The sequence below is a fragment of the Haematobia irritans genome, chromosome 3 (assembly GCF_050003625.1).
Source record: "Haematobia irritans isolate KBUSLIRL chromosome 3, ASM5000362v1, whole genome shotgun sequence".
NCBI classification, from domain to species: Eukaryota; Metazoa; Arthropoda; class Insecta; order Diptera; family Muscidae; genus Haematobia; species Haematobia irritans.
Window position 1 is genome coordinate 197,066,284 of NC_134399.1, and position 518,271 is coordinate 197,584,554.

At 31.4% G+C, this 518,271-nt stretch overlaps 18 protein-coding genes, 1 long non-coding RNA gene and 1 pseudogene across 22 annotated transcripts in view; 14 read left to right on the plus strand and 6 right to left on the minus strand.

Moving 5' to 3' along the window:
- The window catches only part of Sh (Potassium voltage-gated channel protein Shaker), a 695,621-nt gene extending 660,597 nt beyond the window's left edge, over window positions 1–35,024 (plus strand). The window contains exons 10-12 of the mRNA XM_075301324.1: window positions 22,956–23,146; window positions 28,467–28,751; window positions 34,885–35,024. Coding sequence (XP_075157439.1) covers window positions 22,956–23,146; window positions 28,467–28,744 — 469 coding nt within the window. The 3' untranslated portion in view covers window positions 28,745–28,751; window positions 34,885–35,024. The remainder of the gene's footprint in view (window positions 1–22,955; window positions 23,147–28,466; window positions 28,752–34,884) is intronic.
- A 29,093-nt stretch (window positions 35,025–64,117) lies between these two features.
- LOC142228984 (uncharacterized) lies at window positions 64,118–66,087 on the plus strand. Its single transcript, XR_012720294.1, has 2 exons — window positions 64,118–64,327; window positions 64,392–66,087. It is a non-coding gene; the product is annotated as an uncharacterized LOC142228984 (long non-coding RNA).
- Window positions 66,088–66,398: 311 nt separating this feature from the next.
- Window positions 66,399–68,174, minus strand: LOC142229706 (uncharacterized). Its single transcript, XM_075300281.1, has 2 exons — window positions 66,801–68,174; window positions 66,399–66,698 (listed from the first exon to the last, which is right to left on the minus strand). Exon 1 carries the CDS (start codon window positions 68,097–68,099, stop codon window positions 66,921–66,923), a length of 1,179 nt encoding a protein of 392 aa, XP_075156396.1. The 5' UTR covers window positions 68,100–68,174; the 3' UTR covers window positions 66,399–66,698; window positions 66,801–66,920.
- A 6,019-nt stretch (window positions 68,175–74,193) lies between these two features.
- goe (endothelin converting enzyme 1) lies at window positions 74,194–268,497 on the minus strand. Of its 2 annotated transcripts, none has more exons than XM_075301347.1 (14): window positions 268,319–268,497; window positions 231,668–232,023; window positions 230,930–231,265; window positions 230,691–230,852; window positions 91,356–91,476; window positions 91,195–91,288; window positions 85,880–85,928; window positions 85,413–85,567; window positions 81,337–81,464; window positions 81,057–81,264; window positions 80,811–80,981; window positions 80,566–80,750; window positions 74,891–75,505; window positions 74,194–74,814 (listed from the first exon to the last, which is right to left on the minus strand). In XM_075301347.1, exons 2-14 carry the CDS (start codon window positions 231,927–231,929, stop codon window positions 74,727–74,729), a joined length of 2,574 nt encoding a protein of 857 aa, XP_075157462.1. In that variant the 5' UTR covers window positions 231,930–232,023; window positions 268,319–268,497; the 3' UTR covers window positions 74,194–74,726. The 2 variants fall into 2 exon arrangements, with proteins under 2 accessions (XP_075157462.1, XP_075157461.1); XM_075301346.1 differs by having other exon boundaries at window positions 230,930–231,280.
- TwdlX (TweedleX) lies at window positions 98,121–99,690 on the plus strand. Its single transcript, XM_075299488.1, has 2 exons — window positions 98,121–98,231; window positions 98,632–99,690. Exons 1-2 carry the CDS (start codon window positions 98,121–98,123, stop codon window positions 99,688–99,690), a joined length of 1,170 nt encoding a protein of 389 aa, XP_075155603.1.
- Window positions 109,043–110,042, minus strand: LOC142230715 (uncharacterized). The gene is made up of 2 exons (XM_075301349.1): window positions 109,421–110,042; window positions 109,043–109,257 (listed from the first exon to the last, which is right to left on the minus strand). Exons 1-2 carry the CDS (start codon window positions 109,932–109,934, stop codon window positions 109,061–109,063), a joined length of 711 nt encoding a protein of 236 aa, XP_075157464.1. The 5' UTR covers window positions 109,935–110,042; the 3' UTR covers window positions 109,043–109,060.
- On the plus strand, window positions 125,169–130,557 carry LOC142230714 (uncharacterized). Its single transcript, XM_075301348.1, has 2 exons — window positions 125,169–125,815; window positions 130,289–130,557. The coding sequence occupies exons 1-2, from the start codon at window positions 125,293–125,295 to the stop codon at window positions 130,474–130,476; spliced, it is 711 nt and encodes a 236-aa protein (XP_075157463.1). The 5' UTR covers window positions 125,169–125,292; the 3' UTR covers window positions 130,477–130,557.
- On the plus strand, window positions 179,912–181,086 carry LOC142228965 (uncharacterized). The gene is made up of 3 exons (XM_075299489.1): window positions 179,912–179,926; window positions 179,995–180,691; window positions 180,803–181,086. Exons 1-3 carry the CDS (start codon window positions 179,912–179,914, stop codon window positions 181,084–181,086), a joined length of 996 nt encoding a protein of 331 aa, XP_075155604.1.
- Window positions 192,813–193,773, plus strand: LOC142228966 (uncharacterized). Its single transcript, XM_075299490.1, has 3 exons — window positions 192,813–192,827; window positions 192,924–193,488; window positions 193,550–193,773. The coding sequence occupies exons 1-3, from the start codon at window positions 192,813–192,815 to the stop codon at window positions 193,771–193,773; spliced, it is 804 nt and encodes a 267-aa protein (XP_075155605.1).
- Window positions 198,167–200,408, plus strand: LOC142228969 (uncharacterized). Its single transcript, XM_075299492.1, has 3 exons — window positions 198,167–198,181; window positions 198,256–198,928; window positions 200,131–200,408. Exons 1-3 carry the CDS (start codon window positions 198,167–198,169, stop codon window positions 200,406–200,408), a joined length of 966 nt encoding a protein of 321 aa, XP_075155607.1.
- On the plus strand, window positions 216,586–217,992 carry LOC142228972 (uncharacterized). Its single transcript, XM_075299500.1, has 4 exons — window positions 216,586–216,681; window positions 216,809–216,940; window positions 216,991–217,672; window positions 217,733–217,992. Exons 1-4 carry the CDS (start codon window positions 216,586–216,588, stop codon window positions 217,990–217,992), a joined length of 1,170 nt encoding a protein of 389 aa, XP_075155615.1.
- Window positions 268,498–273,649: 5,152 nt separating the features above from the next.
- LOC142230719 (inositol polyphosphate-4-phosphatase type I A) lies at window positions 273,650–307,543 on the plus strand. Its single transcript, XM_075301350.1, has 13 exons — window positions 273,650–273,940; window positions 288,934–289,361; window positions 293,413–293,571; window positions 293,641–293,907; window positions 295,564–295,883; window positions 295,994–296,233; window positions 299,973–300,073; window positions 300,133–300,302; window positions 300,392–300,578; window positions 300,636–300,936; window positions 301,040–302,054; window positions 305,878–306,280; window positions 306,343–307,543. The coding sequence occupies exons 2-13, from the start codon at window positions 289,244–289,246 to the stop codon at window positions 307,037–307,039; spliced, it is 3,978 nt and encodes a 1,325-aa protein (XP_075157465.1). The 5' UTR covers window positions 273,650–273,940; window positions 288,934–289,243; the 3' UTR covers window positions 307,040–307,543.
- A 3,521-nt stretch (window positions 307,544–311,064) lies between these two features.
- Window positions 311,065–315,296, minus strand: mRpL38 (mitochondrial ribosomal protein L38). The gene is made up of 6 exons (XM_075301351.1): window positions 315,073–315,296; window positions 314,851–315,006; window positions 312,160–312,305; window positions 311,881–312,092; window positions 311,493–311,791; window positions 311,065–311,429 (listed from the first exon to the last, which is right to left on the minus strand). The coding sequence occupies exons 1-6, from the start codon at window positions 315,215–315,217 to the stop codon at window positions 311,143–311,145; spliced, it is 1,245 nt and encodes a 414-aa protein (XP_075157466.1). The 5' UTR covers window positions 315,218–315,296; the 3' UTR covers window positions 311,065–311,142.
- Window positions 315,297–442,089: 126,793 nt separating this feature from the next.
- Window positions 442,090–442,419, plus strand: LOC142231369 (uncharacterized; annotated as a pseudogene).
- A 2,887-nt stretch (window positions 442,420–445,306) lies between these two features.
- Window positions 445,307–460,918, minus strand: LOC142231370 (uncharacterized). Its single transcript, XM_075301981.1, has 3 exons — window positions 460,842–460,918; window positions 460,543–460,736; window positions 445,307–446,055 (listed from the first exon to the last, which is right to left on the minus strand). Exons 1-3 carry the CDS (start codon window positions 460,916–460,918, stop codon window positions 446,021–446,023), a joined length of 306 nt encoding a protein of 101 aa, XP_075158096.1. The 3' UTR covers window positions 445,307–446,020.
- Window positions 460,919–460,972: 54 nt separating this feature from the next.
- Window positions 460,973–466,810, plus strand: LOC142230730 (actin-5C). Of its 2 annotated transcripts, none has more exons than XM_075301360.1 (2): window positions 460,973–461,130; window positions 465,095–466,810. In XM_075301360.1, exon 2 carries the CDS (start codon window positions 465,103–465,105, stop codon window positions 466,231–466,233), a length of 1,131 nt encoding a protein of 376 aa, XP_075157475.1. In that variant the 5' UTR covers window positions 460,973–461,130; window positions 465,095–465,102; the 3' UTR covers window positions 466,234–466,810. The 2 variants fall into 2 exon arrangements, with proteins under 2 accessions (XP_075157475.1, XP_075157476.1); XM_075301361.1 differs by lacking the exon at window positions 460,973–461,130 and adding an exon at window positions 463,859–464,008.
- A 3,787-nt stretch (window positions 466,811–470,597) lies between these two features.
- On the plus strand, window positions 470,598–476,606 carry LOC142230731 (uncharacterized). The gene is made up of 3 exons (XM_075301362.1): window positions 470,598–470,683; window positions 471,436–471,480; window positions 472,290–476,606. The coding sequence occupies exon 3, from the start codon at window positions 472,302–472,304 to the stop codon at window positions 475,422–475,424; it is 3,123 nt and encodes a 1,040-aa protein (XP_075157477.1). The 5' UTR covers window positions 470,598–470,683; window positions 471,436–471,480; window positions 472,290–472,301; the 3' UTR covers window positions 475,425–476,606.
- A 3,883-nt stretch (window positions 476,607–480,489) lies between these two features.
- LOC142230732 (uncharacterized) lies at window positions 480,490–485,358 on the plus strand. The gene is made up of 3 exons (XM_075301363.1): window positions 480,490–480,756; window positions 480,840–480,890; window positions 480,971–485,358. Exon 3 carries the CDS (start codon window positions 480,995–480,997, stop codon window positions 485,240–485,242), a length of 4,248 nt encoding a protein of 1,415 aa, XP_075157478.1. The 5' UTR covers window positions 480,490–480,756; window positions 480,840–480,890; window positions 480,971–480,994; the 3' UTR covers window positions 485,243–485,358.
- Window positions 485,359–490,332: 4,974 nt separating this feature from the next.
- snf (U1 small nuclear ribonucleoprotein A snf) lies at window positions 490,333–491,388 on the minus strand. The gene is made up of 2 exons (XM_075301364.1): window positions 490,939–491,388; window positions 490,333–490,869 (listed from the first exon to the last, which is right to left on the minus strand). Exons 1-2 carry the CDS (start codon window positions 491,289–491,291, stop codon window positions 490,572–490,574), a joined length of 651 nt encoding a protein of 216 aa, XP_075157479.1. The 5' UTR covers window positions 491,292–491,388; the 3' UTR covers window positions 490,333–490,571.
- A 6,543-nt stretch (window positions 491,389–497,931) lies between these two features.
- par-6 (partitioning defective protein 6) lies at window positions 497,932–508,060 on the plus strand. Of its 2 annotated transcripts, XR_012720790.1 has the most exons (4): window positions 497,932–498,244; window positions 499,996–500,604; window positions 505,815–506,307; window positions 506,376–508,060. XR_012720790.1 is itself a non-coding variant. In XM_075301366.1 (3 exons), the coding sequence occupies exons 1-3, from the start codon at window positions 498,179–498,181 to the stop codon at window positions 506,160–506,162; spliced, it is 1,023 nt and encodes a 340-aa protein (XP_075157481.1). In that variant the 5' UTR covers window positions 497,932–498,178; the 3' UTR covers window positions 506,163–508,060. The 2 variants fall into 2 exon arrangements, 1 of the variants encoding a protein (XP_075157481.1); XM_075301366.1 differs by having other exon boundaries at window positions 505,815–508,060.
- The last annotated feature ends 10,211 nt before the right edge of the window (window positions 508,061–518,271 follow it).

The window sequence follows — 518,271 nt, forward strand, 5'->3', positions numbered from 1 at the left end:
TTTTGTGTCTAAAAAAATGTTTAAGTAAAATTCAATTGTCGATTTTTCCATTCAGGGAGCCACCATGGTGCAATGGTTAGCATGCCCGCTTGCATACACAAGGTCGTGGGTTCGATTCCTGCTTCGACCGAACACCAAAAAGTTTTTCAGCGGTGTATTATCCCAGCAGTAATGCTGGTTACATTTCTGAGGGTTTCAAAGCTTCTCTAAGTGGTTTCACTACAATGTGGAACGCCGTTCGGACTAGGCTATAAAAAGGAGGACCCTTGTCATTGAGCTTAACTTGGAATCGGGCAGCACTCAGTGATAAGAGAGAAGTTCACCAATGTGGTATCTCAATGGACTGAATAGTCTAAGTGAGCCTGATACATCGGGCTGCCACCTAACCTAACCTAACCTAACCTAACCATCCATTCAAATTAGTCGATTTTGATCAACAGAAAGGGTCGCAACAAGGTAATGAAAAATCTATTACACTGGAAAAAATATTGACCTTATATGAAAAATTATGGAACCGGAATTTTAGGATACGCAATTTAATATAAAATTTAAAATATTAAGGACAAATTCCTTCGATCATATAAAAGTTCTGCTGATCTTTATTGAACTACAGATCTTTGAGCATATCAATATCCAATAGCCGTTTGTGTCTAAAAAATACGTTTAAGTAAAATGTAATGGTCGGTTTTTCCATTAAAATTAGTCGATTTGGTCAACAGAATGGGGTCACAAAAAGATAATGAAAAAATATTGACCTTATATGAAAGATTATGGAACCGGAATTTTAGGATACGCAATTTACACAATATTAAGAATAAATTCCTTTGAAATAAATAATTTTTAATTAAGAGCAAATCTATAATCATTGCTTTTAAAACTATTTAGGATATGAATCTGTGAAATTAGAATACCTCCGTGAAAATCTTATATCTTTGAAGTAAGGCAAAGCTCCCTAAAGTAAAGCAAATCATTTTTGATTTAAAGAAATTATCTCTGATTTAACTGAAATATTTAATCTTTAGATTAAATATAAAAAACTTCAAATCTAGGTCAATACTTATTTGCTTTGTTGATAACGAAAATTCTATAAATGAGATATATATATATATATATATATATATATATATATATATATATATATATATATATATATATATATATATATATATATATATATATATATATATATATATATATATATATATATATATATATATATATATATATATATATATATACTAATTTCAAATTTGTGTAGCCTTGATTTATAGCTAGATTGCTCCCTTGTCCTTATTTTAAAGAAGCAGCCCCTTTGGATAAGAATCATTACCAAAACCTTTAAAGAAAGATCAAAAATTTTTGATTTCAAGAAAACTTTTTTTGAAAGTATTTGATTTTGAATTCAAGCGCATTAATTTAAATTGAATATTATTTAAATCTGAGATTCGAACAATTTAATGATGTACTTAGTATGGATCCATAAAATTTATGGATTGATAAGATAAAAGATGACGAGAACACCAAAATCATTTGCCAACATGGATAATCGATTTCGATTTGGAAAAACCATAGGAAATTTATAATATAACTTTTATTTTCAACGCCTATATTTCATCTCAATAATGAGGGGACTCCTCGTTTAACCCTTATCCTGTACTAGTGGGTCAAAATTGCCCAAAGCAATTTTTTATAAGAATTTTATTCTATAGTACTAGTTGAGTTTAAAGCTCTGTTTAGTCCCAACCAATGTTTAAAATACATATATATGAATAAATTTATACTGGGCAAATTTTACCCACTTATACAATATGCGGAATTTTTTTAAAGTACAGGATAAGGGTTAATAAACACACAATTTATAAAAAAAAAATCCAAAACTATTTTTTTATTATTGATGGAATATATAGAATTTTAAATTCCAAATTACTCCTATGAAAAGAGAATAGAAATTTGAAAATTTATAAAAATTCCTAGAATACACGAGTATATAAATAGATTTGTCTCAACCATTCAATCCATTGTATTAACAATTTTTATATAAATTATTGACCTCATAAAATAGAAAATTTTCTAATATATTTTGAATTTCATTGAATATTAATACCTTTTTTTGGGATTCCCTAAGGATTTCATTGCAGTTTAGATGAAGAAATATTTTACAAAATAAATCACAAAACAAAGAAAACAATGCAAAAACAAAAAAAATATGAATGTGTTTTTTGAGAGTTTGGAATAAATGTGTTCAAAAACTAAATAATGAAATAAATCATAATTATCAGAAGAAAAACAATCCCATGTTATTATATGTTTAAATATAATGTTATTTAATTAATTAAAAAATATTAAAAAAATATATATAAAAAAACAAGAAACCAATAAACCTGTATTTGAGTATTTAATACGACAAAATCAAATGTAAAATAAATTTAGTAAATTAAAATAAATTAAAAAAACAAAAAACACAAATATTGTATATATGAACAGAAAATGAATTGTACAGAAATGATAATTTAATTCTAGATTAATTTTAATTTAATTAATTTAAAAATAAAAAAAATTAAACAAAATATACGGAAAAAAATAATAAAAAAAATAATTTATAAAAAAATTAACTGAAACTTTTATTTAATTAAATTAAAATTATTTTTATTATTTTTTATATATTGTTTTTTTAGTGTTTATTTTAGTTTTCATTTAACACAAGGAAATTTCCGTCCGTTTATTTTTATAAGTAATCACAAAATGATATTTAGTTTATGCTATTTTAACTTATTAAATTAAAGTTAGTATATATGGATTTTTTTTTAAGAAAATAGGAATTACGTTTTCAAAAAATTATATTTTCTTTTTTGGAATATTTTAACAGTTCATAACCGTTTTTTTTTTCATAGTATAGCTCTTGCTATAAAAATAGATAGACTTTTCGATTAGAATTGATTTTTCTATAATAAATCTATTTCCTTTTATTCTATAGCCATACATTTTTTAGGAAAACAATTATTATACTCGAACTTCTAGATTTTATTTTTGTCGATTTCTAATAAGAATAGAATATTCTACAGAAATAATGATGTTCCCGACGAATCCCCATAAAGTTCGCAAGAATTTTCATACATTTGTTAAGTTTTTATAAAATCAAATAAATTACTAATTTAATCCAAGTTTAATTCCATAATATGCCACAGCTGGGGTGAATGAGCGATATATTGGTAACTTATTTACGTTTCTCTCGTTAACATTGACGTTATCAGGAAACTTCTCTCAAGTCAAAGAATGCACACGAATTTCTTACAACCAAGTTTAAGCGATTCTTTAAATGATAAACTTTAATTTTTAATTTATTTTATGAAATTATTAAAAATATATTGGTAACTTATTTACATTTCTCTCGTTAACATTGACGTTATCAGGAAACTTCTCTCAAATCAACGAATTTCTTACAACCAAGTTTATGCGATTCTTTAAATGATAAACTTTAATTTTTAATTTATTTAATGAAATTATCCAAAATAACTAATAACATTCATAATTACATTTTTTTTTAAATAATTTATAAACTTCATAAATTTTAACCTGTTCGAGACCTTAATATTCCACTGTCGTAAGTGTAGTTAGAGTATAATTGTATCTACTATTTGGGAAATATTTATACCCTGTTTCTGTATGTCGATCGAAAACCCAGTCGACTGAAAAGCAGTCACTCGAATTCGAATCAATTTGGGTTTCTCTATTTTTGAAAGTTCATATCGTTTGTATGAGAGTACATTGATTATCAAAAATGAGTATTTTCAAATTTTTGGCCTGAGAATTGATTCAAATTCCAAAACTGGTTTTACCTTTTTCTTGACATTTATTGTATATGTTCGTTTGCTACTCTACAACAAAATATGAAGTGACTTGCCTGACGACATAGAGAAACCCAAATATATTTTTTTCATTTGAAATACTCTCGTTCGACATACAGAAACAGGGCATTAAAAACTCTCAAAACATTTTTCCAAAGTTTTAATATAACGAAATTACAAAAAATTCGTTCCTATGAGAGGTCTTCATTGATATATATGTTCTCTCCATATCTTGTATGTCACTGAAGAGTTTTAACTATCATACTTCTCCATATTTTTATGTGCAGGATAAGGGTTTATAAAACACAATTTATAAAAAAAATCAAAACTAATTTTTTATTAGTGATGGAATATAGAGAATTTCTAAATACAATATTATTATTAGAACAGAAATTTGAAAATTTATAAAAATTCACTTTTTGTTTTAAAAAGTCTGCGATAGATATTTTTCCTTCCTAGTGAGAGAATTAATTCCGTCGGTTTTGGTCAGCGGGGATTGTAGCAAAATTGTTCATAGTTCACACAAAAACAAGAAAAATCTATACGGTTAAATTCAGTAAATGTTTTAAAGTCTCTTGTGCAGTTTTTAATTATTTTCCTTAATGGTCACTAAATGCTACCCATGAAATCCGTCTACATTTTTTTTTTTGAAAATTTACATAACAATCGGAGAATGAAGTTGAACTATTATTCCCCATTATGCGCTTTACAGATTATCAGTTATTCCGGACGACAATGCTCGTGTCGAACATATCCCATATATTGTGCGCATTATAAGTTAAGTCCGAAGGCATAATCGATACTGCTGCATGTTTATGGGATCGATAACACATTTACCGATTATTTAGTCATCGCCGACAAGTCGTATCGATCCGACACACTATAACACACCTTACAAACACCAACATTCCGTCCGGAATAACTGATAGTCTGTAAAGCTCATTAGATACATGTCCCCCAATTATTAATAGAATCCGAAACACTATGGAATTAGTTGTGCAATCAATCTTATAACCGATGTTTATTTTACTAATCTCTTCTGAGCATGATTATTACCAAATTACTATAGAAACGCCCTGCGGATATAGTTTGGATGGAGCCGACGTGACTGATAATGATGGTTAAACCGCTTGTGAGATTTTTTGTACAACCTATAATCTGATGTCTTTATAATGATCCATTCAAAAAAATATAGCGATAAAGATAGTATTGATGTATTTATGGTGGAATATATTTGACTTCTCTCAATATACTCAATAACATATACTACAGCAAACCCTACGGGAGTCCCGTAACGGGATCTCGATGAACCCCAGGATCAGTACAAAACTAGTCTATGGACCTGTCCAAATTCTGGTCAAAACGTATAGAATCGGTCACTATAACAAGGATTTGCCATTGCCAGTGTAAATTTATGTAACTTGGATTCACTCCAAAGTACAAGTCCTGGAACAGTTTAGTAGGACCAGTCCTTAGACAAGTTCCCATAAACCAGCCTTGGGCAAAATCTTTAGCACCTATTTCAGATATAACTGTAATTTTTTATAGCACATTTTAGCCCATTATATCTAATTAATTTGACTTCACCAGAAGAGAGAATGAAGCCTACCCATTGTTTTCGGCGGCGACTGACACTAAATTTTTGCCTCCGGCCGCGGCGGATTGACGGCTAAGCTAATTCGGCGGCGCACAATTATCCAATATAAAATCAATTTGATGTCATCTAAACTGTAATGAGATTAATTGTACAATCAAACTTACAAACAAATTTACATTTCATTAAAATTTTCGGAGCTAAATTTTAATCAATTGTATGTGGAAAGTTCAAAATTTTGGCGAAAAAAAAATGTAGCAATTATTACTATTTTTTTCTGACTTACCCCCATATTCATGAAGCCTCCGTTAGTGCTACGTTAGCTAACTAATTTTTAAACCGATCTATGGACAGATCTGTCATCTTGCCTATACACTCTATATGCCAGTTAGGAGCTTAACTGCTAGAAATTTTTCAGTTAAAGTTAACTGGAGAAAAAGATATTTGCAATTTACTTTCTGTTAACTGACAGTTAAAGCCTAACGCAGCTATATGAAAATGGCCGTTAAATAAATAATTTTGATTAATTGGCGGCTAAGTTTGAGTCGAGATGAGTTGACTATTCAGCGGCGACGCACAATTATCCATTATAAAATCAATCTGATGTCATCCAAATGGCAATGAGATTAATTGTACAATCAAATTTACATTTCATTCAAATTTTCGGAGCTAAATTTTTGCAAAATTATTATAGCAATTTGATACTGATCAATTGTGGGTAGAAAGTTCAAAAAAAAATTACATCAATTATTAATATTATTTTCTGACTTAACCCTCTAATGCCTCAATTTTTTTCGCCAGCTGATTAAATTTTCAATGTTAACGACATAAAAGCAAGAGAACTAAGCAAGAAAAATTTATACGGTAAATTCAGCATATGCTGCAAAGCCTCTTGAATAGTTTCAAATAAGTTTTCTTTTTATTTTGCCCATTTTTGTTGTCTTAAGGTGTGTTTTACTAAAAGATTCCTTATTAAATGAAGACCGCCTAAATGCGGGATTGGGCTTTAGAGGGTTAAATCAATAATTTTGAGATGAGTCGACATATTCAGGTGTGAAGTCGCAAAAACTGAACGGTGGCGGATCTGTGGCTGACGGTAAGGAACAGAGAATGAAGCCGGCGGCTGACACTAAATTTTTGACTCCGGCGACGGCTAGACGGCTAACCCGATATAAATATGGCTCTTCGGCGGCGCACAATTATCCATTATAAAATCAATTGGAAGTTATTCGAATGGTAATGAGATTAGTTGTACAACCAATCTTGCCATCAAATTTACATTTCATTCAAATTTTTGAGTTAAATTTTTGCAAAATTATTAACACTTTGAAATAGATTGATTGTGAGTGAAAGGCAATTTTGGTAAAAATTACGATAATTATTAATATATTTTTCTGATTTAAATCGATATTTTTTATTAATTGGCTGCCAAATTTGAGTAGAAATATTCGGCGGCGGCGTTGACTTGCAAAAAATGGTCGGCGGAGCGAATCGGCGACTTCATTCTCTGCTAAGGAAGGGTAAAAATTTTAAAATATATTACAGAATTTATACAGTGAGCGCTATAATAAAGAGTGCCTACCAATTTGTTTTAAAATAATTTTTAGTTTAGCCTTTATATCTACGATTTTATTAAGACATTATTGGGTTTACTTAAAGAGTATTTAAATCTTTAACTTAAAAATAAAAAACAAACTCTTTATTAAAGCAAACCCTTTTTCTGCATTATTTTGACGCTCACTGTATAAAAATATTTCTAATAATTGTGTAGTTCCAGTAGTATTTTAATATCCATTGACAATATATACGAAAATTTTAGAATGAGATAAAGTGGAGCATCGATACAAGTCTTGATTTATAGGTCTGTCACTGGCAATTGGCACCATTTTTCCTTAGGGAATGAATTGTTGTATGTTTCATATTTTTGTTATTATTTTTTTAACCATGACCTCCAAATATATGGATTAAAATTCAACATTATAAAGGACTTAAAGGAAAACATTAAGAATTAAAAGGAAAGTATTTTCTTTGGAGCAAAAAGCATACACTGAAAAAACAGTGAACCCACCAGGAAGAAAAATTTCGGTTAATTTTAGAAAATATTGAATACTTTTAGAAATTTTCAACTAAACAGTACGCTGGCAGCACGCCGATGTCATAAAAATAAGTAAATATTTTTCGACAAATTCAAGAAAATTTATTAGACATAATTAAGTTTTTTCACTTGTTAAAGAAAATTTTGTAGTTTGAAGGAAAAAATTTGAGTTCAAAATTGCAAGAATGTCTTTAGTGACATACGAAGTTCATGATAAACGTATTTGTAGTAAAATTTACATATTTAAAGAAATATTGAATTATTTTGTGGAAGACACGAATTTAGTTAACCTTTTTCCTTCATTTGTGTATATTTTTTTCCTCGGTTTTAGTTAATTTAACTAACGTACACAAAAAATTATTAGAGTAAAGGAAACTTTCTCCAAACATAATAATTCCATGTACTAAACGAAAGTTAAATAGAGAGTTCACTTTTTTTTGAGTGTAGGTAAAAAATTAATAAGCATTTATGTTGTGTATAAGCTTCGTTGTGTATAACTCACATAACAAACAAATCAGTTTCGGAAACGTCATAACTATATTCCTAACAATTTTCTGATAGTTTATTAATTTATGTGTTTGTTTTTTTTCTATTGGTAGATAATATTTTAAATATTTTTTTTTTAATTTTCCTCCTTCCGTATTTTTGGTTCATTTATAGAGTATTAACTCATATAGACAAGAAATAAAACGCTTAAATTGAAAAAATAACAATTAATAATAGATTAAAACAAAAAATATTTAGTAAATGTAGTTTAGTTTATTTGCAATTTTTAATTATAAATTAAATGCCATTAAGTAATTAACATAATAAAAAAACTATATGTAAACCATGTAATTGTATATAGTAAATATATGCGAAATCTGAGATTAACAAATTTTTAAAATTTCATGTAAAATATGTAAATAGACAAGAAATAATGCCATAGTAATAATAAAAAAAATTAACAAACTAAAACAGTAATACAAATTTCCATTTCAGTTTAATTTTTTCCCCCATAATTCTTATCCCTTTTTCATCGAAAACAACTAACAAAACAAAACAAAATTATAACAAAATTATGTAGAAATTTTATCTCACAGGCAAGACATAAAATAAAAGGTACATATTTTTAATGCAATAACTTTTTCTTCATTTTAGTAAAACAATTTTTGAAAGAAAAGCACTACATACTAAAATTACAAGAAAGAAAATAATTACAAGCAATTAGAGAAAAAAATTCAAAATTTATTTTTCCGCTTTAATCGCAAATTATATGAACTTACTTAGTCAGTCGAAACAAAATTGGAAACATTAGCAGATCTTTAGAGAATAATAAAAAGAAACGAAGCTAACATATCGTTGAAATTTAATCATTTTATAGGCCATTATTACACGAATTCATAGAGAAATCAGTTTTAATGCCATTTTTGTGATTTTATTTTATAATTAAGTTAAAGGACAAGTTGGTGGCTGTGGAAACCTTTTGACGGTGTCATATTTGCACACAGATTTTGATCTTATTAGAGATAAACACATTTGTTTGTACATTTGAAACATTTAGTTTTCCCATATTCTTAAGAATTAACTTCTGCGTAACTGAAAAATTGCTGTAGAATAAAAATATGTATTGGTTTTGTAAGGGAACCATATAGCCCTAAGGAGTTTTCCAATATTTCGTACTTAGTCTCATAAATGATAGAAGCATTTGCACACTTACAATTGTATAACTACCCAGCAAAAAAATTTGGAAGTTCTTCCAAAGGCACAACTTTAAAAGCACTTCCAGCAGATGCACTCCCAATGATGTTCTTTATTTTAACTACCCAGGAAGTTCTTTTAATTCAATTTTTTATAACTTGTTTTTTTCATACTTTTAATGGATAATTTTAACTTTTTTTGTTTCAAATACGTTAAAAACAGAGTAAGAATTCATAAAATGGTACAAATCATTTAAATTTTGTCGAAAAAAAATGCTAAATCCATTCTGGAAAAATTGTGAATTTTTCAAAACATTTCTAGTCAAACGTTTCCGATAAGCGTTAGAATCCATTAAAAATTATAAAAAATTATAAAAATTATTTATTTGACAAAATATCACAGAATTTTTTTATTTACATCCAAAACATTGAATTCGGATCACACCTAAAGAACACACCAAATTCAGTGAAACGGCTGTTGAAAGAGAGAACTTCCGTCCTATGACAAGCCCATGTTAAATTCATCGCTTCTCCGTCAATTTTGCACCACTTCCGGATCTAAAAAGAACATTTTCATTACTTTTTTGGCGACGCTTTTTTTGCTGGGTACTTTATAAGCAATGGTTAATGACCTTTAAGAAACAATTGACACTATCTTGAGAACAATGTTTTTTTGTACATAATGTAGGATAAACATCCATGAAGAATTGAACTTTAAAAAATGTTCCTTATAAAACGATCTCATGTGTTTGCACACATAAAAATATGTACCAATTCTGCATATAGTTATTGAAGGCCAGTAATAAACAGTTGATAATATCGCGAGATCAATTTTCGTTTTACACACCAAGACTATACACTATCGATAAGTAATTGACATAAAGGAAAGAACTGTATCCACTTCTAGATTAGCATATTTTTCTTCCTATAAATTTTCCTACTATATATTTATTTGTTTCGTAAGGGAACCCTTTATTCCTAAGGAGTTTTCCAATATTTCGTACTTAGTCTCATAAATGATAGAAGCACATGAAACTATCTTGAGAACAATTTTTTTTTACATAATATAAGATAACATAAACATTTATCCATGAAGAATTGACCTTTAAAAAATGTTCCTTATAAATTAGTCTGAAAAACGTTCTCATATGTTTGCACACATAAAAATATGTACCAATTCTGCATATAGTTATTGAAGGCCAGTAATAAACAGTTGACATCATCGCGAGATCAATTTTCGTTTTACACACCAAGTCTATACACTATTGATAAGTAATTGTCATAGAGAAAAGATCGACATCCACTTCTAGATTAGCATATGTTTCTTCCTATCAATTCTCCTACCTGCACATGCAAGTACAGTTTGTTGTATATGTACTATGTAAGTATACAACAATTTTATTATCCTTTACCTCAAAGTTAGAACTAATATTTTATATAGAAGTATTAGTATTTTATGGTGCTCTATCAATTCTCTATCAACTATCTCTCTATCAATGGTTTACCCAAACCAAAAAATAAGATTGAAACAAATCAGATGAATGTAATGGATGCTATTATTTATTAAAGAATTTTTTATTATTCAATTCATAAAAGTCTCTGGTTTAGAATGATCTATAATACTTTAGATGTTTTTTTCTAGATGCTTATGAATATATGTGGAAAATTTTAAAAACCTATGGCAATATTTTCTTAAGAATAATCTCTTTAATTTTTAATTCCTGCACACATCACTAAATGTAACTTTCTTGTGTGGACTATATATTGGTAATCCTCAGAGAACAAACTTTTTTCGTAGATCAATTTCGTAAGTGCTTCTATATAAAATAAAAATAAATGGAAATCATTATGTAACTTTGTATAAGCCATAAGTCGGGTTGCCCCTTAAAATAAAACCAAATGGAAATCATTATGTAACTTTGTATAAGTCATAAGTCGGGTTGCCCCTTAAAAAGTTTATTATTTTTCCGCACAAATGACCAATTATAACTTATTACAGAGTACTATATATTAGTTAATATTATAGAAGGAACAATTTCAAAATAAAATCAAATATTAACCCATTAACTCCCAAAATGAAACTGCCGGACAAAAATCGATTTCATGGGTTTTTATTAACTCAATAACGGCTAAATAAAAATATTTAAATAAAAAATTTGACACTTTTTAGAAAAAAGGGTGTCCCCATGTGGGGACATGGGACAGATTAAATATGAAATTCTCCAAAAAAAAAAAAACTCCATTACCTGGTAGTACAATTTTTAACTTTTTATTACAATAAACATATTATAAACAGTTTTATCTACACACAATCGAGATTTTATAAGCGAATAATTTTAGATCACTTGGTACACTGAAAAAAAAAGCATGTCCGGTTCCAAAGATTTTGTCTTTACTTTAAAAATGTTGGTATTGATTCCGAGCCAAAGAAGCGGAGAATACAATTAAGGATACTTTTAAGACACAATTCTCTTTTAAATTTGGGTTTTGTGTACTTGCTTCTAGGAAGCAAATTTTAATTTTTCGCTTTTTCAGCTTGTTTTCTTCATATGGTATCAAAGTCCGAGTTAACGACAACTTTATTTTCCAAATAAAGACTCGACTTCCAGTACACATTATGCTATGTTTCAAGTAAAAATTGTATTTAAAATAAAGTGTTGAAAAACACAATTTTTGTTTTGTAGTCAAGATGCAAACGGACAACAAATTTAAAGACAATTTCATTAAATTTAAAGATTTTTTCTGACTTATTAAAGTCAAGTTGACCTTAGCCCAAATATTTTTTTCTTTCATGTTATGATACTCATTTTAAGTGAAATCACTTAATTATAAGGACAATACGACTTCATTGAAAAATTTATAGACTTTTGAACAAGGAAAAAAACTTTATATTAGAGAAATGCGTTTTCTATTCTAAGCAAAATTTGCATTCGTGTTTTAAATACATGAAATTTTTTACCTCACGACAATATTTTTTTCAGTTTACAGTTTACATAAATTTTACATAAAGTTATAGTTTGCATTAAACTATTGAAAGTATTTTATAAAAGTTATCCGAATAGTAACAAGAATATAACGCACTAAATATAACACTTGTTTATCAAATGCGACCAAGTGTCTTTGTTTATTGATCAGATGCAGTATAAAGCTGTAATACGGGTATTTAAAATTACAAAAACAACGAGTAGCTCATAGTTGTTTGACTTTATAGAGGTGTCCTCATATGGGGATAGAGAGCGGTAATGTGTTAATATCACTGCACTCAAAAAAAAAAAAAGAGGGACTCGACAGGACACTAAAATCAATTTTATTTTATTTTAGTACAATCCCATTTTCCCACATATGGGACAGTTTCCCGTTTTCTCCAACATGGCAAAGTTTAAATGAATTTAATATTTTTTGTACATTAGTTAAATGAACTACATTGAAAAAATTATTTTCTTAAGCATAAAAATTCCATGTCTTTCAAATACGAATGACATTTTTGCGTAGAAGACGCATTTCTCTGATACAACGAAAGCGTTCTAAAATAGAAGACTTTTTTATGAAATTATTTTAAGAACTCTTTCCAAATGAAAAATTGGCGTAATTTATAATTTATATCAGTTCTAGTAAAACCTAAATATAAAAGAGAATTGCATCTTCGATGCATCCATAGTACAGTGCTTTTCTTCTTTGGCCAGGAATCAATACTAATATCATAAGGCACTCTTGTTTTTCGGTGAAAAAAAGAGGGACAATTATACTCAAATCACGATCAGAGATTTACTAAATTCGTATTTGCCCTTTTTTGTGAAAATCAGAATTTCACAAAATATGTAAATTTTACCACAAATGCGCGCAACTTGAACTAATGACACTAAAGACATTTTTAAAGTGCAATTGTTTCCTTTAACCTACAAAATTGACTTTTTTATTTTCTTGAATTTTTCGACAAATATTTACGTACACACAAAATCAAATTCTGACTCAATTACGAAAATAATTGTTACAATTAAGTTTTTAATTGGATCAATTACAGAAATGATAGTATCAATTAAAAACTTAATTGAACTTCAATAAAAACTTAATTGAACTTCAATAAAAAATTAATTGCTCCAATTAAAAAATTAATTGCTCCAATTAAAAAATTAATTGCTCCAATTAAAAAATTAATTGCTCCAATTAAAAAATTAATTGGTACTATTAATTTTGATTGATTTTTGTTTCAATTAAAAAATTTGTTGAATCAATTAAATTTTTAATTGAATATATTTCAAAACTCAAGTAAGACTTTAATTGGAAAAATTTTCTTTAATTTTTCTATGTAAGTTTTTGAAGTTAGAGTGATATCGGCGTTTATAATACGGTTCAATTAAAAATTTCTAAATTAACCCGGGCTGTACTTGCGTGACCATATGGTCACACACATTACACCGTCACAAAATCTTTTCGTGTTGATCGCTGATAAACATACCATTGACATTTCAAAATTCGAAAAAAAAAATAATTACAGCACAATTCGGGTTAACCTACATTTTTTTACTAATGGACTCACTTTTTTTTTTTTTTTGAATGTATGAACAATTATGAATATGTGTGCAAATTATAATTCCCGCTTCCAACTTGTTACATGAGAAAATTTCGACGACTATCCAGTGAAACCTCTAAAACTTGGGCACTCTGAAAAGTTGACACCTGTCAAAAGTGGACAATTTTCGCGACTCGTTTGCTATATTATAAGATTAAAATTAACCTCTCATAGAGGGACATCTCAAAAATGTGGACAAAATTTAGGCGACGTGTTTGTCAACTTCTAAGAGGTTTCACTGTAAAATGATTTACTTTTAAAAATGTATACTTTCATCAACTAAAATATTTTGTTATTTTATAACTTAAATTAAGTTTGAATACCGTTAATATTCCCTATTTATGCATGCGATAATCCCAATTTCCTACAAAACTATTTTTTTTTTGTTTTTCTTCTTCCTACAAAAATTCCTTGTAAACCTTACCAGTTTTCCCATAGCAAAAACAAAATCAATACACTTACAAAATTTTCAATTCAATCTTTGCCATAATAAACAACAAACCAAATATTAATTGATTAAAAAAAAAATAAGATACAAAGACTGGAAAATAGTATAAAAATGCAAGTAATAAAATAGTTTTATTAATATAATAAAAGCATTATAAAAAAATATACAAATTTATTTCTTCATATATAGTTTTAATTTTTTTGTAATAAAAATAAATAAATAATTTTGTCTCAGCTTTAGTTAGCCAACACACATTTTTTTAACATTAAATTTTAGTTTTTTTTTTATTTTCAAAGCAAATATATATAAATAGTTTGCTGGTAAAAACAAATTAATTCAGAAATTTTAACCTAAGAGAAAGGTATTTTCCAAACCAAATAGCCATGAAAAAAAAAACCAGAAATACTTTAAACACAAATTACAATAACAAGCCCATCCCCTCCCCCTCAAAAAAAAAAGGAATAATGCCATTTTTATTACTTAATTAAATAAAATCATAACTATTATTTTCAAAAACAGAAAGTATTACAAAATTTTGCATTCACACACACACACACACACATAAAACAACATTGAAATTATCCATTTAAAATACCTACACGAAAAATAATAATAATGTAACGAATTGTTGTTAAGATTTAAATAAACTTAAAATGAAAAAAAAACACACAAAAAAAGAAATGTTTTATAATCGTTATTATTATTAAACAAAACCAAAAAGAAAAGCCTCTTTAAAAAGAACACAACTCTAATAATTAAAACTTTTTAAATTAAAATAAAATAAACAAAGGATTTTAATTTCCACACAATATCTTACATATATGACAAATATGAAGATAATGAGGATATACTGAAATCCCCCCTAAGTCCTGCTTAAAAACAAAAAAATATACATCATCCATGAAAACCCTCAAATCTAAGCAAACTTTAAAACGAAATTTCCAAATAATATGAATACCAAAATGAATTATAATTTATTAGTCAAGTGCAACAGAAAATATTAACTAAAATAAATACAACAATATAACAATGATTAAACTAATGACAAAATAAAAGCTAATAATAATTCTTTATAAATTATTAATACAAACCAAACCAAACAAAATATAAAAATTGATAACAATTACGAAAAAGATTAAGCCAACCAAAAACTAACAACAAAACTTTAAGTGATTGCGAAAAAAGAGAAAAATAAATAAAAGTAAAAAAAAAAATAAATAAAAATAAATAAAAATTATTTAAAAAAAATTACAAAATATAACAAATCTTCAATTTATTTTTTTTTTAGTTGACCAAAACTGTTATTATGATTTGTAGATTGGAGCTTGATTGAGTAATTTGCATTTTCTTTGCCGGTTTTTTAGGTATTTTAATAGTTACCCAGTAGTTTGCACTATAGGTCATAGCTTTCGCGGCAACATAGGCCATGGATTTTCCAGCGAAATAGTAACTCTTTTTTTATCTGATATTGTATCTATAAATCTAATATTGCCATAAGCAAATTGCCGATAGGTATAATTTTATGCAGGCATTTTTTTTTAACATTCTTACGGCCATTTTCATGTAGCTCCGTTAGACTTTAACTCCCAGTTAATAGAAAGTAAAATGGATATATCTTCTCTCGGGTTTATTTTAACTGAAAAATTGTTAGCAGTTAAGTTCCTAACTGGCATGTGGAATATATGGCCAAGATGACAGATATGTCCATAGTACGGTTCAAAAGTTCGTTAGCTAACGTACCACTAACGGAGCTTCATGAAAATGGGGGTTAAATTGCTTAGAAATATTTCAAAGCTAGGTTAGAAATATTTTAAAATTCACTATTATTCTTACGAAATAGTAGTGGGTACTAAATTCGAATTTAGCCGCTGAAATCAAAACTAAATCAATAAATAAATTATAAAATTATATCTTTTTGATGCAAATTTTATTATACATTGTTGGGACAATAGCCCAAAGCAACCTTTCATAAAGTTTATATTCTTTAAAGTGGATTATTAAAGAAAATTAATCGTGAAAAAATGCGATTTTAGCGGCTAAACTCAAACTGAATACCCTCCTAAAAAAATCAAATCGCATTTAATTAAAAAAGAATTTTTTAATCTCACAAAACATCTGCTAATTAATGCCTATAAGTTCTGGTCTTTATAAAGTGGATCTAAAAAATCGCAGAATATTAAAGCAAAGATTGTATACCCTTGGCCATGGGTCTAATGACCGACAATAACAACCAATCGCAAATCTATTTATTTCTAACACATCTTACCTTATCTTATTACTATTGGGTTTTGTTCGTTATGTTTAGCAAAATCGGGCACTGAGGTATCTAGCTGTGAGCACACTGAAAAAAATATTGTCGTGAGGTCAAAGATTTCATGTTTTTCAAATACGAATTCAAATTTTGTTTAGAATAGAAGACGCATTTCTCTAATATAAAATATTTTTCCTTGTCCAAAAGGCGATAAACTTTTCAATGAAGTCTTATTGTCCTTATAATTAAGTTATTTTACTTAAAAATGGGTATCATAATATGAAAGAAAAAATGTTTGGCCTAAGGTCAACTTGACTTTAATAAGTCAGAAAAATTCTTTCAATTTAATGAAATTGTCTTTAAATTTGTTGTCCTTTTGCATTTTGACTACAAAGCAAAAAATTGTTCAAATATAGGACATGTTTTCAACCCTTTATTTTAAAGACATTTTTTACTTGAAACATTTCTTTTCTATTGGAAGTCGAGTCTTAATTTGGAAAATAAAGTTATCGTTAACACGTTTTTAAAGGACTTTGATACCATATGAAGAAAAAACGCTGAAAAAGCGAAAAATTAAAATTTGCTTCCTAGAAGCAATTACACAAAACCAAAATTTAAAAGAGAAATTTGTCTTAAAAGTATCCTTACTTGTATTCTCCGCTTTTTTGGCTCGGAATCAATACCAAAATTTTTAAAGTAAAGACAAAATCTTTGCAACCGAGTATGCTTTTTTTCAGTGCAGAGAATGAAGCCGCCAAGTCGTGCCGCCGATTTCAGTCGTCGCCGACTATTTTTTGTCAGTCGACGCCGCCGCCGAATATGTCGACTCATATCGACTAAAATTTATACCCTGTTTCTGTATGTCGATCGAAACCCCAGTCGACTGAAAAGCAGTCACTCGAATTCGAATCAATTTGGGTTTCTCTATTTTTGAAAGTTCATATCGTTTGTATGAGAGTACATTGATTATCAAAAATAAGTATTTTCAAATTTTTGGTCTGAGAATTGATTCAAATTCCAAAACTGTTTTTACTTTTTTCTTGACACTTATTGTATATGTTCGTTTGCTACGCGAAAATAAAATATGAAGTGACTTGCCTGTCGACATAGAGAAACCCAAATAATTTTTTTTCATTTGAAATACTCTCGTTCGACATACAGAAACAGGGCATTAGTCATTAATTAATCAAAAATATCGGCATAAATCAGAAAAATGTATTAATAATTTTCATATTTTTACCAAAATTTTGAACCATTCCCTCCACAATCAATCAATTTCAAGCTGCTATAATAATTTTGCAAAAATGTAGCTCAGAAAATGTGAATGAAATTGTACCAAAATTTAAAGAAAATTTTACAAACAATCTACCAAATTTAAAAACAAAATATATATATACAATTTTTTTTAATTTATTTTTATAGAAAATTTTGTTAAAAGTGTATTTCTGTAGAAGATTTTGTCAACATTTTATTTCAATAGAAAATTTGGTCAAACTTGTATTTCTATTAAAAATTGAAGTACCGGAGAAGAATATTTTGCAATCTACCAAACCGAAAAATTCTACCAATTTTTGTATAATTTTACCAACGGTGGCAACTGTACATCCAATATATCAACTTTTTGACTGAACAGTTTTCTTTTCTGAGGAACAAAATTTTAGACAAACTAAGTTTTCTTTTGATACTAAAAAATTTTCTATTGAAGTAAATAGAAATCATTAGATTAAATCAATTTCAAGCTGCTATAATAATTTTGCACAAATGTAGCTCAGAAAATGTGAATGAAATGTAAATTTGATTGTATGATTGGTTGTACAACTAATCTCATTATCATTCGAATAACATCAAATTGGTTTCATAATGGATAATTGTTCGCCGCCGAATAGACATATTTATATCGGCTTAGCCGTCAAGCCGCCGACACATGAGGCAAAAATTTATTGTTAGTCGCCACCGACAAAAAAAGTATCAGCTTCATTCTCTGACTGTAAGAGGTCTATTTTAATGTGTTAATATAGTAAACGTCTCACGACAATTGCCCACTTTTCAAAGGTGTCCGGTTTTTAGATTGTCCAAGTTTGAGAGCTATATAAATTTTGTCGAATAAAATCAAAAGAAAATCATTATGAAATATCATCACAATATCGTCTCTTTAATTTTTTTATATTAAATTTTCGCACACATAGTCAAGTATAACTTTTTGGGAATGCTATAAAATCATGAACTTTAAAAACCTTACAGTTTACAAAGTTGCATTTTTAAGTGATTAAAAATAAACAAGCTGAAAATCAAGATCACTTGGTATGCACTTGGTATTCGGAGATGACCTATTTAATTATAATTAACTAACTCGCTGGAGGCTAGATGGCCTCCAATATGATTAAAATATGATTAATATGATTAAAAGGCTGACATACGTAATACAAGCTCAATTTTATGTCTGGATACCGATCCGCCATAATGTACACACAAAAAAAAACTTTTCTGATTCAATCACGAATTAATTGATCCAATTAATTTTTAATTGAAATCACAATCAATCGCAGAAATGATAGTATCAATTAAAAAATTAATTGACAGTCAATTAAAAAATTAATTGATACTATTAATTTGTGTGGTTGATTTTTGTTTCAATTAAAAAATTCGTTGAATCAATTAAATTTTTAATTGAATATTTTTTAAAACTCAATTAAGATTTTAATTGGAAAAATTTTTGTGAAATTTTTTTTCTGTGTACCAAGAATCATAAAAATCATAAATGAAATTGTACTGTATCAACATCAAAAATTAAATCAAGTAGTACTTTTTCATCCAATTTTTTTTTAACAATTTTAATGGTATAACTGACCTTTTTCTTAATGCCAATGAAAGAGAGAGCCGGAAAAGCAGAAATTTTATAGTTTCAAATATCATTACAATCATTCTATACCGAGTGTGTATTATGGGTTCTGGAGCTAAACCTTTGAATTTCGTGGTAGCAAGTAAACATTATTCAATATTTCAAGAGATAATAATGTAAAATATAATTTGTCGAAATGTTGTTACAGTAGCCATTCGAGTGTACACAGAAAAAAATATCACCAAAATATTTCCAATTAAAAAGTTAATTGAAGTTGAAATTGTTTTCAATTAATAAATTAATTGATACAATTACCTTTTTAATCATGATAGAAACATTAAGTTAATTAAGTCAATGATTGAAAATTTTAAAATTTTTAATTAAAAAATTAATTGATACAATTAACTTTTTAATCAAATTCGGAAGACTAATTCAGTTAAAAAAAGTGCTGATTTTTTTTAATTTTTAATTAAAAATGTATTTCAAACAATCATTTGTTAATGCAAATAAAAACTCTAAGCCAATTCAGAAAGTAATTAAAAATAGTTTCCTTTTTTAATTAATAAATTAATTGAGTTTTGCAATCAACATCAATTAAATTTTTAATTGAATCAATTAAAAAATTAATTGAAATTTGCTGAAAAAAACAATTAATTTTTTAAACAAGAATTTTTTCTATGCCCAATTAAAACTGTGATTGATACTATCATTTACGTGATTGAAGACATTTCAATTAAAAAATTAATTGGATCAATTAACTTGGTGATTGAATCAGAAAAAAATGTTTGTGTGTAATTAGATGATTAAAAATAGATCCATCAGATGATTATGCCTCATTGAAATCAACTCTATTTGCCATTTCACGACCGATGAAAATTATCGATGACATCCAATCACGGTTGTCACTTGTGCAAAAAATAATCTACCAAAATTTGAATGAAATTTTTTTCCAATAGAAAATTTTTTTAATTTTTTTCTACACCCTCAAAACAAATCGCTTCTGTAACATATACCCCAAACACATTTTGCTTCAAGCATATATATTTTCACAATTGGTCCAAACAAAATATTGTTTGTATTGTTCAAACATATTATGTTTCACCTTAGGGCATACACAGGTAGTAAAAAATGTTAATGACATTTTCTTTGTGTGGATATATTTTTAAGTCGCCAATTGGTTACTTCCATTATTTTACTTGCAGCATACTCTCTAGATCTCTCTTTCTAAACACATATATGTTTATAGGCTATTTCCAAATTAATATATGTTTGCATCTAAGCATATTATATTTACAAACACTTTATGTCCCAAACATAATATGTTCTAACATATTAACATATATGTCCCAAATATGTTATGCTAGTTTATGAACATTATATGCTTGCACTTAAAAATATTGTGTTAAACAATTTGATTTCCAAACATATAATTTTTACACCCAAACAACTAACATTCTAATCTGTCCATATCGGTATACAATTATATATAGCTCTATTATAAATCGATCCCCAAAATTGACATCCGGAGTCTCCTGGGGCTAGACGTTTCATCTCGTGAGTCCATATCAGATTCTTATTCATTTCTGTAGATGACGTTAGTACACACATCTAACAACTAAATATAAAATTGGATTTCCATTCAGCCGTATATACTTTTTCTATTATATTTGGACCTCGCTTTCTTATTCCGATTTGTCCGTAAACTAGTTATTAATGTTTTTAAGCAAATCTATCTATGTCTATAGGGTTTCTAATACTGAACATAAGGACTAAACCTATGGTCAAGGGTATATTGGCTTCATCCTTGCTTGTTGAGATTAGTAAATATTTTCCTAGGGATTTTTATATTCCCAAGCTGTATCGTATTTAAAAGGTAATTAAAATAACGACACATATCTCAAGAGCCTATTTCCTATAGAAATGTATGATCCACACATAAAATTGAAATGCGTAAAGATAATCGCGAAGAAAAACTTTAATAGTTGGAAAGTGGGATTCAATGTAGGACTCAAGACAGACCATTTTTTAAAATAGTTAACAAAGCTAGCATTATAGAGTGTTAAAACAAATGTGAAATTATTATAAATAATGCTAAAAAGAAGACATTCAAAACGAAACAAAAAAAAGCGAACCAACTGGTGTTTTCAACAAAACAAACAAGGATTCAATCCCTACTAGGTAAGTTCCACATATTATACAAATAAATAAATCTCTAATAAATTAAATTCAACTTTTCTTCATTCTGTAGCAAATGATATTTGTGAAAGCTCTATCTGTGTGTCTCTACACTGTTCTTTTTTAATTAATATTTCTCGACAACAATTACATACGCTACAATGCTAAACCTTATATCCTCCTAATTGAAGTTTTTTCCATCACTGCAACCACCACCACCACACCGACCAGACAACTACACTTCCCACAATGTCCTAATCACCATTGATCCCAATAGCCAGAAAAAAAAACACCAAATCCATTCAATCCATAATTCCCCAAAAGCACTTTGCAAATGCATGAGCTTTTGAAGGCTGCATTGTTTATAATTTATTTACATATGTAGTATGGAAGCCAAAATGCTACTTGTTATTTTACTAAACAAAACAAATCTAACAGCACGAGTTTGCTCTATACCTTGTGTTTTGAAGTTAGCCGTAAAGCTTTTAGCTAGATCATGAAACAAAATATGAAACGTAATGCCAAAGCTTTTGAATGCCATGTAATTATGTATAACCACCTACTCTGCCTGTGTTAATAATAATCATAATAACTGAAAGAAGAGAAAAGAGAAAATTATTAAAGCAAAAACATATATGGTAAATATATTTGTGTGAGTGTGTACAAAACGAAATCCTTTTGATCGATCCTGTAGTGTTTAGGAAATCTAGAAAGCCAGAAGATATGAATATGAAATCAATATATTTTAGTTGATCTTGTAAGCGGTTTACTTATATACAAAAACAATGACCATTTCTGTATAAGTGTATCATCATGCGATCATATCAATATCAATATTTTTCCAATGCGCAAAAAATAACAATATCACTCTCTGTCTCTTTCTCACTCCCTTTGTATAACCTTTTGTATAACTGTCCCCACGATTTTCGCTCTTCAAAAGCTCGTGTCATACAATCATCCATACTATCATCTCATCATATACAATTTAACGTTATTTCTCGTTGTATTTGTAATTCTCTCCCGATCGCTACTCTCATAATGTCGCTCATTTTGAACTATTAGTGTAAACTTTTAGTTGATTTGTTTCACTTTCATTTGTTTATTTTATTTTTTTTTTTCTTTAATATTTTTTCTATTAAAAAACAATCAGTTTTGTTTTTAGTACAAACATGATGATGATGAGAAAACTTCATTTTCCGTTTTTTTTTTTATGGTATTTCTCTGTAAATTGATGTCATTATGTTGTCTCTTTTAACTCTTTATTTATATGTATAACTCTTACTATCTTTAACTTATTCTCTGAGTTTGTTTGTTTTTTTTTTTGTATTTTATTTTGTTAAATTTCTTGTACTCCGTAAATGAATGTCATTTAACATTTGATATATTCTTTTTTGGAATGGATATCTCTCCACTCCACAACTCTTATGCTTTTCATCAACAACAACAACGACGTATGCAGACCCGTCGGCTTTTGGGGTAAAATTGTTGGTTCGCTATGTGTGATAGCTGGTGTGCTGACAATCGCTCTGCCCGTACCCGTCATTGTGAGTAATTTCAACTATTTCTACCATCGTGAAACGGATCAAGAAGAAATGCAAAGCCAAAACTTCAATCATGTTACTAGCTGTTCATATATGCCTGGTGCGTTAGGTAAGTTGAATATCTAAAAATCTATTCAACATTTTATAAATTACTAAACTATTATTTAAGAGATAAACAAAGTTCCTATTGTTCCAATCACATGATAATGGATAACAGAGAATATTTAAAGAGTACTCGTATTATAATACTTGTGCAAGATTGTCACATATTTGCAATGCTTCGTAATGGTGCATGAAAACATTAACGAAGTATTTACATATCTTTTTAGGTCAATGTAAACTAACATAACCAATAGAATTCGTCTTGTGATCTTCTCTCTCAATATCCCTCATTTTAATATAACTTTCTCTTAACCCTAGTCATCTTTCATCAAAATTATGACGCTAATTTTTATTTCCAAACTAAACTACATTTTGGTCGATTTGCCAATGATAAATTGAAGTTTTTCTAATTCAAAGATTTTATGAATTTTTAATTAATATAAAAACGAACTGAATAAAAAACTAAACTAGATTTTGGTTCTCATCTTTGCCCAAGGTGCAATTTAAAGTGCCTTAAAATAGGCCGTAGTCACAATGATGAAGGATAACGTTAGTGTACATCATAAATAGAGAAATTAATATTTTGCAAACACAAAGCTAAATTGGTAAAATAATTTATTTTGTATACCCTCCACCATAGGATGGGGGGTATATTAGCTTTGTCATTCCGTTTGTAACACATCGAAATATTGCTCTAAGCCCCCTTAAAGTATACACTAAAAAAAAGTGAACTCTCTATTTCACTAAAGCCAATTTAACTTTATTTTAGTTCATGGAATTATTATGTTTGGAGAAAGTTTCCTTTACTCTAATAATTTTTTGTTTACGTTAGTTAAATTAACTAAAACCGAAGAAAAAATAAACTCAAATGAAGCATAATGATTAACTAAATTCGTACCTTCGACAAAATAGTTCAGAATTTCTTTACATTTGTGAATTTTACCAAAAATGCGTCCATCATGAACTTTGTATATCACTACAGAAATTCTTGCAATTTTGAACATCAAGTTTTTCCTTCAAACTACAAAATTGTTTTTAACAAGTGAAAAAAACTTAGTTATGTCTAATAAATTTTCTTGAATTTGTCGAAAAATATTTACTTATTTTTATAACATCGGCGTGATGCCAACGTTTGTAATACTGTCTAGTTAAAATTTTCTACAAATATTCGACATTTTCTAAAATTAACCGAAACTTTTCTTCCTGGTGGGTTTACTGTTTTTTCAGTGTATATATTCTGCAACGTGATGAAATTCTGAGTCGATTTAAGCATATCCGTCCGTCCATCTGTTGAAATCACGCTAACTTCCGAACGAAAACAAGCTATCGTCTTGAAACTTGTCATAAAAAGTTGTTATTGATTTAGGTCGGATGGTATTGCAAATGGGACATATTGGACCACTTTTACATATAGCCCCCACATAAACCGACCCCCATTTTTGTCTTGCGGAGCTTCTTAGAGAAGAAAAATTTGGTACGTGGTATTAGTATATTGGTCTCTAATAATCATGCAAAAATTGGTTCATATCGGTCCATAATTATATATATAGCCCCCATATAAACCGATCACCAGATTTGTCCTCCGGAGCCTATTGGAGGAGCAAAATTCATCCGATTCGGTTGAAAATCGGCACATGATGTTTATATGTGGCCTCTAAGATCCAAGCAAAAATTGATCCAAATCGGTCCATAATTATATATAGCCCCCATATAAACCGATCCCCAGATTTGACCTCTGGAGCCTCTTGCAGAAGTAAAATTCATCCGATCCGGTTGTAATTCGGTATATAGTGTTGATATGTGGCCTCTAAGATCCAAGCAAAAATTGATCCAAATCGGTTCATAATTATATATAGCCCCCATATAAACCGATCCCCAGATTTGACCTCTGGAGCCTCTTGGAGGAGTAAAATTCATCCGATTCGGTTGAAATTTGGTACGTTGTTCAAGGATACGGCCGCCCCCATATAAATTTGGGACGTGGTGTTAGTATATGGTCTCTAACAACCATGCAAAAATTTGTACATATCGGTCCATAATTATATATAGCCCCCAATAAATCGATCCCCAGATTTGACAACCGGAACCACTTTGAGGAGCCAAATTCATATGCTTCGGTTGAAATTTGGTACATTGTTAGCGGCCATATAACATACCATGACCAAAACCATGCCGAAATTGGTCCATATCGGCCTATAGACATATATATAGCCGATCCCCAATCACACAAAAATTGGTCCACATCGCCACAAATAATCTACCAAAATTTTATTTCTATAGAAAATTTTGTCTAAATGTTATTTCTATAGAAAATTTTATCAAACTGAAAGTAATTCGATTGTGGATGACAGTCTTTAGCAGAAGTTTCTATGCAATCCATGGTGGAGGGTACATAAGATTCGGCCTGGCCGAACTTACGGCCGTACATACTTGTTTGTTATAAATTTCTTCATTTTAATGAACTTAAAATGCAGAACCTCTAAAGCTATGCAAATAATCTAAAATGTAGTAGTTTCGTCTTGTGACAAGCCTTTTATATGGGCTTGGAGATGATCCATATGTTCACTACTTCCGGATCACAAGTTTGGGATCCAAACTACATTGTTGGTATCTCTTTTTTAATGAGATGTTGAGCTTTTGGACATCGATCTTATTGCTTGAAGATTGACTTTGCTATGCTAATAATCCGAAAATGTAGTACTTTCGTCCTGTGACAAGTCTTTAATATGGACTTGAAGTTGATCTCAATTTGCTCAACTTTCGCATCACAAGTTACTGAGATGTTGAGCTTTGAACATCAATCTTACTATTTGAAGATTGACTTTCCGGTTATGTGTAATAATTTGAATCAGTAGCTTATCCAGTAAATAGAACTGATTAGGGTCAAAATTAGGGTTTCTTTTTCCCGATTTTTTTACATTCCGGGGAAAGTGGGATTTTTTTTCAAATTTCCCGGGATCCCGGTCAAAGGGAAACCTGCTTTGATGTGGCATACAATTTGAATAAATTTGAAATCGGCTAAAGCTACGCTTATAAGGCGCTGTCTGAACAACTCACAATATATATTATGTTGATCTCTTACATCAGCCAAAATCATACTAAAATACGAAATATTTTGTAATAAAAAAATGTTATAATGGTTAAAAGACAGTCTGTATAGTCGGTATAGTTTTCGGAAGAACACTATTAATATTGGGGGAGTTTTTGTAACATTAAAAAATTCTTGCAATAATTATGAAATTTTGAAATTGTGCAATTATGGAATTTCAAACGTGACATACATAAGGTAAAATATCCCGTTGTTTATCGGAATGTGGGTTTACAGAAATATGACAATCATAAATTAGGAAGTGCAATCTTTCTTTTAGAACCTGAGCTTGGACCCGACTATGTATGTCCACAAGGCAACTACTACTACTTGGTACCATATTCATTCACATTACACTTCCAAAATCCACTTTAACTAGATTTCAACTGTCATTTGTCATATAAATCCTCTAATATATATCAAATATTGTAAAGAAAATTTCCCTGGAATTCCCGCACTTCATTCCCAGGAAAGCGGGAACGAAAAAATAGCAAATTCCCGGGAAAAAGACCCTAGTCAAAATCAAAACTGAATATCTTCTCTACATTTTGGATTGAATTTTTATTTCCCATCCCAGGCAAATAGTAATGCATGGTTAATAGAAAGGTTTTCCAGTCCTTTTTAAAGCTCGAATGTCCATATCGTCTTCATAAAATTGTCCATAACCAAATCGCAAAAGGGCTGTTCTATCCCTCAATAATTCTATTTTTGAGATCTTGATTAAAGTAGAGTTCTGGGAGTAGACCTTAGCATTTACGTGATCTTAAGGTGTTAAATCACAAGATTTCGGTGGCCAACTTGCGATCAGCTACTTGAGACATAACACCATAGGGATACATTCCCGTAAAAGGCAGTGTTATGGTCGCTTTTAGATTTTAAAATCACTTGATTTTCATGGTTACTTTATATCAAAGACAATAAACTTGAGGAAGAAAACTTGAGAAGGAAATTGGCTTGCGTCATACCAAATGTTGCATTTACCATGTTAGTTCCATTCATGTTTGTAATTTTTTTATTTGTTTTTCGTTTTTATTTTTTAAATGAAAAACTTAATTTTCTTAATGAAACAATGTTAAATGTTAGGCAACAACAAAAAAATTAATTTTCCCCTTTATGGAAATTTATTTCGTGTACTTAATTTCTTTTTATTTGCATTTTAATGCTATGTCAATACTTGTCGTATACGCGTTTGGTTCGAGTATGAAACTAACACGGTAAATGGTTTGATCCCCTCAGTAGCCAATTTCCTATCTTCCTAGAGTTTATTGTCTTTGCTTTATATAAAATAATTTAAAATATAAATGGAAACAAAAATATTCCATTTCAAACTGAACATAGTATCGGCCTTAAAAGAACATTGATTGATTTCGTTTCTTGTGTGGCACTTGGCTCCGTCTTGTTGGAAGTAAACGTTGTCCAAATCAATACCATCCAACTTGGACTATGAAACATCATTAAACACTTCTCGATACCATAACTATTGACCCAATCTCATTTACAATGAAGTAAGGTCCAATGACTCCGCCTGACCAAGAACCGCTCCAAATAGTCACAAATTGAGGATGAAGAGGCTTCCCAATAATAATTCTTGGGTTGGGTCCAAACCCGAGGTATGAGAATTTTTCTTTTTCTAGCCATAACCATTGCACCAGGAGCCACCGTGGTGCAATGGTTAGCATGCCCGCCTTGCATACACAAGGTCGTGGGTTCGATTCCTGCTACGACCGAACACCAAAAAGTTTTTCAGCGGTGGATTATCCCACCTCATTAATGCTGGTGACATTTCTGAGGGTTACAAAGCTTCTCTAAGTGGTTTCACTGCAATGTGTAACGCCGTTCGGACTCGGTTATAAAAAGGAGGTCCCTTTGTCATTGAGCTTAACATGGAATCGGGCAGTACTCAGTAATAAGAGAGAAGTTCACCACTGTGGTATCACAATGGACTGAATAGTCTGAGTGAGCCTGATACATCGGGCTGCCACATAACCTAACCTAACCTAACCTAGCCACAAAAGTGGAAATGAGTCTCATCAGTCAAGATGATTTGTGTTTTAGTTTTGCGGACTGCAACTGCAATTAAATTAAAAACTAATTGGTAGATATACATTTTTTGTGTTTATTAAAAACTTAGTTCAATCAATAAAATTTTTGATTGAAGCTTGACATTTTCAAATTCTTAAAAAATTTCACACTAATGTTTTTTTTTTATTTTTATTATATTTCTTCAAAATATATTTAGGTCAACATTATCGAAAATCCTCATTGTCTGAATCATCTTCGGATATTATGGATTTAGATGATGGCATCGGTACACCGGGCCTGACTGATCATCCAGGTCGTCATTTAGCTCCATTTCTAAGGACTCAACAGTCATTTGAAAAACAACAGCTACAACTGCAGCTCCAGCAGCAACAACAGCAGCTGCAGCAACCTCAACAGAATGGTATTCGAGGGACTAGTAATTTAAACCAGAGGCACAATAGTGCCATGGCGGTCAGTATTGAAACCGATGTCTGACTACTGGGTAAGTATCGTAAATATTTCTTAAAAATGATAGTTTCAAAATGGTTGGTTGTTGGAAACCTTGTAATATGGAAAATGAACAAAAAATTATTCACTTAACATTTCTATTGTTAAGTGTCTAAATTTATGGGAGGACACTGTTTTACTATATGTAGATATTTTACTGGAAAAGAAAAATTCCATACAGTGAGGGTGATATGAAATGCAACAAAATACTGTTCTATATTTTTTTATTTTTTTTTTAATTTTTTATAAAAAAAAACTAAAATTTTTTCAATTAAAGTTTTAAATGAGTTTTAAAAAATATTTAATTACAAATTTAATTGATCGAACAAATTTTTTAATTGAAACAAAAAATCAATCAAGAAAATATGAATTAATCAATTATCAATTAATTTTTTAAGTGACTTACAATAAATTTTTTAATTGATTCTATCATTTCTGTGATTGAAGATATTTCAAATAAAAAATTAATTGGACCAATTAATTTCGTGATTGAATCAGAAAAAAATTGTGTGTTGAAAAATAAAAAGAAGTTTTGAAATGTAATCAAATTTAAGAATCAGTTTAGATTTGTTCGATTTGGCTATCTTGGGTATGAATTATTGGCTTCAAACTGCCAGTTTTTTTAATGCCAACCTTACTCTACAAAAAGTTCTAAGCCCATAAGTCCAACAGATTAAAATACGGAGTTTCTGGTGGCTATTGTGCGCTAGAAATGAAGCGAGGAATCTCCTTTTTTTGGTCATACTTGGCTAACGCGTGCTGAGTGCTATGGTGTCAAACCCCCCGGTTGATGAATACGAGCGGGAGTTCTGGTGGCCAATCGTATATTTGCATTTTCAGCTCACCTATTCAACAAGTAAATTAGATCATTTTGTTTCGTCACAAACTGCTCAATTTGGAACGGCTTCTCATCGGTAAAAACTAAATTCGGTAACTGGTCACTATCGTGTGAGCGAAGCAATTGCTTGAATCTTTTTGTGCATTGGCAGCCTCTTGTACTTTTTTTAACTTGAATGCCTCATTTGTTTTACCTTGATCCAAACTCATTTTTCAATATTTATTCCATATATACAAATATTAATCATCGAAAATCGCTTTATTGATTTTTAAAATATTTCCAAATATATTTCAAAATATTTGAACCACTTTTGCCACTCTGATGGAGGTATCTCCAAAACATGCATTCTGAACGTATCAACCGCTTCTGCTGGTGTGTGAAAAATACAAAGAAGTCTTCGGTATCAAGACAGGACTGTTTGAGTTCTTTTGAGCCAATGTGTGAGAGCTCGCATTGTCGTGCTGAGGAATGATCCGTCCTCGGCGGTTGTTTTTCCTGATTTCTTGAAAGACAAAATGGTTAAGCACCACTCGGAGTTGACTTTTCTGCGTTGGCACGATTGCGACATGTCCAGTTTTTCCAGAAAACAGGCGATAATTTGCTTGGGAAATTTGGCTCTTCTTGACGTCACGACGTGTTTCGAACCACCACGATCATATTTTTAGAGCATTTCTTTCGTCCAATAGGCACGAGCCTTTTTTTCAGTTATTGACAAATTGTGTGGGATTCAACTAGGGTTGCCAGATGACGGTTGCCGAGATTTGTCGGGACAATCAAAAATAAACATTAAATATAAAATTTAAATATCATACATGTGGACAACAAAAAATCCACTTGAAATATATACTTTGTACTATTCTTTGAGGAACTGACTAGTTTAGTTGTTTCGTCTGTTTTTAAAAATGATTCGAATTGTTGGCAATCTGTACCAATTCTCTTTTTATGAGTTCAACAGATATTATATTCTGAGATTTTTAAGCAAATTTATTGAAAGATTCGGGACACTACCTGGAGACAAAATTCCGGGATAATCCCGGTCATCTGGCAAGTCTAAATCCAACGTGAACAAATTTTTTTGACGGTCAAATGTTCATGCAATATTGAATGTATGCTGATCCTACTAGTGCCCAAGGTGGTCTCAATCTCAGTTGGTTTTCAATTTCAATGGTTTCCGGAACTATAATTGATTTTGGTCATCGATAAACATTGATCCTTGATGGAGCTTCATTGCCATTCATTTCATTGAATTAAGTTAATCGAAAATAGTAAAAAAAAAATAATAGCACAAACATTTTCAAAAATTTAATTCCATTTTTTTCGGACGAGATGAATCTTTCATGTTGCTGTAAACAACGCAAATAGTGCTGGTATGTCAAAATGTTCGAAGCACGTATAACCTCAAAAATGTCAAGTTTCACGATAGAACTATCAGTTGGCGGATTGCACTACTAAGAATGGCCGATTCCGAAATATAAAAGGCAACCCTCGTATATAATTGTTAATTGGATTAAGGAACCATTTCTTTTATTTCCCACTTCAATTTATTAGAACCCCTACGGATATTCCATGCACTCTTAGCTTTTTATAACCAGGGTTGCCACAATTAATTTTTATTTTGGATCAACATTTTTCCGAAATTGGACCAAAATTCGTACCAGCGGACGGTTTCTCCAAATTAAATTAATATCATTTAATAGTTAATTTTTTTCAAAATTTTACTACGATAGAAAATTTTATCAAATTTGTATTTTTATTTATTTCTATAGAAAATTTTGTAAAAATTTTATCTCTGTAGAAAATTTTGTAAAAATTTTATTTCTGTAGAAATTTTTATCAAAATTTTATTTCTATAGAAAATTTTCTCAAAATTTTATTTCTATAGAAATGTTTATCAAAATTTTGTTTCTATAGAAAATGTTGTCAAAATTTTATTTCTATAGAAAATTTTGTCAAAATTTTATTTCTATAGAAAGTTTTGTCAACATTTTATTTTTATAGAAAATTTTGTCAAAATTATATTTCTATAGAAAATTTAGTTAAAAATTTACTTCTATTGAAAATTTTGGCAAAATTTTATTTCTATAAAAAATTTTGTCAATATTTTGGTCTATAGAAAATTTTGTTAAAAAATTAATTCTATTGAAAATTTTGGCAAAATTTTATTTCTATAGAAAATTTTGTCAACATTTTATTTCTATAGAAAATTTTGTCCAAATTTTATTTCTATAGAAAATTATGGCAAAATATTATTTCTATATACAATTTTTACATAATTTTGTATCTATACACAAATTTTTTAAAGTTTATTTCTATACAAAATTTTGGCAAAATTTTATTTCTATAGAAAATTTTTTTAAAATTTTATTTCCATAGAAATTTTTGTCCAAATTTTATTTCAACAAAAAATTTTGTCAAAATTTTATTTCTAAAGAATATTTTTAAAAAATTACCGATTTGACGAAAATGGACCAAAATCAACCAAATTCCATTTGGTCCGACCATTATTAATTTTTTGGACAAATTTTGGTCCGAACAAAATGACAACCCTCTTTATAACTTTATTATATTTCACGCAGTTGATAATGCTGTACCTCCTCTATCGAATAGCAAATGTAGAATCGTCATATAATACGCCATGGATATAGGCTTAAATTTCAGGGACATTGTGAATTTAATAATGAATGTAAATTTTAAATTTATAAACCAAAAACTATTTTGGCCGACCGAAAAGGCTGCCAAAATTTGGTAAAGTCGACTTTTCTCCTTATTGCATAGTTTAAATTATCTGTTGATGCAATTAATCAATAATGTACCAAATTCCTTACTTCGATAGAAAATGTTATTAAATTTTTATTTCTATTTATTTGTATAGAAAATTTTGCAAGATTTTATTTCTATAGAAAATTTTGTCAAAATTTTATTTCTGTAGAAATTTTTATCAAAATTTTATTTATATAGAAAATTTTCTCAAAATGTTATTGCTATGGAAATGTTTATCAAAATTTTATTTCTATAGAAAATTATGTCAAAATTTTATTTCTATAGAAAGTTTTGTCAACATTTTATTTCTATAGAAAGTTTTGTCAACATTTTATTTTTATAGAAAAATTATTTCAAAATTATATTTCTATAGAAAATTTTGTTAAAAATTTACTTCTATTGAAAATTTTGGCAAAATTTTATTTCTATAGAAAATTTTGTCAAAATGTTATTTCTATAGAAAATTTTGTCAAAATTTTATTTCTATTGAATATTTTTAGAAAATTAACAATTTGACGAAAATGGGCCAAAATCAACATTTTATTTCTATAGAAAATTTTGTCAAAATATTATTTCTATAGAAAATGTTGTCAAAATTTTATTTCTATAGAAAATTATCGCAAAATATACAATTTTTACAAAAAATTTTTAAAGTTTATTTCGTACAAAATTTTGGCAAAATTTAATTTCTATAAAAAATTTTATTAAAGTTATATTTCCATATTCTACAAATTTCTACAAAAAAATTTTGTCCAAATTTTATTTCTACAAAAAATTTTGTAAAAATTTTATTTCTATAGATTTTTTTTAAATTACCGATTTGACGAAAATGGACCAACATCAACATCTTACTTCTATAGAAAATTTTGTCAAAATTTTATTTCTATAGAAAATTTTGACGAAATTTTATTTCTATAGAAAATGTTGTCAAAATGTTATTACTATAGAAAATTTTGTCAACATTTTATTTCTATAGAAAATTATCGCAAAATATTATTTCTATATACAATTTTTACAAAATTTTTGCATAATTTTGTATTTAAAGGGTGGTTAAAATATCAAGGGCCGATGTTGTTTTTGAATAAAAAAAAAATCCAACGGTGTCAAATCACATAATATTAGCGGCCAATTGACATCGCCATTACGTGAGATAACACGGCCATTGAATTTGTTGCGCAAAAGAGCCATTGTTTCGTTAGCTGTGTGGCAAGTGGCTTCGTCCTGCTGAAACCACATATCGTCCACATCCATATCTTCCAATTCGGGCCATAAAAAGTTCGTTATCATCTCACGATAGCGAACACCATTCACAGTAACTGCCTGACCGGCCTCATTTTGGAAAAAATACGGACCGATGATGCCGCCAGCCCATAAACCGTCACTCTTTGTAGGTGCATTGGTTTTTCGACAATCACTCTTGGATTTTCATTCGCCCAAATGCGGCAATTCTGTTTATTGACGAATCCACTGAAGTGAAAATGTGCCTCATCACTGAAGATGATTTTCTTCGAAAATTGATCATACACTGTTGCCATTTCTTGGAAACATTTAACACGTTGTTGGATTGTGTATCTCTCCATTGTTCAAATTGAGTAAGTCTGAAATAGAGAAATGTCAAATAAAATTCGGAAAAAAACTTGGGGTTTAGGTGTGGTTTACATTCAACATCGGCCCTTACAATTTAACCACCCTTTATACACAATTTTTTTAAAATTTTATTTCTATAAAAAAAAATTTATTTTCATAGAAATTTTTCTGCAAATTTTATTTCTACAGAAAATTTTGTCGAAATTTTATTTCTATAGAATATTTTCAAAAAAATTACCGATTCGGCGAAAATGGACCAAAATCAACCAAATTCCATTGGGTTGACCATCGGACCAAATTTAAAAATTATTAATTTTTTTTTTGACCAATTTTGGTCCGATCGGACTAAAATGGCAACCCTGTTTATAATATTATTACATTTCACGCAGTTGATAATGCTGTACCTCCTCTATCGCATAGCAAAAGGAGAATCGTCATATTATACGCCATGGATATAGGCTTAAGTCTCAGGGTGACATTTCTGAGTGTTTCAAGGCTTCTCTAAGTGGTTTCACTGCAATGTCGAACGCCGTTCGGACTCGGCTATAAAAAGGAGATCCCTTGTCATTGAACTTAACATGGAATCGGGCAGCACTCAGTGATGAGTCCATTGTGATACCACTGTGGTATCACAATGGACTGAAAAGTCTAAGTGAGCCTGATACATCGGGCTGCCACCTAAACTAACCTAAGTCTCAGGGACATTGCCAATTTAATAATGAAAGAAAATTTTAAAATTATAAAAAAAAACATCTTTTTTGGCAAACCGAAAAGACTACCAAAATTTGGTAAAGTCGACTTTTTTCATCATTGCATAGTTTAAATATTCTTTTGATGCAATTAATCAATTCCTTTTACAATCCAACAACGAACCATTCAAAATCCTTATTACACAGTACTATAAAAATGTTTAACATATATTTTTGTATATTATCATTTACAGTAAAAAATGTGGAGCATAGTATTAATTGGCGTCGTGAAATGTTACGCTGGATGCCAGAAACGACATCAAAAGCGGTCTAAGAGATCACTTTGTTATATTTTTTATTATTATGAAAATAAAAGAAAACAAAACAAAAAAAACATTAAAAATAGAACAAACAACAAGATATGTTATGCAAGAGACACGAAGATAACGTCTTTATTTCGTTTTCATTTTATAGAGACATTTCAATTAAAATTCAAAAGTAAGCTGTAGAAGAAGAAACCCCCTTAAAATAATATATAATAATAAATTTATATTTATATTTTGTTTTTATTTTATTTATGTTTTTAATTTTTAGACAACAACAAAAAAATTCAATAAATTTGAAAATGTTTAGCAAATATCATTGTTAGTAACGAAGCGAAAAAGAGAAGAAGAAGAAAAACAAATTATATAGAAAAGAAAACACAAATTAAAGAAATTCCAGATGAAGGAAAGCAAACCCAAAATAAACTTTTTTTAAGAAAAGCTAAATTAAATAATGAAAATGAAACAGTAAATACAAAAAGAACAACAATAAAAAAATTAGCTTAAATTTATTAAAATAACAAAAAAAAAAACTAGAAAAAAAGAATTGGTTTATAAAACAAATAAATAGTAAATGAGATAAACTGAAACAAAAAAGAGACATATTAGATATTAATTTTAAATTTAAAAATTAATTATTATTATGAAAAGTAACCCTAAAGCAAAAGGTGATTATTTTGTGTTGATATTTTTGTTTTACGGAAGTGTTAAAAAATATAAATAAAATTAATAAATAAAACTATTCAACGTTAAGCAATGGAGCAATGCATATATAGTATATATGGAGAAGATTTTGTGCACACATCATGCTTTAAGTATTTTTATAATTTCATACAGATAATAGAAAATTTAGAAAAAAAAATATATAAATATATAATAGAAAAATTTGTAATTTTTATTTTTATATTTTATTTAAAGATGAATAACCCTATTAAAGTTGTACAGTAAAACCTGAAAATTGCTCAACTCTATCTACAAATCTTCTATGATTCTTAATACTAAAAATTTAAATTAAAGACAAGAATTTAAAAATAGGATCGGTTTTAGTCAGCCCTGTATTTCTTAATTCTCAATTCAAATCCTTTCCATTTTAAAACCAAAATGACCTCAAAAGGGGCGTTTTAATTTTTTTTTTTTTAATATTCTCCTAAGCTCAAATTGTCTACTATTTAAAATTGTTAATATTTAAAATTTTATATATAACAAACTGTGGTTAAGAAAACAAACTTGATCTACACAGAAAAAATGTTCACAAAATTTTTTCCACTTTTTTCACTTGTGTTTTAAAAAATATTCAATTAAAAATGTAATTGATTTAACAAATGTTTTAATTAAAACAAAAATCTATCACAAAAATTAATAGTATCAATTAATTTATTAATTGACTCAATTAATTTTTTACTTGACTTTCAATTAAGTTTTTAATTGATACTATCATTTCGGTGATTGAATCAGAAATGTTAACAACGCTATAGTGTTGAGATCGATTTTCGCGTTTTCATTTTAAATTATTCTGGTTTATACGTGAGCGTTAATAATTCTTCAACATTTTTAAATAGAAAAATATTTTCTTTTTTAATTCTCTTTACCAATTCATCGCACATACTCGTATTCATAAACTGGACATTAGTTATAGAACATAAAAAAAAACATTTAAAATAAAATCATGGCTATAACAGTTTACATCACTTAAACAGGCATACGAGAGAAAGAGGACTCAGAGAGTATTAAGAAAACAAGAGGACGTAAAGATCTCTTGTACAAAAACAACAAATGTCAACCGTATAGATGTCGCACAATGCCTGTAGCTTTGGTATAACCGACGTTGCGGTCGAAGCGCTGTTTTGATAATTTCTTTATTAAGGCATCGTTAGTTATAATTTCAAATTGTCTGCCAAAAAAATTTAATAGAATGAAAAGATTTATATAAAAACCTACAAAGTAGGTTCTAAATCCTATTTTTCTTACGTTTCATAAGGCCGGCAGAGATCTGAACTGGGTGACGCCGACGCAAACTGTATGATATTTGAGAGAAGTGCCGACAAAAAATTCATGACATTAGATAAATTTCATCATGACTGCCACCTACTGACGCAGTTTCGCTGGACAGTTTCGTTCTATTGTTATCTTAATACTCTCTGGAGGACTCGGAGACACAGTTGCTACTCGTGCCAAAAATAATTTATCAAAATTTTAAGAAAATGTTAACAAAAATCTACCCAATTTAAAATCTCTTATTTTGAAGGAAAGATTTTTTTTTTTCAAAAATCTATAGAAAATTTTATAAATGTTTTATTTCTATAGGAAATTTTATAATTTTATTTCTAAAGAAAATTTTTGGAAAATATTATTTCTATAAAAATGGAGGTATCTCCTAGTTGGAGAGGACTATTTTAAAAAATCTACCAAACCATCAAGAATTCTAGCAATCTACTAAACAGTAAAAACTCTACCATTTTAGGTAGAATTCCAACCGTGCTCGGAGAACACAAAGACAATTTAGACAACAAGATAAAGCCAAAGATAATTGAGAATAATAAGATTAAGCCTTGTGGTCTTATAAAGAGAAAACAAATGTCAAGGTGTAGAGGGCTATGAGAAAAAATTATTTTATTTGTCAATTTTTTCCAAGGCAGCTCTGCCCAGGAATAAATAAAAACAGCAATATTCACATAAAACCATAGTAAATATTCGCTTTAATATACACATAAGTTTTATTTTAATTTTCTATAATCGTTTTGGTATTGCTTTTGTGGCTTTTAATTCAGAAATTTATGAAAAACACAAACGGCAGTACATTTGAGAGACACGTCGACGCAAACTTCATGATATTTTGTTGGCAGAGTCCTCTGGTGCTTCAGTAAAATTATAAATTAGCGTTCAGGACCCCAAAATCAAATCTGTCTCCATTTGCACCCTATTGTATGCTGTAAGCCTCTTTATTAGAGGATCTTTTTTTTAATTCTGACGGTTTGCTGTACTTCGTTTTTAATAATGTAGAAAAAATGTCCCACCAAAGCCCCAAGTCCCCAACTAAAATACTTCGTTCCACGTCACGAACTTCGTTCGTCATCCACGAAAAAATATCCCCACTTTGGGGAAAAATAACCAATACTGGCAATACTGTCCAGGAATGATAAATAACATTCGTGAAGTTGTACTAAATCTGCTTCTAAATTTATATTTTTTAAGCCAAAAAATACTTTTTCATTTTGGTGGAGGTCATTTTCTGCGCATGCAAGAGATCCACCAATGTAAGATATTTAGCAAACCTGCTTGCCATGGTTTTATTGGGACATTTCTTGCACTAATGATGTAATGCATAAGAATGTTGACATAGGTACCAAATGTATCGTGGGGGTATCAGAGAGAATGAAAACACAAGAGGATGAAAATTTCTCTTCTACAACAACAAATGTCAACAGTACACAGAAAAAAATATCACCAACATATTTCCAATTAAAAGGTTAATTGAAGTTGAAAAATTTTTTAATTAATAAATTAATTGATACATTTAACTTTTAATCAAATTAGGAAGACTAATTCAGTTAAAAAAATGCTAATTTTTTTTTTTAATTTTTAAATAAAAATGTATTTCAAACAATCATTTTTTAATCCAAATAAAAACTCTAAGCCAATTCAGGAAGTAATTAAAAATAGTTACCTTTTTTAATTAATAAATTAATTGAGTTTTGCAATCAACATCAATTAAATTTTTAATTGAATCAATTAAAAAATTAATTGAAAAAATCAATTTTTTTATCAATAATTTTTTCTATGCCCAATTAAAACTGTGATTGATACTATAATTTTCGTGATTGAAGACATTTCAATTAAAAAATTAATTAGATCAATTAATTTGGTGATTGAATCAGAAAAAAAATGTTTTTGTGTGTATAGATGTCGCACAACGCCTGCAGATTTTGGTATTACCGTTGCTTTGATAAATTGTTTATAAAGGCATCGGCAGTTATAATTTTAAATTGTCTGACAAAAAATTTAATTTTATAAAAAAGAACATTTGTTACTACAAAGTAGGTTTTAAATCCTATACGTTTCGTAAAGTCGGCAGAGAACTGAACTGGGTGATTTTAAGAAACATTTCCCCCCACTTAGAGGTATTTCAAATCTCTATAGAAATATATTTGAGAAAATTTTCTATAGAAATAAAATTTTGAGTAAACAAAATTTTGAGAGAATATTCCATAGAAAAAAAATTAAAATTTTCTATAGAAATAAAATGTTGATAACATTTTAACAAAATTTTGCATAGAAAAAAACATTTGACAAAATTTTCTATAGAAATATTAATTTGGTAGATTTGTGGTAAAATTTTGTTCAAATTTTGGTAGATTTTTTTTGGTACCAGTGGTAAGCGTGTTCACGGTACTTATTTTAGTCAATTATTATCAAAGAAAGTACAAAAGTGTAAACTTTTTGAAACCTGATACAGCCTTAGGAGTCTAAAGCACCACAGGTCTCTGCCAAAATAATATCATGCAGTTTGCCTACGTACCTCTCAATTGTATTATAGCTTGCTACGGGAAATACCAATAACATTTGATAGATTTCCGAATTAAAAACCACAAAAGCAATACCAAATCGATGATGGAAAATTAATACAGAAAGTATAGAAGTATGAAAGCGAATATTTCTTATAGCTTTTTAGCATATTTATGTTTTAGGTTTATTCGTGGGCAGAGCTGCCTTGATGATTTTTTTTTTCTCATCTCTCATTGTTTACACGATGGCATTTGTTATCTTATTCTCAGACCACAAGATTGTCTCTTGTCAATTAGTTTGTTTTTGAGATAGAGAGAGAGAAAGAGAATTCGGAAAACATGGATTTACAGTGATGTTAACTTAGACATTTTATAGCTAGATCTAGGTATATTTGATGTTGAGTTGCTAGAAAATGTGTGTATTAACTTTTTTTTTTGATAAAATAAAAAGTTCACCATAAAAAGTTCCGATGGAAAAAAATTGTATAAGCGTATACATATTTTTTTAATGTTCTTACTAAACGTAATAAAAGGATATATTTTGCTTCTAATGTTAGCTAAGATTTAGCAAAAAAGGAAATATTATTATAAGACTGAAAATATATATTTCTCTATTTATAAAACTTATATGACTGAAGGAACAAAAAAGCTTTATAGCCAAACAAAACACGCAACGTGGCTAAGAAAAACGTTTAGTGAATATTTCTACTAATAGTGATGTGCGCACATGAAAAAACCTTCTGAAATATTTTAAATTACATTTTTGAAAAATTAGAAAACTAGCTAATCTAATTTTATTGTCATAGAAAAAATTTAAGAAAATAATTTATTAAAATATGGATACATTTCATTTACGTTTCATATGTATGTTTCATATGTACGATATTTTTTTTATTTTTTTGTTCTAAATTTGGCTTTAAATTGTCAATTTCACATAAAACCCTAAGCCGAAACCGAAATCCAGTTATTGAGGTCTTGCAACCACTGGTTCCATGGAAAATGGGATTTTCATTAAAACCGACTATCGTTTCTACGGTTTTGATTAATCTAGTTACGATTACAAAATCCATGATAAAAAACCAATCCTTATATAATTCTATTTAATATAAATTAACATTATTTTTTTCATTCAATTTAATAATAATTTAAAAAATAATTTAATTTTATTTTTATTCATATGTTTTCAATAAAAATTAAATTATATATTCAAACCAAATATTTATTTTCAATTCGATCAATGCAAAAAACAAAATATTTTATTCTTAAAAATTTTTATTTATTATTTTTTTCCTTAATGTGAAAAATAGTTATTCAGATTACAGTCAGTCGTCATATTTAAATTTAATGAAGGTACATGAAATTTATATAATAAATTCAACTTAATTCAAAGAAGCCATTATTTTATTTTTCTTACAATGAATTAAGATTAAATTAAATGTTATGGAAATGTTTTAAACAAATAAAATTAAATTATATACCAAATATTTATTTTCAATTCGATCAATACAAAAATATTTTATTTTATTCTTACATTTTTTTATTCTTCAAAAGTATTATTAATGAAAACTAATTATACAGATTACAGTCAGTCGTCATATTTAAAATTAATGAAGGGTGCATGAAATTTTTATATTAATTACTTCAACTTAATTCAAGATAGGTATAATTTTGTTGTTGAATTAAGCTTGAATTAAATATTATTTGATTATTTAAAACATATGTTAATTTTCATAAATACAATCGAAGCTCGGTTTAACGAATATACCATTTAACGAAAATCCAATTTAACGAACTTCCAAATTCTTAACATTGAGTATTCTAAATAAAGAGCGGTTGAACAAAATTTACGTTCGATTTAACGAACACGCTTTTAATTTTAACAAAATAAACAACAAAAAATCAGCAATATTTGATGATGTGAAAGTGGCTTCCAAAGTATTTAGTATAAAGCATTTCCAAGATGTGTAGATTCCATCAAATGTTTGGAAACATATATTCAATGCCCGAGATACACACAAAAAATATCAATTGATTGTCAATATAATTGAAATTATGTTTAAATTTGAGATAAAACGTAATTTGTAAATACAATTACAATTTTAGTCACTTTAGCAACCAATTTTGTTATATCAACAAACATTTTGTTATATCAACAAAAATTTTGTTGAACTTAAAAATTTTCTGTAACAACAATTTATTGTTAGCTCAAAAATTATAATATTATTTTCTGTGTGGAGTGGCAGCTCCGCTACCGAAAATGGATCTATCTAATGGAACCGATACATGACTACTCCCTGGTGTGAATGGACCAGTCCCAGTTCTGATCGAAACGCATGGAAGGGCCGGTCACTTTAACACGGGTTTGTCATTGACGGTGTAATTTTACATTGCAGGACACGGCTTGGACTCATTCAAAAGGACATGACCTGGGAGATCTTAGTAGGACTAGACCGTACCTCGTGACCCAGTCTGGGACAAACCGTTAAGGACCCGGACTGGAAACAAATTAGAGGATTCGTCTAAGAATATTGACATGGGTGTACATAGGCCCTCATGAGACGATTAAACAAACTTTATTTAACAGAAACAAACATTTAGTTGGGCACCGTGGAGCAGTGGTTGCTACGTCAGCCTTGCATGCCAAAGGTCGTGGGTTCGAGCCCTGCTTTGACCGAACTTTTTGTTTACATATATTCCAGATATATTCGGAAAATTCCGAAAAGATGTTCAACATTACATACTCCTATATTAAATTTTTACTATGAACTGTAAAATGTGTCTTACTAAAGACTTAAAGTTAGAAAAGAACAGTGTTTGATATAAACGAAATGGACTGTGTTGTTGGTTCAAAAATATTTTTTTTATTGAAAAAATAAAAATTGTGTAACAAACGAATTTTTTGGTGATAAAAGTTTAACATTTTCGAACAAATTCAAAAAACTCTAACAAAAGAAAAACGTTTTCGGTACACATTTTCCAAACGTTTTTTTTTTCGTGTACTCATCCGGTAAAAACCTACGATTAAAAAAAATTTAACATTTAATATTCCCGTTCAATTTAACGAATTTTTCTAAATAACGAAAGGACCTGACAAAATATCGTTCGTTAAACCGAGCTTCGACTATATTAAATATTATTAACAATAATTACTCAGATCATATAATTAAGGACTTTATTTTTGCGTCTACTTTATCTAAATTGATAAAAAAAAAATAAAACAAATATATTCCTGTTAAATCTTGACGAAATCGAATTATTTTAATAATGTAACCACAAAATTTCCAAGCCGATAACCAAACATACTACAGGTTTTTAAATTCAATCTTATTCAAAATAGTTTTAATTTTTTTGTTACAATGAATTAATTAAAAAGCTATATTAATTTCCATATAAATTTCTATTAATGCGAATAAAATTTCTTAAATTTACAATGCATTACGTTGAATAGTTTTAATTTATATATATAACAAAATAATAATAATTTAAACAAAAATGCTAATAAAAAAAAGCAAAACTGCCGTTAATTTATATAATAATTACAACTACTTTATAATTTTGTAAATATTAGGCAAAATAAAGATATAGAAACCACAACAACAACAACAATTAATACATAAATATTTAAAACCAAAAAAAAAATTAGTGCAATAAATTCAATATGAATCTTCCATTCAAGTCAGAAATACACAAAATCTTAAGATAATAAATTTTCATATTATTATAAATTAACAGAAAATAAAAAAAAAACAAAACGAAGCAAGAGAATCGTGATGCTGATACTGATTACGTTAAAGAAGCCTCCCCTAGAAGGACTAGGAAACAAAACGGAGAAACATTTACTCTATTCACTATAATTTATGTTTCTACTTTTCATTTCATTTCGTTTCCTCTTTTTTTTATAAAACATATGTACTAAACTAACTAACTAAATTATTAATAGAATAGAAAATAAAGCAAGAAACATCACTAGCAGCAAAAAGAAGTCCAATACGAAATAAAAAAAGTAATGCAAACCAAATACTTCAACTTTTGTCTACCATTAGCTAATTATGAGTATTTAGGCAACATTTTTTTTTTTTTTAATTTTAAGTTGTAATCAAATTTTGTATAGCAGTTTTGAGTTCTGTTGAGAAACTACAAACAAAAAAAACGTAAATTTTTCCTTATGTTGCTTTTTTTATTATTTAATATATAAAATATAAATAACAAAAAAAAACATATGCAAAAAACCAAAAACAAATTACAGACGAAGACGATAACGATAACTATGAAGATGATATGGAAATACAATACTACTCTCTACTCTGTCTCTCTATCTTTCGGACCATAATTTTTTTGATAATTATCCTAAAACAAAAAAAAACAAGACCCCTGTAAAAACTATTACAAGATACAACAACAACAAAATATAATATTAAAACCAATAAAAAAAAACACAAAAATAATCAAATATTCTAAAAATAAAATGACTGAACCAATCTCACTCCAAATGAACGTAACTAACCCCCAAACCACTCACTCGACACAAAATACTCGTTTCTCCTAAACAACCCACAATCAGTTGGCAAAAGAACATATATTTCATATCCACACAAGCCCACGTCAATTTTCGAAGTAAAGAAAAAACTCACAAATATGAATACTCGCTCTGAATGTTATTCAGAAATATTTATTTATTTTTTAAATTATGAAACTACTTTTTTTTTAATTTTTTATATGTTATATAAATATATATTTTCTACTTGTTTTATTTATGTTCTTAACTTTTTTGAGCTTTTTATGGATTATACGATCAAAATTCTATATATGTACATATGTAAACTAAAAGTAAAAAAAAAACAAAACAAAACGAAAATCAATCACAATAACCATTTATTTATAGATAATCATGTATAAACATACTAATAAATATAATAATGATACAAAACAAAAATAACCATTGAGTATAAAATGAAAACAACAACAAAACATGAAATGTTATCTAAAAAAGCTTTGAATACCGTCCACGCGATTGCATGAAACTACAAAATGACAAAAAAAGAAAAACAAACCAAAACCAAGAAATGATTATGAACAACAACAACAAGCAAACCAACTTCAAAAAAACTACAACAACACATCCAAATTTTTAGAAAATATAAAAGTGTATATTTAATTATTATTAAATTATTATTATTATTGATTCAAAAGAGAAACAAGTAATAAAAATAAAATTAGTTAGTTAATTCAATTGTTTTTCAAAACGGCCTTATTTATTGAATTATGTATTAAAATACTTACGTGTATATGAGGTTATTAGATTTGCATTGTTGTTAAATTACATTTAATATTTCATTTATCATAATTCGAAACCAAAAACATCAAAACCTACATAGTTACCATCCCCCAATATCTAATTAGCAAAAGTTGAAGTTATTTAGAGACGACAAATGAAATCAGAAAGGTTCATATATTTTGAATTTACCGAGAAATTTAGGATCTTATTTAAATATTCTTAGTGATTCTTTCGCCTGAAAATATGCTTTGAGTTTCAACTTTGATCGACCGTTTATACCATTCTAGTTTTTATATTTGCCTAAAGGTATACATCATTTTATAAATTTCAAATTTTAGTTGGCAGCGCTGCTAATATTCACCTTGTACCGTTTTAGTTGGCAACAGTTAGTAATTCTTACCGGATGCCTAAAAGTATGCATAGTTTTTACAGCTTTAAGATATATCAACATCGGTTGCTCACAAATTACACAAAAGCGAAACCAATTACAAGCACATATTAGGTCTGTTAGCGTACGTTTCCAGTAAAAACTTGCAAGAGAGTAACAGCCTATTTCTGCTATCCTAAAATTGGGTTTCTTCAACTCGATTCGTTCACATTTTGTTGAACTGAAATGTCAAAACCACTCACTTGGTAAAGACCTTTCGTTTTGTGTAAATTGTTAGAAAAAAATATAAAAAAAAATTTTTAATTAGGTCAACGCTAAATCTCAAGTTTATTAACAAATTTAGAGCAAAAAAATCATCAACCCAGCAGCTGCAATGTCTCGTCGAGTTTAATGCTAGTACTAAATTCGTTCCTGCGAAAAACGAATATCTTCATCTATCTCCGTAAATAGGGTCCCAAACACAGGGATGTTAACTTATTTATGCGAAATAATATGCCTGCCTATTTTTTCGTGCGAAAAACCCAGGGTTGTATAAATATGTGTTTAAAAATGCTCAAAACAAAGATTTCGCATTTATTCCGCGCTAACGTTTTTTAAATGGAGTATAACAGTTTTTCGTGCGAAAACGTGATCTTAGTACTAGGCTTTAGGGAGAACAACCACAGCCTCCTTCATCAATGTGGTATCACAATGGTCTGAATGGTCTAAGTGAGCCAGATACATCGGGCTGCCACCTAACCTAACCTAACCACAGCCTCGCAAGCAGTGGTGCCAACTGTTTTGGGCTGAAAATCGTCAATTTTTTAAATATTTTTCGTCAAAATCGTCAATTTGTCCCAAAAAATTCGTCAAAAAATCGTCACCCATAAAACAGATGAAAAAAGCTTTAGGAACAAATTAAAAGTTTTATTAAAAAAACATGGATAATACCATTTAACCCTCTAATTAAGTCATCTAGTTTCCAGTTTTTTAAACGAAGATTAATTAAATTTTTAATTAATTAAAAGTAATATTTTTTATTGTGACTACATGTACTACATTGTTTAACAAAATTTTCTTGACAGAAAAGTTTCCTATTCTCCAAGTGAAGTTAAATCCTTATTACTGGCTCGTGTATAGTTTTTATTATTATAAAGTGAATTTAACTAAACCAAGACCAAGGAATACCTTGCAATGTTTAAGTTTCAAAGGAATTCCGCATTTTAGGTTTATTTATATTGATTGCTTTGAAATTTATTTCTACATTGGAGACGGTTACATATAAATTGTCATATGTTGGGATTAAAAAAGCTTCTTTACATTTCACCTTATGAAAATCGTCAACTTATAACTACATCACTTTGAAAAATCTTCAAATCGTCATAAAAAACGTTACAAAGAAACACTTGCGTCGAGCCTTTTAAAAAATCGTCAACTCATAACTACGTTGTTTAAAATCGTCAGAGGCCAAATTTACCACCAAAAATCGTCAAAATGACGAAAAATCGTCAGAGTTGGCACCGCTGCTCGCAAGAGGTTCTCCAGTCTTTGGTGGTAGCAAAGAATCTGTTGAAGCGAACCTGCCCAATCGAATGTTGGTATCCTCTAGTGGCTAGGAATCGCAAAAATGTTGCCAGTTTTACATCAATCCTTACGGCAGTGCAACGAGAGCTTGGTCTCCATTCCGATTGTAAAATGCCAATCAGAGCTTTAAAAATGACTTTGGTGATGCGAAAATTACTAATAAATCGGGAATAATTAAAGTATTAACATATTTCTTCGTCAAAATTCACAAATATATAAACAATTACTATTTACATGGTTGATGGCAATTCCAAAACATACGCATCCTGAGTTTTCTTCGGGGAATTTTAGCGGCTTCGCTATTTTCTCCATTCATAAAATATAGCGCAAATGAGACATTCATTGTGCAAAAAAAATTAAACACGGCACTCGAAAATAAACAAATAATAAACAAAACAACTACAATGCCAGATTTAGTTTTGATGACGTAGCATGCCAAAAGAGTATGGACATAGCCGAGGAAGGTATGGAAATCTCAAGTGAATTCACAGCGCTGTAGTTTGTCTGCACACCGTAGAGGGCTCTTTTACGTCTGCAATTGAGTGATTTTTTAATTTGGTTTTAATTTGTTTTCTTTCCTTTGTTTTCTTGAACACCAAATATTGTAAAAGCATATAAAATTCTATACATCCACACCTTTTTTGTAATGCAAATTGATTGATTTGTACGGTTATTCTCGTTTCCAAAAAAGAAATTGAGTCACTTGACTGCGCCATTGAGTGGAATGACTGCGCACTGCAAATAAACAAAACCCTGGTGAATTATCAAAGTATGTCTCTATATTTTCTTGGTCTATAGTATGGACGTTGTACAGATGTTTTAAACTGTTATGATATTTTTTTTTTTAATGTAATGGAGACGGGTCGGGCATATGCCAAAAGGTATATGTCGGTAAGACAGGAACTAAATTAAAGACGAGAATTTCATACATCATAAAAAAACACGGACGCAGGCATATTTAGTTGGCTTTATTAACTTTCATAAAAAGCAGACGTAAACTCTCTTTAACAATTTTTTGATTATTTCTTAAAAATACTTTAATGTAAATATACATTGTTTGTGTTACACGTACATTATGGACTAATATTTGTTATTTATGTAGACCCCCTTGGAGGACTAACGATGTTAGTCGAAATATTGGATAATAACTTTAACAAGTAATCAAAAATCATAAAAAGGATTTTTTATTAAAAAGACCTCAAGCCGAAATAATAATAAAATAAATTAGAACAACAGGTCAACAAAACTAAGGACATTATGGCAATATTAGGACATTGTGGCAATATTAGCATTTGACATACATTATCTCAACGTAAATCGTAACGTAAGTCATACGAAAGAACGATTCAAAGTTAAAGAAACCCAAATCTAGACGAAAGTGAGTGACTGGCGTTCGTTCGCAATTGCTTTCGTTCGGATAGCAGAAATAGGGTGTAAGAATATTACTCTCTTTGCTAAAATTAGCAGAAATGTAGAAATGTACAAGAACGCATTCATCAACAATTTACCATGAATCAACTTAGAACCAAGTTACCCTTTCGATATAGGTAAACGAAAAAAAGAGAATAAAACATAAAAATATTCATATGACCAAAAATTAGTTGGTAATCGTGTGCTAGCATTTGCAAGGTTTTACTGGGAAAAACTCTTCGGCAAAAACTTGCAATGTCAAATTTGATCTCTTTGGACCTGTTCGAAACCGAAACATTTTGCTTCACCATAGCAAAATAGTTACTATGGTGGGAAAAAATTGCTAGTTTACTGTACTCATTTCCTTATTTTTTTATTTGTTTTGAGATAATCACGACAAGAATTTTGAACAAAATTTCTTACTAGCCCCCAGGGCTAATGAAATTATACTCACCTCGAATTTTTACCAATGCTAGTAAACATTTTCGGTTTCGAACAGGCCCTCTGACTCTCTCTTTTTAGAGTAAATGAACGTCTTCTATTAGGGAGCCACCGTGGTGTAATGGTTAGCATGCCCGCCTTGCATACACAAGGTCGTGGGTTCGATTCCTGCTTCGACCGAACACCAAAAAGGTTTTCAGCGGTGGATTATCCCACCTCAGTAATGCTTGTGACATTTCTGAGGGTTTCAAAGCTTCTCTAAGTGGTTTAACTGCAATGTGGAACGCCGTTAGGACTCGGCTATAAAAAGGAGTTCCCTTGTCATTGAGCTCAACATCGAATCGGACAGCAGATAGAAGTTTACCAATGTGGTATCACAATGGACTGAATAGTCTAAGTGAGCCTGATACTTCGGGCTGCCACCTAATCTAACCTAACCTAACGACTTCTATTAAACATTTGCGAAAATTGTCAAACATTACCATCCAGAAAATCGGAACGTACCAATCATAGACAATAGATCTCTGCATATATGGTTCATGGGTGTCAAACGTTGTTCGACAGTTCCAAAGATTGAGAACAAATGAAGAAAATAAGAGCATGCTTCGTTTTATTTCGTTTATGTTTTCACAAATTTCCAATTTTAACCAAAATTAGTACCTAAAATTTTATATCTTTACAAAAAAATTAATTGAAAATAAAAAATAATTGAACAACACAGAAGCAAATGCTGTAAAATTTATGTTTGGAACTGATTCTTTATGAATACTCAATGTAAATATTAAAATCTATAGTACCAGCCTCTATATTATATAGAAAATAGAAGAGAAATTTTCAATCTTGATTTAACGTATTAGTTTACGATCCATAAACTTGGAAATATACTCTGAGTTTAAAATCTTCTGGCTACATACTATTTATTCTGCCTAAAAGCAAATTTAAAGGTGGTTACTATGTTCGGTTTTCAAGCTAAAAACCAGATTGTTTTCACGTTTACTTTTTTAATTAATTGATTTAGATATATGAAATTATTTGCAATCAATTCCTTGGGACTTTTCCATCTATTATTTAGCAAGACTTGATCAAAATATAATCGTCTTCATAAATATATTTGTACTTTTAATTTAGTGTTTTGGTAAAACCGCGAACATAGTACTCACCTTAAGATGCTAAATCTCCATTTAAATTAAAATAATTACTTTTCGTCCCGCTTAAAAATCGCTGGTTACAATGTGAACTTTATAAATATTAAAATTGAAACGAAAATTTGTCCACTTAAAATCTTAATTCAGTTTTAAAAAATATTCAATTAAAAATGTAATTGAATTAAAAAAATTTTTAATTGAAATATAAATCAATCACACAAATTAATATTATCAATTAATTTTTTAATTAGATCAATTAATTTTTTAACTGAGTGTCAATTAATTTTTTAATTGATACTATAGTTTCTGTAATTGAAGACATTTCAATTAAAAAATTAATTGGATCAATGAATTTCATGATTGAATCAAAAAAATATTTTTTTGTGTGTAGTTTTCAACTCAGAAACTTACATTTTTTTTAGAAATGGATTCGAGTACATTATCCTCCTTCGCAAGATACATCTTTCTTTCTTATAAAAAATACGAAATTTTTCAAATATTTGAGAATTTATTCCGGAAAATTGTGATCAAACGAAGTGATGCCTATCGTTAGACACCTTTTCCCATCTTTCTGGTAACACATGCATACGACTCGCCTTAGGACTTAATTCGCTCAACGACATTTTGTTTTCTTTCTCATAAATTTTAAAAATTTAAAGCATATTTTCGGTAATATGAGAAAAATATTTCTTCATAATTTTCACAACATTAATCCATTTTGTTGAATTCTATAAATAAAAACTATATATAAATAACATAAAGCTGCCATAATAGTTTTTTTTTATGTACTGACTAAGACAATTTCATGAAATTTTCCACAAATTTAATGTAAATATAAAATACAAAGATATTGTTTTCGTAAACACAACAAAATGTAGTATTAATAAAATATGGCCTGTATTTCTAATAATAATTCTCTTGTAAAAGTAAATAATTGTTTTTCAGTTTAAAACAACTATTTGCCCCACAACAAATTTGTATAGCTTTACTCCCCTCCCTAATAACGAAAAAATAATAACTACAATAAATACCTAATACCTAATCAAATATGGAGAAACTAAATAAAAACAAAAATCATTAGACATTTTTTTTTAATTAAAAAAAAATTAACATATCGGTATCGCAAATAATTTTGGTTTGAATTCATTTCAAATTATCGAAATAGAAAAATAAAGCAAATAAAATTTTTCTAGAAAATTTTTTATTTTCAAGTTATCAAATTGCTTAATTTAAAGAGAAAAACTGCAAATAAATCGCAATACATCAATATTAATAGAATCATCAAACAAGAAATCTCTAAATAATAGTAAAATCAATAATAACGAATCATTGCAAAACTAATAAAACAAAAACTTGCCAAAAAATTTATAATAATATGAAAAACAAATCAAACCACGAATAAAGCAAATTTCATCTAACTCCATATATAAATAAAAGAAATTATTTTATGACTAAAACTTTAAATATTAAATAATAACAGAGCTTTGCCAGAATTAATAATATTAATAAAGTTAATACATCAAATATAGATTTTATTTGATTCATATTTATTTTTAAAATATAAAATAAAAAAAAGTTCTGTTCATTTAAACAAAGACTGGAATCAAATGCAACAAAACGATAAGAAATAAATAAACACAAATTATTATTATTAATGAGTTTTAAGTTTTACTTTTGCATTTCTTTATTATTTATTACAAGTTCTTAAATCAAGTCAGCAAAATTAGTCAATTCTAATTAAAACTAATATATATATATAAACAAAACTTATACGTGTATTTAAAATGTAATAAAATTTAGTACATTGTAGACCTTTTATGAATGTAGTATTTTGTGTTTAGAAAATGTATAATGGCAATTGTTTAAAAGATAAATAAATTCTACAGTCAAGGAGCGCATTGGAACCTTTAAAAATCAAATATTAACATAATGATTTAAGCAAATATTAACAGAATCGATACTATTTTTGATTTTCGCATCGAAATTTAGCCAAATGTCAGGGTTATATTTTTTATAAAATGCTCATATACAGGGTGCGGCTAAAGTAACTATATGATTTGTTTTTTAATAACTATTGATTGGAATGAAAAAAACAAAAAAAACTATGATAAAGTTTATTTTATTTTATGTTATTTTATGTTATTTTTTTACATTAATTATGAAAAATAATATCAGTTAAATGAGAACCGTTTTCTCTAAAGGCCGGTACTCTGTTCGGTTTTCGCGTTGAAACTCCATACAAAACCAAAAAATGCGAAAAATTTGCGAAATTTTTTCCATTTGTGATACTTTGTTTTTTCGTGTTGAAAAACTGACGTTTATAGCACGGCGCCATTTGCAATGTGAATTAAGAAATAATTTATTTATTAAAAACTATTTGTGCGGGTTTATAAATCAAACACGGACCATATTTTTGTTCCGAAACTATACAAAGGATCAAAGGAATAGCAGATCAATTGCCCAACGAAAAATAAAATGTTATTTTGTAAAAACAAGCAACAACCACCAACTTAATCCAATATCGCTCCCTGTAAAATAGCGCTCCAAGCTACCTAAAAAAACGCCGCTTTCTATGTGCGAAATAATGGTTTCCATAAAAATTTTTCGCAAGAATGAACATAGTACCGGCCTTAACGCAAAAATGTGCTCCTTTTATGGCATTTTCCATAACTTTGTTGAGTGTTTCTTGTGGTATACGATCAATTTCTTCTTGAATGTTGTCCTTTAGTTGCTGCAAGGTTTGGGGCTTATTCACATAAACTTTGTCTTTGAGATAGCCCCACAAGAAAAGATCCGGTGCAGTCAAATCTGGCGATGGTGGTGGCCATCTCAAATTTGACAAAAAATTTTCATTTTGATCAACGAGATTTAAAACTGCTCTAGCATATTCCAAGCGCAATACGGAGTCCTCAGAATTTAGTTTTTGGAAGAAGTGCAAATCGTGTTTTAAAATTCGCCGAAGAGTGCGGTCAGAAAGCTGCAACTGGGAAGATCGTCTTCTCGTTGATCTCTCCGGATTTTCTTCGACGCTCTGTCGCACAGCATCAATATTTGCGGTCGATCTGCCAGTTCGAGGTCTGTCCGTACGTCTTGAATCTCCAACAGTCCCATATTCAGCAAAATTATTCACCAACGAACGTATGGTTGGACCCGTTGGAGCACCATAAAATCTTCTGTATGCACGTTGAGTATTAATTATCGAACCATGATTTTCAATGAATAGAAAAACAATCTTAGTTCTTTGCGCAATTGTATAGCGTTCCATTTTTAAATATTCTCCCAAGTTTACTGAAATAGGAAAAAAGAAAAAGTTAAATACTCGCAAGCAAAGAAGTTACAATTGTTTAGGTCATGTCAACGTTAAAGTGTTTTCACGTTGGCAACGCTCGTAGGCAATTTAATAGTAATTGAAATATTCAAAGCATACCTTAAGGGATGAATATCGTTACATTTTTTCACTTGTACAGTACTGCCATCTGGCAACAAATTATTGATAACCTTGATTCAAACTAATAGTCCATTCACGTTAGCTCGAAATCTATTTGAAATCTCTTTTTTGTATATCTTATAACTTTTGTGGAAGTGTAATGTAAATGGAATGAGGTACAATACGAGTAGCAAATTAACATTATCTAAAAAAATCGATGAAACTGACAAATAATTCGTATGCATATTCTTGCATAAAGGTGGGTTCGGTTTTCGAGTTAAAATTCACTCTAAGAAAAAACGGCACGAAAACGAACCGCTGGCGAACTCTGCTTTTCATACAAGACTACGGAAACGTTCCGCTTTTGTGATACGCAATTGAACCGTACACGTTAAGATCGGAATAAGAGAATTAGCCAAAAAAGTAGTCAATTGAATTTATTGGTAGTACGCCTAGGTTAAGCTATAGTAGCACGTTTACGTAGCCCTAAAGTGATCCGTTTTTGTAACGCAAAAGCGGCACGTATACGTATCGCTGAGGAGGTACGTTTTTGTATCGCCAAAACGTGCAGTTTCCGTACTGAATTTTTCCTATTGAAATAATATAAGCTTTTTATACTCTTCACCACTACTGTGGTACAGGGTATAATAAGTTTGTGCATTTGTATGTAACGCCAAGAAATAGTGGTCATAGACCCATCTTTTAGTATACCGATCGGCTTAGAATTAAATTCTGAGTCGATTTAGCGATGTCCGTCTGTCTGTCCGTCCGTCTGTCTGTTTATGTAATTTTGTGCACAAAGTACAGCTCGCAATTTAAGGCCGATCGTCCTCAAATTTGGCATAGGGCCGTTTCTTGGGACAGTGACAATCGCTATTGGTTTTGGAAAAAATCGGTTCAGATTTAGATATAGCGGACATATGTATTTATCCCCGATTTGGTTATAGTTAGCGTGTTTATCAACCGATTTTCTTAAAATTCCGTACATCCAAATATTTTATGAATCTCGAAAATCTTGGAAAATATCAGCCAAATCGGTTCAGATTTAGATATAGTTCCCATATATCTTTCGTCCGATTTAGAGTCATATGACCACAGAGGCCAAAGTTTACTACCGATCTTCTTGGTAAAAAGGTAATTTATATAAAAAGGTAATTTAATTCATACTTTTTCTTTTGAAATTTGTATGTCACTGTGTGTGCCAATTTTTAAAATGAGTTTGCCCCCATTTATTGTGAGTGACATTTTTGGGCCACATTTTAGAAATTCTAAGCGGTACCCAGTGTTTTTCTGTCACTTGTCCCCAAATTATCATGCTTTCATCCCCAAAAATCACCAATCTAAATTTAAATTCCTCACAAAAATCCCCAATACATTTTTGACAATTTTTATACCCTTCACCACTACTGTGGTACAGGGTATAATAAGTTTGTGCATTTGTATGTAACGCCAAGAAATAATAGTCATAGACCCATCTTTTAGTATACCGATCGGCTTAGAATTAAATTCTAAGTCGATTTAGCGATGTCCATCTGTCTGTCTGTTCATCTGTCTGTATATGTAATTTTGTGCACAAAGTACAGCTCGCAATTTAAGTCCGATCGTCCTCAATTTTGGCATGGGGTCTTTCTTCGGGTCAAAGACAATCGCTATTGATTTTGGAAAAAATCGGTTCAAATTTAGATATAGCTGCCATATATATTTATCCCCGATTTGGTCATAGTTAGCGTGTTTATCAACCGATTTTCTTGAAATAGCGTACATCCAAATACTTTATGAATCTCGAAAATCTTGCAAAATATCAGCCAAATCGGTTCAGATTTAGATATAGCTCCCATATATGTCTTTCGTCCGATTTAGACTCATATGACCACAGAGTCCAAAGTTTACTGCCGATCTTCGTGAAATTTTGCACAGAGAGTAGAATTCACATTATACCAATGAATTATAGAATTCACATTGGTAAATTTGATTGAAATCGGTTCAAATTTAGATATAGCTCCCATATATATCTTTCGTCCGATTTGAACTTATATGGCCACAAAAGCCAGAGTTTTGCCGTGATTTGCTTCAAATTTCGCACAAGAGGTACGTTTAATACTATCATTAAGTGTGTCAAATTTTGTTAAAATCGGTTCAGATTTAGATATAGCTCACATATATATCTTTCGCCCGATTTGGACTTATATGGCCTCAAAAGCCAGAGTTTTGCCCTTAACGATACTATTGTATGTGCCAAATATGGTCAAAATCGATTCAGATTTAGATATAGCTCCCATATACATCTTTCGTCCGATTTGAACTTATATGGCCTCAAAATCCAGGGTTTTGCCGTGATTTGCTTCAAATTTCGCACAAGGAGTACGTTTAGTAGTATCGGTAATAGTGCCAAATTTGGTTCAAAACGGTTCAGATTTAGATATGGCTCCCATATATATCTTCCGTTCGATTTGCACTCATATGACCAGGGGGGCCAAAGGTATACTCCCATTTACGTGAAATTTCGCATAGATAGAAGAATTATTATTCTAACTATACATGTCAAATTTAGTCAAAATCGTTTCAGATTATATATAGCTCCCATATATACGTACACAAGAGTTAGGGACTGTTACACATTTTAGACCCATTTTCAATGGTTTCCTCCAATTAACTGGATAGCGTTAGCCGATTTAAATTTTAATTCTAGGGTTTTTGTTGAAGTAAAAAAATTGTCTCCTTTATATAGCTTCCAGCAAATGTTAAGTAGTTGAGATGGTAACACAAATTTTAGCCTACATAGGGGAGATATAGACGGCCCCGCCCGACTTTAGACTTTACTTACTTGTTTTATACTGAATAATTATTATTACATTTATTGTCAATGAATTATTTGACTATGACAAATAAGAGAGGTATATATATAAATGTACTACAAAAGTATTATAAATATACTATAACCATGGTTAAATTTTAAATTTACAGTCAGTGCATTATTTCTTTTTATCAGGGTTTCAATTCTACCTGTGAGTGTTTTAAATTTGAATTTATGGTTTAATAGATATTGTAATTTAGTATATAATTAGCATATGTGTTGTATAATTAAAAACTAAAACTGGCAGGATTTTGGGATTTAGGATTTTCAACCTGACGAAATCTAATTAGCACTAAAATAAAATTAAAAAATTAACCGTTTATTTTGACTGCGAGTTGCCGCTGCCGGTCCTTTGAATATTGGAATCACTTTTTGGCGAAAGCAATAAAATCGGTGATTTTCGCGTTGGGAAATTTGGCAATTGTACATTTGTATTAAAAAATGAATGAGACATTATGATCAGTAATTCCATATAAAAGTTAAAATTGTTTACCTTTTATTATATTCATTACTGTTAGTGCATGGAGCCACAGTGGTGCAATGGTTAGCATGCCCGCCTTGCATACACAAGGTCGTGGGTTCGATTCCTGCTTCGACCGAACACCAAAAAGTTTTTCAGCGGTGGATTATCCCACCTCAGTAATGCTGGTGACATTTCTGAGGGTTTCAAAGCTTCTCTAAGTGGTTTCACTGCAATGTGGAACGCCGATCGGACTCGGCTATAAAAAGGAGGTCCCTTGTCATTGAGCTTAACATGGAATCGGGCAGCACTCAGTGATAAGAGAGAAGTTCACCAATGTGGTATCACAATGGACTGAATAGTCTAAGTAAGCCTAATACATCGGGCTGCCACCTAACCTAACCTAACCTAGTGCATTTAATATCCCTTTCTAAATAATAAAAGTTAAGATAATTTTTTATTTTAACTTCTAACATGTAGATCCTGACGTTTTCATACCAAAGCATTTTCACCGTCTTCTGTTTTGAATTGTTCCTCCAATTCTAGAAAAGACTCTGCGGTAGATCGGGGAATGTGCAGAGAAAAATTGGACTTTGGTTTTAATTTCACTGATTACAAAACTTTCGAAATAGTCACACTGTACTTCTTCATTGCATGAAAATATAGATAAGTTAGACGAAGGCAAAAAAAATGATGTGCTGAAAACTAATACACTTCAAAGATAATAAACAAAAATAATTTAAGTTTCTGTCATCATGGCGCCCAAAAACAATTAATGCAGTCCGTACCCATTAAGAAAAATCAGTTCGTTTTCGTAACGCAAAAGCGGCACGTAAACGGACTGTTTTCGGTACTTTTAGGTTGAAATCAGTTCGTTTCCATTACGCAAAATCATTTCGCTTTCGTACCGCAAAAAACGACACGTTTGCGAAGAGTTTTACACAGAATTATTTTCGCCTTATTTTTAGATGAAAAAATATGCAAGTGTTAGTGAAATGGCGTCTCCGTAGGCGGTTCGATTTCGCTTCGCAAAATGCGTTACGTTTATTTTGCTTAGAGGGTTTATATTGAAACGTTTTTATAAAGTACCAGCGAAAATTTCAACTCGAAAAGGCCGGTACTCTGTTCGGTTTTCGCGTTGAAACTCCATACAAAACCAAAAAATGCGAAAAACTAGCGAAATTTTTTCCATTTTTGGTACTTTGTTTTTTCGAGTTGAAAAACTGACGTCGTTTATAGCATGGCGCCATTTGCAATGTGAATTAAGAAATAATTTATTAATTAAAACTACACTGAAAAAACAGTGAACCCACCAGGAAAGATAACTTTCGATTAATTTTAGAAAATTTTGAATTTTTTTAGAAAATTTTAACTAAACAGTATTACAAGCGCTGGCATCACTCCGATATGGTAAAAATAAGTAAATAGTTTTCGACAAATTCAAGAAAATTTATTAGACATAACTAAGTTTTTGCACTTGTTAAAGAAAATTTTGTAGTTTTAAGAGAAATCTTGGAGTTCAAAATTGCAAGAATGTCTTTAGTGCCATACGAAGTTCATGATGGACACATTTTTGGTAAAATTTACAAATTTAAAGAAATAATGAACTGTTTTGTAAGAAATACGAAATTAGGAAACCTTTATGCTTTATTTTTGTATAATTTTTTCCTGTGTTTTAGTTCATTTAACTAACGTACGCAAAAAATTATTTGAGTAAAGTAAACTTTTTCCAAACATAATGATTCTATGAACTAATATAAAGTTAAATTGGCTTTAGTGAAATAGAGAGTTCACTTTTTTTTGAGTGTATTTTTGTGGTTTTATAACGCAAACACGGATCATATTTTTGTTCCGAAAATATACAAAGGGTCAAAGGAGGAGCAGATTAATTGCCCAAGGAAAAATAAAATGTTAATTTTGTAATAGCAAACAGCAAGCTCCAACTTAATTGTATAGCGCTCCCTGCTACCTAAATAAACACCGCTTTCTATGTGCGAAATAATGGTTTCTATAAATTTTTTTCGCAAGAATGAACATAGTACCGGCCTAAAAGCGAATATAGTAAACAAAAAACATTATACATTTTTTTATCACAATAATACATATATGTGAATATATTAATATTTTATTTATGTATGTTTTTATCACAGTCTTTGAAAATTTGTTTACATTTACTTTTCTTTCGTTTCGTTCAAACCAAATATAATAGTAATAATAAAATATATTAAAAATAGAACAAAATATTTTTCCATAATTTTAGTAAATATTAAATATAAGATCGCAAAACAAAAAACACAAAACTAAAATTAAAATTAAAATAAATTAATGAAAAAATAAATGATGCTTATGATATTTTTTAAATGTAATAATTAAATTTAAAATACAAAAAAAAAACAACCCAAAACTTATATAAATATACAACAATAATTTAGTAAATGAAAAATAAATTAAATTAAAATGAAACCAAAAAAATCATCTAAAAAAAATCCTCAAAAGTATTACAACAAAACTCTATTAAACCAAAGCAACCACAAAAAAAACTGTAACTACGAAACACAATAGGTAAAAGAGAAATCAATCAACCAAAATCCAATAAGAAGAGAAAAACTAATGTAAATTATCATAAAAAACAAAAAATCGAAAAAAGCAAGCCCAAAACAAATATAAATGAATTATTTATTCAAGAATAAAGACGAGGCAAAAAAAAACACACACAAATTTAACCCCGGTAAATACCGAACGGAAATGACAAGACGTCTCAACCAAATCACATAAAGAATAACTCCAATAAAACAGAAAATCACAGACGATAAGGAAATAAAATACCCCTGCCCCTTATATAGGAAAAAAAATCTCAAAAACACACAAAAAATGCTAGACAAAGGCTAACAAATCATTAGAAAAAGTAATTTAAATGGCTAAATTAACAAAAAAAAAAGAAAAGGAAAAACAAAATACTGAAACCAAAAACCATAAAATAAGAATAAAAAAGTTGTTAATATTCTAAAAAAGTTTTATAAATCGTTAAAAACAGATATAAATGGAGAAAGAAACCAAACAAACAAACAAATAATAATAACAATAAAACACTCTAATATATGAAACCAATCAACTAAATATTCCCCGAATTTTCCCAAAATCACAATCCTTTAACAAAAATTCTTCCACTTAGTTATGCCAACAATCCGTTCCATTTCGTTCCTTTCCTATTGTTTACTTCCTACCTCCTATAACAAGAAACAAAATAACCAAACACCGTAGACAGCCTGTTTAGAATGGAAGAAAGTTAAAACAAAAGCGAAGCAAAACAAATCAAAGATGAAAATTCGTATAAAATGAAGAAAAAATCAACAACTGAAAATCTATTGCAATTGTTTAATTAAAGAAACTTTATAAATTTTTTCAGAAACACATATTCTCATACAGACCTAGATGACACTACCAGAAATACAGACTCCCATTAAAAAAACACAAAACTTTTACACACCCTAAACCAACACCAGAAACATGAACATAGTTACACTCCAGGACACACACACACACCACGATTATTTTTGTTTCTTTTCTCCCCTTCTACGCCCGCCATGTCCCTTTCAGAAGATACCATTACAAAGGCATTCCTTTACGATACAATAAATAAATGAAAGATTAATAAAAACAAAACTAATAAATAAATTATTGTAAAAAAAATATTTCAAATTTGGTTTTGTCTACTTCATATTGGTTGAGATTTTATTAAAAAAGGTAAGCATTGTAACAAAAATTAAAAAGGAAAGTGCGACAAGGATGGGGTGTGTCCAGAGTAATCTGGTAGTGAGACGTTAGCTGGGCAAGCAAAGAGGTGACGAGTGTCATGTGGCCCTTGATTACGGATGGGACACACCTCAGCTACGCTGCTTTCAATCACTGATAAGTATGAATTGAGGCGGATGCACTTGCCTGATCTTAACAGGTTGGCTGGCCCTTTGTGAATTTGTATGTAACGCCAAGAAGGAGTAATCATAGACCAACATTTTGGTATACGGATCGGCTTAGAATTAAATTCTGAGTCGATTTAGCGATGTCCGTCTGTCTGTCTGTCCGTCTGTTCATGTATTTTTGTGTGCAAAGTACAGCTCGCAGGTTTAGTCCGATTGTCCTAAAATTTGGTATAGGGTCCTGCTTCGGCTCAAAGACGATCCCCATTGATTTTGGAAAAAATCGGTTCAGATTTAGATATAGCTGCCATATATATTTTTCACCGATCTGGTCATAATTGGCGTGCATATCAACCGATATTCCTCAAATTCCATACATCCGAATATTTTATGAGTCTCGAAAAACTTGCAGCCAAATCTGTTCAGATTTAGATATAGCTCCCATATATAGCTTTCGCCCGATTTACACTCATTTGACCACATATTTAGTTGAAATTTTGCATAGGGAGTAGAATTAGCATTGTAACTATGCGTGCCAAATTTGGTTGAAATCGGTTCAGATTTGGATATAACTCCCATATATATGTTTTTCTGCACGCTCACAAAAAATCGCTTCTGTAACATATACTCCCAAACATATTTTGTTTCAAGCATATATATTTTTGGGTATTGCCCAAACATTTATATGTTTGATCTCTTCCAATATATAATATGTTTGAAAGCATATTGGTCTAAACAATATATGTTTGGATAGTCTAAACATTTTGTATTTTTGCATCCAAATTCAATAATGTTGTCTTCCAAAAAACAATATGTTATTATGTGAACATATAATATGTTTGGAAGCATTTTGCACCCAAAAATATTATATGCTTAAAAAAAATTCTCCCAAACAATATTGTGCTCAAAATTTTATTTATTTATTTATATATTTACAATCATAATGAATTATGAAAATAAACAGGTAATATAGGTGCTAAAAACATAGGTTTTCGACCTGAATGCTCAAAATTTTGTTTCTGCCCAATTGTATATTCCCCCACATCTTTCTCACTTCCACGAGATTTTTTAGTTCTTAGCACCTTTTTCTGTAATACAAACATTGTAGAAGAAATTATTCAATTGTATGATTTTTTTTTATTTTAATTTTAATTTTACCTTTTGCCGGACGGGGATTCGAACAGCGGACCACACAGTTTGTAAGGATCAAAGAAGTAGCTGATCAATTGCCCAAGGAAAAATAAAATGTTAATTTTGTAATAACAAGCAACAACCACCAACTTAATTCAATATCGCTCCCTGTTAAATAGCGCTCCAAGCTACTAGGCTATTTCTAAATTAATATATGTTTGCATCCAAGCATATTATATTTACAAACATTTTATGTCCCAAACATAATATGTTCTAACATATTAACATATATGTCCCAAACATGTTATGCTAGTTTATGAACATTATATGCTTGCACTCAAAAATATTGGGTTTAAAAATTTGTTCCAAACATATAATGTTTATAGCCAAAAATATGAAAAACAGTCTTTTTCATCCGTGTGTTTTCGACAAAAATACCAACATTTTCCTGGTTAAATCGTCACTGCTTAGTCGAAAAGTCACGATATTTTTCGTGAGTCACGATATTTTTCCTGAGTCACGGTATTTTTTGTGATTCACGATATTTCGTGCGTGAGTTAAAGGTTAAAGTGGCAGCCCGATTAAGATTCAGGCTCACTTAGACTATTCAGTCCATTCGTGCGTGAGTACAAATTTTTTTTTTCGTGAGTGTGCATGAGCGTGAGTCCAAGAGGCTCTGGAGGTCAAATCTGGGGATCGGTTTATAAGGGGGCTAATAATTAGGGACTGATTTGGACCAATTTTTGCATGGATGTTAGAGGCCATATATAAATACCACGTACAGAATTTCAACCGAATCTGATAAAATTTGCTCCTCCAAGTGGCTCCGGAGGTCAAATCTGGGGATCGGTTTATATGGAGGCTATATTTAATTATAAATTTTAAGCATCATTTCATAACTGTTGATGAGACATGGATCCACCACTATACTCCAGAGGCAAAAGAAAAATCCCAACAATGGACTGAAGCTGGAGGAAGTGTCCCAAAGAAGGCAAAAACAATTCAATCGGCAGGTAAGGTTATGCACTCAAAAAAAAGTGAACTCTCTATTTCACTAAAGCCATATTAACTTTATATTAGTTCATAGAATCATTATGTTTGGAAAAAGTTTATTTTAGTCAAATAATTTTTTGCGTATGTTAGTTAAATGAACTAAAAAATGGGAAAAAGTTATACACAAATAAAGCATAAAGATTTCCTAATTTCGTATTTCTTACAAAATAGTTCATTATTTCTTTAAATTTGTAAATTTTACCAAACATGTGTCCATCATGAACTTCGTATGTCACTAAAGACATTCTTGCAATTTTGAACTCCAAGATTTCTCTTAAAACTACAAAATTTTCTTAAACTACTGAAAAAATTTAGTTATGTCTAATAAATTTTCTTGAATTTGCCGAAAAATATTTACTTATTTTTGACATATCGGAGTGATGCCAGCGCTTGTAATACCGTTTAGTTAAAATTTTCTAAAAAAGTTCCAAATTTTCTAAAATTAATCGAAAGTTATCTTTCCTGGTGGGTTCACTGTTTTTTCAGTGTGGCAACGGTTTTTTGGGACTTCAAAGGTATTTTATTAATTGTATCAATTAAATGTCCAAATTCGAGAAAAACGTCCTGGCTTACAACACAAAAAAATAATTTTTCATCAAGACTAATCAACGAATTAAAGTACGAGTTGCTTAACCACCCACCTTATTCCCCTGATTTAGCTCCCAGTGACTTTTACTTGTTCCCAAATCTAAAAAAAGCGTTTTACTTCAAATGAAGATGCAATTACAGTTGTAAACCACTATTTTGAAGACCTTGAGGAAAACTATTTTAATCAAGGGATAGATTTGCTAGAAAAGCGTTGGACTAAGTGCATTGAAGTTTCAGGAGATTATATTGAAAAATAAAAATATTTTTGAAAAACTAACTATTCTCTTTCATTGATAGGCTAAGAAGTTTCCGAACCGCCCTCGTAGACCAATATTTAGATGTGTTACAAACGGAATGACAAAGTTAATATACCCCCCATCATATGGTGGAGGATACAAAAATTGATAGCTCGTGTGATCTGATGTGAGTTTAACTTTATTAAAAATGTTCTTTGAAATATATGTGTATTCCAATGTGTGAATGTCTGCGGTATTTTACAAAAGTCGGTTGACAGACTGACTAATATACAACAGCGACATCTATTGCATATTGGCAGTAATGTAAATATGATTAGAGCGCCACTTAGTTACCAACAACAAATATGAATTATAGTAGTAAAGACACAATCCATCATCAAATTCTACAGTGCGATAAGTACTGTATATCTAGTATTAAACATATGTGTTAAATATTGTGGTGCGCCACCTACATATCAAGAAAATGTTAAAGATGTAAGCATACAGTACTTTATCGTATGTTCAATCTGCGATCCCAGATGTCGCACTGATCACAAATTGAGATTACGATACAGTACTGTATAATTAAGTCTTTAGTATTTTCATGATATGTAGGTGGCGCGCCAAAAGCTTTAACACAGCTGTTTTATCCCAGATATTCAGTACTTCTTGTACTGTAAATATTGTTGATTAATTGTGTTCACTTGATACAAACCAAAACCATTGAAGAAGAAGATGTGAAAATGGGGTTCGATATGGGGTTCATTTACGGGGTTCGATATGAGCTCATACATATGAGAAAATGAGAGAGAATTTAAATGGAGATAGGTTCCACAGAATGCAGAATAAAGAAGAATAGAAAAAAAAATAATAAGAAGATATTGAAGAAGAGTCTTTGTAAGTAAATTGAATGTGTCCAAATTGGAATTCTGTTCGGAGAGGGAAAAGTGTGGGGTTACTTTAAGGGCTGAACCAGATCATAAGGTAGGTATAACATTTGTAAACATGCTCTTAGGAATTTAATGTATAATATTGGTTTTCTTTCTAGACTTTGGATAAATTTCAATACGATTGTGGCTGCCATTGAAGATGATGAAATTCAAAAATATCTCAATATGGCTTATTTCGAACTTGAACATCAACGCATTGAATTGGATGAAGTTCATGTTATTTACTGCACATCTGGAGAAGTTGGTGACAACTTTGAGGCTCATAGTGATGAGCTTTGGTCTGGCTGGACATGACACCCAATGAAGAGTTTATGGAAGAAGGTATGGCCGGTGAAGTCATTAATCGAATACAGAAATTTATGAAAAAGGCTCAATTAATACCCCCGGATCCTGGCAAAATCCAAAAATTACATTTCTCCTCTCATCGAGTACTTTCGGCGGGGATAAGTGGTTTTTTGTTTGGATTTTTTGTGTTGCACTGTGTTATCATCAAATCATAAAGTCAATAATTAAATCAGAATTTGGCAAATGCAATGCATTGGAGGCTAGTAAAACGCGTTTAATTATTAGTGAAGCTGTAGGTCTTAAAGGTTTGGACCTTAAACTTACGATTTGCTCATTGGAAGAAGTGCAACTGCCTAGAATATATGTTGCAATTTCCTTATAGCTCTCATTCACATTATACACGAAATGTTCCAAAAGTAACTCGAGAACAAAATATCAAGTAACTGCTTTTTCGACATAGAGGAAATATTTATATTTGATGGTTAAATGTGAGTATTAAGCTCGAGTTTAGCGACTTTTTTTCACTAAAGTGAAAACTAAATCGGTAAAAAGGCCTAAAATTATACATATTTGTTGGAAATTTTATTAAAACTTGATGGGGAATATCCCAAATAAACTTTTCAAAAATTTGTTATTCTTATTAATTGATTATTGGAGAAAAGTAATCGTGAAGATTTTAGCGGCTAAACTCGAACTTAGTAGCTACCTTAAATGTAAAAATTGTATTAAATATTTTGTGGGAAAGACGAATTTAGTAAATGTTTGTACATTATTTCAGTATAATTTTCCTTACTTTTATTTTAATTTATAAAATTGCAATAATTTTTAACATCGATTTAAGAAAGATTTTGCTACGTAGCAGAAGTGAAAAATTGGTTACCAAGAACAATTATACCCTACAAACAGTAATGCCTGATTTTCATGTTTACTAACACGTAGCTATGTACATAATAGTTTTTTAAGTTACAATAAAATTAGAGTTGTGTACTTATATCAAAAAGAAAAAGACAAATATGTTTTTTTGTGTGTTTTTAATTTTTATTGAGAACAAATAATAGTTAGTATGTAGAATAATACATGAAGTTTACATAAAATTGAAATATTTATTAGTACCTAACTCCCATGGACATTACATTAAACTGTTAAATAATGTTCAGTCCTTTGTCGAAATTGTTTACCATTGAAAATATAAACGAACAAAATGAAATATTTTCGCAAAACATTTTTTTTTGTTTAGAGATAATGTTAGATAATTCTTTGTTATTTATTCAAATGGTATACAAAATCTTAGCAGACGACACCCTCGTGCAGGGTTCAGGAGTAGGATTTTTGTCAGCCACCTAAAACTAAATAAATAATTTTAGAACATGGAAATAGATGTATATGTGGAATTTGTTTAAGAAAGTTGAACGTAAATACTTTTTAATGTATAAAAAGTTTAATTATTATAGAAACAAATGTAAATAAACAAACTAAAAAAATAAAATAAAAATCTATAGATTCAAAAAATTGCATTTATTTTTTGGTATTTTAGTAATTATCTAAGATTAAAATTAGTTTATTATTGAAAAACAAGTTATATAAAAAACTTACGCAAAACAATCTACACGGAAAACAAAAATCTATAAATTCAATTGATAATAAAAAACAAACTTGTTTTCGGTTTTTCAGCAATTATATAAAATAAAAATACGTTATTATTTAAAAACAACGTATGCATAAAAAAACTTATATTATATAAATATGTACAAACAATTTTAAATATATTTATATAATAACAAAGATTTCTAAACAAACACATATGAAAATATATATTTTTTTTTGACAAAATATATTTACATCACATTTGGGAAATATTGTACATCCGGGTTTCAAATCGGCAGGTTTTGTAGAAGAATGATTAGTCTTGACAGAATTTGGTCTTGATGGTAGATTTCTTAATTTGACACGCTAGAGGTGTTGCAGACAATTGATTGGACTTGACAGATTTTGTTCTTGATGCTAGTTGTTTTTCTTGTAGATTTTTAGTGCTTCAGAGAATTGAACTTTCTCCGTATCTTTCTCTCAGCTAACATTTTAGCCCGCGCTACGGCTTTTTCCTCTGTAAACCACTTTCCCTTCTTGAACAATAAAACCATAGTTAGGTGGTCCAGAATCATAATTCGGTGTTCATAACACTCATCGGTCTTATCGAAGAAGTGTGGAAAAAGATTTGTATTTACCTCAACACTTGTATCCATTATCATCTTCTTCAATCCTATTATTTGAAGATTTTCTTTCAAAACGTCATTCAGGATGCGTATATGGACTAGAATGATTTTATAAAACTCTTCTGAGGGATTTTATAGTTTTAGCTCCTTTGTATAGCTCTTTAGGGCTATGAAATTTTCCGAAACGTCGTTTAATTCCCCTATCTTTAACATGTGTTTCTCGCATTGGCAGTTGCTGGAGGCCTTCTTTGAGCGCCACTTTACATTATAACCTGCAAAATATCTCAGTGCGGCCTCTTCGTTAGTGGAAATCTCCCCCAAGAAGTTTCCCAAACCATACTTTTCGTCTGCCGTTTCGGTTGCAGCTGTGTGAATACTGCCTTCTACCGCTGTAAAGGTGATTTCACTTTCGTTATCGTAGTCTGTGGAAATTTCATCATCATCATCAGATTCGGATTCATATTCGCTTTCGATAAGATCATCTGAGTCCCATTCATCTGTAATATATTTTTTACATTCAGTTTTCTTTTTCTCTGGTGCGATTTCCGTGTCATCTAATGTATTGTCATTAGATGGAAACTCAATAACTGATGGGAGTTGGCTATTTAAGTCAACATCGCCATCGTCTTCGCAGTTAGAGACTTGGTTTGGGTTATTCACGATTGTCATAGAACACAATTGCGACATTATAGTGCTAAACTCCCGAGCGGAGGGATTAGTACTATTTCCACCTCTAGAACGGACTCTGGCGAAAAAGTTTTCCAATGCATCTTGGTTGAATCTTCCCTGTGCAATAAATGTAACATCGGGCATTTTCTCAAATATATAGGCGGCCATGTCTGTTATTGCCTCAAAATATTTAACTAAATTGGCCTTGCTTTGTGTTTGGCCTTGACATTTCATTGTGCTAACGAAATATTTGAATTCGGACATTTTCTTCAATATGTCGTTGCTCCTTGTTATCGGCCGTTTGTTGGGAGTTTTGTTGGCAAATGATCGGCCATTGCTTAAATCGAAGCCATCGTTCACTTGTTTTAGAAAATGTGCTGTTGCGACGGCATTTTTTTCGACTGCTGGTATGTTTTGAAATTGTTTTGCGTCGTAAACACATAAAATGCCAGCGGCAGTAGTTCGGCTCATCACTTGAGCACACATGCGCACATTCATTTTCTGAAACACATTTGGATATATATGGGCATGGGTTAATTTCGGTGCCAAACGGGCGGAATTTGATTGAGAATCAATTTTGTAAAACTCCTTGATCACACTCCAACTAGCATGTCCTTTATATGTCTTTATGTCATTCGCCATCAGTGCGTTTCTCAACCCTTTAAATATATGAGGGGGATCATGGAATATATATATTCGGTTACCTTCATTGAGGAAGTAGTGGGGACTTTCTGTGTTTCGAAGCATTTGAAAAAGCTTCATGTTCGGATTTGCTTGGTCTCCAATTAAGCATAGCACTGTCAACCCACAATTTTTTTCCAAGACATTTATATTATCTTTTACAATTGTACACAATTCATCTGCAGTGTGCCCGTTTTTTTGTGAAATAATGGCTAAAAGCAAATTTCCACGCTTTAAATGCACCTTTTACCATGAGTACGAGTACTTTGGTGGCAAGTCTTGCTGTCCTCTTCCCTTTGCCATCGTCTTCAAGACCTTCGTATTTATCCAAGACTTTGTTGTAGGCCAATTCCATTTTTATAGCCATCTCATCCAGTAGAAGAATTATATGCCTGTCACGTTTTTCCATCTTTAAAATCAACTTCTGTAATCCCTCTACAACGCGAGTGTCTATTCCAGGTTTCATGCTCTTAATTGGAACCCAAGATCTTACGGTTCTTTTATTCGGCAATGCGAATTCTTCTACATCCTTTAAATACTCCAACGCTCTGGGGCATTTAAAATACATATTTAAGACAATTTCGCGTTCTTCTTGCGACTTAGAGAAGCTTTGAAATCCTCAGAAATGTCACCAGCATTACTGAGGTGGGATAAAACTTTTTGGTGTTCGGTCGAAGCAGGAATCGAACCCACGACCTTGTGTATGCAAGGCGGGCATGCTAACCATTGCACCACGGTGGCTCCCTTGAATGTAATTAGCAAACAATTTGAAGATGTATTGAAGATGAGCTATTTCAAGTCAAGTTGAATTTATGTTGAAAATTATATTTACCCTCAAACTGAAAAGTTGTTGCATTTGAAAAACGCTCATCCTGTGTTTATTGGGTGCTGTTAATTCCCAGATATACAGTACTTCTTGTACTGTAAATATTGTTGATGAATTGTGTTCATTTGATACAAACTATTTAATAGCAAATGCATGAATATGTTATGAACGCGTAAAATTATCAAATTTTCAATTGCAAATTTAAAAATGTGAATTTTTCCAAATTTTAAAATGGTCTATATTTTCTATATATTAAAAAAAGTAGACTTTTTGATTCGGATTATCTCTACACTCAAAAAAAAGTGAACTCTATATTTCACTAAAGCCAATTTAACTTTATTTTAGTTCATGGAATTATTATGTTTGGAGAAAGATTCCGTTACTCTAATATTTTTTGCGTACATTAGTTAAATTAACTAAAAAACGGGGAAAAATTATACACAAATTAAGCATAAAAATTTACTAAATTCGTATTTCTCATAACATAGTTCATTATTTCTTTATATTTGTAAATTTTACTACAAATACGTTCATCATGAACTTCGTATGTCATTAAAGACATTCTTGCAATTTTGAACTCCATTTTTGTATACCCTCCACCATAGGATGAGGGATATATTAACTTTGTCATTCCGTTTGTAACACATCGAAATATTGCTCTAAGAAAGGATACGTAAAAGTGGGTCATATCGACCCACTTTTACGTATAGGTCCCATACAAACGGACTCCCAGATTTGGCATGTGGAGCCTGTAAGAAAAGCACATACCATCCGATCCGGCTGAAATTTGGTACATGGTGTTAGTATATGGTCACTAACAACCATGCACAAATTGGTCCATATCGGTCCATAATTATATATAGGCCCCATATAAACCTATCCCCAGATTTGGCTTGCGGAGCATCTAAGAGTAGCAAATTTCATCCGATCCGGCTGAAATTTGGTACATGGCAAGGCCGTAGCCAGGATTTTAATTCGGGGGGGGGGGGGGGGGGGTTCAACTTTAAAAACAAATATTCATATAATCTCATGTGTAGAAAATTTTATTTATGCATAGGTATGTATACAATATTTTTATACCCACCACCATAGAATGGTGACGGGGGTATAATAAGTTTGTCATTCCGTTTGTAACACATCGAAATATCGAATTCCGACTATATAAAGTATATATATTCTTGATCGGGGAGAAATTCTAAGACGATATAACCATGTCCGTCTGTCTGTTGTAATCACGCTACAGTCTTCAATAATGAAGCAATCGTACTGACATTTTGCACAAACTCGTCTTTTGTCTGCAGGCAGGTCAAGTTCGAAGATGGGCTATATCGGTCCAGGTTTTGATATAGTCCCCATATAAACCGACCTCCCGATTTGGGGTCTTGGGCTTATAGAAATCGTAGTTTTTATCCAATTTGCCTGAAATTTGAAACCTAGAGGTATTTTATGGCCATAAAGAGGTGTGCCAAAAATGGTGATTATCGGTCAATGTTTTGGTATAGTCCCCATATAGACCGATCTCCCGATTTTACTTCTTGGGCTTATAGAAACCGCAGTTTTTATTCAATTTACCTGAAATTAGAAATCTAGAGGTATTGTAGGACCACAAATACGTGTGCCAAAAATTGTGAGTATCGGTCCATGTTTTGGTATGGTCCCCATATAAAACGACCTCCCGAATTTGGGGTCTTGGGCTTATAGAAACCGTTGTTTTTATCCAATTTGTCTGAAATTGGAAATCTAGAGGTATTTTATGACCATAAAGAGGTGTGCCGAAAATGGTGAGTATCGGTCCATATTTTGGTATAGCCCCCATATAGACCGATTTCAAGATTTTATTTCTTGGGCTTCTAGAATCCGAAGTTTTTATCCTATTTGCCTGAAATTGGAAATCTAGAGGTATTTTCGGGTCATAAATAGGTGTGCCGAAAACGGTGAGTATCGGTCCATATTTTAGTATAGCCCCCATAAGAACGATCTCCCGATTTAACTCCTTGGGTTTCTAGAAACCGTAGTTTTTATCTGATTTGCCTGAAATTGTAAATATTCTGGTATTTTATTCACAAAAACGTGTATCGGATTAAGTTTTTATCGATCCATTTGGTAATGCCTCCATATAGACCGACTTTACTTCTTGAGGGTGTAGAAGGCGCACTGATCATGAAAATTGCTTGAAACTCAATGTAAAATTTCCAGATTTTACTTCTACAGATTTAAGATTTCAAATGAAGACTTTATTATATAATTTTCTTGCACACTTACAAGAGATGTTAATGATTCCTCTAAAACTCAAACAAAAATGGTTCTTATAAATCCAGAATCTGATATAGTCCTCATAGGTGAAATCTTTAAATTTATCTTCGGGAATATCCTCAAGTCCTCAAGCCCTCCTGAAATTTCAAAGGAAACCCTAATATTTGGTTCATGGTGGTGGGTATTTAAGATTCGGCCCGGCCGAACTTAGTGCTGTATATACTTGTTATAATATTAAATTGAGCCGACGGGCTTTTTGGACAGCAAATAAATCAATGACTTCTTCAGTCGGCACATTTATTCGGCGATGAACCGACATTAATGCCAATCCTTTGAGTCTACTCTCGCTAGTCGAATTTCTAAGATACGTCTTTAATCTCTTCATTGTTGAAAATGAACGTTCGGATGAGCACGTAGTAACTGCAGGGATGGAAAATGCAGTACTATAGTACTTTTTTCAAACCGTTTTCACCCCGGTCAGTACCTTAGTACCCCCGCGAATGATTTAGTACCTTTTGTGTAGACATTTTTGAGTCGATATCAGATTTATGGTACAATAGCTTTGACAAAATATTTTAATATTTTGAGAAAGTCTTTATCAACCTTATTTGCTAATAGTCTTTTACTTTGTAAAAGACATAGTCAAAAACAGGATTTTATTGAACTTCAAGAAAGTTTTAGTCGAAAAAAGAATGCGATTCTATATTACCGAAATAGTAGAAATAGTTGTCAACATTTTATTTCTATATAGAATTTTTGCAAAATTTTATTTTTATAGAAAATTTTGTCAAAATTTTATTTCAATTGAAAATTTTGTAAAAATTTTATTTCTATAGGAAATTTTTGCAAAATTTTATTTCTATAGAAAATTTTGTCAAAATTTTATTTCTATAGAAAATTTTGTCAAAATTTTATTTTCTTTAAAATTCAGTCTCTTGACAATAATCTTCCAGTGAAATTTTTGTCAAAAATTTGTCAAAATTTTATTTCTATAGAAAATTTTGTCAAAATTTTATTTTCTTTAAAATCTTCATAATCTTCCAGTGAAATTTTTGTTGAAATTTAGTAAAAAGTACCTTTCCGCTCAAAAACTACCTTTTATGTACTTTCTTAAAAATTGTATTTTCCATCCCTGAGTAACTGGCAAAGTGACCAACATTTTTAAAAGAATATGCACGTTTGGAAAAATCTCTTTATTGCTTCCATCGCTGAATTAGGCAGTTTCTTTTCGCAGGTTTTGCGCCATTTCATTTACACATGTGTGTTTGGCTGTTTCGTTGTTGTTGCTATGGCCAAACAAAGCGAGTCATGTTGACAAAAAGAACAACAAACACACATAAAAAGCAGAAATACATTTTCCAAAAATGAAATTTGTGGTGCGAGAACAAAAATAATTTGTTTTTTTTCGACCGTCGTTTGACGGGCTTTTCAACTAGTATTCTGTGATTTGTGCAAGTTTTATAGGTAAGGGTTCTTCAAAATAAAACCTCCAGCTTTTCTTCAACATCTTCGATAAGATTTTGCTATGCAGCTAAAAATATATATTTATTTATATAAAAATAGTCATTCATTTCGGGGGGGGTTTGATCCCCCTCATCCCCCCCCCCTGAATACGGCCTTGGTACATGGTGATGGTATATAGTCTCTAACAACCATGCGAAAATTGGTCCACATCGGTCCATAATTATATGTAGCCCCCATATAAACGGACCCCCAGATTTGACTTGCGGAGCCTGTAAGAGAAGCAAATTTATTCCGATCCGGCTGAAATTTGGTACATGGTGTTAGTATATGGTCTCTAACAACCATACAAAAATTGGTTCACATCGGTCCATAATTATATATAGCCCCCATATAAACCGATCCCAGATTTGGCTTGCGGAGCCTCAAGGAGAAGCAAATTTCATCCGATCCGGCTGAAATTTGGTACATGGTGTTGGTACATAGTCTCTAACAACCATGCGAAAAATGGTCCACATCGGTCCATAACTATATATAGCCCCCATATAAACGGACCCCCAGATTTGGCTTGCGGAGCCTCTATGAGAAGCAAATTTCATCCGATCCGGCTGAATTATATACATATTTAACATATGACAGTCTTTAGTACAAGTTTCTATGCAATCCATGTATATACGGCCGTATATACTTGTTTTTCCTTCAAACTACAACATTTTCTTTAACAAGTGAAAAAACATAATTATGTCTAATAATTTTTTTTGAATTTGTCGAAAAATATTTACTTGTTTTTGTGATATCGGCGTGACGCCAGCGTTATATTTTTGTGAACATCTGACCGGGAATAAACCATTGTTACAATCTAATAATATATTTTACTACACAATTAAAACGTGAAAAACGTATAACTATTTTATTATACTGTTACGAATGTGATATTTCTTGATTTAAGTTTATTTAAATTAGTTTACGTTAATTTAAATTTCAAATTGTAACGATAAAATTACGTCATAACTTGTTAGAGTCATTTCTTTATTTTCTAGTACTTTCTTAAACATCTTTTGTGTTTCCAATCGTTCATTGTAAAAGTAACGCCTTTTGTTTTATGCCTGCACGACATCTACCTAATCTAGTAGAATGCACTAGATTATTAGCATAAGCCTAAAAGTATGTGTGCCATATCACCTGTAAAATAACGCCGATAGAATATTCCAGATGGCTGTAGGCAATGAAGATAACCAGTTGAATATGTGGTGTTAGATAAATTGTACAAGATAGTTCTAGATGGTTGTAGGCCAGACTATCCAGAATTTTCGAAATCGTCAAATCACGGTATATAAGCCCCTGGCGGAGGGAGCAGTCAAGTCAGTCGTAAGCTAAAGTTTATACAGTACACATCGTACAGCAAATAAGTGAAGCCTATCAGTTAAACTAATAAATTGTAGATTGTCGTTATTTGAAAAGGACTGTGTTTTAATTATCGGGTTATTAAACACGCCTCAATATAAAAACGTAACAATACTTTTATTCAATAATAATTCTATTTCTTTATTAAATTTAGGACAAAAAAATTATACATGCAATTAATGTATTACAGATTTCTTACAAAAATTTCTCTTTGTAAATTATAGTTATGTATAAATTCTACAAAAAATAAATTATATATTAAATATTTGATTTAATGTAAGTCGTATGGTTCTATACATTCTTTATACCTATGGAATAGTTAACAAAATTTCATTGTGATTTCTAAAATATTCATGATGATCAATTTTCGTAAAAACTATATATTCTTTTTTTCTAGCTGTAATGTCATTTAAGTAGTGAAAAAAAATATATTTACTTAGATCAACTTAATCTATACGGCTATGTTTTGGGGTGAGGGATTTAAAAGTCCATTGTGAAAGTGTACAAAATAAATATTAATATTTAATAGCAAAAACAATCATTTAAGAAAAAATCTGGCAAGTGAGTCTTTTCATGTTTCTGGAAATTATTAACAAATTTTGTGGAGGGGTGGTGAGGGTGTAATTCAAGTGGTATTCTATAGTCTAAAGAATATTTGAGCATCGTACTGGTGGCACATGGCAACTAGAAGCTAATGGTAAAAACTGTATGTGATTCCATGTTGCATTGAATCTGTAAGAAAGCGATGAAAATCGTTCAACAATAAAAAATAAATTCAATTTATATGTGCAAAAAAAAAAATACTCACAAGTATCTTTCAGCCAGTTGTTGTTCCACATGTGGCTTTATTTTGGCATAATCCTTATCTGCTATCGAAGTACTACAATGCTTTTGCATATAGGCCAATGTGAAAAGTTCATTTTCATTAAATGACCTCAGACCAGGCATGCGCAAACGTTGTGTTAGTTTTAAACTTTCATATGTATGAACTTGATCGAAAGATGCTCCTATAATCGGCGAAGCTTCATCTATGGCGGCTATGAAAGAGCTTAAGGCTTTAGCCGTTATCTTGGCCGCACTTAAAGTTATATGGAAACTTTTTAAAGCGTGTGCTGAGAGCTCTTGTAAATCATCGCGATTATTTTCCATAGCTGTGATACATTCAATATCCACTTTGGCCATATCCAAATGAGATTGCATACCATTGCCATTATCAGTTTTGAATTGTTCCACAAATGTGGAAATGGCATCCATTAGAACTTCTAGAATATCTGATCCAACACGAGCGAAATTCACAGCCACAGGATACCGATAATCATAGTAACCAGAGGAAGCTATACTCCGCGATATTACAAGCATATTTAACATTTTCGAATAGGCAACTGCTGGAGGTTCTTCAGGTGGATACATTTCAGAAATAATGCTAAAAGAAAATAAAATAAATTTTTTATTTGGAAATTTCTGGAATTTTTGGGATTTTCTGCCTTAGATGTTTTTTATACCCTCCACCATAGGATGGGGGGTATATTAACTTTGTCATTCCGTTTGTAACACATCGAAATATTGCTCTAAGACCCCATAAAGTATATATATTCTGGGTCGTGGTGAAATTCTGAGTCGATCTGAGCATGCCCGTCCGTCCGTCTGTTGAAATCACGCTAACTTCCGAACGAAACAAGCTATCGACTTGAAACTTGGCACAAGTATTTGTTATTGATGTAGGTCGGATGGTATTGCAAATGGGCCATATCGGTCCACTTTTACGTATAGCCCCCATATAAACGGACCCCCAAATTTGGCCTCTAAGAGAAGCAAATTTCATCCGATCCGTCTGAAATTTGGTACATGGTGTTAGTATATGGTCTCTAACAACCATGCAAAAATTGGTTCACATCGGTCCATAATTATATATAGCCCCCATATAAACCGATCCCCCGATTTGGCTTGCGAGGCTTCTAAGAGAAGCAAATTTCATCCGATCTGGCTGAAATTTGGTACATGGTGTTAGTATATGGTCTCTAACAACCATGCAAAAATTGGTCCACATCGGTCCATAATTATATATAGCCCCCATATAAACCGATCCCCCGATTTGGCTTGCGAGGCCTCTAAGAGAAGCAAGTTTCATCCGATCCGGCTGAAATTTGGTACATGGTGTTAGCATATGGGCTCTAACAACCATGCAAAAATTGGTCCACATCGGTCCATAATTATATATAGCCCCCATATAAACCGATCACCTGATTTGACCTCCGGAGCCTCTTGGAAGACCAAAATTCATCTGATTCAGTTGAAATTTGGTACGTGGTGTTAATATATGGCCTCAAACTCCCATGCAAAAATTGGTCGACATCGGTCCATAATTATATATAGCCCCCATATAAACCGATCCCCAGATTTGACCTCCGGAGCCCCTTGGAAGAGCAAAATTCATCCGATTCGGTTGAAATTTGGTACGTGATGTTAGTATATGGTATCCAAAAACCATGCAGTAATTAGTTCATATTAGCCCATAATTATATATAGCACCCATATAAACCGATCCCCAGATTTGACCTCCGGTGCCTTTTGTAAAAGCAAAATTCATCCGATCTAGTTGAAATTTTGTACGTGGTGGTAGTATATAATATTTAACAACCATATCAAAAGTGGTCCATATCAGTCCATAATCATATATAGCCCCCATATAAACCGATCCCGAGATTTGGTTTTGGAGCCTCTTGGAGGAGCAAATTTCATCCGAGTCAGTTGAAATTTGGTACATTGTGCTAGTATATGACCGTTAACAACCATGCCTAACTAGGTCCATATCGGTCTATAATTATATATAGCTCTCAGATAAATCGATCCCCAATCACACAACAATTGGCCCATCAATATCATCAATCAATAATAATTGTATATAGTCCCCATATAAGCGACCCCCATATTTCAATTCTGGCTCCCTACGTACCGTGCAATAGTCCATATCGATTCGTAGTTATTTGTAGACTTACCTACACATACTTTTTATTTTGTCTAATGTATACCACGTATGGACTAACTCAAAATTTAGAAAACGATTTAAGATACCATAACCCAAGTAATTCGATTTTGGCAGTCTTTCGTAGAAGTTTCTACGCAATCCATGGTGGAGGGTACATAAGATTCGGCCTGGCCGAACTTACGTCTGTTTATACTTGTTAAGATATACGATTAACTAATTGTAGATTTTGTGAATCGGATGCGAGTCAGGGTCGCGGACATGCAAAATACTAAGCTTAAAGCCACCATTAGCTTGCACTATTGTGATGGATACAATCTGCTACGTAAGGATCACACTAGGAATGGAGGTGTAGGTCTGGCTTTCATATTGCACCATTCCGTGCAATATGGAATGTTCAATGCCCACCATGAAATTTGACATTCTCTCGTGGTCAATGGCCAGAAAGTTTTAGCTTTGGCAGAGTAAATCGGTAACTCCATATTGTGCGGGGGGAATGAATAGGCCCCCTCTTCACACGAGAATTATGAGTGATTACAAAAGTTCGTCAGACATCACCATTGACCAACCCTCCGATTTCATAACCTCAGAACTCCTCAGTGAAAAGAAAGCTAACTGAGACACGCCCACCGGCACCCCAACATCATCATCAACGCAGTCGAATAACCCTGGTGAGACCCAACTACCCGCCAGAAGCGGCTGGACTCGCAAACGATAGTGATGATGTCGGTGGCCTGATTAGTAAGATGGTGATAGTGGAATGTCGATTTCATAACGTCTGAACACCTCAGTGAAAAGAAAGCCAACTGAGACACGCGCACCCGCAACCGCTCCCGCTCCCCCAGCATCTCAATCATCGCAGCAGCCTCCACTTTCATATCCGCTGGTTGAATTACCCTGGTGAGACCCAACTTCCCGGCAGAAGCGGCTGGACTCGCAGACGAGAGTGATGATGTCGGTGGCCTGATTAGTAAGATGGTGATAGTGGAATATCAGCCAACGATCCGAAGAGATGTGTGATTTCGTAACCTCTGAACGCCTCAGAAAAAACCCAAGGGGACGCCCCTCCCATGTTTATGTTGCACAGAGGCTGTTCCGGCACATCAACAAAGCATCAGCTTCCATGCCCTCTGGTCGAATTGTTCAGGTGCAGCCGAACTTCCCGGCGGAAGCCGCTGGACTCGCAGATGAGTGTGATGGACACCGGCGTGCTAACCCTACTGATCCTACCATTGGGAAACTGAATCTGGAGTTTAGTATGATAGAGAATCGAAGAAATGCATGAGGTTTTTAATCGAAAGTTTGTCGCGTATCCTGAGCACCAACAGTTTTTCAGCGGTGGATTAATCCCTCTCAATAATGCTGGTGACATTTCAAAACTTCTCTGAGTGGTGGAACACCGTTCGAAGTCGGCTATAAAAAGTTGGTTCCTTGTCATTGGGATAAACATAAAATTGGGCAGCATTCAGTGATAAGAGAGAAGTTCACTACTGTGGTATCACAATAGACTGAATAGTCTAAGTGAGCTTGAAATATCGGGCTGCCACTATACCTAACCTACCATAACCAACGCCAGCCCAAAATCTTCTAAGGGGTTGGGCCTACGTAATTTCTATGCTAATGTTTAAGCATCTGGGAACACTTGGAGTTGAATACATATACGTACGTATATAATTCAGTTTGCCAAAATTTTCTCGAGTGGCAACCATGATTATGAACCGATATGGAAAAATATTTGTGTGATTGGGGATCGGCTATATATAACTATAGACCGATATTGACCAATTTCAACCGAATCGGATGAATTTTGCTCCTCCAAGAGGATCCGGAGGTCAAATCTGGGGAACGTTTTATATGGGGGCTATTTATAATTATGAACTTTATATGGACCAATTTTTGTGTGATTGGGGATCGATTTATCTGAGGTCTATATATAACTATAGACCGATATGGACCTAGTTAGGCATGGTTGTTAACGGCCATATACTAGCACAATGTACCAAATTTCAACTGACTCGGATGAAATTTGCTCCTCCAAGAGGCTCCAAAACCAAATCTCGGGATCGGTTTATATGGGGGCTATATATGATTATGGACTGATATTGACCACTTTTGGCATGGTTGTTAAATATCATATACTACCACCACGTACCAAATTTCAACCAGATCGGATGAATGTTGCTTCTCCAAAAGGCACCGGAGGTCAAATCTGGGGAACGGTTTATATGGGAGCTATATATAATTAAGGGCTGATAGGAACCAATTCCTGCATGGTTGTTGGATACCATATACTAACATCACGTACCAAATTTCAACCGAATAGGAAGAATATTGCTCTTCCAAGGGGCTCCGGAGGTCAAATCTGGGCATCGGTTTATATGGGGCCTATATATAATTATGCACCGATATCGACCAATTTTTGCATGGGTGTTTGAGGCCATATATTAACACCATGTACCAGCGTAACGTTGGATGAAAATAATGGAATAAGTCAATATTTGTTTTATTCGCATTCAAAAATGACCTTGAAAGCCCAGAGAAAATATATACAGAGAAGTTAAAGCAAACAGTATATGCAAAACAACTTCAGACCCAAAACTACCAAAGACTTGATTCAAAAAATTCGAAAGGAGTTTCAAAACATGCCTATATCGACATTTTCAACAGCCATGGAAAAAGTTCCTCAAAATTGCCGCAAAGCTACTCGAATGGGACCAAATATTAGCTCCGTTCGAGAACCCGATAATTTTTGATAATTATTACAAATTTTTACTGGTAGTCGTTCGTTTACACCAAAAAGCCAGCAAAAGAGAGCCGGAGAGGGACTACATTTGACAGTTATGAGATAGAGAAATTGCAAGTTTTTGCTAGAGATTTTTTTCCCAGTAAAATCTTGCAAACCATAGCATACGTTGCCAGCTGGTTATTGATAACAAAGTACCAATACAATGTACATGTTCGGCAACTACGATTGGAAGTTAAATATACAGGATTCGTTTTTTGTTTTCAATGTTTTTTCATTGAAATTTTCATTGTTACTGTATACGGTTCGTGTACTTATTTTAAGCAAAGAGGGTAAAATACACTCTTACTCTCTTGCTAGTTTTTACTGGATATTTTTTACTGGAAAAGTACGCGAACAGACCTATTTTGTTAACATTTTTGTACAATGTATTATGTTAAAAAAAAATTAAATTAAATGAAATGCAATGCAATGTTTTTGTTTAAAAAAAAAGTTTTTGTTTTTGTTGCGATTTCATTCCGTTGTATACAGTTTTGGATTATATGAAAAAAATGGTAGTGTAATTGTTAAGAATTCGTCTTGTATTTCTGAAAAGTCGCCCTTTCGATTCTAATTACAATCCCCAAGATAGATTGGCTTAGAATTACCCTACGACCAAAATTTTAATACAAACGGAATGAATGCAAGGGTATACGGCACTAACATAAATACTATTTTAAAAACTTAATATCTTTTGATTTCATATGTTCACACTTACGTATCAATGATGGTCAAAGCTTTCAGTTTATCTTCCATACGAGATTTTCGGAAACTCCAAATCGATTGTAAATGTTCAACGAAAAATAGGTTATTCAACAAAAGTTCGTTGTAATAATCCTTGATATAGCTTTTATTGCTTAATACTTCTTCAGGAATTCCAATTTGTAAACGCATTGTGGTGAGCTTTAGAGGGAACATTTGAATTTGACCATTAAAGTCTTCCTAAAATAATTGATCTCTTACCTTATCATTGATAAAACGTTTCATATCCCTATCAATCCAAGTGGCTTCATTTACCGATTCTTCCATTTGATTTCTTAGACTATAATACATAAGTTTAAGGAATTCATCATTTGCAGACGTTTTGTTTAAATCCTTATTTGCCTTAATGTGGTGAGGTAAAAATTTCTTGGCCTGCAAAAAAGAAACAAATTTATTGAAAAATTAATTTTCAGTTCTCTCCTTAGGTTTCTGCTTCTTTTTTTTCACCATTTCATTTTCATGATTTTGTTTCAGAGCATCCACAGCAAATGGCAACCAGTCTTTAACAGTTTTTGCACAAACCATCCATCTTGGATAGGTGGCAGTACGTCCATATATGGAATGATCAAATGTTTCCATTAGGTTACGATATTCCTTCGACAAATGTGGTAATAATTGGCGTGCCATGGACCAGACAATGAAATTATTAATGGGTCTACATCATATGGAAGAATTATGGAATTAGTTTTATATGTAATTTCCTCTTTGTTTTGATTTTTATACTTACTTCTTGTCTGAACTTGAGACAATATTTGAAAGCTCACTTATTACTTCAACATCTTTGATCAACACTTCAGTATCATCATTAATTTTTGTATGAGGAAATAGTGTTTGCAAGGTGTCCATAATAGGAAGCTGTAAATGTTAGTTAAATTGGAGTCAATTTTAACAGGGAAAAATATAGAGATTAGATCAAGTATTTATGTTGACTACAACCTTGTTCTTGGAAAATAATTAATTTCACACCCATGTAAATTTCTAGTGTAAGCAAGTAAGGGGTGTTATTTTGATATTCGGTGTTTGCTGTGTTTTTAAAAAAATTTTAAGTGACCCAATTAATTTTTTAATTGATAGTTTCTATCACAGTTTTAATTGGACATTAAAAAATACTTGATTAAAAAATTACTTGATTTCATTAGATAAGTTTCAATTCATTTTTTAGTTGATTCAATTGATGTTGATTGCAAAACTCAATTAATTTTGTCATTAAAAACGTAATTACTTTCAATTACTTTCTTAACTGACTTACGGCCATTTTCATGTAGGTCCCTTAGTCTTTAACTCCAAGTTAACAGGAAGTGAATTGCAAATATCTTCTCTCCGGTTAACTTTAACTGAATAATTTTCAGCAGTTAAGTTCCTAACTGGCAAATAGAATATATAGGTAAAATTACAGATATATCCATACTACGATGTAAAAGTTCGTTAGTTAACGTAGCACTAACGGAGCTTCATGAAACTGGGGGTTAGTGTTTTCAGTTTGATTAAAAAATTGATTGTTTGAAATAATTTTTAGTTAATAACGATTGATGTGTACTAGTTCAGCTCGTTCATTCAGTGATCCGTTCAGTTGAATTAGTTCGTTTGCGAACTGTGCAACTCGAAGTTTTTAATTTCTGTCAAATATTTTCCCTACGTTACCGTACCATAACTGAAGATATGTTTAATATAAATTTTGTTATTTTTTATATTTTTTTTTTAACTTTGGATCTTTGAATTTTTATTAGTTTTATCTTTAGGGCAATAAAAAATTTGGACGAGAGCAATGATGTTTCGGATACACCAAAAAAAATATCACCAAAATTTTTCAAATTAAAATTTTACTTAAATTGTCAAAAATGTTCAATTAAAAATTTAATTGGCTCAATTTTTTTTAATTGAAACAAAAATTAATAATATAAATTAAATTTTTAATTGAATCAATTAATTTTTTAATTGAGGTTGGTGATTGATACTATCATTTCTGTGATTAAAGAAATTTCAATTCAAAAACAAGTAAGTAAAGTAGAAAGTCGTGCGGGCCGACTATATCATACCCTAAACCACCATTACAGAATTAGTAATCATAAGCATTTGTGGGGTAACATATAGGTCTGGGAGATAAACCGCAGTTGCCCATTTAAGAAAATTAAGGGGTACATGTCTATGGGTGCTTTGTGTCAATCTGACTATAGCTCATAGTCAATGTTGCCACGGAAAATGTTCGGTTTACCCTACAAGGACAAAAAAAGTTCCCTACTTTCCCATACATTCCCAAACAATATAGTATTTTTCGTTAAATTTAAAAAATTTTACAAAACAAAAATGGTTCTAAGTACTTTATTATCTTAAAACATGAATATGCCACAGTTGGTAGAATTCTACCCAAATTAGTAATCTTTTCTGTTAAATCTCTATAAAAATAAAATTTTGGAAAAAGTTTCTATAAACAAATTTTTGTGAGAAATTTTTCTATAGAAATAAAATTTTGACAATAAATTCTATAGAAATAAAATTTTGAGAAAAAATTCCACAGAAATAAAATTTTGAGAAAATTTTTTATAGAAATAATATTTTGAAAAAAAAAAAATTCTATAGAAGTACAATTTTGACAAAATGTTCTATGTAAATGTAAAGTTTACCATACATTGTTAAAGATCAAGCCTTGCCGGCTTCTAATTTCCTCCTCTATAACCACCAAAATGTAAACTACGTTCCTACAAGACGCTAAATATTAGAAAAACCATATAGGGAATTTCCCCTACTTCTAGCAACACTGGCTGTGTTGATATTGCGCCTATGGAGTTAGTATTGAGCCCATTATTAAAAAAGAGAAAATCGTAAAATTAGTGTGGGTAATAAATACAAATTTGTAAAAATCGAGCAATATTCTTATGTAAGAGCTACAAGTACGTATAAGTACGATCGGCTAGTACACCAAAATTTGAAATTTGAGTAACATTGGTTAATATGGAAGCTATATCTAAATCTGAACCTATTTGCATAATATTTTGCGGGTTTGATTAATACCACAAGAGGTTACCTTGTGCAAGATTTGAGTAAGATCAGTTGAGAAATGAGGCCTGTATGGTCAAGGTTAGGTTAGGTTAGGTGGCAGCCCGATGTATCAGGCTCACTTAGACTATTCAGTCCATTGTGATACCACATTGGTGAACTTCTCTCTTATCACTGAGTGCTGCCCGATTCCATGTTAAGCTCAATGACAAGGGACCTCCTTTTTATAGCCGAGTCCGAACGGCGTTCCACATTGCAGTGAAACCACTTAGAGAAGCTTTGAAACCCTCAGAAATGTCACCAGCATTACTGAGGTGGGATAATCCACCGCTGAAAAACTTTTTGGTGTTCGGTCGAAGCAGGAATCGAACCCACGACCTTGTGTATGCAAGGCGGGCATGCTAACCATTGCACCACGGTGGCTGTATGGTTAAACATAAGGTTATTAGGGGCGAATTTTTCAAAATCGGGTGATACATAAATGGGAGCTATATCTACATCTGAACCGATTTCGATGAAATTTTGCACATATAGTTAGTACTATAGAGGACTGGATCTAGCCAACTTTTAGTAAGATCGGTTAATAAATAAGGGTTCTATGGCCAAATTTGGGATAATCGGGCTATACATATATATGGGAGCTATATCTAAATCTGAACCGATTTCGATGATTTTTTGCACATATAGTTAGTGCTATAGAAGACTACTTTTAGCCAAATTTGGGTAAGATCGGTTGAGAAATGATAAATTTAGAAAAATCGGGCGGTACATATATATCGGAGCTATAGCTAAATCTGAACCGATTTCGATGATTTTTTGCACATATAGTAAGTGCTGTAGAAGATTACATTTAGCCAACTTTGAGTAAGATCGGTTGATAAATAAAGGTTTTGTGGCCAAAGTTGGGAAAATCGGGCGATACATATATATGAGAGCTATATCTAAATCTGAACCGATTTGGATGAAATTTTGCAGACTTGAAAGGCGATGAAAAATATTACCTTTTGCCAAATTTGGTGACGATCTGTTTGAAAAAAGCGCAACGTTACCCCATTTGTCGAAATCGGGCGATACATACATATATATGGGAGCTATATCTAAATTTTATATTTCTTCCAAATTCAATAGCGTTCGTCCTTGTGCCCAAAAATCTCCCTGTACCAAATTTCATCAAAATCGGTTAATAATTGCGACCGGAATCCTGTGAACAACAAATACATGGACAGACGGACGGACGGACGGACGGACACCAAGCGCTAGATCGACTCAGGAGGTGATTCTGAGTCGATCGGTATATATTTTATGGAGTCTAAAATCAATATTTCTGGTAGGCACATTTTTTGGCCGATCAAACTTATTATACCCTGACCACTATGTGGTTTAAAAAAATATTTACGTGATGTTAAAGATTACGCAACGTAAATTTTTGGAAGCGCAATTTACAAAATATTAAGGACAAATTTCTTTAAAATAATGAAATTTTAATTAAAATAAAATTTATAATCTTTGCTTCAAAAAAAAATATATAAAATTTAGGACACAAAAATTTAAAATCGTATGTCTTTGAACTAAGACAAATTTTCCTTAATGTAAAGAAACAAAATTTTTAATTTACAGAAATCATCCTTAACTTAACTGAAATATTGAAACTTTAGATGTAAGATAAAACGCTTCAAGTATAGGGTAAGACTTATTTTTAGGATTTTTTGGCATCACCAAAAAATAAATGTTTAAGGGAAGGTCAAAATCTTGGGATCCCAGTAAACTTTTTTGAGTGTATGGATTTTTAAGAATTTTTCATAGCCTTACCGAAGGTGCAATGGTTTTCATTTCCGCTAGCGTTTTTATTTCATTTAGATTTCTCTCTCCGGAAGATGTCTTGATAATGTCCAAACGATTCACTATACGTTTTTCATAATTGAAAACTTCATCTGCGAATAGTTCAGCTTGTCGAGAAACAATACCTGAAAGAAAGAAATATATAATAAGAAGCAAAAAACCACAAACAGGAGACAAGATACTATACATTTTTAGTGTATATACACAGAGAAAAACAATACGATTATCTTAAATCTTCAAGAGGAAAATATTATTTTTGGACGGTGAAAATTTAATATATATGTCCCAACCATGTTGTTTGTTAGCGTCAAAATGTTCCGTTCCCCCGTCGAAAAACAACAGTTTGCTCTTGAATCATATTTGAGGTGGTCATATTCCTTCTCTTTGTGTATGTTAAGAAATTAATTGCTTTTATATTGTAAAAGAATTTTACTTACCCATATTAATGGCAAAATCTCGTAAAAGTAAAATGTAACCCTTGACAATCTGAAAGAAAAGTTTTAAGAGATTTTTATTAATCTTCATCTTTTAGCTTGAAACCGAAGGTACATATATCATGATTTTCTCTAATAAGATTCTTCATTTATACCTTCAGAAAAAAAAACATCGAAAATTTCTAAAGCCTATTTAGCTTTGTTTTAGTTCATGAAAATTAATTGATTTTAGTTAAATTTTTTTATTTCCGAAATTAGCACAAACTAGTTCAAATTTCTTTAAAATGCGATAGTCTTACTTAAATTGCGTTCATAAATTTCTACAAAGAGTAAATTTTACTTAATTTTTACCTGTCTTGAACTGCTAAAGATATTTTTTTAAATTATTATTTATTAATGCTATTTATCTTATCTAGATATTTACATTATTCTAGACATTATTCTACATAATTAATGGCATTTACCCATTGGCAAATCCATATACAAAGAGGAAAACTTGTAAACAATTTTCAAGCATTTAATGACTTAGTGGAGTTTGTGTAATATTTATAATTATATTGAATCTTGCGGTGCTCTGCGTTTGATTCTTCTAAAGGTTTCAGAGTTTGTCATTAGAATTGACGCTAATGGATTTGGACATCAATTCTGGATTTGTATGCTGCTATTTGAGCCGTAATCTCCTTTTTTTATTGTTCGAGTATTTAGATCCTTGTGTATTCGTTGGTTAGTTATATAGGTTGGAGCGGCGGCGATTTTTCGCAATGTTTTTAATGGGAATTGTTGTAAAAATTTTATACTTGTGTTTGATACAGTCCCCCATAACTGATGAGAAGCTTATTCTCTAGAGAAAGTTTCGAGTAGCGGCCAATTACACCCAGAGTAGGAATATGATCACCTCAAACATGTTTCAAGAGCACCATGTTACTTTTTCACAGCGATCATTTAGCATTTTTATCGCAAAAATAAAAACATGGTTTCGACCAAAATGCTATATGTTTTCCGTGAAAAAGTAACATTTTGCTCTTGGAACATGGTTGGGTTGATCATATTCCTTCTCTGCGTGTAGAAATTTCATTCTGTTTGTCTGGATGTTTAGTGCTTTTCTTTTAGTCTCAATATGTTTTTTCCAAGTCAACTTTCTGTCACGATACATTTCTAGATACTTTGCTTCATTTTGCTAAGGAATTTAGATTAGATTCATGTACACTAGCGGCCATGTACCTTTCTTGAGACTGAAAGTCACTTGAATTGATTTTGTTTCGTTAGATCTTATACGCCATTTCAAATGCCATGATGATAACGAATTTTAATAGTTTTGAAGGATATCACTAGCTCCACTTACGGTTTTGTTTACAGCCATTACTGCTGTATCATCGGCGAAAGTACCTATCAAGGCTGTTTGAAACAAAGATTATAGATTACAGAAGATGGGAGATTGGCTACTGAGCACATCAAACCATTTACCACATTAGTTTAATACTCGAACCAAACGCGTGTACGACAAGTATTGACATAGCATTAAAATGCAAATAAAAAGAAATTAAGAGCACGAAATAAATTTCCATAAAGGGGAAAATGTAATTTTTTTTTTTGTTGTCTAAAATTTAACACTGTTTCATTAAGAAAATTAAATTTTTCATTTAAAAAATAAAAACGAAAAACAACTAAAAGATTACAAACATGTATTAAACTAATCTGGTAAATGCAACATTTGGTATGACGCAAGCCAATTTCCTATCTTCCTCAAATCTAAATTCTTTGGTTTGAAATACCGGGTGGTCTGCGGTAAACAGCACACATAAAGTATGGTTCCTTGAGGTACACCTGCACGTATGTTTTTTAAGCAGGCGATGTATTTGTTCTATTGTGCCAAGGCGTTTTCTAAATCCAAACTGATGATGTGGAATAATTTCATTTTGGTGAATGAGCGGCATTAATCGTGCAGAAATAATCGTTCAGGAGCTAAATACTGGCAAAATACTAATTATTCTGTAAGATTTTGCTTGGTCCGCTGGCTTTCCAGGTTTAAGAATCATTGAAATTTGTGCTATTTTCAATTGAGTTAAATTTTAAAAAATAAAAACGAAAAACAACTAAAAGATTACCAACATGTATTAAACTAATCTGGTAAATGCAACATTTGGTATGACGCAAGCCAATTTCCTATCTTCCTCAAATCTATAATCTTTGGTTTGAAATACCGGGAGGTCTGCGATAAACAGCACATACAAAGTACACTTCCTGGAGGTACACCTGCACGTATGTTTTAAGCAGGCGATGTATTTGTTCTATTGTGCCAAGGCGTTTACTAAATCCAAACTGATGATGTGGAATAATTTCACTTTGGTGAATGAGCGGCATTAATCGTGCAGAAATAATCGTTCAAGAGCTACAGGCAAGATACTAATTATTCTGTAAGATTTAGCTTGGTTCGCTGGCTTTCCAGGTTTAAGAATCATTGAAATCTGTGCTATTTTCAATTGAGGTGGAAGAAAGCAATATACCAATCACGCATTGAATATAAATGCAATGATGTCAACTCCTTCTTTAGGTAATTCTTTTAGAATCTTCGAAGTAATAAGGTCATATCCCGGTGACTTCTTTAAGTCTTTAATAACTTTTTTTACTTCAGATTTTGCGAATTAAAAAACATTTTAATTTACAAAGCAAAGAAACGTCGTCCAAAAAAGTAGTCAAAATGTTTTTTTTTTTTTATCCGGAAGTGGTGCAAAATTGGTACAGAAGCGATGGGCTTGTCATAGGACGGATGTCCACTATTTCAATAGCCGTTGCACTGAATATGCATCAATTTTTAAGGTGTGATTCGAATTCAGTATTTTGGATGTGAATTAAAAACAAATTGTAATATTTGTAATATGCATTCGAACGCTTGCTTGAAACGTTTGACCCCAAATATTTTCAAAAATTCGCAATTTTTATACCCTTGGTGGATGGGGGGTATATTAACTTTGTCATTCCGTTTGTAACACATCGAAATATTGCTCTGCGTCCGTCTGTTGATCCTGTTGATCCGATCCTGTTGAAATTTGGTATGTGGTGTTAGTATATGGTCTTTAATAACCATGCAAAAAATTGGTCGATATCGGTCCATAATTACATATAGCCCCCATATAAACCGATCTCCAGATTTGACTTCCGGAGCCTCTTGGAGGAGCAAAATTCATTCGATCCGGTTGAAATTTGGTATGTGGTGTTAGTATATGGTCTATAGCAACAATACACAAATTGGTCCATATCGGTCCATAATTATATATAGCCCCCATATAAACCGATTCCCAGATTTGACCTCCGGAGCCTCTTTGAGGAGCAAAATTCATCCGATCCGGTTGAATTTTGGTACGTTGTGCTAGTATGTGGTCTCTAACAACCATGCAAAAATTGGTTCATATCGGTCCATAATTATATATAGACCCCATATAAACCGATCCCCAGATTTGAACTCCGGAGCCTGTTGGAAAAGCAAATTTAATCCGATGCGGTTGAAGTTTGGTACGTGGTGTTAGGTTAGGTTAGGTTAGGTTAGGTGGCAGCCCGATGTATCAGACTCACTTAGACTATTCAGTCCATTGTGATACCACATTGGTGAACTTCTCTCTTATCACTGAGTGCTGCCCGATTCCATGTTAAGCCCAATGACAAGGAACCTCCTTTTTATAGCCGAGTCCGAACGGCGTTCCACATTGCAGTGAAACCACATAGAGAACCTTTGAAACCCTCAGACATGTCACCAGCATTACTGAGGTGGGATAATCCACGGCTGAAAAACTTTTTGGTGTTCGGTCGAAGCAGGAATCGAACCCACGACCTTGTGTATGCAAGGCGGGCATGCTAACCATTGCACCACGGTGGCTCCCTTGGTGCGTGGTGTTAGTATATGGTATCTAACAACCATGCAAAAATTGGTCCATATCGATTCATAATTGTATATAGCTCCCATATAAATCGATCTCCAGATTTGACCTCCGGAACCTCTTGGAGGAGCACAATTCATCCGATTCGGTTAAAACTTGGTACATTGCGCTGGTACACTAAGAGAAGGAATATGATCACCTCAAACATGTTTTAAGAGCACAATGTTATTATTGGGTGGTGACCATGTAACATGGGTTTCGCAACCATGTTATTTTCTCCGAAATCATGTATTTGATTTCGGAAGCAGGTTATATTTGACGAGAAAATAACATTTTAGTGACAAACATGTTACATGGTCACCATACAAAAATAACATTTTGCTCTTGAAACATGTTTGAGGTGATCATATTCCTTCTCAGCGTGTATATGGCCGCTAACAGCCACGCAAAAATTGGTCCATATCGGTCTATAGTTATATATAGCCATTGGCCAATCACACAAACATTGGTCCGTATCGCCAAAAATAATCTACCAACATTTTACTTCTATAGAAAATTTAGTCAAAATTTTATTACTATAGAAAGTTTTGTCAAAATTTTATTTCTGTAGAAAATTTTGTTAAAATTTTATTTCTGTAGAAAATTTTGTCAACATTTTATTTCTATACAAAATTTAGTCAAAATTTTATTTCTATAGAAAATTATGTCAACATTTTATTTGTATAGAAAATTTTGTCGAACTGAATTATATACGTATTTAATCGGCCTTTTTTGTTTAATATATCACCCGTATGGACTAACTTACAATTTAGAAGAAGGTGTTAAGAATTTTTTAAGATACCTTGCCATCGGCAAGTGTTACCGCAACCCAAGTAATTCGATTGTGGATGACAGTATTTAGTTGAAGTTTCTATGCAATCCATGGTGGAAGGTACATAAGATTCGGCCTGTCTGAACTTACGGCCGTATATACTTGTTCTAGATTGGATTTTGCTTTTTTTTTGACAAGATTTTAATAGTTTGTACTATTAGTTAAAAGACAGAACATCTTTGGGAGGACATTTTCGGAAGTGCTTTTAAAATTGTCCCTTTGGAACAACCTTCAAATTTGTTTGCTGTGTCATTAAGAACTCAAATTTTTTCTTTCAAAATTACGTTTAACAATAAAAATGTATTATGTTTAATAAATTTTCTTCGATTTGACAAAAAGTATTAACTTTAGCCAACTTTGTTTTAAATAGGAAACGTTATTTCGATTCAAAACGAATGAAATCGTAACAGACTAAATTCACTTCATTAGCTGATGGCCTCTATAGCAAATGCTACTCTTCCTTCTAATATTCTTCTACTATAAGTCTAATTTTGCAAATAAATAAACTCACTTAATTTTTTTAACATTCTCTTAATTAAATTTTAATATTATATGTACCATAGATCTTCAATTACCTCATCATTTTGGTCTATGTTATAGAAATATTTATCTGGTAGGCCCAAATCTCCCTCATCCAAAGCAATAATATAGTCATGGGGTTTACTAAACCTAATGAAAAAAATAAAAATATTGATTACTTTTTGCATTTTTATTAATATTTGCATGCGTGACTTACCGATTTTCAATAGAAACTTTATAATATGGAAATATGCCATAGATAGTTTGTAAATGGATTAAAGCTTTCTTGTAGTCCCACAAAAGTAAATGTTTGGAATCTTTCAGTGCCTGCCAACCCTCTGCAAAATTATATAAAAAATATTTAAAATTATTTATAAGAATATAATATGTAAATTTAGTGATAAATAGGGAAATAATTGATATTGATGAATATTAAATAAAAAATATTTAGACAACTAATATGAAAGTCATTACACATATAAATGAAATCCTCAATAAAATATTTCCACCTTCATGAACCAGTTCCATTGTCTTTACTTTTACTCTCTATAGATCTTGTAAACGAGCTTCTAGTATTATATAATATTGATCTAATTTTAATTTTATTACATAGCTTCCGTAAATATGAAATGAAAGTAGAGAAAGACATTGAACTTGATATTCTTGTTTCATATTCGAATGTAAAGAAATAAAATCCTTAGAATATTTCAAGCTTGAGTAACTTTCCACTAGTTCACATTGATCATGTAGATGTGCTAACAGAAACATCATTGAACCTTAAACAAAAGATTTCTCTTTGTATTACTTCACTAAGCAACGGCAGCTCCAAATAAAATCACATATGAATCATAAATAAAATCAAAATAAAACCATAAACTATAAAATACACCATGCAACGTAAAAGAACAAAATTTTTGAATAAAGCATAATGTCATCAGATTGGCAATTTTTAACATTTTTTTGAACTAACAGAATAAGGTCCCTCGATCTTTGAATGGTCAGTTTTTCTTTTTAGCAATGAAAAGAGTCCGAAGAAAAGAGGAGGAGTGAAATGATTAATTTAAATAATTCTACACCATAAAAAAATCGCTTCTCGAACATATGTTCCAAACATATTTTGCAGGAAGCACATATTATTAGATACTGCCGAAACATGTTTGGTTTATGTGAACATATTATATGTTTGAAAGCATTTTGAGCCCAAACTTATTATATGCTTCGAAGAATTTTCCCCAAAGACGATTGTGTTTATTCCCTCACATAATTTTCAATTCCACGAAATATTTTAGTTCTTGGTACCTTTTTCTGTAATACAAATAATGTTAAAGAAATTATTAAATTTTATAAATTTTTTAAAATTTACCTTTCGCCTGGACGAAGAATCGAACCGAGGACCATACAGTTTGTAAGCCAACACACTATCCACTGGGCTACGTAGCTGTTATAGTAATCACCAGTAGACAATTATCGTTGTAAGTTACGTTTATATAGCATACCGCCCACGAGCCCATGCAAACATAACATTATTTAACAGAAACACCCATTTGTTGGCCACGTGGAGCAGTGGTTAGCATGTCTGCCTTGCATGCAAAGGGTCGTGAGTTCAATCCCTGCTCCGACCAAACACCATTTTTTTCAATTTAGACATTTATATTTATACTTCGAGTATGTAACCATATTTTCCCAAATTTTTATTTTAATATACATTTTATGTTTTATGCTACGTTTTCAGCATTTACTTGAGCCCCAGTTCTTTAAAAATTTTTATAATACACTCTCTGATATGGAACCATAGATAGAATTGCTTGATTCCTGAATAATCGAAAGCTTAGTTTTGATATCTCTTTTATAACAAATTGGATATTAAATTTTTTATTAAAATTCCCTGAGCTTTAAATTTTATATATAGGATATATAAAGGGTGATACGGTCAAAATTTGGTCAATATAAACTTGACGTATTTCTTTCAATTTTGCATTTAAAAAACCTGAACACCCCTCATTTTGAAGGTGTGTGTGTGTGTAGAATGTTGCTCCTATTTTGATTTTGGAATTCACTATTCAGTTGTCAAAATGCCGTCCAAGCAAGAAGAGCAGCGTATCCAAATCAACCGTTACAAATGTAATTAAAGTGTTTGGGGAACGTTTGTCGACAGCCAGGAAGTCTGGATCGGGGGGAAATCGAAAACCGGAAGCCGCTGAGACGACAAAGAGAGTTGCCGGTAGTTTCAAGCGAAACCCTAACCTCTCTCTCCGAGATGCCGCAAATAAGCTGGGTGTATCGTCTACAACCGTGCATCGAGCCAAAAAACGAGCCGGACTATCGACTTACAAGAAGATAGTGACTCCAAATCGCGATGATAAACAAAATACGACGGCCAAAGCGCGATCCCGGAGGCTGTACACGACGATGCTGACGAAGTTTGACTACGTGGTAGTGGACGACGAAAACTACGTCAAAGCCGACTACAAGCAGCTTCCGGGACAGGAGTTTTATACGGCAAAAGGAAGGGGAAAGGTAGCAGATATTTTCAAGCACATAAAACTGTCAAAGTTCGCAAAGAAATATCTGGTTTGGCAAGCCATCTGTACCTGTGGCTTGAAAAGCAGCATTTTCGTAGCTTCCGGGACTGTCAACCAAGAAATTTAGAGTATTTGAATAAACGTCTGCTGCCTTTCCTGAAGAAACACGGTTGTTCCGTACTGTTTTGGCCGGATTTGGCATCTTGCCATTACGGTAAAAAGGCCATGAAGTGGTACGCCGCCAACAACGTGCAGGTGGTTCCCAAGGACAAGAACCCTCCCAACACGCCAGAGCTCCGCCCAAATGAGAAATACTGGGCTATTGTCAAGCGGAACCTAAAGAAGACCAAAAAAACTGCTAAGGACGAGCAGCAGTTCAAGGCAAACTGGCTTTCTGCGGCGAAGAAGGTGGCCAAGGTGGATGTACAAAATCTGATGGAAGGTGTCAAGCGTGAGGCCCGGCAATTCGGATTTGGAAAAGCGAAAGCCTAACTGAATATTTTTCCTGAATTTTATACTAATTGAACTTGAAAAAGAAATTTAATTTGATTTTTAAATAAACGATTTCACCGATTTACACGCGTTTTCCCTTGACCAAATTTTGACCGTATTACCCTTTACAACTTGTAAATTAATAATAGAAGGACACCCATAACATACTCCATTAAAAATGTTAAATAAAGCGTACAAGGATAGTGTACAATCGACCTTCAAAAGTCATGTCTTCTCAGGTGGACATCGGTAGTGAAAGGTTTAATCTTATTTTCTAATATCGGTTTGTTACTATACCACCCAGCAAAAAAAGCGTCGCCATAAAAGAAGTGAAAATGTTCTTTTTTGATCCGGAATTAAATTAAGAAATTTTGTGATATTTTGACAAATAAATATTTTTTGAAATTTTTTTATGATTTTTAATGCATTATAACGCTTGTCTGAAACTTTTGTGATCAACTATTTTCAAAAATTCGAAATTTTTCTACAAAGGGTTTAGCATTTTTTTCGGCTAAATTTAAATAATTTGTACCATTTTATTAATTCTTAATCTGTTTTTAACCTATTTGAAACACAAAAAAATAAATTTCCGATTAAAATTGTGAAAAAGCGAGTTATAAAGAAATTGACTCAAATGAACTTCCTGTGCAGTTAAAATAAAGAACATCTTTGGGAGAGCATTTTTGGAAGTTCTTTAAAAGTTTTGCCTTGAGAAGAACTTCCAAATTTTTTTGCTGGGCAATGCAACAACATTTTTGTTTATAATTTTAAATTATGGTTATATGTTATACACCAGTTAGGTTAGGTTAGGTGGCAGCTCGCTTAGACTATTCAGTCCATTGTGATACCACATTGGTGAACTTCTCTCTTATCAGTGAGTGTTGCCCGATTCCATGTTAAGCCGAGTCCGAACGGCATTCCACATTGCAGTGAAACAGCTTAGAGATGTTTTGAAACCCTCAGAAATGTCACCAGCATTACTGAGGTGGGATAATCCACCGCTGAAAAACTTTTTGGTGTTCGGTCAAAGCAGGAATCGAACCCACGACCTTGTGTATGCAAGGCGGGCATGCACCATTGCACCACGGTGGCTCCCGTTTAGTTTACTTTAAAAATCTTTTTTTGTTTTCAATAAAATTATTAATGAATAAATAAAAACAAGTATATACGGCCGTAAGTTCGGCCAGGCCGAAGCTTATGTACCCTCCATCATGGATTGCTTAGAAACTTCTTCTAAACACTGCCGTCCACAATCGAATTACCTAAGTTGCGGTAACGCTTGCCGATGGCAAGGTATATTAAAACCTCCTAACACTATCTTCTAAATTGTATGTAAGTCCATACGTGGTATATATTAAATCAAAAAAGATCAATCCAATACGTATATAATTCAGTTTGACAAAGTAGACATAAAATTTTGACAACATTTTCTACAGAAATAAAATTTTAACAAAATTTTCTACAGAAATAAAATTCTAAAAAAATTTTCTATAGAAATAAAATTTTCACAAAATTTTCTATAGAAATAAAAATTTTGACAAAATTTCCTATAGAAAGAAAATTTTGACAAAAATTTCTACAGAAATAAAAGTTTAACAAAATTTTCTATAGAAATAAACTTTTGACAAAATATTCTATAGAAATAAAATCTTGGTAGATTATTTTTGGCTCGGTTCATAATCATGATTGCCACTCAATCATGATTATGAACCGAATAAAATTTGAACAAATTTTCTATAGAAATATATAATATATAATAAAATTTTGACAAAATTTTCTATAAAAATAAAATTTTGACAATGATGAAAATTTTATTATGAACCGAATAAAATTTTAACAAAATTTTCTCTAGAAATAAAATTTTGACAAAATTTTCTATAGAAATAAAATTTTGACAAAATTTTCTCTATAAATAAAATTTTGGTAGATTATTTGTGGCTCTAGTGGCAACCTTGATTATGAACCAATATGGACCAATTTTTGTGTGATTGGACCAATTCTGGCACGGTTGTTAAAGATAATATACTAACACCATGTTCCAAATTACAACCGGATTGGATGAAATTTGCTTCTCTTGGAGACTTCGCAAGCCAAATCTGGAATCGGTTTATATAGGGGCTATATATAATTATGAACCGATGTGGACCAATTTTTGCATGGTTGTTAGAGACCATATACCAATATCATGTACCAAATTTCAGGCGGATCGGATGAAATTTGCTTCTTTTTGAGGCTTCGCAAGCCAAATCTGGAGATCGGTTTATATGGGGTCTATATATAATTATGGACCGATGTGAACCAATTTTTGCATGGTTGTTAGAGATCATATACCAACATCATGTACCAAATTTCAGCCGGATCGGATGAAATATGCTTCTCTTAGAGGCTCCACAAGCCAAATCTGGGGATCGGTTTATATGGGGGCTATATATAATTATGAACCGATGTGGACCAATTTTTGCATGGTTGTTAGAGACCATATACCAACATCATGTACCAAATTTCAGCCGGATCGGATGAAATTTGCTTCTCTTTGAGGCTCCGCAAGCCAAATCTGGGGATCGGTTTATATGGGGGCTATATATAATTATGGACCGATGTAGCCCAATTTTTGCATGATTGTTAGAGACCATATACCAACACCATGTACCAAATTTCAGGCAGGTCGGATGAAATTTGCTTCTTTTTGAGGCTCCGCAAGCCAAATCTGAGGGTCCCTTTATATGGGGGCTATACGTAAAAGGGGACCGATATGGCCCATTTTCAATACCATCCGACCTACATCGATAACAACTACTTGTGCCAAGTTTCAAGTCGATAGCTTGTTTCGTTCGGAAGTTAGCGTGATTTCAACAGACGGACGGACGGACGGACGGACGGACATGCTTAGATCGACTCAGAATTTCACCACGACCCAGAATATATATACTTTATGGGGTCTTAGAGCAATATTTCGACGTGTTACAAACGGAATGACAAAGTTAATATACCCCCATCCTATGATGGAGGGTATAAAAATTATTTAAAAATGTAATTGATTAACAAATTGACTAACACAAAAATTAAAATAAATTACAAAAATTAATTGCATCAATTAATTTTTTAATTGCATCAATTCAGTTTTTACTTGATTCATTCTGAATTTTTAATTAATGTGATTGATACCATCATATCTGTAGTTGATGTGTTTCCCTAATGGTCGATGTTTAAATCCAAAATTAGAACCCAAAATGCCATAAACTTTATACATTAAAAAAAATCTTTCTGGTTGTGTTTTGTGTTGCCTAGTGCTATATAAAATATTAATTAATGTTCCGGATGCCTTATCTGCTCCTATGGCCAATGTAAAACCTTTAATATCTGGTGATTGATCAAATTTTTGGGAAAAAGAAACGAATAAAATCTGTTTTAATATTTTAGCATTTTGCTCCAAAAAAATCACATGAAATCAACTGATATAAAACTTGTCCACCAAAAAATTAACACCTTTTAGTGCATGTGGTCAGACGACAAGCAATTTTTTCCTTTTTCCCCCAAATGAAGATCACAAATCTTATGGTAGTAACCTAGCAATATACATAAATATATTGGATGATTGAACTTGTACTTGTGGTTATATAGTATCTGGGATTTATTATAACTCATTTGATGATTATAGCTACAAACATTGAAATTCACATTTCAATGTTGAAATTTATGACGAAAAATTTCTTTAATTAGTTTTAATTAAATTATTAGGCAGATATTTATATATAGCATCTTGGTCAAATTTTATTGTAACATTTTTTTTTTTGATTTTTAGAAATATGTTGACAAAATCGAATTGGTATAAAATTGTTAGTTACGGTGGCGTTAGACATCAGTCCCACTTCATCAAGTGTCTCAGTAAGAACAGTTTACCTCGCATCCTGAGTGGAGTTTGAAATCTAAGTTTGAGTATGAATTCTTTTGTGGTGAGTGAATCATAGATGTTTGAAGAAAATATGGATGTTGAATGTGATGATTGGATTAAAGTGCAACTTATCTCAAAGAAAGGATATGTTAACAGTGAACAGTTACAAAAAGGATATGGAAATTTAGTAAAACTCTGGTCATATATGAAATGAATATGGATAAAAAAAAAACTAAATTAATTAAAAATTGGCACAGTGTGACAAAAAGGTTGCACAAAAATGTAAAAAGTATGTAATTTATTGACACAACAAAAAAGTGGCACAAAAGTAGAAAAGTGGAAAATTCCCCCACTAAAGTGGGGGAATCATGACAAATTCACTCATGAAAACTGACGGGAATTAACCTGGATTATTTACTATGAAAAAGTGTATTTGCATATTTTCAGGCGGTGCATATATCCACTTAAAACTACTTTCCTTCCATTGAAGGAATATTAAAAATTCCATCACTTAAGTTCTCGTTTCGTTTAATATCCTTAAAAAATGTTTTCCAAATATTCTAAGTGATAACTATTCTTCATTTCAGATTCTAGTTTGCGCTTCGGTGCTACTGAGCTGTGTCAATGCTCGTCCTGACTTGAGTCTGGGATACCGCTATAATCAAGGCCATAGCAGTGGGGGTGGTGCATTTTTGAATGCTCCTGTAGGAAACTCGTATAATCCCACCGCATCTGGTAATGGATATTATGCATCACGCCCATCTGTTGGCCAATATTCAAATTTTGCCACTGGTGGTAATCAAGGATTTTCTCAGGGCGGATCTGGTTCTTTCGGCGGTTTTGATTCTGGATCTTTCGGAAGTTCTGGTTCTGTGGGTGGATCTGGCTCATTCAGCTCTATCGCAACACCACAATTCAATTCTGGCTCAAATTTCCCTCAAACATCCTCAAATCATGTTGTAGACACTGATGAACAACAAGCTTTCCTTAGCCACTTGAGACAACATCAGGCACCCATTGTTACAAAACACTTCTACCTACATTCGGCTCCTGTGGATCATGATGAACAACAGATTGTACGTTATGTCAATATTGGTCGTCCTCAAAAGAACTATCGTGTTGTGTTCATCGATACTCCATCTTCCAATACCAACAAGGCCAAGATTATTGCCAATGTTGCTCCTACTGAAGAGAAGACTGCCATTTATGTCCTTTCCAAGAAGAAGAATGCTTTGGATGTCAGTGCTGAAGTTGTTACCCCTGCTCCAGTTAATAATAAACCTGAGGTCTTCTTCATCAAATACAAGACACCTGAGGAAGCTGTCCATGCCCAACACACCATTCAAGCTCAATATGATGCTCTAGGCGGCAGCTCTGATGTCAGCAACGAGGGTCCTATTCCAGTTTCTTCAGTTATTGGAAGTTTGGGCGGTTCAACCGATGATGATTCTACTTCTAGCTTCACAGTTGATACCAACGGTTCGGATGGATCTTCGGTTGGCTCCGTTGGAGGTTCTTCAGTTGGCTCCACTGGCTCTACTACTCTTGTCACTGGTGACGATCAATCCAACTATGTTGCTCCAGTACATGTCCACCATACCGGTGTTAATACTCAACAGACATATTTGCCTCCCAATCACAAATAAGTTCTAATTTGAGATTGTGGTAAGGTTTAATTCATAAAACGGCGGTTGAAGAGTTTGTTGTTGTTAAAAAATATATTATTATATAAAATAAATTTTTGTAAAAAATTCCAATATGATGTTGGAAAATGCGGTGTATAGTAAAAATTTGTGAGTTTTTTTATTTCCTGAGTAGTGGTTGACAAATGGGTTTTCTAATAAAAATAAAGAAATTTGAAAACAAGTTTCTGTTCTAACGAACTATCATGCAATGATAGGTTAAAGGTTAAAGTGGCAGCCCGATTAAGTTTCAGGCTCACTTAGACTATTCAGTCCATTGTGAGAGTCATCATCGAATATACACGTTTGGAATTAAATTAACGCAGATGTGGAAAGTTTCTTATGGGAAAGTCGTATAAAGTTCACAAATTCTGAGGTTCCACAAGGTTCATAGAGTTATATTTTCATCGTATTAATTTTTTTAATAAACCTTTGAAGAAGATTTGAATGTAAGCATTCCCCAAATAATAGTTTATCGACTCTAGTTCGTTAATTTAAATAAAAAATAGGGCATAGTTTTAGGATGATCATAATCAAAATGATTAGAAGATGAAGATGAGGCAATGGTTTGCTTTTTACCTAAAGGAACGTGCGGTTACTTTTTAGAATGAAATAATTTAGAAATATAAAATGTTTCGCAATCAATGCCTTTCCGCAAGACTTGATAAAAAATAGTCGTCTTCATATATATATATATATATTTTTTGTATTTTTAATTTAGTGTGTTGTACATTGAGAAGGGAAAAACCATCAACAGTGACTATTATATGGCGTTATTGGAGCATTTGAAGGTCGAAATCGCGGCAAAACGGCCCCATATGTTATGAAGAAGAAAAACCAAGACAACGCACCGTGCTCATTGAGAACGATGGCAAAAATTCATGAATTAGGCTTCGAATTGCTTCCCCACCCACCGTATTCTCCAGATCTGGCCCCCAGCGACTTTTTCTTGTTCTCAGACCTCAAAAGGATGCTCGCAGGGAAAAATTTGGCTGCAATGAAGAGGTGATCGCAACTGAGGCCTATTTGAGGCAAACCCGAAGGAAACTACCAAAATGGTATCAAAAAATTGGAAGGTCGTTATAATCCTTGTATCGCTCTTGAAGGGAACTACGTTGAATAATAAAAACGAATTTTGACAAAAATGTGTTTTTCTTCGTTACACCGGGGAGTTATCAGCCAACCTGTTATATCAAATCGCCTCTGAAGAAGCAATTCAATGATAATTGGAAACTAAGATCTCAAGCTAAATAAAACTATTGACATTTTTTCACATAATTCGATCTGCAAAAGCTGACCCCCTTAGGTTAGGTTAGGTTAGGTTAAAGTGGCAGCCCGATTAAGATTCAGGCTCACTTAGACTATTCAGTCCATTGTGATACCACATTAACTAAAAGTACCTATTACATATGGGCACTTCTAGTTTTAACCGCTGAACCTTCTTGATTATTTTTCTTTGTTGAACCAACCAGATTGTTCCAAAAACATTAGCAGACTGCTTAAGTTAACGTTTTCCAGATCCGCCAGTAATCTGAAGCTATATGCTCCTAAAAGTTGCTTGCGCTTTACACAAAATGCAGGACACTCACACAAGAGGTGTTTAATTGATTCTTTTTCCTCCGCATCATGACAGCTCATACAATAGTCATTATACTTCGCGCCAATAGTTTTTGCAAAATCTCCTATCAGGCAGCGACCCGTTATAGCAGATATCAGGAGTGATATCTGACGTCTCGAGAACATTAGCATATCTAGTGTGCGGTTTAAGTTGAAATGGGGCCATATTTGCTTGGTGTCGTTACAACGCTTGCAATTCTCCCATCGACCATTTGCCATCATAACAGCCTTCTCACGCAGCATGAGCTTGCAGGTAGCTAGGGGCATACCAACAAATTCTAGTTCCCCTGGAATATGTAAGGTAGTCCCTAGCCTTGCCAACTCATCGGCTTCGCAGTTCCCCGGTATGTTCCTATGTCCAGGCACCCATATTAGGTGAATATTGTACTGCTCAGCCATCTCATTGAGAGATTTGCGGCAATCGATGGCCGTTTTCGAGTTGAGGAACACAGAGTCCAAGGATTTTATTGCAGGTTGACTGTCTGAGTATATATTAATGCCCACATTTTTTGGAACATTACTTCTCAGCCAATTCGCCACCTCTCTTATTGCTAATATTTCAGCCTAAAAAACACTACAGTGATTAGGTAATATTTTCGCTATTTGAAGTTCCAAATCATTAGAATATACTCCGAAACCCACTTGTCCATCCAATTTGGAGCCATCAGTGTAGAAATCTATATATTCTTTATTCCCCGGGGTCTGTGTGCACCACGCCTCACTGTTGGGGATTAGAGTCTCAAACTTTTTGTCGAAAAGTGGACTCGCCAAAATGTAATCCACTACGTTAGGCACATCTGACATTGTTTTGAGGACAGAACTGTGACCGTAACCTTTTTCCGACCACAGCGATAGTTCGCGCAACCGCACAGCCGTTGTTGCAACTGACTGTTTGGCCAAAATGTCTAAAGGCAATAGATGCAGCATGACATTAAGGGAATTTGTTCCTGTCTTGCTGAATGCGCCTGAAATACACAAACACGCCATACGCTGAACTTTATTTAAACCAGTCGGTTTCTGAAGTGCCGGCCACCAGACTACAACACCATATAGCATTATAGGTCTAACCACTGCCGTGTATAGCCAATGCACAATTTTTGGTTTTAGTCCCCACTTTTTTCCTATTGCCTTTTTGCACGAGTACAAAGCTACAGTTGCCTTCCTCGCCCTTTCTTCAATATTAAGCTTAAAGTTCAGCTTCCTGTCCAAAATAACGCCAGGGTATTTTGCACAATCACCAAAGGGAATTTCAATACCCCCTAAGGAAATAGGCCTAACCGTCGGAGTTTTGCGATCTTTGCAGTACATGACTAATTCTGTCTTTGCGGGATTTACCCCAAGACCATTGTCTTTCGCCAATTTTTCAGTCATCCGGAGGGCCCTCTGAATAATATCTCTGATTGTGGATGGGAATTTTCCCCTGACTGCCAGAGCTACATCATCTGCGTATGCCACCACTTTTATCCTTTCTTTTTCTAGAGTAACCAGAAGGCTATTTATAGCAACATTCCAAAGAAGAGGTGATAGAACTCCTCCTTGGGGAGTGCCTCTGTTCACATACTTTTGTATGTTTGCTTGTCCTAGTGTGGCTGAAATACGTCTCTTCATTAGCAGTTCGTCTAACAGCCTGAGTATACATGGATCAACATTCAGAGTTGTCAGTCCATTTAATATCGAGCTCGGATGGACATTATTGAACGCCCCTTCGATATCTAGAAACGCCACGATTGTGTATTCTTTGACAGATAGTGAGCTTTCAATAAAGCTGACTAGTTCATGTAGTGCGGTCTCAGTAGACCTGCCCTTCGAGTATGCATGCTGTCGTTTCGAGAACAAACTTGAATCGATGCTAGTTCTAAGATAAATATCTATCATCCTCTCCAGAGTCTTAAGTAGGAATGAGGATAAGCTGATTGGTCGGAAATCCTTCGCCCTCGAGTGAGAGGCTTTTCCCGTTTTAGGTATGAAGACGACTTTTGTTTCCCTCCACTTTCCTGGGATATATGATAAGTTGATACATCCTTTATATATCACCGACAACCAGGGGATAATTTTGTCAGTTACAGCTTGTAACTCCGCCGGAGTAATTCCATCAGGTCCAGGGGATTTGAATGGTCCAAAGCTATTTAGCGCCCATCTTATTCTAGTTTCCGATACAATTTCCTCGACAGGAAACGACCGCTGAGCAACTGTGGCACCGCCAGTACATGGTTCAACCGTCTGATTTCCAGGAAAATGTGTGTCCAATAGTACCTCCAGCGTCTCCTCACTGGACGTTGTCCAATTGCCCTCCGATGTTTTAATGAAACCTGGAGCGGAGTTGGTGGATGCTAGAACCTTCCGTAGTCTGGAAGCCTCGGACGTATTCTCAATACTGCTGCAGTAATCATTCCAAGAGTTATGCTGAGCCTTTCTCAGTTCTCGCTTGTATCCTCTCAGAATCTTCTTGTAAGCGTCCCAGTCCTCGGAAGCTCTGGTGGACTTTGCCTTGTTAAAGAGCTTCCTGCAGGATTTCCTCATATTACTTAATTCCGTAGACCACCATGGTGGTCGATGTTTCCCCCTTGGCTTTCCTCTAGGGCATGCAGCTTTCAGTGAGATGTTGAAGGCCTTAGTAATCCGCTCCACTGCGTATTCGATATCTTGCACATTTCTCATATTTGTCTCTGTTATTTCCGGTATCATCATATTGAACGATTCCCTATACCTATTCCAGTCAGCTTTCCTAACATTTGGCGGAAATATGATCTTGGTGATATGAACATCAAATTTGAAACTGATGTAGCGATGATCTGAGAAGCTGTGTTCACTTAAAACCTGCCACTCAGATATCATTTCATTCAGTTCTTGCGAGGCCAAGGTGATGTCCAAAACCTCTTGCCTGTTTTTAGTGACAAAGGTTGGGACATCTCCCTTGTTGCAAACTACCAGATTAGTACGCAAAATAAACTCTATTAGCGACTCTCCCCTTGCATTAGTATCACTACTTCCCCATATACTATGATGTGCATTCGCATCGCATCCCATAATGAGTTTCGTCTTTGTTTTCCGTGACTCCTCCACTAAGGTCTTAACGGCATATGGAGGCATCTCCCTGTCATGTCCCATGTAGACCGAAGATACCCAATATTTGCATTTGGCTATTTCTAAACTGGCAACGACAGTGTCTGTATTGCACATTGAAGGAAGCAGAAACAAGTTGAGCTCGTTTTTAGCAATTATACAGGCTCGATTTACATCATTACCACTATACTGCAATAGTTTGAACCCCGGAGTACTTAATTCACATATTTTGTTTTTATAAACATATGGTTCTTGAATAAGAACTATATCTATGTCCCCTTTCATCAGGAGAGCTTTTAAGGCAGCACATGCAGCCTTACAATGATGAAGATTTATCTGGAGGATCCGTAGGACCATCGAGATTTTCAACAACCGTCACATCAGCCGCTTCAATCGAGTCATCAAGAATGTCCTCTTCAGAGATATCGGTGACTCTCGCAATAACCATAGGTTCAACTTTGGTGAGTTCTGAGGCAGTAGAAGCCTCCTCACGCATACGGTATCTATCCATGTCTTCAAATGTCTTGGTATCCCCCTCGACTTCGCAAGAGGATCCGCTTACTTCTGATTCAGACAGAGGCTTGTCCATTTCTGAATCCTTTAGCTGATCGTTTTTATACACCTTCATTTGGATATAATGAAAGCCATAACATACACGGCCCTGGGACTTTGCTAGATGTGGCAAAGACTGAGTGTTCAATATAAACACTGCATGCCGTCTTGGCCCATCCACTTCATCCAAACGGCCAACCTTCCAATCAGCTGTTGGAAGATCTGGATTGCATTGTTTCAGTCTATTTAAAATAGATTCAGGGTCAGGAGGGTTTGCAGGTATCCACGCATGTGCTCTTGGTCTAGCCGGTATGTCTTTCTTCTCGACTAACTCTAGAGCAGCTCCTTCCCAAACTTCACCAATTAGTATCAGAGAGTTGAAATGAAGGACTTCGGTCCTATGACAAGCCCATGTTAAATTCATCGCTTTTGCGTCAATTATGCACCACTTCCGGATCCAAAAAGAACATTTTCATCACTTTTTTGGCGACGGATTTGCTGGGTTGCTGAAATTTGGTACATGGTGTTGGTATATGGTCTCTAACAATCATGGCAGAATTGGTCCATATCGGTTCATAATTATATATAGCCGCCATATAAACCGATCCACTTATTTGGCTTGCGGAGCCTAAACGAGAAGCAAATTTCATCCGATCCTGCTGAAATTTGGTACGTGGTGTTAGTATATGGTCTCTAACAACCATGTCAGAATTGGTCCATATCGTTCCATAATTATATATAGCCCTTATAAAGGGTGGTTAAATTGTAAGGGCCGATGTTGAATGTGACCCACACCTAAACGCCACGTTTTTTTCCGAATTTTTTTTTTACATTTCTCTATTTCAGACTTACTCAATTTGAACCATGGAGAGATACACAATCCAACAACGTGTTAACTGGTTCCAAGAAATGGCAACAGTGGTTGATCGATTTTCGAAGAAAATCATCTTCAGTGAGGAGGCACATTTTCACCTCAGTGGATTCGTCAATAAACAGAATTGCCGCTTTTGGGCGAATGAGTATCCAAGAGTGATTGTCGAAAAAACAATGCACCCACACCCAGAGAAGGAATATGATCACCTCAAACCTATTTTAAGAGCAAAATGTTATTTTTGGGTGGTGACCATGTAACATGGTTTTCGCAACCATGTTATTTCGTCGGAAATCATGTATCTGATTTCGGCAAGCAGGTTTTATTTGACGAGAAAATAACATTTTAGTGACAAACATGTTACATGGTCACCATACAAAAATAACATTTTGCTCTTGAAACATGTTTGAGGTGATCATATTCCTTCTCTGCGTGCACAAAGAGTGACTGTTTGGTGCGGTTTATGGGCTGGCGGCATCATCGGGCCATATTTTTTCCAAAATGAGGCCTGTCAGGCAGTTACTGTGAATGGTGTTCGCTATCGTGAGATGATAACGAACTTTTTATGGCCCGAATTGGAAGATATGGATGTGGACGATATGTGGTTTCAGCAGGACGGTGCCACTTGCCACACAGCTAACGAAACAATGGCTCTTTTGCGCAACAAATTCAATGGCCGTGTTATCTCACGTAATGGCGATGTCAATTGGCCGCCAAGATCATGTGATTTGACACCGTTGGACTTTTTTCTTTGGGGTTATTTGAAAGAAAAGGTGTACGTCGATAAGCCAATAACAATTCAAGAGCTAAAGGATGAGATAAGTCGGCACATTAACGGCATAGAACCTCCATTATGCCTCAGCGTCATCGAAAATTTGGACCATTGGATGAAGGTGTGCCACCGAGGTCGTGGCGCCCATTTGGCCGATATTTTGTTCCATACATAATTGAGTAATACCAATATATTATAATAAAATAAAATTACAATAATTTCCTGAATAGTTTGTGTTTTATCCAAAATCAACATCGGCCCTTGAAATTTTAACCACCCTTTATAAACCCATCCCCAGATTTGACCTCCGGAGCCTCTTGGAGGAGCAAAATTCATCCGATCCGGTTGAAACTTAGTACGTGGTGTTAGTATATGGTCTCTAACAACCATGCCAAAATTCGTCCATATCGGTTCATAATTATATATAGCCGCCATACAAACCGATGCCCAGATTTGACCTCCGGAACATTACGCTAGTGTATGACTGATAACAACCATGCCAAAATTGGTCCGTATCGATCTATATTATATATAGCCCCCAAATAAACCCTTCTCCAATCACAGAAAAATCACGATTGCCACTCGAGCCAAAAATAATCTACCAAAATGTTATTGCCATAGAAAATTTTTGTCAAAATTTTATCTTTCTATAGAAAATTTTGTCAAAATTTATGTCCTTAGGAAATTTTGTCAATCTGCCATTTTTGGTAGAATCGTGTTCATAATTGTATATAGCCCCATATAAAGTCCCCATATTTCAATTGAAATCTAGTTAAAGTGGATTTTGGAAGTGTAATGTGAATGAGGTATTAGTTTAAGAACCCCTGTCCTTAATATTGTGTAACTTTTGTGTCCTACATCTTCAATAATAGTTAAATAAAGGGTGATACGGTCAAAATTTGGTCAATATAAACTTGACGTATTTCTTTCAATTTTGCATTTAAAAAACCTGAACACCCCTCATTTTGAAGGTGTGTGTGTACAATGTTGTTCCTATTTTGATTTTGGAATTCACTCTTCAGTTGTCAAAATGCCGTCCAAGCAAGAAGAGCAGCGTATCAAAATTTGGTAGCGCATCGCGAAAATCCGAGCTACTCGCACGCAAAGCTGGCAAAATCGCTAAAAGTTGCCAAATAAATCGTTACAAATGTAATTAAAGTGTTTGGGGAACGTTTGTCGACAGCCAGGAAGTCTGGATCGGGGCAAATCGAAAACCGGAAGCCGCTGAGACGACAAAGAGAGTTACCGGTAGTTTCAAGCGAAACCCTAACCTCTCTCTCCGAGATGCCGCAAATAAGCTGGGTGTATCGTCTACAACCGTGCATCGAGCCAAAAAACCAGCCGGACTATCGACTTACAAGAAGGTAGTGACTCCAAATCGCGATGATAAACAAAATACGACGGCCAAAGCGCGATCCCGGAGGCTGTACACGACGATGATGACGAAGTTTGACTGCGTGGTAATGGACGACGAAACCTACGTCAAAGCCGACTACAAGCAGCTTCCGGGACAGGAGTTTTATACGGCAAAAGGAAGGGGAAAGGTAGCAGATATTTTCAAGCACATAAAACTATCAAAGCTCGCAAAGAAATATCTGGTTTGGCAAGCCATCTGTACCTGTGGCTTGAAAAGCAGCATTTTCATAGCTTCCGGGACTGTCAACCAAGAAATTTACGTGAAAGAGTGTATGAATAAACGTCTGCTGCTTTCCTGAAGAAACACGGTTGTTCCGTACTGTTTTGGCCGGATTTAGCATCTTGCCATTACGGTAAAAAGGTCATGGAGTGGTACGCCGCCAACAACGTGCAGGTGGTTCCCAAGGACAAGAACCCTCCCGACACGCCAGAGCTCCGCCCAATTGAGAAATACTGGGCTATTGTCAAGCGGAACCTAAAGAACACCAAAAAAACTGCTAAGGACGAGCAGCAGTTCAACGCAAACTGGCTTTCTGCGGCGAAGAAGGTGGACAAGGTGGCTGTACAAAATCTGATGGCAGGTGTCAAGCGTGAGGCCCGGCAATTCGGATTTGGAAAAGCGAAAGCCTAACTGAATATTTTTCCTGAATTTTATACTAATTGAACTTGAAAAGAAATTTAATTTGATTTTTTAAATAAACGATTTCACCGATCTACACGCGTTTTCCCTTGACCAAATTTTGACCGTATCACCCTTTATATATAAATATAGGTACACTCGCACTAAACTAATGTTATTTGGACACCTAATACCTTTTGTCCCTCAAAAGTCTAAATAATAAACCCAATGATATTTCAATATTGGAGCATTATATTACTCGATTTATTTGCATGAGGAAAACTGGCAATGGACAAATGAAAATGGTATACAAAAGTTATGATTTGTACTTTTTTTTAATGATTTGCTTACAAACTATGACAACAATTAGAACTTAACTAAACAACAAATGAATCATGAGGGATTTTCCAAATTATCGTTTCACTTAATGCTTGAACAATGAGGGCAAATATTGACTATTGGGAGCTTCAGGGGTTGGGGTCTTAGCAGAATTGTCATTGGTTTGACGATAGTTGTAGCTACCATCAGGGTTAAGGCTATCCAAAGAACCAATAACTGAGGTAACGGGAGCAGTGGTTTCATCGGCAACTTCATTGGTACCTCCCAATTTGTCATATTCAGCTAAAAAAATAGAAAAAAGTACGTTTTAAAGAAATCAGTTAAAAAGTCTCTTTAAACAAAAAACCAAATTGGTATTGTTATATTGTCTTTGAAATCAAATTTTTGGAGGTTAATAACCTCTTGATTGCAGTTTCGACATAAAATTTTGGTTATGATAACTCACCTTGAATTTCCTGTTGAGCTTGGTGAGCCTCCTCATCAGTCTTGTATTTGATGAAGAAAACTTCAGGTTTGCTGGGAGTAGTTGGAGCTGGGGTAGCAATGTCACTGGCATCCAATTCATTTTCTTTTTTGTTCAATACATAGATGACAGTCTTTTCTTCTTGAGGAGCAAATTCAGCAGAATATTTAACATTGCCAGCACCAGAATTGGGAGCCTTAATGAAGACCACACGATAGTTCTTTTGTGGGCGACCCAATACCAAATGTTTAGTTTTGCCTTGATTTTCATTATCCTCGGGAGCGGAGATCACATAGAACTGCTTGCGGACAATTGGGGCAGCAGTTGTGGCGGCTGGTGGTAAATATTTATCACCACCACGACCAGTGGCACCGTTAGCTGATGATAATCCATTGTAGGTACCAGCTGGTCCTCCAATTATGGGCTGTTCATAACCGTATTGAGGAGCTGCACAGGTAATTGCCAAGAAGGCCGATAAAGCAATGAAAGCACGCATTTTAGGATTTTGTTTTCTATACGAATCAATTCACTTTAATTATATTTTCTTTATTATTATTTTTTTTTTCTTTCAAAAGCACTGTTATATTTTTTCCTCTTCTGTGGCTTCTTTATCACTTGAATTGTAGCACTTGACTGTATACTAATTCCCAGAGAACACTTAACTTTTATACTAAAACAAAAAATAAATTGTCACCAAAATGTATTTTTGAGCATTTTTAGTTTTGTGTTCCATAACAATTATGAGCGAACTAGTCTTTTAGAGTAAATCTCTATGGGCATCGAAGAAATATGCAAATTTTCCCCCAATCTTAAGTCAATACAAAGTTAATCGCCCCGAAAAAAAATATGCCATTTAAGCCTACTCTTTTCAGCATATAGACTATTTTGGTATGGAATCAATTTTTACGCCTTGCTTTTTCTATAGCCTATGACCATAGAGTATTTCATTGTTTCATTGACGGTAACCGAATCGAATTGTATAATTGGATTCTTTGAGTTGTGGTTGTCCATGCATTTAGTGACTGTTGATGTTGTTGTTGTTGTTGGTCTACTCATCCAATATTCGATCTAATCTAGATGGTTTGACCATTATTATGCCAGAAATTAGCTTGACCTATAATTTATGCAAATTGTTGGTAGCTAAATAGAAATAACAGAGTTGTAGTACGACTATATGACATAGGATTTATTTATATGTATTGTGTTTTGTATAAATCTTAGAATGTTTATATTGAAAAGTGACTCAGACATTTCAATATATTTCGCGAAATAAATATATAAATATATCTTGCATACATATTTTTTTATTTTTGAAACTATTGCATAGCCATCGCTCTATCTATAGGGTATAAATTAAAAATTAATTAAATAACAATTATTATGGTTTAGAAATTTTAATGTGAATAAAAAAGTTGATTTTTTGATATTTTTCAAATTTTAAAAATAATATACTTTTCAACTTTTTCAAAATTTAAAATTCTCTATATTTCAATTCAAATTTCGATTGGTCGATTTAAAAAAAATTTAAAGTCTATTAATGGATTTGAAGATTACAAAATTCGACCACAATTAGTCGATTTTTCATTTTTATACCCCTAATTGGGTATCAGGACAAGAGATCTCGTTTCTTTCGCCGCCAAAAGCAAGTGAACCCATCATGGTAAGATTTTGTTTTTATGCTCAAGAGACCGCCTGAAAATATGCAAGCATTTCAATATGTTTTTTCGAAAGTTGCACACAAAAAATTTTTTTCTGATTCAATCACGAAATTAATTGATCCAATTAATTTTTAATTGAAATGTCTTCAATCACAGAAATGATAGTATCAATTAAAAAGTTAATTGATCCAATTAAAAAAGTAATTGATACTATTATTTTTGTGATTGATTTTTGTTTCAATTAAAAAATTTGTTGAATCAACTAAATTTTTAATTGAATATTTTTAAAACTCAATTAAAATTTTAATTGGAAAAATTTTCGTGAATTTTTTTTTGAGTGGAGGAAACAGTTTAATCATCGTTTAGGAAACACTTTAATCGATAAGGAACAAACTTTTGTGAAGGGAAAATTGTCGACAGATCAATCGGAACGTAACACTTCCATCCTAAATTTTAAAACACTTTTTTTATTATTTAAAAATATTGGTCTCTTTTTATTAGCAGCATTTCGTTTGTGATACTTTTTGTACATACACACAAAATAATATTATAATTTTTGAACATACAATAAATTGTTGTTAAAGAAAATTTTTAAGTTCAACAAAATTTTTGTTGATATAACAAAATTGGTCGGTAATGTGACAAAATATTACTAAAATCGTAATTGTATTTACAAATTACGTTGTTAGCTAAAATTTAAACATAATTTTAGATGTATTGACAAAAAAGTTCATTGATTTGTTTTTTTTTTTTTTTTTGTAAGACTATTTTGTAGTATTTTTTGTAAGAATATTTTGGAAAAAATATTATAAATGAGTCAAAAACCGAAGGTCATAAATACAATAACTTATGACAATAGTTTTTCAGAGTGACAAAACCATTATTCCCACTATACTATTGCCGAAATTTGTTTAGGTTTTTTTTATTACATTTAATAACAAAATAATTATTCACTTAGAGTTTTAACATTGAATAGTAAAATAAAAATATTTTATTAAATCTATTCAAGCTACAAACATAAATTTGGGAAATTTTAAACACTTTCATTTTTTTTAATTAAATCAAACGACATTTTTTTGTTAAATGTGTATAAAATTATCAAAAATTTATTTCCATAGAAAATTTTGTTAAAATTTTATTTCCATAGAGAATTTTGCCAAAATTGTATTTCCATAGAAAATGTTGTCAAAATTTTATTACTATAGAAAATGTTGTCAAAATTTTATTACTATAGAAAATTTTGTCAAAATTTTATTACCATAGAAAATTTTGTCAAACTTTTATTTCTATAGAAAATTTTGTCAACATTTTATTTCCATAGGAAATTTTGTCAAAATTTTATTTACGTAGAAAATTTTGTCAAAATTTTATTTCCATAGAAAATTTTGTCAAAATTTTATTTCCATAGAAAATTTTGTCAAAATTTTATTTGCATAGAAAATTTTGTCAAAATTTTATTTCTATAGAAAATGTTGTCAAAATTTTATTTCTATAGAAAATTTTGTCAAAATTTTATTTCCATAGAAAATTTTGTCAAAATTTTATTTCCATAGAAAATTTTGTCAAAATTTTATTTGCATAGAAAATTTTGTCAAAATTTTATTTCCATAGAAAATTTTGTCAAAATTTTATTGCCATAGACAAATTTGTCAAAATTTTATTTGTATAGAAAATTTTGTCAAAATTTTATTTCCATAGAGAATTTTGCCAAAATTTTATGTCCATAGAAAATTTTGTCAAAATTGTATTACTATAGAAAATTTTGTCAAAATTTTATTACCATAGAAAATTTTGTCAATTTTTTTTTCTATAGAAAATTTTGTCAACATTTTATTGCTATAGAAAATTTTGTCAAAATTTTATTACCATAGAAAATTTTGTCAATTTTTTTTTATAGAAAATTTTGTCAAAATTTTATTTCTATAGAAAATTTTGTCAAAATTTTATTACTATAGAAAATTTCGTCAAAATTTTATTTCTATAGAAAATTTTGTCAAAATTTTATTTCTATAGAAAATTTTGTCAGAGGTTTATTTCTATTGAAAATTTTGTCAACATTTTATCTATAGAAAATTTTGTCATTTTTTTTCTATACAATTTTTTGTCAAAATTCTATTTCATAGCAAATTTTTTCAAAATTTTAAGTAACAGTAGAAACGAAAGACTTAAGACACAAACACAAAAATGCTTGAGACAAAATGTTTGACGCCTACTTCTGATTAATAAATCATATCCTTTTTTGAGACTCCGTTGAATTTTAACCCTTTCACTACCGATGTCCACTTAGAAGGACATTCGAAAAAGACACCAAATTCTATTTTCCCACTTAGTTTCGATTTATTTCTCAATGTTGTTTCAAAGTAGAGGCTGTAATCTAAATAAGCTATAAATATTGTCCATATTGGTGAGGTCTCAAAAACACATTTTTTTTAAACTTACTTTTACTGTATGTTCCTAGTAAATGGACATTTATATGAAAACTATTGCAGATACTTTTACGGGTTATTTTTGTATTTTTTCTCACACTTTGAACGAAATTATAGGCCAAATAGCGCTTATTTTCATAAGGCCATTTTGTCACAATTCAAGAATCATGTTTTCAGAACAAGCTCGTATAGCTCTTGAAGTAATGGAGGTACGAGGTCGTAGGTTTTCAAAAAAGTTTTTATCATTAGGTTTATTTCGGAAGTGAAAGTAACATATTTTAACAATTGTAATATTTGTATCATGGGTTCTATATTTTTGTCAACTTGAAGAAAATAATTTATTTTTTCTGTGTTTTAAGAAATTTTCATATTTTGAATAATAAATTGGAGTTAAAAATTGTCTTAAAAATGTCTTCACGAAGTTCTAAGCAGATATAATTTAACTAGGTTAGGCATAGCAGCATCCCGTTTTTATTAATAGTCACTTTAAAATTCATAAGAAAGTATAAACTCTTAAAATTACAAGAAAGTTATTTTATCTAAGGGAAAAATAATTATAAATAAATAAACAATAACATAATAAATAATTGATTGCCTTAATTAAAAAACCAATTCAATTTGTCTTGACCAAAATCAATTTAATCAATTAAAAAATTAATTAAAAGTGCCGGAAGAAATCAATTAAATTTCAATCAATGGGATATTTTCTTTTATTATGATATCAATTAAGCATTCCATTGTTTTTAGCAGGAGTGACGTTAGACTTATGCCGTTGTTTAGCTCCCCTTCCCGGAAGTTTACCTCCAATACTATGGATTTAAAAAAAAATTTTTTTTTTGAATCAAAGGTTTAAGGGTATATTAAGTCGTTATCGCTATATTTGCTAACGTTAACATTTTATTTTAGTCAGATACAGTGTAATGCCAATAAACCACATTGAGACGTTTTAAGTTGGAAATTTTTGCATACAAATAGGCTTGAATAAGACATATCATGAGAGCGAAGAAAAGACAAATTAGTTTAACATTGAACTTGAATGTGTAAACGACATTAAATGGTCTTTTTAGTTTACACATAAAAATCAAACAATTGAACACATCTGCACACATATATATAAAAACAAATAAACCGCTGAGCTTTGCAGGCAATCAATAAATTATGTTAATTTATCCAAAGATGCTTGAAGCTAAGCTTTTTTATATTTTTCGAAAATATCCATAATTCTTAGCAGGCTCTTAGTAATTTGCTATGATGTCTTGCAAACTATGAATGAGTATATTTCCGCAATGAAATTTGCAGATAATTTTATTCAAATATGGTAATTCAAAGTATTAAGATACGAATGTATCTGTGGATACCTTTACTCTTTATATCGAATAGGCCTACTCCAGACGGAGGGATGTAATGATTGCATAAAAATATTGAGAGAAATTTGATATAGAATTTTATGCAACTATAACCCATGGGTTTTTAAATTTTGGTGTTCGGTCGAAACTAGGATTTAATTCATGACTATTGTTTCCATAGTTGGTAAAATTGCAATTCATATATATAAATAAAATTATGACAACATTTTTCATAGAAATAAATATTTGAGAAAATATTCTATAGAAAAAAAATTGACAAAATTTTTAGACATAAAATGATTACAAAATTTTCTATAAAAATAAAATATTGGCAAAATTTTCAACAGAAATAAAATTAAAAAAAAAAATTCTATAGAAATAAAATTTAAAAAAAAATTCAATAGACATAAAATTTTGACAAATTTGTCTATGACAATAAAATTTTGACAAAATTTTTTATGAAAATAAAATTTTGACAAAATTTGTCTATAGCAATAAAATGTTGACAATATTTTCTATAGAAATACAATTTACAAAATTTTCAATAAAAATAAAATATTGACCAAATTTTCTATAGAAATAAAATGTTGACAAAATTTTCTATTGAAATAAATAAAATTTTGACAAAATTTGTCTATAGCAATAAAATGTTGAGAATATTTTCTATAGAAATAAAATTTTTACAAAATTTTCTATAGAAATAAAATTTTTACAAAATTTTCTATAGAAATAAAGTTTTGACAAAATTTTTATGGAAATAAAATAATGACAAAATTTTCTATAGAAATAAAATTTTGACAACATTTTCTACAGAAATAAAATTTTGAAAATATTTTCTATAGAAATAAAATTTTTACAAAATTTTCTATAAAAATAAAATATTGACAAAATTTTCTATACAAATAAAATTTTGACAAAATTTTCTATAGTAATAAAATTTTGACAAAATTTTCTATGGAAATAAAATTCTGACAAAATTTTCTTTGGAAATAAAATTCTCACAAAATTTTCTATGGAAATAAAATTTTGGAAAAATTTGTCAATGGGAATAAAATTTTGACAAAATTTTCTATGAAAATAAAATTTTGACAAAATTTTCTATAGAAATAAAATGTTTCCATGGAAATAAAATTTTGATAAAATTTTCTATAGCAATAAAATTTTGACAAAATTTTCTATACAATTAAAATTCTATGGAAATAAAATTCTGACAAAATTTTCTATGGAAATAAAATTTTGACAAAATTTTCTATAGCAATAAAATTTTGACAACATTTTCTATGGAAATAAAATTTTGACAAAATTTTCTATACAAATAACATTCTGACAAAATTTTCTATGAAAATAAAATTCTGACAAAATTTTCTATAGCAATAAAATTTTGAAAAAATTTTCTATACAAATAAAATTCTGACAAAATTTTCTATGGAAATAAAATTCTAACAAAAGTTTCTATGGAAATAACACTTTGACAAAATTTTCTATGGAAATAAAATTATGACAAAATTTTCTATAGAAATAAAATTTTGAAAAAATTTTCTATACAAATAAAATTTTGACAAAATTTTCTATACAAATAAAATTTTGACAAAATTTTCTATACAAATAAAATTTGGACATATTTGTCTATGGCAATACAATTTCGACAAAATTTTCTATACATATAAAATTTTGACAAATTTGTCTATGGCAATAAAATTTCGACAAATTTGTCCATGGCAATAAAATTTTGACAAAATTTTCTATGGAAAAAAAATTTTGACAAAACTTCTATACAGCAATAAAATATTGACAAAATTTTCTACAGAAATAAAATTTTGACAAAATTTTCCCTAGAAATTAAATTTTGACAAAATTTTCTATGGTAATAAAATTTTGACAAAATTTTCTAAGGAAATAAAATTTTGAAAAATTTTCTATGGAAATACACTTATGTCAAAATTTTCTATAGAAATAAAATTTTGACAAAATTTTCTATACAAATAAAATTTTGTCTATGGCAATAAAATTAGTAAAATTTTGACAAAATTTTCTGTAGCAATAAAATGTTGACAAAATTTTCTATTGGAATAAATGTTTGACAAAATTTTCTATATAAATAAAATTTTGTCAAATTTGTCTAAGGCAATAAAATTTTGACAACATTTTATATAGCAATACAATTTTGACAAAATTTTCTATAGCAATAAAATTTTGACAAAATTTTCTATACAAATAAAATTCTGACAAAATTTTCTATGGAAATAAAATTTTGACAAAATTTTCTATAGCAATAAAATGTTGACGAAATTTTCTATGGAAATAAAATTTTAACAAAATTTTCTATGGAAATAAAATTATGACAAAATTTTCTTTGAAAAAAAATTTGACAATTTCTATAGAAATAAAATTTTGACACAATTTTCAATACAATAAAATTTTGACAAAATTTTCTATAAAAATAAAATATTAACAAAATTTTCTATACAAATAAAATTTTGACAAATTTGTCTATGGCAATAAAATTTTGACAAAAATTTTATGGAAATAAAATTTTGACAAAAGTTTCTATGCAAATAAAATTTGTGTATAGTAATAAAATGTTGACAATATATTCTATAGAAATAAAATTTTAACAAAATTTCCGATAGAAATAAAATTTTGAAAAAATTTTCTATAGTAATAAAATGTTGACAATATATTCTATAGAAATAAAACTTTAACAAAATTTCCTATAGAAATAAAATTTTAACAAAATTTCCTATAGAAATAAAATTTTGAACAAATTTTCTATAGAAATAAAATATTGACAATATTTTCTATGGAAATAAATTTTGATAAAATTTTCTATAGAAATAAAATTTTGACAACATTTTATATACAAATAAAATTTTGACAAATTTGTCTATGGAAATAAAATTTTGACAAAATTTTCTATAGAAATAAATTTTTGACATAATTTTCTATAGAAATAAGATTTTGACAAAATTTTCTATAGTAATAAAATTTTGAAAAAATTTTATATTTTTGTTTGGTAGTTTTTTTTGGTAAAATTTTCTCCAAATTTTGGCAGATTATTTTTGGCCCGTGTAGCTGCGTTGATTGCACCATAGTGGCTCCCAAATGAAGATATGGCCGCAAAAGGAGTCGTGTTTTTGACCTTTGCTCTAGAACTTCATAAAGCTTATTGCCGAATATAGAAAATATTTTTCAAAAATTATTTTAAAGGGGCAAAACACAAGGTCATAATGAATCTTATGGCTTATAAATTTAGTTTTTCAGTGTGACAAAGCCATTATACCGAAATTTTCTAGAATAATAATGTAAAAATATTTTATTAATTCTATTCAAGGTTGCGTCGCTAAAGATCAATATAATATTGGTAATATTTTATTAATTTTTAAAACGACAAACAATACTATCAACATAAATATGGACTTATTTAAACACTTTTATTTTTTAAATGATATCTAAATAAATCAAACAACAATTTTCGTTGAATATGTATCAAATTACAAAAAATATTGATATAACAGTAACAGCCATACACTCATTTAGTGTCAACTCTCTCATAAACGAAAGACTTAAGAAACAAACACTAAAATGTTAGACGCCCACTTCTTATATATGCCAAATAAAGTATTCTATATTTTTTGGTTTAAATAAATCATACACATTTTTTGAGACTCCGTTCAAATAATATATAAATAAACTGAATTATTTAAATAATTAACCAAAAATAGCAAGAAGGTTACATACGTCCAACCGGTAAGAGGCAGTTTTGTCTCTTACAACCAAAGAGAACAAAAATAGAAAAACTAACATAACTAGTTCAACAACATGGTTATGAATGTAAATCAATATCAAGATATCGGATATAATTTATATTATTTATAAATATTGGATAAAACTAAAGAAATCTAGTATTAATATTTACTCGCATTGAAAATGCTTGCAAGTGCTTTAGAAAATGATCCATAATATGGCGCCAAAATTTTTATTATCAATTAGAGAACCATTTCAATACACTTGACGATGTATAGCATAGACATTTTTGTTTATTTTCAAATCAATAGGCAGAGATCTATCGGCCACGCTTTGAATTTTATTTTGTATTTGTCACTAAAAACGTGTTTTTACGTTAGTACACTGGCTCTAGTTTTCAAAAACTTTACCAAATATATAGTTCTGTCAAAATTTTTACGTTATGCTATAAATTTCATTTAGTATAATTGAGACGATCGAAGTAGCATCTCCGAATAAAATACATATAGAAAAAATATTTATGTTTGTTTTGGGAGTAAAAATAATCGTTATAATTTGTTAATTTTGACAGTTATAAATTGTCACATGGCGTATGACAATAAACCCAACTGGGCCAAGTGATCTTGATTAGATGATAAGCATCAGTAAAAAGACTCTTGGTGAATATTTATAATCATTCATTGATTAAATTCATTCCGTATCAGATATAGGATTTGTTTTTAATTGCCAATGTTATTATTAGTTAGTCTAGTTAGTTGGTTCTTCATCATTAAAATGATCACTTCAAGTTTTTTATTTTATTGTCCAAGTTGTTGAATGAACAATTTTATTATTACATTAAGGTTTGTATATCTTTTTATATAGAAATCATGGGCTATGTTTGATGTTTACAAATACAAATTAATCAAAAGGTGTTGATAGAAAAATCATTAAGATTTTTACGAATGTGCCTACATCGATGCTGTATTTTATAGCACAACCGGTTACATTATTAAGAGGTATTATTATTATGTTGGGAATTACACTGAATTTGTCGAACCTCTTCGTAAAATGCTAAGGACAAACTATAGCCAACCAGCTTTTCTAGTTATATTTATCCTGCCATCGATTCGTCGGTCTCTTGTACCCAGCAAAAACGCGTCGCCAAAAAAGTAGTGAAAATGTTCTTTTTGGATCCGGATGTTCTTTTTGGTTAACTTCTCTCTTATCACTGAGTGCTGCCCGATTCCATGTTAAGCTCAATGACAAGGGACATCCTTTTTATAGCTGAGTCCGAACGGCGTTCCACATTGCAGTGCAACCACTTAGAGAAGCTTTGAAACCCTCAGAAATGTCACCGGTGTTACTGAGGTGGGATAATCCACCGCTGAAAAACTTTTTGGTGTTCGGTCGAAGCAGGAATCGAACCCACGACCTTGTGCATGCAAGGCGGGCATGCTAACCATTGCACCACGGTGGCTCCAAATTTCTATATCTGAACCTATATCTTCCATAATCGAGAGTGATTGTATATGAGCCAAACTAATAGCGTTTTCTTTTCGCACTTCTTTTAGCATTTTGAACGAAATATGACCTTTTTAGGTTCTTTTGTAAAAAACAGGCAGCAGATCGAAAAGGCTTCGAATTCTGTTGAGAAAAGATTGCTTCTCACAGTGGCAAATTGAGGGCATTTTCAGCATTGTTGATGGTGACTTGAATTAATGAAGACGGCTTCTTCTACACCCAGAAGCACAAACTTTTTGTACCTTGTGTCCCAGTAGTAGTACACAAATTATATATAGGATTTTCCCAGTATGAAATAACGTTTTGCCATATTTAAAAAATAAAGACTCTTTACTTTTATATTTACTAATTTTGTTTATATTCTTTCTTTACTATATAACAGGTTGCTTGCATTTACCAAAAACAATGCCTACGAAATCTTTACAGACTTGAGGACGACATAAATATTTCATTTCTTTTTTTTTTTTTTTTGTTTGCTTAAATAGCAAATTTTAATTTATAGTTTATATTGGCACTAGGTCTATTTTGTAACCATATTTAAGAAATATTTATGAATTTCATTGAGTTTTATTTAAATTAATTTCATCTTATTCCATTTTTATATACGTTCCTCTTTTGTATTTTAGGCATATCTGGAAGCTATGAAATGTCTTATTTGTTTAATTTCAATAGTCCTAATAAAACAATAAGGTAGTTTGGCGTTATCATATCGTTTAATTTAGCTGTTGCTCACCACCTACACATAATAGTATGATTTTACTCACACAAAAAAAAAACGTAAAACCACTAACTTCAATAGGAATTATGTAAATTGGTTTATGGGAAATTCTTTGATTGTTGTCATAGACATGACCTTATGAATTTCGACTATATAATTTACGGAATTTTTGTAAAATATATTATTTATTATAATATATTAGTTATAACTACAAAGCGGTATTGAAAATGGCATTCAACTTGAATTTCTACGAAGTTTTTTTTACGCAAATTTAAAATCAGGAAAATAATGGATTTTGAAAATTCAAAAGTTTACCGAAGATTTTGTTGTAAGGATATGATAACTTATTACATTGCCAAAATTGTGGATATTAAAAAGCATTAATTTATTGCACACAAAAAGAAAATTCTCTTTCAATCACGAAATTAATTGATCCAATTAATTTTTTAATTGAAATGTCTTCAATCACAAAAATGATAGTATCAATAAAATTTTTAATTGGACATTAAAAAAATACTTAATTGAACAATTAATTGATTTCCTTAGCAAATTTCAATTAATTTTTTAATTGATTCAATTAAAAATTTAATTGATGTTGATTGCAATACTCAATTAATTTTTTTATTAAAAACGTAAATATTTTCAATAATTTTCTTAACTGACTTAGTGGTTTTAGTTTCATTAAAAAATTGATTGTTTGAAATCAATATTTAGTTCAAAATTAAAAAAAAATTCAATGACTTAGTTTTACGAGTTTGATTAAAAAGTTAATTGTATCAATTAATTTTTTTTAATTAAAAATTTTAAAATTTTCAATCATTGACACAATTAACTTAATGTTTCTGTCTTGATTAAAAAGTTAATTGTGTCAATTAATTTATTATTTGAAAACATTTTGAACTTCAAACAACTTTTTAATTGGAAATATTTTGGTGATATTTTTTGTGTGTACCGAATTCCAATAGCATCGGTTGAAAGCTACACCTTCAACCATCTAAAAGCAAAAGTTACACCCACGAACTGTTAATTTCAAACAATGATTTTCTATGAAATGGAGATATAATATCATTGATTTCCTTAGCAAATTTCAATTAATTTTTTAATTGATTCAATTAAAAATTTAATTGATGTTGATTGCAATACTCAATTAATTTTTTTATTAAAAACGTAAATATTTTCAATAATTTTCTTAACTGACTTAGTGGTTTTAGTTTCATTAAAAAATTGATTGTTTGAAATCAATATTTAGTTCAAAATTAAAAAAAATTTCAATGACTTAGTTTTACGAGTTTGATTAAAAAGTTAATTGTATCAATTAATTTTTTTTAATTAAAAATTTTAAAATTTTCAATCATTGACACAATTAACTTAATGTTTCTGTCTTGATTAAAAAGTTAATTGTGTCAATTAATTTATTATTTGAAAACATTTTGAACTTCAAACAACTTTTTAATTGGAAATATTTTGGTGATATTTTTTGTGTGTACCGAATTCCAATAGCATCGGTTGAAAGCTACACCTTCAACCATCTAAAAGCAAAAGTTACACCCACGAACTGTTAATTTCAAACAATGATTTTCTATGAAATGGAGATATAATATCATTAGATTAGTTGAGGTCTATTTTTAAAAAATTTCATTTCACAATTCTATATAAAAAGGTAATTTAATTCATATTTTTTCTTTTGAAATGTATGGCAATTTTTAAAATGAGTGTGCTCCCAATTATTGTGAGAGACATTTTTTGTGCCACAATTTAGAAATTCAATGCGGTACCAAGCGTGGTCAGTATTTTTCTGTCACTTGTCCCCAAATTATCATGCTTTCATTCCCAAAAATCACCAATCTAAATTTAAATTCCTCAGAAAAATCCCCAATACATTTTTGAATTTTTTTTTAAAGAACAAAAATAAAGAACAGGACTCTGCTGTAAAAAATCAGTAATAAATCAGTAAAAATTAAAAAAAATATATAAATAAAATATAAATAAAATTTTGTCAAACCACTTATAAGCTGCAATAAGATCACGATTTCAAACCACAACACCAAGAGACAGGTGATCCTCTTCCAAATACTGGATATATGAAAATGGGAGTTCGGTCACCTTGTATTTATGAACGAGAATTTACTTCAAATGTGAAATTGGGTGGTAGACACGGTTGGTTGGTAAAATTCTACCAGAAATGTTAGATTATTTTTATAGTTTGGTAGAATTTTTTGATGTTTTGGTAGATTTTGCAAAGAAGTTCTTCATAAGTACCTCTACCTCTAATTTTTAGAGAAAAAAATTGACAAAATTTTCTATAGAAATCTTGACAAAATTTTCTATAAGAAATAAAATGTCGGCAAAATTTTCTATATAGAAATGAAATTTTGACAAAATGTTCTATATAGAAACATTTTCTACAGAAATACAATTTTGTAAAAAAATATTTTTTTGTTTGGTTGGTTTTTGGGAAAATTTTCTCCCAATTTTTGAAGATTATTTTAGGCTCGAGCGACAATTAATATTAAGATTAATATTAATATTAAGGATATAATGTCCAAATAAGTGATATAGTTTTCTTTTGTAAATGTTGACGAACCTCTGAAATCCTTTTGTAAAAATTTGATTTTAATTTATTATGTTGAACCGATTTCAAAAAAAAAAAAAAATCCCCAAATTTATGGAAATTCCCCCACGAAATCCTAAAGTCCCTAACTCAGAATTTTCGTCCCCATTCACGAAATATATTCCCCAATTGGGTAAAATCCTCTTCTATATAGAAATGAAATTTTGACAAAATGTTCTATATAGAAACATTTTCTACAGAAATACAATTTTTTGAAAAAATATTTTTTTGTTTGGTTGTTTTTTGGGAAAATTTTCTCCCAATTTTTGAAGATTATTTTAGGCTCGAGTGACAATTAATATTAAGATTAATATTAATATTAAGGATATAATGTCCAAATAAGTGATATAGTTTTCTTTGGTAAATGTTGACGAACCTCTGAAATTCTTTTGGAAAAATGTAGAAATTTGATGTTAATTTATTATGTTGAACCGATTTAAAAAAAATCCCCAAATTTATGGAAATTCCCCCATGAAATCCTAAAGTCCCTAACTCAGAATTTTCGTCCCCATTCACGAAATATATTCCCCAATTGGGTAAAAATCCTCAATACTGGCAATACTGGCGGCACCGTAGGTTTACGGTTAAATCAGCATATTTCAGGACATCGTAGGAGTGGACTTTATAACTTATAGACTTTTCCCCAAAAATCTTTAGATTTTTTTTAATTTTTTTTTTTTAAGGAAATTTAAAAGAAATTCTATTGTTGTTTTTTGATTTCAGCTTAAAACCATACATTGACTAAACCACAAGTGTAGCTTAACCAACAGAGGAAAATAATGTTTGTCAAATTTATTTGGGCAAAGCCCTATAGACTGCAAGATGGTTGGATGGACGCACGTTTCGGAATTACCACATTCCTCATCAGCATCCTCTACTTGCAGCAAAACTATCAACCAATTATCAGAATAAATTCAGGCAGTTCATTAAACCCAACAATGAACCACACTTGAATCTTCCGAAAAAAGGTTTTGCATGATAGCCGGCTTATGCCGAAATAAATTCGTACAAACATATCTCTTTTCCTTTGCCACTGTCAAATCATCGATTTGAGTGCAATTGGCTGGGTTTATTTTGAGCGTGCTTCCTCTTTTTTTCATTTGTTTTGTTTTGTTATTGTTGGTTTTGTTCTTTAATCATTGTTGTTGTTTTTTGATTTCAGCTTAAAACCATGCATAGAAATTCTATTAGAAAAATGTTTCTAATACTGAAAAGAGTTATCACATTTCATTTATTTGGGACAGTAATACATATTTTTCAAAGTGTTATTATTTTAGTTAATTTTTAATGAAGATATTTAAAATACTTTACAAAAATTGCAGAAAATTTTTTAACAATTTCAAAAAAAAAAAAAAAAATAAAAATAAAAATTTACAGTTGTTTATTACCACAAATAATATCTTCTAAAAATTGTATCAACGATAAAAATTACAATAACAAATCAGCTTTAATTGAATCAATTTATTATAAAATTGTCCAATGTGATGAATCCTATTCTAAAGCAACAACTCAATTTGTACTCTTATTCCAATAAAAAAGATGCAGCACAAAGTAACCAAAAGCAACCAAAGACAGTAAAAATCAGTAGATCGATATCAATAATCCAAGAGATCAATGATCCAGATTTGCATAAACTGCTAATTCAAATTAAACATTTTGCATTTAAAATAAAAACTTATGCAAGAGCAAACAAAAGACGCAGTTTAAAGGAAACAGTTCATTGATTAAGTCATACAAAAGACGAACGAAAATTCAAAATCGATATAATAACGCGAGTGAAATTTGTGTGAGAAAAGAGAAATAATATAAAAACAAATTTCATTAAAAAAAAGAAACATATAGAAAAAAATGAAAATATTTGCTCTACTAACACTAAGCCTAATGGCTTTAGCATCAGGTGCTCCCCAATATGGATATGGTTTCCAGCAACAAGAAACTGCTCTATATCAGGCCTCACAAAATTCATTTCTAGACACTAATCAAAACTATCACGTTGGTGAAAGTAAATATTTACCTCCAGAAAGTCCCACACAAGCTCCATTGGTACGCAAACAATTTTACTTAATTTCGGCTCCTGATGATAGCGAAAATCAACCCAAACATAAAAAATTGATTTTGGGTCGTCCCCAAAAGAATTATCGTGTTGTGTTTATTAAGGCTCCTGGTTCGGATAATGCTAATATTAAATATTCTGCAGAATATGCTCCCCAAGAGGAGAAAACTATAATTTATGTACTTAGCAAAAAAGATAGTGAATTGGATGCCAGTGATATTGCTACACCAGCACCCACGGAACCAAGTAAACCTGAAGTATTCTTCATTAAATACAAGACTAACGAGGAAGCTGAAGCAGCTCAAAGAGAAATTCAAAGTAAGTTCCTCTTTTTATTATCAAAGGATTTAGAGCGAGAATATTGGTTAGGTTTAGCTAATTGGCCTGACTCGAGGGACTTGAATAAGACAGTTTTTACTTATACCCTGTTTCTGTATATATAATTGGCCTGACTCGAGGGACTTGAATAAGGCAATTTTTACTTATACCCTGTTTCTGTATATCGAACGAAAAGCAGTCACTCGAATTCGAATCAATTTGGATTTCAGTATTTTTGAAAAATCATTCTTTAGAACTAGACCTGTCGAATATAAAGGATGAGAGAGCAATTCCAAGCCCAAGTAGTGGATGTTTGCCATCAGTGTTGCCAGTAATTTTCTGGCTCTTGTCCCCAAATTATAATGCTTTCGTCTCCAAAAATCTCCATTTCAAATTTAAATTCCTCACAAAAACCCCAAATCCGTTTTTAATAAGTTTATTTGAAAAAAAAAATTGTCAAACCAATAAGATCAAGATTTCGAAACCCAACACCTAGAGACCGCTGATCATCTTCCAAATGCTTGAGATATGAAAATGGGAGTTCGGTCACCATGTATTTATGAACGAAAATTTACTTCTAAATATTCAAGTATTAAAATTGTGTGGTAGATCTATATTAAGGTGAATTATCTTCATTATTTATTTTTTTTATCGGATATATTGTCCAAATCAGTGAAAGAGCTTGGGCCTCCGAAGTAAAATCCTGAAGCGGTTTTTAGTTCAAATGCTCCATTTGCACCCTTTCGTATGACGTGGAATAAACAGCAGCATAGTTTTCTTTTTGAAATGTTGACGAACCACTGGACTTCTTTTGTAAAAATATCGAAATTTAATGTAATGTAATTAATAAAATGTTGACAAAATTTTCTATAGAAATAAAATTTTGACAAAATATTCTATAGAAATAAAATTTTGACAAAATTTTCTATACAAATAAAATTTTGACAAAATTTTCTATAGAAATAAAATTTTGACAAAATTTTCTATGAAAATAAAATTTTGACAAAATTTTCTATAAAAATATAATTTTGAAAAAATTTCTATGGAAATAAAATTTTGACAAAATTTTCTATAAATATAAAATTGTGACAAAAGTTTCTATAGAAATAGAATTGTAACAATATTTTCTATAGAAATAGAATTTTGACAAAATTTTCTATAGAATTAAAATTTTCTATAGAAATTGTGACAAAAGTTTCTATAGAAATAGAATTGTGACAATATTTTCTATAGAAATAGAATTTTGACAAAATTTTCTATAGAATTAAAATTTTCTATAGAAATAAAATTTTGGCAAAATTTTCTATACAAATAAAGTTTTGACAAAATTTTCTATACAAATAAAATGTTAACAAAATTTTCTATAGAAATAAAATTTTGACAAAATTTTCTATAGAAATAAAATTTTGACAAAATTTTCTATAGAAATAAAGTTTTGACAAAATTTTCTATACAAATAAAATTTTGAAAACATTTTCTATAGAAATAATTTTCTATAGAATTAAAATTTCGACAAAATTTTCTATAGAAATAAAATTTTGACAAAATATTCTATAGAAATAAAATTTTGACAAAATTTTCTATAAATATAAAATTGTGACAAAAGTTTCTATAGGAAAAGAATTGTGACAATATTTTCTATAGAAACAGAATTTTGACAAAATTTCCTATGGAAATAAAATTTTGACAAAATTTTCTATAGAAATAAAATTTTGACAAAACTGTCTATAGGAATAGAATATTGACAAAATTTCCTATAGAAATAAAATTTTGGAAAAAAAGATTAAACCGATTTCTCGAAAAAATCCCCAATTTTATGGAAATTCCCCCCAAATCCCAAGCCCACAACTCAGAAATTTCGTCAGCATTCACGAAAAAATATCCCTAATTTGGAGGAAATCCCCAAAACTGGCAACACTGTTTGCTATTGTTTTCATAGACTTTTACACGATTCAATTCATGGCGAATCAGTACTTTTTATTGAAATCGAGAGTTCATCGTGTACCATCTACTCAAATGACAGTCGGTTCAATTTCGGAGGTGAAAGAGGGATTGCCTTATATCGACGTAAAACCTCGGAATTATTATTATTGATATTTTCCAAACACTTCGGCATTTTCGGTCAAAGATTCACAGAGTTTCTGCCCAGTATTGCCAGTATTGGGGGTTTTTCCCCAAATTGGGGATATTTTTTCGTGAATGGGGACGAAACTTCTGAGTTGGGGACTTGGGGATTTGGTGGGGAATTTCCATAAATTTGGGGATTTTTTCGAGAAATCGGTTTAATCTTTTTTTCCAAAATTGTATTTCTATAGACAATTTTGCCAAAATTTTATTTCTATAGAAAATGTTGTCAAAATTTTATTTCTGCAGAAAATTTTATCAAAATTTTATTTCTATAGAAAATGTTGTCAAAATTGTATTTCTATAGAAAACTTTGTCAAAATTTTATTTCTGTAGAAAATTTTGTCAAAATTTTATTTCTATAGAAAATTTTGTCAACGTTTTATTTCTAATTTTGTCAAAATTTTAGTTGTATAGAAAATTTTGTCAAAATTTTATTTCTATAAAAAATTTTGTCAAAACTTTATTTATTTGTCAAAATTTTATTTCTATAGAAAATATTGTCAAAATTTTATTTCTATAGAAAATTTTGTCAAAATTTTATTTCTATAGAAAATTTTGTCAAAATTTTGTCAAAATTTTATTTTTATAGAAAATTTTGTCAAAATTTTATTTCTATAGAAAATTTTGTCAACATTTTATTTCTATAGAAAATTTTGTCAACATATTATTTCTATAGAAAATTTTGTCAACATTTTATTTCTATAGAAAATTTTGTCAAAATTTTATTTCTATGGAAAATTTTGTCAGAATTTTATTTCTATAGAAAATTTTGTCAAAACTTTATTTCTATAGAAAATTTTGTCAAGATTTTATTTGTATAGAAAATTTTGTCAAAATTTTATTTCCGTAGGAAATTTTGTCAAAATTTTATTTCTATAGGAAATTTTGTCAAAATTTTATTTCTATAGAAAATTTTGTCAAAATTTTATTTGTATAGAAAATTTTGCCAACATTTTATTTCTAAAGAAAATGTTGTCAGCATTTTATTCCTATAGAAAATTTTGTCAACATTTTATGTGTATGGAAAATTTTGTGAACATTTTATTTCTATAGAAAATTTTGTCAACATTTTATTCGTATAGAACTTTTTGTCCTAATTTTATTTCAATGTAAAACATGTTGTCAACATTTTATTTCTATAGAAAATTTTGTCAAAATTTTATTTCTATAGAAAATTTTGTCAAAATTCTATTTCTATAGAAAATTTTGTCAAAATTTTATTTCTATAGTAACATTTGTCAAAATTTTATTTCTATAGAAACATTTGTCAAAATTTTATTTCTATAAAAAATTTTGCCAACATTTTATTCGTATAAAAATGTTTGTCCTAATTTTATTTCAATATAGAAAATTTTGTCAAGATTTTTTTTCTATAGAAAATTTTCTCAGAAGTTTATTTATATAGAAAATTTATGAAGTACATCTTTGCAAAATCTAACAAAACATCAAAAATTCTACCAATCTACCAAACAATAAAAAATCTACCATTTCTGCTAGAATCCTACCAAATTTGGCAAAATGTCTTCCACGCAATTTTACCACTTGAATATTTAGAAGTAGTAAAATACAAGATTACCAAACTCCCATTTTCATATCTCTAGCATCTGGAAGACGATCACCAGTCTGTTAGTGTTGTGGTTCGAAATCTTGATGTTATTGCAGCTTTCAGGATTTAACAAAATTTTAATTTTTAAATTATTACAGATTTTCTGTAGTAGAGTCTTTTTCTTTATGTTTGTTTTTTTTTCAAAAAAAAAAAAACTTTCCAAAAATTTATATGGGATTTTTGTGAGGAATTTAAATTGGGTATTTTTGGGGACGAAAACATTATTATTTGGGGACAAGAGCCAGAAAACTACTGGCAACACTGTTTCTGCCCTAATATTCGTCAATGATATGATGTTCATGTTCGTTTGATATTTTTGGAGTGCCTGCTAGTTACGGTTTTGTTTTTATTTTAAATTTATGGTCATTAAACATATTTTTTTTGAATTTATTTAATGTTTTAATTGGAAATAACCTCTTTTCGGCTTTCATTGTGTGTACCGTCTTCAGAGCTGTTTTGCCCAGGTCGAAACTTAGCTTTAAAATTATTGATGTTGGATATTCTTGCGAAACTCGGAAGGCCCAAATTTTTTTTTTTTCAACTTTACCTTTTATAATACTGTTTACCTTTGTGATTTTTCCGTAGGTTCAAATTTTCATATCTGTCATAAATATTGTTAAATTTAATAAAAAAAATCTTTAAAAATTCTTCATATCATTTTGAATTATGAAAATTTTTTAATTTTTGGTTTGGTTTGAAATCAATTAATTAATGTCTTTTGTGTTCTATTTCTTCCATAGATGAATATGACAAATTGGGTGGCACCAATGAATTTTCTGATGAAGGCGTTGCTCCAATTACCTCTGTTGTTGGTGCTTTGGATGGTCTTACACCTGATGGTGCCTATAACTATCAAAATGTAAATCCTAGCCTAAAATCTGGAGAGAAATCACCAATAAGCCATTATTTACCAGCTTCGATCATATAGAGAGTGGCCCACCAATCGTTTTTGCTGTTATTCATTGTAGCTTTAAGTAGCTTTTTGTTATTATATGTGTATTATAATGTTTTTTTTTTTTTTTGTTAAATTTATTTTAAGAAAATAAACTTATTATTGTGCCAAAAAAATGTTCTATCTTTTTAATATATACCAAAATGCACTTTGGGATCCGTATATAAAGTTGCTAGAGAAAAATATGGCATGATAAAAACAAGTAAGGAAAGTCTAAAGTAGGGCGGGGCCGACTATATTATACCCTGCACAACTTTGTAGATCTAAATTTTCGATACCATATCACATCCGTCAAATGTGTTGGTGGCTACATATAAAGGTTTGTCCCAAATACATACATTTAAATATCACTCGATCTGGAGAGAATTTGATAGACTTCTACAAAATCTATAGAAAATTTATGTCGGCTAACAATGTTAGTAAAAACACAATGCTAGTAAAAAAATATGGGAAAATTTAAATCTGAAGCAATTTTAAGGAAACTTCGCAAAAGTTTATTTATGATTTATCGCCCGATATATATGTATTAGAAGTTTAGGAAAATTAGAGTCGTTTTTACAACTTTTCGACTAAGCAGTGGCGATTTTACAAGGAAAATGTTGGTATTTTGACCATTTTTGTCGAAATCAGAAAAACATAAATATGGGAGCTATATCTAAATCTGAACCGCATAGCTACAATGCTAATTCTACTCCCTGTGCAAAATTTCAACTAAATCGGAGTTAAAAATTGGCCTCTGTGGTCATATGAGTGTAAAACCGGCGAAAGCTATATATGGGAAATATATCTAAATCTGAACCGATTTCTACCAAATTTGGCACGCATAGCTACAATGCTAATTCTACTCCCTGTGCAAAATTTCAATTAAATCGGTGTAAAAGATTGGCCACTGTGGTCATATGAGTGTAAATCGGGCGAACGATATATATAGGAGCTATATCTAAATCTGAACCGATTTCAATAAAATTTGGCACATTTTACTACACTACTAACTGTACTCCTAGTGCAAAATTTCAACCAAATTGGGGCAAAACTCTGGCTTCTGGGACCGTATTAGTCCATATCGGACGAAAGATATATATGGGAGCTATATCTAAATCTGAACCGATTTCAATCAAATTTTGCACACTTGACTATACGACTAAGTGTTATGTTTGTGCCAAATTTCAAGCAAATCAGGGTAAAATTCTGGCTGCTGGGTCCATATAAGTGCATATCGGGCGAAAGATATATATGGGAGCTATATCTAAATCTGAACCGATTTCTTCCAAAATCAATAGGGTTCTATTCTGAGCCAAAACACATACTTGTGCCAAACTTGAAGGCGATTGGACTTAAACTGCGACCTAGACTTTGATCACAAAAATGTGTTCACACACAGACGGACGGACCGACAGACGGACATGGCTAGATCGACTCAGGAGCCCACCCTGAGCATTTTTGCCAAAGAAACCATGTGTTTATCTCGTCTCCTTCTGGGTGTTGCAAACATATGCACTAACTTACAATACCCTGTTCCACAGTGTGGCGCAGGGTATAAATATTCACAATTTCTTTAATTCAAAATTAGGGTTTTTACATTAGGTTTACGACAATTCCTGCAATTCCTGTAAATAGTTTCTTTCAAAACAATCATTTTTACATTGAAATGAAAATTGCGAACAATGTCTGTACGAGTACTTCTAAAATTTCATTTAGAAAGAAAGATTTATTTTCATTGGCTGTAATTTGCTTCATTCTAGACTTTATTAACATAAACAAGCGAGAACACTATCAGTATTTCAGATCAATGTCACACCATCATTTGAATTAAAATCAAACTGAGTTATAGAAAATGATTAAAAATATAACAGATTTTATGATTAGAGCAATAAAATGATTTAAATTACCTAATAAAAATTAACAGATGCAGATCATAAGCTACTGGTATTAACAGAAAGAAGACCAAACAGCACACGGGTCGACCTTCGATTGAAATAAAAACAAAATTTCTCACAACCATAGATGCTAGAAAAATATAAACAGTTATTTATTTAAAGAGATAGCCAAGGAGTTTATATACAATACTAAAAGTTTTTTGCTTAAGTCTTCTGTTTTATGATGGTAATGATTAACAAGTATATACGACCAGGCCGAATCTTATGTACCCTCCACCATGGATTGCGTAGAAATTTCTACTAAACGCGGTCATCCATAATTAAATTACTTGGGTTGCGGCCGATGGCAAGGCATCTTAAAACTTCTTAACATCATCTTCTAAATTGTAAGTCAGTCCATGCGGGATATATAGCAGACAAAAGAAAGGTCGATTAAATACGTTTATATTCAGTTCTTGACCGGAAGAAATAATTCAGTTCTTCTAGGGAAGAAATATTTATAAACCGATATGAACTTTTGTGCGGTAATTAGAGAGCCAGGATTGAAATATCGCGGTCGCTTTTTATGAACACGAGTCTACCAAAAATGGCAGATTTTTTACTGTTTGGTAGATTGGTAGATTTATTAATGTTTTGGAAGATTTTGCAAAATATTTCTCTCCAACTATGAAATGCTTCATAAATTTTTTATAGAAATAATATTTTGACAAAATTTTCTACAGAAATAAAATTCTGACAAAATTTTCTATATGTTTGCCCCATGAAGTCAGGCATTTAAACCGCAAACCCTAATTATTTTGAAGTTCAGATTCACCTTTACTAACGCCGATAATGTCATTTGAGGCGGACTAAGAAGTCTAAATATCACGAAATATTCTTCTAGAAAAAGTTTTGTATGAACGTATCGATTAGAAAAAGCTGAACGTGTTTTATACTCTTTTTTTTCTTGTAACTCTTTGAATTGCCACATCTGTGTTAATAAGAAACACATAAATATATTGACATCACGAATTGTGTGGACGACAAATATACTCCGGCACATTCCACCATTACCACGAGGATACATATACGCCTGACACCACAGGCGGAGCTAGAAACGGTCGTCCTCAATTAGTTACTTAGCAAGCCAGGTGCTTCAACACTATAGAAATAAAATTTTGACAAATTTTTCTATAGAAATAAATTTTTGACAAAATTTTGTATAGAAATTATATTTTGACAAAATTTCTTAAAGACTTAAAATGTTGACAAAATTTTCTATAGAAATAAAATTTTGACAAGATTTTCTGTAGAAATATAAAATTTTGACAAAATTTTCTATGGCAATAAAATTTTGGTAGCTTATTTTTGGTACGAGTGGCAATCGTGATTTTTCTATGATTGGGGATCGGTTTATTTGGGGCTATATATAATATAGATCGATTCACTAGCGAAATGTAACAAATTTCAGCCGGATCGGATGAAATTTACTTCTCTTAGAGGCTCCGCAAGCCAAATCTGGGGATCGGTTTATATGGGGGCTATATATAATTATGGACCGATGTCCACCAATTTTTGCATGGTTGTTAGAGATCATATACCAACACCATGTACCAAATTTCAGCCGGATCGGATGAAATTTACTTCTCTTAGAGGCTCCGCAAGCCAAATCTGGGGATCGGTTTATATGGGGGCTATATATAATTATGGACCGATGTCCACCAATTTTTGCATAGTTGTTAGAGACCATATACTAACACCATGTACCAAATTTCAGGCGGGTCGGATGAAATTAGCTTCTCTTTGAGGCTCCGCAAGTCAAATCTGGGGATCGGTTTATATGGGGGCTATATATAATTAAGGACCGATGTCCACCAATTTTTGCATGGTTGTTAGAGATCGTATACCAACATCATGTACCAAATTTCAGGCGGGTCGGATGAAATTAGCTTCTCTTTGAGGCTCCGCAAGTCAAATCTGGGGATCGGTTTATATGGGGGCTATATATAATTATGGACCGATGTCCACCAATTTTTGCATGGTTGTTAGAGATCGTATACCAACATCATGTACCAAATTTCAGCCGGATAGGATGAAATTTACTTCTCTTAGAGGCTCCGAAAGCCAAATCTGGGGATCGGTTTATATGGGAGCTATATATAATTATTAACCGATGTCCACCAATTTTTGCGTGGTTGTTAGAGACTAAATACCAACACCATATACCAAATTTCAGCCAGATTGGATGAAATATGCTTTTCTTAGAGGCTCCGCAAGCCAAATCTGGAAGTCCGTTTATATGGAGCCTATACGTAAAAGTGGGCCCATATGGCCCATTTGCAATATCATCCGACCTATATCAATAAGAACTACTTGGGCCAAGTTTCAAGTCGATAGCTTGTTTCGTTCGGAATTTAGCGTGATTTCAACTGATGGGTATTTTAGAAGAGAAGGGATTTTCTTAGTTTTGAAATTGACTAAGAATTCTAGCAAATTCAACCAAATTGAAAAGTGATCGTAAATTTAGAGGACATTATTTGATTTGGAAAGACCATTTAACAAACGTACTGTGTGGCGGTCCCAGTTTATTGTGCTATATTCGTCAAATTAGAATTATCAAATTTCATTGATAATTAATTAAATGGTTTACAAGCCACCAAAAGCATTTACTTTACTAAGTATGATTTCGTTATAGTTGGCTGGAATATCACAAAAGTCTATTGTTGACGAGCTTAAGCCCCTTAAAGGGAACAAAAATGTTGTGTATCGCACTATATATCGTTATAATGATACTGGTAGCATTTCCAAAAATGGCAAATGATCAGAAAATATTCCATGTAAGAATGGAAAATATCTTAGAATCGGATTCAAGTAAAACATTACATGTTCCAATGGGCACACGATTTTACACCAAAAAAGTTAGAACATCGTAAATTTCCGAACAACGTCTTCTCTAATGTGAACAATTTTCGATGTGAGCAATTCATAAACTCTCAACATGATCGTGTTTACCTAACCAAACTCAAAATTTGATCGACCACTAGAAATACATCTCCATATCGGAAAACCAAGACCGGCTAAAAATACAATTTCCGCAATTCATTTCGTTCACACTGTAATTACCCAATTTATCTGATGACGGCAGACTTTAGTATTAGCATTATTATATTAACATAAATCCTGAAAGGTTTTCTTTAAATATTTCCATTAAACATTTTCTTAACAAAGTATTTTAATAAAAAAAAAAACAATCTTATTGTCTATTCATCGTTTAAATTTTTGTTTAGCATGGTAATAACTTTAATTTTTTTATTACTTAGTATTTTATTTTATTGCCATTAAAAATCCTAATCCTAACGTATTATCTCTAAAAAGATATTATCTATCACGATCGTTTGATAAGAATTAATCGCATTTATTCAATTTGGGTTTTCCTCGATGGCTTACCAAAAACCAAAGGCGCCGCCAGTATTAGGAAATGCGAATATAGAGAATTCATCATTGTGTCAACACCTAGTTAAACAAACCGTATATTATACCAGCCTCCATTAAAAAAAACTTCACTTTTAAAACCCCTTCGATGATAAAAACTTCCGACGTGCATCGATAAATTAGAAATTTTTATGCAAAACAATGCAAATCTTGATCTACTTTGCAACACATAAAAATTTACCGATTGCAAACAACTTATTTATGGTTTTTTGTTTTGTTCTTTTTATCTGTTTAAAAGTTAAGCAAGTTAAAGCGTTAATTGTTATAAACGGTTTTATACTAAACAAAAAAACACAAAAAAACACCTTTAAAGATTAATTATTCGTTGAATATTTTGAATTTGGCGCTTTGTTATGGTATGACACATATATCTTTTGAGGGGCATCTTTTTAGTATCCCTTGTAGGTGTTTTGTGAGCATAAAGCCTTTTTTGTATGCATTTAATTAATAACACTCTTAGAGTCTCTATTAATGGATTTGCTGAAATGTTTATGCTTTATTGGGTGATCATTTAATTGCTATTTATTATTTTATTGCTACTTAAATAGATGAATTGTCTTATATCTGAAGGTCTTGTATGGATTTTATGACCAGATTTTTTTCTAATTTGGATTCAACAAAATTATTTATATAAAAAATATAAAATTACTAGCGTAACCCGGCCCGCTTCGCTGCGCATTCCGAAGCATATTTGTAGGAACATTTTACCTTAGCGTAGTCAACCATATCCTTCGAGGTGAAAAAAATTCGAAAAAGATTTGAATTCTTTCAAACATATCGGACAACTTGTTGTTTGTTTACATATAGAAATACGGCAGATATGCAGATGTAACAGGTTGGCTGATAAGTCCCCGGTCTAACAGAGAAAAACACATTTTTGTGTCAAAATTCGTTTTTATTATTCAACATAGTTCCCTTCAAGAGCATTACAACGATTATAACGACCTTCCAATTTTTTGATACCATTTTGGTACACGCACAGAAAAACCATGGTTAGACATGGTTGCCGCATCCATTTAATGCTTATCTAGAGCATGTAATTGCCGCGAAAACCATGTATTTTGTCTTTGTAAAAATAGTTTTCGAGCGGAGAAAAATGTATGGTGGCAATAAGCATTTGAATGGTTCTCAAATACCGCAAACATGTTCTATCATTTAAATGATAGAATTTGAAACCATTAAATGGTCGGGAAAATCATGTTCCTGACCATTCCATTTTTTTACTTTTTTTACAGGGAAAAAAGTATTTTTATAGGTTGAGTATAGACATGTCTAGAACCATTACATGGCCATAAAGACCATTTACATTTTTTCGTGACCATTTAATTTTTTAACTTTTTTGCAGCAAAAAGAATTTTATAAAAACAGGTACACGCGATTTTCATTTCGCGCGTCAGTCGTGTGTTGATTGTTTCTTGGAATGGACGAAGAATACGGATTTACTGTTTTGTGTTAATTTATTCAGAAGTGGCACGTGGTTTTATGTGAACACAAAAAAGGAAAGTGTAATTGAAAAAATGTATCTGTTTTTGTTCTGCATTTTGCTATATGGTATCATTTATTTTTATTTGCAGTTACATGATGTCTGCGTTTGTACATTTGATGGGCACGATGTAAATATGGAATAATTACTTATTGTTGAAATTGAAATAAAATTGAGTGTGTAAAAATATATGAAGTTTGCTTGAACGGCATTATAAATACACTCTTACAAAAATATGTTTTTCATATGTTCCGATATAAACAAAATGTGTTTCGGGCACAATTTTAAAACACAATATATTTAAGTGCAAGCATGTAATGTTCCTAAACTAACACTAAATGTTTGGGACATCTATGTTAATATGTTAGAATATATTATGTTTGGGGGATGAATGTTTCATAAAAATCATATGTGTGAATGCAAACATATATAAATTTACAAATTTCGACTAAACATACATATGTTGTGATATTTTATTCAAAGCGACATAGAGAGTATAGAGAAAAAAATAGAGATGGAAACCGGGAGAGTTGACAAAAGATATCAACATAACACAGCGAAAGAATCAAAAGAGAACAATTTCTGTGAAACCGCTTGTATGTTGATTCGGAAAACTGTTTTATGATAAGGCCAAAAATTTGATATGCTTAAGTCTAAATATTATTTAATTTGAATAAAGAGAATGGACATTCGGAACCAAGAGAATAGACATTTGAAAAACAAACAGCATATGTTTTCGCCTTGAGAGCAGCATTTTATGTATGTGTGGACATGTGTTTTGTTTATCATTTTGGCATTATGGGCACATTTTTTTTTTTTTGGTTCGTTAAAATAAATCAGAGGTCTTCATAAAAATAACTAAAGGGCACTATACTCTTTTTAGAGTTGGGACAGTAAAATGAAATAAGGAGGAAATAGTGAAAAATTACACAGTAAAATGTATAAAAACAAAGTTTAGTTCCTCTTTATTAATAAGTAGTCCACGAGGAGTTGACGGACACAAATATAAAAGCGGGCATTAAGTTCGAGTTTTGCAGCTAAAACAATTTAAAAAGTTTATTTTCTTTAAAATGAATTATTAAAGAAAAATAAAAGGCATTTTAAAGCGATGGTATTAAATGCTAGTAAAAAACTGTTCACGCCTAAATAAATTTATGTTTATATTATAAAATTATTTATGTATGTTTGTACTCAACTCCACGTTCTTCTTTTGGTAGAGTTTTTGAATTCCTTCCAAATTTTAAAGTTTTGTACCAAAAACAGTTTGTTGTTACAAAATTGTTATTTTTGCAATAAAAAAATAATATTTTATCCAAAAATCAGTCAATTTCGTTTATATCAAGCACTGTTACTGACTATAAATATTTAATAACCCACATTTCGAAGTTTTATTATAAAAATTTAATATAGTATAAATATAAATGTGTAAATTAAAAAAAAAAAGTGTTCGGTCGGAGCAGGGATTGAACCCACGACCCTTTGCCTGTAAGGCAGACATGCTAACCACTGCTCCACGTGGCAAACAAATATATGTTTCTGTTAAATAATGTTATGTTTGCACGGGCTCGTGGGCGCTGCAAACTATGCTATATAAATGTAACTTATAACGATAATTATCTGCTGGTGACCATAACAGCTACGTAGCCTAGTGGATAGTGTGTTGGCTTACAAACTGTATGGTCCTCGGTTCGATTCTCCGTGCAGGCGAAAGGTAAAATTTAAAAAAATTATAAAAGTGAATAATTTCTTCAACATTATTTGTATTACAGAAAAAAGTGCCAAGAACAAATATATTTCGTGGACGTGAAAATTACGAGTATGTTAGGGAATGAGCACAATCGTCTTTGGGAAAAATTCTTCCAAGCATATAATATTTTTGGGCGTAAAATGCTTCCAAACATATAATATGTTCACATAAAATAAACATATTAATGTTTCGGCAGTATCCAATAATATATGTGCTTCCTGCAAAATATGTTTGGAACATATGTTAAAGAAGCGATTTTTTTGAGGGTGTACAAATAAACAATGAATTAGTTTATAAATAAACAAAAACAAACAAATAAAGTTAATTTTGTATTTTCTTTTCTCAAGTGGCGTCCTTTTTTCGACGATGAAAAAAGTTTTTTCATAAAGATCAAAACATTTTAGGTTGCGACCATGTTCTTTTAACTAGGAGAAAAACATTTTTAATGAATACCATAACATTTTAAATCGTGACCATTGTCTTTTCATTCAAACAAAATTCTTTTTATCAATATTTTAGATGAGGACAATTATATTTTTCTTAGAACCATGTTCACCATGTTCTTAGAACATGTTACATGGTCACCGGAAAAATAGCTCCTATCATATTATTTTGCTCTTCGAATGTGATTGTGACAATCATGTATCTTCTCTGCGTGTAGTACTCCTTCGGTTTTGCCTCAAAATAGGCCTCAGTTTCGGCGATCACCTCTTCATTGCAGCCAAATTTTTTCCCTGCGAGCATCCTTTTGAGGTCTGAGAACAAGAAAAATCGCTGGGGGCCAGATCCGGAGAATATGGTGGGTGGGGAAGCAATTCGAAGCCCAATTCATGAATTTTTGCCATCGTTCTCAATGACTTGTGGCACGGTGCGTTGTCTTGGTGGAACAACAGTTTTTTCTTTTTCATATGGGGCCGTTTTGCCGCGATTTCGACCTTCAAACGCTCCAATAGCGCCATATGATGGTTTTACCCTTCTCAAGATAATCGATAAAAATTATTCCATGCGCATCCCAAAAAACAGAGGTCATTGCTTTGCCAGCGGACTTTTGAGTCTTTCCACGCTTCGGAGGCGGTTCACCGGTCGCTGTCCACTCAGCCGACTGTCGATTGGACTCAGGAGTGTAGTGATGGAGCCATGTTTCATCCATTGTCCACAGAGCTTCCGCATATCCAAATATTGATGAATGATATGACCAACACGTTCCTTTGATATCTTTAAGGCCTCTGCTATCTCCATCAACTTCATTTTACGGGCATTCAAAATCATTTTGTGGATTTTTTTGATGTTTTCGTCGGTAACCACCTCTTTCGGGCATCCACTGCGTTCACCGTCCTACGTGCTAATTTCACGCTTGAATTTTGCATACCAATCAATTATTGTTGATTTCCCTGGGGCAGAGTCTGTAGCTGGCTGTCCAAGAACTACTCCCAATTTCCCTGAGCACGGTCGGATGAAATTTTAGGACAGCGGTTCGTTACATAATTAATGGCGCCCAACGTGGGGCTCATCAAAACAACCAACGTAGCAATGTCCTAGACCCGTTAATGTCCCCTACTTTCTCCAATTTTCTTAACACTATTTAAAAGTCTTGTTTCAAAAAAAAATTTTTTTTGATTATGTAGAACTACTCCCAATTTCCCTGAGCAAGAACTACTCCCAATTTCCCTGAGCACGGTCGGATGAAATTTTAGGACAGCGGTTCGTTACAAGTCCAGAAACTCATTATCAAGCCAAGTTTTTGCTTCCACCGTATTTTTCCCTTCAGAAAACAGTATTTTATCAAAACACGAAATTCCTTTTTTCCATTTTTTTCACAATAACAAAAGTTGCTTCACAAAACTAATTGACTTACAGACGTCAAATTTTGACACGAATCATTTGAAGGTTGGTACTATATAAAAATAATATGCATTTAATACTAGCGACGCCGTCAGACCGGGGACTTATCAGCCAACCTGTTAAAACGGCCCGTCTTAACAAACATCGGGGACAGGGTGTTCCCTTTCCACCAATTTGTTTAAATTATGTTCTGTATTCAAATCGTTGGACAACTTGCACATTGAATGTGAATTTCAAGCCTTATTTGTCAAGGAGAGGTTACTTCTCCTCATCATACCGGAAAATTAAGCATCATATTTCAAGAACATCTATGAATCTATGTTTCCCGTCCAATAAATCGGAAAAAGACCATATTAACATTTGTTAAAGTTTTGGACACGGAGATCATGCCATACATTACCTGTCAATTTCATGTTTTTAACTTGAAAAAGTCTGGTGGAAGCCTGCTCAAAAATCATAAAATTATGTACCGAATTCCTATTTATCGATAATCCTCCAATTTCAATTTTCAAAAAAAACAAAAAAATGGGGAAAAGCGAACCCTCTCTCCTCCTTCGCTCCACCCAACCTAGATATCGGAAAATCACGTACCCTATATTCATTTCACAAACTACCAAACGGTCCCTATAAATTTTCAAGTAAATCGACGAAGTTTATTCCCCTTCGCTAACCATACATCGAAAAATCATGTACCCTGTATTAATTTAATCACATTCTCCCACGTTCCCTGTAAATTTCAAGTAAATCAGAGAAGGTTAGATTTTGCACTTTCCGCGATAAAATATCAACAAATACAGGAGTGGATAGAACCCTTAATTGTTTTTTGAAATTCGAAGAAAATCTGGAAACTTTACTTGAAAATTCAAAGAGTGGGCAGTTCAAATACCCAAAAATCAGGTACACCGTATAGATTTAATAACCTTTCCCTACGGCCTTTGTAAATTTCAAGTAAACTTGAGAATTTTAGTTTTTCTTCCCACCCGAATACTCACAAAATCAGTTAGCAATTTATTAATTTCATAACCTCCGCCCGTCTTCTGTAAATTTCTCGTAAATTGGAAAAGTTGAATTGTTTCACTGTATTTACTTAATGATAAAGGAAGTCTCCGTGTGCCCTTTTATTTTTTCCCGACGAAATATTAAAAGATCAGGTACCTCATATAAATTTCACCTCCCCCAGGTTCTCCGTAAAATTTCAGTTCAGTCGGAGAATTTTAGCTTTTTCATATAAAAAAATCGGTGCCCCTCCCCGACCAAATATCGAAAAATAAAGTAGCCGTTCTTTTTCTAGATGCCCCCTTCAACATTTCCTGAAAACTTTTGTTCCAATATTCAAAAAAGTCGGGTAATGGGGAGGTCCCCCTCCCCGTCCAAATATTGAAAAATCAAGTACCCCGTATTAATTTCAATCCTTCACGGCATGTTCTATGTAAATCTCAAGTAAATCAGAGAATTTTATTTTTTTCACTGTACTTTAAAAAAGTCGGTCAAAGGGGATGTACCTCTCTGCGACCAAATATCGAAAACTAAAGTAGCGGATCTTTGTCTAGATGCCAACCCCAACCTTCAATGAAAATTTCAAGCAAATTGGTCAACTTTCTAATTTTCAAAAAGTCGGACAAAGGGGACGCCCCCCTCCGCGACCATGTGTCAAAAAATGAGGTACCCTATTTTCACCACATAAACGCTCCCTACGATCTCTGAAATTTTCAAGTAAATTGGTTCAGCCGTTTTCGAGCTTACCCGGAACATACAAATAAACAAACATACTTTGAATTTTATATATAATTGGCCAAATATATCCTAGATCGACCCTATTGAAATAATAAAAGATTCTTTATCACAAGGTAAAACCCCTCTCAAATAGATTTCAATAGACTTGCTTTACGAAATGACAAAAAAATCAAAAATATTTTGCTATGGAAATATTTGGAATTGATTTATAAAGGGAAGTAAATTCAAAGCTTATATTTACGTCATTGTGAAACAAAATGTTTTTCTTTAACTAGAACTATATACCTAAAATAAAACTTTTCTATAGCAATGCCAATTCATATTAGTCATACTGGATGAGTAACTCTAGCCTTGTGAATTTTCTATATATTTATTATTGACAATAACATGGCTTTATTTTTTTTTTATTTTAATACTTAACAAACAAAAAAGACAATAGCGCATCCTTCCGGATATTGTGGCGAAATATTTAAATTAGTTACCACTAATTTTAGATGAAACATTAATCTACTTTGTACTTTAGCTATTCACGATGTTCTGTGTGTCACGTAAATATAAAGACAGAAGAAAGATGACAGACCCACAAACCAGTTTGTTGCTTAAGTCTTTTGTTTATAAACCATCTTATTTTAATAAATATACTAAGTATACTTGAATTATTCTAATAAAATATCTTATCACATTTAAGACACATACTATAGTCAACTATATACAAACATTAGTTCTGTACGATAATCATGACAAGTAGATAGGCAAAATATTTCATAGAAGCATAATACCAAAATATAGATCAAACAAATAAAACCGCTCTAACAAAATCTTTTTTTCACACTTTTATGCATGAAATTGTGAACTCAATCTGTGATATAAACATAGATATTTTTAATTTGCCAAAATCATCATAATTATTTAACTCCCCATAAATATTTTCTTTCTTGATAGGCGATGATTAGCAAAGCGGCAACATGACGCTTTGTTTGAGACCGCAAGCGAAACACGAAATATTGAAATAAATATAACAACAAGAAAATTAATTTTAAACTTTAAATTTAAGAGTATTGTAAAAAACTACACTGACAAAAAATCTGTGATCATTAAAATATTCACATATAAAAAATATTGAACCCTCTATTTCACTAAAGCCAATTTAACTTTATTTTAGTTCCTGAAATTATTACGTTTGGAGAAAACGTTTCCTTTGCAGCAGTAAGTTCGGCCGGTCCGAATCTTAAATACCCACCACCATGAATCAAATATTATGGTTTCCTTTCAAACCAGTACACTTCCCGAAGATAAATTTAAAGATTTTATCTATGAAGACTATATCTGACTCAGGATTTATAAGAACCATTTTTGTTTGAGTTTTAGATGAATCATTAATATCTCTTGTAAGTGTGCAAGAATATTATAAAAAAAACGTCTTGATTTCAAATCTTAAATTTGTAGATTTTCAGCCGAGAAGTAAAATCTGGAAATTTGCATTGAGTTTCAAGCAATTTTCATGATCAGTGCGCCTTCTATACCCTCAAGAAGTGAAATCGGCATATATGGAGGCCTTACCAAATGGACCGATAAAAACTTAATCCGATACACGTTTTTTGGACTTAAAATACCACAATATTTACAATTTCAGGCAAATCGGATAACAACTACGGTTTCCATAAGCCCAAGACCCCAAATCGATAGGTCGGTTTATATGGGGACCATACCAAAACATGGACTGATACTCACAATTTTTGGAGCACTTCTTTATGGTTCTAAAACACCATTCCAATTTCAGGTAAATTGGATAAAAACTGCATATTATAGAAGCCCAAGAAGTAAAATCGGGATATCGGTCTATTTGGGGGCTATACCAAAACATTGGCCGTTACTCACAATTTTTGGAACACCTCTTTATGGTCCTAAAATACCTCTAGATTTCCAATTTCAGGCAAATTGGATAAAAACTTCGGTTACTATAAGCCCAGGAAGTAAAATCGGGTGATCGGTCTATATGGGGGCTAGGTTAGGGCTAAGTATGGGGGCTATACCAAAACATGGTCCGATATAGCCCATCTTCGAACTTGACCTGCTTGCAGACAAAATACGAGTTTTCGCAAATTGCAGCACGATTGCTTCATTATTGAGGACTGTAGCGTGATTACAACAGACAGACAGACGGACATGGCTATATAGTTTTAGAATTTTTCCCTGATCAAGAATATATATATATATATATATATATATATATATATATATATATATATATATATATATATATATATATATATATATATATATATATATATATATATATATATATATATATATATATATATATATATATATATATATATATATATATATATATATATATATATATATATATATATATATATATATATATATATATATATATATATATATATATATATATATATATATATATAGTCGGAAATCGATATTTCGATTTATTACAAATGGAATGACAAACTTATTATACCCCCGTCACCATTCTATGGTGGTGGGTATAAAAAAACGGGAAAAAATTATACACAAATAAATCATAAAGATTTACTAAATTTGTACTTCTCACAAAATAGTTCATTATTTCATTTAATTTGTAAATTTTACTACTAATGCACCCATCTTGAATTTCGTATGGCACTAAAGAGATTCTTGCAATTTTGAACTCCAATTTTTTTCCTTCAAACTACAAAATTTTCTTTAACTAGTGAAAAAAAAAAACTAATTATGTCCAATAAATATTCTTGAATTTGTCGAAAAATATTTGCTTATTTTTGTTAAATCGGCGTGATGTCCGAGTTTGTAATACGGTTTAGTTAAAATTTTCTAAAAATTACATATTTTTTTTTAAATTAACCAAGATTTTTCCTCCCGGTGGGTTCGCTTTTCAGTGCATAAGAGGAAATTAAATTAACATATATTCTGCAAATCTGATAGATTAAACGCTTTTTTATTGATTATGGTCGGGACACTAGTAGCCATATTTTCTCTTTCTCTTCAATATTTAAATAATACATGAGTTCTCAATGTCAATTGTTTGTATAGAAATTACAAAAATATTAAACAGAATTTAATCTTGTATCAAGGTTAACTTATTCCCACCCTTCTTCAATTAGCAATCCCTTTGGGGTTTTGAAATATATATAGAAACAGCCTCCGCTAAACCCTTAATTTTGTGTTGTGCTGACTAAATCCATTGACTTATGGGAAATTAATGCATGCACAGTATTACGAGATTATGGTATTTTAACATGCATGGAAAATAAACTTTGAATTTTCAGTTGATTTGTGGTAGTCTTTATATTATAATTAAACTGAAACGATTTAGCTAATCTTAAAAGACGATATTATATTCGTTAAGGGATATGTACATAGAAATCATTTCCGTTGTTAAATTAATGCTGCATTTTACTTATTTTTATTGGAAACAAATATTCAGTTTTTGTTTAATTTTAATATTTTTTTATACCCACCATAGAATGGTGACAGAGGTATAATAAGTTTGTCATTCCGTTTGTAACACATCGAAATATCGACTTCCGACTATATATAGTATATATATTCTTGATCAGGGAGAAATTCTAAGACGATATAAGCATTCAATAATGGCGCTATCATCCTGAAATTTGGCACAGATTCGTCTTTTGTATGCAGGCAGGTTAAGTTCGAAGATGGGCTATATCAGTCTAAGTTTTGATATAGTCCCCATATAAACCGACCTCCCGATTTGGGGTCTTGGGCTTATAAAAACTGTAGTTTTTATCCAATTTGCCTGAAATTGGAAATCTAGAGGTATTTTAGGACCATCAAAAAGTGTACCGAAAATGGTGTCTATCGGTCCATGTTTTGGTATAGCGCCCATATGGACCGCCTAGAAAGTGTATTTTCTATCCGATTTGCCTGAAATTGGAAATCTAGAGGTATTCGAGGACCATAAAGAGGTGTGCCGAAAATGGGATGTATCGGTCCATGTTTTGATATAGCCCCCATATAGACCGATCTCTCGATTTTATTACTTGGGCTTCTGGAATCCATAGTTTTAATCAAATTTATCTGAAATTTGAAATCTAGAGGTACTCTAGGACCCTAAAGACGTGTGCCGAAAATGGTGAGTACCGGTTCATGTTTTGATATAGCCACCATATAGATCTAGAGGTATTCTAGGAACTTAAAGAGGTGTGCCTAAAGTGGTGAGTATCGGTCCATGTTTTGATATAGCTCCCATATAGACCGAACTCCCGATTTTACTTCTTGGGCTTCTAGAATCCGTAGTTTTAATCCAATTTACCTGAAATTTGAAATCTAGAGGTACTCTAGGACCCTAAAGACGTGTGCCGAAAATGGTGAGTACCGGTTAATGTTTTGATATAGCCACCATATAGACCGATCCCCCGATTTTACTACTTGGTCTTCTAGAATCCGTAATAAAGGGTGATTCTTTTGAGGTTAGGATTTTCATGCATTAGTATTTGACAGATCACGTGGGATTTCAGACATGGTGTCAAAGAGAAAGATGCTCAGTATGCTTTGACATTTCATCATGAATAGACTTACGATCTGCCACAACGTCGAATTTTCAGTGAATGGGCCCTAGAAAAGTTGGCAGAAAATCCGCTTTTTTATCGACAAATTTTGTTCAGCGATGAGGCTCATTTCTGGTTGAATGGCTACGTAAATAAGCAAAATTGCCGCATTTGGAGTGAAGAGCAACCAGAAGCCGTTCAAGAACTGCCCATGCATCCCGAAAAATGCACTGTTTGGTGTGGTTTGTACGCTGGTGGAATCATTGGACCGTATTTTTTCAAAGATGCTGTTGGACGCAACGTTACGGTGAATGGCGATCGCTATCGTTCGATGCTAACAAACTTTTTGTTGCCAAAAATGGAAGAACTGAACTTGGTTGACATGTGGTTTCAACAAGATGGCGCTACATGCCACACAGCTCGCGATTCTATGGCCATTTTGAGGGAAAACTTCGGAGAACAATTCATCTCAAGAAATGGACCGGTAAGTTGGCCACCAAGATCATGCGATTTGACGCCTTTAGACTATTTTTTGTGGGGCTACGTCAAGTCTAAAGTCTACAGAAATAAGCCAGCAACTATTCCAGCTTTGGAAGACAACATTTCCGAAGAAATTCGGGCTATTCCGGCCGAAATGCTCGAAAAAGTTGCCCAAAATTGGACTTTCCGAATGGACCACCTAAGACGCAGCCGCGGTCAACATTTAAATGAAATTATCTTCAAAAAGTAAATGTCATGGACCAATCTAACGTTTCAAATAAAGAACCGATGAGATTTTGCAAATTTTATGCGTTTTTTTTTTTTAAAGTTATCAAGCTCTTAACAAATCACCCTTTATTTACCCAATTTGCCTCAAATCGGAAATCTAGAGGTATTCTAGGATCTTAAAGACGTGTGCCGAAAATGGTGAGTACCGGTTCATGTTTTGATATAGCTGCCATATAGACCGATCCCCCGATTTTACTTCTTGGTCTTCTAGTACCCGTAGTTTTTACCCAATTTGCCTGAAATTTGAAATCTAGGATAATATTCAAGGATAATAAAGAGACGTGCTGAAAACGGTGATTATCGGTCCATATTTTGATATAGCCCCCATATAGACCGATATCCCGACTTTAATTCTTGTGCTTCTACCCAATTTGCCTGAAATTTGAAATCTAGAGGTATTCAAGGATTATAAAGAGATGTGCTCAAAATGGTGATTATCGGTCCATATCTTGATATAGCCCCCATATAGACCGATCTCCCGACTTTAATTCTTGGGTTTCTAGAATCCGTAGTTTTTACCTAATTTGCCTGAAATTGGATTCTAGAACTACAATTAAATGTGCTGAATACTGTGTGTATCCTTCCATGTTTTGGTATAGCCCCCATTACACCGAACTCCCGATTAAACTCCTATGGTTTCTAGAAATTATAGTTTTTATCCGATTTGCCACAAATTGAAAATATACTGGCATTTTAGACCCATAACAAAGTGTATATGATTTAGTTTTATCGGTCCATTTGGTAAGGCCTCCACATAGACCGATTTCACTTATTGAGGGTAAAGAAGGCGCATTGATCATGAAAATTGCTTGGAACTGAATGCAAAATTTCCAGATTTTACTTCTCGTAAAAAATTGGGATGAAAATCCACAGATTTTAGATTTCAAATCGAGGAGTTATTTCATCATTTTTTTGCATACTTACCAGATATGTTAATGATTCCTCTAAAACTCAAACAAAAAATGGTTCTTATAAATTCAGAATCTGATCTAGTCTTCATAGGTAAAATCTTTACATTTATCTGTGGGAAGCGTACTGGTTGAACTGATCTGCTTGGGAAAATATCTGTCATCAAAACCCCCTGAAATTTTCAAAGGAAACTATTATATTTGATTCATGGTTGTGGGTATTTAAGATTCGGCCCGGCCGAACTTACTACTTTATATAGGTTAGGTGGCAGCCCGATGTATCAGGCTCACTTATACTATTCAGTCCATTGTGATATACTCGTACTTGTTTTTTTTTTTAAGTTTTCTATAGCGAAATTTTTGACAAACAACCATCAGGTACCATTTGCTTCCCGCTGTAAGGTAGTTTATTTGGAAGAAAATATACACGGACGAAAAATACTGTTTTTCATATGTTTGGGTGTAAAAATTATATGTTTGAAATTCAAATTTTTTAACACATTATTTTTAAGTGCAAGCATATAATGTTCATAAACTAGCATAACATGTTTGGGACAAATATGTTAATATGTTAGAACATATTATGTTTGGGACATAAAATGTTTTGAAATATAATATGCTTAGATGCAACCATATATTAATTTAGAAATATCCTATAAACAAATATGTATTTAGAAAGAGAGACCTAGAGAGTAAGTTGCAAGTAAAATAATGGAAGTAACCAATTGGCGCCTTAAAAGTTTATTCAAACAAAGAAAATTTAATTAAAATTGTTTTCTACCAGTGGCATACACTAAGGTGAAACATAATATGTTTGAGCAATACAAACAATATTTTCTTTGGACCAATCTTGAAAATATATATGCTTGAAGCAAAATGTGTTTGGGGTATATGTTACAGAAGCGATTTTTTTGAGGGTGTAGACGTTAACTCTTTTGCAGTATATGATAACAATATAAGATTTGAAAAGCATGTTCGACATTAAATTTTTACTACGAAACCTCAAAATGTTTCTTATTTAAGACATAAAGTCAAAAAATCTCATTGCACAGAAAACAAAATATCACCAAATATATCCAATGAAAAAGATGATGGAAGTTGAAAATTGTTTCTATTAATAAATTAAGTGATACAAAAAACGGTCAAATTACCCTTTAAAAATATGAAAAAAGCGTGTTATAAAAATTTTAATTAAAATAACTTCCTGTGCAGTTCAAATAAAGAACATCTTTGGGAATACATTTTTGGAAGTTTTTAAAGTTGTGCCTTAAGAAGAACTTCCATTTTTTTTTGCTGGGAAGTTTAACACAAATATCAGACGAATGGGGCTATACTGAGAAATAGGTAGCTTATTTTCCAAAAAGTGTATTTATTTGTTTATTGTTGGCAAAGGATCATTTATCACAATAACAAATATTGCTTTAATTTTAACTACTATATAAAATAATAAACCAAAACAATTTAGTCTTACTTTATACTTCATCGCCAATTAGCCACACTGTGCGGTCCATAGCATCATCTTCGCTGTTTGTCAAGAAATTCTGGAATTTCCCACATATGGTTTGGTCAATAAACGCATCGATATGGGTAGTCAAATGAAATTGATCCAAGGTACAACTGTCCCATAAATCACAGTGTTTTTGGAAATTAACCAAAATAATGAAAAAAGAAGACCGCTTAAAATGCGATGATACCCAAAAAAAACTAAACCGGTAATCAGTGACACTGGTGCTAACATCGAATCTAACCTACCGCCATCAACAACATCTGCAGACTCTGCGGGTCTGCACTAAAAACTTGTATAATCAACTATGGCGAAGAATATAACAAACAATTATTTTCCAATAAATAAATTTCAATTAAGTTGTTACACCTTAAATTCACTTCAATGTTAATCATAGTCATAGCCGGCAAATCAAAAGGCGTAGGCCCTACGTAACTAAAGGGTGATTTTTTAAGAGCTATGCGAAAAAATTTTTTAAAGAAAAATTTATGAATTTTTTATTTGAATCCACACGCAGAAAAGGAATATGATCACCACAACCATGTTCCAAGAGCAAAATGTTACATTTTCACGGAAAACATGTAGCATATTTATCGAAACCATGTTCTTTTCTCGGAAATTATATATCTGATTTCGTAAAGCGTTATATTTGACGAGAAAAGAATATTTTTGCGACAAAAATGTTACATGGTCGCTGTGAAAAAGTAACATGGTGCTCTTGAAACATATATGAGGTGATCATATTCCTTCTCTTGGTGCATATAACATAATGTAAAGTTTGAAGATTTTTTCATGCAAAAGTTGAGCGGGACTGCGTCTCAAATGCCCACAATCGAATCAATTAAATATTTAATTGAATATTTTTATACCCTCCACCATAGGATGGGGGTATATTAACTTTGTCATTCCGTTTGTAACACATGGAAATATTGCTCTAAGGCCCCATAAAGTATATATATTCTGGGTCGTGGTGAAATTCTGAGTCGATCTGAGCATGAAATTCTGAGTCGATCTGAGCCGTCCGTCCGTCTGTTGAAATCACGCTAACTTCCGAACGAAACAAGCTATCGACTTGAAACTTGGCACAAGTAGTTGTTATTAATGTAGGTCGGATGGTATTGCAAATGGGCCATATCGGTCCACTTTTACGTATAGCCCTCATATAAACGGATACCAAGATTTGGCTTGCGGAGCCTCTAAGAGAAGCATATTTCATCCGATCCGGCTGAAATTTGGCACAAGGTGTTGGTATATGGTCTCTAATAACCACACAAAAATTTATCCACATCGGTTCATAATTTTATATAGCCCCCATATAAACCGATCACCAGATTTGGCTTGCGGAGGCCTCAAAGAGAAGCAAATTTCATCCGATCCGGCTGAAATTTGGAACATGATGTTGGTATATGGTCTCTAACAACCATGCAAAAATTTGTCCACATCCGTTCATAATTATATAAAACCCCCATATAAACCGATCACCAGATTTGGCTTGCGGAGGCCTCAAAGAGAAGCAAATTTCATCCGATCCGGCTGAAATTTGGAACATGATGTTGGTATATGGTCTCTAACAACCATGCAAAAATTTGTCCACATCCGTTCATAATTATATAAAACCCCCATATAAACCGATCACCAGATTTGGCTTGCGGAGCCTCTAAGAGATTTTGTCAAAAATTTTATTTCTATAGAAAATTTTGTTAAAATGATATTTCTAAAGAAAATTTTGTTAAAATTTCATTTCTATAGAAAATTTTGTCAAAAATTTATTCCTATAGAACATGTTGTCACATTTTATTTCTATAGACAATTTGTTGTCAACATTTTATTTCTATAGAAAATTTTGTCGAAATTTTAGTTATATAGAAAATTTTGTCAAAATTTTATTGGTATAGAACATTTTGTAAAAATGTTATTTCTATAGAATATTTTGCCAAACTGAATTATATACGTATTTATTCGGTCTTTTTTAATTTAATATATACCACGTATGGACTTACTTACAATTTACAAGACGGTGTTAGGAGGTTTTAAGATACCTTGTCATCGGCAAGCGTCACCGCAACTCAAGTAATTCGATTGTGGATGGCAGCGTTTAGAAGAAATTTCTACGCAATCCAAGGTGGAGGGTACATAAGCTTCGGCCTGGCCGAACTTACGGCTATATATACTTGTTTTTTTTTTTTTTTTTAATTTTTGAATGTCTTCAATCACAGAAATGATAGTATGAATTAAAAAAGTTAATTGAAAGGCAATTAAAAATTAAAAAAAAAAATTAAAAATGTTTGTGATTGATTTATGCTCAATTCAAAAATTTGTTGAATCAATTAAATTCTTAATTGAATATTTTCTAAAACTCAATTAAGAATTTAATTGGAAAAATGTTCGCGAATTGTTTTTCTGTGAGCATAGACCCACAAAAATAGTCTAAGGTGTTAAATCTCGCGATCTTGGCCAATTGACCGGTCACGAACGAATTCAAATGTTCACCGAACTCACCTTTCAATAACTCCATTCACACAAAAAACATTTTTCTGATTCTATCATGAAATTAATTGATCCAATTAATTTTATATGTTTTTTTTTTTAATTTTTTCAATGTCTTCAATCACAAAATTGACCTTCAATTAATTTTTTTAATTAATACTATTATCAACAAAAAAAAATTAATTGAATGTCAATTAAAAAATTTAAAAAAAAAAATTAAAAAATGTTGTGATTGATTTTTGTTTCATTTGTTGAATCAATTAAATTTTTAATTAAAAATTTTTTACAACTCAATTAAGACTTTAGGTGGAAAAATTTCGTGAAATTTACTTCTGTGTTGTTACGCGTGCATTTTGGGCAAGAAAAAAAATGTTGGATATAATCTTACGGTAGCGCTCACCATTCACAGCTGCGTTACGATTCGCATCATATTTGAAAAAGTACCTTCTATTGATAGCACCAGGCCATAAACCGCACCAAACGGTGTCTTTTGCTGGGTGCATTGGTAGCTTTTGCAATGCTAATTTTCATTCCAAAATCAACAATTCTGCTTATTTAGGAACCCATTAAGCCAAAAAAGAGCTTAAATCATAAAATAGAAGAAGCATGTAATGAACTTTCCTAACAGAGTACCCATTTATAAAAAATCAATAATTTGCAAACGTTGTTCGTTTGAAATACGATTCATTGTTATATTAAATATAGACCAAACTGAAGATATTTGACAGTGAAATAAAACACGAAACATGCGTCAGCTGTTTAAACTAGTATTGCCAAAAAGATAATAGCTAAAAAAATCACCCTTTAAATACTCTAACATGCTATTACCTATTGTTGTCAGAGATACAAATAAAGTCAAAAAAATATTTTTTATCTACCCAAAAAAAAAAAAAAATAAATAAGAAAATATTTCAAGATCAAATCTTTAATTTTTCTCCCTCATCAAACATTTCATTAAAATTGAAACGGAAAACAATTTCATCATAACGAAATTAACATGAATTTCACATAAATTTTGGATTTTTCAAATACCACCAAGACCGAAAATAGCAAAAAGTCGACCAAACAACAGATGCGTGGAATGTGAGCTTGTATAAAGAAACCGAAAACACTCAAATCCTCACTCGATGGCTTTGTTATGAGTGAATTTGTGAATTTGTTTGTACGTTTGAGTGCTTTTGAGGCAAAATTTATACGGTGTTGGTTTAAGCCAATTATGATAGCTTGTCTCATAATTTACTTATCAAGTTTTGTATAATTTTAGTTAATTAATATTTTGTGGTAGTTCTTGTATTGATTATTGAATATTTGGATTAGAAGATAAATTAATGACTGATGAATATAACGAATATAATTTCGCAACATTCAAAGGTAGGAACGTAGAGACATCGATGGGTGCACTGAAAAAAATATTTACCTAATATTAAAGATTATTAGAATTTAGTCAGTCTACACATAATTAAATTCACATTTCTTTGCAATGAGGAATTTTTAATTAGGGATAATAAACCTTGAAATTTGCGTCTCTCCATTAAAGACGTATGTCTACTTAAAGAAATAATCTTGAAATTAATTGAGATTTTGCATCTTAAATTAAATTAAATTAAATTGAAGATTTTTGATTTTTCGAACTTTATCTAAAGTTTTGTTTTTTTTGTTAATACAAAAAGTCTAATAATATTAAAGTGAAAAACTCTTTAGCATATTGGGGGAAATATTTACTGAAACATAAATTTCCATGAACGGAAATAAAGTTAAATTAGCGTTAGTGCCTCTTTTTTAGTGTGCTTGGAATAGTTTTGAAGTAACACAATTTTTTAGTTAAAATGTATCTTTACATGACCAACATACATATTAACAATATCCTAAAAAGAAGTGAAATATTTAGGAAATGATATCAGTATCCTAATTTTCATTTTATAAGACATATTTTTAAAGTGACATCTTTGGTTCGGAATCAATAACTCTCCTTAAGGGAGAATCAAAATATTTCGATCGAAGTAAGCATTTTTTATGGTATGACCCTTAAAACCTGTAGCCTGTAGTTTCACAATCAACTGACTGGACTAGGTTAGGTTAAAGTGGCAGGCCGATTATGTTTCAGGCTAACTTTGACTATTTAGTCCATTGTGATACCACATAAACTAAAAGTACCTATTACATATGGACACTTCTAGTTTTAACCGCTGAACCTTCTCGGTTATTTTCCTCTGTTGAACCAACCAGATTGTTCCAAAAACATTAGCAGACTGCTTAAGTTAACGTTTTCCATGTACGCCAGTAATCTAAAGCTATATGCCCTTAAAATTCGTTTACGCCCTACACAAAATGCAGGACACTCACACAAGAGGTATTTTATTGATTCCTTTTCTTCCGCATCATGACAGGTCATACAATAGTCATTATACTTTGCGCCAATAGTTTTTGCAAAATCACATATCAGGCAGCGACCCGTTATAGCAGATATCAGGAGTGATATCTGACGTCTCGAGAACACTAGAATATCTAGTGTGCGATTTAAGTTTAAATGGGGCCATATTTGCTTGGTATCGTTACAACCCTTGCGATTCTCCCATCGAACATTTGCCATCGTAACAGCTTTCTCACACAGTAAGAGCTTGCTGGTAGCCAGAGACATACCAACAGATTATAGTTCACCTGGAATATGTAAGGTCCCCCCTAGCCTTGCTAACTCAGATTATATCCATACACCCATATTAGGTGAATATTGTGCTGCTCAGCCATCTCGTTGAGAGATATGCGGCAGTCGATGGCCGTTTTCGAGTTAATGAACACAGAGCCCAAGGATTTTATTGCAGGTTGACTGCCTAAGTATATATTAGTGTCAACATTCTTTGGAACATTACTTCTCAGCCAAATCGCCACCTCTCTTATTGCTAATATTTCAGCCTGAAAAACACTACAGTGATTAGGTAATCTTTTCGCTATTCGAAGTTCCAGGTCTTTAGAATATACTCCGAAACCTACTTGTCCATCCAATTTGGAGCCATCAGTGCACGGACGAAACAGACTGATTTTCATATGTTTTGAGTGTAAAAATTATATGTTTGGAACTCAAATTTTTTAACACAATATTTTTAAGTGGAAGCATATAATGTTCATAAACTAGAATAACATGTTTGGGACATCTTATGTTAATATGTTAGAACATATTATGTTTGGGAAATAAAACGTTTGTAAATATAATATGTTTAGATGCAAACATATATTAATTTGGAAATAGCCTATAAATATATATATATATGTTTAGAAAGAGAGACCTATAGAGTACGCTGCAAGTAAAATAGAGTTTCAAACTTTTTATCGAAAAGTGGTTTCGCCAAAGTGTCATCCACTACTTTAGGCACATCTGACATTATTTTGACGACCGAAGCCGTTGTTGCAGCTGACTGTTTGGCCAAAATGTCTAAAGGCAATAGATGAAGCATGACATTAAGGGAATTTGTTCCTGCACAATTGTTGATTTTAGTACCCAATTTTTTCCTATTGCCTTTTTGCACGACTACAAAGCTACCGTGGCTTTTCTCACCCTTTCTTCAATATTAAGCTTAAAGTTCAGCTTCCTGTCCAAAATAACGCCAACTTATTTTCACACACACCAAAGCAAATTTCAATATCCCCTAAGGATATGGGCTTAACCGTGGTAGTTTTGCGATCTTTGCAGTACATGACTAGTTCTGTCTTTGCAGGATTTACCCCAAGACCATTGTCTTTCGCCCATTTCTCAGTCCTCCGGAGGGCTCTCTGTCTAATATCTCTGATTGTGTATGAGAATTTTCAACTGACTGCTAGAGCCACATCATCTGCGTATGCCACAACTTTTATCCCTTCTTTTTCTAGGGAAACTACAGCGGTGGATTATCCCACCTCAGTAATGCTGGTGACATTTCTGACGGCTTCAAAGCTTCTCTAAGTGGTTTCACTGCAATGTGGAACGCCGTTCGGACTCGGCTATAAAAAGAAGGTCCCTTGTCATTGAGCTTAACATGGAATCGGGCAGCACTCAGTGATAAGAGAGAAGTTCACCAATGTGGTATCACAATGGACTGAATAGTCTAAGTGAGCCTGATACGTCGGGCTGCCACCTAACCTAACCTAGGGAAACCAGAAGGTTGCTTATAGCAATATTCCAAAGAAGAGGTGATAGAACTCCTCCTTGGTGAGTGGCTCTGTTCATATACCTTTGTATGTTTGATTGTGCAAGTGTGACTGAAATACGTCTCCTCATTAGAAGTTCGTTTCACAGCCTAAGTATACCTGGATCAACATTCAGAGTTGTCTGTCCATTTAAGATCGAGCTCGGATGGACGTTACTGAATGCCCCTTCGATATCTAGAAACGCCACGATTGTGTATTCTTTGACAGATAGTGAGCTTTCAATAAAGCTGACTAGTTCATGTAATGCGGTCTCAGTAGACCTGCACTGAATAGACTAAGTTTGTCTGAAATAACAGACTGCCACTATGTCTAACATAACCTAAGTACAAATGTCCTTGATATAAATATAATATAGTTAGAAAAAAATTTTATAATTTAATTACTTTTTAATATTTAAATATACTGAAATTTTGTACTTAAATTAATGTTTATTTTCACCTCAAACATGTTTCAAGAGCAAAATATTGCCGATTCAGATATATAATTTTCGAGTAACATGCTTGCAATAAGCATGTTGACGATGATCATATTCCTTCTCTGCGTGTTTATTCATATATGTTAAATTAATTAAGCTGTAGAGTTGATATGTGCATGTGATTAAGAACCTCTTATTAATTGAGAGAATTTGACAAACAGTTTCATCCCGTCGCCACCGATAAACGAAATTTCGATATTTATAGTGTTTGGATCTCATCTCCTAATATCTCTAAAACTCTGGTTAAGTCCTTGGGAAAAAAGTCGACCATTGTCAACAGTAGATTTTGTTGAAATTTATAAAAGTCGAACATTGCAAACATCGAAAGCAGATTTTATCAAGTACAATTTCCAATACCTCCTACATTGGAATATAACTGTTGGTGGCCACTTTAATTTATTCATATCTAGGATGAAAGTTAAATTTCAATATATTGAAAAAAAAACAACAACCCTAAAATATAAATTTTGATAATGAGTATAATCCCTAACTTCATATCCCACGCGCCTCTCTAATATTTATACAAATTAATATCAAAAGAAAACTCTAGTATGTTTTAATATTTAATATTATATGAAGGACTGAGGAAAAATTGGATAAATATGATATTTGAATAAAAATCAAATGTTTTTAATAAAATAATAGCAATTTCTAAAAGTATGCAAGTCAGTAGTGTATGTACAATGGAATACTTCTAGCTATAACCACTAGCTTTTTTAATTCTATGAACATACTGCTTGCAAAGTGTATATTTTCCAAATCCAACGTCTTCTAATTAGTAACAGTCCTACACTGAAAAACCAGTGAACCCACCAGGAAGAAAAAATGTTGGTTAATTTTAGAAAATTTATATTACTTTTAAAAAAATTTAACTAAACAATGTTACAAACGCTGACATTATGCACATATTATAAAAATTAATAAATATTTTTCAACAAATTCAAAAACATTTATTAGACATAATTAATTTTTTTCACTTGTCAAAGAAAAAATTGTACTGCAAAATTGCAAGAATGTCTTTAGATCCATACGAAGTTCAAGATTGGCGCATTTGTAGTAAAATTAACAATTTTCAAGAAATAATTAACTATTTTAAATGTATTAAATATAAATATATCTTTCTCTTTTAAATTTTAGTTTTGCGTACTCGATTCTAGAAAACAAATTTAATTTATTCTTTATTTTTTCAAATTTTTTCTTCATATGCTATCAAAGTCCTTTATAAAGTTTTAACGATAACCTAAATTTCAGACATGACTTCAAGTAGAAATTATGCCATGTTTCAGTAAAAAAGTCTTTCAAATAAAGTATTTTAGAAAATTTTTTGGTTTTTGGTTTGCTTTGTAGTCATTATACAAAAAGGTATGTTAGCAAACTTAAAGACGATTTCATTAATTTTAAAGAATTTTTTAGAATTATAGAAGTAGTTCAGTTGACCTTAGCTAAACAAAATTTTCTTTCATGTAAAGATACCTTTTTTGCCACATAACTATGAAGATAAACGACTCCATTGAAAAGTTGACATTGAATAAGCAACAAAACTTATATGAGATAAATGTATCTTCTATAATCAGCAAAATTGGATAATATTTTAAGGACATGAAGTCAGTCTTTGGCCTCACGACAATATTTTTTCAGTGTATCCCGTCTATTTATCCATCCACAAAAAGGTAATACTTTGGCGAAGTAGCCTTTTTAGAAGTATTAGCTTTCGACATTTTGTTTATGTTTAAACTTACTAACACTTTTAAACAGATTACTTTGTCAAAGTGTTAAATTCATGACTATCCTTTACGTAAATCCATTTGATCACGGATATGAATACATAGTCCATATCCAGTTTCATCAATAAAATAGAGGGGTAGTCAATGTTGTATTCTAGAGTACAATATATCCAAATAAATTGCTGCAAATGGAACCCTCTCAATCAAAACGTTTCAACGATTAAACTATACTAAACGAAATTGATAACTATACTATGTTTTATATAATACTAAACAAAGACAAATCGTTGAAAACCAATACAACTCAAACTTGTTTGACGCCAATAAGAAGTAGTACTAAACTAATACAACTCATACCAGAGATGCAAAATTTTAATTGTTTAATTGTACCAAAAGTACTTTTTATACCCTAAACCACATAGTGGTCAGGGTATAATAAGTTTGATCGGCCAAAAAATGTGCCTACCAGAAATATTGATTTTAGACCCCATAAAATATATACCGATCGACTCAGAATCACCTCCAAAGTCGATCTAGCGCTTGGTGTCCGTCCGTCCGTCTGTCCATGTATTTGTTGTTCACAGGATTCCGGTCGCAATTATTAACCGATTTTGATGAAATTTTGTACAGGGAGTTTTTTGGGCACAAGGACGAACGCTATTGAATTTGGAAGAAATCGGATCAAATTTAGATATAGCTCCCATATATATGTATCGCCCGATTTCGACAAATGGGGTCACGTTGCGCGTTTTTTCAAACGGATCGTCACCAAATCTTTTCCATCGCCCTTCAAGTCTGCAAAATTTCATCCAAATCGATTCAGATTTAAATATAGCTCTCATATATATGTATCGTTTTCCCAAATTTGGCCACAAAACCTTTATTTATCAACCGATCTTACTCAAAGTTGGCTAAATATAATCTTCTATAGCACTAACTATATGTGCAAAAAATCATCGAAATCGGTTCAGATTTAGCTATAGCTCCCATATATATGTACCGCCCGATTTTTCTAAATTCGGCCATAAAACCCTTATTTATTAACCGATCTTACCCAAATTTGGCTAAATGTAGTCTTCTATAGCACTAACTATATGTGCAAAAAATCATCGAAATCGGTTCAGGTTTAGATATAGCTCCCATATATATGTATAGCCCGATTTTCCCAAATTTGGCCATATAACCCTTATTTATTAACCGATCTTACTAAAAATGGGCTAGATCTAGTCCTCTATAGTACTAACTATATGTGCAAAATTTCATCGAAATCGGTTCAGATGTAAATATAGCTCCCATATATGTATCACCCGATTTTGAAAAATTCGCCCCTAATAACCTTATGTTTGACAATACAGGCTTCATTTCTTAACTGATCTTACTCAAATCTTGCACAAGGTAACCTTTTGTGGCATTAATCAAACCCGCAAAATATTATGCAAATTGGTTCAGATTTAGATATAGCTTACATATATATGCATCGCTCGATTTTCCCAAATTTGGCCATAGTACTCTTATTTATTAACCAATGTTACACAAATTTCAAATTTTGATGTACTAGCCGATCGTACTTATACGTACTTGTAGCTCTTACATAAGAATATTACTCGATTTTTACAAATTTGTATTTATTACCCACACTAATTTAACGATTTTCTCTTTTTTAATAATGGGCTCAATATTAGTGGCATACTAACTCCGTAGGTGCAATATCAACACAGCCAGTGTTGCTAGAAGTAGGGGGAATTCCCTATATGTAGGGTTTTTCTAATATTTAGCGTCTTGTAGGGACGTAGGGCCACAATGTAGGACATTTTCACTCAACACATTTTGGTGGCTCTAGAGGAGGAAATTAGAAGCCGGCAAGGCTTGATCTTTAACAATGTGTGGTAAACTTTATTCCTGTAGAGAATTTTGTCAACATTTGATTTCTATAGAACATTTTGTCAAAATTGTATTTCTATAGAAATTTGTTTCAAAATATTATTTCTATAAAAAATTTTCTCAAAATTTTATTTCTATAGAACTTATTGTCAAAATTTTATTTCTATAGAAAAATTTCTCACAAAAAATTGTTTATAGAAACTTTTTCCAAAATTTTATTTTTGTAGAGATTTAACAAAAAAGATTACTATTTTGGGTAGAATTCTACCAACTGTGGCAACCGTGGTGGTAATACAAATTTATATTCTAAGTTATGAGCTATGAGCTATAGTCAGATTGACACAAAGCACCCATAGATATGTACCCCTTAATTTTCTTAAATATGCAACTGCGGTTTATCTCCCAGACCTATATGTTACCCAACAAATGCTTATGATTACTAATTCTGTAATGGTGGTTTAGGGTATGATATAGTCGGCCCCGCCCGACTTTCTACTTTACTTACTTGTTTTAAATTAAATTATACGAACAAACAAAATTTGGTAGTATAGAAGAATTAAAAAAGTAATAACAACAAACAGTAACACAATATTAAAATCAGATAATATCTAACATTAATTGGACTGTAGAATACCTGGGGTGAAAATTATAATTTTTCAATCGTTCCAACCAAAAAAAAACTAATAACTTTTTTGCAATTACAAACAAAGAAAATTTTGCATATAAGACTAATTACAAAAAATATAACGAAGACAATAATTAGGCTGTAGAATTTCAGGGATGAAAATTGTATTTTTTAAAATTTTCCGAAGAGAAAAAAACACTTTTTGGAATTAAATTATACAAGCAAAGAAAATATTGCATATAAGACTAATTAAAAAAAATAATATATAACGAAGACTGTAACACAAAGCTTAATAATGTCTAAAAAATATTTTCTAACATTCAATTAAAACTTTTATTTAACAATGTTAGATGTGATATTTATTTCTTTGTAGACATATCTGTTAGAATTTTTAAAATTTTGCACTATATCTTCTTTATGTTAAATGGTGCAAACTAATTCTGTAGGGTTGGTGTTGGATGTCATATATGATAGTAACTCCGGTCGACTTTAGTTGATTGATTTTACTTCTTTGTCAATATACTTTTTACAACACAACACAGAACGAAGGTTAGGTTAGGTATAGTGGCAGCCCGATATTTCAGGCTCACTTAGACAATACAGTCCATTGTGATACCACAATGGAGAACTTCTCTCTTATCAATGAGTGCTGTCCGGTTCTGTGTTAAGCTCAATGACAAGGGACCTCCTTTTTATAGCCGAGTCCGAACAGCGTTCCACATTGCAGTGAAACCACTTAGAGAAGCTTTGAAACACTCAGAACTGTCACCAGTGGGATAATCCACCGCTGAAAAACTTTTTGATGTTTGGTCGAAACTGGATTTGAGGCAGGTATGCTAACCATTGCACCACGTTGGCTCCAAACACATCACAAATATTCCAAACAAGAAATATTATTCCACCTGAAAGTACTCGATGAGAGGAGAATAGTAATTTCTGGATTGTGCTCGATTTAGATTAGACTTTTTTCGCCAAATTCGATTTTGAACACATTTGTGCACTTTCCTTGTATTTTGGCATGGCCATACTCAAAAAATGCTGTTTCTTCAGGCAAGTCGTGGTTCTGGGTCTTTCAAATTCGTACTTTTTAAATAATAGTTCATTATTTCTCTAACCCTTCGTTGCATGATTTAATTTGAGCAAGGATAAACATTTTTTGGTATGTTAGAGTTGTTGTATATGGAGTTATGATACCGTAAACCAATTTTCGTTCGATTCTGATCACTGGAGAAAAAGTTACGTACATTGCATAAATGCAACATGTTTGAGGTCATCATATTCCTTCTCGGGGTGCAATGTTACTCGTAAAAGTCAAACTTTTGGAATTCTAAATAATTTATGCCTTTTTTGATGCACAGCTAGTTCCGCATTTTTGCATTTAACACAAAGAGAAGTGAACTTGGAGAACGCAATCCCATAGAGGCGAGACCCTTTGGCGGGATTCACCAAACTGTTCCACGTGGAACAGAGCAACGGTTGGAAGGGCGACGAAACTTCCAGGTAGTGACCGCTTAAAGAAAAAGAGGATGACGAACAGAAACGTCATAGGAATCATTACCGGACACATAGAGTTGGAGGCACATCTGTGCCGAGTAATAGCAGCGGATGATTGTGTATGCAGCCGTATTTTGACGAAAAAGAGACTTTGGAACTCTGTTTACATAAACTCTGTTTATGTACGCTACAAGATATAGAAACCGCTATATCATATATGATTCGGTTTGATGGAACAAAGAAATTGGAGCATACCACAAGCTTAAAACTGGTTTTGGTATATGTCAGCTTATATGATACACGGAAACCTGGACCCTCTTTTTTACTTAGGTTAGGAATAAGGGCGACCCAAAATTTCATTTGCACTTAGACTTTTCAGTTAATTACGATACCACAATATTGACCTTCTGTTTATCACTGAGTGCAGTTCGATTCCATATGGAGCTCTATAACCGAGTTCGAACGGTCTTTCACTATAATGTGGACCACTTTGAGGAGCTTTGAAACGTCTAAAATTATCACCAACATTATTGATAGCGGATAGACCACCGCAGAAAAATTTTGAACTTATCTAAACTATATATCACTATGAATATACGTGTAACAATTACAACCCAGCAGCTTGTATGTTATACGATTCTTTAACGATATAGGTCAAATATTCGTTTTTATATTCATATTCGTCACTAAGTATCCTAGTAGTAACAAAAATGGATTAAATGCGTGATATTGCACATATGCAATTATATGACATTTATGCAATAACGGTTCATATCGGCTAAAACGCATGAAATTGCAGATATGATATCATTCATCGTAGAGCACTTACAAATATAATTTGTACACAGAAAAAAATTTCGCGAAAAATTTTCCAATTAAAATTTTAATTGAGTTTTAAAAAATATTTAATTAAAAATTTAATTGATTCAACAAATTTTTTAATTGAAACAAAAATCACAAAAATTAATAGTATCAATTAATTTTTTAATTGGATCAATTAACTTTTTAATTGACCTTCAATTAATTGTTTAATTGATACTATCATTTCTGTGATTGAAAACATTTCAATTAAAAAATTAATTAGATCAATTAATTTCGTGATTGAATCAGAAAAATTTTTTTGTGTGTAGTATAAAACTATATACGTAGCGTATAGATTAGAGTAAACTTTTCATTTTATACTTACATTTAAAAAAATTTTTAAGAAAGTATCATAATATTAAAACAAATAAATCAAAATTTTCGAGGTATTCAAAATACTTATTTTAATGTCACTAAAGACATTCTTGCAATTTTGAACTCCAATTTTTCCTTTAAACTACAAAATTTTCTTTAACAAGTATAAAAAATTAATTATGTCTAATAAATTTTCTTGAATTTGTTAACTGTATTTAATGGTACCGAATAGGTCATTATATTACACTCGTATTGGCGCCTGGAAAGTACCAAACTATGTACAATTATATCGGCATTTGTATCCCTAACCCAAACATGTGTCTAGCAAACACAAGAGTCTGCTTCAAACAAATCCAAATTGTAAAAGTTTGAACCATTGTTTCATTCATCACAGCAAAAAGTTTGATAGCAACCTACTTAAAATGTCGAATGACTAACTCAATAATTATGCATATTTTATATTATAATTAAACTACTCTGATGCTAATTAAATTACTAAGCGTAAAAATACTTTATTGAAAAAATATAATTTGCTTAAGGTTATTGATAGAGAAGTGCAATACTCTATCCTTCAACTTCAGAAAAAAGTAACGTTGCCAAATAGCGATTATAGTGATTAGATGTCACACATATTATATTTAGTGTTTGTTACTATGGACATCAAACAATATTATTGATTAGGCAGTTACTAACTCTATTCGACAACTGTATTAGTTTATGTTTTAAGTTAAGGAATTGTATATAGCTTTCATTTCATCTATCTAATATACAATTTTGTAGTTTGCGTGGCTTAATTATTGTCAAGGTAATTTCGAGATATTTTACCTCAGTAAATATAATGCTTTAAACATGCATACAGTACCTTTTTGGGTGTCAATATGAAAGTATGTCTAAATAATTTGTTTATCTTACCTGAAAATAAAAACAAAAAACAAATTAATATATTTTTTTTATTTGTGTAATAGATAAAAAAAAGATTAGCTCAGTAGAAAAGTCTGTTTAAATAATATTTGGAATATTTATATTTTAAAAATTAATAATTTATACTTTAGAAAGTTGTGGCCATTATTTAATCATATTAAAAAACAAGTATATACAGCACTAAGTTCGGCCGGGCCGAATCTTAAATACCCACCACCATGAACCAAATATTAGGGTTTCCTTTGAAATTTCAGGAGGGCTTGAGGAATTGAGGACACTTCCCGAAGATAAATTTAATGATTTCACCTATGAGGACTATATCAGATTCTGGATTTATAAGAACCATTTTTGTTTGAGTTTTAGAGGAATCATTAACATCTCTTGTAAGTGTGCAAGAAAATTATAAAATAACGTCTTGATTTGAAATCTTAAATCTGTAGAAGTAAAATCTGGAAATTTTACATTGAGTTTCAAGCAATTTTCATGATCAGTGCGCCTTCTATACCCTCAAGAAGTGAAGTCGGTCTATATAGAGGCATTACCAAAAGGACCGATAACAACTTAATCCGATACACGTTTTTGTGAGCCTAAAATACGAGAATATTTACAATTTCAGGCAAATCGGATAAAAACTACGGTTTCTAGAAACCCAAGGAGTTAAATCGGGAGATCGTTCTTATGGGGGCTATACTAAAATATGGACCGATACTCACCGTTTTCGGCACACCACTTTATGGCCCGAAAATACCTCTAGATTTCCAATTTCAGGCAAATCGGATAAAAACTTCGGATTCTAGAAGCCCAAGAAGTAAAATCGGGATATCGGTCTATATGGGGGCTATACCAAAACATGGACCGATACGGACCATTTTCGGCACACCTTTTGATGGTCCTCAAGTACCTCTAGATTTTCAATTTCAGGCAAATTGGATAAAAACTACGGCACACCTCTTTACGGTTCTAAAGTACGTCTCGATTTCCAATTTCAGGTAAATTGGATAAAAACTGCGGTTTCTATAAGCCCAAGAAGTAAAATCGAGAGATCGGTCTATATGGGGGCTATACCAAAATATGGACCGATACTCACAATTGTTGGCGTACATATTTGTGGTCCTACAATACCTCTAGATCTCCAATTTCAGGTAAATTGAATAAAAGCTACGATTTCTATAAGCCCAAGACCCCAAATCGGGAGGTCGATTTATATGGGGACTATATCAAAACCTGGACCGATATAGCCCATCTTCGAACTTGACCTGCCTGCAGACAAAAGTCGAGTTTGTGCAAAATTTCAGCACGATTGCTTCATTCTTGAAGACTGTAGTGTGATTACAGCAGACAGACAGACGGACATCGTCTTAGAATTTCTCCCTGATCAAGAATATATATACTTTATATAGTCGGAAATTGATATTTCGATGTGTTACAAACGGAATGACAAACTTGATCAGGGAGAAATTCTAAGACGATATAAGCATGTCCGTCTGTCCGTCTGTCTGTCTGTCTGTTGTAATCACGCTACAGCCTTCAATAATGGCGCTATCGTCCCGAAATTTGGCACAGATTCGTTTTTTGTTTGCAGGCAGGTCAAGTTCGAAGATGGGCTATATCGGTCCAAGTTTTGATATAGTCCCCAAATAAACCGACCTCCCTATTTGGGGTCTTGGGCCTATAAAAACCGTAGTTTTTATCAAATTTGCCTGAAATTGGAAATCTAGAGGTATTTTGGAACCATAAAGAGGTGTGTCGAAAATGGTCCGTATCGGTCGATGGTTTGGTATAGCCCCCATATAGACCGATCTCCCGATTTTGCTTCTTGGGCGTCTAGAAACTATATTTACCATCCGATTTGCCTGAAGGTGGAAATCTAGAGGTATTTTGGAACCATAAAGAGGTGTGTCGAAAATGGTCCGTGTCAGTCCATGTTTTGGTATAGCCCCCATATAGACCGATCTCTCGATTTTGCTTCTTGGGCGTCTAGAAACTATATTTACCATCCGATTTGCCTGAAATTGGAAATCTAGAGGTATTGTGGGACTATAAAGAGGTGTGTCGAAAATGGTCCGTATCGGTCCATGTTTTGGTATAGCCCCCATATTGACCGATCTCCAGATTTTGCTTCTTACGCGTCTAGAAACAGTATTTTCTATCCGATTTGTCTGAAATTGAAAATCTAGAGGTATTTTGCGACCATAAAGAGGTGTGTCGAAAATGGTCCGTATCGGTGAATGTTTTGATATAGCCCCCATATAAACCAACCTCCCGATTTGGAGTCTTGGGCCTATAAAAACCGTAGTTTTTATCCAATTTCCCTGATATTGAAAATATAGAGGTATTTAAGGACCATAAAAAGGTGTGCCGAAAATGGTGCTCATCGGTCCATGTTTTGGTATAGCCCCCATATAGACTGATCTCCCGATTTAGCTTCTTGGGCTTCTAGAAACTATATTTTCTATCCGATTTTCCTGAAATTGAAAATTTAGAGTTCTTTTGGGACCATTAAAAGGTGTGTCGAAAATAGTGTCCGTCGGTCCATGTTTTGGTATGGCCCCCATATAGACCGATCTCCCGATTTTGGGCTTCTAGAAACTATATTTACCATCCGATTTGCCTGAAATTCTTGAGCTTCTATAAACTTTATTTATTACCCGATTTGCCTGAAATTCGAAATCGAGATGTATTTTTAGACCACTAATAAGTGTGCCGAAATTGAGGTATATCGAGGTCCATTTTTTGGTATAACCCCCATATAGACGGAACTCTCGATTTTTACTTCTTGGGCGTATAGAGACTATATTTTTTAGCCGATTTGTTTGAAATTGAAAGTCTGGAGGTATTTTAAGATCACAAATATGTGAGTAGCAAATGATACCTATCGGTCCATGTTTTGGTATAGCCCCGATATAAATCGATCTCCCGGCTTTATTTCTTGGGCTTCTAGAATCCGTAGTTTTTATACGATTTGCTGGAAATTAATAATCTATAATGAAATTTTAGACAAACGGAATTTCCTTTTCTTATAAAGTATTTTCGTTTATTCAACGGTTGTCTCTAAAATTTGTGTCAAAACAACTTTGCTTGTCTTAAATTACGTTTCTCAAAAAAGAAAACACTTCTTTCATGGTCATGAAAATTGCTTGAAACTGAAAGTAGAATTTCCAGATTTAACTCATCGTACTTGTTTAAATAATGGCGGAAAAATCTACAGATTTAAGATTTCAAATCAAGGCGTAATTTCATCATATACACGATATGTTTATAATTCTCTAAAACTCAAACAAAATTGGTTCTCATAAATCCAGAATCTGATCTGGTCTTCATAGGTAAAATCATTAAAGTTTGTCTTCGTGAAAAGACTTGCTTGGGAGAAGATTTGTCATCAAACCCCCTGCAATTTCTATATATTATCAAGTAACCCACTACGACGAAGAGTTTTCAAAGTAAACTATTATATTTGATACATGGTGGTGGGTATTTAAGATTCGGCCCGGCCGAATTTACTGCTTTATATACTTGTTATCAATATTTTTTGTTATAGTTTTATTTTCTTATTATCTAATTTTTACTAATTGAAAAACTTCTTCGCTTCCACAGGGGGTTTAACCATGGTCTGTTGGTACTTTAACAGAACGCTTTAGCACAATCAGCAACAAACGCTATTGTCCTCGTAGTTTGCAAAACCTTCTCAAAAGAACTTCCATGGAAGTGAAAAAGTCAAACGGCACAGATTCAAATCACAGTGGGGATGAAATTATTTATTTTTTATACCTACCACCATAGAATGGTGACGGGGGTATAATAAGTTTGTCATTCCGTTTGTAACACATCGAAATATCGATTTCCGACTATATAAAGTATATATATTCTTGATCAGGGAGAAATTCTAAGACGATATAACCATGTCAGTCTGTCCGTCTGTATGTCTGTCTGTTGTAATCACGCTACAGTCTTCAATAATGAAGCAATCGTGCTGAAATTTTGCACAAACTCGTCTTTTGTCTGCAGGCAAGTCAAGTTCGATGGGCTATATCGGTCCAGGTTTTGATATAGTCCCAATATAAACCAACCTCCCGATTTGGGGTCTTGGGCTTATAGAAATTGTAGTTTTTATCCAATTTGCCTGAAATTTGAAATCTAGAGGTATTTTATGACCATAAAGAGGTGTGCCAAAAATGGAGTATCGGTCAATGTTTTGGTATAGCCCCCATATAGGCCGATCTCCCGATTTTACATTTTGGGCTTATAGAAACCGCAGTTTTTATTCAATTTACCTGAAATTGGAAATCTAGAGGTATTATAGGACCACAAATACGTATGCCAAAAATTGTGAGTATCGCTCTATATTTTGGTATAGCCCCCATATAGACCGATCTCCCGATTTTACATATTGTGGTTATAGAAACCGCAGTTTTTATTCAATTTACCTGAAATTGGAAATCTAGAGGTATTATAGGACCACAAATACGTATGCCAAAAATTGTGAGTATCGGTCTATATTTTGGTATAGCCCCCATATAGACCGATTTCCCGATTTTACTTCTTGGGCTTATAGAAACCGCAGTTTTTATTCAATTTACCTGAAATTGGAAATCTAGAGGTATTGTAGGACCACAAATACGTGTGCCAAAAATTGTGAGTATCGGTCCATATTTTGGTATAGCCCCCATATAGACCGATCTCCCGATTTTACTTCTTGGGCTTATAGAAACCGCAGTTTTTATTCAATTTACCTGAAATTGGAAATCTAGAGGTATTGTAGGACCACAAATACGTGTGCCAAAAATTGTGAGTATCGGTCCATATTTTGGTATAGCCCCCATATAGACCGATCTCCCGATTTTACTTCTTGGGCTTATAGAAACCGTAGTTTTTATCCAATTTGTCTGAAAATGGAAATCTAGAGGTATTTTAGGACCATAAAGAGGTGTGCCGAAAATGGTGAGTATCGGTCCATAGTTTGGTATAGCCCCCATATAGACCGATTTCCCGATTTTACTTCTTGGGCTTATAGAATCCGAAATTTTTATCCTATCGGTCCATATTTTAGTATAGCCCCCATAAGAACGATCTCCCGATTTAACTCCTTGGGTTTCTAGAAACTGTAGTTTTTATCTGATTTGCCTGAAATTGTAAATATTCTGGTATTTTAGGCTCACAAAAACGTGTATCGGATTAAGTTTTTATCGGTCCATTTGGTAATGCCTCCATATAGACCGACTTCACTTCTTGAGGGTGTAGAAGGCGCACTGATCATGAAAATTGCTTGAAACTCAATGTAAAATTTCCAGATTTTACTTCTACAGATTTAAGAGTTCAAATCAAGACGTTATTTTATAATTTTCTTGCCCACTTACAAAAGATGTTAATGATTCCTCTAAAACTCAAACAAAAATGGTTCTTATAAATCCAGAATCTGATATAGTCCTCATAGGTGAAATCTTTAAATTTATCTTCGGGAAGTGTCCTCAAGTCCTCAATCCCTCCTGAAATTTCAAAGGAAACCCTAATATTTGGTTCATGGTGGTGGGTATTTAAGATTCGGCCTGGCCGAACTTAATGCTGTATATACTTGTTTTTATTATTTTTTACTGTTTTTCTATTTTTGTGAAATTTCCAAAACTTACATTTCCACGGTAGGTTCACTTTTTTTGGGTGTATGTAACTCAACCTTAAGCCAATCAACAAACACATTTTTAAAAGGCAGTCTCAACTTTTGATGTGCCAAAAAAAAAACTCTTTAGTAAAATGTCTATCAAAAACGGTCTGAAATTATCGTAAGATATGTTCCTGAAGACAAAGCTCATAAAGACATTACTTCAGGTTTTGTGAATACTGTAGATACATTCACAAAACCTCAAGTATCTTCTTTATCTTCAGGAACATATCTTATATGCAATCTGTGATAATTTTTGTAGTTATTTCGGTATCGCTCAAACATATTTTAAATTATATTTCTGTAGTAAAAAAAATTGCCACAGTAAAAATGTTTATTTTGCAAAACCTAGTTCTTAGAAAACATTAATCATGATTATGTCAAATATTATATTCTTACATTAAACACAAGTCTAATAAATATCACAATAAAAAAAATTATTTAATATTTCCATGTTATGGTAAACAAAACAAGCAATTAATAACAGCGATAACCATTCAAACAACAGCTTACTTATCTACCCATCATTTAGCAACAGAATACCACGGGATATATCCATTTATAATAAAAAGATATATGAATACTTTTTATATGACTTTTTAGACAGAAGAATGAGCAAGAGAAAAAAAAATAAAATAAAATTCCTTATTGAAGTTTTAAATATTTTCTTTATGATACTTTGCAAATAGTTATAATGTTTGCTTTGTATTCAATGTCAATAAAAGATTAATAAAATATTTTTTTTTTCAGAATATAAAAACGGAAGTTATAACAGCAATATTGCAGTTGGGGGTATTCCCCGAGAACTTTTTTATTGTTTTTGCTAATACCCACATGACACGTGGATATAAGCAAAAACATAATTTATTCATCCCATTTTCTGAACACCATTGGACCAATTATATTAGTCGAAACTAAGATAGTTGGTTACGTGAATATGATAGATAGCATATTTAATTTAAGGACTTTTATATTTAATCATAAAGAAATTGCGAAAATAGTTTCTATCTTTTTAATTAAAATCAAAGAGGGAAACCCCAGCAAACACAGTGGTGTTGAATTGTTGTTCATATTAACCCTCACCATATCGAATTTTTCACTAATATAGCTGATGAAGTGTATAAGCGTGCAAAATTTATGACGTAAATGCATAAGATGAATTATATGTCAATTTATGGCACAATGTCAAATTTGAATATTTCTTTTGCATTTTATTATTATTGTTATGTTTTATCTGTTTATTTTATATTATTTATTATTATCAATTTTTTTGTTTTTGAAAAACTACAATATTTTATTTCCTTCTGTCTGTTAGATATGCATTTATTTTATGCAAATTTGATCGCATTGAATATTTTGAGTGGAATCGTAGATTTTACCAACTACCGGCAGGCCATCGAACATAGATAAGTTAATTAATATCACATTTGACTGTATAACAAAAACCAATAAAAACAATCCAAAGACAATAAATGTAAGAAAAATTACCCCCAACAATGCAGTCAACATAGTCATGGTACACTGAAACAAATATCCGATACAAACTTAATAGACCAAAACACTTCTGTGATGGAACTGTCTTTATACCCTGCGCCACACTTTGGAACAGGGTATTATAAGTTAGTGCATATGTTTGCAACACCCAGAAGGAGACAAGATAGACACATGGTTTCTTTGGCAATAATGCTTAGGGTGGCTCCCTGAGTCGATCTAGCCATGTCCGTCTGTCTGTGAACACATTTTTGTGATCAAAGTCTAGGTCGCAGTTTAAGTCCAATCACCTTCAAAGTTGGCACAAGTTCCTGTTTTGGGTCAGAATAGAACCATATTGATTTTGAAAGAAATCGGTTCAGATTTAGATATAGCTCCCATATATTATAAAATAACGTCTTTCAAATCAAGACGTTATTTTATAATTTTCTTGCACACTTACAAGAGATGTTAATGATTCCTCTAAAACTCAAACAAAAATGGTTCTTATAAATCCAGAATCTGATATAGTCCTCATAGGTGAAATCTTTAAATTTACCTTCGGGAAGTGTCCTCAAGTCCTCAAGCCCTCCTGAAATTTCAAAGGAAACCCTAATAGTTTGTTCATGGTGGTAGGTATTTAAGATTCGGCCCGGCCGACCATAGTACATTAGCCGACTTAAATTTTTAGTCTATAGATTTTGTAGAAGTCTATCAAATTCTGTCCAGATCGAGTGATATTTAAATGTTTGTATTTGGGACAAACCTTTATATATAGCCCCCAACACATTCGACGGATGTGATATGGTATCGAAAATTTAGATCTACAAGGTGGTGCAGGGTATAATATAGTCGGCCCCGCCCGACTTTAGACTTTCCTTACTTGTTTGTTATTACTGTTGTATACCAACCATCATAGAATGGTGATGAGGGTATAATAATTTTGTCATTCCGTTTGCAACACATCGAAATATCGATTGCCGAATATATAAAATATATATATTTTTGATCTGTTGTAATCACGTTACGGTCTTCAATAATGAAGCAATCGTGCTGAAATTTTGCACAAACTTTTCTTTTGTCCGCAGGCAAGTCAAGTTCGAAGATGGGCTATATCGGTCCAGGTTTTGATATAGTCCCCATATAATCCAACATCCCGATTTGGGGTCTTGGGCTTATAACAACCGTTGTTTTTATCCAATTTGCCCGAAATTGGGAATCTAGAGGTATTTTAGAATCATAAAGAGGTGCGCCGAAAATGGTCAGTATCGGTCCATGTTTTGATAAAACCCCCATATAGATGGATCTCCCAATTTTACTTCTAGGGCTTATAGAATCCTTGGGCTTCTTGAATCCGTAGTTATCCAATTTGCCTGATATTGGAAATCTAGAGGTTTTTAGGACCACAAATAGTTGTGCCGAATATATTGTGTATCGGTATAGTTTTTGATATACCCCCCTTAGAAACCGGCCCTCCGATTTGGGGTCCAGATTCTGTAGGTTTTTCAGAACCACAATTAGGTGTGGTGGATATGGTGTGTATCGGTCCATATTTTTAGCATAGACCCCGTATAGACCGATCTCCCTATTTATCTCCTTGTGCTTCTAGAAACCGTAGTTTCTATCCAATTTGCTTAAAATTGCAAATATTCTGATATTTTAAATCCTACACACAATTTGTATGTAGTCATTTTACTTCTTGTAATAATTTGAATAATGGGGTAAAAATATACAAATGTTAGATTTCAAATCAAGGCGTTATTTCTTCATTTTATTGCACACTTACACGAGATGTTTATGATTCCTCTAAAACCCAAACAAAAATGGTCCTCATAAATCCAGAATCTTATATAGTCTTCATTGGTAGAATCTTTAAGTTTATCTTCGGGAAACGTACTGGTTGAACTGATCTGCTTGGGAGACTATCTTTTATCAAACCCCCTGAAATCTCAAATATTTTATCAACTAACCCGCTACGACGAAGAGTTTCCAAAGGAAACTTATATATTTGATTCATTTATTTTGATTCAACAAATTTTTTAATTGAAACAAAATTCAATCACAAAAATAATAGTATCAATTATTTTTTAATTGGATCAATTAACTTTTTAATTGAACTTCAATAAATTTGTTAATTGATACTATAATTTCTGTGATTGAAGACATTTCAATTAAAAATAAATTGGATCAATTAATTTCGTGATTGAATCAAAAAAAAATTTTTTTGTGTGTGATCATATAATTTTATATTTTGGATGTGTTCACAACAACCATGTACATATATATGTGTGATTTCACTGGTTCCAATCGCCGCTTATTCAGAAAAGTTAGTCAGAGTAGTATATATTTGCCTTTGCCCGACTTATCTATCATAGCTCGTCTCCATTTTTATTTTTTCTGTGTAATATCTGGGTGGTAGTTCCAAACAATAATTATGATAAATTATGTGACGCCCTGTGCAAGTCATTAGGTGGTGTATAGTTGACAAAAAATTCGATATATTTAGCCTTTAATAGCATTTGGATAGATGGATACAATGCTTTTGTCAAATTTTTAATTTTATGCAAAGAAATAATTGGCACCAAAAAAGTCTGCGCTAAAGCTATATTTCTTCCTAAGACAATAATGCAAAATATGACAAATCTATTTTTAATAAATGACTAACTTGGTCACAAATAAATTTGAAATCGCTTTATTGGAATAAATGGCTTATGTCAATATCATTATCATGCTGATGAAGAAATCCGCCAATAACAACAATAATTATTCGTTAGGTGTTTTATTAAAAGAAAATTGGTGATATATTTTACAAAGATTTTTGTAAGGGAAATAGGACTGAAATACTCCGCATACAAAAAATTGTTAAAGTCAAGCAAACATTATCACATTGCAGACATTTTAATTACACGGAAAAAATTTTCAAGAATATTTTTCCATTTGAAGTCTTAATTGAGTTTTAAAAAATACTCAATTAAAATTTTTTATTGACTCAAAAAATTTTTTTAATTAAAACAAAAATTAATAGAATCAACTATTTTTTAATTTACTTTCAATTAGTTATACCCTCCACTATAGGATGGGGGGTATATTAACTTTGTCATTCCGTTTGTAACACATCGAAATATTGCTCTAAGACGTCATAATGTATATATATTCTGGGTCGTGGTGAAATTCTAAGTCGATTTAAGCATGTCCGTCTGTTGAAATCACGCTAACTTCCGAAAGAAACAAGCTATCGACTTGAAACTTTGCACAAGTAGTTGTTATTGATGTAGGTCGGATGGTATTGCAAATGGGCCACATCGGTCCACTTTTACGTATAGCCCCCATACAAACGGATACCCAGATTTGGCTTGCGGATCCTCTAAGAGAATCAAATATCATCCGATCCGGCTGAAATTTGGTACATGGTGTAAGTATATGGTCTCTAATAACTATGCAAAAATTGGTCCACATCGGTCCATAGTTATATATAGCCCCCATATAAACCAACCCCCGATTTGGCTTGCGGAGCCTCTAAGAGAAGCAAATTTCATCCGATCCGGCTGAAATTTGGTACATGATGTTAGTATATGGTCTCTAACAACCATGCAAAAATTGGTCAACATCGGTCCATAATTATATATAGTCCCCATATAAACCGATCACCCGATTTGGTTTGCGGCTCCTCCAAGAGAAGCAAATTTCATCACATCCGGCTGAAATTTGGTACATGGTGTTGGTATATCGTCGCTAACAACCATGCAAAAATAGGGTCACATCGGTCAATAATTACATATAGAGCCCTATATAAACCGATGCCCAGATTTGACCTCCGGAGCCCCTTGGAAAAGCAAAATTCACCCGATCCGGTTGAAATTTAGTACGTGATGTTAATATATGGCCTCAAACATCCATGCAAAAATTGTTCGAAATCGGTCCATAATTATATATAGCCCCCATATAAACCGATCCCCAGATTTGACCTCCGGGGCCTCTTGGAAGAGCAAAATTCATCTGATTCAATTGAAATTTGGTACGTGGTGTTAATATATGGCCTCAAATACCCATGCAAAAATTGGTCGAAATCGGTCCATAATTATATATAGCCCCCATATAAACCGATCCCCAGATTTGACCTCCGGAGTCCCTTGGAAGAACAAACTTCATCCGATTCGGTTGAAATTTGGTACGTGATGTTAATATATGGCCTCAAACACCCATGCAAAAATTGGTCGAAATCGGTCCATAATTATATATAGCCCCCATATAAACCGATCCCCAGATTTGACCTCCGGAGTCCCTTGGAAGAACCAACTTCATCCGATTCGGTTGAAATTTGGTACGTGATGTTAATGTCTCAAACACCCATGCAAAAATTGGTCGAAATCGGTCCATAATTATATATAGCCCCCATATAAACCGATCCCCAGATTTGAACTCCGGAGTCCCTGGAAGAACGAACTTCATCCGATTCGGTTGAAATTTGGTACGTGATGTTAGTATATGGTCTCTAACAACCATGCAGGAATTGGTCCATATCGGACCATAATTATATATAGACCCCATATAAACCGATCCCCAGATTTGACCTCGGGTGCCATTTGGGGAAGCAAAATTCATCCAATCTGATTGAAATTTAGTACGTGGTGTTAGTATATGGTATCTAACAACCATGCAGGTATTCATATCAGTCCATAATTATATATAGCCCCCATATAAACCGATCCCGAGATTTAGTTTTGGAGCCCCTTGGAGGAGCAAATTTCATCCGAGTCAGTTGAAATTTGGTACATTGTGCTAGTATATGTTAACAACCATGCCTAACTAGGTCCATATCGGTCTATAGTTATATATAGCCCTCAGATAAATCGATTACCAATCACACAAAAATTGGTCCATATCAAGTTCATAATTGTATATAGGACCCATATAAGCGACCTCCATATTTCAATTCTGGCTCTCTAAGTACCGTGCAAAAGTCCATATCGATTCGTAATTAATTGTAGACTTCCCTATATATACCTTTTTTGTCTAATGTATACCACGTATGGACTAACTCACAATTTAGACAACGATGTTAAGAAGTTTTGAGATACCTTTTCATCGGTAAGTATTACCACAATCCAAGTAATTACATTGTCGATGACAGTCTTTCGTAGAAGTTTCAACGCAATCCATGGAGCATAAGATTTGGTCTGGCCGAACTTACAGCCGTATATACTTGTTTTTTAATTGATACTATCATTTCTGTGATTAAAGGCCAATTAATTTCCTGCTCGAAGACAAAAAATATATTTTTGTGTGTATAACATAAAAATTTCCATCAACTAAAATAGAATTAAATTGGCTTTATTAACCTGATGATTTTTTTTTTTGAGTAGAGGATGGGGGATATAATAACCTTGTCATTCCGTTTGTAGTGCATCAATATATAAATCTTAGATCCCATAAAATATGTATATTCTTGGTCGTGGGGAAATACTGTCTCGATCTAGCGATGTCCATCCGCCCATCACGATCACTTTCAAACGAAATAAGCTATCGAGAGCCACCATGATGCAATGTTTAGCATGCACGCCTTGCATACAAATGGTCATTGGCCAACCGAACACCAAAGAGTTTTTCAGCAGTGGATTATCACCGCTCTGTAGTGCTGGTGACATTTCTGAGTGTTTCAAGCATCTCTACGTTCTTTCACCGTAATGTGAAACGCCGTTCCGACTCGGCTATATAAAGGAGGTCCTTTTTTTTTTGTTTGGTAGAAGACTCGATGTTTTGGTAGATTTTGCAAAATATTCCTCTCCAACTAAGAGGCACTTCAGAAATTTCCTCTAGAAATAACATTTATCGATTTGGTTTTGGGTAAAATTTTCTTCAAATTTTGGTAGAGACTTCTTGAGCCTCTTGAAGAAGCAAATTTCATCCGAACCTTGTGCTGTGCCAGGATATGCACATGCGAAAATGGGTCCATATTGATTCATAATTATAATAGCCCCCATATAAACCGATCCTCGGATTTAATTTCTTGAGCCTCCTGGAGAAGCCTGGAGTGAGTCTGAAAGAACGAGCTGCCATTATATCTAGCGTAAAGACACAACCTTCTTTTAAATTCAAGTTTGGCGTACTTAACACGGGCTCCATTGTGGTACCACATTGGTGGTACAATGCATCGGGCTGCCACTATACCTAACCTAACCTAACACGGGGAAGCAAATTTTTATTTATTCTATTTCCACTTTCTCATGGGTACTACCGTGTACAACATCCATCTACAAAATATTTTCCCGTTCAAATCTTTGCAGAATCCTCTACTTCTAAGAAACGATTAGAACGATTATCACCAAACTCACTAATTTAGTAACACTTGTAGTTTCCATATTTCAATCCAAATAATGTCCTTTAAAATGTTTTTTAATGCACAATATATTTTAACTTAAGTTTTCGACAAATGTTCACATCTAATTTTTGTAAAGAGCACTTTATAATTTTAATTTGACTAATCAATTTTACTACCTTAATACTATGACATTTAAAATACAAAAAGGTTGTGGATGCATGTGCATCATCCCAACGACTAAAACAAGATTTTTTTTAAAAAACTTTTTAATAATTAAAACTAAATATAAAAAATAAAATAAAAACTCATATCAAACAAATCAAAGGTTGAATTTAATCATTCACATATGCATGGTAAAAAGACCAACTGTTCACGCAAACAGGGCGAGATTCATTCGCATGCACTTGAGGTGTCAGATTTCAAAAAATTAGATAAATCTTCGGACAGATAACGCCGTTGAAATATGTTGCTATAGCAAATTGAAAAAAAAGAAATAATGATAAAGACGACAGATGAGTGGGTTTGCCACGATAAATAATCGCAACGGCCAAAGGAAACATATGATGTTTGTAGTGATAGCATACAACCCCCAAATTGAGGCAAATGGCAAAACTTGAATGAACCGTTCGACGAAATTGAACTTCAACTCCAAACCGAAATATTTGAGGCAAATACTTGTTTAGTGGGCTATCAACATTAGATTAAGACGACACTTTATTCATCTGCCTGTTTAATAGGTCTTCCACATTTGCCAAATAGCTGTGTTTTAGTGAGAATTTTAATTGGTCAATTAATAATAAAAAAAAGAGCTTTGTGGATTGTCTAGGAATTAGAATTAAATTATATAGGAAACCCTGTTCGAAATCGCCCAATAAAAAAGCTAGAAGCGAAAATGTTTGCGGTATTTAATTTTTTTGTGCTTTTGAACCTTCTCTGAATCACTTTTTGTCAAATTATCACCAACCCTCTCTTTTTGTGGAGTTCATTTACTTAGTTTTTGAATTTAGATTTAATTTTTTTGTGAAATGACCCGATGACAATTGTTGATGCTGGAGTATAAAACCATTGTATATTTCTGCTGAAGATATCAGTTTCACACTTACTTTCGAAACAGCCAAGCTTTTTTTGTAACAGGAGAAAAATGCGTCTATTTTTGGTAAAACTTCAAAGGCATACAACAAGGATTAAATCGACTCATGGATTATACTTTCTTACTTTTCATAGACTTTGTGCTCATTGGCCGCTGTTGCCTTAGCTAAGCCACAATACAATTATGGAAATGGTGTATCCGGTACCTTTGGCGGAGGATCTAGTGGAAATGTAGGAGGAGGAGGAGGTTTCAGTGCTATTGGAGGAGGCTCATCCTTTGGTTCTGGATCAAGCTTTGGATCAAATTCTCTTGGTGGTGGTTCCTCATTTGGTTCAGGATCCCTTGGTAGTGGTTCCTCCTTTGGTTCCGGCTCCATTGGAGGAGGCTCATCCTTTGCTTCAGGATCTTCTTCATCTTTTGGTTCTAGCTTTGGCTCATCAGGTGCCTCATTCGGTGGTGCTAACACTAATGGTGCCTCTTCTCAGGGTTTTGAAGCTCCCCTAGTCCATAAACAATTCATTACTGTTGCCGCTCCTGAGGATAATGAAAATTTGGAACGTACCAAACACTTGGTTATTGGCCGTCCTCAAAAGAACTATCGCGTTGTCTTCATTAAGGCTCCATCTTCCAGTAATGCCAATGTTAAATTGTCTGCTGAGTATGCTCCTAAAGAAGAAAAAACTGTCATCTATGTTTTGTCCAAGAACGATAACCAATTGGAGGTTAGTGATATTGCCACCCCAGCTCCCACTGTTCCCAGCAAACCTGAAGTATTCTTTATCAAATACAAAACTGAAGAAGAGGCTCAACATGCCCAAAGACAAATTCAAGGTAAAATTTCGGAAATTAATGTCAACGTCAATGAGGATTTTACATCATGAACTCATGGTCTCATGAACTCATGATCAATATTTTGATCTTTGTTTTCTGTTTATCTTTCAGCTGAATATGACAAAATTGAAGGTTCTTCCGAACACACTGATGCCGGCGTTGCTCCTCAACAATCAGTTGTTGGCATTTTGGGTAATGGTGGTGATGCTGGTGGTCACATTGGTGGTGGTTCTGGCAGTGGTTCCTCATCTTCATTCGGTTCCTCGTCCGGTTCCTTTGGCTCCAATTCTGGCTCGTTTGGTACTAGCTCTGGTTCTTTCGGTAGCAGCAATGGTTTTGGTAGCTCTGCTGCTGGTAATAAGGCTGCCGCCTATTTGCCACCTGGCCATCACTAAAAAGTTGTACTCGAATTTTTGTTGAACGTATAAGAGTATTATTTTGAGTAAATCTTAAGTATTGTTGAAATTGTTTGTTAAAATAAAATGAATCGAGCAAACGATTAGAAAAAAAAAACAATTTTCTCTATTAAATTAACTGATAAAGATGCCGTAAATTTAGGCTAATATATATTTAAAAGATCTTGAATTGGATTAAAGTTTTTTGAAATCAAAAAGATATTTTTTATTTTGAATTATCTGTTATAATGTGGATTTTTTAATTGACTTCTTTTTACACATGAATAGCTTTGTGAATACAAAAAGAGAACGAAAGTTCGATAAATGAGATTTATAACCTTATTTTAATTTACTGGATTGGATTTAAATTTATATAGCTCCCTAAATAATGTACTTATTTGAAAAAAGGCAGCATGATAGCCTCGGAATCAATACCAAAATTCTTAAGGAAAGATCAAAATCTTTGAATTTAAGTAGATTTTATTCAGTGTAGTAATGTAACGACGAGTTTCCTCCGGTCGCTGGGGTACTGCTCGCGGGGGAAGGGTCCGTCACAGAAATTTGTTTGTGTAGTGACCGAGAAAGGAAAAGACGGTGTTTTATGTCGATATTTAAGTTTTATTTATGGTAAATCGTTAGAGTAGTATATAGTTGGTTGGGCTGCGGGTGATGTGAGTACGGGGTACTGCTTCGACGAGGCTTGATTTGGTGGCCTGGTTAAGCACACCGGACTAGACTGACCACGGATTTGGTCTGATGGACGGTAGGGGTGAGCTGATTTGGTCGTATCTTGGCAAGGGGTCTGGGCAGGATCTTGCACTAGCGAATTTGGGTGGTGAAATGGCGACCTGGCTAAGTACGCTCTCGAAATCCAGGCAGAATCATGCGTTGACGAAGGAGTGTGATTGACTGGCGACCTGGCTAAATACGCTCTGAAAGACTGGGTGAGTAAATGGTGACCTGGTTAAGTACGCCACTTAAATCCGGTGAGACGTGTGTAGACGAGTCAAAGGTGGTCCTGTGAAACCTGATGTGGAACGAGGGGAGCTGGAACAGTACTAAGGTACGCGGAATAATGAGTGAACAGTGCCCTACAGCGAACCAAAGACCAGGGACGGCGAAGTGGATGAGTGTGACGATAATAGGAATGGTGACCTTGGTAAGTACGGCGTTAATGGGATCGTGTAGATCTGGGGTGACTGCGACCTGGTTAAGTACACAAGCCAAATGAAGGTCAGACACGATGAGATCGTGTAGATCTGGAGTGACTGCGACCTGGGTAAGTACACAAGTCAAATGTACCGTGGGCTGTTCGTCTACGGCGCGGAGTGAACACGTGGTACAACCTAAAACGGTGACCTTGAATAGAGGTCAAGCTCGGACAAAGTCAATGAGATCGCGAAGATCGAAAGTGACTGCGACCTGGGTAAGTACACAAGTCAAATGAAGGTCAGAGACAATGGGATCGTGTAGATCTGGAGTGACTACGGCGCGGAGTGAACACGTGGTACAACCTAAAACGGTGTCCTTGAATAGAGATCAAGCTAGGACAAAGTCAATGAGATCGTGAAGATCGAAAGTGACTGCGACCTGGCTAAGTACACAAGCCAAATGAAGGTCAGAGACAATGAGATCGTGTCGATCTGGAGTGACTGCGACCTGGGTAAGTACACAAGTCAAATGTACCGTGGGCTGTTCGTCTACGGCGCGGAGTGAACACGTGGTACAACCTAAAACGGTGTCCTTGAATAGAGGTCAAGCTAGGACAAAGTCAATGAGATCGTGAAGATCGAAAGTGACTGCGTCCTGGGTAAGTACACAAGTCAAATAAAGGCCAGAGACAATGGGATCGTGTAGATCTGGGGTGACTACGACCTGGTTAAGTACACAAGCCAAATGAAGGTCAGACACGATAAGATCGTGTAGATCTGGAGTGACTGCGACCTGGGTAAGTACACAAGCCAAATGAAGGTCAGAGACAATGAGGTCGTCAAGATCTGGAGTGACTGCGACCTGGGTAAGTACACAAGTCAAATGTACCGTGGGCTGTTCGTCTACGGCGCGGAGTGAACACGTGGTACAACCTAAAATAGTGACCTTGAATAGAGGTCAAGCTAGGACAAAGTCAATGAGATCGTGAAGATCGAAAGTGACTGCGACTTGGGTAAGTACACAAGCCAAATGGAGGTCAGAGACAATGAGATCGTGTAGATCTGGAGTGACTGCGATCTGGGTAAGTACACAAGATCGTGAAGATCGAAAGTGATTGTGACCTGGATAAGAACACAAGTCAAATGTACTGCGGCCTATTCGTCTGTGGTGCGGAGGGAACGCGTGGTACAACGTAAACACTTTAATGGCGTTACATTTCAACAACGATGTATATGCTGGAAGTTACTTTGCTACCATGATGTCGTTGTTGCTGCAGCCGCGTATGTTGATGGGCAAGGCCAACCGATAACGGTATCCTGTTTATTTTCATGTATACTTAAAGTATAGTAGTCCAATATAGTATGGTAAAAATTAATACAATGGCAATTCTTGTTGCAACTTAAATGTAATAGGTATTTACTTAAACTTAATACTTTCTCGAAAAGAACAAATGTAAAGAATAAATGAAGTAATTCAAAAATAATGAAAAGAAAATAAAGGTGTTGGCGAAAACTAGGGTAACCTACTTTCGTCGTTACAGTAACATAACATTTTCTGTTTTATAGATCTACAAAAAGTCGACAAGTTTTCACGTCAAATGTCGAAAGCCGAACAAATGTAAAGAATAAATGAAGTAATTCAAAAATAATGAAATGAACATAAAGGTGTTGGCGAAAACGAGGGTAACCGACTTTCGTCGTTACAGTAACATAACATTTTCTGTTTTATAGATCTACAAAAAGTCTAAAAATTTTCACGTCAAATGTCGAAAGCCGAGTTTTTAAAAATTCTTAAAATGTTATAAAATTCAGTTTGTATACTCTTGCAGTATTTTTGTTTTAAATAAATTTTACACGATTATTTGAAGCTTATATCAATACCAAAATAATTTAAATTTTTGGAATTGTATAAAATTGTTTGTGCATTTGTATGTAACGCCAAGAAGGAAAAGTCTGAGACCCATCGTTTAGTATACCGATCGTCTTAGAATTAAATTTTGAGTCGATTTAGTGATGCCCGCCTGTCCGTCTGTCTGTGTGTCTGTTCATGTATTTTTGTATGCAAAGTATAGGTCGCAATTTAAGTCCGATCGTCCTCGAATTTGGCATAGAGTCGTTTTTTTGGGACAAAAACAATCGCTATTGATTTTGGAAAAGTCGGTTCAGATATTGATATAGCTGCCATATATATTTATCCCTGATCTGGTCATAATTGGCGTGTTTATCAACCGATGTTCTTCAAATTCCGTACATCCCAATATTTTATGAGTCTCGAAAAACTTGCAAATGTTCAGCCAAATTGGTTCAGACTTAGATATAGCTCCCATATATATCTTTCGTCCGATTTAGACTCATATGACCACAGAGGCCAAAGTTTAGTACCGATTTTCGTGAAATTGTGCATAGCGAGTAGAATTGATATTCTACCAATGTTTGATAAATTTGATTGAAATCGGTTCAGATTTAGATGTAGCTCCCGTATATATCTTTCGTGCGATTTTAACTTATATAGCCTCAAAAGCCAGAGTTATACCCTGACTTGCTTCAAATTTTGCACAAGGAGTACGTTTGATAGTATCGGTAAGTGAACCAAATTTGGTTGAAATCGGTTCAGATTTAGATGTAGCTCACATATATATCTTTCGTCCGATTTACACTCATATGAGCACGGGGGTCAAAGTTATACTCCCATTTACGTGAAAGTTAGCAGAGATAGCAGAATTATTATTCTAACTATTCATGTCAAATTTAGTCAAAATCGGTTCAGATTATATATAGCTCCCATATACATGTACACCAGAGTTGGGGAAATATGGTAGGATGTTTCATATTTTAGACCCATTTTCAATGGGATTTTCCTCCAATTGACTGTATAGTTTCCACAGAGAATATATTTAATATGATATTTAAGTGTGGTTCAAATTTAAATAAAGCCTCCATATATTCGTTCTTACACTCAAAAAAAAGTGAACTCTATTTCACTAAAGCCAATTTAACTTTATTTTAGTTCATGGAATTATTATGTTTGGAGAAAGTTTTCTTTACTCTAATAATTTTTTGTATACGTTAGATAAATTAACTAAAACCGAGAAAAAAAAAACAAGTAAGGAAAGTGTAAAGTCGGGCGGGGCCGACTATATTATACCCTGCACCACTTTGTAGATCTGAATTTTCGATACCATATCACATCCGTCAAGCCCCCAACACGGCTATATATAAAGGTTTGTCCCAAATACATACATTTAAATATCACTCGATCTGGACAGAATTTGATAGACTACTACAAAATCTATAGACTCAAAATTTATGTCGGCTAATGGACACAATGTTAGTGGTGGAACACAATGTTAGTAAAAAAAATATGGGAAACATTTAAATCAATTTTAAGGAAACTTCGCAAAAGTTTATTTATGATTTATCGCTCGATATATATGTATTAGAATTTTATGAAAATTAGAGTAATTTTTACAACTTTTCGACTAAGCAGTGGCGATTTTACAAGGAAAATGTTGGTATTTTGACCATTTTTGTCGCAATCAGAAAAACATATATATGGGAGCTATATCTAAATCTGAACCGATTTCAACCAAATTTGGCACGCATAGCAACAATGCTAATTCTACTCCCTGTGCAAAATTTCAACTAAATCGGAGCAAAAAATTGGCCTATGTGGTCATATGAGTGTAAATCGGGCGAAAGCTATATATTGGAGCTATATCTAAATCTGAACCGATTTCAACCAAATTTGGCACGCATAGCTACAATGCTAATCGTATATAGGACCACACTGAAAAAACAGTGAACCCACCAGGAAGAAAACTTTCGGTTAATTTTAGAAAATTTTGAATATTTGTAGAAAATTTTAACTAAACAGTATTACAAACGTTGGCATCACGCCGATGTCATAAAAATAAGTAAATATTTTTCGGCAAATACAAGAAAATTTATTAGACATAACTAAGTTTTTTCACTTGTTAAAGTAAATTTTGTAGTTTGAAGAAAAAACTTGGAGTTCAAAATTGCAAGAATGTCTTTAGTGACATACGAAGTTCACGATGGACGAATTTTTGGTAAAATTTACAAATTCAAAGAAATTCTGAACTATTTTGTGGAAGACACGAATTTAGTTAATCTGTATGCTTCATTTGAGTATATTTTTTTCCTCGGGTTTAGTTAATTTAACTAACGTACACAAAAAAGTATTAGAGTAAAGAAAACTTTCTCCAAACATAATATTTCTATGAACTAAAATAAAGTTAAATTGGCTTTAGTGAAATAGAGAGTTCACTTTTTTTTGAGTGCATATCGGGCGAAATATATATACATGGGAGCTATATCTAAATCTGAACCAAAATCAATAGGGATCTATTCTGAGCCAAAACACATACTTGTGCCAAATTTGAAGTCGATTGGACTAAAACTGCGACCTAGACTTTGATTACAAAAATGTGTTCACGGACAGACAGACATGGCTATATCGACTCAGGAGCCCACCCTGAGCATTTTTGCCAAAGACACCAGGTGTCTATCTCGTCTCCTTCTGGGTGTTGCAAACATATGCACTAACTTATAATACTCTGTTCCACAGTGTGGCACAGGGTATAAATATACTCAAATGAAGTATAAAGATTAACTAAATTCGTGTCTTCCACAAAATAGTTCAGAATTTCTTTAAATTTGTAAATTTTACCAAAAATGCGTCCATCGTGAACTTCGTATGTCACTAAAGACATTCTTGCAATTTTTAACTCCAAGCTTTTCCTTCAAACTATAAAATTTTCTTTAACAAGTGAAAAAACTTAGTTATGTCTAATAATTTTTTTTGAGCTTGTCGAAAAATATTTACTTATTTTTATGACATCGGCGTGATGCCAACGTTTGTAATACTGTTAAGTTAAAATTTTCTACAAATATTCAAATTTTTCTAAAATTAACCGAAAGTTTTCTTCCTGGTGGGTTCACTGTTTTTTCAGGGTACAATTTATACAAATATGACCAAAATTCCCACACTTTACGCAAAATTCTGTAATGATTTCCCCATATCTTAGTCATATCCTACACACTGTAATGCCAGACTTGATTTTTAAATACGGCTCCAAGTCGCCCTACTTGACCAAATAATATATCACAACCCACATAAATGATCTTTTGTACAATTGCATTAAAATTTCTCTCGCTTCATATTTCCCATATTTTTTACTAACAAGTACAAAAAATTGTCTCCATTATAAGTATTTGTATCTGGAAATGCAAACCTTTCTATAGCTCCCAGCAAATTTGAAGTAGTTGAGATGGTAACAAAAATGTTGGTCTACATAGTGGTAATCGGGTCGGCCCCGCCCGATTTTAGACTTTACTTAATTGTTTATTATACTAATAAGATATTTTCGTAGATATTTATATTTTCTTCAGTTTTGCAACAAAACAAAAGCCTAAACATATATTAAATCAAACAGTGTGCGAAATACAATTTTGAAAACTATCAACATTTTTCGTCTTAGAACATATTGATATTACAAATTCTGAAATCTTTAACCTAATGAAGTTTAGCGGAAATACAACTTCAAATTTGAGTTTGACCAAATATAAAATATATGTCAAATCTCCTTGAGACTGCTAACAAATCCCATTCATATAAAGTTCTCTATAAACCACAATTCTTTTTCTTTGAAGATTTCCCTAGTCATCAATTTAAAACAGGTCAAGTCGCTTAATTGGAGAGTGTCAAGCAAAATCATTAAACATTTTTGGATGTATAAAAAAATAATGGTCGAACAAATAAAATGAATGCAATGCAGTCTGCAAATGAATATATTAAAAACTCATTTATAACAGTTCTATTTAAATATAAAATACAAAGAAACAACTACAATGCTACCAAGAGATGTTCGGCTTCTTTGCCATTATGATAAATGATAGCAGAGCTAAGTGTAATTAAGGCAGTGTTTATGTTTAAATATATTAAATAAAACAGGCCTAAAATATTTCATTGTTAATATAAATATATTTTAAGGAATATATGTCTCCTCAAATGAAAATGTTTTATTATATATTTATGCTAGTTTTCAAATATCCCCTTCATTCATTAGCTGAAGAAAAAAAAGTTGTTGTTGACCCACTGTTTGTGTCTTAAGTCTTTTGTTTTTGTTTACACTGCAGCTATTTATATGGTGTGTCTTATTTGACGTTTCCTTCTGTTTTGTGTTGATTTTTAACAAAATGAAGTATATTATTAAAAAAGCGTTAATAGGTACTTTTTATATGGAATTTAATAATTACGTAGTCTTCTTTTATGACACTTAAGGTCGAATGTCATTTCCAAATATATAAGCTAGGGTGTCAACATTATTGAACTAAAAAATTTTGTAATTAATCGATAATCTACTACACATACATTAGGGTAGTTGAGTTTGTAGTTTCTTTTGTGTATTTTATACATTTCGTCAAAATATAGTTTGACGTCATGTTCTATGTAATTAGAGTTGGATGTATCAAAAAGTGAAAATAATATTGGCATTAATGTAGCCAGACAATTTTCCAAAGGGGGCCTATTGCCCCCCCCCCCCCCCCCCCTTCCTACACACATAAAAATTTCACGAAAATTTTTCCAATTAAAATTTTAATAGAGTTTTAAAAAATATTCAATTAAAAATTTAATTGATTCAACAAATTTTTTAATTGAAACAAAAATCAATCACAAAAATAATAGTATCAATTAATTTTTTAATTGGATCAATTAACTTTTTAATTGACCTTCAATTAATTTTTAATTGATACTATCATTTCTGTGATTGAAGACATTTCAATTAAAAATTAATGGGATCAATTAATTTCGTGATTGAATCAGAATTTTTTTTTTTTGTGCGTAGTTAAAAATTAATGGACTGAAGTTATAGGTTCAATTATTGTTTTATTTTATAAAAATGTATAAAAAATAAGTATATACGGTCGTAAGTTCGGCCAGGCCGAATCTTATGTACCCTCCACCATGGATTGCGTAGAACCTTCTACGAAAGACTGTCATCCACAATGGAATTACTTGGGTTGTGGTATCTTAAAACTTCTTAAGATCGTCTTCTAAATTGTGAGTTATTCCATACGTGGTATATATTAGACAAAAAAGGTATGTATAGGTAAGTCTACAAATAATTACGAATCGACATGGACTTTTGCACGGTACGTAGAGAGCCAGAATTGAAATATGGGGGTCGCTTATATCAGGGCTATATAGAATTATGAACTTGATATAGACCAATTTCTGTGTGATTGGGGATCGATTTATCTGAGGGCTATATATAACTATAGACCGATATGGACCTAGTTAGGCATGGCTGTTAACGGCCATATACTAGCACAATGTACCAAATTTTAACTGATTCGGACGAAATTTGCTCCTCCAAGAGGCTCAAAACCAAATCTCGGGATCGGTTTATATGGGGGCTATATATGATTATGGACTGATATGGACCACTTTTGGCATGGTTGTTAAATATCATATACTACCACCACGTACCAAATTTCAACCAGATCGGATGAATTTTGCTTCTCCAAAAGGCACCAGAGGTCAAATCTGGGGATCGGTTTATATGGGGGGCTATATATAATTATGGACCGATTTCGACCAATTTATGCATGGGTGTTTGAGGACATATATTAACACAACGTACCAAATATCAACACAATCAGATGAATTTTGGTCTTCCAAGAGGCTCCGGAGGTCAAATCTGGTGATCGGTTTATATGGGGCTATATATAATTATGGACCGATATCGCAAATTTTTGCATGTGTGTTTGAGACCATATATTAACACCTCGTACCAAATATAAACTGAATCAGATGAATTTTGGTATTCCCAAAGGCTCCGGAGGTCAAATCTGGTGATCGGTTTATATGGGAGCTATATATAATTATGGACCGAAGGAGGTTAAATCTGGTGATCGGTTTATATGGGAGCTATATATAATTATGGACCGATGTGGACCAATTTTTGCATGGTCATTGGAGACCATATACTAACATCATGTACCAAATTTCAGCCGGATCGGGTGAAATTTGCTTCTCTTAGAGGCTCTGCAAGCCAAATCGGGGAATCGGTTTATATGGGGGCTATATATAATTATGGACCGATGTGGACTAATTTTTGCATAGTTGTTAGAGACCATATACTAACATCATGTACCAAATTTCAGCCGGATCGGGTGAAATTTGCTTCTCTTAGAGGCTCTGCAAGCCAAATCGGGGAATCGGTTTATATGGGGGCTATATATAATTATGGACCGATGTGGACTAATTTTTGCATAGTTGTTAGAGACAATATACTAACACCATGTACCAAATTTCAGCCGGATCGGATGAAATTTGCTTCTCTTAGAGCAATCGCAAGCCAAATTTGGGGGGCGTTTATATGGGGGCTATACGTAAAAGTGGACCAATATGGCCCATTTGCAATACCATCCGACCTACATCAATAACAACTACTTGTGCCAAGTTTCAAGTCGATAGCTTGTTTCGTTCGGAAGTTAGCGTGATTTCAACAGACGGACGGACGGACGGACATGCTCAGATCGACTCAGAATTTCCCCACGACCCAGAATATATATACTTTATGGGGTCTTAGAGCAATATTTCGATGTGTTACAAACGGAATGACAAAGTTAAAATACCCCCATCCTATGGTGGAGGGTATAAAAACAGACTTCGAAATAACTAGACAATTAGTTTATAATAAAGCAACTAAAATTAGTTCCATACTTTTCCCCAGCAAACAAATTTGGGAGTTGTTCTAATGGCATAACTTTAAAAGCACTTCCACAAATGTCACCACAAAGAAGATAATTATATTAACTACACAAGAAGTTTTTTTAATTCAATTTTGTATAACTCGTTTTTTTTCATATTTTTAATGAGTTTTTTTCCCAAATAAGTTAAAAAAATAGGCAAAAATGCTAAATCCATTCTAGAAAAATCGATAATTTTTGATAATATTCGAGGGGGTCCCCAGAGGCCTTCCCACGCCTATGAATATTGGGAGCGAGTAAAATGCGAGATTTTCCAAATGTTTTGAGAATTTATTCGGATCGCAACAAATGATAATCAGAAGGAGAAATATCTGAACTATACGCCGGTTGGCGTAGGACAGAAGCGTTTATGGATTTTACAACATGTGGCCGAGCTTTATTGTAAAACTTTTCATTTTTGAGGTTATACGTAATCAGAACATTTTAGGATATGAGCACTATTGGTGTCGTCTACAGCCCAATAAATGGAATTGGCTGGGGTGTGCTGCGGAGACACCCAGTCGCAGTTCTAAGGGCAGCGTTCTGGCAGGTCTGTATGTTATTCCACTGCGTATCACTAGTCAGCGGTGTCGACACTGGAGCTACACTGACCGGCCAATTGCCTTATAGATAGTTAACAAAGTTTCTTTGTCCGCACCCCAAGTACTGTTGGCAAGTGACTTGAGGGCCTTGTTTCTACCACGGAGCTTATTACAAATTGCAGTGGCATGGGTAGACGATCTGAAAAGGCTGTCCAATGTGACTCCAAGAATCTTGGGGTAATTTGTGGTCGGAATTATTTCGCCATCGACACTAATATTCAACTGCCTGCGCACTTCTGCCGTCCATGTAGTGACTAGTGTAGCTGAGGATTTGGTGGGGGATATCCTCAAGTTTCTCGCAGTGAAATAACTGGTAAGATTAGCGATGTTTAAACGATCGCAGATGTCATCAACATTGGACCCAGATGCCAAGATTGGACATTCGCTTGCATATGATACAATCTTGACGCCGTCTGGAGGGTGTGGAATAGAGGATAGGTAGAGGTTAAACAGTGCCGGAGATATCACCTCACCCTTGGGATCTCCCTGTTTCACTCTACGGGATCTTGATTTCCAGCCGGTAGGGACGTGTTCTCGATGTCCTCGAAAAGTCTGGCACGTGGACCGTCCTGTGACATGGCCTGGGCTGATTGAGTCTTTAAAACAGCGTTTTTAATACTGTTTAGTTAAAATTGTCTAACCTAGCCTAACCTATATTCAAACGGTGGACCGTAGAATGAGATCAACGTTTGTCATTTGCGAACGCTTAAACGAAACATTGGAATAGTCTCTGCTATTAATTTTTTTTTTTTGTCGTTTTACCCTATTAAACACACTAAATTATAAAATTGATATTCTTCACTTAACTCCATGGAAATGTTTTACTTCAAATGGAGACTATTAAAAACTGCTAACGTTATGGTACAATTTAAATCTTAATGGGATTGAAATCTTAATTTGTATTGCATGATACTCAATAGATATTTTTAAGTTATTGAGAATGATATTTTCTAAGAAAGAGATTTGATTGCATTTGAGAAAATATGTTAAATAAGAAGTAGAAGAAGTGGACTACAAAAAAAAATGGGTTTGTTACCTTTTAAATTTGATAATTGGCCAAACAATTTGATTTGTTAAATTTTTATGTATAAAAAGAGCTACATATCAGCAATGCAATATCAGTGTGAAACCGATATTGAAAATCAATAACAGTTCTAAACAAAATCCCAAAATTATTTACGATTTCTTTAGCAACATGCGAATTTTCTTGGTAATAAATATTGATTGAGAAACGAAGGATCAAATAACAATATTTTCTTTCAATATAAAAAAAAAATTATATCTGTTTAACTTTTTTTATTTATAGACTTTGTGTTCCTTGCTTGCCTTTGCCTTGGCTAAACCACAATACAATTATGGTGGAAGCAGTTTTGGTGGAGGTCCCTCAAGAGGTTTTGGAGGTAGTGGATCAATAAGTTTCCCTAGCTCCTCTGCTTCTTCTTTCAATGGAGGCTCATCTTTCGGATTATTGGGTGGCAAGACCTTTGAATCAAATCCCTCCATTAATAATGGTGACTCTTTCCAAGGATTCGAATCGACATTGGTGCACAAACAATTCATAACTGTCTCTGGACCCGAAGACAATGACAATTTAGAACGTACCAAACATTTGGTAATTGGTCGGCCACAAACCAATTATCGTGTGGTTTTCATCAAGGCTCCTTCATCGAGCAATGCTAATGTCCAACTTACCGCCGAATATGCACCCAACGAAGAGAAAACTGTCATCTATGTTTTGTCTAAGAAAGATAATAATTTGGAAATTAGTGATATTGCTACTCCTGAACCTACTGTACCCAGTAAACCTGAAGTATTCTTCATTAAATACAAGACCGAAGAAGAAGCTCAACATGCCCAACATCAAATTCAAGGTAAGACAAAAAGGAAGAGTTTGGTGCATTAAGGTTTAAATATTAATTTTATTTCATCTAGCTGAATACGATAGAATTGAAGGATCTTCTGAACATACTGATGCTGGTATTGCTCCCCAACAGTCCGTCATTGGAATTTTGGGTGATAGCGATAATGGATCTGGTTCGTTTGGCAGCCATTCTCATTCTGGTGGTAATTCTCACTCTTTCTCACATGGTGGTTCAAACTTTAAAAGTTCTGGTAGTTCCAAATCCTCTGCCTATTTGCCTCCAACATTGTTTTAAGAAGCCAGAAAGGAAGAAAATGTTGTTACATTCGTATTGTTGTTGAATTTTTGTTAAAATAAAATAAATTAACAAAAAAAAAAAAACAAATTGTGCAGTTCAATTTCGTGATAACTGTCTCTTGAGCATTTAAGAGGCTACGCTTCCAAGTTTTGATAAATGTCTCTTGAGAAATGAAGTTATTCACCCTTCAACATTAATTAGACGTAATTAATTTTTTATACCCACCACCCGACTGAACTTACTGCTGTATATACTTGTCAGAGGTATTTTCGACTGACTCCACCTTGACAGACAGACACAAAGAAATTTTACCTCCGAGGACAAATTTTAAAATTTTTATGGTCAAAGTAAATAGTTTGGTGTTTTATAACCGAATTGATAACATTGTTGCCAGTATTGGGGACTTCCCCCAAACTGGGGATATTTTTTAGGGATAAAGTTTTTGAGTTTGGTTCTTGGAGATTTGGTGGGGAATTTTCAATACGTTTGGGGATTTTAGTGAGAATTTTTTTCGAAATCGGTCCAGTATTATTCATTAGGTTTATATAAAGTTCTATTTATTTCTACATCATTAAAAAGAACCAGAGCGAATCGTCAAAATTAAAAAAAAAAAAAAACAAATCGTTGCTCTTCTTTATTCTACGGCATAGAGTAGGGTACAAATTGAACATTTTGACTGAAAACAGACACATTCCCCCCTGTTCTGATCTACGAATTCACAAAACGCAAAATTTTCAATTGACAATAACTCATCAATCGATACGTCTTTAGGCTTGAAATTTTAACAAATTAAATTCCTTATCGATAGGAACAGTTTCTACGAATTCACAAAACGCAAAATTTTCAATTTACAATAACTCGTCAATCGATACATATTTAGGCTTGAAATGTTTACAAATTAAATTCCTTATCAATAGGAACAGTTTCCCAAAATTTCGTATTGTATATTATAGTGGTTCGGAAAACAAAGATTGAGACAAATTTTGCGTTTTGCGAATTCGTAAACCGGTGGCCAAAGCGCTAATTTTTAATTTTATTCAGCTTGGCTAAGACAATTGTAAAATCATTTCGAGAGGACTTTGGTCTAAATGTCATCCCCTCATTAGTGTTCAGCACTGATTTTTATAATACATCGCATAAATATAGCAGATGGTTAACCTTCATATTGATATACTACCCAACAAAAAATTTGGAAGTTCTTCTTAACGCAAAACTTTAAAAGCACTTCCAAAAATGTCCTCCCAAAGAAGTTCTTTATTTTTGCTGCACAGGAAGTTCATTTCAGTCAATTTTTTTCTAACTCACTTTTTTTCATATTTTTAATGGGAAAATTAAAATTTTATTGTTTCAAATGGGTTAAAAACAGATTACAGTTTATTAAAATAGTGCAAATTATTTAAATTTTGCCGAAAAAATGCTAAATCCTTTCTAGAAAAACTGCGAATTTTTGAAAATATTTGATGTCAAACTTTCCAGACAAGCGTTATAATGCATAAAAAATCATAAAAAATTAAAAAAAACATCAAATTAATAAACTAAAGGGTGATACGGTCAAAATTTGGTCAAGGAAAAACGAGTGTAAATCGGTGAAATCGTTTATTTAAAAAATCAAATTAAATTTCTTTTTCAAGTTCAATTAGTATAAAATTCAGGAAAAATATTCAGTTAGGCTTTCGCTTTTCCAAATCCGAATTGCCGGGCCTCACGCTTGACACCTGCCATCAGATTTTGTACAGCCACCTTGTCCACCTTCTTCGCCGCAGAAAGCCAGTTTGTCTTGAACTGCTGCTCGTCCTTAGCAGTTTTTTTGGTCTTCTTTAGGTTCCGCTTGACAATAGCCCAGTATTTCTCAATTGGATGGAGCTCTGGCGTGTTGGGAGGGTTCTTGTCCTTGGGAACCACCTGCACGTTGTTGGCGGCGTACCACTCCATGGCCTTTTTACCGTAATGGCAAGATGCCAAATCCGACCAAAACAGTACGCAACAACCGTGTTTCTTCAGGAAAGGCAGCAGACGTTTATCTGCTGCCTTAAAATATCTGCTACCTTTCCCCTTCCTTTTGCCGTATAAAACTCCTGTCCCGGAGCTGCTTGTGGTCGGCTTTGACGTAGGTTTCGTCGTCCATTACCACGCAAACTTCAAACTTCGTCAGCATCGTCGTGTACAGCCTCCGGGATCGCGCTTTGGGCGTCGTTTTTTTTTTATCATCGCGATTTGGAGTCAGTACCTTCTTGTAAGTCGATAGTCCGGCTCGTTTTTGGCTCGATGCACGGTTGTAGACGACACACAGATCTTATTTGCGGCATCTCGGAGAGAGAGGTTAGAGTTTCGCTTGAAACTACCGGCAACTCTCTTTGTCGTCTCAGCGACTTCCGGTTTTCGATTTCCCCCGATCCAGACTTCCTGGCTGTCGACAAACGTTCCCAAACACTTTAATTACATTTGTAACAATTGATTTGGCAACTTTTAGCGATTTTGCCAGCTTTGCGTGTGAGTAGCTCGGATTTTCGCGATGCGCGAGCAAAATTTTGATACGCTGCTCTTCTTGCTTGGACGGTATCTTGACAACTGAAGAGTGAATTCCAAAATCAAAATAGGAGCAACATTCTACACACACACACACCTTCAAAATGAGTTTTTTTAAATGTTCAGGTTTTTTAAATGCAAAATTGAAAGAAATACGTCAAGTTTATATTGACCAAATTTTGACCGTATCACCCTTTAGTGCAAATTACTTTAATTTTGTCGAAAAAAATGCTAAATCCTTTCTAGAAAAATTGCGAATTTTTGAAAATATTTGATGTCAAACATTCCACACAAGCGCAATGCATTAGAACTCATAAAAAATTAAAAATTATTTATTTATCAAAATATCAAAAAATTTCTTAATTAACATCGAAAACACTGAATTCGCATCACACCTTAAGAAGTGATGCAAATTCAGTGCAACGGTTGTTGAAATGGTGGACATCCGTTCTATCCCAGCAAAAAAATTTGGAAGTTCTTCCAAAGGCACAACTTTAAAAGCACTTCCAGAAGATGCACTCCCAATGATATTCTTTATTTTAACTACCCAGGAAGTTCTTTAATTCAATTTTTTATAACTTGGTTTTTTTTCATATTTTTAATGGATAATTTTAACTTGTTTTGTTTCAATTATGTTAAAAACTGAGTGAGAATTCATAAAATGGTACAAATCATTTAAATTTTGTGGAAAAAAATGCAAACTCCAATTTGAAAAAATTGTGAATTTTTGAAAATATTTGAGGTCAAATGTTTCCGACAAGCGTTAGGATCCATTAAAAATAATAACAAAAATTATAAAAATTATTTATTTGACAATATATCACAGAATTTTTTAATTTACATCCAAAACATTGAATTCGGATCACACCTAAAGAAGTGATGCAAGTTCAGTGCAACGGCTGTTGAAATGGAGGACTTCCGTCCTATGACAAGCACATGTTAAATTCATCGCTTCTGCGTCAATTTTGCACCACTTCCGGATCCAAAAAGAAAATTTCCATTACTTTTTTGGCGACGCTTTTTTTGCTGGGATGACAAGCCCATGTTAAAATCATCGCTTCTGCGTCAATTCTGCACCACTTCCGGATCCAAAAAGAACATTTTCATTACTTTTTTGGCGACGCTTTTTTTGCTGGGAATTTTAAATTTTGTTACTAATTTTCTACAGCAGAGCCTATATCTTAATTTTGGTTTTCATATAAATTTGTCACAATTTTATTGGGGATTTTTCTGATGAATCTTAATTTAAATTGGAAATTTTTCGAAACGAAAGCGTCCTAATTTGAAAAAATACTGGCAACACTAATCGACAAACCTATTATACCAGAATGTATAAAAATAGCAGAATTTCCAAGTTCTCTCTAAATAAATTGTATGTTAAATACTATCACCATAGTAATCTCAAGCCAATTAATATACCGCTTTGGAAATACCCGAAAATAAAAATCCCCTCAATGAAATTAATCAAATGTTCTTCTTTTAAAACTAAAAACATTAAAAAATTGGAATTCCTAACTATTTGATAAAATGACTCACTTTTGGTAAAGATTAATGAAATTTCTGCAAATCAGCCACAATCGAAGCCTAAGGGGTTATTTCAAATGTTCTCGCTGCATTTGTAAAAAAGAAGCTTTGAAACATAATATGCAATTGTATAACTTGTCTTTAAAACTCTCCCTGCTAAGAATGTTTAAAGGTATTATAGAAAAAAACAATACCTCGGCTAATTATATTTTGTTTCGATTAAAAATTCGGGTATTTCTATATTTAAACTTATGGAACAAAACATTCTATAAAAGTGATGACAACTTTTCATTGCAGTGTTAGTTGCTCGTCAAAGGTTGAAAGTGAAAACGTTTAGAAAATGCGTGGTTTTATGGTATTAGGAAAATTAAATTAAAAAGAGTTAATTCGAAAATATTTAATTTATTCATTTTGTCGGTCGTCCTTTAGGTCTTGTGCTGTGTAATTGCTGTGGCTTTAGCCAAACCTCAGTATAATTATGGCAGTGGAGTTTCTGGAACCTTTGGCAGTTCTTCTTCAAGTGATTATTTATCAAATGGAGTCTTAACAGCCCCTACACCATCTATTGGAGGAACTTCATCATTTGGAGAATCATCGTTTAGTAGTGGATCATCTTTCCATCCATCTAACGTAGTAGGTAGTAGTTCATTTGGTGTAAGACCTAATGCTGCAAACAATTTTCAATCCAATTCATTTGGAAGCGGATCCTTTAACACTGGCCACTCTAGCCATGGTTATACGGCCCAGTCTTTTGAAGGATTCGAAGCCCCATTGGTTCATAAACATTTCATAACCATAGCTGCTCCTGAAGATAATGAAAATTTGGAAACCAACAAAAATTTGGTCATCGGTCGTCCACAGAAGAATTATCGTGTGATCTTTATCAAAGCTCCTTCCTCCAGTAGTGCTAATGTCAAACTATCTGCTCAATATGCTCCCCAGGAAGAAAAAACTGTTATTTATGTATTGTCAAAGAATGACAATAGTTTGGAAGTTGGTGATATTGCCACCCCCGCTCCTACGGTACCAAGTAAACCCGAAGTACATTTCATAAAATACAAAACTGAGGAGGAAGCTCAACATGCTCAGAAACAAATTCAAGGTAATAAATTATAATGCCAATGTTTACATTTACTCCAATAGGGAGCAAAAAATTAGTATTCTCGTCTTGCATACAAAGGATCAATCCCAGTTTCGACCAGCGATGGCAGTATTGGGGATTTTCTTTCGTGGTAGGGGGAGCGAAATTTTTGAGTTGGGGACATTCTTTGGGATTTTTTAAAGTTTATATAGGTTAGGTTAGGTGGCAGCCCGATGTACCAGGCTCACTTAGACTATTCAGTCCATTGTGATACCACATTGGTAAACTTCTCTCTTATCACTGAGTGCTCTCCGATTCCATGTTAAGCTCAATGACAAGCGACTTCCTTTTTATAGCCGAGTCAGAACGGCGTTCCACATTGCAGTGAAACCACTTAGAGAAGCTTTGAAACACTTTTTGGTGTTCGGTAGAAGCAGGAATCGAACCCACGACCTTGTGTATGCAAGGCGGGCATGCTAACCATTGCACCACGGTGGCTCCTATATAGATTTTTTTATCTATTGAAGTAGGTCCCCATGGCTTCAATCTCAGTTCCGACCAGTGTTGCCAATATATCCTGCAAATTCAGGGTTTTTCTTTCGTGGTTGGGAAGGAAATTTGAGTTGGGGACTCATGGATGTGATTTTTTAGAAATGTGGGGATTTGTTGAAACCTTTCTTATTGAAGCAGGTCCCCAAGCATGTGGACTAGAAATGGATGCATAGCCGCAAGTGCTAATTTACAATTTACTCAGCTTGGCCAAGACATTTTTCTACTAATATGAATTTATTTCGGAAGGGATTCGGCTCTAAATGTTGTCGGTTTCCTTGCGTACTTCCAAGGCCGTGTAAAATACATTGCTTCCGAGTTAATTCTGTACGATTTCTGGATACAAAGAATATTTTCATTGTTTGTTTGTTTTTTCTTTTTTGTACTGGGTACAAAAAAGTATCGCTACAAAATCTATAAAGATGTTCCTCTTTAATTTTCTACCTTCACTATATCAATACAAATTAATTGCGAAGTGTGTCAAAACTGTACGGTTTTAGGAATTAAATTAATGAAATATTGAAGAAAGAATTATAATTTTTTGATTACAATAGAGAGACGAATATTTCTAGGATGTTTTTTAGAATTTTCTTCCGAGCATGGGTTGTTTATATGGACATAAAATATACTTTTATCAAGAATCTTCTTAACAAGGTATTAAATATCTCTTACAGCCGAATATGATAAAATTGAAGGAACTTCAGAACACACAGATGCTGGTGTCGCTCCTCAACAATCTGTCGTTGGTATATTAGGCGATAGTGGTACATCTGGAGCTATTACTACAGGATCATCCTTTGGAACTTCATCATCGTCTGGCGGCTTCAATTTGGGTGCTGCTGGCTCTACTACCACTGGATCGCACACCATATCTACTTCTGTAAGTCATAATGTAGACGCAGGTTCAAGTGATCAAAAAGATGGCATAGCCTATTTACCTCCTTCAGCTTAAATTATTGAATAAAAATTATTACATCCAATTTAATTAATGTACCTAAAGATAAATTTTCAAATAAAATTAATTTATATAATAAACCACCAAAGAAAAACTAAACCGCTTACATATATTTCAATGGTATCATAATCTGTAGTCTAATCGACTCACATTGGGGTTTTTGATACCAAAAATGGGAATTAATTGAAAAATGAAATTTAGGAGAACCGAACAAATTTTTATAGTCGGTAAAAGTACACAAAATTCCACATCACTAGCGCAAAAATTGTGTCTTTGACAAGTACCGTTGTGTCACTATATATGTTTGAAGTTGGAGTTATTTTACGTTTTCCTTGCGTGCGATATAAATGTAAATTATTGGTGTCTTAAAAATTAGTTTTGAGTATTTTCTAAAGCGATAATTAAAAAAATAATAATGGAACCTTCATCCTCAGGTTAATAAGATTATTTTTGTGTTTTTTATTTTTATATTTGACTTGTGTTATTTGAAATTTAGTTTCGCTCGTAAGTCTTTAAATTAGAGGATTTCGAGAAATATATCGACAAATAGTTGTGAATAAAGCCAAATTAAGTAAAAAAGTTTATTTTTTCTAAAACAATAAACTCTTTTGAAAGCATAGATGAAAAAGTTGTCTGCACTTTTTTGCACATTTTGAAATTAAATGGAAAGACATTTTTCAACCCCTGGTACTATATGTCCCCAACTGTGCACAAATATTTATTACTTGGAGCAGAAATAATTAACTACGCTTTACTTCCAATTGGACAGTTGTCGGAAGAAGCGCAAGAAGCTAGAAACAAAGATTTTAAAAATTTTAGAGAGCATTTTTTGCGAAAATGTTCTATGGAAAAGTCAAATGAAAGACTAAAAGACTGTTAATTAACATACTTCGGATCCAATTATATCAGAAATGAGAAATTAAAAGAGAAGAAACCCCACAATTCGCCTATGGAAGCAATTCAAATGTTGAATCTTGATGGTGATCAAAATGCCAGTGTTGATGATAATGATACATATAGTAATTTTACTGACGATGATGATAATAATTGTTAAGAATCAGATCAAAAAGCAGATATTCATTCTAATTATTTTTGTTGCAAATTAACTAATGGAAAACAAATAAAATGTGGACTAAAAAATATTTAAAATTTGATTGGTTTTATGTCTTTTAGTGAATTTGGCCGAAAAAAGTTAAAACTATAAACAGGGAAAGCTACTTCGAATTAATTCCCACTTTTGACATCAAAAACCCCACTGTGCGACGCCTCAAAAATGGGTTTTTCCTTTAATCGTGGTTTTCTCTGACAGTGTGTTGAGAACAGGCTTACCAATTTTGCCGATTTATCGACATTTGGACGATTTTTTTACTCTAAAAATAGCAAATGCCGATTTTCCGATCCTTAACCCAAAAATGACGATATTAAATCCGTTCGAAAATGTTGACTAGAAGCCGTTTGCTTACACGTTTAGAGCCAGCAAAAGAGAGACTACATTTGACAGTTGTCAGATAGAGAAATTGCAAGATTTAGCTAGAAATTACTTACAAGTAGGAGGTATATTTAATTTTACACCTATAATACAAGTATTAGTATTACGGGTGCCAAAATAATCCACCAAAGTTTTAATTCAATTTTACAAAACATCTACCATATTAAAAAAAATTATTTTGAAGTTGTTGATCAAATGTTGTGTGTGGTATATCAAAAATGTTGTTTTATTCGAAAGAAATGTTTAATATGGAATTTATAGAAAATTTTATTTCTTTACAAAATTTTGTCAATATTTTATTGCTGTAGAAAATTTTGTCAAGATTTTATTTCTATAGAAAATTTTGTCAAAATTTTATTTCTATAGAAAATTTTGTCCAAATTGTATTTCTATGGAAAATTTCGTCAAAATTTTATTTCCATAGAAAATTTTGTCAAAATTTTATTTCTATAGAAAATTTTGTCAAAATTTTATTTCTATATACAATTTTGTCAAAATTTTATTTTTATATAGAAAATTTTGTCATAATTTTATTTCTAACGAAAACTTTCTCAAAACGTTATATGTGTAGAAAATGTTTTCACATTTTCGTTTCTACAGAACATTCTTGCAAAAATGTATGTCTATAGAATACTTTTGGAAAATTTTATTTTTATAGTAAATTCTTGCAAAATTTTATTTCTATGAAAAATTTTGCAAAATTTTGTTTCTATGAAAATTTTTGCAAAATTTTATTTCAAAGAAAATTTTTGCAAAATTTTATTTCTATAGAAAATTTTTTCAAAATTTTATTTCTATAGAAAATGTTGTCAAAATTTTATTTCTATAGAAAATGTTGTCAAAACTTTATTTCTATAGAAAATGTTGCCAAAACATTATTTCTGTAGAAAATTTTGTCAAAATTTTATTTCTATAGAAAATTTTGTCACAATTTTATTTCTATAGAAAATTTTGTCAAAATTTTATTTCTATAGAAAATTTTGTCAAAATTTTATTTCTATAGAACATTTTGTCAAAACTTTATTTCTATAAAAAATTTTGTCAAAATTTTATTTCTATAGAAAATTTTGTTAAAATTTTATTTCTATAGAAAATTTTGTCAAAATTTTATTTCTATAAAAAATTTTGTTAAAATTTTATTTCTATAGAAAATTTTGTCAAAATTTAGTTCTACAGAAAATTTTGTCAAAATTATATTTCTACAGAAAATTTTGTCAAAATTTTATTTCTATAGAAAATTTTGTCAAAATTATATTTCTATAGAAAATTTTGTCAAAATTTTATTTCTATCGAAAACTTTATATGTGTAGAAATTTTTTTCACATTTTCGTTTCTACAGAACATTTTTGCAAAAATGTATGTCTATAGAACACTTTTGGGAAATTTTATTTTTATAGTAAATTCTTGCAAAATTTTATTTCTATGAAAAATTTTGTTTCTACGAAAAATTTTGCAAAATTGTATTTCAAAGAAAATTTTTGCAATATTTTATTTCTATAGAAAATTTTGTTAAAAATTTATTTCTAGAGAAAATTGTACTTATTGATATAATGGAATACTACATTACACCAACTTTGAATAAGAACGGGTTAAATAAGGATATTGTGGTTCATTTTGAAAAAATCAGTAAGATCGATCAGTCAATAAATAAAAGTAAATATTAAAGATCTTTATTTTTATTTTTAAATAAAAATATTACTGAATTAGTAACTATATATTAAACAATTAATTTTTATATTACTTTTTGAATTGCATAAACATTTTTTTTTTTGCTTAATATTAGTCTTCTACAAAACTGAATTCATTACGCTTTTGTTGTTAAAATGCATAGTTATGTATGTTAATTTTCTGTTCTTTATATGAAAATAAATTAACCAAAAATATGTTTTGCTTTAATATTATTTACATTGCAGATTTTTGAAGATTATGACAATTATGACAATTATGACGATTTTTTTCTTGAAATTTTATTGGCAGCCCTGAGTTGGGACGTTCGAAACTTTCTCTTATTTATCCAATTTCTCTTGTTTTAATGATGAAAATAATTTTTAATTGAAATTGCCTCAATCGCAGAAATGGTAATCTTAATTAAAAATTACGTTTGAATTAATAAATAATTTTTGTTGATAAGATTTTAATTTTATAATTTTTTTAATTTTATAATTTTTAGTTCTAATTGATTTAATTTTTCCAATTATATTATAATTTATAATGCTTCAATCAAAAATATAATAAAAATATTCAAAATTTAATTTCAATTACTGTTATAGTTTTTTTTTTTTATTTTAATTAAACACTTTTGCAAAACATAATATCAATTTAAGCCTAAGCCCAATCTACGATATCCTTCGTCAGTTCAACTTAGAAAGCCTTGAATATGAATGATAATTTACAAACACTTGCCAGATGATTTTGTTATAATCAATAATGACCAATAGACATGACGTTATAGATTTTTTTTTTCGTCAAAAGGGCAATAAACTCCATCAATATCATCACAAACAAATGTTTATCCGTCAAAGAAAAAAAACTCCGTTAAAACATTTGTTTTTATTTTCCCAAAAACAAATGCCTTGAATTAATGTCTTCTCTTTCCGTTTCCTTTTGATAACCCTGTCTTACTGTCTTAAGCTTACAATTGTCAAAACGACCACCTTTTGCAAATCAAAAGCTAAAACAACAGATTGTCTCTACATTTATATACAAATGATGAGCTAGCGCGTATAAATTCAAAATTTATTCATTTCAATATTTTATTTTCACAGGGCTATCAGATTCATATAATGATATATGGTTTTTTAATTTGTAGCTAAAACAAAAAAATAATTTTTATTTTATTTTAATATCTTTTTTGAGATTCAAAAAAAAAACGGGAAAACCTGTTTCCCCTGCAAGACGAAAAATATAAACAAAAATATTATTGAATGGCCTTTTTAAACATTTTTGATTTGTTATATCGCTTCGTGGTGGGTATCATCATTCGTAAAACTTTAAATATCTCATAGTAGTTGATTTATCTCCTTTCCAATGAACAGCTGATTCAAACAGCTGATCCATAATGACGGTAGAAATGGTATTTGTATGTGTAAGTATACGTGTATATAAGTCACTGTATTTTGTTTTTTTTTTTTTTTATCAAATTTAATATAAATTATGGCATTTCAAATGTATCCAACAATACGAGTACGATTTTACACATTAAGGTCATGTATTAACCTTTAACATCAGTAGATATAACAACAAAAGAAACAAAAATAATACCTAATTCATAGATAGGCTGAATGAAATGGACAGTGATAATAAATCACATATGAATGTGGGGAGAAAAATGAGTTTTGAGATACCCTACGATGGGCAATTGGTAAAAGTCATTACTATCAGATGGAGATGTGATATCTCTAATTTTTTAGCAGTATGTTCATACAGAAAAGTTGTTTATATAGCAGAATAAATATATATATATATATAAATTAGAATATAATATTTATATTATATATAATAGTTTTATATCTTAATATAATTTACTATGTAATGCGTAGAATTTTAATTGTTGTATTTTATTAGAATATTGAAAATTTCATTTTTCTTGGTTGAGAATTAAATTTGGCTATATGTCTAGTACACTGATAGAAAAAATTATGCTAAACCGCAGTCTGCTGTTACATTTTTGAATAGCGAACAACGAATGTAAAATGTTTAGGCTTTACTGTAGTTATCGTATTTAAGTCCCTAATTTAACTTTTTTGTTTGTTTCAGCTAAATTAAAACCATTTTTTAGTGTAATCGAGATAAAAAATCGCCGGCAATTTTTGCTATTTCAGCAAACCTCAACTACTTTTTCATCATCTTCAGCACGTTTTTTGTCTTTTTGGCCATATCGGACCACTTTTGCATATAGCCCCCATATAAACCGACCCCCAGATTTGGCTTGCAGAGCCTCTGGAGGAGCAAAATTCATTCAATCCGGTTGAAGTTTGGTATGTGGTGTTAGTATATGGTATATAACAACCATGCAAAAATTGGTCTATATCGGTCCATGATTATATACAGCCCCCATATAAACCGATCCTCACATTTGGCTTGCAGAGCCTCTAACAGAAGATAATTTCATCCGATCCGGTTGAAATATGGTATGTGGTGTTAGAATAGGGTCTATAACAACCATGCAAAAATTTGTCCATATCGGTCCATAATTATATATAGCCCCCATATAAACCGATCCCCAGATTTGACCACCGGAGCCTCTTAGAGGAGCAAAATTCATCCGATCCAGTTTAAATTTGGTATGTAGTGTCAGTATATGGTCTCTAACAACCAAGCAAAAATTGGTCTATATCGGTCCATAATTATATATAGCCCCCATATAAACCGGTCCCCAGATTTGACCTTCGAAACCTCTTGGAGGAGCAAAATTCATCCGATTCGGTTGAAATTTGGTACGTGGTGTTAGTATATGGTCTCTAACAACCATGCAAAAATTGGTCCATATCGGTCCATAATTATATATAGCCCCCATATAAACCGATCCCAAGATTTGACCTTCGGAACCTCTTGGAGGAGCAAAATTCATCCGATTCGGTTGAAATTTGGTACATTGTGCTAGTATATGGCCGCTAACAGCCATGCAAAAATTGGTCCATATCGGTCTATAGTTATATATATATAGACAATGGCCAATCACACAAAAATTGGTCCATATCGCCAAAACTAATCTTCCAAAATTTTATTTCTATAGAAAATTTTGTCAAAATTTTATTTCTATAGAAAATTTTATCAAAATTTTATTCCTATTGAAAATTTTGTCAAAATTTTATTGTTATAAAAAATGTTGTCAAAATTTTATTTCTATAGAAAATTTTGTCAAAATTTTATTTCTATCGAAAATGTTATCAAAATTTTATTTATATAGAAAATTTAGTCAACATTTTATTTCTATAGAAAATTTTGTCGAACTGAATTATATACGTATTTAATCGGCCTTTTTTGTTTAATATATCCCCCGTATGGACTAACATAAAATTTAGAAGACGGTGTTAAGGATTTTTTAAGATACCTTGCCATCGGAAAGTGTTACCGCAACCCAAGTAATTCGATTGTGGATGGCAGTCTTTAGTAGAAGTTTCTACGCAATCCATGGTGGAGGGTACATAAGATTCGGCCTGGCCGAACTTACGACCGTATATACTTGTTTTTACTACTCTATCAGGCAAAGATCAGATAAAACTGATATCAGGAGCGATAACAGGGTTGCATTTTATATTTCCGGATTGGGCAACTCTAGCTTGAAGGTGAGTACTAAATTCGAATATTAGCCGCTAAAGTGAAAACTAAATCAGTTAAAAAAGGCGTAAAATGAAACATATTTGTTGCAAATTTTATAACTTGATAGGGAATAGCCTTAAGCAACTTTTTTTTTATAATACGCAAAATTTCACTTAAATTGGACTACAACTTTGACCTCTGTGGTCATAAGACGGAAAATCGGAAGAAAGATATATATCTAAATCTGAACCGATTTCAATAAAATTTAGCACACTTGACTGCACAACTAATTGTACTCCTAGTGCAAATTTTCAACCAAATTAGTGTAAAACTCTGGCTTCTGGGGCCATATAAGTTCATATCGGGCGAAAAATATATGTGGGACCTATATCTAAATCTGATTTCAATCAAATTTTGCACACTTAACTATACGACCAAGTATTAAGTTTGTGCAAAATTTCAAGCAAGTCAGTGTAAACTCTGGCTTCTGGGTCCATAAAAGTACATATCTGACCCTAGACTTTGATCACAAAAATGTGTTCACAGAGAGACGGACGGACGGACATGGCTAGATCGACTCAGGGACCCACCCTGAGCATTATTGCCAAAGACACCATGTGTCTATCTCGTCTTCTTCTGGTTGTTGCAAACATATGCACTAACTTATAATACCCTGTTCCACAGTGTGCCGCAGGATACAAAAAAAGTTCCTGAGTAGTTAAAATAAAGACCATTGTTAGGAGGACATTTGCTTTTAAAATTGTGACTTTAGAAGTACTTCCAAATTGTTTTGCTGGGACGTGATGAGTTGTGGATTCACACATATGGGTCCAAAAGTAAACAGCAGTCGATTGTATTGGTGTTTCAAGATGGGCCATTTTAACGCACCAAACACTTCGAAGCAAATGATCGGCTGTTTTTGGGACAAACTGTCGCAGTAGCACCTTTAGAACAACACAGAACACTCAATTTTGAGTGGTAAGCAAACATTTGCTTGTCAGTAGTTTTCCAAGAAATCAGGAAAACCAACCATCGAAAACGGATCATTCTTCACCATGGATCACTCTTCGATACCTGAAGAAGCGGTTGATACAATCACAATGCATGTTTAGGAGATAACTCAGATTGGAAAAAGTAATTCAACGCATGAAAAGTTTAATGGGAAATATTTTGAAAAACAATAAAGTGATTTTTGATGATTACACTCAATAAAAGTGAACCCTCTATATCACTAGAGACAATTTAACTTTATTTTAGTTCATGGAGTTTTCATGTTTTGAGAAAGTTTCCTTTACTCTAATATTTTTTTGCGTAACAAGTTGGCTGATAAGTCCCCGCTCTGACACATAGATGGCGTCGCTAGTATTAAATGAATATTATTTTTATATATCACCAACCTTCAAATGATTCCTGTCAAAATTTGACGTCTGTAAATCAATTAGTTTGTGAGATAGAGCGTCTTTTGTGAAGCAACTTTTGTTATTGCGAAAAAAAATGGAAAAAAAGGAATTTCGTGTTTTGATAAAATACTGTTTTCTGAAAGGGACAAATACGGTGGAAGCAAAAACTTGGCTTGATAATGAGTTTCCGGACTCTGCCCCAGGGAAATCAACAATAATTGATTGGTATGCAAAATTCAAGCGTGGTGAAATGAGCACGGAGGACGGTGAACGCAATGGACGCCCGAAAGAGGTGGTTACCGACGAAAACATCAAAAAAATCCACAAAATGATTTTGAATGACCATAAAATGAAGTTGATCGAGATAGCAGAGGCCTTAAAGATATCAAAGGAACGTGTTGGTCATATCATTCATCAATATTTGGATATGCGGAAGCTCTGTGCAAAATGGGTGCCGCGCGAGCTCACATTTGACCAAAAACAACAACGTGTTGATGATTCTGAGCGGTGTTTGCAGCTGTTAACTCGTAATACACTCGAGTTTTTCCATCGATATGTGACAATGGATGAAACATGGCTCCATCACTACACTCCTGAGTCCAATCAACAGTCGGCTGAGTGGACAGCGACCGGTTAACCGTCTCCGAAGCGTGGAAAGACTCAAAAGTCCGCTGGCAAAGTAATGGCCTCTGTTTTTTTTGGATGCGAATGGAATATTTTTTATCGATTATATTGAGAAGGGAAAAACCATCAACAGTGACTATTATATGGCGTTATTGGAGCGTTTGAAGGTCGAAATCGCGGCAAAACGGCCCCATATGAAGAAGAAAAAAGTGTTGTTTCCACCAAGACAACGCACCGTGCCACAAGTCATTGAGAACGATGGCAAAAATTCATGAATTGGGCTTCGAATTGCTTCCCCAACCGCCGTATTGTCCAGATCTGGCCCCCAGCGACTTTTTCTTGTTCTCAGACCTCAAAAGAATGATCGCAGGGAAAAAATTTGGCTGCAATGAAGAGGTGATCGCCGAAACTGAGGCCTATTTTGAGGCAAAACCGAAGGAGTACTGCCAAAATGGTATCAACAAATTGGAAGGTCGTTATAATCGTTGTATTGCTCTTGAAAATGTGTTTTTCTTTGTTAGACCGGGGACTTATCACCCAACCTTATATTTCTATTAAATGGACATTTATTCAAAAACTATAGCTGATACTTTTCGGGTTCTTTTTTTAGTTTTTCTCACACTTTGTATGATATTATAGGCCAAATAGGGCTTCTTTTCGTAATACCATTTGGTCACAATTAAAGAATCAAGTTTTCAGAACAAGCTCATATAGCTTTTGAAGTAATTGAGGTAGGATCTCAAAATGACAATTTTTGTTTTAGTTACATGCTGTTAGCAATAGTAAAAGCAAGGAAAAATTAAAGTTTTTAACATTAGGTTTATTTCGGTAGTGAAAGTTTTAAATTTGTAAACTTTACTACAAATGCGTCCATCTTGAACGTCGTATGGCACTAAAGGCATTCTTGCAATCTTGAACTCCATTTTTTTCCTTCAAACAGCAACATTTTCTTTAACAAGTAAAAATAATAATTATGTCTAATAAATTTTCTTGAATTTGTTCAAAGCTATTTACTTATTTTCCTAATATAAAGTGGTGCCAGCGTTTTTAATACTGTTTCTAAAAATAATCATAATTTTCTAAAAATAACCAAAATTGTTCTTTCTATATTTTCCGTGTTCTATAATTCCGAAATTTAAAAGGCAACCCTCGAATTGAGATTTGACGTGACTTGTTGTATATCTTTTGCAAATCCAATCGGTTATCTTCTGAAATTCCCAGACGATCGCCAATCATAGTATTCCCCTTCGAGAGGGTAGACAAATGTCAGACTTCACGGAAAACTGAAATTGCACCATTTCGACCTTGTATTTCGGAGAAACCATTCTGTTTTGGGAGCCACCGTGGTGCAATGGTTAGCATGCCCGCCTTGCATGCACAAGGTCGTGGGTTCGATTCCTGCTACGACCGAACACCAAAAAGTTTTTCAGCGGTGGATTATTCCACCTCAGTGTCATTTCTGAGGGTTTCAAAGCTTCTCTAAGTGGTTTCACTGGAATGTGGAACGCCGTTCGGACTCGGCTATAATTGAGTTTAATATGGAATCGGGCAGCACTCAGTGATAAGAGAGAAGTTCCCCACTGTGGTATCACAATGGACTGAATAGTCTAAGTGAGCCTGATACATCGGGCTGCCACATAACCTAACCTAACCTTCGGGGTCAGTCGCTTGTAGTCCATGAATGATCTACAGGCTGTAAATAGTAGGGTCCGGAAATCAGCATAGAATTTTGCAGTTCTCCATTTTTCAACACTTGATTTTCACAACAAATAATCAACGTTGACTCTGAAACCGTGAATCATTGGGATTTGTTGTCAAAATAAAATTTCCTCCATATGAAAAACCAATAATTATATCTTATTAAACAAAATCTGTCGACTTGATTGATAATTCCATCAAACTTGTATTTTCATTATAAATTTTAGGTATTATTCCCTAAAACAAACCACACCTCATTTTCCCAAATACCAAATGTATTGTAATATAGCATATACATAAATCTCTATTAGCCGATTATAGAGTGCAGCATTGTATCTTTTGATTACAAAAAAAAAGGCGTTAGGTCAAATAAATAAGCAACAACGATGATATAAACGCATAAATTATTAATACAGGAAAGAGAACTCCAGTCAAGCAAACAAAACAAATGACTCTGAGCCATTTGCTTAGAGCCATATTTGGACAATTCACTCTTTTATCATCTAAGCCTGATCAAGTGAAGCAGTGAATTAAATTGGGAGTATCACTAGAAATTTCTCAAATTTATGATTTGGCTATAAAATCATAGATGATTATGGAGTACGTCATTAGTATCTCATCAAACTTTAGATAAAGAACATAGACTCGCAGCACCGGGAAAATAAAATGCGTGTATTTTTGGTAATTAGAAAGCCCCCTCCCCCCCTCAAAAAGGATTACAAACTGGCGCAGAGGATTACATTAATGGCGAATTTGTTTTTGATTTTAGACTTTGTGTTCTTTGGTTGCCGTTGGCTTGGCTAAACCTCAATACAATTATGGCAGTGGTGTTTCCGGTACTTTCGGAGGTTCCAACGGAAATGTAGGAGGAGGTAGTTTTGGTGGCTTTGGAGGCTTTGGAGGTGGTGCCAGTGCTAGATACTCGGGCGGTAATAGTGGATTCTCCTCAGCACCTTCATCCTTTGGTGGATCTGCTTTTGGATCGGGTGTGGGTTCTTCTTTCGGTGGTTCTTCTTCGTTTGGTGGATCTTCCTTTGGCGGAGCTTCCAACTATCATGGTGGTGCAGCCCATGGCGGTGCTGCTCATGGTGGTCAATTTGAAGCTCCTTTGGTTCACAAGCAATTCATTACCGTCTCCGCTCCTGAGGATCAGGATAGTTTATCCCAAACTAAACGCTTGGTAATTGGACGTCCACAAAAGAACTATCGTGTCGTTTTCATCAAGGCTCCATCGTCAAGCAATGCCAATGTTAAATTGTCCGCCGAATATGCTCCTCAAGAAGAAAAGACTGTCATCTATGTGTTGTCCAAGAAGGATAGCTCTTTGGATGTTGGTGATATTGCCACACCTGCACCCACTGTGCCTAGCAAACCCGAAGTATTCTTCATCAAATACAAGACTGAGGAAGAGGCTCAACATGCCCAAAGACAAATTCAAGGTAAGCCATCAGAAAGATTTAAAAAAATTGAATCTGAAGATTAATTGGTTTTCCCCTCTAGCCGAATATGACAAAATTGAAGGTTCTTCCGAACACACTGACGCTGGTGTTGCTCCACAACAGTCTGTTGTTGGTATCTTGGATAATGGCGGTCATGCTGGTGGTGTTGGAGGAGGATCATTCGGAGGTTCTTCGGGCTCATTTGGTACGGGTTCTTCTGGTTCCTTCCATACTGGTAGCTCTTCATCTGGCTTTGGCTCTTCAGGCCCTGCCGGAGTTAGATCTTCTGCTTACTTGCCTCCTAGTCATTAAATCATTGAGGGAGTTCAAGTTGGAGATGAAGATTTAGTAGGTTTAATTAATCAAATGCCAACAAGTTTTATTTGTTATTTTTTTGTTATATGTTTGTTTAATCAATAAACATTTTATTTTTTTTATAAAACAAAAGTTTTAAGGGGAAAGAAAACAAATTAACATAAGGAACTTGGAGACAAATATTTGCAATTACAACAATTACATCTTCTGATAAAGTATTTTCTTAAAAAAAAAATACTTGCTGAAAGTTTTGATCGGATGAAGAAATTGTGGACTATTTGAAAACAAACAAAAATAGTAAGGGAAAACTTTTACGGGTCGCCAACGTCGAAGGTGGGAATCTTCGATTTTCATTTGAAAATTTTCAAGTGAAAATTTGTTAAACATAATGTGTATGTACCCTACGGGAAATTGGTGCAAATTGCCACTGACGGACCTATCACAATACTGGTACCGGTGATCCAGTTTGTCGCAGTTTTTAAATAGTCATAATTTTATGATTTCCATATTCGCTTGATATAAAAATCTTATTGGATCTACACATTTAGTGAAGTAGAATTACCAGAATAACCTATTGTTCAACATATTTCAAAAGTTTTTCATTTTTGGTGCCGTGCGGATAACCAAACTGAAACAGATTCCTAAGAGTTTGTCCGAGACTAGTTCATGAGGACCTGTCTATACGAGTAGAGTGTTACTACTAAAATTTCCCAGGACGTGTCCTTAGGAACGAGTCCAAGACCAGGGTTGGCCTGTCACAAACTGTGACTTTTGCGACATACATTTGCGACGGTATAATAGGTATGTCGCAAAAGTCGTAAACCTACTGTAGAAAACCTAATTTTGAATAGAAGAAATCCTGAACATTTTTTAATTTAGCATGACAGCATTCGCTGTGAGTTTCTGCAGAAATTTGTGAAAGTTTTTCCACCGTCAAGCCTATTTTCTTACGTGGTATCGAAATTCCCGTTGGTGAGTGTGCAAAATACCTTGGGGTTATATTGGACAGGAGACTGAACTTAAAGCTAAGAAAGGACGAGAAAATCCACGGTTACCCTGTACTAGAGATGTGCACGTGACACGAAATTGTCGTGACTCACGAAAATGTTCGTGACTCACGCGTGATTCGTGAGTCACGCTGACGGCTACGGCGTGAGTGTGCGTGAGCGTGATTAACCAATCAAATGTCGTGCGTGAGCGTGAGTCACGAAAATAATATCGTCGTGAGTGTGCGTGAGTAACGAATTTCGGAAAAACACGCTCACGAAAAAAATCCCGCTTACGAACATAAAATGCCTACGAGTTGAATTCATTTATAATTTTAGTGACAACCTAGGTGTTAACCAGTTTTATAACGCTCTCGATTTTAATCATACTCATGTTTTTAGTCAGGTTCTATAGGTAAATTACTCATAAAATTATTCGTGAGTCACGAGGTTTTTCGTGTGTCACGACATTTTTCGTGAGTCACGATATTTTTTGTGAGTCACGACATTTAAAAGATTTTCGTGCGTGAGTGTGCGTGAGTATAAAGTTTCTTTTCGTGAACGTGCGTGAGCGTGAGTCCTACCAAAAAATATCGTGCGTGAGTGTGCGTGAATAAGATTTCTCCGTCGTGAGTGTGCGTGAGCGTGAGCAAAATATTACTCACGTGCACACCTCTACCCTGTACTCGTGCAAAAGGCAATAGGGAAAATGTGGGGACTAAAACCTTCTCTTCGCACATACTATCGTCTTGGATATCATCGAATTTGCTGCCTAGCTGACGCGACTGAAGTATTTTGAGTTTGCGACTTTTGTTACTTTTCCTACATTTACGACACGTATGTGACGTTTACGACGTTTACAACTTTGCGACAGTCGCAAACCTAAAAAAGTTTGATACAGACCATCTCTGTCCAAGACGTGTCATAAAGTGTAAATTTATCCCGTCTATGACAAACCCATGTTAAAGTGACCGGTCCCTTCCATACTTCTTGACCAGAACTAGGACAGGTCCATGCACACCGGGGACTAATCCTGTACCGGTCCTGTGGTTGATCTATTTCCCGTAGGGTAATTAAAGAAACAAATTTAAAAATTGTTCTTAGATATACACCCAAAGAAAAAATACTTCCCTTAGGAACAAAATTTTGGACAAACGAAATTCCCCTTTCTTATATTTTCATGATTTTATTACAGATTTGTTTTCTTACTATCTACACTTAAAAAAATTTACTTGGATCTGATAATTATGACTACCCCAAGGATTTTTGGTTTTTATTCTTATTTAAAAATGCGACTTATATAGAAATTTTTGAGAAAAATATTTTCTATAGAAATAATATTTTGACAAAATTATCTATAGAAATAAAATTTTGACAAAATTTTCTATAGAAATAAAATTTTGATAAAATTTTCTATAGAAATAAAATTTTGATAAAATTTTCTATAGAAATAAAATTTTGACAAAATTTTCTATAGAAATAATATTTTGACAAAATTTTCTATAGAAATAAAATTTTGATAAAATTTTCTATAGAAATAAAATTTTGTAAACATTTTCTATAGAAATAAAATTTTGACAAAATTTTCTATAAAAAAAAAATTTTGACAAAATTTTCTATAGAAATAAAATTTTGACAAAATTTTCTATAGAAATAAAATTTTGAAAAAATTTTCTATAGAAATAAAATTTTGACAAAATTTTCTATGGAAATACAATTTTGACAAAATTTTCTATAAAAATAAAATTTTGACAAAATTATCTATAGAAATAAAATTTTGTTAAAAATTTCTATAAAAATAAAATTTTGACAAAATTTTCTATAGAAATAAAATGTTGTTAAAAATTGCTTTCTATAGAAATAAGATTTTGACAAAATTTTCTATAGAAATAAAATTTTGACAAAATTCTCTATAGAAATAAAATTTTGACAAAATTTTCTATAGAAATAAAATTTTGACAAAATTTTCTATAGAAATAAAATTTTGACAAACAAATTTTAATTTTGGTGTTAGGTCATACGAGGGAGCCACAGTGGTGCAATGGTGAGCATGCCCGCCTTGCATACACAAGGTCGTGGGTTCGATTCCTGCTTCGACCGAACACCAAAAAGTTTTCCAGCGGTGGATTCTGGTGACGTTTCTGAGGGTTTCAAAGCTTCTCTAAGTGGTTTCACTGCAAGGTGGAACGCCGTTCGGACTCGGCTATAAAAAGGAGGTCCCTTGTCATTGAGCTTAACATGGAATCGGGCAGCACTCAGTGATAAGAGAGAAGTTCACCAATGTGGTTTCACAATGGACTGAATAGTCTAAGTGAGCCTGATACATCGGGCTGCCACCTAACCTAACCTAACCTAAGCTAGGTCATACGAGTACTATCGTTGTCACTAAGTTCTCCCTTTTTGTAGAAGTGGTATCTTTCCCTTGTTGGTACTAAAATCGTTAAAACATTTAAAATTTTTTTGGTAGATTATTTTTTGGCACAAGTGGCAACCGTGATCTCAATCCGTATTGGTGATACAAATTTGAAGTTTTCTAAGAAATTAAAACAAAAACTGTAACAAAACGACAACGATCGCGATTCCCGTTTTCCAACGGCTATATATGCTGCCATCCCGAAAATAGTCTTAATTTATTAAGTACAAATTTCTGTTACCTACATGAAGAAGAAAATTTCAACTGTGAGAAATAAGCTTCCGAAAAAACAGTCATTAGTTAATGCAATTTATCATTAGCCCATATCAAATATCGAAATATCAACCAAAAAATCACGCAAAAAAAAACAAACATGCTCTGCTACATATTATTCATATTTTTTTATTTGCAAACTCCAAAAAAATGAGAATAGGTTATCGGCCAAAGTAGTGTGTAATCAATTTGCTCCAGCTACTTGTTTCTTTACTTTATACCTTTTTTAATTATTGGATGTAGGGGGCATGTAATTAACCCAATGTGAATTTGATATGCTAATCAGATGGCTTGCTGAGGAAGTTGGCCAAGTTACAGAAATGTCCAAAACCAACTTCAACCATTCGGAGGAGACCCCAACGCAAAAAAGGGTAATCAAAATTGTTGATAGCTATGATTATACCAAGCCAGATTAGTGTTTAGCTGCTAACTGGTTAATCGTTCGCATCTCCTCTTTTTGCTGAAAATGTTGTTTGATTTACTATAAAACTCTTACAGATGCTGGAATATATCATCAGTCTTGCTCGGTCTTCGGCTAGTCAAAAAGTTCATCCTCCCAATCCAAAGATTTTAAATAGAAAAATGCGTGTCTTTTTGGTAAAGGAAAAAAATCAAAACATTCAAGGTTCTGTTTGGGATCAATGAAATTAAATCTTTTTTCTCTTAAATACTTATTTCAGACCTTGTGTTGTTTGGTGGTAGCTAGCTTGGCCAAACCCCAATATAACTATGGTAGTGGAGTTTCTGGTACATTTGGACGGCCAAGCGGCAATGTAGGAGGAGGAAGCTTTGGTGGATTTGGTGGTGGTAATACAGGCTTTCCATCTGGTCCATCATCATTTGGTGGTGCTCCTGCTTTTGGTGGAGCTTCAAGTGGAGCAGTTAGAGGAAATAGTGGCTCTTTTGGAGGTTCATCTTTCGGGGCATCTTCTTCTTCCTTCGGTGGTTCCTCCTCCTTTGGAGGTTCTTCATTCGGTGGTGCTTCCCATCATCATGGTGCTAGCTCCCAGTCCGGCCAACTTGAAGCTCCTTTCGTTCATAAACAATTCATCACCATTTCCGCTCCTGAAGATCAAGATAGTTTGTCCCAAACTAAACGTTTGGTAATTGGTCGTCCTCAAAAGAACTATCGCGTCGTATTCATTAAGGCTCCTTCTGGTAGCAATGCCAATGTTAAGTTATCTGCCGAATATGCTCCACAAGAAGAAAAGACTGTCATTTATGTTCTATCCAAAAAGGATAGTGCTTTGGAAGTTGGGGATATTGCAACACCTGCACCAACTGTACCTAGCAAACCTGAAGTATTCTTCATTAAATACAAGACCGAGGAAGAGGCTCAACATGCTCAAAGACAAATTCAAGGTATGCCAATGTAGCAATCAAAAGTATTTTAGATCTCTAAACATTCAATTTCTATTTCAGCCGAATATGACAAAATAGAAGGTTCCTCGGAACACACTGATGCTGGTGTTGCTCCTCAACAATCTGTTGTTGGTGTTTTGGGTGATAGTGGTAATGCTGGTGGTTCATTTGGTTCCAATGGTGGTAATTCCGCTGGTTCATTCGGCGCTGGTTCATCCTCCTTGGGAGGTGGATCCTCCTCCTTTGGCAGTGGTTCTGCTTCGTTTGGCAATGGTGGATCATCCTCCGGCTCTGCTTATTTGCCTCCTGCTGGCAAATGAATTCGTTGAATACATCAACATGTTGTTTGTTATAGTTTGTAGTAAACCTTTTGTTGTTAAGTGTAAATATAAACACGTTATAAAATTTTAAAACTTCATTGAGTTTTATTATAAAAGTTAAGAGAATTTCAAGAACACGAGAAATGGTTCTCAAATGAAGACCCAAATTTAAGACATGTATATACAGCTGTAAGTTCGGCCAGGCCGAATCTTATGTACCTTCCACCATGATTTGCATAGAAACTTGTACTAAAGACTGTCATCCACAATCGAATTACTTGGGTTGCGGTAACACTTGCCGATGGCAAGGTATGTTAAAACTTCTTAACACCGTCGTCTCAATTGTAAGTTAGTCCATACGGGGTATATATTAAACAAACAAAAGGTCGAATAAATACGTAAATAATTCAGTTTGACAAAATTTTCTATAAAAATAAAATTTTGACAAAATTTTCTATAGAAATAAAATTTTGACAAAATTTTCTATAGCAATGAAATTTTGACATCATTTTCTATAGAAATAAAGTATTGACAAAATTTTCTATAGAAATAAAATCTTGACAAAATTTTATACAGTAATAAAAATTTTGAAAAAATTTTCTATAGAAATAAAATTTTGGTAGATTATTTTTGGGGATCGGCTATATATAACTATAGACCGATATGTACCAATTTTGGCATGGTTGTTAGCGGCCATATACTAGCGCAATGTACCAAATGTCACCACGTACCAAATTTCAACCGGATCGGATGAATTTTGCTCCTCCAAGAGGCTCCGGAGGTCAAATGTGGGGATCGGTTTATATGGGAGCTATATATAATTATGGACCGATTTGGACCAATTTTTGTATGGTTGTTAGAGACCATATACTTACACAAAATACAAAATTTGAACTGCATCGGATGAAATATTTGCATGGTTGTTAGAGACCATATACTAGCACCACGTACCAAATTTCAACCGGATCGGATGAATTTTGCCCCTCCAAGAGACTCCGGAGATCAAATCTGGGGATCGGTTTATATTGGAGCTTTATTTAATTATGGACCGATTTGGACCAAATTTTGCATGGTTATTACGGACCATATACACTGAAAAAAAGCATGCCCGGTTCCAAAGATTTTGTCTTTATTTTAAAAAATTTGGTATTGATTCCGAGCCAAAGAAGCGGAGAATACAAGTAAGGATACCTTTAAGACACAATTCTCTTTTAAATTTGGGCTTTGCGTACTTGCTTCTAGGAAGCAAATTTTAATTTTTTGCTTTCTCAGCTTTTTTTCTTCATATGCTATCAAAGTCCTTTAAAAACGAGTTAACGACAACTTTATTTTCCAAATTAAGACTCGACTTCCAGTAGAAATTATGCTATGTATCAAGTAAACAACTTCTTTAAAATAAAGTTTTGAAAAACATGTCCTATATTTTAACGATTTTTTGCTTTGCAGTCAAGATGCAAAAAACAACAAATTTAAAGACAATTTCACTAATTTTAAAGAATTTTTCTGAATTATTAAAGTCAAGTTGACGTTAGTCCAAAATTTTTTTCTTTCATGTTATGATACCCATTTTTAAGTCAAATCACTTAAATATAAGGACATCACAACTTCATTGAAAAGTTTATCGACTTTTGGACAAGGAAAAAAACTTTATATTAGAGAAATGCGTCTTCTATGCTAAGCAAAATGTGCATTTGTAATTTAAAGACATGAAATCTTTGACCTCACGACAATATTTTTTTCAGTGTACTTACACCACGTACCAAATTGCAACCGGATCGGATGAATTTTGCTCCCCCAAGAGGCTCCACAAGCGAAATCTGGGCGTCGATTTATATGGGAGCTATACGTAAAAATGGTCCGATATAGTCCATTTGCAATACAATCCGACCTACATTAATAACAACTACACTCAAAAAAAGTTTACTTGGATCCAAAGATTTTGACCTTCCCTTAAGGATTTTGGTATTTATTCCCAGCCAAAGATGCGGCTTCTTTAAAATAATGACATTTTTAGCGACCTATCTGGCTTTAAATCTAGGACAAATAAAATTAAAATTAAGATATATATCTCATTTATCAAATGTTCATTCAATTTATAAATCCCAATTATAACGGATTCTTCAAAGTAAAAAATGTTTTCTTAATTCCAAAAAAGCTTTGAACCAAAGACGCTAAATCCTCAAAATAAGTTTTAGCCTATATTTGAAACGTGTTTATCTTAAATCTAAAGTTTCAATATTTCAGTTAATTTAAGGACTATTTCTTTAAATCAAAAATATATTTCTTTAATTTAAGGAAAATTAGCCTTAGTTCAAAGACATGTGACTTTAACGGAGGGACAAAAATTTACAAAATTTGTGTCCTAAATTTAATAAAAAATTTTTGAAGCAAAGATTATAAACTTTATTTTAATTAAAATTTAATTATTTTAAAGAAATTTGTCCTTAATATTTTGTAAATTTCGCATTCCAAAATTTAAGTTACGTAGTCTTTAATATCACGTAAATATTTTTTTCAATATACTTATGCCAAGTTTCAAGTCTATAGTTTGTTTCGTTCGGAAGTTAGCGTGATTTCAACAGACGGACACACATGCTTAGATCGACTCAGAATTTCACCACGACCCAGAATATATATACTTTATGGGGTCTTAGAGCAATATTTCGATGTGTTACAAACGGAATGACAAAGTTAATATACCCCCCATCCTATGATGGAAGTTATAAAATTCATTGGCGCCAGATCATGACTATTTTAACCATACTGTAGTTCATTCTTACTATTTTTGGGAATCGTACGAACATTTTCTATAGCTTTAGTTTATCTTGAACTAATATGTACGGTAATTGAACTCTATACCCACGTTTAGTTTATAAAATGTTGAGACATATTTAAAAAAAAAAAAATTTTCCAAAAAATAATAATAAAATTTAAGTAAAGAATAAGTTTTTATTTGCAATAAAAAACTACGATTTTGTTTTTGGTATACATTTAAATATTTTCCAGGGCATTAGCTAATTTAAATTCTATTTCTTGAGATTTGGTAGAAGTCTTAAAAGATTAGATTTAAATATATTAAGAAATAACAATGAAAATAAAATAATTCATTGTTATTTCTAAATCTTAGAACTCGCAACTGACTGGAATAAGGATGAAAAAAATTTAAATTAGCCTATTAAACAATATTTCAAAATATACTCCCGTGCTACAGACTTCCTTAGACCAGCGTAACTGCCGAGATTTTCCTATGTTAGCACTGATTTAATATGACATTGGAATGATCTTAATATCTACTTATGTAAATAAGCCAAATGTTTGATCATCGATCTTCATTGTCACCAATTACATCGACCGAAACAGTAGCTGAATCCGAAATCAAAAAAGTGGCATTACACATTTTCTGTAAGACAAGAAAATTCAAAATATGAAATTTGGATAGAAAGGGAGTCTTATTATTAACATAAAAAAGAGAGACACGAGCCGTTGTTGGATTAATCGAATCAAACATCATCATCATCGTCATCGTCATCACCATCGTCAATATCAGCCCAATAACAGCATCAATTATAATCACACACTTCAAAACAAAAGACGAAGCCCGCTAGGCATTTTTTATTTGAAGATAGTACCACCTGCCTGTTATCACTTCCTCTGCAATTCTTTTTTGATCGAAGAAGACATGTTTCCTCTGTAAATTGACGACTGACTATAAAACAGTTGGTGGCCCTAGAGAGAAGCATCAGTTATTCAACAACTGCATAACAACAAACAAATCACCTCAAATCCAAAATGCGTTTATTTTTGGTAATTTCACATTTTGTCATCAAGGATTATTGATAATTTTAATTTTGGTTGTTTTTTGTGCTTCATTTTAGACCTTGTGCTCTTTGGTTGCTGTGGGTTTGGCTAAACCTCAGTACAACTATGGTAATGGTGTTTCCGGTACCTTTGGCGGTGGACTCACTGGCAATGTTGGAGGCGGAAGTTTGGGAGGATTTGGTGGCAGCAATGGTTTCAGTACTGGATCATCTTCTGCTGGAACTAACTTTGGCTCTGGTTCTATTGGTGGTGGTGGTTCATCGTTTGGTTCGGGTTCAATTGGTGGTGGGTCATCATTTGGATCTTCTGGATCCCTTGGTGGGGGATCTTCTTTCGGTGGCTCATCATCATTCGTTGGAGCCTCACACCATCAAGGATCTGCCTCTCAAGGTGGTCAATTTGAAGCTCCTTTCGTTCACAAACAATTCATTACCGTTGCTGCTCCTGAAGATCAAGACAACTTATCCCAAACCAAACACTTGGTAATTGGTCGTCCCCAAAAGAACTACCGTGTTGTTTTCATAAAATCTCCATCTGGCAGCAGTGCTAATGTTAAATTATCCGCTGAATATGCTCCTCAAGAGGAAAAGACTGTCATCTATGTATTGTCCAAGAAGGACAGCGCTTTGGAAGTTGGTGATATTGCCACCCCTGCACCCACCGTGCCCAGCAAACCTGAAGTATTCTTCATCAAATACAAGACTGAAGAAGAGGCTCAACATGCCCAAAGACAAATTCAAGGTAAGGAATGCATTTAGTGTCACCCTAAACGTATTTTCTTAAATCGTCTTTTATCCCTTCCAGCCGAATACGACAAAATTGAAGGTTCCTCCGAACACACCGATGCTGGTGTTGCTCCTCAACAATCTGTTGTTGGTATTTTGGGTGATAACGGAAATTCAGGTGCTTCTTTTAATGCTGGATCCACCGGTTCTTCAGGTTCCTTCGGTACTAGCTCCGGTTCATTCGGTACTAGCTCTGGTTCTTCCGGTTCCTCATCAGGCTTCGGTTCATCCACCTCCACTGGTGGTCAAGGATCCGCCTACTTGCCACCCACAAGGCATTAATTTGTTGGCATTTTTTGTTGTTTAGTATAAATTTGTATATACATTTTCACAAAGACTATAGTTTTTCATAAAAATTAAATAAATTTTTTTGTAAATTCGAAACATTTGTTGAACTTATTTGACATCACCATATATTTAAATAATCATATTTATCAAAATGGTAGATTTTTTTACTGTTTGGTAGAATTCTTGATGTTTTAATCGATTTTGCAAAATAATTCGTCTGCAACTAAGAGGTACCTCACAAATTTTCTATAGAAATAAAATTTTGACACAATATTCCCATAAATTAAATTTTGACAAATAGAAATTAAAATTTTGCCAACATTTTTAAGAGAAATAAAGTTTTGTCAAAATTTTTCGATAGAAATAAAATTTTGACAAAATTTCTATAGATATAAAATTTTGACAAAATTTTCTATGTGAATAAAATTTTGGAAAATTTTTCTATGCAATTAAAATTTTGCAAAATTTTCTATAAAAATAAAATTTTGACAAAATTTTCTATGGAAATAAAATTTTGCACAATTTTCTATAGAAATAAAATTTTGACATAATTTTCTAAAGAAATAAAAACTTGACAAAATTTGCTATGGGAATAAAATTTTGACAAAATTTTCTATGAAAATAAAATTTTTACAAAATTTTCTATAGAAATAAACTTTTGACAAAATTTTCCATAGAAATAAAATTTAGTTTTGTTTTTTTTTTTTCAAGAGTAGCTTAACCAAGAGAGGAAAAGTATATTTGTCAAATTTTGACAAAATTTTCTATAAAAATAAACCTTTGACAAAATTTTTTATAGAAATAAAACTTTGACAAAATATTCTATAGAAATAAAATTTTGACAAAGTTTTCAATAGAAATAAAACTTTGACAAAATATTCTATAGAAATAAAATTTTGACAAAGTTTTCGATAGAATACAATTTTGACAAAATTTTCGATAGAAATAAAATTTTTAACAAATTTTCGATAGAAATCAAATCTTGACAAAATTTTCTAATGAAATAAAATTTTGACAAAGTTTCTATAGAAATAAAATTTTGACAAAATTTTCTATAGATAACAAAATTTGCTATGGGAATAAAATTTTGACAAAATTTTCTATGAAAATAAAATTTTTACAAAATTTTCTATAGAAATAAAATTTTGACAAAATTTTCTATAGAAATAAAATTTTGACAAAATTTCATATAGAAATAAAATTTTGACAAAATTTCATATAGAAATAAAATTTTGACAAAATTTTCTATAGAAATAAAATTTTGACAAAATTTCATATAGAAATAAAATTTTGACAAAATTTTCTATAGAAATAAAATTTTTGAATAAAATTCCTATAGAAATAAAATTTTGATACAATTTTGACAAAGTTTTCTATAGAAATAAAATTTTGACAACGTTTTCGATAGAAATAACATTTTGACAATATTTTCTATAGAAATAAAATTTTGCAAAATTTTCTATAGAAATAAAATTTTGACAAAATTTTCTATAGAAATAAAATTTTGACAAAGTTTTCTAAAGAAATAGAAACTTGACAAAATTTTCTATGGGAATAAAATTTTGACAAAATTTTCTATAGAAATAAAATGTTTACAAAATTTTCTATAAAATAAACTTTTGACAACATTTTCCATATAAAAAAAATTTTGACTAAATTTTCTATAGAAATAAAATGTTGACAAAATTTCCTATAGAAATAAAATTTTGACAAAATTTCCTATAGAAATAACATTTTGACAAAATTTTCTAAAGAAATAAAATTTTGACAAAGTTTCTATAGAAATAAAATTTTGACAAAATTTTCTATAGAAATAAAATTTTGACAAAATTTTCTATAGAAATAAAATGTTGATAAAATTTGCTATAGAAATAAAATTTTGACAAAATTTCCTATAGAAATGAACTTTTGACATAATTTTCTATAGAAATGAAATTTTGTCAAGATATTCTATAGAAATAAAATGTTGACAAAATTTTCTATAAAAATAAAACTCTTGACAACATTTTCCATAGAAATAAAATTTTGACTAAATTTTCTATAGAAATTAAAGTTTGACAAAATTTCTTATAGAAATAAAATTTTGACAAAATTTCCTATAGAAATAAAATTTTGCAAAATTTTCTATAGAAATAAAATTTTGACAAAATTTTCTATAAAAATAAAATTTTGACAAAGTTTTCTAAAGAAATAAAATTTTTTCTGATTATTAATTTTGTTCGGCTTGAGGTCATAGAAACAATCGATTATTGATTTGTTTTAATATTTATTTCCAATATTTCGGTTAGTGCCACTAACCATCTTCTGGGATTTTGTATCTACATAAATTACAAAAATTAAATTACTTTTAATGTTCACAAATCACAATATTATTTTAGATATAATATATTGAAAATAACTAACGTGAGTTCGTGTGATGCTGTTCGTTCTGCAAGTCACCGTACACTAAGCTTCGTTTGTGTCGATGCTTGTTTATGATGTGTCGATACATTCTCGCGCATTCTTCCGTGTCTTTTTTGAAATTCATTCTCTTGTCAGGAGAGAGATCTATTATATTAAGCATCTCAAGAGTGTATCTACGCCTATGATTATTCTCTTGAGCAAGTATCTCGACGTCTGTGAAGTTGGGCTTGTGTCCTGTTGTTGCACAGTGAGCTGCAAGTGCTGTTTTTTGCTCTACTGATTTGTCTACAGCTTTAAGGTCTGATTTATGCGACGAAAGTCTTGTCTTAAGTTTGGTCATTGTAGTGCCAACATATGCCATTGGGCATATGTTGGACTTGTCTCCATTACATTTAATTTTGTACACTATATTACTCCTGTCCTCATTCTTTATTTTTGACTTTGTGTTGCTGAATAATTCCTTTGCTGTTCTCGATGTGCGTGAAGCAATTTGAATCTTGTCCTTGTTATATACGTCCGATTTGAAAAAACGCTCTGAGAATCCTTCAACGTAAGTCATGGGTTTGTATGACTTATCCTTATAATGGTCCGGCTCTTCAATAGTCTTAGTTTTAATGTTTTCGTCAAGTGTTTTATTTTTAACGCGATTTATTAGTCTGCTTATTATTCCATTTGGAAAATCGTTTGTGGTCAATATTTGTCTTATCTTTATTTCATTCTCCTTGTGGAATTCTGCATCACTTATCCTTAAGATTCGATCTATAAAATTGATTGCTGTCATATGGATTATACTTTTATTGTGTTTTGAATTATAATTTATTAGTCGTCCAGTTGCTGTTGGTTTTTGATACCAATTCAGCCTCAAACAGTTATCATCTCTCAGTATGTTACAGTCTAAATATGGTAGCTTGTTATCCTTCTCTAACTCCATTGTAAATTGTAGTTGGCTGTGGAATGAGTTTAATGCGTCAAGAGTACTTTCCACGTCGGTTTTCTTTACTATATTTAATTTTGACAAAATTTTCTATAGAAATAAAATTTTGACAAAATTTTTTATAGAAATGAAATTTTGTCAAAATATTCTATAGAAATAAAAGGTTGACAAAATTTTCTATAAAAATAAAATGTTGACAAAATTTTCTATAGAAAAAAAATTTGGATTGAAATACAATTTTGACAAAACTTTCGATTCTATAGAAATAAAATTTTGACAAAATTATCTATATAAGTAAAATTTAAAAAATAAATTTTCTATAGAAATAATATTTCGACAAAATTGTTTATAGAAATAATATTTTGACAAAATTTTCTATAGAAATAAAATTTTTATAAAATTTTCTATAGAAATAAACTTTTGACAAAATTTCATATATAAGTAAAATTAAAAAAATACATTTTCTATAGAAATAATAATTTGACAAATTTTTCTATAGAAATAAAATTTTGACAAAATTTTCTATAGAAATACAATTTTGACAAAATTTTCTATAGAAACACAATTTTGACAAAATTTTCTATAGAAATACAATTTTGGCAAAAATTTCTATAGAAATAAACTGTCGACACAATTTTCTATAGAAATAAAATTTTGACAACAATTTTTATAGAAATAAACTATCGACACAATTTTCTATAGAAATAAAATTTTGACAAAATTTTCTATAGAAATAAAATTTTGACAAAAGTTTCTATAGAAATACTATTTTGGCAAAATTTTCTATAGAAATACAATTTTGGCAAAAATTTCTATAGAAATAAAGTTTTGACAAAATTTTTTATAGAAATAAAATTCTAAAGAAATAAAATTTTGACAACATTTTTTATAGAAATAAAATTTTAACAAAATTTTCTATACACCGAAAAAAAAGTATACTATTGTTTACGAAAAATGAACTAACCCATAGTAAGAATGACCATGATTTGGCGCCAAAGATTTTTTTCATCTAGATAAGTTCATGATTTTCTTATAAATAAGTTTATGTATTGCATCGTATTTTGGTTCATTCTTACTACGCTGTGGGAAGAATGTACTTACACTCATTCAAAATATTCCTGCTATCCGGAAAAATGAACAAGTTTTTGGGAATCCTATATTTAGAAATTGGTTTCAAATAAACTGTTTATCAGTATAATTTTCAAAGAAACTAATAAATTGAGGAATTAAAGGTACAACAAGCCTGTATACAACTAAGAAATTTTTCGTACAATATAAGACAATTTTTCATAACTACCAGTATTTTATTTCAAAAAATTATTATTATATTACATAAAACTATGGCTTATGATATACAATAAAAGAAATGTTTTTATTCGTACGCTGTATGCTGTTACTTTTCGGTAGTTACTAATTGCTTCTTCAAAAGAGTAATATTCTATGTTAGTAAAATGAAACTAATTAATATCAATTTCCATTTTCTATCCATATGAAAGATATATGCCATAAGTTGCTATTTTCATTTCATTTTTGTCCAATTTCACCGATTTCGCTAGTTTTTGTTGTGTGGATTTGCGTCATAAGCCTCTGAAGTTAAAAAGGTATATAAAATATAAAAATATTATCAAATTCGATGGTATTTTGATCTTTAACTTACAAGAGAATTTTCTTAGAGCCAATAGGGATATCAGCTTAGTTAGCATTAAACAGTAAGAAGATTCCAAAAAATACCATTAGATTTGCTGTCATCCTGCAAATGAAAATTATTTTTAATAAATAGAAATTTTGGCTTTATTACAAATGGACGAAAAACTTACCACATTGAAAAAAATTATCCAATTACTACATTAGTGGAATCATATCCATGCACAAATGGGACATTTTTGAAATGCTTCTCAGAATATAAATGAAATAAAAATATTATAAAATTAGATATAATTTCCACTTCTCAATATAGCATTTAGTATTTATGGTGGATATTAAGTTCGAGTTTAGTGGCTAAAATCCCAATTTTTCATGATTAGTTTTCTTTAGAAATACATGGGAACAAAATTGAACCGTTTTTGTGTTCATTTAAAATTTATATCAAATTTTTAGTAATTTGAGGTCGCTGAATCCAAATTTACACTTGTTTTTTTAAGAGCTCGACTTTTTGAGATATACGGTTATGTTCAAAATTAAGGCACTTCCGCTATATATATTGGAATAACTTGAAAACAATTCATCATATTAAATTAAAAACACAGCGTTCTACATAAGCTTAAAAACGATTTTCTGTTCTTAATCGTGTAATCCATTTAAAGAATATAAACTTAATAAAAAACTTGTTTCGAGCTATTCTCCATCAAGTTATATTTAAATTTGCATCGAAGGCGTATAATTTTATACTTTTCTTACTGATTTATTTCTGATTTTAGCGCCTAAACTCGAACTTAGTACACACCTTAAGGACTCGCTATAACATAAAAATATAGACTCAAAAAATTGTACTGTGATCCAGATGTAGAGTAAATATAGATCATTTTATTACCACTCATTATGAATATTTTTATGTAAACCAATTTAAAACCGCACTTATTTTAAATTATTAATAGAAATATACAGTTTCTTAATATGTGATTTATTTTAGAGTTATTTATTTTTTATCAATATAAAGTGTTTTTGTTTTCTCTAACATCACACCATTCACTTATCAGTTTCTAAAATGTTACGAAATAAATGTATTTTTATTAATAAACACAAATACCGCACGCAAGCGCACCACGTGTGCGCTTCATAAATGCATCAACAGAACTGAATGCACCAATAAAACTCAAAGACACAAATAGTCATAAAGGACACATATGTAAAGAAAAACAACTCCACACACACACATGATCCCTTTCTGATCTCGCTATTGCAACAAAACTACTATCACCACAAAAGATACCAACAACACACATTCCATAACATCATCGCAATAACAAACACAAACAAACAAAAAAAAGATGATGCAATAATTTCATAATTTCTTCTCACTTCAATTTCCAGTATCACGTTTATTGATTAGTTGGTATTCTATTTACAGGATACGGTAAAATATATTCAAAATTTACGAGGAATCCATAAAAAATTATATACACCCGTCAAGGATTAAATTAACTACTTTTTATTCTACTTTATCTAAAATTTTCAATGTGAGGAAATATCCTCCAACTTATAGTAAAAACCGAAATAAGCTGTAGGAAGCCGTCATACGAATCGGTACTGTGGTTAAGTTAATTTTTACTACAAAAATTTTTTTCCATACAAAAATTTTTCTTAGTAAATTGTCCACATTTCGTAGTAAGATTTTTATATTGCCTATATCTTTTTATAATACAATCAACGATGCATTAACTATTGTATTGGAAATTTATTTAAGGAAAATTCCGTCCCATTTCGTAGTTAGTGAACTAAAAAACATTTACTGAAGTTTTATAAGTTTTCCTTTAGCTAAGTTAATTTTCGCAGTGGTTACGAAAAATGAACTATATTACAGTAAATTTTTTGAACTATGTGAAAGTTAAACTGGTCCTAAAATTAACAAGACACCTTTTTTTCTGTGTAGAAATATAATTTTAACAAAACTTTCTATGGAAATAAAATCTTGACAAAAATTTCAATAGAAATAAAACATCGACAACATTTTCTATAGAAATAAAATACCGCCAAATTTTTCTATAAAAATATTTTTTTTGTGTGATTTTTGTTAGTCAATGGGCCAATTACAACACTAGGGTTGCCCAATCCCGAAATATAAAGGCAACCCCAAAGAAGTGTATTAAATATAAGTGTTGAATATAAATTAAGAATGCCTACTACTTACTGCACACGTATAATTGGAATTAATTACACATCGGATAAAGTCCATCATTCCACTGATGCTAAATTTAAGTTATTTTTATTGTAAAACAAATTATTTGGGTTTGAATTAACATTACATGGCACTCGCGGTAAGGTGAACACTGCATAACGTGAACACGTTTTTTCTTACTAACTATCCGTAACGCTGAAAAACGTAGAATTTGGCGTTAAAGGCAGATTCACAATGACAAATACAGTTTCAAATGCATTTACGAAATTTTTTAATGATATAGTTTGGCTTTTTTTGTGAATTTTAATTATTAATTTAAATTGCTTCATAACTACATACCCACTGATATTTTTCCGATCTCTTTTTTTTAACTTTTTCATCAAATTAAATTAAGTTTTTAATATTACTAATAACAAAAATCCCGAATATGGCTATGTTTTGTTCTGAAATTCGCTGAAGTTCGCTAATGTGAACATTTTCGCTAACGAGAACTCTCTTGGTTTTAATTAGTCCACGTCTATATTTCCACAGTTTGACTATTGTAAATGCTTAGAAACTACTTTTTTGTAATATTTTCAAAAAACCTTTCAGTTTTTTTTTTCCAAAATTTAAATGTATAATTTGCACTACTCACCCACTGATTGTATGGCCTTTTGAAGCAATAGATCCGATTGTGACTTTTCCAAATAATCGATTTCTCTACATGAATGATACAAACTGGAGATCATGGATTCAACCGAATAAGATACAGGAGATGACGGTAGCATGGATATAAAACGATTTAATTCATTTAATTCTGAAAATAATAGTAGAAGTAAAAAAATTAAAATATTGTTGAATATCTGAACGTCACTTCCTCAATTTCCAACATACCTTGATATTCATTAAAAGTCTTATAATTCCATTCGCCCTTCTTTATGACATAGTAATCATTTTCTCCATATTCTCGATCAAAATTCCCACAAGCCCATTCATAGGTCTCATGGCAAGGACTCTTGGAAGTATTTGACCATAGTAGTATTTGTCGACTGGCCTCAACACATTCTTTTTCTAAACATAATTCAGCCTTGAGATAAAATGGCACTTCTGGCCAGAAAGCAATCATCATTATGATGATGATCAATAAGACGGCACACAGACAGGCAGTTGTTATATATAAAATTCGACGTTTTCGAGATAATCTCATTAGGGCATCAAAGGATAAACGACCTGGAGTTAAAAAAGCTAGATGAAGAAAAGAAAACGACAAACATGTCCAAACCACCAGCACCCACATGAAATTAATGAATATGCTAATGGATAATAAACAATATATGATAATTCGCCATGTTCCGATATTCGGATTCGCGAGAATTTATTTTTCGTATAACGTAAGAATCGAAATAATCTCGGAAATAACTCTACATTTCATTTGAACTTTTCGTTGGAGAAAACTATGTTGCAAATTTTAAGTGTATACGTTATAGGATTAAGAAAATATCGCCAAACGAAAATATTTGGGATTTGCGATTCCGAATATTGGAACATGGGGGTATGTCTTCTTATCACATGTAAATTCACAATGAAAATGGTGATGTAAATCGTATTTTGTGTAATACGTAAAAAACCTACCTCTAAAACCATTTACAGATCCTGGGCCACCTGATATGGGTGTATCTGCCTGGGCCTCATTTTCGTGACGATCATTTTGATGAGCCTCTAAATCTTTCGCAGCCACTGTTTTGTCTATATTCAATTTCAATTGATTGGTGGTAAGTGGTGCCGTTTCACTACCCTCGATTTGTTGTTTGGCATCATCCATTTTAAGATTTCGATCATCGACTTCATCTATTGATGCTATACTGGGTCGAAATTTTTGTTGATTCATTGACATTTTTGATGAGCATGAATATTTGTGAAGATAATGATAACTTTTTCAATTTTTCAATCACGTGTTTGTCATAGTAATTTACAAAGCCAAAATAATTCTGAAAAAAAAATTGAGAGTAAAATTATAACAAAGTCATCATATCATCTAAATAAATCTAAAGTTAAGTGGTACCAACTTGGTTTAAATGAATATTTCTATTAAATTAATGTCGAATCGCTTGAATAATCTAAAGGAAAGACCTATTCTTAAAATTAAACTTTAATCTACACTGAGAAAAATATTGTCGTGGGGCCAAAGATTTCATGTCCTTAAAGTACGAATGAAAATTTTGCATAACATAGAAGACGCATTTCTCTAATATAAAGTTTTTTCCTTGTTTAAAAGTCGAAAAACTTTTCAATGAAGTCGTGTTGTCATTATCATTAAGTGATTTGACTTAAAAATGGGTATCAAAAAATTTTTTGGGCTACTTTAATAATTCATAAAAATATCATTAAAATTAATGAAATTGTCTTTAAATTTGTTGTCTTTTTGCATCTTGACAAAGCAAAAGTCGTTCAAAAATAGGACATGTTTGTAAATACTTTCTTTTAAAGACGTTTGTACTTGAAACATAAAGGGTGATACTGTCAAAATTTGGTCAAGGGAAAACGCGTGTAAATCGGTGAAATCGTTTATTTAAAAAATCAAATTAAATTTCTTTTCAAGTTCAATTAGTATAAAATTCAGGAAAAATATTCAGTTAGGCTTTCGCTTTTCCAAATCCGAATTGCCGGGCCTCACGCTTGACACCTGCCATCAGATTTTCTACAGCCACCTTGTCCACCTTCTTCGCCACAGAAAGCCAGTTTGCCCTGAACTGCTGCTCGTCCTTAGCAGTTTTTTTGGTCTTCTTTAGGTTCCGCTTGACAATAGCCCAGTATTTCTCAATTGGGCGGAGCTCTGGCGTGTTGGAAGGGTTCTTGTCCTTGGGAACCGCCTGCACGTTGTTGGCGGCCTTGGCCTTTTTACCGTAATGGCAAGATGCCAAATCCGGCCAAAACAGTACGGACAACCGTGTTTCTTCAGGAAAGGCAGCAGACGTTTATTCAAATACTCTTTCACGTAAATTTCTTGGTTGACAGTCCCGGAAGCTATGAAAATGCTGCTTCTCAAGCCACAGGTACAGATGGTGCCAAACCAGATATTTCTTTGCGAACTTTGACAGTTTTATGTGCTTGAAAATATCTGCTACCTTTCCCCTTCCTTTTGCCGTATAAAACTCCTGTCCCGGAAGCTGCTTGTAGTCGGCTTTGACGTAGATTTCGTCGTCCATTACCACGCAGTCAAACTTCGTCAGCATCGTCGTGTACAGCCTCCGGGATCGCGCTTTGGCCGTCGTATTTTGTTTATCATCGCGATTTGGAGTCACTACCTTCTTGTAAGTCGATAGTCCGGCTCGTTTTTTGGCTCGATGCACGGTTGTAGACGATACACCCAGCTTATTTGCGGCATCTCGGAGAGAGAGGTTAGGGTTTCTCTTGAAACTACCGGCAACTCTCTTTGTCGTCTCAGCGGCTTCCGGTTTTCGATTTCCCCCCGATCCAGACTTCCTGGCTGTCGACAAACGTTCCCCAAACACTTTAATTACATTTGTAACGGTTGATTTGGCAACTTTTAGCGATTTTGCCAGCTTTGCGTGCGAGTAGCACGGATTTTCGCGATGCGCGAGCAAAATTTTGATACGCTGCTCTTCTTGCTTGGACGGCATTTTGACAACTGAATAGTGAATTCCAAAATCAAAATAGGAGCAACATTCTACATACACACACCTTCAAAATGAGGGGTGTTCAGGTTTTTTAAATGCAAAATTGAAAGAAATACGTCAAGTTTATGTTGACCAAATTTTGACCGTATCACCCTTTAGCATAATTTCTACTGGAAGTCGAGTCTTAATTTGGAAAATAAAGTTGTCATTAACTTGTTTTTAAAAGACTTTGATAGCATATGAAGAAAAAAAGCTAAAAAAGCGAAATATTAAAATTTGCTTCCTAGAGTCAAGTACACAAAACCCAAATTTAAAAGAGAATTGTATCTTAAAAGTATCCTTACTTGAATTCTCCGCTTCTTTGGCTCTGAATCAATACCAAAATTGTTAAAGTAAAGACAAAATCTTTGAAACCAGGCATGCTTTGTTTTCAGTGTAGAGTTTAGAGATAAAGAGATTTACAAATAGGATGGGATTTGGAAGAAGTCCCATCTTTGATATAAAGTTTTACTGTCTAGCAATAACCAAATGTCGGTTCTACCGATGCTAATACCCATCATTAGTATTACCGTTACCTAGACAAAAACACTTTTTCGTAACAATTAAACACATTTTTCTCTGTGTCATATAGAATTATGAAAGAACTTTTCTCAATTTAGATCTCACCATTTTTCAGTTGATTTTATCTACGGTACGAAAATTTTTGTGATTGATTTTTGTATCAATTAAAAAATTTGTTGAATCAATTAAATTTTTAATTGAATATTTTTTAAAACTCAATTAAAATTTTAATTGGAAAATTTTTGGTGCACTTTTTTCTGTGTATATTTCATTTATAGTATAAAACATTTCATAAGAACGTTGGTTGTTTTTTATATTTCGAGATTACCAAAAAAACCCGATATTAATCAACGAAATTATCTTTATTGTTTTTCAAAATATTCCACATTAAGATCTATACACTTTTGCATTCGTTTGAACTGAATTTTTGAAGCACTTTTGTAATTCTGATTGAGGTATCAACCGCTTCTTAAGAGGTCATTCGATTCCAAGTCAGGACTATACGGCGGATGACCCATCAAATCGATGTTTTCAGTGCACAGAAATTCAGTTGTCTTGAAACACCCATGAGTTAATCCACGTCAAAATTTGAAAAAAAAAAATAATAATCGCAAGAAAATGTTTACGATTTAATTCCATTTTTGGGTGAGATGAATATTTTAAATTGCTGTAAATAACACAAATAACGACCGTATGTTAGAAACCGTACACACAATTTTTTTTTTGATTTAATCACGAAATTAATCACAGAAATGATAGTATCAATTAAAAAATTAATTGAAAGTCATTTAAAAATTAATTGATACTATTAATTTTTGTGATTGATTTTTGTTTCAATTAAAAAATTTGTTGAATCGATTAAATTTTTAATTGAATATTTTTTTAAAACTCAATTAAAATTTTAATTAGAAAAATGTTCGTGGAATTTTTTTCTGTGTAGTTTTTATTCGGCTTTCCTGAAATTGGAAATCAGGTATTCAGGACCATAACATAAATAGGAGTGCCGAAAATGGTGTGTATCGATCCATGTTTTGTTATAGCCCCCATATAGACCGATCGCCCGATTTTACTTCTTGGGCTTCTAGAAAGCGTAGGTTTTATTTGATTTGTCGGAAATTGGAAATCTAGAGGTATTTTAGGACCAGGAGTGTCGAAAATACACACCATTTTAATGGATAGATTGCAATTTACAAATGATACACCCAGAAAAAAGTGCCTTCGAAACTAAAGGAAAAAATTTTCATCAATATAGTTTATCCATTTTATTTCCATTAAGGTAAATTTTTGTGAAAAATAATAAAATTTACTCGTTTCAGTAAAAAAATCCTAAACTGTAAGCGGTTAGGAATAGTTCATTAACTAGAATAAGGCATGGAATTTTACTCATACTATTTTCTTCGCTGGGTATAAGAATTTACTACTGAAAAAGAAAATTTTATTCACCGATAAGAAAGCATTCGTAAAAATAAACAAAAACCGAACTAAAACCAAGTTTCCTTAAAATTAGTAAAATTTCTTATAAAATGATAATTGCGACTTCCTTTATAATAGAAAGTTTTTCATACATACGAACAACACTTGGCATAGAAAAATATTTTAGTTCATTCGTACTAAGAAGTATGCAATCCTTTCAAAACTTAAGGAAACACACTTGTTAGAATATAGGAAATTTTCCTAAATTTCTATTGTCTACCTGTAATCGATACCTGTCATCGTAATCGATGTGTTTGCGCGTGGGTGTAATCGATATATTTGCGCGTCGGTTGTTTTTTTAGTTGGAATCGCGTTGTTTTGGTATACGGAGAGATTGTTAAAAAATAATATGGTAAAATAATATAATAAATAACAAATAAAATATATAAAATATTTGTTATTTTAAATTAGTGAGAAAAATTTTCGTTTTTTTTTTAATAAATCTATCAATGTTCGTGATAGTGTATAAAGAAAGAAAACACCAGCAGAATAACAACCCTTTCATTTGTCTTCATTTTGGAATCTTCAATTATCAGGTAATATTCAGTGACGCTAACCTTTTGCAACAAAAATGTTTTATGATTTTTTATATTTGTAGGTATTGAAATTGTAAAAGGAGGACAAAATCGTTAGGCAGCAACTTATTAAAAGTGAAAAGTACAAGAAGAAGAAAAAGTGCGTTTTACAGTTGATAATATCACACGGAAATTGGAAATAGTGGAATAATAAACTAATATTTCAAAGAGATTCGATGCTGTTGATTCTTAATAAATATATTCAATATATTAATAAAACATGTCTTTTATTGAAGATAAAATTGTATTTAAAACCGAAGGTAAGCAGTTCCAATTATGAAGTAAAAGTTTTACCACAAATGTGTAAGATTTGTCGAAATGAATGAAAAAATTTCAATAAAATCATTCCATATATGAATTCAAATTAGTTAAATTTTTTCATTCTGTAGTATAGTGGTATATAAATATAGGAAAATGTTAACTAATATATGGAATGCATTATTCCTAATTTCTACGAAAATCACATCGTTCAAACAAATAAAAATGTCTTTGGCGCTATACACCGAAAGAATTCTCTTCGTTAATTTTACGAAGAATTCTTCATTAACTATTCTTCCTGAATTCTTCATTAAAATAACGAAATTTTCATTAATTTTCGTAAATTTTACGAAGAACATTTTACGAATATACGAAACTTCTACGAAACATTCTACATTAACTTTTCTTCGTAGAAAGTTCGTACTTTTAACGAAACTTTCTTCACATTTCATGAATTTTGTGAAGAAGTTTTTACGAATATTTTACGAAACATTCTGCGTTAAAATTTCTTCATAAAAAGTACGAAACATTTTCTTTGAAATAACGAAGAAGTTTCATTGAAGTTGTAAAATTTCCGTTCGCGGCATTAAATTGTCTTTTATAATGTGCTTGAGTGTATTCCTTTATTCTATTTTGTTATGCAAGTCTATGCTACTTCTCATTTGGGTGATAGCGCGCTATGAATAAAAGTGAAGCAATAAAACTAAAAATTATTCAAAAACTTAAGATGTAAAATAGTGATGTCATTTTTCACACTTGCAACTACAACCAAATGCACTTTCGACTATAATTTTTTTTCTGAAAGTTCGAACATTTTTCAGAAAAAAGTACGAAATTTTTTCATAAAAAGTACGAAAATTTTTCATAAAAACTACGAAAATTTTTCATTAAAAGTACGAAACAATTTCATAAAAAGAACGAAATTGTTTCATAAAAAGTACGAAGATTCTTCATAAAAAGTACGAAGATTCTTCATAAAAAGTACGAATTTTTTTCTTACAAACTACGAAAATTTTGGAAGAATTTTCTTCGTAAAAAGTACGAAATATTTCGTACTTTTAATGAAAAGTTTCTTTGGTTGTAAAACAATGACAAATTTCGTACTTTTAACGAAATTTTTCGTTCTTTTTACGAAGAAAATTCTTTCGGTGTACGAAGTTCAACTTTCTTCACAATGAGTTCATTTTAACTTAAAGAAGGGGTCACTTTTTTCTGGGTGTATAGACGCGGTACCACAGTTTCATTAATTATACCAACCACCATAGAATAGTGAAGGGGGTATAATAAGTTTGTTATTCCGTTTGTAACACATCGAGATATCGATTTCCGAGTATATATATTCTTGATCAGGGAGAAATTGTAAGACGATATAAGCATGTCCTCTAGCCGTCTGTCTGTCTGTTGTCTTCAATAATCTTCAATAATGGCGCTATTGTCCTGAAATTTGGCACAGATTCGTCTTCTGTCTGCACGCAGGTCAAGTTCGAAGATGGGCTATATCGGTCCAGGTTTTGATATAGCTCCCATATAAACGGATCTCCCGATTTGGGGGTTTAAGCTTCTAGAAGCCGTAGTTTTTACTCGACTTGCCTGAAATTGGAAATCTAGAGGTATTATAGGACCATAAATATGTGTTCCGAAAATTGTGTGTATCGATCCATGTTTTGGTATAGCCCCCATATAGACCGAACTCCCGATTTTATTTCTTGGGCTTCTAGAAACCGTTGTTTTTAACCGAATTGCCTGAAATTAGAAATCTAGAGGTATTTTAAGACCACAAATAAGTGTGTCAAAATTGGTGTGCATCGGTCGATGTTTAGATATAGCCCACATATATAGACCGATCTCCCGAATTTAGTTGTTGAGCTTCTAGAAACCGTATTTTCTATTCGATTTGCTGAAATTGAAAATCTAGCGGTATTTTGGGATCAGAAATAGGTGTGTCGAAAATGGTGTGTATCGGTGCATGTTTTCGTATAGCCCCCATATAGACCGAACTCCCGAATTTGGTTGTTGAGCTTCTAGAAACCGTAGTTTTTAACCGATTTGCCTGAAATTGGAAACCTAGTATTTTAGGTATTTTAGGACCACAACTAACATAGATGTGTCGAAATTGGTGTGCATCGGTCCATGTTTAGATATAGCCCACATATAAACCGATCTTCCGATTTGATTCGTGGGCTTCTAGACACTGCCATTTTTTTCCGATTTATATGATATTCAAAATATAGGCATAAATACGCTGATTATGGTGTGTATCGGTTCATGTTTTGATATTTACGTTATATAGACCGATCTCCAGATTTGACCTCTTAAGTGTGTAGACATCCCAATTTTTATGAGATTTGCCTGAAATTCAAAACCAAGAGGTATTTTGGGGCCACACATACATAAGCCGAATATGGAGCTTATCGATCGAGTTTGATATACCCAAATAGACCGATCTCCCGATATGACTTCGAGACACCGCAGTTTTTATCCGATTTCTAAATTTAGATGTATTTTCGGTCCCTATTTTCGGACCTAATATAGTGTGGATCGGTCCATGATTTCGTATAGCTCCCACGTATTTAGTCTTCGGATTTCCATGTTGGTATATATATATATTTGCTTGGCAGAGTATCTGTCATCAAATCCACCTGAAATTCTATATATGTATTTTCATGTAACCTGACGAAGAGTTTTCTACGGAAACAATTATATTTTTTGATTCATGGTGGAGGATTATACTTGTTTTAAAGTTATAATACCCTAACAACCTATTGAGTAGAGCATTAAAAATCCATACATGCTCCATTTCTGCAGACGTTTTTAGTTTTGAAAGAAGAATTTTTAATCGTTTAATTCTACTAAAAAAATATCTCTCTTTGATTGACAGATCTTGTAAACTAAATAGATCAATCAATATTTTCCTTATGCAATAAAATACTCATCAGCCATTTTAATTGACTAAATTTGTTACCATTTTTCTATCAAAATGCAATACTCATTATTGACAAATTATATTAATTTTGTTGATTGAAAATCATTATGACTTTATTAACGCAAATAAATATGTTTAATAATAGCCTCTTGAAATAGACTATATCGTCAAGTTATTATTTCCTCACCTGGCCTCTGTTGTGGGGCAATTAAAAGCTCATTAATTTCTGTTGGGTGGCTTTGCCACCGATCTTTATGATTAACGAAGACACGAAAACTGGGAAAAAAGGTTACCAAAAACCTAAACAAATTCAAAACTCAAACGCACACATCAAATCAAATTAAAAACCTTGACCTTCGTTATTAAAAAATTCACAAATCATATGAATTAATTTGAAAGGAAAGTAACAGTATTCTCCCTATAGAATTTTAAAAGAAGATATTAAAATACCCACAGCAAAAGCACGGGACAAGAGTAACATTTAACTTTTTTATTGTAGTTATCTTCAAATATTATCTAATCTTCGACAAAATTGAACTCATTGTACAGTGGACGAATTTTGATTTATTTTTATATTTATATATTATACTAGCGTAATCCGGCCCGCTTCGCTGCGCCTTCCGAAGCGTATTTGGAGGAACATTTTGCATTAACTTAGTCAACTATATCCTTCGTGCTGAAAACAAATTTGAAAAGATTTCAATTCTTTTAAACAAATCGGACTACTTGATTTTTCGTTTATAGGTACAAATACGGCGGGAGAGGGTGTACCCTTTCCTCCAAATTTTTTTAATAATGTTCTGTATTCAAGTAGTTGGACAATCTTCTATATTTCTTGTGAATTTTAAGTGGGGTTTGTCAAGGAATGGTATCCTTCTCCTCAACATATCTGAAAATTAAGCACTATATTATAATAACATACAAAGAATTACTGTTTCCCATCCAAAAAATCGGAAAATGCAAAAGTAGTAAAAAATGTTACCACATTAACATTTGCTAAAATTTTGGAAAATGATGCACCCTCTACGTTGGCTGCCAATTTCATGTAAATTTAAGTTCTTTACTAAAAAGAAGTCTGGCAGAAGCCTGTACAAAAATCATAAAATTATGTACCGAGTTCCAATTTACGGACAACCCTCTACTTTCTACTTAAAGGCCGGTACTCTGTTCGGTTTTCGCGTTGAAACTCCATACAAAACCAAAAAATGCGAAAATTTTGCGAAATTTTTTCCATTTGTGATACTTTATTTTTTCGTGTTGAAAAACTGACGTTTATAGCACGGCGCCATTTGCAATGTGAATTAAGAAATAACTTATTTATTAAAAACTATTTCTGCGGGTTAATAAATAATGGTTTCCATAAAAAATTTTCGCAAGAATGAACATAGTACCGGCCTTAAGAAAAAAAAACCGGACAAAAGGGAACCCTCTCTTTACTAAAACGAAGACTAAAAAGAAGTCTGGCAGAAGCCTGTGCAAAAATCATAAAATTATGTACCGAGTTCCCATTTACGGACAACCCTCTACTTTCAATTTAAGAAAAAAAAAAAAAACGGACAAAAGGGAACCCTCTGCCCACCTTCGCTCCACTCCGACCTGATATCGGACTATCACGTACCCTATATTAATTTCGCAACTACTCAATGGTCCCTATAAATTCTATCGAAGTAAATCGATAAAGTTTATTTCAATTTTCCCCTTCCCCAACCAGATATCGAAAAATCATATAGTAATTTAAAAATTATGTATAAATTTAATCACCTCCTGCCACGTCCCAGTAAATTTCAAGTAGATCGGAGATGTTTAAATTTTGCTCTATTGTTTTAAAGGGACGTCACTTTCCCCGATACAATATCGACACCCCTAACCTTCCCTGATAATTCTTGAAACTTTCCTTCAAGTGTGGGGCGAGGAAGGTTGCCTCTTCGTTTATAACCTTCCCCCACTGCCTTTGTAAATTTCAAGAAAACTTAAATTTTTTTTTGTAGTTTTAGAGGAGGACCTCCTCCCCGACCAAATATCGAAAAGTGATTTAGCGTATCTTTTGTAAACGTCCCAGAAAATGTCAAGCAAATTATAAGCCTAAAGGGGCGGCCTCTCTTCCGTCCAAATATCACAAAATCAGGTATCAACTATTACGGTTGACGGAGGTTACGATCTCTCCCCAGTCCTCTGTAAATTTCAAGTAACTCGGTAAAGTTTAATTGTTTCTCTGTATGTACTTAAGAGAAGCGGATGTCTCCCTATGTCCTTTTATTTTTATTAAAAAATCAGGAACCTGATATAAATTTCGTAACCCATTTTTTCTGTAAAATTTCAGTCGGCGGAGTTTAGTTTTGTTTGAACTTTCAAAAAAAATTTGGACAAAGGGGTGGTCCCCCTCCCCGACCAAATATCGAAAAATAATGTAGCGGATTTTTGTCTACATGCCAACCCCAACATTCAATGAAAATTTCAAGCAAATCGCATAATTTTGTTCCAAGTTTCAAAAAGTAGGGCAAGGGGGAAGTCCCCCTCCCCATCCACATATGAAATCATCGGGTACCCCATATTAATTCCATAACCTCACCACATGTTCTCTGTAAATCTCAGATAATTTAGAGAATTTTAGTTTTTTCACTGTACTTTAAAAAAAGTCGAACAAAGGAGAGGCCCCCCTCCGCCACCAAATATCGAAATAAAAAGTAGCGGATCTTTGTCTAGATGCCAACCCCAATCTTCAACGAAAATTTCAACCAAATCGGTCAACTTTGGTCCAATTTTCAAAAAGTCCGACAAAGGGGAGGTCCCCCTCCGCGACCAGGTGTCAAAAAATGAGGTACCCTATTTTCACCACATGAACGCCCCCTACGATCTCTGAAAGTTTCAAGTAAATCGGTTCAGCCGTTTCGGAGCCAACTCGGTACATACAAACAAACAAACAAACAAACAAACAAATATACAAACATAGATTGAATTTTATATATATATAGATTTCATAATTTTATTTTTATTATTCGATCTTTATGGACAAAGAAGATTAAAGAACTTGATGAATTGAGTCATTGAAAAAAAACGCCAGATACAAATCTACCCAGCAAAAACTCCTATTACCAGGTATGAGTACAAGTATGCATGCACCAAATTAGCTAACAACTTCTTTGTACATATATCAGCAGTAATACTTTTACATGGGCATGACATTGGAGGAAAGAACTTTGCTGTAAGCATACCAGCAGTCGAAAAATAAGTACTTCGTCGCAAGCATACCAGCTCTCCAAAAATAATAGCTTTACCGTAAATAGACTCAAAAAGAGCGAGTAGTTGCTGCTCTCAAATCTATTTATAGATGTTATTCTTCTTATAAGTTAGTTTCGTATTCTCGGTCTTTTTCTACCCCTTTCTCTTCCTCTGTTTATATTTATGGTACAAATTGTACTATGAAAATCTCTATGACGCCAGGAGGAATTGAACTCAGTCCTGTTGTTTTGCAATCCAACACACTACACCTTAAACCACGGCATGGATTTATTAAATGATGTAATTTTGCAAATTCTCTTTTAAGTTTGAGTTTTGTATATTTGAAACAAATGTTAATTTATTCGTTTTTTTTTTCAGTTTTTTTTCTTCATGTGATATCAAAGTCTATTAAAAAAGTTTTAACGACATACTAAATTGTAATATTCAGATTCGACTTCAAGTAGAAATTATGTTTTTGAACTAGTGTTAAAAACATCTCCTATTTGTAAGATGCAAAAAGTCAACAAATTTAAAGACGATATCATTAATTTTGATACATTTTTCAGAAGTATTAAAGCCAAGTTGACCTTAGTAAAATTAAATGTTCTTCCATGTTATGACACCCAATATTAAGTCGTATCACTTAAATATAAGGACAAAACAACTTTATTGAAAAGTTTATCGACTTTTGGACAAGTAAAAAACTTTATATCAGAGAAATGCGTCTTCTATGCTAAGCAAAATTCGCATTCGAAATTTAAGAACTTGAAATCTTTGGCCTCACGACAATATTTTTTTTAATGTACCTCATTATCATTGATGTGATACACAAACAGTTTTCTCATATTTCCAAGCTTCAGCTCGCCAACAATATCTGGTTGTAATTTTCCAGCCCAATATAACCCAATCACAGTATTACGCTGGAACTCCATTTCGAATAGCTTTCTTTCCAAAAAAACTCAGAAGTAAATGGTTTTCAAGGCGTATAATCAATATAATGAGCTGTCATTAAACAATTTCTTCTAATATTCAAAATTTCCCCCACTGTGTAGTAGTGAGAAATGTTTAACACACGTGCTTTCCCATCTAACAATAACAACCGCTTAATGCCCACATACCTACTCATTTAGTTGACTATTTTCTTGGTTTAAAGAATTTTCTTAAAAAAAAGTGACTTTGATTAATTGTGACTACCAAGTGGAATATTTAGCATAAAAACTAAAGATTTAGTAGAAATGTTTTTGTTTTGTCAATATTCTTTCCAGTATATTATCTTGTTGTCATTGTCTTCACAATTCCATTGAATCTGTCAAGGGGGGTTATGTAGTCATTGCTATCATCAACACCATTGGTTGCGTTTTTTTTTCTCTCTTAATAAAAATCCCATAAAAGGAGACAACAAAAGACAAAAGTCGTATCTTACAAACGTATACACTTATCTCAAAGAAGCAAATATTGAATGAAACGTCTTTTCATATTTAAATTGGCTGCAATTGATGACAATTTACCCAGATATTTCGCATAAGAATGCTAAAGAAGATACTGAACTAAAGCCAGCGCACATAGACGGTAGAGATGATCAGTAGAAGTCTCTTTTCGTCGGCATCTTCGCAGGGCAGAATGTGTGACCGCACTGTAACCAGAACATGCACAATGCATGTTCGAGATTACAGTGCATTGGAAAGGAAATACTAGCTTAATTTATTTCTTTAAAAATTCATTTCTAAAAAAAGTTTTGTCAAAATTATATTTCTATAGAAAATTTTGTCAAAATTCTTCTTCTATAGAAAAGTTTGTCAAAATTTATTTCTATAGAAAATGTTATTTCTATAAAAAATTTGTAAACATTTTATTTCTAAGGAAAATTCTGTCAAAATTTTATTTCTGTGGAAAATTGTTGTCAAAATTTTATTCCTACAGACAATTTTGTCAAAATCTTATTTCTATAGAAAATTTGTAAAAATTTTACATCTATAAAAAATTTGTAAAAATTTTACTTCTATAAAAAATTTGTAAAAATTTTATTTCTACGGAAAATTCTGTCAAAATTTTATTTCTATAGAAAGTTTTGTCAAATATTATTTCTATAGAAAATTTTGTCAAAATTAATTTCTATAGAAAATTTTGTAAAAATTTTATTTCTATAGAAAATGTTGTTTAAATTTTATTTCTATAGAAAATTTTGTCAAAATTTTATTTCTGTGGAAAATTTTGTCAAAATGTTATTCCTACAGAAAATTTTGTCAAAATTTTATTTCTATAGAAAATTTGTAAAAATTTTATTTCTCTAAAAATTTTTGTCAAAATTTTACTCCTACAGAAAATTTTGTCAAAATCTTATTTCTATAGAAAATTTGTAAAAATTTTATTTCTATAAAAAAATGTGTAAACATTTTATTTCTAAGGAAAATTCTGTCAAAATTTTATTTCTATAGAAAGTTTTGTCAAATTTTATTTCTATAGAAAATTTTGTCAAAATTTAATTCTATAGAAAATTTTGTCAAAATTTTATTTCTATAGAAAATTTTACCAAACATTTATTTCTGTAAAAAAATTTATCAAAAATTTATTTCTATAAAAAATTTTGTTAAAATTGTATTTCTATAGAAAATTTTGTCAAAAATTTATCTCTATAGAAAAATTTGTCCAAATCTTATTTCTTTAAAAAAAATTGTAAAAATGTTATTTCTATAGAAAATTTTGTCAAAATTTTATTTCTATTGAAAATTTGTAAAAATTTTATTTCTATAAAAAAAAATTATAAAAATTTTATGTTTAAGGAAAATTCTGCCAAAATGTTATTTATATAGAAAATTTGTCAAATTTTATTTCTATAGAAAATTTTGTCAAAATTTTATTTCTATACAAAATTTTGTCAGAATTTTATTTCTATAGAAAATTTTATCAAAAATTTATTTCTATAAAAATTTTTCTATAAAAATTTTTAAAAATTTTATTTCTAAGGAATATTTTGTCTAAATTTTATTTCGTTTTGTTTGGTATTGCTGGTTTCTCTTCAATCGTTATTGTGTTTTTGATCTCAGCTTAAAACCATGCATTGACTAAACTACAAGTGTAGCTTAACCAACAGAGAAAAAGTATGGTTGTCAAATTTGTTTGGGCAAAGCCCTATACAGCTGTTTCGGAATTACCACATTCCTCATCAGCATCCTCTACTTGCAGCAAAATTATCAATCAATTATCAGAATAAATTCGGGTAATTCACTCAACCCAAAGTGAACTGCACTTGAACCTTCCGAAAAAAGGTTTGATAGTCGGCTACTGGAAAATGTCATTTATACAGAAAATTTGGTCAAATTTTTTTTCTGTACAAAGTTTTGTTTAAAAATAAAATTTTGACAAAATTTTCTATATAAATACAATTTTTACAAAATTTTTTATAGAAATAAAATTTTTACAAAATTTTCTATAGAAATAAAATTTTTAAAAAAGTTTCTATAGAAATAAAATTTTGACAAAATTTTCTATAGAAATAAAATTGACAAAATATTCTATTGAAATAAAATTGTGACAAAATATTCAAAATATAAAGTTTTGACAAAATATTCTATAGAAATGAAATTTTTACAAAATTGTCTATAGAATAAAATTTTGACAAAATTTTCTATAGAAATAAAATTTTGACAAAATATTCTATAGAAATAAAATTTTTACAAAATTATTTATAGAAGTAAAATTTTGACAACATTTTCTATAGAAATAAAATTTTTACAAAATTTTCTATAGAAATAAAATTTTGACAATATTTTCTATAGAAATAAAATTTTACAACATTTCCTAAAGTAATAAAATTTTGACAAAATTTTCTATAGAAATAAAATTTTTATAAAATTGTCTATAGAATAAAATTTTTACAAAATTTTCTATAGAAATACAATTTTGACAAAATTTTCTATAGAAAAAAAATTTTTGAAAAAAATTTCTATAGAAATAACATTTATACAAAATTTTCTATAGAAATAAAATTTTACAACATTTTCTAAAGAAATAAAATTTTTACAAAATTTTCTATAGAAATAAAATTTTTACAAAATTTTCTATAGAAATAAAATTTTGACAAAATTTTCTATAGAAATAAAATGTTGACAACATTTTCTGAAATAAAATGTTGAAAAAAAATTTCTATAGAAATAACATTTTTACAAAATTTTCTATAGAAATAAAATTTTGACAAAATATTCTATAGAAATAAAATCGTGACAAAATATTCTATAGAAATAAAGTTTTGACAGAATATTCTATAGAAATAAAATTTTGACCAAATTTTCTATAGAAATAAAATTTTGACAAAATTTTCTATAGAAATAAAACCGCACATGATGCATCCAAATATTTATCATGTGTGTGAAATCTAAGGTATACTGAAAAAAAGGTATTGGCCTAATATTATGCATCATATATTTAAGGATCACACAACTTATACAATATTAAGGCAAAACTTTTTTTAAAATTATGAAAGTGATTGTTTTCATTACATTTAGGTCAACAACATTTGAAATTTTTATCTGTCGAATATGTCAGCAAATATTGACTGCTGTTTTCAGCAGAATTTTCTTCTATGAGTGTATATCAATTAAACCTCGACTATTTGATTTTTTCCTTAAGTCGATTCGATTTTTCTATGGATCCTTTCTTTAAATATTTCTTTTTATTTTTCCTCTCACCGTGATATTTCAACGTACTGTTCCCTAAATATGTGCATAATTGTAACATTTTTACACATAAAATAAACTCTACCTAATTTATGTACATGAATTTTCACATTTAAATGTAGATATACAAAAATAAATTTCCAGACAATGACGAGCGGTTGTAGTTAAACATTTTTTTCTTTTAAATTATATTTTACTTATCTTTCAACTGACATATTGGCTTAGAATTGATTTCAATTGAATTAAAAAAATAATAAGAGCAAATCATCAAAGGGAAGCATTTTCAAGTGTATGATTGATTTATTGCGAGCAATGAGACATAACATATGACAATATTTAATTCAATCATAATTTTAAATAATAATTGTATAGAAATTGTCTATTTAAGATTTAGATTTGTCACTTTATGTTGATGTATGAAAGCTAAACAAATGGGTCAACAAAAAGAATAGGGAAAATTTACTACCTCCATAAATTGTGTGTTTTTAAAGTTTTATGGATAATATTTGGTAAACCAAATAGGCTCAAGAGAAATGAATAGATTTTTTTGCAAAAAAATCAAAAAACACCGATTGAAAATATGAGGATTTGGGATACATATCGCATTTGTCAGATTTTATTAAATAAAACTGAATATATTTACCCAGCAAAAACAAAAGTTTCGCCAACAGAAATATCCTTATTTTTTACAAGTAAAAAAAAATAATCATGTCTATAAAATTTTCTTGGATTCGTCGAAAAATTACTTATATTTGCGATATCGGCATTTGCAATACAGTTTAGTTAACACTTTTCTACGTTTTTCTTTGTGGTAGGTATTTTTGAGTTCAAAATTCAATTGTAAACCATTTTATTTGAGAAGCGATTATTTTTATAATGTCTAAGGGCCTATTGCATTTCTGTTTAAGAATTATTCTCGTTTACTTTGTTTATATAGTTTCTCGAACGATTTTAAAATGTTTTACTATTTATTGTGTTGGTCAGTCATTGCAATAAAGGCCAATGGGAATTGACGCTATCTCTGTAATGATAAATAGGTAGGAGTAGTGACTAAATGGTCTAAAAATTAGCTATGAAAAATTAACAAATACCTTTTAAACAAAATTTACAAACAAATTCTCATAATAGTAGACGTGTACTTGAAATAGAAATATAAGCAATATTTCATTTGTTTTGATAGTAGGTTCTCAAAGATAAGATAAAATATCAAAAAACTACAAAAAAATTGACTAAAATGGCAATTCATTTCATATTCAGCGGTTGATTTAAATTTTTGAAATTAAAAAAAAAAAATCTCAACACTTAATTTAACACTAAGACCAAGAATTCACTTAACCACATTGTTATTTCTTAACATAAATATTTCAACACATACGTTTTTGTAAATAAACTTATTATTGGTTGTAATGTGAAGAAAGGCATTTTTACGGCTCCTCTTGTCTACGCAAAGATTTTGTACAACTTCAAGTAAGATAACCTAAATTGAAGACACTAACGTCAACGACACTTATCGTTGACCCTTATCAGTGATGGAAGTATGATCGACTCGTATCTTTACATTAAGAAAATTCTTATGAGAATTCTGTATGACTGTGCGTCACGATATTATACTATACTCGTAGCAACATGCACTGAAAAAAAGCATGCCCGGTTTCAAAGATTTTGTCTTTACTTTAAAAATTTTGGTACTGATTCCGAGCCAAAGAAGCGGAGAATACAAGTAAGGATACTTTTAAGACAAAATTCTCTTTTAAATTTGGGTTTTGTGTATTTGCTTTTAGGAAGCAAATTTTAATTTTTCGCTTTTTCAGCTTTTTTTCTTCATATTTTATCAAAGTCATTTAAAAACTAGTTAACGACAACTTTATTTTCAAAATTAAGACTCGACTTCCAGTAGTAATTATGCTATGTTTCAAGTAAAAAGCGTCTTTAAAATGAAGTGTTGAAAAACATGTCCTATATTTGAACGATATTTTGCTTTGTAGTCAAGATGCAAATAGACAACAAATTTAAAGACAATTTCATTAAATTTAAAGAATTTTTCTGAATTATTAAAGTCAAGTTGACCTTAGCCCTAACATTTTTTCTTTCATGTTATGATACCCATTTTTAAGTGAAATCACTTAATTATAAGGATAATACGACTTCATTGAACAGTTTATCGACTTTTGGACAAGGAAAAAACTTTATATTAGAGAAATGCGTCTTCTATGCTAAGTAGAATTTGCATTCGTATTTTAAAGACATGAAATCTTTGACCCCACAACAATATTTTTTCAGTGTGCTTACATTTATTTCAATTGCGAAATATTTAAATAAAAAAGTTTCAAGTGTATCGTTATGTTAGGTCTGATTTTTACGACTCGATTGGACAATTTTAGTTATGATACAACATTGGCTAAAATACCTATTACATCTAAAGTAATAGAAAAAAACGACACTGTAAACGGATGTTCATTAAATCAAGAACTAGCGTTCACATAAAAATTAACAACGTTTTATATTGTTTGAACTAACAGGTTGGCTTTTTTTATTGTGAAAAAATGGAAAAAAAGGAATTTCGTGTTTTGATAAAATACTGTTTTCTGAAGGGAAAAATACGGTGGAAGCAAAAACTTGGATTGATAATGAGTTTCCAGACTCTGCCCCAGGGAAATCAACAATAATTGATTGGTATGCAAAATTCAAGCGTGGTGAAATGAGCACGGAGGACGGTGAACGCAGTGGACACCCGAAAGAGGTGGTTACCGACGAAAACATCAAAAAAATCCATAAAATGATTTTGAATGACCGTAAAATGAAGTTGATCGAGATAGCAGAGGCCTTAAAGATATCGAAGGAACGTGTTGGTCATATCATTCGTCAATATTTTGATATGCGGAAGCTCTGTGCAAAATGGGTGCCGCGCGAGCTCACATTTGACCAAAAACAGCAACGTGTTGATGATTCTGAGCGGTGTTTGCAGCTGTTAACTCGTAATACACCCGAGTTTTTCCGTCGATATGTGACAATGGATGAAACATGGCTCCATCACTACTCTCCTGAGTCCAATCGACAGTCGGCTGAGTGGACAGCGACCGTGAACCGTCTCCGAAGCGTGGAAAGACTCAAAAGTCCGCTGGCAAAGTAATGATGGCCTCTGCTTTTTGGGATGCGCATGGAATAATTTTTATCGATTATCTTGAGAAGGGAAAAACCATCAACAGTGACTATTACATGGCGTTATTGGAGCGTTTGAAGGTCGAAATCACGGCAAAACCGCCCCATATGAAGAAGAAAAAAGTGTTGTTCCACCAAGACAACGCACCGTGCCACAAGTCATTAAGAACGATGGCAAAAATTCATGAATTGGGATTCGAATTGCTTCCCCCACCCACCGTATTCTCCAGATCTGGTCCCCAGCGACTTTTTCTTGTTCTCAGACCTCAAAAGGATGCTCGCAGGGAAAAAATTTGGCTGCAATGAAGAGGTGATCGCCTGAGGCCTATTTTGAGGCAAAACCGAAGGAGTACTACCAAAATGGTATCAAAAAATTGAAAGGTCGTTATAATCGTTATATCGCTCTTGAAGGGAACTATGTTGAATAATAAAAACGAATTTTGACAAAAAATGTGTTTTTCTTTGTTAGACCGGGGACTTATCAGCCAACCTGTTAGAGCTGTTCGCGTGAGTGAAATTTCAATCACACTCCCGCACACTCACGAAGCAAAATGTTCATTCACGCACGCTCACGCACGATACGTGTGGTAGTCACTCACACTAACGCACATGTACGAAATGAATACCAGTACTCATGCACGAACTACATTTAATCACTCACACTCACGCACGCTTCACGACAATTCACGTGACTCACGACGAATTCACGAGACTCACGATATTTTCCAACCGCAGTCAAAAAAAAAGTTTACTTGGATCCAAAGATTTTGACCTTCCCTTAAGGATTTTGGTATTGATTCTGAGCCAAAAATGCGGCTTCTTTAAAATAATGAAATTTTTTGGCGACCTATCTGGCTTTAAATCTATAACCAATAAAATTAAAATTAGGATACAGATCTCATTTATCAAATTTGCATTCTCCTTTTGCGGTTTATTAATAGAGGTACTCACGTACAAACAAATTCCAGTTTGCAAATCCAAATTATAACGGATTCTTCAAAGTAAAAAATGTTTTCTTTATTCCAAAAAAAAAACTTTAAACCAAAGACACTAAATCCTCAAAATCTATCCTATATTTGAAGCGTTTTTATCTTAAATCTAAAGTTTCAATATTTCAGTTAATTTAAGGAAAATTTCTTTAAATCAAAAATGCGTTTCTTTGCTTTAAGGAAAATTAGCCTTAGTTCAAAGACATGCGACTTTAACGGAGGGACGCAAATTTACAAAATTTGTGTCCTAAATGTAATGAAATAAATTTTTTAAACAAAGATTATAAACTTTTTTTAATTAAAAATTAATTATTTTAAAGAAATTTGTCCTTAATATTTTGTAAATTTCGCATCCTAAAATTTAGGTTGCGTAATCTTTAATATAACGTAAATATTTTTTTCAGTGCGGGAATGAGCAAATGTAACAAAATTCATGAATAGAATATAGTTCGACGGCTAAATTAATTTCAGTTAACACAACATATATCAAGCACTGTTCTTTTCTGACTTTAAGTCTTTAATAAGACACATTTTACAGTTTCATAGTATAAATTTAATATAGTAGTATGTAATGTTGAACACCTTTTCGGAATCTTCCGAACATATCTGGAATATATGTAAACAAAAAAAAACTTTTTGTTATTAGGGCGAAGCAGGGCTCGAACCCAGGACACTTGGTATGCAAGACGGACGTAGCAACCACTGCTCCACGGTGCCCTACTAAATGTATGTTTCTGTTAAAGGTGCTAAAAACTAAAAAACTTCGTGGAAGTGAGAAAGATGTGAGGGAAAATGAAATTAGCCAGAAATTTTTTTTTTCTTTTTTTGGAATTCGGCTTTGTGATATTGTTTTTTACATCCTGGAAAAGAATAAACGTTTATTACAAAAAGTATATACGTTTCTTCCAAATAAACTTCCTTAAAGCAAAAAGCAAATGAGAAACAAGCTTTGTTTGTCTAAAATTTCGTTTGGGAGGAAAGAATTATTTTTTGCGTACATCCATTTGCGTACATTTCTGATAATTTTAGCAAAGAGAGTAAAATCCATTTTGGATCTCTTGGAAGTTGTTACGGAAAAAGTACCCAAACAGACCTAATATTGAATAAAAAAATAATAATTTTGTTTCATTTTTAATTTATCGAGGTTGTACTTACTTATTCTGCTGTCTTTGATTTAATTACTATTAATATATTAAATTGATATACTAAATAATTTTTAAAATGCCGAGAAGTCAAATAAATATATCATCGTTGGCATTTATTAAATAAAAACATTAAAAGATTTCGAAATGCTAGTGTACTAGTTTTTTTTTGTGAGTATGCAGGGCATTTATTTTCTTGCTGATAACCTTGGAAAATTAAATGACCACTAATCAAGTAAGTAGTTCATTATATGTAAATGGAAAATGTGCATGAGTGTCAGTAAACTTTGTATAAATTGCTTACGCATACGAACATTTTACTCTATATATCGCAGTTGCTTACATTTGTAGTACATTTATCTGTCAGGTCAACAAACAGCAGTTGAATAAAATTTCAATTTTATAAAGTTTGTTGATTTGAAAAGAAATACAATTTAGCCTCAGTAATTCTGGTGACATTTCTGTGTGTTTCAATGCTTCTCTAAGTGGTTTCACTACAATGTGGAACGCCGTTCGAACTCGGCTATAAGAATGAAGGCCCTTGTCATTGAGCTTAACATAGAATCGGACAGCACTCAGTGATAAGAGAGAAGTTCTAAGTGAGTTTGAAATATCGGACTGCCACTATACCTAACCTAGCTGACATAATGATATAATAAATCAACATTACAAATACAAAAGACGAAAGCATTAAAAGTTTAGTTAGCATGTTTCACAAGAAACGCTTTAAACTATGCTTAAATGAAGTAACATTTTATGCCCCACACAACTTTTGCCCGCTGTGTGATCACACCCCTTAATTACATATTGCGAATACATAATTCGTGTCGAAATTTCCCACCCAAGTGCAATCACATGAACTCTTGCGTATCGCAACAGACTCTCACACATGTACAAATAATTCTCGTGTAAAGTGGTTGCATTTCAGAACGTCACTTGAGCAATCAGAGATTCTAAAGATAAGATTTCGAAAAAAGCAAACATATTAAAATGGTTTCATTCTTCCAGTCTTATGATTCTCTCTTTCAGTCATATTTTTAATTCACGTGAATTCAATAATTTCAATTAAAAATTAATTTCCCTCCATGATAAGATCATCCATTTCATTGGGGGAATCATAAACATATCGTGTATGTACGCAAGAAAATAATGAAATAACGCCTTGATTTAAAATCTAAGATCTATAGATTTTTACCCCCATTATTCAAATAAGTAAAATCTGGAAAATCAAAAAGTAAAATCTTGAGATTTTACTTTCAGTTTCATGATCAGTACGCCTTCTATACCCTCAAGAAGTGAAATCTATCTATATGGAAGCATTACCAAATGGACTGATAAAAACTAAATCCGTTGCAATTTAAGCCCAAGGAGTTAAATCGGGATATCAGTCTATATGGATGCTATGCCAAAACCATGCACCGATACACACAATACAAACTCAGCACACCTAACATAATTGTGGTTCTGAAAAACCTACAGGACCATTTGCTGAAAACCTAGCTATGGTCAAATTTCAGGCAAATTAGATAAAAACTACGGTTGGTAGAAGTTCAAGAAGTAAAATCGGGAGATCGTTCTATATGGGAGCTATAACAAATAGCTCCCATACAATAAATAAGCGTGCCAATGCACGCCATATTCGGCACACTTATTTACGGTCCTCAAATACCTCTAGATTTTCAATTTCAGGGAAAGCGGATAGAAACTATGGTTTCTAGAAGCCCATAAAGTAAAATCGGGAGATCGGTCTATATTGGGGTTATACCAAAACATGGACCGATAAGCATCATTTTCGCCTTACCTATTTGTGGTCCTAAAATACCTTTAGGTTTCAAATTTTAGACAAGTCGGATTGAAAATACGGTTTCCAGAAGCCCAAGAAGTAAACTCGGGGCTATAGCAAATCATATACTTTTTTTTTTTGTATTTATTAGTATTTTTGAGAAAAATAATTACAAAACATAGCTCTACTTCGTCTCTGCGCCATTAGGCATTATAGAGACTGACTTGGTAATATATACATATGTTTATGTGTTCATTAACTAATAAATATTATCAAAGAATACAAATCATTTAACAAAAATTCATTATATAAAACTGATATATTTTATAATACAAACATTATATCAGGAGCTCATCAATGCGTTCTAGTAAGTATTTTTTCAGACTAGTTATAAAAACAGAAAGATTTTCAATCTCTTTTAAATTAAGTGGTAGATCATTAAAATATTTACAACCAAGATGATCAATACGCTGCCTGGTTGTTTCAGATTGACAAAATGCAACTTTTAAAAGGTTATTATTACGTGTATTAACCACCTCTTGATTTCTCCTAAAACGTATGGTGTGATGTCCAATATTATGTAAACATTTAAATATATATACAATCATTTGACATTTATGAATTCCATAAATGGGTAAAACGGTTGGATATTCTATCCTATATAAATTCAAAGTGGAATGGGTTACACTCAAATTCGCCACAACTTTAAGAGCTTTGTTCTGAAGCCTTTAAAGAGATCTTAGTTCAGTAGTTTTCTTATAACCATATACTATTGGCAAGTAACAATAATGACTTTGTATCAAGGACTGGTAAATTAACAGTTTAGTTTTCCTATCGAACTTGTATTGGAATTTATACAGTAAACCAATAGCTGGTGATATCTTAGATTTCAGGTACTGTATGTGTCTATCCCACGAGAGGTTTCCCTGTAAGTACAAACCTAAGTATCTAACTATGGGAACTTCCGTTATCTCCCTTCCGTTCTCATTGTTATACGGATACATAAGACAGATGTCGTCTGCATAAATAAACATTTTCCCATCCAAAGTAAGATTCCCCAGGTCGTTAATATAAACAGAAAACAGAAGAGGCCCCAAAACACTGCCTTGGGGTACTCCGTACTTGAACTCCATCATAGAACTTCTCTGTCCATTAACTTCAACAAATTGTCGCCGATTACTTAAATACCTTCCTAAGAGCATCATCTCTTTTCCACAAATTCCATAAAACCCCATTTTCCTTATTAATAAATTGTGATCGACAAGATCGAAGGCCTTCGACAAATCATAAAACACCCCAACTACAGCCCTATAACCCTCATCCAATCCTTTAAAGATTTTTGATTTCCAAAAAGCACCAAATTGGCTATTTAGTGCTTTTTCGAAAAAAAACACCAACTTGGTACTTTCTGGCGTTTTTATTTAGTGTTTTTGGTGCTTTTTGCAATTTGAAGAGTATTGAGTTTAATTGACGACATCTTTTCATACAAAAATTCTGATTAGACCGTCAAAAACCTAAGAAAATCAACTATATTGCCATGGAGTTTGATTGTTATGAAGGTGGTATTGATAGTTTTTTAACCAATATTGATATTTATGGTATTCGTTTTAAACGTTAGTCTTAAATTCACAAAAGCACTCATAATTGAAATAAGAAATAGACTCCCCGCAAATATTAATATAACAGCGAAACATTTATTTTCTCCTCTGAAAACATATTTGAAATTTGAAATCATTACTGATAAAAATTAATGAGTGTAAAATAAGCATTAAAAATGATAAAGATGTACACTTTGATAGAGGTTCATAATTTCATAAGAGTAAAAATGCTTAAAATGAAATCAATACCCAAAAGTTCTATAATACATCTTTAGAAGTTTTTTTTTTTATTGTAGTACATGGAATTTTTGCTTGTTAGAGTAATTTTTGTTGCGGGAACGTATGTTAGAATTTATAATTTTTGGTGCTTTTTGCACATCGGGAGTTGGCATCACTGATAGTTCATCTTCGACCGATATAGTTCATTGACGTGCCTGCAAAATTTGAAGGCTGTAGCGTAATTACAACAGACAGACGGACATGGTTATATGGTCTTAGAATTTCTCCCTGATCAAGAAAATATATACTTTATATAGTCGGAAATCGATATTTCGATGTGTTACAAAAGGAATGACAAACTTATCACCATTCTACGGTGGTGGATATAAAAACGGAAATAATGTAATTTTACACGGATGTAAAAGACTGTTTTTCATATGTTTGGGTGTAAAAATTATATGTTTGAAACTCAACTTTTTAAACACAATATTTTAAGTGCAAGCATACAATGTTCATAAACTAGCATCACATGTTTGAGACATATATGTTAATATGTTAGAACATATTATGTTTGGGACATAAAATGTTTGTAAATATAATATGCTTGGATGCAAACATATATTAATTTAGAAATAGCCTATAAACATTTATGTGTTTAGAAAGAGAGACTTAGAGAGTATGCTGCAAGTAAAAGAATGGAAGTAACCAATTGGCGCCTTAAAGTTATATACACGCAAAAAAATAATTCTTTCCTCCCAAACGAAATTTTAGACAAACAATGTTCGTTTCTCATTTGCTTTTCGCTGTAAGGAAGTGTATTTGGAAGAAAAGTATATACTTTTTGTGATAAACGTTTATTTTTTTCCAGGATGTAAAAACAAATTCATAAAGACAAACTCCAAAAAAAAACATTGTTTTCTTGCTAATTGCATTTTCCCTCACATTTTTCTCACATCCACGAGGTTTTTTAGTTCTTAACACCTTTTCCTGTAATACCAACAATGTAGAAGAAATTATACGTTTTTATAAATTTTTAAAATTTTTGTACCTTTTGCCTGGACGGAGAATCGAACCGCGGACCATGCACTTTGTAAGCCAACACACTAACCACTGAGCTATGTACCTGTTATGGTCATCAATAGATATTTCAATAGAATATATCAATAGAATAGATTCCGAAAAAATGTTCAACATTACATTGTAGTGTATCAAATTTTGAACTGTAAAATGTGTCTTATTAAAGACCTAAAGTCAGAAAAGAACAGTGTTTGATATAAACGAAATGGACTGTGTTGTTGTTTCAAAAATAACTTTTTTATTGAAAAAATAAAAATTTTGTAACAAACGAATTTTTTTGGTGATAGAAGTTTAAAATTTTCGAAGCAATTCAAAAAACTCTAACAAAAGAAAAACGTTTTCGGTACATGTTTTCCAAACGTTTTTTTTTTTCTTTGTGTGTATACACAAGGAAAATGTCATTAAATTTTTTTCCTACCAGTGTATGTCTAAGGTGAAGGTTCAAGTGTGGTTCACTTTGAGTTTAGTGAACTGCCTGAATTTATTCTGATAATTGGTTGATAGTTTTGCTGCAAGTAGAGGATGCTGATGAGGAATGGTGTAATTCCGAAACTTGCGTCTATCCAACCATCTTGCAGTCTATTGGGCTTTGCCCAAATAAATTTGACAAACATTTTTTTCCTCTGTTGGTTAAGCTACACTTGTAGTTTAGTGAATGCATGGTTTTAAGCTGAAATCAAAAACAACAACAATGAAATATAATATGTTTGAACTATACAAACAATATTTTGTTTGGACCAATCTTGAAAATATATATGCTTGAAGCAAAATGTGTTTGGGGTACATGTTACATATATTCCAAATATGTTCACAAGATTTAGAAAGGAACCGGCATTACCTACTAATATATTAAATTTGTATTACAAAACGTCAATATGTGGCTTAGTTAAGACATAAAATCAGAAAAGAACAGTTCTTGATAACAAAAAAATAGACTGTGAATTTGGAATAAAAAATAAACACTTAAACTTTCGAATAACATTAAAAAAACGGTAGCATAGCTATCGTGTATCTGAGAGAGGATAAACCCACGTCGAAAAATTTTGTAGTGATTGGCCAAAATTAGCAATGCCCGCCTTACATACCAGGGGTCATGGCCCCTGTATGCAAGGCATTCATACTAACCATCGCACCAGAGTGGTTTCCAGATTTCAAACGAAATTCGCCAAATGGGGTTGGTTTGTACTCACTAGCCTACAAAAATCACACCTTTTTGCAAAAACACATTTTAAACATTTCTTTGGAATTTTGTACAAAAGGCAAACATCTTTTATCGACAGTACACATGCGTGATTGTCTCTCTCTCTCTCTGTCTCTCTCTCTCTCTCAACCATTAGACGTTATAATGAATATGAAGTAAAGAAAAGATAGTAACACAGGTAAATGTAGAAAACGTGATAAAAACTCAGTACGAAGAGACCTGTTTTTAAACATAAAACAATAGAAAGAAAATTTACTTTCAGATGGCAGTCGAACACACATATAAAGTCATAGCCGTACCACATAATGGCGTATATAAATTGCAACTGCTGTTACGCAAAGGTGGAAACCCTTAGTAGAGAAACATAAGAACTCGTGCACAAATATAGGCGGAGATAGATACTTCAACGAATTGCTGATGTCTTCGTTCTCAATGTTATAATTAAATTATAATTACCCTCTTATCATACATCCGTTTGTCCGTCCATCTTCTCATATATCCATCCATCGACAGGGGTCGAGCATGAACAACAAACAACAAATTTCTTACATTGATGGGAATAAGATACATTATTAATTATGATATTATTCGTATTGCCCATATTATATTGAAATTATAACGTAAGAGTCTTGTAATCACCGAAATAAATGCACTTCCCATCAACAGCAAAAAGGCGAGTAGAAGAAAATCACAAATTTACCTTTGCCATAGCAAGAGATCACTAACTAAACTGTAAACAAACTTAATCCAATCCTTTTTCTTCCAACGGCGATAAGCATCGTTTTACACGAGCCACACCAACAAACACTTCAGAATCTCATGATAGTTGTGGTGAAATGCGTAGGCAGTTCGCTCTGTCCGTCCAGGGGTCGGTCTGCACAAGTTAGCTGGCGTATCCCTCTTAAAACTGTGAAGTAAACTTGTCATGATCAACAAAATAAGATAAATGTATGGTTTACGAGGTCCACGTAAAAAGGATGGGAAACTTTTTTTAGTATAATATTAGGTTACGTACACTGAAGAAATATTGACCTAATAATAATGATTATGCAATCTAAATTTTAGGATACACAATTTACAAAATATTAGCGACACATTTCTTTAGAATAAAGATATTTTAATTGAAAGAAAGTTTATAAACTTTGTTTTAAAAAAAATTCTTTAAATTTAGGGCACGAAATTTACGTTGAAGTCGCATGTCTTCGAAATAAGACAAAATTTCCTTGATGAAAAGAAAAGCATTTTTTATTTAAAGAAATATGCCTATTATTTTTCATGTTAGCCTAATACCGAAAAAGCGATTAACGTCCAAATGCATGATATTTTAATTTTGCAATTAATTATTTTTCGAGCTTTATGGACAAATTACATCAAGCAATTTGATCTATGGAACCATTGAAAAGAAAACGCCAGATACAAATCTATACACGCCTAGACTGTACATGTTTCAGTTCGGGCGAATGAATTTTTCCACAGCCTTTAGCATAGATCTGGCTGGGACAGATAACTCAATTTTTTTCCCTTTATGCTAACTTCTTATGGAGAAAATTAATTAATAATTAATTGTAAAATTAAAATATGCCTATATTTATAATAATTTACTGTAGGTTTATCGAAGGAATTTATATGGTAGTAGTAGGTTTAAATTTTATGTTAACTTTTATGAATGTGGGGGATAAACTTTAAATTAACGTATATATTATATCTTCGGATATTTATTTATTGTTTTATTAAGAAAATACTTTTTGCTGATATTTATTTTTATATGTATAGCTTTCTTAATATATAGCAAGAACATAATGCAAATTCGATAAATAAGATATGTATCCCACCTAAATTTTAATGAACCTAGATTTAAAGCTAAATAGCTCCCTAAGAAACAAATATCTTTAAAGAAGCAGCATCTTTAACACGAAATCAATACCAACAAGTATATACATACGGCCGTAAGTTCGGCCAGGCCGAAGCTTATGTACCCTCCACCATGGATTGCGTAGAAACTTCTACTGAAGACTGACTGGGGGCTATACGTAAAAGTGGACCGATATGGACCAATTTTTGCATGGTTGTTAGAGACCATATACTAACACCATGTACAAAATTTCAGCCGGATCGGATGAAATTTGCTTCTCTTAGAGCAATCCCAAGCCAAATTTGGGGGTCCGTTTATATGGGGGCTATACGTAAAAGTGGACAGATATGGCCCATTTGCAATACCATCCGACCTACATCAATAACAACTAATTGTGCCAAGTTTCAAGTCGATAGCTTGTTTCGTTCGGAAGTTAGCGTGAGTTGTTTGACTTCAAATATTTTCAAAAATTCACAATTTTTTCAGATTGGATTTAAATTTTTTCGACAAAATTTAAATGATTTGTACCATTTTATGAATTCTTACTCTGTTTTTAACCTATTTGAAACAAAAAAAGTTCAAATTACCCATTAAAAGTAGGAAAAAAAAACCAAGTTATAAAAAATTGAATTAAAAGAACTTCCTGGGTAGTTAAAATAAAGAACATCATTGGGAGTGCATCTTCTGGAAGTGCTTTTAAAGTTGTGCCTTTGGAAGAACTTCCAATTTTTTTGCTGGGAAGTTAATATACCCCCATCCTATGGTGGAGGGTATAAAAACCTTAAGAGTAGGTCAAAATCGTTGCATCCTTTTTTAGTGCACATGGAATTCGTACATAGACCCTTCTTAAAAATCACAATTTGGGGGACCAGTCCACGTTTTTGAAAATTTTTATTATATCCCCATCACCATAGAATGGTGAAATAATATATTTGCCTTTCCGTTTGTAACACATCGAAATATCCGTTTGCAACTCTATAAAATTCTTAACCCTTTGACTACCGATGTCCACTTAGGAGGACATTTGAAAACAACACCAAACTCTATTTCCCCACTTAGTTTCGATTTATTTCTCGATGTTATTTTAAAGTAGAGGTTTTAGTCTAAATAAACTATAAATATTTTCCTTATTGATGGGCCCTAAAATGCTTTTTTATCACCATCTTTAACAATAACAAGTATATACGGCCTAAGTTCGGCCAGGCCGAAGCTTATGTACCCTCCACCATGGATTGCATAGAAACTTGTACTGAAGACTGTCATCCACAATCGAATTACTTGGGTTGCGGTAACACTTGCCGATGGCAAGGTATCTTAATACTTCCTAACACCGTAATATATACCACGTAGTCCATACGTGGTATATATTAAACTAAAAAAGGCCGATTTAATGTGTATATAATTAGGTTTAAAGTTTCTATAGAAGTAAAATTTGGAAAAAAAATTCTATAGATATAAAATGTTAACAAAATTTTCTATAGAAATAAAATGTTGACAAAATTTTCTATAGAAATAATATTTTGACAAAATTTACTATAGAAATAAAATTTAACAAAATTTTCTATAGAAATAACATTTTGACAAAATTTTCTATAAAAACATAATAAAAACGATATGGACCAATTTTTGTGTGATATGGGATCGGCTATATGTAACTATAGACCGATATGGACCGATACGGATATCAAATCTGGTGAACGGTTTATGTGGCCCCCAACATATACTTATGGACCTCCAAAAGGCTCCGGAGATCAAATCTGGGGAACGGTTTAAGTGGCCCCCAACATATAATTATGGACCGATATGGACCAATTTTGGTATGGTTGTTAGAGACCATATAACACCATGTACCAAATTTCAACCGAATCGGATGAATTTTGCTTCTCCAAGAGGTTCCGGAGGTCACATCGATTTACATGGGTGCTATATATAATTATGGACCGATATGGACCAATTTTGGTATGGTTGTTAGATACCATATAACACCATGTACCAAATTTCAACCGAATCGGATGAATTTTGCTCCTCCAAGAGGTTCCGGAGGTCACATCGATTTACATGGGTGCTATATAGAATTATGGACCGATATGGACCAATTCTTGCGTGTTTGTTAGATACCACATTCTCACACCACGTTCCAAATTTCAACCGGATCGGATGAATTTTGCTCCTCCAAGAGGCTCCGGGGGACAAATCTGGGGATCGGTTTATATGGGGGCTATACGTAAAAGTGGACCGATATGGCCCTTTTGCAATACTATCTGACCTACATCAATAACAACTACCTGTGCCAAGTTTGAAGTCGATAGCTTGTTTCGTTCGGAAGTTAGCGTGATTTCAACAGACGGACGGACGGACGGACATGCTTAAGTTAGGGTAGGTTAGGTGGCAGCCCGATGTATCAGGCTCACTTAGACTATTCAGTCCATTGTGATACCACATTGGTGAACTTCTCACTTATCACTGAGTGCTGCCCGATTCCATGTTAACTCAATGACAAGGGACCTCCTTTTTATAGCCGAGTCCGAACGGCGTTCCACATTGCAGTGAAACCACTTAGAGAAGCTTTGAAACCCTCAGAAATGTCACCAGCATTACTGAGGTGGGATAATCCACCGCTGAAAAACTTTTTGGTGTTCGGTCGAAGCAGGAATCGAACCCACGACCCTGTGTATGCAAGGCGGGCATGGTGGCTCCCGACGGACATGCTACTATATATTTGACTCGCAACAAATTTCTCACTGCTCATTTTTTATTGCATTTCTCATATAAAAATTTCTCAAAAACTGTATTTCTATCCTCGTTTCATGGAAAAAATCTTGGAAAATTTTTAAGTGCATAACAAGCTCTTCGAACCTGAATGCGGGTGTGTACCATACGAGTGCCATCAAATATCGCTTCTTGATGTGTACATGGTACTTATTTCGCATGTACTCTTCATTGCACCACCACTTACTCACATGCATTGAATTAAAATTCGATTTTTTTCTGATCGCTTTTTTCCCCAATGTTGAAGAAAAAACGTAAAACGTGCCACACAATAAACCGGTAAAACGACCGACCAACCACATACCACAGCATTCTAGCGGCAATGGCGAAGTACCCATTGATGGCATGTTCACATGATGCAGGCAAGCAAGGTAGCTACGACATCCACACCAAAACAAATCAAGTGAAGGATGAAGAGATGGAATACAATATCCAACTGATCGTCATACATATAACGATTGGGTACCGGTTATTTCGTCGCAGAATTTCTGTGTTGCAAGAAATGTCGCTGGGTCATGGAGAAGGAGGGAGGTAACAACTCCAAAATGCTTACATATTCACGCATACAAAATTTCGATTTAATGTCGTACATATTTCTAGCAAGCGTACCAACCACATACCAATCAATTGAAACGTTGACTGGTATTGGTTTTTCTTATATTTAATGGCTACCCCACCATGGAGTTCAAACTTCACAATATCAACGTGAAAGCCAATTGTAATGGATGGATTGTTGTAGGGAATAGCCATCAGAAACAAACGTGTGACGAAATACTGCAAAATATTAGGATATGGGTACGTGTTACCAGATGTGAAAAAGTTTACTAGATGAACCAAAATCGTTTGTGGAAATTTTTGTCTTTACACTGATGATTTTAGTACTGATTGCGAGCCAAAGATGTGGAATCAGGAGTGTCCAGAGATTCGAGATATATGGAATAGAGTAATATCGATTGTCGGTGATTTATTGGTTAGCTTAAGGTGTATTTAGGTTAAAGTAGCAGCCCGATTAAGTTTCAGGCTCACTTAGACTATTCAGTCCATTTTGATAAGATGTATTTGCTACTAGAGGTGTGCGCGTGACACGAAAGTCTCGCCGACTATAATATACCACCACTTTATTGATCTACACTTTCGATATGATCTCAAATCCTTTAAATTTGTTGAGTGCTATATATAACGGTATAGGTGGCCTCTGTGGTCATATAAGTACATATCGGGCGAAAGATATATATGGGAGATATATCTCAATGTGAACTGATTTAAACCAAATTCAGCAATCATATTTAGAATGTTAATTCTACTCTCTCTACAAAATTTCACGTAACTCGGAACAAAGCTTTGGCCTATGTGGCCTATGAGTGCAAATCGGGCAAAAGCTATATCTAAATCGGAACCAATTTCAAACAAACTTGGCAGACACAATTAAAATCATAATTATATTCTCTGTGCAAAATTGCACGAAAATCAAGCTAAAACTATGTCCTCTGTGGTCATATAAGTATATATCGAACGAAAGATATATATGGGAGCTATACCTAAATCTGAACCGATTTCATCCAAAATCAATAGGGCTCTATTCTGACCGAAGACACATATTTATGCAAAATTTGAAATCAATTAGGCTAAAACTGCGACCTAGACTTAGATCACAAAAATGTGTTCACAGACGGACATGGCTAGATCGACTAAGGGGCCCATCCTGAACATTATTGTAAAACACACCATTTATCTGGTCTTCTTCTGGGTATTGCAAACATATGCACTAACTTATAATACCCTATTCTACAGTGTGGCGCAGGATATAAAAAGCCAAATTGGCAACGCTGGTGCACAGCCTTTTATTTCTATAAACACCGTCAAACCTAAATAAGTGCTTGCATCAGATTTTTTTATCAACTTCTTCCAGGACTCGTCGGAGAATAAATTGCTAGAAAATCAATTGGTCTGCACGAGATCATATTCTGCACCAAATGAGGAAGACGCCATTCACTAGCACACGCTGAAGACAAAGCCATCACTCTGCTGTTATATCTGAGTATTATGTTACTGGTAATCGTATTAGTCAAGTCAGTGAGATTTTGGATCTCTGTATCTTTTTTGATTCGAAATTATTATTCAATACTCGTACTGATTACGTCTATGCCATTTTAGCTTTAATTAGACGACATAGTGCTGAGTTTCAGGATCCATATATGCGTAAGACTTTGTACACTGCACTTGTTAGGACAAAGTTAGAATACGCTCAAATTGTTAGCCCGTCTTCTAGCACACATATCAATCGCATTGAACGTCTTCAGAAAAAATTATGAAGTTCTGTTTAAGTTCACTTAATTTTACTGAACCAGTGCCACCCTATGAGCATCGATGTAAATTAATTCATCTGCCAACTTTAAATGATCGAAGACTTTTGCAATGCATGTTATTCTTATATAAGGTTATATGTGGTACTCTAGATTGTTCTTATATCCTAAACAAAATAGGGTTTCATGCACCATCGCGTAGATGAAGTAATTTTGAAGTTTTTCATGTACCTTACCATAGAACTAACTATGCTATGATTAGGTTAGGTAACGTGGCAGCCCGATGTATCAGGCTCACTTAGACTATTCAGTCCATTGTGATACCACATTGGTGAACTTCTCTCTTATCACTAAGTGCTCCCCGATTTCATGTTAAGCCTAGTACTAAGATCACGTCTTCGCGCGAAAAACTGTTATACTCCATACAAAAAACGTTAGCGCGGAATAAATGCGAAATCTTTGTTTTCAGCATTTTCAAACACATATTTATACAACCCTGGATTTTTCGCACGAAAAAATAGGCAGGCATATTATTTCGCATAAATAAGTTAACATCCCTGGGTTTGAAACCCTATTTACGGAGATAGATGAAGATATTCGTTTTTCGCAGAAACGAACTTAGTACTAAGTATTAAGCTCAATGACAAGTGACCTCCTTTTTATAGCTGAGTCCGAACGGCGTTCCACATTGCAGTGAAACCACTTAGAGAAGCTTTGAAACCTCAGAAATGTCTCCAGCATTACTGAAGTGGGATAATCCAGCGCTGAAAAACTTTTTGGTGTTCGGTCGAATCAGGAATTGAACCCACGACCTTTTGTATTCAAGGCGGGCATGCTAACCATTGCACCACGGTGGCTCCCTATGAATGTGCCCTATGCTATGAATGAGCCCATCACCAGAGTTCTTACTGAATGTAATAGAATTAGTTTACTATATGATGTAAAATTTTCTTTAAATTTTAATCAATTTAAGAACATGTTAAAAATAGTTTATTACTAAGCATTAGTCTATAAGAAATATTTTTCCCTAGACGAAATAAATAAATAAATCCCGTCCCAAAAATCCGAAATCCCGGGATTTTTCCCGAATGAGAACCCTATTCCAACATATTTGGTTAATGTGCTTCCAAACATATTATATATTTACATAAAACAAACATTATAATGTTTCGGCAATAACCAAAAATATATATGCTTCCTGCAAAAAAAGTTTGGGACATATGTTAGAGAAGCGATTGTTTTTGTAGGGTGAAGAGGTTCAAATAAACTTAAGAGCCTTAAACTCTATGTCTTAAGCTATATTTAATTTATCCAAATATCTAAAATGCATATCCCTCCAATCCGGAAAATAATGCCCGCTTTCCCGGAAAAATCCGGGAAACAATACTCCTAATCTCTATTACCAGTAATTAGATATGGTAACACCCGACTACAAATTAAAAGCAACAAGCGAGAACGTGTGATGTAGGCAATGCTCTAACAGCAACGAGAGCTCTGGAGACAAACTACAATGAGGCATATGGACCGGTTTGCCGGCATTTGATAGTCACCAACTTTTTGTTTGTATAAAATTAAAAATATATTGCCTTCAGAGAACATAGTGACTATAAATGGACTTTAATGGCCCTGGAAGTCGGTCTAGTTGCTGGAAGAAATTTTCGAATAATAAGAAAGAGATCACTAATACTCGCACCCATATTCAATGAAATGTCACTCAATATTAAATTTTGGCTTTCTTGCTATTGTGCCACCCAAACATAATCTATTAGGGAAGATAAAATTGTATATGACTATGGTGGGAACAACAAAGAACACAGGTACCCATATAGATGACAGATAAAGACAGATTAAGTGATAGAGAGATGTCGTCTCAAAAGGAGAGAGAAGATGTTTTGATGGTTTTTACTGTCAAAAATATTCTTAACGATGAATTGATAAAAAAAAAGTTCAAACAACAACAAAAGGTTCAACAAACAAAAAGAAAGCAGCATATTGATCTGTCTCTGCTTTCTTTTGGTGTTATATAGCTATCATAAATATAAGTAACATATATGGTTGGGTTTGCTATGATGTGAGGGGTGTGGAGCGGCAGAGTTTATTGACTTAATCTGGTATTGGTCGTCTTTTGCTATACCTGTTTACTGGGTGCTCGTTAGGTTTTGAATTTCTTTGATTATTCCACAATCCAAGCTGTTCAATCAAGAAAGTGATCGATTTGAAAATAGAAACCCAATTCAAAAAATGCTCTCTTACTTTTTAACGTGTTTTTATTACAAATATTTATTGATGGAGTCCAATTTCAAACGAATTCTTCGAAGACGAGCATTGTCTTCTTGTTGTTGGACGTAATGACTCGCGCTGTTGCACTTGAAACTCAACTTTTCTTTTCATTCAATTCTAGAGTATCACTTTGTTGTTGCTATTGATTTTTTTTTTTTTTAATTTATTTATTTCAAGGGAGTGTATTTTAACTATAGTTTCTCTCTTTTCTGGATTACCTCCTATTTTAAGTTATGCACTTTTTTATTTTGTTTTGTTTTCTTTTAATTATGCCTCTTTTTTTTTCAATTATTATATTCACTTTTTTCTCTTATTTCAACATCTTTTGCATCAATTAACACCACATGTTTTTAAAGAAGTATTTGCAATTTTTGTCGCTCTTTCTGCTCAATCACAACAACACACACACACTCACCAGCCCAAGGGAATTTTTTTTGCATAGAACAAAACAATAAATTATCTATCATTAATTTTTGTTGTTATGATTTTAATTCTCATAGAAATTGTTAACACTCATTAAATAAACGTGGTTTGATACTTAATTCAAACCATACACACACATGGGCAGTAACAACCGCCTAAATACTTCACCTTTTTATTGTTGCATTTGTTTTTCTAACTGGCTATTTTACTTTTTTTGCTGGCGTGAGATTTTTTTTTTTCAAAGTTTGCCCGTCACTTGACTATCGTTAACGTCGTCGTTGTCGTATACTCCATTCGTTCACTACCTTTCTCCCGTTAACACGTCACTGTACGTTGACCGACCACTGAAAACTGTTTGTAAAAAGGTTCTACATACTTAGAGAGTCACACAAAATAACAGGCATATGTACAGACAAACCTCTTTCACCAGACATGTATTATATTATCTTCACAATTGCTCTAGGTTGCAGAGAGCGAGAACCTTCTCCTCCCCCAGATACTCTGAGAGGGAGAGAATGCAATTCTTTGGTTTTCATTAGTGCAAGTATGTGTGTGGTTGTTTAGCACAAGTGATCTTTTGAAGTGCATCACTTAAGAAAGACCTATGTTGTTCATTCTCTTTAGTAGTTACTGCAGTGATTTTAAAAGGGCCTATAAATAAGGCCCAAAAGTATCTAAGACAATTCCATCCAGTATTCAACATCTTCAAACAAATCTAAATCCATTTCGCGTTGTGAAATTTAAATATCTCAGATATTTTGAAGATTATTTTTGTTATACCAATCGTGCTTATTTCAAAGACAAACGGCTTTAAAATTTGCGTGCCCTCCAAAATTTGCTCTTACTTTTGACCAAGCCCACCATGTGTTTATATGAGGGTATACTTTGAGCTATGGCAGTGATTTTAAAAAGAAACTTTTTATATAGCAAAGCTATTTTCTAATTTCTTGCCGAATGACGACTTTTAGTTTAGGATTTTGTTTTAATTCGTTTAATTTTATAAGTATAAAATTGAAACAATTAAAATTTTACCAAATGACGATTATCAATCAAGAAATGTTATACATGTATGTATTCGTTTTGTATTTTTTGTTTTGATATTGAAATTTAGTGCATAGTTTAGGGCGTCGCTTGAGAATTGTTTCTATGTATTAATGCGCTATTGCAATTTAAAGTGCAGTTTGCGGCGTCAGTTATATTCGTTCGAATAAAAAGTTCGAAAGAGTTTTGGTAACACAGGACAGCAACGTATCATGTATCAATCTTTTTGTCATTTTTAGCAACTTCCCAACAAACACAGGAAGAGCATTTTTGAAATGTAACAATTTGAAGTGTAACTATTCAATTTGACTTAAAACGTATAAATCCCTACCAGCATTTCAAAGTTCTTCACCATCGCTTCCGTAGTCTCTTAAGTGACACTATAACAATCGTCAACTATGATGGAGAAATATACCAGATTTTTAAGTATTTTGCCATCACCTTATTGAAGAAAACAAGAGGCAGCATTGAAAACATTGGTAATGATATTTTTTCCGATAATTTCCCAAATATCGATCAATGATAAAAAAACATTGGCTGCCAGCCGCTGTAAACCAAAAAACCTGTTGTGAGTTTTGACTGTAATATTCTAAGTGCGTTTTCGTTTTGCAAAAAAATATGTTGCCTTGGTGTTACACTACTTTTTTCCTCATTGCATGTTCGCCCAAGTAATAGTGTCATTCGAAAGTTATTGTTAATCCACAATATTGTGAGGGATACAGGACCAAGAAGATATGACAGTGTCCTTCATATTTTGTAGTCAATTTCGGGAATGTTGCACCTTTTTTACCAATCGAAATCGCCATAAGTAATCTGTGGCATTTAAATTTGTTAAATAAATTGAGAATTTATACATGAACAAATCTAAAACCATATGCCACCGTGGTGCAATGGTTAGCATGCCCGCCTTGCATACACAAGGTCGTGTGTTCGATTCCTGCTTCGAACGAACACCAAAAAAGTTTTTCAGCGGTGGATTCCACCTCAGTAATGCTGGTGACATTTCTGAGGGTTTCAAAGCTTCTCTATGCGGTTTCACTGCAATGTGGAACGTCTGTCGGACTCGGCTATAAAAAGGAGGTCCCTTGTCATTGAGCTTAACATGGTATCGGGCAGCACTCAGTGATAAGAGAGAAGTTCACCAATGTGGTATCCAGTGTTACCGTTGTGCGACTTTAGTCGCATTTTGCAACCTTTTTGACGTCATGCGACTTTTTTAAAATATGTAAAATGTGCGACTTTAGTCGCACGCATGCGACTAAAGTGGCACAAAAGGGAAGCGCTTAAATTTTAAGCAATTTTTATAAGTGGGAATTCATCGCCGTGCGCCTTACGCGAAGCCACCGCAATGGCCCGCCTTGTATACAAAGGGTCATGGATTCAAACCCAGTTTCGACCAAAGAGCAAAATGTGGTTCTACGGTGGATGCTAGGTTAGGTGGTAGCCCGATGTATCAGGCTCACTTAGACTATTCAGTCCATTGTGATAGATGATGATGGATGCTGAATGTTTCAAAGCTTCTCCACCACAATGTGAGACGCCAGAACTCGGCTATAAAAAAGAGTTAACTTTTCAATGACAAGTTGTCATTGAGCTAAACATAGAAGCACTCATAACTAAGAGAGAAGTAAATCACGTATAGTATCACAATGGACACCTAACCTACGATACCTACCCTACACGGTGTTCTGGTTTGTTAAGTCGTTTTTTTGTTGCATATCATTTCAACCACTAGCTCCGTTCGAGTACCCACTAATTTTTGATAATTATCACAAATTTTTACTGGAGTCTTTCGTTTATTCCAAAAAGCCAGCAAAAGAGAGCCAGAGTGAGATCAAATTTGTAATTAGAGGAATAGATAAGTTGCAAGCTTTTGCTAGGAATTTTTTCCCAGTAAAATCTTGCAAGAGTTAGCTATAAACAAATAATACGTGCAATATATTTCACAGAGTCAATTAGGAGTGTATTACAAAAAAAAAAAACGAAATATTTTTGTTTTTTAATTGATTTAAATGTTTTTAATTGGCTGATAGTAAATTGACACTTGATGGCGTTCTCGTACATTTCTGCTAATTTTAGGAAGGAGAAAAAGATCCATTTTTTATTTATTGCAAGTTTACGTTTTACTGGATTTTATGATACAATATGTTGCTAAAATATCTCTTTATGTTAAAGGGAGTGTTCCTTTATTGTTTTTGTGTTGATTTATAGAAGATTTTTTGTAATAAAAATACTTCACAAATGTATGCGACTTTTTTATCATTATGCTACTTTTTTGTGCGACTTTTTTTGCGACATTTTCAAAATTTCCAACGGTAACACTGGTGGTATCACAATGGACTGAATAGTCTAAGTGAGCCTGATACATCGGGCTGCCACCTAACCTAGCCTAACCTAAATCTAAAACCAACAGTTTTTTATAAAATTCAGGGCACACTAAGAGATAAATATCGATTTCAGTCACCTGATGTATATTAAAAAAATGTTGGAATGGCGTTCAAATTTTTTAAAATATCCCAAGACTTTATAATTTGGTTAAAATTATAGGAACTTAAAAACAGTAAAAATGTTAAATGTCAACAATAAACGGTTATATGTAAATGTGCCTTTTTGTCAATTTAATGATATTTTCACAAACATAGACGAAAGTACGTTGATTTGTTTTATTTTAGAATTATTTTAGCACATATCAAACCCATACATAACATTGGCCAATTCTACTCGGAAAAATTTGTTGAGTAAAATCCAATAACAAAGAAAATATCATTTTGACATTCTTTAAAATAAACACAAGACGAACATTTTTATACCCCCCACCATAGGATGGTGGTATATTAACTTTGTCATTCCGTTTGTAACACATCGAAATATTGCTCTAAGACCCCATAAAGTATATATATTCTCGGTCGTAGTGAAATTCTGAGTCGATCTAAGCATGTACGTCCGTCTGTTGAAATCACACTAACTTCCGAACGAAACAAGATATCGACTTGAAACTTGGCACAAGTAGTTGTTATTGATGTAGGTCGGATGGTTTTTGCAAATGGGCCATAACGGACCACTTTTACGTACCACTTGCAGAGCCTCTTGGAAGAGCAAACTTCATCCGATCCGGTTGAAATTTGGTGTTAGTATATGGTCTCTAAAACCCATGCAAAAATTGGTCCATATCGGTTCATAATTATATATAGCCTCCATATAAACCGATCCCCATATTTGGCTTGCGGAGCCTCTACGAGAAGCAAAACTCATCCGATCCGGTTGAAATTTGGTGCATGGTGTTAGTATATGGTCTCTAACAACCATTCAAAAATTGATCCACATCGGTCTATAATTCTATATAGCCCCCATATAAACCGATCACCAGATTTTACTTGCGGAACCTCTAAGAGAAGCAAATTTCATCCGATCCGGTTGAAATTTGGTACATGGTGTTAGTATATGGTCTCTAAACCATGCAAAAATTGGTCCACATCGGTCCATAATTATATATAGTCCCCATATAAACCGATCCCCCGATTTGGCTTGAGGAGCCTCTAAGAGAAGCAAATTTCTTCTGATCCGGCTAAAATTTGGTACATGGTGTTAGTATATGTTATCTAACAACCATACAAAAATTGGTCCACATCAGTCCATAATATATATAGCTCCCATATAAACCTATCCCCAGATTTGACCTCCGGAGCCTCAAGGATGAGCAAAATTCATCCGATCCGGTTGAAATTTGGTACATTGCGCTAGTACATGGCCGCTAACAACCATGCCAAAATTGGTCCATATCGGTCTATAGTTATATATAGCCGATCCCCAAAAATAATCTACCAAAATTTTATTTCTATAGAAATGAAAAGTTTGTCAAAATTTTATTGGTATAGAAAATTTTGTCAACATTTTATTTCTATAGAAAATGTTGTCACATTGAATTATATTTAATCGGCCTTTTTTTGTTTAATATATGCCCCATATGGACTAACTTACAATTGAGAAGACGGTGTGAAGAAGTTTGAAGATACCTTGCCATCGGCAAGTGTTACGGCAGCCCAAGTAATTCGATTGTGGATGACAGTCTTTAGTACAATTTTCTATGCAATCCATGGTGGAGGGTACTAAGATTCGGCGTGGCCGAATTTACGGCCGTATATACTTGTTCATATTCAAAACCATATAATATGTTGTTGAAACTTAACTCCAATATAAATTCAAATGCTAATGTATTGAATGGCCCTGTTGAATGCAACAACTTTTCAAATTGATTTCTAAATTAATTCTTTGAAAACAAGTTTGGTATCGTGTTGAATATAAACATTTGTCCAATGTTTGTGTTTATTGGATGTACATTCGTGTTTGTATTCAAGCTAACGTATTTTCCATTACACTGCGTTACGTTGTCGCCACTGATTGTTACATATATCAGCTGTTGTTGTGTACACCAAAGATAATATATACCAGCAGGAAGAAGAAGAAGAACATTAACTTCAATCTGATGAGCCGTCGTTTTGGCTGACGACGGACGTGTGAAAGTGGTCGAAAAGATTTCAGTTATCTGCTTTTCGCTAATTTATAAAAAAATTGTTATCAAAATAAACAAATTCGGAAAAATTGCAAATGATTCGTCGGTAGTATTGTGCCAAGTGTCGTTCTAAAAACATGATACAAAAACAAAGAAAATATTAACAAAAAGAAAACTAACATACACACAGCAGCTTTAAAGTTTTAAACTTACAAGTCTCGCCCTAATTAGGAAACAAGGTAAGTATTCTCGGCAATAAGAGGAGCGTTAACTCTTCTCTCACTGTTGCATCACCTCATTGCTTCCTTCGTGGTAATTACGCAGTTACCATTGTTGTTGTTTGAAGGGGCTTTATTGCAAACAAGGATTATGCCACATATTTGTAATAAAATTCTAATTTGGTCAATTTTCTCAATATGGTATATATGTATGTACCTTTATATCTTACTCAATCTGCTTTCCATACATATTTCCTTTCTTCTATGGAGGTTTTGGGATAATCTTCTTTTTTTTTTGGCTGATATGTAAAGGAAATTTACTTTGCCATCTGCTCTTAAAGTAAATTTATTACCGTTGCGTTGGCAGATGACAGCAAATGTTCACCGTCATTAGGTGCTCCCGTTTTGCTTCGTGGAGTTATTTTCCGACTATGTACTTAGACGTATTTGGATTTAAAGCTTTGCGATTGTCGTAGACCTTAGGTAAGAATTTATAATCGCGTGTATATCTCGCAAGACAAAAAGAGCCGGGCAAAACTCTCGGCAGCATCCCTTCGAGTGTATGCAGAAAGATTTACATCTTGTCGCTCTTTCAAAAAAGTTTAAAGATGGAGAAATAATATGATTTATTACCATCAAGCAAAGTCTTAAATTATACATCAGTTGCAAGACTAACAAAAATCTATTACCTTTAACCAGCAAATGTAAATTAAAATTAGGGCTATAGATGCAGTCATAAAAACAGACTCTTAAAATTATCGGTTTCACTGAAGCTTCGCATGTAAGGATTATCACTTTACATTCTAAATTAGTGCCGCCCAACACAAATATGCCTGTCGAATATGTAAGCAGATTAATTAATGAGGGTTATATTCAAATGTTTGTTATATAGCGGACTAGTATATATTACTTTGGAATTTTTCCAAGTCATCCATATATTTTTTGAAGCCAATATCGTGAAAATCTGTATAAAAATATGAACTGTCCATGGGAAAAGCATGGTACAACTAATGCCAAATCTAAGTAGGGATGATGTATAGTGGTATATATGCGAATCAAAGTTTCATATATAATATAATAGTGTATGGATAGTACTTTTCGTTCAGAATTTTTTCGTGCGAGTGATTATTTAATTTTTCTTTACTTATTTATTTATTATTTCTTTGGGAATCCAAACCGCGCAGTCATATATATTTCCATTTATTTAAGCAACTCAAAGTCCTTAAGGGGCCCACTTCTTTGCGAATCCAACCCGCGCGGTCATATATATTTTCATTTATTTAAGCAACTCAAAGCCGTTAAGGGGCCGACTTAGTGAATTACAATGAAATACTCGAATGTATATTGCAATCTTATGCAATATATAAAGTATCAATTAATCAAAAATAACAAAAACAATATGAAAATTTAAATGGCATTCTTAAATCAAATTGTAAGACAAGTTACAAAATATAAATATTTTTTGCATTATAATATACTCGTAGGTTTGAAATTCAATGGTATTTTAAGGCCCCATAAAAATTATAAAAAAAAGTCAAATGGAAATTGTCAATTTTCAATATTGGATTTTTTTTTCGATCCATTTTTGCCAGCTTGCCAGAATATTGTTATTTTATTCCATATTCATTATTGTCCATTTCATTATTGTTTACCTTTTATTTTTGTTGGACTACCATAATGAGAAAACACCGTAATTTTTTTAGGTTCTGTTATGTTCTGACTTTTTAATAATATTTTTTTGTGTAACCATCTCTAATGGTATATACCCCTTCCTTCCATTCATAGCTTATCTTTGCCTAAAGGCAAAGATACGAGACACCTTCCTCTGGTTTGGCCACACAACCAAATTGAGGTTTTCCTTTATTGGCAACCATCATTATGCACATACATACATACATACCTATCTATACAAATGTATAAGTAAGAACAACGAAGCAGTCTTCTTTCCATCCGTTTTACTAATGACCTGTGTGTTTACATGTCCGTTCTGTGATGTCTACAAAGTCGGTAGCGCACATTGGGAGATATTTTCTATTGAACGAACAATAGAAAAAGAAAATAATTTAAAAATTATTTAATAAACTTTTGATATCTTTTCCTATTCCTTAACTTAGAATGTCTACAAATTTAGCATGGGGTCTTTTTTCGGCTCAAAGACGATCCCTATTGATTTTGAAAAAATCGGTTCAGATTTAGACATAACTGCTACATATATTTATAATAGATCTGGTCATAAATGCCGTACTTATCAACGGATCTGCTACCAATTTCGTATAATCGAATATTTGGTGAGTCCCGTAAATTTTGCATTATATCAATCAAATCGGTTCAGATTCAGATATAGCTCTCATGTATGTATAGCTTTCGCCCGATTTACACTCCTATGGCCCTAAAGGCCAATGCTTTGTTCCGATTTACCTGAAATTTTGCACAAGGGGTAGAATTAACATTACAAACATGCACACTGAATTTGGTTGAAATCGGTTCAGTTTAAGATATAGCTCCCATATATAGCTTTCTCCCGATTTACACTGCTATGGCCCCATATGCCAAAGGGTAACTCCGAGTTACGTGAAATTTTGCACAGGGAGTAGAACCGGCATTATAAAAATGCATACCGAATTTGGTTGACATCGGTTCAGATTTAGTTATAGCTTCCATATACATCTCTCGTCCGATTTACAGTCATACGACCACCGTAGATCAAAATTTCTTAAAATTATGCATTTGCGATTTTCTTAAAATTATGCATATCAAATTAATATGGGTATCAAATTGGTTGAAATCGGTTCAGATTTAGATATAGCTCCCATATATAGTTTCGCCCGATTTACACTACTATGGCCCCAGAGCCAAAGTTTTACTCCGAGTTACGTAAAATTTTGCACAGGGAGTAGAACCAGCATTATAAAAATGCATACCGAATTTGGTTGACATTGGTTCAGGTTTAGTTATAGCTTCCATATACATCTCTCGTCCGATTTACAAACATACGACCACCGTAGATCAAAATTTCACTCCGATTTTCTTAAAATTATGCACAGGTAATGCAATTAACATTTTTACTATGCATGCCAAATTTATTTAAAATTGGTTTATATTTAGATATAGCTGCATTATATATCTTTCGTCCGATATATGCTCCCAGAGGTCAAAATTTGCACAGAGAGTACGACTAACACTCTTGCTACACATGCCAAATTTGGTCAAAGTCGGTCAGTTTTAGATATAACTACCGTATATATCTTTCGCCCGATTTATATGGGTGTTATATGGCCACGGAGGCCAAAATTTCATTTCGAAAATTTTGAAGTGTTGCACTGAGAGTTCAATTAAAATTTTAACAATATGTGCCAATTCTTTTTATCAAAATGGACTCAATGATTATGGACCACTTTTCAACCGAATCGGATGAATTTTGCTCTTCCAAGGGGCTCCGGAGGTCAAATCTTGGGATCGGTTTATATGGGGGCTATATATAATTATGGACCGATTTCGACCAATTTTGGCATGGGTGTTTAAGGCCATATATTAACACCACATACCCAATTTCAACCGAATTGGTTGAATTTTGCTCTTCCACGAGGCTCCTGAGGTCAAATCTGGGGATCGGTTTATATGGGGGCTATGTATAATTATGGACCGATGTGGACCAATTTTTGCACGGTTGTTGGAGACCATATACAAACACCATGTACCAAATTTCAGCCGGATCGGAAGAAATTTGCTTCTCTTATAGGCTCGGCAAGCCAAATCGGGGGATCGGTTTATATGGGGGCTATATATAATTATTGACCGATGTGGACCAATTTTTGCATGGTTGTTAGAGACCATATACCAACATCATGTACCAACTTTCAGCCGGATCGGATGAAATTTACTTCTCTTAGAGGATCGGCAAGCCAAATTTGGGGTCCGTTGATGTGGGGGCTATACGTAAAAGTGGACCGATATGGCCCATTTGCAATACCATCCGACCTACATCAATAACAACTACTTGTCCCAAGTTTCAAGTCGATAGCTTGTTTCGTTCGGAAGTTAGCGTGATTTCAACAGACGGACGGACATTCTCAGATCGACTCAGAATTTCACCACGACCCAGAATATATATACTTTATGGGGTCTTAGAGCAATATTTCGATGTGTTACAAATGGAATGACAAAGTTAATATACTCCCATCCTATGGTGGAGGGTATAAAAATGTTGTCCAAATCGGTTCATATTTGAATGTTTGTATATGGGAGTACATAAATATCACCTAATAAAATTGAAGTCGTTAAGATGGTATGAAGCATGTTGGTATACATAGTGGTGAAGGCCATAATATAGTCGGCCCCGCCCGACTTTAAACTTTCCTTACTTGTTTTATTCAAAGTGGTTTATTTGCTTACTTAATTTTTTAACATTGCATTTAAAACACTACAATTTACATCAGATGTCCTCCACTGTTCCGAATACCATTTTGTTTATCCACTTGCTCATACGAAAGAGCAGAATACGTCTTGTTCCTGTCCCATCATAATTTCTTTGTTTTCTTATATCGAGTGTCATTGTATTTGTGATTTCCAAGGAAAGAAAGGTGTAAAGCCTGTGTCACGCTGGCGGTGTAAGAATGTGGTTGTCGATATACATATTCATCTTGAGGCATCCTTCCAAATGTTACATGTAAAAGGACACACTTAGATGTTCTTTAGATGATATTTGTTTTATCATTTGGTCCATTACCTAGGTATACTATGTATATTTTTGGGGGGTTGTTTGTATCTGAATTATTAACTAAGACATTTTTTGACATTTATTATATGGGATATTTGTTCTATTTGTTTGCGGTTCGTGCGTTTTATTGTTATACGGTATTCATTACCAAACCATCGAAATATATTGGACGACAAATTTATTACAATTGCTGGTATGGGTTACCAATTTGAGATTTATAATCCCCCCTTGTTCTGGTTTACGAATTCGCAAAAAACAAAATTTTCCTCAGTTTCTTTGTTTCCGAACCACAATGATATATAATACGAAATTTTTACATACAGTTCTTATGAATAAGGAAATGAAATAGAAAAAAATTCTTGGCAAAATATGAAATGGTTCAGAATTTATTGACAGTTAAAAATTTTGTATTTTGCGAATTCGTAAACCAGAACATGGAATATTTAATTCCGCTTTACCGCTGTTTGCACGTTCTAATCTCATTAACAGTTTTAAAGGGGGGGGGTTCTTTTTTAGAAACAATAAAATTTTATATATTTTAATTTTTATATATTTCTAGGATTTCAAAAAGACTCAATACCTTAGACTATTTACTGCTCAAAAGCTATACAATAAATAATTTACTAACATAAATTCACTATGGGTTTGAGTAATCATTGATAATCTCTATTTTATTTATTTTTAGGATTTCAAAAAGACTCAAGACTTTAGATTATATGATTTTGAGTAATCATTGATATTCTGTCGAAAATCAACTTTTGGACCAATTGGGATATAATAAAAGACTTGAGTGTCATATTATTTTTTATACCCCCACATTGAATGGTGATGGGAGTATAATAAGTTTGTCATTCCGTTTCGATTTCCGACTATATAAAGTATATATATTCTTGATCAGGGAGAAATTCTAAGACAATATAAGCATGTCCGTCTGTCTGTTGTAATCACGCTACTCCCGATTTGAGGTCTTGGGCTTATAAAAACCGTAATTTTTATTTGCCTGAATTTAAAAATCTAGAGGTATTTTAGGACCATCAAAAGGTGTGTCGAAAATGATGCCTATCGGTCCATGTTTTGGTATAGCCCCCATATAGACCGATCTCCCGATTTGGCTTCTTGGGCGTCTAGAAAATTGTATTTTATATCCGATTTGCCTGAAATTGAAAATCTAGAGGTATTTTAGGACCATAAATTGGTGTGTCGAAAATGGGGTGTATCGGTCCATGTTTTGGTATAGCCCCCATATAGACCGATCTCCCGATATTACTTCTTGGGCTTCTAAAAACTGTATTTATTATCCGATTTGCTTGAAAATGGAAATCTAAAGGTTTTTTGGGATCATAAAGAGGTGTGCCGAAATAGGGGTGTATCGGCCTATGATTTGGTATAGCCCCCATATAGACTGATCTCCCGATTTTACTTCTTGGGCATTTTACTTTTTACCCAATCTGTCTAAAATTGGAATTCTAGAGGTATTTGAGGACATGTTTTGATATAGCCCCCATATAGACCTACTTCCCGAATTTATTTCTAGGGCTTCTAAAAACCGGATGACCGCAAATAGGTCAGCCGAATATGATGTGTGTTTTGGTATAGCCCCCCACATAGGCCGATATCCCGATTTAAATCCTTGGGCTTCTAGAAACCGTAGTTTTTATCCGAGTTGCCCGTAAATGTAAACATACTGGTATTTTAGACCCTCAAAAATCTGTATCGCATTTATTTTTAGCGGTCCATTTGGTAAGGCATCGATATAGACCGATTTAACTTCTTGAGGGAACACCCAAAGAAAAAATATTTTCCTCCGGAATAAAATTGTAGACAAACGAAATTCCCTTTCGTATAAAGTTGTTTCGTTTAGAGGAAATTAATCCGAATTTTTGATAAGCGATTCAATGATTGTCTTTAAAATTTGTGTCAAAAGAAAACTTTGCTTGTCTAAAATTTCAATCTTCAGAAAAGAAAACTCTTCTTTAAGTGTAACATATATCGCAGGCGAAATGATCATGAAAATTGCTTGAAACTGATTCCAGATTTTACTCCTCGTAATCATTTAAATAATGGCGGTAAAAATCTACAGATTTAAGATTTCAACTCAATGTGTTATTTTAGCATTTACACGATATGTTTATGATTTCTCTAAAACTCAAACAAAATTGTTTCTTATAAATCCAGAATTTGATCTAGTCTTCATAGGTAGAATCTTTAAAATTATTTTCGAGAAGCGTAGTGGTTGAACTGATTTGCTTGGGGGAATATTTGTCATTAAACCCCTTGAAATTCTATATATTATCACTACGAGGAAGAGTTTTCAAAGAAAACTATTATATTTGATTCATGGTGGTGGGTATTTAAGATTCGGCCCGGCTGAATTTACTTCTGTAATTTCATTAAAAATACCAATAGCTATTTAAATCCAAACACCAAAAGCTATTAGAACCATATTAACAATAATAATTATGCACCAAACACTTAAGGTCCTCCCAAATGTTTTCCCTGCGAGCATCCTTTTGAGGTCTGAGAACAAGAAAAAGTCGCTGGGGGCCAGATCTGGAGAATACTGTGGGTGGGGAAGCAATTCGAAGCCCAATTCATGAATTTTTGCCATTGTTCTCAATTACTTGTGGCACGGTGCGTTGTCTTGGTGGAACAACACTTTTTTTCTTCTTCATATGGAGCCGTTTTGTTGCGATTTCGACCTTCAAACGCTCCAATAACGCCATATAATAGTCACTGTTGATGGTTTTTGCCTTCTCAAGATAATCCAAACCACGCTTCAGAGACGGTTCACCGGCCGCTGTCCACTCAGCCGACTTTCGATTGGACTCAGGAGTGTAGTGATGGAGCCATGTTTCATCCATTGTCACATATCGACGGAAAAACTCGGATGTATTACGAGTTAACTGCTGCAAACACCGCTCAGAATCATCAACACGTTGTTGTTTTTGGTCAAATGTGAGCTCGCGCGGCACCCATTTTGCACAGAGCTTCCGCATCTCCAAATATTGATGAATGATATGACCAAAACGTTCCTTTGAGATATTTAAGGCCTCTGCTATCTCGATCAAATTCATTTTAGGTCATTCAAAATCATTTTGTGGATTTTTTTGATGTTTTCTTCGGTAACCACCTCTTTCGGGCGTCCACTGCGTTCACCGTCCTCCGTGCTCATTTCACCACGCTTGAATTTTGCATACCAATCAATTATTGTTGATTTCCTTGGGGCAGAGTCCGGAAACTCATTATCAAGCCAAGTTTTTGCTTCCACCGTATTTTTCCCCTTCAGAAAACAGTATTTTATCAAAACACGAAATTTCTTTTTTTTTTCATTTTTTTCACAATAACAAAAGTTGCTTAACAAAAGACGCTCTATCTCACAAACCAATTGTCTTACAGACGTCAAATTTTGACACGAATCATTTGAATAAAAATAATATGCATTTAATAATAGCGACGCCATCTATGTATCAGACCGGGGACTTATCAGCCAACCTGTTATTATCAAGTAACCCGCTACGACGAAGAGTTTTCAAAGAAAACTATTATATTTGATTCATGGTGGTGGGTATTTAAGATTCGGCCCGGCCGAACTTACTTCTGTATATACTTGTTAATTTCATTAAAAATACCAATAGCTATTTAAATCCAAACACCAACACCTATCAGAACCATATTAACAATAATAATTATGCACCAAACACTAAAGGTCCTCCCACGCATTTACCATATATCTTGGCAGATGTTGCAGTCGTGATGTCTTTGTATAAAATGTTGATTGTATACAGTAGAAGGTTACATTTATAAATATTTATAACATATTTGCAGCAACAAAGTACACAACTCATCAATTTTGTTATACTAGACCTTCAACATCAAGAAACAAAAAGTATCAGTCGTGGCGGAGTAGTGAAATGAAATATACGAATTTAGTCATAATGAAATTAAAGTTGGGTAAACTAATAAAAATAAATATTATAGTTGGTCAAATTTTCCATGAAGTTTATTACTATATATGTAGGGTGTCGATCAGAGGTATGACACTTTACAACAACAAAGAGAACAGCGAATAGGTAGACAAACCATCTCACTGACTTATACATACATATGCACAAATAGTTATACTCATTGTAACGGTTCCTTTCCAGTCTCCTCTCACCGCTGGTTAGAGTTTGATGAATTTGTAAAAGAAGACAAGGAGGCAGTTGTTAACAAGAGTCGATAGAGAAATCGTGTACGGTCGTTTCAACTAGTTTAGTGTTAAATGAAACATTGTAAAAATTACCAAATATTCATATCCACATCGCCATCGTAATTTAATTAATAATAAACTATGAATTATAACGTTTAAGAAAACGTCCGTCTTTTCATTGGGTAAATCTGGGTGAGATCCTACAAATTTGGGGGCTCAACCGGGATCCCACAAAAACATTTACCCCTGAAGTGACATTGAAAATTCATGGCAGTGAATAGTGGATATAAAAAAAAACTCTGTTTGTTGTTCGCCAAAACACATAAATTAATACAGTGGAAAAAATATAGTGGGAAAAATACTTTTTTACAAATACGAGATGGTGCATAAAAATAATTGAACTAGACGATATAAACATAAAAACTTGAGTTGTTTGAATATAAAAACATATTTATGGAAAATATAAGTGGTGTCTAAAACTGTGGAGTTACAAAAATTTCAATGCATAATTAAGTGATTTTGAACTGAAAAATTATGTAATAAAGACCGTGCATTTTTGAAGAACATTGTGAAAGAGGAATAAGAAAATCCGTTATGATTTCGATGATTGCAAAATTGTGGAAGAAATTTGCATAAAAGAGGACAGAAAAAATCCGCTAAGATTTCGATGTCATTCGTGTGAAGACAATCGAGAAAAAGTGCAGTGAAGCGAATTAGAGGAAAGCACAAAGCAACGAGTGCCAGAGTTGTGCAGTGGTGAGAGTAAACGGTCAAGCGAGAGATCGTTCGAGTGAGCAGAGCAGAGAAGGTGGCCAGAGCGAGCAGAGAAGGAGGAAGCGTCAAAGAAGATATTTTGTATAGAGATGAGTACAATTGTTTTGATGTATGTTCCTTTAATATTTGATTTTTCTTGTGAATAATTTATAAGTATTAAGAGAGTGAATTAGAGGAATGAATTTTGAGTATCAATGAGAGTAAATAAGTGTGAGAGGTTATTTTTAATAAAGTAAATTAAAAATAATAAATTAAAGAGATTGAAGTAAATAAAATTAAATTGAAATTCCAATTCAATTATTAGAGAATAATTTGATCGTGAAATATTCTGTTAATTAACGAGAAAATATTTTGTGAGAAGCGACCTTACACTTGAGAATGTTATTGCGCGATATTTTAGTAATGACTGTTGAGGAGCTTAGGGCTCAAGCACAGGAGTTAGGTCTTGATGCCACTGGTGCAAAAACTGATTTACAAGAACGTCTTATTCGACATTACAGTCCTCCTATAGACATGGATAGGGCCTCTGACGTTAGCGACGCAGCCTCTGAAGCCGCGGAGACAGTGGTAGGAGCAGAACAGTCTCGTTTCACTTTAAAAGATATTGAAGACTCTTTATCTAAATTTTCGGGTGAAGGAAGTCCCGATATCAAAACATGGGTTCAAGAATTCGAAGATTGTGCTCACATTTTAAAGTGGAATGACCTTCAGAAATATATTTACGCAAAACAGCTGTTGACAGGAGCAGCCAGAACCTTCGTGCGCAGTCAATCGAACGTAAGGGACTGGGGTGTTCTTAGAAAAATTTTGCAAAATGAATTTGGTGCTACTATGTCGTACATGAGTGTCCATAAATTATTGGAGAATAGAAGAAAGAGACCAGATGAGAGTTATCGCCAATATTTATACAGTTTGATGGAAATTGGCCATTCTATAAAATTAGACGAAAATAGTGTTATTGAGTACTTCGTCCAGGGAGTACCAGACTCCAGCGCCAACAAAGCCGTCTTGTATCAGGCAACCACGATAGCGGAGTTGAAAGAGAAAATCGTCGTATATGAGAAAATTAGTACTACGACAAAACCGAGTAATATCAAGGTAGCCAAACCACGATATGAAAAGAATTCGACGCAAAATATGAAATCTGAGAATTTGGTACGCTGTTACAAGTGTGGCGAAATGGGTCATATGTCGAAGGGGTGTCCGTCCAAAGATTTGAAGTGTTTCAAGTGCAAAGGGTTTGGGCATAAGTCGTACGAATGCCCATCTGCAAAAAAAGAAGAAGCACCAGGACTGAGAGCAGAAACGTACACACGTTGACAAATGAAGTAGCAGGATCTCCTAGAAGAATTTTTAAGGACGTGTTGATCTACGGGAAGAGTGTATCGGCATTGATAGATACAGGCAGTGATCTCAGCCTTTTGCGATACGATACTCTACTGAACCTGTGTGATGTTGATGTTGAGCCTGAGAAGAGAATACTTAGTGGTATAGGTGGTAGAAATATTACCACTATAGGCTTTGTTAAGACATTGGTGAAATTGGATGCAGAGAGACTGGATATAGTTTGCTATATAGTCAAGGAAAGTGATATATTGTACGATGCGGTTATAGGCAATGACGTTTTACATAAAATAGATTTGATTATTGATTCAAAAGGCGCTCGGTTTAGAGGTAAAGTAGAGGCTGTTAGTACATACGAGCGAAGTATTTTATCAGTTGATATGGAGAAAACTCAAGACACCGATTTGTCGGAAATAGCAACCAAAGAGAGTGAGGCGAACCCATCTCGAGATTTGAACGTCAATTCAATTCCCGAGCTTGGTGTTGAGTTTCGAGCTATAATTAATTCGATGTCATATGAGAAAGTTACCGATAGAGATCCAGATTTGAGTCATTTGGTACCGGAGTTGAGAAAGGAAGTTCAGAGTTCGATTTTCCATTATAAACCAGAGAGGCCTGAAAAATACCCGGTAGAAATGAAAATAGTTTTATTGGATGAAATTCCAGTGACTAGTCGTCCGAGAAGAGTGCCATATGTAGAGCAGCAACTAATTGACAGCCAAATCCAAGAATGGTTAAAGGAGGGTATTATTAGACCTAGTTGTTCGGAGTATTGCTCGCCAGTTGTTTTGGTGTCAAAAAAAGATGGGTCGAAGAGACTTTGCTGCGATTATCGGCGTTTAAATCAGAAGATTGTGCGTGATAATTTTCCAACTGCGGTGATTGACGATGTGGTACAGAGACTACAGGAAGCAAAGGTGTATACGACAATCGACTTAAAAAATGGTTTCTTCCATGTACCCGTAGCGGAAGAATCTAAGAAGTATACATCATTCGTGACCCCTAGCGGTCAGTTTGAATTTCAATTCGTGCCATTTGGGTTGACTAACTCACCTGCAGTATTTTGTCGATATATATCTACAGTGTTCCACGAGTTAATAAGGGATGGCACAATTATCGTTTACATGGATGACATAGTTATCCCTTCAGTAGATGAGACAGAGGGTGTGGAGAAATTGAAAAGAGTACTGCGAGTCGCGTCGTTAAACGGGATGCAGGTTAAGTGGAGTAAATGTCAATTTCTGCGACGCAAGATTATTTTCTTAGGATACGTTATTCAAAATTCATCCATATCACCAACAGAGGAGAAAATAAAGGCAATTAGAAATTACCCCGTGCCATCAAGTGTAAAAGGTGTTCAACGTTTTTTGGGCATGGCTTCATTTTTCCGTCGGTTCATAAAAGATTACGCATTGATAGCTAAGCCATTGACGGATCTTTTACGGAAAAATTCTGTGTTCAAAATGGGGGATAAAGAGTTGTTAGCGGTTGAACAGTTGAAAATGGCGTTATCCAGTGATTCTGTGTTGCGACTATACAACCCTAAAGCGGAAACAGAAATACATACAGACGCTAGCAAGTACGGTTATGGTGGTGTACTTTTGCAGAGAGATTCGGAGGACCAGTGTTTGCACCCTGTTGAATTCATGAGCCGCAAAACAACAACATATGAGGAAAAATATCATTCTTATGAGTTGGAGGTGTTGGCCATCATTGAAGCTCTCAAAAAGTGGCGCGTGTATGTCTTAGGAGTCAAAATAAAAATTGTGACAGATTGTAATGCTGTGGCAATGACTATGAAAAAAGAAGATGTACCAGCTCGCATTTCAAGATGGGCGATGTTTTTACAAGAGTTCGAATATACTATTGAACATCGTGCTGGGACCAAAATGAGGCATGTCGATGCACTGAGCCGATTTGCTTGTTTGATGATAAATGATACACTACAACATCGTATCCAAAAAGCCCAAGAGTGTGATGATTGGGTTAGAGCCGTGAGGAAAATTTTAGAGAAAAGCGATTATGAAGATTATTTTATGGAATATGGAGTACTTTACAAGGATGTGGCGAAGCAGCTGATTGTAATTCCAGAGAGTATGGAAAAGGAGATTATTGAAATAGCTCATCGCCAGGGCCATTTTTCTGTAAAGAAGACGATGGATGTCGTAGAAAAGGAGTTTTATATTCCGAAGCTGGAACAAAAAGCGAGTTCTGTTGTGAAAAATTGTATCGAGTGCATCATCACCGATGCTAAATTGGGCAAGAAAGAGGGGTTGCTGCAGCCGATCGGTAAATCGGACAAACCGCTGGTGACGTATCACATCGACCATGTTGGACCATTAGAGACGACGAAGAAGAGATACAATCACATATTGGTTGTAGTTGACGCATTTTCCAAATTTGTGTGGCTTTATCCAACAAAAAGTACGGGAAGCAACGAAGTGGTAGAGAGGCTACAAAAACAATCTTTTATTTTTGGAAATCCGCAGAGAATTATTTCTGATAGGGGTAGTGCTTTTACATCTAACCAGTTTAGAGAGTACTGTGAACAAGAAAATATCCAACATCTACTTATTGCGACAGGAGTTCCAAGAGGTAACGGTCAAGTGGAGCGCATGAACAGAATAATTGTGCCCATGTTAGCCAAAATGTGTGCAGAGAAACCTGATTTATGGTATCGTTATGTGGAACGTGTACAACAAATTGTTAATAATACCCCATCACGAAGCACTGGAAACACCCCATTCAAGATTTTAACTGGAGTCAACATGAGAACGAAGAACGATCTTGAGATTCAGAGAATGCTGGAAGAATTATCCTTGGAAGAATTGCAACAAGAACGAGATGAAATTCGGAATGAAGCTAGACGGAAGATTTTAGAAATTCAAGCCGAGAATAAAATGGGATTTGATAAGAATCGTATTCCTGGTCGTGAATATAAAGTTGGAGACCTGGTAGCCATTAAGCGAACCCAGTATGGAACAGGTATGAAATTGCGACCGAAATTCCTCGGTCCATATAAGATCACATCAAAGTTGAACCATGATAGATATGAAGTCGAGAAGGTCGGAGAAGGTGAAGGTACGAGACGATGCCATACCGTATTAGAATATATGAAGCCATGGTGTTCGGCTTCGGGGGCGAAGCAACGTCAGGAGGGCCGAATGTAGGGTGTCGATCAGAGGTATGACACTTTACAACAACAAAGAGAACAGCGAATAGGTAGACAAACCATCTCACTGACTTATACATACATATGCACAAATAGTTATACTCATTGTAACGGTTCCTTTCCAGTCTCCTCTCACCGCTGGTTAGAGTTTGATGAATTTGTAAAAGAAGACAAGGAGGCAGTTGTTAACAAGAGTCGATAGAGAAATCGTGTACGGTCGTTTCAACTAGTTTAGTGTTAAATGAAACATTGTAAAAATTACCAAATATTCATATCCACATCGCCATCGTAATTTAATTAATAATAAACTATGAATTATAACGTTTAAGAAAACGTCCGTCTTTTCATTGGGTAAATCTGGGTGAGATCCTACATATATATTTTACTATTGTTACTGTTCCGAGTTTTTGAAATATAGGATTTTAAGTAATTCGGAAAACTGCAAAATTTCTGAAAATTTAAATTTTGAAATTGCAAATTTTACAGCGGGAACATTATATTCATCTTTCGCACAATTTAATATATAGTTTTAGCCTTTCGATATATCAACGAATAATAAAAATGTCTGACTCACTATGTCTCAATTCTGTTGATTTGAGACCCATGTAAATATTTTTGTGGCCTTCATTTTGTCCCTTCAACAATAAAATTCCCTTTCTTCGCACAACACACAACGATTTCCTTCCTCTATTGGTTCTTTAAAATCTTATATATAATATTCATATACAATTTTTAATTTTGTTATTTTTATAAATGTAGATTATTTTCAACTTTTAAACCACAAATATGAAATAATCTTTACTTTTATATTATTTCAGATATTTATTGTACGCCGGCCGTAAATAACCTTCACCAAAGCGCTTTTTAAATTGTTTAAGTGCAGCAGTTGACTTGTAATCATTTAAGACGTTATCAATCCTATTGTAGTGACGTGTTCGGGTGTTTTTTTTTTAATTCTCCTATAACGAGAATCTTGAGCATTTTTTTCTGTTGCATATACATGTCATTCATTCAAATGGTTTAAGATTACATGTTCTCGCCATATGTGGACTTTTTTAAAACATTCCAGTACACGGAGAGCAACAGTGGCAATATCATCATCGTCACCATTGTGGGGAACACAAAAATATGCGTTTCAATAAGGCCGAATTATCGACATTGGCCTCAAATCCTAAAACAAAATTTGAAAAAGAGGGACTTTTAATTATAACTGAACGTCAAGAGGGATTCTTTCGTAAAACTGATGGTAAATATGATTACATACTTACTTCTATATTTCTTGTTTTTTTTTTTTAAGGGCAATACTAATAATATTAGGATTTAAAAATATACGAGGGTTGCCTTTTATATTTCGGGGTTGGGCAACCCAAGTGTTGAAACTGACATGTTGGAGGTTATATGTACTCAGAACATTTTGACATATGGGCGCTATTTTTTACAACTATCGACGTGGATAACTCAACAACTGTGCAATTTAATTGAATTTAAAAAAAATATTTAATTAAAAAACTTAATTGGTTTAACTATAATTTTTAATTGCAACGAAAATCAATCACAACAATTAATTGTAACTATTATTTTTTTAATTGATACTACGCAGAAAAAAAAATTCACAAAAAATTTTCCAATTAAAGGTGGTGGGTATTAAGTTCGGATTTAGCCGCTAAAGTGAAAACTAAATTAATAAGAAAGGCATAAAATTATAGATGTTTGTCCAAATTTTATTATGACTTAATGAGGAATTGCCTAAAGCAAATTTGTATAAAGTTTGTATTCCTTAAAATGGTTTATTAAAGAAAAGTAATCCTAAAAAAATGGCTAAACTCGAACTTAATACCCACCTTAAAGTCTTAATTGAGATTAAAAAAAAAATTCAATTAAAAATTTAATTTATTCAACAAATTTTTAATTAGAATAAAAATCAATCACAAAAATTAATAGTATCAATAATTTTTTTAATTAGATCAATTAATTTTTTAATTGGCTTTCAATTAATTTTTAATTGATACTATCATTTCTGCGATTGAAGACATTTCAATTAAAAAATTAATTGAATCAGAAAAAAATTTGTGTGTATCATTTCTGTGATAGAAGACATTTCAATTAAAAATTAATTGTATCAATTAAGTTCGTGATTGAAGACAAAAAAATTTCTCTATAGATGGCAATATGAATTGATCCTGGTCGTGGTTCACTCCAAGACGAATTTCACGTTGTTATTCCGGAAAAAATTGATGCTGTGCGCCAACTGATACTGTAAGATTGTCATGTGACCTTTCGTGACATTGAGACAACTTTAGCCCTTAGTGGGACCAGCATACATTTAATATTAAATGAACATTTGACCGTCAAATAAAAATTTGTTCGCGTTAGATCCCTCACAGTTTTTCAATCGTTTAAAATTAGGCTCGTGTCGATTGATCGAAAGAAATGCCCCAAAAGTACGATCGCAGTGCTTCGAAACAGGGTTGGTCCAAAAAATTATTACAATTTAAATTTGGTCCGATGGTCGGACTAAATGGAATTTGGTTGATTTTGGTCCATTTTCGTCACATCGGTAATTTTTCAAAATTTTCTGTAGAAATAAAATGTTGACAATAATTTCTATAGAAATAAAATTTAACAAAATGTTCTATAGAAATAACATTTTGCCAAAATTTTGTACAGAAATAAACTTAAAAAAATTGTATAGATACAAAATTATGGAAAAATGTTATATAGAAACCAAATTTTGCGATAACTTTATATAGAAAACAAACAAAATTTTCTATAGAAATAAAATTTTGGCTAAATTTTCTAAAGAAATATAATTTTGGCAAAATTTTCTATAGAAATGGATTTTTGAAAAATTTCCTGATGAAATTAATTTTTGACAAAATTTTCTATAGAAATAAAATTTGGACAAAATTTTCTATAGAAATAAAATTTGGACAAAATTTTCAAAGAAATAAAATTTGGATACAATTTTCTATAGAAATAAAATTTTGCCAAATTTTCTGTAGAAATAAAATTTTAATAAAATTTTCTATAGAAATAAAATTTTGGCAACATTTTCTATAGAAATGGATTTTTGAAAAATTTCCTGAAGAAATTTTGCCAAAATTTTCTATAGAAATAAAATTTTGACAAAATCGTCTATAGAAATAAAATTTTGACAAAATTTTCTATACAAATAAAATTTGGATAAAATTTCTTTAGAAATAAAATTTGGACAACATTTTCTATAGAAATAAATGGAATTTGGTTGATTTTGGTCCATTTTCTTTAAATCGGTAATTTTTAAAAAATTTTAAAATTTTGACAAAATTTTCTGTAGAAACAAAATGTTAACAAAAATTTCTATATAAATAAAATTTTAACAAAATTTTCTGTAGAAATAAAATTTTGTACAGAAATAAACTTAAAAAAACTTTGTATAGATACAAAATTATGCAAAAATGTTATATAGAAACCAAATTTTGCGATAACTTTATATAGAAACAAACAAAATTTTCTATAGAAATTTTTTTCTATAGAAATGGAGTTTTGAAAAATTTCCTGAAGAAATTAAATTTTGACAAAATTGTCTATAGAAATAAAATTTTGACAAAATTTTCAATAGAAATAAAATTTTCTTTAGAAATAAAATTTGGATAAAATTTTCTTTAGAAAAACAATTTGGACAAAATTTTCTATAGAAATAAAATTTTGACAAAATTTTCTGTAGAAATAAAATTTTAATAAAATTTTCTATAGAAATAAAAATTTTAACAAAATTTTCTATAGAAAAAAATTTTGACAAAATTTTCTATAGAAATAAAAATGTTAATAGAAATAAAATTTTGCTATCGAAGTAAAATTTTGGAAAAATTTTAGCTTTTAAATTATATTAATTTAATTTGGAAAAATGGTCCGCTGGTACGAATTTTGGTTCAATTTTGGAAAAATGTTGGTCCAAAATAAAAATTCATTGTGGCAACGCTGCTTCGAAACACGTCTTTGAAATTGTGACACGTGATAAATCGTAAATTTACGCGTATGCGCACGAAGCAGTTGCACGAAATGATCGCCTGTTTTTTTTATCGGAAAAAAAACTGGACATGTCGCAATCGTACCACTAGAAAAACGCAGAACAGTCAGTTCACATTGTTTGGCAGTTGTCTTCAAAGAAATCAGGAAACCCAAACGCCCAAAACGGATCACTCTTCACCACGACAATGCGAACTCTCAAACATCGGTTCAAACAAAAGCATTTTTGAGTACTCAAAATATCGATTTAATGGGTCATCGGACTTCACAGTGGTACACAAGCATTTGTTAGGCAGTTGTCTTCCAAGAAATCAGGAAATCCAAACGCCCAAAACGGATCACACTTCACCACGAGAATGCGAACTCTCAAACATCGGCTTAAAAGCATTTTTGAGTACTCAAAACATCGATTTGATGGGTCATCCGACTTATAGTCCTGACTAAACTCCGATTTTTTCTTTTTTGCCCGTACGAAAACAACAAAAGGAAAGATCAACCTTTTTTCGACACCGGTTTTTTCGAATCGGTTGATGGTTCAGAATGCATTTTTGGAGATACCTCTATCAGTGTGGCAAAAGTGTTTCGGGAATTGGGAATTGTATAGATTTTAATGGGGAACATTTTGAAAAACAATAAAGCGATTTTCGATTATTAATATTTATTAATTAAAAGACAACCCTCGTAATAAAATGTTCATGTGATTTTTTTATGTTCTTTAGAACAAAGCGATGTGACAAAATTAAATAACAAAATATTTTAAAGTCCAGGATGTTAGTAAAATCTAGACCAAGGCGATGTTTATTCGAAGATTTACTCATATCTGATATAAAATTACAAATTAGATTAAATTCAAACAATTGACATAACACTCGAATACTTGCACCTGATATAAACATTAAAATTCTATTTAATAATATACTATGTATTAAATTTATTTATCCATGTCACCGGCTCCGGGAATATAAAAATACTTTTGCATAAAACTTCTAAAATTCAATAGGTAAAACATATTGAAAATTATAAACACTCTTCTCTGCAAAGCTTAGCAACTAAAAATTTCTCACTTCTTGCAAGTACAAAAGCAATCCTCTGGTATTTTCCCAACTGCTCACTTTTTTGTAGTTTTAAAATAATTCTATAGACTAACATATTTCAATGCGGAAAAAATCAAAAATTCAAATGGCTTTAGAAACTAAAAAACCTTGTAGAATGTCACCAATTTTAAATTGCATATTTTTAATAGATTTAAATTTATTTGATCAATAAATATATTTATTCTCATTTTACAGTTAACTATCCTCGCTGGTGTAAATTACGAGGTAATCTTTTATTCTATTTGAAAGATCACGATCCATATTCGTCACCTGTAGGAGTTTTGGTGTTGGAAAATTGTCGACCTTTAATACGAAATGAACAAAGAGAATTCGATGGTTTTGTTTTCATATTAGGTATGTGTATCCCAAGCTCATAAATTTTTATTTAATTATCCTTACGTCTGTTTTTTGTGTTTATGTCAGAATTTGAAGGCAGTTTACCCCAACGAATATCTACACGCACAGCCCAAGAACGTTTGGATTGGGTTAAAAGCATACAATTGGCTTCATATTCTTACTTAAATCGTCAAATTCAATATTTGGAAGAACAAATTGCTTTAGCCATGGGTAATCGCATTGAAAAAGGTTTACCCCTGTGTCCAACAGCTAACGATGCTACACTAATGACGGGTTTATTGGATTTAAATGTTGCAACGACTACTAAGGCTGCTGCTACAAAAGTCGAAGAAGGTGATCTTATACAATTTTAGTTGGTGTTTTGTTTTGTTTTTATGATTATTTTTATGTACGAATTTTAATGGAAGAGGGTATTTTGGTGTTGGAGATTATTATTTGAAGAATCTAGAGTTTTTATGCAAATTTCGATTTGGTATTTTTCCATCCATATTTTTCTTTCACATATTATTATTTTAATTTATGTACATTTTGTCAACAAATATGTACAAATTCTCCGAATTTTAATTTTACATTATTTATTAAAATTTATTTTCGAATTTCTTAAAAGAGAAGATAGAGATTATAGGAGTGCAATGACCAGCCAGTTAACAGAAAATAAAATGCAAATATCCTCTCTCCGGTTAATTATAACTGAAACATTTTCAGCAGTTAAGCTCCTAACTGCAATATGGAATATATAGGCAAGATGACAGATATGTCCATAGCACGATTTAAAAGTGCGTTAACGAACGGGACACTAACGGAGCTTCATGAAAATGGGGGTTAGAGATTTTAGTTTGATTAAAAAAAATATTGTTTCAATTCAATTTTTAATTAAAAATTTAAATAAACTCAATCATTTGTTTAACTGATTTACGGCCATTTTCATGTAGCTCCGTTAGGCTTTAACTGTCAGTTAACGGAAAGTAAATTGCAAATATCTTTTCTCCAGTTAACTTTAACTGAAAAATTTCCAGCAGCTCCTAACTGGCATATAGAATGCATAGACAAGATGACAGATATATCCATAGATAGGTTTAAAAAATTAGTTTGATTGGATCAATTAATTTTTTAATTGAAAACTTTTTCAACTTCAATCAACTTTTTAATTGAAAATATTTTGGTGATATTTTTTTTTTTCTGTGTAGACCACATTTTTTTTCCTCATGGATTGATAAGACATAGAAATTTTAAAAATTATAAAGATTCTAGCATTTTCTCAAAAGTTTGGTTTAGCATAATTTTTTCTAATAAAAATTCGTAAAAAATTCCTAATAAAAATTTGTAATAGGGTCTTACGTTTTATTTTTTAGTATTGCTCAACGTCTCTATTATTTTTGCGATAATCGCAAATACAAAAAAAAATATTTCGATTTCTTCCATTTAATATTAATTAAAATTTTTTTTTCATTACATATTAAAAATATCTGCACCATAACACTCATAATAATCTCTAACACAAAAATACATATGCCATGCAATTTTTTCTTTCGAAAATGTTTTGTACAAAATAACTTAAGTTATATATAAAGGAAGAAGATAGGTTTGGTTGTTTTATGTACAATGTAAGTTAAGTACTATAATTTTATTATTTTTATTTCCACCGATTTTGAAATGTTTAACATACCATAATTAATCATTTATAAAATGGCTATAAGCTAAGATTAAATATATGAAATCTATAAAAATGGAAATATGAAAAAAGTCTGAATTGTTTTAGGAGATTATATTATATTTTTTTATTGTTATTTTTCTTCTTAATTTTGTAAAATTTTCCCACTCCCCCACAAAAGAATTTGATTGCTAATAAAAATTATTCATTGTTTTGTAATTTAACAAAAAACACAAATGTATTTTTCATTAACCCCACTCTGTACATAAAAAGGTAAATTTTTTAATTAAAAATTAATACAAATATTTCTTATTTTTTCGATTTTATTTTTTCCATAGATCTCTCTGAGATACCATTGTGTGAATCGGCTCTATCCTGTGATAATTTACCATGTTCGGATAATGGCCGATTACCCTGTCCTCGTGTAGTATGTGGAATTTTAATGGCCGGTGAAGATATTATCTGGCATGATTATGCTCGTACAGAGATTATTGAAAATACCACAAATCCACAATTTGTATGCACATTGATTTTTAGGCAGAGTGATGGTTTTACCGCTGATACTCCATTGAGATTTACAGTTTATGATGTACGAGAAAAGGTTTCACAGACATCGGTACCTTTGGGATATGCAGAAGTTGTATTGGGAGCTATACAGGTATATAGTTTATATAGGTCTTTGATTTAATTTCGAGATTTATTTTTTTAATATTCTCTTTGACTTTATGAATATTGACCCACGTCTTTTGTTTTTATTCATTGTAATAGGATGCCACCCGTTTTCGTCTACCCTTGCGTTCAGTTCATGGCGATTGTGGTTTCATTAATATTGCTTCTTGGGCACCCGATACGGATAAACAATTGCAGCCACCCCCACGTTCAACCACACAGGTGTTTGAGCAACAAACTAAAGGACATCGTCGCACACAATCCTTGCCACCAAAATTAGGGGTAAAATTGTTTGTACCATTTCAAGGCAGCATACAAAGGGTATTTGCAAATCCAAGGGTAAGTGTTTTTTGTGGCATTTAAGTATGCTTTCTTTTATTGGCTTTTTAAGATATCTGGCTTTTTTTTTGAAAATTGAAACATATTGCAGCAACACTTCACAGTGTAACGCGAACAGCAAACACAGTTTGGACTAAGCTTCAAAAGGAGGGTAACACATTAAATTTTAATAGTCTACGTAGCACTTGGCACTGTAACGGCAGGTTTTCCTCCGTAGGCTAAAGCATACTCGCGGGGCCGGGGATATCACAGGAAATTTGTTTCTTCGAGTGACAGAAAAGACATAGTAGGTTTGGGTATTTGAGGTGCATGTTCATTAAAAGTCTCAATTAAGTGAACTATTCTCAAACTTATCTAGAGACAAGGATGATGGTCCAGGCAGTCTTGCCAGCGGTTGGGGATTTTCCCACAAATTGGGGATATTTTTTTCGTGGATGGGGACGAACATTTTGAGTTGAGAACTTGGGGATTTGGTTGGAAATTTCCATAAATTTGGGGATATGTGTGGGGGTATTTTCGAAATCCGTTCAGTATAATAGATCAGGTTTGCGCAATAATGGTTTTCATGAAATTCTGTTTATTTCTACATTATTAAAAATGCAAAAGGATGCTAATGAAGCATTTGGACTACACACAATTTTTTTTTAATTCAATCACGAAATTAATTGATCCAATTAATTTTTTAATTGAAATGTCTTCAATCACGAAAATGATGGTATCAATCACAGTTTTAATTGGGCACAACAAAATATTTGATTAAAGAATTAATTGATTTTATTTGAAAATTTCAATTAATTTCTTATTATTTTTATAATTTTGCAATTAAAAATTTAATTGATGTTGATTGCAAAACTCTTGAATTAAAAACGTGACTATTTCCAGTTACATTCTTATCTGAATTTGTGTTTTTAGTTGGATTAAAAATTGATTGTTTGAAATAAATTTTTATTTAAAAATAAAAAAAAATCCATTACTTTTTTAAGTGTCTTAGTCTTTGATTAAAAAGTTAATTGCATCAATTAATTTTTTAATTAAAAATGTAAAAATTTTCAATCATTGACTTAATTAATTTAATGCTTCTATCTTGATTAAAAAGTTAATTGTATCAATATTTATTAATTTAAATAAATTTATTAATTGAAAAATTTTTCAACTTCAATCAACTTTTTAATTGGAAATATTTGGTGATATTTTTGGAAGCCGGCAAGGCTTGATCTTTAACAACGTGTGGTAACCACGGTTATCACACGTGCCAAAAAAAATCTACCAAAATTTCAAGAAAATTTTACTACAAATCTACCAACCTATAGAAAATTTTGTCCAAATTTTATTTCTATAGAAATTTTTTTCCAAATTTTATTTTTATAGAAAATTTTGTCAAAATTTTATTTCTATAGAAAATTTTATCAAAATTTTATTACTATAGAAAATTTTGTCAAAATTTTAATTCTATAGAAAATTTAGACATTTTATTTTTATAGAAAATTTTGTCAAAATTTTATTTCTATAGAAAATTTTGTCCAAATTTTATTTTTATAGAAAATTTTGTCAAAATTTTATTTCTATAGAAAATTTTATCAAAATTTTATTACTATGGAAAATTTTGTCAAAATTTTATCTCCATAGAAATTTTTGTCAAAATTTTATTTCCATAGAAAATTTTGTCAAAGTTTTATTTCCATAGAAAATTTTGTCAAATTTTTATTTCCATAGAAAATTTTGTCAAAATTTTATTTCCATAAAAAATTTGTCAAAATTTTATTTCCATAGAAAATGTTGTCAACATTTTATTTCTATAGAAATTGTTCTCAAACAATGTTTTTTATAGAAACTTTTTCCAAAATTTTATTTGTATATAAACTCTTTCCTAGAGATTTGATTTACCAACAACCGTGGTGGTAATACAAATTTATTTTACGTAATATATGTTTTAAGTCTGAAAACGTCGAGATACGGAACGTTTTCAGACGAAAGAAGAAAATAAAAAGGTATATAAAAAATACAAAAAAAATATTGTAGCTAAATATCATATTTGTTAATTAATTTATCTAATAGTATATATAATAATTTACTCAATAATCCCTGCATACACGTTTCTAAACTTCGCGGGGTTGAATTAATTTTTGTTGAATCTTATTTTGGTTGAATAAAAAAAAAAAGACGACAAATTTTATTTAAATTTAACGAAAAATATTGTAGGGGAAACTGTAGCGAAAATTTTTTTGGGTATATAAGGGAAATTAAGGAACTTTTTTTGTCCTTGTACGGGTAAACCGAAAATTTTCCCTGCCAACACTGCTCGAAGCAGTGTTCATCACTGATTTGGACAATATATCCCATAAATATAGAAATGTGAAGATGGTTCACCTTCGTATTTATCTACAACCCAATTTTATTACTTGAGTATTTAGAAATAAATATTTAATTACCGATATTCTACCGCAGAGCCTATTTCTTTATTCTTTTTTTCATAAAAATTTGTTAAAATTTTATTGGGGATTTTTGTGAGAATTTTTGAGATAAATTGGGTATTTTTGGGAACGAAAGCGTCCTAATTTGGGGAGAAGAGCAAAAAAAAAATACTGGCAACATTGGGTCCAGTTATGCAAACACAGTGCACATCTTTCCTATAGGGTTCGGGGCTATTTAGGACGCTATATACGAGAACGCCAACAGGCAATCGGGACCACGGAGATGCGGACGACAGGCTGGGGGAAATCTGTCGGTCAGAAGTCGTGTCAGCGTCTCTGGGTCAGGGCGATGTGCAACAAGCGGACCACATAGGCAATGTTGCCCATCTGTGTGTTACTCCCGGTCAATGGTGGCGGTTGGGCACACTGAATGCTATTCACTGTCACGTTACGGTTTTGGCTAGACGATAGTGGTTCCTACGACGCATTGGTCAGTGGCTTGTCTCGATTATAGGGACAATAGTGGTTGGCGTGGACGCATTGTTTCCAATTAACGTCGAGTCTTGATTATGGGGACCATAGTGGCTGATGTGGACGCACTGTTTCAAATTAATATCGCGTCTGGATTTTGGGACAACTGTTGCTAGATTAGTTAACTTGTTGATCGATGCAATGTCCATACACAGAAAAAAAATATTTTTTGTCTTCAATCACGAAATTAATTGAATTAATTTTTAATTGAAATTTCTTCAATCACAAAAATGATAGTGACAATCAATTGAAAGTCAATTGAAAGATTAATTGATACTATAATTGTTTTGTGATTAATTTTTTTTCAATTAAAAAAATTTGTTGAACCAATTAAATTTTTAGTAGAATATTAAAAAAAAAAATTTTTGTCTTCAATCACGAATTTAATTGAATTAATTTTTAATTGAAATGTATTCAATCACAAAAATGATAGTGACAATCACCAAAGTCAATTGAAGGATTAATTGATACTATAATTGTTTTGTGATTAATTTTTGTTTCAATTAAAAAAATTTGTTGAATCAATTAAATTGTTAGTAGAATATTTTTTAAAATGGAATTACAATTTTAATTGGATAATTTTTGGTGATATTTTTTCTGTGTAGGTATGGTTGTTCGCCTGTGGGTTTTGTTGATCACAGTTAATTCGTATACTTTTGGTTGGTTCTGGAGCTTCAACAATACACCTACACTGTCACCTACAGTAAAGGGGTCTTATCTTCGTTAACATAGCCTATTCGTCCTCTGTTATAATACGTATCGCTTATTGGTTTGTGTTCCCCTAATAATATTTTCAGATCCACACCTATCGCCTGAATTCTAGCATAGGAGCTGATATCAGCGTTCATGAGACAATGATGGAATCCAAATTATGTTTTAATATACCACAACAATTATTGTAAGATGAAATATTTTTGATATTGACCAGCATTCAAAACTACTTTCTAAAATCCATAGATCAATTTGGATAACACGAGAAAAAGAATTACTACAAGAGATCTCTGGTATGGGTGAGTTGGGTGGAGAATGGAGACGTAGACAAATAGATTTGTTGGACAAACATTTAAAGCTGCTGAAAGATTACTCACAGGCAAAACAGAATTTACAACAAATTACAAAAGAGGAAGGTAAATGAAATTCCACAAAAAAATATATATATATTAAGCAATTTTCTTTTAAACGTAATTAATTAATTTTGTTTTACGTATATTCCCAGGACCATTTTTCAAAAGATCTTCAGTGAAAACAGATGAATCACTAGAATTTATACCAGTAAATTTACATTTACAACGTATGTGGGTACAAAATGATTCCCTTAATCGTTCCGCGGTATTGGATATAGTAACCGTGGGAGCTTTTACCCGACATGGAGGTTTGAAAAAGAAAACTGGAGGTCTCATAAAGTAAGCTGACTTCGCTCTTAATTTTCAATTATTTAAAATCATAATCTTTCATTTCAGACTTTTACAAGATACCAAAGAATCACCTTCGAAATTTGAAGCTAGTAACAATTGTAAAGTTATAGCTTCCAATGATGCTGTTCAAGCTATTAAACATTTGCGTAAAGAAATTGTCGAAATAATGTCTCAGCTTTTGACGCTGGCAAAAACAAAAAATCCCAAAGGAATGATGCCATTGTGCAATGAAATGGTTGCGAAAACTAAAACCCTATTAAATATTTGGGAACCTAGTCTGGTAGAGGAAGCATTTTCATTTATAGAACAACATCGAATAATCGAGGAACCCGATAATGTATTAATGGTAAGAAAGACGCGAAAAGTTTATGAACAAAAGACTTCATATCTTTAGTTTTACATTCTGAAGACGTTTTTCTCTCTTGTAATCTTATCTTCTTTATTTGCAGCCTATGTCTCCCTTCAGAAAAATTACCCAACAATTAAATGACTTGGATTTAAAATCACCAGAATTGGAAGATTTTGCTACGCCTATTATGGCTCCTCCTGATTTATGGCCTCGTGCCAGAACTCCCACAACTCATAACAGGCTAATACGATCGAATAGTTTAACGCAATTACGATCTTCACCTTCACTTACCTTGGACATAGATGCCATTCACAATTTGCAGCATACCGTAAAGGCTTACAATGAGCACTTACAAAGTAAGGCGGTTGCGGCGGCGGGGAGAAATATCTCATCCAAACTAAAATCAGAAATGACAGAAGAGGAGGCCACATACCAATCCCTACCAGCCTATATTGCGGCAGACTCTAATTTCAGGGAGCCCTATTTCAATGAAAGCGATGAACATATAGACGACGATGAAGACCTAATGAATTCTTCCCTTAAATTAATTGATTTGGATGAAACAATAACTGCTAGTCAAACTTTGCAATTACCTATGGCTACGACAGCGGCTAAACCCATACATAATACTTCCTATAGGACTTCCATACCCAGTAATTTTAACGATTATGAAACATCGAAATGCTCAATTTTAGCCACACATAATGCTCGTTTCTTGGACACCAAAATGATGAGTACATCTCCTTCGGCGAATTATTATAGGCCTACCGAAGAACCAGAACCATTGGATTTGACACAGCTGAACATAGAGGCTAGTGTAATGTGTTTGGTCAGTAAAATAAAGTTTCTTTGTGGTCGTACTGGTTCACCAGCTATTCGATTACGTCATCCAAAAGGATCTATCAAGAGATCTGGCTTTAGTAATAATCCAGTACCAGATGTTCTCGATAATGGGAATTCCGAAACGAATACATGTTATGACAATGGCCCACTTCAACAAGATTCTAATCTTGAGGGTAGTTCTCCAAATGGCAATAGTAATGGTTTAAATTTGGATTTAACCCAACCCACATTGGAAAATATGGCAGCTAAGAAGGGAAATAAATTCACAGATGGTAAGTATTTTATATATTTATATAAGACGAAACAAATAAATCTTCAAATTTTCTATAAAAAAAAAAATTGAAAAAAAAAATTTCTATAGATATAAAATTTTGACAAAATTATATATAGAAATAAATTTTTGAGAGAATTTTCTATAGAAACAAAATTTTGGCAAAATTGTGCCACACACAAAAAAAATTGTAATACAATAGCGAAATTAATTGATCTATTAACTTTATCTTTTTAATTGAAATGTCTTCAATCACGAAAATGATAGTATCAATCACAGTTTTAATTAAGCATAAAAATATTTGATTAACAAATTAATTGATTTGATTTGAAAATATCAATTAATTTTGTAATTGATTCAATTAAAACGTGACTATTTTCAATTACTTTGTTATCTGTCTTTGTGTGTTTAGTTTGATTAAAAAATTGATTGTTTGAAATAAATTTCTATTTAAAAATTAAAAAGAAAGAACTGATTTAGTCTTCCGAGTTTGATTAAAAAGTCAATTGTATCAATTAATTTTTTAATTAAAAATGTTCAATCATTGACTTAATTAACTTAATGCTTTTATCTTGATTAAAACGTTAATTATATCAATTAATCTATTTACTTTGTTATCCGTCTTTCGGCCATTTTCATGTATCTCCGTTAGACTTTAACTCCCAGTTAACACAAAGTAAAAACGAAATATCTTCTCTCCGGTTAACTTTAACTGAAAAATTTTTAGCAGTTAAGTTCCTAACTGGCATATGGAATATATAGACAATGTAACAGACGTGTCCATAGAACGGTTTAAAAGTTCGTTAGCTAACGTAGCACAAACGGAGCTTCCTGAAAATGGGGGTTTGTGTGTTTAGTTTGATTAAAAATTTATTGTTTGAAATAAATTTCTAGAAATAAAATTTTGACAAAATTTTCTATAGAAATAAAATTTTGAGAAAATTTTTTATAGAAATAACATTTTGAGAAAATTTTCTATAGAAATAAAATTTTGAGAAAATTTTCTATAGAAATAAAATTTTGAGAAAATTTTCTATAGAAATAAAATTTTGAGAAAATTTTCTATAGAAATAAAATTTTGACAAAATTTTCTATAGAAATAAAATTTTGACAAAATTTTCTATAGAAATAAAATTTTGACAAAATTTTCTATAGAAATAAAATTTTGACAAAATTTTCTATAGAAATAAAATTTTGACAAAATTTTCTATAGAAATAAAATTTTGACAAAATTTTCTATAGAAATAAAATTTTGACAAAATTTTCTATAAAAATAAAATTTTGATAAAATTTTCTATAGAAATAAAATTTTGCCAAAATTTTCTATAGAAATAAAATTTTGAGAAAATTTTCTATAGAAATAAAATTTTGAGAAAATTTTCTATAGAAATAAAATTTTGAGAAAATTTTCTATAGAAATAAAATTTTGAGAAAATTTTCTATAGAAATAAAATTTTGACAAAATTTTCTATAGAAATAAAATTTTGACAAAATTTTCTATAGAAATAAAATTTTGACAAAATTTTCTATAGAAATAAAATTTTGACAAAATTTTCTATAGAAATAAAATTTTGACAAAATTTTCTATAGAAATAAAATTTTGACAAAATTTTCTATAGAAATAAAATTTTGATAAAATTTTCTATAGAAATAAAATTTTGCCAAAATTTTCTATAGAAATAAAATTTTGACAAAATTTTCTATAGAAATAAAATTTTGACAAAATTTTCTATAGAAATAAAATTTTGACAAAATTTTCTATAGAAATAAAATATTATATTTCATGTTAGCCTGAGCCAACGATGAGCCCGTCGTAAAACAAGGAAAAACACGACCAATGTACGCGTTAGAATTGTTGTTGTATCCTGGAAACCAGTTTCTGTAAGTTGTCACATGTTGTTGTAGTTGACTGTAGAAACAATAAGCATTGTTCGACTGTTCACCACTTAGGTGAATTCTAACAAATTAGCTTTCTAAAAATAAATTTCGTGTTGTTGCGTTACTATGTAACAAAAACGAAATAAAAATAAGATTAAGGGACTTGTAAGTTATATGAAAAGATGATGTACAGTGGGAGAAAAGATGATTCAATTTGTAAGAGGAAAATTCCCAAATGTTTTCTCCATTAGGAGTTAGCATAAAGGGCCCAAAATTGCGTTATCTCTCCCAGCCAGATCTATACTAAAGGCTGTGGAAAGGTTCATTCGCCCGAACCGAAACATGTACAGTCCAGGCGTGTATAGATTTGTATCTGGCGTTTTCTTTTCAATGGCACTATTAACCATGTTCCTTAATCTATATCTGTCCATAAAGCTCGAAAAATAATTGTATAATTAGATGAAATAAAATTTTAACAAAATTTCCTATAGAAATAAAATTTTGACAAAATTTCCTATAGAAATAAAACTGACAAAATTTCCTATAGAAATAAAATTTTGACAAAATTTCCCATAGAAATAAAATTTTGACAAAATTTTCTATAGAAATAAAAAAAAAAATTGTCAAAATTTTCTATAGAAATCAAGTTTTGACAAAATTTTCTATAGAAATAAAATTTTCTATAGAAATAAAATGTTGACAACATTTTCTATAGAAATAAAATTTTGACAAAATTTTCTATAGAAATAAAATTTTGACAAAATTTTCTTTAGAAATCAAATTTTGACAAAATTTTCTATAGAAATAAAATTTTGACAAAATTTTCTATAGAAATAGAATTTTGACAAAATCTTCTATAGAAATAAAATTTTGACAAAATTTTCAATAGAAATAAAATTTTGACAAAATTATCTATAGAATTAAAATTTTGACAAATTTTTCTATAGAAATAAAATTTTAACAAAATTTTCTATAGAAATAAAATTTTGTCAAAATTTTCTATAGAAATAAAATTTTGTCAAAATTTTCTATAGAAATAAAATTTTGAAAAAATTTTCTATAGAAATAAAATTTTGAGAAAATTTTCTTAGAAATAAAATTTTGTCGAAAAAATTGTCAAAATTTTCTATAGAAATAAAATTTTGTTAAAATTTTCTATAGAAATCAAGTTTTGACAAAATTTTCTATAGAAATCAAATTTTGACAAAATTTTCTATAGAAATCAAATTTTGTCAAAATTTTCTATAGAAATAAAATTTTGACAAAATCTTCTATAGAAATAAAATTTTGACAAAATCTTCTATAGAAATAAAATTTTTTGTTGTTGTTTTTGATTTCAGCTTAAAACCATGCATGGACTAAACTACAAGTGTAGCTTAACCAATAGAGGAAAAGAATGTTTATCAAATTTATTTTGGCAAAGCCCTATAGACTGCAAGATGGTTGGATGGACGCACGTTTGGGAATTACCACATTCCTCATCAGCATCCTCTACTTGCAGCAAAACTATCAATCAATTATCAGAATAAATTCAGGCAGTTCACTAAACCCAAAAGTGAACCACACTTGAACCTTCCGAAAAAAGGTTTACACGATAGCACAAATTTACTTTAGAAATAAAATTTTCAAAAAAAAAATTATAGAAATAAAATTTTGAAGAAAATTTGTATGGAAATAAAATTTTGTCGAAATTTTCTATAGAAATAAATTTTTAAGAAAATTGTACATAGAAATAAAATTTTGGCAAAATTGTACCGTATATAGAAATAACATTTTCTATAGAAGATTTGTTTTGTTTGGTAGTTTTTTGCTAAAATTTTCTCAAACTTTTGATAGATTATTTTTGGCTCGAGTGGCAATCGTGGATGTCACCTGATACCACAAACTTTTATGATGTTTCCTTTTTTACGAAAATCTTAATTATTTTTATTATTTTTATTTTGCAGGTCTTGATTTATCACTCACAACAGACTGGGCCTCGGAATTGAGGCCATCTATGCGTAAGCTGCGTCATGCCATGGATGGTCTATTAAAGACAGCTCGATTAATGCATTCGGTACAGCGTTTACAACAGGACATGAATAGGATAAGTATAAATTTGGAAACTATGTATCGACGAGATGTATGTTTCTCACAATCGCTGACAGCATTGATCACAGCTTTGATGGCAAAATTATGGGGTACTGAAATTACAGGAAATTTCATAAGAATTCTCTGTGATTTAGGACCTCTAGCCTACTTTGAGGGATTACTGTCATTACATGGCAGCGAAATTGATATGTGGGGAGATATGTGCATAGCTATTGAAGATCTATTGGGAGTAGATTTTGAATTAGTACGAAGTTCAGGGTAAGTAAAACCCAAGAAAAAACCAAAATCGATTTTTCCATATATTTTTCTTCTCTTCCTAGTCATGATCAAAAATCTATACCAACACCTCGCATAACGGGTTCTCGACAAGCCATTACCGTCTATCTTCCTGTACCCGAACATGTCTACGCTCTGCTGCCCACCAAGCACACAGTAAACTTCAAAGTTACCCCAGTCTTCTTTAATATAGGCATCAATGAAAAGGCCACATTGGCCGAAGCTATGGGACGCACAAGAGAACAACATCGTTCAAATTGGGATAATTTTGTACGACTTAAACAGTATTATACACGTTTCCGCAAATTACCCTTGACGCTACCAGAAACACCCAGTAAACATGAACCTCACATGCCAGCTCCACAAATGTTGTTGAATATTTTGAATTTTCTGGAAGATCAGCTCAAGTCGAATGTTTCGAAAAATGTTAAAATATTACATTTGGTTGAAGACGCCTGCCGCTTAATGTCCGGTCTACGATTCACCTCATGCAAGAGTGCCAAAGATCGTACAGGAATGGCAGTGACTTTGGAACAATGTCGTGTTTTAGTCCAGGAATTCCAATTGCCAGCTAAAAGTGTTCCACAAATCTTAAATACAATGCGTAGTGAAGGTTGTCGCATGGACAATGTCTTCAAGAGTATAGACAAACGTAAATATGCTTTCAATTTGCCTCAGGTATTAAGTCTACCGTCTATGTACCGGCCTCCAGTAGGATCCTATGGAAAAGCTGAAACATAGGTCAAGTTGTAGCGATTAAACTTGACCTATCTGTTATTGAATAAGCCACAATAATACGTAGAATATAAAACTTAAGAAATACGCTTAATTCCTTTAAATTTTAAATAACCAAAAACAAAACCAGAACAACAAATGTACTTCAGTTTGTAAACCGGGTGATATCCAATTATTACAGGTCATTATGACATCGAAGAAAATGTACGAAGATTTTATCTTAGAGAACCCTGTATAATTTTTTTCCGTACAATTTTTTTAGTTAAAATGTTTTGTAAAATAAATTTCCTATTTATTATTGTTATCATCTTTTTTGTTTCTATTTATTAATGTTAAACAATTTTTTATAAGAATTTTCGTTCTTAAAAGATCGAGCTAAAAGTTGTGCCAAATATATATTGTATTAATTTAACAATCATTGTATTAAAACAAACATTGTTTTTAAAATCAAATATTCATTACCAACATGCATTAAATTTAATAAAAATTTTAAATATATCAAATATATAAGGCTTATGTTATTTTTATTTTGCGATTTTAAGGTAAGCAAAATCTTTTATAAAATTAAATTGAAAGTGCGCTAAAAATCATTTGGAATTGAAAATGTTCCTTGTAGTCAGAGTAATTTGATGAAACATAGATGAAGAGCCCACTCACTCTGCTCATATTCATGCGTAACGTTAATGATCAAATTTACGCTCACAACAGAGATTGTTGTCAGAATCAAATTTGGAAAAGTCGACATTCGACATTTTCAAAATTTGGAAAGATCGACTTTTTATACTTCTATATTTGAGCTACGGTTAAGCCAAATAAATTTTCACATTACCGCGATTTGTAAATATTATCCTGTTTAGAATAATTTTTAAAATCGACATTGGCAAACTTTTTATCCTACGACGATTTTTTCTTGAAGTCTGGGACTATTCGGAAACGTAATGTTGCGCTGCAACTGCTGCACAACTTTGAGATTTTTGCGCAGCTTTTCCTGATTCAGATGCTTTTTTGTTGCATATTTTGTTTGCAATTTAAAATGCAAAAACAGCACTAATGGAAAAATGTATAAAAAAAATATTTAATTTGTGAATTAAATGATTTTTTTAAGTGAGTCAAAGCCATGGTCAAAACTATGTTACGTATTTAGAGAAAAAAAGACTTCTGATGTATAAAAAGCACAATTTCTTACTGCAACAGATTTGTAGGGAGATACGAAGAATTCCAAAAGTTTGGTATAGTTTAATGTAGAGTTAGGTAGTTCGCGAACGAACTATCTCAATTGAACGGTTCACTGAAATGAGCAAACTGAACTAGTTCACATCTATCGTTCTTTTCCGTTCACCATGTCAGTTTAGCTAGCTAAGCACATTGTATGAGTTTGGTCGCTCAGTTATTTTCGCTTTCTTAATAATAATTGGACAATTTTCTGCCTTTATCGATCTTTTTTGCACATAAGCTGTTCGGGATTCTTTTCGCAAGTATTTTTTGGGATGAATAAATCAACGCAAGGCTATTATATTCCATTTATAATAAACTGAAAGAAAGCAACAACAACTTCTGTTGTTGCTTTCTTCCATTTCGGGTCACTGACCGAAAATGGACTAATGAACTAACGGACCGAATTAGTTCGTTGATCGGAAAAAGAGCTGAATTGAGCGATCACTACACTGAACTATAATGCCCAACACTAGTTTAAAGTAAAACAATAACCGGACGATAATCTACTTTAGTATAAGTTATCCGATTGGTCCAATTTGTAGCCAGCGTACAGACTTTACGATTCTATACACAAAATGTAAAGACTACTTCTTGTGGGAAAGACTTATTTTCGGAGTTACAAGCCCCTAAAGTTTTCATTATCATGTATAATGGATTTAGTACCCATGACACATAACCATCCTAAAATATATTTAGAATACATATAAAAAAACTTCATAATCAGGCCCTGGGTTCGCGTTAGGCCACTTTGTACTCTGTCCATAGGAGAAAATCTCAAAGCCCGGGCGAAGGCCGGCCACCTATACTCCTTTGGGTTCACATTGGCCCACTTTGGACTCTGTCCATAGGTAAAAGTCCCTTTGGGTTCGCGTTAGCCCCTGTCCACTTTGGGTTCGCGTTAGCCCACTTTAGACCCAATAGAAGAAAGTCTTAATCTCCGTCCGAAGTCCTCCCACCTATCAGGCTGGCTGATAAGTACCCGGTCTAACAAAGAAAAACACATTTTTTGTCAAAATTCGTTTTTATTATTCAACATAGTTCCCTTCAAGAGCGATACAACGATTATAACGACCTTCCAATTTTTTGATACCATTTTGGTAGTACTCCTTCGGTTTTGCCTCAAAACAGGCCTCAGTTTCGGCGATCACCTCTTCATTGCAGCCAAATTTTTTCCAATTTTTTGATACCATTTTGGTAGTACTCCTTCGGTTTTGCCTCAAAATAGGCCTCAGTTTCGGCGATCACCTCTTCATTGCAGCCAAATTTTTTCCCTGCGAGTATCCTTTTGAGGTCTGAGAACAAAAAAAGTCGCTGTAGGCCGGATCTGGAGAATACGGTGGGTGGGGAAGCAATTCGAAGCCAAATTCATGAATTTTTGCCATCGTTCTCAATTGTGGCACGGTGCGTTGTCTTGGTGGAACAACACTTTTTTCTTCTTCATATGCGGCCGTTTTGCCGCGATTTCGACCTTCAAACGCTCCAATAACGCCATATAATAGTCACTGTTGATGGTTTTTCCATTTTCATGATAATCGATAAAAAATATTCCATGCGCATCCTAAAAAACAGAGGCCATTACTTTGCCAGCGGACTTTTGAGTCTTTCCACGCTTCGGAGACGGTTCACCGGTCGCTGTCCACTCAGCCGACTGTCGATTGGGCTCAGGAGTGTAGTGATGGAGCCATGTTTCATCCATTGTCACATATCGACGGAAAAACTCGGGTGTATTACGAGTTAACTGCAAACACCGCTCAGAATCATCAACACGTTGTTGTTTTTGGTCAAATGTGAGCTCGCGCGGCACCCATTTTGCACAGAACTTCCGCATATCCAAATATTGATGAATGATATGACCAACACATTCCTTTGATATCTTTAAGGCCTCTGCTATCTCGATCAACTTCATTTTAAGGTCATTCAAAATCAATTTGTGGATTTTTTGATGTTTTCGTCGGTAATCACCTCTACTAGCGACGCCATCTATGTGTCAGACCGGGGACTTATCAGCCAACCTGTTATACGCCAATTTTCATGGGTCGATATCTCGAAAACTACCCTCTTCCGACATTTTACATCATCTTTAAAATACCTTCTACCCCCAAATTTTTTTTTGTTTTTTTTTTTTGTACTTTTGCTAAAGTAGATTTGTTCCAAAGATTGTTCAAAGAAGTTAAAATAACGTATGAAACAAAAATAATTTAAACATTTAATACTTACTTCTCTGCATCAGCCATTTCAATACTGCGTTTTTTTTTTGCTAGGTTTGCGCAACATATGCTTGCTTGTTGTTTTTTTAGCACATTTGACGCTTGCAGTGTTGCTGAACACATGACGCTTGAATGTGTTGCTCAGTACATGCAGCGCAATACTGCGTTTACGAAAAGGTTCTCTATTTTGGTCAACATTAAACGTCGCTTTTCAAAAATAACAAAAAGTCGATTAAGCGAATTAGAAAATTTCAAAAAGTAGAATTAGAACAGTAGGCTTTTCATTTTATATCCCTAGCTCACATACAAACTTAAGTTAGCCATGAAATTCGACCCAACACAAACTTCAATCTTACGATATTTTAATAGCGGCATGATGGTGGCACTCCGAACATTTTTTTAAGTTGTCACCCCTTCAGCTACAGCATCCTTATAAGTCTAATAGGCTGCCTACTAACATCTGTAGGTTTTAAAATCAACAATGGTTTAGGATATCACATAATTGGCTTGGCACGGCTTTACTCGGCCCCGGTTGGTTTTTTATGTTATTAAACGTTTAATTCAATATTTCCTCATGCTTTCATTTCGTCTTCTAGACTCGCGTTAAAATTAAATTTTTCTGTGTTTTTTTATTTGCACCTAAAATTGTTTAACAAACATTTAACACAATGATCTTATCGTTTCTGTTCAATAGTCATTAATACGACCAATTTTCAAACGTTCCTTTCGAATTTCTGTGCGCAACCATGATGGCTTATTCTTAATGGGATGGGCATTGGGATAAAGTAATGGTTTTTCTGGTCCTTCAAACGGATGAGTTTTAGCCAGCTTACGTTCCAAAAATTCTTTATTAACCTGTTTGATATCACGATGGCGATCCATATACAGATTGAAGGCTTGACGTAGGGGGAAGAATTTCTGGTCTGCTAGATATGGTTCTGGGAAATCATATTCGAAAATGGGTTCCTTCAAATCTAAACAAAGAAAAAAAAAATGGTTTTTTGCATAAACTATAAAATACTCTATGTTTATCTTACTTAAAACATTGTGATAAAATTCGGTCAATGATTTATCATAATCCGTTTGATAGAAAGCCAAACCAGCTGGTGTAATGTCATCTTGATATTGACGATAGAAGTCATATGTTTTAAATGTTCGTTTTTCCAAATTCACATAATCTGCATCAGCTAATTTCATCGAACTAAAATCAAGTTTTTTATTTTGCTTGTAAAGAACGAAAACGAAACGCTGATATCCTATGCCTTTGGGTGGAAATGGAGCTAAGTAATTTACAATGACATCACCCTTTTGTACATCGCCATTTGGTATATTTGATCTAGAAATTAGAGAGACGTTTAAATGATGAAAATGTGTAATACAAATTTGTTGGTATTTATAAGAACCAAAATCTCTTTTTACACTTACACAAACCAATGAACATATTCCTTATTGCTTTGGGTAAAATGTCCATCCGGATTTGTAGCTACTAGAGTCCAATAGGAATCTCCTTTTTGTTGTTTTCCAGTTATTGGATCACTGGTTCCATCGAAAGACACCAATGGTACATGTCTGGCTTCCAAAGGTTTAATTATATTACCATTGTATACAGGAACTAAGGTATCCTCGTTAGCTTGATACTAAAACAGATAACAAGAAGAAAGATGTTGTAAGCTGGTGCTATTGTAAAAGCAAAAGTAAACTTACACGTATATTCAAATTAACTCTTGGCACAAAATATGCTGCTCCAAAGAGATCTTCAAATATCCCATAGTGATCGGCAATGATACGTAAATCATATCCACGTGTTGTATCATTGTAATCTTTTTCCACTTCATTTAAATCGATTAGCACTAAAAAGAAAAAAATTGTATAGAAAATTTCAAAATTCGGGACTAGAGTAATATTTTCGAAATCGGATGGCAGCTAGACAAATATCATGGTTCTTCTAAAGAGTTTAAATAATTAAAAATTGACTTTGAACAATATATCTAATAATATGCAGCAATAATTTGGCCAAAAACGAGAACTGATGGCGACATAAAAATCTTAAATTTTGCAGTCTCTCGGCACTTTGATCTACATCACGCTCTTACGACTGCCCTCAACGCATTTAGTCATACATACCGCGATGGACACAAGTAGTAGACTTCTCGACATTATACAATATTAAAAAGTCGTCGCGATTATTAACAAGTCGTTTGACTTCCACACTGTCACCTATTTGAAAACTTATTGACATTTTCACCTTATTTCAAAATCCATCAACATCACAAGCCAACGTTTTCATAAACGCACCCAGCAAAAAAAAATTGGAAACTGTTCCACAAACATTTCTTTTAAAGCGCATCCCGGATTCCTCCATTGGTTTGGTTTGGTTAGGTGACAGCCCGATGTATCAGGCTCACTTAGACTATTCAGTCCATTGTGATACCACTTTGGTGAACTTCTCTCTTATCACTGAGTGCTGCCCGATTCCATGTTAAGATCAATGACAAGGGACCCCATTTTTATAGCCGAGTCCGAACGGCGTTCCACATTTCAGTGAAACCACTTGGAGAAGCTTTGAAACACTCAGAAATGTCACCAGCATTACTGAGTTGGGATAATCCACCGCCGAAAAACTTTTTGGTGTTCGGTCGAAGCAGGAATCGAACCCACGACCTTGTGTATGCAAGGCGGGCATGCTAACCATTGCACCACGGTGGCTCCCCATCAATTAGTTTCCACTTCCGTTGCAGTCCTTTTGACCAAGTTTTAATTACGATAATTTTTAATTTTTGGTTGATTTTTAAAGGGAAAAATATATTTATATAAAAAATATATGCCGAAAAAAAAAACAAACGATGTATAACATAAAAAATATTTTTTTAGAAAAATATTTAATAAAAAATTGCCGGTACACAAAAAAAAATTCCCAAAAATGTTTCCAATTAAAATTTTAATAGTTTTAAAAAATATTCAATTAAAATTATAATTGATTAAACACATTTTTTAATTGAAACAAAAATCAATCACAAAAATTAATAGTATAAATTAAAAATTTTAATTGGATCAATTAATTTCTGTGATTGAAGACATTTCAATTAATAAATTAATTGGATCAATTAATTTCGTGATTGAATCAGAATTTTTTTTTTATTTTATTTTATTTTTTTTTTTTTTTTGTGTAGTGAAAGTTGAACGAGCGTTTTTTTCTTTCATTCATAATAATAAAGAACATCTCAGGAAGTTGTTAGAATGTCATATAATTAATAGTATAAATCAAAATTTTAATTGGATCAATTAATTTCTGTGTTAGGTTAAAGTGGCAGCCCGATTAAGATTCAGGCTCACTTAGACTATTCAGTCCATTGTGATAATTTCTGTGTTTGAAGACATTTCAATTAATAAAATAATTGGATCAATTAATTTCGTGGTTCATATCACAAACATTTGAATAGGCGTTTTGATGCATCGTGCTCAATGACGTTTGTGGCTGAATGTGCTAAGGCGTTCTGTTATGGTGCCAATAGACCCAGGTTCAACCCCCGGTGGAAGAAGTTTTTGAATTTGTAAAAATTAGATACTAAGAAAATAAAAGTGTAATAAAAATACTGATAAAAATAAAAAGTGAAATTGGAAAAAATTGCTTTATAGTTTTTTTTTTTTAATTTCTCTATCCAAATGAACTTCCAAGGCACAACTTCTGAAGCAATGCAAATGATCCAAAAGTGAAGTATTTCCGTCTTATGACAGGCCCACGTAAAATTCATTGGAGATGATCCCAGTTTGCACTACTTCCGGATCACAAATTGGGGATCCAAACTACTTTTTTTTGAAACTTTTTTGTTTTGGGCAACTGTAAAAAAAGACCCATATACTTAAAACTTTGAAAATCGGACACCTCCCAAACGTGGACAGTTGTCTGGGGACGTTTACTTTATTAACACATTTTGACCTTCTCTCATAAGTGGACACCTCGTAAATGTGGACAAAATTTAGACGACCGTGAGTGTCCACATTTCAGAGGTTTCACGGTAATCGGATACCAAAATTTATCAGGCTTATCTAAAATTTGTAAACTAAAGCAAAAATAATTTTTTAGAAGCAGAAGCTTCAACAAAATGTTATTCTGTTCCACTTATCGGTGTTAATGGAAGGAGTTTCTCCTTACCAAAGGATTGGAGACCCTCCATTGGAATATGTTTTTGTTCTGAAGATTTAGCTAAAAACCACTAAGAGGCCTACAATAAGAACAATATGTTATCTTCCGGTGAGCGCACAAAGGCGACTGTAAGATAGGAAGTTCCCTAGCTTTGTCATTCAGTCGGTAATGGATTGTAATATTAGGTTACGATTCTAATGAAACCAATATTGAACACGTTCGAAGGTATTGACCATCATTTTCATACATACTTTGTTGACTTCTTGCCTTCTTCTCCAACTCGCTGTTGGCACGTTGTGCTTTGATATGATTCCATCGATTTTTAAAAACTTCTGATCGAGGTTGTTTCAATTTGGGCAAGCCAATATTTACACGAGCGGTCAATTCAGGATCGACTTTATTTTGCTCTAAAAAGGTCGAAAAAATTATTTCAATGTGGGTGCCCTAATGATTACAACACCACCACACGTTACCTTGCAAACGTTGTTCAAGTGTTTTTGCTACACCGGGTGGTTTTCCTCGTATCGTATGTCCATGCCGTCTACTCAAAATGAGAGGAACCTGATGTCGCAAACTCTGTTGAAGCTGTGTTTTAACAATTAAACTGCTAAATGCCATTTTTTCAAAGAGTTTAATTGAATAAATGTTACAAAATGAAATGATGCTGCTGCAACGAACAGCTGTTAATATTTTGTTATTCAATCACAATAGGTCTTCATATTGAGTTCCATTCACAATGCCGACTTTGTCTATTATAGGCTGTGTTCATTATTAGCAAAGTGTAAATTTCCTAAAGATGTCTCACTTCAGACGTAGAATATGAACAACAGGAGACTCTAGTGAATATGGTTCCAATCTTTCACTCATTGGAAAAATTCATTTTTGAACTTGCACCAGAGAGAATAAAAAGACAAGAGGCCGAAACTGTAAAGCGAAACTGCGTCAGTAGGTGGCAGTCATGAGGAAAATTTCTCTAATATCATGCCGTTTTTCTCGGCGCTTCTCTCAAATATCATACAGTTTGCGTCGGCGCCAACCAGTTCAGTTCTCTGCCGGCTTTACGAAACGTAAGGAAAATAGGATTTAGAACCTACTTTGTAATAACAAATGTTCTTTTATATAAATATTTTCATTCTATTAAATTTTTTGGCGGACAATTTGAAATTATAACTGCCGATGCCTTTATAAACAATTTATCAAAACAGCGCTTCGACCGCGACGTAGGTAATACCAACACTGCAGGCATTGTGCGACACATATACGGTTCACATTTGTTGTTTTTGTAGAAGAGAAATTTTCGTCCTCTTGTGTTTTTATTCTCTCTGCTTGCACTCATGACAGTGCTGCCGTTGTGTTATTTGCGCACTAAAGGCCGGTACTCTGTTCGGTTTTCGCGTTGAAACTCCATACAAAACCAAAAAATGCGAAAAATTTGCGAAATTTTTTCCATTTGTGATACTTTGTTTTTTCGTGTTGAAAAACTGACGTTTATAGCACGGCGCCATTTGCAATGTGAATTAAGAAATAGTTTATTTATTAAAAACTATTTGTGCGGGTTTATAAATCAAACACGGACCATATTTTTGTTCCGAAACTATACAAAGGATCAAAGGAATAGCAGATCAATTGCCCAAGGAAAAATAAAATGTTATTTTGTAAAAACAAGCAACAACCACCAACTTAATCCAATATCGCTCCCTGTAAAATAGCGCTCCAAGCTACCTAAAAAAACGCCGCTTTCTATGTGCGAAATAATGGTTTCCACAAAATTTTTTCGCAAGAATGAACATAGTACCGGCCTTAAAAAGCCCAGACACATTTTTAAAATACTGTTTTGTGAGATTTTTATCTCACTTTTATTTCAAATCAAATTTTGTACGTCCGATTGTTACAAAGATAATAGAGCTAAATTTAAATATCAACAAAGCTTTGAGAGCACACGATGCTAATTTATAGGACTATTTCTATACCGTATACGCAAAAGAAAGATTATTGGATCCAAAGATTTTGACCTTCTCTTAAGGAGTTTGGTATTCATTCCGAGCCAAAGATGCGGCTTCTTTAAAACAAAGACATTTATTGGCGACCTATCTGGCCTTAAATCTAGGATCAATAAAATTAAAATTGGTATTCAGATCTCATTTATCGCATTTCCATTTTCGCGGTATATTAACAGAGTTGTTCATGAACAAACAAATGCCACCCAATAAACACAAGCATTGGAGAAATGCTTATATTCAATACGCTTTCAAACATTTTTTCAAAGAATTACCTTAAAATTCAATTTGGGAAATTGTTGAGAAAATCGCGTTCTCAACAAAAAAAAAACAGATATTACCCTCAACAGTAGAATTGAACACGTTAGCAACAATTTCTTAACATATTAGCAACAACTTTTCAAACTAAATTTCATTTCAATGCCTCAAACCTATTAGAAAATTTGTTAAAGGCAAGCACTTTGCAAGGCCATTTGAACCCAGCCAACTGCACTCAAATCGATGAATTGACAGTGGCATAGCAAAAGAGATATGTTTGTTCGAATTTATTTCGGCATAAGCCGGCTATCATGCAAAACCTTTTTTCGGAAGGTGCAAGTGTGGTTCATTGTTGGGTTTAATGAACTGCCTGAATTTATTCTGATAATTGGTTGATAGTTTTGCTGCAAGTAGAGGATGCTAATGAGGAATGTGGTAATTCTGAAACGTGCGTCCATCCAACCATCTTGCAGTCTATAGGGCTTTGCCCAAATAAATTTGACAAACATTCTTTTCCTCTGTTGGTTAAGCTACACTCGTAGTTTAGTCAATGCATGGTTTTAAGCTGAAATCAAAAAACAACAAAGAAAGTATTAAACCAAAAATGCTAAATCCGTAAAATAAGTCTTAGCCTATATTTGATGCGTTTTTATCTTAAAGACGATTTCTTTAAATCAAAAATGTGTTTCTTTACTGTAAGGGAAATTTGCCTTAGTTCAAAGACATGTGACCTTATCGGGGGACGCAAATTTAAAAATTTGTGTCCTAAATTTTATGAAAAAAAAATTGAAGTAAAGATTATAAACCTTATTTTAAATAAAACTGCATTATTTTAAAGAAATTGGTCCTTAATATTTTGTAAATTGCGCATCCTAAAATTTTGGTTGCATAAAATCCGTAAAAATTTGGTTGCTAAATCCGTAAAATAAGTCTTAGCCTATATTTGATGCGTTTTTATCTTAAAGACGATTTCTTTAAATCAAAAATGTGTTTCTTTACTGTAAGGGAAATTTGCCTTAGTTCAAAGACATGTGACCTTATCGGGGGACGCAAATTTAAAAATTTGTGTCCTAAATTTTATGAAAAAAAAAAATTGAAGTAAAGATTATAAACCTTATTTTAAATAAAACTGCATTATTTTAAAGAAATTGGTCCTTAATATTTTGTAAATTGCGCATCCTAAAATTTTGGTTGCATAACCTTTAATATCACGTAAATATTTTTTTCTAGTGTAGATTGGATGTATCGCACGCTATATGTAAATTTGCTATGGAGTGTGTCTTTGATAAGTACAAGTTAGTGTTGTATTTGGTGGCAATTAGGGTCGTTTAAAACGCATTTTTATTTTCGTATTAACGTATATAGGCCGGTACTATGTTCATTCTTGCGAAAAATTTTTATGGAAACCATTATTTCGCACATAGAAAGCGGCGTTTTTTTTAGGTAGCTTGGAGCGCTATTTTACAGGGAGCGATATTGGATTAAGTTGGTGGTTGTTGCTTGTTTTTACAAAATAACATTTTATTTTTCCTTGGGCAATTGATCTGCTGCTCCTTTGATCCTTTGTATAGTTTCGGAACAAAAATATAATCCGTGTTTGATTTATAAACCCGCACAAATAGTTTTTGATAAATAAAGTATTTCTTAATTCACATTGCAAATGGCGCCGTGCTATAAACGTCAGTTTTTCAACACGAAAAAACAAAGTATCACAAATGGAAAAAATTTCGCAAATTTTTCGCATTTTTTGGTTTTGTATGGAGTTTCAACGCGAAAACCGAACAGAGTACCGGCCTTATAATGTTAACACCTACATATTTACTGATACTTAGTGTTAATTATCTATTATTTCAAAATAATTACACTAAATGGTAGGACTAAGTCAACACGAACCTAAATAAAGCAACTAAAAGCTAATGAGACTGGGAATATTAGTAAAACACCATTTTGAAAACCTGTTTATTCTTGCAAGACTTGATTGAACTTGGTGGAACACATCAAGCATTTAGCTTTATATACCTTGAAGTTAAATATAGTACTGCAATAAAGTAACCAGGAAATTAAGCTAAAGATGCAATTCAGTCTAATAATAATGTTCTAGAATTTGGAGCACAAACTCTGTTGAATAAAGATTTACAAAAAATCGTTCTAATTGAAATATATTTTGCATATTGTTACGTTTTTATATTGAGGCGTATTTAATTACCCGATAATTAAAAAGACAGTTCCTTTCAATAACGTTAATCTACAATTTATTTGTTTAACTGATTGGTTTCACTTATTTGCTCTACGATGTGTACTGTATAAACTTTAGCTTACGACTGACTTGACTGCACCCTCCGCCAGGGGCTTATATACCGTGATTTGACGATTTCGAAAATTCTGGATAGTCTGGCCTACAACCATCGAGAACTATCTTGATACAATTTATCTAACACCACATATTCAACTGGTTATCTTCATTGCCTACAGCCATCTGGAATATTCCATCGGCGTTATTTTACAGGTGATATGGCACACATACTTTTAGGCTTATGCTAGTAATCTAGTGCATTCTACTAGATTAGGTAGATGTCGTGCAGGTATAAAACCAAAGGCGTTACTTTTACAATGAACGATTGGAAACACAAAAGATGTTTAAGGAAGTACTAGAAAATAAAGAAATGACTCTAACAAGTTATGACGTAATTTTATCGTTACAATTTGAAAATTAACGTAAACTAATTTAAATAAACTTAAATCTAGAAATATCACATTCGTAACACTGCCTCCCGCTTAAGCCTGTTCGTCCCGAATAGGCACAGAACCCGTTCCGTATGGAGCCAAACGTTCCAGGTGAACGACTTTCATCTTTGACCTTGGGCTGTCGTCTTTTTGAATGCGGTATACAACATCATTGATCTTCTTGATGACTTTATATGGGCCTTCCCACTGTGTTTGTAGTTTAGGACATAATCCTTTCTTTCGGTGCGGGTTGAATAGCAGAACCAGTTGTCCTTCACTAAATCCCTCAGTGTTTGCTGCACGATCATATCTCGCCTTCATTCTGTTGCTAACCATTTTTATTTTGTTTCGCACTGATTCGTGAACTTTACCAAATGTGTTTGGTATGTCGTTACTGGTTTCTTCCATGGCGAGCTCATTGGGTGTAGCGCCAAATATCAAATCTCCGGGCAACTTCAATTCCGTTCCGAATAGGACCTTGGCCGGTGTTCGTGACGTAGAATCATGTATGGCTGATCTATACGACAGCAAAAACTTTGGTATATGATCGTCCCAGTCTCGTTGGCCGTTATCCACTACCTTTCGAAGATGTTCTTCCAGAGTGCGATTAAACCTTTCTACCATGCCATCAGACTGCGGATGCAATGGCGTAGTCCTTGTTTTCTTGATACCGAGGGAGTCACACATCTCTTTGAATATGGCCGATTCGAAATTTCTTCCTTGGTCTGAGTGTATCTCGGTCGGCACACCGTAGCGACATATCCAGTTCTTGTCGACTACATCTACAATCGTCTTCGCCTCTTGGTTAGGAATGGCATAAACTTCTGGCCACTTGCTGAAGTAGTCCATGACCACAAGGACATATCGATTTCCAGAATCACTTACTGGGAAAGGCCCTGCAACGTCCATTGCTATTCTTTCAAAAGGCGCTCCTGGCCTATACTCTTGCATAAGACCTCTACTTTTTCGTCTTGGCCCTTTCGCCTTTATGCACTTCTCACAATTTGCCACCCATTCAGCAATTGATTTCTGGCATCCAACCCAGTAGAATCGTTGCTTCACTTTCTCGGCTGTTTTGGTTATTCCTAAGTGACCTCCACTAGGTCCATTGTGGAATTCCGTCAAAACATCCTTTACCTTGGAATCTGGCACGATTATCAAGTTGCGGCTATTCTTGCCATCTTCACTTTCCCACTTACGTTGTAGGGTTCCGTTGACCAGACATAGACTGTCCCATTGAGCCCAGTATGATTTCATAAGTGGGCTTTCGGCTGCGATGTCTTTCTTACTGGGTTTCTTATCTTCTTCTTTCGCCGAAATAATTTTGCTCAAAATGAGATCTTTACGCTGTTCTGCTGGCCAGTCCACTCCAGATTCGACGTGCAACAGCCTGATATCCACGATTTCTTCCTTATGTTCAGCTTTCGAGCAGTGTTTGCACTCGACATTACAAGGTCGACGTGACAAGGCGTCCGCGTTGCCGTGTTTGCCACCTTTTCTATGCTCGATACTGAAATCATAGCTTTGGAGTCTTTCTATCCAACGTGCCAGCTGAGCTTCCGGATTCTTGAATTGAAGCAACCATCGTAGAGCTGAATGGTCAGTTCTTAACAAGAAATTCTGTCCATACAAGTATTTGTGGTAATGCTTCACGCTTTCTATGACAGCAAGCAGCTCTCTTCTTGTTACGCAATAATTCTTCTCGGGCTTGGATAACGTTCGGCTAAAATATCCGATGACCTTTTCTTTACCTTCAATCTGTTGAGATAGTACACCACCAATTCCGTACGCACTAGCATCTGTATCCAAAATAAATTTTTCGCCAGGAATTGGATACGCCAGAACAGGAGTTGAACATAAAAGTTCTTTTAGATGATGAAATGACTGTTCCTGTTCTTCACTCCACTGGAACTTCGTACCTTTTTGCGTTAATTTATGGAGGCTTGCGGCGATGCTGGCGAAGTTTGGTACGAAACGCCTGTAGTATGTGCATAAACCAAGGAAGCTGCGCAACTCGTGGAGATTCCGTGGACGAGGCCAATCTTTTACTGCTTGAATTTTGTCTTCATCGGTGGATATGCCCTCTGCTGTAACATGATGACCCAGGTACTTAACTTCTCGCTGGAAAAGCGAGCACTTCTTGGCGCTAAGTCGTAGGCCAGCGGCTGACAATTGCTGGATAACGTCTTTCAAGTTCTTAAGGTGCTCGTCAAATGTTTTGCCCATCACTATGATATCGTCGAGGTATATCAAGCAGGACTTCCAATGCAACCCCTTTAGCACCCGTTCCATCAATCGCTCGAACGTAGCCGGAGCATTGCAGAGCCCGAATGGCATTACATTGAATTGCCAAAGACCGCCATTAACGCCAAAAGCTGTCTTTTCTTTGTCTTTCTCGGCGATCTCTACTTGCCAATATCCACTCTGCAAATCAAGCGTGGAAAACCATGTTGTTCCGGCTAGTGTATCCAACGTGTCATCAATGCGTGGAAGCGGATAACTGTCCTTTTTGGTAACATCATTCAATTTTCTGTAGTCCACGCAAAATCGGGTACTTCCATCTTTCTTTTTGACCAGCACAACTGGCGAGCACCAAGGACTTGATGATGGCTCGATCACACCACTTTCCGCCATTTCCTTAACGAGCTTTTGAACCTCATCTCGTTTTGCTAGAGGGACACTTCGTGGTGCCTGTTTTATGGGTCTTTCTTCTGTGGTATTTATTTCATGCTTCACCACAGATGTTCTCCCTTGATTTTTCTTCTCAATGGCAAAGGCGGAGGCATTTTTCCATAACAATTTCTTGGCTTTATTTTTCTCGGACGGTGATAGATGACGTGTCCAAGTTTCGACATAACCTTCCAGATGTTTCATCACTTCATTATGCTTCTTTGGAGATTTGCTTTCCAAGTTGACTATTGCTTCGGCAGGAGTACATTTGCCAATGTCCGAAAATTTTCCAATTTGCTCTTGATGGTCAGATAAATTCAAAACTCGAACTGGTATAAGTCCCTCTTCATTTGTTGTTACCAGGGCATTTGCTATCAAGATGTTGTTGTTTTTATTTTCTGCTGGTTCAACAACCCACAATTTGCCGACTTCACAATCTCCATTCATAGAAACCCATATAATTGTTTCGGAATTTGGTGGTATTGACTCTGGCTGGCTCATTGTCAAATATCTGACAGGTGTATTCTCACTGTAGCCCACGTTTACCGGTATTTCGATATCGCACCAGGTCATTACACGATGCTTCAAATCCAAGTTGAGACCAAAAGCAATCATAAAATCCGCTCCAATTATAACTTCGTCCACTATATCGGCCACAATGAATTCATAATTAACGGATTTGTTTGCAATGGTTAACTTTACAGGAACCTTTCCATATACAGTTGCGGGTTCACCTGTAGCCGTGCGTAGTCTGACTCCAATCAATGGTGTAACTTTCTCTTTTACTATGTCTGATCTAATGATAGACTTCGACGCACCCGTATCCAACGTCAATGTACGCTTGTCGCCGTTAACACACCCCGCGACAGTTAAATTGTTATTTTGCTGTTGTACTATTGCTATGGAGATTGTGGGGCCATCATATGTGGGAGCCAGCTCTTGCCCCGCTGAACTAGCTCTATTTAGTTTAAAGGTGACTCACTGGACTGTGGGTTCACCCACAAATGGCTATTGTTTGATGGGGATGGGTATGGCGATTTCGATCTTGATCGCTTACGACGTGCTTTACATTCCCGAGCAACATGTCCAGGCTTATCACAGTTATAGCACTTCATTCTGGATTTTGTTGTCTCCTGCTTCATTTCTTGCATTGCCTGCTTAACGGCTTCTTTCACTGAATCAATCACGGAATTTGATTCGTCATTCTCAGTCTCCACCTTACGTACTTTGTGAACTTGAGGACGTGCTAGTACTCTCGCTGTCTCTTGTGCAAGGGCAAATGTTACAGTTTCCACAAATGTAGCTTTTTGTGACGCATATGTTGCACATTTTATGTCTGGGTCTCGAATGCCATTCACAAAGGTCTCAATTCTGATGCGGTCCACAAGTGGGTGACTCTCTCCTGGGTATGCCAAAAGCACCAACCGCTCAACCTCTGTTGCAAAGTCTTGTAGAGTCTCATTTGACTTCTGGACTCTTCCTCTTAATTCCATTCTGAAGATGTCTTGCTTATGTTCTCCGCCGTACTTACGTTGAAGTGCCGCTATTACTTCATTATAATTATTTCTAGAGGCAGCGGGAATGCTTTGTATCACATCAGCGGCGTTGCCCTTTAATGCCAATAGAAGTTCAATTGCTTTGTCATTGTCGTTCCATAAATTTCTAGAAGCAACCATTTCAAATTGGAATTTGAATACATCAAATGAAGTTGAGCCATCGAAAACAGGAGGTTTGGTTTTCGAGCCCTCGATAACGCGCACTGGTCCACCTTTAATTTCCAGCTCTGACATTTTTCTTTCAATGTGTAGAAACTTCTCATCATGAACCATAATTTTCTCATCCACAGAAATAATCTTCTTATCCAGCTCCCCAATTTGGCTTTCGATATGGTCCACACGTTTTTCCATGCCTTCAGCAATTTGTTGAAGATTCTCATTTAGAATTCTAGAATTTTCGTCCATCTTTTTTGAATTTTCGTCGAATTTTTCTTCCAATTTTCTAGAATTCTCTTGCATTTTTAGAGAATTTTCTTCCATCATTTTTCTAGAATTCTCTTGCATTTTTAGAGAATTCTCTTCCATCATTTTTCTAGAATTCTCTTGCATATTTAGAGAATTCTCTTCCATCATTTTTCTAGCATTCTCTTGCATTTTTAGAGAATTTTCTTCCATCATTTTTCTAGAATTCTCTTGGATTTTTAGAGAATTTTCTTCCATCATTTTGCTCAAAATATTGACCATCGATGTGTAATCAACAACATTAGAAGCTACAGATGGAGTTTCCGAGGCGCTGGCTACTACTGATTCGTCAAGATCTTCCTTATAATCGAACTCATGTGTTTCGATATCAATACTGCGCCGCTCGAACTCTTCCAGTAGTCGCTTTTGTAATTGAGCCTTGTTTCCTGTAGTCGGCTGCTCCATTTTGCTCAATTCCTTCTTCAAGTCTTCCACTCGAAGCTGATTAAACTTCATTGTAGATTTTTTTTCCGTTATTTCACTTCCGACACCAATTGTTACGTTTTTATATTGAGGCGTATTTAATTACCCGATAATTAAAAAGACAGTTCCTTTCAATAACGTTAATCTACAATTTATTTGTTTAACTGATTGGTTTCACTTATTTGCTCTACGATGTGTACTGTATAAACTTTAGCTTACGACTGACTTGACTGCACCCTCCGCCAGGGGCTTATATACCGTGATTTGACGATTTCGAAAATTCTGGATAGTCTGGCCTACAACCATCGAGAACTATCTTGATACAATTTATCTAACACCACATATTCAACTGGTTATCTTCATTGCCTACAGCCATCTGGAATATTCCATCGGCGTTATTTTACAGGTGATATGGCACACATACTTTTAGGCTTATGCTAGTAATCTAGTGCATTCTACTAGATTAGGTAGATGTCGTGCAGGTATAAAACCAAAGGCGTTACTTTTACAATGAACGATTGGAAACACAAAAGATGTTTAAGGAAGTACTAGAAAATAAAGAAATGACTCTAACAAGTTATGACGTAATTTTATCGTTACAATTTGAAAATTAACGTAAACTAATTTAAATAAACTTAAATCTAGAAATATCACATTCGTAACAATATATATATTTGCCCAGCATATCTTCGACAATAACTTAGAATGCAACTCTGCATTTCTTTTTCACTCATCCGTTTCGTCTGGAATAAAATGAACATCTGTTTGCAAAACAGAACGACATCTACTGGAAATTTCCAAATAAATAATCTTTACAATTAATGCCTTTGGTAGTAGCACAAAAAACCGTTGGAAATGCACATGATTTAAAATTTTATATTAGTATTTGTGTAGTAAAACAAAATCTATTATTTTTGAAAAGTATTGTAGGCTTGTCGTTGTTGTAGCCTTCTGATGTTGTTTGTTTAGGCCAAATATATGTTTTGTTTGATTACTTGTTGCCACTTTAACCCTTAAATGGGCACTGTATCTTTAAGGATAAAACCAGAAAAAAATTCGGACGTCTTAATTTTGACTGAACTCAATGAAATTAAGTTTGTTGTGTTTAGTACATCATAGCGCTGTTTATAAAAATATGTTTTTCTGAAAAATTTGATGTACTTCTGTGTAATCTGCAGCCAAAATTAAAAATCAAATTTTGACCAAAAATTAAAAAAAAAATACAAGTTGGGATATTCACCCGATATGAATGTAATGTTTGTAAAAATACTGTGTAGTGTAAACATATATCTATTCTCTACTAAAATCAAATCGTGTATTTGTAAATAAAAACTTATGGCGATTTCGATTGGGAAAAAAGGTGCAACATTCTCGAAATTGAGTGCCACATATGAAGGCCACTGTCATAGATTTTGGATCCTGTATCCCTCAAAATGTTATGAATTAATAATAACTTTGGAATGCCACTATCATTTGGGCGAAAATACAATGAAGGAAAAAGTAGTGTAACACCAAGGCAACATATTTTTTGCGAAACGAAAACGCCCTTAGTTTAATGCGCACTGCATTTTTTAATATGTAGCACCATTAAAAAAACACATAATTTTTTTATACTGTGGTATGTAGATGCTCCTTTTTTGGCATTTTGCATATTATATATTTTTTCGGAGGAATCGGTGATCTTGTGAAAGGGTTGAAGGAATTTGTCACGGATATAAGCCCACGTTATGTTAGGTTAAGGTTAAGTGGCAGGCTTGCTTAGACTTTCAGTCCATTGTGATACCACATTAACTAAAAGTACCTATTACATATGGGCACTTTTAGTCTTAACCGCTGAACCTACTCGAAATAATACCTCTCGTTTCTAACCTGGACATGGTTAGCATGTCCGCCTTGCAAACACAAGGTCGTAGGTTCGATTCCTTCTTCGACCGAACACCAAAAAGTTTTTCAGCGGTGGATTATCCCACCTCAGTAATGCTGGTTACATTTCTGAGGGTTTCAAAGCTTCTCTAAGTGGTTTCACTGCAATGTAGAACGCCGTTCGGACTCGCCTATAAAAAGGAGATCCCTTGTCATTGAGCTTAACATGGAATCGGGCAGCAAAAATTTTATCAAAAATCTTCGTATAAACATTTCTCTTTGTTTTTTTCTGTAGAAAATTTTGTCAAAATTTTATTTCTGTAGAAAATTTTGTCAAAATTTTATTTCTATAGAAAATTTTGTCAAAATTTTATTTCAATAGAAATTTTTTTCAAAATTTTATTTTATAGAAAATTTTGTCAAAATTTTAATTCTATAGAAAATGTTGCCTGAACCAGGATTTTTAACTCTGTTCCAGTACAGCAAACCCCCATTTGGAGTATGTTTATTTCCTGGAAAACTAGTAAATACAAAAGAAAACTTCAAAGGACTACAACAACAACAACAATAGTTTCGGAACTTCCAAATTCTTCAACAGCATCCTCTACATGCAGCGAGGCTATCAACGTATGATAAAAATAAACTCGATGAATTCCGCACACCCATTGACACGAATCTCCTGAATAGAGGTTGTTGGCTTCACCGCTACCGTGCCGATGTCGAAAATGCATCACTGGAAGGCAAATTTTCGAGTCCGACCGTCGTGTTATCACTGTTTCGATTGCCCAAAAGCTATTTCGAACCATTTGGATAAGGCTGGATATGGGGGCCACACGTGTTATCACAAAACAAACGCATGTAGATAATTTTCACAGGGGGAATGCAGTGTGCCGGGAGCACAGCCAGGATTGGCGGAATGTGTTTGCCATATAGAAATCAAATTTTAACAAAATTTTATTTTGTTAAAATTTTATTTCTATAGAAAAATCAAAATTTTATTTTTATACTAGATTTTGAAAAATAATCGGAAATTTTGTCAAATTTGTATTCCTGTAAAAGATCCAGAATTGAATAGCAATTGTTGTGAAATAAATATTATCAATAATTGGATCGAAGTTTTGTCAAAATTTCTATAGAAAATTTAAAAACAATCATATCAGATGTAAAATTGAAAATAGCTCCTGTTTTCAATTTCCATCCCATTAATTGCATTAATCTGACTCATTTATGCTTTGGTATAGGAAAACAGGTGTCAGTCATTCACCCACTCAACGAGAACTTAAAAAGCAGACCATGTAATCGACTACAATTGCCGTCAATTAGTCATCGTTGTCGCGGTTTTTAATCGCGTGTTACAAATTAAAACGTTTAACACAATATTTAGAGTTGGTCAATGAATATGTGTCGTCCATAAAAGCCTCTAAACGAAAAAACTATAATGAATTTATGAATGAATAAACGAATAATTCTGCTTACGTTGAAATAAATGGGGGAGAGGTGCTCTATAATATGAAACCAGTTTTCAGTAATAATCTGGATGAAAAGATAAAAATTATAGTAAAATTATTTAAATTTAATAAGATACTTCTCCATTCATTCACAGCTTGGGGAGTCCCACCCATAGCACTAGTTTCGTGTAATTTCGGTTTTTATAGATTCCATATGTGAAACCACACACAAGCCATAGCTTGAATATATTCATGTTTGAAATATTTTCAACCTGACCGTTAAGGCTTTTGTTTTTTCTTTGCTACGTATAAGTCTTTACAATTTGTACACTGGAAGAAATTAAGATAATAACAAGTAAGGAACGTCTAAAGTCGGGCGGGCCGACTATATTATACCCTGCACCACTTTGTAGATCTAAATTTTCGTTACCTTATCACATCCGTCAAATGTGTTGGGGGCTATATATAAAGGTTTGTCCCAAATACATAAATTTAAATATCACTCGATCTGGATAATATGGGAACATTTAAATCTGAAGCAATTTTAAAGAAACTTCGCAAAAGTTTATTTATGATTTATCGCTCGATATATATGTATTAGAAGTTTAGGAAAATTAGAGTCATTTTTACAACTTTTCGACTAAGCAGTGGCCATTTTACAAGGAAAATGTTGGTATTTCGACCATTTTTGTCGAAATCAGAAAAACATATATATGGGAGCTATATCTAAATCTGAACCGATTTCAACCAAATTTGGCACGCATAGCTACAATGCTAATTCTACTCCCTGTGCAAAATTTCAACCAAATTGGGGTAAAACTCTGGCTTCTGGGACCGGATTAGTCCATATCGGGCGAAAGATATATATGGGAGCTATATCTAAATCTGAACCGATTTCAATAAAATTTTGGCACACTTAACTATAGTACTAATTGTTCTTCTTGTGCAAAATTTTAAGCAAATTAGGGTAAAACTCTGGCTTCTGGGGCCATATAAGTCCATATCGGGCGAAATATATATATGGGAGCTATATCTAAATCTGAACCGATTTCTTCCAAAATCAATAGGGATCTATTCTGAGCCAAAACACATACTTGTGCCAAATTTTAAGTCGATTGGACTAAAACTGCGACCTAGACTTTGATTACAAAAATGTGTTCACGAACAGACGGACAGACGGACATCGTTATATCGACTCAAGAGCCCACCCTGAGCATTTTTGCCAAATACACCATGTGTCTATCTCGTCTCCTTCTGGGTGTTGTAAACATATGCACTAATTTATAATACCCTATTCCACAGTGTGGCGCAGGGTATAAAAATGTACTTTAAAATAAAATTGGAATATGACGTTTTGTAATAAATTTTTATACTCTCCACCATAGGATGGTGGTCTATTAACTTTGTCATTCCGTTTGTAACACATCGAAATATTGCTCTAAGACCCCATAAAGTATATATATTCTGGGTCGTGGTGAAATTCTGAGTCGATCTAAGAATGTCCGTCCGTCCGTCCGTCTGTTGAAATCACGCTAACTTCCGAACGAAACAAGCTATCGACTTGAAACTTGGCACAAGTAGTTGTTATTGATGTAGGTCGGATGGTATTGCAAATGGGCCATATCGGTCCACTTTTACGTATAGTCCCCATATAAACGGACCCCCAAATTTGGCTTGAGATTGCTCTAAGAGAAGCAAATTTCATCCGATCCGTCTGAAATTTGGTACATGGTGTTAGTATATGGCCTCTAACAACCATATCGGTCCACTTTTACGTATAGTCCCCATATAAACGGACCCCCAAATTTGGCTTGAGATTGCTCTAAGAGAAGCAAATTTCATCCGATCCGTCTGAAATTTGGTACATGGTGTTAGTATATGGCCTCTAACAACCATATCGGTTCACTTTTACGTATAGCCCCCATATAAACGGACCCCCAAATTTGGTTTGCGATTGCTCTAAGAGAAGCAAATTTCATCCGATCCGGCTGAAATTTGGTACATGGTGTTAGTATATGGTCTCTAACAACCATGCAAAAATTGGTCCATATCGGTCCTCTTTTACGTATAGCCCCCAATATAAACGGACCCCCAAATTTGGCTTGCGATTGCTCTAAGAGAAGCAAAATTCATCCGATCCGGCTGAAATTTGGTACATGGTGTTAGTATATGGTCACTAACAACCATGCAAAAATTGGTCCACATCGCTCCATAATTATATATAGCCTCCATATAAACCGATCCCCTGATTTGTCTTGCGGTACATTCTTTTGCCGCTGACAATGCAGTCGAAAGTGGCGACGTCAAAGTCAGAGTAGGATAATGGACTTTTTTCAAATTTAAAAAAATTTAAACTCGACATTCTAAATTTTGAAAAAACTTTTTTTGTTGGGCGCCTAATATAAACGGAATTTATAATTATAGTCCCATCCATATGACGACGATAAACGAACTACAAATTTGTCAATTTTTTTTGCATGTATCCAAATTTTTATACCAACCAAACAAGCAACGCATACGATGAATGCCATTCTCTCAATATTAGCGGCCGTTTGTCTATCTAACTGCGGTTTCAAAGATTTGACCAAATTTGTAAAATGTTTGTGTTTGTTTTTGGCGCTTGTTCGCTTTTTCTGCCTTTTTTCGAAGTCACTGAGCTGTGAACGGCTGAAACAGTCTAAGCCATTGCTGGTTGAGTGGTGCTATTGCTATGAAGGTAAATGTTGAGTGTGGAGAATGTGGTGGCACCATATTGGATGCGTCGAAAAATCCCATCCATATATGGTTATATATTGTATTTTTCTAATAGGCGGCATTTAGTTATCCAGTTATACACGTTCAAAACAAAACAGAAATAATAACAACAACAAAAAACATTAAATTAATTAATCGTAGTTTTGTAGTTTTCTGATGATGAGCAGCAATCGTTAGTGTTTTCCTATTTTTGATTGGTTTCGCCGTTAAGCCATCCACAATTCGGTTGTGAGAGAGCAAAAACCCCAAAAAGACCGGGTGAGACCAGTCTGTAAGACTATGTGACGCCAGTGGAAAATTCAAGCATTGTCGTCTGGTATGGGACTAGCGATGAATTCCATCGTTGATTTATAAGGTGGGGTTTGAATTTTCTCTGTCTGTTCAATTAGCCGAATATGTGCATATAAAGTAAAACTCACATACATATGCATACACAAACATACACACCAATATATTGTGACTTTGTGTTTTAAAAATATATATATATATATATATATATATATATATATATATATATATATATATATATATATATATATATATATATATATATATATATATATATATATATATATATATATATATATATATATATATATATATATATATATATATATATATATATATATATATATATATATATATATATATATATATATATATATATATATATATATATATATATATATATATATATATATATATATATATTTATATATATATATACATATACTTTTTATAGTCGGAAATCGATATTTCGATGTGTTACAAACGGAATGACAAACTTATTATACCCCCGTCACCATTCTATGGTGGTGGGTATAATAATAGTAATAAAAAATGACTATGTATTTCCATATGTGGTATTAAATTTCATCCACAGTTCCGTCATATCAATCAAAAAAACACACGAATGAAAAGTTCTCCTTATTCGTTTAATCAAATCACAATGATCCTTTTTTGGAAGAGGCAGTGAATACTACACTAGTGTATAAGTAATTCCTTAAATAAACTACAATTATTTGTAGATATATATATATATATATATATATATATATATATATATATATATATATATATATATATATATATATATATATATATATATATATATATATATATATATATATATATATATATATATATATATATATATATATATATATATATATATATATATATATATATATATATATATATATATATATATATATATATATATTCTTGATCAGGGAAAAATTCTAAGATGATATAACGATGTCCGTCTGTCTGTTGTAATCACGCTACAGTCTTCAATAATGAAGCAATCGTGCTGAAATTTTGCACAAACTCGTCTTTTGTCTGCAGGCAGGTCAAGTTCGAAGATGGGCTATATCGGTCCAGGTTTTGATATAGTCCCCATATAAACCGACCTCCCGATTTGGGGTCTTGGGCTTATAGAAATCGTAGTTTTTATCCAATTTGCCTGAAATTTGAAATCTAGAGGTATTTTATGACCATAAAGAGGTGTGCCAAAAATGGTGAGTATCGGTCCATGTTTTGGTATAGCCCCCATATAGACCGATCTCCCGATTTTACTTCTTGGGCTTATAGAAACCGCAGTTTTTATTCAATTTACCTGAAATTGGAAATCTAGAGTTATTGTAGGACTACAAATACGTGTGCCAAAAATTGTGAGCATTGGTCCATGTTTTGTTATGGTCCCCATATAAAACGACCTCCCGATTTGGGGTCTTGGCCTTATAGAAACCGTAGTTTTTATCCAATTTCTCTGAAATTGGAAATCTAGAGGTATTTTAGGACCATAAAGAGGTGTGCCGAAAATGGTGAGTATCGGTCCATATTTTGGTATAGCCCCGATATAGACCGATTTCCCAGTTTTACTTCTTGGGCTTCTAGAATCCGAAGTTTTTATCCTATTTGCCTGAAATTGGGAATCTAGAGGTATTTTCGGGTCATAAAGAGGTGTGCCGAAAACGGTAAGTATCGGTCCATATTTTAGTATAGCCCCCATAAGAACGATCTACCGATTTAACTCCTTGGGTTTCTAGAAACCGTAGTTTTTATCTGATTTGCCAGAAATTGTAAATATTCTGGTATTTTAGGCTCACAAAAACGTGTATCGGATTAAGTTTTTATATATAGACCGACTTCACTTCTTGAGGGTGTAGAAGATTTCAAATCAAGACGTTATTTTATAATTTTCTTGCACACTTACAAGAGATGTTAATGATTCCTCTAAAACTCAAACAAAAATGGTTCTTATAAATCCAGAATCTGATATAGTCCTCATAGGTGAAATCTTTAAATTTATCTTCGGGAAGTGTCCTCAAGTCCTCAGGCCCTCCTGAAATTTCAAAGGATACCCTAATATTTGGTTCATGGTGGTGGGTATTTAAGATTCGGCCCGGCCGAACTTAGTGCTGTATATACTTGTTTTTTATTCTATTTGGCGAAGATTCTATTTGGGTGGCAGATAATTCTATATGAAGAGATTTATGAGGAATGGATTTTTCATCCACTCTAGAAAGAAAATTCGGAGATAAGTTTATATATTAGGGCTGCCAAATTGGAAATCGATGTTTCGACTAATGGATCTGTTTTTTTTTTACCATCCACCATAGGATGGGGGGCATATTAACTTTGTCATTCCGTTTGTAACACATCGAAATATTGCTCTAAGACCCCATAAAGTATATATATTCTGGGTCGTGGTGAAATTCTGAGTCGATCTGAGCATGTCCGTCCGTCCGCCTGTTGAAATCACGCTAACTTCCGAAGGAAACAAGCTATCGACTTTAAACTTGGCACAAGTAGTTGTTATTGATGAAGGTCGGATGGTATTGCACATGGGCCATATCGGTCCACTTTTACGTATAGTCCCCATATAAACGAACCCCCAAATTTGGCTTGGGGATCCTCTAAGAGAAGCAAATTTCATCCGATCCGGCTGAAATTTGGTACATAGTGTTAGTATATGGTCTCTAACAACCATGCAAAAATTGGTCCACATCGGTCCATAATTATATATAGCCCCCATATAAACCGATCCCCCGATTTGGCTTGCGAGGCTTCTAAGAGAAGCAAATTTCATCCGATCTGGCAGAAATTTGGTACATGATGTTAGTATATGGTCTCTAATAACCATGCAAAAATTGGTCCACATCGGTCCATAATTATATATAGCCCTTATAAAAACCGATCACCCGATATGGCTTGCGGAGCCTCTAAGAGAAGCAAATTTCATCCGGTCCGGCTGGAATTTGGTACATGGTGTAAGCATATGATATCTAATGGTCATGCAAAAATTGGTCAACATCGGTCCATAATTATATATAGCCGCCATATAAACCGAACACAAGATTTGACCTCCGGAGCCTATTGGAAGACCAAAATTCATCTTATTCAGTTCAAATTAGGTACGTGGTGTTAATATATGGAATCAAACACCCATACAAAAATTGGTCGAAATCGGACCATAATTATATATAGGCCCCATATAAACCGATCCCCCGATTTGACCTCCGGAGACCCATGGAAGAGCAAAATTCATCCGATTCGGTTGAAATTTGGTAAGTGATGTCAGTATATTGTATCCAACAACCATGCAGGAATTGGTTCATATCAGTCCATTATTATATATAGCTCCCATATAAACCGATCCCCAGATTTGACTCCGGTGCCTTATGGAGAAGCAAAATTTATCCGATATAGTTGAAATTTGGTACGTGGTGGTAGTATATGATATTTAACAACCATGCCAAAAGTGGTCCATATCAGTCCATAATCATATATAGTCCCCATATAAACCGATCCCCAGATTTGGTTTTGGAGCCTCTTGGAGGAGCAAATTTCATCCGAGTCAGTTGAAATTTGGTACATTGTGCTATGTTAGTATATGGCCGTTAACAACCATGTCTAGCTAGGTCCTTATCGGTCTATAGTTATATATAGCCCTCAGATAAATCGATCCCCAATCACACAAAAACTGGTCCATATCAAGTTCATAATTGTATATAGCCCACACATAAGCGACCCCCATATTTCAAATCTGGCTCTCTACGTATCGTGCAAAAACTCCATATCGATTCGTAATTATTTGTAGACTTACCTACACAACTTTTTTGTCTAATATAACAGGTTGGCTGATAAGTCCCCGGTCTAACAAAGAAAAACACATTTTTTTGTCAAAATTCGTTTTTATTATTCAACATAGTTTCTTTCCTTCATGAGCGATGCAACGATTATAAAGACCTTCCAATTTTTTGATACCATTTTGGTAGTACTCCTTTGGTTTTGCCTCAAAATAGGCCTCAGTTTCGGCGATCACCTCTTTTGAGGTCTGAGAACAAGAAAAAGTCACTGGGGGCCAGATCTGGAGAATACGCTGGGTGGGGAAGCAATTCGAAGCCCAATTCATGAATTTTTGCCATCGTTCTCAATGACTTGTGGCACGGTGCGTTGTCTTGGTGGAACAACACTTTTTTCTTCTTCATATGGGGCCGATTTGCCGCGATTTCGACCTTCAAACGCTCCAATAACGCCATATAATAGTCACTGTTGATGGTTTTTCCCTTGTCAATATAATCGATAAAAATTATTCCATGCGCATCCCAAAAAACAGAGGCCATTACTTTGCCAGCGGACTTTTGAGTCTTTCCACGCTTCGGAGACGGTTCACCGGTCGCTGTCCACTCAGCCGACTGTCGATTGGACTCAGGAGTGTAATGATGGATCCATGTTTCATCCTTTGTCACATATCGACGGAAAAACTCGGGTGTATTACGAGTTAACAGCTGCAAACACCGCTCAGAATCATCAACACGTGGTTGTTTTTGGTCAAATGTGAGCTCGCGCGGCACCCATTTTGCAGAGAGCTTCCGCATATCCAAATATTGATGAATGATATGACCAACACGTTCCTTTGATATCTTTAAGGCCTCTGCTATTTCGATCAACTTCATTTTACGGTCATTCAAAATCATTTTGTGGATTTTTTTGATGTTTTCGTCGGTAAACACCTCTTTCGGGCGTCCAGTGCGTTCACCGTCATCCGTGCTCATTTCACCATGCTTAAATTTTGCATACCAATCAATTATTGTTGATTTCCCTGGGGCATAGTCCGGAAACTCATTACCAAGCCAAGTTTTTGCTTCCACCGTATTTTTTCCCTTCAGAAAACAGTATTTTATCAAAACACGAAATTCCTTTTTTTCCATTTTTTTTCACAATAACAAAAGTTGCTTCACAAAAGACGCTCTATCTCACCAACTAATTGACTTACAAACGTCAAATTTTGACACGAATCATTTGAAGGTTGGTACTATATAAAAATAATATGCATTTAATACTAGCGACGCCATCTATGTGTCAGACCGGGGACTTATCAGCCAACCTGTTATACCACGTATGGACTAACTCACAAACCCAAGTAACTCGATTGTGGAGGACATTCTTTCGTAGAAGTTTCTACGCAATCCATGGTGGAGGGTACATAAGATTCGGCCTGGCCGAACTTACGGTCGTATATACTTGTTAAAACTCAATTAAGACTGTAATTGGAAAAAAATTTTAGTGAAATTTTTTTCTGTGGACAATTCCTAGGTTATATCAATGCATTTAATTAAAACTCGTTTTGCAGATATAACATGGAACATCTTGAATGTAATTGACTTGTAAGTATTGAAGTAAATATGCCCGTTAAAATTGTTCTTGATGGTGCTGTTTATAATTTTGTTACAAGTTTTAATCAACAGTGTTACATGAAATCATTACACAGTGTAAGGATTTTTAAAAAAAATGGATTTGGAAATTATTGTACAAATTTAAAAGTTGGCCATGATGATGCAACATAGATTTGGGGTCAATGTTTGCGAGGTAATTTTTTAATGGAGCTCACATAATTAGTTTGTACATTGAAGGGATGTTTTCTATTCACGATAAATGGGTGTATACGCAATAAAACTGGTACATCCAAACAAAGTTTCTTTCCTCACAAACGAAAATTTAGACCAATAAACATCGGTTGCAATTTTCTTTTCGCTTTAAAAGAGTTTACAGATTTTTTTACAGATTTTCGGACTACACCCAAAGGTAACACAATTAAAATAAAAATCTGAATAATTATCAAATTGAAACGTATCAGCAAACAAACTGTTTGCTGGTCGCATTTAGGAGCTTGTAAGTATATTATAGTGCAAAAATATACCAAAAACTACTTTTGGTTCTTAAATATGCCTTGGGGAAAAATTCACAACATAAACTTTTATAACTTGTTGTTTGTTAGACTCTGAAGTACAAGAATATAACAGCAGACATCGACTGCTGTTTTTAGCAGACTTTTTTTATGAGTGTGCGTGAATCCTTCAAACCTTATTTTCTTACACAATCATCGCAAAGTCTGATAAAAAATGCAGACACCGACGTTTGTTGTTAATTTTTTTAATTCTTGGTCTATCGAACAACAATTCCTAAAAATTTTTAGGTTTCAAAATGTTACCCCAAAAAATTTCAAGAATCAAAAATAGTTTATTGTATATTCCATTTACGAGAACTGTTTTTCAAACGTTTTATTTTTTTACGCAAATAGATGTGTCCAATGGCATTGTATTATTCAAATATTTCTTATCAAAGATATGTATCTTTTTTGACAACTTTGAAAACTATGTTTCAGGTGAAAATAATAAATATTCTTACAACAATACAATGGAAATCCGAACACTGTACTTTATTTAACTCAATGATAACAAATCCATTTTCACCATAATTGCCATTGTAATCAACGAATCATTAGAGTGTGTTTTACAATAATTGTGTAACGTACACCAATTGCTTATGTTTTTCTTCGGGAATCAATTGGAATTTATCACTGTTGGCTAGGTTTTGAATTTTGACGGCAAATAAACCACAACAAATACAACAAAGTTATGGAAAAGTGATCATAATTTGAAACAAATTCAATTCAAACAGTATAACTATGTTTGTTTTTTGTTTTTTTCTTTATCTGAACCCAATTCTTTGGTATAACGGTGTTGGTGCAATAGATTTTACATACACACACGGAAAAAAACAGTGAACCCACCAGCGTTACCACAATGAATTTTTATTTTGGACCAACATTTTTCCAAAATTGGACCAAAATTCGTACCAGCGGACAATTCTTCTGAATTAAATTAATATCATTTAAAAGTTAAAAATTATCCAAAATTTTACTTCGATAGAAAATTTTGTCAAAATTTTATTTCTATTTATTTCTATAGAAAATTTTGACTAAATTTTATTTCTAAAGAAATTTGTCAAAATTTTATTTCTATAGAAAATTTTGTCAAAATTTTTATTTCATCAGAAATTTTTGTTAAAATTTTATTAATATAGAAAATGTTGTCAAAATTTTATTTCTATAGAAAATTTTGTCAAAATTTTATTTCTGTAAATTTTTTTTCAAAATTTTATTTCTAAAAAAAATTTATTTCTATAGAAAATTTTGTCATACTTTTACTTCTATAGAAAATGTCGTTAAAATGTTATTTATATAGAAAATTTTGAAAAAATTTTATTTCTGAAGAAATTTTAGCCAAAATTTTATTTCTACACTCAAAAAAAAGTGAACTCTCTATTTCACTAAAGCCAATTTAACTTTATTTTAGTTCATGGAATTATTATGTTTGGAGGAAGTTTCCTTTACTCTAATAATTTTTTGTGTACGTTAGTTAAATTAACTATAACCGAGGAAACAAATATACTCAAATGAAGCATAACGTTTAACTAAATTCGTGTCTTCCACAAAATAGTTCAGAATTTCTTTAAATTTGTAAATTTTACCAAAAGTGCGTCCATCATGAACTTCGTATGTCACTAAAGACATTCTTGCAATTTTGAACTCCAAGTTTTTCCTTCAAACTAAAAAATTTTTTTAACAAGTGACAAAACTTACTTATGTATAATAAATTTTCTTGAATTGGTCGAAAAATATTTACTTATTTTTATGACGTGATGCCAACGTTTGTAATACTGTTTAGTTAAAATTTTCTACAAATATTCAAAATTTTCTAAAATTAACCGAAAGTTTTCTTCCTGGTGTTTTTTCAGTGTATAGAAAATTTTGTCAATAATTTACTTCTATAGAAAATTTGTCAAACTTTTATTTCTTTTTATTTTTTATTTATTTATAGATAGTTATCGAAAAATTTTATTTCTATATAAAATTTTTACAAAATTTTCTCCCTATACAAAATTTTTGCATAATTTTGTATCAATATAAAATTTTGTTTACAGTTTATTTCTGCCAAAATTTTATATCTATAGAAAATATTGTTTATTTCTAAAGAAATTTTTGTCAAAATTTTATTTCTATAGAAATTTTTGTCAACATTTTATTTCTATAGAAAATTTTGAAAAATACCGATTTGACGAAAATGGACCAAAATCAACCAAATTCCATTTGGTCCGACCATCAGATTTAAAAATTAACAATTTTTAGGACCAATTTTGGTCCGATCGTGTATAATTTTTTCCCGTTTTTTAGTTCATTTAACTAACGTACGCTAGAAAATATTAGAGTAACGGAAACTTTCTCCAAACATAATAATTCCATGAACTAAAATAAGGTTAAATTGGCTTTATTGAAATAGAGAGTTCACTTTTTTTGAGTGCAGCAGTCGATGTCTGCTGTTATATTTTTATACCCTCCACCATAGGATGGGGGTATATTAACTTTGTCATTCCGTTTGTAACACATCGAAATATTGCTCTAAGACCCTATAACGTATATATTCTGGGTCGTGGTGAAATTCTGAGTCGATCTGAACATGTCCGTCCGTCCGTCTGTTGAAATCACGCTAACTTCCGAACGAAACAAGCTATCGACTTGAAACTTGGCAAAAGTAGTTGTTATTGATGTAGGTCGGATGGTATTGCAAATGGGCCAAATCGGTCCACTTTTACGTATAGCCCTCATATAAACGGACCCGCAAATTTGGCTTGCAAATCCTCTAAGAGAAGCAAATTTCATCCGATCCGGCTGAAATTTGGTACATGGTGTTAGTATATGGTCTCTAACAACCATGCAAAAATTGGTCCACATCGGTCCATAATTATATATAGCCTCCATATAATCCGATCCCCCGATTTGGCTTGCGGAGCCTCTAAGAAAAGCAAATTTCATCCTATCCGGCTGAAATTCTGTACATGGTGTTAGTATATGGTCTCTAACATCTATGCAAAAATTGGTCCACATCGGTCAATAATTATATATAGCCCACATATAAACCGATCTCCCGATTTGGCTTGCGGAGCCTCTAAGAAAAGCAAATTTCATCCTATCCGGCTGAAATTCTGTACATGGTGTAAGTATATGGTCTTTAATGACAATGCAAAAAATGGTCCACATCGGTCCATAATTATATATAGCACCAATATAAAAAGATCACCAGATTTGACCTCCGAAGCCTCTTGGAAGACCAAAATTCATCTGATTCAGATGAAATCTGGTACGTGGTTTTAATATATGGCCTCAAACACCCATGCAAAAATTGGTCGAAATCGGTCCATAATTATATATAGGCCCCATTTAAACCGATCCCCAGATTTGACCTCCGGAGCCCCTTGGAAGAACAAAATTCATCCGATTCGGTTGAAATTTGGTACGTGATGTTAGTATATTGCATCCAACAACCATGCAGGAATTGGTTCATATCAGTCCATAATTATATATAGCTCCCATATAAACCGATCCCCAGATTTGACCTCCGGTGCCCCTTGGAAGAGCAAAATTCATCCGATCTGGTTGGAATTTGGTACGTGGTGGTAGTATATGATATTTAACAACCATGCCAAAAGTGGTCCATATCAGTTCATAATCATATATATCCCCCATATAGACCGATCCCAAGATTTGGTTTTGGAGCCTCTTGGAGGAGTAAATTTCAACCGACTTAGTTGAAATTTGGTACATTGTGTATATGGCCGTTAACAACCATGCCTAACTAGGTCCATATCGGTCTATAGTTATATATAGCCCTCAAATAAATCGATCCCCAATCACACAAAAATTGTTCCATATCAAGTGCATAATTCTATATAGCCCCCATATAAGCGACCTCCGTATTTCAATTCTGGCTCTCTACGTACCGTGCAAAAAGTCCATATCGATTCGTCTAATATATACCACGTATGGACTAACTCACAATTTAGAAAACGATGTTAAGAAGTTTTAAGATACCACAACCCAAGTAATGCGATTGTGAATGACAGTCTTTCGTAGATCCATGGTGGAGGGTACATAAGATTCGGCCTGCCCGAACTTACGGCTTGAGAAATTATTGCTAATGTATTGAATTTTACTGTTGAGGGTAATGTCTGTTTTTTGTTGAGAACGCGATTTTCTCAACTTTAATATTACACTAATCCTTTGAAAAAATGTTTGAAAAATTGTTGAAATTTAGCATTTTTTAAACGTTTGTGTTTATTGGGAAATGTATCCTAATTTCAATTCACCTCTTCTTTGGCTCGAAATAAATACCAAAATCATTAGTCTAAAGGCAACATCTTTGGAACCGAGGAAGCTTTCCTTCAGTGTTATATGTATACTATCACATCTACGTTATTAGATTAATTAATAAAATCATGTAATTTATTTGTTTGTTTTGTTTTATTGAGAATTTTACTGTTACTGCTTTTGGAATGTCTAGAATTATTACTGCTTTTGACACTCTAGTTTAGGCATTGAGCGTGTGTGTTTGAATAAAACACTAATCTAACGTACGTGTTTTGTCATAACTAAATATGGCATTTATTTTGCGCTTGAAGGTGATTACAGGGTTATGGTTATGGAATTATAGGAATATTGTATAATACAAATTATGGGGAAATTTAATAATGTGATAATAGACTCTTCACGTGGGTACTATGTTCGGTTTCTGTGCCGAAAATCAACTTGTTTTAAATGTTACTTTTCTTAATCACATCAAAGGAAACCAAATGTTACGCAATAAATCCTCTGGATCTTTAACCAAATTTTATAAAAAAAATAATTGTCGTCATATGTATTATTGCACTTTAAATTTCGAGTTTTGATGGAGAAACCCAAAAAGGAAATGTATAGTGAAAATCTTGCAAAGGAGTTTGGTAGTTTGACCTAACAAAATTAAACATAAATTACATTTTTGAGAGATATTGATTTTATATAGCAAATTTTGTTAAAACTTTATTTCTATAGAAAATTTTGTCAACATTTTATTTCTATAGACAATATTGTCGAAATTTTATTTCTATACAAAGTTTTATCAAAATTTTATTTCTGTAGAAAATTTTGTCAAAATTTTTTTTTTCTAAAGAAAATTTTATTTCTATAGAAAATGTTGACAAAATTTTATTTCTTTAGACAATAATGTCAAAGTTCTACTTCTATAGAAAATTTTATCAACATTTTATTCGTTTTGTTTTGTTATTGTTGGTTTGTACTTCAATCATATTTGTTGTTTGATCTCAGCTTAAAAACCATTGCGTTGGCTAACCAACAGAATGTTTGTAAAAATTATTTATTTTTATAGAAAATTGTGTCAAAATTTTATTTCTATAGAAAATTTTCTCAAAATTTTATTTCTATAGGAAATTGTGTCAAAATTTTAATTCTATAAAAAATTGAAGCACCTCTTAGTTGGAGAGGAATATTTTACAAAATCTACCAATCTAGCAAACTTTTTATTTTTATAGAAAATGTTGTTAAATTTTTATTTTCATAGAAAAATTTGTTAAAATTTTATTTCTATAGAAAAATTGCTCAATATTTTATTTCTATAGAAAATTGTGTAAAAATTTTATTTCAATAAAAATGTTGTCAAAATTTTATTTATTTAGAAAATTTTGTTAATATTTTATTTCTATAGAAAATTTTGTCAAAATTTTATTTCAATACAAAATTTTGTCAAAATTTTATTTCTATAGAAAATTTTTCAAAAAAGTATTATTTCTATAGAAAATTGTGTAAAAATTTTATTTCAATAAAAATGTTGTCAAAATTTTATTTATTTAGAAAATTTTGTTAATATTTTATTTCTATAGAAAATTTTGTCAAAATTTTATTTCCATACAAAATTTTGTCAAAATTTTATTTCTATAGAAAATTTTTCAAAAAAGTATTATTTCTATAGAAAATTGTGTAAAAATTTTATTTCAATAAAAATGTTGTCAAAATTTTATTTATTTAGAAAATTTTGTTAATATTTTATTTCTATAGAAAATTTTGTCAAAATTTTATTTCCATACAAAATTTTGTCAAAATTTTATTTCTATAGAAAATTTTTCAAAAAAGTTTATTTCTGTAAAAAATGTTGTAAAAACTTAATTTCTAAAGAAAATTTTGTCAAAATTTTATTTCTATAGACAATTTTGTCAAAATTTTATATATATAGAAAATTTTCTCAACATTTTATTTCCAAAAAAAATTATAAAAAAAATTATAACAAAATTAAAAATAAATTAAATTTTTGAGAGATATTGAATATATGGAAAATATGTCGATGTTTTTTCTATAAAAAATTTTGTCGAAATTTTATTTCTATCGAATATTTTGTCAAAATTTTATTTCTATAGTTAATTTTATCAAAATTTTATTTTTAAAGAAAATATTATTTCTATAGAAATTTTTGTCAAACTTTTATGTATTTCGATAGACAATTTTGTCGAAATTTTATTTCTATGGAAAATTTGATCAAAATTTTTATTTCTATAGAAAATTTAGTCAAACTTTTATTTCTATAAAAAATTTAAGCACCTCTTAGTTTAGTTGGTGAGGAATATTTTACAAAATCTACCAATCTAGCAAACTTTTTATTTTTATAGAAAATGTTGTCAAATTTTTATTTTCATAGAAAAATTTGTTAAAATTTTATTTCTATAGAAAATTTGCTCAATATTTTATTTCTATAGAAAATTGTGTCAAAATTTTATTTCAATAAAAATGTTGTCGAAATTTTATTTATTTATAAAATTTTGTTAATATTTTATTTCTATAGAAAAATTTTCAAAAAAGTTTATTTCTGTAGAAAATGTTGTAAAAACTTTATTTCTATAGAAAATTTTGTCAAAATTTTATTTCAAAAGACAATTTTGTCAAAATTTTATATATATATATATAAAAAATTATTAAAATTTTCTGTGGAGAACTTACAAAAGATTTGGTAGTCTGACCTAATAAATACATTAAAAATAAATTAAATTTTTGAGAGATATTGAATATATGGAAAATATGTCGATGTTTTTTTCTATAGAAAATTTTGTCGAAATTTTATTTCTATAGAATATTTTGTCAACATTTTATTTCTATAGTTAATTTTATCAACATTTTATTTTTAAAGAAAATATTATTTCTACAGAAATTTTTGTCAAACTTTTATTTATTTCGATAGACAATTTTGTAGAAATTTTATTTCTATGGAAAATTTTATTAAAATTTTTATTTCTATAGAAAATTTAGTCAAACTTTTATTTTTATAGAAAATTTTTTCAACATTTTATTTCTATAGAAAATTTGTTAAAAATTTTATTGCGATAGAATATGTTCTCAAAATTTTATTTTGGTAGAAAATTTTGTTAAAATTATATTTTCCTGTGTAAAAATTGGATGATCTAATTAGATATGATTAGATCTCAAAATTGACCGCTTTAGATCTAAGATTTACCTAGATATGATGAAATAGAATCAGATCCAACCATATATAGGGATAGATATAATTATATCTAAGACATTAGTAAGTAATTAAATATGATTAGATCTTACCATTTTTCGGATCTACTCATATCTAATTAGATCAATTTTTACTGGGGTCTATAAACAATTTTGTCAATTTTTTTTTCTATAGAAAACTTTGTCAAACATTTATTTGTATATAAAATTTTGTAAACATTTTATTTCTATACAAAAAATATTGATAAAATCTTATTTCTATAGAAAATTTTGTCAAAATTTTTGCCAAAATTTATTTTTATAGAAAATTTTGCCAAAGTCGTATTTCTATAGAAAATTTAGTCAAACTTTTATTTCTATAGAAAATTTTGTAAACATTTTACTTCTAAAAAATTTTATTTCTACAGAAAATTTTATTTCTATAGACAGTATTGTCGGAGTTCTATTTCTATAGAAAATTTTGGTAAAATTCTATTTCCATAGATAATTTTGTCAAAATTTTATTTCTTTAGAAAATTTTATTTCTATAGAAAATTTTAATTCTATAGAAAATTTTCACAAAATTCATTTCTATAGACAACATTGTAGAAATTCTATTTCTATAGAAAATTTTAGTAAAATTCTATTTCCATAAAAAAAATTGTCAAAATTTTATTTCTATAGACAACTTTGTCAAAATTTTATTTCTATAGAAAATTTTCTCAAACTTTTATTTCTGTAGAAAATTTTGTCAAAATTTTATTTCTATAAAAAAATTATTTACCTCTTAGGAAAATTTTGCAAAAACAACAAAAACTTCCAATTTTCGTAGAATTTTACCAGCTGTGGTAACAGTGAATATGAAGGGAGCCACCGTGGTGCAATGGTTAGCATGCCCGCCTCGTGGGTTCGATTCCTGCTACGTCCGAACACCAAAAAGTTTTTCAGCGGTGGATTAACCCACCTCAGTAATGCAGGTGACATTTCTGAAGGTTTCAAAGCTTCTCTAAGTGGTTTCACTGCAATGTGGAACGCCGTTCGGACTCGGCTATAAAATGGAGGTCCCTTGTCATTGAGCTTAACATGGAATCGGGCAGCACTCAGTGATAAGAGAGAAGTTCACCACTGTGGTATCACAATGGACTGAATAGTCTAAGTGAGCCTGATACATCGGGCTGCCACATAACCTAACCTAGCCTAACCTAACAGAGAATATGAATCCTAATTTTTATTTTATACAGCTTAGATTTGGTGCAATGGTTAGCAATCCCTCCTTGCAGACAAAGGGTCGTGGATACAATCCTAACAACCGAACACCAAAAAGTTTTTCAGTAACACTGGTGACATTTTAGATTGTTTCAAAGCTTCTCTAAGTGGTTTCACCGTCATAAGAAACACCTTGCCATTGAGCTAAATATGGAATCGGGCAGCATCCAGCGATAAGAAAGAAGTTCACCATTGTGGTATCACAAAGGATAGAATAGTCTAAGTGAGCCTACCTGATTTCGATCAATTTTCGGATCATTTCTGGTGTTGGTAACGTTTTTTTCGTTCACATTTTGGAGGGCTCTAACTATATGTACTTGTGGTTTTACAGCCAAGTATATAGAACAACCACACTATCATTCTTCAATTCCATCGCGAATAACTTTATTCCTGAATGCAATAGATCAAAATGTTTTTGGTTGCTTGTCAACAATAAAATGATCTGTCACTATAATAAATCTGTCAGACGAGTGATGTAGAAATGATAGCAACCTGAAGTTGGTTGCAATACATATCAGACACATTGTAATTTAAGTAAAGATAAAATCTTTGTAGATGAGTGTTTAAGAAAAAAGTGGAATTAAAATTTGTTAAAATATCTTTAGCACAATGCGAAGTTCTGGACACACAAATAATTTAAATGGAATTTAGTAATTTTAGAAAAACAAAATTTAAGGAAATTTTTCTCATTTTAGAAAAATATGAATTATTTTGGGGGAATGATATAATTTTCCCGCTTTATGAATGGCAACAACTTCGACCTCACTCTATTTTCCTCAATTATCCTATAACATAGTCTACTCTGCACGACCTTAAGCTTTTCATACTTCTTTAACCCTGAAATTATTTATGGTACCAAAAATCCCAAGAAAACAATATCATTTATTCATGTGATACAAAAAGCGCCCTTCTACAATTGACTGATATGGGTTCGGGATATAGAAGCATAGAAAAATACCACTGATAAAAATTCATTGAAATTAATAATCAACGTGCAGTAATCAAACTAAAAAATAAAAACACCTGAAGGTGAATTATACATAAACGCCAAAGAAAAAAGATTAATTATGGTTAGAAAATCGAAAAAATAGATTACTAAGAACCTACAGCATAACTTCGAATTGATAACAAAGAACCCAATCATCCTGTGATAAGAGAGTGAGTAGTCCAACTAAAGCAATACCACAAAAATAGAAATCAAATCGCAATGCTGAAATCTGAATACAAAACCAGGAGTTGCCAAGTGCAATAGATGGGTAAAAAAAAGAAAAACATGGTACATACATCGTATACGGTTATATACCAATTATACTCCATGAATCCCGGCGGTCGCCCAAAGGAAGATTCGAGAAGAAGAAGAGGCACGAGCACATTGTACTCGTAGCCTTTCAACTTCCCTAAAAGGACATGAAAACGTGCATAGCACGCAGCCAACAGACTCTCGCATACACATTCACACACACACACACTCATCTATATATCTGAGTATCCCTTGAAAATCAATAAATGCCCGACAATGCCGGCTAATACATAGAAGAAAGCGATTGATAACACGATAGAAGAAGAGTAGCTCGTGCAAAAGAAACCCCCGGTACTTTCTGTATCATATGGTAACAACTGTGGAATACCTAGAAATCTGAGTTTTTCTAACCATTAGCAGGGAGAGTGAGACTCATTGGTTGCCGGCAAAAAATAAAGGGTAGTTTTTTTGCAGTTTATCACAAAGAGTACTTGCGTAGAGAGAAAGATAAAACGGGAAAAATTCTATACTATGTTGCCAAATTTCCATTTCGCCGTAAAATAAAGAGAAAAAAGATAAATAAAATATAAATCTCCTGTGATACTGTAAGGGCTGTTTTGAAGAAAGAGAGAGACAGAGAGTAGTGTACTCTTTCTTTAAGAGAATTGTTTAATTTTAATAAAAATAACATTTCGCATAATTTCGTCTTACTTAAATATGTGTTCCGTTTAAATTACCACTGGATGAAATTTTCGTTTCTTAGAGGCTCCGCAAGCCAAATCGGGGGATCGGTTTATATGGGGGCTATATATAATTATGGACCGATGTGAACCAATTTTTGCATGGTCATTAGAGAACATATACCAATACCATGTACCAATGTACCGGATCGGATCGGATGAAATTTGCTTCTCTTAGAGGCTTCGCAAGCCAAATCGGGGCATCGGTTTATATGGGGGCTATATATAATTATGGACCGATATGGACCAATTTTTGCATGGTTATTAGAGATCATATACTAACACCATGTACCAAATTTCAGCCGGATCGAATGAAATTTGGTTCTCTTAGAGGCTGCGCAAGCCAAATCGGGGGATCGGTTTATATGGGGGCTATATGTAATTATGGAGCGATATGGACCAGAGACCATAAACTAAAACCATGTACAAAATTTCAGCCGGATCGGATGAAATTTGCTTCTCTTAGAGCAATCGCAAGCCAAATTTGGGGGTCCGTTTATATGGGGGCTATACGTAAAAGTGGACCGATATGGACCAATTTTTGCATGGTTGTTAGAGACCATACACTAACACCATGTACCAAATTTCAGCCGGATCGGATAAAATTTGCTTCTCTTAGAGCAATCGCAAGACAAATTTGGGGGTCCGTAGGTAAAAGTGGACAGATATGGCCCATTTGCAATACCATCCGACCTACATCAATAACAACTACTTGTGCCAAGTTTCAAGTCGATAGCTTGTTTCGTTCGGAAGTTAGTGTGATTTCAACAGACGGACGGACGGACGGACATACTCAGATCGACTCAGAATTTCACCACGACCCAGAATATATATACTTTATGGGGTCTTAGAGCAATATTTCGATGTGTTACAAACGGAATGACAAAGTTAATATACCACCATCCTATGGTGGAGGGTATAAAAATGAAATAGTAATTGTTATATTTTTTGCCAAAATTCTGAACTTTCCACTTACAATCTAGTATAAAGTTGCTATAATAGTTCTACAAAAATTTAGCTCAGAAAATTTGAATGAAATGTAAATTTGATTTTAAGATTGGGCTTCATTCTCTGGAGGGGTCTCCTCCTCGATAAGTTGCAGCAAATATTGGGTATGAAAAAGCTGACCATGTTCAGACCGTGAGACTATATCAGTAGCAGTCGACGAAGAACGGATCTCCATTGTTCCGGGATCTCCATTTCTTTGTTCCCTTTCCAAAGTTGCCAAACATTACAGAAACCTTGCAAGGTCCAACAGACTACGAACTGCTACCCATCCACTCCACATTTGAAACATTTTTTGATGTTTTTGTCCAGATATTTGATGTATGAAATCAAACCTTCAGATTACAAGGTGTGTATGCTAACCATTGTTCTCTGCTGACCTATGTCATTCCATTCAGTCTATTCCATTTCCAATCGATCTCCCAACTCACCTTTGGATATGATCTAGCCAATATATAATTCGATGTCTGGAGGAGAGGTCTGGTCTTCTTTTAGAACTGGTAAATAAGGGTTTTATGGCTCCAATCATTGTTATTCCATGGTATGCCTGGAGGATGTCTTAAAGGTCTTAATTTCATAAGTTACAATTATCAACCATTATCCCTTTGGCAATTTTTCAGTGTAGTCTCCATAACAAAAACTACTTTATTTAAATCTGAATTTTAATATTTTCATCTTTAAACTATGTAAGTACTATTTCTGCTATCTGTATACAAAATATGTATTCCAGTGATGCCCATCCCTATGTAGTACACTCCCTTTTTGATACCTTTTTTATATTTCATTTAAAAAACGAAATTAAATGAAATTCTCAAGAGAAGAGTCTAATGTTTATAAATTCATAACATGTACTTACTCTCTCTTAATGAAATTTATTTATGCAAATAATTAAAACAAGGGCTGTTGAACTAAATATCGCTTTCTCATATACTCTTATCCGGTTATCACACCTTAATATAGTAATGGAATAATATTTCTTATATTTTCTAAAGAGATATGGAGATAAAAAGTGTAACACAAATTGTTGCTCTCTTGGCTCTTGGGTTTATTAAATGAAATTCTGGTGTATTAATTCTCTTCAGAAAATTTCTTCTATAATTTCCTGAGCTAAAGATACTCTCTGCATTTTACTTTGTTAATATTTGGATCTCTTGCAGTTTAAATTTGTAACGGTGTTTTTGTTATAACATTCTCTTAAATTTCATTCATAGTATCTTTTAAAAAGACTACATTTTAAGAAACCTCATCATATTACATTGTGAATAATGACAACACTAGATTTATTGCTAGTATTTTTAAGAACTCTCTTCTCAGTCTACTATGAAGTTCTTCTCTCTCCCTCTCTCTCTCTCTCTCTCTCTATTTCGCCAATTGTTACTCATTCGCCTCATTAACCATCAAATACGATTACAGGGCATGACATTTTAGGGAGCGCCATTTGATTATATCTCATTGAATGCCTTACCACCCTATGCATGCATATTCACCCACTGTATGTGATTTGTAGTACTAAATATCCGAATGTTTCAAGCTGGGAAACAGCACAATTTCTACCATCCAGAATAATTTCACTTTTTTATGAGTCCTTTGTTATCTTGAGGACCCTAAGAGCATGTCTTTAATTTTGTGCCACAAAAAAAAACAACATGCACAAGATAAAAATAAAAGAAACGAATCATGCGCCAGCACTTGTTAAACTATGGGAACAAGGAGGATTTTATTACATCAAAGTGCTTGCTTTTTGCTATAATAGTGCATTTAGAATATGGGAGCCTTTGTCCCCCCTCTCGCCACCCTCCCTTTGCCATATGGAAACATTTTGGTGATATTGTTTCTATTTATTTTGAGCATAAAGCCGCACCCTGCTGTTGGATTCAGATGCCTGCTGTAAATGGGTGTGTGTCAATACAACGAAGTCAGAGCTCTGGCATATCTTTCAGTATATACAAAGTTATCTTTGATTGTGTTTACAAGTACATATGCATCCATTTGTAGCCGTCAGCCAAGAGCCAGACTATGATTCCAGACTACGATTTGTTTGTCAAGGAGGCTTCTGTTGTTGCTGTTGTTGTGCGTAGATGTGTATCCAAAGTAGGCTAAAATAAATAAATACATAAACGAGAGAGTATGGATGTAAATATGTATATGCCTACACACATAGAGGGGGACCTAATATGCTAGTATATAAACAGAGCAAGACTTTGCAAAAGGACCTTACCCTCTAAAACAAATATTGAACGTTAGAAGCAACACCACCATCACGATTATCATCAGTTATATTGTTAAACCACCAACAACACCACTTCTCCCACATCACCCTCGGCAACAACACCCCACATAATTTGTTTTGTTACCCTCGTTTTTCCTATTATTTCTCTGTCAATGACACCATATGCAAACCCGTATAAATCGGGGGAGAGTCCCAAAAATGTCCCTTATAGATATTGCACACATACATGACGTTCCCAAAAAAAAAGAGAAAAACAACAAAACGAACCCTATTTCCTGTTATGTTTGTATGTACACAAGACTATCATCGTATACAACAAACATACGGATCTCACCACATGTGTATACAAACCAAAGAAGACATAAATTTGAACTTGAACTTCTACCTCTCACAGAAATGCCCTGTTCAAGAAGAAAAAGAAATATTAAAGACACATATCCAGCGGTTACAGTAGTTTATTTGATTTGAGTAGAATTTGGAACCAATGATTATTCTTCGGTAATACAAATAAGAGGTTTTCAAATTAATAACATTTCGAAAGAAGTATTGTTGTTCCCAACTGCTCTTATTTATATAACTGTCAAAATAAAACTGACAGTTGCATGATATTTATTTTATTGACAGCCCATTATATTGTTTACATACCACCAAAAGCATTTGCATCCGAGTGTATTTCAAGCGTTATATTGCATTTTAGAATTAAATAACTGTTCGAAAGAATCGGAAAATTGGGATGTGCGTCAAAAAAACGTAAAAACTTGTATCGGTTGTTGATTCGTAGGTAATTACAGCAGCGAAATCAAAGAGAGTTTGGATACTGTCTATAATCACTCTTCTTCTTCGATTGATTCGTGGCAGGTTCCGCTTCGTTTTAAGGAATATTATCACCCTTCACATGAGTTAAGAGAACTATGTTATTTTTCGACGAGGAACAATGAATATTTTTGCTGCATATACATGGTTGCTGAACTCAGATACATAAACTCCGGAAAAATAACAGGATTTCCCAAACATACAATTTTGCTTTTGAAACATATTTGGGATAATCATATTCCTTCTATGGGTGGCAACCACTCGAGGCAAAAATAATCTACCAAAATTTGGGGGAAATTTTATCAAAAAGTACCAAACAAAAACCAACAATTTAATTCTATAGAATATTTTGTCAACATTTTATTTCTATAGAAAATTTTGTCAACATTTTATGTGTATAGAAAATTTTGTCAAAATTTTATGTGTATAGAAAATTTTGCCAAAATGTTATTCGTTTTGGTTTGTTATTGTTGGTTTTGTTCTTTAATCATTGTTGTTGTTTTTGATTTAAGCTTAAAATCATGCATTGACTAAACATATTTAAGCCGAAATCAAAACAACAACAATGATTAAAGAACAAAACCAACAATAACAAAACAAAACGAATGAAAAAAGAGGAAGCACGCTCAAAATAAACCCAGTTGGTTGATAGTTTTGCTGCAAGTAGAGGATGCTGATGAGGAATATGGTAATTCCGAAACGTGCGTCCATCCAACCATCTTGCAGTCTATAGGGCTTTGCCCAAATAAATTTGACAAACATTATTTTCCTCTGTTGGTTTAGCTACACTTGTAGTTTAGTCAATGCATGGTTTTAAGCTGAAATCAAAAACAACAACAAAAATTTATTTCTATAGAAAATTTTCATAAAATTTTATTTCTATAGAAAATTTTATCAATATTTTACTTCTATAGAAAATTTTGTCAATATTTTATTTCTATAGAATAATTTGTCAAAATTTTATTTCTATAGAAAATTTTGTCAAAATTTTATTTCTATAGAAATTTGTGTCAAAATTTTATTTTTATAGAAAATTTTGTCAACATTTTATTTCTATAGAAAATTTTGTCAAAAATTTCAATGTATCAAAATTTCATTCCTATAGAAAATGTTGCCCAAATTTCATTTCTATGCAAAATTTTGTCAAAATTTCATTCCTATAGAAAACTTTGTTCAAATTTTATTTCTATAAAAAATTTTGTGAAAAGAGGTGAGCACAAAATGTTTTCTTAATTTCAAAAAAAAAAAAAAAAATTTAACCAAAAAAGATACAAAATCTTCAAAAAAGGTATTCGCCTATTTTTGAAACTTATTTTTTATCTTTAATACAATGATTCAATATCTCAGTTAATTTCTTTAAATCAAAAATGTTTTTCTTTATTTTTATGGAAATTCGGCATACGACTTTAACGGAGAGATACAAATTTTAATGATTGGTGTCCTAAATTAAAGAAAACATTTCTCAAAATAAAAATCATGAACTTGCGATAAATTAAAATTTCTTTATTTTAAAGAAATGTCCCTTAATATCTTGTACATTGCGTATTACCTCATACACATTAGGCTCGGATTCTATTAAAAGTGGATTTGAAATTCCTTATTATACCCTGCGCCACACTGTGGAACAGGGTATTATAAGTTAGTGCATATGTTTGTAACATCCAGAAGGAGACGAGATAGACACATAGTGTCTTTGGCAATAATGCTCAGGGTGGGTCCCTGAGTCGATATAACCATGTCGGTCTGTCCGTCTGTCCATCCGTCCGTCCGTCTGTCTGTGAACACATTTTTGTGATCAAAGTCTAGGTCACAATTTAAGTCCAATCGCCTTCAATTTTGGCACATGTTCCTAATTTGAGTCAGAATAGAACCCTATTGATTTTGGAAGAAATCGGTTCAGATTTAGATATAGCTCCCATATATATCTTTCGCCAGATATGCACTAATATGGACCCAACAGCCAGAGTTTTATACCGATTTGCTTGAAATTTTGTACAAACATAACAATTAGTCGTATAGTCAAGTGTGCAAAATGTGATTGAAATCGGTTCAGATTTAGATATTGCTCCTATATATATCTTTCGCCCGATATGAACTTATATGACCCCAGAAGCCAGATTTTTGGCCGAATTTGGTTGACATTTTGCACTAGAAGTACAATTAGTAGTATAGTCAAGTGTGCAAAATTTGATTGAAATCGGTTCAGATTTAGATATAGCTCCCATATATATCTTTCGCCCGATTTACACTCATATGACCACAGAGGCCAATTTTTTGCTCCGATTTAGTTGAAATTTTGCACAGGGAGTAGAATTAGCATTGTCGCTATGTGAAATCGATTCAGATTTAGATATAGCTCCCATATATATGTTTTTCTGGTTTTGACAAAAATGGTCAAAATACCAACATTTTCTTTGTAAAATCGCTACTGCTTAGTCGAAAAGTTGTAAAATGACTCTAATTTTCCTAAACTTCTAATACATATATATCGAGCGATAAATCATAAATAAACTTTTGCGAAGTTTCCTTAAAATTGCTTCAGATTTAAATGTTTCCCATATTTTTTACTAACATTGTGTTCCACCCTAGTGCATTAGCCGACTTAAATTTTGAGTCTATAGATTTTGTAGAAGTCTATCAAATTCTGTCCAGATCGAGTGATATGTAAATGTTTGTATTTGGGACAAACCTTTATGTATAGCCCCCAACATATTTGACGGGTGTGATATGGTATCGAAAATTTAGATCTACAAAGTGGTGCAGGGTATAGTATAGTCGGCCCCGCCCGACTTTAGACTTTCATTACTTGTTTATCTTTAATACAATGATTCAATATCGCAGTTAATTTCTTTAAATCAAAAATGTTTTTCTTTATTTTTATGGAAATTCGGCATACGACTTTAACAGAGAGATACAAATTTTAATGATTGGTGTCCTAAATTAAAGAAAACATTTCTCAAAATAAAAATCATGAACATGCGATAAATTAAAATTTCTTTATTTTAAAGAAATTTCCCAAAGATTTTCACCTTCCCTTAAGGATTTTGGTAGTGATTCCGAACCAAAGATGTGGCTTCTTTAAAATAAATACGTTTTTTACGGGCCTCCCTGGCTTTAAATCTAGGATCAATAAAATTAAAATTGGATACAGATCTCATTCATCGACTTTTTGATTTTCTTTTTGCGATATATTAATAAAGGTATTTATGTACAAACAAATTCCAATTTCAAAATCTAAATTATGCCAGGTACTTCAAAGTAAAAACAATGCTAAAAAAACTTTAAACCAAAAAAATGCAAATCCTTAAAATAGGTCTTAGCGTATATTTGAAGCGTTTTTATCTTAAATTTAAAAATTCAATATGTCAGTTGGGTTAAAGACGATTTCTTTAAATTAAAATTTTTCTTCTTTATTTTAAGGAAAATTTGCCTTACTTCAAAGATCTACAACTTCAGGAGAGAGACGCAAAATTTCAAGATTTGTGTCCTAAATTTAATAAAAAAAATTTTGAAGCTAGGTTTATAAACTTTCTTTTAAATAAAATGTCATTGTTTTAAAGAATTTTGTCCTTAGCATTGCGTGAATTTTGAGTCCTAAAATTTAAGTTGCACAATCTTCCATATTAAGTCAATATTTTTTCAGTGTATACATTGTGGCTTATTTGTATTGCAACCAATTTCAAGTTGCTATCATTTCTTAACTTTTAACAACTTTAATTCCAATGACAGTTCATTTTATTGTTTACAAGTTTACAAAAACATTTTGTTTTATTGTATTCATAATACGATATGGCTTGGTTTACAGCTATTGAAGTTCCAAAAAATACAAAAGCTCACCGATGCGCAAAAAAGTTCGACTGGAAAAAAGTGTGACTACCTGCACGTCATTGGCCAGTTACCGAATTTTGTTTTCTCCGATGAGAAGACATTCCATATTGAGCAAACCCAATAAACACAAGCATTGGAGAAATGCTCATATTCAATACGCTGTCAAACATGTTTTCAAAGAATTAGTTTAGAATTCAATTTGAGAAATTGTTGAGAAAATCGCGTTCTCAACAAAAAACAGACATTACCCTCAACAGTAGAGTTCAACACATTAGCAAAAATTTCTCAACATATTAGCAACAACTTTTCAAATTAAATCTCATTTTAATGCTTCAAACCTATTGGAAAATTTGTTGAAAGCAAACAATTTGCAAGGCCATTTGATTTAATGTTGAAGATGGGATTCACTATCAAATTGATATGGCGTTACCTATGAAAAATGCTCATCCTTGTGTTTGTTGGGAAATGATCGGAATTACTTGTCAAAGAGGTGAGCTGAAGGTTAACAACTTTGATTGACCACGATTAGTGTAAAAATATAATTTTATTATCAAAACTATTGCATATCACTTAGACCACTGTGCCACTGCACCCCCACAAATGAAAATTGGTGGCGTTTCTATTTTTATTTCTTATTATTGCCAGACAATTTGTCAAGTTTGATATGGTACCACAAAGGAAAGAATTAAAGAGAGTGAGAGCAAGAATGAAAAACGAAAATTTGCCGGCCGGCCGGCTTTATTAACTCTAAAGACCTTATGAAGAAACGAAGCCAATGTTTCATTCCATATAAATATGCCTCTATACACACGAACACAAATGTTTTTGTATTTGTAGGTATGCATCATAGTTGAATGCCACCCCATCCCAATGCTGGCTTTACTCAATACATTTGTGTATATATGTATCTCTTCTACCGAATGACTCCCTATATTGGACTCGAATAAATTCTCTCATTCTCTAGATATTCGAATTGCTGAAAAGGCCACATTCGCTGCATTATATCGCTGTTGCTTGTGTTGATCAAAACTTTTTACCTTTTATGACTGTTCTTTTTCGCTTTTTCCCATTTTGGGATAGCCTGCCTTGTTAATTTTTTTAGAGACTATTGCCTGACCATCACCGCTTCCTTCCTTTTAGTGGTAATAAAGTTCGTTGCACGATGATTTTTTCATAAAAAAATACAATATTTCTTTGTCGATTACGTTTTTAGAATTTTTAATCGAGAAAATTGAAGGAAAAAAATATTTTGTAATTTATGTATGGAAAGACGGACGGACATATACTCAAATGTTGGTTTGTTGTATTTATTCCTTTGTGTTAACACATATAGTTTCGTCCGTTTTGTTGTAGGAGGATGTTGTAGATGGCGTCCCATTAAAATCTATTTTCTTCGATTGCATGTGTTTAGCATTCGAAATTTGTATTCAATATCCGTTAATATTCAAATAATTTATGAAGAGTATATGTTACTTTACGATTGGATAGCATTGTTCGAGTGTTTATTCATATTCCTATTTATAAGTTAACAATTATGTGGTCAGAGTATAATATCTTTGATCTGTGTGCCTACCAGAAATATTATTCAATTTTATATACACAGAAAAAAATTTTACGAAAAATTTTCCAATTAAAATCATAATTGAGTTTTAAAAAATATTCAATTAAAAATCTAATTGATTCAACAAATTTTTTAATTGAAATAAAAATTAATCACACAAATTAATAGTATCAATTAAGTTTTTAATTTTGTCAATTAATTTTTTAATTGATACTGTAATTTCTGTGATTAAAGACATTTCATTTAGAAAATTAATTGTGTATTGTTCAACTACTACACTGAAAAAAAATTTCTTTCCTCCAAAAACGAAATTTTCGTTTACCATTTGCTTTTCGCTCTATGGTAGATCGTTTGGAAAATAAATATAGACTTTTTATGATAAACGTTGTTTATTTAGCTCTCATCACAAACAATGTAGAAAAAATTATTCGATTTTATAATTTTTTCTAGTTCTTCCTTACGTCGAGACGGAGAATCGAATGGCGGGTCATTACAGTTATTTATTTTATTTTATTTTATTTTATTTATTCACTCACTCGAATTTGTAATTTGAAGCCATGGCCCGATATAGGTTAAATTACAATAAAAACTACTGTAAAATAGAGAATACACAATATTGTGTATAATATATATTATATGTAAAAAAAATATATATTATTGTAATATATATTATATGTAAAAAAAGAAAATATTTAGAAATATATAAAAAATAATCATCAATAATATTATTACATGATAATCATATTCAGCATTAAGACAAGCAATGGACACTGCTATAAAGTTTGCTGTAGAAAAAAAAAACCCAAACCAAGAGGACACATAATTCACGAAGAAAAAATTATGTCAGATTAGCAAAATGAAGAAGTACACAGAAAAAATTATCACCAAAATATTTCCAATTAAAAAGTTGATTGAAGTTGAAAATTTGTTCAATTAATAAATTAATTGATATAATAAACTTTTTAATCAAGATGGAAACATTAAGTTAATTAAGTCAATGATTGAAAATTTTTAAATTTTTAATTAAAAAAATTAATTGATAAAATTAAATTTTTAATCAAACTCGGATGATTAAGTCAATTAAAAATGTGATGGAAAATTTTTAAATTTTTAACTAAAAATTTATTTTAAACAATCAATTTTTTAATCAAACTAAAAACACTAAACCAATTAAGAAAGTAATTGAAAATAGTTAAGAAAGTAATTGAAAATAGTTGAAAAAAAAAATTATTGATTCTTGCAATCAACATTTTAGAAAGTAATTTAAAATAGTTAAGAAAGTAATTGAAAATAGTCAATTACATTTTTAATTGAACCAGTTAAAAAATTAATTGAAATTTGCTAATGGAATCAATTAATTTTTTAATCAAGTATTTTTTTAATACCCAATTAAAACTCTGATTCGTGATTGAAGACATTTCAATTAAAAAATTAATTGGATCAATTAATTTCATAATTGAATCAGAACAAGTATATACAGCAGTAAGTTCGGCCGGGCCGAATCTTAAATACCCACCACCATGAACCAAATATTAGAGTTTCCTTTGAAATTTCAGGAGGGCTTGAGGACACTTCCGGAAGATAAATTTAAAGATTTCACCTATGAGGACTATATCAGATTCTGGATTTATAAGAACCATTTTTGTTTTAGTTTTAGAGGAATTATTAACATCTCTTGTAAGTGTGCAAGAAAATTATAAAATAACGTCTTGATTTGAAATGTTGAATCTGTAGATTTTCACCCGAGAAGTAAAATTTGGAAATTTTACATTGAGTTTCAAGCAATTTTCATGATCAGTTGGCCTTCTACACCCTCAAGAAGTGAAGTCGGTCTATATGGAGGCATTACCAAATGGACCGATAAAAACTTAATCCGATACACGCTTTTGTGAGCCTCAAATACCAGAATATTTAGAATTTCAGGCAAATCAGAAAAAACTACGGTTTCTAGAAACCCAAGGATTTAAATCTGGAAATCGTTCTTATGGGGGCTATACTAAAATATGGACCGATACTCACCGTTTTCGGCACACCTCTTTATGGCCCGAAAATACCTCTAGATTTCCAATTTCAGGCAAATTGGATAAAAACTTTGGATTCTAGAAGCCCAAGAAGTAAAATCGGGAAATCGGTCTATATGGGGGCTATACCAAAATATGGACCGATACTCATCATTTTAGGCACACCTATTTATGTTCCTAAAATACATCTAGATTTCCAATTTCAGGCAAATTGGATATAAACTACGGTTTCTATAAGCCCAAGACCCCAAATCGGGAGGTCGGTTTATATGGGGACCATACCAAAACATGGACCGATGCTCACCATTTTTGGCACACCTCTTTACGGTTCTAAAGTACCTTTTGATTTCCTAATTCAGATAAATTGGATAAAAACTGCGGTTTCTATAAGCCTAAGAAGTAAAATCGGGAGATCGGTCTATATGGGGGCTATAGCAAAACATGGACCGATACTCACCATTTTTGGCACACCTCTTTATGGCCATAAAATACCTCTAGATTTCAAATTTCAGGCAAATTGGATGAAAACTGCGGTTTCTATAAGCCCAAGAAGTAAAATCGGGAGATCGGTCTATATGGGGGCTATACCAAAACATGGACCGATACTCACCATTTTTGGCACACCTTTTTATGGTCATAAAATACCTCTAGATTTCAAATTTCAGGCAAATTGGATGAAAACTGCGGTTTCTATAAGCCCAAGAAGTAAAATCGGGAGATCGGTCTATATGGGGGCTATACCAAAACATGGACCGATACTCACAATTTTTGGCACACCTTTTTATGTTCATAAAATACCTCTAGATTTCAAATTTCAGGCAAGTTGGATAAAAACTGCAGTTACTATAAGCCCAAGAAGTAAAATCGGGAGATCGGTCTATATGGGGGCTATACCAAAATATGGATCGATACTCACAATTTTTGGCACACGTGTTTGTGGTCCCACAATACCTCTAGATTTCCAATTTCAGGCAAATTGGATAAAAACTACGATTTCTATAAGCCCAAGACCCCAAATCGGGAGGTCGGTTTATATGGGGACTATATCAAAACCTGGACCGATATAGCCCATCTTCGAACTTGACCTGCCTGCAGACAAAAGACGAGTTTGTGCAAAATTTCAACACGATTGCTTCATTATTGAAGACTGTAGCGTGATTACAACAGACAGACAGACAGACAGACAGACAGACAGACAGACAGACGGACAGACGGACATCGTTATATCGTCTTAGAATTTCTCCCTGATCAAGAATATATATACTTTATATAGTCGGAAATCGATATTTCGATGTGTTACAAACGGAATGACAAACTTATTATACCCCCGTCACCATTCTATGGTGGTGGGTATAAAAAAAGTTTTGTGTGTAGGCACAGTTGAATTATACCACAGACCTACCAAACAAAAACATCTTTTTTAAAGAAAATATTTCCATTATTTTTCATGTTAGCCTGATACCGAACAGGCAAGGTAAAATTAGAAAATATTTCCATAGAATTTTGTTTTTTGGCAAATTTTTATTTCTATAGAAAATTTTGTTAAAATTTTATTTGGTAAAATTTTCTTCCTATTAAAAATCTGTCAAAATTTTATTTATAAAGAAAATTCTGTCAAAATTGTATTTCTAACGAAAATTGTGCCAAAATTTTATTTCAAAAGAAAATTTTGTCAAAACTTTATTTCTATAGAAAATTTTGTTAAAATTTTATTTCTATGGAAAATCTTGTCAAAACTTTATTTCTATAGAAAATTTTGTTAAAATTTTATTTCTATAAGAACTTTTGTCATAATTTTATTTCTATAGAAAATTTGTGAAGTACCTCTTAGTTGGAGAGGAATTGAATTGATCACATAAATTAAAATCAATTAAAAGTTAATTAAAAAATTAATTGATACTATTAATTTTTGTGATTGATTTTTGTTTCAATTAAAAAAATTTGTTGAATAAAATTTTATTCCTATTAAAAATTTTCCCAAAATTTTATTTCTAAAGAAAATTCTGTCAAAATGTTATTTCTATGGAAAATTTTGCCAAAACTATAGAAAATTTTGTTAAAATTTTATTCCTATGGAAAATCTTGTCAAAACTTTATTTCTATAGAAAATTTTGTCAAAATTTTATTTCTATTAAAAATGTTGGCAAAATTTTATTTATAAAGAAAATTCTGTCAAAATTGTATTTCTAACAAAAATTGTGCCAATATTTTATTTCAAAAGAAAATTTTGTGAAAACTTTATTTCTATAGAAAATTTTGTTAAAATTTTATTTCTATAGAAAACCTTGTCAAAATTTGATTTCTATTAAAAATTTGTGAAGTACCTCTTAGTTGGAGAGGAATTGATCATAAAAATTGAAATCAATTAAAAATCAAATCAAAAGTTAAATAAAAAATTAATTGATACTAATAATTTTGTGATTGATTTTTGTTTCAATTAAAAAATTTGTTGAATCAATTAAATTTTTTTATTGAATATTTTTTAAAACTCAATTAAGACTTTAATTGGAAAAATTTTCGTGGAACTGTTTTCTGTGTATTATGGTGCAATGGTTAGCATGCCCGCCTTGCATACACAAGTCGTGGGTTCGATTACTGCTTCGGCTGAATACCAAAAAGTTTTTCAGCGGTGGATTATCCCACCTCAGTAATGCTGGTGACATTTGTGAGGGTTTCAAAGCTTCTCTAAGTGGTTTCACTGCAATGTGGAACGCCGTTCAGACTCGGTGATAAGAGAGAAGTTAACCACTGTGGTATCACAGTGGACTGAATAGAATAACCTTTCAGTGTATCTACTTGGTCTTATTGCCAGACAATTATCGCGAACCACAAAGCACAAGCATTCCATACAATCAAGTCGTTATATATATAGACCTCATTGTTGGACACACAGAAGACGATGTAAAGAAAGTTTATTTAAAAAAAATCAGTTCTTTAGTCAGTCCCTTTCTTAGAAACGATGTACCAAAATTTTATAATAAAAAATTTTTTAGTGATAAAGTTTTAAAGTTTCAAAGATCTGCAACATAACAAAAACTTCTGCGATACCCGGCTTCAAAACTTATACGTTTGCGTATAGTTGGAGTTCTGGAGGTTAAAATAAATTATTCATTTTTTTTTTCGCATAATAATACGTTACCATGGGGAGCGAATTCACTAGACGTTATCTTAGCCAATTTTTTTGGGTCGAATCGGCCCAATAATACGGTGTTGTATGGCCCTGTGATCATTTTTTTTTCTCCTAGTAGTCGATGTGGATAACCCCTATAAAATTCCATCACCTTTTTGACCGATGAGACAGTCTTCGCTTACTTAAGTTGTTCACAGTTTACGATTCTCTGACTGAGTGTTCTCTTTTCAAAATCCTTCGTTGACAATAAGAAATGAACAAGAAATCCATAGACATTTTTATGACAATATTTTTGGTGGGGGCTATCTCCTAAGGCGACTTTTAATAAGCATTGGCGGGAAACTCAATTTCGAATTCGAGGCTAGCGGCAAAACTGGTAGCAATCAAGGAAAAGAATCAGCTTGTTCAATATGCAAACCCTCTGTAATTTTGCTGAGTAAGTTCCACGTTTCCAAAAACAAGAATCCAATCTCCGACTTATTTTGCTCTTTTTCATTTTTCCTGAATAGAAACACCGGAGTTATGAACGAAATCCAAATTTTATGAAAAATAAATTTTTAACAATATTAAATTTCCTAATACCATACATGGTCTCATGAGTGAGTCATCGCATTCGCAAACCAAAACCATTAACCAAAAAACAAGGGAATTGCAAAAGGACAGCAAAAGAGCTTTAGCATTAACATGTACATGAATTAAACCCTAGGTTAACATTAATACCAGCAGAAGAAATCACAAATGGCCAACAATAAAATAAAAGTATGTGGTATTCACTACTTTTCATGTTTATTTGTTGCCTTTGCATCAGGGTCAAAATCCCTACCAAAGTAGAAAGTTATATTGAGGGTGGTTTAAAACACACAATTTTGGGGTGGATGTATAAATTGGTGGTAGATTTTTATATTTCTCCCCCCCTGACAATGGAACCTTACATGTCACTCTCCCAACAAAGGCGTTTGGTAACTTCTATTAAAAAAAAAAAAAAAATTAGCAATAGTAATCGCCTATCCTAATCTTAACGGACATTTCCGTTTAAATTTCAAAAATTTGTTTTCTTATTCTTTCCCTTTGGGCAAGACTCTCAATGAGGGTTTTTATTTTCAGTTTGTCAGTATGATTTCTACAAAGACCTTGGAAAATTACTTAATCATTTTTTTTATTTGAATGGGGGAGTTGGTGATATAAACTCCCTATCAATATTATAAGAAATGTGTACTGGACATGGTCATGGGTAATTGAGAAGAGTGTGAAGAAAACAGGCGGGTGGTTTGTTATCATCCAAGTTAAAAATTTAACAAAAATTGTATGCCAGAGTGAGTGTAAAAGGCCAAGTGGATGATTGGGTGAATGGCAATGAGTAATTTTTCTTTATCTTTACAAAAATTATCTTTAAATGAAAATATGGTGTTGACTAATTTATGATTTTCCCCTTCTCTTCTGTTTTTGGGAAGGGAAACAATTGTCAAACGTCCGTTCTTAAAAATGAGCCCGTACATATTTGTAATCGCTGGATATTTAATCTTATATACTTCGAATCGAAAATGTTTACTATTTATAGATCAATTTTAATTTGAAACCCTGCAACAGAAAGGGTCAACTATTTGGCATGACTAATTAGAATTAATTTTTCATATGGCTAATACACAATAGAAAAACAAAAGGAAACTAGTCTTTGGAACGAATGAATTTTAATTTAAAACGAGTAAAGTAGAAAAGCGGTCGGGGCCGACTATATCATATTCTACTACCACCCCTACTCAATTAGTATGGGTAATAAATCCAAATTTGTAAATTTTGGGAAATATATTTGAGAAAGAGTTACATGTAAGTCTAACTACGATGGCCTAATACTTCAATATAGTCTTATGGTCAAATTTGAAAAATTCGAGTGATGCATATGTATGGAAGCTATATTTAAATATCAACCTATTTGGATTGTATTACAGGAAATTAGTTTGTACTGAAATTGAGTAAGATCGGTTAATAAATGAAGCCACTATGGTCAAAAATATGGTTATTAGGGGCAAATTTTTTATAATCGGTACTTCATATATATGGGACCTATATCTAAATCTGAACCGATTTGGATGATATTTTGCAGGTTTGATTGATACCACAAAAGGTTACCTTGTATTAAATTTGAATTTGAGTAAGATCGGTTAATAAATGAGACCACTGTGGTCAAAAATATGGTTATTAGGGGCAAATTTTTTATAATAGGGCGCTTCATATATATGGGAGCTATATCTAAATCTGAACCGATTTGGATGATATTTTGCAGGTTTGATTGATACCACAAAAGGTTACCTTGTACTAAATTTAAATAGGATCGGTTAATAAATAAGGTTATTAGAACTATAGCTAAATCTGAATCAGTTTCGATAATTTTTTGCACATATAGTAAGTCCTATCGGTTGATAAATACGGGACTTATGGCCAAGTTTGGGAAAATCGGGCGATACATATATATGGGAGCTATATCTAGAACTGAACCGATCTCGATGCATTTTTTCACACTTTTTCACAAGTGTAGTAAATTAGATTATTTTGTAGCAAAATTTAAGATCGATCGGTTAGTAAATGAGCGCACTCAGACCCCATTTATTGAAATCGGGCGATACATATATATATATGGGATCTATATCAAAATTTGATCTGATTTTTTTCCAAATTCAATAGAGTTCCTCCCTATGCCAAAAAAAAACATATACCAAATTTCATGAAATAATGCCGACCGGAATCCCGCGAACAACAAATACATGTACAGGCGGACGGTCGTACGGACACCAAGCGCTATATCGACTCAGGAGGTGATTCTGAGTCGATCGGTATCAATATTTCCGGAAGGCACATTTTTTGGCAGATCAAAGTTATTATAAAGATTGGTAGACTTCTTTATATTTAGGTAGATGTTTCAAACTCTCCTCTCCAATAAAGAGGTATTTCATAAATTTTCTATACACGCAAAGAAAAAAAACGTTTGAAAAACGTGTACCGAAAACGTTTTTCTTTTGTTAGATTTTTTTGAATTGCTTTGAAAATTTTAAACTTTTATCAACAAAAAAATTCGTTTGTTACAAATTTTTTATTTTTTCAATAAAAAAAGTTATTTTTGAAACAACAACAGAGTCCATTTCGTTTATATCAAACACTGTTCTTTTCTGACTTTTGGTCTTTAATAAAACACATTTTACAGTTCAAAATTTAATATAGTACAATGTAATGTTGAACATTTTTTTCGGAATCTTCCGAACATATGTAGAATGTATGTAACAAAAAAAAAAAAAACTTTGGTCGAAGCAGGGATCGAACCCACGACCCTTGGCATGAGAGTCAGACGTAGCAACCACTGCTCCACGGTGCCAAACTAAATGTTTGTTTCTGTTAAATAAACTTTGTTTATTCGGTTCGTGGGCGCCGCAAGCTATGCTATATAAATATAACTTATATGGATATTTATCTATTGATGACCATAACAGGTACATAGCTCAGTGGTTAGTGTGTTGGCTTACAAAGTACATGGTCCGCGGTTCGATTCTCCGTCCAGGCGAAAGGTAAAAAAATTTTAAAAATTTATAAAATCGTATAATTTCTTCTACATTGTTTGTATTACAGAAAAAGGTGCTAAGAACTAAAAATCTTCGTGGAAGTGAGAAAGATGTGAGGGAAAATGCAATTAGCCAGAAAAAATTTTTTTTTGAGTTAGTCTTTATGAAATTGTTTTTACATCCTGGAAAAGAATAAACGTTTATCACAAAAAGTATATACTTTTCTTCCAAATACACTTCCTTACAGCGAAAAGCAAATGAGAAACGAACTTTGTTTGTCTAAAATTTCGTTTGGGAGGAAAGAATTATTTTTTTGCGTGTAGAAATAAAATTTTGACAAAATTTTCCATAGAAATAAAATTTTGACAAAATTTTCTATAGACATAAAATTTTGATAAAATTTTCTATAGAAATAAAATTTTGATAAAATTTTCTATAGAAATAAAATTTTGATAATATTTTCTACAGATATAAAATGTTGATAAAATGTTCTATAGAAATAAAATTTTGACAAAATGTTTTCTATAGAAATAAAATTTTGACAAAATTTTCTATAGAAATAAAGTTTTCTATAGAAAAAAAATTTTCTATAGAAATAAAACTTTGACAAAATTATCTATAGAAATATAATTTTTACAATTTTTCTATGGAAATAAAATTTTGACAAAATTTTCTACAGAAATAAAATTTTGACAAAATTTTCTACAGAAATAAAATGTTGACAAAATTTTCAATAGAAATAAAATTTTGACAAAATTGTCTATACAAATAAAATGTTGATAAAATTTTCTATAGAAATAATATGTTGACAAAATTTTCTATGGAAATAAAATGTTGACAAAATTTTCGATAGAAAAAAAATTTTGATAAAATGTTCTATAGAAATAAAACTTTGACAAAATTGTCTATATAAATATAATTTTTACAATTTTTCTATGGAAATAACATTTTGACAAAATTTTCTATAGAAATAAAATTTTGACAAAATGTTCTATAGAAATAAAATTTTGACAAAATGTTCTATAGAAATAAAATTTTGACAAAATGTTCTATAGAAATAAAATTTTGACAAAATTTTCTATAGAAATAAAATTTTGACAAAATTATATATAGAAATAAATGTTGACAAAATTTTTTATATAAATAAAATTTTGACAAAATTTAATAAAGAGATAAAATGTTGACAAAATTTTCTATAGAAACAAAATGTTGACAACATTTTCCATAGAAATTTTCTATATAAATAAAATTTTGACAAAATTTAATATAAAAATAAAATTTTGACAAATTTTTCTATATAAATAAAATGTTGTTTATAGAAATTTTGACGAAATTTTCTATAGAAATAAAATTTTGACAAAATTTTCTATAGAAATAAAATTTTGATAAAATTTTCTAAAGAAACAAAATTTAATAAAGAAATAAAATTTTGACAAAATTTTCTATAGAAATAAAATGTTGACCAAATTTTCTGTACAAATAAAATGTTGACAAAATTTTCTATGGAAATAAAATGTTGACCCAAATTTTCTATGGAAATAAAATTTTGACAAAATTTTCTATAGAAATACCATTTTGACAAAATATTCCATAGAAATAAGGGAGCCACCGTGGTGCAATGGTTAGCATGCCCGCCTTGCATACATAAGGTGGTGGGTTCGATTCCTGCTTCGACCGAATACCAAAAAGTTTTTCAGCGGTGGATTACCCACCTCAGTAATGCTGGTGAAATTTCTAAGGGTTTCAAAGCTTCTCTAAGTGGTTTCACTGCAATGTGGAAAGCTGTTCGGACTCGGCTATAAAAAGGAGGTCCCTGGTCATTGAGCTTAACATGGAATCGGGCAGCACTCAGTGATAAGAGAGAAGTTCACCAATGTGGTATCACAATGGACTGAATAGTCTAAGTGAGCCTGATACATCGGGTTGCCACCTAACCTAACCTAACCTAACCATAGGAATAAAACATTGACAAACTTTCCCAAAGAAATACAATTTTGACAAAATTTTCTATAGAAATTTTATTTTGACAAAATTTTCCAAAGAAATAAAATTTTGACAAAATGTTATATTGAATAAAAATTTTGACAAAATTTTCTATATAACTAAAATTTTGAAAAAAAGGTTTTTTTTTTTAACTAAAATTTTGACAAAATTTTCTATAGAAATACAATTTTGACAAAATTTTCTATAGAAAAACAATTTTTGAAAAAATTTTCTATAGAAAAAATTTTTTGACGAAATTTTCTATAGAAATAAAATTTTGACAAAATTTTCTATTGAAATACAATTGTGACAAAATTTTCTATAGAAATAAAATTTTGACAAAATGTTCTATAGAAATAACATTTTGACAAAATTTTCTATAGAAATAAAATTTTGACAAAATTTTCTATAGAAATAAAATTTTGACAAAAATTTCTATAGAAATAAAACATTGACAAAATTTCCCAAAGAAATACAATTTTGACAAAATTTTCTATAGAAATTTTATTTTGACAAAATTTTCCAAAGAAATAAAATTTTGACAAAATTTTATATTGAATACAAATTTTGACAAAATTTTCTATATAACTAAAATTTTGAAAAAAAAAGTTTTTTTTTATAAATAAAATTTTGACAAACTTTTCTATAAAAATAAAATTTTGACAAAATTATCTATAGAAATAAAATTTTGACAAAATTATCTATAGAAATAAAATTTTGACAAAATTTTCTATAGAAATAAAATTGTGCAAAATAAGTTTTTTGTTTGGTAGTTACAAACAAGTTTTTGGGTAAAATTTTCTCCAAATTTTGGTAGATTAGTTATGGCTTGAGTGGCAACCGTAATCATATTCCTTCTGTGGGTGTAGGACGTAATTATTTAGGTGAAGCTCTGTAGGAAATTTAAAAGCGTACAGATCAGCTGTTTTACCATCTATAGTATTGTACAGTCTACCATTAAATGGAAACGGTAACATTTTTGCTTTTATAGTCCACAATACTCTAAAAATCGCTACAGCGCACCAGCTCCAGGGTATGTGGCTAACACAATTTAGAAACATCTGCTGACCCACATTAGCCTTTTAATGTATCCTTTTGTTATATATCTAACATGTGAAACTTATTTCTTTATACAAAAGGCCCATTTTCAATAGAGACTAGAAGAGTTTGTCATCACATATATTCTCTACAAAGATCAGCAACCACCCTGCTACAAACATTGCAAACTCCCCTACAATTCGCAATGATAAAATCGCATCACTGCAAAAATAACAATCGAACATTTTTACAGCTACGTGATTCAATTCATCAAAGAACAAGAAAAATTTCATTAATTTTATTTGCCACACAAACCTTCATCCCCATAATGGGAAAAACACATTTACATTTGCCTTTCGTCCTTTTGTTCTTCAGCAACATCATCATTAAAACAATTGGTGAATTTATCCAAAATTTCAATAATTTTTTATCCGTTTTGGGCCTAAAGCCGGTGGTATGGAATTTTCTCTACGAGCACGTGCCACTTGTCCTTTGAAAATATTTGCTTTAATGAGCCTCTGATATAATCCATTTGTAATACAAAACAAAAAATCCAATAAAGAAGATGCCAAAAAGGATGCACACAAATACAGGCAAAGACCTTATTAAGGTATTTGCCTGCATGCATACATACATACACGTATGGATTTGGAAATTTCACCACTTTTTCAAAGTTGAGAAATATGCGATGTATGAAAATATCAAAGAAAACGCAAAAGGACCCTGAACCCAAAACATCAACCATCCAACCAACCCACCCTCATTCCATAGTCTGATGGTGATGATTAGAATATAGAAATGCAAGTAAAGAATAAAGTGGAGGAATAACATGAAAACACTATTGATAGGAAAATACCACTAAAATGTCATTGAACCTTTGATTAACTATTGTGTACATAGTTCAATATTTTCCAAAAGGATGTTAAAAGGTGGGGGCGGAATCTAGAATAGTAAACAATTTTGGTTTTCATGAAAATAAAGCATTTTTACTAAAGTAAGAATGAGCGTATTCTAACAAAATTAACCTTTAAATGCGCACTGTATCTTTTAAGATACAACCAGAAAAGAATTCTTACGTCTTCAAATGTTGACCGAATTCTTTAAAAATCAAGTTTATTTCATTTAAAACATCATAACGCTATTTCTGAAAAAATAGGTTTTTTCCGAAAATTTGTAGCACTTCTGAGTAATCTGCAGTCAAAATTGAAAATCGAATTTTGAGCAAAAAACTACAAATTTGAAGATAAATAATATTTACCAGATTTGAAAAAAATGTTGGCAAAAAACTATATAGTTTAAAAATATATCTATTAAATTGTTTATTTGTAAATACAAACTATAGTATAATGCGCACTGTATTTTTTAAGATACACAGAAAAAAAATTCACGAAAAAAATTTTTCAATAAAACTTTTAATTGAGTTTTAAAAAATATTCAATTAAAAATTTAATTGAATCAACAAATTTATTAATTGAAATTAATTGAAAATGAATTTTTTAATTGGACCAATTAATTTTTTAATTGTCTTCTGTGATTGAAGACATTTCAATTAAAAAATTAATTGGATCAATTAATTTCGTGATTGAATCAGAATTTTTTTGTGTGTGTACATCCACTCCTTGGTCTTTCCAGTCTAACTTAGTGCAGTCTAGTTAGTGCATCGGTGAACACTTGCACTTTTTGGAACTTCTAAAGCTTTTGTCGAAGCTTATTTTTATACGCATCATAATACGCATAATAACCCAGCAAAAAAAGAGCTTCCAAAAAAGTAGTTTGGATTCCCAATCTGTGATCCGGAAAGAGTGCAAACTTGGATCATCTCCAATGAATTTTACATGGGCTTGTCATAGGACGGAAGTACTCCCTTTTTGGATCCTTTGCATTGCTTTAGAAGTTGTTCCCTGGAAGTTAATTTGAATGAAGAATTTTCTTTTTCTTTTTATGACCACTTAGTTTTAATAGATTTTTGTTTATTTTAATGGTTTTGGTCAATATATATAAATGCAAATAAAACAAGTTTATTTCATCTTTTTTCTCGACGTTTCGTCGGCTTTTTTCCGACCTTTTCCAGAGAATTTTTTTTATTTGAAATATAATTGTTTTACATTTGTTTCATTTATGAATTATTAAAACTGGACATCACAAACAATAATAATAACTAAATAAATAAATAAAATGTAAATATTGCAGCAAAACTTTAAATCTATATCACAGAACTATGTATGTTTACTCTTTAAATTATTGCAATGGAAATTTAAAAAGCAAAAAAAAAAATTTTTTCAACCAATTTCACTTTTTTTTCATCCATATTTTTTATTACACTATTATTTTCCTATTATCTAATTTTTTTTGTGTACATCCACTCCTTGGTCTTTCCAGTCTAACTTGCATCGGTGAACGCTTGCACTTTTTGGAACTTCTAAAGCTTTTGTCGAAGCTTATTTTTATACGCATCATAATACGCATAATAACCCAGCAAAAAAAGAGCTTCCAAAAAAGTAGTTTGGATTACCAATCTGTGATCCGGAAGTAGTGCAAACTTGGATCATCTCCAATGAATTTTACATGGGCTTGTCATAGGACGGAAGTACTCCCTTTTTGGATCCTTTGCATTGCTTTAGAAGTTGTGCCCTGGAAGTTAATTTGAATGAAGAAATTTAAAAAGCGAAAAAAAATGTTTCAACCAATTTCACTTTTTTTCATCCATATTTTTTATTACACTATTATTTTCCTATTATCTAATTTTTTACAATTTGAAAACCATTTTCGCTCCGACCAGGGGTCGGAGCCACAAACGCCATTGAACATAAAGCGACGAAAGGTCTATTCAAATGTTTGTGGTATGATCGTAATACGACACCAAGGAATAACATTCTAATTGCTTCTCGATATGTTCTTTATTAGTATGACGAAAAAATAAGAAACGCAGGTTCAATTCTCACCAGCGGCAATTTTTTTTATCAAATATTTTTTATGTTATGCATCGTTTTTATTTTCGTCATATATTTTCGTATAAATACCCAGCAAAAACTCTCATTACCCGGTAATCTTGTAGGTAAGCCTATTTAAAAATTAATAACCACTTATTAATTGGCATCGCTTCGGATTACATTTACATACGCATGTCCTAGAAGGAAAGTACTTCTCCTCAGGCATACTTTCGGCCATAAAATAAGTAGTACATTTAAAGCATATAATCACCTAATATGTAATGACTTATTCGTATATACACCAAAGCTTGCAAAATAGCCCCTTACTGTCTCAGGTAACTAAATCTCGAAAATATTGATTTCTATCGCCGATTACAATGGATCAAAATATGGCGAGTGATGCTGTAATAGGAGAACTACTTGAATAGAAACGAATATTGTATAAATAAACAAAAAATCTAATAAATAATCTAAATAAGATTACACGCAAATTTATTTCACACTTAAAATAGAAATAAATGTAGGTTGTTTAAGGGAGTTGGATTCGTGATTTACGTTATAATATATCCAATAGCCAATTCACATAAGGTTCGAAATCTACTAAAAGTGGATTTTAAGTCTCTTTTTTATAAGGCAAATGGCATTTGAAATTTAGTTTAAGCGCATTTTGGAAGTGTAATGTCAATGAGGTATAAGAAAGCATTTATTTAAAACATAATATGATAATGTCATTAAACACAATTATTATGAATTATTTATGATAAAAAATTCTTAACGGAAAAATCTTCAGAATTACCGTTACATTACATATTCTTTTTGATTTTTTATGTAAGTGCATGATTATGTGAATAATTATATTAACTACAATTGCCTAAAAATTTGAGAATAACAACTCGAAAATTACCGAGAAGTATTTATTTTTGTCATTACAAAGTAGTCATTATAACTCGCCGCAATGTAATGCAACGTGTAATGACAGCTTTACTCCTGGTAATGTCAATTGTAATGAGATGTGGTTACCTAGTTTTTGCTGGGTATATTTTGTCCATTAAAAATCAACAAAAAATTAAATATTTTCATAATTTGCAAAACCTTCGCAAAATAACTTCTATGGAAGCGATAAAGTCAAACGGCACAGGATCAAATCCCAGCGGAAATTAAATTAATTTTTTTTTATTATTATTTCTTTACTTTTTTATTAATTTCCAATTTATTATTAATTTTCTTTTTTTTTTTTGTAAAATTTAAGTGTCCAAAATTTGCACTTAAAATAGCCTGATTGTGTACTTTCTAATACTTGTCCACAACGACTGCATCGGAAGTAGAAAAAAATCATTGGGCGATCCCAAGATGTAATTTAGAAGAAATGTTTGTGGACTTGTCCAAAAGGACTGCATCGGAAGTTGAAAAAAGTCGATGGGGGATTCTGGGATGGGCTTTAAAAGAAATGTTTGTGGAACAACTTCCATTTTTTTTGCTGGGAAGTTTTACATTCAGTTTGTAAGACATTTAAAATTCGATTTCCGACTTTATAAAATACGTTATATATATTCTTGATCAGGAAGAAATACTAAGACGATATAAGAATGTCAGTCTGTCTGTTGTAATCACGTTACAGTTTTCTATAATGAAGCTAACGTGCTGAAATTTTCCACAAACTCGACTTTTGTCTACAGGCAGTTCAAGTTCCAGGATGGATTACATGGGTCCATACAAATCGACCCACCATTTGGCGTCTTAAGCATCAAAATTTAGAAGTATTTTGGGTGTATAAATATGTATGCACCCATATAGCCTGATCTTTTGTTTTGACTTCTGGGGCTTCTGGACACCGCAATTTTGCTCGGATTTACCTGAAATTGGAAATGAAAAGGTAAATTGGCCGAAGATGTACATAAATAATATGGTGCGATTTTCCTGAAATTAGAAATCTAGTGGTATTTTAGGTCCACACATAAGTATGCCGAATCTAGTGTTTATAGATCCACGTTCCGTCATAGCCCCCATGTAGGCCGATTTCCTGATTTAACTTCTTAGACTTCTGGACACCGCAATTTTCCTATGATTTGCCCCAAAATGGTAATATAGAGGTATGTGTATTCGTCCATGTTTTGCTATCTCCCCCATATAAATCGATCTCCCGATTTGAACTCTTGAGCGTCTATACATCCCAATTTTTTCTGATTTGTCTGAAATTGGAAATAAAGAGGTAGTTGAGGTCTACACATTATTTTGCCCATATAGACCCGTCTCCCGATTTGAGTTCTTGAACGTCTAGATACCCGAATTTGCCTGAAGTTCAAAAAGTGTGCATCGATCCATGGTTTGGTGTAGTCCCCATATAACCAGATCTGCAATTTTTATCCAATTTCCCTAAAATTGGGAATCTAGATTTATTATGGGGCCATCACCATCAAGTTTGCCGAAGATGGTGTGTACCGATCCATATTTTGGTATAGCCCCCATATAGACTGATCTCCCGAATTGAGTTGTTGAGCGTTTAGAAATCCGAATTTTTATCCGATTTGACTGAAATTTAAAATATACCAGGTACCAGGTATACCGGTATGAAGTGAGCGTCAAGTTACAAATGTCTCGATAGGGAACATTTATTGTGAATCAGTCCATATTTTTTTTTGTTTGCTATGACATCTGTGAAAAATATTAAGTATACTTCAAGTCATTGAACAGACAACATTATATTTTTTCATCGTGTTTAAAATGTCAAATTTTGTACCAGAAAGTGATGATGTGCGAAAAGTATTATTTTTTTCTTTTCATTTGAAGAAAAGTGCTGCAGAAGCGCATCGAATGCTTGTCAGATGATCATGCAACATACAAAAGATGGTTTCAACGGTTCAGAAATAATGAAGAATGTGGAAGTCGCCGAATTGAAAACGATATTGGATGGAGATGACACTTTCAGTCAAAAGCAAATGGCAGCAATGTTAAATGTTGCACAACAAACAATTTCTGACCATGTAAAAGCTATGGGAAAAACCCTCGCTATGGGAGAGAAAAAACCCTCATTTCATACCAGTATACCAGGTATTTTAGGTCCGTAAATGGGTGTGTGTTAGGCCCCATATAGAACGATTTGATGGTCCATGTTTTGGTATAAATGTTTGCTTGGCCAAGTATCTGTCATCAAAACCACCATATATTTTCAAAGTGACCCGCTACGACGAAGAGTTTTCAAAGGAAACAATTTTATATCATTTATGGTGGTGGGTATTTAAGATGCGGTCCGGCTGAACTTAACATTTAAATGCATAAGAACACCGATTTCCCCCAAAAAAATATATAATATGCAAAAGGGTAACAAATAACATGCATAGCACATTTTTTAAAAAAGCCACAAAAAAGCTTTTTTTGGAAAAATAGTGGTTTCATCTTAATAGATACAGTGCGCATTAAACTATGTTTTTGTTTACAAACAAACAAATTGATAGTAAAGGGTGATACGGTCAAAATTTGGTCAATATAAACTTGACGTATTTCTTTCAATTTTGTATTTAAAAAACATGAACACCCCGCATTTTGAAGGTGTGTGTGTAGAATGTTGCCCCTATTTTGATTTTGGAATTCACTCTTCAGTTGTCAAAATGCCGTCCAAGCAAGAAGAGCAGCGTATCAAAATTTTGCTCGCGCATCGCGAAAATCCGAGCTACTCGCACGCAAAGCTGGCAAAATCGCTAAAAGTTGCCAAAATGCCAACAAATGTAATTAAAGTGTTTGGGGAACGTTTGTCGATAGCCAGGAAGTCTGGATCGGGGGGAAATCGAAAACCGGAAGCCGCTGAGACGACAAAGAGAGTTGCCGGTAGTTTCAAGCGAAACCCTAACCTCTCTCTCCGAGATGCCGCAAATAAGCTGGGTGTATCGTCTACAACCGTGCATCGAGCCAAAAAACGAGCCGGACTATCGACTTACAAGAAGGTAGTGACTCCAAATCGCGATGATAAACAAAATACGACGGCCAAAGCGCGATCCCGGAGGCTGTACACGACGATGCTGACGAAGTTTGACTGCGTGGTAATGGACGACGAACCTACGTCAAAGCCGACTACAAGCAGCTTCTGGGACAGGAGTTTTATACGGCAAAAGGAAGGGGAAAGGTAGCAGCACATAAAACTGTCAAAGTTCGCAAAGAAATATCTGGTTTGGCAAGCCATCTATACACGGATGAAAAATACTGTTTTTCATATGTTTGGCTATAAACATTATATGTTTGGAACACAAATTTTTAAACACAATATTTTTGAGTGCAAGCATATAATGTTCATAAACTAGCATAACATGTTTGGGACATATATGTTAATATGTTAGAACATATTATGTTTGGTACATAAAATGTTTGTAAATATAATATGCTTGGATGCAAACATATATTAATTTAGAAATAGCCTATAAACATATATGTGTTTAGTAGCTTGGAGCGCTATTTAACAGGGAGCGATATTGAATTAAGTTGGTGGTTGTTGCTTGTTATTACAAAATTAACATTTTATTTTTCCTTGGGCAATTGATCAGCTACTTCTTTGATCCTTACAAACTGTGTGGTCCGCTGTTCGAATCCCCGTCCGGCAAAAGGTAAAATTAAAATAAAAAAAATCATACAATTTAATAATTTCTTCTACAATGTTTGTATTACAGAAAAAGGTGCTAAGAACTAAAAAATCTCGTGGAAGCGCGAAAGATGTGGGGGAATATACAATTGGACAGAAACAAAATTTTGAGCATTCAGGTCGAAAACCTATGTTGTTAGCACCTATATTACCTGTTTATTTTCATAATTCATTATGATTGTAAATATATAAATAAATAAATAAAATTTTGAGCACAATATTGTTTGGGAGAATTTTTTTAAGCATATAATTTTTTTTGGGTGCAAAATGCTTCCAAACATATTATATGTTCACATAATAACATATTGTTTTTTGGAAGACAACATTATTGAATTTGGATGCAAAAATACAAAATGTTTGGAACTTAGACTACCCAAACATATATTGTTTAGACCAATATGCTTTCAAACATATTATATATTGGAAGAGATCAAACATATAAATGTTTGGACAATACCCAAAAATATATATGCTTGAAGCAAAATATGTTTGGGAGTATATGTTACAGAAGCGATTTTTTGTGAGCGTGTACCTGTGGCTTGAAAAGCAGCATTTTCATAGCTTCCGGGACTGTCAACCAAGAAATTTACGTGAAAGAGTGTTTGAATAAACGTCTGCTGCCTTTCCTGAAGAAACACGGTTGTTCCGTACTGTTTTGGCCGGATTTGGCATCTTGCCATTACGGTAAAAAGGCCATGGAGTGGTACGCCACCAACAACGTGTAGGTGGTTCCCAAGGACAAGAACCCTCCCAACACGCCAGAGCTCCGCCCAATTGAGAAATACTGGGCTATTGTCAAGCGGAACCTAAAAAAGACCAAAAAAACTGCTAAGGACGAGCAGCAGTTCAAGGCAAACTGGCTTTCTGCGGCGAAGAAGGTGGACAAGGCTCGGCAATTCGGATTTGGAAAAGCGAAAGCCTAACTGAACATTTTTCCTGAATTTTATACTAATTGAACTTGAAAAAGAAATTTAATTTGATTTTTTAAATAAACGATTTCACCGATTTACACGCGTTTTCCCTTGACCAAATTTTGACCGTATCACCCTTTAGTAAATCATAATTTAAAATTCCTTTTATTTCTGGTAAAAATTAATTATTCTCCAATTTGTTTTGAATTTTCGGGCGAAATTTCATTTCAATTTTGGTTTCAGTTTACACAGAAGTACTATAGATTTTCCAGAAAAACATATTTTTTTTAACTGCGTTATGATGTTTTAAATACAACAAACTTGATTTTGTAGAATTCGGTCAAAATTTTAAGACGTAAAATTTTTTTCTGGCTGTATTTAAGATATTAAGATACAGTGCGCATTTAAGGGTTAAGTCCGAATAACTTGTTTAATTTATGTTGGTGATTGATGCTATAATTTCTGTGATTGAAGAACTTTCAATTAAAAATTATTCGTGAATGAACAAAAAAATATTATATCTGGGTACAAATGTTGTATTAAAATTTTTAATTTTCTGTTTTTATTTTTGTGCTATAACAAAATACATTTTTTCCATACTGCCATTTAGTCGTTCTTGGTCTCATGTATAATAGATGATATGTTGAACTTTTTTTCCTAAATATACTCATATTTAGAGATGATATAAAATCATGCATTAACCTTTCACATTTCTCCATCATAAAGATGCCATAATCCATTATAAGAATGAATTTTTATGAAACCAAAAATAACTTCGTACGTAAAAATATAACATTGATGTCATGATGGTTCATGGCATTTCGAATGATGACTTTTTGACAACAGAGCCCATATCAACATCCTTGCTCGATAGGTCACATATGATATTTTCATTATATGTTGTGGGTATTAAAATAGCATTCTCTTGAATTTATTTTTAAGTAATCTAAATAAATATTATATCATATTACTTTCGAAAAAGAAAATAACAAAAACAGCATGTGTCACCCTATCTCTACCACACACAGAATAGCCTTCAATTGACTGTGGGTATGACTTCTGGAATTATTTCGAAGCATTGAAAACATATTTGTTGATTTTAAATAGTGTTTGCTCTTTTTTTTCTTATTTAATCTTTTATTAATAATAAAAAATATTTCTTTACACATTCGTATCAAAAAAAAAAAAATAAATGAAATGACTCAAAATATGTTGACAACTCAAGAGGCAATTCTCATTTCTCTTCAAAAATACACACAAACTTAAGTCAATGGTACTTGGCATAAATAATGAAACGGAGACGTTTTTATATTTTGATAAAAAGGGAAAGTTTCCATTTTACCAAATTGCAAGATTAGTTCTCATTTGAAATATGAAAATATTATTATAATGAAAATACGGCAATATTTAACTAAACTTTAGCTACGAAATGTCATCTGACGTCAATGGGGTGTAGTTGAGTTATCACAAAATTTTACGATAAGATCATAGGACTTGAATAAAATATTAGCTAATTTTATTGTGCAATATCATTGTAAAGTGGAAAGCGATAAGCTGTTATGACGAAGTTGAAATTTTTTAGATAAAATTCTTAAATGACACCTATAAACAGTTCATATAGTTTAAATCGTTTGATATTACTTAAGTTGCATATATAGACAATAGGGAGTTTCCGTCGAACATGGAGCAGACTTTGAAGAGCGAACATTTTCGTCGTTTTTTCCAAATTCTGAATGAATTCTGAATTTAGTTTAATAGATTTTATAACAAAGAGATCGAAGGCGAAGGCCGTCCTGATATCAAACAACCCAGCAAAAAAAGTGTCGCCAAAGAAGAACTGAAGGATTCTTTTTGGATCCCGAAGTGGTGCAAACTTGTCGCAGAAGCAATGAATTTAACATGGGCTTGTCATAGGATGGATGTCCATCATTTCAACAACCGTTGCACTGAATTTGCATAACTTCTTAAGGTGTGATTCAAATACAGTATTTGGGATGTAAATTGATTTTTTTTAATATTTTAGCCAATAAATAATTTTTATATTTTTTTATGATTTTTAATGCATTCGAACGCTTGTCTGAAACGTTTGATCTCAAATCTGTGGTCACAACCCATAACAGCCTAAGTCTGTTTTTCAATATTTTCAGTACAGGAGTTTAAAATTTTGAATCTTCACTGAAAATCAGGAGAAGGTATTTTTTGCAAAACTTTGCTACAGATTCCTAGAAGAGATACAAACATGAAAAATTTAGAGCAAATAAATTTAGATACGCTGAATACGATCTGCTAATAACTCAATTGTGTCCTAACTCGAGTTAGGCTGTTAAGGGTTGCGACCACAGAAATATTTTAAAAAATTTACAATTTTTCTAGTTTGAATTTAACATTTTTTTCGACAAAATCTGAATAATTTTTGCCGCTTTATTAATTCTTACTCTGTTTTTAACCCATTTGAAACAAAACAAGTATGTGCGGACTTAAGTCCAGCCGGGCCGAATCTTAAATACTCACCACCGTGAATCAAAAACTATAATTCTGTCCTTAGAAAACTCTTCGTCAGGTTACTTGAATATACATATATACACGCAGAGAAGGAGTATGATCACCTCAATAGCAAAATGTTATTTTTGGACGGAGAACATGGTACCTTTTTGTCGAAAAAATGTTGTTTTCGCGCCTAATATATACATGATTGCCGGAATCAGATACATAATTTCCGAGAAAATTACATGGTTAAGACAAACATGTTACATGTTCACCGTCCAAAAATAACATATTGCTCTTGAAACATGTTTGAGGTGATCATATTTCTTCTCTGTGTGTAGAATTTTAGGTGGATTTGATGATAGATATTCTGCCAATCAAACATATGTTACATATAAAGAAACATAGAAATCAGGAAAATTTTTACATGGGAGCCATACCAAAACATGGACCGATCCACACACACAAAGAATTTTTTTCTGATTCAATCACGAAATTAATTGATCCAATTAAAAATTGAAATGTCTTTAATCACAGAAATGATAGTATCAATTATAAAAGTAATTGACAGTCAATAAAACAAATTAATTGATCCAATTAAAAAATTAATTGATACTATTAATTTGTGTGATTGATTTTTATTTTAATTAAACAAATTGTTGAATCAATTAAATTTTTAATTGAATATTTTTTAAAACTCAATTAAGATTTTAATTGGAAAAATTTTCGTGAAAATTTTTTCTGTGCACCAAATTCGCTACACAGAAAAAACTTTAACGAAAAATTTTCCAATTAAAATTTTAAGTTGAGTTTTAAAAAATATTTAATTAAAAATTTAATTGAATCAACAAATTTTTTAATTGAAACAAAAATCAATCACGAAAATTAATAGTATCAATTAATTTTTTAATTGGATCAATTAATTTTCTAATTGACCTTCAATTAAGTTTTTAATTGATACTATAATTTCTGTGATTGAAGACATTTCAATTAAAAATTAATTGGATCAATTAATTTCGTGATTGAATCAGAAAATTTTTTTTGTGTACACCTATTTAGGGACCGAAAATGCCTCTAAACTTTGAATCACATAAAAAATCGCATAAAAATTTAGATGTCTACACACTTAAGAGGTTAAATCTGGAGATCGGTCTATATGAGGTAAATACGAAAACACACTGAAAAAAAATATTGTCGTGAGGTCAAAGATTTCATGTCTTTAAAATACGAATGCAACTTTTGCTTAGCATAGAAGATGCATTTCTCTAATATAAAGTTTTTTTCCTTGTCCAAAAGTCGATAAACTTTTCAATGAAGTCGTATTGTCCTTATAATTAAGTGATTTCACTAAAAAATGGGTATCATAACATGAAAGACAAAATGTGTGGGCTAAGATCAACTTGACTTTAATAATTCAGAAAAATTCTTTAGATTTAATGAAAGGGTCTTTAAATTTGTTGTCTTTTTTCATCTTGACTACAAAGCAATAAATCGTTCAAATATAGGACATGTTTCTCAACACTTTATTTTAAAGACGTTTTTACTTGAAACATAGCAAAATTTCTACACGCACAAAAAAAACATATTTGAACATGGTTGCCGCATCCACATAATGCTTATCAAGAGTAGGTAATTGTCGCGAAAACCATGTATTTTGTCTTTGTAAAAATAATTTCCGAGCGAAGAAAAATCTATGTCGGCAATAAGCATTTAAATGGTTCTCAAATGCCGCAAGTGGCGTCCTTTTTTCGACGACGAAAAAAGTTTTCTCATAAAGACCAAACCATTTTAGGTTGTAACCATGTATTTTAACTGGAAGAAAAACATTTCAGACTAATACCATAACATTTTAGATAGTGACCATTGTCTTTTAATGGAAACAAAATTCTTTTTATCAATATTTTATTTTTCTTAGAACCATGTTCACTGAGCCAACATGGTTGCAGGTGGAAATGTTACATGGTTGCCGTAAAAATAGCTCCTATCATATTGTTTTGCTCTTCGAATATGATTGTGACAATCATGTTTCATCTCTGCGTGTACTGGAAGTCAAGTGGAAAATAAAGCTGTTGTTAACTCGTTTTTAAAGGATTTTGTTAGCAAATGAAGAAAAACAAAGCTGAAAAAACGAATAATTCAAATTTGCTTCCTAGAAGCAAGTACACAAAACCCAAATGTAAAAGAGAATTGAGGCTTAAAAGTATCCTTACTTGTATTCTCCGCTTCTTTGGCTCGGAATCAATACCACAATTGTTAAAGTAAAGACAAAATCTTTGGAACCGGGTATGTTTTTTTTAGTGCATGAACCGATACACACCCTATTCGGCGTACTTATGCGTAGACCCTAAATATCTCCAGATTTTAAATTTCAGGCAGATCGGATAAAAAGTCGGATGTCTAGATGCTCAAGAAGTCAAATCGGCAGATAGGACTATATGGAGGCTAAACTAAACCTTGGTCCAATACATATCATTTTTGGCACACCTATTTGTGGTCCTAAAATACATCTAGATTCCCAGTTTCAGACAAATCGGACAATACTACGGTTTCTTGAAGTCCAAGAAATAAAATCGGGAGATCGGTCTATATGGGGGCTATACCAAAACATGGACCGATACACACCATTTTCATCACACCTATTTGTTTTCCTAAAATACCTCTAGATTTTCAATTTTAGGCAAATCGAATAAAAACTATGGTTTTTAGAAGCCCAAGACACCAAATCGGGGGATCGGTTTATATGGGAACTATATCAAAACCTGGACCGATATACCCCATCTTCGAACTTGGCCTGCGTGACAAATTTCAGGACGATAACGCTATTATTGAAGACTGTAGCGTGATTACAACAGACAGACAGACGGCCATACGGACAGACGGGTATGCTTATATCGTCTTACAATTTCTACCTGATCACAAATATATATACTATATATATAGTCGAAAATCAATATCTCGATGTGTTACAAACGGAATGACAAACTTATTATACCCCCATAAACATTCTATGGTAGTGGGAATAAAAAGTTAATCTTAGCCAATAAAATTATGAAATAAGCGATTGTAGTTAAATTAAATAACATCTTTGGGAAGACTTTCTTGGAAGTGCTTTTAAAGCTGTTCCTTTGGAACAACTTTCAAATTTTTTTGCTAGGAAGCTGGTATCCTATTTTCACCTCAAGTACTCCCTTCAACTCATGTTGATTAAAACAATCGCGTAAATCGGAAGTGACTTTCGCAATGGGGTCATTACACTGAAAAAAAAGTATTTTTTGTCTTCAATCACGAAATTAATTAATCCAATTATTTTTTAATTGAAATGTCTTCAAATCAATTACAAAATTAATTGTTCCAATCAAAAAATTAATAATTTGATACAATTAATTTTTGTGAATGATTTTTGTTTCGGTTAACATTTTTGTTGAACCAATTAAATTTTTAATTTGATATTTTTTTAAAAACTAATTAATAATTTATTTTGGAAAAAATGTAGGTGATATTTTTTTCTGTGTATATGGGAAAAAAATATCTTCAATATTGTTTCAATTAAAATCTTAATAAAATTTCAAAAAATATTCAATAAAAAATTAATTGATTTGATTTTATTAAAAACAAAAATTAATTAATTAAATGAATTACATTTTTAATTGTGTCAATTGATTCTTTAATTGGCGTTTGTGATTACCACTACCAAATTTCAGAAAAGAAAAGGCAAATTTCGTTAAATTCAAGAAAAATTGTTAGAGAAAATTTCGAAGTTTGAAGGAAAAAATTGGAGTTCAAAATTGCAAGAATGTCTTTAGTGCCGAAGTTCATGATGGGCACATTTGTAGTAAAATTTACAAATTTAAACATATAATGAACTATTTGTAAGAAGTACGAATTTAGTAAATCTTTATGCTTCATTAATGTATTATTTTTTCCCATTTTTTAGTTCATTTAACTTACGTACACAAAAAATTATTAGAGTAAATGAAACATTTTCCAAACATAATAATTCCATGAACCAAAATAAAGTTCAATTGTCTTTAGTGAAATATAGGGTCACTTTTTTTGAGTGTATGTATAGCAAAATAATAATAATAAGCAGTGCCCAAAAACTATAGAATATGAATTTCGTTTTGCAAGTTTTTAGCTCTCCCATTTCCATACAATAAAATAAAATTCAACAATATAATCCACATAAAAACCTTCACTTTTCAAAATCCGTCAAAATTATTGTTAATTCATTAATTTAACACAAGGGAATTATGTTAAATTGATTTCGATTTCTTAAGCATTAGCGAGAATGGCAAAACCATATTAACGATTAATCGTTTTCACTAACGGTTTAATACAATTAATTTAGTCTTTTGTTTGTGAAACTATCAATTAATTATTAACTATGGTATATAATACTGTTATAGTATACCCTCAAAAAAATATTAACCAAAATTTTATTTTTTATTTATTTTTGTTCATGAAACATAGTTGTTTTTAATTAAATTTTTGTCATATTTAAGAAAATTTTCCTTATTTTAATGATTTTTTGCTTATTATAATGACATGAAAAAACTTACTATCTAACTAGGAAAAAAAGTTTTATTCAAATGAAATACACAAGTTTACAAAATTCGAAATTCACACAAAAATTTCTTTAAAATAAATAAATTTTAAATAAAAGAATGTTAATAATCATTGTTTTATAAAATTGTTTCATTCAATTTAGGTCATGACTCTTTGAAATTTACATCCCTTCGTTAAAGTCATATGCCTTTGAAGCAAGACAAATTCCTTTAAAGTAAAGTAAACTATTTTCGATTTAAAGAAATAATCTTTAAATTAGCTGAGTTATTGAATCTTTGGATTAAATATAAAAAGGCTTCAAAAACAGGATAGGACTTACTTTTTAGATCTTTGCTTTAATTAAGAGATATTTTTAACTTGAAGTATCTTACAATTTGGATTTTTAAATGTACATTTATTTATATGAACACTAATACGCGTTCTCATCGACCCTATTTTGAGGTTTGAAATGTTTTCCTTTCATAAGCATTTCAAAACAAGTCTTTTTCCCCCATAAAAAATCAAGTTCAAAACACAAGTTTCCCTCAAAAACACGTCAATTTTATAATGTAAACGAACCTAATTTGGAATATGCACTGACTGAACATACTCTTTTCAAAAAATATGTCAAATTATCGAAATAAATTTTACAGAAAAAACAACGAAAACAAAATCTTTGAAAAACAAAGAGATATGAAAATAACTTAAAAACATTTTTCCTTAGCTTTCGCGGTATTTATTTCTAGTTTCCATAGTAACTGTCATACTAAACCCTCTCACCTAGGTGTAAACGGTGAATTTTTTTGGAAAAACGAGTCAGTGAAAACATAGCATAATAGAAAAAATACGTTCCACAATCGTGAACGCACAGTGACAAAATGAAACGGAAACGTTCCAAATAAAATCAAGACGGATTGTTCACGATTTCGTCCCACTGTTGCCACTCGTGCCAAAAATAATCTACCAAATTTTGAGGATCATTACAAAAAATCTACCGAATTTAAAGAATGAAGTTTTTGAACAAATTTTTGTCGAAATTTGATTCTTATAGAAAATTTTGTCAAAATTTTATTTTTATAGAAAAGTTTGTCGAAATTTAATTTCTATGGAAAATTTTGTCAAAATTTTAGTTTTTGGAAATTTTTGTCAAAATTTTATTTATATAGAAAATGTTGTCAAAATTTTCTTTTTATAGAAATATTTGTCAAAATTTTATTTTTATAGAAAATTTTGTCAAAATTGTATTTTTATAGAAAATTTTGTCAAAATTTTATTTTTACGGAAAATTTTGTCAAAATTTTATTTTTATAGAAAATTTTGTCAAAACTTTATTTTAGTGGAAAATTTTGTCAACATTTCATTTTTATAGAAAATTTTATCAAAATTTTGTTTCTATAGACAATTTTGTTAAAATTTTATTCTTATAGAAAATTTTGTCAAAATTTTGTTTCTATAGACAATTTTGTTAAAATTTTATTCTTATGGAAAATTTTGTCAAAATTTTATTTCTATAGAAAATTTTGGCAAAATTTTAGTTTTTGGAAATTTTTGTCAAAATTTTATTTCTATAGACAATTTCGTTAAAACTTTGTTTCTATAGAAAATTTTGTCAAAATTTTATTTTTATAAAAATTTTGTCAAAATTTTGTTTCTATAGACAATTTTGTTAAAATTTTATTCTTATGGAAAATTTTGTCAAAATTTTATTTCTATAGAAAATTTTTTCAAAATCTTAGTTTTATGGAATATTTTGTCAAAATTTCGTTTCTATAGACAATTTTGTTCAAATTTTATTCTTATGGAAAATTTTGTCAAAATTTATTTATTTATTTCTATAGACAATTTTGTCAAAATTTTATTTCTATAAAAAAATTTGTCACACATTTAATTCTATAGAAAATTGTGTCAAAATTGTAAATTTTGTTACAAATTTAATTCTATAGAAAATTTTGTCAAAATTTTATTTTATGGAAATTTTTCCCAAAATTTTATTTCTATAGAAAATTTTGTTCAAATTTATGGAAAATTTTGTCAAAATTTTAGTTTTAGGAAATTTTGGTCACAAATTTAATCCTATAGAAAATTTAGCCAAAATTTTATTTTATGGAAATTTTTGTCAAAATTGTATTTTTATAGAAAATTTTGTCAACATTTCATTTTTATAGAAAATTTTATCAAAATTTTGTTTCTATAGACAATTTTGTTAAAATTTTATTCTTATGGAAAATTTTGTCAAAACTTTATTTCTATAGAAAATTTTATCAAAATTTTAGTTTTTGGAAATTTTTGTCAAAATTTTATTTCTATAGAAAATTTTGTCAAAATTTTATTTCTATAGAAAATTTTGTCAAAATTTGTTTTCTATAGACAATTTTGTTAAAACTTTGTTTCTATAGAAAATTTTGTCAAAATTTTATTTTTATGGAAAATTTTGTCAAAATTTTGTTTCTATAGACAATTTTGTTAAAATTTTATTCTTATGGACAATTTTGTCAAAATTTTATTTCTATCGAAAATTTTGTCAAAATTTTAGTTTTTGGAAATTTTCTTTCAAAATTTTATTTCTATAGAAAATTTTGTCAAAATTTTATTGCTATAGAAAATTTTGTCAAAATTTTATTTCTATAAACAATTTTGTTAAAACTTTGTTTCTATAGAAAATTTTGTCAAACTTTTATTTTTATGGAATATTTTGTCAAAATTTTGTTTCTATAGACAATTTTGTTAAAATTTTATTCTTATGGAAAATTTTGTCAAAATTTTATTTCTATAGAAAATTTTGTCAAAATTTTATTTCTATAGAAAATTTTGTCAAAATTTTATTTTTATAGAAAATTTTGTCAAAATTTTATTTCTATAGAAAATTTTGTCACACATTTAATTCTATAGAAAATTGTGTCAAAATTGTAAATTTTGTTACAAATTTAATTCTATAGAAAATTTTGTCAAAATTTTATTTTATGGAAATTTTTCCCAAAATTTTATTTCTATAGAAAATTTTGTTAAAATTTTAATCTTATGGAAAATTTTGTCAAAATTTTAGTTTTTGGAAATTTTTGTCACAAATTTAATTCTATAGAAAATTTAGTCAAAATTTTATTTTATGGAAATTTTTGTCAAAATTTTATTTCTATAGAAAATTTTGTCAAAATGTTATTTTATGGAAATTTTTGTCGAAATTTTATTTCTATAGAAAATTTTGTCAAAATTTTATTTTATGGAAATTTTTGTCACAAATTTATTTCTATAGAAAATTTAGTCGAAATTTTATTTCTATAGAAAATTTTGTCACAATTTCATTTTTAATGAAAATTTTGGCAAAATTTTATTTCTATAGACAATTTTTTCAAAATTTTATTTCTATGAAAAATTTTGTCTCAAATTTATTTCTATAGAAAGTTTTGTCAAAACTTTATTTCTATAGAGAATTTTGTCAAAATTTTATTTCTATGGAAAATTTTGTTAAAATTTTATTTCTATAGAAAATTTTGTAAAAATTCTATTTCTATAGAAAATTTTGTTAAAATTTTATTTTTATAGAAAATTTTGTCAAAATTTTATTTCTATAGGAAACTTTATTATTATGTTTTATATTTTATTATTATAGAATATATTATACTCCATTAAACATTTGAAAATCTACCAAAACATCAAGAATTTTACCAATCTACCAACCAATAAAAATCTAAAATTTTTAGTAGAATTCTACCAACTGTGGCAACCTTTTTCAGATCATGAACGCTTACAACCATTAAATGGTGTCATTTAATGTTTGTCAGATTGAAACCGCCTGTTCTCCCTTTGACACCACATTCACTTTCATGAACGGATCGTTTTGAAATGAGCACGCCGTTCATGATTTTTTCTATGAGTGAAAATATCTTTGTTCACAAAAAGAGAACGAAACTTCGATAAACGAAAATTTGTATCTTAATTTTTATTATATACGGTCTAAATTTAAAGTTTAATATCTTCCTAAAAAATTTATTTATCTGAAAGAAGCTACATCTTTGGCTCAGAATCAATATCAAAATTCATAGGGGAAGGTCATAATCTTTGAATCAAAGTAAAGTCGTTTTTGAGTGTATATACGTTAATTGTATTAATTGTCATTACTAATTGTATTAATATAATTTCTATATAAAATGTTCTAAAAATATTATATTTATTGAAATTAATTAAAATTTCTAACATTTAATTTACTTTGTTTGTAAAACATTATCTGTATTAATATCTACAAAAACCCACTGTACGTCGGCAACAGCATATGAATACATAGTTATTAACAAATTACTGACATGTTGATTAACTGACTAAAGGAATATATTAACATTAATAATATTGTTTAAACGGTATTTAAGAGATACACAGATATTTGTTGACAAATAACGATCAGCAATGGTAACAACGTTATTTTCGAACAATGAAAACGTTAACGTGTTTTGTCGTCTAAAACTTCAAAATAAAAATAAATCGTTACAGAAAAATTATACAAATTTGAATTTTCAAATATTTTATAAAATGGAGGGTAAAACGGGTGTTGCGACTCGTTAGTCATTTAGCAGTATTGAAATATATGTGTTTATTTACATACGAATAATTAAATTTTTTGTATATGGTTATGCATATTGATGATTTGTTTGTGTTTTTTTTTTTTTGTGATCGTTTACGTCTATATTTTGGTTTATATTTATTTGTTTTTGTTTTTTGTTTTTCTCAACTCGTAATTATTAAGCTATTTTGAATCAAAGGTTTTGACGTTACTTTAGTGATGATTCATACAAAATTCAATTTTATTTAACTTTACTCATGCATAGTTCGAGACCGAACCATGAATGAGTTGATCTTTAATTGTGGTGGGGAGAACTCAAAACCAATATTGAATCATCGAATATCGTATAAAGAATTTTGAAGTGGCGTTAAACTTAACTGTTTGTTTTTGAAGTACTTTGTTCTAATTTATTTATTTTTTTCACTCATGATTCTTGACGACTACCGCCGTAGAATTTTTATTGCTCTCCATTAAGGTGTTACCAATAAAAATTATAAAATTAAAAAAAAACACTTTTTATTTCGTTTATTAGTGCAATGCTAGTCGGGGAAGCTAAATCGCATATCTGTGTAATGCAACAAAGTAAAGCGCTATATTTGTTCATTATTTTATTGTTCAAAAGTAAAACATGTTGGATATAACATTAAATTTTAGAACCAGTATAGAAAATTTTACCAAAAAACTACCAAACAAAAAAATCTTATTTTGCAAAATTTTATTTCAGTAGTACATTTTCTCAAAATTTTATTTCTACAGAAAATTTTGTCAAAATTTCACTTCTATAGAAAATGTTGTCAGATTATTATAGAAAATTTTGTAAATTTTTTTTATAGAAAATTTTGTCAAAATTTTATTTTTGTAGAAAATTTTGTCCAAATTTTATTTTTTATAGAAAATTTTGTCCAATTTTTATTTCTGTAGAAAACTTTGTCAAATATTTATTTCTATAGTAAATTTTGTCAAGATTTTATTTCTAAAGAAAATTTTGTCAAAACTTTATTTCTATATTTTTGTTATAGAAAATGTTGTCAAAATTTTATTTTTATACCCACCACCATAGAATGGTGATAATAACTTTGTCATTCCGTTTGTAACACATCGAAATATCGATTTCCGACTATATAAAGTATATATATTCTTGAGCAGGGAGAAATTCTAAGACGATATAACGATGTCCGTCTGTCCGTCTGTCTGTCTGTCTGTTGTAGTCACGCCACAGTCTTCAATAATGAAGCAATCGTGCTGAAATTTTGCACAAACTCGTCTTTTGTCTGCAGACAGGTCAAGTTCGAAGATGGGCTATATCGGTCCAGGTTTTGATATAGTCCCCATATAAACCGACCTCCCGATTTGGGGTCTTGGGCTTATAGAAATCGTAGTTTTTATCCAATTTGCCTGAAATTTGAAATCTAGAGGTATTTTATGACCATAAAGAGGTGTGCCAAAAATGGTGAGTATCGGTCCATGTTTTGGTATAGCCCCCATATAGACCGATCTCCCGATTTTACTTCTTGGGCTTATAGAAACCGCAGTTTTTTATTCAATTTACCTGAAATTGGAAATCTAGAGGTATTGTAGGTCCACAAATACGTTTGCCAAAAATTGTGAGTATCGGTCCATATTTTGGTATAGCCCCCATATAGACCGATCTCCCGATTTTACTTCTTGGGCTTATAGAAACCGCAGTTTACCGAATCTTAAATACCCACCACCATGAACCAAATATTAGGGTTTCCTTTGAAATTTCAGGAGAGCTTGAGGACACTTCCCGAAGATAAATTTAAAGATTTCACCTATGAGGACTATATCAGATTCTGGATTTATAAGAACCATTTTTGTTTGAGTTTTAAAGGAATCATTAACATCTCTTGTAAGTGTGCACCAAAATTATAAAACAACGTCTTGATTTGAAATCTTAAATCTGTAGAAGAGAAATCTGGAAATTTTACATTGAGTTTCAAGCAATTTTCATGATCAGTGCGCCTTCTACACCCTCAAGAAGTGAAGTCGGTCTATATGGAGGCATTACCAAATGGACCGATAAAAACATAATCCGATACACGTTTTTGTGAACCTAAAATACCAGAATATTTAAAATTTCAGGCAAATCAGATAAAAACTACGGTTTCTAGAAACCCAAGGATTTAAATCGGGAGGTCGTTCTTATGGGGGCTATAATAAAATATGGACCGATACTCACCGTTTTCGGCACACCTCTTTATGACCCGAAAATACCTCTAGATTTCCAATTTCAGGCAAATAGGATAAAAACTTCGGATTCTATAAGCCCAAGAAGTAAAATCGGGAAATCGGCCTATATGGGGGCTATACCAAAATATGGACCGATACTCACCATTTTCGGCACACCTCTTTATGGTCCTAAAATACCTCTAGATTTCCAATTTCAGACAAATTGGATAAAAACTACGGTTTCTATAAGCCCAAGACCACAAATCAGGAGGTCGTTTTATATGGGGAACATACCAAAACATGGACCGATACTCACAATTTTTGACACACGTATTTGTGGTCATACAATACCTCTAGATTTCCAATTTCAGGTAAATTGAATAAAAACTGCGGTTTCTATAAGCCCAAGAAGTAAAATCGGGAGATCTGTCTATATGGGGGCTATACCAAAACATGGACCGATACTCACCATTTTTGGCATGTTCATAAAATACCTCTAGATCTCAAATTTCAGGCAAATTGGATAAAAACTACGATTTCTATAAGCCCAAGACCCCAAATCGGGAGATCGGTTTATATGGGGACTATATCAAAACCTGGACCGATATAGCCCATCTTTGAACTTGACAAAAGACGAGTTTGTGCAAAATTTCAGTACGATTGCTTCATTATTTAAGACTGTGGCGTGATTACAACAGACAGACGGACATCGTTATATCGTCTTAGAATTTCTCCCTGATCAAGGATATATATACTTTATATTATACCCCCGTCACCATTCTATGGTGGTGGGTATAAAAATATCTAAAAATATAATATGTATATCAATTAAAAAATCAGATAGGAGAAAGTAATTCAATGAATAAATCTTTCAATTCACACGCAGCAAACAAATTTGGAAGTTCTTCTAAAGGCATAACATTAAAAGCACTTCCAAAAATGACTGTTTGGTGTGGTTTTTCCATATTTTTAATGGGTTATTTTAACTTGTTTTGTTTCAAATAGATTAAAAACAGGGTAAAAATTAATAAAATGGAACAAATTATTCAAATTTTGTCGGTAAAAATGATGAATCAAAACATTTCAGACAAGCTTTAGAATGTATTAGAAATCATAAAAAATAATAAAAATTATTTATTTGGCAAAATATCACAAAATTTTTTAATGCACATCCAAAACACTGAATTCAGATCACACCCTAAAAATGATTCAAATTCAGTGCAAGGCCTGTTGAAATAGTGGACATCTGTCCTATGACAAGCCCATGTTAAATTCATTGCTTCTGCGCCAATTTTGCTCCACTTCCGGATCCAAAAAGAACATTTTCACTACTTTTTTGGCGTATTTGCATTAAAAATGTTTAAATGTGCTCCCTTTGCATTGTATGATTTGTTGGAAGTAAATAATTTAATCGTTTCACTTGTAAGTGTAAGGAATTTAAGGAATAATGTAAGGAATATTTAACTCTTAAAATGCTTTCAGTTGTTAAAGTTAAGATACGATTTCTTAATTTGTTTTTAACCGTGTCGAATATTAGAAATGCCCTTTCAAAGGAAGCACTTGAAAAGGGTAGCGAAAGCTATCCTAATGCATACTTGCTTATATCGAGGGATTTGTGCTGATCTCCCTCGTATGTTTTCCGAATTTGGTTGAGAATTGTTTCACTTTATTGGATGTTAAATATTTTTTGCCCCTAAAAAAAACCCCAAATAAAAGTTACAGCTAAAAATCCCCCCCAAACGGTTAAAAACCACCTACATTTGGGGGGAAACCCCCAACCTGGCAACACTGACACAAGCCCAATTTTAAAGACGTTGAGATATGTTACTTGCTCAAGAGAATAATCATAGTCGAAGATACACTCTTGAGATGCTTAATATAATAGATCTCTCTCCTGACAAGAGAATGAATTTCAAAAAAGACACGGAAGAATGCGCGAGAATACATCGACATATCATAAACAAGCATCGACACAAAGGAAGCTTAGTGTACGGTGACTTTCGAAAGGAACAGCAGCGCAGGAACTCAAGTTAGTTATTTTCAATAAATTATATCTTAAATAATATTGTGATTTTTGTGAACATTAAATGTAATTTAATTTTTGTATTTTATGTAGATACAAAATCCCAGAAGATGGTTAGTGGCACTAACCGAAATATTGGAAATAAATATTAAAACACATCAATAATCGATTGTTTCTATGACCTCAAGCCGAACAATATTAACAATCAGAATAATCATAAATTAGGTCAACAATACTCAAAAATACGTAAAATTTTATTTCTTTAGAAAATTTAGTCAAAATTTTATTTCTATAGAAAATTTTCTCAAATTTTATTTCAGTAGAAAATTTTCACAAATTTTATTTCTATAGAAAATTTAGTCAACATGTTATTTCTATAGAAAATTTTGTCAAAATTTTATTTCTATAGAAAATTTTGTCCAATTTTTATTTCTGTAGAAAACTTTGTCAAATTTTTATTTCTGTAGACAATTTTGCAAAAATTTTATTTCTATAGAAAATTTTATCCAAATTTTAATTCTATAGAAAATTTTGACAAAATTTTATTTCTATAGAAAATTTTGACAAAATTTTATTTCTATAGAAAATTTTGACAAAATTTTATTTCTATAGAAAATTTTGACAAAATTTTATTTCATAGAAAATTTTGTCCAATTTTTATTTCTATAGAAAATTTTGACAAAATTTTATTTTTATAGAAAATTTTAATAAAATTTTATTTTTATAGAAATTTTGTCCAAATTGTTGGAGAGGAATATTTTTCAAAATCTACCAAAACATTCGATTTATTTATTGTTATTATAATACTTAATTTTATCCTCATAAACCATTTTTTTCTCCAAGTATAAGTTTATAGCCTTTTCGTCTTATACTAAATCATGTGCACTTATTTTTCATTTTTGATAATAGCAATACATATGATTAGAGCAACAATATGAGTAACTTTATGATTTGAACTGTAACAAATTGCAGTGGATTGAACAAATAAAAACTCTCGTAAATGAAACTTTAACTAATTATAGGCTTTAATTTCAATGTATTCCCATTTTCTTATTAACTTCCATAAAGTATTTAAACATCAAATCAAAACTAAAATGTAGAAAAATTAAATTTCTTAAAATGTTTTTTTTTTCGTTTTTTCACAATGCACCGTCTGCTTTAACACAACCATGGAATTTTTTCACACGCTTTTAAACATCCATGGAAACAGACCGTAACAATCAAATGCTCACAACACACCAGCCAACCATGTTTTCCATGTTTTGGGCGTTAAAGTCTTTAACAGCCCATAAGATGTATGATATGGATAAGACCATTAGTCGATATCATGCAATAAATTTACTATATGTTTGATATTTGTGTTATGAAAAGTTTTCATTGTAATTGATGTGATGCATTGGTTACATAGGAATATTTGAAATTCTTTTGAAATTCCAACATCTTCAGAAAAATGATCGATAGGAATGTTGTGGGACTCCATTGCAATGCCAGCAACATATGGAAACCTTCTAAATTTTTTGGCTAAAAGAAAGTAAAATTTTTGGCAATACTTGTTTTAAGCTGCATGCATGCATGTTGACTTAATAAAGATTAAATGAATTATTAATGAAGTTTAATGGACTGTGACATGGCTCATTTATTCAATTAATTATTAAAAAAAGAGAAGATGCAGTAGACGGTTTAAAAATAGTAAAAATTCGATTTGCCGAAACAATAAAAAAGTCGACCTTTCAAAAAAGTATTCCTTAATCATTATGCTAGGCGTTCTGTTCACTGAAAAAAATATCGCAGGAAATTCATTTTATGTCTACGTTATTAAAATAGAAGAATAACGAATTGTCCAAATTTCAAAAAGAAAAACTTTTCTCCTCTTTATTATACGCCATACAAAAGGGTGGAAATGGAGCATTTCAAATAGAAATGGGGTCCCAAGCGGTCTCCCGCACTGAAAAAACAGTGAACCCAGTAGAAAGAAAATATTTGGTTAATTTTAGAAAATTTTGATTATTTGTAGAAAATTTTAACGAAACGGTATTACAAACGCTGACATCACGGCGATATCACAAAAATAAGTAAATGTTTTTCAAAAAATTAAAGAAGATTTATTAGACGTAATTAATTATACCCTTCACCACTACTGTGGTACAGGGTATAATAAGTTTGTGCATTTGTATGTAATGCCAAGAAGGAGTAATCATAGACCAACCTTTTAGTATACGGATCGGCTTAGAATTAAAGTCTGAGTCGATTTAGAGATGTCCGTCTGTCTGTCTATTGATGTGTTTTTGTGTGCAAAGTACAGCTCGCAGTTTTAGTCCGATTGTCCTAAAATTTGGTATAGGGTCCTGTTTCGGCTCAAAGACGATCCCTATTGATTTTGGAAAAAATCGGTTCAGATTTAGATATAGCTGCCATATATATTTTTCACCGATCTGGTCATAATTGGCGTGTATACCAACCGATCTTCCTCAAATTCCTTACATCCGAATATTTTATGAGTCTCGAAAAAACTTGCAAAATATCAGCCAAATCGGTTCAGATTTAGATATAGCTCCCATATATAGCTTTCGCCCGATTTACACTCATTTGCCCACAGAGGCCAATTTTTTGCTCCGATTTAGTTGAAATTTCGCATAGGGAGTAGAATTAGCATTGTAACTATGCGTGCCAAATTTGGTTGAAATCGGTTCAGATTTGGATATATCTCCCATATATAGCCTTCGCCTGATTTACACTCATATGACCACAGAGGTCAATTTTTAACTCCGATTTAGTTGAAATTTTGCACAGGGAGTAGAATTAGCATTGTAGCTATGCGTGCCAAATTTGGTTGAAATCGGTTCAGATTTGGATATAGCTCCCATATATATGTTTTTCTGATTTCGACAAAAATGGTCAAAATACCAACATTTTCCTTGTTAAATTGCCACTGCTTAGTCGAAAAGTTGTAAAAATGACTCTAATTTTCCTAAACTTCTAATACATATATATCGAGCGATAAATCATAAATAAACTTTTGCGAAGTTTCCTTAAAATTGCTTCAGATTTAAATGTTTCCCATATTTTTTTACTAAAATTGTGTTCCACCCTAGTGCATTAGCCAACTTAAATTTTGAGTCGGTAGATTTTGTAAAAGTCTATCAAATTCTGTCCAAATCGAGTGATATTTAAATGTATGTAATTAGGACAAATCTTTATATATAGCCCCAACACATTTGACGGATGTGATATGGTATCGAAAATTTAGATCTACAAAGTGGTGCAGGGTTATAATATAGTCGGTCCCGCCCGACTTTAGACTTTCCTTACTTGTTTTGTTTTTTCACTTGTTAAAGAAAATTTTGTAAAATTTTAAGCAACTCTGGCTTCTGGAGCCATATAAGTCCATATCGAGAGAAAGATATATGTAGCACAATTGGCTATACTATCAATTTTACTCCTTGTGTAAAATTGCAAGCAAACAAGGTCCATATATATATATATATATATATATATATATATATATATATATATATATATATATATATATATATATATATATATATATATAATATATATATATATATATATATATATATATATATATATATATATATATATATATATATATATATATATATATATATATATATATATATATATATATATATATATATATATATATATATATATATATATATATATATATATATATATATATATATATATATATATATATATATATTATATATATATATATATATATATATATATATATATATATATATATATATATATATATATATATATATATATTTATATATATATATGTATATATATATATATATATATATATATATATATATATATATATATATATATTATATATATATATATATATATATATATATATATATACATATATATATATATATATATATATATATATATATATATATATATATATATATATATATATATATATATATATATATATATATATATATATATATATATATATATATATATATATATATATATATATATATATATATATATATATATATATATATATATATATATATATATATATATATATATATATATATATATATAATATAAGGGAGCTATATCTAAATCTGAACCGAAATCAATAGGGTACTATTCTGACACAAAACAGAAACGTGTGCCAAATTTGAAGTCGATTGGACTAAAACTTCGACCTGGACAGACGGACAGACGGGCATGGCTATATTGACTCAGGGACACGGTTGCCATTCAAGCCAAAACTAATCTAACAAAATTTTATCCAAACCCTTCCAAAAAACTATCAAAAAAATATTCTACAGAAAGTTTTATTTCTATAGAAAAATTTTAGTAGAAAATGTTGATAAAATTTTATTTCTATAAAAAATTTTGACAAAATGTTATTTTTATAGAAAATTTTTGACAAAATTAAAATTCTAAAAAAAAAAAAATTTGAAAAAATTTTATTTCTATAAAAAATTTTGCCAAAATTTTATTTCAATAGAAAATTTTGACAAAATTTTATTTCTATAAAAAATTTTGACAAAATTTTATTTTTATAGAAAACTTTGACAAAATTAAAATTCTGAAGAAAATTTTGAAAAAATTATTTCTATAAAAAAATTTGTCAAAATTTTATTTCTGTAAAAAATTTTGTCAAAATTTTATTTCTATGGATTTTTTTTTTCAAAATTTTATTACTATGGAAAATTTTGACAATATTAAAATTCTAAAGAAAATTTTGAAAAAATTTTATTTCTATAAAAAATGTTGTCAAAATTTTATTTCTATAGAATTTTTTTTCAAAAACTTTATTTCTATGGAAAATTTTGCAAAAATTTTCTTTCAGTAGAAAATTTTTACAAAATATATAGAAATAAAATTTTGTTAAAATTATCTTTAGAATTTTAATTTTGTCAAAATTTTCTATAAAAATGCCAAAATTTTATTTCAGTAGAAAATTTTGACAAAATTTTATTTCAGTAGAAAATTTTGACAAAATTTTATTTCAGTAGAATATTTTGACAAAATTTTATTTCAGTAGAAAATTATGACAAAATTGTATTTTTATAGAAAATTTTGACAAAATTAAAATTCTAAAGATAATTTTTACAACATTTTATTTCTATAGAAATTTTTTTTCAAAATTTTATTTATATACAAAATTTTGTCAAAATTGTATTTCTGTAGATTTTTTTTTCAAAAATTTATTACTATAGAAAATTTTGACAAAATTGTATTTCAATTGAAAATTTTTTTCAATATTTTATTTTTATAGACAATTTTGTCGAAATTTTATTCCTATAGGAAATTTTTGGAGAGGAATATTTTGCAAAATCAACCAAAACATCAAGAATTCTACCAATCTACCAAACAGTAAAAAATCTAAAATTTTTGATAGCATTCTACCAACTGTGGCAACCGTGTTCAGGGATCGATCCTGAGCAATATCGCCAAAGACACCAGGTGTCTATCTCGTCTCCTTCCGGGTGTTGCAAACATATGCACTAACTTATAACACCCTCCCAGCAATAAAAATTTGGAAGTTCTGCCAAAGACACAACTTTAAAAGCACTTCCAGAAGATGCACTCCCAATGATGCTCTTTATTCTAACTACCCAGGAAGTTATTTTAATTACATTTTTTTTTTATAACTTGGTTTTTTCATACTTTTAATGGGTAATTTTGACTTTTTTGTTTCAAATAAATAGGTTAAAAACAGAATAAGCATTTATAAAATGGTAGAAATCATTTAAATTTTGCCGAAAAAAATGCTAAATCCAATCTGAAAAAATTGTGAATTTTTTAAAATATTTGAGGTCAAACGTTTCCGACAAGCATTAGAATCCATTAAAAATTATAAAAACAATTTATTTGACAAAATATTACAGAATTTTTTAATTTACATCCAAAACATTGAATTCGGATCACAACTAAAAAAGTGATGCAAATTCAGTGCAACGGCTGTTGAAATGGAGGGCTTCCGTCCTATGACAAGCCCATGTTAAATTAATTGCTTCTGCGTCAATTTTTCACCACTTCCGAATCCAAAAAGAACATTTTCATTACTTTTTTGGCGACGCTTTTTTTGCTGGGCTGTTGCACAGGGTATAAAAATGTTAAGCTTTACGATATATGTTAGGTGGCAGATTGCCACACTAGGGTTGCCAAATCCCGCCAAACAAAAGGCAAACCACGAAAGAATGCATTTAAGACGGAATGGGTAAAAAAGGCAAGCCATTTAAGATGGAATGGGAAAAACATTTGAATTTATTCGTTTTTCAGCTTTTCCATCATGTCCTTTAAAAACGTAGTAATCAAAGTTTAAATTTCCATTTGCAGTATAAATTATGCCATGGGGGGAACATTTTTGTGCTTAATCCATTTTTTTTCAAAATTATTACATGTTTTGTGGTGAATTTTAATAATTTCTGACTGAAATCTTCAAAAGTGTTATAATCCGAAACTCGGGATAATTCAAAATTACAACTTTGGTTGGAGATACCTTTACTTTCACCAATAACAAACCTCGATAAACAGTAAGGAATCCAAATAAATTTTTAGAAGCTCGTTTCTAAAGTATATAAAATCTTCTTTCACTTTAAAAATGTTCCCAACTCTCAGTTTTACTCAACATATTATACATGACATCTCATTTTCCCATTCTACGCTTTACAAATTGCAATACCCATTATACACGAAAATGTGATTTAATTTGAATATATCCTTTTTCTTTCAACATTTTTCGAATGACGAATCCTTACTTTACTGTCAATTCCTCCCAAACTAAACACTACTTTGAATGATTCATTTTTTTTTTTTTGCAAAAGCCAAGTCAAGATTGTTGGAAAATCAAAAATTGGGGGAGACAACCAGCTAACTAATCGAAATCCTTTCAAGACTTTAAATAATACATGTATGCATCATACCCTTAACTTGGGCACAAATGAGGGATTGTGTGATTTTCTGTTAAATTTTTCAACCCCACCCGCATTACTTATTCAGTGGCTTGTGGCACTTCACACTGAAAACGGATGTTTTATGACTCATAATTTCGATTTAAGATATGCCATTTTTATGCTGAAAGAGTAAGTCGACCCTTCTCTTATCACAAACGCATTCACATACACACCCACACACAAATGTAAATAAATGCACATAAGAGCATGTTATATCGTATGTATGCATTACATAAATCCCCATTAATATGTACATATACATTAGGGGATCTCGAATTATTCCTGCCAACATTGTTTGAATTTGACGGCGCTACTGAGAATTCCCATCACGTCGAAAACAGTCGTATAACATACGATACCCAAAACTCGTCGCAAAAGTGCCGTCAATAATGAGAAGATGTACCACGCCAAGATACCACAAAAAAGCATCGCATGAGTGCAACTATTAGTGCCTTTTTAGATACATTCAGAACGGCGCCAATAAGAGCCCTTCTAACTGTTATACAAAGTGGAGTTTAAGATAGTTGTAAAAGAATCATTGAGGTCAAGTAAAATACGATTACTCAGATGTTTATATAGTTGAATAAAAGTCTATAAAATATTCCAGGTCTATCCCAACGTTTTTTGAATTTGACGGCGTTACTGAGAATCCCCATCACGTCGAAAACAGTCGTATATGATATCCAAAACTCGTCGCAAAAGTGCCGTCACCATTGAGAAGTTGTTCCACACCAAGTTACTACAAAAGAGTATCGCATGAGTGCAATTATTAGGTGCCTTTTTAGATAAATTTAGAACGACGCCAATAATAGCCCCTTCAAACTATTAGCAAAAGTACATTTTAAGGTAGTCGTAAAAGAATCATTGTAGTCACGTGAAATACGACCCACGACTGAGGTTGATCTCCAAGGCATGCATTCTAAATGCATCATCCGCTTCTTCAGGTTTCGAAAAAAGTTAAACCTATCATTTTATTTTTTACATATGGGAATAAAGAGGATTTATTTGATCCCAAGTCTGGACTCTACTGCCGATGGCCTATCAAATCGCAAATTGGGGAAATTTTTGCGTACATCACTGATGTGGACAATATATCCCATAGATAAAAAATACAGTGAAACCTCTCAACCTTGGACACAATGAAAACCGGATACCTCCCAAAAATATACTCTGATAACTGGTTGCCACTCGAGCCAAAAAAAATCTACCCAAATTTGGAGAAAATTGTACCACAAATGATGGAAAATTTTGTCAAAATGTTATTTCTATAGAAAATTTTTTTCAAAATTTTATTTCTATGGAAATTTTTTCAAAATTTTATTTCTATAGAAAATGTTGTCAAAATTGTATTTCTTTAAAAAATTTTGTCAAAATTTTATTTCTATAGAAAATTTTGTCTAAATTTTGTTTCTATAGAAAATTTTGTTAAAATGTTATTTCTATAGAAAATTTTGTTCAAAATTTTATTTAATTTTGTCGAAATTTTATTTCTGTAGAAAGTTTTGTAAAAATGTTTTTTTCTATAGAAGGATAGGTTAGGTGGGCAGCCCGACGTATCAGGCTCACTTAGACTATTCAGTCCATTGTGTTACCACATTGGTGAACTTCTCTCTTATCACTGAGTGCTGCCCGATTCCACATTAAGCTCAATGACAAGGGACCTCCTTTTTATAGCCGAGTCCGAACGGCGTTCCACATAACAGTGAAACCACATAGAAAAGCTTTGAAACCCTCAGAAATGTCACCAGCATTACTGAGGAGGGATAATCTACCGCTGAAAAACTTTTTGGTGTTCGGTCGAAGCAGGAATCGAACCCACGACCTTGTGTATGCAAGGCGGGCATGCTAACCATTGCATCACGCACGCACAGAAAAAACATGTTTGGACATGGTTGCCGCATCCATTTAATGCTTATTTAGAGTATGTAATTGTCGCGAAAACCATGTATTTTGTCTTTGTAAAAATAATTTTCGAGCGGAGAAAAATATATGTTGGTAATAAGCATTTAAATGGTTCTCAAATACCGCAAACATGTTCTATTATTTAAATGATAGAATTTGAGACCATTATATGGTCATGAAAATCATGTATCTGACCATTCAATTTTTTGACTTTTTTGCAGAGAAAAAAATATTTTTATAGTTTACGTATAGACATGTCTACAACCATTACATGGCCATAAAGACCATGTACATTGTTTTCGTGACCATTTAATTTTTCAATTTTTTTGCAATTTTTCAATTTTTTTGCAAGAATTTTATAAAAACATTGAGCAGGTACACACGATTTTCATTTTGCGCGTCAGTCGTGTGTTGATTGTTTCTTGGAATGGACGGAGAATACGGAATTATTGTGTTTTGTGTTAATTTATTTATTCAGAAATGGCACGTGGTTTTATGTGAATACAAAAAAGGAAAGTGTAATTAAAAAAAATATACCTGGTTTTTGTTCTGCATTTTGATATATGGTATAATTTATTTTTATTTGCAGTTACATGATGTCTGCGTTTGTACATTTGATGGGCACGAAGTAAATATGGAATGATTACTTATTGTTGAAATTGAACCAAACTAGAGTGTGTAAAAATATGTGAAGTTTGCTTGCACGACATTATAAATACAAATAAACAATGAATTAGTTTATAAATAAATAAAAACAAATAAATAAAGTTGATTTTGTGTTTTCTTTTCTCAAGTGGCGTCCTTTTTTCGACGACGAAAAAAGTTTTTTCATAAAAATCAAAACATTTTAGGTTGTGACCATGTTCTTTTAACTAGAAGAAAAACATTTTTGACGAATAACATAACATTTTAGATCGTGACCATTGTCTTTTAATGGAAACAAAATTCTTTTTATCAATATAATAACATTTTAGATGAGGACAATTGTATTTTTCTTAGAACCATGTTCACTGAGCCAACATGGTTGCAGGTTAAAATGTTACATGGTCGCCGCAAAAATAGCTGCTATCATATTATTTTGCTCTTCGAATATGATTGTGGCAATCATGTTTCTTCTCTCCGTGCGGTGGCTCCCTATTTCTATAGAAAATTTTGTCAAAATTTTATTTATATAGAAAATTTTGTCAAAATTTTATTTATATAGAAAATTTTGTTAAAATTTTAAGAGCTCAAAAACGCATTATCAAAAAGTTGAGTAAAATTGAATTTTTACAAGGGATGGTTAATTGGTCGCGTAAAATAGTTTAAGTTTTTTTCTGTGTACTTAAATTTTTATTGAACTGGAAAATCTAAAGGATATTTAGAAGTGTTTCACAAGAAATGGTTTTCTATTAACTTCATTTAATATTTAATGGAAATTGAAAAAATGTAAATATGACATTAACTCGAAACATCCTTATAAACATTCTGCCTTCCAAAAGAAAATGAAAACAAAAACCATATTTATTTTTAGGATTTTATGTTGAATGGATTTATTCTATATTTGACAGAGTGGCTGACTAATGGATGGTCTTTAGAATGGATTCACCAGTGTATATAGTTACAATTTTCATACTCTTTCCTTTTTTTTAACATTTCAGACTTAAGAGGATATTTAAAAATACATAATGTCTTTAATAAAGCGATATGAATTTATCAATATGTAAACCACAATTTAATAATGATTTTTTTTAATTCGAGGGAGCTATATCAAACCATGTACCTATATATACCAAATTTAACACAGCTCCATACGAGCCCAAAATACTAGTAAACTTCAAATTCTCCTCAAGAACTCAAATCGGTAGATCGGTCTATATGGGGGCTATATCAAAACATTAAAATTTCAAGCAAATCTGAGAAAATTGTGGCATCCATGCCCTCAAGGAATCAAATCGGTATACCTGACCCGTACAAATACCAACAATAAAATACACAAATCTAAATCTCAGGCTATTCCAATAGAAATTGAGCCTAGATTTATACAGAAACCTTTACATGGTATATTACTCGCAACAAATTTGAAGGATTTCAGATGGTATCGAAAACTTATTTTCACACAAATATATATGTATATGGTCGTTCGAATTGCTAACTCTTCATGTCAGCTACCCTTTTTAACAAAACTAAAATTCTTGAAATTAAGTCCGCACAAAGTTTTGCGATAACTGCCTTAACAAATTTGATGAGGCATTGCCTACTCAAATTTCATGATGTTTGCCAACAAATCTCATTAAAAGAAGAAACTTTCGGTCATAAAATATCAACTTTGTGGTTCATTAAACTTTGCTATTTTAAATTCGTAAAAGGATCCCCACCAAAAAAGGATATTCATAAATGTTTGACAATACATTTAACCATTATTAGATCTTTTTCTGGAAAATCACAAAAAACAAAGAGCACAAGTCATCCATCCCACTTAATTAAAATGAAATACTAGTGATTTTATTTAAAAATCTGGGTGTGAACGAATAATTAAACAAAATGAAGAGCAAACAATTGCTGGCAATTATTTTGCAGAAAAAAAAACGAAGAAAATTCATGCGTGAGAAGTTAGATGTCTGTCCAGAGCCCACCTTCTGTGTTGCCCTCTGGGCTACGCTACATTTGCACAATTATGTTAATTACATTTGAGTGTAACAAAATAGCATAGTGACACAACAGCCCCGTGAACATTGTCTGGGTTTTCATTTCATGCGACATAGCGAACAGACATGGAAATAGACATTTACAAGGTTAGTTGGACATATTGGTCACAATAAAGTTCGTTTTGTTTTTAGACAAAAGTTATATAGCTATACCCACCTCTTATGTGGAAGCTATACCCACCTCTTATGGGGAAATTAAAAAAATACACTGGGAAAAATACAGTTTTTTTCAAATTGTTTTATTCAAGAACTATAAGAATTACTGACAAAAATTTTACCTAAAATTTTAAAAAACTTTTCTATTTTAACAAAATTTTCTATAGAAATAAAATTTTGGCACAATTTTCCATATAAATAAAATTTTATAAAATTTTTCTTTGAAAATAAAATTTTGACAAAGTTTTCTATCAAAAAAAATTTGACACCATTTTCTATAAAAATAAAATTAAAAAAAAAAATCTATAGAAATAAAATGTTGACAAAATTTTCTATAAAAATAATAAAAAAAAATTATACAGAAATAAAATTTTAAGAAAATTTACTATAGATGTAAATTTCAAATGTTCAAAATGTCAAAATTTTCTATAGAAATATTTTTTTTACAAAATTTGACGAAGATTTCTATAAAACTAAAATATTGAGAAAATTTTCTATAGGAATAAAAGTTTCTATAGAAATAAAATTTTGACAAAAAAAATTTTATTGCTATAAAGGGTGGTTAAAATTTCAAGGGCCGATGCTGATTTTGAATAAAACACAAACTATTTAGGAAATTATTGTAATTTTATTTTATTATGATATATTAGTATTACTCAATTATGTATGGAACAAAATATCGGCCAAATGGGCGCCGCGACCTCGGTGGCACACACATGATCTTGTCGGCCAATTGACATCGCCATTACGTGAGATAACACGGACATTGAATTTGTTGCGCAAAAGAGCCATTGTTTCGTTAGCTGTGTGGCAAGTGGCACCGTCCTGCTGAAACCACATATCGTCCACATCCATATCTTCCAATTCGGGGCATAAAAAGTTCGTTATCATCTCACGATAGCGAACATCATTCACAGTAACTGCCTGACCGGCCTCATTTTGGAAAAAATACGGCCCGATGATGCCTCCAGCCCATAAACCGCACCAAACAGTCACTCTTTGTGGGTGCATTGGTTTTTCGACAATCACTCATGGATTCTCATTCGCCCAAATGCGGCGAGTCCACTGAGGTGAAAATGTGCCTCATCACTGAAGATGATTTTCTTCGAAAATTCTCCACTGCTGCCATTTCTTGGAACCATTCTGCCCATTCACGACGTCCATGATTCAAATTGAGTAAGTCTGAAATAGAGAAATGTCAAATAAAATTCGGAAAAAAACATGGCGTTTAGGTGTGGTTCACGTTCAACATCGGCCCTTACAATTTAACCACCCTTTAGAATAGCAATAAAATTTTAACAAAATTTTCTATAAAAATAAAATTTTGAAAAAAATCTTTACAAATAAAATTTTGACAAAATTTTCTATAAAAAGAAAATTAAAAAATAAATTGTATAGAAATAACATTTTGTGAAAATTTTCTATAGAAATAACATTTTAAGAAAATATCCTATAGATGTAAAATTTTGTCAACATTTTTATAGAAATAATTTTTTTACAAAATTTTCTATAAAAAAAAATTGACAAAATTTTCTATAAAAACAAAATATTGAGAAAAAGTTTTCTATCAAAAAAATTTTGACAACATTTTCTATAAAAATTATATTTAAAAAAAAAAAGTATACATGAATAAAATTTTAACAAAATTTCCTATAGATTTAAATTTTGTCAAAATTTTCTATAGAAATAATTTTTTTTACAAAATTTGACAAAGATTTATATAAAAATAAAATATTGAGAAAAATTTCTATCGGAATAAAATTTTTAGAAAATGTTCTATAGAAATAAAGTTTCGACAACATTTTCTATAGCAATAAAATTTTGACACAATTTTCTATAAAAACAGCATTTTGAAAAAAATCTATAAAAATAAAATTTTCTATAGAAATAAAATTTTGATAAAATTTTCTATAGAAATAAAATTTTGACAAAATTTTCTATAAAAATAAAATTTTGACAACATTTTCTATAAAAATAAAATTTTGACAAAAATTCTATAAAAATAAAATTTTGACAAATTTTTCTATAAAAATAAAATTAAAAAAAATTGTATAGAAATACAATTTTGTGATAATTCTCTATAGAAATAAAATTTTAAGAATATATCCTATAGATGTAAAATTTTGTCAACATTTTTATAGAAATAATTTTTACAAAATTTTCTATAAAAATAAAATATTGAGAAAATTTTCTATAGGAATAAAATTTATTATTTATTCAAGAACTATAAGAATTACTGAAAAAAATTACATAAATTTTAACAAACTTTTCTATGGAAATAAAATTTTGACAAAATTTTCTATGGAAATAAAATTTTGACAAAATTTTCTATAGAAATAAAATTTTGGCACAATTTTCTATATAAATAAAATTTTATAAAATTTTTCTACGTAAACAAAATTATGACAAAGTTTTCTATCAAAAAAATTTGACACCATTTTCTATAAAAATAAAATTTAAAAAAAAATATACAGAAATAAAATTTTAAGAAAATTTCATATAGATGTATATTTTGTCAAAATTTTCTATAGAAAAAATATTTACATTATTTTTTCTATAGAAAATTTTGACAAAATTTACATCTATAGGAAATTTCAAATGTTCAAAATGTCAAAATTTTCTTTAGAAATATTTTTTTTTACAAAATTTGACGAAGATTTCTATAAAACTAAAATATTGAGAAAATTTTCTATAGGAATAAAAGTTTCTATAGAAATAAAATTTTGACAAAACAAAATTTTATTGCTATAAAGGGTGGTTAAAATTTCAAGGGCCGATGCTGATTTTGAATAAAACACAAACTATTTAGGAAGTTATTGTAATTTTATTTTATTATGATATATTGGTATTACTCAATTATGTATGGAACAAAATATTGGCCAAATGGGCGCCGCGACCTTGGTGGCACACCTTCATCCGATGGTCCAAATTTTCGATGACGCTGAGGCATAATGGAGGTTCAATGCCGTTAATGTGCCGAATTATCTCATCCTTTAGCTCTTGAATTGTTGCTGGCTTATCGACGTACACCTTTTCTTTCAAGTAACCCCAAAGAAAAAAGTCCAACGGTGTCAAATCACAAGATCTTGGCGTCCAATTGACATCGCCATTACGTGAGATAACACGGCCATTGAATTTGTTGCGCAAAAGAGCCATTGTTTCGTTAGCTGTGTGGCAAGTGGCACCGTCCAGCTGAAACCACATATCGTCCACATCCATATCTTCCAATTCGGGGCATAAAAAGTTCGTTATCATCTCACGATAGCGAACACCATTCACAGTAACTGCCTGACCGGCCTCATTTTGGAAAAAATACGGCCCGATGATGCCTCCAGCCCATAAACCGCACCAAACAGTCACTCTTTGTGGGTTCATTGGTTTTTCGACAATCACTCATGGATTCTCATTCGCCCAAATGCGGCGAATCCACTGAGGTGAAAATGTGCCTCATCACTGAAGATGATTTTCTTCGAAAATTGATCATCCACTGTTGCCATTTCTTGGAACCATTCTGCCCATTCACGACGTCCATGATTCAAATTGAGTAAGTCTGAAATAGAGAAATGTCAAATAAAATTCGGAAAAAAACATGGCGTTTAGGTGTGGTTCACGTTCAACATCGGCCCTTACAATTTAACCACCCTTTAGAATAGCAATAAAATTTTAACAAAATTTTCTATAAAAATAAAATTTTGAAAAAATCTTTACAAATAAAATTTTGACAAAATTTTCTGTAAAAAGAAAATTAAAAAATAAATTGTATAGAAATAACATTTTGTGAAAATAACATTTTGTGAAAATAACATTTGTGAAATAACATTTTGTGAAAAAAAAATTGACAAAATTTTCTATAAGAATTATATTTTTAAAAAAATGTATACACTAATAAAATTTTAACAAAATTTCCTATAGATGTAAATTTTGTAAACATTTTCTATAGAAAAAATAATGTAAATTTTTGTCATAATTTTCTATAGAAATATTTTTTTTACAAAATTTTACAAAGATTTCTATAAAAATAAAATATTGAGCAAATTTTCTATCGGAATAAAATGTTTAGAAAAATTTTGATAAAATTTTCTATAGAAATAAAATTTTGACAAAATTTTCTATAAAAATAAAATTTTGACACAATTTTCTATAAAAATAAAATTTTGACAAAAATTCTATAAAAATAAAATTTTGACAAAATTTTCTATAAATATAAAATTTAAAAAAAAAATTGTATAGAAATAAAATTTTAAGAAAATATCCTGTAGATGTAAAATTTTGTCAACATTTTTATAGAAATAATTTTTTTTTACAAAATTTTCTATAAAAAAATTTGACAAATTTTTCTATAAAAATAAAATATTGAGACAATTTTCTATAGGAATAAAATTTTGAAAAAATTTTCTACAGAAATAAAATTTTGACAAAATTTTCTATACCAATAAAATTTTGACAAAATTTTCTATAAAAATAAAATTTAAAAAAAAATCTATAAACATTAAATTTTAATAGAATTTTCTATAAAAATAAAACTTTTCTATAGAAATAACATAAAATTTTGAGAAAATTTTCTATAGAAATAAAAGGTTGAGAAAATTTTCTATAGAAATAAAATTTTCACAAAATTTTGAAAAACATTTCTATAGAAAAAATAAAACATATATCGGATATACTATACATTTCTCTCAATGTAGTAACAGCTTAACCCACAAATAAATTTCAAAGCCTACACACTCCTTTCCATTACAAAAGCTGTTACACAAAAGTCTGGAAAAATGTTTACACCAACTTTGGCGAGAAATAAAAATAATCTCTTCCATAGCTGTGGGTTTGTCTGGGTTCAAGTTTTTCCATACTCATTGTAGTTGTTGTTTTTGATCTTATTGTTGGTTTTGTTGGGGTCATCACCCATTGGGGCGTTATGATAGAAATGAGGAGCAGCAACAGCAGCAGCAGCAGCAACGTCATCATCACACTTTGTCATCATTGTTAATGTTTTAGGGGCATTTTTATTATTTCTCATCATTATGCTTTGAAATTTGATTTTCATTATTTACACTGGATGTTTGGCCATTCATTTGTTTGCTCATACATGCTTTCGTTTCAGTTTCATGCAACCCAATAAAGTGATAGATGGACGGACAAATAATTTAAACATAAATAGCAGTATGAGTAGCTGCAAGTTATATGGATGATTTGTTTGTTGGTTGACTGCAAATGTGATACCCCAATGAAGCCACACCCTTTTCGATAACATTACAAATAATTTATATAGCAGACAACACCCAATACGATCCATAAATCTTCTGTAATACCAATGTTCACATCAAATACCAATTTTCACATCAATACATTAAATCATTATTAACCCCCATTTTTATGAAGCTGAGTTAGCGAAAGGTTAGCTAACAAACTTTTATACCGTTCTAGGGATATCCTGCAAATATACTCCTATACCAGTTAGGAACTTAACTGACGAAAACCTAAAGAAGCCACAGAAAAAATATTTGTCAAAATTTTATTTCTATAGAAAATTTAGTCAAACTTTTTGTTCTATAGAAAATTTTGCCAAGATTTTATTTCTATGGAAAGTCTTGATAAAAATTTTTTTCTATAGAAAATTTTGTCAAAATTTTATTTCTATAGAAAATTTTAGTTCTATAGAAAATTTTGTCAAAATTTTATTTATAAAGAAAATTTTGTCAAAATTGTATTTCTATAGAAAATTTTGTCAAAATTGCATTTCTATAGAAAATTTTGTCAAAATTGTATTTCTATTTAAAATATTTTTTATTTTTTATCTCTGTAGAAAATTTTGTCATAATTTTAATTCTATAGAAATTTTTGTCAAAATTTTATTTCTATAGAAAAGGTCAAAATTTTATTTCTATAAAAAATGTTGTCAAAATTTTATTTCTAAAGAAAATTTTGTCAAAATTTTATATCTATACAAAAATTTTGTCAAAACCGAATTTCCATAGAAAATTTTGTCAAAATTGTATTTCTATTTAAAATATATTTTAATTTTTATTTCTGTAGAAAATTTTGTCATAATTTTAGTTCTATAGAATTTTTTCACTTTTCTGTAGAAAATTTGTATAGCAAATGTTGTCAACATTTTATTTCTAGAAGAAATTTGTCAAAATTTTATTTCCATAGAAGGTTAGGTTAGGTGGCAGCTCATTTAGACTACTCAGTCCGTTGTGATATCACATTGTTGAACTTCTCTCTTGTCACTGAGTGCTGCCCGATTCCATGTTAAGCTCAATGACAAGGGACCTCCTTTTTATAGAACATTTCCATATAACATTTTGTTAAAATTTTCTTTCTGTACAAAATTTTCTCAAAATTATATTTCTATATAAAATTCTGTATTTGTTTATAGAAAATTTTGTCAAAATCTTATTTCTATAGAAAATTTTCTTATAATTTTATTTCTATAGAAAATTTTCTCAAAATTTTATTTCTATAGCAAATTTTGTTAAATTTTATTTCTACAGAAAATTTTGTCAAAATGTTATTTCCATAGAAAATTTTTATTTCGATAGAAAATTTTCTCAAAATTTTATATATATATACAAAATTTTGTCAAAACTGAATTTCTATAGAAAATTTTGTCAAAATTGTATGTCTATTTAAAATATTTTTTAATTTTTATTTTTGTAGAAAATTTTGTCATAATTTTAGTTCTATAGAAACTTTTTTCACTTTTTTATAGAAAATTTCGTCGAAATTTTAGTTCTATAAAAATTTTTGTAAAAATTTTAGTTCATTTCTATAGAAAATTTTGTCAAAATTTAATTTCTATAGCAAATGTTGTCAACATTTTATTTCTATAAAAAAATTTGTCAAAATTTTATTTCCATAGACAATTTTATTAAAAAGTTCTTTCTCTACAAAATTTTCTCAAAATTATATTTCTATATAAAATTTTGTATTTTTTTATATAAAATTTTGTTAAAATTCTATTTCTATAGAAAATTTAGTAAAATTCTTATTTCTATAGAAAATTTTCTCAAAATCTTATTTCTATATAAAATTTTCTCAAGTAGAGGATGCTGATGAGGAATGTGGTAATTCCGAAACGTGCGTCCATCCAACCATCTTGCAGTCTATAGGGCTTTGCCCAAATAAATTTGACAAACATTCTTTTCCTCTGTTGGTTAAGCTACACTTGTAATTTAGTCTATGTATGGTTTTAAGCTGAAATAAAAAAAAAAAAAAAACAAACAACAACAACAAAATTTTATTTCTGTAGACAATTTTCTCAAAATTTTATTTCTATAGAAAATTTTATTTCTATAGAAAAATTTTATTTCATTTCATTTCATGAAATGAAAAATTTGTCAACATTTTATTTCTATAGACAATTTTATCAAAATTGTATTTCTATACAATTTTGTCAAATTTCTGTAGAAATAAAATTGCAGTTCTATAGAAAATTTTGTCAGAATTTTAGTTCGATAGAAAATTTTTAAAATTTTTTTTCTATAGAAAATTTTGTATATTTTTTTATGGAAAATTTTGTCAGCATTTTTTTTCTATAGCGTATATGAAACTATACCACTAATGCTGTAAACATTTTATCTGAAATACAGATAATCCAAGCCACAAACTTTTGAAAGAAAAAAAAGACCGCTAACAGAATTTATTTTATGACATAGCTTTAATAAATCTTATTTTCAAGTGCATTGTAACTCAAATTGCTATTCATTTAATTTCAAGCTAACCAAAGAGCTATGTTCAATGTCACCGTATCCAAATCTCAAAAAATAGAAGAAACAAACCTATCAAGAACAAGGGGAAGTAGTTTTTATGGTGAGAGAGTTGGCGGCAGATCTCTATTTCAAGTCGCCCACAATTCTTATTAAAGACACATTGAACTGTGTGGCACTGCTACTGCTACTGATTGTGATTCTTTTCTCTTTCATTAATTTTTCGGTTGCTTATGGCTGAATGTGAGTGCACTTTTTCATGGTTGACTTAGCTCTGCCTTCAACAACTTAAAGAGACTTTTGATTTGCTCGAATGTTAAACCCTACTAATCTTTCAAGATAGACTATGAGCCAGTCTGGTGGACGAGACACAGACGGTTAGACAAAGCAGCAAAAGAAACATTGATGGGCGGACAGACGTAAAAATTATACGTTATATTTTTTTTTTTTCTTTCAGATTGGATTCATTTTTCAAATGACTACAGACTGTGGATTGGACGGACAGACAGCCATATGACGCGCCAATATTTTAATACAAAATTCCCATACTCAACAAAAAACAAAATATTGCTCATATAAGTCAGACAATTTTTACTTCATATTCATAAGTATGGGATATACATATGAATAAATAAATACTCGTTCATATGGGGAAGGCGAGGATTGAGATGAAGTATTTCATCGCCTTGTCTCACTTGACTTTTATTAAGTTTAGTGTCATCCATCCATCCATCCATCCATCCACACAAGCAGTTCATGTTGTATGTTTAAAATATTCGTTATATTGCCATGAGTATATAATAATATATAGCGTTCTAAAATAATAAGCGCCAAGTTAGAAGAATTCATAATTTTGAATATTCATAGACTAAAAAGAAAATTTGGTAGGCTTTTTTAAATTTCTGAATAGCTCACTCGCCAAATTTTAAGTACCCGATACGTTGCAAAATCATGAACTGCGTATTGGCATGTAGCATCACCCTCCAGCTATATGGATAAATAGATTATAGAGTGGCTGATATGTAATGGTAGATGTTGCAAAATATTCTTCTCCAACTAAAAAGTACTTCAATTTGTAATAAAATAAAATGTTGAAAAAAATTTCTATAGAAATAAAATTTTGACAAAATTTTCTATACACCCTCAAAAAAAATCGCTTCTCTAACATATGTTCCAAACATATTTTGCAGGAAGCACATATATTATTGGATACTACCGAAACATTAATATGTTTGTTTTATGTGAACATATTATATGTTTGGAAGCATTTTGAGCCCAAAAATATTATATGCTTGGAAGACTTTTCTCCCCAAGAAGATTGTGGTAATTCCCTCACATAATTTTCACTTCCACGAAATTTTTTAGTTCTTGGCACCTCTTTCTGTAATACAAATAATGTTGAAGAAATTATTCAATTTTATAATTTTTTAAAATTTTACCTTTCGCCTTGACGGAGAATCGAACCGGGAACAATGCAATTTGTAAGCCAACACACTACCACTGGGCTACGTGGCTGTAACAGTCACCAGTAGACAATTATCGTTATAAGTTGCATTTATATAGCATAGTTTGCAGCGCCCACGAGACCATGCAAACATAACATTATTTAAAAGAAACCTACATTTGTTGGCCACGTGGAGCAGTGGTCAGCATGTCTGACTTGCATGCAAAGGGTCGTGGGTTCAATCCCTGCTCCGACCGAACCATTTTTTTTTTTAATTTACACATTTATATTTATACTATATTAAATTTTTATAATGAAACTTCGAAATGTGGTTTATTAAAGATTTACAGTCAGAAACAGTGCTTGATATAAACGAAATGGACTGAGCATTTGGATAAAATATTATTTTTTATTGCATAAATAACAATTTTATAACAAAAAACTGTTTTATACAAAAGTTTGAAATTTTGGAAGGAATTCAAAAACTCTAACGAAAGAAGAACGTGGAGTGGAGCATAAACATAAATAAATAAATAAATAATGTTATAAAATACACATACATTTATTTAGGAGTGAACAATTTTTTCTAGCATTTAACACTACTTTAAATGCATTTACAACTTTCTCTTTACTGCGAATAGTCATTCTAATATTCAAATTAAATAATATTTAGACTTAGGCATATCAAATTTTTGGCCTTATCATAAAACAGTTTTCCGCATACAAGCGGTTTCACAGAAATTGCTCTCGTTTGATTATCTCGATGTGTTATATTGATTTCTGTCGTTCAACCCTCCCGGTTTCCATTTCTATTTCTTTCTCTATACTCTATCTCTGTTGCTCTCTAAATAAAATGTTACAACATATATATGTTTACTCGAAATTTGTAAATTTATATATGTTTACATTCACACATATTATTTTTATGAAACATTCATGCCCCAACCATAATATGTTCTAACATACGTGTCCCAAACATTAAGTGTTCGGTTAGGAACATTACATGTTTGCACTTAAATATATTGTGTTTAAAAATTATGCCCGAAACACATTTTGTTTATATCGGAACATATGAAAAACATATTTTTCTAACAGTGTAGAAATAAAGTTTTGAAAAAAAATTGACAAAATTTTGTAAGAAATAAAATTTTGACAAAATTTTCTATAAAACTAAAATTATGGCAAAATTCTCTATAGAAATAAAATTTTGACAATTTTTTTATAGAAATAAAATTTTTACAAAATTTTCTATAGAAATAAACATTTGACACAATTTTCTATAAAAAATAAAATTTTAAAAAATGTTTACAAAATTTTCTATAGAAAAAAAATTTAACAAAATTTTCTATACAAATAAAATCTTGACAAAATTTTCTATAGAAATAACATTTTGACAAATTTTTCTATAGAAATAAAATTTTGACAAAATATTTGATAGAAATAAAATTTTGACATTTTTTTTATAGAAATAAAATTTTGACAAAATTTTCTATAGAAATAAACATTTGACACAATTTTCTATAAAAATAAAATTTTAAAAAAATTTTCTATAGAAATAAACCTTTGACAAAATGTTAGTTAGAAATAAAATTTTGACAAAATTTTCTATAGAAATAAAATTTTATCAAAACGTTCTATAGCAATAAAATTTTGACATCATTTGCTATAGAAGTCAAATTTGGACAAAATTTTCTATTAAAATCAAATTATAACAAAATTGTCTATAGAAATAAAATGTTGATAAAATTCTCTATAAACAAAAATTTTTCTACAGAAATAAAATTTTGACAATTTTTTTTATAGAAATAAACATTTGACACAATTTTCTATAAAAATAAAATTTTAACAAAATTTTCTATAGAAATGAAATTTTGACAACATTTTTTATAGAAATAAAATTTTGACAAATTTTTCTATAGAAATAAAATTTTGACAAAATTTTCTATGGAAAAAAAAATTGACAAAATTTCCTATAGAAATAACATTATGACAAATTTTTCTATAGAAATAAAATTTTGATAAACTTTTTTATAGAAATAAAATCTTGACAAATTTTTTTATAGAAATAAAATTTTGACAAAATTTTCTATAGAAATACAATTTTGACAAGATTTTCTATAGAAATAAAAATTTTACACAATCTTCTAGAGAAATAAAATTTTGACCAAAATTTCTATAGAAATAAAATTTTAACAAAATTTTCTATAAAAATACAATTTTGATAAAATTTGCTATAGAAGTTAAATTTTGACAAAATTTTCTATTAAAATCAAATTTTAACAAAATTTGCTATTAAAATCAAATTATAACATAATTGTCTACAGAAATACAATTTTGATAAAATTCTCTATAAAAATAAAATTTTCTACAGAAATAAAATTTTGACAAGATTTTCTATAGAAACAAAAATTTGACACAATTTTCTATAGAAATAAAATTTTAACAAAATTGTCTATAGAAATAAAATTTTGACAAATTTTTCTATAGAAATAAAATTTTGACAATATATTTTCAAGAAATAAAATTTTGACAACATTTTTTATAGAAATAAAATTTTGACAAATTTTTTTATAGAAATAAAATGTTGACGAAAGTTTCTATAGAAATACAATTTTGACAAAATTTTCTATAGAAATAAAATTTTGACAAGATTTTCTATAGAAATAAAAATTTGACACAATTTTCTGTAGAAAGAAAATTTTAACAAAATTTTCTATAGAAATAAAATTTTGACAAAAATTTTTATAGAAATAAAAATTTGACACAATTTTCTATAGAAATAAAATTTTAACAAAATTTTCTATAGAAATACAATTTTGACAAGATTTTCTATAGAAATAAAAATTTGACACAATTTTCTATAGAAATAAAATTTTGACAAAATTTTCTATAGAAATACAATTTTGATAAAATTTTCTATAGAAATAAAATTTAAACAAAACGTTATTTAGAAATAAAATTTTGACAAAATTTTCTATAGAAATAAAATTTTGGTAAAACTTTCTATAGAAATAAAATTTTGACAACATTTGCTATATTTAAAGTTAAACTTTGACAAAATTTTCTATAAAAATCTAATTTTAACAAAATTTTCTTTTGAAATCAAATTATAACAACATTGTCTACAGAAATACAATTTTTATAAAATTTTATAAAAATAAAATTTTCTATAGAAATAAAAATTTGACACAATTTTCTATAGAAATAAAATTTTGACAAAAATTTTTATAGAAATAAAATTTTGACAAGATTTTTTATAGAAATAAAATTTTGACAAGATTTTCTATAGAAATAAAAATTTGACACAATTTTCTATAGAAATAAAATTTTGACAAAACTTTCTATAGAAATAAAATTTTTGCAAAACTTTCTATAGAAACAACATTTTTACAACATTTGTAATTTTTGGCAAAATTTTCTATTAAAATCAGATTTTAACAAAATTTTCTATTAAAATCAAATTATAAAAAAATTGTCTATAGAAAAAAAAATGTTAACATTTTCTACAAAAAAAATTTAATTTTTCAATAGAATTTTTTCTACTAAATTTTAGCTTTTGTGGAAACGACGCTTAATGTATTGTGAGGCTTGAAAGCAAAACATATGTTTTTTGTTGATATTGTTTCTCTCAAGTTCGCGTTTTCAATTAATCCAGGGATGTATTTTACACCGTGAAAAATCCGTTCATTATTTTTATTTGGGTCATTGTTATTCTTTGTTGTAAAACTATTTATATCTTTGCTTATTTTCCTTTTCGTTTCCTGTATTAAATTTTCAATTATTGTCATTGGAAAACTGTTGTTAGTTAATATCTTATGGATTTTCTTGACATTTTAGTTATGATTCGTCACATTATGACAAAATTTTCTATATAAATAACATTTTGTCAAAAATTTCTGCAGAAATAAAATTTTAACAAAATTTTCTATTGAAATAAAATTTGACAAAATTTTCTATAGAAATAAAATTTTGAGAAATTTTCTATAGAAATAAAATTTTGACAAATTTTCTATAGAAATAAAATTTTGACAAATTTTCTATAGAAATAAAATGTTGACAAAATTTTCTATAGAAATTAAATATGGATAGCATTTTCTATATAAATAAAATTCTATGGGAGAGGTAATAGAAATAAAATTTTGACAAGATTTTTTATAGAAATAAAATTTTGACAAGATTTTCTATAGAAATAAAAATTTGATACAATTTTCTATAGAAATAAAATTTTGACAAAATTTTCTATAGAAATAAAATTTTTGCAAAACTTTCTATAGAAATAAAATTTTTACAAGATTTGTAATTTTTGGCAATATTTTCTATTAAAATCAAATTTTAACAAAATTTTCTATTAAAATCAAATTATAAAAAAATTGTCTATAAAAAAAAAATGTTAAAATTTTCTACAAAAAAAATTTAATTTTTCAATAGAATTTTTTTTTACTAAATTTTAGCTTTTGTCAAAAATTTCTGCAGAAATAAAATTTTAACAAAATTTTCTATTGAAATAAAATTTGACAACATTTTCTATAGAAATAAAATTTTGAGAAATTTTCTATAGAAATAAAATTTTGACAAATTTTCTATAGAAATAAAATGTTGACAAAATTTTCTATAGAAATGAAATTTTGATAGCATTTTCTATATAAATAAAATTCTATGGTATAAATGCTTTCTCAATTTCGGAAAAAAACTTTGAACTACAACTGCTCAAAATACAAATTAAATTTTAAATAAAAAAAATGCTAAAGCCATGGGTTTTCGATATAACTGGGTCATAATACCCACTCACAATGCGACAAACGTTGGGATTACCCAATTTCCCCAGCAAGGATTATTACAAAATGTACACCTTATTGCACGGATTGAACAGCTATGGATTTGTGTCAGAAATATCGAAAATTTGTCATATCCATATTTAGAATGCGACTCATAAAAATAAAATTTAATTCAAATGAATTTCTAAATTCTGGTTGACCTCAACAAATAATTGTGAGGCAGCTAACATAAAAGGCAATATTGTCAATTATTTTTCCCCCGGGATAGTACATAACACTGAAATCGAGGAGGGTGGCTTGAAATGTAAATACATTGACTTTTGATTTTTTTCTTTAACATTTGATGATCATTTATTTACTTAAAATTTTAGTGTTGGCGATCTTAGCTGTCTGTTGTTTCAAATCCCCATGAAATTTATTGTTTGCCATTTTGGGCTTGAATTCGTTTTTATGGCCGTCTGTCTCTTTTGTTTGACCATTGCGTTTTTTTTTTTTTTTTTTTTTGTGATGGGTTTACGGAGTAGAGTGCGTGAGTTTCGTTGTTTTCGCTTTCCGTTGACCATTGGTGTTATTAATTGCTTAGTGTAAAAATTCACTGATTTTTAAACTTCAAAACTGAATAGTGAAGAGATTTAATTTATAGTTTTAATTGTAGTAGTGTTTCGGTTTTTTTCTTCGAATTGTTGGTTCATTCATCTATGGAACGCTCATCCAAGCTTATGGACGAACAATGCAAAAAACTCTCCAATACCGCTCACTTCATTTTGAAACACTATAAAAATGTGCAAAACAACTTTCTAATGCTACTACCCATTCACATAGAGCTCGTGCTGGCGCGCGTTAGACAAATTTTTAAATAAATGGATAGAAAATCTTAACGGCCGTTTAATTTAAATGCAGGTCATTCTTTGAAAAAGCGTTTAGCAAATCTTTTAACACCACATATGTACACACACACACACACACACACTTATACAAAAAACTAGATTCAAATCAGAAATGCAAATTGAGCAACAAACGTTGGAAATGTTATCAACCATCCGTTACTATTTGCCAGTAACATTACCAGCAATTTAGGCGCCACCAGGTTTGGTAGGCGAAACATGAAACTTTTTATAACGAATTTTATAGAATCACGGAATGTCGGAACAAATCAGAAAATGGGTGGAGGGGGAGGGTTAGACTGATGCAATGATTATGAGGACCATCTTCGAAAGGATCGCCACCGTGGTGTAATGGTTAACTTCGTGGTTTCAATTCCAGTTTCGACCATACACCAAAAAAGTATTCATCGGTGGATTTAGTAAATCTTTATGCTTATTTTGTGTATAATTTTTTTCGCCCGTTTTTTTATACCCACCACCATAGAATGGTGACGGGGGTATAATAAGTTTGTCATTCCTTTTGTAACACATCGAAATATCGATTTCCGACTATATAAAGTATATATATATTCTTGATCAGGGAGAAATTCTAAGGCGATATAACGATGTCCGTCTGTCCGTATAAACCGACCTCCCGATTTGGGGTCTTGGGCTTATAGAAATCGTAGTTTTGCCTGAAATTTTAAATCTACAGGTATTTTACGACCATAAACAGGTGTGCCAAAAATGGTGAGTACCGGTCTATGTTTTGGTATAGCCCCCATATAGACCGATCTCCCGATTTTACGTGTTGGGCTTATAGAAACCGCAGTTTTTATTCAATTTACCTGAAATTGGAAATCTAGAGGTATTGTAGGACCACAAATACGTGTGCCAAAAATTGTGAGTATCGGTCCATGTTTTGGTATATCCCCCATATAGACCGATCTCCCGATTTTACTTCTTAGGCTTATAGAAACCGCAGTTTTTATTCAATTTACCTGAAATTGGAAATCTAGAGGTATTGTAGGGCCACAAATACGTGTGCCTAAAATTGTGAGTATCGGTCCATGTTTTGGTATGGTCCCCATATAAAACGACCTCCCGATTTGGGGTCTTGGGCTTATATAAACCGTAGTTTTTATCCAATTTGTCTGAAATTGGAAATCTAAAGGTATTTTAGGACCATAAAGAGGTGTACTGAAAATAGTGAGTATCGGTCCATATTTTGGTATAGCCCCCATATAGACCGATTTCCCGAGTTTACTTCTTGGGCTTCTAGAATCCAAAGTTTTTATCCTATTTGCCTGAAATTGGAAATCTAAAGGTATTTTCGGGTCATAAAGAGGTGTGCCGAAAACGGTGAGTATCGGTCCATGTTTTGGTATAGCCCTCATATAGACAGATCTCCCGATTGTACTTCTTGGGCGTCTAGAAACTATAATTTCTACCCGATTTGCTTGGAATTGAAAATCTAGAGGTATTTTAAGATCTCAAATAGGTGTGTCGCAAATGGGGTTTATCGGTCCAGGTTTTGATATAGTCCCCATATAAACCGACCTCCGTATTTTGGTATAGCCCCCATATAGACCGATTTCCCGATTTTACTTCTTGGGCTTCTAGAATCCGAAGTTTTTATCCTATTTGCCTGAAGTTGGAAATCTAGAGGTATTGTAGGACCACAAATACGTGTGCCAAAAATTGTGAGTATCGGTTTATATTTTGGTATAGCCCCCATATAGACGGATCTCCCGATTTTACTTCTTGGGCTTATAGAAACCGCAGTTTTTATTCAATTTACCTGAAATTGGAAATCTAGAAGTATTGTAGGACCACAAATACGTGTGCCAAAAATTGTGAGTACAGCCCCCATATAGACCGATTTCCCGATTTTACTTCTTGGGCTTCTAGAATCCGAAGTTTTTATCCTATTGGCCTGAAATTGGAAATCTAGAGGTATTTTTGGGTCATAAAAAGGTGTGCCGAAAACGGTGAGTATCGGTCCATATTTTAGTATAGCCCCCATAAGAACGATCTCCCGATTTAACTCCTTGGGTTTCTAGAAACCGTAGTTTTTATCTGATTTGCCTGAAATTGTAAATATTCTGGTATTTTAGGCTCACAAAAACGTGTATCGGATTAAGTTTTTAGCGGTCCATTTGGTAATGCCTCCATATAGACCGACTTCACTTCTTGTGGGTGTAGAAGGCGCACTTATCATGAAAATTGCTTGAAACTCAATGTAAAATGTCCAAATTTTACTTCTACAGATTTAAGATTTAAGATCATCAAGACGTTATTTTATAATTTTCTTGCACACTTACAAGAGATGTTAATGATTCCTCTAAAACTCAAACAAAAATGGTTCTTATAAATCCAGAATCTGATATTGTCCTCATAGGTGAAATCTTTAAATTTATCTTCGGGAAGTGTCCTCAAGTCCTCAAGCACTCCTGAAATTTCAAAGGAAACCCTAATATTTGGTTCATGGTGCACGCAGAGAAGGAATATGGTCACCTCAAACATGTTTTAAGAGCAAAATGCTATTTTTATATGGTGACCATGTTACATGTTTGTCACTAAAATGTTATTTTCTCGTCAAATATAACCTGCTTGCCGAAATCAGATACATGATTTCCGATAAAATAACATGGCTGCGAAAACCATGTTACATGGTCACCACCCAAAAATAACATTTTGCTCTTAAAACATGTTTGAGGTGATCATATTCCTTCTCTGGGTGTGGTGGGTATATACTTGTTTTTAGTTAATTTAACTAACGTATGCAAAAAATTATTAGAGTAAAGGAAACTTTCTACAAACTTAATAATTCCATAAACTAAAATAAAGTTAAATTGGCTTTAGTGAAATAGAGAGTTCACTTTTTTTTGAGTGCGTGTCAAACTTTTCTAAAAGTGTTTTTTTTTAGTTTACAAATTTTTAGATTTTCTTGGAATCATAAGAGTAATATCAAATTAATGATTTTTCGCGGCAAATTATTCAATCTTCGGGGTTTAAACAATTTTCCAAGGAATTATTAATTTTTCTTTCTCCCTTCATATAATTTAAATTTCCTATAACTAATCAAATTTCAAATAAAACAAAGCATGACTGATTTTTAGCAAACAAAGTAAAAACAAATTTAATCATGTTTATTTTAATTAATCAAAACTATTTAATCACATATGTATGCAAAAACAATAAATTTCAATTACTTTTTTATTTTTTCTAAATGACATTGGCCTTTCACAGAATAACAAAAACAAAGGAAATAACGTTTCATATTAGTGATGTCATATCAAATTAACAGCCAGCCCTATCTTTTCCTCTCTTATTGGACAGCCAGCACTCCTTAACATTCAATGTGTGATCAATGATAGATAATAGAAAATTAACATTCTGTTCATTCTCGTCATTTTGATTGTCTAACAGTTTCTAATGAGAGTGAAATTTCATACAAATGTTGAGACACTAACACGATCAACCTAAATTGTTATTGGCAATAATTTTGCATGTCATAAAGAGCTGAGGCTGAAGCAGGGCTGCAAATTTTAGGCGATTTTTTACTCAAATAATAGAAAAAGGCTGATATTTGCCTGGAAAACGACGGTATTAGGATAGGTGGCAGCCCGATATTTCAGGCTCACTTAGACTATTCTGTCCATTGTGATACCACAATGGTGAATGATATTAGATATTACCTAATTGTTGTCAGATAGAGAAATTGGAAGTTTTTTTTTTAATATTGAAGAAATTTTTGGAAATATTGAAATATCTTAATATATAATAATATATAATATATGTATAAATAATAAAAAGTACACCCATAGCAATAACCGTGAACAACGTGCACGTTTCAAAACGATCGGCTCATGTAAGTGAATCAACACACATGTGATGTCAAACGGAGAACAGATGGTGTCAATTTGACAAGGATAAAATGACATCAACCAGCGTTTATGATCGGAAAATGTAGTGGTTACGAATTTATAATCATGTACAATTTAACTTTTAATGCCAAACAATAGCTATGAGGATCCATGTTCAAAACACGGGCATCGGACCATTGGACAACTTGTTATTACTGTGATTATACCCTTCACCACTACTGTGGTACAGGGTATAATAAGTTTGTGCATTTGTATGTAACGCCAAGAAGGAGTAATCATAGACCAACCTTTTAGTATACGGATCGGCTTAGAATTAAATTCTGAGTCGATTTAGCGATGTCCGTCTGTCTGTCTGTCCGTCTGTCTGTCCGTCTGTCTGTCTGTCTGTCTGTCTGTCTGTTGATGTATTTTTGTGTGCAAAGTACAGCTCGCAGTTTTAGTCCGATTGTTCTAAAATTTGGTAGAGGGTCCTGTTTCGGCTCAAAGACGATCCCTATTGATTTTGGAAAAAATCGGTTCAGATTTAGATATAGCTGCCATATATATTTTTCACCGATCTGGTCATAATTGGCGTGTATATCAACCGATCTTCCTCAAATTCCGTACATCCGAATATTTTATGAGTCTCGAAAAACTTGCAAAATATCAGCAAAATCGGTTCAGATTTAGATATAGCTCCCATATATAGCTTTCGCCCGATTTACACTCATTTGCCCACAGAGGCCAATTTTTTGCTTCGATTTAGTTGAAATTTTGCATAGGGAGTAGAATTAGCGTTGTAACTATGCATGCCAAATTTGTTTGAAATCGGTTCAGATTTGGATATATCTCCCATATAAAGCTTTCGCCCAATTTACACTCATATGACCACAGAGGCCAATTTTTAACTCCGATTTAGTTGAAATTTTGCACAGGGAGTAGAATTAGCATTGTAGCTATGCGTGCCAAATTTGGTTGAAATCGGTTCAGATTTAGATATAGCTCCCATATATATGTTTTTTTTGATTTCGACAAAAATGGTCAAAATACCAACATTTTCCTTGTAAAATCGCCACTGCTTAGTCGAAAAGTTGTAAAAATGTCTCTAATTTTCCTAAACTTCTAATACATATATATCGAGCGATAAATCATAAATAAACTTTTTCGAAGTTTCCTTAAAATTGCTTCAGATTTAAACGTTTCCCATATTTTTTATACCCTTCACCACTACTGTGGTACAGGGTATAATAAGTTTGTGCATTTGTATGTAACGCCAAGAAGGAGTAATCATAGACCAACCTTTTAGTATACGGATCGGCTTAGAATTAAATTCTGAGTCGATTTAGCGATGTCCGTCTGTCTGTCTGTCCGTCTGTCTGTCTGTCTGTCCGTCTGTCTGTCTGTCTGTCTGTCTGTCTGTCTGTCTGTCTGTCTGTCTGTCTGTCTGTCTGTCTGTCTGTCTGTCTGTTGATGTATTTTTGTGTGCAAAGTACAGCTCGCAGTTTTAGTCCGATTGTTCTAAAATTTGGTAGAGGGTCCTGTTTCGGCTCAAAGACGATCCCTATTGATTTTGGAAAAAATCGGTTCAGATTTAGATATAGCTGCCATATATATTTTTCACCGATCTGGTAATAATTGGCGTGTATATCAACCGATCTTCCTCAAATTCCGTACATCCGAATATTTTATGAGTCTCGAAAAACTTGCAAAATATCAGCAAAATCGGTTCAGATTTAGATATAGCTCCCATATATAGCTTTCGCCCGATTTACACTCATTTGCCCACAGAGGCCAATTTTTTGCTCCGATTTAGTTGAAATTTTGCATAGGGAGTAGAATTAGCGTTGTAACTATGCATGCCAAATTTGTTTGAAATCGGTTCAGATTTGGATATATCTCCCATATAAAGCTTTCGCCCAATTTACACTCATATGACCACAGAGGCCAATTTTTAACTCCGATTTAGTTGAAATTTTGCACAGGGAGTAGAATTAGCATTGTAGCTATGCGTGCCAAATTTGGTTGAAATCGGTTCAGATTTAGATATAGCTCCCATATATATGTTTTTTTGATTTGGACAAAAATGGTCAAAATACCAACATTTTCCTTGTAAAATCGCCACTGCTTAGTCGAAAAGTTGTAAAAATGACTCTAATTTTCCTAAACTTCTAATACATATATATCGAGCGATAAATCATAAATAAACTTTTTCGAAGTTTCCTTAAAATTGCTTCAGATTTAAACGTTTCCCATATTTTTTTTTACTAACATTGTGTTCCACCCTAGTGCATTAGCCGACTTAAATTTTGAGTCTATAGTTTTTGTAGAAGTCTATCAAATTCTTCCAGATCGAGTGATATTTAAATGTATGTATTTGGACAAACCTTTATAATTTTATTCATTTTTAACATATATTTAAAAAAATCTATTTTTAATAAAAAAAAAATGTTTATGTTATTTATTCAAATACATAGCTATTTTTATTTTTTTTTCTGGTTTTTTTTATATGAAATATGTTGGTTTTTAACGTAAAAATGTTTAGTATTAATTTTATACAAAACTGTATTCGTTTTGCTTTTTTATTGAAATTCATAGTTTAACATATTATTTTCTGTTTTTGTTTTTATATAAAAACAAAAATACTTTTGTTTAAACCAACAAGTATGTATTATTTTAATATTATTTACATGGCCATTTTTTTTTTTTTTTTGACGATTATGAGAATTTTTCCCGAAACTTTTTTGGCAGCTCTTACATGAGCATTGAAAAAGGCCTGATTTCGATTAGAATTCTACCAAAAATGGTAGATTTTTTACTGTTAGGTAGATTGGTATGACTCTTGATGCTTTGGTAGATTTTGCAAAATATTCCTCTCCAACAAGAGGTACTTCACAAATTTCTTCTAGAAATAAAATTTTAACGAAATTTAACAAAATTTTCTATAGAGATAAAATGTCCACAAAATTTTCTATAGAGATAACATTTTAACAAAAAAAACAAGTATATACAGCAGTAAGTTCGGCCGGGCCGAATCTTAAATACCCACCACCATGAACCAAATATTAGGGTTTCGTTTGAAATTTCAGGAGGGCTTGAGGACTTGAGGACACTTCCCGAAGATAAATTTAAAGATTTCATCCATGAGGACTATATCAGATTCTGGATTTATAAGAACCATTTTTGTTTGAGTTTTAGAGGAATCATTAACATCTCTTGCAAGTGTGCAAGAAAATTATAAAATAACGTCTTGATTTGAAATCTTAAATCTGTAGAAGTAAAATCTGGAAATTTTACATTGAGTTTCAAGCAATTTTCATCATCAGTGCGCCTTCTACACCCTCAAGAAGTGAAGTCGGTCTATATGGAGGCATTACCAAATGGACCTATAAAAACCTAATCCGATACACGTTTTTGTGAGCCTAAAATACCAGAATATTTACAATTTCAGGCAAATCAGATAAAAACTACGGTTTCTAGAAACCCAAGGAGTTAAATCGGGAGATCGTTCTTATGGGGGCTATACTAAAATATGGACCGATACTCACCGTTTTCGGCACACCTCTTTATGACCCGAAAATACCTCTAGATTTCCAATTTCAGGCAAATAGGATAAAAACTTCGGATTCTAGAAGCCCAAGAAGTAAAATCGGGAAATCGGTCTATATGGGGGCTATACCAAAATATGGACCGATCCTCACCATTTTCGGCACACTTCTTTATGGTCCTAAAATACCTCTAGATTTCCAATTTCAGACAAATTGGATAAAAAATAAGGTTTCTATAAGCCCAAGACCCCAAATCGGGAGGTCGTTTTGTATGGGGACCACACCAAAACATGGACCGATAATCACAATTTTTGGCACACGTATTTGTGGTCCTACAATACCTCTAGATTTCCAATTTCCGGTAAATTGAATAAAAACTGCGATTTCTATAAGCCAAAGAAATAAAATCGGGAGATGGGTCTTTATGGGGGCTATACCAAAATATGGACCGATACTCACAATTTTTGGCACACGTATTTGTGGTCCTACAATACCTCTAGATTTCCATTTTCAGGTAAATTGAATAAAAACTGCGGTTTCTATAAGCCCCAGAAGTAAAATCGGGAGATCGGTTTATATGGGGGCTATACCAAAATATGGACCGATACTCACAATTTTTGGCACACGTATTTGTGGTCCTACAATACCTCTAGATTTCCAATTTCAGGTAAATTGAATAAAAACTGCGGTTTCTATAAGCCCAAGAAGTAAAATCGGGAGATCGGTCTATATGGGGGCTATGCCAAAACGTGGACCGATACTCACCATTTTTGGCACACCTCTTTACGGTCACAAAATACCTTCAGATTTCAAATTTCAGGCAAATTGGATAAAAACTACGGTTTCTATAAGCCCAAGACCCCAAATCGGGAGGTCGGTTTATATGGGGACTATATCAAAACCTGGACCGATACAGCCCATCTTCGAACTTGACCTGCCTGCAGACAAAAGACGAGCTTGTGCAAAATTTCAGCACGATTGCTTCATTATTGAAGACTGTAGAGTGATTACAACAGACAGACAGACAGACAGACAGACAGACAGACAGACAGACGGACAGACGGACATCGTTATATCGTCTTAGAATTTCTCCCTGATCAAGAATATATATACTTTATATAGTCGGAAATCGATATTTCGATGCGTTACAAACGGAATGACAAACTTATTATACCCCCGTCACCATTCTATGGTGGTGGGTATAACAAGTATATACGGCCGTAAGTTCGGCCAGGCCGAATCTTATGTACCCTCCACCATGGATTGCATAGAAACTTGTATTAAAGACTGTCATCCACAATCGAATTACTTGGGTTGCGGTAACACTTGCCGATGGCAAGGTATCTTAAAACTTCTTAACACGGTCTTCTCAATTGTAAGTTAGTCCATACGGGGTATATAGTAAACAAAAAAGGCCGATTAAATACGTAAATAATTCAGTTCGACAAAACTTTCTATAAAAATAAAATTTTGACAAAATTTTCTATAAAAATAAAATTTTGACAAAATTTTCTATAGAAATAAAATTTTGACAAAATTTTCTATAGAAATAAAATTTTGACAAAATTTTCTATAGAAATAAAATCCAATGAAGGACTAGGGAATTCGTCCTACTTAAATATGAGCTATATTATTAGTTTTTGTACCTAAAAGAATAGCAACAACCGAATTCCAATTACACCCAACAACAACAATGCAGCAATTTTAAATTAAGCCAAACGAAGTTTCAACAAACCACAAAACGGCGAAAAAAGCAACTACAGGGATTGATTGCAACAACAACAACAATGATGTGAAGTCTGAATAAGATTTTCCACTTCCACAAAAGTTGAAGGTACCACCAGTAATCATAAGTTTTGTTGGGTATAGTAATAAAATTTTGACAAAATTTTTCTATAGTAAAATAATTTTGACAAAATTTTCTATAAAAAATAAAATTTTGGTAGATTATTTTTGGGGATCGGATATATATAACTATAGACCGATATGGACCAATTTTGGCATGGTTGTTAGCTACTATATACTAGCGCAATATACCAAATTTCACCACGTACCAAAATTTCAACCGGGTCGGATGAATTTTGCTCCACCAATAGCTCCGGAGGTCAAATCTGGCGATCGGTTTAAATGGGGGTTATATATAATTAAGACCCGTGTGAACTAATTTTTGCATGGTTGTTAGAGACCATATACTAACACCACGTACCAAATTTCAACCGAATCGGGTAAATTTTGCTCTTCCAAGGGGTTCCGGAAGGCAAATCTGGGGATCGGTTTATATAGGGGCTCTATATGTAACTATGGACCGATGTGGACCAATTTTTGCATGGTTGTTAGAGACCATATACTTACACCATATACCAAATTTCAGCCGGATCGGATGAAATTTGCTTCTCTTAGAGGCTCCGCAAGCCAAATCTTGGGATCGGTTTATATGGGGGCTATATATAATTATGGACCGATGTCGAACAATTTTTTCATGTTTGTTAAAGACCATATACTAGCACCATGTACCAAATTTCAGCTGGATCGGATAAAATTTGCTTCTCTTAGAGGCTCCTCAAGCCAAATCTGGGGATTGGTTTATATGGAGGCTATATATAATTATGGGCCGATTTGGACCAATTTTCGCATGGTTGTGAGAGACCATATACCAACACCATGTACCAAACTTCAACCGGATCGCATGAATTTTGCTCTTCCAAGGGGCTCCGGATGTCAAATCTGGGGATCGGTTTATATAGGGGCTCTATATATAATTATGGGCCGATTTGGACCAATTTTTGCATGCTTGTGAGAGACCATATACCAACACCATGTACCAACTTTCAGCCGGATCGGATAAAATTTGCTTCTCTTAGAGGCTACGCAAGCCAAATTTGGGGGTCCGTTTGTATGGGGGCTATACGTAAAAGTGGTCCGATATGGCCCATTTTCAATACCATCCAACCTACATCAATAATAACTACTTGTGCCAAGTTTCAAGTCGATAGCTTATTTCGCTCGGAAGTTAGTGTGATTTCAACAGACGGACATGCTTAGATCGACTCAGAATTTCACCACGACCCAGAATATATATACTTTATGGGGTCTTAGAGCAATATTTCGATGTGTTACAAATGGAATGACAAAGTTAATATACCCCCCATCCTATGGTGGAGGGTATAATAAAATTATAACAAAATGTTCTATAGATATAAAATTTGGACAAAATTTTTCTATAGAGATAAAATTTTGACAGCATTTTCGATATATATAAACTTTTGACAAAACTTTTATAGAGATAAAATTTTGACAAAATTTTGTGCAGAGATAAAATTTTGACAAAATTTTCTATTAAGATAACATTTTGACAAAATTTTCTATAGAGATAAAATTTTGACTAAAGTTTCTATAGAGATAAAATTTTGACAAAAGTTTCTATAGAGATAAAATTGTCTATAGAGCTAAAATTGTAACAAATTTTTCTATAGAGATAAAATTTTGACAAAAAAATTTCTATAGAGATAAAATTTTGACAGCATAAAATAAAATTTTGACAAAATTTTCTATAGAGATAAAATTTTGACAAAATTTTCTATAGAGATAAAATTTTGACAAAATTTTCTATAGAGATAAAATTTTGACAAAAAAAATTCTATGGAGATAAAATTATGACAACATTTTGCATAGAGATAAAATTTTTCAATTTTCTATAAAAGTAACATTTTGACAAAATTTTCTAAGAGATAAAATTTTGACAAAATTTTCTATAGAGATAAAATTTTCTATAGAGCTAAAATTATAACAAAATTTTCTATAGAGATAACATTTTGACAAAATTTTATCTCTATAGAAAATTTTATCTCTATAGAATTTTCTATAGAGATAAAATTTTGACAAAATTTTCTATAGAGATAAAATGTTGACAAAATTTTCTATAGAGATACAATTTTCTATAGAGATAAAATTTTGACAAAATGTTCTATAGAGATAAAATTTTGACAAAATTTTCTATAGAGATAAAATTTTGACAACATTTTCTATAGAGATAAAATTTTGACAAAATTTTCTATAGAGATAAAATTTTGACAACATTTTCTATAGAGATAAAATTTTGACAAATTTTTTATAGAGATAAAATTTTGACAAAATTTTCTATAGAGATAAAATTTTGACAAAAAATTTCTATAGAGATAAAAATTTTTAAATTTTCTATAAAAGTAACATTTTGACAAAATGTTCTATAGAGATAAAATTTTGACAAAATTTTCTATAGAGATATAATTTTGACAAAATTTTCTATTGAGATAAAATTTTGACAAAATTTTCTATAGAGATAAAATTTTGACAAAAAATTTCTATGGAGATAAAATTTTGACAACATTTTCTATAGAGATAAAATTTTGACAAAAAATTTCTATAGAGATAAAATTTTGACAAAATTTTCTGCAGAAATAAAATTTTGACAAAATTTTCTATAAAGATAACATTTTGACAAAATTTCCTATAGAGATAAAATTATAACAAAATTTTCTATAGACATAAAATTTTGACCAAATTTTCTTAGAGATAAAATTTTGACAAAATTTTCTGAGAGATAAAATTTTGACAAAATTTTCTAAGAGATAAAATTTTGGCAAAATTTTCCAATAGTAAGAAAATGTTGAACAATTTTCTGTAGAAAAGAACATTTTCGATAGAAATAAAATTTAAACAAGTAAAATTTTGATTTTTTAAAATCATTACCAAAATAAAATAATAACACCATAATAACCACAAAATTTGATCAAACACGGAAAAAAGATTTTTTAGTTGGTAGTTTTTTGGTAAAAATTTTGGTAGATTATTTTTGGCTCGAGTGCTGCAAACAGCCCTCCTTCTGGATATTGTAAACATATTCACTATGCCAACAAATTCTATTGCCCCAACTAATCTTATTATTTGTCTACGAACTAATATTTTACATTTTGGTAAAAAAAAGTTGTTTATCTTTATTTATTTGAAAAATATTAAAAATTTAATTATCTGTCTTCGACCACTTTAATATTTTGCCATCAATATTAAGTGCATATGTATTAAAAGTTGACGTTTCAGCTTTAACGTTGTTGTTGTTGTTACGAAACTTGGTTTATGAAGTACAATCATACAGCATACGAGTACATATATACTCGCGAATATTCGCTGAGTCTGAGTTTCAGTGTCTTGGCCTCTGAGTTCATTCGTTTGTTTGAGAGAAAAATATCTTGGGGTGGCATTTCAATGTCTTGGCCAATGACTCTGTTTAGTGAAAATAATAACAAAAATAACAACAGAATATAAATGTAAAACGTGTTAAAGATTGAGCTTTAGGCGTTTGGTTGAATGATACTTGTATATACACATATTCTTTTTTTTTTCAAATCTCAAATGGTGTTTTTGCCCGATGTTTTGAGATCCACAGCAGCAATACATTTTTAAAGTTCTGATAAAAACAACAAATTGGCCGTTATGTATTGATGTTTTTTTTTTTTGGTTTTTGCTAAAGCTTAAAAAACGTGACACTGTTTTTATATTCAAATTTAAATTTGTATATAAACACAATAACTGACGTTTAAGTTGAAAATGAATCGTATTTGGAAAGAGCGTATCTATTTTTTCCATTAAAATTATTGTAATATTTGGATATTAAGCTGAACTGAAATTAAAATTTTGACAAGTTGTTTTTCCATCTTGATTTGGTTTTTTTTTTCGCTATCCCATGTTTATGTGGGTTTTGTATTAGCTTAAGTCAATCCATTTGGCGGATATTTGCTGATATATATTTTTTTTATTTATTAAATTACTTCATTACTAAAATATGTTGACTTTACCATTTTTGTTTGTGATATTGTTTTTTGTATTTGCCGCAGACCATTCTATTTCCAATGTGAACTAATGAGCGTTTCATGTAAGTTTATTTTAAAATTGTTATTTATTCAATTGTCTATGTTTACAAGGGAAGTGTTGTGCAGTATTGGATTATTGTTTTTCGAAATTTCAATTTCAAAATTTCAAAAAATTTAAGATATTTGAATGAACTACACTTTTTTTTATTGAATCACGAAACAGAAAAATATCATCAGAATTTTGCCAATTAAAATTTTAATTGAATTTTCAAAAATATTCATTTAAAATTTTAATAGATTCAACGCATTTTTTAGTTAAGCCTAAAAACAATCTCGAAAATTAATTCTATCAATTTTTTATTTGGATCGATTAATTTTTTAATTAATGTTGGTTGGGGTACTATAATTTCTGGGATTGGATCAATTAAAAATTTTGTGATTGAATATAAAAATATTTTTTTTCTGCGAATTTATTTTTTAATTGATATTCCTTCAATCATGAAAATGATTGTATCAATCATGAAAATAATTAGAAATGTAAAATATACTTGATTAAAAAAATTAATTGATTTCGTCCGGCATTTTCGATTAATTTTTGTAATTAATTAAATTTAAAAATTTAATTGAATTTGATCGAAAAACTCAATTTTTTTTTAACTGAGACAATCAATTATTTTTTATTATTTAATTTTTTTAATTGGCTCATTTAAAAATTTAATTGATTTTGGTCGAAAAGTCAAATATTTTTTTTTTAACTGAGACAATCAATTATTTTTTGTATTATTGTTTATTTATTTATACTTATGGTATATTTCCTAAATGAAATAATTTTCTTGTAATTTTACAAGAGTTCATACTTTCATATGATTTTTCCGATTATAATTATAGTTGGATTTTTCTTTAGATTAGAGTCCCAATTTAGTGAACCAATGAATATTAGGAAATATTTTTTTAATTAATTAAAATGTTAATTGGGATAATTCATATTTTATTTAAATATATAAACATTTTCAAACATTTTATTTATTGCTTAAAATGATTGTATCAGTCAAGTTTCTAATTGGTGACGTTTTCAACTGCAAACAACTTTTTAATTGGTAATATTTTTGTATGTAGTTTCCTTGTATTCTATTGAATACAATCTCTACAATTAAAAAAATATTGACCTGAAAGTAGCATACCTAAATTTTCGTATACGCAATGTTCACAATATTAAGGACAAATTTCTTTCAAATAAATTAATTTTAATTAAAACAAAGTCCATAATCTTTAAGAATTCTTTTCTTGGAATTTAAAACACGAATCTTTGGAATTTGCGCCCCTCTATTGAAGACGGCAAATTTGCAAATAGCAAATTTCCCTTAAATTAAAGACAAATATTTTTGATTTAAAGAAATAATCATAAAATTAAAGAAATAATCATAAATATTGAGTATTTGGATTAAAAATAATAAAAGCTTCTAAAATAAACGAATACTTTTTTTTAAGGATTTTGCATCTTTTGTTTATTATACCCTGCACCACACTGTGGAACAGTCCAATCCTCTAAAAATCCTTAAGGATCTTTGCATAAAAATCTTTCGATCCAAGTAAACTTTTTTTTGAGTGTAGTTTACATAACCTTTTATATTACGTCAATATTGTTTTTCTTTTTCCGTTTACGAAAATTTAATAGAAAATCCATACAAACTCCCACCTTTTCGATAATCTGTTAAGTGTCCACCTGTCTGACCATCATTTCCACTCTCTATCTATGCAACATCTGCATATGAAAGTTACCAAGCCACAGATATACAACCACTCTTCAAAGATAACTTTATGTTTATGGATTATAATCAGCATTCACTTGCATTCACTTTATCCTCCAATGATCTTTAATTGTTAGCCTTTTGGCATGCGTGTTTAGACATTCGATTCGCGTGGTCGATCGCTTCATGACCTTGGGACATCTTTCTCCGTTTAAAGACACATAACTACATCATTAGCTAAGCTGATGGCTGACTTTATACGGCAAATCACCACCGCCACTGAATTCAGCATAAATTGGGCAAAGTTATTCGTCTGGATATCACAACGAACATGTTTTATATGTAGGCAGAGCTCTTTTCCAAACCATTAACTCTGGTTAATGCCCACATTAACTTAAAAAAAAAAACGAACGAAAGATGATGACAATGGTCATCATTGCCATTTGACAAATGTTATGTGAGAAGCGTTTTTCCATGATTGCAGCTTGGTATGTTGTAGATGCATTAATCGATGTAAAGGTGTTGCTACCACGGTTGCCACTCGAACCAAAAATAATCTATAATCTATAATAATCGGTTGCCACTCGAACCAAAAATAATCTACCAAAATATAGAAAATTTTGTAAAAATTTTATTTCTATAGAAAATTTTATTTCTATAGAAAATTTTGCTAAAATTTTACTTCTATAAAAAATTTTACCAAAATTTTATTTCTAATTTTGTCAAAATTTTGCTTCTATAGAAAATCTTGTCAAAATTTTATCTATATACAAATTTTTGCAAAATTTTATTTCTATAATAAATTTTGCAAAAATGGCATGTCTATAGAAAATTTTGCCATAAATTTTTTTCTATAGAAAATTTGGGCAAAATTTTATTTCTATAGAAAATTTGGGCAAAATTTTATTTCTATAGAAAATTTTGTCAAAATTTTATTTCTATAAAAAAATTTGGCAAAATTTTATTTTCATAGGAAATTTTGCCAAAATATTATTTCTATAGGAAATTTTGCCATTTTTTTCTAAGAAAATTTTGCCAAAATTTCATTTCTATAAAAAAATTTGCCATAATTTTATTTCTATACAAAAGTTTGCCCAAATTTTATTTCTATAGAAAATGTTGAAAATTATTTTATCTCTATAGAAAATGTTGCCAAAATTTTATTTCCATAGAAAATTTTGCCAAAATTTTATTTTTATAGAAAATTTTGCCAACATTTTTTCTATAGAAAATTTTGCCAAAAATTTTTTTCAATAGAAAATTTCGTCGAAATTTTATTTCTGTAGATTTTTTTGGAGAAACTTTATCTCTATAGAAAATTTTAGAAAAACTTTATTTCTATAGAAAATTTTGGCAAAATTTTATTTCTATAGAAAATTTCGTCGAAATTTTATCTATACACAAATTTTTGCAAAATTTTATTTCTCTAACAAATTTTGCAAAAATTGTATGTTTTTAGAAAATTTTATTTCTATAGAAAATTTGGGCAAAATTTTATTTCTATAGAAAATTTTTTCAAAATTTTATTTCCATAGAAAATTTGGCCAGAATTTTATAACTATAGGAAATTTTGCCACGGTTGCCACTCGAACCAAAAATAATCTACCAAAATTTGGAGAAAATTCTACCAAAAAACTACCAAAGAAAAAAATCTGCTATAGAAAATTTGGGATTAATTTTATTTCTATTAAAAATTTTGTAAAGATTTTATTTCTATAGAAAATTTTTTTTTTCTATAGGAAATTTTGCTAAAATTTTACTTCTATAAAAAATTTTACCAAAATTTTATTTCTATAGAAAATTTTGTCAAAATTTTACTTCTATAGAAAATTTTGTCAAAATGTTATCTATATACAAATTTTGCCAAAATTTTATTTCTATAGAAAATTTTGTCAAAATTTTATTTCCATCGAAAATTTTGCCAAATTTTTATTTCTATAGAAAATTTTGCCAAATTTTTATTTCTGTAGAAAATTTTGCCATAAATTTATTTCTATAGAAAATTTGGGCAAAATTTTATTTCTATAGAAAATTTTTTCAAAAATTTATTTTCATAGAAGATTTTGCCAAAATTTTATTTCTATAGGAAATTTTGCCATTTTTTTCTAAGAAAATTTTGCCAAATTTTTATTTTTATAGAAAATTTTGCCATAAATTTATTTCTATAGAAAATTTTGCCCAAATTTTATTTCTATAGAAAATGTTGCCAAAATTTTATCTCTATGGAAAATATTGCCAAAATTTATTTCCATAGAAAATTTTGCCAAAATTTTATTTCCATAGAAAATTTTGCCAAAATTTTATTTCCATAGAAAATTTTAGCAAAATGTTATTTCTATAGAAAATTTCGTCAAAATTTTATTTCTATAGAAAAATTTTCCATTTTTTTTCTATAGAAAATTTTGTCAAAATTTTATTTCTATAGAAAATTTTGTCAAAATTTTATATCTACGGAAAGTTTGCCAAAATTTTATTTCTATAGGTAAGTTTGGCAAAATTTTTTTTCTATAGAAAAATTTTCTCAAAATTTTATTTCTTAGAAAATTTTGCAAAAAAAATTTCGGCAATATTTTATTTCTATAGAAAATATCGTCGAAATTTTATTTCTATATAAAATTTTGCCAAAATTTTATTTCTATAGAAAATTTCGTCGAAATTTTATTTTTATAGAAAATTTTGCCAACATTGTTTCTATAGAAAATTTTGCCAAAATTTTTTTTCAATAGAAAATTTCGTCGAAATTTTATTTCTATAGAAAATTTTGTCAAAATTTTATTTCTATAGAAAAATTTTCCAAAATTTTCCTCTGTTGGTTAAGCTACACTTGTAGTTTAGTCAATGTATGGTTTTAAGCTGCAATAAAAAACAACAACAATGCTTAAAGAACAAAACCAACAATAACAAAACAAAACAAATGGAAAAAGAAGAGGAGGCACGCTCAAAAGAAACCCAGCCATGTGAATTCAAATCGATGATTTGACAGTGGCATAGGAAAAGAGATATGTTTGTTTCGAATTTATTTCGGCATAAGCCGGCTATCAATGTAAAACCTTTTTTCGGAGGGTTCAAGTGTGGTTTTTGTTGGGTTTAATAAACTGCCTGAATTTATTCTGATAATTGGTTGATAGTTTTGCTGCAAGTAGAGGATGCTGATGAGGAATGTGGTAATTCCGAAACGTGCGTCCATCCAACCATCTTGCAGTCTATAGGGCTTTGCCCAAATAAATTTGACAAACATTCTTTTCCTCTGTTGGTTAAGCTACACTTGTAGTTTAGTCAATGTATGGTTTTAAGCTGCAATAAAAAACAACAACAATGCTTAAAGAACAAAACCAACAATAACAAAACAAAACAAATGGAAAAATTTTTTTTCTATAGAAAATTTTGTCAAAATTTTATATCTACGGAAAAGTTTGCCAAAATTTTATTTCTATAGAAAAGTTTGGCAAAATTTTATTTCTTAGAAAATTTTGCAAAAAAAAATTTTGGCAAGATTTTATTTCTATATTTTGTTAAAATTTTATTTCTATAGAATAATTTTCCAAATTTTTTTGGAAAAGTTTGGCAAAATTTTATTTCTATAGAAAAATTTTCTCAAAATTTTATTTCTTAGAAAATTTTGCAAAAAAAATTTTGGCAATATTTTATTTCTATAGAAAATATCGTCGAAATTTTATTTCTATATAAAAGTTTGCCAAAATTTTTTTCTATAGAAAATTTCGTCGAAATTGTATTTTTATAGAAAATTTTGGCAACATTTTTTCTATAGAAAATTTTGCCAAAATTTTTGGCAAGATTTTATTTCTATATTTTGTTAAAATTTTATTTCTATAGAAAAATTTTCCAAAATTTTTTTTCTATAGAAAATTTTGTCAAACTTTTATTTCTATAGAAAATTTTGGCAAAATTTTATATCTACGGAAAAGTTTGCCAAAATTTTATTTCTATAGAAAAGTTTGGCAAAATTTTATTTCTATAGAAAAGTTTGGCATATTTTTATTTCTATAGAAAAATTTTCTCAAAATTTTATTTCTTAGAAAATTTTGCAAAAAAAATTTTGGTAATATTTTATTTCTATAGAAAATATCGTCAAAATTTTATTTCTATATAAAATTTTGCCAAATTTTTTTTTCTATAGAAAATTTCGTCGAAATTGTATTTTTATAGAAAATTTTGCCAACATTTTTTCTATAGAAAATTTTGCCAAAATTTTTTTTCAATAGAAAATTTCGTCGCAATTTTATTTCTGTAGGTTTTTTTTGGAAAAACTTTATCTCTATAGAAAATTTTGGAAAAATTTGGAAATTTTGTCAAAATTTTACTTCTATAGAAAATTTTGTCAAAATGTTATCTGTATACAAATTTTGCCAAAATTTTATTTCTATAGAAAATTTTGCCAAAATTTTAACTTTATAGAAAATTTTCCAAAATTTTGCCAAAATTTTAACTTTATAGAAAATTTTCCAAAATTTTATTTCTATAGAAAATTTTGCAAAAATTTTATCTCTACAGAAAAGTTTGCCAAAATTTTATTTCTATAGAAAATTTTGGGAAAATTTTATTTCTATAGAAAAATTTTCTCAAAATTGTATTTCTTAGAAAATTTTGCCATTTACCATTTTTGGTACAATTCAACCAACTGTGGTAACCGTGGTTGCTACCTATTAAGCTCCAAGCTGTCTATGACTGGGGATGCTGCTGCACATGGTTTTGACTTGACATTGTGCTGGTATTGCTAATGATAACAGTCTCCTCTTTGTCTTTACTCATGTTATCCGATTATCTCTTTATGATGAAGATGATAATTTTGTCCAATACACACATTCTACACCATTTTAGTTGTTTGCAACTTTCAAACGTGTTGCAATTGATAATTTCTTTGTAAAAACAACACCGAAATACATCAGAGTCAATAACCAACCATACCGGCGACCAACATATGTGGTGGTAACAACAATAATGGGATGTCGTTAGAGTGCAACCTGCAATCAAGCAACATTTGTGTAGGTTTACGGTTACTTTGTCGTTGTTATTGTTGTAAATATTTGAAAATTACCAAGACTCCATATAGCCAATTTCAATCGAAACAGGTTTTGAGAAAGAGAACAAAGTCGAAAAAAAACAGAAGCACCGGTATAGTTTCCATTCGTAGAATAAAATTTGCTCCCATTGTTATGATGACGATGGCGGTGGTGTTGATTTCAGCCAAGTGAAAAAATTAAAGCGTAATTTCAATCTTGCACATTGGGCTAGAAATCATCATTTCATCATTTTAATTACAATTACAAATTAAATTTGATCGTAATTTCTCTGAAATTGATTTTTATTGAACCAACGACATCGGCAAATGCATAGGACGATTTTCAGAGGATTTCCCTTAATTTATTAATACAACTATAGCGTAGGCACTGTTTGCAGAACTTCTTGGCGAGCATTATAGAGAGACGGACTACATGACGACTGAACATGTTCTACACGATAAGCCGAAATACATTAACCAAGTTTGGAAGAATGAGAAGAAAGGAGGATACCTTTCGGAACCACGGTTGCCACTCAAGCCAAAAATAATCTACCAAAATTTGGAGAACATTTTACCAAAAATCTTTCAAAAATTATTTTGCAAAATTTTATTTCTATAGAAAATTTTGTCAATAGAATCTTTTGTCAAAATTTTATTTGTATAGAAAATTTTGTCAAATTTTATTTCTATAGAATATTTTGACAAAATTGTATCTCTATTTATGAAATACATCTTAGTTGGAGAGGAATATTTTGTTAAATGTACCAAAACATCAAGAATTCTACCAATCTACCAAACAGTAGATCTACCAATTGTCCTCAAATGTCAATAGCTTAAATCGTCCTTGATACCAATCACCCTCTTGGTGTCAAGGATCTGGGCCGGGAAACTTTTCCAACACCTGTGAGTAGACGCCAGGCAAAGCATTCTCAATTTCCCCCTTGTGCTTTGGAAGAATACAGTCCACTGCTTCCCTGCTAACAATCGCCATCACAAGACTGTTTTTGCCACTGAGGCAAACGATCTTGTAAGATGGCAGTTCATCCGGCGATCTTTCCCTTTTCCCAGCTTCAAGAATTCCTTGCGCCCATTTTAAGGAATTGCTTTGCTTAGTCGGACTACGTCGGACAGATCATAATTTCTTTAGGATAAGCAAGGAATTTCTACGTTCCTTAAATCCTTGAGGGATTACCCCTCATATCGTTACTTTAGGGAATATTCGACTTGTCAAAGTATCGCAAACTGTCAACCCGTCTACAGGTCGACTAATAACTCTTGATGACTTTGAATTTCGCTGCATTACCACCGCACTTGAAATTCGTAATAAGTACTTATGACGATGAAATTGAATAAAAAGCACGTCCGTTCAGTTCGACGGAAGGAATAAAGTCCTTGCGAACGTTGTTTTTTTTTTGTCCTCGGTTTTCATATTTTTGTCAGTATTCATCTCAAATATCATGAACTATGGCGAGGACGTTGGGTCTCTTCGGAAGATTGAGAGCAAGCCAAGTTGATATGTGGGACGAAAAGAAACGTAGAAATTGCCAAATTCTGATGGCAATGAACAGACAGGAGTTGATACCTTTAATTGGAATTATAACTGCACATTAAACCAAGGAAAACATATGGTAATAATTGGTCTCAAAGATGATGACATTTGCAGATGGTGTCTGGACCAGAAGAAGATTCGTACCACTTCCCGTGGCAGTGTCCAACATTATTATTTGGGGGAAACAACATACTAGGCTCTCTTTTCTCTCGGGCTCTCACCGATCTGCGGAAGTTTAGCTTTAAGAATATACTCGCCTTCAACAGGGCCTATGGTTAGATGTTTTATGTTAAGTAACTTCAAGGAAGACATATAAATGGATGTTCTTGAGCAACTTTAAGATGGAGATAAATTCAGGAAGAAGATTTTGAGAAAAATTATCTTGAGGTTAGGTTAGGTATCTTGAGGAAACACAATGGACCTATAGTGGTCCAAGTATTGTTGTCATCCTCTACAATCTAACCTATCGTTTGTTTCTCCAGAAACGGTCTGAAAAGGGAAGGCCAGATTTGATCGAAATCTACACCGCAGTGATAGAATACTTAGTCGCGAGCTGAACATATTGCGAGAATTTAAGAAAAAAAAGTTTGGACTAAATGTGCCGTAGCATACCGATCCTCAATAAAGTTAGACAGGAAAGAGCCAAACAGTTGCTTCGCGTGCACAAAAGTGACCAGTTACCGACCGAATTTGTTTTTCCCCTATGAGAAGCCATTCAAAAAAAAATTATTGGATTTATTTGCTAAAGAAGTCAACTGAAAATGTACACCTTGGATTGCCCACCAGGACTCAAGAACGGCCGACGATAATAAATGCCGAATATTATGGGGAAAATGTCCTGAAGGCAGCATCTGAGGCCTAGGCAGAAAAACATTTCCAAGGAAATTCCAAAAAGACTCAACATCATCGCTCTCTGTACGCATCAACCAAGAATGGCTTCTGCCGTACAAAGCCTACCAAAATCTCCGTATCCCAATCCATTGGACTTTTGCGCCTTGAGTCATTTTGGAGAATAAGATTGGCACTAAAAAATACCAAAGTATCGATCATCTCAAGAATTCGCCAAGGCTTTCGGAAGGTGTCAAGGTTAAGGATTTGATCACCAACATTGCTCCGGTGTCGGTGCTGCTCCCGCTGGTGGCGCTGCCGCTCCTACTGGTGATGCTGCTCCCGCTGGTGAGGCCAAGAAGAAGGAAGAGGAACGCGAAAAATCCAATGATGATATGGGCTTCGCTCTCTTCGATTAAATTGACAATATGTTTGTTTTTAACTTCATGTCACAGATTCATTTTCGTGCAGTATGTGATGACTTTGTCGGCCATTTCGAGGCCATAATTCGTGCCTAAAATAAACAATTCGACAATTTTTGTTTTTTACAATAAAATTGTAAAAAATATAGCGCTTTACGTTGTTGCATAATATTTGAACCACCCTGTAGTGTTGTCAAAAATTTCTCTCCACCATATCCAAGAAAATATTCCCCATTGTGCAAGAAAGTATGTGGAACAACTGTCTTATTGTCAGGTATTCTCTAGGTTATTACGTTTTTTTTTTGCATTATCTGATGTCTACGAATTCCCGAGGTTTTTTTATTGTTTATTTAACGTTAAATAATTATGTCATGTTTCGTTTCTATCTTCTTTGTGCAAAACGTAATTAATTACATTTTTTTATTTTTTTCACTACATTTGTTTTTAGGTATTCAGATGTAATTTTTGGTTGTCTGGTCTGGTTAGGTACAATAAGGGAGATTGCTTTGATTTTTCATTAAAACATTTTTGTTTTAATTAAACTGAGTTGAATGACTTTTTGTTACGAAATTTGGCCGTACTTTTTATTTATTAAATTATGGGAATTTATTTGATTACCAAATAAAATTTACCGTTTCAAATTCAGTTTAATCCGCGAAAAACATTTTTTTAATATTTAATGCCTAAATTTATGGGAATGCACAAAGATGTTTTTTTTCGATAAAATCGAAAAGATTGGTAGGGTAAAGTTTTCGTGGTTAGGTTAGCAAGCAGATATATAGAAACTTTTGAGGTAAGAACAAAAACTGATTGTGAAAAAAACCTTGCAAATTTAGATATAATTGTCAAATTGTCACAATAAATCGAATTAAAATTTTAATAATACGTTATAAACAAGTACATACGGCCGCAAGTTCGGCCAGGCCGAATCTTATGTACCCACCACCATGGATTGCGTAGAAACTTCTACGAAAGACTGTGATTTAGTCCATACATGGTATATATTAGACAAAAAAAGTTATGTATAGTTAAGTCTACAAATAATTACGAATCGATATGAACTTTTTGTACGTAGAGAGCCAGAATTGAAATATGGGGGTCGCTTATATGGGGGCTATATACAATTATGAACTTGATATGGACCAATTTTTGTGTGATTGGGGATCGATTTATCTGAGGGCCATATATAACTATAGACCGATATGGACCTAGTTAGGCATGGTTGTTAACGACCATATACTAGCACAATGTACCAAATTTCAACTCACTCGGATAAAATTTGCTCCTCCAAGAGGTTCCAAAACCAAATCTCGGGATCGGTTTATATGGGGCTATGTACGATTATGGACTGATATGGACCACTTTTGGCATGGTTGTTAAATATCATATACTACCACCACGTACCAAATTTAAAGCAGATCGGATGAATTTTGCTTCTCCAAAAGGCACCGGAGGTCAAATATGGGGATCGGTTTATATGGGAGCTATATATAATTATGGACTGATAGGAACCAATTCCTGCATGGTTGTTGGATACCATATACTAACATCACGTACCAAATTTCAACCGAATGGCAAGAATTTTGCTCTTCCAAGGGGCTCTGGAGGTCAAATCTGGGGATCGGTTTATATGGGGCTTATATATAATTATGGACCGATATCGACCAATTTTTGCATAGGAGTTTGAGGCCATATATTAACACCACATACCAAATTTCAACTGAATCAGATGAATTTTGGTCTTCCAAAAGGTTCCGGAGATCAAATCTGGTGATCGGTTTATATGGGGGCTATATATAATTATGAACCGATGTGGACCAATTTTTGCATGGTTGTTACAGACCATATACTAACATCACGTACAAAATTTCAGCCGGATCGGATGAATTTAGCTTCTCTTAGCGGCCTCGCAAGCCAAATCGGGGGATCGGTTTATATGGGGGCTATATATAATTATGGACCGATGTCGACCAATTTTTGCATGGTTGTTAAAGACCATATACTAACACCATGTACCAAATTTCAGCCGGATCGGATGAAATTTGCTTCTCTTAGAGGCCTCGCAAGCCAAATCGGGGGATCGGTTTATATGGGGGCTATATATAATTATGGACCGATGTGGACCAATTTTTGCATGGTTTTTAGAGACCATATACTGACACCATGTACCAAATTTCAGCCGGATCGGATGAAATTTGCTTCTCTTAGGGGCCTCGCAAGCCAAATCGGGGGATCGGTTTATATGGGGGCTATATATAATTATGGACCGATGTGGACCAATTTTTGCATGGTTGTTAGAGACCATATACTAACATCATGTACCAAATTTCAGCCGGATCGGATGAAATTTGCTTCTCTTAGAGGCCTCGCAAGCCAAATTTTGGGGTCCGTTTATATGGGGGCTATACGTAAAAGTGGACCGATATGGCCCATTTGCAATACCATCCGACCTACATCAATAACAACTATTTGTGCCAAGTTTCAAGTCGATAGCTTGTTTCGTTCGGAAGTTAGCGTGATTTCAACAGACGGACGGACGGACGGACATGCTCAGATCGACTCAGAATTTCACCACGACCCAGAATATATATACTTTATGGGGTCTTAGAGCAATATTTCGATGTGTTACAAACGGAATGACAAAGTTAATATACCCCCCATCCTATGGTGGTGGGTATAAAAAGGATAATTATTTAACATTTAATTAATATAGGCAATAGAAACAACATTTTTTGAAGATTTTAAACTTGATAACATTACTCGACATTTTTCTAACGAAGACGAACTACTCTGCACGGAAAAGTTTATTATTTCCTGTGTACATCATACCTTATTTTTCTTACCATTATGACAACCTACTTTCCACAAGTCATGCTGTCGAAAACAAAAATTCTTAAGCTTTCTTCCATTGTTAGTTTATTTGTAAATCGTCGCTCTGAAGATCTCTCAGTATAATAGAATTCACAGCTATCAAGACAAACAACAGGCGATGAAAAAAAACTTTAGAAAAAAACAACGGTTTCCTCTGAGGTATTTTGTTATTTTTCAAATTGGAGATAGTCTCGTCGTATACAACATTGGTTTGTTTGAATGTGTGTCGATTACGTGTCAGTTATTATTAGCTGTTATTCTCACCAATAGAAAGAATGAGAGAAATATGCTTCTACAAAATAGTATATACAAACTAAAATTCCATGATTAGGTATCTTCTTTAAGTAACGTCATCAAATTATTTTGTCTTCGTCTCATTTTTTTCCACACACTACGCTGCTATCAACAAATAATATAATTCTTGTTTTACAACCTGAATCGAATAATGAATGCATTTTTTTCTCTTCTCTTATTCACCATAAATATACCAGAGAGTGTGTGCTCCAACATAAAAAGGCGCTTCCGTTATAACGGAAGTATAAATCAAATGTAATTCAACAGTACACACACACACCCATACCATGTCATCATACACTTGGGTTTGATTTGCTAGAATAGCATGCATGGTTGTTAGAGCAGATTTGATGCACTCACTTGCAACATTGCAATGCAGTTTTTAAAGGTTTTCATGTCTCGTCCAATATTTATAGACTGTTGCATTTTTTCGAAAGTGTTTTGCCCATTATAAGATCATACATGGTAAATTGTAGTATTTTACTGAAATGGTTAAAGTAAAAGTTAATCATTAATTGAAATGAAAAAAATTTCTATTTTTGTAATATCATACAATTGAGCAATAATGGTCATAAATATTCAATTTTTGAACAATGTTAGAAATATTACTACAAAAAATTAATTGCATTTTGTCTAGGAAAGTACATTTCCATAAAAAAAAAAAACAAGTTAAACCGGTTATAGAAATAGTCGTTGATTTTTTTCTTTGTTTTTGAAGGTAGACACAAAGTGCTAATAAAGTTTTGATATAATTTTCTATAGAAATAAAATTTTGACAAAATTCTCTATAGAAATAAAATTTAGACAAAATTTTCTATAGAAATAAAATTTTGACAAAATTTTTTATTTTGACAAAACTTTCTATAGAAAATTTTGAAAAAAATTTTCTATAGAAATAAAATTTTGAAAAAATTTTCTATACAAATAAAATTTTTAAAAAATTTTCTATAGAAATAAAATTTTGTATAGAAATAAGATTTTGACAAATTTTTGTATAGAAATAAAATTTTAATAAATTTTCTATAGAAATAATTTGCAAACATTTTCTATGGAAATAAAATTTTGACAAAATTTTCTATAGAAATAAAATGTTGAAAAAAAATTTTAAAGGAATAAATGTTGACAATATTTCTCATAGAAATAAAATTTTGACAAAATTTTTTATAGAAATAAAATTTAGACAAAATTTTCTATAGAAAACAATTTTGACAAAAGTTTCTATAGAAACAAAATTTTCTATAGAAATAAAATTTATACAAAATTTTCTATAGAAATAAAATTTAGACAAAATTTTCTATAGAAATAAAATTTTGGCAAACAATTCTATAGAAATAAAATTTTGACAAAATTTTCTATAGAAATAAAATTTTGACAAACAATTCTATAGAAATAAAATTTTGGCAACATTTTCTAAAAAATAAAATTTTGACAAAATTTTCTATAGAAATAAAATTTTGGCAAAACTTTCTGTAGAAATAAAATTTTGAAAAAATGTTCTATAGAAATAAAATGTTGATAAAAATTTTTAAAGGAATAAAATATTGACAATATTTCCTATAGAAATAAAATGTTAACAAAATTTTTTATAGAAATAAAATTTTGACAACATTTTCTAAAGAAATAAAATTTTGACAAAAATTTCGATAGAAATAAAATTTTGAAAAACATATCTATAGAAATAAAAGTTTGAAAAAAATTTCTATAAAAATAAAATTCTGACAAAAAATTCTATAGAAATAACATTTTGACAGAATTTTTTATAGAAATAAAATTTTGACAAAAAATTCTATAGAAATAAAATTTTGACAAAATTTTCTATAGGAATAAAATCTTGACAAAACTTTCTATAGAAATACAATTTTGAAAAAAAATTCTATAGAAATAAAATGTTGAAAATAAAATAAAATTATGACAAAATTTTGTATAAAAATAAAATTTTGATAATATTTTCTATAAAAATAAAGTTTTGACAAAAAATTCTATAGAAATAAAATTTTGAAAAACATTTCAGTAGAAATAAAATTTTGTTGAAAATAAAATAAAATTATGACAAAATTTTGTATAGAAATAAAATTTTGACAAAATTTTTTATAGAAATAAAATTTTGACAAAATTTTTTATAGAAATAAAATTTTGAAAACATTTTCTATAGAAACAAAATTTTGAAAAAATTTTCTATAGAAATAAAATGTTGATAAAATTTTCTATAGAAATAAGATTTTGACAAAATTTCCTATAAAAATAAAATTTTGACAAAAAATTCTATAGAAATAAAATGTTGGCAACATTTTCTAAAAAATAAAATTTTGACAAAATTTTCTAAAGAAATAAAATTTTGACTAAACTTTCTATAGAAATAAAATTTTGAAAAAATTTCCTATAGAAATAAAATTTTGACCAAATTTTTTATAGAAATAAAATTTTGACAAAAAATTCTATAGAAATAAAATTTTGACAAAATTTTCTATAGAAATAAAATTATGATAAAATTTTGTATAGACATAAAATTTTGAAAAAAATTTCTATAGAAATAAAATGTTGAAAATAAAATTATGACGAAATTTTGTATAGAAATAAAATGTTGATAAAATTTTCTATGAAAATAAAGTTTTGACAAAAAATTCTATAGAAATAAAATTTTGAAAAACATTTCTATAGAATTTTGATAACATTTTCTATAAAAATAAAGTTTTTGACAAAAAATTCTATAGAAATAAAAATTTGACACAACTTTTTATAGAAATAAAATTTTGACAAAAAATTCTATGGAAATAAAATTTGGCAACATTTTCTAAAAAATAAAATTTTGACAAAATTTTCTATAGAAATAAAATTTTGACAAAGCTTTCTATAGAAATAAAATTTTGAAAAAATTTTCTATAAAAATAAAATTTTGAAAAAATTTTCTATAGAAATAAAATGTTGATAAAATTTTCTCTAGAAATAAGATTTTTACAAATTTTTCTATAGAAATAAAATTTTTTGTAAAAAAAAAATTTGGAAACATTTTCTATGGAAATAAAATTTTGACAAAATTTTCTATAGAAATAAAATGTTGATAAAAAGTTTTAAAGGAATAAAATGTTGACAATAGTCCGCATAGAAATAAAATTTTCGATAAAAATTTCCATAAAAATAAAATTTTCTATGGAAATAAATGTTCGCTAATAGGAGAGATCATAATATATAATATTGCAAATACTGAAATAAACTTCTAAAATAAAATAATAAAACATTTTTTTCCGAAGAAAAGGCAGTTTATCAATCCTAATTAATTCTGTGATTGACAATATAATTATTTTGGTTGAAGTAACAAAAATTGTAAAAAATTGAATAAAAAAAAATGTTTTCGTGTATTTATTTGCTTTCAATCCACCAATATCATTTGCGCTTGATCTTATTTAAAAATGATGTTATTCGTGATGGATCTCAAGAGTAATTGTATAGATTTAACTGGAAAATCACAACCAGAATTATTCTCCGGATTCTCCGAGGGATGGCGGCAATTTGCTTATGGCTTTAGTCTCTAATTTTTCAATAAATATACTAAGACTTAATTCTGTGATATCTCTGTGAACACAACTGTATCTTGGGGTCAATGTTTATCATTGATAATTAAGATTTAAAACAAAAATCCATATAAAAAATGTACACGAACATATATGTACCCCCTCCATTAGTAATTAATTAATGAAACGTGTTTTGATGTGCTTCACTTCACTTTAAAACATAATAAACCCAACTCAATAAAATATATATTTTTTTTGCTATACATCATCAAGTATGGTTATGATGACGAAGAAGAAGAGTACGCACTTGGCGTAGTAGCGTTTTATTTTTATCTAAATAAAACTGCGGTCTTATTGTCAAGGTCATTGTATGCTAAACAAATATGCAGAGCTGCTGCTGCTATTTAGTGCTGTACTCTCGTATTTAATAACTACCGTAAAAAGAAATGTTAACTGTAATTTATTCTCTCTCTAGGCATTACTCTCAGCAAAATGTAACACCATACATTTTTTAACCATAAACGAAGAGTTGTAAGTGGGACTAGTTTTTTCTTTGTTAATTAAGGGGCAAAAGACGCCACAAAAAAATTTCTCCACTTATAAGTGGCACATCACAAACAGAAAATTCAATGGCAGTCAAAAGTCGATAACATGCTAAAACTTACTTTATATTTTTAATTATTATTGCTTAAGCATCAGCCCAATGCGATTTGTTGTAGTCATATAGGCTTTATAAGTTATTCTTCTTCAGCGGCAGTGTTGCCAATTTAGCTACTTATCTAACTGTTGCCAAAAAAATTTTGAAATTAATATTAGCTAGAATTCTAGCCATTTTTATTACAGTGCTTCTATCTCAAATATCGATGAATGGTCATCATATATCGATTGTACATATGAAAAAATATTAAAACATTACTTAAATATGTAAAGAAAATTTTTCAACTTCGTGGTGAAAAAAGTAGAACGATAAGAATAACACAGGATAAGCGTCTATATTAAATCACACATTTTGTAGAAAAAGTTCACATGGACGACACTTGGGCATTTTGGTCAAAAAGAGTTAACGTATAAAGACTCCCAAATGTCAATTATCTCAGTTTATTAGCCGAAATCGTTATACGTATTATCTTTGCGACGACTGAATGTCGGAGTCGTTTTCATTAAGATCTTCGGTGGTCATCGTAGTTGGCAACACTGTTCAGGGGATGTTCGTGAAATGAAACAAGTTCAATATAAAACCGTGTTTACTTTGAGCGCGGTATTCGTAAACGAAGTTATAATTAATGTCAATTGTCAATACGTACAAAACTGTAGACTTTAGTTAATTATCAGAAAGCATCAGTACGTTATCTCTTTAATTGTCGAGCTATAGATACAATGGTAGTTGTGGTTGTTAGCTGTTTTCATATGGGTTTTATATTCAAAACTCAGCAAGCACCCACGAATGACCTTGATATAAACCATGCATGTATATAGGTAATAGACATATGTGACAGATCTCTGTTGTCGCTTTATGAAGTTTGTTCCATTTGGCTTTTTATGGGTACAATTGCTTTGTCTTAAGTGCCCCTCTTAAGAACTCTTTTAGCACCGAATAGGCAAACCATGACAAAATAAAAGAAAAGAACATGTCCAAAAATGTGTGGCACTGACATTATACGTTTATAATATGGGTAGCGAACATTGGGCTAACAGAAAAGATGTTGACTGTGTTATGGGTAAAATGAATTAGCTCATACGTGTTATGGGCAAAATGAATTAGCTCATACGAAAATTGAACTAAATTGTACTCCCCTTTTTGAGATTTCCAAAATTGGTTGTTAAAATAAGAAAAACGTAATAACGTGCAATACTTTTTGTGAAATACAACGCAAAACTGCATTATCGGCATGCAAATGAAATATCCGCTCATATTAATTCATTGAAAAACTGCATTATTTGCATGCAAACGAATTTTGACTACCGTTAGTTTTTGTTTTTTTTGTTATGACAATGTTATCGATTGTTTATATTTTCTCCCATATAAAACACATGGCTAAATTGCTTCATTGTCATGCAACAGAAATTTTAGTTAGAGCTGTTACACACCTCTACAGAAATTTTTATTATCAACATGAAATACAAATTTCGAGCAGGATTTTATATTACGTGCCGATAACACGGTATTCAATCTTACAAAAATTCCAGTTGAATGTCTATAATACAGTTTTGCCATGTATCCCTTACAAGAGCAGAATGTAAACAATTGATAATAGGGCTGTTTTCTTTTAGAACTGGATGCAACATTTGTATGGACTATCAAGAACATCGTTCTATCCAGAACATCGCGCCGATGTTGCCAGATTGTATTTTGATAAAGTGACGCTTCTTCGATTCACAATAGCACTTTATTGTGACTAATTTCTCGAAAAAACAAGAAATTCAAAGTGGTACAGTGTCATAAATATTCGCAGCAGTAAATATTTATTACTAATTGGAGCATTTCATACATTAACAAGTATATACGGCCGCAAGTTCGGCCAGGCCGAATCTTATGTACCCACCACCATGGATTGCGTAGAAACTTCTACGAAAGACTGTCATCCACAATCGAATTACTTGGGTTGTGGTATCTTAAAACTTCTTATTCCTGCATGGTTGTTGGATACCATATACTAACATCACGTACCAAATTTCAACCGAATGGGAAGAATTTTGCTCTTCCAAGGGGCTCTGGAGGTCAAATCTGGGGATCGGTGTATATGGGGCCTATATATATTTATGGACCGATATCGACCAATTTTTGCATGGGAGTTTGAGGCCATATATTAACACCACGTACCAAATTTCAACTGAATCAGATGAATTTTGGTCTTCCAAGAGGTTCCGGAGGTCAAATCTGGTGATCGGTTTATATGGGGGCTATATATAATTATAGACCGATGTGGACCAATTTTTGCATGGTTGTTAGAGACCATATACTAACACCATGTACCAAATTTCAGCCGGATCGGATGAAATTTGCTTCTCTTAGAGGCCTCGCAAGCCAAATTTTGGGGTCCGTTTATATGGGGGCTATACGTAAAAGTGGACCGATATGGCCCATTTGCAATACCATCCGACCTACATCAATAACAACTACTTGTGCCAAGTTTCAAGTCGATAGCTTGTTTCGTTCGGAAGTTAGCGTGATTTCAACAGACGGACGGACATGCTCAGATCGACTCAGAATTTCACCACGACCCAGAATATATATACTTTATGGGGTCTTAGAGCAATATTTCGATGTGTTACAAACGGAATGACAAAGTTAATATACCCCCCATCCTATGGTGGTGGGTATAAAAATGCAAGATGTCACTTATTTTCTGTTATTGTTTTTAAACGGATGATGTCCTGGAGCAGCGAGTACTCTGTTTTCTTTTAGTCTTTCACGGCTTAAGACCGGTATGCACCTCTAGCGAAATTTTCGGTAGCAAAAATTTATTTAAGTCTACAACAAAAAAACAGGGCTGTGTACACAAATTTTAAACCAGCTAATCGCTTTTAAAAATTGTTAATATATGTTCCAAATATTCCTCAAATATATAGTTTATTATTTACAGATCTTTTAAAACTTTTACGCACACAATGATTGTAATAAATTAAATGTTTGCTGCCAAAATATGCTTTTGACAACCCTGTTATTTTCATTAGAGGCGCGTACCAGCTTACGAAATTGAACGCTACCGAAAATTTCGTTAGCATAAATAGCAATGCATATCTTATGGGAATGAAATTTTTCGCTAGAGGTGCACACCGGCCTTTAGGGTATCCAGTGCTAAAAGAAAACAGCCCCTATAATGATTTGTCTATGACTAAAAAACAGCTGATAATAATGTGCTACGTCTTGCAAGTTTTTACTGGAAAAAATATACAACAAAAACTTGCAACTTTTCTATTTCTCAAATGCCTGGCTGCAATTTGCTAGCAATTTTGAGTAAACGAACGACTTTCAGTAAAAATTTGTAATATCAAACATTTTCGGGTACTCGGACGGAGCAAATATTTTTCATTTCTTATGGGTAGCGAACATTTTGTTAGAGGTTCATACCAGTCGTTCGAATGACAACAAAAATGTAAATAACCAATTACAACTCCTTGTGGAATTATGACTACCTTATGGGTATCAAATTTCAGGGTTTACAATGATTGTAATAAATTAAATGTTTGCTGCCAAAATATGCTTTTGACAACCCTGTTATTTTCATTAGAGGCGCGTACCAGCTTACGAAATTGAACGCTACCGAAAATTTCGTTAGCATAAATAGCAATGCATTTCTTATGGGAATGAAATTTTTCGCTAGAGGTGCACACCGGCCTTTAGGGTATCCAGTGCTAAAAGAAAACAGCCCCTATAATGATTTGTCTATGACTAAAAAACAGCTGATAATAATGTGCTACGTCTTGCAAGTTTTTACTGGAAAAAATATACAACAAAAACTTGCAACTTTTCTATTTCTCAAATGCCTGGCTGCAATTTGCTAGCAATTTTGAGTAAACGAACGACTTTCAGTAAAAATTTGTAATATCAAACATTTTCGGGTACTCGGACGGAGCAAATATTTTTCATTTCTTATGGGTAGCGAACATTTTGTTAGAGGTTCATACCAGTCGTTCGAATGACAACAAAAATGTAAATAACCAATTACAACTCCTTGTGGAATTATGACTACCTTATGGGTATCAAATTTCAGGGTTTAGGGAGGGATACACGAAATTTTATATGCAACCGCCGTAACCCCTATGTATTTTAATTCGTCCTCATTCGCTTTTATTCCTTTGCCTATTTCTTACAGAGAGAATAAAAATACAAGAGGACGAAACTGTGAAGCGAAACTCAATAGGTGGCAGTCATGAGGAAAAATTCGCTAATATCATGCAGTTTTTATCGGCGCTTCTCTCAATTATCATACAGTTTGCGTCGGCTTCACCCAGTCAAGTTCTCTGCCGGCTTTAAGAAACGTAAGGAAAATAGGATTTAGAACATACTGTGTAGTAAAATATATTCTTTTATAGAAATCTTTTCATTCTATTAAATTTTTTGGCAGACAATTTGAAATGATAACAGCCGATGCCTTTATAAATAATTTATCAAAATAGCGCTTCGACCGTAACGTCGGTAATACCAAAGCTGCAGGCATTGTGCGACATCTATACGGTTGACATTTGTTGTTTTCGTAGAAGAGAAATTTTCGTCCTCTTCTGTTTTTATTCTCTCTGATTATGTTTTAATTATTGTGAGCTCTTTCATAGTCTAGAAGAATTTTAAAGTTGATGTTAGATTTGTTGAAAAGATCCGCAGTCAATAATAGTCTCCAATAAAAAGCCACCAAAATTCAATTCTACCAACAGGATATGTAGCAACAAGTAAGGAAACGATTGATAGAACGGCGTTTGGTAGACGCCACCAGGCTTTTTTATATCATGAAACACACACACAAACTTTGAAATCAAGGTGCTTTTTCAAAAAGAACTGCTGTCGACTGATAGTGAAACTTGACAACATTGCCTTACCAGAGCAGTAGCCGAATAAAACGAGAAACAACAACAACAAGTAAACATGCAAATTTTTGATTTTAGTCAACGGTCGAATGGGAGTCAGAGAAAAGAAAACCAATTGCAACAATAGCATAGAAACCAAGACATGATAACAAAGTGACCGATAGATGAAGTGTTTTTACAAATAAATGAAATAAAAAAGTAATGGGGGAAAGAAGAGTATTATAGTTGCGATAGTCAATCTCTACAGATGAAAGCCGAGATTTCCCACAAAAGAATTCCTGTTCATTGTTGTTATTGTTGTCGTGTGATGAGAGAATTATCTACTGAAGAATTTGCTTTTCACCAACGAGAACGACTGCTAGTTTATCTCGAACTCGAATTAAAGTTTTTTAAATAATTGGCAAATATATCCCAACACATATGCAGTTATAGTTTAAAATGCAGACTCTATATACAAACATAGGAAAATTGAAATCAATTTATTGTGATATTCGAAACGGGAATGACCGTTAATATATTGTGTCGACTAAAACTAGCTTTCTTGGTCACACTACTGTTGTATGGCACGAATCACAAAAAAAACCAAGGAAACTGATAAGATAAAAATATGTATGACTATGAAATGACTTCAACATTAAAGATAGAATTTTTTTTCAATTAATTGTTCCAAAAACAATTTGCGGTGACACTTGTTGCCTATGCGAGCGATATCGTTATCTTCGACGTTTGTAAACCACATACGCTCAAGTTGGTGTAAATATATATTCCAATGAGCAATAATTTTGCAAAAATTCTATAAAATATAAATATTTAGGTTTGTTTTTATTAGTACACAAAAGTGTTAAATTGGAATGAATTCATTTTATAAAAATGTTAAGAAATATTTGCTTAACAATGCTTCTACTCAATATAGGCAAACTTTAACCGAAATATAGGTACATATATGGATTATTTTTGTCTAACATCAAAAGAAAGATATTTTTGTTTTCGCTGAAAAGGCAAAGTAATGGCTCCCCACATAAGACCATAAACAGTCATGAGTCATTAACGAACGAAATACCAAAAACAAAAATAAGTTTTTCGAAACAAAAACGTATCATTTTTAATTTCCAAAGTGTCGGTTGGCCATTGTCATTGTACTTTTTGGGAATTATATGCTAGCTAATTCCTTAAAAGCCGGCTTCAACACATTCATATCCATACATATTTAATATGTTTATATAGCTGCTCTCATTGTAGCGTCGTCATCAGCATCAACGACGACTCTCTTCTTCAAATTTGGTCTCTTACCCCTCCCAAACAACAACAAAAATCTCATACGTATAACCGGACAAATGCATGCAATTTGCTGACTCTCATGCAGCCACGCACACTGACTCATAGCCATAAACATTGCTCGGGTTTAATCAACGCCCGCCATCTGCTCTGACTATAAAACCGGCTTTTGTTGTACGACTCTTGGGTCATTTATTTTTGATTTCTCCCCATTGTTCTCTCTTCCAATTTCAACGATATGGTGGGACGACATACATATCTATGTATAGAGGCATGTTTTTTTTTTCATATCACCGGAAGAATTTTAAGTTTGGTGCAACTTGATTGCATTAATATCAGTAAATTCATTACTTTTAGTCATAAAATATAGCAAAATAATGTTACTGCCAAATAAGGAAAAATATGGTTGGTAGCATTTAGATACATTGCGGAAAACATTTTACTTTTATTTCAACATTGTATTTGGACATACAAATTTCAGCGAACTCAAACTATCCTTTTGAAACAATATTGCCCGAATACTATAACGGAAGCGCCATATTTCTTAGCTATGAAAAGTTTTTGATGAAACATATCAATCAATTTTGGAAAGAACATACTGTTCTAGTAAATGTATAAAATAATCCCGCGTAGTAGCTGAGAATATTTTGTACTGTGTTCGTTGCCAAATATTTTCATGTCTCAAACATGGTTGCCACATTTAGTAGAATTCTACCAAAAATGGTGATAACATTTTGAAAAATTTTCTATATTTTATATTTTTTATATTTTATATTTTTTAATTTTGACAAAATTTTCTATAGAAAAAAAATTTCACAAAATTTTCTATAGAAATAATATTTTGACAAAATTTTCTATAGAAATACAATTTTGACAAAATTTTCTATAGAAATAAAATTTCTATGGAAATAAAATTGTAACAAAACTTTCTATAAAAATAAAATTTTAACAAAATTTTCTATAAAAATAAAATTTTGACAAAATTTCTTAAAAAATAAAATTTTCACAAAATTTTCTATAAGACAAAAACATTTGACAGTTTTCTATAAAAATAAAATGTTCACAAAATTTTCTATATTTTCTATAGAAATACAATGTTGAAAAAATTATCTATAGAAATACAATTTTGACAAAATGTTCTATAAAAATAAAATTTCTATGGAAATAAAATTGAAACAAAACTTTCTATAAAAATACAATTTTGACACAATTCTCTATAAAACTAAAATTTTGACAAAATTTTCTAAAAAATAAAATTTTCACAAAATTTTCTATATTTTCTATAGAAATACAATGTTGAAAAAATTATCTATAAAAATAAAATTTTGACAAAATTGTCTATAGAAATGAAATTTTGACAAAATTTTCTATAGAAATAAAATTTTGACAAAATTTTCTATAGAAATAAAATTTTGACAAAATTTTCTATAGAAATAAAATTTTGACAAAATTTTCTATAGAGATAAAATTTTGAAAAAAAAAATTCTATAGAAATAAAATTTTGACAAAATTTTCTATAGAAATAAAATTTTGAAAAAATTTTCTATGGAGATAAAATGTTGAAAACATTTTCTATAGAAATAAAATTTTGACAAAAGTTTCTATAAAATAAACTTTTGACAAAATTTTCGACAAAATAAACTGTTGACAAAATTTTCTATAAAAATAAAATTTCGACACAAGTTTCTTTGGAAATAAAATTTTGAAAAAAAAAAATTCTATAGAAATAAAATTTTCTATACAAAGTTTTGTCAATAATTTATTTATTTAGATATTTTTTCAAAATTTTCTATAGAAATAAAATTTTGACAAAATTTTCTACAAACTCAATATCTTTGAAAAATTTCATTTTTTCAATTTCGGTCATAATATCATTTTAAGTTCTACCTTTTTGTAGAAGTATTAACATTCCCTTGTTGGTGCAAGCTAAAATCAATAAAGCATTTAAAATTCGACGCACTTACAATCAGTGTTGCCAGGGAAAATATTCGGACTAAAAAAAGTTCCCTAATTTCCCATACATTCCTAAACAATTTTCGCTACAATATTTTTCGTTAAATTTAAACAAATTTTACAAAACAAAAATGGTTCTAAGTACTTTATTATCTTAAAACATGAAAATCCAATGAATATAACCTAGAAAATAAATTTGTATTACCACCACGGTTGCCACAGTTGGTAGAATTCTACCAAAAATAGCAATTTTTTGTTAAATCTCTATAGAAATAAAATTTTGGAAAAAGTTTCTATAAACAATTTTTTTTTGAGAAATTTTTCTATAGAAATAAAATTTTGATAATAAATTCTATTCAAATAAATTTTTGAGAAAAAATTCCATAGAAACAAAATTTTGAGAAAATTTTTTATAGAAATAAAATTTTGAAAAAATTTTCTATAGAAATACAATTTTGACAAAATTTTCTATAGAAATAAAATGCTGACAATATTTTCTACAGGAATAAAGTTTTGACAAAAATTTCTATAGAAATATTTGTTTGGTAGATTTGTGGTAATCTTCAAATTTTGTTAGATTTTTTTTTTTGTTTGGCACGAGTGGTAACTGTTTTTACCACACATTGTTAAAGACCAAGCCTTGCCGGCTTCTAATTCCCTCATCTAGGATCACCAAAATGTAAAAATTATTGCAAATTGTGTTGAGTGAAAATTTCCCTACATTGTGGCCCTACGTCCCTATAAGACGCTAATATTAGAAAAAACCCTACATATAGGGAATTTCCCCTACTTCTAGCAACACTGCTTACAATGCATGGAATATTTTACACCCAAAAAATTGTCCCTAATAGGATCATAATAAATAATATTTCACGTATTGAAATAAAGTGCATTTCTTTCGAAGAAAAACATTTTTTTATTAACAAAAATTTCAAAATAAGATTTTTTAAACTTGGTAGAATTTTGGTAAAATTTCCTTCAAATTTAGGTAGATTATTTTTGGAAAGAGTGGCAACCGTTGTCTTATACCAAAAAATATATGTCCCCATTGTTTATCATACATACAAATATTGACCTAACATGAATTTTATAGAACCTAATATTTAGTACATGCAATTTACATAATATTAAAGACAAATTTCTTTAAATTATAGAAATTTTAAATAAAAAAATTTACATAATGTACATTATGCTTTAATTTTTTTCATTAAATTTAGGACAAGCATTTTTTAAATGTGAATCCCGATGTTAAAGTCGTATGTCTTTCAACTAAACAAATTAAATAATTAAATTTAAATAAATAATATATAAATTAACTGAGATGTCGAATCTTTTGTTAAAAGATAAAAAGCTTCCAATATAGCCTAACACATAGTTTGAAGATTTAAAATTTTTGTTTTTTTTTTCTTAATTAATAAAACTTTTTATTTACTTTGGGATACCTTTTAAAATTTGGTATGTATTATAAGTGAATAGTTTTGTTAATATATAATATTTTTTTGTACAGAACCTGAGTTAATGCTCCCAAAAATGGCTGAAGTTGGATTTGGAATCAATACCAAAATCCTTAATGGAAGGTCAAAATCTTTGGATCCAAATAAATTTTTTGTTTTTGGTAGAAAATCCATAGTACCCACTCTATAGATAAAGTTTTTTAATAATATTTCTAACGGTTTTTGCTATTATTGGCAGAGATTTTTTAATACCATAGGGTATTAAACTTGGAGCCGAATAGACAGAATAGATCTCAATTATTAATATAAGTCTGCAATCTGTTTTAGAATTTGAAAGAATAAAGATTTACTTTTTTCATGTCGATTGATTTTCTGATTTGAGTTCCTGACAGTCTAGACATGTATTGTGAAAATTAATCCTTTTCACACAGTAAGGCTCGATACATAAAAGGACATAGTTCAAAATTAGTCCTTTTCCAAACTCCATATACATTAAGTTCATTATTCCAAGACGTAAATATAATTTCATTCGGTAATGCACAACAATACATAGCGGTGGATATATCAGCTTTGACTTTGAAGTGTTTAATAACGTTATTGAAGAACATTTTTTCAGTCCTATAATTTTATTGGGTAGACCATAATATACTGCTAAATTTTCCTTTTTTAATTATTGATTTTTTGAAGATTTTCCCAATCTCAATACGATTATACTCGGTAAAAAATCTCAATACGATTATACTCGGTAGAAAATGGTAGAAAAATCGATATAATCGGACGCGATTAAAATTAAAAAAAAAAATTTTTTTTTTGAAACACTTGAAAATTTATTTCGTTTGTCCGTTACTATGCTTATCTGTTAGAGCGATTGAATTTAGCTGTCTGGAAATGGAAAGTCTTTGGAAACAAATGACTTTATAATTCAGAATACTTATTTGGCGTATTTTTTTTTTTTTTTTGATAAATACGAATATATTTTCAATTGGGGAAAATATTAACAAAACAAACTCTTAACGTTAAAACCTCAACGACGAATGTTATCAACAAAATGGACTGAGTCACTCACTCAATTGGTGTTTTAAAAACCACCATCCACCAAGTATAAAATAACAAAAAAAAAACACAAAACCTACTACAAAAACCTTTAATATCATCATACACTCCACAAATATTTACGACGATTCGATGGTCATATCATATGTTGGAAATGAATGCTTATCTGAGAAAAATGCCAAAAATGAAAAAAAAAAACTTACAAATATCCACAAACAACACTATCCAAAGTTTCAATTCTTTTCTCTGGCTCAACACCCCTCTTAACATACAAACTGTATTGTCGTAGAATTTAAAACCCTCTCTCTTTCTCACACATAATGACTCGCCCATGTTTTCTGATGTATTTTTATAGCCCAAAAGAGTAAACTGAGAGCCGGCTCTTTGAAGTATAGCTCTGAAGAGAAACTGAGAGCACTATTATAGAGAATAATCATTATCGGCGAAAATTTTGTATCTATGTGAGGTTGCAAGTGTATCTCACAATATGCGGGCTTATTACTCACACATGCCATGCCATATACTCAGAAATTCTCTGAAAACGGGCATGTGGCGCAAGTTGTGTGCATCCATATCCATATATGGTAAAATGTCTGAAAATCGCTGGAGAACCTATACGGAAAGCGCGCGATAGGGGTGGACGCCTTTATAAACGCCTGTCACAACGAGTTTTGCTATCATTACAGTTTGCGTTCTTGTGCTGTGTGTTGGATACATCGCGAGACCTCCCAAACCAACAAACAAAAGACTTAATTTATTTATTTAATTTTTAGTAACTTAAATACAAAAAAGTAAGTATCACTCAACAATGGATCAGTGAAAATTAAGAAAAATTCAAAAGTGGCAAAGATATTTCTGTGAGAAAATTGAATTGAAAAAAAATTTTGGTGAAAAACTCTTCCAAAACTATAAAATGAAAACAAATTGTGGATAAATTGAAACAAACTGGGACCTGAACCCATGAACTTTGAAAATCACCAAATGTGGATTAAACCAAAATAGTGTGGATTACTTTACTTACCAAAAAAAACTGGATTATCAATCGTACTACATAATGAAGAAATTTAAATTTAAAAGTGCCATTGATTTACGATAATCGTGATCGAGAACTCAAAATATTATATAACAAACAGTTCACTATGATAAGATAAAAACACATGAATCTAGAACTTGAATATGCGTGAGATTAATAAAACGTATCAGCGAAAAAAAATTAATATAATTTCCAACTCCATGACCATTCGAAAAGATCTAATCTAGCATAGTGATTATCTCTACGTTAAAAGCCGTTATAAATGTGAAAGTGTTGCCACACTTCTAATATAAATGCATAATTGTTACTTCCCAAATTTGGCATTGTTCTTTTAAATAGAGTCTTGGCATCTTTCAATCCATCAGCAAAAGTGTTTTGTTTTTATCTCGCATAGGTAAACTTGTACAACTAATGATGTGTATAATTTCGAAACTTTCTTTTTTTTCTCTTGAGGCTCTCTCTACAAAACCGAAAACTAAACTTTCACATTTTGGGACGAAAGTCGTGTCATTTAAAAAATTCGTTTATTTAAATGAAAAATTGTGAAAAATTTCGTTTAAAAAAGTAGGTTTTTATTGAAATTTAAGAATGATATCGAACTCTAAACTGAAAAAAAAGAAAATAATAAATAGTATAATTACCATTAGTCCATATGTCATGAAAATTTTACGCCACATTTAAGACAATATCGGAACCCCTTGCAAATTTTTTTATTTAATTATGAGTGTAAAAAAGGGAACGTGTGCTAAAATCGTTTATAACAATTTTAGATATTTCACGTAATTGCTTATCACAAATCTCTTAACCATAATGAACAATAGAGGTTCAGGTAGTAGAAAGAGGATCAGTAAATTCAATTTTCGGCAAAATGTTATGGCGCCTCCAACCAGAGTCTAGTTTTATTTAAGGCAACTACAGACTTTCCAAGAATACAGAATTGGATAGATATTTCGTCTATTATGCAGAAAATGAAGTTAAAAGTTGTAATAAATTGTAAACTCTACAACTACGGACTGTTTTCATTCCAACTTGTTATATGGTTCCGTTGCATACTAATCGTTTGACAGATCTGCGAGACACACATCTAAAAAATTAGAATTCTAATAATACACCAGAATGTCAAGTACACAAAAATCAATTTTTTTTGTACTTGGAAAATTGAAGATATGTTCGAATTTCGATTCCAAACTCCAATATATGTAGATTACTCAAATTTGCTCAAGGACCAAAAAGTTGAGCTATCGCAATTTCATATAATTTACCTAGATTTAAATTAACATTTGCCTACTAATATCATGACAATATCAGGAAAAGACCTGTGTTTACGATTGCTAAAAACGGAACTGCTGCAAATTCTTCAAAATGTCAAGTATACAAAAATAAAACTTCGAATTTCAATTCAGAACTCCAATAGAGTTTGCTAGAATTTATTCAAGGACCAACAATTGTACGATCGCGATTTCATACAATTTACCTTGATTTTAATTAACTTTTGTTGCTAGATATACTTCCTTCTAGGTAAATAACGCAAACATCTATTTATAGTTGTTATAAATATATGTGTATGTTTAGGGGCATATACCACCTACCTTTAAAATATTTTATTTAAGCTTATCAAAAATACTTGAATATAATTTAGGTAACGTTTTTATCAGTAAACGAACACGTCATTTTCTATATAACCAAGTATTTGTGTTTTTTTTTTTGTTGCTGACTGTGAATATCACAAGACGAGAGACGATGTGGAAAAAAACTTGAACTTGACTCAGTTTGGTGGTTTCCGCACACATACGGACTGTGTATTTTTTCTTAGGAAACACACAAACACAAATCTCCCATCCAGGAAAATGCCGGTTTGAAAATGGCAACTTAGCCAAATACAGAACAATTTCAAGAATTTTTGAATTTTGTTAAACCCCCATTAACTCGAAATGGATATGGGTGTGCGATGACTATGAAATATATATGTACGTGTTTGTGTGTGTATATATACAATAAAACCATACTTGGTTAGACTCTTTTTGTTAAACTTTTTTCATCTCTGGCTTTCTCTCATTCTACTGCTGCCCCTTGTACACATATATATTTCTATAAAAATCCTCTCTCATTTCAAAAAGTAACGATTTTCGTTTCATATTTTGTTGTTGCTTTGAATGAATACAAGCTTTGGAACAGAAAACATGACCATATATGGTCACAAAAATTGGTTAATCGCAAACCGACTGCGATTTTGACACTCACTGGAGAGTCACACATACATTCGGGCTCGAATTCATATCTCTCTGCACACACCCAAAGAGAAAATGAATTGCATTTACCACTATGAGAAAGAAAGAAATGGAACTATAACTGATTCAGTATATCGAAGAGAACTTCGAACAAAGAGTAGGAAAAAAGAGAGTGTGGTTTATTCATACAACAAAACCAACAAGCTGCCTACTCGTTGTTCCTACGTGGTACACCAACACACTCATATACGACGCATATCTTTCTTTACTGTTTTTTCATTTCATTTCATTTCATTTAGGGGGAAAAAATTAACTGACTTTCCTCTAACTGGTAATTTCATTCGTAGTTCGGCTGTCAAAGCGCTCAGGTCGTTTCTTCTGTTCATCTACCCAACTAATCAAGACACGGTACGTCATCAATTCTTAATTGAGCAACAAAAAAAAAAAGTGGTTAAGAAAATTTTTAATTATCTTCGGTGATACTCTTTTGTGGCATTAGTGAAAACAAAAAAAAATATGTGAAGGAACAGTATAAATATTAAAAAAGTGTTTTTTGAAGTTTACACCCTAGCTTAGAAAAGTGTAAAATTAATTTGAGGAATCATCATTCTCTTGCTAACATCGTACGCCATTTTCTTTACACTTTTTTTCTTCTTCCAATTCCTCAATACCGGCTTTTAGACTTCAATTCAAGGGCGTTGCCCTTTCCCTCTATTCGCTTTTCCAATGCAGATCTAAAAAAAGCCGCTAGTGGTTTTAGTACTTTTTTTCTTATCCTCTTTCTACTCTTCCACAGAGTTGTTCGAAAAGAAGGTAGCTGCTACTTTTTTTTATCCAGTACTTGATACACTGATTTTTATGTCTTTTTTGAAAGGCATACAATGATAGTTTTCGTTTTAATAAATTTTTTAAATTCAAAATTTTGCAATTCGATTTTATATAAAATTTTTAATTTTTTAATACATTTCATCAAAAGAAATTATATTGGCTCAAAATTTGAATCACATAAAATTACAATTCAAGGATGTAAGCATAAAATCTTAATATGACACTAGAGATAAAGGCTAAATCAAGGATTTTTCCAAATTGAAATCTGTTGCAAGCTTCTAAAGCGCAATTTTTCCATCGATATTTGGCTTATTCTACTTTGAGGTATAGAAATCTCATGATTTTTGGAACTTCTATACCACTATATATTCTAAGGACTCGTAAGGAACTTGTATGCAAACCTTACAGGGTGTGGCACCATTTCAGGAAATTATGGATTGGTCTATATTGCTTAGAATTGAAGCTTTCAAAAATGCCTTTTTATGGATCCCTCCACACGGCTCTTATATTTAAAACCAAATTTGTAATCCTAATTTTTTTTTATAAAAAAAATCAAATTACAGAAAAGCTACAAAATATTTTTGCCACTTAACCAAACATTGCATCGAACACTCCTCCGTAGTGAATTAAACTAATAAGCCATTCTCTGTTTTTTTTTTATTGTAGCAAACAAAATGTGCGACGAAGAAGTTGCTGCCTTAGTTGTTGATAACGGTTCCGGTATGTGCAAAGCCGGTTTCGCTGGTGATGATGCTCCCCGTGCTGTATTCCCCTCCATTGTGGGCCGCCCCCGTCATCAAGGTGTTATGGTTGGTATGGGACAGAAGGACTCGTATGTCGGTGATGAAGCTCAAAGCAAACGTGGTATCCTCACATTGAAATACCCCATTGAGCACGGTATTGTCACCAACTGGGATGATATGGAGAAAATCTGGCATCACACTTTCTACAATGAATTGCGTGTGGCCCCCGAAGAGCACCCAGTTTTGTTGACTGAAGCCCCCTTGAATCCCAAAGCCAATCGTGAGAAGATGACACAAATCATGTTCGAAACTTTCAACACACCCGCTATGTATGTGGCCATCCAAGCTGTATTGTCCTTGTATGCCTCCGGTCGTACCACTGGTATCGTTTTGGATTCCGGTGATGGTGTCTCTCACACTGTACCCATCTATGAAGGTTATGCCTTGCCCCATGCTATCTTGCGTTTGGATTTGGCTGGTCGTGACTTGACTGACTACTTAATGAAGATCTTGACTGAACGTGGTTATTCCTTCACCACCACAGCTGAACGTGAAATCGTTCGTGACATTAAGGAAAAATTGTGCTATGTTGCTTTGGACTTTGAACAAGAAATGGCCACAGCTGCTAGCAGCTCTAGCTTGGAGAAGAGCTACGAATTGCCCGATGGTCAAGTAATCACCATTGGCAATGAACGTTTCCGTTGCCCCGAAGCTTTGTTCCAACCTTCCTTCTTGGGTATGGAAGCCTGTGGTATCCACGAAACCACTTACAACTCCATCATGAAGTGCGATGTTGATATCCGTAAGGACTTGTACGCCAACACTGTCTTGTCTGGTGGTACCACTATGTATCCTGGTATTGCCGACCGTATGCAAAAGGAAATCACCGCCTTGGCTCCATCAACCATGAAGATCAAGATCATTGCTCCTCCAGAACGTAAATACTCTGTATGGATCGGTGGTTCCATCTTGGCTTCCTTGTCTACCTTCCAACAGATGTGGATCTCCAAACAGGAATATGATGAATCCGGCCCCTCCATTGTGCACAGAAAGTGCTTCTAAGCGGTTTCTTATTGCATACACAACAGCAATGCTACACCACTTTTGCCTCCTCATTCTATCCACAACAGTCAAGTGGTGGACTTATGGAACGATGTCGCATAATTGGTGTACATGGTTGATGTTTTAGTAGCTGCCGTATTAGTCGTAGTAATTATAAGGAGAAGTTTAAGACCCATAACAACAACAACACAACAACAACCACAAGAGGAAAAGAGGAGGTTTTAATATAGAAAAGGAGGAGATAATGCTCCACTAAGGAAATTTTCATATTTTAATGAAAATTCTCCTTGGTTTAGTGTTTAAAAAAGAAGAAAAACTATTCCAAAAGAATCATTTTTTAAGAGAAAAAAAAGAAAACATACGTTCCACACTTAAATATTACACACAAGAGCAAAAACAACAACATACATTTACAAGAACATCCCAAAAAACAAATAATTAATTTGCAAATTATAATAATTTTTATTATTTTTTTATTTTATTTTATTTTTTGAAAACAACTCGCAAATGTATTATTATTTCTTAATTATTATTATTATATAATTATATAAAAAAGATGAAAAAACCCTAAACAAAACTGTCTTTTTCCTTAACCATCACCAATCAAAAATATCACATCCACCACCGCTATCATCATTCCTCACATCCATTTGTTGACTTTTCACCCATCCACTCACCTCACCACCATATATCCTTTCATACCAATGGTAGAGCTAGGAGTTAGATACGTAAGCATATTCTTCTATCTCTACTAAATCGATAGATAGTCCTTCTAAGAAAAAAAAAAAAAACTGCGCGGTTATCAAATCAACGATATTGTCTACCGAGTTTCTGCGGTTTCCCCTCCTGCCAAAAAGATATGCAATGTTTAAAAAAATATATATATTTATTTGTTTGTGTTTTCCATGTTGTTCTTGGAAAGGAAAATCTTTTAAATTTGTTTTTCGACCTTTTTTAATGTAATATTAACCTACTTAATATTCTTTCTTCCTCCCCGACAAGAACATCTTGAATGGAAATCTAACCGTCATTATATGATGATGACTTAATCCTATTTCGTAAGCACTTTTTTTTAATGAAAAGCAAAAAAAAATCGCACACAGTTTTATTTAAAAAAAAGAAATGCCAAAATTCTAAAAGTTGCATGCCACGAAACGAAGAGTGTTTTTTTTTTATAGAAAACCAACTGCAAGAATGATATACTATATACATTTACATATAAACTAACTAATTATGTTGAGAAAGTTATACACGATCTCACTATTGGAAAAAAAGAATCACAAATAGAAACAAAAAAGGAATTATTATTGTGTCTAAAAACACAGAACAAGCCGAAGTTTGAGAACAAAAGAAAAAAAACTGAAAACCCCGATGAAAGTAATGGAGAAAAATGAATCAACATCAATGAAATTGTAATAATTTTGTCAATAAAAAAGTCTTACAAAAAATTAAAATGTATGTAGTATTACTAGGTTTTATTTAATGCAAAGCAGTTAGGCTTGAAATTTATGGAATATTTCTACGAAAATCTACTTTGATGTGGGTTGGATCCAAGTGAGAACTTTGTCACATGAGAACTTTTATCATATTCGCTTTATCTCGTACCATTTATGATGATGGCATAACAGGTCAATCGAAAAGTCACATACTAGCCCATTTAGCCCTAATCTCTAAAAGACTCGTGTATAAATTTCATAGCTTGGATAATCAATTTGAGTTAAGCAACTTTTTTTTACGAACATTTATTTTGGAGTGGGTTCATAGTTTGCAGTGGGTTCATAGTGCATTGTTGAGAAAATAAAATTTTGACAAAATTTTCTATAGAAATAAATTTTTGACAAAATTTTGTATTAAAATAAAACTTGATACAATTTTCTATAAAAATAAAATTTTGACAAAATTTTCTATAGAAATAAAATTTTGACAAAATTTTCTATAGAAATAAAATTTTGACGAAACTTTCTATAGAAATAAAATTTTGAATATTTTTTTATAGGAATAAACTTTTGACAAAATTTTCAATAAAAATAAAATTTTGTCAAAATTTTCATTAAAAAAATTTTGACAAAATTTTCGAATTATAAAATTTTGAAAAAAAAATTCTATAGAAATAAAATTTTGACAAAATTTTCTATAGAAATACAATTTTGACCAAAATTTCTATATAAATAAAATTTTGGGAAAATTTTCAATAAAAATAAAATTTTGGGAAAATTTTCAATAAAAATAAAATTTTGTCAAAATTTTCATTAAAAATAAAATTTTGACAAAATTTTCTATAGAAATAAAATTTTGAAAAAGTTTTCTATAGAAATAAAATTTTAAAAAAGTTTTCTATAGAGATAAAATTGTGACACAATTTTCTATAGAAATAAAATTTTGCCACAAAATTCTAAAGAAATAAAATGTTGACAAAATTTATTTATTTATTTATTTATTTCAAAATTTTTCGTAATACAAAGCCTATAAGGCCAATTAATTTATATTACTTATGACAAATCCTGAGTAAATTTTCCATAGAAATAACATTTTGACAGTATTATTTCACAATTTTGACTTAATAAATAAAATATGAACAAAATTATCAATAAAAATAAAATTTTGACAAAATTTTCTATAGAAGTAAAATGTTGACAAAACTTTCTATAGAAATATAATTTTGACAAAATGTTCTACCGAAATAAAATAGTGACAAAATTTCCTACAGAAATAAAATTTTGAAAATTTTGAAAATTTTCTATAGAAATAAAAATTGGAAAAAAAATTATAGAAATGAAATTTTGGCAAAATTTTATAGAAATGACATTTTGACAAAATTTTCTATAAAAATAAAATTTTGACAACATTTTTTATAGAAATAAAATTTTGACAACATTTTCAATAGAAATAAAATGTTGGCAAAATTTTCTATCAAAATGAAATTTTGACAAAATTTTCTATAAAAATAAAATTTTAACAAAATTTTTTATAGAAATAAAATGTTGACACAATTTTAGAAATAAAATTCTTACAATACTATATGACAATTTTGACTTACTAAAAATTTCTAATAAAAGTAAAATTTTGACAACATTTTCTATAGAAATAAAATTTTGGCAAAATTTTCTATAGAAATAAAATTTTGACAAAATTTTCAATAAAAATAAAATTTTGAAATTTTCATTAAAAATAAAATTTTCGATAGTTATAAAATTTTGAAAAAAAATTTTATAGAAATAAAATTTTTACAAAATTTTCTATAGAAATGCAATTTTGACCAAAATTTCTATAGAAATAAAATTTTGACAAAATTTTCAATTAAAATAAAATTTTGACAAAATTTTCATTAAAAATAAAATTTTAACAAAATTTTCTATAGAAATAACATTTTGACAAAGTTTTCTATAGAGATAAAATTGTGACAAAATTTTCTATAGAAATAAAATTTTGCCACAAAATTCTAAAGAAATAAAATGTTGACAAAATTTTCTATAGAAATAACATTTTGACAGTATTATTTGTCAATTTTGACTTAATAAATAAAATATGAACAAAATTTTCGATAAAAATAAAATTTTGACAAAATTTTCTATAGAAGTAAAATGTTGACAAAACTTTCTATAGAAATATAATTTTGACAAAATATTCTACCGAAATAAAATAGTGACAAAATTTCTGTAGGAACTTACTAAAAATTTTTAATAAAAGTAAAATTTTGACAACATTTTCTATAGAAATAAAATTTTGGCAAAATTTTCTATAGAAATAAATTTTTGACAAAATTTTCTATAGAAATATAATTTTGACAAAATATTCTACCGAAATAAAATGGTTACAAAATTTCCGACAGAAATAAAATTTTGGCAAAATTTTCTATAGAAATAAAAATTGGAAAAAAATTTTTAGAAATGAAATTTTGACAAAATTTTCTATAAAAAAATAAAATTTTGACAAAATTTTCTATAAAAATAAAATTTTGTCAAAATTTTTATAGAAATAAAATGTTGACAAAATTTTCTATCAAAATTATTTTTTTTTATAGAAATAAAATGTTGACAAAATTTTCTATTGAAAAATAATATTGACAAAATTTTCTACCGAAGTAAACTAGTGACAAAATTCCCTACAGGAATACATTTTTGACAAAATTTTCTATAAAAATAAAATTTTGTCAAAATTTTCTATACAAATAAAATTTTGACAAAATTTTTTATACAAATAAAATTTTGACAAAATTTTCTATAGGAATAAATTTTTGATATATAATACAATATATATATATATAGCGGTTTATTACAACGCATATATTTCGGTCTCACCTATTACATTCATTCACAATAGCTACTGACAACAAAAATACTTTGTAGAGTTTCTATTTTCTTTATCCAGGACGCCCGCAAAAAAAAAACATCTGTCCAGTTTTGTTTACCTAGATGGAAATTTAATTCTAATGTTTTGAACATACTTCCACCAAAGAAGCAAAGAGTATAAATAACTAAAGAGGGTCGAAATCGCTCACTTACGATATGCCCAAATGCCATAGATTAGGGTCAAACATGCAACATGTTTTATTTACGTTTGATAACATGGAAAAATTATAAGGCGTGTTCTGCAATGTGTGTTAGATTTTCATTATGTTCAAATTATTTTTTCATTAAAAAACAAAACGAAAAACGCAAAAAAGGACCAAAAGAATACTTCTGTTTGCTAAATCTATGAATTCTATGTCCCAAAACATTCATTCGATAAGTTGTCGTGTTTTAGACAATTTATTAAAGATCGGTAAATAATAAATTTACTGTTTTTTTATGAAAATATGACTTTAACATACTTAAGCAAACATTTCAAGGAACATCTGAATTAGTACCTACACGAAATTTCGGCTAAAGCTGAATACTTGGCTTAACGTAAAATACTCCAGAAAACTTTCACTTTTTCACTAGATTTCCGCGTGAAGTTGTTTTTTAACATTTATAAAAATTATAAGAATTCACTTCTTATTATAAATTAAAAAAATTTTTAATTACAAAAAGAATAATTTGATTTTTCAAAATCGAATCGCAAGTTACCGAAACAAAACCATGTGAAAAACCGTAGAAAACAAAAGGGAATACGAAGAAAATGTTGGTACCGTTTTGCAACATGTTCGACCCTAATCTATGGCATTTATACGATATTTCAAAAATGAGACGTTTCGACCCTCTTGTTTATTTATACTCTTTGCAAAGAAGTCATATATTGTATGGCGCCATCGTTTAATCCAAATAGGTAAAATAAGAAAGTACAGCTTTATATCAAAGAGTATAAATAAACAAGAGGGTCGAAACGTCTCATTTTTGAAATATCGTATAAATGCCATAGATTAGGGTCGAACATGTTGCAAAACGGTACCAACATTTTCTTCGTATTCCCTTTTGTTTTCTACGGTTTTTCACATGGTTTTGTTTCGGTAACTTGCGATTCGATTTTGAAAAATCAAATTATTCTTTTTGTAATTAAAAATTTTTTTAATTTATAATAAGAAGTGAATTCTTATAATTTTTATAAATGTTAAAAAACAACTTCACGCGGAAATCTAGTGAAAAAGTGAAAGTTTTCTGGAGTATTTTACGTTAAGCCAAGTATTCAGCTTTAGCCGAAATTTCGTGTAGGTACTAATTCAGATGTTCCTTGAAATGTTTGCTTAAGTATGTTAAAGTCATATTTTCATAAAAAAACAGTAAATTTATTATTTACCGATCTTTAATAAATTGTCTAAAACACGACAACTTATCGAATGAATGTTTTGGGACATAGAATTCATAGATTTAGCAAACAGAAGTATTCTTTTGGTCCTTTTTTGCGTTTTTCGTTTTGTTTTTTAATGAAAAAATAATTTGAACATAATGAAAATCTAACACACATTGCAGAACACGCCTTATAATTTTTCCATGTTATCAAACGTAAATAAAACATGTTGCATGTTTGACCCTAATCTATGGCATTTGGGCATATCGTAAGTGAGCGATTTCGACCCTCTTTAGTTATTTATACTCTTTGCTTTATATATCCCATTTATACTTGAATTTTTATTGCAGAACATTTTTAAAATGGGAAACGAAGAAAAGCTTGGCTTTAATAAGAAGAAAGAGAAATGGTCAGATTCAGACCATTCTGATATTAGTGAAAATGACATTAGCATTTTGTCCGATAATGAAATTGATTTGTTATCGGAATTCATAACTAATACCCAGCCGGAAAATAATGAAACTTCAGATTCGGAAAGTTCACTACGAACTGATGATGATAACATCAGTATAATGTCCGACAATGATATCGATTTGTTGGCAGAATTTATAAAAACCCATGCAAACGATTTGGGCAAAGAGTTGAAATGCAGCGTCTATGGATCGGATCAAGTGAACACCAGAGACAAGTCTGGAGAAAGAAAAGTTGTAAAACCTGGTACCAAGGACCATCGTATATTAACACCAGAAGAAAAAAGATTTAGGAGATACATTTATTATCTTAAACGTATTTGGTATTTTAATCAGCTAGATCCTGAAAAATTGGATAAAGATGATTTACGTTTTAAACGGAGAATGTCCAATTTTATTATATCCTATGAAAGTAAGGCTGACAAAGATAGTCTTAAAAATGTCTTGGTTTTTGTTTTAAATGAATCAAAAGATGGGGCTCAGAAAATAGCCCTTAGAAGAGACGAAATTCATGTGGAGGCTCAGAGAAAACTATCAAAAAGTGCTAGGCAAAGGCAACGATTTTATAATAAAGATCTACCAGAGATGCCGCGAAAACCTTCGAATCAAGTTGTAATTGTTTCCGTGCCCCAACAATGTATACCCAAAATACAAGATACAGCAAATTGTCATAAATTTGAAATGCAAGGAAATTCATCCAAGTCCAATACTCCAAGTTTATGTCAGAAACGTACATATAAAAATGCCTATATCACACTGAAAAAACTAAATTCTTTTAATTCCAAAGAATTAAACTGTACACAGAGCAAAAGCAAGAGGTGGGCCTGTAAAATCATAAACCAATTCGAAGCACAATTTGGGAAATTGGGAGGAGAGGATACCTCCTCACCAATTGAAATGAAAACCAATGGCACATATGAAAAAGATTTGAGTGCTATAAACTACGAAGATTTTGAAATAAATTCAAACGATGAATTGGTGGAAAGAGAGGAATGTATATCACCTATAAAATTAAACGAGTCTATGGATGTTATCACTCCAAACGGTGATACAGAAGAAAGTGATGGCAACGACGACGACGAAACGTGTGAAATGAATACGTTACAATCAAAAACTTCAGCCAAGAAAAAGAGAAGAAATAGGAAAAATTCAAACGATGAATTGGTGGAAAGAGAGGAAGAATGTATATCACCTATAAAATTAAACGAGTCTATGAAAGTTATCACTCCAAACGGTGATGCAGATGAAAGTGATGGCAACGACGACGACAAAACGTGTGAAATGAATGCGTTACATTCAAAAACTTCAGCCAAGAAAAAGAGAAGAAATAAGAAAAATAGGAAAAAGAAAAACAGGCGAAGAAAGAGTAAGAAAAAGACTACTTCTAATGTCCACATTAACGTAAAACAAAATAGACAAGCATTTCTCGAAATTGAAAATAAAATAAATTTTGCTGATGAAGGTACAACACAGGCTAAAGGAAACGACCAACAGATGGTGCCAAAGGTTACAGAACAAATATCTTCTGAAATTCGAAATAAATTACATACAATGGAAGATTTTAGAAAAGTTTCTGAAACTGGAATATCTGAGACACCATATACAAATAACGGAGCAGACATGGTCAATCTGCTGAACTATGAGGAATTGGTGGAATCAGGGGATTTACCCTCAAAAACTATTGGGAATATCCATGACAATGCAATATCATTTAAAAAACAATCAATCGGCAAAGATAATATGTCAAAAGGCGTGGAAATCAGAAAAGAAAATACTTCCTTCGATCCAAAAATAAATTATTCAGATTATATTGAAACATTGGAGAAAAATGGAACTGGAATATCTGAGACACCGTATATAATTAATGGATCAGACATAGTCAATCTGCTGGAATATGACGAATTGGAGGTATCAGCGAATTTGCCCTCAAACACCATTGGATATACCCACGACAATTCAATAACATTTAAAAAACAATCATCCTGCAAAGATAATATGTCAAATGGCGAAGAAATCAGAAAAGAAAATACATCATTCGATCCACAAATAAATTATTCTGATTATATTGAAATATTGGAGAAAAACGAATTAACACAACAAACCAATGAGATGAAAGTTATCGCTACTATACCCGAATGGGTATATGATGACTATTCCCAAATTTCAATAGAAACATATCATCAAGCTATTAAAAAGCTTCAAAAATTCGACCAAAGAAATCCAAATACAAGTGAATTATGCTATGGTGAAAAGAGAATAAGGGATTCTATACTTTTTAAAATCTTCATATACCAAGCAAAATGTTGCGCAGCTAATGAAGAAGCACGAGCTGAAGTTTTGAATAAAATTGAAAACTTGGATTTGGTTCCACACATTTTGCAACCATATCAAAAAAATCAAGTAGATCGTTTTAAACGCTATATCAAATGTCTGGCTTATATTTGGAAAGCAAATGAAATTGAATGGACAGGGGACCCAGTACACTTTAACAGACATTCTGATTTCTGCGATTACATTATTGCCTATGAACAGGATAATCCAAAGGCATTGAACACTGTAATCACAATCCCCTTAAGGGTAAACGGTGATGGTAATAATCATGTAGGCCAATTACATTTTAAAACAATAAATCGCATGGAAGTAATTGTTACGAAAATTAATAATCAAAGTTCAATCAAAACGAAACTAAAAAAAGATGGAAAATGTCTCGGAGACAGCAGAAATTCAAATGCAAATCGAAATCGAGAGGATTTTCCTAAATTGATTTCAAGTTTGCCACCACAAAATCAATTGCAAAGTCTAATATGTGGCATAAAAGCAAATGAAGACACACTGCCTTCTTTACCATATCAAACTCCATCAGTGGGATACATCGATAAATCTAAGTCAGATGGTCTTAATCTTGTATCAGAAGAAATAGTAGACAAAGTTAAGACCGTCGAATGCAAACGTTCAAATAGCACTTCTCTTGATGATGATGGAATGCCCATATCGAAAATTCCAAAGTGTCAATAAGTAAAGGATTTATGAAAAATCCATTTCCAAACTAGGGAACTATAAAAAACGGGTATACTGATTATGCACCCCTAGCGGAAATTTTGTTTGCGTGCCAATAACACAAATTTCCAACGTATTTCTTATGGGACAAAATTGTAAATAACCGATAATAACGCCGCACGGAATTTTCGTTAGCAAAAATATTTATAACAATGCATTTCTTATGGTTAGCGGAAATTTCGGTTAGAGGTGCATACCAGCCTTAAACAAACATTTGTTTAGACTTTGGTGAATGTTTCGTGGTCATATGGCTAGGATATGTTTTTTTTGTAAAATTCGGAAGGGTCTCAAATCGTTTATATCACTTATTGTACAAAATGTTCCAAATTTCTTTAAACCGAAGTTATGTTGCTATTTATGCAGATCATTCTGAATTCAAAAACTGATCATTTGTTCATAGAAAAAAATGTCACAAAAATTTTTCCAATTAAAATTTTGAGTTTTAAAAATATTCAATTAAAAATTTAATTGACTCAACAAATTTTTTAATTGACCTTCAGTTAATTTTTTAATTGATACTATCATTTTTGTGATTGAAAACATTTCAATTAAAAATTTATTGGATCAATTAATATCGTGATTGAATCAGAAAAAATGTTTGTGTTTTTTTAATTGTCAGCATTAAACAATATAATTTAATTTTTTTAATTTTTTATTAATAACTACTCCATCTGGTCATCGCTATCCTTTATTAATAAATTTCTAATTAAATAAAACAAAAAAAAAATTGTTCGAATTTTCCACAAAAACCGAATATTTTGGTAGTTCAAATTTCGGCAATAATTTTTTTTCTATCAACAGTTGAGTTTACTGAATTTGTTACATTTCCTTAGCAACTAACTTTTTCCTTTGTTATTACTATGTCATTTGATTTGATTTTAATTTTTGTATTTTTCAGCTAAAAGTTGGCAAACTTGATCAAAAATCAGATTTTTTTTGTAAAACAGCAAATAATCTACCGTTTTGGAAAAACAAGCATTTATAATCAACTATTTTCAATAGATTAGGTTAGGTAATCTAACCTATGTCCTATAACTATAAACATATTCAATAGTACATTGTATATTAAATAAATCGGCCACTAAATGGCTTCAAAATGCAAAAATGAATATAAATAAACCAATAAGTTACAATATCAAATCATTTATGGGTTTAATTTCCAAATTTAACTAATTTTTCCTTTTAGCTATCAGAAATTTAATTATTTCACAGATAATCAAATGATAGTTTATTAATTTTGACAAAGTTTTCTATAGAAATAAAATTTTGAAAAAATTTTCTGTAGAAATAAAATGTTGACGAAATTTTCAATAGAAATAAAATTTTGACAAAATATTTTATGGAAATAAAATTTGGACAAAATTTTCTATAGAAATAAATTTTTTGATGAATTTTTCTATAGAAATAAAATTTTATAGCAATAAAATTTTGACAAAATTTTCTATAGAAATAAAATTTTGACAAAATTTTCTATAGAAATAAAATTTTGACAAAATTTTCTATAGAAATAAAATTTTGACAAAATTTTCTATAGAAATAAAATTTTGACAAAATTTTCTATAATAAAATTTTGACAAAATTCTCTATAGAAATAAAATTTTGACAAAATTTTCTATAGAAATAAAATTTTGACAAAATCTTCTATAGAAATAAAATTTTGACATTTTCTATAGAAATAAAAATTTTGAAAAAAAAATTATAGAAATAAAATTTTGAAAAAATTTTCTAAAGAAATAAAATTTTGACAAAATTTTCTATAGAAATAAAATTTTGACAAAATTTTTATGGAAATAAAATTTGGACAAAATTTTCTATAGAAATAAAATTTTGATGAATTTTTCTATAGAAATAAAAATTTGAAAACAATTTATAGAAATAAAATTTTGACAAAATTTTCTATAGAAATAAAATTTTGAAAAAATTTTCTATAGAAATAAAATTTTGACAAAATCTATAGAAATAAAATTTTGACAACATTTTCTATAGAAATAAAAATTTTGTAAAAAATTTTTATAGAAATAAAATTTTGACAAAATTTTCTATAGAAATAAAATTTTGGAAAATTTTTCTATAGGAATAAAAATTAGGAAAAATTTTCTATAGGAATACAAATTTGGAAACATTTTCTATAGGAATAATATATTGGAAAAATTCTCTGTAATTTTCTGTAGAAATAAAATGTTGACGAAATTTTCAATAGAAATAAAATTTTGACAAAATTTTTTATGGAAATAAAATTTGGACAAAATTTTCTATAGAAATAAATTTTTTGATGAATTTTTCTATAGAAATAAAATTTTATAGCAATAAAATTTTGACAAAATTTTCTATAGAAATAAAATGTTGACAAAATTCTCTATAGAAATAAAATTTTGACAAAATTTTCTATAGAAATAAAATTTTGACAAAATCTTCTATAGAAATAAAATTTTGACAACATTTTCTATAGAAATAAAAATTTTGAAAAAAAAATTATAGAAATAAAATTTTGAAAAAATTTTCTATAGAAATAAAATTTTGACAAAATTTTTATGGAAATAAAATTTTGACAAAATTTTCTATAGAAATAAAATTTTGACAAAATTTTCTATAGAAATAAAATTTTGACAAAATTTTCTATAGAAATAAAATTTTGATGAATTTTTCTATAGAAATAAAATTTTAAAAAATTTTATAGAAATAAAATTTTGACAAAATTTTATAGAAATAAAATTTTGACAAAATTTTATAGAAATAAAATTTTGACAAAATTTTCTATAGAAATAAAATTTTGAAAAAATTTTCTATAGAAATAAAATTTGGACAAAATTTTCTATAGAAATAAAATTTTGGAAAATTTTTCTATAGGAATAAAAATTAGGAAAAATTTTCTATAGGAATACAAATTTGGAAACATTTTCTATAGGAATAATATTTTGGAAGAATTCTCCATCGAAATAAAATGTTTACAAAATTTTCTATATAGAAATAAAATTTTGACAAAATTTTTATGGAAATAAAATTTTAAAAAAATTTCATTAGAAACACATTTCTGGAAAAATTCTCTATCGAAATAAAATTTTGACAAATTTTTCTATAGCAATAAAATGTTGACAAATTTGTATATAGAAATAAATATAAAGTTTTGTAACAAAATGTTCTATAGAAATAAAATTTTGACAAAATTTTATTTCTGTAGAAATAAAATGTAGACAAAATTCTCTATATAAAAATAAAATTTTGATAAAATTTTGTATGGAAATAAAATTTTGACAAAATTTTTCTGGAAATAAAATTTTAAAAAAAGTTTCTTTAGAAACACATTTCTGGAAAAATTCTCTATCGAAATAAAATTTTGCCGAATTTTTCTATAGAAATAAAATTTTGCCGGATTTTTTTATAGAAATAAAATTTTGACAAAATTTCCTATAGAAATAAAATTTTGACAAAACTTTCTATAGAAATAATGAGTAGTCTCCTGACTCGCGAAATAAAACATATTTTAATTTCAATGGGATCCAAGAACATTAACAAACGGAAAAAATAAAAAAATGTATATATAACATTATTGATATGAGATTGCTGGTTCAATTTATATATTAGATTGTTGTTTATTTTTATTAATTTATATTTAATATATTTATATAATATTGTAATGTCCGTTAGAGTAGTACATTGTAATTCGTTAAATTGGCGCTGTAAAGGCTTTGAATTGCTTAACTAAATGGAAATAAATAAAAAAAAAATTTTGACAAATTTTTCTATAGAAATAAAATGTTGACAAATTTGTATATAGAAATAAATATAAAGTTTTTTAACAAAATTTTCTATACACCCAAAGAAATTTGTTAGTAGGGACAGCAGAAAAGTCTGCTAAAACAGCAGAAAGTCTGCTGAAAAAGGGACAGCAGTCACTGTTTGTTGAAATAGCAAACATTCCCTGCTATTTTTTAAGCTAGATTACACTAAAACCTGTTTTATTTTGGCTAAAACAAATAAAAATTTCAACTTAGGAGCTATCCTAACATAATTAACACAATGTTTTATGAATATCTATAGTATTTACCAAAAATCTGAATATTTATCGAATTGAGTCATAACAGCAAACAAAATGTTTGCTGACCGTATTTAGGAGCTTGTAAGTATATTACAGTGCAAAAATATACCAAAAACTACTTTTGGTTCTTAAATATGCTATGGGGAAAATTTTATAACCTAAAAATTTTATAAATTGTTGTTCATTAGGCCTTGAAGTACAAAAATATAACAGCAGACATCGACTGCTGTTTTTAGCAGACTTTTTTCTATGAGTGTAGAAATAAAATTTTGACAAAAAAAAAATGTAGACAAAATTTTCTATATAGAAATACAATTTTGATAAAATTTTCTATAGAAATAAAATTTTGACAAAATTTTCTATAGAAATATCATTTTGACAAAATTTTCTATAGAAATAAAATTTTGACAAAATGTTCTATAGAAATAAAATTTTGACAACATTTTCTATAGAAATAAAAATGTTAAAATTTTTTTTATAGAAATAAATTTTTGACAAAATTTTCTATAGAAATAAAATTTTGGAAAATTCTTCTATAGGAATATAATTTTGGAAAACTTCTCAATCGAAATAAAATTTTTACAAAATTTTCTATAGAAATAAAATATTGACAAAATTTTCTATAGAAATAGCATTTTGACAAAATTTTCTATAGAAACAAAATTTTGACAAAATTTTCTATAGAAATAAAATTTTGACAAAATTTTCTATAGAAATAAAATTTTGGAAAAATTTGCTATAGGAATGAAATTTTGGAAAAATTTTGTATATGAATAAAATTTTGGAAAAATTCTCCATCGAAATAAAATTATGACAAAATTTTTGCAAAGCCCATTTTTCAAATATTGTCTGGATAAATATAGAGTTATCCCCATGCATATATTATTAATCCAATGAATGACATCCCTAATTGAAAACATATGTTAATTGTTTCTTATTGTGACTCATCGTCTTCTCTACACATTCACAATAGTTGTTTCAAGGAATATCGCGGTTTTTGATACAATTTGTAAATAACTTTCTTTAGGAAAGCAAGAACAACAAAATAAAAATAATTAGCATTTGGCAAAAATAAATAAACATTATTAGCGTAAAGCACTGGTAAATTTTACTGTGCATATTTGAATGTGGTAGTAGACAGTAGTAAAAGGAAATTTTTGGCGTCTTTACAACAGGACACACATGGAATAAATTCCTTTGAGCAAGAGGTTGTTGTGACCATTGCCAATAATTAATCAAAACCCCAAAAAGGAGGTATTGTTTGTGGCAAGAAGAATAAACATTACATATTTGAACCTGTAATAATTATCTTTATAAATTTCTCTCAATCCCAATAGCTGTATTTTGGCGTCTCTATTACTGGACGCCCTTTGAACCAAATTTTCCCAGTAAGAGTTATTATCAAATCTTTGATCCATCCATTGAGACTACTTCGAAAATGCTTTGTTTTGGTCCATTTTACTTACAGATAATTTAATATTTGATTTTAAAAATGGAAAAACAATTCAATGATGTGTGTAATGAGGATGCATGTTCCGATTGTGAACATTCAGAGTCTAGTGATGATGACATTAGTATCCTATCAGACAATGACATTGATTTGCTAACGAAATTTCTTACTGGTGCTTCAAAACCAGCAAATGGTGAAAATTCGTTTTTTGAGGATTCAATGAGCGACATTAGTATAATGTCCGATAATGACATTGATCTACTGTCCGAATTTATAACAACCAATGCGAAGGATGTAAGTAATGAATTGAATTGGACGATTTGTGGATCTGATAAAAACTATGAAAAGGCCAACGAAAAATCAAATGCCGAAAGCTTATTGCCTGATGAGACAACTGAAAGTCCTAAGGAAATATGTTGTAGTGAACATACAATAATTACAGAATCAAACGAGCAACTTAAAACTGCCGAACGAGGCGAAAAGAAATTTCGACGCTATACCAAATGCCTTAAACAAGTTTGGCTTCTCAATCAAATGTATCCAAAAAAATTGCATAATTCTATTTTACGCATTAAGCGAAAAATGTCCAATTTTATTTTATCCTACGAAAGGAAGGCAGACAGAGATAGTTTTAAGAATGTCACGGTGCTTGTTCCATATGATTCAAAAGATGGACCAAGCCAAAAGGCTATTAGCAGAGAAGAAATTCTAATAGAAGTAGACGACGTTCCCATGCCAAAGAAAAGAAGACAGCGGCCCTATGTAAAAGGTTCCCAAAAACCTCGAAAACCAACAAATAAAATAGTTATAGTTCCAGTGCCACCATGCATTATCAGAGATACAGAAAATAATTCACAATTCAGTTCAGTACAAAAAACCAACAAGAAGGAAAAATTCGAAAATAACACAGCAGAATCTTCAGCAGTAAATAATGAAAAAATTGACGAAGATTTGACATTTGACAATATTGCTGAAGAGGATATTGAATTAATGTTACATAGACTGCATTATGGTGAAAATTGCAAAAGTTTTAAAATCAACCGATGTAATCTCAATCCAGCATCAAAAAATCTTAACAATAGAGATTGGAAGTCATACAGAAATGCCGTTTATTGTCTTCAGATGATTAATGGAAAAGATAGAATCACTGATAAAGATATTAAAAATAAAAATAAATTAATTGCTACCATAGATAAATATGAAACGTTATTTAAGTTGGAAAATAATGGGATGGAAGAAGATACTAGCACCCCCAGTATGACCTCAGAGCCTATATGTGAAACAACAAAACAAAATTACACTTCCAGCACAATAACAGAGCTTTTATGCGAATCAAAAATACAAAAATCTGCAAGCGATATGCAGGATTTAGATGTTAAAAAAGAAATAATTATACCGGAATTGGAAACATCACCTACTGTTGAAAAAGTCAAAACGAATGTGGAATCTTCACAACCATCAACATTTGAAACTTCGAATATTTCTACCAAATCCCAGAGAAAAAACTATAAAAATGCTCTGAAAATGCTTGAAAAACTTAAAGCACAAGATGCGAAAACCTTAACCTTAAGGGACAAGCATAATAAGAAACGGGCAATTTGGGTAGTAAAAAAATTTGAACAACAATTTGGACCACTGGCAGTAAATGAAACCATTACAAAAATGGAAAATAAAGATACATATCACAAATCAAAGGAACATTCTCCATCAAAAGGAATAAATTTGGATGTAGATGTTTCGTTAAGCAACCCCAGCGAGATCTCTGAGCTTATATGCGAAACAACAAAACAAACATACACTTCGGAGCTTATATGCGAAACAAAAGTAGAAGAATTTCTAAGCGACATGTCGAAAAAAAGAATTATAGTGGAGTTGGAAACATCCACTCCTATAGTGGAGTTGGAAACATCCACTCCTATGGACCATACGAATGTGGAAGCTCCACAACCATCTACACTTGAAAGCTGTGACTTTAATACGACGAATATTCCTACAAGGACTAAACGGAAAAAATATAGAAAAGCTTTAAAAAGGCTTGAACAACTTGAAGCACAAGATGCGGAAACTCTAACCTTGAGGGACAAGAATATTAAGAAACAAGCAATTTTGGTAGTTAAACAATTCGAAAAACAATTTGGGCCACTGTCAGAAATTGAAACAAATACAAAAATGGAAAATAAAGATACATTATATAAACAATTAAAGGAGCATTCTCCACCAAAAGATATAAAAATGGAAATAGAAATTAATGAGTTAACAAATCAAGAAAATATAACAAGCAGTCACATTAATGAAAATAATAATACTGAAATAAAATTAAATAAATCAAAAAAAGACCATTGCCCCCTAAACCAAAATCCTCTAAAGGAGAAATTAGGTCACAAAACTAATTTAATTCGCCAAAATAGAAACAAAAAAGGAAAAAATAAGAAAAGTAAAATTAAGGGCATGACAGCTAGCACAAATCAATTTGAATGTTTAATGAAAAAGAATACCGAATTGAAAACGGATATTTCACTAAGCCAAAAAGATGAAGAATTCACGAACGTATTTTGTGAAAAACAAGAAAATACCAAAAATCTTGATTTAGAAAAATTTAAGTTAGCTAAAGAATTTTTGAACAATTTTTCAAACGAATATAAATATGACGATGGAGCTTTGAATAATTTCTTAGAAATATATACAAAATTTGAATACAATTTTAAAACCATTAGAGGCTTAAATTCAATGGGTACACATGATCTTCCGGAAGGTCAGTCCAAAGTAATGAATGTAATAGCTAAAATACCATCATGGGTATTTGATGATTATTCTAAGATGTCATCTAAATCTTACAAACGAGCCGTTGAACGACTGCAAAAATTTGACAAAAGAAATCCAAATACTGATACTTTGACTATTGGCCAGCAAAGAGAGAGAAATTCTATGCTTATCATCATTTATTGTTATCAATTAAGAAATTGTGAAGGTGATAAAAATTGTCGAGCTGAAATTTTGAATAAAATTGAAAAATTGGATTTGACAACTACTACTTGGGACAAATATCAAGATGAACAAGTAATACGTTACAAACGCTATGTCAAATATCTTGGCTTCATGTGGAAAGTAAATCAAATAGAATTGAATGGTGACAAAGTAGAAATGGAAAATGTATATAGATGCTGCAAATACATTTTCTTGTATGAAAAACAAAATCCCAAGGCATTAAGTACAATAATCTTTATAATGGAGAATAGTGAGGCAGCAAATATATCCAGTACACCAAAACTCATAGCTGTTAAACGAGTGGAAATTATTATCAAGGGAAGGAGAGTAAAAAAATCAATAAAACCAAATAAACCAATATTGAATGGAAAACCAATCAAAAAATTTCGAAAGAATTCTCGGAATATTGAATTGCAGGATCATGAACTAAAGGAGATACTACTAAGCGGAGTAAATTTACCATCAAGAGACAACGAAATTACAACATTTTCGTCATCTAACTTGAATGAAATATCACCATCATCACAAACCATAGAAATAATGAAGAACTGCAATTTAAAATCTCCCAAAGACTTGCCTACCATTAACAGAGGTCATTATGAAGAAGAAGAAAAGACAAAACTTAAATTATCACCAAAATCAGAAATATCCAAGGAAACGACTGAGGAACTTTCAAGTAGCCTACCAATGGAAATTTCCCACAATTGTGTTAAAACCGTAGATGACGTAAAATCCACAATATCTAATCCTACCAAGATATTTCCTCCCGTTGATATGGAATTAAGAAATTATAAACGCAGTCGTTCAACTATATGGAAAATGAGCCAACGTGATATTCGAATTTCCCCTTTTCTATATCATGAAATGATAAGGTTTCGTAAAGCTATATATATTACAAAAAATTTTGAAGAATTTAATAAAGAAAAAATTACCATTGCCATGGATGAGAAGGCAATATCTGAATTAGAAAAGAAAATTGTATTGTCCAATGTGACAATGTGTAAACAATACTATGACATAGATGAAGATGTTCTAAAAGAAATCGAGAGAGATTATCAATCTGACAATGATGGGGATATATTAAATGAAAGTAAAATACTTGGAACTTCTACCATGACACCCACTACAGATAATGGGCCAAATGAAAGTAAAATACTTGGAAGTTCCACCATGACACACACTACAGATAATGGGCCAAATGCAATGGTCGAAATCAAAACGGGAGAAAACGTTACAGGAGAGAAACGTTTGAATACATCTCCTAGTGATATACCACCATCTAAAATATCCAAAATCGATAACTAATAATTATTGTACATAGATCTTAACAATTCTGTAATTATCTACTATCAAAAAATTAGTCATTTTGAAAATGACTTTAAAAATAAAAAAGAATCGTTAAATTGTAATACAAGCAAAAAGATTTATTATTTCAGATGTTTTTGTCTGCTGAATTTTGGAATCGCAATTTTATTACTGCAAAATTAATTTTTTAATTGAAATGTCTTCAATAACGCAAATGGTAGCATCAATTACAATTTTAATTAGACATTAAAAAATGCTTGATTAAAAAATCAATTTATTTCAGTCCGACTGTCCTAAAATTTGGTATAGGGTCCTGTTTCGGCTCAAAGACGATCCCTATTGATTTTGGAAAAAATCGGTTCAGATTTAGATATAGCTGCGATATATATTTTTCACCGATCTGGTCATAGTTGGCGTGTATATCAACCGATCTTCCTCAAATTCCGTACATCCGAATATTTTATGAGTCTCGAAAAACTTGCAAAATATCCAAATCGGTTCAGATTTAGATATAGCTCCCATATATAGCTTTCGCCCGATTTACACTCAAATGACCACAGAGGCCAATTTTTTGATTTAGTTGAAATTTTGCACATGGAGTAGAATTAGCATTATAGGTATGTGTGTTAAATTTGGTGGAAATCGGTTCAGATTTAGATATAGCTCCCATATATAGCTTTCGCCCGATTTACACTCAAATGACCACAGAGACCAATTTTTTGATCCGATTTAGTTGAAATTTTGCACAGGGAGTAGAATTAGCATTGTAGCGATGTGTGCCAAATTTGGTTGAAATCGGTTCAGATTTATAGCTTTCGCCCGATTTACACTCAAATGACCACAGAGGCCAATTTTTTGCTCCGATTTAGTTGAAATTTTGCACAGGGAGTAGAATTAGCATTGTAGCTATGTGTACCAAATTTGGTTGAAATCGGTTCGGATTTAGATATAGCTCCCATATATAGCTTACGCCCGATTTACACTCATATGACCACAGAGGCTAATTTTTTGCTCCGATTTAGTTGAAATTTTGCACAGGGAGTAGAATTAGCATTGTTGCTATGCGTGCCAAATTAGATTGACATCGGTTCAGATTTAGATATAGCTCCCATATATATGTTTTTCTGATTTGGAATTGTCAAAATACCAACATTTTCCTTGTAAAATCGCCACTGCTTAAACGAAAAGTTGTAAATATGACTCTAACTTTCCTAAACTTCTAATACATATATATCGAGCAATAAATCATAAATAAACTTTTGCGAAGTTTCCTTAAAATTGCTTCAGATTTCAATGTTTCCCATATTTTTTTTTACTAACATTGTGTTTCACCGTTAGCCGACTTAAATTTTGAGTTTATAGATTTTGTAGAAGTCAAATTCTGTCTAGATCGAGTGATATTTAAATGTATGTATTTGGGACAAACCTTTATATATAGCCCCCAACACATTTAACGGATGTGATATGGTATCCATAAGCGTAGGAAGGCCTCTGGGGAGGGGGCTTAGACCCCCCCAGAAAAATTTTAGCTCCCCCCCCAGAATTTGAAAACCTATTTACGATTTCCATTGTTTTTATATAATATTAAACAAGTCAATACAACCGCACAAAGTTCCGCTAAAGACTTTCATGGTAGCAGTTGCCGATGGCAATATATAGTTTTTTTTTTACAAGTAAATTATTATAAGTGAATGTTTGAAGTCTGATATTTATGAAATAAAACTGTGGTTGAACTTATGATTTAAGTTCCTAAATTTATGTTTAGTTTAATAACTAAACTACCTTTATTATTTTGTTTAGTCAGAGTTTTAGTCGATTTAATTTAAAAAAATATTAAACGATATTAAAACTATTCTTTCATAAATGAATAACTTAATAACGCTGCAAAAAAAATCGTCAAAAAAATAGTAAAACTGTTCTTTTTGTGTTCGGAAGTGGTGCAAAATTGGCGCAGAAACAATGAATTTAAATGAATAGGACGGATGCCCACTATTTCAACTTGCACTGAATTTGCATCATTTTTAAGATGTGATCCGAATTCAGTGTGAATTAAAAATTTTTGTGATATTTTCCCAAATAAATAATGTAAAATGGGAACGTTTGACCTAAAATATTTTCAAAATTTCGCAATTTTTCTAGAATGTAATTTGCATTTTGTCGACATACTTTAAATAATTTGCTTTTAAAGTTGTGCCTTTTAACAACTCCCAATTTTTTTTTGGTGGAAAAATGTGGAACTACTTTTAGTTGCTTTATTATAAATTAATTGTCTAGTTAAGCTGAAGCCTGGGTTTTTATTTATTTTTATAAAATAAAACATTAATTGACCCTATATTCAGTCCATTAATTTTTAGCTGGGGGGGCTATAGCCCCCCCTAGGAAAATTGTCTAGCAACGCTAATGATGGTATCGAAAATTTAGATATACAAAGTGGTGCAGGGTATAATATAGTCGGCCCCGCCCGACTTTAGACTTTCCTCACTTGTTTTATATAGAAATGATAAAATTTTCAATCATTGACTTAATTAACTTAATGTTTCTATCTTGATTAAAAAGTCAATTGTATTTATGAATTGAAAAATCCTTCAACTTCAATCAACTTTTTAATTGGAAATATTTTGGTGATACTTTTTCTGTGTGAATATTAAACCCCTCTTCGTATTTGTTTAAAGATTTTCGGCAGTTTATTACCGTGTTCGAGTTGAGGAGCAGGAGTCCAATGCTTTGCTTGGATCTGCATGATTTTATATACATATTTGTCAAAATTTCTTAGGACCGGTATCTCAATGTCTTATTATTTTATGTGAGGGAAAACAAATTCGTGTATGAATATTGGGGTCAGCGCGAAAAAAATGAGTTATAAACAAATATAATACAATTTTTTAGAAACAACATCCATATAGATTTGCCAAATGGGAAGAGATAACATAGATGTCAATTTTTAACCAAAGATGCACTGAAACAAAAAACGGTACAAAAACCTTTTCCCAAAAAATCTTAAGAATCCCAGTAATGCAGCATATAGGAAAAAGAGAGAAATGGGATCCCTGTGACCAAATGGAAACGGATGGACATCCAGAACAATATGTGAAAGGTAGATCTTTTAGTTCTTTATACGATGGTAAAAACGGATATTGCAAAATGTGTTTGGAGGTACTACGCCTTGAGAGAAATGTGGCCACTGTGGCAGATGGAAAACGATGAGAATCCAATTTATATTTGGAAGATAAATCGTTTACTCATCTAATCGATGGTGAAAACGGATATTGCAAAATGTGTTAGGGAGTCCCAATATATGGCCTAGAAAAAATGGACTCATTGCTTTTCGAAAGAAAAGTAACCACTTTGGCCAAATGGAAAAATATGGGTATCCAGATTTGTATTTAAAATATAGATCTTTTAGTCCTCTAACCGATGGTAAATACGGACATTGCAAATTGTACCAATACATGGCCTAGAAAATAGTGGAGGTACTGCTCCTCAAGAGAAATGTGACCAATGTGGCTAAATGGAAAATGATGCGCATCCAGATTTATATGTGAGGGATACAACGTTTAGTCCTCTATCCCATGGTAAAAACGGATATGGAAGTCCCAATATAAGGTCTGGAAAAAATGGTGGCACTGCTCCTCGGGAGAAATGTGACCACTGTTGCAAAGTGAAAAAAATTGGGCATCCAGATATTTATATGATTGATAGATTTTTTAGTCCTCTAATCAATGGTAAAAACGGGTTTTGAAAAATGTGCTTGGGAGTCCCAATATATTGCCTAGAAAAATCCGCTAAGCGATTGTAAAAAATGGATTTTACAAAATGTGTTTAGAAGTCCCAACGAATGGCCTAGAAAAAGGAGTGGGCACCTTTTTCGCAAAAAAGGTTTAAGTTCAAGCGGCGTTTCACATTGCGGTAATTTAGAAAAGCTTTGAAACACTCAGCATCCACCGCTGAAAAACATTTTGCTGTTTGATCGAAACCTTTTGTATGCAAGGCCGGTTATTGCACAACGGAGGCTCCCGCGTAAGGCGTACGGCGAGGAATTCCCATTTATAAAAATTTCTTCAAATTTAAGCACTTTCCTTTTCCCATGCAAGTCGCACAATTTGCATATTTTAAAATAGTCGCATGGCGTCAGAAAGGTTGCAAAATGCGACTACAGTCGCACAACGGTAACATTGGTGGGAACTTCTACTCGAGGGAACTGTAACTCCTGTGGCCAAATGGAAAAAGGTGTGCTTCCAGATTGATTGTTAAAAATTTTACAAAACAGGTGATTTACACTTTTAAGTAGAGGTGTGCGCGTGAGTGAAATTTCACTCCAAATCACGCACATTTACGAAGTCAAATATTTATTCACGCACGCTCACGCACGATAAGTGTCGTAGCCACTCACAGTCACGCACATACACGAAATGAAAAGCAGTAATCAGTACTTTTACAGACTCACGCACGATTCACGACAATTCACGTGACTCAGTAAGAATTAAATATTGATTTTTTTCGTGTGCGTGATTTTGCAGAAATTTTATTCACGCACATTCACGAACCGATTTTATACTCACGCACGCTCTAAGTCTCAGTCTCGGTTATTTTTTTGTCAATGTTGCGGCCTGAAAAACACTACAGTTATCAGTTTAGAACCACCTGTAAAAATGTAATTTTTTTCATTTAAGAGACTGCGACTATAAAATATGGAAGAACTTGAAAATTGGTTGAACAACTATGGAGAGAAAATAGTCGTAATTGATTTTTATGCTTCCTGTTGTGGCTCATGCAAAATTGGTGCACCAATTTTGGAATAACTTTCAGATGTCTACTCAAATCAAACTATTGTATTGAAAACTGATGAGGATATAGCGGCAGAATTTAGTATTGCCCGTATGACAACATTTGTGTTTATGAAGAATAAATAGTCCCAAATATTATTATTGATGGTGATGTTGAGAAGCTTTATAAAACTATGGAAGATTATGCAAATGTAGATTCTCCGGGAAGTAATAAGTCCAAGATCTAAATGTATTGTTTCGAATGTTTCACCATACGGTACAAATTATGCCTGATGGTATCTCATATTCAATTAATAAATGATTGCATTTTCTCTATTTGACATTGTCTTGATTAAAGTTCATTTCATTTGTATATTTTCAATATATACATACATATTTCCAGAGCTTACAAAAAAAAAACTTGTTCTAAATTGTAAAAATACAGATTCCTTAGCCAGCAACTCCATAAGCAAAGCGTAAGTGTGGTAAATTTGTCTCCTGCTTTACTAACAGCTAAGCAGCACGGGGAATCGGAAAGTAATTATATGCAAATAAGCCTTATTAAACTATTTCTTAGCAAATGTTATCTTCATAGCATGGGACGGTGTAATCTTGAAGCCCTGCAGTGCTTCTTTAGCAGCATTACTCTGAAGCTCAGTGGCAAATTCCACAAAAGCAATATCATGACGATTGGGTACCAAACGGACTTCCTTAAATCCAGGAAATTGATTGAACAACATAGACAACATCATTTCGTTGGTTTCTTCGGGTAGATTTGTGAGGAAAAGAATTTGATTAGGTGGTTGTTCACTTTGTGTATTTGGATTAGAATTCTCAGCATTTGCAGTCTTTTTCTTTTTGTCCCTAGAGAGAGTTAAAAAATATATTAAATATTTAGCGACTTCCTTGTGGTATGATTAGTTTAATACTTACTTCTTATCTTCCACTGGTACCACTGGCTTAGGTGGTTTGGCTTTCTTTGGTCTCTCCTTAAATGTTCCCTTCATTTTTGCCACAACATCTGAATCTGATTTAGCGTAAGCTATACGCATGGGTTTATCGTAGAAAGGAAATCCTTGCATAGTCCGTAGGGCATTTGAAGCACTTGCTATTTCTTTAAATATAACAAAAGCCTGTCCACGCATTTTAAGGGTTTTCAATGCCACAATATCCAAAATTTGTCCGAATTGTGAGAAAATGGCGTACAGCGACTTTTTGAGCTCCTCCTTCTTAATTTTCTCATTGAGATTGTTTATGTATATTGTTTGATTGGGACGAACATCCATTGTTTCTATTTTGTAATATAATAATTTATCCCAGAAAATAAAGCAGTATTAAACACCGCATAAAGTGACGTTTGCCAATGCTTGCTTTGTTGATATGGTGTTGCCATATCGCTCTGGTAGAAAAAACATGTACAGTACACATTGAGATGCGTTTTCTACCCCCCTCACACGGACATGATTAAAAATGTACTCAATAAACATGCATTTGAAAACTGTTTACATTCAAATTATTTTCGCACATTTTTCAAAGGATTCAAAGCTTGTACTTTGTTTAGAAAATGTATGAAAACTAGTTGAAATTCAATGTTGAATAAAAGGACACAACACGTTGCGGCGACAAATCCGCCAGTATAAGGTCATGTTCGCATGTTGCGGGGACGTATTGGCATAAATAAAAAAACTTTGATTTTGTCCTGTTGCGTGGCACAATTCATTAGGTGTAAGGGGATGTTCGCCAAACATTAACAAAAACAAATTGATTTTCACAATAATAACAGACATTTCTGCAATGAAATTAATGATGGATTGCCAATTCTGGTTGGAAATTAAAGAAATATATTAATCTAAACGAGAATTGCGGCAAAAACGTAAAAAATCCACTTCCATTCAATGGACAACCAGGCGGGAAGTATTTTGAAATTCATCAAGTAATTTGTGTTTTATGCTATGTTCCCACCGACTCGTTTGAATTTGAATTTGAATTTATTGAATTTTCAAGTTTCACATACACCCAGAGAAATGGTTGGTTGCAATTCGATCATTACAATGACGAAATGATGTCAGTAACGTATTTTTTGTTACAAGAACAATGTTTTGATTATTTTCCCCATTATACATCTAACGCGACCATAAAAAAGTTCACAGGATCAAAACGAAATTCCCATAACCATTCAATTGGTTACAATAACCAATGACGATAAATTTGGTTTTATGCTGCATAAAATTGTTGAGCTAACTACCAGCATAGTGAGACCTACATCATGGGAATCAACAAATGGTTGGTACAACCAAAAATTGAGTATACCAATAGAATCTTAGTTCAATTATAGGACGGGCGTAAGGTAGTTGTTGCAACAAATAAATATTTATATCAACATCGACATGGTAAATGGTATGACGCTACAAAATTTGCAAAACGGGGAACAACATTTACTTGATAATAGTCTCCAATACATTGAATAAAGTTTATCCCATAGAAAAGAAGTTGCCTTCAGGTAAGTATCGCACCGATTTATAAAAAAGGAATATTACAAAATTTCCATAAAAATTGCAGGCTTCATACACCAACAAACGCAAATACTTTTTACGGCAAGCGAGCTTTTTTATTGTATTAAGCACACAGGACGAGCCTAAGTCTATCTGTATTTATTTTTAGAGGCCTAAGGAAGAAATTTCTGGCAAGTATATATTGAATTAGGTTCTGTAGTTTGACCACATAATTGCAGCCTAATAACCATCTGTCATTGGTATACAAACATTACCTATAAAAAAATTGTAAATTTTAATGTAAATTGATCTCACATATATGTAGATCAAAAGCCTCTGTTGTTAGCAACTTTTGTATTTATTTTCGTAGTTTATTATGATTGTAAATCTTGTAATAAATTAATAAAATCTCAATATAATCTGCCCTTTCATTTAATATTGGAATTTGGTTAGGATAATAATAAAGAAAATCGAGGGCGGTTGCACCAACAAACAAAACAATTAATTTGAGATTGCGACAACCAATGTAAAGTTGATCCAACATACTACCATGCAGTTACAATTGCCAAATGTTAGTTGTGCTGACAGATATCATTGATAGTTGATGGAACCACCTGCTTTCGGTTGGCAAATAATTCGGTTGAGGCAACGAATTTGTTTTCTGGGTGTACAACAAGATATTAATAATCTTATAATTACAGTATGTGAGTCAAGTTGAATGCTAGTTAACAAGGTGATAATAAACAAGGAATAAAAAATAAAAAATAATTCTAAAAATAATAATAACAGACAAAATAAATATTTAATTAAAATAAAACAATTGATACAAAAATTTATGGGCAAAAACCGAAAAAGTAAATAAATGAAAGTAAAAACAAAAAAAAAATAATATTTATAATAATAAAAACAAGAATTAAAAATTAAAAATAAAAATTAAATAAGAATAAATTTAAAAAAAACAAAGTTAAATTTAAAAACTCAAAAAAGACAATAAAAAGCTACGATAAGTTTGAAAAATAGTTAAAAATTGATTTTTTAAAGGTGTTAGCGTCGCCAATGAATTGGATTGATAGAGGTAATGAGTTCCAAAGACGGGTAGCAGTATTAAAGAAATGCCATTCAGACACTAAGAGTTGGTACTGTTGTGGTATAATCAACATTCTTCTGTTTGTTCTTCCGAATCGTAATTTGCTGTACAGATATATAGGCTCTTTTGTATAAACAATTTTGTGCAGGAGGATTAAAGTTCTTATTTTCAAGAGTTGGGAGAAGTCAACGCCATATAAGTTACTTTTGAAATTAGAACAGCTCTCAAAACGTTTGATTCCATAGACATATCTTATTATGGCACTAAATGCATTTTCAAGGCGACGTTTACTAACAGTATCAGTGTTGCAAAATAATTCACAGCCGTAGAGAAGAATTGGCATCAAGTAAGACTTTGCTAGAAGCATACGTATATATTGAGGTGTATAAAACTGAGTTTGACGAAGAGTGCGTAGCATACCAAATACTTTTCCAGCAATAGTACAAATATTGTCCTTCCACGTTAGTGACTCGTTGAAGATGACGCCCAGATTTTTGGAGTTCTTAACGCGTTCAATATATTCACCGTCAATTTTTACTCTCACACCGTCAGATACAACTTGGGTGCGGTTACACACAATCATCATTTTAGATTTCTTCGGATTAATATGGAGATTGTTTTCGTTCGCCCATACACTAATATTATAAAGATCCAGATTGAGTTTGTCAATTCCAGAGGTAAGCTCGTCTCTTTTACAACTTAGATAGACCTGCACGTCATCAGCATAAATGTGAAGCTTAGAATATTTCAAGCAGAGTGGTAGATCGTTTATGTACAGGCAGAAGAGAAGCGGCCCCAAAATGGATCCTTGAGGCACCCCCGAGCTAACTAGCAATGGTCTAGAAGTTAAATTATTTATATTAACTGATTGAGTACGTTTCCATAAATACGACCGAATTAAAGATAGAGCAGTAGGAGAAAAATTGAATTGGTGTTTTAGTTTTGAACACAGTATATCATGGTTTACGCAGTCAAAGGCTTTAGAGTGATCCAATAGTGTAAGACATGTAAATAGGCCATCATCCATCGCCGCTCGTACATCATCAGCCACATCAACAAGCGCAGTAATACAGCTATATTTTGCTCTGAATCCAGATTGCTTAGAGTACAACAAATTATGTCTTGAGATATAATCTGACATTTGCGAGTGTATTAGTTTTTCAAATGCCTTAGAAAGGTAGGGCAAAATAGAGATTGGGCGATATTCAGTTCCGTCTTTATTCTTCGGTATAGGCACGATTTTCGCATGCTTCCAACAATTTGGAAAAATGCTTGTTGTTATGATTTGATTGAAAATATCAGTAATAAATGGAAGTAGCAGTGGCAAACACATTTTTATAAATTTTGGTGGAATGCAATTCATACCCACAGCATTAGATTTTACAGATGAACAGCTGTTAAAAACATCAACTTGTCTAATGCACGCAAATTCGAAGTCGGAGTAGGATGGAAATATATGTGTATTGATTGTTCGACAGGTAATTGTAGGTGCAGTACGAATTGGTAAGCTTAAGAATTTTTCATTGAGTTCGTTGGGGTCTGCATTTATTTGTTGCTGTCTTACAGATCCAATCCCAATTTCGCGAATAGTTTTCCACTTTTTGCGAGAATCTATCGCCGACTCAAAACGTTTTTTAAAGTAATTATTTTTGGCTCTCTGAATAGATTTGTTTACTTCCGTTCTGAGTGAACGGAATTCCTCATGAAGTTGTGTCGTTTTAAATCTTTTCCAGCGTTTGTAAGTCATATCCCTTTGGTTAATTAATGCTTTGATAGTGGAATTGAACCAACATTTACGAGATTCACAAGAGCGAGAAATTTTAAGTGGCACTGAACGTTTCAACACTGACTCCAGATTATTGTTTAAGAACAAGAGTTTATCATCAGGGCTTTGCATAGAGTAAAGTTGATTCCAGTTTATTTTGAAGAACTCTCGTTGAAGATATTCATAGTTTGTTTTAGCGAAGTTGTAAAATTCAACAGACTGATATTTGGGTGATTCGGGTTTAACATCGTAAGTCAGAAATATCAAGTCGTGCTTTGAGAAGCAAGGTACCGAAATCTGATCGTACAATAGAGCTTTATTGACGTCATCAACTATGAAAATGCCGAGCAGACTACTACTATTAGAGGTGAAGTGCGTCGGGGTAGACATGTTAAGGTTATGTAATCCAATAGCACTAAACGAATCGATCAAAGTTGACTCTTTCAGGATATTAGAGTTTAGATCGCCAGCAATTATTACATCACTGTAGTCCACAACCATATGTTCCAATACATTCAAGAGATCAAAATAGGGAATAAGCTTATTAGGGCGGTATATGCAGCTAATGAGAAGTTTGTGCATGTTCATATTTAATTCGATAAAGATATATTCCAGTCTATCATTAGCTTCCGACTTCCTTACAATCTTGTATTTTAAATAGTTTTTAATATAAATGGCAACACCTCCCCCAAGAGATACTCTGTCATTTCTAATAATATTGTACCCAATCATTTCAACCAGTGCGTCCGGCGTGGAGTCGTTAAACCATGTCTCCGAGATACAAATAATATCAATTCCAGATTGCTCGAATATAAATCTGAATTCGTCTATTTTCCTCGTTAGGCTTTGAGCATTAATATGACAGACATTCAATCCCAATTTCTGTTTAGTCAGAACTCGCAGCATGCATTTAACCCCGTCATTAGAACTCAATCGACTCGTTTTCTCATTCGTTTTTCCAAAACATTTCACCGTTCACACCGGGTTGAGATGTTTTAGTTTGACAGTTAAGGTGGGTATTAAGTTCGAGTTTATCCGCTAAAACTTTATTTTTTCACGATTACTTTTCTTTAAAAATCCATTTTAAAGAATACATACATTGTGAACATTTGCTTTGGGCTTTTCCCCATCAAGTTATAATAAAATTTGCAACAAACATGTTTAATTTTATGCATTTTTCTTACTGATTTAGTTTTCACTTTAGCGATTTTAGCGGCTAAACTCGAACTTAATAATCACCTTTACCATGGAAACTAGAAATTCGCATTTATGCATAGTATACTAAGTATACTTGTATACAAAGTTCGTTTCTGCGAAAAACGAATATCTTCATCTATCTCCGTAAATAGGGTCTCAAATGCAGGGATGTTAAGTTATTTATGCGAAATAATATGCCTGCCTATTTTTTCGTGCGAAAAATCCAGGGTTGTTTAAATATATGTTTAAAAATGCGCAAAACAAGATTTCGCATTTATTCCGCGCTAACGTTTTTTATATGGAGTATAACAGTATTTCGTGCAAAAACGTGATCTTAATACTAGGCTTTACTCGAAATTCACATGTATGCAATCTATGTCCAAATAATTACCGCGAGCGCAAAGGGAAAACATTTTTTATGTTATTTTCACATGTCCATGTTCTTAAGTGTTTTGGTGAAAAATACGAACATAATACTCACCTTAAGTTGAGTACTATGTTCAGTTTTCAAGCTGAAAACCAGCTTGTTTTCACGGTTACTTTTTTTAATTAATTAATTTAGAAATATAAAATTATTTGCAATCAATTCCTTGGACTTTTTCAATCCATTATTTGGCAAGACTTGATCAAAATATAATCGTCTTCATAAATATATTTGTACTTTTAATTTAGTGTTTTGGTGGAAAAACCGAACATAGTACTCACCTTTATGGCTAAAACGACTCGTTTTGAAGTGCTTATAAAGGGAAAACATTTCAAACCCCAAAACATGCTTGGTGAGAACACCGTATTATTAAATGTGTATTACTTCAGGCATTATTGTTTTGCCATACATACCCAGATTTTTATTGTTTCCTTCCATTTTTATGTTTATGTTTTTTCGATTTAAATGTACTTTAAAACAAGTTTCCCGAATGGTCCAATTTTTGGCCAGCGTGTAGATTTTTCGATTCTAAACACAAAAAGTCATGACAGGTTTGGTACACAGCGCACGTAATTTACCTAAAAGTATTATATTTGTTATCCAAATAATTGGTAATTGAGTGTATATTTAGAATTCATATAAAAAAACTTTAGAATTCATATAAAAAACTTGAGCCTTTCTCATATAAGCAATATTGAACTCATATTAAAGCTAATTTCGAGTACATAGTAGAGAAAATTAAACAGAAAATACAACAAAATTATTTTTTGTTTTTCAAATTTGTGGTGATTGCTAGATTGTTCCCTGACATTCCCGACTGATTTCTTCTTTTGATCTGAGCGCCCCATATAAAATAGATTTTTATACAATTGTGAATTATTAATTTTCAATTGTGTATTATTTAATCGAACTTGGCATCTAGTAATCGGTAATCATTTAATTGCAATCGTTATCGATTTCCCATGTAATAGTGTGTGTCTGTGTCCGTGTTCCGTATTTTCTTCATTTCATTTTTATTATTTATAAATTCAATCCCAAATATATTTCAATCGACTTATAATTTTTAAATTCCAAAATATCCTCAATTAAAGTGCCTCAGAAACATCGTATTGGGTTCACCCGTGCAGTGAGGAGAAACTGTAAATGGTTTAACAACACAAAGAGGGAGGATAGTAACGAGAAAAATCCAGTGAATCTGTGAACAGAAAATGTCGAAAAATAAGTTCCACACATTACCAAATGTAGCAACAAATATAATTGAAGTGAAATCTAAGGTAATCAAATACAAGGAAGAAAATATGCGTTAGCACGTAATCTAATGATGGGTGGTGGCAGTTAGAAAATTAAGATTCATTTCATTTCATTATTATGGTGGCAAAAGAAAGTATACAAGAGATCTACGGTTAATGAGAATCATTTTTGTTTCTTGTCTTTCGACATTGAGAGTGAATCATAGTCTGAAAATTCGCTCTCCAGCCCAGTCTTTATGGATGTGGTATGTATTTACAACAACAACAAGGATCGTTTTGGATATATTTTGTTTCCGGACCCATGGCATTGGCATCTGAATCACACTTGTTGAATGCCTCCATACATTGATTGTTATTGATGTTTTTGGTTTTGTTCCTCATACCACACCATAGTGTAGTGGATGGATGGTTGGATTTGAATAGAGGCATTTGTGTGAATGGCCATAGCTGTTTTGAACAAATTTTGGAGTTAAACTATATACCTATATATTTGTAACCATATTCCCAAATGGGCTATTCATATTAGGTGTATAATTGAGAGGATTAAGCGTATGCTGGAAAATTCGTGAAGATGTCGTGGCATCTATAGTTTGGACATACAAAGTACCAAATTTGGGGATAAGTTTATATGGTGGGGCTTTATATTAATATGAACCGATATGGACCAATATTTTCAGGAATGTTAGAAGGCATATGCGAACATCACGTGCCAAATTTGCAACGGATCGGATGAAATTTGCTCCTCCGAAAGAAGATCCAGAAGTCAAATCTGGGGTTCGGTTTATATGGGCCTATATATAATTATGGAACGATGTGGACCAATTTTTGCAAGGGAATATAATAACATCGCGTTCTTAAAATCTTATCTAACACAAATAGTGGCCGCTTTGCGAAAATTGTTTTGCATTTGCACGTACCTATATCGAATGGTGGTAGTTTCATTTTGGAACCAAAATTGGTAGAATTTTACCAAAAATGGTAGATTGGTAGAATTCTTGGTGTTTTGGCAGATTTTGCAAAATATTTCACTCCAACTAAGAGGTACTTCACAAACTTTTATATAAATAATTTTCTAAAGAAATAAAATTTTGCCAAAATTTTCTACAGAAATAAAATTTTGACAAAATTTTCTATAGAAATAAAATTTTGACAAAATTTTCTATAGAAATACAATTTTGACAATATTTTCTTTAGAAGTAAAATGTTGACAAAATTTTTTATAGAAATAAAATTTTGACAAAATTTTCTATAGAAATTAAATTTTGACAAAACTTTCTATAGAAGTAAAATTTTGACAAAATTTTCTATAGAAATAATATTTTGACAAAATTTTCTAAAGATATACAATTTTGACAAGATTTACTAAAGATATAAAATTTTCTATAGAAATAAAATGATGACACAATTTTCTATAGAAATAAAATTTTCACAAAATTTTCTATAAAACTAATATGTCGACAAAATTTTTTATAGAAATAAAATTTGGAAAAAAATGTTCTATAGAAATACAATTTGGAAAAAATGTTCTATAGAAATAAAATGTTGATACAATTTTCTATAGACTAAAATGTTGGCAACATTTTCTATAGAAATAAAATTCTGACAAAAATTTCTATAGAATAAAATGTTGACAATATTTTTTTATATTTCTTCACCGAATGAAAACCAAAAATTATGTTAAAAATTTGATTGTGTCACCAACATTTGTACAATTGTTTATTAAAAGAAAAAAACAAAAGTAATTTTATTTACCTTTATTACCATTTATATTACAGTTTGATGCGGAATTTCGTCGATTCGGACTAAAACGAAACGATGAGCCAGCCAGTTTTGAAAATTTTAACAATCTCGTCCGTCAATTACATGGCTTAGCCAATATATCATTCGTTATACGATACATCGATCCACGAGATGAAGAACTACTGCCTATTAATAATGACGATAATTTTGGACGTGCCTTGAAAACAGCTCAACCACTTCTTCGCATAATCGTTCAACGTGAAGCAGATTTAGAATCTGTTAGTTTTAGGCCACCAAGAAGTCTCATTGGTCTATTTGGTCCGACAAGTGCAAAACCAAGGGGACCCCCCATTTCATTACCGCATGATTTTCGTCAAGTGTCAGCCATCATAGATGTGGACACTGTACCAGAAACACATCGAAGGGTGCGTTTGCTAAAGCATGGAAGTGAGAAACCTTTAGGATTTTATATTCGTGATGGTACATCGGTACGTGTTACACCCAATGGTCTTGAAAAACAACCGGGTATATTTATATCACGTCTCGTACCGGGTGGTTTGGCCGAAAGCACTGGATTATTGGCAGTTAACGATGAGGTTATTGAAGTCAATGGTATTGAGGTGGCTGGAAAAACATTAGATCAGGTGAGTTAGTAATTGAATTAATGTTTTTGTTAGCTGTAAATGGTATGTACGATGGGAATGCATTCCATTCCTATGAATATGATTTTATTTTTATATCGGAATAACTTTTTCTGGAAGTATGATAACCACAACCATACACCCATTCAAAATACTTAATCGCTATTATTAGAAGACGAGTCAATTCAACGAGACAATAATAAATATTTCTGGTTCAATTTGTTTTTTGTATTATGATTTTTTCTTCGCTGCTATAAAATCTTTAATTTTAGAACTCGACAAATATATCGAAGTTCAAGTTCAAGGAAATTGGATACATCAGGAGTTGAAGCTGAGAGACGTTGAGAGCACGTTTGCCACAGTTGGTAGAATTCTACCAAAATGGTGGATTGTTTACTGTTTAGTAGATTGGTAGAATTCATGATGCTTTGGTAGATTTTGCCGAATATTCCTCTCCAAACAGATGTACTTCACAAATTGCTTCTAGAAATAAAATTTTGACAAAATATTCTATAGAAATAAAATTTTGACAAATTTTTCTATAAAAATAGAATTTTGAAAAAAATTTCTATAAAAATAAAATTTTGACACAATTGTCTATAAAAATAAAATTTTGACAAAATTTTCTATAGAAATAAAATGTTCACAAAATTTTCTATAGAAATAAAATTTTGACAATATTTTCTATAGAAATATAATTTTGACAAAATTTTCTATAGAAATAAAATTTTGACAAAATTTTCTATAGAAATTATTTTGTTATTTCCCAGCAAAAACTAGGTAACCACATCTCATTACAATTGACATTACCAGGAGTAAAGCTGTCATTACACGTTGCATTACATTGCGGCGAGTTATAATGACTAACTTGTAATTTTGTATTTTATGCAGTTGTAGTTAACGAATTAATAAAATAGAATAAATGATGGTACCATTAGGTATAATAATTCACATAATAACTTACATAAAAAAATCAAAAAGAATATGTAATGTAACGGTAATTCTGAAAAATTTTCCGTTAAGAAATTTTTATCACAAATATTTAATAATAATTGTGTTTAATGACATTGTCATATTATGTTTTAAATAGATGCTTTCTTATACCTCATTGACATTACACTTCCAAAATGCGCTTAAACTAAATTTCAAATGCCATTTGCCTTATAAAAAAAAGACTTAAAATCCACTTTTAGTTGATTTTGAACCTTATGTGAAATGGCTATTGGATATATTATAACGTAATTCACGAATCCAACTCCCTTAAACAACCTACATTTATTTCTATTTTAAGTGTGAAATTAATTTGCGTGTAATCTTATTTAGATTATTTGTTTATTTATACAATATTCGTTTTTATTCAAGTAGTTCTCCTATTACAGCATCACTCGCCATAATATGATAATGTCATTAAACACAATTATTATGAAATATTTGTGATAAAAATTTCTTAACGGAAAATTTTTCAGAATTACCGTTACATTACATATTATTTTTGATTTTTTATGTAAGTGCTAGATTATGTGTATAATTATACCTAGTGGTACCATCATTTATTCTATTTTATTAATTCGTTAACTACAACTGCCTAAAAATTTGAGAATAACAATTCGAAAATTACCGAGAAGTATTTATTTTTGTCATTACAAGTTAGTCATTATAACTCGCCGCAATGTAATGCAACGTGTAATGACAGCTTTACTCCTGGTAATGTCAATTGTAATGAGATGTGGTTACCTAGTTTTTGCTGGGTACCTACAAGATTACCGGGTAATGAGAGTTTTTGCTGGGTTATTATGACAAACGTTTGTTTAGCAAACCATTGTCATCACTTGATATCTCATTTCTTTCTTTACACTGTAGAAATACAATTAAAAAAAATATGAACTTTGGAAAATTTTTGTAAATAAAGAAAACTTACATACATACATATAGAAATTAAATTTTGACAAAATTTTTTATAAAAATACAATTTTGACAAAATTTTCTATAGAAATACAATTTTCACAAAATTGTCTATAGAAATAAAATTTTGACAAAATTTTCTATAGAAATAAAATTGTGACAAAATTTTCTATAGAAATAAAATTTTGACAAAATTTTCTATAGAAATAAAATTTTGACAAAATCTTCTATAGAAATAAAATTTTGACAAAATCTTCTATAGCAATAAAATTTTGACAAAATTTTCTATAAAAATAAAATTTTGACAAAATTTTCTATAAAAGTAAACTTTTCACAAAATTTTCTATAGAAATAAAATTTTGACAAAATTTTCTATAAAAATAAAATTTTGACAAAATTTTCTATAAAAATAAACTTTTCACAAAATTTTCTATAGAAATAAAATTTTCACAAAATTTTCTATAGAAATAAAATTTTCACAAAATTGTCTATAGAAATGAAATTTTCATAAAATTTTCTATAGAAATGAAATTTTCATAAAATTTTCTATAAAAATAATATTTTGACAATATTTTTTATAGAAATAAAAATTTCACAAAATTTTCTATAGAAATAAAATTTTGAAAAGTGAAAAGTTGCTCGGAAGATGAAAGGTTTTTTGTATCGCATCGTTACTGGCGATGGAAAGTGGACTACGACAACCCCAAGCAAACAAAAAAGTGCTATGTATCCGGTCAAGACTCAACATCGGAGGAAGTGAAACAATACCAGGAAATTTGTACCGAACTCAATTTTTGGGTTTGAACCCAACATTGCGTGATAACTGGCTACAATCTTTGGAAAGGTACGACTAGGTGATTTTAAGGGCACGAAGCGCATTGCCAAAACCCGTATAAAATTATGTGGAAACAATCAAATGGGAAGTCCTAGATCACACACCGCGGAGCCATCGTGGTGCAATGGTTAGCATGCCCGCCTTGCATACACAAGGTCGTGGGTTCGATTCCTGCTTCGACCGAACACCAAAAAGTTTTTCAGCGGTGGATTATCCCACCAAGTTCACCAATGTGGTATCACAATGGACTGAATAGTCTAAGTGAGTCTGATACATCGGCTTGCCACCTAACCTAACCTAGATCACCAGTCGTATAGCCCAAACATTATACCTTTTGATTATGACTTCTTTCGATCGATGGCGTATGAGTCGCTGATAGGGTTTTTCATTATGAAAAAACCAAAAATAGAGAGCGATTCGTAGGTTGAATCGAAAGACGAGCCGTTTTTCATCGCGGAAAGATGATAAACATAGTGTCTAATGATGCATAATACTTCGATTGGTTAGTCTGTTGAAAAATCCCGCATTTTTAATTTGCGCTCCCAACATTATTTTTAATTTGGTTACGACTATTTTCATGTAGCTTCGTTAAGCTTTAACTGCCAGTTAACAGAAAGTAAATTGCAAATATCATATCTCCAGATAACTTTAACTGAAAACAAATACATACGGCCGTAAGTTCGGCCAGGCCGAATCTTATGTACCCTTTACCATGGATTGCGTAGAAACTTCTACGAAAGACTGTCATCGACAATCGAATTACTTGGGTTGTGGTATCTTAAAACTTTTTAACATCGTTTTCTAAATTGTGAGTTAGTGCATACGTGGTATGTATTAGACTATACGTAGAGAGCCAGAATTGAAATATGGGGGCTATATACAATTATGAACTTGACATGGACCAATTTTTGTGCGATTGGGGATCGATTTATCTGATGGCTATATATAACTACAGACCGATATGGACATAGTTAGGCATGGTTGTTAACAGCCATATACTAGCACAATGTACCAAATTTCAACTGACTCGTATGAAATTTGTTCTTCGAAGAGGCTCCAAAACCAAATCTCGGGATCGGTTTATATGGGGGCTATATATGATTATGGACTGATATGGACCACTTTTGGCATAATTGTTAAATATCATATACTACCACCACGTACCAAATTTCAACCAGATCGGATGAATTTTGCTTCTCCAAAAGGCACCGGAGGTCAAATGTACGGATCGGTTTATATGGGGGCTATATATAATTATGGACTGATATGAACCAATTCCTGCATTGTTGTTGGATACCATATACTAACTTCAGGTACCAAATTTCAACCAAGTCGGATGAATTTTGCTCTTCCAAGAGGATCTGGAGGTCAAATCTGGGGATCGGTTTATATAGGGCTTATATATAATTATGGACCGATTTCGACCAATTTTTGCATGGGTGTTTGAGGCCATATATTAACACCTCGCACCAAATTTCAACTGAATCAGATGAATTTTAGTCTTCCAAGAGGTTCCGGAGGTCAAATCTGGTGATCGGTTTATATGGGGGCTATATATAATTATGGACCGATGTGGACCAATTTTTGCATGGTCATTAGAGACCATGTATTAACACCATGTACCAAATTTCAGCCGAATCGGATGAAATTTGCTTCTCTTAGAGGCTCCCCAAGCCAAATCCGGGGGATCGGTTTATATGGGGGCTACATATAATTATGGACCGATTTGGACCAATTTTTGCATGGTTGTTAGAGACCATATACTAACACCATGTACCAAATTTCAGCCGGATCGGATGAAATTTGCTTCTCTTAGAGGATTCGTAAGCCAAATATGGGCGTCCGTTTATATGGGGGCTATACGTAAAAGTGGACCGATATGGCCCATTTGCAATACCATCCGACCTACATCAATAACAACTACTTGTGCAAATTTTAAAGTCGATAGCTTGTTTCGTTCGGAAGTTAGCGTGATTTCAACAGACGGACGGATGGACGGACATGCTCAGATCGACTCAGACTTTCACCACGACCCAGAATATATATACTTTATGGGGTCTTAGAGCAATATCTCGATGTGTTACAAACGGAATGACAAAGTTAATATATCCCCATCCTATGGTGGAGGGTATAAAAAAAAATTCAATAGATGAGTTTCTAACTGGCATATAGAATATGACAGATATGTACGGAGAACGTTTTAAAATTTGTTTAGCTAAAGCATCACTAACGGAGATAGATTCTAGAATTTCGTTATATATGTTTCACAATGTCATCTTATATCCAGGATTCGATCCGCGATCCAATTCTGAAAAATGCTTGATGGCAATATCATTCTAAAAACTGAAATGTCGTGTATAAGTATACGATTATCGAATTCAGTTTCGGTTTCTATATGTAATTATGTCCGTAGACGATTAATACATTACCGTTGATCGAACTAAAATAAATGGAATTTTTCTTTGATTCATTACAGGTAACCGATATGATGGTCGCGAATAGTTCAAATCTAATCATCACTTTTAAACCGGCCAATCAAAGGACATTGACATCTCCTAGGCGTGGTTCCTTCTCGCGAACTAGTCAATTATCAAGCGGTTCCCATCATACCAATCACACAAATACATCCGATGAACAGGAACAAGATGATCAAGATGAGATTGTAGACTTAACGGGCTTAACGCTTGATGACAATGCCGGTGGGGGCATCGGCGGCGGCCTACAACAGCAACAACATCATCCACATCAACTAACGACTGGTGGCATTGTAGGAGGTAACGGTGCACCAATTGTTGAGTCCAGAGATGGGGTTTTACATCTCTGAGTCTATATAATTTTAACGTTAACTATATAAATATATGGGAACTTAAGTTTTACAAAATCTACAGATTGACGTATCTCTAAATACTACCACCACCACCACCACAACAACCACCATTGCAAGTACTATTACAACTACTGTTGCTATTGTAAGAGAAAAGTTTTTTGCTTATTACGATTATGTTATCACAATTGTTGTATATTTCCGTCCGTTTAGGGAAAGCGTATTTTTTGTGGAGGTAAAAATCACAATATGGCCGATACTTAACTATCAAATCCGATCCACTCTAAATACAAAAAAACACACACGACTAATTCATAGACTTGACAATCGTATTGTTATGGCCTTAACATATATATATATTGATATTTTAATGAAAACATATCTCCTATTCTCTATTCTAAGAGGGAAAAAAATGTTGCAAATTTTTTGGCTTTAAATAAACAAACTAATGATGATGATGATGAAAAAGAAGAAGATTCAAGAAAACAAATTCCATTTCAAAATCGAAATTATTTACCATTTTCCCTGTTGTATACCCAATTATTTAATTGACTGACCTACAAGCCTCAAACTTTCTTCCCCGTCCTTTGTTGGGAAAAAACAACATTCCATTCCACTATGTATACATACATATAAAATAAATTAATTTTTTTTTTGCTTTATTCGTACGTCATTTGTAAGATCGATCAACTGTCACACACAATCGGTATTTGTTTGTATTTAATTATACATATGCGCATACACACATATATATTATATTATACTTTTTAACTATTATATTATTATTATTATTATTATACATATTTAACACTATAGTTTTTAAAAGTCTTTTTCGATTACGTATATTAACGATTTAGCAAGACCGTTTATTATTACTATTTTTTCAAATCTGTTTTAATTTAAAAGAAAACAAAATCCAATAATACCCAAGAACATTCCATTGTTTTTCTAACACCACCACCATAATAGTAAAAGAGATAATATAGCAGGTGATAATACTGACAATTAACATCCAATATCTAGTTAGCAAGTCCAATGCACTTGAAGCATTATGGCACATTGACTTTCGTAAATTAAGAAAAACATCAAGTATTAGAATGAAACCCCCTTTTAACTATTTAAGTAGAACTATATTGAAAACACAAATAACATTATAGCGGAGAGTTATATAGAGAGTAAATCAAGATAAAGAAATAGCGGTCTTGCTTCAACAATGTCCTAATTTAAAATTTATAAAAAACCAAAATAATCAAAGAAAATATTAAAATAAGCTTAAGAAGCATTTGTGAACAGAAGTTTCGTAGTGTTGCGGATTTTCACAGACAATAAGAAATATTTTACATTAAATAAAAGTTTTACAAAGCTAAGGCTATCTTTGGGTTTTACCATGATAATCGACATAAAAAATTTTAAGCTTGCAACCATAATCAAATATTTCCTTTATTTAAAATTATGCAACAAATATTTTAATACACTCGAAAATTTATTAGTATTATTTAACCGCAAAAATTTTTGCTAAAGCAGCAGTTTTTGTTTGCTGAAAAAGGGAAAGCAGACTATGTAGTTGATTTAACCTTCTAATGCCCCAATTTTGTTGCTAGCTGATTAAATATTCAATGTTAACGACACAAACGCATTAAAACTGAACAAGAAAAATGTATACGGTAAAATTCAGTATATGCTGCAAAGCCTCTTGAACAGTTTTAACTAAGTTTTCTTTTTATTTTATCCATTTTTGTTGTCTTAAGGTGTGTTTTACTAAAAGACATCAGTTAGTTGAAACAGCAAACCTTTTTCTTTGCTGTAATAGCAAACAAATACTGTTGAATTAGTAAATGCGTCTGCCAAAAGTTTTTGACAAACAACGTTGCTGAAATAGCAAAGTGCATTAGTTAAAATAGATGAACTGTTTTCTGCTATAACAATGGTGATCGGATCAGCACAAAATTTCATGAAATTAATCATTTTTCAGTCAGCAGTTTCCAATCGTTTTGTCTGTTGAAAAACAGCAGTCATATTAACATAAGTCCTTTCTTTGAGTGTAGGTAGAGCACCTAATTTTACAAAATTTTCAAAAAATTAAAAAAAAAATTGTACAGGTTCTTTGCAAAGAGTAGAAAATACATCTATATTTACGGTAATGAATAGTTTGGGGCCTCCATATAACTTAATTCCAATAGTACACAGAAAATTTTTCCAAATAGAGTCTCAATTGAGTTTTAAAAAATATTCAATTTATTATTTTTTTAATTTAAAACAAAAATCAATCACAAAAATTAATAGTATTGCTTAATTTAATTAATTTCTTAATTGGATCAATTTATTTTTTAATTGATACTATCATTTCTATGATTGAAGACATTTCAATTAAAAAATTAATTGGATCAATTAATTTCGTGATTGAAGCAGAATTTTTTTTTGTGCACTTAGAATGAAAAATTCAAATTTTCAAATTAAAAAAGTAAAAGTCAACCTTCAGTTTATTCAAAAGTTAACCGTCTATGGGTTTTGGCCTAGAGCTAATCGGAGTCCTCCACTTTGATCGTCAAGAATCCATTTTTATTTTTTTTTTTTTGCAAAAAGTCAATGTGAGCCTATATTTCTTGACTCTATTCGAATTGTTTTTAATCCATTTAGTGTAAGGAAAAATACCGAAACTCATTTGTTCAATTCCAGGTATTGACAAAATATTAAACCACACAGAAAAAATTTCACGAAAATTTTTCCAATTAAAATTTAATTGGGTTTTAAAAAATATTCAATTAAAAATTTAATCGATTCAATAAATTTTTTAATTGAAACAAAAATCAATCACAAAAATTAATAGTATCAATTAATTTTTTAATTGATATTATCATTTCTGTGATTGAAGACATTTCAATTAAACAATTAATTGGATCAATTAATTTCGTGATTGAATCAAAAAAAAAATTTTGTGTGCACTCTGAAGTTGTGGCGACATTTCTCAATATTACAATTTTATATAAAAAAATACCGTACACATAAACAATTTTTTTTTGATTCAATCACGAAATTAATTGATCCAATTAATTGTTTAATTGAAATGTCTTCAATCACAGAAATGATAGTATCAATTAAAAAATGAATAGAAAGTCAATTAAAAATTAATCGATCCAATTAAAAAATTAATTGATACTATTAATTTTTGTGATTGATTTTTGTTGGAATTAAAAAATTTGTTGAATCGGTTAAATTTTTAATTGACTATTTTTTAAAACTCAATTAAAATTTTAATTGGAAAAATGTTCGTGAAATTTTTTTCTGTATAAAGAGTCAAAACCTGGTGCACCTTTTCTAAAAAACGTTTTACAAGGTTATGATATTGAAAACATTCGCAAGATTACTGCTTTTTTCGGGCTATAATTGAACTAGGTCATTGTCGGACTATGTCTTATTAATTTTAGATCAGCTTCCGTTTATCACACACACAATTTTTTTTGTCTAATCTAATCACGAAATTAATTGATCCAATTAATTTTTTAATTGATATGTCTTCAATCACAGAAATTATAGTATCAATTAAAAAATTAATTGATCCAATTAAAAAAATTAATTGATACTGTTAATTTTTGTGATTGATTTTTGTTGCAATTAAAAAATTGGTTGAATCAATTAAATTTTTAATTGAATATTTCTTAAAACTCAATTAAGACTTAAGTTAAAGGTTAGGTTAAAGTGGCAGCCCGATTAAGATTCAGGCTCACTTAGACTATTCAGTCCATTGATAAGTGATAAGACTTTAATTGGAAAATTTTTCGTGTCAATGATCCGATTTATTTTGTCCGGAAGTTGAAATTTTAAAAATAAAAAAAAACATAATCTTTATTCCGCCTGTGGATATGAATCACAAGCCTAGCAATATCTGTAAAATAATTCTTAAAATTAATTCTGAGTGATATGTTTTGTGGAAAATGTCTGTCCAAAAACTTTGATCATTACCGATGATATAATTAAAAAAAAAAAAAACACACACACATGTTGGATATACTACTACCCAGTAAAATAGATCCTCAACTTGTGATCCAAATATTGCAGCCAATTAAATCTAATCCATAAATGACATTTTATGTGTTTGTGGTATGAACGTAAAATACCATCGAAAAGTTCTTCATTATTATTAGGACATAGGTTCGAAATCCTTAGTGGTAGATTTTTGTATTGCATTATGGCTTAAAACATTTTAATTTTATTTATAAAAAATTTTAAATTATGACATTTTTGAAGCAAGCGATGAAGTTATGCTTAGAAATAATTCATATGAAATATGGTTTGTTAGCATAGACTCTTATTACTCCCCTCTCACTTCCCATCAATCGTTTTGTGTGTTAATTTTGTTTTAAACATTTTTGGTATCTCTGTGTCTTGATTAAATCATTGTCGTTCAATATATTCCTTCCCACCATCAATCCATCCGTTGGATTAAATGACTTTTAACTCTTAGTAGTTTTATTCCAACCCTTATTGTAATTTGATAAAAAATCGTTAAATAATCAAATATTTTCCATTTATATGTATTTAATATGTTTCGTCTTCGTTTTATATTTATTTATATGATATATTCGATATTTTTATAAAAAAAAATATGTTTTACAATTACATATTTTAAATGTTTTAATGCATTCCAAAAACACACATACACACCCACACATGTTTGATAATAATTTTGTTAGCATAAAAAAAATGAGAAAAAACATCAAGTGAAAAATCAATAAATATACTATATAGTGATGCATAGATTGTAAAACAATGAAAAATATACAAAGAAAAATTGATCAAGATAACTTTAATCATCGTCATATTTAGATATCGTTTAGTAATCATCTTCATTATGTTTCATATCTTTGTTATCAAGAGGAAAAAAAGAAATATTAAACATTTAATAAAAAAATTACACTTTTTTTAAAAAAATAAATAAGCATGTGTCTTATAGATCTGTAAGAAAAAGTAATTCAACAATAAAAAAATCTATGAGAATATTAAATTGAATGGTTTTCTTATTTGGATTTATATGGATGTCACCATGTGTTTAAAGAACATCTTTGAGCTGTTACAGCATGAACAACATGGACATGAAGATAAAAATTCCTAAGTCTACAATGAAAATCATCTATATCTGTACTCCATTGTAGAGATGTAATATAACAACACAATATCAAGAAAACTTTAACCAAATCCTGATCCCGGCGTTTATTTATTTATTTTTATTTCTGCATGAATGTAACATAGTCGATCAGACCCTAAGACAGTTATAGTATAACTGAACCAACTTTACCTTAAATAAAAAAATCTTTTAAATTTATGAATATTTGGTCGATACACCACGACGATGGAAATGACGGATTGACTGTTAAATCAGGGCGAAACCATCTAAGGCGCTGGGCCCCGACGAAATTTCAATGCTAATGCTGAAGCATCTGGGAATACTGGGAGTTGAGTACATGACCAGACTCCTCAATTTGTCCTCAAGATGGAAAGAGTGATTCCACAACTGAAGCCAGGCAAAGATTCGAGTAAAGGTGAATCGTACAGACCGATATCCCTTCTCTGTCCACCATCAACATGGATTCCGTAAGGTACACAGTCAGGGATGGAAAATACAATTTTTAAGAAAGTACAAAAAAGGTATTTTTTTGAGCAAAAAAGTACTTTTCACTAAATTTCAACAAAAATTCCATTGGAAGATTATTGTCAAGAGCTGCTTTAGACTGAATTTTAAAGACAATAAAATTTTGTTTGTCAACTCCTCAATTTTAAATATTTTTTTAATTTTATATCCGCTTACAAAGACTACCGTAGTATTGTAATCACGGTTGCCACAGATGTACTTCATGGTACATCATAAATTTTCTGTAGATAAATAAAAATAAATTTTTGCGAAAATTTTCTAATGAAATAAAATGTTGACAAAATTGTCTAATGAAATAAAATTTTAACAAAATTTTTTATAGAAATAAAATTTTCTATAAAAATAAAATGTTGACTAAATTTTCCAAAAGAAAACAATTTTGACAAAATTTTCTGTAGAAGTAAAATTTTGGCAAAATTTTCTGAAGAAACAAATTTTTGGAAAATAATATTTTTTGGTAGTTTTTGATAAGAAATGTTGGTAGATTATTTTTGCCTCAACTTTCGACCGTGACTGACGAATGGTTCGCATTATTTTAGTATGCGATCGATAACTTCTCATCTAGAAATTGTTCGTGTGAAGCTTAGTATAGAAACACATGCTTTTTCGACTAAAACATTCTTGAAATTCAATAAAATCGTGTTTTTGGCTTTTACAATATCAAAATTTTCTTCCCGCATTAACTTGTCTGTTTTGCCAAATAAGCAAAAGACTTATATTAAAATTATTTTGTCAAAACTATTGTACCACAATTCCGATATCGAGTCAAAAAAAATGTCTATACAAAAGGTACTAAATCATTCGCGGGGGTACTACGGTACTCATCAGGGTGAATAAGTATTGAAAAAAGTACTATAGTACTGCATTTTCCATCCCTGTACACAGTACGACGATAGCCTTACATGCCATTTCGACACATATCAATAGGGGACTTAATCAGCCCAAACCGTGTCATAGGACGGTCCTCGTGGCGCTTGACCTATCGAAAGCGTTCGATACGGTCAACCATGCCACATTCGAGGACATCGAGAACACGTACCTACCGGCAGTAACGAAGCGTTGGGTTCTGAATTATATGTGCCAGTCGTACGTGGAATTCAGGGACAAGAAGTCAAAACCCCGTAGAGTTAAACAGGGAGTTCCCCAGGGCGGGGTGATATCTCCGGCACTGTTTAACCTCTACCTGTCCTCGATTCCACCCCTTCCTGACGGCGTCGAGATTGTGTCTTATGCGGACGATTGCACAATCATGGCATCCGGGCCCATTGTTGATGACATTTGCGATCGATTAAATGTCTACCTCGCTGATCTTACCAGTTATTTCACTGCAAGAAATTTGAGGATATCTCCCACCAAATCCTCAGCCACACTATTCACTACATGGACGGTGGAAGTACGCAGGCAGTTGAATGTCAGGGTCGATGGCGAAACAATTCCGACAACAAATTACCCAAGATTCTCGGGGTCACATTTGACAGCCTTTATAGGTCGTCCGCCCATGCCACTGCAATTTGTAAAAAGCTCCGAGGTAGAAACAAGGTCCTCAAGTCGCTTTCCGGCAGCACTTGGGGTGCGGACAAAGAAACCTTGTTAACTACATATAAGGCAATTGGCCGGTCAGTGGTAAACGAGCGATACGCAGTGGAATAACATACAGACCTGTTAGAACGCTGCCCTTAGAACCGCAACAGGATGTCTCCGCAGTACACCCCTGGATCACCTTTATGCGGAGACCAAGATCATCCCAGTGCGTCGACACAACTACATGTTGTCAAAGCAGTACCTCTTGGGTTGCCATCGAAGTTGTCATCCGAATCACCATCTTGTAGATAGACAACCTCCACCCAGGAATGTAAGGTTGATCTTCACCTTCTAGAGCCCGAGATCCAGCGTTACAAAAGAGAGCCTCTAGATCAGGCAGCATACCAGACAGGTCTGAACAGCATTCATGAGGATACTGTAGCTGAAGCGGTGAGAAGCTACAAGGTTAATCCTGTTCTCGGAGTCCGACCGCCGCCCATTGCACTGGAGGAGAGATACCTCCCACGGCAGACAAGGGTAGTTTTGGCCCAATTAAGATCAGGCAAGTGCAGCCGCCTCAATTCATACTTATCAGTAATTGATAGCAGCATAGATGACGTGTGTCCCATATGTAATCAAGGGCCACATGACACTCGTCACCTATTTGCTTGCCCAGCTAAGCCTACCGTCTCACTACCAGATCACTCTGGACACACCCCATCCTTGTCGCAGAGTTCCTTGATCTGGCTACCAGCTGAACTACACAAGCATAGAACAAAATGGATGAAACTACATTAAAAACTGTTACAACAACAAGAACAACAACAACGGATTGACTGTAAGTATGCGCCAGCTATCAATGATGAGGATCTTTAATGTCTTCTAGAAAGTTAGGCTAAAAGGTGGGATGAATCGATCCATTTTAATGCCCACAACCATAACTTTTACATTTTACATTTATAACATATTGAAATATCGATTTTCGAAGAAGATGGGTCTGTAGGACAATTTTCGTTATATATCACTCACATATTAACTGATCTTCTTAATTGGATTCTAGAGCGCTTCGGATATGGTTATTCTGGTTTTGCCAAAAACTCTAGTTTTTTCCAACCTTCAACGTTGATTTGCCAGAATCTTTGAATTTAGAGCTATTTGGGATCCATAAATTAGTACGGTTTTGAGTGCATAGAAGCCTCCACATTCATTCGACTTGACCAGAGATGATCTGTGGAAACGTATTTGACATATACATGAAAAAACAGTAAACCCACCAGGAAAAAACATTTTGGTTAATTTTAGAAAGTTAAGATTATTTTTAGAAAATTTTAACCTTTAAACAGAGTTGCCAGTATTTTTCTGGCTCATGTCCCCAAATTGTGATGTTTTCGTCCCCAAAAATCCCCAATTTAAACTTAAATTCCTCACAAAAATCCCCAATACTTTTTTGACAAGTTAAAAAAAATAAGGCAAAGGGCTCTGCTGTAGCAAATCAGTAATAAATTAAAAATTAAAATTTTGTCAAATTCAACTAGCTGCAATAAGATCAAGATTTCGAACCACAACACCAAGAGACTGGTGATCGTCTTCCAAATGCTGGAGGTATGAAAATGATATAGAAATAAAATTTTGAGAAAATTTTCTATATAGAAAAAAATTGAGAAAATTTCTAAATAGAAATTAAATTTTGAAAAAATTTTCTATGTAGAACAAAAAAAAAATTTGAGAGATCATTTTCTATACAGAAATAACATTTTGGAAAATTGTCTATACAGAAATATAATTTTGACAAAATTTTCTATAGAAGTAAAATTTTGACAATATTTTGTCAAAAAATTTTCTATAGAAATGAAATTTTGACAAAATTTTCTATAGGAATGGAATTTTAACAAAATTTCCTATAGAAATAATTTTTTTCTTAAAAAAGATTAAACCGATTTTTCGAAAAAAATGACCAAATTTATGGAAATTCCCCACCGAATCCCCAAGCCCCAACTCAGAAATTTCGTCCCCATTCACGAAAAAATATCCCCAATTTGGGGGAAAATCCATAATACTGGCAACACTGCCCTTTAATGCACAAGATCACCGAATCCTCAGAAAAAACATATAATATGCAAAATGGTAAAAAAGAACTTGTTCATACTACGTTAACAAAAATGTGTGTTTTTGAAAAAAATAGTGATAGTATCTTAAAAAATACAGTGTACATTAAACTAAGTTTTTAATTACAAATAAACAATTTGATTTAAGTAGATAATAGAGATATTTTTACACTATACAGTTTTTTTACCAACATTACTTTCAAATCTGGTAAATTTAATTTATCTTCAAATTTGTAGTTTTTTTAATTGAATTTCTGTTCAAAATTTGATTTTCAATTTGACTGCCGATTATTCAGAAGTACTACAAAAAACGGAAAAAACATATTTTTAAAAATACTGTTATTATTTCTTAAATACAAGAAACTTGATTTCATAAAATTCGGTCAAAATTTTAAGACGTACGAATTTTTGTTTTCTGGTTGTATCTTATGTGATAAACAATGCGCATTTAAGGGTTAACTGAGTACTATGTTCAGTTTTCAAGTTGAAACCCAGCTTGTTTTCACGGTTACTTTTTTTAATTAATAAATTTAGAAATATACAATTATTTGCAATCAATTCCTTAGATCTTTTCCATCCATTATTTGGCAAGACTTGATCAAAATATAATCGTCGTCATAAATATATTTGTACTTTTAATTTAGTGTTTTGGTGAAAAAAACCAAACATAGTACTCACCTTTAGGGGTTAAACATTATTACAAACGCTGACAGCACGCTGATATCACAAAAATAAGGAAATATTTTTCGACAAATTCAAGAAAATTTACTAGACATATTAATTTTTTCATTTGTTAAAGAAAATTTTGTAGTTTGAAGGAAAAAAATGGGAGTTCAAAATTGCAAGAATGTCTTTAGTGCCATACGAAGTTCAAGATGGGCGCATTTGTAGTAAAATTTACAAATTTAAAGAAATTTTGAACTACTTTGTGGGAGACATGAATTTAGCAATTTTTTATGCTTCATTTCATTTTTTATGCTTCATTTCAATTTTTATGCTTCATTTAATTTTTTATGCTTCATATCGGTCAATATTTTAATATAACCCCCATATAGATCTAGGCTCAGTTTCTATCTGAGTAGCTTGAAACTTTTTATTTTTATATTTTTATTGTTGATAACGGTACATTTTAATACAATAAACATATAGACCGAAAAATGCTGGACTCGGAGTCGAGCAAAATTGACTCAACTCCACAGCCCTGTTATGTACACAATTTGACTAATTTCAACATTCTCATAAGATAGTTAATATTTTTCTAAAATGGGTAAATTTTTTAAAAATTTGTTTATATTTTCTCAAATGTTCTTAATTGGTGTCTATCTATAACTTCGTATATCGCTAAAGACATTTTAACAATTTTTAACTCCATTTATTCCTTCAAAATATTAAATTTTCTTAAGTAACCGAAAAAATATTATTTTTAATAAATTTTCTACAATTTGACAAAAGTAATATATTTTAGTTAATATATTTAGTTAACATTTTAGTCAATTTAACTAATGTACGCAAAAAAAAAAATATTCTACATTTTTTCATGGTGGGTTCCCATTTTTTTGGCGTGTAGCACTCATGTCAGCTACCATGGCATAGACAACATTTAGTTATTTAGAAATTGTTTAAGGTACATTTTACATCTAACAATTTTGAATTTGAGCCCTTAAGCTAATTTTCATCCTTAGAAATTGTTTTAAGTACTACTCACACACCCAGAAAGGAAGCCACCGTGGTGCATGCCCGCCTTGCATACATAGGGTCGTGTGTTCAAATCCAGTTTCGATCAAACACCAAACAGTTTTTCAGCGGTGGAATATCCCACCTCAGTAATGCTGGTGACATCTGTGAGGGTTTCAAAGCTTCTCTAAGTGGTTTCACTACAATGTGGAACGCTGTTCGGACTCGGCTATAAAAAGAAGGTCCCTTGTCATTGAGCTTTACATAGAATCGGGCAGCACTCAGTGATAAGACGGAAGTTCACAACTGGTGTCTTTATCAATAATGGTTAGAGCCGGCCCCTGAGCCGGATTCCACAGTTGGTAGAATTCTACAAAAAATGGTGTATTTTTTACTGTTTTGTAGATTGGAAGAATTCTTGATTTTGGTAGATTTTGCAAAGAGGTACTTGTTCATAAATGTTCTATTGAACTAAACTTTTGTCAAAATTTTCTATAGAAATAAAATTTTGACAAAATCTTCTTGGAAATAAAATTTTGACAAAATCTTCTATGGAAATAAAGTTTTGACAAAAGTTTCTATGGAAATAAAATTTTTACAAAATTTTCTATAGAAATAAAATTTTGACAAAATTTTCTATAGAAATAAAATTTTGACAAAATCTTCTATGGAAAAAAATTTTGACAAAAGTTTCTATAGAAATAAAATTTTGAAAAAATTTGTACGGACTAAACTGTTGAAAATTTTTCCTATAGACATAAAGTATTTAAATTTTTCCTATAGACATAAAGTATTGACAAAATTTCCTATAGAATAAAAGTTGAACAAAATTTTCTATGGAAATAAAATTTGTCAAAATTTCCTATAAAAAAAATTCAATAAATTTTCTATATAAATAAAATTTGACAAAATTACCTATAGAAATAAAATTGTGACAAAATTTTCTATAGAAATAAAATGTTGACAAAATTTTCTATAGAAATAAAATGTTGACAAAATTTTCTATGGAAATAAAATTTTGACAAAAGTGTCTATAGAAATAAAATTTTGACAAAATTTTCTATAGAAATAAAATGTTGACAACATTTTCTATAGAAATAAAATGTTGACAAAATTTTCTATGGAAATAAAATTTTGACAAAAGTGTCTATAGAAATAAAAT

Excerpts from the sequence above, each read along its gene's own strand:
- LOC142230731 (XM_075301362.1), top strand. The coding sequence starts at position 472,302 with ATGGGAAACGAAGAAAAGCTTGGCTTTAATAAGAAGAAAGAGAAATGG.
- LOC142231370 (XM_075301981.1), bottom strand. The coding sequence starts at position 460,918 with ATGGATATGGATGCACACAACTTGCGCCACATGCCCGTTTTCAGAGAA. Across the intron at positions 460,737-460,841 it reads ATATGGCATGGCATGTGTGA|AGCTATACTTCAAAGAGCCG; the intron begins GTAATAAGCCCG and ends GTTTCTCTTCAG. Across the intron at positions 446,056-460,542 it reads AGTGTTGTTTGTGGATATTT|TAAAATACTACAATTTACCA; the intron begins GTAAGTTTTTTT and ends TAACCATTTCAG.
- LOC142230715 (XM_075301349.1), bottom strand. The coding sequence starts at position 109,934 with ATGCGTGCTTTCATTGCTTTATCGGCCTTCTTGGCAATTACCTGTGCA. Across the intron at positions 109,258-109,420 it reads AGCTCAACAGGAAATTCAAG|CTGAATATGACAAATTGGGA; the intron begins GTGAGTTATCAT and ends CTATTTTTTTAG.
- LOC142230730 (XM_075301360.1), top strand. The coding sequence starts at position 465,103 with ATGTGCGACGAAGAAGTTGCTGCCTTAGTTGTTGATAACGGTTCCGGT.
- snf (XM_075301364.1), bottom strand. The coding sequence starts at position 491,291 with ATGGATGTTCGTCCCAATCAAACAATATACATAAACAATCTCAATGAG. Across the intron at positions 490,870-490,938 it reads GTACCAGTGGAAGATAAGAA|GGACAAAAAGAAAAAGACTG; the intron begins GTAAGTATTAAA and ends AACTCTCTCTAG.
- par-6 (XM_075301366.1), top strand. The coding sequence starts at position 498,179 with ATGTCGAAAAATAAGTTCCACACATTACCAAATGTAGCAACAAATATA. Across the intron at positions 498,245-499,995 it reads TAATTGAAGTGAAATCTAAG|TTTGATGCGGAATTTCGTCG; the intron begins GTAATCAAATAC and ends TTTATATTACAG. Across the intron at positions 500,605-505,814 it reads CTGGAAAAACATTAGATCAG|GTAACCGATATGATGGTCGC; the intron begins GTGAGTTAGTAA and ends GATTCATTACAG.
- LOC142228972 (XM_075299500.1), top strand. The coding sequence starts at position 216,586 with ATGCTAATCAGATGGCTTGCTGAGGAAGTTGGCCAAGTTACAGAAATG. Across the intron at positions 216,682-216,808 it reads AGACCCCAACGCAAAAAAGG|ATGCTGGAATATATCATCAG; the intron begins GTAATCAAAATT and ends AAACTCTTACAG. Across the intron at positions 217,673-217,732 it reads TGCTCAAAGACAAATTCAAG|CCGAATATGACAAAATAGAA; the intron begins GTATGCCAATGT and ends TTTCTATTTCAG.
- goe (XM_075301346.1), bottom strand. The coding sequence starts at position 231,929 with ATGTCAATGAATCAACAAAAATTTCGACCCAGTATAGCATCAATAGAT. Across the intron at positions 230,853-230,929 it reads GACTTTTAATGAATATCAAG|AATTAAATGAATTAAATCGT; the intron begins GTATGTTGGAAA and ends TATTATTTTCAG. Across the intron at positions 85,568-85,879 it reads AGATTTTGCCATTAATATGG|GTATTGTTTCTCGACAAGCT; the intron begins GTAAGTAAAATT and ends TCTTTCTTTCAG.
- LOC142228966 (XM_075299490.1), top strand. Across the intron at positions 193,489-193,549 it reads TGCCCAACATCAAATTCAAG|CTGAATACGATAGAATTGAA; the intron begins GTAAGACAAAAA and ends TATTTCATCTAG.
- LOC142230719 (XM_075301350.1), top strand. The coding sequence starts at position 289,244 with ATGCGTTTCAATAAGGCCGAATTATCGACATTGGCCTCAAATCCTAAA. Across the intron at positions 300,303-300,391 it reads ACAAATTACAAAAGAGGAAG|GACCATTTTTCAAAAGATCT; the intron begins GTAAATGAAATT and ends GTATATTCCCAG. Across the intron at positions 300,579-300,635 it reads AAAACTGGAGGTCTCATAAA|ACTTTTACAAGATACCAAAG; the intron begins GTAAGCTGACTT and ends CTTTCATTTCAG.
- LOC142228965 (XM_075299489.1), top strand. Across the intron at positions 180,692-180,802 it reads TGCCCAAAGACAAATTCAAG|CTGAATATGACAAAATTGAA; the intron begins GTAAAATTTCGG and ends TTTATCTTTCAG.
- LOC142228969 (XM_075299492.1), top strand. Across the intron at positions 198,929-200,130 it reads TGCTCAGAAACAAATTCAAG|CCGAATATGATAAAATTGAA; the intron begins GTAATAAATTAT and ends TATCTCTTACAG.
- LOC142230714 (XM_075301348.1), top strand. The coding sequence starts at position 125,293 with ATGAAAATATTTGCTCTACTAACACTAAGCCTAATGGCTTTAGCATCA. Across the intron at positions 125,816-130,288 it reads AGCTCAAAGAGAAATTCAAA|ATGAATATGACAAATTGGGT; the intron begins GTAAGTTCCTCT and ends TTTCTTCCATAG.
- LOC142230732 (XM_075301363.1), top strand. The coding sequence starts at position 480,995 with ATGGAAAAACAATTCAATGATGTGTGTAATGAGGATGCATGTTCCGAT.
- TwdlX (XM_075299488.1), top strand. The coding sequence starts at position 98,121 with ATGTTTGAAGAAAATATGGATGTTGAATGTGATGATTGGATTAAAGTG. Across the intron at positions 98,232-98,631 it reads AAAAAGGATATGGAAATTTA|ATTCTAGTTTGCGCTTCGGT; the intron begins GTAAAACTCTGG and ends TCTTCATTTCAG.
- LOC142229706 (XM_075300281.1), bottom strand. The coding sequence starts at position 68,099 with ATGGCGAATGACATAAAGACATATAAAGGACATGCTAGTTGGAGTGTG.
- mRpL38 (XM_075301351.1), bottom strand. The coding sequence starts at position 315,217 with ATGGCATTTAGCAGTTTAATTGTTAAAACACAGCTTCAACAGAGTTTG. Across the intron at positions 311,792-311,880 it reads GAATATGTTCATTGGTTTGT|ATCAAATATACCAAATGGCG; the intron begins GTAAGTGTAAAA and ends TCTAATTTCTAG. Across the intron at positions 311,430-311,492 it reads ATTTTATCACAATGTTTTAA|ATTTGAAGGAACCCATTTTC; the intron begins GTAAGATAAACA and ends TTCTTTGTTTAG.